Source organism: Triturus cristatus, chromosome 10 (genome assembly GCF_964204655.1).
Source record: "Triturus cristatus chromosome 10, aTriCri1.1, whole genome shotgun sequence".
NCBI classification, from domain to species: domain Eukaryota; kingdom Metazoa; phylum Chordata; class Amphibia; order Caudata; family Salamandridae; genus Triturus; species Triturus cristatus.
In genome coordinates this window covers 1,017,446,588-1,017,959,813 of record NC_140593.1, presented here as the reverse complement: position 1 = coordinate 1,017,959,813, position 513,226 = coordinate 1,017,446,588, and the positions used below count along the sequence as shown (strand labels likewise).

At 45.2% G+C, this 513,226-nt stretch overlaps 1 protein-coding gene across 1 annotated transcript; it reads right to left on the bottom strand.

Annotated features, from left to right (window-relative positions):
- Positions 1–76,446: 76,446 nt before the first annotated feature.
- On the bottom strand, positions 76,447–505,125 carry TECPR1 (tectonin beta-propeller repeat containing 1). The gene is made up of 25 exons (XM_085629008.1): positions 505,011–505,125; positions 456,644–456,874; positions 453,389–453,571; positions 449,763–449,885; positions 443,792–443,917; positions 441,542–441,716; positions 429,333–429,433; positions 415,896–415,997; positions 369,231–369,376; positions 328,225–328,733; positions 325,052–325,197; positions 323,226–323,381; positions 316,711–316,860; positions 311,551–311,708; positions 308,291–308,418; positions 298,120–298,222; positions 278,607–278,703; positions 276,657–276,736; positions 227,741–227,797; positions 227,169–227,343; positions 212,182–212,317; positions 206,084–206,176; positions 187,947–188,053; positions 149,920–150,039; positions 76,447–79,454 (listed from the first exon to the last, which is right to left on the bottom strand). Exons 2-25 carry the CDS (start codon positions 456,866–456,868, stop codon positions 79,260–79,262), a joined length of 3,591 nt encoding a protein of 1,196 aa, XP_085485134.1. The 5' UTR covers positions 456,869–456,874; positions 505,011–505,125; the 3' UTR covers positions 76,447–79,259.
- Between the last annotated feature and the right edge of the window lie 8,101 nt (positions 505,126–513,226).

Genomic DNA, 513,226 nt, shown 5'->3' with positions numbered 1-513,226 from the left:
TTTTGTTCATGTTTCAAATAAATGTATTTTCGCAAATTGTCTGTTCAGTTGGAAGATTGCTTGCAGAAATTAACCTACTTTTTCAGAATACCAAAAATATAATAATTCATATTAAGCACACATTTTTGGGGAGATGTGTCGTGCTCGCTCCCCCGAAGGGGGATGTGGATTGAACCTAAAAAACGGATCCTCAACAACATGTGCCAGCAAATTCAGGCTGAAGGTTTGACACTCCTTTAGCTTGAAACAAACGGCGAAATGTCCTTAATTCGAATTTCAGTATCATATATGAAAAACAACATTTTGTTTGAAAAGAATTAGCTTGAAACAATTGATTTGAAAGCATTTCTTATTTACACATAGGTACTATTTTTTTTAAAGAAATTAATTACTTCCTTTTTTTAACTGATTTATTTTAACTACCTAAACCTGCACGTAGCTGCGGCTTTGACCATCCTCTTACCTTAGAGTTATTTCAAAAGGACAGCTGCACCAGTCGAACCCTAGTCATAGCAAATTTGGGCAAAGTCAAGCTAAAGGCCAAAGTCTAAATTTCAACTTTTTTCAGTCTAAAGGTTTTCAAACTCAGGGCCCAACGAAACTTTCGGAACAGTACTTTGTCTGTCAGGGTGGTGGAGGTCATTACCTCCACCACCTGAAAAAAAGTACTGTCTGCCAAATTGAGAAAGAACTTCAGGCCCAATGGTCACCTCTGTACCTTGAGAAGAACCGCTGTTAGACCAAGCGGTTTCAGGCTGGCTGGGAAGCATCGAAGCCAGACAGATTTCACTGTCCTAGATAGCTTGAGTGCGATACACTTGTCCGATAACCTGTGCTCGCCCTTGGGTAGCTTGGCACTGTGCAGTCAGGCTTATCCTCAGGGTCAAAGTGTAAAGTATTGGCACAACACCACCCTTTCAACACACAGAGCACACCACAAAAAGACTCTACACCGTATGTATAAAACACTATTCTTTGTATTAAACACACATTGATATCAAAGCGACATACACATCGGATATATGCTTTACAGTTATATGCAATTGTCGAACTCTTCAATTAGCAGCAGACCTTTATGAACATATATGTACTAGTCATAGGTAATTACTTGCCCTGTTATCCCCTCAGCCTCAGCAAGCAAACCCATGTGCGTACTTCCCCGAAGTGTTCATGAACGAAGCAATCCCTCCCACATCAAAAGCAACAGAACCATATATCCAGGCTGTTTAGAGGTATTTCACTTTCCTGCTAACACATTAGCGTAAAAAATGACATTCCCAATATCGCATACCCCATACAGTTGTAATGGTTAAGAAATCACAGGTTTTGACTACACTTCGTGACTCAGCCACTCAAACTACACCAGCCAACGTTACATGTTGCACCCGCTGGCAACACTTTGATTAGATTGTCGGGACCACCTAAAACGGAAGGAAACAGTTACTTGGTTTGATCCCTCCAGATTAGGCGTTCAGACACCCAGCGGCACCTTCACAAATGCAGAATGTCAATCCCCCATAGCCAAAAGACTGTGACACCGGAAGCTGGCGCGCTTCCAAATTGGAGAAATGTTTCCCCTCAAGCGGGGTTGTATGATGGAACAACACATGCCTGCACAACGCATTCCTGACCCTAGTGGTCTTAACCCCAACTGCACCTTTACCACGCATGGCTTTACCACACAATTTCGTGATAAAGACGATTGGTAAAGGGACACGTGTGCGAAAGATCATACCGCAGTCCCCAGCCTGAGAACTGTCCCTTTTCCCCACCCTGAGCCCTAAAAATGTAATTTATCCCATCCCCTAAAAACTACCCTGACCTCAGCCCCGCGCCCTGACCCCTAAAAACTGTCTCCTACATCCGTAAAGTACTACGACCCAGCTCCCCCGCCCTGTGGCTTAAAACTGCCCCAGTTCTTAAACTGTCCCTTTTCCCCCACCTGACCCCTATAAACTGCCACAACACCCTAAAACCGACCATGACCCCTGCCCCTCCACCCTGAGCAACAACAACTGACCCCTACTCTGACCCAGCTCCCTGAGGCCTAAAACTGCTCCAGTCCTGAAAACTGTACCTTCCCCGCCCCGCTCTGAGCCCCACAAACTGACCCCACTACCAAAAACTACCCTGACCCCAGCTTTCCGCACTGAGCCCTAAAACTGCTCCCTGCCCTATAAGCAACCCCAACCCCCTGAGCCCTAAAAACTACCCCCACACCATCCCAAGACCCGGCCCCAGCCCCACTTACCTCACTGCATCCTCTCCCGATCCTTCCTCCTACAGTCTTCCTGTGCCGCCAATCTGCTCTGCATCTAGACTGTGCATTGCGTTAACCACACACATGCATTGTTGAGGCATATGCATGGTTAAAGCAAGCGTGGTTCCGCTTGCGGGAAAACAACATGTGTGGCTGAGCCCACATTGTTAAGGTCTTTTTCTCTCAAGCGGAGGTGTGAGTTGCAGTTGCTCCAGGCAGCCAGCCATGGGTACACACAAGGCACAACGAAGCCTCTCGGATAAGTCACGATATTCTCAACAACAGAGTACCTTGTGGCGTAGGTCTGGGGGAAGGGAGCCGGTGACCTCGGACGTAAGCTGCAATGTCAGTCACTGTCGTCCTCCTGACCTGGAGTTCAGAGACAGTCTAGGCTTCCAGCTCGGGTCCTGCAGACTTGGCAAACGTCCCCCAACACCCCTCGAACATCACACGCTATGGAGTGCGAGCTAGCACAGGTTCCCAGTTGCAAGCACGGGTCCCTCGGACTTGGCAAACTTCCCCACTACTCCTCAAACTCCTCATGTTCCAGCACCAAAGTTGGGCCACTGATCTTTATGAGCACAGTCCTCTGCACAGTGTGATTAGGGCGTATGTCAGAATGGTCCTTGTCCCAACCAACGATCAATTCTACCGATTTGCGCTGCACCCTGCGCGGTCCTTATGATCTCGTGGAAATGGGGAGATCCTTTCTGGCCCTGAGATCTCGTAGACAGGAGGCAGCCAACCGGCCCTTGGAGAGTGCTTAGGGACCCGGGTCACAACAGTTGGAAATTAGCTGCAGGCCAGCAACATGCAGGCAAAATCCACCAAGTGATAGTCCCCTTCCTGGACCTTGACAAGCCCCAGACCACCACAAGTCTGCAGATAATCCAGTTGCAGTCCCTCCTGCCCCAATGGTTCCTCGTGTCGATGTCCCAGCTCAAACCAGCGTAGTATGGTTCCAATCCCAAAAGCGTCTCTACCTCATGAGGGTGGAGCCCCAGTAGTTATACCCACAATAGTCTTTGAAGATGAGATCAGGTCAAGAGGCCTCCTTTAAAATGCATAGGCCCTCTCTAAAAAAAATTCTGTCTGCCATTCTACCCTGGAAGGCTTGATCAATATCTTTAGTGGGGCCAAGACCCTGCCCTTTTGAAACCAGGTGCCAATTCTACCCCCTTGTATCCCTCCCAGGAAGGCCCCTTAGAGTCAGAGGTCTGCAGTTTCCCTTGAGCGCCTAGTTTATGGCCTTCTATCAAGAATGCACAGATGTAGCTGTCGCCCCAGCACCCAGATGTGGCTGACAGGCACACACAGCCACGAGCACGGAAATGCCAATTTCCCCAAAGTGGCATTTCCACATTAGTAATGGTGAATCCACTTGCACAACAGGAGAGGAGGTGCTATTACGAACTCATCGATATCAAACACTATACTGCTACTCTTCTTTATGTAGGAAATACTGCTTAATAGCCTCTCCACTGGTCCTCCACATTAACCAATGCAAGAAGCAGGCCCCACCACATCGAATACACCATCCAGTGACATTCACTACCAGTGCATGTAGTGAACCCGCGCCCATGCCCTGCCTCTTTCCGACTCCACACCCTGCCCACAGGGAGTACTTGGATGTAGCTAGAAACATGCAAAACCATGGCAAGTAGCTTTTTAAATACTAAGCAGAGTAACAGTAACCTGCACACACAGACCCCACAAGGGCAAATCTGTGGCACGTTTGAAAAGCTACCTCTGTGGGTGGCACAACCAGCACTGCAGGCCCATGGAGGAGCATTTGAGTTACATGCCCTAGGTATGTGTCTTACCCATACACAAGGGGCTTACAGATAACTCAAATCAGCCAATCATGTATACACCAATCACCAGTATGTATATGACAATCACAGGGCTTGGGCTTTGGCACTGAATGGCAGTGTCAAAAGCACTCAAAGTCCTAAGGCTGGCACATAGATCAGCTGAAAACCAGGAGGGACAAAAGCAGAAAGTAGAGGGAAAGCACCCTAAAAGGGCCATTTACAACAACCGCCATCACGGTGGTACCCTTCCATGTACAGGAGGTTTGATAAATGGATGCGCCATTTCAACGGATGTTCATCAAACTTTTTAAACTTTTGTTATTCAGAAACAAACTCCCATAGTGGGAGCTTGCTTCTAAAAAACCAAAAAATAACAACCTCCACACCCTGAGGTTTTTCTCCCAGAGTGAGTGGGGTCATTATTTGTTTTTTCTGTCATACACCACCAAGTTCTACCTGGCAGTGACAGACAGAAGCAAAATGACACCATTCACCTTAAATTGGGCGGTGTAATGCCCTTCCGCTGACGGCTCCTACTCTGTCAGGCCATCAATTGAAGCTTTCCATCAACCGACCAAACAAGGGCTCCAGTGAGGAAAGCTTACAGCCCACCCACCTCTAAATTTGGTGGACAGATTGAGAATTTGGAGGACTTCACCGCGATTGTGACTGAGTACCCTGTCCGCCAAACACTAAATCAGGCCCTAATTATTAATATGTTATTACAATTTTTAAGTTAGATGCTTTTTATACAAAATGTTTTGAAGTAGATGCCAAATAACCCAAGTTTTAACTTCATATTCCTAATCATCATCTTCCCCATCAACTCTAAACCATGTCCTGACCAGTCTGCAACCACCAAACAGCAATCATGTACAATTGAACAAAAACAACTTCAACCTGCAACTTTCCATATTTTTTGCTTCTCCATGCTCCCAAGTTGCTTTCCGTCTGTGGAAGTGGTCCTGCACAGGGTTCCAGCAACTTCCTCCTCCCTCAAATTTTTAATGGACGGCTTGACACACTATATCTTGAGCCGACATCAGTTAAGGAATGATTATGAGAAGAGGTGAGAGAAGACACAGTCAATTGTATATTTTACCTATAATTCTGTAGTATATTCATATTTGTCAGTCAAAGATGAGGATAGGGCAGGGTTCTTGAAAGGTGCTGCCTTGATTGATCCACTACACCCTTTTCGTAGGTCACTCAAGAATGATATCCCAAAGTACACTGCAGTCCTCTAGCACATGAATGGTTTATTCCACCCTGGAAAGCATCTATTCCAGTCATATGTTTTTTGGTAATTACTATTGTTGTTGATTTGATAATAATTGGAGGTGTGTGAGATGTAGTCCTTGTATTCATTTAATCTTCATTTCGGTAAAAAGAAACCATAAAAGGTTTAAAAAAAAAAACACAAGAATTTCCACAATACATTGTATTGAGCATAAGATACAATACTATTAGTTTAACTGGATTCTACATGGAATAAACGACCAATTTTGAGATGTTGAACCAGGTATATCAATTTTTGCAATTTTACAGAGTTATATTAAAAAAAGTTAATAAAAAACAGGTTTGAGGAATAAACATTTCAGGACATTAAAAATAATTCGACTATACAGTTAAATAAATGCCTCTAAAATAGTATATAAAAGCTTACTTCAATAAAAAATGTTTTCTAAAACTGGTGTATAAGTCAATATATAATTCATGTTGTACTCATAAAGTGCACGTGTCAAGTTCATTATGATTTTACATTTTTCGGCCTAGAGTTTCAAGCCTTCCCTTTTCCTTCTAGTGCTTGTATTTCTTTCTGGAGCTGAAGGAAGGGTCGTGCAGTGATGGGAAGTTGGCAGGTTTTTCTCCCAGCACGAAGATCAGCTTCCACGCACTCTGGAGCTAAGCTGGCCAAGTGGTTAAGTGCTGATGGTCAGACGCTGCAGAGATGTCATTTGTTGAACTCCTTTACAGTGATGGACTGTCCCTGAAGAGGGTCAGAACAGATGGGCAGAAGGGGTGATGTCCCACCTTGATGCACCAGTCATTCGACCTCTATTGAAGAGCTGGGTTGCTCATGTGGGAAGAGTGTGCAGAGATAGACATTGAGAAGGTGTTCAAGCTGCTACAAAGGCTTCTATTAATCTTGAATTTTTCTGTTAGACAGCATACAACTAAATGGATAGATCGATGCCGACCTCAAAGAGCCCACCATCTCTCCCGACATACACTTAAAAGTAAATTATAATAAGCATTTTCACTGGACATAGTCTTAGTATCGTAGCCAAATGCCCTACATGCACATCCCTTGCACACCCAATCTTTATTGTTGCATCTTTTATCTAAAGAGAACAAGATTCTCTTTAAATGCCCTTTTGGGGCCTTGATGGTGTGTCCTTGGCAGATAAACGTGGATCCTACGAGTCCTTTTTACAACCCTGAAACCATGCACCTGCCACACACGTCTGTTACTTTTGTATCCTCCACAATTCTTCTGATAGAGCTGTGATATTAACACATGTCCTGGGCCTAACCCACATATCGTTGCTGTCCTGCTAATGACTTTGAAATACATCTCTTTCACCATTATATGATGCCTAATAGACACCCTAGAGCCTTTGAATTGCGTGTACCATGTTTTCAAAGGGCCTTATTTACAACATAATGACACAGTGCAGCGTCGCAAGCAATTTTGCTGCGCTGAGCTGCGTAATTTTAAAGGCAAAGGGATGCATCATATTTACAACAATATGACACATCCCTGTGCTTTTCCCAGCGCTGGAGCACAATTGGCTGCCCTGCGCCAACTCAGGCACCCTTGCACCATGGTGCAAGGGTCCCTGAGTTGCGGGCATGATTGTTGTTGTGCAGGAAGGGACACCTTCCTGCACAAAAACAATCACAAGAGCCTTTTTCCTCATTCTATGTGTGCTGCAGGTTGCAGCATGCATATAAAGAGGAAACAAATGAGGGGAAATAAAATTATTTCTCCTCGTTGTACCTGGGGAGGTATAGGATTGTAAATGTAAATGTAAATTGATACTAGTATAGCGCACTACTCACCCGCAAGGGTCTCAAGGCGCTTGTACGAATACCGCTGTGGAACCCATCCTGGCTTTACCTGTGAGGCGTCCACTCCTAGGCACCCCCAAGGTGGAGGCCAGGCATCCTTAGCGTTGTGGGGGCCGTTGTGGAGATCAAGCAAGCTATTGCCCAGAGTTGCAGAGTGGGAATCCATGATTGGAATGGCACCGAGGCGAGAATTATCAGGTCAGTGGAATTTTTGAGCTCAAGACCCGCTGAGGCGGGGAATTGAACCCTGGTCCCGGGCTAGACCTCTGCATCAGGGTCTGCCGCTCTAATCATTGAGCCACACTTCTCCACTCTTCTAATGCATTCTCACGTTTACGAAATGTTGAAAAACTGGGAATGCGGCAGAATCCCTGGTTGTTACGCAGTGCTTAATTTGTAAACAAATAAGTGCCGAGACTGTGTCAGGAGGCCACTGCAGCTTGCACCACACATTGCCCCTGTGAGCTGGCAATGACAGTACAAACACGGCTACTAATCATCACACACAGCTGTTGTTGTACTCATACCTAAATGAGACAGACAGCACCACCGTGTGGCAGACTGTCATAAGCCGAGGTGCTGGCAATGAGGTGCCGATGCCGAGCACCGGAATCCACCGGCTCAAATTAAGCACTGTTGTTACGTGGGAACACCCACAGCAACACCCATGGCACATTCCTTTCATTATATGATGCCTAATAGACACCCTAGACTAGAGCCTTTGAATTGGGTGTACCATGCTTAGTAAGGGCCTTATTTACAACATAATGACACAGGGCAGCGTCGCAAGCCATTTTGCTGCGCTGAGCTGCGTCATTTTAAAAGCAAAGGGATGCGTCATATTTACAATATGATGCATCTCTGTGCTTTTCCCTACGCTGGAGCACAATTAGCTGCCCTGCGCCAACGCAGGCACCCTTGCACCATGGTGCAAGGGTGCCTGAGTTGCGGGCATTGTTGTTGTTGTGCAGGAAGCGACACCTTCCTGCACAAAAACAATAACAAGAGCCTTTTTCCTCATTCTATGTTTGCTGCAGGTTGCAGCACGCATAGAAAGAGGAAACAAACGAGGAGAAATAAAATTATTTCTCCTCGTTGTGCGTGGGGAGCTATAGGATTCTAATGCATTCCCACCTTTACGAAATGTTGTATATCTGAGAATGTGGCAGAATCCATGGTTGTTACGTGGGAACACCCACAGCGACACCCATGGCACGTTCCTTTCACGCACAGTGATACGTGAAATGGGGCCGTATTTACAAGGCCATGTAAAGCCAAGCAGGGTGGCATTGCGTGGCCTTGTAAATATGAGCCAGCACACGGCACCGCCCGTGCATCAAAAAATGTGATGCACTGGTGACGCAAGGGGCGTGCAAATAAGCCCCAAGGTTTATAACAATAACAATGACCACTGAGTCAAGGCCAGCACTCTCCCCAGCAACTCTGCCTGTTTGCCGGTCTCCAGCCTCCAGCTCGGTGCCCGCCGTCAGGGCTCGAGCCAGCAGCCCGTCCCTGCACTGCTACTCTACCCCTGCAGTTCGCCCCTTTTTGGTCTGCTAGAGCACCCCCCCCGTCCCTCATCGTCGCCTTGCGTGCCTGGATTCTGTGCCCGTTTTTTGTCTTTGTTTTTCTCCTGTTTTTGACCGAGTGTAAATTTGTTTGTTTCTAGTTTTTTTACCTCCCTGTGTGCCTGCGCTGTTTTTCCCGCTGCTGCAGCCCCTGCGGCCCTGCCCCCCGATCCAGCCCGCTCCCGCCCTCTACCTCTGATCCCTCCCCTTAATATGGTGACCGCTTTGGGGAGGGCGTGTGACTCCTTGACCACTGGGTCAAGGTCAGCGCTCTCCCCAACTAAGGGCCTTAATTACAACATAATGACACTGAGCTGCGTCATTTTAAAAGTTTGTTTGTTTCTAGTTTTTTGACCTCCCTGTGTGCCTGCGCTGTTTTTCCTGCCACTACTGACCCTGCGGCCCCACCCCACCCCTCCCGATCCGGCCCGCTCCCGCCCTCTACCTCTGATCCCGCCCCCCTCCCCTTCATATGGCGACCGTTGCGAGGTCACGCAGCGGACGCGCGCCGCTGGTGCGCCAAAGGTGCACCTAAGGCAAGCCCGTCTGCGCCCGTCCATGGCTGGACCGCACCCAGCGCCAGACCCCCTGGCCCCCGCGAGCACCACAAGCCGCGATGCCGCTAGGACGCTAACACCCTCCACGCACTCAATGCCGGCCGACACTCCACCTGCTTCCAGGTCACCCCGAAGCTCACCCACGGACCCTTCACCTGCCGTAACTGCAGCTATACCAGCCAGTGCACACCTGCATGTCCTGCCCATCCCACCAAAGCAAACCACAACCATCTCAGATGCATACTACTCAACACCCACTCAGTCCACAAGCACGCCGTCAAACTCTGGGACCTACTCGACTCATCCTCCCCGGACGTCGCCTTCCTGACGGAAACCTGGATGAACGCCTCCTCAGCACCGGACATAGCCATAGCCATCCCCGACGGCTACAAGATCACCCGCAGGGACCGAATCAACAAACCAGGAGGAGGAATCGCCATCGTCCACAGGAACACCATCAGAATTTCGACCAACACCGAAGATTCCCTCAGCATGGCTGAACAACTACACTTCCAAATCCATGTCGATCACAACACCACCCTCAGAGGAACCCTCATCTACAGACCCCCGGGACCCCGACCACAGTTCAGCAACTCCATCACCGACCTCATCAGCACACACGCCCTCGACTCCACAGACTACATCCTCCCCGGAGACTTGAACTTTCACCTCGAGAACACAAGCAACTGCAACTCCACAATCTTGATCGACAACCTCGCCAAGCTCGAACCCAAACAGCTCGTCACGACACCCACCCACCACGCCGGACACACCCTTGAACCCATCTTCTCCACCAGCAATCACGTCACCTTCAGCCAAACCACCGAACTCCATTGGAGCAACCACCACTGCATCCACTTCTCCTTCGAGAAACACACTGCGCACAACCAACCGCAACGAATCCCACACCGCAGCTGGAACAAAGTCACCGAAGACCAGCTTATCACCACCCTTGCCGAGGCCCTCCACCCGAGCCCACCGACACCAACACAGAGGCCCACAACTTCAGACAATGGATCGACGACTGTGCTAACACCCATGCCCCGATCAGGATTCCCTCAAACAGGTGCACCGACACGAGAGCCACCTGGTTCAACGCCGACCTCCAGACTTCCATGCAAACCTGCTGAAGACTCAAAAAGCAGTGGCGCCACGACCAGACACCAGACAACCACGCAGCCCTCAAGAACACCAGACGCAAGCACCACCAACTCATCCGATCCGCCATAAGGACCTCCTTCAAGGAACGCATCGACAAAAACGCACACAACAGCAAAGAGCTCTTCAACATCGTGAAAGAACTCCCCACCCCCAGCTCCAGCTCCAATGACATCCCACTGTCCCAAGAACTCTACGACTTCCTGGCCACCTTCTTCCACTGCAAGATTGCAGACATCTACGACAGCTTCGATACCCAGATGCCGACACCCACCCTGACTCAACACCCATCAAACACACCGACCTCCTGCTCTCCTGGAACAACGTCAACGACGAAGACACCATCAAAATCATGAGCACCATCCACTCCGGCTCATCTTCCGACCCCTGCCCCCACTACACCTTCAACAAAGCTAACTCCATCATCGCACCCCACCTCCGGAAGATCATCAACAGCTCCTTCGAGACCTCTACCTTCCTTGAGAGCTGGAAACACGCCGATATCAACGCCCTACTCAAGAAACCCAAGGTGGACCCAAAGGACCTCAAGAACCTTCGACCCATCTCCCTGCTCCTGTTCACGGCGAAAGTCATTGAGAAGACCGCCATCAGACAACTGACCCACTTCCTTGAAGAGAACAACATCCTGGACTCGCCCAATCCAGCTTCCGAAGCAATAACAGCACCGAAACTGCCCTCATTGCCGCCACCAATGACATAAGGGCCATGCTGGACAACGGCGAAACCGTGGACCTCATCCTCCTGGACCTCTCGGCCGCCTTCGACACCATCTGCCACCACACCCTGCGCACACACCTCCACGACGCAGGGATCCGTGACAAAACCCTGAATTGGATCACCTCCTTCCTCACCGGCAGAACCCAGAGAGTCCGCTTCCCCCCATTCCGATCCGAAGCCACCACGATCACCTGCGGCGAACCCCAAGGATCCTCCCTCAGTCTGACCCTTTTCAACATCTACATGGCACCTCTCTCAAACATTGTCCGAGCGCACCACCTCAACATCATCTCGTACGCCGATGACACCCAGCTGATCCTCTCCCTCACCAAGGACCCGGCCACCGCCAAATCCAACCTCCACGAGGGAATGAAGGCCGTCGCAGAGTGGATGATGACCAGCCGCCTGAAACTGAACTCTGATAAGATGGAGGTCCGCATCCTCGGCTCCACCCCCTCCACATGGGATGACTCCTGGTGGCCTACTGCCCTGGGAGCTGCATCCACACCCACCAACCACACACGCAACCTGGGGTTCATCCTGGACTCATCGCTCTCAATGACCCAGCAAGTCAACACCGTCTCCTCCTCCTGCTTCAACGCCCTCCGCATGCTCTGCAAGATCTACAGATGGATCCCCACCGAAACCAGAAAGAAGGTCACCCAAGCCCTCGTCAGCAGCCAGTTGGACTACAGCAACGCCCTCTACGCAGGAACCACGGCTAAAATCCAGAAAAGACTTCAATGCATACAAAACGCCTCTGCACACCTCATCCTCTGAATCCCCCGCTGCAACCACATCACTGCCCACCTGAGTGACCTGCACTGGCTTCCAGTCAACAAGAGAATCACCTTCAAGCTCCTCACCCACGTGCACAAAGCACTCCACAACACCAGACCAGCATACCTCAACAAACTACTCACCTTCTACACCCCGAGCCGCCAGCTTCGCTCCGCTGACCTCGCCCTCGCCACCGTCCTGCGCATCTGCCGAACGACCACCGGTGGCAGATCATTCTCCCACCTCGCCGCCAAGACATGGAACACCCTCCCCACCCACCTGCGACAGACCCAGGACCTGCTCACCTTCAGGAGACTTCTCAAGACCTGGCTGTTCGATCAGTAGCTGCCTCCTCTTCCCCCTCCCCTCTAGCGCCTTGAGACCCTCACGGGTGAGTAGCGCACTCTACAAATGTTTTGATTGATTGAGTGACACTCTTAACAAGCATGTTTGTGTACACACACATGCACCCGCCACACACAAAGAGATGCATCTGAGGTGCTCATTTGCTCTACACTTATTCGTTACTCCAATCACCCACCTAGTTAGAAGGCCAGGAGCCTTCTGACGTAGGCTGGGCAGGGCCGGACTGACCGTAGCGGGCACCAGGCGTTTCCCTGGTGGGCCAAAAGGGTGGGGTCCGGTTTTGGACCCCAGGGGGGCAGTTTTGTTATGGGTGGCCAGTTTTGCAGCAGTGCTGCAATATCAGCCACCTGTAAGAAAAGCGGCAGTAAGAGTGGTGCTTCCCACTAGCATCCCTCAGCCCTTGCCTTAGGGGCGTTCAAGCTGATTGCCAGGGCTGGTTTCAATTACCAGTCCGGCCGTGGCTATGGGAACTCTCATCGGAGAACAGACCGTATGTTCTACTTCTGACGTGCTTGCTTTTCTTTCCCACTACTAACTGAGGAGTGGCAAACTCAAAATGTAAGTCTACATGCTCTATTCAAGGATAGTCATGCAAGGACCGCAGTGTAGGCAAGGTTTTAATGTGACGTTTCTTTGCCTTGAGTATTCCATCAACCATGACTGAGGTGCAGAGATTTTGTGATGTGAACACCCATTTCTGCATCCCTTGTGAATTAGGGATGTGATCCCCACTGGTTAGTTCTCAACTCACATGTTCTGCACAGTGCCCTTCATGATGTGTACATAAAACTAAAAACACGCAAGTCCCTTTTGTAGATTGGGCTTGTCCTTCTTGTCCTCTTTTCACATGGAAGCCGCAAAACTCTGCGATTCATGTCTAAGGCACTTTAGGGAGTCAACCAGGACCATTTCCCATAAGCGCATTGTAATGCCATCAAGAGACAATATCAGGTGATGTCTTGTTGATGTCATATTTTATGTTTGCAGTGCTGTCATCCGTAACGTCACATGTGAGGAGGGAACCTTAATATTACCACCAAATTGTTTTATGCTTACTTTAATTGGTTACGTGTAGTTTTGAAGAATTGTCTTCCTTTATAAGTCTTAAATCTGTCTTTAGTGGATCATCCACATAAGGCTGTGGCACTACTCTGTCCTTGATGGACAGGTCCTCTCAACAAAACAATCACTTGTGAACCATTTATGTTGTTATACACAGTGCTTATTGTTTCTTTATTATAGTTAATGGTTTATTATATATGCTTTTTACATATTTCATATAATATACTGTATTTGGATGTTTTAATATTCGTCTAATAACATTCATTACTTATATAAAATGTGTTTATTGACTTGTTTTATTATGAAAAATTTAGAACATTATTTACGGTATATTATTTGGATTTTCATATTTTAAGATAGTCATAAAGGTATATCAATATTTAAATGGCATTTAATTACATGGCTATTAAAATTGTTTTGATAATTAGTATTACTATTATTATATTAATATAAAAATAGTATTTTCCCACTGATATGCCCTGTGGCTTTAAAAACTCCAGTCACCCTATCCAGGCAATCAAACAGACATCTTTTTTCACTGCTCCCTCACCATATGGTCCTGCTTACCTCATGGCTCTTTTTGATTCATTTTCTCGGATGGGTCCTGCTACAGTCAAAGATGTTCTTCTCCTCCGTTCTTCTTGGAGGTGTTTGCTGTGGTGTCTTACAGTTTTCTGGCCGCGGGATTATAGTCGCTACATCCCTTCTGCCTCAGGTCTTTACGTCTGAGTTGCCTAGCGGGGTTTACTGCTGGGGTGACAGAAACACAGCTCTCACGTGTTGTTATGTGACCTATAATCTTTCTCCATAAACTCTGGTACACATACTGATTTCCACTTGCACCCTGGTGCAGGTCTTGTCATCTGCCAAGCATACCATGGATATGGCTCCAAACATGCTTACTGAGTGTGGATGACAAAGGTAAACAAGATTGGACAGAGAACCTCTTTGACAAAATGACACATTAAACTTACAACAAATTGTCATCCACTATGATGTCTCTTTGGAAGTGCAAATGAAGAACAACCAAGGGAGGAATACACTATAAATCTCTCATCCCCACGATGCTAGTATGGTGGCCACTTTATTATGCTACTCGGTTTACCAATGCAACTTCACGCATTTGTCAACGAGTGTAGCAGTGGCGGTGGTTATGGGGCCGTGGTGGTGGGGGTGTTTAAAAAAAGAAAAATGCACTTACCTGGCCGCCGCAGGCTCTCCAGGCTTACCTCCGTTCTTACTGAGAGGAGGCAGGAAGAGGAAGCACCCAGGCTCCCCTAGCCAATCACAACGCTGATTGGTCTGAGCGCCATGGAAAAGCGCTCAGACCGGCAGTGGGAGCCTGGGCATGTTCTCCACCCGGGCTGTAATGCAGCCTGAGTGCAGAGCATGCAAAGTGCGCATGATAATTTGGCCGTCCCGAGATGGCTGGCCAAATCGTTATGCTGACTTAAGTGCACATACCACTCCTCGCCTTGCTGCCTGACAGCCCAGCCCATCCCCGCCCTGCCCCTTAATGAAATCTGTGCCAGTACTATTATCATTTAGTTTTTCACGCGAGGCGACGCTCCACTGGAGCGCAGTCCAGTACAAGATCAGTGGGGGTCCCTGGACGTCTGTTTATCCTACTGTGAACTTCCTGTTTCAGATACAGCCAGTACAAAGCAAAGAAATAGAAGTGTCGGTGACTGTACAATACATATTTTTATGTGGGACCTGAAGGTTGATTTACAACATTTTGTGGCATGGTTGGCAAATGCTTGCATCAAACACCAACGCTTTACTAGATGATACCTACCAACTTTTTTTGACAAGGATAGACAGACAGACAATAAGTGTTGCCAACCTAAAGGCATTCCAAAAACATATTGGCATCATTGTGTTAGACATTTAGGCTCATATTTATAATTTTTTAAAGCAACGCAGCAAGCCACCCTACTGCGCTCCATGATAGGGGAAGGGCAGGACTGCCCAGTATTTAACATTATATGGTGCATTTCTGTCCTTTCCTGGTGCTAGCGCACTTTAGGCTGCTTAGCGCCAATGCAGGCACCCTTGCGTCATGGTGCAAGTTGGGGAGAGGATGCAGCCTAGCGGTTAGGGTGGTCGACTTCAAATCTGTGGAACCGGGTTCTTGTCTTGGCAATGACGCACAACATCTTGTGACAATGGGCAAATCACTTCACCTCCTCGTGCTTAACAAAAAATGAATGTGTCCTCAAGCAACGCAACTGGTGCTCATTTAAAGCGCTCCGATATCTGATTTCGGGTCAAGTTCGCGCTATATGAAGCTTCCAAAAAGAAAAAAAAAAAGGGGAACTGCGTTGTAGGCAGGATTGTTTTTTGTGAAGAAAGAGACACCTTCTTGCAGTAAAACAATACTAATATGCATTCTCCTCTTTCTATGCGTGCTGCAGAATGAGGAACACGTAGAAAGAGGAAGAAATTAGGAGAAATAAAGATATTTCTCATCGTTACACCTCACCTGGGAAGGTGTAGCTTTTTGATGCATTCCCAGGTCTCCCACTAGTGGTAAAGATGGGAATGTGCCAAAATCCATGGGTGGATGTGTGGGGGCACCCATGCTTCACCCATGGAACGTCTCCCTGGGGAAGAGTAACACAACACAGCAATTTGTGCTGCTTTGTGTTACACTAGATTTATCAAGCCATGCAGGACCACACAAGGGGGCCCTGCATGGCTTGATAAATCTCACTTAGGTTTTGCGTCACTCGTGTGCCCCCCCTTGCAAGGACGACGCACAACCTTGATAAATCTGGCCCCTAGTGTTCCTATGTTTGAGTAATTGTTGTTTAGTCATTAAACCAGCTGAACTATGGCAAAGGGCTTACAGTGATGACGTTAGTGTGAAGAATTAGCATAACAAAAGGCAAGGCAGAAGCACAGGAAAGACAAGCCTGTCCTTTAATGCTAGATGTGAATGAACCTGAAGCCCCTCATCTCGTATTTATTTTTACAGTGGACCTGTGCCTCTGGATAAGCTATCTGGAGGCCTTCCACTAGGTTGTATTTTGTGCATGAAGAGAAGCAGAAATTAGGAGTCACACATTTTACCTGCCCACTGCCTTAAAAGTCAACATTCGTGAATACATTGTGCACGTCATGAGACACAGAAAACAAAGAAAAGCAGATACTTACAATCTAATTAAGCTGACACATAAAAAGTAAAATGAACAGTAATAAACGAGCGCCAAAGGGTGGCCCTGGTCACCATGCAGCGACCCAGGGCGGATGGAGGATTTGCCTTGCTGGATCTAGAGGCATATTATCATGCAGCGCAGTTACAATGGTTCATCAAATGGGTGGCAGGCCGAACTAGGCACCGGGAGGAGCCTGATGGGCCGGACCCTCTCTTGGCGCTGGTATCCCGGGTGCTGCTGCGATTGCCCATAATGAATAGGTTAGTCCTGACTGACTTACAGGTGGTGCGCCAGTCTTGGAACAGATTGGCTAGGCGTGCGTGCACGCGCACCCCCTATGCTCCGGAGATCCCGCTGATGATATGTGAGGCCCTATCATACGGAGTTGATTGGGGTAGATTACGGGATTGGGAGGAAGCGGGGATCACTGCTATAGGGGATCTATTTGAAGATCGCAACCTCCTACCTTTTAATTACCTGGTGGAGCGCCATGACCTACCACGCGGGGACTTCCTGCTTCATGCCGCACTGACAGCAGCCATTAGGAAACACTGGCGGGAGGGGATGGCGGAACCTCAGACCTCGCTGGCCTGCCAATATGTAGTAATGGCGGCGGGAACGTTTAAGGCGGTCACGTGTCTCTACAGGAGGATTACCCACAGCTTGCGAAAGCCCTTGTCGGCCCTGCGTCTCAAATGGGAAGAGGATTTGGGTGAACCCATTGGGGAGAAGCTGTGGGGGGAATTGGTAGAACAAGCCTGGTAGTGCTCCAGGAACGCCCGCTTCCAGCTAATCCACTTCTACGTGCTGCATAGGGCACACCTTACTCCGGGTAAGGTGAATGAATACTTCGGGGTTTCAACAACGTGTCCAGGGTGTAACCTGGAGGGGCGGGGTTTCTCCACATGTTTTGGGACTGTTCACTGCTAGGAGAGTACTGGAGGGGGGTGAAGTCTGGGCTGGCGGCGGCTACAGAAAGAGGGGTAGCACTGACACCAAGCTGTTGTTTGTTGCATTGGTTTCCACATACTGCCAAGGCCAAAGTCACTAGCAAGTTTATAGACCTGGGGTTGGTCTTGGCCCAGCGAGAGATCACCAGCCACTGGAAGGCAAGGACTGGCCCCAACTTAGCGCAATGGACTAGGGATTTAGTGAAATGGGCAGAAGCGGAGGGGAACTGTAGATTGTGCATGGCCAACCGAACTGGGAGCGACAAATCTCTGGAGATGGCGCGTTCGTGGGTTGCACTGGTGGAATTGGTAAATCACCCACCTGGCGATATTGAGGGCACTCCTGACCGGGGGGAGCCAGCAGCAGATAACTGAGGTTGGGAGGCACTGATTGACTAGAGGGTGGAGCGCAGATAAGGCGGGGCAAACACTTGTCCCTAACACGGACACTTGCGATTTGGAATGCATGGGCCACGTAACATCACTGTCCTGCCCACGGATCCAGCAGCAAACCTTTTCTTAACTCAGTGACATGCTGGGGGGGGGGGGGAGGGGAGGGAGGAGGAGATAGTTGAGATTTGGAGGGGAGGGGGGTTGTTAGAGTTACAGGTTATAGATGATGGCCGGAGAGATACCAACTAATAGATCTCACTGACTCATACTACAGGACGGAGGATGGGGTACCGGGGATTATTTCCCATTCAGATCACATTTCCCCATGTCAGGGGAGGGTTCCTTTTCTCCTTTTGTTTACCGATGATTGCTGATGTAATGTGGAAATGTAATATCCTGCTAAGTACTCATTTTGATTTCAATTTGTCCATTTGCAGCCCTATTCGGGTACGCTATTGTGCGTATGTTTTTGATAACTCAATAAAATTTGTTAAAAAAAAAAAAATGAACGGTAGAAAACGAGGAGGCACTCATGGACACAAGGGCATGAGGTACAGAGCCGGGGTGGAAACCAGAAGTAGCCCTCATAAACAATGCACCAGCCTCACACTGGATTGAGCTAGCCTGAAACCCACGAGGGAGGTTTAAGGGGGTATTCACCTCCACCCCTTAAAGAAGGTCAACATTTACCACAATTTTGCATTTTATATCACAGTTTTTCATCTATATCCATATTTATTTTGAAATAATGAATTGTTCACTTCAGAAACTGCCCCAGTACCCACAAACAAGAATTTACTGATTAGAAAATAAAGCACCTGATAGAAAACATTGCATAGACAGCAAGCAGATACTTTTTGAAGCCTCGACCTGATACTCTGTGCCCTATTGAAACTGACAGGGATCTCACTAAATAGCACTATTCTGACCTACACCCTGCATGGAACTCGCACTACTGAGAACGAACTCCATTGAGCTCACACATTGCTCCTCTGTTGTGTCCTGCAGCTTGCACTGATATCTCGAGTTGCACTTCAAATGTGACATGCAGCATGTGGGCCCCATCGTGCCTAGAATATGAATGAGCACTATTTTGCCAAGCCCTACCTAATGGCAGGTGTGTGCATGCCTACCGTTCCATGGAAATAGTTAATAGTGCAATAAAATGTGAATAACGTAGCATAGCATCATAAATTATGTCGTGAAACGCAAACACTACGCCGGTGGTGGGTCTCAACATGGCAGAGATGGCTTCAGAAGAGGAAGCCCTGTGGGTGCCACAGGTGGTTCAGAGATGCGAGTGAAGAGATTGCCACCAGGGAGGGCCACTGCAAGTCTGAAGGGACACCACGAAAGACATAGTCCCTCCTTCCTTGACATCGACCAGCCCCTCTCCAGCATTTGAGAACTTCTTTTTTGCGTGCCCATCTCTTCCGCCTCTGACCCACGCAGAAAGCATTCGCAAACTGCGAGGAGCTCAAATGCCCACCCTCCACTTCTAGTAATCCTCAGAAAGGGCGTCATGCTTCACTGTCACTAACATGTATTCATCTCGCGGGGTCTAAGAGAAATAAATCTGAGGAACCGCAATAACCAGTTATGGCAGAGTTGACCGAAGCATTTCAATGTATGAGCAGGCTTTGCCCTAAAAACTATTGGGGGCTAAAACTGGACTCCGGGCACCTTCACCTGGCCCTCCAGAGAAGGCCATAATGCTGTGTCTTCGTTAGAGCTCGTTCCTCTAGTAAAGGAAAGATCACATCAATCACAAACACTGGTGGTGGCAGTCTCCTTTTAAATTGGTTAAAACACCAACAAAAATGTAATGTAAGTGCTGGCTGTCACTAACCCCAGGGGGCTGAAACATTCTCTGGGCCTCTGGCCTTCCATTGGGTTGCTCAGCTAAACAAATGGCCAATTCCACACTGCTAGGGAACCCCGCATTGTTAAAGTCATGTTAAACTGGTGTACATTTTGTGTCATGTGGTAATTCATTATAGAAGGAAGGGGCGGCCAGTGTTTCTTTCCTTGAGCAGCAACTTCAGTAAAATAAAAAATATAACTCTGCAGAGGTGGACCGAAATGTATGTAGTGCTTGAATAAAGTCAAAGTCCCGCCTTGCAGCTCAGCCGCTTAGCGCCACAGTTACTTGCTGCCACTTCTGCCCGGGAAGGGGGGCTGCTGACACGGATCGCTCTTCTCTCGCCTCCACCTGCCTCCATTACCACGCATGGTCCAGGGGGACGGCAACACCCAGCCTGCTGTGTGTAGCGCACAGTCAACTACGCCACTGCAGAAGCGCCAAGAGGCACTTCAAAAGCACCAGGAGGCGCTGCAAAAGCACAGCGGGCTCCCGCAGCGTGGGTCCCGCCTTTCAGCTCAGCCGCTTAGTGCCACAGTGACCTGTTGCCACTTCTTCCCAGGGGGGCTACTGACACGGATCTCTCTCCTCTCGCCTCCACCCGACTCCATTACCACGCACGGTCCAGGGGGACCGCAACACCCAGCCTGCTGTGCGTGGCGCACAGTCAACTATGTCACTGCAGAAGCGCCAGGAGGTGTTTCAAAAGCACCGCGGGCTCCCGCAGCGCGGGACATGTGCGAGCGTGCGTGGGCCAAGAGCAGGCCCGTCTGCACCCGTCTGCGCCCTTCAGAGCCCAGAGGAGGCCGGGCCGGGCCATCTCTCCGACATCTTGTCCACCAGCCAAGGTTAAAAGCTGTAGTAATCAGGTACTGTTGTGTATTTACAATTTACAATCTAAGTAATAGTATTTGTACACACTTGTGAGGTTAGGTGTAGGGATTGCTGTTCTACAGCCCAACTATGAACAAGCATGAAGGAGTTGTGGGCACACTGGATGCCTTTTTAGTTAGGGCAGAGTCCTTACTGACTCATGAAATAGAAATACCTGAACGGCGCCTTTCCTTGGATCCATCCACCCTGCAGAGACGTCTATCACTGGGCATCTCTGATTCTAACTTGGGGGACTCTGCACAAATCTCGCCACCTATAATGCCCTTAAATGTGCCACCGAATCACCTGTGCTAGTTACGGACTCAACACTACCTGCGGTTCTGGAAGCTCCTTGTATGGCCACCAGAGCAAGGTGTTCCAAAACCTCTGATGCAGGAAAGGACATAGAGCCATCTACAAAGCGAAAGCGGGGTGCCCAAAAAGTTAAGAACGTGGAGGGATCTCAACTTGATAATTACGTTAAAAAGGCAATTGCTAATGACGTGATAAACACTACTTCGATTGGTACACAGGCTGATATGGTCCCTTTGCTCCCTACACCAAGACACAATAGTACTGTGGACGTTACAAATGCCACTCATGTTACAGTTGAGGCTTCTGTATTAAGTACAGTGCTAGCTTGTGTTGAAGAATTGTTTGAAAAGAAACTTACTCCTTTATGGGAAAAACTAGATCGAATAAATATTGCCATAAACAACTTAAATAATCTAAGTAGCAATAATGTAATTCAACAACCAAATGCTACAGTGAGAGAGAGTCTGAAGGCAGTAGTAGATGGTAATCTTCTTGGGAATTTGCAAAATCTAGAGGGGAAAGCTAATGATTGCCCTTTGATAAATCACAATGCTACGAAAGGCAAAACACAGGAAGTACCCAAAGGCTTGAACAGGAAACATGTAGATTTGCACAATACTGATTCACAATGTTCAGCCACAGACACTGGGACCAACAATGATTGTTTGAAGCATAATACTGATGTGTAGAACCTACCACCAGCAACATGTCCTTATGGTCTAGTTTTGGCTGGCGTCCCTCCTCTTAGGGAAGATCAGACAGGGACGTGGGTCGATTTACGTAATAAATCAAAGGATTGGTTAGTAAAACATAAAAGATTCCATCCGTCCGCCATAAAGGAGATCTTAATGGTCCGTAGAATTGGGTGGGTTGGTCCATCTTCCAAGTATATTGATGGCGACTGCATTGTGATTAATTTCCGCAGGCCACAGATTGTTCGCAACTTAATAAATTTTTGTGCCTTACCCTGTATTCAGAATACTAGCATTTGTGCCCTTCCCCTGGGATACTTCTAGGAACCTCCATTTGGGCCTTTGCGTATAATCCCACTCCAATTTCTCTTTCTAACAGTTTTCAGGCTCTATCAGACTTAAATGCCCAAGACTGACAACTATCTGTATTACAATGTGAATCGCAGTTACCAGATGGTTCTCAGGCTCCAGTATTCACTTTTTCCACAGATATTCAAAATGGTCAGCTAGATTTATACAGGACTGGTTACGTTTGGCTTTAGTACAAGAAGCAACTACACTCCATGATAAATTAGAGGTATTGTCAGCGACTTCGCCTGACGAGAGTGTGGTTACAGAAGAGGTTAACCAGCCAGTACAAAATAAAAGAGCGGATTACTTTACTCTCAAATGCACCGATGATGATTATGGGGGTCAGGATACTGTAGGAACTAGGAATGAGATGGAAGTAGAACCTAATCAACAAACTAGGAATGAAGGGCAACCAGAAATATGATTCACATCATGCAATATAGCTGAGCTGTCAAGAAAACAAGTTGATGAAGAGTGGCAAGAGTATATTGGACAAAGTGATATAATTCTTTTGCAAGAAACCTGGGCCTTGGAAATCCCACATAAAGTAGGATTCAAAACATATAGTGTTAATGCTATTCCTTCGACTAGAGGGAGGCCTTCGGGAGGTCTTGTTATCTGGATAAGAATAACTTTATGTATTGATATATTTGAGTTGGACTTTTCATCACAGGATTTAGTTGGAGTGAAGATCCGAACACAAGACAAAAATGAGGTATATATAGTAAATATTTACAATAGCTCTAGTTTGGCTAGCAAAGAATCTCTTGTAATAGAACATCTAGACCAATTTTTAAGCACAGTTGATCCAAGGGTTAAGGTAAATGTGGGAGGGGCGATTTTAATCATAAATTTGAGCCTGTTCTGGGATTTGAAAATATTTTTAAGGAAGAAGATATGGCAAACAATCTTCCCCCATTGGAAAGTACTCCGGAAGTCCCGTGCACAGTTGCTGTTGCACAGTTAACAAGATTGGTGTCAGGACATGGACTCCGAGCTTGAAACGGTCGTTTGCCTTATGATAGCCCGAATGCTGCTACATTTAGCAGGAGTAATGGCAAGAGTTGTATTGATTACATATTGGTATCCATTGACCTTTGGCCAATTTTACATGATCTCGTAGTTGAGGATAGATGTGATAGTGACCATTATCCCCGATGTTTGACAATAGCAGTCCATTTTTTTCAATTAACACCCTTGAATAATAGAGATATTAACTTTACTGTCACCGAACCACTATTAAGTAACAATCGTAGAGCCTTAAAATGGCCTTCTATAGGAGGAAATGAAGAGGCCATGAAACAGATCTACGAAACCTTTGTAAACATTATTTCTCCATATGTAGATCTCCCTGCTCCGGATTGCCCAATCATGGATATTCATCATGCCTTGGTAGATGCATTGATACCTTTCTTGTGCAGGATTCCTAAAGATTGTAAAAAGGGGAAAATTGGCGTTATTAATAATCCTTTGTATAATAAAGAGTGCCGTGAGGCAAAAAAGGAACTTATCCTGGCAACAAAAGTTACAAATACAGTGGTGTTAAGGGAAAAAAGGACCAAGTATAAGAAATTACTAATACAAACTAAAAAAACATGGGATGATAATATTTGGACTGAGCTGATCACTGCAGCCAAAGTCAAGGACCATTCTAGTTTTTGGCGATTGATATCTAAAGGAAACAAGACGGGGAGTAGCTTCAAGGACCTCTTTTTAGATGCTAAAACATGGGTCAGCCATTTCTCCAGCCTTTATTCTAAATCTATGAGTGATATACAATTTGACATGCAAGATTATGTAACAGCGCCAACTGTGGCCCCTCTACATTTTAGTTTGGAAGAGACTCTGTTAGCTATAGATGCAGTAAAACCGGAAAAAGCGCCAGGTCCTGACAAGATACCGGGCGATTTAATAAGGCATGATAAAGAGGTTTGGGGCCCTTATATTAATTTTTTATGTAATTCAGTTAATACCGTAATCATGGAAAGGTGCTGAAATTACAACACTTTTTAAGAAAGGTAATCGCCAGGACCCTTCGCACTATCCACCGATTAGTCTAATAGATGTTTTACCAAAAATATTTGCTCGACAAATTAAACAAAATTAAATGCTTAGATTGAGGAGAACAATATTTTATCAAAATCCCAGGCCGGCTTTAGAGCCAGAACCAGCAAAACCGACCAGGTTTTTAGATTCCCCTGCATGAACTGGAAATATACAGTATGTAAGAAGGGCCACCTGTATATCGCCTTTGTTGATTTAAAGGCCGCCTTCGACCTCATCCCCAGAAGTCGTTAAATCGTCTGGAAATCTTTAAAAGAACAAGGAGTACCGGGGGAAATACTTTTGCAAATTATAAAATTGCATGAGGACAATTTTGCAAAGGTCAGATGGGGGCCGAGGGGGTGTAGTGTAGTTCCTATATCCCTGATAGGCACTGCGCATTGGAATAACATACACTATAGATTTGACATAGGACTAAGGTCAGTATGTCTCTATCGAGTATATTAAACTTAATTACTTGTGTGTGCCAGCTAACTCAGAGGTCACTAGAAACTTCTCGAATATACAAGAAGGGATTAGTCTCTGACAACCGCATAAACATGACAACTTTGTTTCCCTTTAGAATCGGAACAGTCTCAGAATTGTGGAAACAATAGATAACAGTTTCACTCAGTCAATCGTGCATGCTTCGTTTCTACAGAGTTGTACAGAAATAGAGAGACGGGCATTTTCAATAAAAGGGTTTCTTGAACAGTCAATATGTACGAGGTTAGTAGCAAGATAAAATAGTACTGCAATAGCATGGTTTGTAGCTATGACATATATTTATCAAAATACATACATAAATAACATATGCTAAAATGTGATACTCATCTGATGCTTCTAAATTGTTCTACCCCAGTGTACCTAACCTAAGTGTAGCACAAGGTTTGAAGTAGGTGCTGTTTCTAAAGTATAGCTAGCTATATTTTAGTTTAGCCAAGAGTTGTCAAACGTATCTCTAAGTTCTAGTCAGCTCCATACCTGAGAATGAGAGTGGTTGGAATCTCTTTTCTGGACTCGATAGTCTAACCCACGCAAGGGAAGTCAGAGAGCACTGGATCTGGATTCTCTGCGAGGAGAATGACAGCGTCTGGTCAGTGCATCTGGCTGGAACTCGATCTCCTTCCGAACTTGCCGTAGCGAACTGCGTAGTCTAGGTTGGATCGAATCCCCCGGGAACCGCAATTTGCCAAGGCAAGTGCTGGTATATTTATACCTTGAAGGTATCTAGGAATGCCAGTATTGATGTAAAAGTCGGGCAGAGCAACGTCATGAATGAACCCCTAAGGAATAGATGTTCATGCATGCTTAATGAGTTCTTGGAGAAATCAATATTCAAGCTGGGGGAAATTCCTTAAGGCTTAAGGGTCTGGTTTTACAAGAAATCGTTGTGACGTGGATGGACGGATGTAGGTGGCCATGCCTGTATTTGGTTTGTACGGACAATGTCTAAATAAGGGCCGGATTTCTATGTCCAAATAAGGGCAATGTGAATCGTACCTATATAAGGGCATAAATCGGGATACCTATAAACGGAATCTAAATCTACACATAACAGGGGGAGCTCACTGAGCCAATTAGACTAAACAGGGGAGTTAGGCAGGGATGTGTGCTGGCCCCCACCTTATTTTCACTGTATGTAAATGACATTCCAGAGTATTTATTGGGCTGCGAACATGATTCTTCCAAACTAGGTGGGGTGCCAGTACCCACCCTCCTATTTGCATACAACACCATCCTATTATCCCAAACTCCAAAAGGGTTACAATGTTTAATAAATACCTTTGGTACATATTGCGAGGCTAAGGGCCTGGAAATAAATTCTAGCAAAGCAAAATATATGGCAATTAATCCACATAAGTCTTTTAAAAAGAACTTAACTGTTAAAAATCAGAAGATAGAATTAATTATTTAGGTATAACTTTGGACACTAAAATGTCTTGGAAACCGCAACTGGAGAAAAGTAAGACTATTCTACTCCAGAATTCCCTACTAATACTTAAGAAACACAAGAGTAGTATGTCTAAAGCAGTATCCCCAACCCTTGAAGTATATAAGTGCAGGGCACAATCAGCATCACTCTATGGGGCAGAATTATGGGGGCCCTCATCCAATAATACTTTTATGGTAGGTAAAAAATGATTTTTTTTGGGAATTACTACGCCTTCCAATGCGTACATCTCAAATACCTATAGTAATGGACCTAAATGTACGTCGTATGGACCACCAGGCAATTTTAAAACCATTATTGTTCTGGGTACGATTGTGGGCCACAGAAGAGCTTGTGCATGATAATGAAGGGCTGGAGGAAATTCTCCGGCTCAACCACGGCCTAGGTTTGCCGTGGCTCAAGCACGTCCATGGCTGGTTCATTAAATTAGGGCTGAAGCATTTTTGGGAGGAACCGGCTCAATTGTCTATGGTCTCTAAGAAAATATTAAAATCAGACTTTTGGGCCTGTATCCAAGACAGTGTGTCCCACAATTCAGCCACTGGCACATTAACAACACAATTTCTTTTATTGAAACAAACTTGGAGCTTTGAGCCTATTTTAGATGAGGTGCAGCCGCAATTAGCATATTGCTATATATGAAATTTCGATATGGTATTTTGCAAATAAATTCAAATACACTGAAATGGACTCGCAAACAAGGGGAGGAAAATATCGAGTGTTTTGCTTTATGTCAATCTGGTGCAAGAGAAAATGATTTACATTTATTATTCTTCTGCCCAGCTTACATAAAACCAAGAAAGAGATGGATTAAACCCATCTGTCGGTCATTAGGTATTAGGTCTTGCTGTGAGTCAGGACCGGAAGAATATTGAGAACTGATACCTCCCAGAAGGTCGTTTTTAGGTCTCGCCTAGCAGCGCACATGCGCTTCTAGGCAAGACTTATTGCAAGGGGTTTTCAAAAGCTCACCGCAAGCAATAGGCCACACACGCACGAGTGTGGCCTATTGCTTGCGGTTACCCGCGTGTGGTGAGCTTTTGAAAGCACGGGCGCCATATGTTTTGAATTATCGTGCCCAGACACGGGCACGATAATTCAAAACATATGGCCTGGTGCTCGCTCTCGCGCGTGTGCCACTCGCGGGATGCTGCATTCCCTTTTTTTTTTTTTTACTTTCAGCACGAGGCGCGCGCCCTTGTTAATGCAATGCGGCCGGGCTACGACAAAGGTTTGAAAAATGTAATTGCTCTCAGTGTCCATTCTCTTGTTTATTCAACGGGTCCCTGCTTCTTTTGTTTCACAAACTTTGTTGGGTTATTTACAGAGCAAAATATAACAATGAAAGGCTTTGCAGAGCTTTAGCTCCAAACTTTGAAAAAAATGCTTCTTCGGCTATCATTCTTTGGCCACGAATCGCTTCTTCAGGCAGGGCGCATCCCTGGCTGGTACTGGTATGCGCGGTTTGTGAACCTGCAAAATACGTAATTTACATTTCTTCTAGTGGTGGGAGCAGCACGGCCAAACGGGTCCCTACGGTTATACCTAGTACCATACACTGAAATTCCTAGAAAAAAATGCACAAGCCGGTACTTCAAATAACCCCACGCTCTGTTCATAAACCATGAGAAAAGCCAGAACCTGTCTGTCAGGAGCGGGCGGGCTCTGAATTACATCGAAATGAAGGAAGGACTCACCACAGGCACAATATATACAAAGGCTGCAACAGGCACACGTGCAGAGCTTTGAGTTGACCCTGTGTCACAATGGTACCTTTCAGCCAGTCCTGGTCTTTCAAACAACAGGGCTTAGCATTCTGGGACTTGTGGTTTCACTTTTGCTGTCATTGCTATTGATTAGAAGTCTTAATTCATTAGTTCTTTTGGGTGACTGTGGACAAGGTCGGCTCAAAGTCAGCCTTATGTAGTTGCCCCTAGCCTGGGTTCCATTTTATCAGGGTTGGGAAATACTAATTTAGGGTGAGATTGTGGATAAATCGGGGAATAATTAATCAATTGTTCAATAATAATTAAATAACTAATGATTAGGCTATGGAAGAATTTTTTTAAATAGTGCAAAAGATACCAAAGAACCCTTGGTATATTGGAAGAAATTTGGCTTATCAGTTACCATTATTGGCATAATCTTCGGGCATTATCAATGGCATGTTTCGCTTATGTTTCTTCGTAAATTCGCATTTCAGGTTATTAGTTGTGACTGTGTTTGTTTCACTTGATGGCGCAAAGACAAGCAATGTGTCCCCAAAAGGAAACAAGCATTGGCATAGCCAATAGATCTCACCTTGGGGACCTTATAAGTGTTTAGTTATCCAGCACAATATCCTTGGTGCAACAACATCAAGTGTTGCATGGCTAAACACTTATAAGGTCCCAAAGGCGAGACCTATTGGCTATGCCAATGCTTGTTAGCATTAGTAGGTACCTGTTTGATGTAAGCCTAATAAGAATAACGGAAGGTTTAAAAATGTTATGTATTACATTCGCAATATTGTCATTATATTAGTCTTGTACTTGCATTTTATCTACCATATTAGTAATACCGCTGCTATATTGGTTTTGCATTGCTTTTTATGTTTAGCATTTGCATTCTTGAGTATACAATACTAGTAAAACACACAAAATGATGGACGGAATGTTGCACAATGGCAAAACATTCACCCCCAGTCACAGATCTGGGTTTAATCCATCGTTATTTTGCTCACCACGCCACCCCAGGGAAGGGTATGCCCAGACGTGGGTCCCGTGCTCACTACGCCACTGGAGTCAAGCTATCCTGGCTGAAGAGGGGTGAAACCCCAAAACTGGTCCTAGGATGCTTGATTCCGGTCCAGGGAAGATATGGCTTGGCAGTTTGGTCTGGACTGTTCCCATGAGCATGAGGCACAGGGTCAAGACTGATTTGCATATGGCCATGTCTGAACTGGGGTGGCGTGGTGAGCAAAATAACAATGGATTAAACCCAGATCTGTGACTGGGGGTGAATGTTTTGCCAATGTGCAACATTCCGTCCATCATCTTGTGTGTTTTGCTGTTCGCCCTGTGTGGGAAGGGTATGCCCAGACGTGGGTACCGTGCTTACTACGCCACTGGAGTCAAGCTATCCTGGCTGAAGAGGGGTGAAACCCCGAAACCGGTCCTAGGATGCTTGATTCCGGTCCAGGGAAGACATGGTTTGGCAGTTCGGGCTGGACTGTTCCCATGAGGCACAAGGTCAAGACTGATTTGCATATGGCCATGTCTGAACTGGGGTGGCGTGGTGAGCAAAATAACTATGGTTTAAACCCAGATCTGTGACTGGGGCTGAATGTTTTGGCAATGTGCAACATTCCGTCCATCATCTTGTGTGTTTTGCTGTTCGCCCTATGTGGAAAGGGTATGTCCAGACATGGGTCCCGTGCTCACTACGCCACTGGAGTCAATCTATCCTGGCCGAAGAGGGGTGAAACCCCGAAACCGGTCCTAGGATGCTTGATTCCGGTCCAGGGAAGACATGGCTTGGCAGTTCGGCTGGACTGTTCCCATGAGGCACAGGGTCAAGACTGATTTGCATATGGCCATGTCTGAACTGGGGTGGTGTGGTGAGCAAAATAACGATGGATTAAACCCAGATCTGTGACTGGGGGGTGAATATTTTGCCAATGTGCAACATTCCGTCCATCATCTTTTGTGTTTTGCTGTTCGCCCTATGTGGAAAGGGTATGCCCAGACGTGGGTCCCGTGCTCACTACGCCACTGGAGTCAAGCTATCCTGGCTGAAGAGGGATGAAACCCCGAAAACGGTCCTAGGATGCTTGATTCCGGTCCAGGGAAGACATGGCTTGGCAGTTCGGGCTGGACTGTACCCATGAGGCACAGGGTCAAGACTGATTTGCATATGGCCATGTCTGAACTGGGGTGGCGTGGTGAGCAAAATAACAATGGATTAAACCCAGATCTGTGATTGGGGTTGAATGTTTTGCCAATGCGCAACATTCCATCCATCATCTTGTGTGTTTTGCTATACTATACTAGTAACATCACTGCCACATTGGTTTTGCATTTGCACTTTATGAATTAGCAAGATTACTAGTTGAATGTTACAACAAGCACGTTTGCAGCACTTATAGCACTTGCGCTTTTTGAATTGACCCCTTTTAAGGAGTCTTATCCAAAAGTAGCACTTGCACTTCCTGAATTGACTCCTATTGAGGAAGTTACCTATAATGGTATTTGTTGTAACTCCTCAATAAGTTTTATCTATTTATTAAGTCTACATTTTAACTGTATTTACTTTTCTGAAATATAAATGTGAAAGGTCATGTATTGAAAAAATTAATTTTAATACTTGTGCAACGGTCCAGCGCCACCTTTAAATATGTTTTTATATTCTAAATGCATAAATTGTTATTGTATATCTTTTATGGTTTTTTAAACCGAAACAAAGATTGGATTGATTGATTGAAGTCAAAGTCAGCCACATGTCTGACAGAGGCTGATCTGTGACTGGCTCTAAACCTGCCCCAGTTGAGCTACCAGCCTGTTATTAAATATCTAAGTGCCGGTTCTAGGGTTTATTTATGTTTTTTTATGCTATGGTTTTTCTTTTATGTTATTCTACTGTTTTATGAGGGTGTAACTCCATATCGCTGGTGGATAGTCATTTTGTGTGACCGATAAATGTTCACCTTCTCCAATTTCCAACCCATATTGCCAGGGGTATTGTCACCAAGCTAAAAACAGGTTTTTACAAAGAAATTTAATTTGCTGAATCAATGATTGAATTAGGGCATAAGGAACCAGGACAGAAATCCATGAGAAAGAAGAGAACGGTATAGATGCAGAATTTACCCACTTAGACTAGGCCACCCTCCAGACTGGACAGGCTACAATTATACCCTGTGATTAAATCGATCTAGCCAATGTGCATCCTCATGCTGACCTTCATTGAGAACTCATGATGTTTGACCTCTGCAGTGGGATGAGGCCTACCGAGCAGTCCTTAGCCCCATACCCTCTGCAAAAATGGTATGCCTTTGTGTGCTCTGTGTAACTTCTAGTAGGCCTTTACTTACTTCATTAGCACTTGTGTCTGACCTTGAAATCCATCAGACATTAATAGCTCACTTCTTGTGATTCTGTAATATTAGTTCACAGCTGATCCCCCAGGTACATTTTAAAAACAGTTTTGCACGATAAACTATCTCCAACTACTAATTTGGACCTTGACTTTAGTAAATGCTCCCAACATCAAAATTAGATTCTTCATGTAGTTTTGCCTTAAAAGGGAAACCTTTAACCAGGTTTGAGCTATCTATTTTGTTTTGTAACTGCTGCTTGGGACAATTTTTTCAGAGTGCAACAACGATGGCCTAATGTGAGGCACGCTTGAACTCAGTCCATTTCACATCTCTTCACGGAGATGCCAGTTTCATCTTACATCTGTTTGCAGCCTTCCTAAAAGACATCTGGGCCCAAGAATCAAAAAGCACACACACAGCGGCTGGGAAATGAGAGGGCTGTTGGTATCAGTGCACTTTATCAAAATCTGCTACTTAATGGTGAGGATTCTACATGGGGTTTTCCAAGGGGCTGTTGAGGTTTCTGAGGATAACATGTTTCACCTAAGTAGAGGCTGAGCAGGGATATGGGCTGATTATATGTGCGTCAGTGCTATGGGGCTGGAGATGGAGAAAGCAGCCCCCAGATCACACTTGGGGGTCCTTTGAAGGGAGGTTGAACGACAATGTGAGAAAAGCCGGCACTCAGAGCTTTTCTGTTAATGTAACAAAAATAACTGCTTGTTTGAAGGTCGTTCACTTTCAGTTTCAGGCTGACTCAAGTCTGAATCGAAACCTATATGCAGCTGGGAGCCACCAGTGCCCACTTCCGGTGCTAGGGTTCTGAGGCACTGGCTGAGTGAGGTCAGTGTGCTCTGTTATGTGCACTGTGCCAAGTGCTGAGATGAGACTCACCCGCTGCTCTTCACTTGCTGTCAGGCACCACAGCTTACATTCTCACAAGCACACAGCCTCAGCTGAGATGGTACAGAGAGCGTTAAATAAAGGGCCCTTTTTTTACTTTTAGAAATTTATTTCACACGGCATATTTTAAATAACAAATAGATTACACGGTGAGAGCTGGTAGCAAGCCCCAGCACTGCCCCCCCCCCCTGCTCCTCGCTGCGTGCATCGCTGCTAATGTGTTTGAAAGTAAAGCCTCAAGGCTGCATAATCAGGAGGGCTCCCAGGGGCAATAATGAAATGACAGTGACAAGCAGCAGGTGGCTTCAGTGTGGCACTGTGATCTTCTTGGTATGTGTCCCAGCCCAGTTGATCTCTTAGAGGTACGAGACTGTCATGTGACTGCCACTGCTCATCCGCACCTACGTTAGCAACTTGACATGCAAGTGACTGGCTGTCTGTTCCAGCCCTAGGCCTCTCAGAAGCCCTCGCCTGACATTTAAGTGACTACAGAAACCTTTAGATTCACACTTGTGGGACATTTGGCAGACTCGCCTAGCTCTACCCGGCTATGGCCGACCAGCGGTACAGGACTGTAATGTGACTGACTGTTCCCCAGCCAAACTAGCTGGGGTGTCCTGCATGTCAGGCTACCCAGTGATGTCAAGGAATGTCGGGGTTATGAGGGTTCACAGGAGGGAGGTTTCGCCAGACATACCGGGGCTGAGCATCTAACTATATCTGTTCCTGGTGGGATCCTTTATATAGCCATACAACTTACAATAAACCCTTGTCTAATCTACTGCCATTGTATGTGTAGTTCTACATGACAACTTGCATCACAACACCAGCCTTCAAGAAGCAATGGCCTTTCAGGGCTGGGGGTTTTCTGGCCTTTGTGACCAACTCCTCCTATATCATCCTCCCAAGTGTAGTGAAGGTTACCGAGGGGTCTCAGCAGCATGTCCATTACCCCACCCAGGGATATAGGCCACTGGATACATCCGTATAGAGGTGTACAGGCATTCAGAAGAAGCGTCACATAGAATAGGCTTAACTTTTTATCAGCAGGGGGTGAGCTGAGTTATCAAACTGGCTTCTGTCAGTTTTGGGAAGACTTTTTGGCATCTTCTTATTTTTTGTAGTTAGTAAATTATAAATCTGGTAATTGGTCCAGCAAAATGTAGGGTTTATAGGAGAAAAACTTCCCAAAGCATATGTTTTCTGGTCATTTCTGGCTCAAAACAAAGGTTTTTCTATGAAAATGTACTCAGTGTGTTGCCAAACATTTTGCCTGCAGGTGAAGGGTTGCAACAGTGGCAAACTTTGCATATTCACAAACTTGCAGAGTTCCCAAATTTGCACAATCCTCTGAGACATTTGAATTATCCACATCGTAGCACCAGCAGTGTTGTCATCAGAGAGACTTTGCTTGACCTATGAAAATCCAGTGATGACTCCAGGGCAGCCCGGCCAAGGATTTAAAGGGCATGCAGAGTGAGCCCCTAAAATTGTCGAAATCTGTAAGAGAGGCCAACGCGTTAAACAAATAAAGCAACTGAACTACTCTAGTACCAGTTATTACTCCAGGGCAGCAACTCGACAAATAATTTCCCACCTTGTACTTTGCTTGTAAGCGAGTCCAAGGGTTGAATAACTAAATCAGCTTAGCTGCCTACTCCACACAAGGATGATCCCTGCAAAGAGAGCCTAGGCTTGACTAGGTATGGCGAAGGAAATCCCCCTTGCGGCAAGAGATGCAGCATCTGAAGACAGGCCTTGGGTTGAGTGAGTAATGGGACTGAACTCCTCCTCCTCAACAGATAGTACTCAGTTTCAGGTACAATGCTGCCTGAGGCTCCTCGTCCATCCCTTCGTGCAAGAAAAAGGAGTTAACGAGAAAGGAGTAGAGTTGCCCTGGATATGATCCAGTTTCAAGTTGAATGCTATGTATGTCTACCCATTAAATTGTTTGATCTACAACATTGCGGGCTAGTATACTGTCTGACATCTGCTATTGTAAAATGAGTAATGGTAGGATAGTACCTGAAGTAGTCCTACCACCAGCAGCAACTGCCTGGTCTGGCAGCTCCCTCAATGGTACTACAGACAACCCCCTGACACAATGAGCCACCACCTTGGATGTATTTTATTTTAACACACACAGCGCTGGTCCAAGTTTATGGGTGCCAGACTAGTGTGCTACTCACTGAAAAAGCGTTTCAACACCTCATCAGGGGTAGCATGCGCTATATAAATGCAAACCTTTTCCCTCTTCTATCCCTACACTATCCTTCTCAATCCAAATAACCAATAGCACTCTTTACAACGCATGCCATTACAACGCAAGTCGTTACAACGACGCATTGTTACATCGCATGACATTACAACACAAGTTGTTACAACGACTTGCTGTAGGGGGGCACAGGAGTTTGCAATAGTATAATTTACTATTCCAACTCCAGTGTTTGCAACAGTAGGGATGGTGTTGGATTGAAAATCCAACAAATCCAACACCTTCTGCCCCCTACAGCAAGTCGTTGTAACGACTTGCGTTGTAATGGCATGCCTTGTAACGACTTGCGTTGTAATAGCATGCGTTGTAAACAATGCGTTGTAAACGTCGTTTACTCAAATAACAGACTGACTTATCCACCACTCAAATTACTTTCATATTTTCACAATACTAATTCACCACTAATTCTATTTCGGGTTCCAAAGTAGTGTGCTATTCACCGAAAAAACCCTTCAACACCTTATCAGGGGTAGCAAGCGCCATATAAATGGAAACCTTTTTCCCTCTTCTATCCCTCCACTATCCTTCTCAATCCAAATAACTGACTAACATATCCACGAGTCAAATTACTTTCATATTTCACTATACTAACTCACCACTAATCCTTAATGGGTTCCGGACTAGAGTGCTACTCGCCGAAAAAAAAAATTGACGACTCGTCAAGGGCAGTAAGCGCTATATAAATGCAATTACAATACAATACTTAACATGTGCCTCCTATGCCACCATCGGTCCATGCTCTACTCCTTCCAAGGTGTACCTGTGTGTGAGCAGTTTGCTTGAATGGATGAGGTATAGCCTCCATGTTTTTTTTAATGTATTGTGAGAAATGGGCCTATGTGAATGGAAGATTAACATTGTCTTTTGTGAGTGTAAGGCAAGTGGTCTACGGGTTGCAAGTTGTGGCTGTGTGATTGCACAGTGAGGCATGGCCTGTGTGAGTGCAGAATGAGGGATGTGCCTATGTAAGGTTGGTGGTGTGAGTGTGGGGTCCGTGCGTGTTATGTCTTTATGTGCATGTCCTTTACAAGGGCCAAACCTATTGGCTTTGGTAATGCTTTGTAGGGTTATGGCTTTGACTTGCAGCAATGCAGTCCTGGGAGTGGAAATACAATAGTGTGCGTATGAGAATGGTAGTGAGTTTTGATATGGCAGATGTAGACTGTCGAAGGAACTTGATGAGTTTCGGGGGTGAGCTGACAGACTGAGATGTCCCCCTAGTGAGGGGCCTAGTTACTTTGCTTGCACTGGGGCCCATGGCAACCTAGCTACACTGAGAAGAATCTAAGGATTCCACAGTCAATAGTAGTTGCACAAAGAAGCCAATTGAAAAGGCACCATAAACTGTACATCTAGTCCTGCACAGTTGTGCTGATTGTCATTCCGGTACTCACCCTGTCAAAGGAGTGCCAACTTGTACTGTATTCCGAAATTGATTGGCTAAATCTTGAAGATCAACAGCATTTGGACAGCAGATTCTATTTCAGCAGACCACACCCTCAGAAGAGCCTACTAGACTAGTGCGCGTGGGACAATAATGGTTGCATTCTTTTTTTTTTTTTTTTTTTGAAACCGTTTATTACAAGACTCAAAAAATTATACAAGTATGGGCCTACAACCTTCCGGCCGGCCGCTAGCAATAAAAGGAGCATACAGTATACATTTCTAAAACACATGGTGCTGCGGCCGAGCATTTACAGGAGATAACATCGTTGCGTGTCACACTATGCAGACCCCATTATACGGTTCCATTTTAAATTTAAAGCACAACAAACACAAACAAACCCACAAGGCAATCCTCAATCGGAATAGCAATACGTGCTCCCCTAGAGGGGGGATTCTAGCCATCCATAGGAATCTCAAGAGGGGGGGAGAGATCAGAACTAGGATTGGGGACACCCAATGCCCAGGTACCGGGGGGATGGGTTGGCTAAGGGGACGGGGCCGGCGACGGATCAGGCAATAGGGGTGGAGCACAGATGCCCCCTCGGTAGGCGTTCCAGGGGCCCCACACTTTCACCCATGTCGCAGGCTTACCTCTCGCCACATACACCACCTTTTCCCGAAACATGCACCAATCCATATGTTCCTTCCAGGCCGAGACTGTCGGGGGGTTCTGAGATCCCCACAGCTGGGCAATATCACGCTTGGCAACCATATACCCCAGAGTCACCCACCACGTCTGCGGCACCGAGTAATCGGTAGGCTCCCACACATTCAACAGGCATCTCCTCGCTTCGGGCAACAGCGCCACATGCGTGACCACTCGCAGCACCTCATGCACACCTCGCCAGAACCCCTCCACTTGCGGGCACTCCCAAAGGATATGCAGAAAAGTCCCCAGCGCACCACACCCACGCTTACACAAACCGTCCTCAGCATAGCCCATACGCAGGAGCTTTGGCCCCGTCATATAGACCCTGTGGAGTATCTTGAGCTGGACGAAACGAAGGCGAGCCGGTATGGCCACCTCTTTCGGGGAGGCCACCGCGGAGATCCAGTCCTCGTCGTCCAGCTCCAGCCCATCGGCTACCCAAGCCTCACGAAGGGCAGTCAGCAAGTCTGAGCGATCGTTGATCAGTTTTTTGTAGATCAGTGAGATCGTGCTGTCAGGGACGTGTCCATCCAGCACTCTATCCTCCAGGGGGGAGCACTCCGGGATGGAGGCAACATCCGGAAAGACGGAGCCCAGCGCATGCCGGACCTGCAAGTACCGAAAGTACTCGCTGCCCTGCAACTGAAATTCCGTCTGCAGCATCTCGAACGTTTTAAATCCTCCCCTCGTCCAGAGATCCCCCACTCTGCTGATGCCTATTAAATCCCACTTCTCAAAGCCCTTCGAGGTCCACAAGGAGCCCAACCGCTCAGATGCGTATAGTGGTGACGCCCGGGTCAAACGGTCCTTCCACCCCATTGCAGCATTGGCCGCGTGCCACACTCGCACCATGACACGCGTGGGGCCCGTCAGGCGAGCGTCGGGCGCGCTAGAGTAGAGCGCTCGATTATAGTCACCACCTGGAAGTAGCAACCTATCCATTTCATACGCCGGGTTTAAGGCTGGCCCATATAGGCCCTGATTAATTGCAGCTAGCTGGGAGGCCCAATAATACCGTTTAATATCCGGGAGGGCAATCCCCCCATCATACCAGGGGAGCGTCAGCTTAGCCAGGGCAATACGTGGCCTCCCGTCCCAGAACAGGCGGCGCTACAAACTCTCCACTTCGCGGAAGTAGCGCGCTGGGACGAGGTCCATCGTGTTCTGCAACGCGTATAGGAAACGCGGCAACGACATCATTTTAAACAATGCCGCCCGGCCGAGCGGCGAAAGCGGCAAACGCCGCCAGCGCGCGACATCCTCTTTCAGACGCTGGAGGGGGGGAAGCAAGTTCCGATCATACCGAGCCTCCGGGTCTAGAGTAATGAAGACACCCAGGTACCTAAATCCCTGCGGGGCGACCTGGATCGGACAGCCCCGCGGGAGGATAGGAGCCTCCCCAGAGAGAACATACACACACGATTTAGCCCAGTTGATGATCAGACCGGAGTTACGACCGAATGAATGCAGAACATCAACTAGTACTATAAGTGATTTACGAGGGGAAGCTAGGTACAAGAGGATGTCATCAGCGTATAGGGATACGCGGTCCTCATACTCGGGGGTCCAGCGGAGACCACGGATGGAAGGCTCCCACCGCAGCCACTCCGCCAGGGGCTCCAAGGCAAGTGCAAAGAGGAGCGGCGATAAGGGGCAGCCCTGTCGAGTGCCCCGGCCCAGCTCAAACGGAGCAGATACTCTTCCGTTCACCACCACCTGCGCCAATGGGCCCGAATATAGCAATTTGACCCAACTGATGAACCCTGGGCCAAATCCAAACTTCGCAAGCATCGCCCAGATATATGGCCATTCAAGCGTGTCAAACGCCATGGTGGCGTCTAAGGACGCCAAAATGGCCGGCTCCCGTATAAACGGGGCACGTGCGAGCACACCGTGCAAACGCCGCAGATTAAGGGCTGTGTTGCGATGAGGAATAAAGCCAGACTGGTCCTGATGAACCAAATCGCCCACCACGCCGACCAGCCGATTGGCCAGTACCTTAGCGAGAATCTTGGGCTCCGCATTCAGCAGCGAAATGGGCCGATAGGATGTAACCCGGTCCCGAGGTCTCCCCTCCTTGTGGATTACCACAATTGTAGCCAGACGCTGGTCCGGCGGGAGGGAGCCCACCGAGTGTGCCGCCAGGAACATAGCCCGGAGGTGGGGTGCCAGCGTATCCGGTCGTAACTTATACAACTCGATAGGGAGACCATTCGGACCCATGGCCTTGCCGGAAGCGACCGAGCGTATGGCGAGGGCGATCTCGTCGGAGGTGGGAGCGGCGTCCAACGACACCCTGTCCTCCCCGTAAAGGGAGGGCAGCGCGATATCACTGAGCAGGGCAAGGGAATCCTCTTCCGAGCAGGGAGACACCGGGGAATACACCCCATGGAAATAATCCGCAAAGCAGGAGACAATTTCTTCTGGCTCAGTCACACACACACCATCCGTTTTCTCAATCCGCGGGACCACACGATTCGCTCTCTCTTTTTTGTCCAACCACGCTATAAGTTTACCAGCCTTATCACCCACATCATACAGACGCCCCTGTTGCTCTCTACTGAGGCCCCTGGCCGCCTCCGTGACGAGGGCCCTGTAGGCCGCCTGCTTGAGTTGGAGGACATGTAATGCAGCATCCATCACCCCACCTTCTAAATTCCCCTCCAACTCTGCTATTTCAGCCTCCATCCGGGTCACCTCCTCCCGCTCGCGCCTCCGGGCATGGGAAATAAGGGATAGGGCCTCCCCTCGGAGTACTGTCTTGAAGGCCTCCCACAGCGGTATGGCCGAAGGCACAGACCCCACATTCTCATCAAAATATCGCTGAAGGGATTTAATCAATGCAGCGCGAATGGAGGGGTCGCGCAGGTACCAAGGATTGATGGGGACCACCCTGCCCTCACCCCTCGGAAAGACATCAAAGTGCAGTAGGAGCGGGGAGTGGTCCGAAATACCTCGTGGCAAATGGCGTACCTCTCCCACCCTCCCCACATAGGTCGCCGGGACAAGGACATAGTCTAGTCGTGAGAGACTACCATGGGCTCCCGAGTGGAAAGTATACTGCAGCTGCGCGGGGTGTTTTAAACGCCAGCAGTCCACTAATCCAAATGTATCTAAGAGGCCGGGTAGCCACGCCTGTGCCCGGGGGAGGTCCCTAGGGGGGTGACGATCCAAAGATCCAGATACCACCGCATTGAAGTCCCCCCCCACAACCAAAAGCCCCCCCCCGGAAGGCCAAGGAGAAGGCGCCCAAGGTCAGCAAAGGTGGTCGACTGCAGCCCCGGTGGGATATATATTGACACAAAGACAACCACTTTGCCCTCCAGTCTTCCCACCAAGACCGTATAACGTCCCCTATCATCGTGGAGCACCTCATCAATCTCCAACGGGAGCGAGTTCTTCACCATGATGCCCACACCCCGTGAGCCGGACGTAAAGCCCGAGTGCGCCACTAGGCGATAGCCACGCCGGTTCATGGCGCAAAAGGAGTTACCAAAGAGGTGTGTCTCCTGTAGAAAGACTACATCAGGCGAGATTCGCTTCAAAAACTGCAGGACCACACCCCGTTTGATCCTGTCCCCCAGTCCATTCACATTCCAGGATAACAAAGTTAGTTCCCTACCCCCCATCATATGCAAAAGCCATCATTCGCACCCCGGAGAGCACTTTAAAACCAACACAATAATACGTTTGCCTTGTGATAGAAACGAACAACACCCCATCCCTACCCACCCACCCCAACAGAACTCCCCCCTCCCTGCACCCCTGCATGAGCCCAAACAGCCCCCCCAACGTGCAGTGTGCCTGTCGCCCCATATGTAGTTAGACTAACTAAACCCCCTAGAGGAGGAGGGAGAACCCCCAAGAGACCCAACACAACCTCCATAGGAGGGGAACTTACAAAAAACTGACGCAGAATTAAAAGTGGCATCATTTTCGTCCAGAGTGAGTCCCATTATTAGACCCTCAGTCCTGATCCAGCGTGCCGTCTCCCCCCGCCGCCCCCCCCCCCCGATCACGATCCCCGGGCAGAGTATCCAGCCAGTCCCCGGCCGCCTCGGGACGATCAAAGAAATGCGTGCGACCATCCACCTCCACACGCAACTTGGCCGGGAAAAGCATGGCATATTTGAGGTTTAGGTCCCGAAGACGGCGTTTGACGCCTAGGAAGCTCAGTCTCTGCTTCTGGACCGCTGGGGTGAAATCAGGATAGAAATTAACCTCCATATTGTCAAGCTTGACCGGTCCATGCAGTCTGGAGGTTTGCAGGATAGCGTCTCTATCCCGAAAATTGAAAATCCGGGCGATGAGAGGTCTCGGAGGGGCTCCGACATTCGGCCTTCCCCCGGGAACCCTGTGAGCCCTCTCCACAGCGAAGAATTTGCTCAGCCCCCGTGGCTGCAGATGGGTAGCAATCAGGTCCTCCACAAAAAGATCCGCCGCCGCCTCCTCGCGTCCCTCGGGCACCCCGATAATGCGGATGTTGTTCCTCCGTGCCCGACTCTCGGAGTCCTCCAGGCGCCGATCCATTAGCGCAGTCGCCCGACTAAGCCGGCCACCTCCGTTTGCAAGGCCGCCACATCTGTCGTTAGGCCCGATGCGGTGTGGGCCAAAGACTCTACTCGGTCATTGGTTTTGGAAAGATCGGCCCTCACCAGGCCAACATCCACGAGGACCGAGTCAATCTTCTGCGCCAGTGTATCAAACCGCTGGCCCACCGAGGCCTTCATCTCGGCAATGGCGCCCATAACATCTCGCAGAGTCAAATCTGCGGGCAGGTCTGGGGCATCAGGAGGGCTCTCAGGGGACTTGCGCGGTCCATCGGGCGATCCCTTCTGGAGGGTATAGCGGTCCATGCTGTTGGCCTGATGGACGGCGCCGCGCCGGGTGATTTGGTCTTTGCCCGGTCTCCATCTTGTTTCGTGGCCATGGCCACCAGTCTCCCAGTCGCACCAGCCACGTCGTGTAGGGCAGGAAAGCAGACACGAGCTCCGGGGGGGCCCCCTCAGGGCAGCGGGGTGGATCACAGCCTGCAGGCAGGCAGGGTCTCCCAGCAAGGCCACACCACACCAACACCAAGGGCTCCGCAACCCAACCTCGCAGAGACGACAAGGTGGTGCGAAAGCGAAAGTGCGGGGCACGCGAGTCGCCAGGCCCTGCCTGCCGCTGTTGTTCACTTTGTCACTGGATCACCCCACAGCGCAAATCCGGGGTCCGGCGAGGGGAAGGCCGCGCACTTCAATCGGTGCTCACTCCGGTGTCCGAGGTCCGATTCGGAAGCGGGAAACGGGTGCCACCTCAGCTCAGGTTCACCAACCTAGTCCCCTCATCCAGGGCAGGATAATGTCAGGATAATCGTAGGAGGTCGCGGAGGTCCTCGGGAGCCTCGCACCTACGCGGCCATCTTGGTTGCGCGCTAGGCTCCTCCTCAATGGTTGCATTCTTATAATTGGAAACTACAAGTTCCAGAATGCAAATACTATACTATTGATGAAAAGACAGGGCAAACTAAAGGTGCCACATATTAATGGTATGGTTTAGCCTCAAGTGCGCGTAGCAAGCTCAGAGGCCGAGACAGGCGGAACGGCGTGGCACAGCCCACAAACTTAAAAAAATAAAATAAAAAATGCAGAATTTAGAAACGGGCTATGCCAGGAAGGGTAGGCACATCATTGTCAAGTAAACTGAGTAGCTTAAAAACGGATTTAGTCCGAGTGAGAGTGCAAAACGAAATCTCGCAGAGCAAAATCCCAGTATACACTCATGGTTTACAGTTCGGAGAGTATGCCTAGGAACAAACAAGCATTGGCACAGCCACCGGGTTTGGCCTAAGCAAACCGGTAATGCTTTCATTTAGAGCAGCCGGGAGCGTGTATCAACTAAATGCTGTCACTCACACAGCACCGTATCACTGTTGGGCAGCTTCCAGGCCCTCCCCAAAACAAAACAAGCATTGATAATGCATCGGTTTTGCCTATGTAATGAATAAAGAGCTGTTTCCATCAATCATCGTCTGGGAGAAGGGAAGAGCTCACTGACAGATAACACAGGAGTGGAGAGGATGTGATGTAGTGTGCAGAGCTGCTGACTCGAGAGCTGGGGATCCTGGTTGGAGTGTCGGTGGCGCCACGCAACATCGTGTGTTCTATGCATATCACGTAATCTCTCGGGTGATAAGTTGTTATATAAATATGCTGCAATAGTAAAAGGCAAAACTTTATGAAAATATAGTTCCACCAAAGCGGATGTTAACAGTATTTCGGCAGTGGGAAACTGATAAGAGAAGAAGAAACAAAAATGGAAGAAAGGTAAGTGGCACGCAAGGGAACCAATGAGAAGAGAGGAGGCAGAATGCAAGTCTCTTTTAAGTTTATATTAAAAACAATAGATTTCTCAAGCACAGCGCAAGCATTGTGCGGTGAAACCTAAAAAGGAGAGGAAAAAAATTAAATGCTGTATTTGTTTTGTTTCAGATAAAGAATTATATGTGCGATTCCAGTTGTCCCTGGCACTAAAGGAGACTACTTTTTCTGTGTTTATGTGCACGTTCAAAGTGAAGTAAGTCCGTTGCAGAAGTGGGCTGTTCTGTGCCAGTATATGCTGTGCTGGGCGGGAACAAATACGTGAATGACACGATAACAGCCCAATGGATGAAGAGGGCTGGCTGAAATATATATATAAGTGAAATGTATATCCCTAGGCAATCTATACAAAATGTTTTAAATCTCTAAATATCCATGCCTGTCTAGTGCAAATTAATTACAGAACACTGAGTGTAACAATCAAAGTGACAAATGATTACATAAATTTAAAAACATATATTTATTCAACTATTAAAATACATTTCATGGTACAAATTAATCTACCGTTCCTTATCTCTTGTATACAATTATACATACATTGTTAAAACAATTACATATATAAAAACAGCTTTTCTTTGTGGCAGACAAGGTAAATCTTTTCGACTCGCGTTTCGACGCAAACTGAGTCTTCATCAGGAAAAAAAGCCACACGTTGACCTAAAATATAATATGAGAGTTACACTACAGTTTATGATATCATCCTGAGTAGATTGACCTTCACCCAAGTGAGCGTACTAATTGATAGAAGTGATTCAGAGTTCTAAATTGGATAAGGAAGTCAAATAAAGTTGTTTATACTAAATGATAAGGATATCAGGTTTTTTAACTCATTTTGCAGTGAATGATAATGTGTTTTGAAAAAAACGAATATTCTAAATAGTGACCCTATCCAACCTACCTTGTCTGCCACAAAGAAATGCTGTTTTTATATATGTAATCGTTTTAACAAAATATGTACAAAAATGTTGATGTATGTATAATTGTATACAAGAGATAAGGAACGGTAGATTAATTTGTACCATGAAATGTATTTTAATAGTTGAATAAATATATGTTTTTAAATGTATGTAACCATTTGTCACTTTGATTGTTACACTCAGTTTTCTGTAATTAATTTGCACTAGACAGGCATGGATATTTAGAGATTTAAAATGTTTTGTATGGATTGCCTAGGGATATATATTTCACTTGAATAGTGCCCTGCCCTAGGAATTGCCATATCAATTGGACAGGGGGTCCCTGTTACCTTTCGCTGAAATATATATATATATATATACCATCCAGCTCCCAAAGACAAGTCCCTGGAAGAAGGCATATTCTTCAGGACACCTTCAACCCATAAGGTAGGAGAAGAGACGCATTTCGGCTTACAGAAAGCCTTTGTCAATCTTCTATATATATGGTTTTACTAAACTCAGAAGGTCTCTGCTAACACAATACCTAAAAATTCAAAGCCTCTGTTGTAGTACCTTTGTTGTGTGTGTAGTAGTTTGTGTTAAGCTTTATCCATGTTTAAAGCTTTGAGCTGCTCCTGCAACCGTCAGAGGCTGCCTCTCTCTGCATGCCCCGGTTTTGTTTTTGTGCTGCCTTTAGCTCTTTTACTGTGTTTCCAGTTCCACCCTTTTCTATGTTCTGTCATCATTAACTCTGGTCTTGATAGCTATAATGGTCCCCTTTAAAACAGCCTTGATTGTGTTCCATAACAATGCTTTGTTAGTGTTGTCTTGGTCTTGGTCATTCTTCTGTGTGTAATGTTGGATGATATCCAGTGTCTCAGTTTTGTGGTGTTCATTTTTTGAATATATTATTATCACTGAGTCTCCAATTGTTACCAGCTCTGTGCATGCTGGGTTTAATAGACAGTGGTATAGTTACAGGTTATACGGCTTCTTAGGAACAATCGCATATATATCAGTTCAGGATAGTATTGAGTTACGGTACTGTAAGGTGAGGAGAACCACCAACCTCCCCCAAAGTTGTGGCCAAAGCCAACATGGAAATTCATATAATCCTCAGCACACGTCTGTAGTGTAATATTAAACACCAATGCAAGTATACACAAATTATAAACACAGTTTCAGACATTTTCTCTTTCTTTTCTTCTTTTCTTTCTGATCAGAAAGAAATGAATAAAAGAAAGAAAGGGAGTGTATTCCATATCACAGCAGCGCAAGGGCCCTCACGTCATATGTCCTCAGGGAGGGGGCTGTCGCCCTTTTTTCCTTTTCCCCTGTTTGTCCTCAACAGCAGTCTGGGTTGTGATGGGGCAGAAATGCTCGTTGTTGTCTAGGGAGCTCTTGCTTCAGTCACGGGCTACTATTACTGACCTTCAGCCGGGTGAAGCTGGGAGGCTTAACTGTGAGTGTGCCCCACTCTGCATCCCGTGCACATCTGCTCAGAGTCCCGGTGTGCAGACCCATGGCCCTTTACAGCAGAGGCCGCCCCCGAAGTGGGCCTCACGGGCCGCACCATAACAGCTGCCGTTATTCTGAAAAAGTGGGTTTGGGCCGCCTCAGCGCTCCCAACAACAAAGGAGGGATCCTCCACACCACTCCCCCTCCCTGGGCAAAAGTGCATGCCAAAGGTGGTGCGAAAATACCTGGCCAATTGGGGGAAGGGGGGGGGAGTCAGGTGGTGTTTTGAACCCCTAATGGGACACCGCCGCATGCCAGAAGGGACAACGGGGGCAGAGGTTATATGTGCACCGCTGCCCCAGCAGAGGTCACTTTTTGAAGCTGGGGGCAGTGCGCAGATCAATTTCGAGACCCACCCACCAATACCGAGCAACAGCATTGTTACAGTGCTAGACAGCAGGTGAGGCAGATAAGAAGGGGCACATTTGTTGGTATGGAGGCACACCAGCAGGGCAGTGTGGAGGAAGAAGGCCATTCACCTGGGGATGCCTTACGGCAGGGTGAGCAGGCCAGAAGGGGGGAGCCAACGGAGATGGCACTCGCAGCCCAGACCTGCCGGATGGCAGGGCACAAAATTAACAAACAAGGTAGCGAGTTGGGGCCTAACTCCAGGGAGAGGCGACCCCCCCCCCCATGCAATTGGCAGGAGAACCAACACGGAACGTTATGACCCCATAAAACGGCAAACTAAGAGGTGTCACGAGTACGGCAAGCAGATAACAGGCAGGCGCCTGTTTCATCTTATCTGTGGTCGGCTCCTTTATGACAGACCTTTAGCTCCCAGTGCCTTAAAAAAAGGTAACATAGTTTGGTTCCGTTGCAAAATGCTCTTATGGCCTTGGGCCAAATTTGTGCTATATAATGTAGAGTTAAACAACCTCTTGAAAACCCACCATCATTTAAAAAAAACCTTTATTTTCATTTTAGCAAAAATAAACAGGCAATAAAATATGACATTTCCGGCACACACAAATTGAATATGTATGTATGTTTGGTAATTTATAGCGCAACTGTTACTCCAAGGAGTGTCCTGGTGCTGATGCAGAAGGAGGGGTTAACCGAAGGAGAAGAAAGGTAGTGGCTTAGGGTTTAGGGAAGAGCCACGTTTTGAGTTTTTTTCCAGAAGAGGGGGGTATTCTTGATGCATCTAAGTTCCAAAGGGAGTTTATTCCAGAGTGAAGGTCCCAGGACAGAAAAGGATCTGCCCCCTGACCTTGCCTTCCTAAACCTTGGGACTTAAGTTGGCAGAGCTTCGGTTTCTATCGGGCACATAAAACTCAATTCTAGCACACAGGTAGCCCGGGCTAGTCCGTACGGTGCTTTTTGAGTAAGAAGCAAGTTCTTAAAACTGATTCTCTTCCTGATCGGAAGCCAGCGAAGATCAAGAAGAAGCCATGATATGCGGGAATTACGGGGTAGCCCAAAAATTGTTCGCGCAGCAGCGTTCTGGACCAACTGCAGTCTATCAATCAGATAGATCGTTCGGCCTAAATATAGTCCATTCCTGTAATACAAACGTGCTGTGATCAGGGCTTGAACCACTTGTTGTCTTGCCGTAAAGGATAGAAAATGTAGAACATTTTGCAACATACGCAGTAAGGTGAAACAGGTGCCCACTACTGTATTAACTTGGGAGGGAAACCCAAGTTGTCCATCAAATTTGATGCCTAAGCTTTTCACTTCTTGAGTTTTGTGTGAGCGGTGGCATGGCATCAGTATGCCAAAAAGATTGCCATGATGCCTCTGCTTCGTGACCAAAGAAGAGGAGCTCAGTTTTTCCAGCATTGGATTTAAGTGGGTTCAGAGAGAGCAAGTGAAAAACTGCACTGAGGCAAATTCGGATTTTCGCACCCAGGAACGTCTCACTTTTCAGCAGCTTGGTGTTATCAGCATATGACACAATTTTGTCCCCTAATGACTCTGCCAAGGCAGCAATGGGGTGAGATACACATTGAATAGTGTGGAGCTCAATGCAGGGTCCTGTGGCACACCCACTCTCAAATTATGAGGATTTGCAGAAAAGGGGGGCCCCATACCTCTTGTCCTCTTCTCTCAAGAAAAGATGCTAGCCAGTTCCGAGCCTGCCCTCTAATTTCGATTGAACTGAGACGGTCCAGTAATATGTTTGCAGTGAGAGACAGTATCAAACGTGGGTGATAGATCGAACAACAGATACAGCTGCATCACAGGTACATTGCGAGTACAATTAAGGCATAGATGAGGTATATAGGGTGGGGGACTGCATATGACAGCCAACACAGGTATTAACCTAACAGAGAAGCATGCACACAACCCCAGCACCCTTGTGAGGCACCAAATAGTGTCCTTGTATGGATGAACAATTAAGGCAGGGGTGGGGAGCCATGCCTGCAACAGCATCGACCTCCATTTACAGCAGACAACCCAGCTCTTTTACGAAAATTAGGCATGTGATGCCAATGCGTGGAATATTTGATTCTGCATCTCTCAACTTTCCTTCACGACTGTCTTCATTCCTCCCAAGTGCCACAAATACTTGGTACGGGCCCCATACATCTTTCGGGCAACTAAAGGGTGGCATAAGGTTGTGATAAGCATCTGATTGGGTATTACAATATACCATATCTGTTTGCCAGTCCTTCACAGTGGGAAGGGGACCTTTCATCCAACATATTGTTATTCTGCGTCATGCTAATAGCAAGCCAAGCAGCACAATTCAACGGTAAGTCTTCAGGAAATCTTTTTTGCCCCTAGAAGGGCAACCTGCGATGTGAAAGTCAATGTCTCCCCATTGATCTCTTTCAGAATCTTAAATATCGCAAGCCAAAAATGCTGCAATCCAGGGTAGTATCAAGCTATGAGCATGAAGCCAGCATCATCCGTCCCTCAGCGCGATCACCTGGAATCCACGCTGAGATGTGATAAATCCAGTGGCCCATGTAGCCAGTAATAGGCAAACATGCACTGCGCCGCTTTGCAGTAGGCCTCCAGGTCTGGGGCATTAAGCCCACCCATTTTGTATAGGAGTGTGAGCGTATCTTAGCGCACAGGCGGCTGTTTAGCAGCCCACGCAAAACGCTCCAGACTCTGCGCAGCATACTGGAAGAACGCACTAGACAATAGTTTCGGAATATTTGCAAATAAGAATAGAAATCTGGGGAGGACTACCATCTTCATGATGGCCATGAGACCACATAGAGAAAGAGGTAAGCGAAGCCAATGGTCCACCACCTCAGTGAGACGATGCAGTCTTTCCGTAGTTATCACGCAGCATGACTTCAGTGTCGGTGTGAACTAGAACGCCCAAGTAGCGAACCGTCTACATCGTCAATCTGGGCGGAAATTCTAGTGGTATTGGGGTCATGCATTGGTAAGAGGAAAAATTAGGGATTTGTCCCAATTAATACGTAGTCCGGAATAGCCACCAAAGATTCCTACCTCTAAGGACCGGCGAGAGGTTATGTTCAGGGTCTTGAACGTACCGATGTGTATCGGCCGCCTATGCTGATATTATGAGTTTGTAATGCAGAGAGCAAATGCCACGATGGGAGTGGTATTCCTGCAGCGTGCAAGCCAAAGGCTCCACGACTAGTGCGTAAAGTAGAGGGGATAAGGGGCAGCCTTGTCGAGTGGCCTTCATGATGGCTATTGGAGCGTACAGACTACCATTAAGATGTATGCGTGCCGTCAGTTCCATATGAGAAACCTGGACCAGCTGCAGGTAGGTATCACCCACGCCTCTTCGACATTCACAGAAAACATAAATCCCCACTCAGCAGAGTCAAAAGTTTTCTCTGCATCTAAACAAATCGGCCCGGCACGGACATCAGGGTCAATGCGTGAGATCACTCCAAAGAGAATGCGAAGATTATATGTGAGAGACCGGACAGCTATAAAGCTGGATTGCTCAGGACCCACAATGTTGAGGAGTAAAGGCGGCGCCAGTCGTTTAGCCAAGATCCTGACGAAGAGCTTAGTATCCGTATTCAAGAGAGACAGCGGCTGGTAGGACAAACATTAGTCGGCTGGTTTACCAGGCTTGAGCAGAGTGACCATCTCTTCAAAAAGGTTGACCAGATGTGGGATAGGTTTGTCCTTGTAGGCCTTATAAAAAAACACCATCAAGTCGTCTGAGCCTGGCATCTTCCTGCTCAACATATCTTTCAATGCAGCAGCGATTTCGGTGGGGTGAAGAGCTGTCAGAATCCACAATCTGTAAGTATTAGTCAATCACTTCATGGTTATGTGTGTTAGGTAGTCAGTTGTAGCGTGTTTATCATTCGTGATTTGAGAAGTGTAAAGATAGGTGTAATAGCAGCGGAACCGATATGCCAGCTGGTCGACCTCATGCAAAGGCTTACCCTGCTCATCTATGACAGCACTGCACTGTCTTCCTGGCTAGGTTGAATAAGGGCAGCTAGAGTAGCACCTGGTCGCTCAAACTCGCCGTAGCATACCTGCCTAAGTGCGTGATTTCATTCCGAGACAGCTCATTGCATTCCTCTAGCTTGGCTGAGATGTTGCTCAATAGTTTCTGCTCTGCTGTCTCACCATGAACACGCTCTAGATCAGCCAAAAGTCTTTCTTCAATCTCGCTAGACAGTCCTGAATTGAGCGGACATAGGCTTTAAAAGCCGCCCAGATGGTGGTGAATTTTGCTACCGAGCCCAAGTTGGTGAGGAAGCAGTCATCAACTGCCTCTGCCAGTTCCTCGCGGAACATAGCTTCCAGCAATGAATACTGCGGGAGGCGCCAGGAGAACGCGCGTGGGCCCTCTACCTTAAGGACGAATCTTACTGGGGAGGGGCCTGAGTATGTACGAGGCAGAGGATCACACTGCCGGACCTTGGACATCAAACTGCGCGAGACAAGCCAGTAGTCAATGTGTGTATGTATGTTGTGAACAGTGGAATGATGTGTGTACTCCCTACCCTGTGGAGAGTGATAGCGCCATACATCTTCCAGGCCATAACACTCAGCTATTGCTGCAATGGCATGGGTTGCCAGCGAGGGCCGCCGGGGCGGGCTCTGGGAGCGATCCATGTCAGGCAATGGAACACAGTTAAAAGTCCCCACTCCATATCTGAGGTAGACTGTCATTAAGGCCCAACTTAGCCTGAAGTGCACAATAAAACTGTGGGTCATCATAGTTAGGCCCATAGACCCCACCAGTAACACGTCAAAGTGTTCTTTAAGGCAACGCACCACCATAAAACGCCCCCCCCCCTCACCCCGGGTACACACACATATCCTGCAATTGTATCCCTGAAGAGCACTGGGCCCAAATCAGGACCCCGCGGGCATGTGTAGTGAAACCCACTGCAGGACATGTCCTCCTCATGCGCCTCTGAGTAAGCAGCCCACTATTGGAGCCAGGTGTGTCTCCTGCAGTACGGCTACATTAATCTAGTGATGCTGTAGAAACAGTACTACTTTACAGATCTTCCTGCCATCGTTTATCTCTCTAACATTCCAAGTTATGAAATTCAAAAGTGGAGGGCACCCATTGAAAGTGGTAGTGACCCCAACCCCCCGCCTCCCCCCATCAGTCATTTTGACGCCATGCTATAGAAAAACAGTAGTCCATCTGCATCGCATGTACCAGTGTCTGTGCCATAATACTAGTCCGATACGCTTACAACCTCCCCCCACCCACGCCATAATCACAAACATGTGACACTGCAACGTGCTTCCCACCCCAGGCCCACCCATTCCGCCAAGCTGCAAACCCAAACAAGAAAAATATGGTGCACACATGAAGGCAGAGAATACCCGCAGAACACCCCCATAAAACAAAGTCACAGGGGGGGGCCACATTTAAAATATGCATGCACCAATCGTGCAATAAACAAACTTGAATATACATACGCACTCCACCTCCATATTTATCTATACAGTTAAACAGCATGTAACAGCTCCCTCCAAGTCACCCCCGCTGAACTGTCACCCGCCATCACAGCAAATGATCAAGGCAAACCAAAAGGGTATCACCACAGCCACTGACCCTGCACGTCATCCAGGCTCGTTGACGCATATGTACAATCCTGCATTCACAGACATGGAATTATCTAAATTAGAATAACAATGCAAGGCATAATATCAGAAATAAGTTATCACATAGCAGTTCGTGATATGCTAGGGATACGAGAGAGGTCAGCATCAACCAGGTCCTTCCATATCGGGAGAGGCCACTGGCTCACCATCATTCACCCTCAGGGACCTCCGTCTGCCACTCCCCGACTCGTGTTGCTAAAGGAATTGTTGCAGACTTTTAGGATCACCAAAGATCTTTCTTTTCCTGTAAACATAGCATAGTCAATTTTCAGTTCTGGCAGTTTCCTCTGGACAGCAAGGAACTGTCTCCACACATCTTGGATGTGTGGTGTGAAGTACGGTAAAATGGAAAGTACAGCACCTTCGTATCGAGGTATTTGTAGTTCCCTGAAGTGGCGTAGTGCTGCATTGCGATCTCGATAATTACTCAGTCTTGCTATAGTCAGGTGGGGTCGAGTCCCCGTCACCAGCCGTAGGGCCAGAAAACGGTGAGCACATTCAACGATGAATAGATCGGAAAATGTCTCGCGCCCTAGGAGTTCTATGAGGAGCCTCTGCAAAAAGGTTTCCATATTGCCCATGTGTGTTGATTCAGCCAGGTCAGTGATGCGAAGATTATTCTACCTGAAGCGGGCTTCCAAATCTTCTGCCTTAGCCTGTAGCACTGACAATGTCTTCTCCACATGTTTTTGTACCCCCGACCATTGAGACCTGATTATCCTCAGCTTCCGACACCCATATTCCGACCATGTCTAGATGCTCAGCATGTTTGTCAATGCGCTCTGACATCGTGTCCATGCGGTACGGAAGGGCATTGAGTTTCCCACCTATCTTGGTAAGGCTGAGCTGCATGGCTGTCAGGATTTAGCGCAGTTCTCCTCCCATCTCATGTCCTGAGGTGTCTGCACTTGTCTTGGGTGCTGCTGCCCCATCCTGTCGCAGCCTAGAGGTTTTTCTCTGCTCAAACTGTAGCTTAGGTTGAGTCTTAACATCCGTGACCATTATGGTAGGTGCTGCTCCGGCCTTTGCAATCGTGGAATTGAAGGTATCCACTTACATGGATAGAAGAAGGGACAAGAAAGTGGTGAAATGTTCTTCAGGTCGTCCCCAAATCCTGGCCGACAGTAACAGGGCAAAGATCGCAGTTATGATGGGTGGATACAGCAGTCACTATGGCTGAGGAGTCTCCCTGGTGTTACAATCTTGGGTCCTGCTCTAGACAGTGCAAGGTCAGGTTGGGGTCACCCACTGCACAGAATTAACCCTGGGCGTAGTGGGCATAGGGGGGCTACGCGGAGGGCCACGGAGGTATGAACAAACTCCGTGGCCAGCGTGATCATCCACATAGCCCCACTACGCCACCCAGCTCCACCCCCCTATATATTAACATCAGCATTTTATTACTTACAAACAAATTAACACCCACTTACCTATACTGCGGCGCCCCCGGGCTGCCCTCCTCCTCTTTGTCACCATTTCTTCTAATACAAGCAAAAACTGCGCATGCGCGGCTGGCGCGCATGCGTAGTTTTCGATTGGATTCGAAGAAATGGTGACGAAGAGGAGGAGGGCAGCCCGGGGATGCTGAAGTACAGGTAAGTGTGTTTTAATTTATTTTTAAGTAATAAAATTCAATGTTAATATAGGGGGGGTGGAGGCGGGGGCTGGCCAACTCCGCTACGCTGCAGAGTGTACAGAGATTAGCCTTCTCCGCGGAACGCGGAGAAGGCAAATCTCCGCACATTCCGCGGGCGGAGCGGAGGTCTCTGCCAGAGCCTACACAGAATGCGATCGGCAGTACAGCCGATCTGCAGCGCAGCACCAGTAGGCAAATCCTAACTCATAAAATATAAATAGATTTGATCAACAATATATGCATAGAAATATCTCTTAGTACTGGGCATCAAAGTGATAAAGAAAATATAACAACGTTTGGGCGCATATAAAAAAGCAAGTGTTTTTTAAAGGGTCAAACAAACGACACAAACAGAAATGAGGGATTACACAAATTCCAGCATTCAACAGACCGATGACTCAAAATTGTCATATCAAGTCCACAGATAGGGCTGAAAGTACTGTTGATTCACTCTTACAAGAAGATAATTAGACTCGGACCGAGTACAATGATAATAAAAGTATTCGTATGTTGACAAAAGCCAAACTGGTCTCAAAGCAAGTGATGAACAGATGTCAATGTTTTGGTCTGTTGTATAATTATTATGCAATACCATCCTCAGTATAATGCTTAGAAACAAAATACCCTGTAGATTTCACAATTTTGTATCATGTGCATATGAAACGTGCAGAAAAAAGGATATAGTAATTACAACTGGATCTATTTTTTAATCGGAGCTCACCACAATCCTTGTTATTGCAGCATGATCAATTTGAAACACACATGTGGATCAGGCAGGAACAGGCCCCAATCTTCCCAGCTCCCTCTTACCTGTGGCATCAGCCTCCAACCCACTTTAGTTTGTCATTAGCGGCTCACAGCGACCCTTTGGAAGCAGGATCTGACCTTTTCTCCCAAGGTGACAGTCCATCACACCTGACAGATGGGCCCTCCAGATTGTCCAGCAGGACAGCGCCCATTTTTTGCTTTCTGACCCATCAAAGCTGACGCCCACATCAGAGCAGTTTTCAGAGGAGCACCTATCCATGTTATTGCAAAAGGTGTAAGCTGTGCTGTTCAAAGGTGGCATCGAGAGGGTGCCGGCCTCAGAAATAAGTATGGTTGTTACTCCTGCTATTTTCTCGTACCTATGAACGAAGGAGACCTTAGTCCTATTTTAGATCTTCAACCTCTGAATGCCTTCCTGTCGAAGGACAATACTCATCCTGGCCCAAATTCTGTCTGCCCTGGATCCGGGTGACTGGGTGGTAGCCGTGGACATGCAGGATGTGTACTTTCATATTCCGTTCTTGCAGTTCCACAGATGGTACCAGTGGTTCAAGGCTGGCCAAGACCATTTTTAGTTTACCTCCCATCTCCGAAGATTGGGGATACCAGTGTTCTCTTACCTTGACAACTGGCTGTTGAAGGTGGGCTTGTCACAGTCAGTCGCAGACCATCTCCAGATAATGGCGAACCCCCTGGCATCATTGGGGTTCTCAGTCAATGAGTCGTAGTCATGCCTGACTCCTTTGTACAAGCTGTTCTGGACATAGTACAATTCAGGGTCTTTCTTCATTTGTAACGAGTCCAGGACATTTGGGCTAGGATTCCGATGTTTGAGCCTCAGTTCTGTTTCTCAGTGAGAGCAGCTGTGAGGCTTCTTAGCCTGTTGGCCTCATGCATCCTACTTCTCCACAACACCCAGTGGAATATATGTGCTCTGCAGTGGCATTTGAAGTCTCACCAGGCCTCACACTAAGACGCCTGTCAGATGTCATCCAGGTTTCAGGGGAGACTGCTTAACATCTGCAGTAGTGGACGGTCAACCACAACATGAACCATGGCAGACACCTCTCCCTTCCCCAGAGCTAACGGTCACAGATGCACCACTGCTGTGATGGCAAGGTCATCTGAAAGAGGTGAAGATCAGAGGACTCTGGTCTCTGCCGAACGCCTCCTTCATATCAATCTGTTGGAGCTGTGGGCCATTCGATTGGCATGGATGGCCTTACGACTATCCGCCAAGTGGGAACTGGTACAGGTATTTATGGGCAACACCACCAGCATGTGATACTGCAGCAAGCAGGGCAGAGTGGAGTACTAGTTCTGTGCCAGGACCCTCTGCACCTGTGGAGGTTTTTGGAACATCAGGAGCTCTCGGATTGTTAACCACCTGGTGGGATCGTTGAAGACCAGTGTGATAAGCTCAGCCAGAGGTACCTGACAGATCACACATGGGAATTACACCCAAGGTGGTACAGGGAATCTTCTGGCAATGGGTAGGGTAGAACCCTGGCAAGATCTTTTAATCACCACCCTAAACGAGTAGTGTCTAAATTCATGCATACTGGACTTAACACAAAGGTCCTCCTAGGTGATGCATTTTGATTGGGATGGAACATGGGACTCATATGCCTTATGAACAACTGGGCCTAACGTATCTTAGTTGCCTCAGTTTGGGCCACAGAAATTGGTACATGGAGCTTCTAGGCATGTGTCCTCCGATCAAGCTACCAATTTGGGAAGATCTTCTGTGGCAGGAGCAGGGTAGGGTTCTCCACCCAAACCAGCACAATCCACTGCTTCGTGCATGGATATTGAGCAACAACAGCTGACCGCGTTTGACCTGCCACTCAAAGTTGTGGACGTCATCCTCACTGCCAGGCATCCTTTCACAAAATCTATTTATGCCGGGCGCTGGGACAAATTTGTAACCTGGTGTGGTGCCCACAGGGCAGACCCTCTGCCAGCAAAGCTATCAGATATTTTGTGCTTTGTTTTGGGCACAATTAAAGGTTATATGTTGGCTCTTTTGGCTTTCTCTTGTTTACTGGACCAACAGTCCTTGTTCAAATCACCTGATGTAATGCAGTTTCTTAAAGGTTTTACACACGTCACCCACTAAATTATGGTAATGCCACAGTGGGACCTTAATTTGGTCCTGACCTTTCTCATGTGTACTTTCTTCATGCCGATACACAGAAGCTCGTTGCGTCTTTTGACACTTAGGATGGTTTTCCTCACCATGATCACTTCAACTCATCACATGAGTGATCTCCAGACTCTCTGGGTGCAACCACTGTGCACCAGCTTTTTCCAGTCAAAGTGATGCTGATTACCATGGCAGCCTTTTGAATGTTGGGACTTCTTTTCACGGTGGGCAATCTATCACCCTCCAACATTCTTTGCCCCTCCTCATCCCTCAAAAGATGAGGAGAGGCTCTATTGGTTAAAAAAAAGTTTTTAAAAAGTTAAGCTTTTAAATTGATCACATCGAAGACCATTAGTGGATGATTAACATTTTGTGGAATTCTTTGAGGCAAAGAAAGTCTGGGCAGGAAACAACTTTATCAAGGAGTATAATTTTCTGCATTAAGATTTACTACTCATTGGCCAAGACGCAGCACCTGGAAACAGTGAGGACTTATTCCTACAGGGCCAAGGCTGCTGCCACTGTGGTGGCACGCAGAGTACCTGTTCTGGACATCTTTCAGGCTGTAATGTGAGCGAGGGTGCACACGTTCATAAAGCACTACTGCACTGACAGCCAGGTCCAATGGAAAGGGCATGTCCTCTGTTTGGTCCTGCAAGACCTCTTGGTCTGAGCTCACTCCACTGACCGCCCACCTTGGTAGTACTGGTTTGGTATCTATTTTAAAGGTAAAGAATATGCAGTTAGAAGTAGTCATCAGACGAACAAGTTATTTACCTTCAGAAATGCTCTTTCTGGTAGAAACTGTATCTACCCGCAGATTCCTCGCTGCCCTCCCATCTCCCCATTCTGGGCAGTGGTATATTTTTTCCATTTAAAAGGGTCCTAAAATTAGAGTTCTTCACACTGGCACCTTCAATTGTCCTACACATCTGACAAAGTGATAAGAGTCCAGGAGAAACTGACGCCGACCTGTAGGGGTGTGGCTTATGCAGCTTAGCTCTGTCACTTTGGGGGCGGAGCAAATTGAACTCAAAGCCATGCAGGGCAACCTGGCACACTGCTATGAAAACTTCCAATCCAGCCTTGGAAATATTCTAAAGATGAAGAATATGCTATTTCATAGAGTATCCACCAGAAAGAGCATTCTTAAAGGTAAGTAACTTATCCCGCAGGCGCATGGACCTGATGTGACTGGAGCATTAGTCATATCACATCTAGATTATGCCAGTTCATTGTATCTCTAGCGTAACAAAATGCTGTGAGGTGCAGGTATAGGAAATTATGGGGATTCATTTGGCAAGAGATCTTAAGAAACTTGACCTGAAGAGGGGAAAGAGTTATATTGTTTGCGAGTCGAAGGCAAAATATTATTGTGGTGTCACAGCTACCTCAGCTGTGGACCAACATACCTGTGAGAAAAAACGTTGTTCTTTCTAGCCTTCAAAATACTAATTTACACAAGTACAGCATAGCGCTTCCTTAAAACAGGCAGGTTCTCAGGCCTGAATTACAGGACTCCCCATCAGTGTTTTGTCCTGTGATATTTTTCTCCTGACATCCATTGAATCCCACAACGCATACAAGAGCAAGTGAACAAGTGTTTGAGGTAGGTAACGTGAATTCTCACTGACCAGCATGTAAAATAAGTCACAAATGCAAGAAAAGGTGTATGGATTTTGATTCAGCTTTACAGGCATTGTATACTAGTTTTTACAGCAATTGAACGATCATCTGGGCCTCATAGTCAAAGAATTTCTAGAGACTTACTTTCCTGTGCTATGTAGATGATGATGGTTCAATGGTACGCTTGATAAAGCCAAATAAATTGACATGATATACACATTTTGATTCCTTACTTTCAGACACGATGTAGATGCCTTCTTTGACCTCCGGTAGAAGGATCAAAGAGGAATTTGACATCAGAAGGTAAGTCAAAAGTTTGGAGAGGGGGGGGGGGGGGGGGGGGTGGCGGAGCTTGCCTGGCCTGAAGATGGCCGCCTCTTAGGCGAGCTCCTTCGGCTGCATCCACTATCCTGCATTATCCTTTGCTGAGGGGGCCCACCCGTACTAGTCGTTGTGCAGTTGCGAGGTGTTCCTACAGAGATGATCTGCCTGGGGACTGGGGGTCCATGCCCCTGCAAGTCCGGAGCGGGATCCGCGGTGGCCGGGCTCTCTCTTGGTCTGGGGGCCTGAACAGACCGATCCTACTCCCTGCGGATAACATATCTGCCTGAGACTTGCAGGGGATGGCCTGCTGTAGTGTGGTGCCTCGCTGTGCCTGCGGGAAGTGGCTACCCTCGTGGGCCATCAGGCAAATAGAACTATACCAGAGGGAGACTGAGCCTCTCGACATGTGGCGCTCGATCCGGTGGTGGTGCTGACATGTGGAGGCAGTCCTCGCACTGTGGCTTCTTCAGTCCCAGGCAGTAAGGAGATCTGGACTCATAAGTGGGCCCCAGGGGACTTTATTCTACAGTGGAGAGCTGTTGAGCAGCCTGTACAAACTTTGCCCCACCTTCAGAGGTGTGACCGCTGCTGCTGAACTACTGACACTGCCCTATGCCTTTAGTGTCCCCTAGAAGGGGGGTGGAATTTCTACTAGCTGTACCTGACTGGGACTGGATTGGAGGCCCCCACAACGACATGGCCATAGCAGGGCTGGGATCCTGGTTCTCACTGACTGAGTTTTTTATATGGTCCGCTGCCTTCGCGCGTTGCATTGTTAAAGAGAGCAGGACACTGGTTGCGACTTCAGGGACCTACGCTTAAATACCAGGGTACCATCGCTAAACAGCGTGAGACCTGCTGTGAGGTACCTGCCCAGTCACTTTATTCCTGTGTGCATGAACAGCGGTCTCCCCCTCGACGAGGGGTGACCCTTTAAAAAACATTTGCTTTTTTGTATGCGCCCAAATGCTGAATTATTTTCTTTATCACTTTGATGCTACGTACTAAGAGATATTTCTATGCATATATTGGTGATCAAATCTATTTATATTTTATGAGTTAGGATTTGAATGATCCCCTTGCCAGCCTCTTTTTATTTGATTCACATCCCCAGCAACCAAAGTGAGGAGGTGACTGCAGCAGAGCAGAGGGCCCTGGTGCAGCCTATACAACAAACTGTCTCTTGAGTAGCCTCAAAAGGACTGAAACTGATGAGGACGCTGTCTGGCAGGGACCGAAAAGCCTAAAGAGCGCACTATAGCACAGCTTGCTGTGAAGCGTTCTGGGGCAAAATCAGTGATATCGCCAAAAACGCAGGATACATCAAAAAAGGCATATCCATAAGAGATGCCTACACATATCCAGAATAGCCTGTGGATTTCATCCTTTTGTGGCGATAGAGCACCACATTAGTGGAGACTTCTTGCCCCAAACAATCGGTAGAATTCAGGCCAGCACAAATCCCATATTTGGCTGCAAGCTGACCATCTTCAATAGATTGAGCCAACAAGGCTTTAAAATCTTCTGGGAATAGCAGCTAGATCTTGCTGGCTATGCCCCATACAGTGTGCATATAACTGCAAAAACAACAGTCGACGGACAGAATGAAGAACAATGTCATACACTCACCCCAGTACAGAGACCTGGGCCTAAATCCATCTTTTTTTGGCTCACCATGCCATTCCAGTTTGAACCCAGCTATATGTAAATCAGTCTTGACCCTGTGCCTCATGGGAACAGTCTAGCCCGAACTGCCAAGCCAGGTCCTCCCTGGACTGGAACCAAGCATCCTGGGACCGGTTTCGGGGTATCATCCCTCTTCAGCCAGGATAGCTTGATTCCAATGGCATGGAGAGCACGGGACTCACGTCTGAGCATACCCGTCCCACTCGGGGTGACAAATGCAAAAACAACAGTTGATGGACAGAATGCAGAACAATGTCATACATTCACCCCAGTACAGAGATCTGGGCCTAAATCCATCGTTTTTTTGCTCACCATGCCATTCCAGTTTGAACCCAGCCATATGCAAATCAGTCTTGACCCTGAGCCTCATGGGAACAGTCTAGCCCGAACTGCCAAGCCAGGTCCTCCCTGGACTGGAACCAAGCATCCTAGGACCGTTTTCAGGGTTTCATCCCTCTTCAGCCAGGATAGCTTGATTTCAGTGGTATGGAGAGCACAGGACTCACGTTTGAGCATACCCGTCCCACTTGGGGTGACAAATGCAAAAACAACAGTTGATGGACAGAATGCAGAACAATGTCATACATTCACCCCAGTACAGAGATCTGGGCCTAAATCCATTGTTTTTTTGCTCGCCATTCCAGTTTGAACCCAGCCATATGCAAATCAGTCTTGACCCTGTGCCTCATGGGAACAGTCTAGCCCGAACTGCCAAGCCAGGTCCTCCCTGGACTGGAACCAAGCATCCTAGGACCGGTTTCGGGGTTTCACCCCTCTTCAGCCAGGATAGCTTGATTCCAGTGGCATGGAGAACACGGGACTCACGTCTGAGCATACCCGTCCCACTCGGGGTGACAAATGCAAAAACAACAGTTGATGGACAGAATGCAGAACAATGTCATGCATTCACCCCAGTACAGAGATCTGGGCCTAAATCCATCGTGGGTCCCGTGCTCACTACGCCACTGGAGTCAAGTTATCCTGGCTGAAGAGGGGTGAAACCCCGAAACCAGTCCTAGGATGCTTGATTCCGGTCCAGGGAAGACATGGCTTGGCAGTTCGGGCTGGACTGTTCCCATGAGGCACAGGGTCAAGACTGATTTGCATATGGCCATGTCTGAACTGGGGTGGCGTGGTGAGCAAAATAACGATGGATTAAACCCAGATCTGTGACTGGGGGTGAATGTATTGCCAATGTGCAACATTCCGTCCATCATCTTGTGTGTTTTGCTAACCAACAAGAGGGCAACTTGCACTGCCCAACTTCAATGCTATGCTGGCAAAAGAGAACAAACTTTTCTTGAAGAACTCAAACCTTTGGGACTCCATGTCAGGGAGGGTTGTGGTGGAAGCTTGGACCACTAAACTTTCAGGTGTAGTATGCTGTGTAAGAAAATCAGGGTCACTAGGAGTTGGTCTGCATCTACCTTTACACTGGTGGGCAAGAGCATGGTTTGTGCTAAGTGCCCATAACAGTATTAGTTAGGGCTATGCAGAACAGTACCACGGGCTTAGAAAAACTAAGCACAGGCTGTAGAACTTCAGTAACTACATTTGTTTTAACTTCAACAGAAGGAAGTTCACGATCCAGGACCTTAGCAGCACATTTGATGACTACAGCAAAGGATACACTCTATTGGCAGCCCAGGGTAGAAAACCAACACTGGATCAAATGTAGCATCAAGACCACTGTGCTCCTGTAAATCCATATATAAACTGTGATCATTATAACTTGAGGGTAAATGATCCGCATTGCCATTTCCATTGTCATCTCCAAGCATCACAGAGGGGTGGCAAATTCTGGTTAGAGTCGTAACCGTAAAGCTGATGGAGCATGATGACTCCATGGTAGAGGGGGCATTTTGAAGGACTCAAACTGTACAGAAACGGGGTGCACTGGGGTGGAGTTGGCGTGCAACCTTGTTTGGGGTTGAAATCGAAGTATCCAGAGAATCCTCCTCCGCTGCTGATGACATTGGGATTGCTGTGACAAAAAATGGACAGGTGCAAAACTAAGGTTGGATCCACCGGTGTTAACCTGACTGGAGGCCCCTCCGGATCCTGCTTGAGGAAGCCAAAAGAGTGCTAAAATATAAGCATGGCCCACTTAAAGGCCTCGACTTGCTGCAGCATCACACATGGCCTAAAGAAATCAGGATGCATTGGGATCAACTGTGGAATGTGCCCCTTAATCAGAGATCGAGAGTGAGATCGAGTGGCATCTTGATGATCTCGCAACTTCTGTTTAGGTACAGAATAGCTGATGGGGTAGAGCCCTGCTTCCTCTTCTTGTGTTTCCATTTCGATTTGAACTTCAACTTATTTGATTATCTCAACTCTGAAGAGGACCTATTACAAGATCTCCCTCAAGAGCGGAAATGGGTTGGTTCCCTCGACCTAGAGTGGGAGCAGGACTTGCATGGCTTCTTTCGATGTTTGGTGACACACAATTTCGCTCACGGCCCCGGATTGCATCTTGTGCAAGAGAGCACATTCCTTACATAACTTGTAGTCGTTCCCAGAGTCCAAACACCAGAGGCAGAGACATCTGTTTATTAGTAACGACATGATTTAAATCCTGTATTTTTAGGGGGGGCATCGTTCCCTTGCACACTAGAATTTAGTTTGAAAAACACATCAAACAACAGAAGAAGGAGTGGAGCTCCAGATTCATTTTCAAAGGCGTGGAAAGAAAGCAGCTAGCTTAGGCATGCAAGGGTGGCGATTGCACATGGTTCCAATCCATCAGTCTGTTGCAGAACAAAATCAACGTTGAGCCGAACGCCACCTGGTGGTATGTCGGTGCATTGCTATGAAAACTTCTAGATTCAGTCTGATGCCTCGCGAATATATATATATATTTTTACCTTATCTCACCAATAAGCTTCTGCAATATCTCAAATATAAAAGCCAAATGTTCAAAACTATGCACCCAATGGCTATTGCAATCACTTAGGCCATCCAAGCCAGTCTTCTTCGTTGAAGGCTTGGTGTAATCATAGGACTGAGTTAAAACCGAAAGTGGTGTCTACATCAAATTCCAATCATTACCCCAGGAGACCATAGCCGACCAGATATTCACCCCATTCTCAATCTCGTCACCCTGGTCTAGGCGTGCCATGGCAAATACGGCTTTCAACCATTCCTCATTCATTGGGGGATGAGGCTCTTTCCATTTTTTACAGATTTCCCTTCGGGCTATTAAGACTGTTGTGTGCAGATTTAGATTCCGTATATAGGTTTCCCGATTTATGCCCTTATATAGGTACAATTCACATTGCCCTTATTTGGACATAGAAATCCGGCCCTTATTTAGACATTGTCCGTACAAACCAAATACAAGCATGGCCACCTACATCCGTCCATCCACGTCACAACGAATTCTTGGAAAACCAGACCCTTAAGCCTTTAGGAATTTCCCTCAGCTTGAATATTGATTACTCCAAGAACTCATTAAGTATACATGAACATCTATTCCGTAGGGGTTTATTCATGACGTTCCTCTGCCCGACTTTTATGTCAATACTGGCATTCCTAGACACCTTCAAGGTATAAATATACCAGCACTTGCCCTGGCAAATTGCGGTTCCCGGAGGATTCGATCCAAACCAGACAACGCGGTTCGCCACGGCAAGTTCGGAAGGAGATCGAGTTCCAGCCTGATGCACTGACCTGACACTGCCATCCTCCTTGCAGAGAATCCAGCTCCAGTGCTCTCTGACTTCCCTTGCGGGGGGTTAGACTATCGAGTCCAGAAAAGAGATTCCAACCTCTCTCATTCTAAGGTATGGAGCTGACTAGAACTTAGAGAAACTTTTGGCAACTCTTAGCTAAACTAAAATATAGCTACCTATACTTTAGAAATAGCACCTACTTCATACCTCGTACTGCACTTAGGTTAGGTACACTGGGCTAGAACAATTTAGAAGCATCAGATGAGAATCAAATTTTAGCTTATGTTATTTATGTATGTATTTTGATTAATATATGTCATAGCTACAAATCATGCTATTGCAGTATTATTTGATCTTACTGCTAACCTTGTACATATTGTACTTTGCAGTCTATCTTACGATTGTAGCATTTCATATCTCTTGCATGAGAAATAAGACTGTTCAATAAACCCTTTTATTGAAACGCCCGTCTCTCTATTTCTGTGTAACAAAGCATGCACGATTGACTGAGTGAAACTATTATCTATTGTTTTCACGATTCTGAGACTGTTCCGATTCTAAAGGGAAACAAAGTTGTCATGTTTATGCAGTTGTCAGAGACTAATCCCTTCTTGTATATTCGAGAAGTTTCTAGTGACCTCTGAGTTAGCTGGCACACACAAGTAATTAAGTTTAATATACTCGATAGAGACATACTGACCGTAGTCCTATGTCAAATCTATAGTGTACGTTATTCCAATACGCAGAGTCTATCAGGGATATAGGAACTACACTACAAGACCAGGTATAGTAGTAAACCTTTTTGATCTTGCTGAAGATTCTTTCCATTAACACCATCATCCCCAAATATTACCAGGGGGCGTTTACCATAATTCTGGTCTTAAAAATACCACTAAAAACTTCCGCCACTCCCTTCCAGAAAACCCTAAGTTCTGGGCACTCATAAAAGATGTGTATGTTGTTTGCATTAGGAAGGTTACATCTGGGGCACTTAGGGGTAGATAGAGGGGCGAACTTAATGATCTTTGCAGGTATATAGTAGAGCCTTTTGATGACGAAAAAATTATTCTTTTTGAGGCTAGCTGGTTTCACATATTTATAGAGAAGCTTCAATGAAGGCTCATAAAAGTCTTTACTCACTGATTCATATGTAGACAGATTCCGCACCGTATGCAGTGGAGGTAGCTCCATATCTTCCACCTCCAATAACTTTTTTTACCACCAGGAAACCTCCTTTCTTTTGGGACATACATTTTGCAAGGTTCGTTCTGTCTCCCATTCTCCCCTTATGTCCTCCTTTTCTGCTGTAAACCAGGAAACTAATTGGAGGAATTTAAATCTTGAAAGACTACTACCAATCTTCGCTCTTAGAACCTCCCAGGGATACACTTCATCAGTAGAGACGAGCTCTGACCAGATGTTAATGCCCGCCCTTTTAATGGAAACCGGTAAGCTATCTTTCAAACAGGCTGGGGTGCCCGGGGAATGCCAGATCAGGGCAAAGTCTGAATAATACCCAATCCTCCATCTACATCGAACCTTGTACCAAACCCTAAGAGTGGCCCTCAAAACTTTCAGACGCACCTTTTTGAAAAACCTAGGTGCCCCAAATTTGTACAACAAACCTTCCTCGGCACCACCGCCCTCTACCATCACCATTTCCCCTAGTAACCTCCCCCATGATGTTTCTTCTGGTTTAACAAGGAGCATCCTTATGTTTTTAATTTGAAAAGCGACTGAATACCAGTTAATGTCCAGGAGGGCCAGTCCACCTTTAGTGAGCCTACGTCTCAACGTTTTCCATGACAGTTTGGCCCCTTTGTTTGCCCATATAAAACTTACAATCTTTCTTTGTGTTCTGCCTTTAGCTTTACTTGGGAATTCAAGTGGAATTGCGTTAAACAAATATGTTAATTTTGGAAAAATGACAATTTTTACCAGGTTAACCCGGCCGTATATAGTTAAAGGAAGGTTGTTCCATCTAGCAAATAGCCTTTCAATCTCTTTAATAATCCTATTTAGGTTGAGCTGGGGAATTTTATCCAAATCCTTAACAATAGTGATGCCCAGGTATCTCAACTCATTACTCACAGTGCCGGCCCAATTGTCGATATTCCAACACATCACCTCTGTTTTAGAGGTGTTGGCGAGATAGCCTGAAAGGGAACCAAAATCTTCCAGCAAAGCTTCAACCCTGGGGATAACCACCCCATGATCATTAGTATATAGCAGCAAGTCATCAGCATAGAGAGCCAGCTTGCTGCTATATTGCTGTGATTAAAAGGGAGAAATCTGGTTATCCAATCTTATTGCTTGTGCGAATGGCTCAATATAGAGGTCAAATAGCAACGGAGAGATAGGGCAACCTTGTCTTGTTACTCTATATATATTAAAACTGGAAGTTAACATACCATTCAACAATATTTTGGCTGAGGCTCTCTGGTAGCACTTCATCAATGTCTGAACAAAGACAGGGCCAAAGCCCATCACGCTTAGTACCTCCCACAGGTATCCCCAGCAGACTCTGTCGAACGCCTTGGCCGCGTCTAAAGCCACTACGGCCAAGGGATCCGAATGCCCCATAGCCAAATCGATGTTGCCAATTAGCTGATGGGTCTGTTCCTGGAAAAACCTACCAGGGAGGAAACCTTTTTGGTCAGGATTAATCAGCCCGGGAGCCAATTTGACCAGTCTCCCTGCTAGAACACTCATAAAGATCTTATAATCGGCATTCAGCAGGGAGATTGGCCTATATGAGTCTGCCTTTCGAGGATCTTTCCCAGGTTTTAAGATCAAAACAATAGTTGCTTCTTTCCATGAACTCGGAACAAGTCCTTCAGACCTATAGACTGAATTAAACAGTATCAACAATATCGGGACCAGTTCATCCAGGAGGAGTTTGTACACCTTACAGGGAAGTGCGTCAGTACCGGCAGTCTTATTGTTTTTACCCTTCCTTATTTGGACTCTTATTTCATTTTCCGTTATGGGGGCATCTAAACACGCACAACCCTCATTTGTTAATGTCGGCAATGATTTATCCCTAAGCCAATTTTGGAGGGTATCTTTATTAGGTATCTTCCCTTCACTGTAGAGATCTGAAAATAGAGAAAGAAGGCAATTTTCTATAGTCTCAGGATTACTAGACTTCTCCCCACGTTCATTTATAATCAATTCGTTAATATTATTCTTAGAGCGGTCTAATCTAGCTTTCTACGCCAGGAGGGCACCTGCCCTCTCTCCATATTTAAAATGTTGCATATGTTTTGTTCTCCATTGCGCCCTACATTTAAGATCCAATCTCCCCCTAAAATCTTGATCCAGATCTTTTTGAACTAGTAGAAGCCTTTGGGAATTCCCATTGCAGATCTGGGACCTCTCCTCCTCGAGTATGCAAATTTTCCTCTTAAGGGACCGTAACTCCCTAGTCTCCTCCCTGCTCTTTGAACATATAAGACCATGCAGCAGGCCCCTTATATTGGCCTTAAAGGCATCCCAGACATAATCCGTGGAAGTAGAGCCCATATTTATTGAAAAATAATCAACAGTAGCTAATTTAAGAGCCCTTACTATATCCTCATCTAGCAGCATGGACCTTTTAAGGGTCCACCTGAGTTGTGGGTTATACCTTTTAACCACATACGAAACCAGCACCGGGGCATGGTCAGATAAATGGCTGGGCAAAACAGTTATATGGCTCATATTGACTATGCTCAACCTATCTATTAAAACATAATAGATCCTTGAAGAGTGCCCATGTTTCTTGCTATGAAACGTAAATCTGTTTTCTCCCTTCATTTTTGCCCTCCAAACGTCTACAAGCTCCAGGTAGCATATTTTCAAGTGCTAGTCGTACTCTACGGGCCCCCACATATCGGCTAGCATTGGATCTATCTTTTACTGGGTCAAGAAGAACATTAAAATCACCTCCTATAATTATTGGCGAGATAACTTCGACAAGATTAGACTGCAATCTTATGATATATGTCGGGTCATCGGTATTAGGGCACTAGAAGGAGGCACATGCTAACTCTAATCCTCCAAAGTCTAATATGGCCACTATCCACCTCCCTGATTGATCTGAACGAATGGCTTTTATAGAGCAACCTGCCCCCCGTTTAATCAAAATAGCCACTCCCTTGTTATGTACTGTCTGCACAGAGAAACAAAAGTATTTTACCCAAGAGTATTTAGAAAAGGTAATAATACACTCTGCGTCGCTTAGTTGCGTCTCCTGGATAAGACAAATTTGGGAAGAAGATAATTCTAAATACTTTAACACCAAACGTTGCCTACGGGGGCACCTCAAACCATTAAGGTTCCATGACATAATCTTAACATACCGAATATTCTAATGGTGAGTAATATGTGGTTACAAGTATCTATAAGAAGTATTATTTTTCTAAGTGCTAGAATGGTGAAGAAGATGCTTCTAATCCACTGAAATAACCTGCAACTCCATCCTTTTTAAAAAAAAAAATTTAAACAAACTTTATTAAGCACCGCATAGTGATTTCAAGTTGTCATAACAAATCTAGCATGGTATTTTCTGTTTTTGAATCGTAAAACAGATTTCCTTCATGGAGATGGAAGATCTTCTTAAATATGTCAAAATAAACTAGGACAAGGTTGTGGCTATAACAAGACAATAAAAGAATATGAGTGCATATACCGTTCGGTATAATGATACATTCTATAAACTTAAACAACCCTGTTAATATTGCCCCCCCCCAACTTCCCTCCTGGCTTGTCGGTTCCTCTGTGCCATACAACCTAGTGTGTGTGTGCATATAATACTTGTTGCGAGTCACTCCTAGTGAGCAGTTAAAATGGGGATTGTGACCTTTACCAGCCCTTGGGATCGAGGACCGCCTTCAGTTGGATACCTCATGGGGTAGGGGTGATATACGTGGGGTGAAGATCTAGTGCTTTAAAACCATCCAGCATAAGGTCCCACTCCATTGAGATGGGGTGCTTGCGTAGCCTGCGAGCCTCTTTGTGTCTAAGTGCCGCACTCTCTGCACCGCACCACTGTACCACCTCCTTCTGCCACGCAACTAGAGTAGGGCATCTAGGGAATTTCCATCTCATGGTGATCGCTCATATGGCCAATATGAGGGCAAGTTCGAGAAATTGCAGTTGAACTTTCAAGGCTCTTTTGCGCCTGCGGAGACCCAACAGACACTCCAGTATATTGCCCGTAAGTGGTAAATGTGTGATCTCTCCAAATGCAATTCGCACCCCCTTCCAATAGTCACGCAAATGAGAGCAAGCCCATAGCAAGTGGGTGAATCCCGCCTCTTCGGACCTGCAACGTGGGCAGTGATGTTGTGCATCAGGGAACATGTGATGAATCCGTTTTGTGGTTAAGTAGGATCTGTGTAGCACCATGCATTGTATGAATTTAAATTTGGCATTACAGGATGCACGCTTGGGGTGTTCCAGAATACTCGCCCATGCTTTATCAGTCAGTGCAGCTTCAATTGTCTAGGACCATTTTGTCCTAAGGTCAGTGAGTGGGATGGAGACTTGTGACCCAATACCAACATATAACCGTCTAATAAGATGGCTGCCCTCCCCCATGTAGTAGTGACCGTATCAGTTTGTGTTGCAGAGGTTCAGTACATTGAGGGGCCCATGTCTTTCTAACGTAGTGAGATACTGCAGCATGAGTTAAATAAAGGTGATCCGGTATGCCAGTGACCTGTACAAAGGCGTCATGGTCAAGGAGGGTTCCATCTCCAAACAGCGACCCTACCTCCCCTACACCAGCGTTTGCCCAGACTCAAAGCCAAGCCTTTGTGAGCCTGCCAACTGCGGTTGGTATGCCCAAATAAGGGAAAGTTACTGGCGTATGGGATCGCATCCGAGGTGTACTGCAGAGCCCTCCTCCAGCAATGGAGTGCCGTTTTAAGTAGTGGAGGCACTGCAGGTTCTTTTTTTACGTTCGGTAATAATAGAGTATGTAAGTCTACCCTCTCAAAGTCTCGGGTCTCATATCATATTTCCTGCAGGTTCCTGCCTGCTGTCCAATACGATAACCATTGAAACTGACAAGCAAAATAATAGGCCCTAAAGTCAGGTACCCCCAATCCGCTCTTGTGGGGTTCTAACTGTAATTTCTTGAGGCTCACTCTACGTCGTACCGTCCCCATATAAGCTCTAGTAGGATTATGTCAAGTGTGCAAAAGGTGGACTGAAGAATCACTAAAGGTAAATTCACGAAAAAATATGAGTCGGGGGAGCACCACCATCTTAGAGATGGCAACCCACCCAATCACCGACAGTGGTAGGGATGTTCAAAAGGAGACACTTGAGCGGATTGCAGTAATCGCCTTGGACAAATTACCATCAAGTTGGTCCACCTGTGACCTGTATATCTGGATTCCTAGGTATTTAAATGTGTGGTGTGTTACTGGTAGGGTAAATGTGCCAAAAAGCAGCGCGTTGGGGTGGGGACTGTCACGGAGATAGAAAGCATTCGATTTTCCTTCGTTAATGGCAAGGCCTGAGATGTGCTCAAAAGTAGAGAAAATTGTGGGGAGGGGCTCTGCCCGAGCAGAGAGGTCGCGCAGGTAGAGGATTATGTCTTCGGCATAGATTGAAATTAAGTGTGTGGTGCCACCTATTGGTATCCCCAAATGTTCGGCTGTGTGCCTCAATGCTATTGCTAATGGCTCTAGGGCAAGGACAAATACCAACGGGGAAAGGGGACAACCCTGTTGCGTGCCTCTGTGTATAGAATATTCTCGTGAAATATGACTCCCGGTGCGAGCTCGTGCAGTAGGGCCAGTATACAGCAGACGCACCCATTTAAGATAATCTGGGGGCAGACAGAAACGTTGCAGGGCCGCAAACAAGTACCCCCATGTAATGGAGTCGACAGCCTGGTGTAGGTCTAACGCTATACAACCAGCTTTAACATAATCCGCCGGGGTAGCCCTCATGATATGTTGCAAGCGCCTGAGGTTTAGGGAAGTGCTGCGGGTGGGGAGAAACCCACATTGGTCTTTGTGAATTAGAGTAGTGAGGTAGGGCAGGAATAGGTTTGCTAAGACTTTACTGAGGTCCTTGTATTCGGTCGCTAATAGGGACAAGGGCCGGTAACTAGATAATTCAGTGCCTTCTCGTCCCGCTTTAGGGAGTGAAATAACTAGGGCTTGTATAGTGTAATGGGGTAAGTGACCGGACTCCAAGGAAGTCTTGTATAGCTCCTCTAACTTAGGAATGAGAGCGTCTGAGTAAGTTTCAAAGATTTCTATGGGCAGGCTGTCGAGGCCCGGGGCCTTATTACGCTTTAGACCTTTGATAGTAGCCCGTATTTCGTGTCTAGTAATGGGACCTGAGAGCGCCTCTTGTGTGTACGCTTCAAGACTTGGGTATGTGAAACCGTTTAAAAATTCATCCACTAACATGTCATCAATGTGCTCAGGTTCGTTTGAAAGATTGCTATAGTAATCACAAACGCAGCGTTTATCTCTAATTGAGTGTGGACCATGCCCTTAATAAGTTTATTAATACGGGCGATGATGGGAGGGGTTGGGCTGTCCCGCAATATCCGGGCCAACAGCGCTCCTGACTTGTCAGCCTCAGTGTGTTTCAGTTGTGTAAACGCCCTATAGTCAATAACCCGGAGAGTTTCAAGGAGCTCAGCATGCTGGATGTGTGCATCCCGTAAAGGAGCCTGTTTGTCTGGGTCATTCGCTGCCGCGCACTCCAGCTCGGTCATTTGTTTCTCTATTCGGATCATGTTCTTATGGACCTCCTGCCTTGCCCCCACTGTCGATCCAATCTCCGGGCCCCCCACACCCACCTTGAGTGCGTCCCATTCGATTAGATTGGAGGAAGCAGTGTTCCAGTTCTCAGAAAAATAGTTTGTGATAGTAGCAGATAGCGCGGTATGGAAGGGGGCATAGTTTCCAGGTAGGGACTGGGGTAGGCACCCTGCCCCATGTAAGGGTGATCTCTAAAGGGCAGTGATAAGAGAAGGTCTTGGCCAAGTATGTGGAGTGGTGTATTTGGGTGGCGATGGTAAGGGAGCACACAAACCTATCTATTCTAGCGTGGAGTTGGTGTACCGGGGAATAAAAGGAGTATTACCTATGCGTAGGGTGTAGCAGTCGATAAACATCGCTCAGTCCCCATCCACTCATCCAGGTTTTCAGGGCATCAGCTTGTTTGTGGGTTCCAGCACCGTGCAGCGGGGGATGGGACCTATCTAAGTCCACGTCCAAGGCAGTATTACAGTCCCCTCCCAATATCCAGGGATAAGTATCCCACCCCATCAGGGCAATGCCTAGGAGAGTAAAAAACCTGTCTTGATCCACGTTCTGGGCATAAATGCTACCCAAAACCACTGGTAGGCCATCACGGGTTCCCTTCATCAATATAAACCTACCCTGTTCGTCAGTGCGTCGGTCCTATTCTGTAAAGGGGACACCGTGTCGGATCCATCCGGCCGCCCCACGTGCATAAACCGAGAAAAACTATGTGCGCTTTACGTCTAAGGAGGTGGGCATGGACCCGGTGTTGCGTATGCACTGCGCCAAGACCCCGAACGTTCCAGGTCAACAAGTTATATGAACCTAAAGTGGTGGAGTGGTCAGGCATGATTCGAGCGTGTAAACTGTGCTCCCCCTAACTCGGAGCCCATTAACTATCGCAGACGAGGAGTGCCCCTTCCCCTTCAAACTAATAATACTCGGCTCAGCTATTGAACAGTGCTGGGCCAAACAAATAACAAAATGTGCAAACAACATAAAACGGTGCATTCGCTATGTGGGGGGTCGCCACCACCGTTCATATTGCTGTTCGTGTGGTTACAAAGGTACTGGTAGCTCAACGGGACCGGGGGGGGGGGTGGGGGGGGGGGGGAGTACATTTGAGCATTTTTGTTTAGCATGACTGGTCGCCTCAGGCAGGTACACTGCACAAAACGTAATATGGAAAGTCCAGCAGGCCTGAACAGAGAAACACTCAGGCAATTTGGGAAGTTGTTGCAAACATGACATCTAAATGATGGAACTAGTGGTCCATGACAAATCCAGTTTAACGCAAATTAGGTAGGGAAAAGAAAAGGATACAGGTAGGTTCTGTAGTTCCGTCACAAAGCTTGTGTGGCTCTGTTGCATCGGTGAGCAGGCACCCTTTTTTATGCATCCGCCAGTTCGTCGACAGTCTGAGGTGTCACCAAGGGGAACAGGTTGATACTATTTTCAGAGTCCGAGTGAATGGTGCTGTCCTCTGACGAGTCGGATACGATCTGAAGTTTATCTTCGGGTAAAGAATTGGCCAGTGCCTCAGTCCTACCAGTCATCATCTGTTCATGTGTAGGGCCAATGGTGGCAGGCCCGAGCGGGCCGTTTGGCGGCACGGCGAGGGCCACGGCGCTGAGAACCTTTTAGGGCTGTGACGCACAGAGCCGGACAACCCTCCTTGGCTCGATTCAAGGTTCATCCCTTCCAGCCATTCCTCCGCATCATTTGGACTGTCAAAAAAGTAGTTTTTTTTGTCATGTAAAATTTTTAATCGGGCCGGGAACAGTAAGGCATATTTGAGCTGGACCGCCCGTAGTTTTTACTTCACTGCCTGAAAGAAAGTGTGCTGGTGCTGCACTATTACTGTGTAGTCTGGGTACAGCGAGATCCGATGGTTCTCGAATTGGATCTGTGTTCATTCCCTCGCTTTTTGCAAAAGAACATTGCGGTCTCTGTAGTTCAGTATTTTAACAATCAGGGGTCATGGAGGAGCCCCAGCTCTTGGCGCTCCAGTGGGAATACGATAGGCCCGTTCCACGCAGAAGTATGGCGACAAGCCATCTGGGCCCACATGATCTCGAAACCAGGATTCCATGAAGTCAGCAGCTTTGGGACCCTCACTGCGATCTGGAAGTCCTATGACGTGTATATTATTCCGGCGAATTCTGCCCTCCGCATCTTCGACCCTATCTTGTGGTCCGTGTACCTGCTGTTGTAGTTTTGTTATCTGTTTCATGTGTGACACGATTTGAGGTTCCACTTTGGTCAGGGCTTACTCATGTGCATGGACCTTGTCAGCCAGTTTCGTGCGGTCTGCCCGGAGAAGTGAAAAGCCAGTGGTAAGGGTTCCAATCTGCTGCTCTATTGCTTTACGGGAGTCTTTGACTTCTTTTAGGATTAGGTCAAGTTTGTCAGGGGGGACCTCAAGGGACTTTGAGGAGGTGTCACCGGGCGATAGGGGGTCTAACGGCGGGCCCCAGTGCGTCCTCCGTGCCCCCTGTCACAGGATGATTGTCCAAGGTTTTCCCCTTAAGACTCCCCATGGTGCCCACAAATTCTCACCGGATGTGCACGGTGCGAACAAAGCGGCAGGCAGAGGGGCACCGTGCAGCGTGTCGTATGCACGATGATATTGTCTCACAGAGGACCTGTTGCTGTGGATGCGTGTTCAGTCCCCAGGCAGTTAGGCTAATATATGCCGGTTTCAGTCGTGGGTGTCGCTGTCCCAGCACAGTGAATCAGGGGGCGCACCAGATGGAGTAAGCCCAGTAGTTAACACACAATTCTGCCAAGCGCGGCCCTAAACGCCAGAGGAAGACACTTCGTGGCGCCATCCCCAACGCCCCAATTCCAGGTCAGGATGCAGACTATCAGGGGGAGGCAGGACTGACAAGCGCCTCACATCACCCAGCACAGCCGCGTCGGTGGAGATCGCCAGTGAGGCCCACCAAGTAGAGAGGAGCACCCTCACTCAACGGGATTCTGGAGAGAGTAATCCAGCAGGGCGCACGGAGTCTCCGTCAGTCAGTGTCCACCTCCGCACTCCACCGCACAGCCACTCCAACATGGCCACATCCCTCCGTTCACAACGGCCCGAGGTCAGGTACAGGAGTCGTGGCAAGGTAGGTCCAACACGCTCCCCGCACCCCAATCGTGCAGGGGGGAGAGAAGGGCTCCCACCGGACTACGGACACAGCACGATGTAACTGCACTCACTGGAGGATCGGGATCTGCATCTGCGTGTCCCTCAACACAGAGACGTTTTAAGGCATGGGCAAAGTGGGCTCTGGCCCAGGGCCCCAGGCTTTCAGAGGGCCCCCTGATAGAGCCAGCTCTGTCCTGCAGGCAATCTTGCCCTGATGACCTTAAATAAATTTCAAACGGATTGTTGTAAATAGCGTTTTTCTATCTTTTATTTTTAATGTGCAAGACACTTTTACAGACATTTTGCAGACAAAATGTGTTTGTTTCATGCAACATCCATACAAGAAGTTTATTTTAGATCAATACATGACCTCACATATGAGAAATGGGAGGATGTGACAGAGATTATCTGCAGTAATATTAGTGAGCTGCTGCGGTGTTACAATTCTAAAAACACACAACTGTCCCTCAATATCAGATGTACACACATTTTGAATTTGACAAAAGAGGATAGGAAGGAGCCGACACTGGATCATAAAATCAAAGCTGTTCCGAACAGGGGCCCCCAAAAAACATTTGGCCCAGGGCCCCCAATATCCTTAAAACATCACTGCCTCAACATCTTCTGCGGTCCCCTGTCACACCCCCACCATGATGTGCCGGCACATCAGGATCTACAATTTTAAGGCCCAAGTGGGGTCCGGCCGCAGGGCCCACCACGGCCATCAGGGGGGACCTTACCACCGGAGGTCGGCAGGGGCCACGTTGCTACAGTGCCACCAGTCACAGGGGCAGGCAGGCCTCAGCGGTATGGATCGAGGCAGCTGCCCCGCGCACCACTCCGGTCGGGGGGGAGGGGCCAGCGGGCCGGGTCCTGAGATCTCGCGGCGGCGGCTCCGCAGCAGGCCCCAGCAGCCCGACCCGGTGGGGGCCTCAGCGTCAGGAGGCAGGGACAATGAACAGCTCACAGTGTGGCCCACAGCGGCGCAGAGCGAGGCACCACTGGAGCTCAGGGTCCGGCGCAGGGTGCCGATGTCAGCAAAAATCCCCAGCGCCTACCGCCACGGCCGCCGGACGTCCCTCGTGTTATCCAGGCACCAAGTTGCTCCTCTGCTTCGAGTCATCAGGTCCGAAGCACTCCGACAGCCAGCCGGAGACTGCCTCCGAGCTCAGTGCAGGTGGCGAGGGATCAGGGTCGCCAGTTCCAGCAGGAGATGCGATGCACCAGCATCAGCCGCGCTGAGGCAGGTAGGCGACAGGTCCGCAGCTCCAGCATATGCGGCTCACCGACCGAGCCACTGCTTCGATCTGACCAATTTCGGCAGGCTGGCATTGGGTGCACTCAATGGCCACAGGACTGAGATCAAAGCCCCAAAAGCAGGTCCGTGTCTGGTGATGCCACAGGATTATTCCGCCCAGGGTCCGGGCTTCACCAAACCATGTCCGCCATCTTAGGCGGTTAGCCATGGCCCCCCGCAACTCCATCCTTAAATTCAGTTCCAGCATCCTGCAAAAGTTATAAGCTTTCATAAAGGATAAACAGACACAGACTCACACTATGTGCAATATCCTCAACAAATTCCAGGGTCTATTTACAATAGGTGCGCAATTATAAATGGCCTACATAGATTACCAGCCATGAGAAAAGCATGAGAACTATCTCACTATATCCCCAAAAAACTGAACATTAATCAAATAATCCAATCATGCCAACCAAGAATATTATAGGAATGAATAGTTGTATACATAACTTATTTACCAACATGTTTCTATGTTCAAGAACTTCTTGCAGTAGCCAACCTTTTTTTAAGCAAAAGGAAATGTGAATAGATTTCACTTTGTATGACCACTAGGAGTGTCTCAAACCAGAATTCAGATATTAGGCAAATAGTAAAAAATTCATTTTTCAAATGGCCTTTTAACTAATAAAAAACGTTGTTTCCAAAATTTTGATTATCCAAAGTGCAAACATGGTGGCCACAGCACATGGGGTGTTTTTCAAAGCTTTTGTGTATGAGTAATGAAATGACGGTCGGTTTGGAACAAGCGCTTAATCAACTTCTCAGCAAAGTACTAAAATAGAGTGTTTGGTTCACCCCATAAGGCAACTGCTTTGCAGCAAGACTGAATGGACTTTGACATATTTGGTGGGCAAAAGGAACCTTAAACATGAAACTAACAGACGGTCCTCTACTGTCAGCGTAGATGCAAGAATATTTTGAGCATCTAGCTTAATTACATTTTCCTCTTTTGATGTTTCCCTCCCTCTTCAAAAAAGCCACTGTTTTAGGCCATTTGCTACTAAAATGGTGGGATCCTATGGCTATTTGAATGGCAGTCTGCTGCTGGACACATCCCATTTGCAAACCAGCTACACGCCTTTATTTATTTAGGTTTTTCTATACTACAGACAAAATCCAGGAGGGTGTTTTACATTAAAAAACACAGAGGAATAGGATACAATGAAGACATTAACAGTTTCAGTTTTTCAAAGACAGGAAAATGGCCACATACATCTGGCAGTTTTGGGGACATAAGCACAACAAGGTTTGAAATTTTTCTGTTATCCCAATTTATATTTTATTCAAGAACCACACTTTCAAAAAGCAGCCAATGACTTGTTTTCAATATTCAATGATTTGTGACACTAGACTGAGAAGACATGCAGACCTTTCAAATATTTTGATCAAAACACCATAATGTGAACACATGTTCAACAGGAAAATCTACTTTTTTATAAAGCACACTATAAACAAGGACATTACATACAGGGTAATATTCCCCGAGCATCTTTTCAACTTGTGAATTGCTAAAAAGTTTGAAACTGTAAACTGAACACAAAGAAGATATATTTTAAGACATAAAAATATTAATAAGTAGAAATAACAGATATAGTGAAGTCAACAAATGAGATAGCTTTTAAAACATCTTTCATATACAAAAATATTTCTACACATACATTGCAGTTTATCAGAAAAACAAAACATTTGCTAGGAAAAAAAGTGTTTAATGCAAGAAAGTATAGTACATATTATATCTTATTGTAGTTACAGATCACTTAATTGTCTTCCTCGCATACTTTGTTATGATTATTTTATTAATTAGGATTTGGTACATCTTTGTTTTGAAGTTTAAAACTATGTCACCAATGAACATATGTATTCATCGGCAATTAAAAATTAAACCGATCCCTATTTAACTGGTTTTGGTATGTTCTGACGGGGAAATTATACTGAACTAACTGTATGCAAAGGTCCTGAAACTGACCTACCCACCCCGTATGAGGTTTCATAAATCTATTATGACTGATTACCATTAAAAAAATCTTTTGTAAAGAGTAACATGCCAGTAGTCATACCCACTTCTCATTTGTGTTTTAGCAAATACTGAAAAAAGTCTGATTCCTAGAAGCAGCAGTTTAAATACACACTGCTACAAAGAAATGTGAACTAAGCATTACACCAGTAATTTTCAGTATGGCACAGTGAGCAGAGCCATCACAAGCTGGAAGTGATTTCTTCTAACTGGACTGGAAACAAAAGAACAAATATGGCATAAATTTGGTAGTAGGTATTCCTGTCCATATTTATAATTGGAGATTTAACTGTGAATCATCAGTTTGGGTGGTCGAAAAAGGACATTAATGCAATATTAACATGCTCACAATTTAAAACTTAGTGCTAGAAGAAGGATGAGTGCATTTGTTTTCTAATGCATAGAGATATTTATGTTATGTTTTAAGGTTAAATTGTTTGACTATGTACTTAACAATATAGAAGGCCACATAAAAAACTGTCCCAATATCAAAGTTCTTACCATTCTGTAAGCTAAACATGTTTTGTGGAACAATTTTCAGTAAAGTGATACCAACTTTGAATGTGAGAGTTTAAGGTGTGCAAAAGGAAATTAGGCGCATAAGTAATTTAAGCAACACTTCCACCTAGAAAAGCAACTATATATGGTGTTATGAAATTAAAACTTCAAGTTTTCTCATGGTGGATAAAATAAATTTTAGCAAGAAATGTTAGAGCCTCAAACGACAAAGTCTAATACAATCAAACCATGGTCATCCATGGCTGGCTGAAAGAAACATGGTTTGATTACAAACATTTGCATTTGTTCTTTGCATGCTGCGCTTTGAGCACTTTATTACAATAATACTTGTGATTGTTTCAATGCTTAGACAGTACTTGACACCTTCATGTCCAGATATAATACAGCTAAAAGAATATTTAAAAATAAGTTAACTCTGCTATAGTTTCACCTTCTTTGAGTGGTCAGTCTAGATTACAAATTGGCCCTGGTAGCATATACATGACTAAAACTTCATTTACCGAAATTAAAGGCCAAAAATTGAATTCCTGTCATTGTCTGCTTTTTCAAATTATTTAAGCACAAGTTACCAAATAAAATGTTCACATTTTTAATAGCATTCACTGAATTACTATACGTTTAAGGACATGATTTCAACTAATTTGGGGTCTTGACATTGCTAACAAAATGTTAACTTTTTATAGGAAAAGAACAGCAAGTCAAATTGGAAAAGAGACTTCAGTGTTATAACATATTTCTAACAAACAATTTAACAAAGGCCTACTTTAAAAAAAAAAAATGAAACTGTATAGCTGGTTTTTAAGCCGTTCCACTGTCATTAGTTAAATGGAAAAATAAATACCAAGGTTTTCTCTAAAAACATTCTACTAATAAAAACATTAAGTATGGGTAACAGAGGAGAAGACTTGAAATGAAGAAGACGATTTAAGACAAAATGTAACAATCGCTCATTTGAAAACCTTTACCATATAGAATGATTTTCTTCTGATATAGGTTTCTATTCTAAATATTGCCCTTGAAATAAATGGGCTGGGGGCATTGTCCAAGCAAATAATACAAGGCAGTGAGATTTCCACAACGTGTGGGTATTTGGGGGGAGGGGGGGAGAGGGGGAGAGGGGGAGGCTGGGTTTGAAATCAATTTCCATTAACATTTACTATATGTACATTTTCAGATTTTTTGCATTTGGTGGATCAATACTTGCAGCAGTGAAGTTCATTCTAAACAACCATGTACATAATCAGTAGTCTTATAGTGTATAGCTTAATAATAATGCAATAAATATATCACTTCCCAGAAACGCACTTTACAAATGTCCTTAACACAACACCAAGCATCACAGTAAAAAGTGCTCCAAGAGTTCAGATTCTCTCTGAACCCTTACTCATAAATAGTGATTTGTAAACAAGAAAGTACTTCTCAAATGTATATTATTATGCATAAAATACCACCTAATGGTCAATTTAAATAAATGCCCTTTCAACTGTTACCTACAGTTGGAGTAAACAGTGTTTGGAACCTAGAGAGTGAGTCTCTAGCAATGAACTGCGTTCCCACTGAGATTCTCATCTTCAACAAACAAGGTTGTTCTAGGCTGGAATTCTTTTCCCTTCCTTTCTTGATCATCAGACTCCGTCCCTTTAGAAGGCTGTTCATTAGTATCCTCCTGTGCGACAGGTTTCAGAGCCACCATTGCATTTCCTCGCACAGTGATATGCTCCCATCCTCCCTGTAAAGGTTAATTAACAGCGTAAGTAGTTCACAGATGTTTTTTTCATTATTTCTAAATTAATTTGCCCACATCTATTCTTTGTGACATTATTGCTCAGTGTTTGCTCAATCGCATACAATAGACTCAAAATCATGTAACCTAAATACATTCAATCACAAAAACTTAGTGCTGGTGATCTGCAGAAAAACTCTGACAATCTTCTTACTACCATTCTGTTTTCTGTTTAAATTCTAAGATATTATCATGACATTGCTTCTGGGTTGAGCTGAACCATACAAATGTGCTGCAACTTTACACAATTCCTCCTAAACTAGTAGAAATACTAGTTAGCAAGAGAAAGAGAGGAACAGTATGGACACCCTGACTTCAAACAATACAATGTCAGAGAAACCACTAATCTCCCAGGACCTGGCAGGAACATCTTAGTCATTCTGTTAGCTCCCCAATCATTCAGCTTCTGTGCACTTCACTACTGCCTCATCCCTAATTTACTCCAGTAGTATCACCATCAACTTTGTAATTCTTGTAAACAACTATCTCCAGCTCATAGGAACCATCTAAACCACAGCTGCCTTGATCATTTCATGTTGTTTTTTTTCCAATTACGGCCTTTTATATTTATAGTCGAATACCAACATAAATACCATTGTACAGAAAAGCCTCATAGATGCTATCTTCCACTACAAATACACTCATATTAGTACAACAGACAGATATATACAGATTTGAAATTCCAAGGCAAGATGCAAAATAAAATCATATATCAATTTTTAAACTGTAAAAAAAGCTTCTCCAAGGAAAGGCTGTAAAGGGGGAAGCCAGTGAAGAACTAAAAAAAAGGACAGGGTAACATAGATAAAAGAGAAAATAAGAGGGTGCAGCAGTCAACTGTGCAATATAAATACTCTAGTCCCAACAGTGTTTTTGTAAATTTGTAACTCAAGAAAGTCCAACTAAATAGCCTATAATTCTGAATTTTGTAAAAGGTCAGCTCCAGGCTAGCCAACTGCACCATATCCTGAAACCATGCTTCTGTAAGACTCAAGGCTTTGCCTGTACATCCCTACACAACTAAACTTGTATCTAACTTAACTTGCTCACCCAAACTAATTTCCATGATTTCATTCACTTTTTGCCAGAGAATATAGACTTAAGATTGGGATCCAAATATATGATTTAAAGAACTCTTCTCTTTCTTGATCCCAACAGACACTAGCAGTCCTTCATTTTCTTTGGTGACCAGTAAGTCCCAAAAAGCAAATTAGATATTCGAGCGGCATGTCCCACTTACAGGCTAGTTACACCCCTATGGAGGGCTACCTGAAGTGGACAGCCAGAGAAAGGTTTCACCATATTGTTTTGGGTGAAACTAGAGAATTCTGGGTCAGGGTTATGCCCACTCTCCACAGGAAGTGGTCATTAGGGGGTGTAGTCAACACAGTCATAGGTAGCCCATTGGCTACTACCCTATACTCTCCTAAATGCCCCTATATTGAGTATGGGTTCTCCTGACACCAGAGCAACATATTCATCTACCTGGGAACAGACGAAGGATAAAGAAGAGCCGTCACTGCGAGAACTGAGGACCTGCACCGAACTTGCCGCCAGACCCTGCCTGGCGGCTGATACCTCACAAATTGCAAAGACCTGACTTTTCCAAATGTTGTACATCCTCCTCAACACTTGGAGGGCTCTCCAGCACTTCGCCAACCATATAGTATCTCCCTTGGGGTAGAGTAGCCACTCCCCTGCATCCGCAGGCACCACCTGCACCTGTCCGGTACAAAGTGTTGTTGACCATCGGGCCCACAGAAGGAGCAGCGCACCAGAAGGAAGTCTTTGTGGCCTGTCTCACTGCTGAGTTTCGAGATGCTAGACCCTCCAGGATCCTCCTTGCACCAATACCCTGAGTACCTGGGCACTTGCACCAACCAAGGCTTGTTCTGTATCCAACCCAGACACCACCATTGTGGAAACCAACCTGCAAGGAAAGGGGCTTTAGGGCCGTCAAGACCTGCGACAAGATTGGCCCTGCTGTCTTATTTTTCTACCTACGTGGGTGATCCAAGAACCGTGAGAGCCTCAAACACCAGTGGCCAGCCAGCCAAACACCTCTGCGCCGAGATCCACAGCTCGGGTTCACGACTTCTGACTGTGTCCCCTTGGTCTAGGGGTCCTCATGACCTGAACCCCCTTTTGGGTTCTTCTGGACTTGTCCCTAAGTCCCTTCTTGCAGCACCTTTGTTTCAGGTACCATTGACTTTAGCGGTGTAGCGCTCGAGGCTACCAACCCAACCAGCACCTCTTCACCCAGATGCCCCTGGGCAGATAAATTCAAACTGCTGGAGGTTCTTTGAACCTTGGCCCCTAGCAACTTAAGTCCTAAAGGGCACCTCCGTACACTTACTGCAAGTATATGTTTGATGTGTGTTTTCCTCCCGTAGGATAACATTACTGCGGTCGAGGCTCATACCTCAAAAACCGTTATTTGAATATTTTCTTTTGCTTTCTTGTCAAAATGAACTACTCTGAAAGTACTTACCTCAGTCTGAAGATTTCGGATCTGAATTCATATAAAATAAAAATCTGTGTTATTTTTTTAATTTGGCCTCGGATTTCTTCTTGAGTGTGTGTCTCATTTATTGACTGTGTGTACAACAAATGCTTAACACTCCTAGTGTGGCACTGCACTGTTATAGTGGGATTTTGGAATGCAATATTGAAACACATAACTGACTGAAGCGAGGCCGGTCCAGGTTTTCGACCTTGTGATCGTGAGCGAGCAGGAGCGGAGCAGGAAGAGCCGTGCCCCGCGGGAGGAGAATCGCCAAAAACATCAGCTTGGGAGCTAAGGCCGCGTGGAAGGAGGGTGTCACGGAGCCCGGTTGAGTGCGTGTGGAAACTGGACACTGGGTAGCGGTAACAGCGGGTAAAACCTGAAGCCTGTAGCCATCACGGCAAAACGCAACCGCAAACCACTACCCCCTCCCCTTCTCTCTGGCTCCTTCCACCAGCTCTGCCTGCTAGCTCGCGCTACTTCACCCAAAAACTCCCGCTTATCCCCCGCTAATCTCTTGACGACCCCCAGCCACTGCCTGTCGAAACATCACCACACCCACTGGATCTGGAGAGGCAAAAGAATTAGAACTTTGGACTGTGTGCATTTTACCCCTTGACCTTGGGCTTTGGGGGGAAAAAAACAACCCCGCTGGAAAAGGAATTGGAAAATTGGAAAAAAACAGCCGGCGATTGTGTCTGCGGGAGGCAAGCGCGGCTGCCCTTTACCAGGCGGCCGCAGCAAGCGTGTGCCCTTGGCCTTTTGCGGAGCCGGCCCGAATAGTTCGGGTGCAGCCAGCAACTCAGCCTTGAGAGCCCCGCTTGCCCCCGCCCTTGTTCCAGCCCCTCACCGCTTTTGCTCCAGCTTTTCACCACTTGCCTCTGGCATACCGCTCCACAGCACACATCTAAACATCCAAGTATCCAAACATCCCTACACCACCAAAGCTGGTCTGACAACGACTCCAATGACCCCAACGACAACACCCCGATTTGACTCGAACTAGCTACAGTCTCACCCCAGGTGAAAATTGCTGTGTTCAGCTAACAGACTACCATCACCAATAACCATAAACAGGCAAAAACAGGAAGCCAAGGTACCGGATCGGAGATATCAAGATCGTTCCTCAGCTGCTCCTCGCAGTCCCAGCCACCTGGCCAATCCATCATTCATCACTTATCATCCATCACCCATCAGTTCCCAAGTGGGACAGTTAACAGCAAAACAGCAAATCAATTACCAAAGCAAGCACCCTTCTTCAAGCACATAAGCCCAAAGTCGACCAACCATTAGGAAAGCATAAAAAGACGTAGGGCCGTTTTCAGTAGCAAAAAACCCCTATAATGAGATCGAGGCGAGTAAGGAAAGTTCCAACAAAGACTCCCAAAAAACCAAGACGAAGGTAGCGTCCTCAATGGCTCCCATGCAAACCTATTCACCAGCAAACTCAAATTTAAAACCAGTTTTCGACTCAGACTATGATCATCTGACCACTGACAAGCCAGAACCAGGCCAGACAGAGCCTATAAACTCGACAATTAAAAAAGTCTCATTAAGAGATTATTTCAGGAATTCAGCACCAGCGACAGCCTCGAGGAGAAAATCCAGTCCCTTCGATAAACTTCAAGCCCCCCTTCTCACGAGCATAGAAGCTGCACCCGTCCAAATTCTAGTTCAGCCCACGATTCATGCAGCAGCTGGAGGGCTAGGTCACCAACAAGCCCACCAGCAACAACAGACTCTTTTCTAACCGAAGCTTTAGATGCCTCAGATGATAGATGTCCGCATCAGGCTCCTGACTCACAGACAGCTCAAACTGAACAGGCTTCTCTCCAAGTTACCATCTCCCAAGATGCACCTCAGCCAATTCTACAGCCTGCCCCGAACTCGAGTCAGTTCTCTCCAATAGCACTAAAATTACCAAACTTAACCTTATCGAACAATCAAATTAGGAGCACTAGCGTCCTGTCACCACAGGTCATGACCTATCCACGTGCCCACCTCAGCAATCCCAACCAGTCATACACAGAAAGGTCTCATAACATTGACCAAGGAGATCAAACGGTCAATCAAGAGTGGCCCAACGAGAACATAATCCTCGCTTCTTTAGATTTATCATATTTCATCAATGAACCTAACAAGTCTATCGTGCATGAGAAGCCCCCATCAATCGACCTTAATGAACTATGGTCTCAACTACTGCAAACCCTTCAAACTACGGCCACAGCACTGACATACCATTCACATAAGATGGACCTGCAGGTGCACCTTTTAAACACCCTAGCGGTATACACCGCCGGGATTGATCAAAAACTGGAGGCGCTCAACTCACTTATTATAAAAGCTCAATCCCAAGCCCAACTGGTCCATTCAGTATGCCGCTGCTCTCCCATAATTGACTCCTTATCGTCGTTACCTCAATTTCTCTCCTCAGTATTAACGGAAATCAAGAAGCGACCAGAGTCGGGGCTCCATGATTCCCCGCTCCAGGCCCCGGGTTCTGTCCAGGACCCCACTCCCACTGAAGCACAACCTCAACCCCTCTCTCCGCACCTCGTGGAGCTAGTAGACTGCAATGTAAATCACACAGAATCACCTAACCCTCATAAACCAAACCAACTGTCAAAACGTGAAAAACAAAAGACAGCGGAAGAGCCGGAATAAACAAATAACAGAAACTAAAAGCTCTAGAGTTGGTTACCTCCCAAAGACCAACTGAGAAACACCTAGGGTAGAGCAAGCCATGCCAGCTATGACAGGAGCAAATCCGAGCCACCAGCCAACGGCGCCAGAACCGGCTATCCAGAAAGAATCCTCACGACAGAACAGTCGATCGGTAGGGCCAGTGCAAGATCTACGGCCTCCCCCGCAGTTAATCACTCAACCAAAACCCGGTTTCAATCAATCCCCAACAGAGGTGCCAGCACCCAACACAGAGCTACAAGGGTCCGTTCACCATCTGATGATGCCACTTCCCACAGTGAAGGACCACATCCTGGGTCCACAGTGCACAGCCAAAGAACAAGCCCACTTGAATTCCTCAAATTTATCAAATCATCACAAGTCGGTGCCCACAAGTAATATACCCCCTGTTTTACCTCCTATTACCCTTTACAGAGAACCGTCTCCTCAACCGCCTGCCGTAGCTAAAACCACTCTGCCAACCAAAGAAAACCCAAAACAAATAAGGCCGGCAACGATCGACGAGGCCTTCACCCATGCAATGAATAGCTCAGATACCAAACTACTGCCATCCCCAGAATACGTTTCAAGAGGCCCTCATGATATCCTCAATTAAGGGAATTTCCTCAGGCTCTTTAAATCATCGCCGGACTTAAGTACCCTTCAATCAAAAGACATAGTTGCGATTTAATTTTTACCAACCACAGGACTCAATATGGTCGAAGTAACCCAACTCACATTAGCATCTCCAGCAATCTGAGAATTAGTTCAGTCAAAAACCGAACAGTTTAAAAACTGGGGCATAAAAATCACAACGCCAAGCGTCTCTCGCTATCCATCATTATTAGAAAACAACCAGGCTCATCCCCTTAGTACAACCTCTGCCCCTTTTTCAGTTCTAAAGTCAGTAAGAAGTCAGTCGCCAACAGTAACTCCAGAGCGCATATTCAACCAGCAAATCCCCGAGAGGGTGGATTGGCCATGGTTGCCAGGGGCTCTATCAAGAACACGGAATGATTGAAACATTACTCACCATGGCCTAACAATATGCTCCTGGAATATTAACGGATTTGGGCAGAAAAATCAATCCGCCGCCACCCTCTGTTTCTAGAAGGAACATGATATCATCCTCCTACAGGAAACCTGGGCAGTAGAGAGCATCCCCACAGAAGGCTACCTGGAATTTACGTAATTCGCCTCAAGACAATCAAAGTTTGGCAGGGCAAGTGGCGGTTTTTCTTTTTCTTTTTTTTTTTTGAAAAACCTTTATTGACAGTGCAACCAAAGACAAGTATGGGCCTACAACCCTCGGGGCCGGCCGCTAAGCAGTTAAAGTAACAGCAAGCAAATCTTAATCACACGCAGCACCTCGGGAAGCAGATTCTCCATGCTAGTATACTCTAGTCCAGTGAACAGCCCAAAGGGGAAACCAGGATATAAAAGGTTTTCATTTTACAATAAGGGATAGAAGGATCAGGTGCCAATCAAGTTCTCAGCAGCGAAAAATGGCAGGCAGAGTAGTGAACGTCAACAATGAACAGCAAGCTATCAAGTCACTGGCGCTGAAACAGGAGGTTCAGGATGTGGAGGAATGTCACGAGCCGTTTGCGCCTGCAGTCCCCTGCCCTAGGACCCAGAAGACATCACGGAAATTGATGCACAAATAAAAAACAATGATTGGCAACGAAGGAAACCTACCGTACTGACCCCGGAAAAGAAAGACAAAGAAGAATAAGAGAAGAAAAAGGAGGCCATAGGAACAAAGTAAAGGACTAAAGAAGCCCCTTCCCCAACCCCCCACCCTGCACCTCTGCAGATGACTACGGCCCCCCCCCCGCAGTGTGCCTGTCGCCCCAGAACCAGACCCGAAATATAGAAGAAACAGAGAAAAAGGGGAAAGAGAGGAAACCCCCCCCTAACAGAGAAGGGGAGAGAGTAGTAATAAACTGGAGGAGGGCCTTCAATCATGCCCCTGGCTTCTCCCTCCCGCACAATATATTCCTCCCCAAAACAAACAATAAACAACCAAAATTCGACCATGTCTAAGAGAAATGGGGAGCATTATTCACAGACTACACTATTAGTTATGCCGTGAGAGCACACAACCCCCAAGCCCGCCCGCCTATTAAATGACAACCTCTGAAGGATCAGCCTTATCCTTGGCCACGCTTTGCGAATCCACCAATGCATACCCAGCGACCCATTATCATGTCCAAAGTTACAAGGAAGAGGAGCGTCCAAAGAAGACCAGGAAGGGACACACACATGTAGGGAGAATGTCTCTGAACACCAACACAGTCATCGTCAGGGAAGATCACCTTTCCCAGTACTGCCCCAGGGCCTGCGCCGCACACAAGGTCCAGGAAGGAGGAATCAGCCAGAGCAAGCGACCGCTGCGGGAAGATCGCCCGGGTCGCCGGAGGCCGCGCATGGGACAAAGTCACCACCTTCTGCTCAAGTCCAAAATCTCCGGACCAGGCCGACCCCACAGCCAGCCGACCACCCGCTGCCACAGTGTCCGAAATTTCCAGCTGTGCTTATTCACAGAGGCGGTCACGTTACTTTCCTCCTGTGTAGGGTGAAGCAGATCCTTGTGTACCTGGGGACAGGGAGACCGCAACTGTTCCGACGCTGACGCAATACCATCCAGCTTCCTCCCCAATACCCGGGCGCCGTGAACCAGGGTGAAATGAAGGGCTCCGAGAGCGTCGAGAAGGTCACCGTACCCCAGCACAGCCCCCTGCGCTCGCTCCGCTACGCTCCTCTGCGCCACACACTCCCAATCTTGCTGTGACCCAATGTACAGGATGATAGAGTCCATCCCATCAAGATGGCCGCAGGGCAGGGCCACCCCAGATGGGAACCGGGACTCAGGCACAAGCGCATCAAGTTCCATGGCACTGCAAACAGGGTTCCGGAGGCAGGCAAAATATGCATCCAGTGTGTGGTCACAGGTAACAGTCGTTCTCCTCCTGGGCCAGTGCCCGCGAAAACCGGGAGCAGCCCGCGCAAATCGGGACGAGCCACAGGCCGCGTCAGATCAGTTCACTGGCGAGGGCCCAGGCAATCGCCGAAAGACCCTGGAATCGTCACCCCGGGTATGCACCCGCTACGCCACGCTCGATGGTAGGAGCGACCACAGCGAGATTCAGGCCAATATTCGCTCCGCTTCGGTATTCCGACTCCACCCGGTCACCAATGGCCGCTGTTGTTGAACTGCCGCCCGGCCATGTTGTCCACCCGAGGTCCCGGCTCCAGGGCTGCACAGGCCGCAAACTTCAAACGAACATTTCTCAGGCGGTGCCGCCGCCAGAAACTTCAGGATCACACGATCGGTTGCTGCTCTCAATCACCAACACAGGCATGTAGCGCAGGCTGAGGATCACATGCAGGATATCTGTGCGGGATGTGGAGGTTCACGGAGCCGGGAGCCTACGCTGCCGTCCCGGTCGCCATCTGGCTCCTCAAGTGGCGGTTTTTCGATATATGTATTGACTAAACTATCTCAACGCATCACACAGATAACATTTGAGGAAAACTGGCTCTCTAGCATAGTGTTAGGAAGTCCACCAAATGATTGGCAGCTGCTTCTCCTTAATGTTTATATTTCCACATCTACCGTCGATAAAACATCTAAAATGGACAATCTAACTAACATCATCTGCAATTTTGTTGAATTTATGGCACTGCCGTGGTTGTTTCGCAATTGCCAATCATGTATATAATGTTACTGTCCTATCTGTACTACCCCTTCCACCTGGAAGCGGAAAGGGACAGAATTGCTTATAGTCATTAATGTATGGTCTTGCAGCATTGTGTGATGATGTCTTATGAAAATAATAAAGAACTATGGCAAAAACAATAAACTTCTTCAAATGTTTTATTCCCTTGAGGTGGCTGGACTGATTTCACAAATACAAACAGTTAAGTCAAAATCAGAGTAGCTGATAAAAAACAAGAGATTAGTGGAAAGACACCTTCTAAAATGCAGCTGAGCTTCTCTTAGTTCCTGAGGTAAAGCATTTTGCCGGGCTGGGGCAACTACGGAAAATAACTTGTCACGATAAATGTTTTTCTGACGGGGAAATCATCAAAAAGAAAGTGTTAATTACCTTCAGCAATGGTAAATATCTTTCTAGTAGATACTCTGTCTAACAGCAGATTCCCCCACCTTTTGAATCCTCTTATGTGTCAGACTGGATCAGGAAATCTACTCTGCAGTAGCTCGGACATACTAGCAGGTGGCGCCATCTGACACAGTAATCCTCCATCTCACCTCCTAAAGTAATGACATGGGGCTGTGCTTAGGTCCCATCTCCACGCGTTGTTTTCAGTATATTAACCTATTTTGGGCCCTCAGATGTGGAGCAACAGAAAAACTGGGATATCCATAGTGTGCTATCCGTAGCTTGGAACATTTTCCACTACCAGAAGTTCGTTCAATAGAATGGGTAGGCTGCGAGGAATCGCCAGTTAGAGCATCCACCTGAAGGATATTACAGAAGGTAAGTAACTTGTTCTTCTAATGGATACTTCTAAGCACAGATTCTTCACCTTTTGAATCAACACCAAAACAGTTCTCTTCATATGGTGTTGGGTATGATGAGCGGACTTTATACCAGGTGGTCATGCACAACTAGTTGGGCAAAATGCATTTCCTGTGGATTAGGTAGTCGATACAACAGTGCTTGGTGGAGGTATGGACAGACGTCTATGGAGCAGTTTGACAGAAGTCTTAAACCGGAATACCTCTAGTTAAGGCCATAGTTGCAGCTTTTCCCTTGGTGGAACGAACACAAAGACTATCAGGGGGATCTGTTTTAGACACAGCATAACCCAGCTTCCTACAAAGGATATTCCGCCTCAATAAGGTTGGTTGTAATACTGCCTTTCCTGTCTTTGCAGAAGTGAATCCACCAAAGATTTGATCATCCAACTAGTGCGCCTTAGTCATATATCTGTAGAAATGAAGGGACCACCTAGGATCCAACTTGTGTTGTCTCTCCTTCTCGTTAGAGGTATTTGGTGAAGAGAAAAATGCAGGAGTGTAATGTAGTGCCCCAATGGACAAGGTGACACCACCATCACCAGAAAGAAAAACCAAGTACAAAACAAACTTGTCAGAAAAAAGTTGCATACGGTGGCTAACAGATAAAGTCCTAAATGGACTACTTCGATGTGATGTGTGCAACTATGCATAAGCTCAAATGGAACACACATCATACAAGTAAGGATCAAATTACTGCCTCACTGCTACATAATTAAAGAGGCAGGCAAACATGCACAAAATTCCTTTTAAGAAATATATCTCAGCAGGTGGCTTAAATAAAAAGGGTTGATCATGCATAGAAAAAAGACTGAAAGGGTCCTTAGGTAACCCTTAACAGTGTCCATTTCATAAGCAAAAGCTTGTTGGGCTATAGACAAAATAAACAAAACAAACATCTGTCAGTGTGGCCTGAAGAGGATCAATCTATCTGTCTTCACACCAGGTGACAAATTATAGACCAGTGGATGGAGTGAATAGACTTTGTAGATGGGCGATGAGCTGCCAAAATCGCATCAACCACCTCCAGAGGGAAATCAAATCCACTCAGTTGGTTCTTCTCAATTTCTAAGCAAGGAAGAATAGCTTTTGTTTGTTTGGGTGCTAGGACCGCCCCCGTTGGGAAAGTAGGTCTCCTGAAGAGGCAGCCTAAGTGAAGGTTAAATGCCCAGACCCAACAGGTCTGTGTATCAAACCGCCCAGGCTCACTCCAGGGCTATCACGATGAGTTGGGCCAGGCTTCTCCTGAACTTCTTCAGGACCCGTGGGATCAGCAGCATAGGTGAGTTGGCATAAAATGTGGCAGAGTCCCTTCAATGGTGGAATGTGTCTCCTAGAGTGATTTGGAATGTGTACTCCAGAGAGTAAAAGGCTGGGCATTGAGACTTATAGCCAATAGTGCACAAATTTACCGAGGATGCCCCCACTGTATGAATACACCCTGAGCCACCTCTAGTAGACTCCACTTGATGATTCCTGCAGAGTTTGTGAGTACTGATGTTCAATGAACCTGCCAAGGGACTGCCTGCCAGTGGTATCCTGTACAGCCACAGCCTCATAGCCTCTAGAAAGACAACACAGGACCCCAACTTTGCTCTACTTTTGGCAGCATCACACAGTGGTTGTTGTGCCATATAAGACTTAGACAGACCTTCACTTGATGGAAGGCAGAAATGCCTTGAGGGACAGGGGTGTGGTGTGCAGCTCCAGAAAGCTGATAAGTGAACTGCTCCATTGGGGAAGAGAGGTCACTGATCTTCACGTCATCCAGGTGAGACCTTTCCAGCCCAGATAAGATACATCCATCAATAGCATGATTTCTGGATTGAGTAGGAAAAATGGTCAGCCACACATCAGGTTAGCATCCATCAGCCATCCTTGAAGGTGTTGGGCTACAATTTCAGATGTGCAGATGTTATTCAAGCGACATCTCATGCCTTGGGCCCACTGTAGGCAAAGGTTCCATGGTAGAGCCAGCATGTGTCAGCTGACATGAAGCATTAGCAGTATGCACGAGGACAGGAGACCAATAAGCCTCAGAATTATCTCTGCCAGAATCAAAGCAGGAGTGTGAAATATCTGTATCTTAGTCTGAATATCCCTGACTCACTGCACAGGCGGAAAGGGTTTCAAAGCCATTGTGTCCAGGATGGCCCATATAACGGGAATCCTTTGCATAGTTTGAAGATGGGATTTGGCTCACTGAATGAAAATCCGAGGGTGTACAGCTATGAACCTGTCGCTTTCAAGTGGCCTAAGACTGACTTAGGTGAGCTCAACTTCAGCAGGCAGTAATTGAGGAACAGGATTACATGTATCCCTAACCTACACAATTGAGTTGCTTCCACCTTTGTTTTACAGGATTACATATATCCCTAACCTACAAAATTAAGTTGCTTCCACCTTTGTTAACACACAGGGGCCGAGGTAAGGCCAAATGTCAGGTCAGTGCACTGGAAGTGCCCAGACTTCATGACACATAAGAGGAAATATCTGAAGGATAGCTGGGTCAGTATGTCAAAGTAAGCCTCCTGCAAGTCCAAAGACACCGTCCAGATTTGGACATCAAATGCCACCAAAACCTATGCCAAAGTCAGCATTTTCAATATATCATGTATGAGGACCAAGAATTATTGAGAGTAGCATCCTGTGTCCCTAGCAACTTTGAGCACCAATTTGATTGTACATGCCGGCTAGGCAGACAAAATTGGATTCTGCATTCTATCTGTCCCACATGACTCATGGATGGGGAACCACAGTGGCTTGGAGGCAGCAAAAGCAGGTGAGGAAGATGATGAGGACTACTTCATTTGCTGTTGGCTGTGGCTTCTACCACCACCTCTCCATCTCAGCTGTGAAAAGGCTGGATAGGCTGCTAGACAGGCTGTCGGAACTACTTACTTCGGTATGCAAGACCCCTTGAAAAGCCAGGAGTTTCCAGTACTATTGTCGGAAGTGGAGAAGCTTAGGAAAGTAACTCTGGGAGTGAGCCCCAGCCAGTTTATTCTTAAAGCATTCCAGAATTTGCTCTCTAGAGCCTGGCTCAGCCTGAAAGCATATCCATCAGCGGCGCCTGGATGTCTCAAAAGCCCAGCAGCACATATCACGGCATATTGTTTAACGATTAGAGACTGGTGTTGCTATCAAAACTAAGATGGACTCTGTGACTGTTCATCCTATAGGCTGCTATGCTTATCATGGCCAACAAAACCCTAGTAGAAATTCTGGCCAACAGACAGATGGCCGCCATGACACTATTAATCTTTCTTGAACAGGATGAATTTGTGTGGAGTATGCCTATGGAGAGCAATATGTGGACTCTATTCATCACACACACCCAGACCTCAGGCCACAGCAGTGTTCTTGGAAGCAGAGGCAGCGCTTAACTTTTTTGAGAGGCCGTTCCTCTTTGAGGTGCTTTAGAAGATGGGGGCCTATTTTCTCGGACTCCTCGCAGTACTCAATGATTGAGCTGTAGTTGGGGTATGTTATAATGATAATATATTGGACTCCATACTTCATGTATATAGCCAAAAGGACTTGACAGGACTGTAAACAGTCGCTGCTTTTTCGGTTTCTATAATTGCACCATTGGTATTCTCACACATGGTATTGACAATTAGCTGTAGAAATATTCTGATAGGCTATAAACTGATAGCGCCACGGTGAGGCCCCACGCTACTTGCCAAATACACTGTCTCCATACATCCAAGAGAGGCACCCCAGATCCAACTACAGACATTTCCTACGGATCCCTAAATTTTTGAAGTCCTGTGAAGGAGGCCGCTCCTTTAATGTTCTCACTGCTCAACTATGGAGCAGTCTCCCACCCAGCCATCATCGGGTGGAGTCTAGGACAACCTTAAAAAAATAACTAAAAATCAGTGTTTAGCTTCTATGTTAAGCTGGTTGGCCTATACTGTCTGCTTGCGCGCCGGGACACTTCTGCTTGAAGCAGCCACACGGTTTATCAAGTGCTGTTTGATTGATTGACTGATTGAACACTTCGCGGGGATTAGAGAAGTCCGCACACTCTTTTCACCTATTCATCGAATGTTTCAGAGATTTGTTTTTTTTCCTGTTTACACCTAATTTGGAGTAAGCTTGAAATGTTTCCCATGACTTCTTGCACTCAAGAATCGAGTTAGACTTTCTCCTGAGGGCAGACAGGAGGGGCTTTTCATGCATATTTAACTAGTACGCAGACAATAATAAAGTCTACTTTCACAGTATCATTCCCTTACTTTAAGATGTGCAATATTTATAAAATCCTCCACTACCCACTTACACCTGGGTAGAAATATCAATTTGATGAAGATGTGCCGTGGTGTTGTCTGTGCAGGAAACCGGATTGTTTAATTAGGCGAAAAAGAAGATGCAATCTTTACTTAAACTGTGGCGGAGTCCCCACTAAGCCAAAACAATCTAATAAATATGAGGTAAATAGATCTATGTGAGCAATCCCTGGCACGAAGGCGGTAGGTTGGCACAAAGAGCAAAGCCCTCTTCAAGAGAAAATTGCATGTGGTACCTATAGCAACAAAAACACACTAGGACAGCTAAAATAATTAATTAAAAAAATCCAAACTAATTTAGTTAAACAAGAAAAAGTTGTAAACAAAGGAATATCCTGGTCAAACGGTATTGAACACCGGGGACCTAGGCATCCCTTGCCAAGTTTGCTTAGGGTTGATGGGTTGTCGCAGTCAAAATTTGTATCTTTCGAGTTTGAAATCGTCCTAGAAGTCAGGTATCTTCAAGAAGGACAAGGCCAGAAGCAGTGCCGAGCAGAGAGCCACAATGCAGTTATCTCTTTGTTGTAGCCTTGCAGTGGCCACAAACTGTTCCATTGGCAAAATCTCTGAGCAGTATAGACCTGGAAACTGTACCCTTAAAGGTCGTCTTTTTCAGGCAGCCATGGCAGCTTGAAAGAGTGGGTCTTCTAGGGATCAAAGGGTTTGAAGTCTCAACATTTACAGAAAAGTGTTGGAACTTCTGCACTGGTTCCCCAAAGTTCTGCAAAGTTTCCTTGGAACCAGAGCACAGATTCAAGTTATGAAAAGGTTCATTTACCCAGTCAGGTCCGTAAAAAAATGTTCAGGTGCTTTGAGTAGAGGGAAATTGTCAGTGGCAGGGCCAGGGAGTATGGGGCTTTAAGGGAGCATGTAGGGTTTTGTCTGCTGGGGAGCAGACAGTGCTCCTGCAACATAACTGTGGGCCAGGGCAGGGTAGTCTTTCTGTCCCCATAACCAGGCCCTGCAGCCGTGCAGGTCTGGTGTCTCTGGGTCAGGAATTATAGGTTCCAGACTAGATGCAAAAATTCTGAAATCGTAGACCCTCGCAATTGTGATATTCCATATGTTACCCCAGGCAATTGCGCTGGTGAAATACCAAAACCCTTGATAAGGACATTTGCAAAATGTTCAGAGCACATTACAGCTGATATACGAAAGTTACAACCAGGTGCACCAGTGTGTGCTGTTTGCTGATTTATATTGGAAATATTTATCCTGGAAGCATAATTACCTTTATGTAGTATCTGCCAAACTTGGGTGCACATTTACCTAAGTGTGAAATAAACGAATGTAACAATTTTTAGGAAGTGGACTTGTAGCTAGGTAGGAGGTATTTGGAAGGGAAGAACTGCACTGTTCTCCAAATACCAGATGTCTAGATGAAAAAAACAAGCATTGGCAAAGCCAATAGGTCTCGCCTTTGGGATTTATTGGCTTTGTAAACGGTCTGTACCCATGTTACATCCCTAAGGCTGTGCAGCATGGCAAAATATATTTTTTTTAAATTGAAGAAAAAAAAATCTGACGCACCCAGCCATGTCAATTTTGTAGGTATTCAACACTAATGCGCCTGCCTACAAAATGACATGGCCGTTTATTTTCTATTTAGTTATCAGACCCAGTTGGAAGACCGAGTAGGACGGCGGAGCTAGGAGTCAAAAGCAGCCTTTCCAGGATCACACAATGTGATGAAGATGAGAAGCTGGTATGAAACTTTGGTCTTGTGCCCCAGAATGGCCAATGTAGCCTTTGGACTATATCTCACACATGCTGAAAACAGCAGTATTTTAACACTAAGTCACTGTTAAAAGTCTGAGGACAGGAAGTGTGACATAGTAGCCTTAGTAAGAATCATGACCTGGGTGGTGGTCAGACAGATGGACTTAGACACACAGCTAGAAAGTGAGGTTACTCAGTCTCCCCAAAGTGACCTGTGGTGCTAAGAGGTGCTGATACCGGGAGATTCAGCACTAGATGAGGCACCGATCTGCTAAAGATCACACAGTGTGTGATCTAGAAAGCAGGACTCTAAATTCACAGCTCTGTAAAGGAACCAGGAATTTACCCCCGTGGGTGGGTCTGCTAGTCCTTCCCAAATGTTATAATGGTCCTTCCCTTCCATTCAAAAGCACATTCCACTAGTGCCAGCCAATGGAAGGTCGAGCAATCTCTTCCAAATCTCCTTTTTTATGGCTGTCAAGTAATGGAGAGGAGGTGACATTGGAGGGAGCAGATATGCGAGAGCAGAACACAATAATGCCCTGTGACCACACCTCCACTCCGGGGCAGTAATGGAGCTCCTGGCCACAGGTCGCGGCTCCGGAGCACAGAGGCACATGCAGGCTGGCACAATCTGGCGTTTGTCTCTTCCCCTCTCTGCGGTTTCTGAAGGAGGAACTCGATCATGACATTAAAATTGTGCTGAGATTTCATTTCCTGGAGCAGAAAGTCCCTTAAATTGTGAATTCAGACCACATGGGCACAATTATCACCTCTTTAATGCTGAATAAGGTAATCTGCAGGTGAATTAGATTTTTTTGTTTGCTTGTAGATTTATATAGCGTGAACTCGACCCAAAGGTATTGGGGCGCTTTACATGAGCACCAGTTACGTTACACAAGGACACATTAATTATTTGGTAGACGCTGGGAGACTAAATGATTTGGCCAGAATCACAGGATGCTGAGCCAATGCCAAGGCTCGAACCTGGTACCCCAGCTCCAAAGTCGGCAGGTCTAACCGTAAGGCTATATCCTCTCGCCAGTTGGTGAACATTTTCAAAGTGCTTGGTATTGTACTGAGCCCCGTATACAGAGAGTGTACTAACCCTTGAAAGGCCTGAGACTGAAAGCGGGCTTTCTGTGGTTATGGAAGTGAGGCACTATGCAGCAGAGAGTGGGTTGAAGGGGCAGGTGTGAAAATCCATAAATATGTGGAGAATGGAATGCAAATTACTGAGTCAAGCCCTAAGGAAACATCCAGCACTTGAGACACCAAATTCACATAAGATACAAATATGAATTACACAGTTTATATTAACATAGAACTTATGTTGTGTGTACTTGATACTACTCGCAGAAAAGTAAGATGTATAGCCTATGACATCATAGCTAATACAGAATTTACACAGCTGGGGGTGAATGTTTTGATTTGTTCTGCATTCCGCCCATCAAATGTGTGTCTTTTGCTTTCGCGCCCTAAGTGCGCCGGGTATGCCCAGACGTGGGTCCCAGGCTCACTGTGCCAATGGATTCAAGCTATCCTGGCTGATGAGGGGTGAGACCCCGAAACCAGTCCTAGGAAGCTTGTTTCCGGTCCAGGGAGGACCTGGCTTGGCAGTTCGGGCTGGACTGTTCCCATGAGGCACAGGGTCAAGACTGATTTGCATATTGCCAGATCTAATGGGGTAGCATGGTGAGCAAAAGAATGATGGATTTAACCCAGATCTCTTGACTGGGGGTGAATGTTTTGATTTCTTCTGCATTCTGTCCATCAATTGTGTATCTTTTGCTACCTCTCGGGTTACACTGATGATACAGAGTGTAAATGAGAAGCGAGCTGCCTCTCAGGACGCATCGGATTAAAGGCTTACACCATTGGTTGCAGGGTTGTCTCTCAGGTTACATAAATGATACAGAGGCTATAAATTATAGATGAGCCACTTCTCAGGATATACTTGAGTTAAAGACTTGCAAGTAAATTGCAATAAAATTACAAGCAAACCAGATTTAAAGCCTCTTTTTGTGGCCATTCTGTGCAGCGGGACGCGTGCCTTGAGCCGGGCCATCTCTGAAAAGGAGCTGGAGGGAGGGGAAACCCAATTATTAAGTCTAAGGAAGGACAGTACCTAAATATCTCTGGGCGGCAAATAAACGTGAATGCTAAAAATGTTATATATTTATTTAAGAGCTTTGTAAAGCACTGGATGTAACTTTTAGGTTACTTCACAACACTAACATCAGTTTTAAAAAGTTCATAATAGAAAGTAGGCTTATGGCCTAAGTATTGTGAGAGGGTCCTGACGTGCTGTGTGAGCCTAGGAGCCACAAATGTGAAGGTAATGGGCTACAGACCGGTTAGCTTGAATTTTCTTTCTTTGCCCATCCATCTTCGAAAATTACTAGCCCACCGAAGTCAGCAGCTCACGTGCACTCATGCACAGTTCCCATGCGATTTACTGCACTGTTCGCATTCTATAATCTATGACATTTCTTTACTGCAATTCCATTTACTTACAGTGTCTCAAACCCTCTGAAGACGATAAAGTGCAACATGTCGGCAGCCAAAACAACTAAATAAACCGACATATGAATCCGCTTAAACACAACGGCACCATCATTGCTTCACAGTAAATACAACTTTAAAGCTTAAAATAACTACAGGGGAGGGGAGTGAAGAGAAAGAGCTGTAATAAAAAAGACTCAGCAGCTTCTAAAGAAAGGGGAGGTGGGAGAGAGAACAGGAGCAGCCTTCTGGAGATTTGCCGCTTGCTTTTCTGTATTAACCGTTCTTGCTCTGTGTTGCAATCTCTACTTTAAACAAGGTGTCGCTTCCCTGGTGGCATTGAAGCTTGGGAGCAGTGATGTATTCCATGATTGTTTTTAAAGACAGTGGTCCCTAGACAAGGATTATTGAGAGCAAACAATAAATATCGACCCAATCAGTACTATATTTTATAGCTGTCCAGCCGGACAGGTGTTTTTAATATATAATTGCTTAAATATACACAAAATTCAGCAAGAAACAAATAAAGTAGGACACAAGCCTGTGTACTTAGTGGGAATGGGGTTGAGGTCAATCTGTGAACATTCTCTGTTACAGCATGTCTTGCCTGTCGGGATCGGGGATATAAAGGGTATTCCAGTTATGAGTACCAAACAGTGTAAAATTGCACAGGCTCCTCGCCACACTCCTTGAGGCAGTTGTGACAACACTTTAAATTATTGAAGTGGCACCTTGCTTTAAAACAAAGCGCTATGACGTTGCCAGTGTTGATCGTGTCATAGTGCTTTTCTTTCTTAAGCCACGCCCCTGCTGTGCAAAGTCAATAGAAGCAACAATCAAGGACAAGGGGATGGAGGGAGGGCTAATGCAACGACAAACATGAGCAGGAATCAATGAAAGAAATAGTCCCCCAAAACGAACACCATCATCTCAAATGCAGATTACACGCAGCTTATCATCACGCTGTCACAGAATTTGGCCCACATGGCCTCTGCCGTGTGCCTTTGCCATGCAGAGGTTGCTATGTGGATACACCTTAATTGTCTCAAGCTCAACGCAGGGAAGCCCGAAGTTCTGACTCTTGGCAATCAAGCAGATATTTAGTCCACTGCATGGTGCCTCAGGAATTAGGACCAGTTCCTGCACCCAAACCTAAGGTTAAGAACCTTGGTGTTTGATTTGATGACAAAATGTCATTTGATAGTCAAGACACGGCAGTGGAAAGGAAAATATTTTGGATTGTGCAAGAGGTTAGTAAAATCTTGAGCCTGTTACCAGAGTTAGCAAAAAAAAAAAAAAAAACGGTTATCCAGGCCCTGATTATTTCAAGACTAGATTATGGCAATGTTTTGTACCTTGGAGTCACTCAGGGATGAATCAAAAGACTCCAGAGCGTGCAAAACTCTGTGGCATGCCTAATATTGAGTTTACCAACGCGTGCATCAATTAGGGCTGCGCGTAGGAAATGACATTGGTTGCCAGTAAAGCAGAGGGTGCAGAGACAGAATATCAAGTAAAAAATATTGAGTTGCACAAATATCAAGTCATTAATATCGTGGTTCAGAGATATCGACAGCAAGAATATCGTGGTCAAGAATATCGACTTAAGGTAAGTAATATCTATTTTAAAAATATCAAAGTGCTTAATATCGTTTGCAAAAAATATAGTTGTTAAAAATATCGTTTTTTTATTAATGGGATGTATTTTAGTATACATGTTATATGTATGTGATGTATTTTTTTGTATAAGAAAGTTGTTTTTTTTTAAACTTTATTTTTCCAATATGTAGCATTTACAAATGGCGTAAATAAGGCACCATGTCCACATATCATAAACAACCATTGTGCAATTTGTACATGTCTATCCTGATAGTACAGTTTCAGGTGTCAATTGGCACATTAGTACAATGGCATATCGTGACAATGGATATCTTACCAAAAACGGGCCCACCACTAGCCCACCCCCAGTTCGTGTCCCCGATGCGCCGGACTCCCATCCCCCCACCCACCGCCAACAGAGGCATGCAGTAACACAACACCACTCATGGTTGACCGCAACGTAGGCGTTGATAATCGATGGAATCACCACACTCCCTCAGGCACAATACCATTTTCTGACTGAGTGTTTGAGGCCTGCTTAGTTGCTTCCACATATCTCCGTAATGGGCCCCACATATCCTTGGGTCGGGACATAGGTGGTATGATGCAAGCATAATTCTCCGCGTTAACATTGCAATAGGCTAAACTGCGCAGCCAATCCTGCACTTTGGGATACGTTTTCCTGCCCCAGTGTATTGCAATCTCCCGTTTTGCCAGCAAGAGCCCCAACGATGCAAAACGTCTAACTTTCTTGGGAAAGTTCACTGTGTACCCCAGTAGTGCAACCTCTGGAATAGGCTCAAGAGGCAAGCCGATCATCCTCCCCAGTGTAGAGTGAATGTCCACCCAGTAACCCTGCAAGCGGGGGCAAGTTCATGTCATATGCATGAAGCTGGCGTGAGGTGCCGCGCATTTTAAACATGTGTGTGGCTTGGAGGCGTCTATCCTATGTGCTTTGGCTTGTGTAAAATAAGCACGGCGTAGAAACTTGAAGTGAAGTAGCTTGTGTTTGCTGGAAAAAAACAGCAACAGCTGACCTCAAATGCCGCACCTCGTGCCAGTTCCTATATATGGAGATGCTGTGCAACAAACCCCTACGCCAGCTGTTGAGTGGCGGTACTGTGCTCCAGATCAAAAGACAGTTGTAACAAGTGGGGGTGCGCAGCTTAAAAAGTCCAACAGGCCAAAGTAGATAGAAAAGTCACTTCTTTATTTGAAAATATTTCTTTTATAGCAAACATTCATATTAAATCATCCAGCCAACGCATTTCATTCCCATATAGGGAACTTCCTGAGGGCATGCACAATATTGTACGGAAAAGTATATCCGACAAGGTCATAAGAACTTGTTGTCTCAAAGTAGTAACCAATTATAAAGAAAGGAATGTTCCAAACCAATCCTGTTTATGATAAAAAGGAATCCCAAATCCGACACTCGAGAAATCGAAAAGGATCCAACTATAATATGTTGAACCCGTCAGCCAAATTCAATGGTCTGGAGGTGGCTGTAATATTCACCCCAGCTTCTCCAAGGTTGGGTGATGCTTCTGTAATGCAGACCAAGCCACTCCAAAGATAGAAGACGTAGCAATTCGGTATGGCGACAATGAGGTGCAGCACAAACAAAGGAGAGTATCTTTTGCAGCGTATTCTAGTCATCAATGTGAGGACGACATATTTCATTTACCTCACGTGTATTGCATCGTGGCTCAGAAAAGCTTATTAGATAAATGCATCAAATTCATATCCAACTTAATGCCTGGAAACGTGCCACATGTCTTCCACCTATTGAATAGGAAGTTCCCTATATGGGAATGAAACGCGTTGGCTGGATGATTTAATATAAATGTTTGCTATAAAAGAAATATTTTCAAATAAAGAAGTGACTTTTCTATCTACTTTGGCCTGTTGAACTTTTTAAGCTGCGCACCCCTACTTGTTACAATTAGCTTGTGTTTGCTGTTAAGGGAGATGTTTTTGGTTACTTTGCAGCATTTGGACCATTGTGCGTCTGATATTGGACCTCTCAAATCTGTCTCCCAGTCTTGTCGGAGCTTGTCGTCACACGCTGGTCTCATATCAGAACATGCCTTGTACATTTTAGAAATGAGACGTGCTCCATCTGGGCTCTCTATTACTTGTGTGAGTGGAGGAAACAAGTCCAGCTCAATCGGGAACGTGGGGAGCGTCGCCCTCAAGGACGACCTCAATCGGGTCATAACAAATCTTGTCATAAAACTGATGTCGGTATACCGTGTATCATCGTCCAGTGAGAACGCATGTCCCTCCGGTTACAAATCCCCTATTTTGTCTATGCCTAATGCAGTCAGCGTACGCTGTACTAGGCCTTCCTCGGTGATTGGGAACCATTTGGCGTTAGGCAGTGGAAGGGCGGATGAGTATAGGGCGGATGAGTATAGGGTTGTAGCACCAGTAAGCTTCCTCAACTTTCCCCATGCCCAGCTGGTAGTGGAAACCGTTTGTATGTCGTGAGGGTCACAGGGAAAGCTCTCTAGGAAGGATTGTGGACAACCTGTCAGGAAGGACGAGGTCTGCCTCTGGCCGTAAGAACGGTATTCTTGCGTCTGGGTGAAACCAGGCGTGTGCATAGCGACATTCCGCCACTAAATAATATAATTGTAAGTCCGGCACGCCAAATCCTCCCCGCACGCATGGTAGTGTAAGGACAGTCCAGCGGACAATTGGCTGCTTACCCCCCCAGACCAGTCGTGTGAGGTGTGATTGTAGCGTTCGAAAAAAGCCGTCAGTGAGAGGTATGGGAATGTTATTGAAGAGGTATAAAAACTTAGGAAGGAATTGTTTGTATTTTTAATACATGTGTTACATTTTTAGTAGTTATTTTTTTAATTTGAATTTTGCATTTTTAGTTCTGTAGAGGGTTGTGGGTTTATAGGGGAATAGGTTGGGAAGTAATTTAATTATATTACATTTATTGATTATTTTTATTGATTAATATTTGCTTAATTGAGATGAAATAGTGTTAAATGTGTAAAGTAATTTATTATTAATTAATAATTAGTTGTTAATTAATGTTAATTAATTAATTGGTATTTAATTATGGCAATTGTGTAATTAATGTAGGTGCGTGTTGTGGTGTTTATAGGTGTAAAGGGTAGGAAGTAATTTTTTATTTATGAATTAATAATTGGTTAATTAATTTTAATTAATGAATTGGTAATTAATTATGGTAGTTGTGTAATTCATTTTAGGTGTGTGTTGTGGTGTTCATAGGTGTAAAGGGTGGGGAGTAATTTATTTTTAATTTATTAATTAATTGGTGAATAATTATAGTAATTGTGTAATTAATTTAGGTGTGTGTTGTGTTTACAGGTTTAAAGGTTGGGAAGTAATTTATTTTTAATTTATGAATAATTGGTTAATTAATTAATTGGTAATTAATTATGGTAGTTGTGTAATTAATTTTAGGTGTGTGTTGTGGTGTTTATAGGTGTAAGGGGGTGGGAGTAATTTATTTTTAATTAATTAATAATTGGTTGTGAATTAATTTTAATTAATTAATTGGTAAATAATTATGGAAATTGTATAATTAATTTTAGGTGTGTTGTGGTATTTATAGGAGTAAAGGGTGGACATTAATTTGTGTTTAATAATTAATATATAGTTGTCAATGTTAATTATTTGATAATTACTTTGGGTAACTGTTTATTTTTGTGTGTGATGTTTTTACTTTTAAAGGTGTAAAGGGTGGGTATTAGATACATTTAAATTATTTAATTATTAGTTAATAGTAATAGTTTTTAAATTAAAAATACATTTTAATTGTGTTTTGTTATTTTATAGTTTAATTTAGGTGTGTGTTGTGGATATTATAGTGTTAAAGTGTGTGTAGCCAATCAATGTTTTTCGTATTTTTATTATTATTATTTTTAATTATTAATGATGTTAACTATGGAAATAAATTCAATTAAACATGTTGAAGTGTTCTGTTATTGGTGTGGTGTTATAGGCTAGGAAATAAAATAAATACATTTATGTTTTAATAATTTTTTTTTATTTGTAAATATTTTCTAGTTTAAAATAATTATTTTTTATAAATGTATTAATTATTTTAGTTTATATAATATTTGTAGGTTTTCGGTTATACGTAATTAAAATTATAATATGTGTTCGTTTTATATGTTTAATGTATTTTATGTTTTATTTTTTAATGATTGTTTTTAGGATTTAAAATTTTTCAAAATATTTCTATATTTTTTTTTAACTGTTTGAGTGTGAATAGTAATTTTTGTTTCTTCGCTATCCAACACTTTCCCTAATGTTGCGCTCACTGGAGTGGGAATAGTAATTTTTACCTCTCCACTATCCAGCACTTTCCCAACTGTTGCACTCATTGGAGTGGGAATAGTAATTTTTACTCCGTCGCTATCCAACTCTTTCCCTACTATTGCACTCTTCGCTATCCAACACTTTCCCTACTGTTGCGGGACAAGTAATTTTTACACCTCCACTATCCAAACCTTTCCCTACTATTGCACTCACTGGAGTTGGAAAAGTAAATGTAATTCTTCCGCTATCCAACACTTACCCTACTTTTGCACTCACTGGAGTGGGAATAGCTATTTTTACCCCTTTGCTATCCAACACTTTACCTACTGTTGCACTGATTGTATTGTGAAATTTAAGTTTAAATAGTTTTCTAACAGTTTAATGTTTCAATTTATTATAGATTTTTGTTTTTTTATATTTTAAATCATTAACATATATTTTTATTTTTTTATATAATTGAAAAATTTTAAGATAAATTAAAAATAATAGTTTATTAATTGTTTTAAAGTAAATAGATATGTATACATTTTCGTTTGTGTGTTTATTTTTTTAATTACGTTTATTTGGTATATTTTATTAAAACGTGTATTTGATGTATTTTGTTTTATTATATTTGGGTGCCGATTCCGATCCTGTAAAACCAAGGTACAAATGGTCGTACAGAGCGTTTTCTCCGTACGACTCGTACCCGGGAATTCCACCGTACAAACCAGCAAGTACGATTCGTACAGAAATACGATTTCCGTACGAATCGTAAAAAACACCGTACGGCTAAAAAATACATACAATTCCGATCCTGGACAGCAAGTACGCGACGTCCGCACTGAGTCAGGCAGCGTTTTACGGACCAGCAAGTACGCCACGATGCACGAGGAAAAGGGGGCCCGGTACGCGCCGTACACGCCATCACCCACATCGTACGTGTCATCATCTACGGTGCGTACCCCAACATTGCATATGTACGCGCCGTACCCCCAGCCCCCCATATGTACGGACCGTACCCCCAGCCCCGTATATGTACGCACCGTACCCCCACCCCACCCCAGTGTTCAACGGACCATACCATCAGCCCCGTATGTACGCGCCGTACCCCCACCCCACCCCCGTATGTATGGACCGTACCCCCAGCCCCGTAGCTACGTGCCGTACCCCCAGCCCCCCGGATGTACACGCAGTACCCCCAGCCCTGTATGTATGTGCCGTACCCCCACCCCACCCCCATATGTACGGACCATACCCCCAGCCCCGTATGTACGCCCGTACCCCCAGCCCCCCACGGATGTACGCGCCGTACCCCCACCTGCGTATGTACACGTCGTACCCCTACCCCACCCGCGTATGTACGCGCCGTACCCTCAGCCCCCCCAGATGTACGAGCCGTACCCCCAGCGCGTATTGGCTTCCAGTCAATGGGATCCTTCTACTATCAAAGCATTATAATTTAATGACAGTGTGCTAGTGATTTAACAATATTCCCCCTTTCTTGATCATAGTATATTTCAGGATCATAGTGCACGATTTAGGTGTGATATTTGTTACAGCAGGTAAAATTAATATGTGTTCCTGAGAAGTTACGATCACTAGAACATCAGGGTCTTTCCCTTATGCAAGTGTTACTTTCTGTTGGCCGGTATTGCACAACTCATTTTGGGGTGCTGGGGGGCAGATTTGTCCCGACATTCGCCGAATCCCTGATAGAAAAAGTTAGCAGGACAAGTGGAACCAGGTATTTACCACTTGAAGCCTCCCGAATGTCCTTGTGTAGTGCTGCCGGGTTAATGTGGTTAATGACTCATTCCAGTACTTCTTTGTTAGGTATTCTATGGCTCTTTTTTCTTAAACAGTGACAGAAGTTTAACACACAGAAGCAAACTGATTCAGTTTCTGATTATATCATGCTATGATATCTATCAGTGATTAATAATGAAACATGCCGAGTGCTTGCGAGGAGGCCACTCTCAAACAGTGGTTCCTATGTTACAGCCTCCTTTCCAAAAAGCTTATAATTTTGATAGGACTTCTCCTATCAGAAAGTCCCAGCCGGAGAGGAAGGCGCAGAATTGTATCTTCTAAAATATTCTGATCGTTGGGATAACAGATTTGCCTAGGAATGCTAAAACAGTAAAAGTCTTTGACAGGTAACAGGTTTCACGACCACCACTTTCTGATGCTGTTTTTGTTTAAGGATATATTCATTAAGTGCATGTTGATTCACAGTGGTTAGAGAGAAAAAAGTCAGCTTTTAATTGCCTTCCTGAACTCCAGGTAATGGAAGTGATAGTGGATCACTACATAAATGTTGTTTCACAGAGACTCTTAAAACCTCTGTGTCCTCATTTCTTGAAGTAATGCTTTGGGCCAACAAATATTAGAGCAGAGTTGGGTGAGAACTGATATGCTGAACATTATTTAAAAAAGGCTATATCAAGAGGAAGTATAGAAGCGGCTTTTTCCATGGGCTGATTCAGCTTACCAATATCTACATAATAATCAAAGTCATCCCAATGTTTGGCAGACTAGAAGCTCCCTGGGTGGAATTTGGGAACCCAAACTTTTATCTCTGGCCCCTGAACGATAAGCATGGTGGCCGGGATTCCATAGCAAGAGACGGTGTCAATGTAATGACGTCACACGTCACAGCAGATTTTCTAAGCTAATTGCGCTCATTTTATATAGCATATGGGGCGTTTTTGAAGCTCGGTACTCGTGCTTGTATTTAATTGTTAGTAGTATGCGATTATCCTTTATAATACCTATGATGGGCATATAAAAGTGTTCGTTCTTGTGTCAGGGGTCATTTCGAGTTTATTCCTGCATTTCTCCCAATTTTTGGCTAAACAATAAAGTGAGTATGCAAGTGTCTGATTTTTAAGTGAAGGAGGCAGAGATAAATCCTCATTGTTTGAAGTGTGTTATAAAGAAAATATTAATCTTATTTTATATTTCAGAGTAAAGGTGTAATATGTTACTTCCTGAATTCTAAGGGTCAGATTTTAGTTGTAAAAATGGCATCAAGGGATATTGTCATTTAGTTCAGTCCTCACCATGGCTAACCTATAAGCCCATCATTGTTCTTTCTTGTTTCACGTTCTTAGTCAAGTTATCAATCTTTTCCAAAATAACGTAGGCCGTTCACACTATGTACCATTGTAATGCAATGCTTTCACATTCGGGTTGTGTTACTCCTGCATTGCAAATTAATGCAAAGCTCACACGTGTTTTAACTTTTCTGCAGGTCATACTAATGTATCTAAGCCAGCATGGGCAGGTTATCATGTATATTACTTGTGATGAATTGCAACTGGTATGCTTACACAAGGTCTTCCTAGGCCCAGGTCTAATGTCTTAGTTTGTTGCGTGAGCGGACATTCACTGCAATTGCCACAAGCGAAATGGTCCACTACTCTAGGAGGCCCATAAATGGGTCACAGTTGGAGGTTTTGGTTCAGTCTTTACAGGTGTCCTGTGGACCACAATGCCTTTTACACACCTGCCTCTTTCCCGAGAGAACATGGGTTTTTCTAACTTAAGTTGTCCTGTTTTAGGATTCTCCAATTCTTATTGACTATTTTCTTAATATGGTTAGAAGCTGTACTGAATGTAGTCACAGATATTAGTCTTTTAGCATATTATGCTCCTACTGTGTTATTCCAGGAGGGCTTCCCTCTTCATAGCTTTTTGTATGACCATCTCAGGATATGTCCTATCTCTAAACCTTTCCGCTAGAGTCAGTGCATGGCTTTTAAAGTCATGCCAGTTAGTGCAGTTCCTCCTAACTCATAGGCACTGGCAGTGTTCCCTTAGAGGCCTTGGATGGAAGCGTCCAAAGCTCAGCAAATTGTTTTTAGCAATGGGCTTTTTGTGTTTTACTCCAATCAATTTAACCTACTCTGTGAACATTTTGATGTCCAAGAATGTGAGTTCTTTATTGTCCACTTTGTTTTCGAATCTAAGATGTTCATCTAAGGAGTTCTGAACGGCAAAACAAATCATCCGTTGTTCCTCCCTCCTCATCCCAGATCACCAACAATTCGCCGATGCATTGTTTTCAATCTCTTATCCTGTTTCTGACAGGGTTTACCTCAAACAGTATCTTTTTCTTTTCCAGACTATATACATACAGACCCGCTATGCTAGGAGTGAATGTGTTCCCCACCGATGTTCCAGAAGTGAGTATAAAAACAGTGCCTTCAAACTCAAAGAAATGTTTAGTTAAGGCATTTTTTTGCACATTTCAGAATTAAATCCCTGGAAGTTAAGTAGTTCCACGGTATTTAAAAAGTAACCTCTTCAATTCCTTTCAATGTATTTTCTTGGGGTAAGCTGGTATACAGGCTTTCAATGTCTAGTTCTATTAGAAGTTGTTTCTCTGGGTCAAACTCAAAATCTCGAAGGAGATACAGGAGATCTTTGGTGTCTCACACATACATCAGTGTAGCCTGGACTACAGGGAATAGAACAAAGTTACAGAATTAGGAAAGGGGTTCTAAAAGAGACCCTATGCCTGAAACAATTGGATGCCCGGGAGGAGGAATTTTATTTTTGTAAATTTTAGGGAGCGTATAAAAGTATGGAGTCACTAGTTCTTTAGTAACTAGAAATTCAGCCTCTCTTTCTTAGATCCAGCCACACGCTAGTGCCTCTTCAATCATAAAACATTTCACTCTTTTCAGTGATGGTATGGGGTCCAGATCTAAAATTCTGTAATTTTTTTGTATCTGATTGTAGTTTTTGGCATTCGTGGCTGTATGCTGTAGTCGTCTTATCATTATGTCGGTTTTGTTTCTGATTACCTTACAGTATAAGACTACAAGGCACCCTAAGGGGCAAAAAAAGGGACATCGATCACGTAGGCACACTATGTCTAAGTAATTTATAGGGAGTGCATAGTTATCACAGGTCTGCCTGACTCTAAAGACCATAAATGTCAGTAATGATCTTTAAGATTATGCACCTATATTTTCACAAACACCTTCGAGCAGTGTTCTTAACCTTTTAACGTTTGTGGACCTCAATGAATCATTACTGGAACCCAGGTACCCCTGAATCATTATTGGAATCTGAGACCCCCACTGACTGAGTCATTATTAGTAGGCAAGGACCCCAGCTAAGCTTTTTAAAAGACTTGAACTGCAAAACAATGCGCAAAACATACAGAAACACGCATTCATAAAGCAAATACACAACTGAAATATTGTAATTCACTAAAAATACACAAAAAATATAAAAAAATTAATTATATTTGGAAGGTTGGAGCTTTTCTGAATTCAATTGAGGCCACTAATCGTCCATATTATATTCTGTTTGATACATTTGTAGTGCTTCAAAAAATCAATTTAAGGATAATAACTTAGGGCCTGATTATGAGGTCGGGTGGACTTACGTCCATCCGACACCAACGCAGGAACACCCGACTAGGAGTCGGAGGTCCCGCTGAGCGCATTAGGGTGTGAGCGCCTTCCCAGCGATCGCAAAGTGGATATTTTGTAGCCCGCGACGCAATACAACAAAAACACATTTCAAACATCAATGCACTATGTGGCAGGCACCATGTGGTGCCCGCCACATGGTGCAGGGATGTTTAGGGGTGCACCATAGGTGCCCCCCAGGGCCCACAGAGGTAGGCCAGGGGGGAAGGGGTACCGTTAGGGGCCCCCAAAGTCACTTTCCACCAGCCTTTTCATGGCGGGTTAACAGCCATGAAACAGCCGGTGGAAAGGGACATTGTAATCTCTACGGCGGTGCAGTCCCTCTAATGGTCCGACTGGCTCCTTGAGCCTGTCGGATGCGAGGCAAACTGTCCTACCGCCACATGCCTCTGCCTGCCACATCCTAATGCAGCGAGCGATCCGGCAGGGGCGGATGGCAGTGGGACCGCCACCGATGGTGGCAGTCCTACTGCCATTTTAATCGGCCCCTCAATTTTTAGCCTCCGATTTGAAAATTCCTTCACACTTACAGAACGTTTTAAAATGTTTAATTTAACATTTTGCCTCTTTATTTATATACACTTTATTAATTTGTAAATGTTTTGTAATTTTTTAAGCAGTTGCAGACCCCTTGAGAAAGCTTCGCGGACTCCCTAGGGGTCCCTGGACCACAGGTAAAGAACTACTGCCTTAGAGGTTAATGAGAAGTGTGAATAACTGAAGAGACAACAAAGGGTGCCGGGCAAGGTGGGAGCACACTACATCCTCTGGACATGCATGATTGCCATACACTGGAACGGCTGCACACATTTTGATTGTAACAAAAAGCACAGTTAAAAACAAAAAAACTATTTATCATATAAAGAGAACTTGTGAATGTTTAGGTCACTCAAATAATTCTTTTTCCTTTGTTTCTACCTCCAGAATACAGACCGGTTTGAATGAAGCTTGGAGTGATTGTGACTGCACAAAATTTGCTTGTTAAAACAAGTAATTACAAAAGGATTCTGGGAAATCTAGGTACCTAATCGGATCCTGGGTAAAGCCAAATGACCATAAGTTGGCGGGAAAGGTGACAAACATTTATACTGCAGTAGATGCTCTAGTAATAGTACCTCAAAGGCATTATCTTTTGTATTTAATCTTTCCACACTGACCGAACTTTAAAATACAAACCTAGAGCACTATTCAGACAATTTAAATTCCCAAGATCCCTCCCAATATACCTAGTGCTCCCCCAAGGGTTGAGGTCGTGAGCACGCACTGATACTGTTCATATCGGTGAGAACTCTATGATGAAGCACGCCACTGTATTAATCAGTGGGTGAGAGTTCTTTCACACAAAAAAAAAAAAATAATTTCTCACCTAAATGGATTTAGGGAACTTCTAGTGGGCTAAACAGTGAGTTGACTCTCTTTGAATATTACATTATTTAAAAAACGTATGGGCAGAAAATCTGGGACCCTAAACATAGAAAGATCACCTGGCAGACAGAAAGAAATTAACATAATCCTCTTTCAAGCCGGGTAACATTGAAGCTGGTCTAACCGGCTAGTTATCTGATCATATTTCTTCAAACAGAGCACTAGCCATCGCATTAAGAATCTGACGCACTTTTTATGTACTTTTCTTTGGCAGGCCTAAATGAACAGCAATCCAATAAACAATGCAAGATTGGATCAGAGAACCAGGACCACGAGTGAAAAACATAAGAAAGGAAAAACGTGATGCATAACTCAAGTGGAAACAGGCTTTTGTGACTGAACTGATCTTACACAAACTTGAAATCAATCAGTATCTCCCAATCAAGTCCCAGAATGTTTCAACCCTATCAAAATCACATATTCCTTTAATCTGTGCAACAAACTAACTAGTGATTGGCAATTCTATCACATCCCGTTTGGATTGACAGTACACACCAATGAAAATAGACGCTATGTTTACGCCAGAAGCATCTTGCGTATAAGCTGACATTTGTTGTACACCTCCCACTCAAAGAAATATGCCAATTTTTTATTTGATCTTGGGCATCTGTTTGCTTTGTGCATCGTTATTTGCCAGGTGAAAGTTTGCTCTGGCTGTGTGTCTGAGATGGGAATTGTATTCCAAGTGTTTGTTCCTGGCAAATAATTGGAAGAGCATGTAGAAAACCAGATTTGTTTTCACTGGTAACAAAATTAAAGATTATCAAAATTATCAAGCAGAAAACAGAAAATGTATCAGATATACATGGTGTCTCAGCAGAAAAATGCTACAATTCTACGAAGTACCTGATATGCTTTGATGCAGCCCTTGGTGGATGCACATTTATGTGGGTGTAAATCCAAGTCTGGGTCTCACACTCGACCCAAGGGTGTTGAGAGGTGGGTGATGAGATATCTGTACATACAAATACCAGTGAAAATTCTGAGATGATCACAAGGTCCAGTTTGTGAAGATGTGGCTCCCTTCCACCTGCCTTAATGCTTCCTGGGAGGCTGACAAGGTGGCGCCAGCTAGAAAATCCCATTCAAACAAAAAGATGGTCCTGTGTGCAAGTGATGATAATTCAACTCAAACTCAATACTGCCTCTTGTAGCAGCTATTTGCTGACTTAGGCCAATTAGATTTTTTTTTTTTTACAGACAGTTGGGTTTTAAGATCTTACCAACAGGATCTTGCTCCTTTGCCTGACTGCTTCACTAACATACCCCCTGCTCTGTCAGTCCCATCTTAATTTTGTAGTTGTAGGTAGCGTCTTAAAAACAATTTACAATATCTCCAGAGTCAGTGACCATTTCCACCCTCTCTTATAGTTGATCTTATGTCATATTTGTCCTTGTGCTTAATTTCCCTAAACAACACTTTATCTATTTTTTATCTTCCATTGTATTTAGTCTCTGTCCTTTCAAATTTGTATTCATGTTACTGCAGATACTGTGTTGTCTGTTTCTGTGAAGAGTTAGCCCTCACAACTAGTTTCCACACTGGGATCGTATGATGTCTTTTCTGTCAAGCAGAAATGACAGTTAGGAACTATCTGCCCAGCTAAATAAACATTGAGATCTTTTCAGTAGTATTTACAATAGGTCTGTTGCCTCTAGTTTGACTTACCAGCCCTTTAGGTTTCAAAAGGATACACATTTTGCTTCTGTTCTTCACAAGACAGAGCATGAGGCAATGGCCCAGCCCACTCTAGCCATCAGCCTTCTTTCTCTGTCTGTGATGGTATTTTTCCTTATCACATGTGCTCATGTGTTTTATCCTTTTGTTTCTTTACCATTGTTTAATATTTTTTAGTCAACCTGTTGTGACTAAATTATGTCTTCCAGTTACAGTAATTCGAAGTCAATAGTAACTTTTCTTTGTGCCAATAACAGTCATGTTGTCTTGAGTTGTGCACTACACCTAAGAATTGTTTCTATACGTGTTCAAAGTACACTTTCCTTCTAGGAAACAGGTGCACTATACTATTAAAATTACATGATTTTTTTTTTATAATTAAAAACATTTATTGCGAGTTTTTTTCAGCCATGTTTAAGTGGAGGATTGTTTATCTTCTTGAAGAATATGCTTGGAATAAAAAAAAATATTAACCACGGTCAGAGCCCTATTGGCTTTTGCCAATGCTTGTTTATGTCTTCCAACAACAGTATTGTACATGGAATTCAGTGCCTAACCAAACTGTTCCTCCCTTTGTCGGAAAGACATAGTAAGGGTGAATTGATGAATGCTTATTTAACTTGCGCATAATTTTAAAGTAAACATGCACATTCTGCTTGAAATTGCAGCTTTGATTGATTGTTAAACATTTGTAAACACATATATTCCCTTTTACACACATTTTTGTTGCAACAGGGAAAATCAAGGTAACCCGTAGACATTTCACCTTTTCCGCAGCAGAAATTTGATAATTGTATCACTAATTCTGTTCCTCTGCCTTGTCCCTCCTCTGCTCTTTCACAAAAACACTCTTCTATGGCTGGACAGTAACCTCCAGCTCTGTTAAGGGAAATGGAATGGGACAGGAGACAACGAAATCCAGGGAGATCCTAGGCGATTCCTTAAATTACTTATTATTGATATTTATAAAGTTTTAACTTGATATTTATTTCATAGACATGAAATGTGTAGGTCATTCTTTAAATATGATATGTATAGGTTTTGGAACCTTTATCGCTTAACTTTATTGATCGTCTACTGAGATTGTAGCCTATAGTACTTTTCGTTTTTTAATGTTCCGTTGCTCAATGCATTATCTTTTTTGAGCGGTCTGCGGTTGCTCCTCCACGTTATTCCTCCCATGTATTTTGTCTATTACAGACATCCCCTGGTGGGGTTCTTCTTTGGTGTTCAGTTTTTCCTTGAAATTTCTTTTTCTTCTCTTCTTTTTAGTGTTTTCTTTCTCTTTTTATATCCTTTCCTCTCTGGGGATTCCAGCTTACTTTTTATCTGTCACCTACCTCTATACCTGATGTAATGTTAGAATGGTTTCCTTTTCCCCTTCTTCAAATATTTTTATTTCTGAAGCCTCTGGTAAGAGGAATGGGGTTGTGACGTTGATTTCCCAAAACTCTGGTCTATCTATTATTACTGCAGAGCATGATTCTGAGGGTAGATGGTTGCTTTCTCGCGGCTCGGCTGACATATATATTATGAACATCTATGCCCCTAACATCGATGATCATCTTTTTTGGCGTTCTATAAGTAAAAAGCTTTCTGACATTCCTCAAAATGCTAAAACAATTGTTGGTGGTGATTTCAATGTACCTATGGACCCTATTTGAGACAGACACTCTGCTTTTGAATTTCGTCCTCCTAGGGTGCATACACAATTGCTTAATATGTGTTCTTCTCATCAGCTTATTGACGTTTGGAGAATGGATAATGCTACGGGTAGGGATTTCACCTTTTTCTCCTCTCCACATTCTAGTTTTTCTCGTATTGACTATCTCCTAGTGGATGCGGTGCTTTTAAAGCATACTACAAATGTTAGGATTCATTCAATAGTTGTTTCTGATCACGCTGCGGTCTCATTCACTCTCCTTAACTTACGGATAAAAGTGGACCGCGTACTTGGCGCCTTAATACTGAGATTTTGGATGATAATGATGAAGTTAAACAACTAACCGAAGAAATTGGCAACTTCTTTAAAGGTCTTTGGTGAGTTCCCCTGTAGTCTTGTGGGATGCCTTTAAATGTACTATTAGAGGCCATATTATCAAACAAATGGCGAAAAGGAATGCGGATATTAGGAAGTCATTCAAATCTTTGGGGGATGATATTAAACATAAACATAAGAGATTTTATATAGGAGCTCTAATGATAAGTTGCTCCTACAAGTCATTAAGAATTTAAAGTACTCGTTTAATTCCATAGTTACTAAAAGAGCTTATATTGGTGTTCATGCACAAAAATCTAGACAATTGTTGTTACGAAATAGAGCAGGTAAGATGTTAGCTGCTACCGTAAAATATCAGAACACAAATGTTAAAACTGCTCAGATCTCCTTTATCAATGATAATTCTGGTTCTAGGAAACTCCATACTCAATAAATTCTTGAAGTTTTTCGTGATTTTTATAAAAAGCTATATACTCCCAAAGATCAGTATAATATCGCTAAATGTCAACAATTCTTAGCCTCGATCCCTACAAACACTATCTCTGGTTCAGATATGGTGGCTTTGGGGAAACCGATTGATTCTGAAGAGATTATTCAGGCCATTAGTGCTACTCGGTCGGGGAAGGCACCAGGGACTGGTGGGTACCCTATTGCTTTTTATAAAACATTCTTATCCTCAATAATAAAAATAAAATATCTCAAGAAGGTTTTTGATAAATTTGTCATGACAGGTAAGGTCTCTGGTTCAGCCGCTGAGGCTACTATTGTGATTCCTAAGGAGGGCTAAGACACTCTGACCCTAAAAATGTCCATCCAATTTCACTTTTAAATATGGAAGCTAAACTTTTTGCCAAGATTCTGGCTAAACGTTTAGAGGGCCATATCCCTAGCCTTATCCATACCTCGCAGGCTGGTTTTGTTAAGGGAAGACTGGCTAGTATATCCGAACTTCTTGTCATATTTTGGAGAAAGCGAAACTTTTGGATTTGCCTTCGGCAGCGATTGCCCATGACGCCGAAAAGGCTTTTGATAAGGTCTCTTGGCCTTTTTTCAAGCAGTGCTTCAGTCTCACAACCTAGGAGATTCTTTTATCAATATGGTAATGTCCTTGTATGCACATCCTAAAGCTAATATTAGAATTAATGGGGCTACGTCTTCTTTTTTTAATCTCTTTGTCAGGGCACTAGACAAGGATGTCCGTTATCACCCCTTCTTTTTCTACAGTCTATAGATCTACTCCTTCGGTTACTCAACTTGAATCAGGCTATCAAAGGCTTTCAATTTGGTTCACAGAAAATTAAAATGGCCGCTTATGCGGATGACGTTCTCATTTTTTCTGAGGATACTGCTAGTGCTATTCCTGCAATTTCCAATACTATTGAATAATTCTCGCTAGTCTCAGGGTATACTCTGAATAAGGATAAGATGGAAATGTTTTCTCTTAATGCCTTGTGTTTCCCTTCTCACATGGGTAATGCAGGTTTTAAATGGCAATCCACTTGTAATAAATATCTAGGAATTTGGTTTTGTAAAAACCTTTCTGATACTATCTCTTAGAATGAAATTCATATAATACCTAAGGTTAAAGATCTGCTGACCGCGTGGTCTCCTAAATATATCTCCTGGTGGGGACAATTTCAAACTCTTAAAATGATGATAACTTCGATTGTTAATTTCTTGTCCTCTATGCTGCCTATAAAGCTTTCCTCATCCTTTTTCCATGAGATTGAGGTACTCACTTCAACATTTTTGTGGAGTGATAAGCGTGCTACAATCGCATATAAACATCTTAGAAAGCCCTACGTTCTGGGGGGTTGTAATCTTCCGGACTAGAACTTGTATCAGATCGCCTTTTTGGCCTCTCAAGGTGCTCTTTGGTTTGTTTCGGATTCTGTTCATACACCCCCCCGTGGATCTATATTGAACGTGAGTTGTGCTTTCCTCTATCTACCTCTTCTTTCTTAACCGCTTCTAAGCTGGTTCTACCGTATTCAGGACGTATTATTTCAGACACAATTAATGCATTAAAATATATAGACAAAAAGGTTTCCAAACCCATTCATAAATCCAGATGGTCCTCATTATGGTATAATCCTAAAATTGTGTCTGATATAAATCCGGATACCAGGTCTTCCTGGGCTAATAAAGGTATTAAGTTGGTCAAAGATCTCTATGATTCCAATCATGATCCTTTTCCTCTTTAGCTAAACAGTATAATCTTAATAATATGGATTTTTTTTCCTTTCTGAAATTAAAGGTTGCCCTTTCTAAAATACCCTTTTGTCCAGACTTCACTACTATTTCTCTCCTTTCTATGTGGTCTCGGTTAGGTCATAGAATATATAAGTTTTTATTCGCTCCATTGCCTTCGCAATCTACGATCACACAGGATAAATGGTCTCATCATTTTGAACAAGACATTTTTAAACATATTTCACAAGAGACCTGGCAGTTGATTGGGAAGTTTTCTCTACAGAATAAGATTGCTCCTTCTCTCATTCAATCTAAATTTTTTACATTGAATCTTCTGCAATAGAGCCCTGCTTGTTTGCATAAACTGAAGCTTAGAGATAATGATCTTTGTTGGAATTGCAATTTGGTCTTTGGCACACATCAAAATATGTTTTGCGAATGCTCACTACTACATCCCTTTTGGGAGTTGGTTCAGAAACACTTATCACTAATCTTTGGTATTGCAATTGAGCTCTCATTACCTATAATCTTACTGGGTCCATGGGCTGCACCAAATTCTTTACCCCTTGATGACACGGATATGCAACTGTTGGATCTCCTTATATCAATCGCTGTTAAAGTTATATTAACAGAGTGGAAATCCTTCAATTCATTATCATATCATACTTGGTGGGCATGGGTATCATATGTTCATGGGGCTCATATCTTTGTTGAGGAGAAGCACTACACGCCTTCCATTTCTGACACTGTTTGGAGGTCATTGGATAAATACATGAGCTTGGCTTCGCAAGGGTTGGTGGCTCAGTATCCTTTTGTGTCTACCTCTTAACTTGTCTCCCTTAATGAAGCAGCTGTCCCCATTTATCGCTCGTCCTCTCTTCTCTTCCTCTCTTTTCTCTTTCTTCCTGCTTTCTATTCTATTCTCTACTCTTTCTTTTTCTTTTTCTATTCTTTCTTTTATTGGGTTGTCTTACTTATCTAAGCAATGCAACTTGTTTTTATCCAGATTTGATGATCTTTTACATATAATATTTATTTACATATATTATATTTGTATTTATGAAATGCTCAGCTATTTATATTTCACAATGCTAAATTGTATTGCATTTTATTATAATTGAAATAACTTGTGTTTCTAATAATAATGAATATATTGGAACAAAAAGAAATCCATGGAGATAACATGGACAGTATACCAAAGAGGTGAAGCTGAGGGAGAAAGAAGGTAGAGATAGACATGCCTTCTCTCCTCATAAACTGGTCTCTCATCTCTATGCCACCACGTTAGCTGCCGCTTCAAGATCCGCTGATCGCGCCCACGTGGCCTGGTGCGAGGACTTGGGCATCGATCTCTCCCAGGAGGACTGGTTGTACTGCAATAAGCAGACTAAACGTTTATCTCCCGCCTATCGCCTACACCTCATACATTTTAAATATTTGCACGGGCTATATCGCTCCCCTGCTCAGCTATTTAGAATGGATCTGGTTCCCGCGGCGGACTTCTCGCATCTCGTTTGGCTGTGTACTCTGGTTTCTACATATTGGAGCGCTGTTTGCTCTATCATTACGGAAATCACCTCTTCGCCTGTCCTGCCAGATCCCAAGACCTGCCTGCTTCGCTTGGGGAGGCACTGCCCTGACGCCACCCGTCGTCTCACAGCCATGCTGCTTGTTCTCGCACATCACAGAGTTGCTATACATTGGGGTCGGAGGCCCGCGCCCAAGGTGAAGGCCTGGCTCGAGGATGCTGCACGCTGTTAGACGCTCCTATCAGAATTCTGGGACCTGACGCCCGTTACAGGTTGGCCGCATGACATTTGGGCCCCCCTTGTTTCATACCTTCTTTACCGGAGCGCCTCTTACCCTGCGACCTCTCCCACGCTCCCTGCCGGCACTCCGCCCGCGGCAGCCGCCGGTGCTGGTCCGTAGGTCTCCCATATCCACCCTTTGCTTGCTGCTACCCTCCCATGCTCCCTGCATCTATATTCCGCCCCGTCTGATACTCCTAGCTGCCCTCCACTGCTCCGCACCTTGTCATTTGGTCCTGCATTTAATCAAGTGCCGTTATTGTCCTCTTGACTATGATGTTTATGATTGATGTGCTGCTCCAAATTGCGCTTGGCATTTGCTGCAGTACTATTTGATTACCTTGTAACCTGATGTGCACGATTTTCAATAAAGGTTTTTGAAAGAAAAGAAAAAAAAAGGTAGAGATAGACATGGGTTAGAGAGAGGTGCAAGTTGTAGAGAGACAAAAGGTGAAGAGGACAGAAAGAAAGATACAGAAAGGCACAAAGAGAAAGATGCAGATGGAGACAGAGGGTTATGTATGGTTTTAGAAAGATTTTCAGAGAGCTAGAGATAAGGAGAAGGAAATGTAAAGAGGAAGAGAGATGGGAAATATCAAGGGGTGAGATATGAGAGAGAGAGAGAGAGGTAAGGTAGGAAGAGGTGAGTTTCACAAAGGTAGAGACAGAAGTAGAGGTGAGCAGGTAGAAAGGTGAGGTAGTGGGGTATTATTCGAGAGATGCAAGGTAGAGAACGAGAATGGTGAGTTAGAGAGGGAGCAAAATGAGAAGCGAAGTATAGAAAGACCAGTTGTGCCAGAAGAGTACCGAGTCAGAGAGAAAGGCGAAGGGTATAAATAGATAATGTGTTGTGAGAAAAGAGTTAAAGTAATGCAACAGGGGATATGCGGTGTGAGAAGCTGAATTGGTATATGATGCACACTTATGTAAGTGGGAACCCTGCACCAATCCAGACAACCCTTATGGTGATTTTAGTGGTCCTAGACAATCTTAGAAAGCTCTCTAAGTGATAGCTGTGGACAGCAGCTTTCAGGCTTAGTCCAGAAAGAGTGTAAAGCAGCTTGTTTTACCTGATCATAATCTTATAGGTATTAAGTGGTAAAGAACCACAGTGTATTTATAAAAATATGTATTTATTATACGACAATAACACATTCAGATACCTCCAAGCCGGAGATATATACTATACACACAATACTTTGCAACAGAAACAGGTAAGTAGCACAGAATACACAGCGGTCACTGGGGGGGACCAAACCATATACTAAAATAGTGGTATGCAAACCACGACTCGAGTCAAGACAATACTCAGAGGATTTAGAAGTGCCGGGAACCCAAGGAACCACCCAACTTGAGTTTCTAGGAGTCCCACGGAGGTCATGTGCAGTGTAGGAACACGACTGCATTCTCCGTACAAAGCAACGTGCAAGTCGCAGTTGCAATTTAAAAAAAAGTGGACCCTTCCCAGTGGACCCTGAAGAAACCCCATGGAGGACAAGAGGTTGGAGAGCCACCCCACCCGTAGATACCCTAGGAAACAGGTTACCTGCACCCGGGAAGCCGGGTGCATACGTGTGAAGTGGCGTCGGAAACCGCAGTCGAACCCAATGGAGGACTTCAGGAAGATGCTGATGTTGGGGAAGGTGAAAGTGTCCAGTGGAACCCAAAGGTGGATTCAAGATGTGAAGAACCTGCAAGCAGAGGGGACAGAGTCTATGCCACTCAGGAGTGACCAGGAGGAACGGAAGACGAATGCCCACCGTTGTCGGGTGTTTCAGGAGAGCTGATGGTAACTTTAAAACTGCAGCTGTGTGGACCAGGCGACGCTGTGGAAGACCAGGGGCCGTACTCAAGCTGTCCCACATCGGATGTCGAGAGTTGAGGGGTCGTTGTCCAGCGGGAGCACCAACAAGCCTTGGCAACTGCAACCAACAAGGAAGTTGAAGAAGGTGCAATGTCGGGACCAGCAAGGTCCAGGAGACTCATCACAAGCAGGGGAATCAGGGCAGGCCCCGAGCAATCAGGGGAGCAAATAAGAATTCAAAGATGACCCTCAGGAGGACCCACAGGCCGGAGGCACTGGAGTCGCAGAGGACCTCAAGCAGCTCACTAAAGATACAGGCCCACGGTGCAAGTGATATGTGTAGGACGAAGTTATTAGTCACTGGAGATGCTTGAGGTTGGGGCTTCTTGGAGCCCGCAGATCTTGATGGAAGGAAGCCAACAAGCCTTTGCGACAGCAAGTCGACGCGATGCACAGGGGTTCGGTTCCTGCGGCTCCGACGAGAGATACTGGCATCAAACTTGGTGAGAGGACAGGGCAGGCCTCAAGGGATGTGAAGAACCCCCACCTGTGTTGCTGAGCCTTTCGGATCGGCAGACCGGTCAGCTTAGTTGCGGTGCCTGCAGATGCAGGTAAGTGACTCCTTCACTTCAAGAGAGATTCCTTCAGGTGTCTTGGATGCCCACAGGCCTTGGAAGCTTTCCTGTATGGAGCGCAGCAAACGAGCAGGGCGAAGAGGTCAAGGAGCAGCAGGCACTTCCCGGTTGCAGCTTTGATACCCAGAGCGAAGTCCAGCAAAATTCAAAGTGCCCAGATGGCTGAAGTCGAAGTGGTGTCTGAATTGAATCGTATCCCATGACAAATCTAGGGAACCACCCACAGGTAAGCCCTTAAATACCCTAAGGAAAGGGTTGGCACGATTCAGGGGTCCCTCCCTAAGGAGATGCTGGACAAGGGGGAGGATACTCCTCTATTTTTTGTCCAGTTTTGCGTCAGAGTGGGAGCCAATGGCTCCCTGAACTGGACTTTCCATGGAAGGCACCAAATGTGCCATTCATACCGACTATGTGGCTGTGGCAAGCACCCCCCACCCTGCCCCCATACACTAAACCCTGTCTGGTAGATGGTCACACCTCCCTGTGACAGGATGCCTAGTTCTGCCTTCCCCTGCTCGAGCATGGATCAGCAGCAGGAGGGCAGAATTGTGTCTCTGGGCGGCAGCAAATGAAGGCGCCAACCGCAACTGGCAGCAGCCATGTTGTGCTGTCCGGGTCTAGAAGACTGGTACCGGGAAACAAATGTATGTCGATACTTTGCATACCATTACTTCGCATACTTTTAGTGCAATGTTTTTACTTAGCATAAACCATTACTTCGCAAGTTTTAACTGCGCATGCATTTATAACGCAAATGGTTATAAATGTACTATGGTTTATGCTAATTAAAAGCATTGCACTATAATCATGCTTATACTACCTTACACTACTTAAACACCACTACACTACCCTAAACCCTAATACACTACCCCCTACATGACCTTCCCCCTTCCCCCTGCTTGGACCCTAGACTTTAACACTACACTTCACGACCCACCCCGACACTACCTTAAACCCTAAAACACTACACTACACTAACACCACAACAGTACCCTAAACTCTAAAACACTCCCCACAGCACGACCCTGCCCCTACCCCCAAGCCGGTCCCTACACTAAAACACTACCCTACACTACACAAACAGCACAGCACAACACTACCCTAAACCCTAAAACACTACCCTACACTAACACCACATCACTACCCTAAAACCTAATACACTACCCCCCACACGACCTTCCCCCTTCCCCCTGCCTGGACCCTAGACTTTAACACTACACTTCACGACCCCCCCGACACTACCCTAAACCCTAAAACACTACCCAACACAAATACCACAACACTACCCTAAACCCTAAAACACTACCTCCAGCACGACCCTGCCCCTACCCCCAGTCCAGTCCCTACTCCCAAACACTACCCCGCACAACCCCCCCCGACACTACCCTAAACCAAAATACACTACTCTACACTACAAAAACACAACTACACTACCCTAAAACCAAAAAGACTACCCCCTGCACGACCCTCCTCCTATCCTTAACCCTTAAATACTACTCAGCCCCTCTTACCTCTCCCTCCTCGGTTCCTCTCTTCTCCTTCAGCCGTGTTCCTCTTCTCCGGGCTTCCAGCGTCAGTGGTGCACGTCGTTGTGTGGAAACGGAAGCGCATCAGTTTCCACACAATGATGTTGATAGCCTTTGATTCGCAAGCGTTACAACGCATGCGATGTTACAACTTGCGTAGTAAAGGCGACGCGTTGTAACGTTTGCGAAGTAATGGTACACGGCCTAACATCCGCGTACTAATGGCTGTTTACCCCGGGAAACTGAGGGCCTAATGGAGGGCCTTTACTGTGCTTGGAATCATACCTCCAACACCTTGTGGGAGGTATAACTCCAACATGTTTGATACCAAACATGACAGGGTTCGTTACGGCCAGTTTCGAGATGGTCATCGCGTAATGACAGTGCCCCTCTATATATTATATGGCTGTCTCACTTACAACCCAGGAGAATGGACTTCGAAGGCCGTAGGGGTGTCTTGCTCGTGCAGGAGCACCCTCACACTTAGAACCGAGCACCTTGCCTTCAGAATTGCAAAGGCCTGCTGTAGGAAGTGCAGTGACCTTAGACATAGGGAAATCTATATCTTTCGTAAGTGGTGCTAGCACCAGCTTACACAGCCTGCAATGGCAGGCCTGTAGTGAAAGTTTGAATGGTCTCCCACAGGTGGCATAATGCATGCTTCAACCCATGGGGGAGCACTGGGGTACCTATGCCGTGGGTACCTTAGTACCATAAACTAGGGACTCATATGGGTACCCCAGTATTCTATTTGGGATGTACCTAAGTAATTACCATAACAGTTTAGGGGAGAAAGCAGAGAGACTGGAGTCCTGATTAGCAGGATCCCAGTCAGACTAGTCAGGAACAGCATTACATCAAGCAAAAAAGTGGGGGTAACCATAGAAGCAGATCCTACTTTCCTACACGCAGTAAAAGAGAGGTGGGGTTGATGCAGTAAGAGAGAGACAAAGAGATACAAAGAAAGTGATAATGCAGAGAGAGGGGTAGAGAAAAGAGGAAGACAGATGTACAAAGAGAAAGAGTAGGAAGAGAGGGTGATCTTGAAAAGAAAGGGGCAGAGAGAGGAGGTAATGACAGAAAAATGCTGAGGTTGAGAAAGCGAGGTAACGATAAAGTAGTAAGGTAGTAAGAGAGGTGAAGTTGAGGGAATAGAGATACAAAGGGAAAGTTGGCAAGGCAAAATAGGAAATGAATGGTGAGGTATCCCAAGAAGTTAGAGAGAGAATGACACAGGGTTGAGAGACTAGGTTGTGAGAACCATGTGAGGTACAGAGATAAATGATAGAGAAAGAGTTGAGGAAGATAGAGGTGCAAGAGGGGGGAGGTATACAGCGATGCAGAGACAGACAGGTAAGGTAAAGAGATAGGTGGTTTAGTGAGAGGTGTAATATATACAGGAGTGGCACAGGGACATGAAATGGAAACAGAAAATTGAGATTAAGAGGGCTGGTGTGGAAGGGATCAGTAGAGAGGTAGGCATAGACAGTGGTAAAGAGAGAGGTGGTGAGGTTGTTGGAGACAGGTGGAGAGTAGGGGTAGATAGAGGTATATTGAAAAACAGGCGAGGGAGAATGGGGATAGATGGGTGTAGGTACAACACAAATGATAGATAAGAAGACAGAGAAACAGAAAGAGGTTGTTTAGAGAAGTGCGGCGGAGAGAAGGGTGAGCAATGAGCGAGTAGTGAGGAAGACATAAGATACAACAACACAGAGGGGATGAGAGAGATGAAATAGAGAAAACATAGGTAGAAAGGAAAGAGGAGAGAGAGAGGGGCAAGGCAGACAGGGAGGTAAGAGAAAGTTGGCCAGAGACAGAGAAGTAAATAGAGAAAGAGAGGCAAGAGGGGTGAAAAACCTAAAAAGAGAGATGATAGATCAAGCGATATGTGGGGTAGGGAAAGAGGTGGAAACAAAGGTAGAGAGTGTTGAAGTAGGGGGTAGGCAGAGAGAGAGGTTTAGATGGAGAAAGTGACAGATAAGGAGAATCTTCTGACTATACCAAATACTTTACAAGGGAGCCTGTAGGAAGGTGGGGGCCGTGAGCAATTGCCCACTTCGCCCATGCCTTAAAACCACATTTTCTGCCAGCCCAGCCCGTAGGAGAAAAGCCTGCCTGACATACTTTTTAAGTTGTCTACTGTGTTGGTGGGAAAGTTTTGCTGAACGCAGTAGGAGCGATGCTTGTCGCGTAGGCTGACATGCTGCTATGGCCTGATCAGAATTTCAGATTTTTTTTTTTTTTATATCAAAAACAATCCTCAAACCTGGAATTTGTTTCTCAAATACAAAAAAAGCAATGGCCCTGATACGGACGGCGTCTACACCCTATAATTTAAACCCACAGATGATTTTTCCTGCCTAGCTCCACCGGGCACCGGTTGGCAGATCCATGCCAGAATAAGGCAGTCCTGCCAACGCAGTAATGATGGAAGCCCTTTCATTGCTAGGGCTGCCAGGAAAACAGTGTCTGGTGGTAGAGACAGTTCAGGGTCACAGTTAGAAACCTACTGGTTCTCCACCTCTAAATGAAGCTGGGGTGCTTCCAGTTTGGCGGACATGTTCGTTAAAACAATGATCACATTGTCCCAAAATGTGAGTACCCTATTCATCTGCTTTGACACATATTGGGGGATTCATGACTCTCAACAGGCAAGAACTGCAGAGAATATATGCCAAATATATGACACAAAAAAGAAGATTCAATGATACAATCTATATCTCCAGAGTACTTAATTTCATTTAGTTAAATGTATATTAATGTATTATGGATTAACCAACCCTTTTACCTAAAATGTATTATGCCATTTCCAGTGCAAAGAAGGAACAAAGTATAAGAACAAAAGTCATATTTAAAATATTGAACAAGTTACAGAATCATAGAAAACACCAGATACCACCTTTTAACTAAAGCAAAGGGCAGAAGATTGGGAAATGCTCGCCCAGAGAAGAAATTAATTACCACTCCAGAAGTAAAGGACGTCTCAGACGGGGAGTCTAATACTGCCCCCAAAACAGTAATCCTGTTAACATAAATCACTGGAAATTCGAGATGAAGACAACCTGAGCAAAGTTGTATGATACTTTTCTAAAACAAAATCCTGGTAGGCTTACATCTAAAGGTAAACAGACTATGAAGACTGGCTCAGAAACAAATTGCCATTGTTGATATACTGTTCACTGAAGAATGATCTTGGTATATTGCTGAAGGGAAGACCGTACCTGCATATGAAGTGGCAATGTTCTACTGTGAATCTATTGTACTCGGAAAACATTATTCTTAAAGTATTTAATATGATATCAATATAAATTTCTTGATCTAAATTTAGTTAATTCTCTCAAGTATAAAACGTTTTAAGTGTGTTGACTTGTCACTTCAAGTATAAAGAAAAAAAAGCAAATGCTTCCTTGTGACAAAAATATTTTTCGCTATTTCACGAGTCAATAAGATCTACAAGAGCGGGTTTTAAACTTTTGACTTCTATGATCCCCCACTAAATCACTATGGGAAGCCAAAAACCTTGCACAAGCAATTTCTATAATTGGAACCTCAAACTACTACACAAAAACAAGGATACATTAAACAGATACCCAAATTAGAGACACTACTTCATTCACAAACAAAAAATATACGTGAAACTGAAATTGTAATTGAAAAGTTGAAGCTTTTCACAATTTATTTAATTTCTAAAATGCAAAGTGATATGCTATTCTCTAGCATATCGCTTTGTCTTTTAGCCCCTTACGCATGCTTCCTTTTTGTCAGCATATACCATTAGGGCTTCAATTAGGGCCACCATTAGTCCATACTAGATTCTGTTTGCAGTACTTGCAATGTGTCCACAAATCAAGATAAGAATATCAACTTAATTTTGAACTTTCAATTTCACTTCTCCTCATATAGAGAACGTTTTACAATTTTCTACATATAATTTATGAATCCGCTAATATTATTTGATTTTAGCTGGACCACCTGAGTAGGTGCTGCGGAGCCCCAGGGGTCTTCAGACCACAGGATAAGAACTACTAAACTAGACTTTTGAGGATAGAAAACAGCCTGTTGTCAGATTAAAGTCACAGACCAGGGATTATGGGGGAAATAATGAAGAGCAAAGCTTTTAGACCAAACTAAAGGAACCATTGATCTTTCTCATAATGCATTTCCTTATTTAGCCCAGAAATAATCTAGTATTTTTAGAGGAAGGGAAAGAAACTAAAAGGCCACTTACATTCTTATCACTGGTGAAAAGCTAGCGAAATACTGATAATCAAGGAAACGGCAGAGATGGATTGCGGAGGAGAACATGGAAACAGGAGGAAGTAGAACCCAGCTAGTAACACAGCAGCTTTTGTTCTTGAAAGGTATGCAACAGTTGTTTTTTTATTCCCAATACTGAAGCAACAGTAACAAGCGCCACTACTTGTGTTTAAAATTGTGCAAGATTTGTTGATGAAATTAGTTTTATTAAGGTTAACTAACAGGCATCAAACTTGAACTTCTGGCTGCAGACTAAACTTCAAGCCTTCTTCTTTCTGCTTTGCCTTTTAAAGGAATGACCTACCGTCTGATCAACTTCAGTATACGCGTGAATTCTTCGTCAGTGTTAGAATGACTCAGTAGTGGAAGAAATCAAAAAATGCTGTCTGGAAGGAATACAATGTAAGGTTAAAGAGAAGTGGACTTGCGGCCATAGCGTTTACTGCACCTCCCTAATGTATGTGTATTGTAGTTCCTTAGATGACATTGGCTCATTTTACTGCAGGAGACAACCTGGAGGAAGTCTTTGCTGTTTCCCATTATTGCGAAACTGTGCCACACCCAGTGTTGCACTCTGAAGCCCTCTCTTTCAAAGGTGGTCTTTGCATCTGATGGTGAGGCCTTCTGTCAACTGATGTAGACGCAATTTCACTAATTATGTCTGGTTCCTCAATATTAGAACCACGAAAAAGAGGCAGAGAACAATTTTGGAGTACAACTTCCTCACAAACTGTGCACTTTAATATGCTGTAAGCCACTAAATAAGACAGAAAGGAGAGAATCCGGAAAGTAAAACAAACATTGAAGGATATTTTTCTTCAGAAGACTTTGAAAGAGAAACCTTATAACCCCAATATAGCCTTATTGCAAGTTAAAGAGGGCTATATTGGTAATTAAAGGCCATGAACCAGTATGGCGTAGGTTTGTAACGAGGGAGAGGGCCTATAACAACTGGTATAGCCTGAGGCAAAAGTGCTATAAGGCTATTAGAGAATTCCACTCGCTGAGGGTAGAATCTTCTAAATTAAAAATCGGGAAACAGAAAGACAAACATTGGAGTGTTGGAGCAGAAAGCTTTTACCAGCCATTTTTAGCCCTGATCCACTTGATTTTCTTCAACAGAGCTCTCAACATTCCAATATTGTAATTTACCCTCATAGCCCGCTGCCGATTGTTAAATATGAACTCAGCGGATACGAGGAAGAGTCATGTTACAAGCCCAGGCCATTGGGGTTCCACCTTTGGCTATAGGCCATCTGAATGATTTTTAGAAGAAAAAGAAAGCAGTCTTCCACGATTAGGGGCTAGGAATGTAAAAGATTCCTAGATTACACTTCTAGCTGAGGAGCCACGAAAGGATTCTTAAACTGCCTGGCAGCCAGGTCTTTTCCCCTCAGACTTGGCCCACATTTTATCCGGATTCTCCCTGTCCCCAGATTTTATAAATCGTGTTTGCTGTTCTGACTTACAGTTTGTTCTCAGACTGGAGAAACAGACTCTAACGACTTCAATCTGTTTGTCACCTAAGTACTAACCCACGTTGTTTCAACTATTTTGGGCTTGGAATTTTATGGCATTATGTCCTAAAATGCTAAAAGCAGTGCTGCCTCCAGGATTCAAAAACAGTTTTTTCCAACTATTCGTTTGTGTCACTACTTTCCATAAATTGGGAAAGCCTAATGGCCAGACATGATAGTACTTTCTAAATGAGGAGAAATGCATTTGGCTCCTCATGTATGAAACACTTTTGCAACTACAAGGCCTGCGAATAACGAAAACAAACAGGCAGTGTTATGGCAAACAAGTATTTAGCTATGCACAAAAAGTCTAATAAAAGTCAGGAAAGCATTTCCAAGAGGTTTCCCAACCCATCAACAAATAGAACAAGCAGTGGCATAGCCAATAGGTCTCGCCTTTGGGACCTTATAAGTGTTTAGCCATGCAACAGTTGATGTTGTTGCACCAAGGATATTGTGCTGCATAATTTAATACTTATAAGGTCACAAAATCTATGCCAATGCTTGTTTTAACTAAGAGTAGCAGTTAACAGTGGCTAAACCAGGGATCTCTAACGAGTTACTGGTGGATCTTGAGCACCCTACAAGTAGCTCTCAGCAGTGAAGGCAACCCCATATAGCTCATTCAGAGGATATGTGCTGATTAAAGAAGGCAGCACATCTCCTCTCAAGACCCTAAGAGGAGAAGGCAGACAAACCAAGAAAGGGTCTCCTGATAACATTCAAATACACAATGTGCTTGACTATGGTGTCTGCCACATGACCATCTGTCTCCACTCTCCATGTAGCAATAGCAAAAGGAGTTTAGCCATGTTGTAATCCCTGCTCTCTCAGTCACAATCTACGTGAACAGGGGAAAAAAAGAGTGCCAGCAGTAACAAGTGACGACTCAAAGTGTTGGACTGAAGGAGTCAGAGTGAAAATGTGAGAGCTGGGTGCATGATTAGCCCAGGAGCTGAAGAGAGCATGGTCCAGATCCAGAGTTGAGACCAGCCACAAGTGTGTGTGTGTGTGAATTTGCGGGTGTGTGTGTGCTATTGTGTTTTTCCCTAATACACAGCATGTAACTATGCCTAGTGTTGAGGACCACCATAAGTATATGTTGACCCATTAGGGGTTCACCTCTGGCACAACTGTATCCGTTCAAGGAATAACAGAGGTAATGAAATAATAATGACCATTCAGGAGGTATAATGGGCATTCTTGGTCTAGGTGTGGCACACTCACACTTCAGACATTAAGAACAAGCCAGGCCTAATTTTCAGGCATACTTGTTATGATAGTGGCCACACCTCGCATTATAATGGCCATGACGGGCATACTATGGGCATCATGATGTCCAGCCTTGGAATAATGGTGGGCACTATTGGTATACTACAGGCACCCAGGGATTAGGATTTAGAAGCCATGGCCTGAGACTGTACTAAATAGACAAGTGTAGCAGAATCATTCCGTGTGAGGCATTTGTACACCCGAGGACGGCAAGCCAACGTTTTGGGGACTGCACTTCCTAAAAGTTAAAACTGATACTTTGAAAAAGAAAAAAAAAGTGTTTCTCCTGGAAAAGGGTTTTCATCTGGAATATGTACTTTGCTTGTACCCAACAAGGGAAATTGCATTGGATAGAAAAATGTGCATTTTCCATATACTTTCCGGAAACTAATAGTCTGGCGAAAATAAAAGGTAGTGTTTGCTAAATACTTTTGAAGCGCTTAGTCCCCTGAACAGCTTGAGTGGTCACTGCTGATAATACTCCTTAAACGGATAACTAGCTTAACGTAAAAGGATGCTACTATTTTACAGCCATTACATGAGCAATTCACGCTACAGGATTTTTCTTGAGCAGTAGCAGCTCGCACTATAGAAATGGCTGGAGAGCCTCTGGCTGTATAGACTGCAGATGCACATAGTTGGCTATAGCAACATTATTTTATGAGTCCATCTTCTATCAACTTTTGCGCTGGGGCCAGCTGCACTAGTGCTTCCTCCGAAATTCGATTTGAACTACTGCACTTTTGAGTGTATGGAAGCAGTAACATGTTTGAACTGTGTGCTAAATATTTAGGCAGGAGAAAAGTGAGCAAAAGCGGGCTGGCCACCTTAAAGGACATGGTTGAGAGGCTTGGCAATCAGTTGTAACAAATGACATCAAAAGCGTTGCCTTTCGTTTAGGTTGGCAGTGGGAGACTAGGCCTGAAATTTAAAAGGACCAACAGATCCCTACATTTATCAGCCCATGGTGAGCATGCAGAAAAAAAATGAATATTAAGGTCTCCAAGTAATACTAAGTGTGTCAGAACTACTAGCTGGTGTCAACATTACGGAAAGATTACTGGATTCACTGGAGGCTGAAGTGGGTCCATAAACTAAAATTATTTAATAAATACCCTGCAGATTTTCTATTTTGTTTGAGGAGTCTCAAGGTCAGATGTTTAACACGATCTCAGTCACACGCTTCAAAAGAATTTTCGCCAAAAACGCCACACCTATGTATATTGTAAGCTGCCAGAGAGGTACGCTGACGAGTATCTCTTCACTATTGAGCTCTTGGCAACGTTACATTTCCAAAACTCAATTGTGGTGGCATAGATCCTTCTCCCCACCTCGATGGAGCAAAACGTATAAGTACCATTTGGAAAGTGACAAAGGAAAAATACGAATCTATTCCAACATAAATACCATACTGCAGCGCGTCTTTAGTGTTTGCTTTTGTATTTTGCTCTGTTTACCTGGTCTCTTCTCCAGGCTTGGGATTGCAGTTTGTTTAACTGATCTTTCTCTATGCTTAGCGTTTTGTTCTTTTACTCTTTACTTTTCCTGTCTGGTTAGCTGTTTTGTCTTGTTTCGTGTTGCTCGGGTCTTGATTGTCAGCTCTGACCTTAGGCTATTCCCTGGTATATTTGCTTCTCTCCTACTCCTTTCACCGACCCTCCTGATTGTCTTAAGGAATAATGGGATGAGACCAATGAACTAGACCAGAAATTCTTGAAGTCTGTAATTTTATTTCTTTTTGCACAAATGAAAGAGTACACTTGAAAGGCACACATCATAGTAAACTACATCTCGGAGATGAGCAACTGATTGCAAGTAGTGCAACGTAAACTTAATATCAAGCGTTAACATGTGGAAGCAGAGGAAAGATGTGGCACATTTCTAGTGGAAGAGAATTCCACAATTTTGGATTAAGAAAAGTGACAGCCCAGCTGCCAGGACATGTCACGAGCCCCTGGCCCATAGTCTGCAGCTGTGGAAGAATCATGGGGCTTTAACACAGTTTTTGAAAGAGGGGCACATTAGGTAACACAATTGTGTAGAAGGCACGGACTCTCAGGTTTTAATGAGACCTCCAGCTTCACTCAACGAAAGCTGTTTCGGGCTGTGGACATGTGACCTCCCACCCGTTTGCTCGTAAAAGGGTCCCCTACATTGTCTACAACTTGTAATTAAAATGACAAAAACACTAAAACTCAATCAATCAATTAATTGTATTCGTTTTTTGCACAAAGCTATACAAGTCAAATAAAAAAGTATATACAAAGAAGTCTATCATCAAAAGAATCTACCAAATAACATCAGATGCTGTACACCAAAATAAAACATGGTATTATGAAGTGAGTGTATAATATATGTTTTAAAATAAAGAAAAAGAGATAAAAAATCCCTACAAAGACTAAGTACTTCCAGGATCACTTCTCAGCCATCCCTTGTATCCCTCAGACAGTTAATCGCAACTGGCTCAGAGCCTAACAGCAGATTTAAAAAAGTTAAGGACTTAAAACAATATTGCCAGATAACATTTGTAAAAAGGTAAAAGCAGTGCGCACCTGCTGAACTTAAGCTTTTTCAAAATGGGGATAATAAAAGTCTTCCGGGGAAGCTCATAATAATTACAGAACATTATAAAATGGAACATTTCCTGTGGAGACTTACCGTCGCAGCCACAGGACATTAAGCTCTGACCTCTACTACACCCACTTGGCTGCGAAAGCAGAAGATAAAAAAGATCGAAACAAAACCTTGTCAATAAAAAACTATTGTAACCACGTAAAAAACCCCAGAAGATATGTTTAGGTGGTTTGCAGTTTTCAAGGTGACAAATCTGCGTACACTAGGCTTCCTTAGCTCCTGGTCTTCCCTATCTAAGGTCCGCTGTTAAAGGGAGGACTCCTTTACCAACTCCAGGCCCTTCTTGTCTAAAACTTTCAGAAACCAGAGAGTCCAATATTGTGGGCATGCCTCCTTAACCAAGTTGGAAATAAAGGTGGGATTCCTGGAGAATAAAGCTTCAAAGTTTCTGGTATGATGTTGGAAACGTGTCCTTTCTGCAGGGTCCCTCAAATGTTTTGCCTCCTTGTTGAACCCTATTTTTGTTGGTTGTACAACTCGGTTCCCTTTACTCCTGCTAACCCAGTTTTAATGTGCAAGTGATCCCTAACAGACATATTGAATATGCTACTTACCAGTATGCATCTGTTCTTGGCATGTAGGGCTGCTGACATTCATATCTGTGCATAGATCGCCGCCTAGTGTTGGGTCCGGATGTTTGCACGTTGTTGTCCTGGAAGAGTCTTCGAAGTATCCTGAGATAGGTGATTCTCCCCCCCTGGACCACAGTGCGCATGGGCATCCTCTCCATCCTCAGATTGTTTTTTGCCATTGTGGCAGTGATGGAGTAGATACAGAAAGTGATGACCATGCTATACAGTAATTCTGAGAGCTACAGCTGCTACAGGCGCCGGGGAGGAGGGTGGGCGATATGAATGTCAGCAGCCCTACATGCCAAGAACAGATGCATACTGGTAAGTAGCATATTCAGTTCGAGGCATGTGGGCTGCTGAATTCATAGCTGTGCATAGAATACATAGCAGTACCTCCTATTAGCGGCGGCCACCAGTGCCAGCTGCAGCGGTCTGAAAAAGAGTTTTGAGAACAGCCTGTCCAACAGCTGCCTGCTGTTTTGAGTGTACATCTACACAATAGTGTTTGGTAAATGTATGTATAGTGGACCATGTGGCTGCTCTACATATATCCTGCAAAGGAATGTTTCCCAGGAAAGCCATGGATGCCCCTAACTTACGTGTTGAGTGGGCTCGTGGGGGAATCGTTAATGTGCGTTTAGCCTTTTGATAGCAAATTTGAATACATTTAACGATCCATCTGGCTATACCTGCTTTGGAGATGGCGTTGCCTTTGTGTTGTGGAGAAAAGGCAACGAAAAGTTGTTTTGTCTTCCCAAAGTCTTTAGTTCTGTCTATATAGTACATGAGGGCTCTTTTGACATCTAGTGTATGGAGCATTCTTTCAGCGACATTTTGTGGATTCTGAAAGAAAACAGGCAGTTCAATAGGTTGATTCATGTGGAACTGCGATATAACTTTAGGCATGAATTTGGGGTTGGTACGTAGTACGACCCTGTTTGCGTGAACCTGTATGAATGGCTCTTGAATGGTTAGTGCCTGGAGTTCACTAACTCTTCATAACGAAGTGATTGCCACTAGGAAAGCTACTTTCCAGGTGAGGAATTGAATCTCACATGAGTGGAGAGGTTCGAAGGGTGGACCCATCAGTCGGGTGAGGACCAAGTTGAGGTTCCACACCGGTGCTGGTGGGTGTCTTGGGGGAATTACTCGTTTAAGTCCCTCCAAGAAAGCTTTGATGGCAGGCACTCTGAATAAAGAGAGGTGCTGCCTGTTCTGGAGATAGGCTGCTATTGCGGTCAAATGGATACGTATTGAGGTGTATGCCAGATTGCATCGGTATAGGTGTAAGAGGTAACAGACTATATTTTGAATGGATGCGTCTAGCGGGTTAATGTCATTGTTGTTGCAGTAAATGACAAACCTCTTCCATTTAGCTGCATAGCAAGCTCTGGAAGTGGGTCTCCTGGCCTCCTTAATGATCTCCATACAGTCAGGTGGCAGGTTTAGGTAGCCAAACTCTAAGACTTCAGGAGCCAGATTGCCAGGTTCAGCTGTTGCGGATCTGGGTGCTGAATTTCGCCATGGTTCTGCGTTAAGAGTGCAGGTTTGATCCGCAGCCTTTGATGCGGCACCACGGAAAGTTCTAGAAAGGTGGTGTACCATGGCTGGCGCGCCCATGTGGGAGCAACTAGGATGAGTGTCAGTGAGTGCTGTCGCAGTTTGCGTACCACCAGCGGTATTAATGGTGCTGGGGGAAAAGCGTACGCAAATCTGCCGGACCAGTTCATCCATATCGCATTGCCCTGCGACTGTGGATGTGGGAACCTGGCGGCAAAGCTTTGGCATTTTGCGTTTTCGTTTGTGGCGAATAGGTCTATCTCTGGATGACCCCACTGTTGGAAGTACGGTTGGAGTACTGACGGATGTAGCTCCCACTCGTGCATCTGGTGGCTGTGTCTGCTGAGCAGATCCGCCATCTGGTTGTCCTTGCCCGGGAGGTGTTCCGCCATGAGGAATATGTTCCTCTGAATGGCCCACTTCCACATGCTCTGAGCCAGATGAGACAACTGTGGAGAGTGTGTTCCTCCCTGCTTCTGTATGTAGTACATGGCAGTCATGTTGTCCGTCCGGATCAACACGACTTTGTTGCACAAGTGTAACTTGAATGCTTTCATTGCCAGGAAGATTGCCATCAGTTCTAGAAGGTTGATGTGCATCTTCTTTTGTTGTATTGTCCATAGTCCCTGCACTGTGTAATTGAGTACATGAGCTCCCCATCCCTGGAGATACGCGTCCGCCGTCAGTATTATTTGTGGAACAGGCTCTTGGAACGGTCGGCCCTTGCAAAGGTTTTGTGGATTCCACCAATGCAGAGAGTTGTATGCCCGACCGCTCACCAACACTAGGTCTTTTAATTGCCCGTGAGCCTGATTCCATTGACGTGCCAAGCACTCCTGAAGTGGGCGCATATGTAGTCTCGCGTGCGGGACTATGAAAATGCAGGAGGCCATCATGCCTATCAACTGCATGAACACTCGCGCAGGAAGGGAGTGTTGAGGTTTGAACTTTGAGATCAGCATTTGCATGCTGTTGATCCTCACTAAATTTGGCTGAGCTGTGGCTGCCAGAGTGTCTATGGTCGCACCTAGGTACTGTTGTACGTGTGCGGGTTGGAGATGTGATTTTGGGTTATTTAGTGAGAATCCCAGACTGTGAAGAAGGTGAATGGTGAGGGACATGTGGCTGGCACATTGTTGGGCTGACCTTGCCTGAACAAGCCAGTCGTCCAGGTAAGGGTAGACGTGGATGTGTTGTCTCCGTAGATGTGCCGCTACTGTAGCTAGGCACTTGGTGAAAACTCTGGGTGCTGTTGTCACACCGAAGGGGAGGACTTTGAATTGGTAGTGCTGCCCCTGAATAGTGAACCTGAGATATTTTCGGTGTGACGGGTGTATGGGTATGTAGGAGTACGCATCTTTGAGGTCTAGTGTGGCTAGGAAGTCTCCCTGTCTGAGCAGCGGGAGAACCTGCTGTAGGGTGAGCATATGGAAATGCTCTGAGAGAATGTAGTGGTTGAGGGGTCTCAGGTCTAGTATAGGTCTGAGTGACCCGTCCTTCTTCGGTATTAAGAAGTACAGAGAGTACACCCCTGTCCCTTGCTGGTGGACGGGCACGACCTCTATTGCGCCTTTTTGCAGCATACTTAGCACTTCCTGCTGCAATAATGCTAAGTGCTCTGAGGACATAGGATGGTGCTTTGGCGGTATTGTGGGTGGAGTGGAGGTTAATTCGAGACAGTAACCGTGTTGGATAACATCCCTGACCCACCTGTCCGTGGTGATGGTATTCCACGTGGACAGGAACCGCTGGAGTCTCCCCCCGACAGGTGTTATGTGGTCGGGGGGAAGGGAGAGGGCGTCACTGTTTGTTCTTGGGTGAGGACCTGGTGTTGCCGTAACCGCGTCCTCTGCCCTTGGTGCTGGAGCCACGATATCCACCTCTGGTGTTTTTATCGTAGGTACTCTGTGTGCCCCCTTTATTGTAGGTTTGCTGTGACCCCTGTCCTCTAGCCGCTCCCCTATTTCCGGGGCGATGAAAGGAGCCACTACGAAATGTCTGCGTTTGCAGAGCCCCCATTGACTTTGCAGTGTCTGTGTCTTTTTTGATCTTTTCTAGGGTGGTGTCAACTTCTGGTCCGAATAAGTAGTCGGGGTTGACAGGCTGGTTGAGGATGTTATTTTGAACCTCAGGTTTGAATCCGGAGATTCTTAACCAAGCGTGTCGTCGTAGCATGACGCTGGTGTTTATTGCCCTCGCAGCTATGTCGGCGGCATCCAGTGCACACTTAATGGATGCGTTTGTGAGAAGTTGTCCCTCTCTGATGAGGAGCTCCGCTGCCTCTTTGTACTCGTCTGGTAGATGTTGGAGTAGGGACTCCAACGTGTCATAGTGTGAGCGATCGTAGCGAGCCAGGAGCGCCTGTGTATTGGTAATGCGCCAGATGTTTGCTGCCTGGGCTGCAATCCTTTTGCCGGAGGTCTCCAGCACCTTTGACTCCTTGTCCGGAGGAGGAGCATCACCAGTTGTCTGCGAGTGCGCTCGTTTGCGAGCGTTAGCAACCACGATGGAGTCCAGAGGTAACTGGCCTCTAATGTACATAGGGTCCCCGGGCGCAGGCTTGTATTTTTTCTCGATCCTGGGGTTTATCACCCGTGCCCTGGTTGTTTCCTTGAAAATGTCCTTTGCTGGTTTGAGGACACCTTTTAACATGGGCAGAGTCTTTACAGTCCTCTCTGAGGAGGCGAAAGTGTCCACTAAGAAATCGTCCTCAATTGTGTCAGAGTGGAGTTGCACTCCATGATTGGCTGCGGCACGTTCAATGAGGGCGTTGAAGGCAGCAGTGTCCTCTGTGGGAGATGTTTTTGCGCCATAAAGCTGCATGTCCTGGGTATCTGTAGCGGCACCCGGGTCTGCAGGGTCATCCCAAGCTTGATCTGGGTCCTGCTGCTCCTCAGGATCTATATCCCTGGGGTAGGTGGTGTCATCACCCATGTAATCCTCCATTGCGTCCGTGTCGGAGGGCGACGGAGAGAAGGACTGGGGATCTGGATAGGAGGTGTGGAGGCGTTCATATAGAACTGGTTCCGATTCTGCTGGCAGTTTTTGCTTTAGAGAGATTCTGTAAGAGTCCAAAGCCTGGTCTGAAGTGACCTTCTGCTTTCGGAGCATGAGCCTGCCGGTGTCGGCGTCGATGAATTGGGACGGTGAAGGCCCAGTAGGAGAGTGTCCAGTAGATGGGGACCTTGTCTGGGTGACACGTGTTCGGATCTCGAATAGTTTTGGCGCTGTGGACGGCGGCAAACCAAAAGTGATGTTGGTTGGTGCCGAAGGTGCCTTTGGAGCCTTTTTCGGCTCGGAGCCCGACGTGGCCTGGAGGGCTGCCTGTTCTCTGATACGTTGCAAGGACGCTGCAACTTGTCGCACCGAGAACGCCGAAGGTTCTTTGGTGCCGAGTGGTTCTGTAGAGGTAGGTGTGGACTTCTTCGGAGCCACAGGGTCATCGAGTCGAGGAGAGGTAGTAGCGGTCGACGGCGTCGATGACTGGACCGTAGTCGCTGCCTTCGAAGTGGATTCCGATGGAGCGGCCATTTTAACCTTGGTGGTCGGGGCCGATTGCTTCGGTGCCGGGGGCCGAGGCGCTTTGGTGGTACCGATGGCCTTCCTCTTTGGATCGGTGCCGACATCCGCTGCAGCGAGTTCGGCGCCGAAATCCCTTTTGGTGCGGTCGGAGCCGATGGTTTTGGCTGGCGTCGAAGGAGTGGAGGTCTTCGAGCCGACCAGTGCCAGTTTCACTTTCGGTTTCTGTTGAACCGGTGCGACGATTGGTTTCGGTTTCGTTGAAGGGAAACCAGTCTTTTTCGGTAATAATGGCTCTCGCTGGATGTTCGAGGCCGGGCCAGAGGGCGGGGCCGAAGAACTGCGGGATTGATCTCGGGTAAGGCCCGAAGGCGATCCCTCGACCGGAGCCGTAGACTGACGCACTTTAATAGCCTCCGTTTGGACGGGTAGGCCCTGCTCTTCACCAGAGCTATCTTCTTCGGCCCCGAAGGCCTCATCGTAGTCCCCTACCTCATTGTCGGCTTCTGCCCTGTGAAAAAGCTCTTCATCTGCGTCTTCCGATCGGGAATCGTGTTCGGAAGCGGGGCTGGAGTTTATGTTTTCCACGCTTTCAACATCTTCGTCCTCGGTGCTGAAGATGTTGGTCGGGGCCGGTGCCGATTGCTGCGCTTCTAATCTCGCAGCTCGTCGATTCCGGAGAGTCTTCTTGGATCTGAATCGGGCACAGGCCATACATTTCGATTCGTCGTGATCCGGAGAGAGGCATTTGTTGCACACCGGGTGGACGTCGATATGTGGATATTTTGAGTGGCAAACAGGACACCGTTTGAATGGGGTCCTCGATTCCATCGTCGATGTAAGGTCGATGGTCGGATGAAACGGATCCGAAAAAAGTTGATAAGGTTGCTAAACTAGCAAGTAAGCTGTCGATACCGATCGGGAACAGTACCGACGAAAACTAAAGGCCTTTTGGCCTGAAACTAAATTTTCCTAACTTGAGTCAAGATAAGCACATCCGAACCCAATGGCGGAAAAAAACAATCTGAGGATGGAGAGGATGCCCATGCGCACTGTGGTCCAGGGGAGGAGTCACCTATCTCAGGATACTTCGAAGACTCTTCCAGGACAACAACGTGCAAACATCCGGACCCAACACTAGGCGGCGATCTATGCACAGATATGAATTCAGCAGCCCACATGCCTCGAACTTATATTACCATACAATATATATTGTATGTGGTACCAAAGTGTGCTCTAGGCCTGTGAGTTAAATGCCACAAGTTGAATGCAGCACCCATTATGCCATGCACTGGAGTGACAATGCAAACATGGCTGAAGAACTACTCTGTGTAGCCAGATTTAAACTACACATTTGATCCATCAAAATAACCCCTTTTGACAGGAATAAACCTTTTTAAATATCTATGAGTCACCTCCAAGTAGGCCTTATTGAGCAAAAGGCAGGGGATATGGTATTTAAAAGTGGGACATGTCAATGTTTAATGTAACATGTCCTTACAATTAAAAAGCCACACAATCTATTTTCACTGTAGCAAGGCTGGCTGTTTCATAGGAAAACACAGGGATGCAATATTAGATGCCAATACTGTATATTGAGAATGGGACTAGCTAGAAAAATATTTAAACAACTACCCCTGACACCCTGTGAGTCTCCCAGTGCTCCGTTGAGGCCCTGTGGGGCTTTAGAAGTGTTCACCTGTGGTGGATTGGGATTTGAGGACTAAAGTCAGAAGGAAAAATCTTTGGACCAGGACGAACCTAGTTAGTGTATCTGACTTGCCTGCCATCGTGTTCGGCATCAAATTGCACCTAAGTCCTGGTAGACTGACTGGTCATCCAGCACATTGCTATACATTTCTTTGCCACAGCTAGACCCAATTCTATCACCTTTTCTACATATTTAGTATGTTTGGATTGGGTCACCAAGCCCAAAAGGCACAGCCATATTGTGGGCAACAATTGTAATTCAGTCAAATTCTCCAGCACCGGAGTCACCTCGCCTTAGAAAGTTCCTACAGTAGGGCACGTCCAACACATATGAATATAGGTCCCGGGGTCGACCGGCATTTGGGACAGTTTTCCTGTATGGTCGGGTCTAATCTATGTAACCACTGTAGCATTACATAATCCCTTTGTATACATTTACAATGTATAAGCTTCAACCGCGCATTATGTTTCACCCTCGTGCAGTTGCCCAGCACAGAGGCCCAGTCACGCTCGCTCAGCACCTCACCCATGTCTCCCTCTCTTTGTGTTTTCAGTGACATGATGCGGTTAGCTGTGCGCGGAACGAGAAGGGCATACAGATGCGAAATAAGCCTACGTCCTCCACTCATGTCCAGCAGTGTCTGGTTCAGTATGTGTATGCCCAGTTCCGGTGAGAACCCCGGCCAAGCCTTCCTTAAGGCCGCCGCCAACTCGGCATATGCAAGGAAGTAGCCACCCATGACAGCTACAGAAGTCTGCATATCCCAACATCCTACTATCCACATACGAATCCCCAAAACAGTGCGGGCTACTGCCCTCCACCAGTGACTCAGGAGGGGTGGTATTGAGGGGCTTATGGCTGTGTACCCTGGAACTGACTGCTCCGTTGTGCTTTCCCAGATGGTAAATAATGTCCGAACCTGTTCTGGCAGAGTCGATCTATATTTGCGCGTTGCCAGTGGCAGTGCCAAGAGCTTCTGAGCCTGGTTATTTGGGCTAGCATTTCTGTGACAGGGTCTGTTCTCCCTTCCTGAAACCATGGTATTGTGAGCTGGATCTGAGCTGCCCAGTCACACACCTTAAAGTTTGGTGCCTGTAATTCCCTGCTATCCCATGGGAGTCGTAGAACTTCCAAGCTGATCGCGCTCTCCTGTGTCCCCAGTATAACTAATACAACTATAAAAAGGGACCGGGGGTCTAACAAAAGCACAGTAGGTGATGTGTCTAACACCACGCCTACTGAATTCAAGTAAAGACAAGATTCCTCTTCCCCTGTTTGCATTTAAAAGAGGGAGTAATATCAAGGACAAATTGGTCCATACACGCCCTAAGACACCGTTACCCAGACAATTGGGCACGCTCTGGGGCTTACCGGCGGCCATCGGCCACCATCCTTGTGGCGAATGCTCAATTTGTCCGCAAACTTCACACTCAACGACCATCGATATAGGTACTGACAAACCTTGGACTCAGTATTGCTTTACTAATTGCAACAGCAGCAATCTGATTTATTTGATCACTTGTCCGTGTAGAACCAACTATGTCGGGATGACAACTCGAAAGGTCAAGGCACGGATGTTGGAGCACAAAAGCACCTTTAGATGCAAGAAACTTACCACTAAACTCATGAGACATTTTAATGAACATCATGCACCTGAAGAGTTTAAGTGGACAGTTCTTGAAAAACCGATTATACCCTCATCTGTCACCGACATATCAAGATACCTATTTGTGAGAGAGCAGAAATGGGTGTACAGACTACATAGTGACACTCTAGGTTTAAATGACGATATTCCTTGGGTTAATTTATAGTCAGGCCCAATTGAGTCTTAAAATTCTACATATCTTACGATAGAACCCTTCACTGATTTGACTTTGATAAAGAACACTTGGGGACATCATTTGTAGAGAAGGCTCACACCAGGCGTAGTTTTTCATCTCCTTTGCCATCCCCTGTTTCAGTGCTTTATCACTCAGGTGAGGATTAGGGTTGTCAAGACCATCACACTGACCCAGTGCTAACCTCTCACCTCTTTCACACATCTAATGATATGTGGAGATATACATGGATTATCACGTAGATAGTTCCCTTAGACAAGAGCTGAAGTCTAGGGTAGCTTTTAATGTAACAAAAATATGAAGCAGAGAACGCCCGGTTTATCATTACAAGCTAACCAGGGGCGCTTCAATACACATTACTGCCGACTAAGACAACCTTTTGAATCCATTTCCAAATGCGAATTGGGTGAGATGCGCGTATTACTACCGCTCTTAAATACATCTTTTAGACAACAAGGCACTTCAAGACCATACGTTAGGCTTTGACGCGAGATGATCATTAGAACTACAGGGCGATCACGCGTTACGTCACTCTGTAGTTCAGCGGCGCCGCTCTGAGTGTCACTGAGCGCGCGCCATTTCCAAACTACAGATGAGACGCGTGTGACGTCATTCTGTAGTTTAGCGTGGTCGCTCCGTTACCTACAGGAGCGCGCGTTTTTTCGAAACCGGATGTAGTTTCATTACAACACGGGGTATTTAAATCATGACTGTTTGATACTCCGGTGCCTCCTTCCCTGAACTCGGCGGGAGTCCTGAGGTACCGACGGACAGGTCAGTGCATGCAAATTTTTGGGAGATGATTTACTGAGCCAAGGATATTTATTTCCAGCAGTTGGTCCTTGTACCCAGCAGGCTCGAAGAACTAGTTTAGTATAGTTGCAATCATGATACTTTTTTCGCCATTGTACAGTAGCGATGTATTTTGACACGGAGTCAATGTAGAATAAGTTAATTTTGTGATTAAGATCGTAGCTGAGTTCATTAAGCCACAATATAACCTATAGGTGAGCCATGAAGATTGAGTACTACATAAGAGGCACATAGCGAGGAGAGTTTGCGACTGCGCTTCCTTTGTATGACATTAGTAGGCTCGATTAAGTTGGGTCTATGACATCCGACAGGATTTTGTTCTTATGATGAAGAGGGTAAAGCTGGGAAGTTTAATTAGGTACCCTACCTTAATGGACCCTATACTTTGGATGGGGTTTCCTTGGCTGTTTAAGCCTGAACTTGGCTGAAGAGCCCACTCTTTTTCTTTTATTTTCCCCTGTTTCATTGTAGAGCGGGGCCTCATCTATACCCGAGGAAGGTTCCAGGGAGGTGAGGTTTGGACCTTGAATCTTCAGGGTAAGCTGACACATCTGAGTAATTTAGGACGTATTATTATGCCTGTTGATCTCTGATGCCCTACATAGCACAATGTATGATAATTGGTTTATCTCCTTCGTAGGTGATGATTGCATCCTGCATATGAAGGCTTCGCACCAGGCGAGGTGGTATGGTTTCTTACAGTGTTGAGATTTTTCTTTAATTATTATGCAGTAGCTTTGATTTGGTCCTGATGAAAGCCTGGATCACTTCCACTTAGGCTGAAACATGTTGACCTCAGATAAGGAGTTATAGCGCTCTACTATGAAGCAATAGCAGGAGCCTGACCTAACTCCTTCAGTTTTTATTAGGTGTGAGGAAAGAGACATTGTTCTAACATCTTTTCTCATAATCTTTTTATTCTTTACCGCACTGCACCACATAGTTTTTTCATGGTTTTTCTATGTTATTTTGCATTTTTGAAGGCATGAATTGTTTGCCTTGGTGGGGAATGGCATCCACGGAGAGCACTTGAGCTCGCCACGGAGGAGACCCTTACGTTCTAACGGTCATCCTCAAGGCTGTGGCAGATTACCACGTGATAACAATGACTCACAGGGCTTGACAATTTAGCTCTATCACTTGAAATAATTTGATGGCAATCATGCTCAGCTCGGATTGCCAGGGATAACACAAGGCCTTCAGTTAACAGACACATCACCTACTGTGCTTTTGTTAGACCCCCGGTCCCTTTTTATAGTTGTATTAGTTTGATTAGGGGATTTGGACTTGGGTGGTCTTTAAATTATTTTCCCTTAGACCCTCCTTTCACCTGTTGTATGTATATCCCCAGTATAACTGCCAGGGAAACTCGTTCAATCTATGGAAGCAGGACTCCGGGATGTGCATTGGCATATGTTGTAGCACATAGAGTACCCTCGGAGAGCATTATAGCACAAGTTACTTACTTATCTGTAAGAGACAATAGTTAGTGATAGATTCCTTACCTTAGAATATCCCCAGGCGTCAGACTGGATCCGGAAAGTTTTAGTCAGCAGTACCCCTGCGTGTCGGTAGGCGTCGTCGTGCTACTTAGACGCGCCGACGTCAGTTCAGTACACAACTTTTCCGTGGCAGAAGCACAGAGCCATGCCAGAGACCGACTACTGGTGCAATAGAACTAGGGCCCTAATAGGGATGACCTGAACCCTAGAGAACAGTTTGCAGAACAAGGAGGATGGGCGGGCGGTAAGGAATCTATCACTAACTAATGTCTCTTACAGATATATCGTTACACAAGTAAGTAACTTGTGCATCTGAAAGAGACACGTTAGTGATAGATTCCTTACCTTAGAATATCCCCAGGCGTCAGACTGGATCTGGAAAGTTTTAGTCAGCAGTACCCCAGCGCGTCGGTAGGCGTCGTCGTGTGGCTCTGCGTACGTCGCTGGCATAGTAGCCGCCGAGAGGACGTCGTCCGAGCTACTTAGACGCGCCCACGCGCGCCGACGTCAGTTCAGTACACAACTTTTCTGTGCCAGAAGTACAGAGCCATGCCAGAGACCGACTACTGGTGCAATAGAACTAGGGCCCTAATAGGGATGACCTGAACCCTAGAGAACAGTTCGCAGAACAGGGAGTAAGGAATCTATCACTAACTAATGTCTCTTACAGATATATCGTTACACAAGTAAGTAACTTGTGCATCTGAAAGAGACACGTTAGTGATAGATTGCTTACCTTAGAATACATACCCAAGCAATACCAACCCCGGTGGTGGGTCTGCGAAGTGAGATTACACCAGAAAGTCACGGAGAACCGAACGGTCAAAGAAGCCGTCTCTCCGGACCTGACTGTCAAGGCAATAGTGCTTAATGAAAGTATGCAACAAAGCCCAAGTGGCCTCCTGACAGATGTCTTGCAGGGGGACACCGTGTCCCAATGCTGTAGAAGCTGCTGTCGCCCTGGTAGCATGGACGCGCAGCCCAACCGGAGGTTCCTTTTTAGCCAGAGAGTAACAGGTTTTAATACACAAGACAACCCATAGGGAGATAGTTCGCTTGTGCACAGCCCGGCCTTTCTTGGCACCCACGTAGCCAACAAAGAGCTGATCATCCACCCGGAACTGTTGTGTGCGGTTGACATAGAACGAAAGCGCATATTTTGGGTCCAGACGGTGGAGCCTCTCCTCTTCTCTTGAAGGATGCAGAGGCGGAAAGAAAGTGGGCAGAGTGACAGTTTGCCCGAGATGAAAGGCAGACACTACTTTTGGAAGAAAGAGGGGGCACGGTTGAAGCACAACCTTATCTGGGTGAATCGTCAGGAAAGGAGGTTTACAGGAAAGAGCCTAGTGCTCACTCACCTGCCGAGCGGAGGTGATGGCCACCAGGAAGACAGTTTTTAAAGTTAATAACCGCAAAGGACAGTTATGAACAGGCTCAAAGGTAGCGTACATCAAGTATGTGAGAACCAGGTTCAAGTCCCATTGAGGCATCACAAAAGGAATAGGAGGGAAAGGTGAGTCATGTCTTTGAGAAATCTATTGACGACTGGGGACTTGAAAAGAGAGGGATGATCAGGCAGCCTACGAAAGGCTGAAAGAGCAGAAAGGTAGCCCTAGATAGTGCCCAGAGCGGAGCCCTGCAGGGCCAAAGAGAGAAGGAACAATAGGATCGCAGAAAGAGGATCAATAGCTTTCGCTGTGCACCATGCCACAAACTCTTTCCACCGACAGGCGGATACCATTTTAGTGGAGGGACACCTGGCTGCCAGAATCACATTACAGACTTCAGGAGGCAAGTCAAATGGAATCAGCTGTCGCCGCTGAATCTCCACGCAAGGAGGTGGAGGCTGGACAGGTTCGGGTGGAGGACCGTCCCCTGTTGCTGCAACAGGAGATCCTCCCGAAGAGGCAGTCGGATCGGGGGATCCATGCTCATACTGAGTAGCTCGGGACACCAAACTCTACGAGCCCAGTCCAGTGCCACAAGAATGACTTGGGCCCGGTCGCGTCTGATCTTCTTCAGCAATCTGGGCAGAAGTGGTATAGGCAGAAAGGCATACAACATACCGGAACTCCACTCGCGATGAAAAGCGTTGCCTAGCGAGTGCCGCCTTGGAAATTCCAACGCGCAGAACTGCTGACATTGCGCGTTCTCTTCGGTGGTGAATAGATCTAACCAAGGTTCTCCCCAGTGCTGAATGAGACCTTGTGCAACCTCTGAGTGAAGACGCCATTGGTAATCCAACATGCACCTGCGGCTGAGTTTGTCCGCCCTGGCGTTCAGGGTACCTGCCAGGTGTTGAACCACCAAGGAAATGCCTTGCCTTTCCAGCCACGTCCAGAGACGTAGAGCCTCCTGACATAGGGTCAACGAACCCACCCCGCCCTGCTTGTTGCAGTACCACATGGCGGTGGTGTTGTCCGTGAACACCTGCACTACTGTCCCCTTGACAGAGGGAAGGAATGTTTTCAGTGCAAGTAGGATCGCCCTGAGCTCAAAAAAATTGATATGGAGCTTGGACTCTGCCGGAGGCCAGAGTCCTCTGATCTCCACCTCTCCCATGTTGCCACCCCATCCCAGGAGGGACGCATCCGTCACTACTGTGTGCTCCGGTTGGGGAAGGGAGAGGGATCTGCCGCTGACCCAACGCTGGTTCGTGAGCCACCACTGCAAGCCCAGTGCAGTGCCCTCCGAGATCTGGACATAGTCGGATAGGTTTCCCCGATGCTGCGTCCACTGAAACTTCAGGTCCCAAAGCAGAGCACGCATGTGCCATCTGGCATGATAGATCAGCAGGATGCAGGAGGCCATGAGGCCCAGCAGCCTCAGGTTCTTCCTGACCGAAACCCTGGACCAGGGCCAAAAGATCGGAATCATAGCCTGAATGTCCCGGACTCGCTGTTCGGGAGGATAAACCCGAAACTGCGCCATATCCAGAACCGCTCCGATGAAGAGGAGCTTCTGAAAGGGAATCAGGTGCGACTTTGGCACGTTGATGGAAAACCCCAGCAAATGCAGGAGGTTGGCCGTAGTCTTGAGGTGGGAGACGACTGCCTGGGGCGAGCCCGCCTTGAACAGGCAGTCGTCGAGATAGGGGAAGACTGAAACCCCTGATCTGCGCAGATGAGCTGCGACCACCGCCATCACTTTCGTGAACACCCGAGGGGCGCTGGTAAGACCGAAAGGGAGCACGGTGAACTGAAAGTGCTCGTGGCCCACCGTGAACCGTAGGTAACGCCGGTGGGCTGGCAGGATGGGGATATGAAAATAAGCATCCTGCAAGTCCAACGCTACCAGCCAGTCTTGCGGGTCTAGGGCAGAGAAGACCTGAGCAAGTGTGAGCATCTTGAACTTCTCCTTCCGGAGGAATTGATTGACGTTCCGGAGGTCTAAGATAGGGCGCAGACCTTTGTCCTTCTTTGGAACCAAGAAGTAGTGGGAGTAACAATCACAACCTACTTCCGGCGTCAGAACGCGCTCGTTGGCCCCCTTGGCCAAGAGGGCTGCAACTTCCTGCTGGAGAAGTGCCAAGTGATCCCCCGACATGCGGTGGTACTGAGGTGGCATGACTGGAGGGGTAGACTCGAAGGGGAGGGAGTACCCCCTTCGGACTATTTGCAGAACCCACCTGTCCGAAGTGATGGTGCGCCAGTGGGGAAGGTGATGGCGACTCCTGCCGCCCACTGGCGTCCGGTGGGTCTGAAACACTGGACTAGGAAGGTTTGGAGGCGGCGGCGGCAGGAGCGGTAGTGGATTGACCTGCTCGCTGGCCTCGGGAACCACCACGCTGGGTTCCACGTCCGCGGCTGCACTGAGACTGCAGCTGCGCAGGCCTGCGGGACTGAAAGGAACGCGATTGGGTGCCTCGACCCTGACCTCGAAAGGAGCGAAAAGTGGGCCCCGAGGGAGTGCGCGTGGTGGCGAGACCCAAGGACTAGGCCGTAGCCCGAGAGTCCTTAAAGCGTTCCAGGGTGCTATCCGCCTGGTCACCAAAGAGGCATGTGCAATCAAAAAGGCATGTCCAACAAAGTGTTTTGAACATCCCCGGAGAAGCCAATTGTTCTGAGCCAAGCGTAATGGCGGAGCGCCACCGTTGAGGAAAGTGTCCTGCCGAGTGAATCGGCCGTCCAAGTCCACAACGGATAGTGAATTTAGCAGCATCTCTCCCCTCGGTAATGGCCTGGGAGAGCACCGCTCAAGCTTCCACAGGGCACTGAGGCAGCACCTGTGCCACCGTTTCCCACACAGAATGTGAATAGCGGCCCAACAGGCATGCAGTATTCACCGCCCGCAACCCTGAACTGGCAGAAGTGAAAATCTTTTTCCCAAACTGCTCAAGTTTCTTAGATTCCTTGTCTGGAGGGGCAGAAGGGAATGCGCTCGGCGAAGCAGAGTCCTGGACAACCACACTCTGAGGTGTTGGGTGTTGTGTGAGAAAGCTGGGGTCGCCCAGCACCGGGCAGTGGCGGCGCGCCACACCCTTATCCACAGGAGCCCCTGTGTTGGGTTTGTTCCAGGTGCTCAACAGGACGTCGGTAAGGGTGCCGTTGAAGGGCAGCAGTGGCTCCGTAGAGGAGGACGCTGGCTGCAGTACTTAAGTCAGGAGATTGGTCTTGATAGGCACAGAAGGGAGCTCGAGGTTAAGAGCCTCAGCGGCCCTACGCAACACAACAGAAAAAGTCCCAACCTCCTCTGTAGCCACTGAAGAGGGGGACAGTGTACCAGGATGCGGAGAGAAATCTAGATCCACTGGACCTTCCGTATCACCTTCACATTCTGGCTCATCCTCGCATTGAGCTGCGAGAGGGTCTTCAGACCCCTCCCAGTACTCCCCTTCGTCCACCGGTTGTTGAAGAGGCCGGTAGGGACGAGGTGCCCGAGGGAATGGGATAAACTCTCCACCCAGAAACGGAACAGGGGCGTAATAGACAACCCCGGTTCTGTGCCGTCCGGCGCCGCACCCGGAGCCAGCGGCGGCACCGAGGCCCGAGCCGGCGGCGCCGTAGGGTATCGTGCCTGCATAGCCGGGGCTAAAGGCGGCGGCACGGGGGCAGAACCCCCCAACGGGTCTGCGGGGCATGAAGGCGCTCCGGAGGGACACGATGGGCCAAATAAACGGCTTATGGCATTATCTTTTGACAGTGGTTTTGGAGAGGTCTTAGGATAGCCCACCGAGTGTAATGAAGGTCACTTGAATCCCCATAAATAAGCCTTCTGGCAAGGAGTCTGTTTACTAATAGCAGTGTTGTGTGATACTGAGAAATGTGAGTGGTGGCTAGGACCACACAGATGAAGAGAGGATTGCCAATGATCACCCAAGAATGCATATTGTTAACAGTTTGAACAAAGTCACCCCATAAGGAAACAGGAACTGCAGACCATCAAAAGGGAGATGACTTCTGAGTGTTAAAGGCCGCCTTATGGTTCCAATTCCAATTAAGACTAAGGTGTGGGCTAAGGGACATTTGTGTTCTAAAATCACAAGGCTGACAGTTTTTTAACTCAAAAGGAGAGAATGTTGAATGGGCTGTGGTGGGAATTCCTATCATTCACAGTCTCTGATTACGATTTAGTTAAGGATAATGATGGGGTTTGCCTAATATTTCCTGACCCGCGTAAAGAAAAAAAAGAGGTGGTATGTGGATTTAGACTTGGCAAACCTTTGCAATTACCTGTTTTTTTACCTCAAATAATGCCCAACTGAAGTATGTTTCCACACCTGTATCTGTTTCCTCCACTTTCCTCCGCCTCTAAAGGGCTCTGGACTTTAAGAGTTTTGACCAAGGGGTTTAATTAAGCGAGTTTAATAATTTTCATCTGCTATGTTTTAAATCAAGCTTTGAGAGGAAGGTTTATGTTGTTTTTGTAGACATATTTAGATTCTTCTGATGTTTAGGTTGGCTTACTTAATAAACATTTTTAATACTAAGAATGCTTTACATATTGTATTGTCGATTGAAGCAAATTCCATGGAATGCGCATTCAGACTGACACTGCACCCACACTTACCCAAACACACAACCGTTTCTCTACATACACACCTCCCCTCCCCCACATAATTGGTTCATATTTAAAATTTGCAAATTCTTTGAAATGTACATAGGTAAGCATTATAACTTTCAATTCATACTTCTGCTAGGAAAAATGTTATGTGAACAGCCATATCGTTTTTATTGTGTCTCTACTTTTTTGTAGTTTTATTGTGATTCTGAGTGGCCTTACACTTAGTTATAATATCTACAAAAATGTTTTGGAAGAGTACCTTTAATAATCCTTGTCATGCCCTCTTAAAATAGCAGCCGATAAATTTAACTCATACTGAAACCTAAGACTTAAATGAAAATTTACACTATCAGGATTCTGCCCTTCAAATTATTTCACTTCTTTATGTTTACTAGTCTTAGAAAAATGCATGTAAATAAATGTACATTTTCAGTATGTGTAATATCAAATGGTTCTTCTGGTAATCCTTGTTTTAATTGACCTTTCTCTGCGTCACTAAATGTTTTTTTCTTGGAAAGGAAGAAAATAGTCAGGTGAAAATTTGACTGCTCACCCCAATTCCATAGTCCCACGACTGCCCCTTCGGTTCCAGTGGCTGTACCCCTGTTCGATGGCAAACTGTTCCACAACTGAGACTGTGGCTACCTTGAACTTTGTCTGCAATTACCCAAACCTATGGGAAGAAAATAAGAGACTATAAGACATGGTTATGAAACAGTAAAGGATAATGGTGCCAACAAGTGAAGAATGACACAACAACAAAATAGATTATATATCATATTGTCAAGTTTCTACCTTTTGTATGTTATTCTGTGTGTTTTCAGAATCACACTTTTTTCTATCAAACCAAACATTCATGCCTTTTAAGGTTATAACAATAACATTTACTTTAAATAGCACAGTATATTTTCATGAATTATTTGATTTTAGATTGTGTGTAGTACGTGTAATTCAGTTATCAGTTTAGTTCGTAAGGGCCATAATATCGTGGTCAAAATATAGTTACAGCATAAATATTTAGGTACATATTATCCAGGACATGTACTTCATTTTTATTTGGAAGAAAATATTGATGTTGAAAATATTTCTTACTAAAATATAATGGTATTTTATATACTTTTTTAATGGTGGAATTTGAATGTTTCTTGATAAATAATTTTTAACTAAATTTTGTTAAGAGCTTTTCTGATATATTTATATTTTATGTGCTTATCTTTTAAATGATTGATTAACAATTAGTTGGTAATTATATTTTAAATAATCTCTGTTAAAATGGATATACCTTATTTATAAAATATTTTTTAAATACATTTTTAAGATTACAAACCCTGTATTTTATTTATTAACAAGTATTTATAATAACTGTACAATTTATATATTGTACAATTATAATTAAAAAATGTTTGGCTGTATACAGTTTTAAAATATATATTTGTAAGTATTTACATTTTATTTTAGGTTTAGATATTATTCATTTGAAATTATTATTTTTTTTTTTTAAGACTTTTTTTTGTAGTAGATATTTTGGTAATAGATATAAATCTAACTCTATGTTTTACTGTCAAGTATAGATTTATTGAGGCCAATTTGTATGGTGCCGGAAAGGGTACTGCATCAACATAATGGTCTGCCCGCCTGATTTATATGCTGGCAAACCTTTAGTTTAACAACACTGGAGACAACTCTGGTTCCTCTGTGGTTACAACCCTCTGATGGCCCGACAGAGTAAGAGTAATCGGAGGTTGACCTGTATGTCCGTGCACCTAATTTAGATGGGTGGACATACAGTTTGCAAAACGTGCAGTGAAAACTGCAAAATCCCCCCACCCCCGGACAGGACATGAATCCTAAGATACATTAGCATGAACCGCCATGACGTCAGTTTCTGTCAAGGGTTGAAATGTTCACTGTCCTGACAGACATTTCTAAATTTGGTTGTCGAGACCTTAACCAAGGCGACAGAGAAAATTACTCTGTTGCCACTGTCTCCCTGGCGGAGGATGGCCCAACCGCAAATGTTAAATCAGGCTCTTAGTCATGTACATTATAGGATGGAATGTCGATATTTTGGCTATTGGTATTTTTACATCAATATAATAATACTTTTGAGATCGAAACTGTGACATACAACCATGTACTTGTCCAACATGAAGTCGAGGAAACAGACTTTGCAAATATGTTAATATTTTTTATAAGATGGTATTATGCATAAGTGTATATAACATACACACACTAATAGAAGACTAAACAATGCATTCTGGGAAAACCCTTGAACACCCAATGTTGGGTGTGTGTGTCAGCAATTCCCTGTAACACATGCTCTGTGTCTAAAGCAGGCATCTCCAACCATTTCTGTAGTAAAAGCTACTAATGTTCAATTAAACCCTTCCAGAGCTACTAATATTATTAGTGTTGTAATGATGTCCATAACAGACAAGATTATGTTAGTGGCCATCATATGCAAGATTACCAGCGATCATCTTAGTTCAACAAGCACAGTTGCCAGCTTAATGGAAACAAGCATTTGCAATGCAATAGGTCTCGCATTTGTGAGAGTTAGCGCTATTGGCGTTGTAAATGATAATGTTTTTTTACCTACGTGTTTTGTTTTGGAGCGGAGTGTATGTATGTGGTGTGGGGGGAGTTCTGTGAGTTGTATTAAAATTGTTAGTTGTGGGATTGTGAGTTGTGTAGTGTATTTGTGGAGAGGAAGTATGTGGTATGGTGAACTGATAGTGGTGAGAGCTGCAGAGAATAGAAAGAAAGGAAGAATGAGAGGGATAGGCAGTTTGTGTAGGAAGAGGTTATTGAACTTGAGATAGAGGAGCATAAATACTGTATGAGAAAGATAGAAAAAAGGGGAGAGCAGACCATAGAAACATAAAGAGGGAGGATTTGTGTACGCAGAAGACACCCTAAGAAGAGGAGGAGAGCGTGGCTTTAAGGGACAGAAACGTTGAAAAGTTAGGAGATAGAAACTATGCTTGAAGACCTGAAGTTAACCACATGAGAGAGGTGGGAATAGTGCATGAGACAGCGACAGAGATGGGTGAGAAAGGGTATGAGAGAGAGAGGGACAAGTGGAAGGGACAACTGGGGGGAGGCAAGGGGTGGACTAGTGCACAGCGTTAGGAGGTAGAGGAAAGTAGCATGTGTGAGTAGGCAGTATAAGAGGAGACAGGTAGTGCAAGGGAGGGATGAGAGAGGGCAGTGGTATTGCAAGATGAGAGTGGGTAGTGGGAGTGGGAGAGAGATGAGAGAGGAAGTGGGTATGTGAGGGAGAGATGACAGTGTCCACATGGGACAAACAGACGTGGAGCACTAACAAAAACTGCCAAGGTAACAGTTAACAATTTACTCTACGTTTCAGGTTTTCTAACAAGCCCCAACAACTACACAGGTTCAAAGTAGAGATTGCTGAACCTGCATGCCTCGGAATATGTTCTATATAATGACCAGCGTGTTAAGGAAACATCCAATTTCCTTCAATGTAACAGCAGCGCACTTCTCAACGTTACGCCAACAATTATGAGCACGTTTGGTAAACCACTAATTGTACAAACACACATGTGTGTGCACCTGAAATTCAAAAGCATGTAGAGTTCACATTGAAAGGCTTGCTGAATTCACAGGCATGCCTCCACGAACATAGGTGTTATGTTTTTAAAATCAGCACCTCCTATTTACCATGAATTCCATGAATACTGTTTGACATTGCCCGCTACAAGCAGCACGACCTCTTCTTAAGAGCTCAGGCAGCATGTGCAACTTTTAAATAAGGGATGCCAGTGCTGGTGATATATGGCGCCCACTCGAGTTCACCGAAATATATTTTTGATAAAGGATCATATGAGTTTATTTTTCTTTTTATTTCTGGTTTGGACTAAAATCAGGATATGCATATGTTTCTCATTAAATGTTAAATCTCATCTTAACAGAGGGATAAAAAATAAATTAAAAATTGCATGTTTTTTTAAGCTAATTGGTGGCAGAACCACTTTTCCCTTAATGTATTAATCCCCAGGTTCTGCACATAACCGGGTTACCCCATTATCCCATATTGACTTACGAGAGCAGACGCTGGTCTGCGAGGGTTTTTCTCTCGGAGTGTAAGACTGATGTGCAATGTCAGACATACTTGCGTACAGCAAAGAATGTATTGCCAGACTTATACAAGGGCACGATGAGACATCCTTTTTAGGAGCAACTGTTACACCAATAAGTAAAACACTTAATGAAAAATTGACCAAACTTGAGAGACTAGAGAAAAAATTAATAAGAACAAGACAGCATGGTACCTTCAAGAAAACATTATCCCTGTAGGTTTACAGGTGAGAAATGAGCCGGCTATATTTATAGAAATACCCAAGTTCCGTGAAACCTTCAGCTTTGTGGCCAATAACTGCTCCAGGCACTGGATGGTGCTTGGAGTAGAAACAGCATTAGAGTATATGAAAAAACTGATGAAAGAAATAGAGAACTTAAGAAAAGAAATTGTAGACGACAGGGCACTTACGAATGGAAAAGAAGCCCTTGAAAGGCTAGATAAAACAATTTCAGAATTCAACACTATTACACTCCATAGAAAATTGCACTAATTGGCCAGAGATTTACGGACATACGACAAGAGAGAGACTTATCCCTACACCTCAGACGAATATTACCAACAAGACACTCAGGGCCATTACTTGAACACAGGCAGACAAGGAGGCCGCAAATACAAAACCTTTTCAAAGACATCATATTCGAGTGGTCCAGACAGTGACTACGACAACGGTGGCCCCTCTGGCAGCCATCAGCAATCACACTCAGGCCCTAGTTATCAGGGAACAAGCCATCAAGCTATATCACAACCAGATTTAACATCGGGTCCTTTTTTAGGGGACCCCAGATGGAGCACACACAGAGGTGGGGGGCCCCCCTAGGTTGGACAGAGGACAGGGGTCAGAACAGAGGATGGAACAGAGGCAGGGGGAGGGGGAGGAGATCAGTGAGATTCTACCCTCAAACACACAGAGAGATACAAACCAGGAGACAAACGTACCGCTGGTAATTGACACAGACCACCCTCAACCAAACCTTCAAGCAAACAATTTCAATGATCAAACTAACCCGGTCATTAATCTATCCAAACATTCTCTGTCCCCGACAGAACTATCAATCTTATCCAAAGGACTGAGCTATGTGCCTAGTGCACCTAGTAACAGCTTTGGGACAAAAATAGATTTGTATCGTTTCTTTCGCAAAATACGATTGAAACATTTCTTCTATAAACACACGGGTCCAGTCAGCATTAATAGATGTGTAGCTACTCCCTTACGTACGCCATCAACCTTTTCACCACCAACACACCTAATGTCAAACAGAATTTTAACCTTTGAGCAGGTATTGTTACAGGATGTACTTAAATTATTTGACACAAAGAAATATATTAAACACAACATCAGTAAAGAGGAAAGGGTGAGCTTGGAGACACTTGAGAACAATTTGGACCTTGTAGTAAAGCCAGCTGACAAGGGGGGCTCGATTGTGGTCCAGGACAGAGAAGACTATGTTAAAGAGATTGCTACACAATTACAAGTAGCTGAGAACTCCGTAAAATCAGGAGAGATCCCACGAGGGAAGTATCGAAATTAATACACGTGCTTACCACCCAAGGATTGGAGGAAGGGTATCTTAGCAAACTTGAATTTGGTTATCTGAATCAAAAAGAACCACGGGTCCCTACGATCTATACACTCCCCAAAGTCCATAAAAACAGGTACAAACCACCAGGGAGACCCATCGTGTCCGGGTGTGGCTCAGTTTTGGAGCCCCTATTTCGGTATGTGGACATCTTTCTACAGCCCTGGGTTCCTAAGACTAGATCATACATTCGAGATACAATGGAAGTCATCAATTTGATAGAGGGCCGCGCCTATGATAAGGACAGACAGATACTGGTAACTATGGGCGTAGCTTCGTTGTATACCAGTATTCCACAAGATGAAGCACTTACCATAGCGTGCGAAGTGTTGGAACGGAGAGAAAGACCACACAGGGTACCCACTGATTTCATCATTGCTTTACTAGAAGTGGCCATGACGAAAAATGTCTTCATATTTCAGAAGGATTATTCCCATCAGACTAAAGGAGTAGCTATGGGCGCTGGATTTGCTCCTGATATAGCTAACCTCTACATGGATAACTATGAGGACAGGAACATCTATAATCATGATAACCCTTTCACAGAGAATATAACTCTGTGGAAGAGGTATATCGATGATGTCCTCATGGTATGGACTGGTAACTCCGATACCTTGGAAGAATTCTGTATCTGGCTGAATGCCAGATCCGATGATATTAAAATGACCATGACTTACAGTACAGAGAAGGTTGAGTGTTTAGATCTGACTATACAAAGTGAGAATAATGAGCTATGCACATCATTGTAAATGAAACCATTAGAAAGAAACACTCTATTGGGGTATAAAAGCAACCATCCCAGGAATTTGCGAGATAATCTGCCCTACGGTCAGTTCCTGAGACTTCGCAGGAACTGTACCCGTAGGGCTGATTTCTTTAAAGAATCCGATGCTCTACTGCAGAGACTTTTGGACCGTGGTTACCCACGCAGTCTCCTGAAAAAATCTAGGAAGCGGGCTTGGTATTGCCACAGGGTCATCCTCCTACAACCCAAAACTGATAAATCTACTGATAACGATCGAATAGTCTATCTACTAGCAACAGAAGCAATTAAATTAAGCGCATCATAAATCAGAATTGGCATTTGGTTTCTGGAGAAATAGGCAGCATAGATCGTCCTTTATTTGCCTTCAAGAGGGGAAGGAACATTAAGGACTATGTTGTGAGCTCATACCTTAGGGATGAGCCTACACCTGATACACATTCTCTTTTGATGTTGCCTCCATTAGAAGGGCATTCTAAATGCGGCCACTGCAAAGCGTGTGAACTCACGGTAGAACAAAAGGAATTCACCCACAATGGCAAAATATATAGTTTGCACCATCATACAAACTGTAACACACAGGATGTAATTTATCTAATCAAATGTCCATGTCAGAAAATATACGTAGGGCAGACCAAACAGAAAATTAAGACACAAATTTTGCAGCACTGCTCACGCATTCGCTGTAAAGAGCAAGGTGCCCCATTGGTGGAACACTTCACCGAGAATTCACATACGGTTGACAGTCTAGAGTGGTGGGTATTAAGAGAGAATAATGCCCAATCCCAGAGGGGGCTCTTTATCAGCCACCATGAACTTACGAGAATGCAAGTGGATACATTTGCTTGACTCAGTGAATGGGGGATTGAATGAACAGGAGGAGATTTCCAGACAGATAGCCCTACTTAGCATGACTTAGGCTTATTTCATGATGGGTATTCGTAAAATCACAGACGTGATTGCACAATATTGGAAATTACCTAATATGCAATGTATAACATCTATATGTATATGTAACCTCAATTTTTGATAATTGGTTTCCGCTTACAAGCTAATATTGCCTGTACAAATGTAAAAGTATCTGTAATAATGAGTTTGGTAAAGGATCACTGTTCACAATGTACAAACATCTAAATGTAATGAGATTGCTTAACTGAATTATGCATAATTGAACATACTACCATCCAAATGTTAATTCATATATAACATATATTGTACTATAAAGTGTTCTTAATGTGAACAACAATAGATTTACCTACTTAAGTATATTGCAGTTAACATGATTGACAATCGAGATATCGTTGAATATTACAGAGATAATGTTAAAATGATTGAGGATGCAAAATCATAGAGTAATACCAGAGGTATGTCTAGAATCACTGTTTTTATAGTGCGAAATGAAATGGTGTATTTTATACATCATTATATGAGAGATGGAATACTGCTCACAAGATAGGTCCCGATATAATGAGCGTAGATATTAATATGAATGGGAATAGCTTGACTTTGCCAAATATATATGCCGATTGCCGTTCGGGCTTGTCAGTTTTGAACGAAGGAGGGAATTACACCTGTATTAACGTAGTAACGCTCTTTAGACCTATTCCCCACAAGATGGCAGTCGTGTAACGTATACGGCCGTCACACAAGGACGCTGCCTACACGTTTACGCTGATGCCGGATATTTTACTTAGAGAAGAGCAATCGCCTGTGAGACGTGCTTTCCCGGATTTCAAGTAGAGCATTAAGTGGCGCACAGGTAAGACGCGGATCTGATCAGCATCTAAACCTTTATAGAGTGAAGGACGATTTTGACTTCCTTTCACTCCCAAATACCATAATGATATTTTCTCTATTCTTTAGCGTATTTAAAGGTGATTGACTAACCTTGGATACCATTCTTGAAAGTGATATTGGAGGCGGAAGGCCCCTCCAGGTTTCCATGTAAGGGAAGGGTGATTTATTTCTGGAACCTCGAGCGCGGGACGCCGGAGGTCAGTCTTCGTCATCCTATTATATAATGTGAGCGTTTGGCTACAATTTGGTTGTTGGCATAATTTAGAGCTTAATTCAGACATATGTTATTGTAGGAATACAGGCCTACAGTGTGAGTCATTGTCCGATTGATTGGGAGATATACATCACGATTTGAGCATAAACTACAAAATAATTATAGCCTACATCCCTTTATGCGAATAAAGGCACCATCGATCTAGAGAAGACACGTCATGATCAGGTACAGTCCCTTTAAGGGCATAATGAGATACTTTCAGGTTGTGTTTTTGATTTGGTATCCTGAACATAAGGTCCTTACAGGCGCAATTTTATTCCTGATATGTCCACCTTCCAATAGAGTATGAGCTGCAGTGCCATCCTATGAATTCAGGGTGGAACCGTCTTTAAGGTGAGCAGAGACTTTCAGTCTCGCCACTTCTAATATATTGTCCAAACCTCTTAAATATTAAAGTACTTTCATTCTTTTTAAACAGGCCACACACAGATTTACAGTTTAGTCCTGAAGAAGACCCCACACAGACGAATTAAATATCGCTCTTACAATCGGGGGTCGAAACGTCGACGCTTTAAACAGAGTGTAAAATGATCACCCCAACTAATTGTAAATAGCAGGATAAATCACCTGTTGGGTTGATACATACATTTTTTGACACCTCACACTACGTCCAAATGTGTTTTCTTATTAAATGTTTATGTGTTATGTATATAATTTATTGTGATATGTAAACATATTGTTTTGTGTTCACCTCACGTCAACAAATTCAAGTGAATTTTATGGCTTTTTCTGTGTGTGTACATATTTGTCTATATGTGTCTCAAATGTTCACATGAAGAAATCATTGCACATGACATATACTAAGTCACCGAAATATATTTTTGATAAAGGATCATGTGAGTTTCTTTTTCTTTTTATTTCTGGTTTGGACTAAAATCAGGATATGCATATGTTTCTCATTAAATGTTAAATCTCATCTTAACAGAGGGATAAAAAATAAATTAAAAATTGCATGTTTTTTTAAGCTAATTGGTGGCAGAACCACTTTCCCTTAATGTGCCCACCCGAGTTCAGTAGAAAAAGCAATGGCTTTCCCAGGTGAAATGGATCTCTTTCCAGATGAGCCTGGCACTAGTCAGCTCTCGCTGCCTGCTCCCACTGCAGCCAGACACTGGGACCCACTTTGTCCCGTGCTCTGGCTCTTATCCACACCTGGCTGTTATTGAACCCTTTCGCCCAACACACATCCCAATCACAGCCCCAGAAATATGAGAGGAGCGGAAAGCTAGCTACGAAAAGAAAACCTCAGGAAACCACAATGAACTAACGTTTTTAAGCAGCTTTCCATCATATCACAGGCGCGTTGCTGTGAGACAGCGTTATATATGGGCAGTATCGGCACTGCTTGTCGGTGTATATTTTACATGCAGGGGCATGCAGTGTTGTTCCCTCACATTCACTGCCCGCAAGAATACATGCCCTCTGACGGCGGGTTGTCTGAAACACATTCTGCAGTCACACGATGTGGTGCTGGAAACCTGGCCTGTTTCGACCTGCCCCGAGGACGCCTCGCCTCCCCACCTGCTGTTAGTTAAAGTATGTTCATAATTGATAACAAGCATGGAATGGAAGCGAAAGGAAGGAGTGGCAGAAATAAAAAGTGAGCAGAGCGGAAATATGAGGAAGAAAGAGGAGAGGAAAGAAGCAATGAGAGAAAGTAAGGAGAGATGAAAGAAATGCGAGGAAGAAGGAAAAAAAAAGAGAAAGTCAATGAAAGAAAGAGAAAAGACGTAAGAAAGGGAAGTGAAAGAGAAAGGTGGGTTGATAGCATGAGAGGGAAAAAGAGAAGAAAAGATAATTGAAAAGGAGAGGAATAGTGGCACTTACTGTAGGAGCAGTGCCGGTCACATACGGGTCAGTCCTCCACCGCTATGACTCCCCGAAGCACACATCCTCGGCCGGCATGCTCGCGGGAGGGAGGGGGAGCAGGTGGGGAATAAAAATAAACAAGCGGCATGTGCTGCCCACCCCTCGCGCACACCGGCTCCTTGCGCATGCGCCAATGCCATATTTAGGTCAGGCAGAGATGCGCAAGACAAACAAAAAGTCCGAACAGTGCGGACGAAAACTGTAGCTGGTGGCCGCTGCTTCCGGACTACACGGAAGTCAGTTGGACATCAACAGCCACTGAAAACAAAGGTAACAAAAGCGATAACAACATTTAGCAAATGGCAAGCGGCAGGAGAAACTACCGGCTGCTTGCCAACATATAGAGATTACTTTAGGTCTCGCAGAGACAGCGCATGCGCTGCCAAGGCCAGACCTAAAAAGGCTTTGACATTGTGGAATTCCTCTACGTGGGTAATACATAACAACTGTAGCTGCAATTCCCCTGGCACCATTGTAATAATATTAGCAATAAATCTCTCCAATGCCACATGATTTATCACTCAAATATCAGCTTCAACTATATATTGACAATTCAACCACATTTATCCAAACATCAGCTAATACACATATACAGTTCTGAAAATACACACATTTTCTTCTCAAATACACACTTTTAAACTGTGGTGTACATATGATAAATCAACCAAGCACAAGCTTCTAATTTAGTATGCCGGGCTGCACACACAGGAAAATCACGACCAGGAAATGGAATAATTTTAACTCTACCTCCTTCACCCGTGAACTATTAGAAGAAAGACCCTTACTTGATATAGATATCAACCTAGCCAATAACCAACTAGAAACATGGATTACACACGCACTTGATAGGACAGCACCTTGGAGTTCTAGGACCCCTAGGAGACCAAATGAACCTGCCCCCTGGTTTAACGTGGAGCTAAAGTCAGCCAAAAAGACCTGTAAAAGGCTTGAGAGAGTATGGAGGAAGGACTACCGTAGTAGAGCAAAGGAATACTACAAAAAGGAATTCAAACAATATCATGCACTAATCAAAAAAAACCGATGTACCTTTTACACAGAAAAAATTGAAGGGGCCAAGAACTCATCTAAAGAAATGTTTGCCATACTAAAATCCCTTAGAACACATGAAACTAAAGACGATTCTACCTTATCTGCGGAAAGCTGCAACAGGGTAGCAGAATTCTTTGCAAAAAAAGTGAGCAAAATTTATGACACCTTCCCGGTAGAAGCAAGACAAGGTACAGGGCTTGCCTCTGGAAGCCATACCATGTTCACGGGAATAACGTTAGAGGCCTTTAAGATCCCTGAATTGGAAGAGCTTACAGCCATAGCAAACGGTATCAAATCGGGCTCCCCCCGGGATCCGGCCCGACCAGAAATAATAATGGAAGGCGCCAAGGAAATTATGCCCTATATATCGGAGCTTATCTCCAGATCATTCCAAAACGGCACGGTCCCGACCAAATGGAAACAAGCCATTGTTAAGCCTCTTAAACATAGCATCATTAGACCTAGCCATACTGGAAAACCTCCGCCCCATCTCACTACTACCATTTGTGGCGAAAATTGCAGAGAAAGCAATAAATAAACAGCTGGTAGAACACATAGACAGGAATGAACTACTCCATCCGTCCCAATCAAGTTTTAGAAGGGCTCATTCCACTGAGTCAGCATTACTTATGGCCTCGGAAACCCTGAGAATGCACGCAGACGATGGACAGACAGCCGCACTGATTCTTCTCGACCCCAGTGCGGCGTTTGATACCGTCTCTCACAAACTCCTCTTCCATAGGCTAGAGATGTGCGGTGTGAGGCATATGGCTCTAAGCTGGCTGACATCGTTTCTCTCCTCGCGAAGCTTCCAAGTCGCACAGAAAATTTACACATCGGAGACCATCTCCTTACCCCAAGGGGTACCACAAGGGTCAATTCTAAGTCCCACCTTACTCAACATTTACGTGGGACCACTGGCTGAGAGCGTAGAGAAACACAAGGTGTCAATTGTATCCTATGCAGATGATACTCAACTTATTGTGCTGCTATCTCAAAACAAGAACCTAGCGGCAGCACGTTTCTCTGATTGCCTAAAAGAGGTAGCCCATTGGATGTCCAATCACTGCCTCAAACTGAACGGTAATAAAACGGAGGTGCTGATTGTTGGTAAGACTCCACCAATCTGGTCTACCGCATGGTGGCCGGACTGTTTGGGCCACATACCTACCCCCAAAACAGAAGTAAAAAATCTAGGGGTCTGGTTTGACTCCGAATTGACTTTTGAGAGCCAAATCCGTAAGGTGGCCGGGAAATGCTACTCTGCTATGAAAACTCTGCGAAAGATCCTAGATCTCCTCCCTTCCAACGCCAGGAAACCCATTGTTCACGCATTAATAAACTCCCAATTGGATTATGGCAATGTATTATATCTGGGCACTACAAAAAGACGTCTAGCTAAACTACAGAAGGTACAGAATGCAGCGGCACGTTTAGTCCTGGACCTGCCAAAAAGAACAAACACTAAACAAACCTTGACTGCTCTCCACTGGCTTCCAGTGGAAAAAAGAATCAGGTTTAAAGCTATGTGCCACTGCCACCGCATCCTAAACAAAAGGCCCTAGCTACCTCTTACCCTTAATCACGAGATACATACAAGGACGTAGCCTGAGATCACTAGACAAGGATCTAGTGACGGTGCCAAGAGTTGTCAGAGCGAGAATGGGGGAGTGCTCCTTTAGGTACCGAGCTGCAAAGTGTTGGAATAATCTCCTGTTAGAATTGAGAAGAGAGCCATGCGAAAGAAGATTTTGCAAGCTACTAAAGACCTGGCTATTTGTACAACCATAGCTAAGATAGACCTGGCAATTCACTCACGTAGCGACCAGACATGCTGGCAATCTTCCACCCCCTCATGTGATCTCTTTAGCGCGGGGACACACCGTCAGGTGTAACCAAGCGCTCTATAAATGTATAAATAAATAAATAAATATAAGTAGCCGTGGAGCTACCAATAGTGCACAAACTACTTGTTGGAGAAGCCTACTCTAAAGTGTCCATGTTGGAAATGTGTCCTTTCTGCAGGGTCACCCGGGATTTTGTTTTTGCATTTTTACTCAACCCTATTTTTGTTGGCTTTATCCCTGCTAACCAGGGATAAAGTGCTTATGCTTTCCTTTATAAACATAGTCATATTGGCATACGCCTAATTGCCACATTTCATTTACTAATAAGCCCCTAGTATATGGTACTACCTGCACCCAGGGCCTGACATTAAATGCCACTAATGGGCTCCAACACTTATTGTGCCACCAATTAAAGTAGTACTGTAAAATATGTCTCCAGGCTGGCAGCCAGCTTGTGCAGTTTTAAAAGGCATTCCGACTTGGTAAAATAAACATTTTGGCAGGCCTAATCTTTCCTTTTTACAACTTATGTCACCCCTAAGGTAGGCCTTAAAAGCAAAAGGGCTGGAAACATCTTATTTAAAAGTAGGACATGTATATATGTAATGGTTTACATGTCCTGGCAGGGAAAAACCTCCAGTTGTGTTTCACTCTGGCAAGCCTGGCTCTTCCACAAGTAAACACTAGCTTACACTATTACATTTAAGAGCTAAATTCAGTTAGAGAATAGCTATACAAATATTTCAAGAACTCATCTTAATAGTAATTTCAAAGTTAACATAAAGGTCAAGTCGGATTTAACATTAATATTTTAAAAATTACAGTTTTAAAGAAAGTTGTAATTTTCCTGCCTAAAACCAAAAAGCTTTCCTGACAGTGTTCAGCTGTCACCTGACCTCAGATGGCACCCCTTTGGGGAGCGGTCTATTGTTCCCAGACAGAGGACAAATGGTTGTGGTCGTGTGGAGAGGGTCTCCTCCCTTGACAGGGTGGCCAAGAGGCAATGTCCAGCCCCTTCATGAGATTCAAAGGATGCTTACCCTGTCACTGGTAGATGGAGCTCACACCTAGGCCTGCCTCCTTTTTGTCTCTTTATTTAGGCTGACTCTAACCCAGTGGGAAGTGAGGAACTAACCAAAACGGGTTTAGGAGGTGGACAAAGGATTGCTCTCCATCTACAGGCTGGCACTGGGCATAAAATGTGTATGCCACATGCCTTTCCTCAGCACACTCCCAGACCTAAGAAGATTTAGATGCACTGCCCTGCTCTCTGAAGAACCTGAAGGAACATTGGACCTGCTTGTTTTGACTCTAGGACCCCAGAGGTGACTCCAAAGGTCAGTTGGCTGACCTCCTCTGTTTCTGCTACAGGATTGCAACAAGATTCCAGAGGCATTTATCTGCTTTACAACTGACCAGTCCTAACTGGACCTGATCTGGTCCCCTCTACAGGTATCCGTGGAAGTGAGTACTATCCGTAAGGAATATGCTACTTACCAGTATGCATCTGTTCTTGGCATGTAGAGCTGCAGATCTACACACTTTTGCATAGATCGCCATCTGGTGTTGGGCCCGGATGTTTGCAGTTTGTTTTTCCTCTTGGAAAGTCTTTGGAAGTCACGAGGTCGGTTCGTATTGCGCATGGGCTTCGGCTCCATCCTCAGATTGTTTTTCGCCAACAGGGAAAGATGGAGCGTAATAATCACAGTGAAGAAACCCATGTGTGTTGTATCTAAATAAGATAGACTGGAACAGATACAGGTAGCCGGGGAGGTGGGTGGGCGTGTGTAGATCTGCAGCTCTACATGCCAAGAACAGATGCATACTGGTAAGTAGCATATTCCGTTCGAGGCATATGAGCTGCAGATTTTTTTTTGAAAACTTTTTATTGATTTTCAAAGTTTCACGGTACAAAGACACCATAGTATACATTGGTAGCATCCTTATTCTTTACATATCGTACTCTACTTTGTGCGTAGTAGAATGCCATCGCTGTATAGTTACATTCTTTTTACCCTAGGATAAGTGTTACAAGGCCTGCCGGGGTATCTGCCCCCGCTATAGGTAATGTCTTTGCAATATTCATTTCATATTTCATTTCTTGAAAAACATTCTCCAACTCCCCCCCTCCCGTTCCACCCCCCTCTCACTTGTGTACGTCTGTGCCATGTGCGTTTTACCTTTCGATTGTGTACTCAGCCCAATTGACGTATATAGTTTATGCAACATCTTTACTCCCGTGCTAACAATGCAAGACCTCCGGCGTCCATGAGCTGCAGATTACACACTTTTGCATAGACTATATAGCAGTTCCCAACCTTAGCGGCGACCACCGGTATCTGTTGCAGTGGTTTGAAATAGTGTTTTCAGTACAGCCTGGCCCACACTAGCTTGTTGCTTGGTTTGCACATCTACACAGTAATGTTTAGTGAAAGTGTGCGGTGTTGACCATGTAGCTGCCTTGCCGATATCATCTAATGGGATGTTCCCTAAAAAAGCCATAGAAGCCCCTATCTTTCTTGTAGAGTGGGCTTTAGGGGGAACAGATAGCGTGCGTTTTGCTTTGTGGTAGCAAATCTGTATGCATTTTACAATCCACCTAGCTATCCCTGATTTAGAGATGGGGTTGCCTTTATGAGGTGGAGAGAAAGAGACAAACAGTTGCTTTGTCTTTCTGAAAGTTTGTGTTCTCTGGATGTAGTAAAGTAAGGCCCTTTTAACATCCAGTGTGTGTAGAGCCCTTTCTGCAACGGTTTGAGGTTGCGAGAAAAAACCCGGTAATTCTACCGATTGGTTTAGATGAAAGGGTGAGATGACTTTGGGTAGGAATTTTGGGTTGGTACAGAGAACAACCTTGTTCGGGTGCATTTGGAGAAAAGGTTCTTGTATAGAAAGCGCTTGTATTTCACTGACCCTTCTAAGGGAGGTGATGGCTACCAGGAAAGCTGTTTTCCATGTGAGGAATTGCAGTTCGCATTTATGCAAGGGTTCAAAGGGCGGTCCCATTAGTCTTGTGAGCACTATATTTAAGTTCCACACAGGTGAGGGTGGCACTCTGGGGGGAATTATGCGTTTTAGGCCTTCCATAAAGGCTTTAATGGCAGGCACTTTGAAAAGTGATAGGTGCTGTCTGTTTTGTAAGTAAGCAGCAATTGCTGCGAGGTGTAGCCGAATAGACGTATATGCTAGGTTACATCTTTGTAGATGTAGTAAGTAGCATATGATATGCTGTATGGATGTGTCTAGAGGGTTGATTGTGTTGTTATGGCAGTAAACAACAAATCTTTTCCACTTGGCAGCGTAGCAGGCTCTAGTGGTAGGGCGTCTAGCTTCTCTGATAACATTCATACAGTCGGGGGGAAGGTTAAGGTATCCGAATTCTATGATCTCAGGAGCCAGATCGCAAGGTTGAGCTGAGCTGGGTCCGGGTGTCTGATCTCTCCATGGTTCTGGGTTAGGAGGCATGGTGAGAGGTGTAATTTTTGGTGTGGCACTACTGAGAGTTCCAGCAGCGTGGTGTACCATGGTTGTCTGGCCCATGTTGGAGCTACTAGAATGAGTGTGAGGGAGTGCTGTTGTAGCTTTCGCACCACTAATGGAATTAGTGGGAGAGGTGGAAAGGCGTATGCAAATTTGCCTGACCAGTTCATCCATATCGCATTGCCTTTGGACAATGGGTGAGGGTATCTGGCGGCGAAGCTTGGGCATTTTTTGTTTTCGTGGGTGGCGAATAGGTCTATTTGTGGATGCCCCCACATTTGAAAGAACGGGTGAAGAACCTGCGGGTGAAGTTCCCACTCGTGGATCTGCTGCGTTTGTCTGCTGAGCAGATCTGCCATGGTGTTCTGGACTCCTGGGACATGTTGGGCTAGGAGAAAGATTTTGTGTGGAATTGCCCATCTTCATATGCTCTGTGCTAGTTGAGAGAGCTGTGGAGAGTGTGTGCCGCCTTGTTTTTGGATGTAGTACATGGCGGTCATGTTGCCGGGCGGATAAGGACTGCCTTACCTAGAATCTGTGTGTGAAAGGATTTTAGGGCTAGAAAGATTGCCAGTGATCCAGATGATTGATGTGGAGTAACTTTTGTTGCGGCGTCCATGTGCCCTGCACTGTGAGGTGTAGAAGATGAGCTCCCCAGCCGGAGAGCGATGCGTCTGTTGTCAGGATTATTTGTGGAACCGGGTCCAGGAACGGTCGACCTCTGGAAAGATTTGTGGTGTTCCACCACTGCAGAGAGTGATGGGTACCAACACCAGATCTGTCAGTTGCCCCTGGGCCTGGTTCCATTGGCGCACTAAGCACTCTTGGAGTGGACGCATCTGGAGTCTTGCATGAGGTACTATAAAAATGCAAGAGGCCATCATCCCTATCAGTTGCATAAACACTCTTGCTGGGAGGGAGTGTTGAAGTATGAATTTTTGACGCAAAGCTTGAATGCTTGCGATCCTTGCCGGATTAGGGTAGGCAATGGCTTTTGAGGTGTCTATGGTGGCACCGAGGTATTGCTTTATGTGGGATGGTGTTAACTGGGACTTTTGGTGGTTCACCGTGAAGCCTAATTGGTGCAGTAGCTGGATTGTAGTGGCGGTGTGGTGTACACATTGGTTGTAAGACGCGGCTTTTATGAGCCAGTCGTCCAGATACGGGAAGACGTGAATGTGCTGTCTTCTGAGGTGTGCCGCCACTACCGCTAGGCACTTGGTAAATACCCGTGGGGCTGTTGTGACCCCGAATGGGAGCACCTTGAACTGGTAGTGTTGCCCGTCCACTACGAATCTGAGGTACATTCTGTGGGCATGATGTACCGGAGTGTGAAAGTACGCGTCTTTCAAGTCCAGTGTGGTGAGAAAGTCGTTCTGGGAGAGGAGCGGAAGTACCTGCTGAAGTGTTACCATGTGAAAATGGTCTGAATGTATGTACGTGTTTAGAGGCCGGAGATATAAGATAGGTCGTAGAGTCTCGTCTCTTTTTGGTATCAGAAAATATAGGGAGTAGACGCCTACATTTTGCTGATCGTGGGGGACTTGTTCTAATGCGTGTTTTTGTAGGAGGGAGATCACCTCCTGCTTTAGTAACGTGGAATGTTCTTGTGACATTGGGCGTTTTCTGGGTGGAATGTTGGGAGGGGTAGATGTGAGTTCCAGGCAGCACCCTGAACGAATAATTTGGGTCACCCACTTGTCTGATGTGATGGACTCCCAGACGTGAAGGAAATTTTGTAGTCTGCCCCCGACCGGAGTGGGATGGTCTGGGGGGAGCAGGGGAAAGTCATTGGGTAGGCAGTGTGGCAGAGCGGGCAGAACTTGTTTTGCCTCTGCCTTTATTGTTATTTCCTCTATATCCGCCCCTTTGATAACTTTTTGTGAAGGTGGACTGAGGAGGGGATTTGTAAGACGTGGACGCGGTATCTGAGGAGTAGCCTCTGCCCGTGCCACGAAAGGAAGAGCGGCGAAAGGAGCGTCTAGGAGGGTGTGACTGTAGGGCTCCCATAGATTTCGCCGTATCTGTATCTTTTTTCATCTTTTCAAAGGCCTCATCTATCTTTGGGCCGAATAAATGTTCCTGATCGAACGGGTGGTTTAATATAGAGGCTTGTACCTCCGGTTTAAAGCCGGACACTCTCAGCCAAGCTTGCCGACGGAGTAGGACACTGGTGTTAATGGCCCTGGAAGCTGTGTCTGCTGCGTCTAAGGCATAGCGTATAGAGGTATTGGTTATGGTTTTACCCTCTTGGATTAGTTCATTGGCCCTGTTTTTATATTTTTCTGGGAGATGGTGCATGATGGTTTCTAGCTCATCATAATGCGCCCTGTCGTATCTGGCCAACAGCGCTTGAGTGTTGGCGATACGCCACATGTTAGCTGCCTGTGACGCAGTGCGTTTTCTTGATGCGTCCAGGAGCCTTGATTCCCTGTCAGGTGGTGGTGCTTCGCCTGACGTCTGGGAATTTGATCTCTTTCTTGCGGTGGATACCACTAGGGAATCCAGTGGCGCTGGCCCTTTGATGTAGGCAGGGTCTGTAGGGGCAGCTTTGTACTTTTTTTCTATACGCGGGTTTAGGACCCTAGCCCTGACTGGGTCTTTAAAAACCTCTGGTGCATGTTGTATTACCCCTTTGAGCATAGGTAATATAGAAGTAGACCTATGCACTGTATCAATGGTATCTAGGAGGAAATCTTCCTCTACTGGGTCAGTGTGTAGCTCTACCCCGTGATAATGTGCCGCCCTCTGAAGTAGGTGGTGAAAACCTAGTGAGTCTTCTGGTGGTGATGGCCTGGATGGATATAGGTCATCTTGTGGGACATCTGGAATGTCTGGATTATTATAATCATCCCAGGGGTCTGGGGATCCTGTAGGGGTGGGGTCTTGTGGCACATCTGCTGGGTCGTAGTATGGGTCCCCCTGATCATCATGGTCTGAAGACGGGGTCGGAGAGCGATGAGGCCGGGGTGGAGGGGGCAGAGGGTGGAGGAGGTGGAGGAGGCAGGGAAGGCACCCTGAAAGGGGAGGTAGCACAGTCCTTCCTCTTTGGAGGTGGAGGTGGAGGTGGAGCTGGTCTGTCCAAAAGTCTATTTTTGGAAGAAAGTGCCAAATGTCCAGTTTTTGGATCCTGGTAAGTGTCTTTTGTAAAGGATCCGGTGTAAAAAGTTCTTGCGACACTGGTTGTTCGGTCGGCGCCGAAGTTTTCGGGGCCGACGGCTTCTTTGGCTTGTCTGTGCCGTGCTTTTTAGGGACCTCCGATTTTTTGTTCGGTGCTGATACAGGCCTCAGCGCGGGAGTGTCGGTGCCGAGGGCCTTATGATGTTTGGTCGGCACCGAGAGGCTAGGTTTCGACACCAAGGGCTTTGGTGTGGAGCTCGGTGTCGAGGTAGAGGCCGATCTTTTCTTCGGTGCCGAAGGGTGTTTTTCGGCACCGCTGGCAGGCTGGCTCGAGCCCGAGCCGCCGGGAGGCTTGCTTGGCTTCGTTACCGGGCCCGAAGGTGGGGTGTTCGAAGCAGTGTCTTTGGTCTTGCCTAGGCCCGAAGGTGAAGGCGTGACCAAAGCCTTTTTGGGTGTCGGCGCGGGTGTGGGAGGGGGTATTTTACTCACGACCCTCTGCGCCGGGGTGATGTCCTCCACATCCGAGTCGTAGGCTTCGGAAGCACTGACGAGGTCCTCTTCGGTGTGCTGGTGTCCCGGAGCTTCAACGTCGTCCCCGAAGATGTCTACTGGAACAGAGGTCGAGGAGTGCGCCATTTTTCTTCTGGCCATTCGATCTCGAATAGTCTTTTTAGACCTAAAAGACTTACAGGCGGGACAGTCTCGAGCCTCGTGTTCAGGGGAGAGGCAGAGGTTGCACACCTCATGAAGATCGGTGTGGGGGAATTTGGACCCACATCGAGGGCACTTCTTGAATGGAGTTCTTTCCATCAGCCGGGACCGGAGCCTGGAGAGGCCTGAAGGCCGCCGTCGATGACTGGAATCGAAAGTGCGTTGAAGAAGAAGGTGATTGAGGAGATTAATATCTAAACAATACCGCGGAGAGCGAGGATTTGCTTTGATCGTCGAACTGGAATGTTCGGAGCCGGAGCACGAAGTATTACATCCGAGCCCGATGGCGGAAAAAAACAATCTGAGGATGGAGCCGAAGCCCATGCGCAATACGAATCAAGGGAGGAGTCACCGACCTCGTGACTTCCAAAGACTTTCCAAGAGGAAAAACAAACTGCAAACATCCGGGCCCAACACCAGATGGCGATCTATGCAAAAGTGTGTAATCTGCAGCTCATATGCCTCGAACATACTGTTCCCAAGGTCCTCGACCCTTGGTAGTGGGCAGAATGCATTCCTACCTCCCTAACTGAAAGCTTCAGTCTTCATCGATGGCTTCACCAGAATCAATGCCTAGCAGCATTTGATCAACAGCTTCGCCAAACTAGACGTCAAGCAGCATCCGAGCATCAATGTTGGCAGCCTTCATCAAGAGCTTCACCGAGCCCGATGCCAAGGATCCTGCCATCGACTCATAAACCTCAAGCAGCATCTCCCCATCGTCATCGAGCATGTCCTAGGATCCAGTCAGCTGCCTGGCCTCAATTAAGAGGTTCTACCTCCATGAAAATGCTTTATGTTTGAAGGTAACTTTCTGACTGGGACAAACCTAGCTCCTGTACCCTATCCATGCTCCATTGCAACCAGCCTTAACTTTTGACATTGACCCTGTCTTGCATGACCAACTGCGGTTGGTGCATTGTGCTTTTTGAGGCCATTTTTAAATAAAAAATTAAACCAGGTTTCTGCCTTTATTCACCTTCATACATAGCCTAAGGGACGACACAGCTTCCAGAGGATGCCCATTTTATCTCTGCCTGACTGGTGATTTTAATGTCCACATTTCCAGTTTATTGGCAATCCAGCTCAAATAATTTCCCACTGCCATTAATTCATGCACTGACCCACGTGGTAGCGGCCTGCATATCCGTCTCGCTTCACTAAACATGGAAAACGTGTTGGCCATTGTAACTGCAAACTACAGTGAGACCCCCGACATATAAAGGTAGAGGACGCTCCTCCATAACAGACTATGTTTTTGTTAACTGATAATTTGGCTAGATAGATTCTAAATGGCATGGCAGTGACCACAACCCAATAGAAATCAAATGAATGTCACACCACACGGAGGAACCCGGGAGGAATACGCCTCTGTACAATTTCCAATTCTCATCAGATAAACTAAGAGTAGCCTGGAAATTGCAAAACCTTGCACAATACTTCGACTTCATAATCTGGGCTAACTATGAGTTGGTACTCACCTGCCTGTCTGAGGAGGCCCATCGCTCACAGGTGGTGAATGCTTTTGTTAATTTATGCCACAAAATTAAGAGGGACTAATTAAAAACAGTTAAACCCTCCCCTAATATTTCAAGGTGGTTTAACACCGCCTGCTTATAAGAAAATAGGGTTCTTCGCCTCGCACTAACTACCAAACCCTGGGATCATTATTTGGTGAGTAATCTGCGTAAGCAATAAAAAAAAAATGTTAAAACATGCCGTCAGGAAGTTGTATGGTCTTGCTGGGATACACTCTTACAAACATCCAAACAGGGCTGCAGTAAGACATTTTGGGCTATTGTCAATGAACTCAAATCCAGTTTCAGGCCCTCTACCACGATTTCTTGCCATGTCAACAGTAGTAACATATTAAGGGAATCTATGTTGCCCCTCATCTAGGAGGCACTTTTCAAGTAGACCAAATGTTAGTGGCACGTTTTTACACAACTCTGTCGGAGGTCAAGGGTGCGATCCATCAGAGCTCAGGTGACGATGTCCCCATCGATTTAATCAAACATAATGTATCCTTTTGGTACCCCACTCCTCACGATTATCTTCAATGGTCTTGCTCATACTATCCTACCCACGTCAAGAAGCTCTTCTGTCATTGTTCCCATATTTAAACAATGGGATCACTCATCTCCTGCATGCTACTGGCCAATTTCCCTTTGGACAGTACAGCTAAAATACTGGGCCGGGATATATATAATAAAGTTACTAAGTCGATGGACACCAAATCTATACTCTATACCGGTCAGCACGGCTTCAGAAGTAAATTAGGGACTATTGAGCAATGCCTTAATCTTGACCTGGTGTTAGGTAAATATACAGTGGCCAAAAGATCTCCGCTTTTCCTAGCATTCATGGGCCTGACTTCGGCAATCAACTGTGTAAACAGGTGGAATTATTATAGCCGTTTCTTATTTCTTATGGGCTTGACACTGTTTTGGTCAATTTTTTGGCCCATTTACATGAGGGAACAAAGGCTAGAGTCTGCATTAGTCAACAGGGAGAAGTCACAGGAGAAATAAAAATTCAGTGTGGCGTCAGGCAGGGATTTGTGTTAGCCCCTCTTTTATCCATTTGGTATGTGACCGATCTCCATCCCTCACTTTTAGACGCAACTCAGGGCATCCCAGTAATCAGGGGCAACCCACTCCCAGGCCTCTTGTACGCGGATGACGCAGTGCTCACAGCACGTACACCTAGGGCACTGCGTCTTCTAGTACATGCCTTTACCAACTTCATGGCCTCTGTTGACCTGCAAACTAATTTTGCCAAGTCCCACATCGTGTCTTGTGGCCCAAAGTACAGGCTCCTATCAAGCCTGTCAAGTGGCCCCAACGCTCTGACCAGTACAAGCACCTTTCCTTAACTGGGTATTTATTTCTCCTCCCAAGGGTGATGGTCTTTTAAAATCTCTCATGGCACAACAAAACTTTCTTCGGCCAATGGGTCCCTATGCCCTCTTCCACAACCCCTGGGTGGAGGATTTCTAGACATATTGTTAAAAATGTATAAACCCCAGGGCCATCCAATTGTTATGTATGGCGCAGAGTTATGGGGTTATGTAAGGTAATCCAGCAAGAAGCAAATACATTTCCTAGGAAACTGCTTGCATTTCCCATCTCTGCTGCCAATTACATCAATCATAAAGAACTGGGGCTGCGATACATGGAAGACTTGATCCTTGTCTGGCCAGCCCTGCTCTGGTTATCCATATGGAAAAATCCTGAGCTGCCTTAACAAGAAACATAATACGGGACTGCCTCTACCTGGATAAAGGTTTGCAAATCCCATAGATTGGTTATGTTAAGACCCTTTATAGTCATGTAAAGATGGATTCATTTTTCCGGGATCCCTCGATCTGTGTTTCATTAAGTAAAAGAAGCGTGACTGAGGCGTTTTTCCAACTACCGGAGTCCCAGTACCTCAGGAGTCTCCAGACATGTCCTACTGTCATAAGATATTTGTACTTATACGATACTGATAACTTCACTAATTATCTATGGACTGCTCGCAGCAGATGGGAATGTTCACTTTTATTTTGTTTTAGATCAGGCACTGTTAAGTACTTGTTATGCTTTCCCCTGGGCTCAACAAAGCATCTTGATTCCATATCTTGCCTGTGTGACGATGTTTCTAAACAGACCATGCTCGATTTGATCTTTTTCTGCAAATTTTATTCGCAATGTTTCAAGTTGTTTTCAACCCCTATTTTAAAGAAGCACTGTTAAGGCATAAATCAATGCAGACCCCCTCTTAGATTCGTATTACTTTTACATAATGATGAAGTGTCTTTTAACGTGAGCGCATTTTTAAAGGCTGCCACGCGGGCACGAAACTTCAATGCACTGATGAGATATGCTGTTACAATTTGGTGCTGTATGAAATATTTTATCCTTTTACCTGAAGCATTTTAGGTATTAGTTAAACCTTAATTTAAATTGTTATGATGCAAAATATTTTTACCATTTTCTGTTCGGGAATAACGTTTATGTCTACTACAATGCTGTTGAATAAAGTTTTGAATTGAATGAAAAATTGAAATCTCCCATTCTACTTATGAGAGTTTTGTCGCATTGGTGTCATTTTATTTAGTAAAATATTCCCTGTTTGTTGCTAACGGGGGCGAATGAAGACTGGCCACGACATACAAAGCAATGGTTGTCTCTTGCCACGGTGGTGGCGAAGCGGAATATAGCGAAGGCATGGGGCGCGACCACCCCCCCTACATTGGAAGATTGGGAAAGAGATATGGATTGGTGCTGGCAAGCGGAACGGACAGTTTACAAAGGTAGAGGATACCCGAAGAAAGGAGAGAAAATTTGGGGGGCCTGGCAGACATATCGGGGTCTATAAGGAGGAAAACAAAGCTAAGAATAGGAGGGACCACTCTGACGATTCCAAAAATGACTATATTAAGTGTTGAAGAGGGTGTTACGAAGTAGGGAGGGAAAGAACAGAGGAAAAGAAAACATAACTGTGATTGTACTAGTATGGCTCATTGTTGTACAGATTTTGTATGATTCAATAAAAAGATTTAAAAATATATATATATATTCCCTGTTTTTCTGTATTGATTTTGGATTTTTCTGGTCTTTTGTTTTCACTTTATTACTGTTTAGAGTGTTGCATAAATACTTCACACATTACCTCTAAGTTAAGCCTGACTGCTTGATGTCAAACTACCAGTTTCTTTAGAGACTTCAGTTATTCACCCTGACAAGGATTGTGATTAATATTTGATTAACACTCTGATTTCTTACAGTACACAATTTATTAGATTATAGTGTCCTGCACAGTAAAGCAAGATGAATAGGTTTATCTTATGAAAGTGGAGCATTGTCCAATGATCTTGTGCTCAACTGGTTAGTCCCCTAAAAGCAAACCGATCTCAACCCAATATGAAGAATATTACCATGAATGCGAAAATACACATGGTTAGTAAAAAATACACAACACACATGGATAAACAAGTATAGCAAATTACAGTCTCTTGTGAATTGGCCTAGGGATCACAATTCTCACTTTTTCAGATCTCTGTGAGAAGAAAAGCAACATATCTGAGGGTTACTAGCCGAGTTGTTGCTTGCATGGATTTTTGGAAAAGGCACTAGCACCGACTCATTTATTAATCTGATTCCCCAGACAAATTTACTATGACTAGAACAGACGTAAAAGCATTTTTTTGTCAAATGTAGAAGATGACGGCCAAGAGGGAGGAGATACATTTTAAGTAGGTGCAGAAAGGAGGTATCATTTGTTTTCTGAGAAGTAGACTAGGAAACATCAACTTAAATTTTCCATGTGCAACTGATTTCAGGTACATTTCTCAATATTCACAAATCGCTTTTTCTTCTCAGTGAAGCAGTGGTGAGACAGAAATTAGACATATACAGCACTGAACAACTTCAGTTATAAACAGGAGATCTCAGCTACAAACGGAGGATCTCTGTTACTCGAGAGGGACAGACAACTACAGTCATTCAGCTATTAAATCAGCCTCTCAGAATGCCTCAGCAGGAAAGGGAGCCTTTCTGTACGACCTATCAAGAAGAGTCTGAACAAAACACAACCCTTCAAACCTCATTTGGAAAGAGAAGAAAAGAGCAAAAACATTTAACAGAGATTTCCTCCTGGAATCCGTGCCAAACCATGAACAACAAAAACTTGCCTGCGTCATAACATTTACTCCTTTGTCAAACAACATAAAAAAGATCAGTTTCAAGGAATGGCATATTCTGAACACTGGAAATATGACAATTCCAAAACCATTTCTTTTTGTGTTTAAGTGTTCAAACAACCTAAGAGACTACCTTGTACATACCAGACTGAAAAAGGAGCCGATAACTGAATATATTACCACAAGCTGGGGCTTATCACCAGTAATAGATTATTACACATGTGGCAAGTGCAACATCTGTCACCTTACTGTACAAAGGAGATAGATACAGGACGTATAAGGAAATGGCGCATTTTGAAGCACACCAATTGCAAAACCAACAATTGTGTATATCTCATCAAATGTTCTTGTCACTTACAATACATAGGTATGACCATGAGACCAGTCAGAATGCTAATGAATGACCACAGAAGCACCATCTTTTGTAAATGGTCAACTACCAAGGTACCCAACTTCTTCCTAGAACATAACCCCACCTCAAATGACATAACTTGTGGAAAAGAGCACTCAATTTGTCACAAGGGTATATCCCTCTAAAATACCTCTCAGTAACTTTTATATTGATCTCCAGATAGCTACACAGGAGTCTTTCCATCAATGTATACTCAGAGGGCCCGGCCAGATATTGAAGAATGTGTTAAATACTCTGAGGTCCAGAATCAGCCTCAAGTCTCAGTCCTTTTTATGGATCAGAAATTAATGGAACGAATACCCAAAGCCTCCCTCTGCCTCTTTCAAGTGTGCCCTTGGCGAGCAATATCAGCACTTCCCTGGAAAAGATTTGAGCATGATTTTCTGAAACCGATGTGATATGAGGAAGAGCATTCAGAAAGGGTAGTGCATAGCCAACTTGAAAATGTTACAAGACCCCTTAGTTTGAAGTGATTGACATCAGGGGGACAGGGGATGAGGAATCCAACCCCTCACATGGGTGCTCATGTTTGCCCAAGAGTTATCTAAAGAGGCTTTGTAGTGGTGCAGGGATAGGAGTAGCAAGACGGCTACCGCTCTTATCCTCTCCACTCCATGCTGCCGCTGAAAGCTTGAAAGCTCTGCATGGGCTGATCAATAGGCTAAGACAGTTGGTGTTGATGGAAGACAAAACCCTGGAGTAAAAGTGAAATTTTCAATACTAATGGTGGAGCAAAGCAAGAAGATGAAGGTGGGGCTGGATCTCGTGGATGCAGACTATGTGATCTTCCCCATGAACAGCAGGGTCTGTAAGTCGTGGAATCTTGGTTGTCGTTTTTGTGCTTCCTCTTGGACGCCTTATATTTTGACTTATTTGACAAGGGTGGCCTGAAGAAGAATTGGCCTCTTTTCCTGCATTCAGCCATGTAAAGTTTGCCCACTTTCTCCCTGATTGACTTCAGGTGCATCAAGGAGCATTTGTAACAGAATAAGGAGACAGGTTCAGCCGCCAGAACATAGGCTCACATTGTGTAGGTCTGCGATTAAAATCTGCTTCCAACATGTGCAACACTGTTTGAAGTCCGCAGATGGTGCTAATACCAATATGTGGCTTCATGTTATCATGACATGGACAGGACAGAGCTGCGATGGAGGCTGATGGTGCCACCTACCGGCATGCATGTACTATTGCAAGGTTTCCGAGATCCAGTTTGGCATCTGGAAAGATTCACAAAGTCGGGAACATGCAGGTAGAAGTATCCATCAAAAACAATTTTTTTCTGACTACAGTATAATGTAAATGAAATGCTTGACATGTGTTGCCTTTGTAGAATTTTCTAGAGCTTAATATTTTACACACTACTCTCCTAAACTGGAGTGCTGGTACTGTGACACAGCCTACCAATTGTAAAATCTGATGACTGAGACAGTAAATGTGTGAACTACCAAATGAACATTAAGGTACACAGGTATTTTTTAATCCACTTCTTTACCGCATTATTCACCTTTCACTCACGAATGTCATAAACCAGATGGTCTCCCTACAAGAGGAGGAAAGTAGATTGCCTGGAGAAATGGAAACTCAGGTGATAAAGACCCAATGGTGATGCAATTCATCTAACTGGAAGGGCAGAGAACCAGCATCTACCGCACTCGCAGCTTGTAAAAGAAGCTGAAAGACCATGGAATATTGAGACCGTGATTCATTCCCCTTTGATTATGACCATAAGGGTGTACATATCATATCCAGATCTGAAATTTTCAGTGCACATCTCACATACTTTACCATGCATGCAACTATATAACTAATTACAATTGTTTAATGTTTTTTTAACAAATGGAGTTAATTGAAATGGTGCAGAATAGCATGGATTTCATAGTTCCTGTTCTCTATGAAAATGACATTGTCAGGCCCAATGACATGGATCTCTTCCTAAAACTACAGGCCTGGAAAATGAAAATAACTGTGACTTCGAGAAATATAGTATGCATCGTTGTCACAGAAGAATAACAGAACATCCGTATTCACATTTTGTTCTGCCCAATAACAATGTTGGCAGTCGCTACTGTTTGCTGTCTTCGTGCTATGCATGAGAAAATTATCTGAGAGCTTAAATAAAGGCGGATTAGTTCTGCCAACTCTCCTTCATAGCAAATGCGAGCCTGAAGCGGTAAGGGCATTCACAATAAAGAAAGATGATGTGAGCTATCTTCAGTTTGTTACCCTATGGAGAGATGAATAGATAAGATGCGAAGTGATTCCCATAAAAAACGTGCTTTAGTGATGTTGAAACTAGAGATGCACAGTACACTCTGAATATTATTATGCTCACCAAACTTTAACAGCCAATGACAACAAAACCAAGGCTGGAATCTTTTGATTACTATATGAAAGAAATTGGGTTACTGTTGAGAGGGGTGGAATCCACACTCAAGCAACTACTACAATCCTTGTCAGGGTGAACCACAAAAGTCACCAAATTAACATGTGCTTAACACACTGGTAGCTTTGTACAAAAGCTGCCAGGCTCAACTTAGAGGCAATGTGCAAAATATTTATGGAACACACAAACAATAATAAAGTGAAAACACAGCATAAGAAAAACCCCAAACCAATATAGAAAAATAGAGTATATTTTACTAAATGAAATTATACAAGAACAACAAAAATCCAAATAATAGCACCTGAGATAAGCAATTTTAAGGTTTTAAGTGAAAGTAGCACCTAAAAGCATAAAGTGCCACTAGCTGTCATCTGGTTGCACTAGACTAGGAAAAAGTCACAAATTCAGGCCGACTGTGATGGAGGGCAGGCGGGACAAAGGGTCCAGGCAAATCCCACTGAAAAGTTACCTTCTAGCTCTGGTGGAGAAATTTCTGTTCGTGTTGGAGGAGGCCTAAATGAGCAGGTCGAGCGTCGCAGACAGTCATCACTGTAGCGCAAACAGCAGGTCGGGCGCTGTGGATTGTCATTGCTGTAGTGCAAAGAGCTCACTTGGCGTTGCGGACTGTTGTTGCTGTAGCTTCGTGTTGGCAGTTGTCTTGGACAGTCGTTGATTTAGAATGAAGTGCCGGTCTTGCCTTGCCAGCCACCCCGGACATTCGTTGTCAGCATGAAGAGCAGGTTTCCTCAGAGCTTGGCATTGATTGCAGCAGCGGCAGAGCCTTGGAACGAACGGGCCCATTCGTGTTCACAAGGAGCCCAAACTTCGATGTTTACCCTTTCTTCTTTGAATGAGCTCTCCCTGATACCTACAAAGGGTCAAGGAGGGCACCTCCTGGGTATCATGACTCATTCCAGCAGAGGCCAGCAGGAAGGCTCAGGCAGGTCCAGTTGCAAGATCAGGCAGGTCTAGTTGCAGCTGGGCAGTTGCAGGGAGGTCTCTGAACCTCGTTGTGTCCTTGTAGCTCACACAGGACGTGTGCCAACTGACCATTGGAGTCACTCTGGGTAGCCTGGGATGAAGGCAAGCAGGTCCAATCTTCCTTCTCAGACAGCAAGGCAGTCCATCTTCTGTCACTTCCACAGGAGCAGGTGTGTTCTGAAGAGTGGCTATGGAAGTCCAACTTGTATACCTCATTCCAGCTTTTGTGTATGGAATGGGGACTCCCTGTTCTACCCCCACAATAGGGGCTGAAAGATTCTTCCCCTTCCCCCTTCAAGGTTCTAAACTGTCTGGGGGTGACAAAAAGCAGGGCAGGTCAGGTGCCTTTGTGCGCTTTGTGTGTACAGGAGACAAACCCCTTTGTAGTGTAAGTAGGGCCCCTCCCCAGTCATCCAACAAGCAAGACCCATCCTTTTCACATCTAAGCCCCCTTTTGTGTCACTGTCTGGAAGGAATATACAAACCCCAACAGCGGAGCCATTGACAGCCATTTGACCTAGGATACTGGCAGAAGGCACAGGTAGTTGGGCCAAGAAAATGGCAACTTTGTAAAAGTAGTATTTTCAGAACTGCAACTTAAAATCTGACTTTGCCACTATAGATCTTAAAATACAAATAATTTTAGAGTAAACGGTATATCTCAATCTGTTTCTAATCTTGAGGTAGCACTTACTAAAGGTAATAAGGTAACCCACTGTTAGTCAATTCGAGAGATAGGCTTTACAACAGTAAAAACCAACTTTAGGAGTTTTTCACTGTCAGGACAAGCAACACTTAAACACTCAATCTATAATAAGCAGTATCCCTCTAGACCTAAATTGCTTTTACTTATTGTGGGTACACATGGAGAAAATACAACAACTATGTATGTATATTTTATCTATTTTATTCATTTTAAGTGCTTTTTACTTATTTAATTTCTTTTTTACATTGTTCTTTCATACAGATAAAATTCATCTCTTATTGTGAAAAGGCAAACTATACAAAATTAGTTATATCTTATTTAGTACAAAAAATGAGAAAAGAGTGGTTTTTATCAAAAACATACAAATCTCAGCATTAGTTCAAGAGATATCCCCACACCAATCACACCTCTGAGCCGGACCACGTTAGGAACTTTTCCTGGTGGACATACATCACTATTGGCAGGGCATCAAGAGAGATATCATCGACTTCTATGCAGTTATCTCTAAAAACTGTGGCTTGTGAGGAAGTAAAAGAAATAAGAAAAGACCACAAGGAAGAGAGACTAGGATACGTATAGAACAAGCAAGCAAGTACTATATGAAGGATGAATTCAACTGTGCCCATCCGAGGAAAGATCCCGAACATCCTGTACGTGATGACCCTACGGTTTTAAATCTGCAGACGCAGTCTGACTAAGCACCAGTCAGAGTAAAGTTCTAAATAAGAGAGATTATATGATAAAGAACTACAGCAAATGGGTACTGTTACCCGAATATTGACACAAAACAGATAATTAGGCCCCCCACCCTTGCCCGTGACAAAAAAACGTAGCAACAGGTCCTGAGAAAGGTGGCATCCAAAGAATACTGGGCCACCGAAACGTGCGTCGACCAGCTTGTATGAAACACCCCAACGTTTAGCATAACATCAGAGGACTTAGCGGCCCACCCCTGTTGGGCTAGCCCTGTACATGCTGATCCGTTTCTCTTTGGGGTGTAGTATGAAAGTTTTTGTATGAAAGTGATATGCATGTAGTATATTCAGAGGTGTGATTGGTGTGGGGATATCTCTTGAACTAATGCTGAGATTTGTATGTTTTTGATAAAAAACACCCTTTTCTCATTTTTTGTACTAAATAAGATATAACTAATTTTGTATAGTTTGCCTTTTCACAATAAGAGATGAATTTTATCTGTATGAAAGAACAATGTAAAAAAGAAATTAAATAAGTAAAAAGCACTTAAAAATGAATAAAATAGATAAAATATACATACATAGTTGTTGTATTTTCTCCATGTGTACCCACAATAAGTAAAAGCAATTTAGGTCTAGAGGGATACTGCTTATTATAGTTTGTTGTTTCTTGTTCCCCCTGTTCCCTGACCTTAAATTATTTAGTTAGGGGGTCACCTTATTTCTTATGACACCTAAACACTCATCCTACTTTTTAAATACAATGCTCCCTACGAACCTTTAGGGACTATCTTAGGGGTGACTTATAAGTTTTAAAAAGGAAGGTTTAGCTTTGGCAAAAAGGTTTTTTGCCAGGTCGAAATGGCAGTTTAAAACTGCACTACAGAATGCTATGGCAGGCATAGGCAGGTTTTAAAGTGCTACTTTAGTGAATGACAAAATGAGGGCTGCAGGTTCAACACTATCATTTATTTTACAGGCCCTGGGTGCAGGTAGTACCACATACTAGGGAATTCTAAGTGAATTAAATGTAACAATCGAGCAAATGCCAATTGCACCATGTTTTAGGGAGAAAGCACAAGCAATTTAACATTGGTTAGCAGGGGAAAAGTGCACAGAGTAATAATGCCAACAAAAATAGGTACAGCAAATGGAAAGTAGAAATCTAGGGGTGACCCTGCAGAAAGGAGCAGGTCGAACACTGAAAAGAAGACGACAACCGAGGTACAGTTCAGCTTCTTTATTCACGTCATGGTCTTGATTGGAAGTCAGTGATTTCGGACATGCTATGGGCGATAAGAACCACTCCACACTACAGTACTGGAATGTCTCCTTTTTCCTTGCTGAGAGGTAGAGTTGCGGGTTCCAAACTTAATAAAGATTGGATGTTAAGGAAGGTGGTGGATTCACAAAGGTTAGGGAGGGTAGCTGATGTCAGAGCTGCTACTCAAGCCAGGTACAGATCTGATTGTCCCAAGCGGTCTTCAGTGTGTCAAGGAGACTGGGTAAGAATTAAGAAACCAGTGTTTGTTCGTAAAGGTTTTTCCCGGTTTTCTGCTCCTGTCAAGGTCAGTAAGGTGAGGGATCATGTAGTTGTTCTGGAAAATGGTAAGGGTTGGAACAAGTCTGCTGTCTGAGTTGTGCCTAAACCAAAAGTGGAGTTTGTGAAAAACAAATTTGGTGTCGACACTTATGGTACAATTCTAGCTCCTAGCATTAATATTCCGAAATCACTGACTTCCAATCAAGACCATTTATGGAGGACAACTGCAACTGCTCTTTGATAACGCGATTGAAACGCTCAACTAACCCATTACTACGTGGGTGATAAAGAGAGGTGAGTATATGTTTAATGCCATGCTTTTTCAGAAAATCTTGCATTTCAGCAGACACCAACTGGGTACCATTGTCAGTTACCAATTCCTCCGGAAATCCCTCACAAAGAAAAACCTCCGTAAGAAATTTGATAATGATACTAGAGTTGATTCCGTCCACAAATCTAACTTCCGGCCACTTGGACATGTAATCAATTAGAACTAGCACATACTTGGGAGAACTACCTAAGCCACCGAATGGACCAGCCACATCAAAAGCTAATTTGTGCCAAGGTGATTCTTTGACAGGAATAGGACTGACAGAGGACGGACAGGTTACTTGAGTTTTGTCACTCAATACACACGCACCACAATCAACTAACACAGTGTTCGATGGACCTGTCAACACCCGGCCACCAAAAATCCTCCCTCACCCTCCGCTTCATTGCCCGAATACCCAAATGACCTTCATGGGCTAAATCTAAAACCTTATTTCGTAATGATAAAGGAACAACCAGTAACCCACCCCTGCGCAAAATTCCATCAACTAGAGACAACTCGTCACTCACTCTCAAATAAGGAATTAATTCGGAAGGAACAGTGGTACTATTGGGCCAACCCAGAGTTACAAAATCTATCACCTTACTGAGTTCAACGTCCTCAGAAATGGCCAGTTTCCAATCAACCTCAGTTAAAGCAGCTCCCGTATCAGCTATAGTGCTGACCGCACACACCATTTCCAAATAATCATTTACAGGTTCAACCACATTTTCAGAAAGAGGCAACCTTGACAAGCAATCAGCCACGCAATTCTTTACACCAGCAACATATTCCAAACGATAATTGAATTCATTGAGTCTGTACTGCCATTTGGCAATACGAAGCGTTGCTCTACCCCCACCTTTGGTGGTAAAAAGATCCACCAAAGGTTTGTGGTCAGTCCTGAGAACAAAATCATTGCCCCACAAGAAATTCCGAAAATACTGTACACCCCACCATAGCGCCAAAGCTTCCTTTTCAATGGTGGAATAGGTCTCTTCGGCACCACGGAGTGTTCTAGAAGCAAAGGCTATAATTTCTTCCCTATAGTCCGATCTTTTCTGCATCAAAACAGCCCCAAGACCCACATTACTGGCATCGGTGGCGATAATGCATTGATCATTGATGTTGAAAAGTTTAAGTGGCTGTGCTTGTACAATTGCTTCTTTCAACAATTTGAAATCAGCCACACATTGATCAGACCATACATATTTCACGTTTTTCTTGAGAAGACCACGCAGACACACAGTTCTGTCAGAAAAGTTAGCAACAAATTTTGCGTAGTACTCAACTAGCCCTAGAAAAGAACGTAGTTGATCCCTGTTCTTAGGTTCAGGTGCATTCTGAATGGCATCTAGTAGTTTCATTTTGGGTTCAACTCCTCTAGCAGAGATATGGTGACCAAGGTAATCTACCCCCTCTTGAAGAAATCTGCATTTGTCTTTCCTTAATGTTAGCCCACTAGACTTAACAATTTCTAGTACATGCTTGACTCTGGCATTGTGTTCTTGTATGGCCTTCCCGTGAACAAGAATGTCGTCTTGAAAGAACACAACTCCCACAGTGCTCTTGAACAGGTTACCCATGAGACGTTGGAACACTGCGGAAGCTGATGCCAAACCAAACGGCATACGTAAATAGCGGAATGCCCCATCAGGAGTTACAAATGACGTGAGATGTCTCGAGTCTTTACATAGTTCAATTTGATGGTAAGAAAAAGATATGTCAAGAGAAGAAAAATACTTGGCACCCTCCAAAGTTGACAACATCCCAGTAATGTTCGGTAGAGGTTGACGATCCACCCATATGCAAGCATTCAGATCGCGCAAGTCCACACACATCCTAAGGGACTTATCTGCTTTGCGCGCTAAAACAATAGGTGACAACCACTCAGACCCTTCTATGGGTTCAATCACCCCCATAGCGCATAACCGTTCCAATTCCTGTCTCAACTCGCCGCGCATACTGAGCGGTACCTTTCGCACTTTGTGTGTTACAGCCTTAGCACCCTCTTTAAGAACAATACGGTGCTGAAATCCTTTAAGTTTGCCTAACTTCCCATTAAATACTTCAGGGTAATTTTGAATCCAATCATTCTCCACACACACATCAGTCGTAATAGTACGCACAGGAGCAACATCAAAATCGGGAAGACTAGCATAATATTGTTTAGCTTCCCGTTTGGATAAAACCATGTAAGCATGATTGGGATCAAGGATGATTCCTAGTTCACCTTGTTCATGCCATCCTAACAAATTGGCACCTTCTTCCACGATGAATACTGTACCAAAGATACCATCACCCTTGAATTCTAAGTTCCCCTTAAATTTGCCCAAAACCTCCACTCTTTTGCCACCATACGCAAAAATCCTTATACTAGAGTGAGCTACAGGGATGTCACCTAAACTTTTAAAATCCTTGACATTGATAAGAGTAAAAGGGGAACCAGAGTCGGCAAGAAATTTGATGCCCTTTCCATTCACACTTATAGTGCATACAGGGTTTTTCCTTCTTTGACCCTCTCCAATGGAAGCTATTTCCACAACCCCCTCTTCTTGTATAGATGACGAAGATAGCATTAATAATTCATAACTTTCATCATCTTCATACTGATGCACACAGTCCTCTTCTATGGCCCTTACAGTATGAGGGGGTACTTTGTGGGCTACAGTTACTTTGCACATACGTGCCAAATGTCCCTTCTTCCCACATTTGAAGCAAGTCTGGTTTATGGCATAACAAAACTTGAAATTTCCCAGATGAGAGGCACTGCCGCAACGATAACATAAAGGATGTTGACCTTCAGCTCTCGTTTTCGGACAATTAGACACAGATGGTACACGTGAAACATTAGTATTGATGCCCCTGATTGGTTTGGTAGGAGCTTTTGTAGTGACAAGTTTGACTTCAGACGAAGATGTGGTATCAGATGTTGAAGTAGGTGTATTTAACTCCTTCATACAGAGTTGAGAATGCTCAACACTCTTCGCTAAAATAAGAGCAGTCTCTAAATCAGGATCATCTGAGGATAACAATTTTTGTCGAACTTTCTTATCACATGTGCGTTCAATCAGCTGATCACAAATTATTTCATCACGAAATTCCCTATAGTTGCACTTGACGGCTAAAATTCTGAGAGCAGCAACAAAGTCATCTATGGATTCGCCTGGCATCTGTGCACGCTGCAAAAATGTATGCCGCTCAAGAACTACGTTGCGCTTAGGATTAAACCTTTTGTCAAGAGTTTTTATTAATGAAGCATAGTCAACAACGACTAGTGAATCGCCATCATCACCTCCACTGGTGCACGTCCAAACCGACTCCAGAGGTAGAGTTTGCAAAATCGACCTGGCCTCAGCACCTACATTGTACATCAGTAAAGCTTTTTTCTTTTTAGAAGTAAAAGTATCGCCATCAATTGCCTCTAAATAAGCTTCGAATGTGTCCTTCCATTGTTGCCATAGCATAGGAGGAGGACCAGGTGACTGTAAGAAAGGAGGTGGAGCAACGATGTTATCCATTGGTTACTTTGCGTGGGTGAGTTGCTGCCACTTTTAAAATAACCGCTGTTTAACAAGTGTCACTTCAAAATAACCACAATTCAACAAAAAAAATGCTTTCTTGCTTCATTTAGAGATGAAAAAACAATAGTAAATAGCGCTTGGGCGGAAAATACGATAAAATCCTTGTACGATCTCCAAATAGAACACACGCGGTGAAAAGCGCAACAGTTGCCAGGCAACGATAAACAATTAAGACGAAACGAGGAGCGCACGCAGTGACGCTGACGCCGCGCGTCGATATACGCGCCGAAGCAAACAAGGCAAAATTCAGCAGGACACGACGTGAAATATCTAGTAAAAGATCTCACCAGATGAAGATCGCTGGGAAGAGCAATAACGGAAGATGTTCCGGGTCCGACTTCAGAGCTCGACGAAGCTCACGGCGCTCACATCCACCATGAGTAGCGCTCGAAGCAAGAAATCAGGGAAGTTACAGGATCGACAGGAAGGGAGACTGAACACTGGACCAGCCCGTCGCCAGTGAAAAGAAGACGACAACCGAGGTACAGTTCAGCTTCTTTTTTCACGTCCAGCAGTCCAGACCTCCCGGCAGCAACTGCCATCCAAGACCGTTCCACGTTCCCTGCACGGAACCTACATTCCAGGTTCCGTGCAAGGAACCCGGTTAGAACACCCAACAAACACTATCATACACAATTGGTTGTTCATGAACTATAACTCTGTTCCACTCTTTTTTCACACCTCCATCCAAAATAATGCTATCCCCTGTTCCACATAATGAAATTTACTGGATTTGTAGACTGCTGAAAATTGGAAAAGGACAGAGAATATCGGAGTTGGAAGGACCACAGACCTGAAGACCATAGAAACAAAGGGATTTTCTCAATGTTCTAAAAGGCACATGGGTAGTTATTTCCACAATATGTCGAAGATGATTTGGACAGAGGGGGACGGGAGCCTAAGCAAATGATTTTCTTCCTGCTTTTTTTGGAAATGAATTCCTGATATGGAATTTGCCACTGTATGGTTGGATACAATAGTATACCATGTTGGTATAGAGGTAGGTTGCTCTTTATGTAGGTATGTAACACTATTGCATTTTAGCAAAGGTCAGGATTTGAATTTCATCTTTACAACTAGAGACTGCAATCTTGAGGATAGTGTGAGTAGTCTTAGGAGCGCCACTAATTATAATTGAACTGTACTGACCAACAGGGAGTTTCAATTGTTGACCAGGTAGTTATGCAAATGCCACAGAGTGGCTGATAAGAATATGCTACATTATACAGACACGTTCTTTATCACTTAGGCAACAAGTCTAGAAGTTAATACAGGCAGCGTCTGCAGACCTACAAGAAAAGCTTGAGATATGCGCTATAGTAAAACCTAACCTTTGTAAAGAAGTTGTGGCACCACAACCTTGAAAAGGGTTATTTACTCATGTCACAAGTACCTTCCATGATTTGACATCTGAAAAGTTGTAGGAAAGGCTAACTTTGAAAGACTATTCATATCTAATTAAAGAACTCTTTTGAAAGAACTCATTTTAAAGAAAAGACTACCTCTCCTTAATTCAACATACCTGATCAAAGAACTAATTTTAAAGAAAAAAATACCACTCCTTAATCCAACGTACCGGGTCAATGCACTCATTTTAAAGAAAAGAATACCACTCCTTAATTCACCGTACCTGGTAAAAGAACTCATTTCAAAGAAAAGAATACCACTCCTTAATCCAACGTACCTGGTCAAGTGGTCCCACAGAAACTTTGCGTATGTTGTTTGAAACATGCTCCCACACCGTGCCCTGGGGATAGCTTGGAGTAATTCCATGACGGTACCATAGATTTCCTGCAACAATAAATATTGCCAAATGTTTTTAAATAGCTCCTTTGTGTGGACTTAACGTTGTGTCACTCGGAAAATACTGCACAATGAGCTTTGCTGTAATTATGTGAACTGATTAATACTGCGCTAAATATTAGTTGTCTTTATGGAGCATTGATTAATACAGAGCAAAGTATTTGCAATATTTTTTAAGTATAGATCAATACTGCACAAAATACTTAGTTATATTTGTGAAGTACATATTACAGTAAATTCCAGCGTCCACTTAAGTAATTCCTTTGATATTTTACTAAATCCTGTAAGTAAGATTTCCCTTCACATCGGCTCCAGTACCTGAAACCCAATGACCTTAAACACCAGCTCCTAGTTTTAATAACGGGTTGTACCAAGGCCAAAATAACAACCATCCACTGCCAAAATCCACTGATGAAGTATTCACAGATGAAGCTATAAAGCTTACTGTCATGAGCAAGGGTGCTCAGGACAACATAAACTGGTTCTACCAGTTCATTCTAAGGAGCTCTAAACACACATTTACAGAGGGAGCACCTGACAAACAAATCTCAAACGACATTTTACAATACCTTACAGGGGGTCGTGTGTTCTTATACAGTTAATATAACAACTGCAGCCTCAGTAATACACATACTGTAACATTATTTTTAAACAAATATTGAACCCCAGTTGCCAAGTGAACAACAATTACACAAACCCCATTCCAAAAGAATAAAAGGTCTTACAAAAAGGTTTTCATCACACTATGAGGAAAATAAGAATATTGTACATCTGTGGAGTCATTCCTCGTCCTCACAACTGTACATCCTCATCCACTAACACGAAAGAGGGACTAGCGTCATATCAAATGTGTTAAAAATTAAGTTGATGAGAAGAAGTGTATGTAAATGTACCACAGTCCCGAAACCATTGTGTCATTGGTGCTTAGAACGATCGCCCATGTCGGGTGGCAAGCTTCATCACAGAGAGCTGAAACATGTTGATACGTTGCTTATGACATGAAGAGCACAACCAAGTATCTCTCTGCCTTTAATTCTGGAGAAAGAGGACGTTCATAAATTTTGTCTTGCCAACCATCATACTTTTTTTGTTGATTAATAAGAATACGCAGTGTTGTAGTCAAGCTCACATAGTGAAGACACAGATGGATAAGACAACTCTTACCCATGACGTACGATTAACAATAAACACAAAAGTGTTTACACCAATGCTAAATGGCCCTTTCGATGAAGCATGCAACACTAAGTGAGTGAGGGTCTTACGTACCGACGGTGTGATGTAGGTGGACAGTAGTACAGTCAGTCAGTAGTACTTTATTCAATAAAAATTTCATCATAAAAGTAAGTATACAAAAACATGACCTAGTTAAGCAAGTGCTAAAATCAATAAAATCACTACAATTTATACCACCTAACACATAAAATTACATTTACAAAAGACAATGTTAAAAATCATCATTAAAAACAAACAATCCCGGTCTAAGTAGTAAGTTGGGACCTAAGTTTCCTCATGCGAATCACCCAGGCGTTCCCAATAAATTTGGCGACACCACACACCAATGAAGTGGAGGTTGTATCGGTGCAAAGTACTCGCAGGGCCATTGCATGGCAACGAAGGCCCAGGCCCCTACATAATGGTTTTAGCCAGATCCTCCTGGGTACCTTGTAAGCCGGGCAAGCGAACATGAGGTGTGCCACAGACTCAGTGGGGGCTGCACAACATGGGCACGCCTTTGTTGAACTGCCATATGAGTTCCATCCAAAGGTAAAAGCATTTACAGGGAGGGTTCCAAATCTAATTTTTAAATATAGTGATCTATCAAGAGGTTTCTCAATGTAGTCAAGAAATGATTCAAATAGCCTCAACCCCTTGTGATCCAGAAACCGCTCAGTGAGAGATCCCTGAATGCCACTACGGAAAAACTCCTGCTGGACCCACTCCCAATAAAGCTTCTTGATGACTAGTTTGGGTGGGGGAGATTGATTTTTCCATAGATCGCTGAGCCCCATGGATCCCAGCAGCTGCCGCAAGTTACACAGCCACTTAATCCTGTTGCCTTTATCCAACAAGATGAGTTCGTCCAAAGCAGCAGCATAGTTCTTAAGCTCCTCAGTTCTTCTCAGCCTGCACCAAAAAAGTAAAGGGCGCAAGCGCACAATATCCTTAAGGGGACGCCTGCCCATGTCCAGACGCAAGGGTATCAGTGGGGAGGAGACAGGTAAGGCAACCAAATCTCTCAGAAATTTATTTTCCGAGGATATTAAATCCGAGATATTTTCAAACCCCCAGATCTCGGAACCGTACAAGGCACTGGGTAATATTTGGCCTTCGTAAATAGCTAAGGCCGGGGCCACGGGTTTACTCACTGACAATCTATGCTCACGCATTACCACCCCTGCAACTCTTTTGAAGTTTAATGACATTTTGGCCAGATGGTCAGTCCAACACATCCGGCTATTCACCCTTACACCCAGGTAGTCAAAGGACTCCACCAACTCCAAGGACTCACCATTAAGCGAAAAATTATTCCAAATTTTTCTCGATGGGGATATGGCCATAAGTTTGGTTTTCGAGGTGTTAATTGTAAGGCCCCTATCCTTGCAAAAATCGCTAAATCGGTCCAATAACTTTTGGAGACCTGACGGGGTTTTTGAAATCAGGATGGTGTCGTCCGCGAAGAGGAGAGTTGGTATTTTTTCACCCGCCAGGGATGGGGCATCCGCCGGCTCTTCTCCCAGGTGGTCCACCACACCATTTACAAATAGGGAAAATAGAGTCGGCGCCATGACACAGCCCTGGCGGACTCCCCTCCTCACGGGCACCCTCTCGGTCAGTTGGCCTTGGGTACCCCATCTGATTCTTGCGTAATTACCCTCGTGGAGCTTGACTATAAGATCCAGTAGGTGACCTGGCAAGCCGAGCTCTTTCAAGACTTCCCATAGCCTAGCTCGAGGGACCAGATCGAACGCCATCCTGAGGTCTATAAAGGCCAGGTAAAGACTACCCTGGTTAATTAGCACGGTTTTCCAGTAGATCGAGAAAAAGCGGAAGACCTGGTCCATTGTTCCTACTTTCCTCCGGAATCCGGCCTGGTAATGAGAAAGAATCTGCTTCTCCTCCATCCAAGTACTAACCCGCAAAATGATGACCCTTCCAACCACTTTCTGAATCACGTCTATCAGACTGATTGGTCTGTAGTTGGCGGGGTCGTCCCTATCCCCCTTCTTATAGACCGTAATTACTTCGGCCCCCTTCCACGAGTCTGGGACAGGGTGGCCCCTAGCTATTAGGTTCATTATTAATGCAATAGCTGTGGCCCAATCTACGGATTCTTTTATGAGCAGGTCCCCCGGGATGCCATCTTGGCCAGCTGCCTTTCTAGGGGTTAGGTGTCTTATGGCCTCTAAAACCTCGGAAGGCTCATATAAATTCTCAACCGAAAAAACTAGGGCTCGATCCAGATAATTGGGTGCATCATGGTCACCATAAATTTTTGAAAAATGTGAATGCCATTGTTGGCTAGTGATGTGGTTAGCCATCGGGGGCCTATTATAATTTCTGGCTTTGTTAATCAAGTCCCAAAATAGTGAGCTATTTTTCATTCTTGATGCATTTTTAAGGTCCTGCCAATACAGTTCCTCCCATTCTTTTTTTGCCCGAGCTTGTTCTTCCGCGTACTCCCTCCTAGCTTTTCTCACCAATAATTGGTTTTTATTACGAAGGGCAACAGTTAGCTTACGTCTTTTTGCCCGACATTTCGTAGTATACCAGGGATTACTGGGTTTAGGTGCATTTAATTTAGGGCACCGGGTTAAAAATAATTTGCCAACTTCTTCAATGGCATTTGTATAGATTTGTGGGAAGGTCGAGTCATTGCCCACCTCTGTCGCCGTAATTATAACCTTCAACTCAGTAATCAGCCCATCAATATGACTTTTAATCTTTGCCAGTTTATCTGGATGAGAAGCTACCTTCTCCCATTTCAATCTTCGATTGCCGTCGTATGGGATCACCTCCTTTGTTGTCATCAGTTTGACAGGGTTTTGTTTGCTTTTTAAGTCCCTCCACCTTAATGACATACATAGGGGATTATGGTCGCTATCCTGCGTGGGTCTCACCTCCATGTCAACCAGATCACGCCACATGGTGACGTCCAATAAAATATAATCAAACCGTAAGGGCGTTAATCTGTAGCGCCTTTGCGGACCACTTTTTGATCGGGGATAATGCCAAGGCAGGAATAGACCAGCTAGCATCATCCTCCTCTAGGCCTAGGGGATCGTCCTCACTTAAGGGTTCAAATGAACAGTTAAAATCTCCCCCCACAAGTTTGTTAGAGTTTAGTGGGCACTTAGATAGTAACTGGTCCAGAGTTGTAAGAGTACAAGACAATTTACCACCCTGAGTCCCTCTGGCATAGATATTAAATAACTCCAACTTGTTTCCCCGCACCTGTCCTGGCAAAGTAAGATGTTGAATATCCCTACACTCGGAATCATGAACTGAAATATTCCAGTTTAGATCAACTTTTATCCAAATATGTAGGCCCCCAGAGGGTCTACCCTTGCCACTGCTATGAGCAGGTACACAGAAGGTAGCATATCCCGATTTATAGATTGGGACTAGACTCCAGGTTTCTTGGAACAAACATATGTCGAAATTTTCAATAAAGTTGTTCCAGTTCGGGATAGTTAGTTTTCTTTCTAACCCTGCTATGTTCCAAGATAACAGTCGAATAACATCTTTCCCGCCAGGCGATGGAGGGGGAATGACTCCTGTTTCCTTAGCCACACTCCCTGTAATGGGTGTTTCAGAGAGCACTTCCCAGTTTGCTAGCTGAGTGCTATTACTACTACTAACTCCCACAGACAGCGTATGGGAAGGGGAAAGAGAGCGAATGGCGGCACTGAATTCCGAATCCGGGAGAAACCCATCACTGTAATGGGGGTCATCAGCCTCTTTAAATAACACAGTACCATTCCCCTCAACTCTACCTCCAGTTTGACTTTCCCTCCTACCCTGCCCAAACTGTAATTTTCAATCACAATCTTCCATGCCGGAAAAAACATCAAACCTATTCCCTAACTCTAAGGGTGTAAAAGGCCGCAGGTGCTCCAATCTCCGAATGTTGTTATTCCTGTGGCCTCTGAAGGGAACCAGATTCCAGCCATAGTGATCGTTTCGGGGATTTGTTGCATAATGGGTTGAGGGATCATTTGGATAAACTGTACAGTTTTTCCCTGCATAGGATGTTGGGAAAACCAAAGACCTAGGATAGAAATAGGTCAGAGCTCGGGGGCAGATTTGACTATTGCCATTACCCAGGGGCCAATTCAATATAAATGCTACCGCTTCTGGGTCTCTGAAATTAATCAGAACAATATCTCCATCGACATCCTTATTTCTTCCACCAAGCCATGGGAGACGTCTAACATGCAATATCTCACCATTTACATTCTTATTTATAGGTCTGTATATTCTTAACCAATGTATGATTTTGTTTTTTAGCTGGGCGAAATCTTCACTCTTGTTGTCGGCCAATACAGGAACCCCAGTCAACACCACCACTAAGGGTGAAGCTTCTGGGGGTAAATCAACCCGTAGACCATGGATCCCGGGGGCCCCCTCCCCCCGAGGGATACCCTGCACCTGGACTGTGCTCCCTGCTGAGTCAATACTGGCCTCCCCCGCCAAATCCAAACCGGGCTTGCTAACTAGCTGTTCCATAGGCATCAAAAGACCTTTTCTGCCATGTTCCCGAACTAAGTGGCCCACAGTCTGCGTCACATTCCTACTAAGAACTGGGGTTTCCTTAGATAGGTTTATAGGGGGAGCTGCAGCCCGTATACTAATACCTTCCGTTGTAACCTTACCAACAACCGCCAAGTTTCTCAATGTAAATTCAATGTTCTCTAGCCTGTGCTCCAGCCTCCTTAAGTTGTCCGTAATGGGCAAAAGGAGGTTGCTAACCATATCCCCCAATTTGGCTATAAAATCCGTGGGAGATGCAGGGGCCTGTGGGAGAACAACAACAGGTAGTGCAGGCTCTGGGGAGGACACAGCCGGGTTCTCAGCCGTTGGGCAGGTACTAATGGCCACTATCTGCCCATGATCTGACCTGGTTGCCAACCCGGCAACAGAACCATTAGAAGGATAATGGCCAAATTCTGAATGATGGATCCTAGGGCCATTGTTCACCCCCGCCCTACGTCTTATTTTCCTGGGAGGAGGGCCATGAATAATCCCCCTTTTCTGATTCTTAGCCCTTTTTCCTACCCCCCGTCCAGTAAGCCGTGTATTAGAAATTATGGAATGACTTTTGGCATTTGGGGGGAGGGAGTCGCTGATAACCTGTACACTGGGGACACAGTTTGTGGGCGAGCAATCGCGTAACAGTAGCGGGACACCCTCTTGAGAGAAGGGGGAGTCGCTATCACCGTTATTACCACTATCAACAACAGGAACGTTTAAGGAAACAACCTCTGAAGCTCTACGTTTCATGTTCTCAATAGAGCGACGTCGTTCAAGTCTGCGCTCATCCAGGGTAATGTCCTGCTCCTTTCCCATTACAAAAGATCTTTTAAAATAGCTATCAAGGGGGCCATTTACCACTGGCCTTAGTTTCTCCCCTGGCATAACATTCTCACTGGAAGCCATGTCAGTATTTAAGTACTCCCAATTACCACAGTGCAGCGGAGACACTCCTGGCCCAGCCCAGCCTCGATCGGCCTCGGAGGGCCGTAGAGGGCCCGCTCTGGCCCGCTCTTTGTCCGAGCTGCGACCGCGCACGTACCGCTAGCGCGTGTGGGCGGGGTCTTTACAATAGGAGAGGGGGCGTGTGGGAGGCGGGGCAGGGAAGAGGTTCCAGGTGTGCTCACGAAGGTTGGAGACGTGCACCCTAGACCTCGCAGTCCCGTTTGCTGTGCCTCCTCGCCGATTCCGCCCGCAACTGCAAGGTGTCCTAACTGGTCGAGTGCATAAGTAACAGCCCCCACACAGCGTGAAGTAAGTTAGAATTAATGTCAGCAAGCAAAAAGGAGGGAACAAAGGAGTGTAAAATGCTCCCACAATGACAGGCAACGGAAATTATAACAGTACCTTAGTCAACAGTCCTAGTGGAAGGGCAGAGTCCAGGAACATACAAAATAAGGGGGGTGGCCCTGCCCTGGCTCCGACTGGCGATGACGGGCAAGGACGGGCCCGCCCTTGGCCCGGGCTTCGCCCGGGCGCTGCCCGCGCGCGTCCCGCGCTGCGAGACTGCTGAGGGCCTTAAAAGAGTCCCGGGCGCTGCGTGATGGCGTTTGCAGCAAGCGCCGGGTGCGAGGAATTCTGGGGGAGGTAGTCTTTTCAGGGCCGTTCCCCTCACGGCGGCGATGTTAAAAGAGGAGTCAAAAGTGCCCCCAACGCTGGCCGTTCCCTTCACGGCAGGTTCGTAGACAGCAAAGCAGAGCAAGTATTAGTACAATGACTTTCAGTTTCTCTTGGCAACATAGTTAGTCACACTTGAAAAGACAATAGCTCCACCCATGAAAACGGTGCAGGAGACGAACTCATTTTGTGAATAGTTATTTATTGTTATTAATTACCATTAATTTATACAGCTTATCATAATTTATTACTCAATGGACCTAGTAGTTTAATAGAGGAATACATCAACACTAATTAAAAGTACAGCATTAGCATGCCAAGTTGTGGCACCACAGCTCAAGGAAGAAAAATCCGGGTAGTAGCAAGTTCCAGATTTCTATAAACCTTAGCAAGTAATACGTTTTGATTTTTATCAACACCCAAAGAAAGTACATCTTGCTAATAATGAACGTCCTTTGTTGTGTTTAAGAGCATCTATCTTAAGGTATCCCCAGACCAGCTGAACAGAAGTGAGCTCTACTCAAACTGCTAAAGTTGCTAATGTCAAATGAAAGGTTTGCTAAAATCAGAGCAGAAAATGGGTGCCATCTGGTGCTGTATTTGCTAACACACACATGTGCAACCCTAGAAAAGTGTTTTTACTACTACATCCAGGGATACAGTGATGTACATAGGCTGCATCACATTAACATCATGCACTGTCAATTGGTAATGGCACATTAGCACCTTGCACTGCTGATATCCAAAAGTACTTTAGGGAGCCAGGCCTGAGAGAATAGCTACACAAAGTTTGATACCACAGAAGGATTAGGTAGTAGTTTGTCTCACACTGGCACAATCCAGTTTTCAAAAGGCACAAACTGGCACCTTTAAGGGGAACGATTGCACTAACAGATGAAAGATTACTAGAGAACTATGAATTTCGATACAGCCTTTCAGGACAGACAAGGAATTTTGAGATTGACATATGCTTTGAAGACAACAAAATAAAATATTAATCCACCACCCCTTTTAATTTACACTTTGTTAGGTAAATGAAATGCGTGTGAAATCTAAAAAACATGAAACAAGGGTCTGTTTGAACTTCAGAGGAAGATCATCAAAGGATTACCAAAATAACTATCATTTGTGTCTGATGTCTTACAGAAATGTTTTATTAACATGCCTGTATCACTTCACCACCATCATACCTCTTATACCCAACTTTACTTTCTTGACATGTACTAAACTTGCCATTCTCTCCCAATATGGATGTCACCTTCATTTGACATTCTGCCTAGGTACCTATCGTTTGAGCACGATGTCCAACCACATTTCAAGTCCTCATTACAGAACAATTCCTAAGTGGACATGAGTTATCGCACTCCTTTATTTATCAAAAAACACCCCTAATCATGCGACCGCTATTTGTGTATTTGTGTAATTAAAATAAGTAAACTACCAAGTTAATAATAAAAAAAAAACGTTCTTTACCTAAATTAAAACACGCAATCAACACAGCAATTCCAATACATCGAATGTTGCAAAGGGGAATTGCCAACGGCAACGTAAAATATTGCTTATAAGGTTATGACATTTTTACTTTCTAAATTTATTGACAACTTCTGGCAAATGTTTGCCTGCAGTGCCTTTAAATGTGTGCTTGCAAAATGAACACAGTTTAAATTTAGTGCCAGGATTCGGAGGTGCAGAATCCGCTCTCACGGAGTTAAGGCTGCCAGTTAATGGTGATTCCTAGACGAACCCTTAGAATCCCTGAGAAAGGAAGAATGTTAGGGTGAATCATTAATTTCGTGTCCGAGTCATTACCTATTCATTTGCCAATATTATCCCATTTTCCCCTGGGTTCCATGGTGTTTCCACAAATCCCAGAATGCAGTTATGAGCGGGTAAAGAAGCTGCAATGGGGCCTTAATGTGTAAAATCTTTTCCAAAGTCCAAGATGACGTTCAGTCTTATGAAAATGCTTGATCATTTATAATGTTTCTTTAAGAACAATAACAATCTGCAATGCGATTAAGATGAAGCTATATATGCTGAATGTAATGACAGTGATGGATTAAACCCAGATCAGTTGACTGGGGGTGAGTTCTTGCAATGTTCAACGCTCCGTCCATCATTTCCTTTGGTTTTTGCTCTGTTCGCCATAAGTTGGCAGGGTATGCTCAGACGTGAGTCCCTTGCTCACTTTGCCACTGGATTCAAGCAAGCCTGGCTGAAGACGGCTGAAATGCCAGAAACCGGTCTTAAGAAGCTTGTTTCCGGTCCAGGGAAGACATGGCTTGGCAGTTCGGGCTGGACTGTTCCCATGAGGCACAGGGTCAGACTGATTTGCATATGGCCATGTCTGAACTGGGGTGGCAGAGTGGGCTAAAGAAGGGTGATGGATTAAACCCAGATCAGTTGACTGGGGGTGAGTGCTTGCAATGTTCAACAATCCGTCCATCATTTCCTTTGGTTTTTGCTTTGAATGTAATGACAGAGCGCCAGATTACAGCAGACGGAAGAGTCAATCGATAGGCAAGTATCACTGGTAATGGGGCGCTGAATTCCATATATTTATACAGAAACTCGGCAGATCATACACACATTGACACTTAGCAACTGGGCAGATGCTTAGAATTAAGTAAAATTCTCACACAGCAAATATAATTTCTTTATCCATACCTGGCACCCTCTATTCAGAGGGGCGTGTCTGGTATGGCACCCTATGCCTTTTGTTGTCCTACAATAAGAGAGGACCCCCAGTTGGAGCCAGGTCTGCTGAGAAGGAGTGTGGGTGGATGCACGTGAGGGTCCTCCCGAGGGCTTCTACCTCCTAATCATTAATAATTACAAAATAAAGCCATACCCAAGGGCCTCCACCTGATCCCTCAGATCCAGGAACATTACACACCCCTGTAAATAATTGACTGACACACACCAAATTATGGTCCTACATTGCCTGCACCAATGAGGGTTTCGAAGACAGTGGCGCTCAGCATAACCCTTGCTTCTGGATCTAGCAAGCAACAGCACTTAGGGCCAGATGTACAACACTTTTTGCGGCCGCTAACGGGAGACTGGCCCGTTTGCGACCGCAAAAAAGGTTCCAGGCATGTACAAATGCTATTTTGCAAGTCAGTGACCATGCAATGTATCTGTAAATGCGATCGCAAAATACTCGCAGTTTACCACCTCCTTCAAGTAGGTGGTAACCCACTTGCAAACGGGAAGGGGTCCCCAGGGGACCCCTTCCTCTTTGTAAGTGTGTGCATAAATATTTTTTAAGAGCAGGCAGTGGTCTCAGGGACCACTGCCTTCCCTTAAAAAATGAAACTGAAATGTTTCATTTTTCTTTTTAAATGCATCCCGTTTTCCTTGAAGGAAAACGGGCTACATTTGAAAAAAAATGCTTTATTGAAAAAGCAGTCACAGACATGGTGGTCTGCTGACCCCAGCAGGCCACCATCCCTATGAGTGCTGGCCATTCCCAATGGGGTCGCAAATTGCACTTGCCTCATGTATATTGATGAGGCATGCAATTTGCAACCCCATTGGGAATTGCAAACAGCGCCTGAGACACTGTTGTACATTGCATTTAGCGAGTCGCAATTTACGACTCGCCAAATGCAAGCGTCATACATCTTGCCCTTAGTTCTGGCTTAAAAGCAGAGTTTTATCAAGAGTCGTGTTGCAGTTCTGTATGTACTGCTTTGGTCGCTGGTGCAGCAGAATCGCATTTCCCTAAAGAACACGCGGGTGCCTGCAGAACGATAACAAGATCATGCTTTATTTGTTGACCTGACAGGTATAAAAGAGTCTTCTGGAATGCCCAGTAAATGGGGAGGTAATATCTGGTACTGAGGACCTGCACTTCTTTAGTTTGAAAGGGAGAGTACCTGCACATCTCAGTACTGCTGCAATACATTTAATGTGAGAGTACCAGCACTTCTCAGGAGCAAACTGGTACTCTGAATAGTGAGTACCTGCACTTCTATATTTCCATTTAAAGCACTGGGAATGACCCTACTACAGCTTGTTTAGTTTAAGTTTGTAGGTTTATATAGTGCAGCTTATCACCCGAGGCGCTCTCCCTGGGCACGGGGAGATTAAGTGATTTGCCCAGAATCACAGGATGTTGTGCAGAAGCTGAGACTTGGAGCCGGAGTCAACACCTCTGGCTGCTGCGCCACATCCTCTTCCCTCCTTAGACCACTGAATGGCCAGAAAGAGGCCATGCTCTCGGATTCGGTATCAGATGGGCACAAAAGGCTAGCACAAACCATTTTTAGGACTGTGGCTGTGAATACTAATTTTGCTGTTATTGGGTAGCTATTCAGGGGGGCTACTGCTCCTTTATCAAAACATGTGGCCAAGTTACGGCCAAGCATGCACATACACATAGAAGTTCAGCAATGATACAGAACAACTACTAAAGCTTTGAAAATCAAACCCCTACTCTTCATTTAGGTATTGGGAAGAGGAAACATTTTTAGATTGACAAGCACCCGAACTACTACAAAAGTAATCACCTGCTATTAACTTGAGCACTGGTAAATACATACCAATAGGTGGCACATGCTCCTATTTTGGGAATCCATAAATGGAATGGAAGATTGAGATGTTGGGTATTACTGAAACATGGTTTAAAGAATTATGAATGATAACCTCCTGCTTTCCACTGATAATTCTGGAATTTACACTAATAATACAGAGAATATTCATGGCGGTGGTGTTAAGAAGCATTAACTACTTGAAAAGTTAGAAACTGCTTTTGATGGAGTTAAATATTTAGGGCCTTATTTACAAATGTTTTCTGCAGTCGCTATGCCTACGATTCGCAAAAACACAAGGTTTCCGCCATAAAACACCCCTTTAAAATGTATTAAAGCCTTCTCCAAGCTGGAATAGTCACCCGACACATAAAATGGCTTTTGTGATCCATGAAGAATAACAAATAGCTGGTCTTCGCAGCTCGTTGCCATCAATCAATGCCGATATAGACGACACGATGACCCGGCCTTTCAGATAGACCGATGGCTCCTCCCAGGAGGTGGCTTTGAGGGGGCGGTGTATAGCAAATCTCCGATATCCGTCCTGTTCGGTCCAACTAAACATGCTGTGCAAGTGTGGTAAGATGCTACTAGAAGCCTGGGTTAGGGGGGCAAGCTCACCAGGGCCACACCGCTCTGGCACTGTGACCAGTTGGGTCGATTGTCGCGATCCCAGGGATTCGACAAATGGGAAATCATTGGCATCTCCAGAATTGGAGACCTATGGAAAACGGGCAAGGTCATGCCATTCTCCCGATTGCAGCAAGAATACAAAATGGCCAATTCTGAACAGTTTCGGTATCTCCAAATTAGGCACGTTTTGCTTGCAGTTCTCCCAAAAGAGCTGACCTCCCTGAGTCCTCCCCGCTGGAGGACAGGATCTTGGATGGCGATTTGCCTGAGAAGGCTATATCCCTTATATATAGAAAGCTTATTAACAACATGCCGGATCCCCTGATCCACCTCAGATGTAAATGGGACCACGACGTGGCTGGGCTGGATGACGAGGAGTGGTGGGCTGCAGTGGCGTCTCCGCGGGAGGTCGTCATTTCTTCTAGATTCCGATTGGTCCAACTCAAAATCCTTCACAGAACATATTTGTCTGGACCCTCTTTGGTTCATATGGGCTACGCCCAAGACAGCAATTGTGTCCGGCACTGTGGGCAAGATGGCACCTTTATTCACACACTGTGGGAATGTGCTATAATACAGAAATATTGGGAGAGAGTGGTACATATGATGGAAGAGGCGATGGGACAGCAGATACCATGTACCATCAAATTGATTTTGTTGAACATTTGGGACCCCACGGACCTCAGTGCTAAGGAGAGAATTTGGGTGGCTCTGGGTTTCATGGTAGCCAAGCTCAATATTGCCCCGAACCCACCCAACATTGCCGACTGGGCCAAGGACATGGACTGGTGTATGATGACGGAAGTTCCTGTTTACGTCTCTAGGGGGTGCCCAACGAAATGGTCACAAATATGGGGGTCATGGAACACTTTGAGGGGATATATGTGAACAACCTGGGAGCGGGGATGAGGGTGCTGCTGTAGTTGTATAATATGTGATTTTTGACGACACTTGTAATGTACTGTGCCATGTGCTATTACTGCTGTATCAATGTGCTCTACAGACCCTTTGAGCATTGTGGTGCTTTGATTGTTTACCTGCCTTTTTCAATAAAAAAAACTTTTATTTTTTTAACCCCTTCAGCGCGGCGCGGATTTCCGCGCCACGCTGAAGATTCCGTGCGCGGGCGGGGCCATGACGGAACGGTTCCGTCATAAGCACAGCCCAACCGACGTGCATGACGGAACCGTTCCATCAAGCGCGTCGAAGGGGTTAAATGAATCACAAATAGGAGAGGTGAATACACAAGTCAACATTTATATGCATCAATGATTGCTTATAAACTGTGAGAACATAAATCCACATATTTTACCATGCACTAATATGTTGTTTATTAATAAATTGCACTTTTGTTTTATACTGTTTAGATTAGAAGCTCACTAAAGCCACAGCATTATAGCACATTTACAGTTCTTTTGAACAAACTGCTAACTTGCTATGCTGTGTTGTACATTGCATTTTAGCTTAACTGTTCTAGTAAGGGTTGCCTCATTCTAAAGTTGACACTACTAAGCAGTGATTGCAGAAAGTAGTAGAGTTAGCCTCTCCTCTGAAAATATATGTAACTATATTCTAAGGTCCATTACTCGGTACAGGAGACGGAGAGATCTCAGTTCAGACCTGCATTTACGGTCCACCTGTAGGAGGGACTTACACGTCCGCCTACTTCTTAGAGCATTTGGCGAGAGTGAGGGACCTCTCCTCCCCCTACTTCTGTAGTGTGTTTTCCACGGACCTCGCTCCAGTTTTGACCCCGTTAGATTGACTGGGTTGGAAATATCACCGGTAACACGAACTTTTCGTACAGCCGTGGGTACTACACCTACAGCCTTGAAGAGTCACGGGACAAGTCCCGATTTACAAAACACGTGTCGGCTGGTTTTCTTTCTGTATTGACCCACAAGACTTAATATAAAAGAATTTTCTTTAAGTTTCTTCTGATGTCGACCTTCATAATTAATGAACTTAATGTACTCTGAAAAATGTTTTTTACACTAAAACCTATACTCTGAAACGTGTGCACAGGACTTGGGCCCAAATGTAGGTAACTTCCATTTAGCGAGTCCTTAATAGCGATTATTACCGAATCGCTATGAAGTACTCGCTAAATGGAATGTAGGTAGGAATCGCTAAAATATTAGCGATTCCTTAACATTCCTTAAAAACGAATCGGTAATTCTGATTCGTTATTAAGGAATACCTAGCCATTCATTCCTATGGGCTAGGAGGCCCATAGGAATGAATGGGAAGAGATTAGCTATTAGCGATTCGGTATTACCGAATCATTAATAGCGGGAGCTATTTCAAGGGTGCCAGGGTGTCCACATGTGCACCCCTGAAATGTGCATGTGTGCACATGTGGCACACATACATGCCCTAAGGGCATGGATGTGTGCCACATGGCACATTAAAAAAAAGCAAAAAAGTGCTTTTTGTAAGAAAATCGCTACTTACCACCAACTTGAGTAAATAGCGATTCCTTAAGACTGAGGTGCACTGTTTTCAGTGCTAAGTACATTGCATTTAAGGGAATGGTATTTCCGATTCCTTAAATGCAAGATCAAAATAAGGAATCGCTATTTTGCGATTCCTTATTTTGCATGTAGGTTTAAAGTCACCTACATCGCACATGGCTAAATACCGGTCGGTAACGCAGAAATTTAACGAATTTCGGCGTTACCGACCGGTATTTAGCCACCTACATCTGGCCCTTGGTTCTATACTCTAAGTTCTTAATATATTCTTCCTGCCAGAATAGCCTAGCACCTGTTCATTACAGCCCATGAGTAGGCCTCTGTTTTTAGGTCGAGCCCAGGTAGCGCGCATGCGCTGTCTGCAAGACCTGTTGTTATCTCCTGTATCAGCTTTTGGCATGCCCATGAATTGCCATTTGTTCGTTGTTGTGCCATTTAGAAATACAGGGTTTTTATTGGTGCATTGGGTCTGAAACACCCGTCTTTGCGTGCTTGGGTCACTCCCAGGTGATTTCACTCATTGTTTGCTTGCGTTGGCCATCCCAATACGTCCGTGGTTCCTCCTGGTCATCCTGATCTGCCTTTTTATTTTGTAGGCGATCAACATCGTTTTAGGCTTTCAGGCCGTTTCACAGAGCAATGCTCTGTTCGGCACCTGCAAAGTGGCAATTTTTGTCTGGTAGCTGTTGAGCTAATGCCAATAACTCTAACTCAAAACAATGCGAGACCTATTGCATTTCTAATGCTTGTTTGTCACATGTTCTTGTTCCCATTCACTTGCATTGAGATATAAATGTAGCACCAAAAGGTATGGAGTTTGGCAATGCACTTGCTCCAACTGATTATAATGATGCAAAGCTCTTGTCCGTTGATTTGGCATAATTGACTTTACTTATTTTCTTGCTTGTTGGCTATTGTTGCATTAAACATGTGTTAGACTTCTATGTGCAGTCCTGTTTTCTTTGACAGGTGTACTCTCCTATTCGGCATTTATAATCGAATGTATCAATGGATTGTGAGCATAAATGAGACTGCAAACCATTGATTAGTTACCAACGCTATAATTGGGTTGGTAACTGATTCACAAAGAGTAAGTTGTTAGTGAGGGACATATTCCAGTTTGGGAACTGTGTTGGAGACCTTGAAGCAGGGATCAATCACCCTTTAACGGACATGGACTACTTTTTTTTTTCTTTTTTTAAGTTTCCTATTTGGGAATACAAATACACAATAAAATTTCCTTCACAGTGATGACTATTCAAGAAAAGAAAAACGGAGATCACAGCTCACATGCCCCCATGCAACACCCACTTTACACTGCATGGGTGAACTTTGAAACCATTCAGAGTGTGAAACAGAAGGGCCCCAAAAAACATTTGAAGAGCCCCGCAAAACATATGCAGCTCCTTCTTTAAGCACAAAGGGCTCAGACAGCACTAATAGGAATGCAAACTTTAGTTTTGCCCACAGGGCATTTTGATAATACAATCACTATCTATTTTTTTGGGATGTAAGGCAAAAGCATTCTCAATGTTATAATAAGGAGACTTTATTCAGGAAGTTTAGCTGAAATAATTCAGGACTTATTATATAAGAAATTATGCAAGTCGCTAAAGAGCTTTGATTGCTTAATGAAGACGAAGGTCAGAGCCTAAGCGGAGATATTGTAAATCCTGTGTTTGTCCTCGATAATGTCTTTTAATCCACATTAAAATAACGATTTCTTATTTCTTATTTGAGAAAAACAAATACGCTTCTTGGCACAAGACAAATTGACAGATAAACTTTCTTTAGTCACACAGTTAGGTTGACCCTTGGTAAACACACCACTGTCCGTTTATGTTTTTACCAAGGAGTGTAGCACCGTGCTGCACGCTGAGTCAATGAATATTCCATCCAGTGGTGGCACTGTGGATACAGATAACTTAATGTGTAGGTGTGGTCAAAGTGTCCTAGGCTGGGAAAGAATCAAGTACCACCTGAAAAAGATGGATGCACAGATTTTCTGTTTTCTACAAGTTACTCCACAACAGCGCGATGAGGAGGTAGAAAGGTTATTTTAAGATTTCCAACACCGTTGATCACCAATGGATTAGATGAAGCTATGGGGAAGGAGGCGATAAAGACCTAGCAGCAGACAAGGCACATTTCTGTAATGAGCTACAGGCTAAGATCAATGGGCTAAACCAACTTATCTGAGAGCAGGTCTAAAACAAGCAAAAAGATTAAAAATGCAAGCTTCAGAGATTTATATCTGGCTTGTTCCCGACAATGGAATGTTTTTTAGTAAGGGGTTCTGAATGACATTGTTCACAATGAAAGCAAAACTCCAGCTGAAGATAACATCTCACAAAACCCCTGGATGATACATAGACACCTACACAAAGTACTACTCTATACTTTGTGAGGTCGTTTTGCGGCAGCATCTGTGAAGATCAGCCTTCTCACTGCGGCGGGCTGGGTCCTACGTTACTGCTGTCAGTGGCATCTGTCTCCTAATCAAGCAAGCTGCCGCTATTGAGGTGCAGAAGTGACGCCGCTGCCACTGAGGTACACAACGGTCAAGTGCATAGGTAAAGCTGTTGCTTGCTTAACTGCAGAGGTGGAAAAGTCACACTACTGAGGTGGAAATGTCACGTTACTGAGGTGGAAAGGTCACGCTCCTGCGGTCTAAAGGACAATATGAGGTCTAAAGGTCAATACGCGCCTGCTGAGGTCACGCTGTACCTCCTGAGGTCGCATACGTCAAAGATGCTTCTACTGAAGACATAGAGAGGTGTGTGAACACAGGTTGAGCTGACTGAATAATATAGCGAGGAAGCTGCTAGACCAATGTTCAGCAGCAGTGGAAGCTAATGAGGCCTGTGTGACATCTCATGACTTTAGATGCGCCCTGATGCATAACAAGACACAGCAGTTCAATTGAGATTCTGTAAACATAATGATCACTAGCCATTAACATTCACTTTTCCAGTGGTCTAAGTTTAAAGTGTTAAAACGTAGCTTACCATTGTCATCTACAACATACACAGAGGTGTGTCCAACAGATACCTGTTTCAATTTCTGTGTTTGAGGTGATGGTATGTGGTACCAAGAATCACCTAAAAAAGAAAAATAAATAATCAAAATGCATGTTGATTAATGATTAATACGTTCATGTATCACAAAAGTGGACCCCTAGCCTATATTATGTGCTGGGATATTTGTTTTATAATATTATGAACATCTAGTTTCTTGATCCACTCATCTTTCCCTCTTATCAGTCTTGCATGACTAAGCAGGTTTACTAACGATATCCACATTTTTGTATGGTTTCAAGGTTATCTCTGGTTAAAGGTAAGCGCAAATTGCAATTCTGTGATTATGGAATTCAAATAACAGGTTAGTGGTGCACAGAGTGACTGGGCTCAGAAAAACCTATTATTCCTACCACTCATGCATATTCGTACCGAATAGGCGTACTGCACACACTATACCAAAGAGGGTTTACAACTTTCCTTAAAAAGTCTTTGGAACAGATGAAAAAGTTACTTCCCTTCGGTCACATGCTTTGTAGTGGATAATCCATCTACTTGCAGGTTCCCTACCTTTTGAATATCCCAGGTGCCAAACTTGATCCGGAACCTTTTCCATAGCTCTTCCATGTTGGTATGTGACGTAGACTCTGTGTGGACACTAGACGTGACGTCATCATTATATCACCATAGTCATAAGGCACCCACTCCGGTGCGCCAACGTCATCCCCACCTATTGTTTCAGTGCCAATGAGTGAAAGGGCGAGAATGACATTAAGTGATTTGAGGTGCAGTGCAACAACACTCTTGGAACCTTATTAACCAACAGAAGGAACCATCCATGAGGAGGGCACTGGAATTTCACAGAGAACCATACTTCAAGACGGGGAGGAGGCGAGGGCCATTGAGGAATCTGCAGGTTCATAATAGTATTCACCAGTAAGAATGCTACAAAAGGTAAGCAACTTTTTCTTCTGATGGATATTTCTAGCTGCAGCTTCCTCACCTTTTAAATAGATTATAAAGCAGTATCTTACTCGGAGGAGGAGCTTGAGGTAATGGTTAAACTAGAAAGTCAAACAAGGAAGTCCAGGAGAACCGAGAGGGCAAAATGGCCATCCTAATGCACGTCTGAATGGAAGCAGTAATACTTAGTATATGTATGGAGAGGAATCCATGTTGGCACTCTGCAGATGTCAGCCACATGGACACCTCGTGCAAAGGCTGAGGTGGAAGACTTTGCTCTGGTAGAATGGACTCTTACACCTCATGGAGGTTCTTTTTGCACCAAGACAAAACACATCTTAATACATAGGATGATCTTCCTTAATAAAGTCCTCTTTTGGACAGCTTTGCCCTTCCTTTTTCCTGCGAACCCCATAAAGAGCTGTTCTTTAGTTCAGACTCCCTGGTGCACTCCATATAAATACTGGCTGCCCTCTTCGGGTCCAGCGAATGCAGCCTCTTCTCCTTCTTTGTGGAATGCAAGGATTAATAGGAAGAAGGGAGATTAATAAATTGACCTAGATAGAAAGGGGTTACAACTTTGGGAGGAAAGCTGCCCTGGATCGAAGAACCAATTCATCAGGAAAAAAAATGGTAAAAGAATGGCAAATTATTGGAAACTCACTGGCACACTTCGCTGAAGAAATGGCAACAAGAAATACAGTTTTAGCATTGAACAGACAACAATGAAGGGGCTCCAAAGACGACCCCATCAGAAAAATGAAAACTGAATTGAGGTCCCACTGGGGCATAACAAAAGGAGTATGGGGAAACATATTGGTCAAGCCGTTGAGGAAGTGCAGGAAAATGGTTGTTCCAGAAGAGAGAGGAATGCCTAAAAGGCTGCCAAGTCACCTTTGATAGTACCTACTGTGCAGCCCTGTTGCACAAGAACTAGTGCAAATTTTAAGATGTCCGACAGATGGGCCTTCAAGCAATACACCCTTTTTTCAGCTCACCAAGTGACAAACCTTTTTCATAATCTGGAGTACACTGTCTAGGTAGAATGACAGTGAGCAGATAGAATGACGTCCACCACTTCCAACAGCAAATGTAATGTGGCTAATTTACCCTGCCCAATTTCCAGGCATGAAGGTGATCCGATGTAAGAGGAAAACGAATCATGGGACACCTGGAGAGAAGCAGAGGGTCTGCATACCACACCCTTCATGGCTAATCCAGGGTGATGAAGATGACTTGGGCCCAGTCTTGGTGAATTTTCCTCAGGACTCGAGCAATCAAAAGGTATGGTAGGAAACGTATAGCGAAGAGGAAACCCCACTTCAAACGAAATGTGATCCCTATGGCTTCTTTCACAGAATACGGGAGGGCACAAAACTTTCGGCACTACGCATTGCTGTGAATGGCGGACAAATCCACTCGAGGAGTGCCCCATTGGGTGAACATGTACTGAACTACCTCCAGATGGAGATGCCACTCATAGACCAAGCAGATGTCGACTGAGGCTTTTACCTCTGGTGTTCAGACAGCCTGCCTAATGGTTTGTGATTAGCTAAACACCGTACTGGTGAGCACAAGACCCTTGCTGGTGACCAAAACACCAAAGAAGGTGCGACCCCATTACCGCCCTGCTTGTGGGGCACATTGTTTGCCAAGATCTATACCAACTGACCTCAAAGGGAAGGTAGAAATGTCTAAGCAAACCACCCACATCTCCAGCAGACTGATGTGGTAAATCTGCTCATATGGAGGTAAAAAGCCTCTGATCTCATCCAGTTACTCCACAAGAGCACCCCACCCTAGAGTGGAGTCATCTACAACCACAGCTAGTGGGGGCTGAAAGGACATCCCTAACACTAGATACTCCTCCACAGCCAACATGTTTTGATACACTGCAGTGTCCCAGGACACTGAGATGGTACTGGACAAGTCTTCCATCTGATGGAACCATTGACTGCACAGGTAACCCTTGAGAGCCCTCATGTGCCAGCGCGCATTGTGACCGTAAGGATACAAGAAGTCAGCAGAGCTAGCAAGCGCAAGACCAACTGAACTATACACTGAATGTCTCAAATCCAAGGAGGAGCTATGAAGGCTCGTACCCATTAGTGCCCCTATTAAAAAAAGTTGATGAGATGGCTTCAGGAGGGATTTGGGCACAATGATCAAAATCCCAGGATCAACAGGATGGACGCAGTCAACTGCAAGTAGCGCAGGACCATCTCTGGAGACTTTGCTTTCAGAAGCCAGTTGTCCAGGTAAGGGAATACTGGAACACCTGATCATCCGAGATGTGCAGCTCCTACCAACACCATGGTAAAGACTCTGGGTGCCGACGACAGTTCGAATGAGAGAGCTGTGAACTGGTAGTGGGTGTATCCTGCTATAAACCGCAGTTACTTCCTGTGTGACTTCAGGATTGGAATTTGAAAATACAGATCGTGTAAGTCTAGTGACACCATCAGTCTTACGCTTCCAGTGCCAAAAGAATGCAAGCAATGGTCACCATCTTGAATTTCTCTTTGCGGAGAAAAAGATTCAAGATCCTGAGGATTAGAATTGTACAATGACCACTGACCTTCTTGGGCACTGTGAGGTACTGAAAATAGCAACCCTGCCCAATCTCCTGCTCGGACACCAATTCTGCTGCTCCCTCCGCCAGCAGGGTTGCTACTTCCTGATCAAGGGTGAGAAGATGGTCTTCTGTTTGACAAGAACAGGGAGGGGGAGACTGGGAGGAGCCTGGTGCAAAGTTAGGGTAGTAGCATATGCGCTCTTTCTACTATTTGAAGGATCCAAAAAGGAGGACATTTAGCCTCCCTCCAGTCTCAAATGGGTGAACAAGGGCAAACTAGATCTGATTCTATGTAGGGGTAGGGGAGGAAGAGGAGGAGGAGGATGCTGGCTCTTAATTGAAATGGTCCGACCAGTTTCATAGCCTCAAAACTGCCAGAGCATAGTGTTCTAGGACTGCTGTTGCTGGTTTATTTGACAGTGGCAATGGCAGAAATGGAAGCCATGTACAAATCCCCAAAACCTACAAAACTGCTTGTAGTCACACTGTGCGGGCTGCATCCAAGGTAGAGCACTACAGCATGGCTTGTCTCCAGCCGCTCCAAGGTAGAGTCAGACTGCTCTCCATCGAACGATAAGTACATGAGGGTGGGCTGCACAACAGAGAAGTAGTCAGAAATTCTGAGCCAGGTATGACCTCCTGAGTGTCACCTAGGATCCCATTGCACTTGCCATATGGTCTGCCGAATCCAAGCTAGACTGAATAAACTGCTGGGAAGCTGCCTTGTCATCCCAGACCAGTTCAAAAAGGTAGCCATGTAGGAGCTTCAGCAAGTTGTTGGTCACTAGGTTTGCCATGCACTATAAGGCACAAGTGTAGCATCTCAAAGCAAAGATGATATTGAAGGATTTAAGTGAGAAACTACCCACAGAGAATGCTCTCTTGCCTAGAGCCTACAGTTTTTTGGCCTATCTATAGGGATTGAAGAAAAGGCTCCTGGGGAGAACTTTGGCAAAGAAGAGGTAGTCTCCTCGGCAAGGAGTGCATTGAGAGAAAGGCAGAATCACCTAGGTAAAGCAGGTACTGACTATCTATGCCCCTGTTCCCCACAGGGAAGTAGTAAGGCTCGCCCAAACTGCCCAAATGGGCTAAAAAAGAGTATAATTCAAAGGTAGCAGGGCTTTCAATGTTTGAGTGGAAGGATGCTTACCTCTGATTCAAACCAAAGGAAGACTAAGTTTAAAAACTTCTGCTTCCTTCCGGATCAATATGACCATGCTAGGTAGCCACATCTGATGGTAATAGTCTTTTAGGATCTAACCTCTTCAATTCAGGGGAGGTGTCTATGCCAATGGCATCACCCAAGTCGTTATAGGCATCCGAGAGGTATTGTGGTGGGTTATCCTCACCGTCTGCTTTTTGCACGTCCAGAGTGCCAGGTTCACTGTCAAAGAGGTCCTGTATGGTTTTGTCATAGGAACTGGCGCAGTGTTCTTGACTATACTGTTGTTCCTTAAGGAGTATTCAAGGCCTCTCGCTCATATTGGTGAAGATCTTTTTCACACAACCTAGTAAGTGGCAAGAAAGAAGAGCCAACAGGGGTGCTGGGAAACAGTGTGGGTGGTGTCAGGACTGAAGGAGGGCAACCAACACCAAAGAAAGTCCCTTTGGCAGACAGCCAGATGGCATCCCTAGAGGTTCAATAAGGCCCAAAAGAGCTCCAGTGGGCTATAGTTCTACTAAGCACCACAAACATAGCATTCAGGAAAAACACAGGCGCGATACCTGAAGAAGAGAACTCAGGGTAGGATATCTCCTGAGGTGGATGTGGAGAAGGCACCAGCACCAGCTTTAGTTCGACATGTGGCATCGGAGGGGATGCTATGTTTATTGCCGCATCTCCTCTTCTTTTTGTGCTTACGTCTCTTCTCCCTCAACGTCGAAGTCGGGAACCCCGTGGCCTCGAATGGGGCAGACAACGTTTTTTGCTCCAACAATCATCTCTGGTACTGGCCATGAGGAGTTTCATTTCTAGCTCCTTGATGGTTTTAGGATGCATGCTCTGACAGAACTCACAGGACCTGAAGTTCTGGTCTTAGACTATATACCAATGGCAGATGTCATGAGGGTCCAGTATAGCCATCTAACCCTCACAATCCCTGCAAGGTTTAAAGTTTGAACATTTTGGGGAAGATGTGATAACACTGAATCTATGAGACAAACTGCTGAAAAACTCCTGCCAGAACTGTCAAAGAGGGAGAGAACTTCATATCTGTGTAGAAAACATAGTAAAATATAAACAGACGTAAGCACACCCTGGTGAGCACTTTATGACTCTGGTGACGTCATGATGATGCTTGCAGTGTCGACACAGAGACAGTGCCACCTACCAGCATGGAAGACCTACAGAAAAATGTTTATATCCAGTCAGGTACCTGGGATATTCAAACAATGAGGATTCCGTAGGTAGTGGTATCCATCAAAACAGTGGATTGCATACAGTGTTTCCAAGGAGTGAGTAAAACTCTGGTGACTTTTACTTTAACTTGCCCTTCCTCTCTTAAAGGTATCTTTGAAAAGAAGCAATACTGCTGCTCTGGTCAGTGCTCACCTGCAGGTTGTTTTGGCGAGACGGAGCCTCGGTAGAATGCAGATCCGTCTTTAGCAATGGCCCACACCTGGTAGTATGCGCCAATTGACACTGAGATGAAAGGCTGATCCGTGCCAACATGAAGCCATGATGACCCCTAACAAAGGACATACAAATAAGTTCCATCATTAAGCATAAACCTACTTGGTCAATTTACCTACCAACATAGTCAAAACTGAGATGATTTTTTAGTAATTTTTTAACAGCATTATAATGCAGTGCTCTCCTTATGCCTTGAATCAAATCTGCATGCATTGAGACACTTTAGACACTCCATCCCATGTTTCCACCACTGTCTAATTGTCTATAGGAGTCTTGGATACTAGTTGGTGGAAGGAAAATTACAAGGTGGATGAGAATAGGCTGGCAAACAAAATCCACACAATTCCCCTATTTCTCCATTTAGCAGGAGAGTAGTTTGGTCAAAAAGATTAGTGGGGTGTGAGCTTCAGATTTCCCAACAATCACGCTGGGATATCTTGTTAAAACAAATTATATGAGAAGCATGACATGAGGGGGGCTTAAGGGGCAGTGAAAAGAGAGAGGAGGGCGGATTGCTAGGGTCACTTCAAACACAAAATATTTCAAACTATTCAACATTTTTTAAGTCTTTCAAAACAGAGACAAGAGAGAGAGAATGTGTGAGTGTGTGTGTGTGTGTGTGTGTGTGTGTGTGTGTGTGTGTGTGTGTGTGTGTGTCAGTGTGGGCATGTACAAATCCCAGGTGAAATTCACCAGACACTTCATCATACCCAACTGAAAGCACTTGTACCCAACAATTTACCACAGTATATATTTTACGGGGGTGTAACACCCCAAACACCCCCTTGAAACTACGCCTCTGCACTTTTGGTGTAAGACATGTTGATAAAAATTTAAAGGTGTGGACCAAAGTGGACACACATTTTTGGAGCGCCATCTTTGTGTGTCCCCCAGTCCTACCTTCGGAGCCACTTTGGACTCTATTTCCTTCTTATGCTGCTTCATGATTGAGGAGGGTTCCAGATCAGGACTGCCATAACAGAAAAGCACCCTACCTTACCTGTGTTATACATTGTGGCCCATGTTGAGTCTGGTCTTGCAGATGTCAGTGTATATGCTGAGTGTGGGGAGAAGGAGCAAATTGGGTACATCCTACCACTAGCGAGGGCTAAGGATATTCCAGTAGGGAAAAATGGCTACATTTAGCCAAAGGTGAGCTAACAGATGTGAGTCAAAGGTAGACAGTGACTAAACTCAATGCTGCAACCAATGCAGTCATGGCCCAATGTTCAACTGCATGTGAAACGTCACAGATTAAAGTGAAAAGTGAGCATCTACTTGTTCTGGTAAGCGCAAGTAAATATTATAAAAATTGTTTAACTTTTTTATTTAAAAGAAAAACACTTTACTAAACTCTTAAACATCAAGTAAGACAATAAGTTAACAATACTGACTTTTATAAAACTCCCTAATACACCCGAAACCTTTTTCACAAGTTGTTTTAAAAAGTTCAAAATAATCTGTATACATTATAGAGGTTATTTTTGTTTCATTGAACGTCAGAAATGTCTGAGTTTTAAACAGAGTGGCAACATTTGCATAAGCTTGGTGACAAGTTGAAGCAATGGTGCACACATTTTCAGGTCTGACATTGGAAACTGTTTTAGCTGTCTAGCCCAACTGTTATTATAAGAAAAAAATATTATAGGGGGTGCAGTCATATTTTGGCTTTTTGTCCGCCCTCTTCATCCATTGGTATGTTCAAATGTCAATCACTCTGCCTCCACTCACCGGAGCATACATTATGGGTCAGTGGCTCAGCTCACTTCAGCCACTGGCTGCAAAGTCTGTGAGTTACACAATCTGCATAAAATGTAGCCCACCAGGAGGCGATGGATCCCCTTCTATGCAGACACCCTCTTTGCTCTCCTTTACACAAAAACACACACAGATAACCTTTGCTTTAGTTCCAGGCCCACTGAACATGCTTCACAAAATTAGGAAGGAGGCAGTGATACATGGCACCCGTCACAGGATTCGCATGTCTAACGTCCAATTTCCCACACACTGTCAGTTCGTTATTTGGGTCGTTACACATTATCCCACTTAGAAGGAGACCTGTGGTTGGAACTACGTCGCAAACCCTAGCCCTACTAGAGTCAGGCACATCTAGCGCTGAATCATTGTTACAGGTTAAGAAAGCATGTTATGCACTTATTCCCTTCAGTCCTACTGTCACTGACCATTGTCCTTGAATGGTAGTATCAGTACTTGCTCCCTGCAAACACTACTTGGCATTGCTTACTGGCCGTCATCCCCATTGTTATGGTGATCTCTCTGGTGGCGGACAAACACCAGAATTCTAGGCACCCCATTCTTCATGTAAACAATATGGAATATGCGAGTCCTTCTTTTCTTTCACTTTGCTGGTGGCATTTTCTGTAATGTCACAAGTAAAAACCTCCAGTCAAATACACTCAGTTTGTTGAGTAGGGGCACTAACAAATGTAAATGTATGGACTCCAACTTAGCAGGTCGACAATGTCCAACAACAATAATCACAATTAAAAAAGGTAAAACTGCAACGTTGGATACAAGCAGTGCCGTGAAACCGTAATTCAGGGATATCCACCACATTCCTCGTGCAGAGAACATGGCATCACTGACGTGCACAGATCCCGTCTAGATGAGTCCTTCTTTTCTTTCACTTGGATAGCTTCATCTCCTGCTTGTCACAAGTATCAGGTGATGGAGCAAGGTTTCGTAATAAAAGAGACTTGCGTGGACGCAATCCTCTCAAATAACGTGTAACATCATAATCAACCTGTTTTGTGATTACTAATATTACATTAAACATGACATACAGTATCCAGGGGAAGCTTTCGTATGTGTATTACTAACAAGTAACCCGAGTGTCTTAATTTGGCCGCCAAAAACGCAGGAACTTCATTGCGCATGCATCTACTGCACCTACGTAGTATGACGTATTCTGTCGCTTGGTGGGAAACTTTGCAGTTTTGCAATAGGTTTTAAAATGGCCGCTTGAAACTCACACATTAACGCATATGCTACTGCTAACTTAAACCTGGTAAGTTCTACCAAACACTAATGCAAAATATTAAAATAAGTAAATGGAGATAGAGTAGAGATAAGTGGCATACAGTGAAATAATTTGTTCCGTGTTCCAACGCATCTCTTTCTGATTTTATTATTAGTCCTTTTTTTGGGCCTTGGAGGGTGACTGAAATCCCTATCCCATCTGACCAGCGCGCACGCGCATAAAGACTGGCCGGAAACCCACGAAGGAACTTGAATCACATCCAAGGCCACCTCAAGCTGAAGTTGCCTGGGAAACTGAACTTGTGGACCTAAAGCTTGAAACAAATAATTTTTGCAAAGTCTTATTGAACATCATGTGAAATGCGGGTGGGAATAAAGCTATGGGAAAGTAAATTAAGGGGCGGAAATATAGAACAATAGTCCACAGTAAAATTATTACTTTTTAATATGGTGTGATGAACTCAACTCTTGCCCTTACCAATTAGAATAAGGGAAAACACAAACTTGGCTACATTGGGGGTGGTACATGAATAAAGAATAATATAAAAAAGGTAAGTTAGTAGATAGTTTGTCAGACTTGTCAGATCCACCATTCCGACTCGTCACCGACCCAACATGTATGCTGCTATTCTGTCTGAGACACTGTCTCAGACCCTGCTGCTGCCAGAAACTCTGCTCGAGAACTTGATATTCTGATCGCTAATCTAATCATCTAGAGGGAATTTCGGAAGAGGGACACCCAACGAGAGTAGTATCAGAGAGGGGTGCGACGCTGGCATTGCACTTAGAAGAGGTCACTTTCGCAGATCGGAATCTGTCCAAAATCCTCTGTCTGCAATCTTGTCCTGCCAGATTCTATCTGGCTTATCTTCAAGAGTTGGGTTCATCTATCACCTTAGGTAAATATAAATCTGAGAAGACTGTCATTGTACGTGCTCTCTCTCTCTCTTCTCCTTTTCAGGTACGTCTTCATTGATCATGATTTTGACTTTAATTTTGCCTCTTGTAATAATGTGTTTAAGCTGTGATTGATTTTGACTCACAAAATTATTAATTTAGATAAAGGTCTTCCAAACTTTGAGGTTGTGGTTATTTCAAGTATAAATGTCATTTTCTACCTTAAACTATCTTAGAAACCTGATTCATCGAGAAATAAATCATTAAGGAGATAAAATTGGTAAGACTTGGTAAAGGTGAAATAAAATTTGCAGGCAAAACTCAAAAATTGATATCAGCAGGGGTTGCTAGCTCATTTGTGGAAATGGTTTGGGCCCAGGTGAGTATTTAGATATGTGTGTGTTTAACCCAAGCTGGTGACCCGTGCTCTATCACAGGTCGTACCATTGCTCCGAAAGGTCATCACTGCACTACTCAAAACATATCCCTTTGGTATGGCTTAAAATGATTCCAGAGTATAACATCATATTTCTTTGCCCAAGGCAAAGGGCATAGCCCAGAAAAGTTAACATCTCCCCGAAAAAAACTAAGGGCAGCCCTCAGGAAGAAGAGGTGAGGACAAGGTTGCTATAAGGAGAGCTCTCAGAGTGTAAAGACAAATAAATAACTCCTCTCAGCGTGCCCCTGCACAGACTTGCATAATGTTGCCCAATAAAGATATTATAAGCGCTTATCGTACCATTCTCGTAAGCTAAAATGCTCATTACATGTAGTATAAAAATGGCAAGACAGCACATTCTGAGAGGTGTCCGAACAGATATGTGTGAAGTAGAAGCAACAATTAATGAACTGAGTCCATTTTATCACATGGCATGACAGAAAAGCCATTGCAGGAGCATTCTATAAACTATGGCTACATTAGATGATTTTTTTCATTTTTCCTTTACAATTACCTCACTCGTTTCCACGTTGTTATTCCTTTTCCTTATTTACTACATGTCACTCGGTTGTATTCCAAGTAATACATTTGATAACCTCCTTGTAAGTCTTCCTCGCCACATAACTAACGTAGTGAGCTTCAGCTCCCCAACAGAACCCTCCAAGCAAATTAGCGCTCTAGCCTTCCCATCCCTCCCTAACATGGCCGTCCTCCTTCACCTCTGACCTGTTATAAGAGGAGGTCCGACCCACCCCACTTCCTATTTTTTTTGGGTCAGCTTTGCAGACTCTTCGAGCAAGTTACAGGTAAGTTGGGCAAGCTCATGCGGTAGCCGACCCTGGGCCCTGTAGAAGCCCTCCTGAGCTGTATTCTTGTGTATTTCTGTTTGCAGCGTAATCAGAAGCCCGGCTACAGCGGGTCTTATTTTTTCCTTGAAGCCCTGCTTCAGCGGGCTCACGCAATGAGGCAGATCCTTGTGCAGATGCCAGCCTTTTGGGCTCATTCTCCTGAGGAAATCCGAACCGCCTTCGAATGCGGCACTGGTGGTCCGAGTGAAGGGCTCTGTAGGTCCTGATTTACATAGTAGACGGAGGACGTTGCTTCACAATCCTTTTATTTTAGGGCTGTGGTAGGGCAGTTGGCTACTTTACGACGCTGGGGCCTTGACGCATCACACATTCCTGGCATGCTGGTTTTTGCTGGGGAAGGTGGACGCTAGGTTTACGCTGGCAGCGTGCAGGCTGCTTGTGTGTAGAGGTTGCTTGGCAGCTGGCCCGGCCATCCTGTGGGTAAGTTCATGACAGGATAAGCCTATTTAAGACTGGCTCTCTAGGGGCGATTCTGTGCCTGTCCAGTGTGTGTCAGGATGGAGAATGATTAGGTGCCGCAAAGTGGGGGCAGGCCCTTATGTGCAGGCTCCGACAGAGTCTCCTTCCTTGCAGGCCATTCAGCAGATGATCTAGGATGCTGTGACTGTGGCGTTTAAGGAGCATGAGGGCCCTTCTTCCCGTAAGAAGCAGCATGTTGAGCCTTCCACCAGTGCTGAGGCTGACAGAGAGTAGGATGATCTCAGAGGCCTTTATGTGCAGGAAATTAAGGCGGTTCTTTAGCATATCAAGGATAACATAGCATGCTCTGTGCCCCAAGTGGAGGAAGAATCTGAGGATTCCTTCATGCAGTACCAGAGGAGAGAGCCGGAGTCACTTCCCCTGCATCCCTCTATCAAGAAGGTGAAGGATAATGAGTGGCAGGAGGTGGTCAAGCAGTCTTTCCTGTGGTACTTATCTAAGCATTATGCTATTCAGGACTTTGCTAAGCATTTTCTAGCGGTGGCGAAGGTAGATTCATTGATGGCTGGGCTGTTTTCACAGGGAGCCATCATTTCAAAGGATGCCTCTCCTGCAAACCCGGTTGACAAGAGGGTGGAGGCGGCAGTCAAACAGTCTTATGCCAAGGCCAACTTCGCCATTAGAGCCTCTGCTTATCTCTCTATCCATTCAATTTTGAAGTACTACCAGTCTCTAGCTGAACTTATGGAGCAAGGGAAGGACATCATGCCGACCCTGGAGGTCATGGAACAACAGACCATGATCTTGTCAGACATTTCCTTTAATACCTTGGAGGCTGCGGCTGCCTCTACGGGCACAGCTATTCAGGCCAGGAGACAGGTCTGGTTATGCCATTGGAAGACTGAGGCGGCACAAAAATCCCTTCTGATGAGGATTCCTTTGTCCAGGGTGAAGCGGTCTGGCGCTTCACTGGAGGAGATGGTGAAGAAATAGGTCGAGGCTAGGAAACTGTTGACGCTCAATCGTCCTTTTAGGGGTAGATTCTTTGGCGCCTGCCATGTAGTGCAAGGCAATGCCGTGCACAGTCCATTTACACTGCGAGTGGGTCTGCAGCCAGCAGATCCACCCGCAATGTAAAGGGGCCAGGATGCGCCCACCAGTGTGGCGGGCGCATCCTAATTTACATGTCGGGACCGCCGCGACTTCGGCGGTCGATCCCTGGCTCCCTTATGGAAGAGGGCGGATTGTAATGGGCCCGATGTGTCATAACTCCTGTAAAAATTGCAGTTGCTACTTGTAAGGTTCACAAATTTCCTCACGTAGAACAGATTGGTTATTTATTTCAAAGAACTATTTCTATTTATTCTTCAAAGAGTTATTTGTATTGTTTTTTTGTAAACATATGTACACCAGCTTCAGAGGGCAGAATTTGTTAGTTTGGATCAGTTGTACATTTTTAATGCCTATCGTATGTTTGCACAAAAATAGAAAATGAAACAAAATAATTGCAGGCTTGCCCAGGTTGGACCGACTGGCCTTTGCAATGCTCGTTTAAGTAACGAAAACAATTTGAAGTTTCAAACATGATTAATTTATGCAAGATATTTAAGAGATGAAAATGTGTGAGCAATGAATCAAAGGGCATGAGTGCAATCTTCCATTTAAAAAAAAAAGGGGTTAAATGCGGTTTGATTATAAGATCAAAATTATTTTGAATTTCCAAAAATGTTGTTTGATACAAATTTATTAATAACTTGCATTTAAAAATGACACCATCAGCCTCAAACTAGCTTCTGAACTGCAAGAAAGAAGCCAGATTAACAGCTTAAAGAAAGTTATGGAGGCATTTTGAGCATACAATGCAATTTTGTACAAATCCTAAAGTAAGATCATGATTACTGTTACTGAAGTTAAACTTTCAAAGGAAGTGGGTTTCCACACTGCAGGCAACCCAGTGAAAGATGGCACTTAGATGTATTTTTTTTAAACTTACCTGACGACATGGCTGCCTCACTCCACTTTTCCGGCTCTCCTCCCAGCATGCACTGGGGCACAGGGTCTCCACCCAAACCGGGCGCTGCTCTCAATAACATGACAACAGCGCCAGGATTGGTATGAGCGGTGTGGTTTGCCGTTCAGACAGTGCCTAGGAACCTGTGACGTTTCTCCAAACCCGGCTGTGCCACACAGCTGGGTTGCAGAAATCTAAGTGCGCATGTCTGTTTGCCCGGCCTAAGACGGCCAGCGAAACAGACATGCTCACCTACAGTGCGCCTACCATTCCTTACTGCTATGCCCCATCCCTCCCTACACTGCTGGCATCGGCTTAGTCAGTCAGCAGTCACTTTATTTTTCGCTTGACCGTTGACTGACTGACTAGTGGGGCGACGCTCCTCTACTATTACGGAGGAGCCGCCCCTAATTGGTAGATCCCAGAGCAAGGCCAATATAATCCAGAATGTATAACTCTTTCCGAATGCAAAGTACTGAAGGGGTATGTTACCCCTTGGCAGATGATGACTACATCATCACCATTTCAGGCATTGGTAAGCTTTCAGGAAGCGTGGATATCTGGGAACAGCCCTACTTTTCTACGCTGGATTCTTGCTTATGTTTGTAGAGAATGAACGCTCAATTAAGACTACAAGAGGTGACTCTGTAGAGCTATATTAAAAGGTACAAGAGGCGCTTCACTTTGCCTGAAATGATCCAAAACATCAGTACGAATGTGAAATTGGATCAATAGTTTAAAACTGAATGTCTACGCCTCCACAGCCTTTCAAAACCATGGAGAAAATGCTCTTACACTTCAGATGGTCCAGAATATTGGCATGGGAAAGACCTATTAAAAGAGCTGTCAAAACCACTGGCATTTTGCAAATCCATGTATAACACCCTGTAAGTACTCCAAGTCAGAAGGAGCTACTCCACCTTACTAATAAGAAGTGTTCAGATGTCACCATGTTCAAGCAATTTTCACCCCTACAAATTTGATTCACAAATAGAACTAAACCTAGAGAAGGATTCAATTGGTGAGATTCCTCTGGCCCTGGCATCCTCATCAGACTAAGACTAAAGTAAATTAAGCAAAGTAAGGATGTGTGCCATAAGGCAGAGTGAGTGGAGAAGAAAGTACGGCGGCAAGGATGCAGTGGGACAATAAATGCCAGCAGAAGAGAAAGCATAAGGAAGAAAGTGCTCGCTTCAAAGACAATAGTGTGTTATTACGGCCACAGACATGGACATGTGAAGGGGTTACATCTATAAAGGCTGCAATAGGGAAGAAGGAAACTCCTCAAACTTGGCAGAGCAGACAGTGAGACTATAACCTTCCTCTATTCATGAATGAGCACAGGCTCTTCAGAAGAGGAAAGAAAACAACTGACAGCACTGAGGGCGCCTGGTTTGAAACCAAAATTAACTCTTGAAATAGGACAGGCGTTTTAACGGACATCTTCCACTTTTTCCTATGATGTAGCATAAACTAAGAGTGATGCTACTTAACCTCCCTTTCTTGCGTGGAGATTAACACTGCACCAACCACCACAACTGATGCCACAGATGAAAGTAAGATTGGAAACGGCAGGAAGTATTGCTATCGTATTCTCAAATTGCCTTAAGGCGCAGACTCATACAGGACGTGCAGGCCCTAGAGCTATTGTCATGGGCCAAACACGACACAAACTGGGAATGAGACTTCTTCTGCTTGCATTACACTTAGTTTTAGGCACTGCAAAGCGACATCCAAAAGGATGAAAATAGCAGTAAGAATGTCATGGATCCTTGCTATAGTTATGCATCCACTGGATCTGCACAAATAAAGGAATGAGTGTTACTGGCAAGAACAACACTTAGGAGCGAGAGCAGTGGTTCTTAACTTGTTGTCTGGGGACCCCTAGGGGTCCACGAAGCCTACTCATGGGGATCATGACTGGTTGGAAAGTTAAATAATCTCAACAGATTAATAGTGTATAAAAATAAAGAAGCAAAACTTTAAGTTGGACATTTAAAAACATTCTGTAAATGTTACGGAATTAGTAGGAGTAGGTATCCTCAGACTGAATCATAGGAGCAGGTCAATCTTCTAATTAAAATTGAAATTTAGATTTTTTTTGTTCTATTTGTTTGTGAATTAAATAAACTAATTAATAATTTGTGTATTTGTATGATGAATGCTTATTTCTATATTTTTTGTGTAATGTTTTGTGGTTCAAATAATTTAAAATACTTAGGCCAGGGTCCCCAGCTTCCAGTAATGATTCAGTGGAGGTCCCCAGGTTCCTGTAATGATTAAGTGGGGGTTCTCAGAGGTCAAAAGGTTAAGAGCCACTGAATTAGAGGGCCAATACCTCTGTACCTCATGCGTAACTCGATTACTAGAGATGCCCTAGTAGGTTTTTGGGGGAAAATGTGCTGATTTAGGCCTACCAGGAATAAAAAAAAAAATAATAATCTTGGCTGGCACAAATGGGTTTGCTACTGCATATATTGTCCTTCCGCTGCAGAGAAATGTGCAGCGGTAACTCCCACACAAGGGGTGGGAAGTGAGCAAGGGGTGCTATGTGGATTGATACACAGTTCAGCGTGTTTGGCACTGTGTGTTCCAAATGTCCACAAAATTATACATTTGAGCGCATTCACAAACTTTTATCTGACCGTCTTTCACCTTGGAAAAGGTTGGAGATTAACCCATCAAAGATCTGGATTAACTCCTATTCTAGGATGGCAATGGGAACAGATTACATCTAGATTTGGAGGAGATGTAAGGGAAAGTGTGGGGAAAAAACCCAGAAGAAATAATGTGCCTTTGCACATCAGCATCATTTCCCCGGTTGCTTAAGTCAAGGCTACACTGAATTATGTATTGTGAAATAGGAGCCCTAGGAATAATTGACATGACGTTCCCAGTAGTACTTCTTGAAACCTGGTCCTTGGGAAGCTTTCCATGCATACTACTAAAAATTTTTGTGTATTCCAAAAAGTAATTTATCTGCACTGTTTGGTAGGGGTGCTTTCATCCATGCAGGTTTACAATTTGTTTGTATCCATCCACCATGGAATATTTAAGAGGAGGCATCCACTGACTTGTCTTGAATGTTGCAGTTTCATGTGCTGACATTTCCAGTGCCTCCTCCATTGAGGGAGAGAACTGCTTCTGCACTTACCTACGGAGTTATCTTTTTGGACGCCTTTTCTTCAATGCTTTTGACTCCCAAAATAGAGTCAGCAAAAATGCATTTGCTTTAGAATATTGGTTAAAAAATATGGTGATTCAAAGATAATGTGCCAGCAACAACCACACCAATCATGTTTAGTAAGGACAAGAGTGATGGAACGAATCGGTGTTGAGACAGAATATCGAGCTGGAAATGTCGACTTACACAAATATCGATTTGGAAATATTATGATTCGGAAATACCAACAGCAAGAATATCGTGGTCAAGAATATCGAATTTAAGGTAAGAAATATCGTTTTGAAAAATATAGAAGTCATTAATATTGTTTGCAAAAATGTCATTGTTTAAAATAGTGATTTTTTAATTAGTGTTATGATGTATTTTAGTTTATATTTTAAATGTACGTGATGTTTTTTTTGTATAAGTATTGTTTGTTTTCTAATATAGGTGTTACATTTTTAGTAGTTATGAATTTTATTTTAATTAAATTTTACATTTTTTAGTTCCGTAGCGGGTTGTGGGTTTATAGGGGAATAGGGTGGGAAGTAATTTAATTATAATAAATTAATGATTATTTTTTATTTATTTAATTTAGATTGTATAGTGTTCATTGTGGAAAGTAATTTATTTGTAATTAATTAATTGATTGTTAATTAAAAGTAATTAATTAATTATGGTACTTGTGTAATTTGTTTTAGGTGCAGGTTGTGGGATTTATAGGGGTAAAGGGTGGGAAGTAATTTATTTTTGATTAATTAATAATTAGTTGTTAATTTATATTAAATAATTGATTGAAAATAAATTATGGAAATTGTGTAATTAATTTTAGGTGCAGGTTGTGGGGTTTATAGGGGTAAAGGGTGGGAAGTAATTTATGTTTAATTAATTAAGAAATTAGTTGATCATTAATATTAATTAATTAATTTATATTTAAGTAGGGCATTTGTTTATAGTTTTGCGTGTGTTTTATTGTTATGGGGTACAGTGTGGGGAGTAAATTAATTTGACTTACTTTACAATTAGTTGTTAAATAATATTTGTTTTTTAATTGAAAATAAGTTTTAATTGTGTGATTATTTATTTTACATTTTAATTTTAGCTGTGGGTTGTGGGGATTATAGCGGTAAAGTGTGGGAAGTTAAATAATTTTTATGAGTTTTTTTAAATTAATATTTCTTTAATTGGTAATTAAATATGTTAATTGAAAAAGTAAATTTCTTTTAAATTTAGAAGTGGGCTGTGAATTGTGTGTTGTTATAGGGTAGGAAATTAAAAAAGTAAATGTATGTAATAATATTTTTGTATCTAAATAATTTCTAATTAAAAATATTTGTTTGGAAATTATTTTTATTTTATTTAATATAATATTTGTAGGTATTTGTCATATGTATTTAACATTATAATATGTTTTTTAAATTTTATTATAATAGTAAATATATTTGAATTTAAATTGTTAACATATTTATTAATTTATTTAGTTTTTTAAATATTTTTTTGGTGTTAAAATGTTGTTTGTTTTTAATTTTGAACTGACTGGAGTGAGAATATTAATTATTACTCCTCTGCAATCCAACACTTTACCTACTACTGTTGCACTCACTGGAGTGGGAATAGTAATTTTTACCCCTCCGCTATCCAACACTTTCCCTACTGTTGTACTCACTGGAGTGGGAATAGTAATTTTTACCCCTCCGCTATCCAACACTTTCCTTACTGTTGCACTCACTGGAGTGAGAAATTTAAGTTTGACGATTTTTAAATAGTTTGTTTTAATTTGTAATAGAATTTTTTTTAATGAGATTTTATGTTACTGGTACACACATAGATATATATATATATATATATATCTCAATTCCAAACATTCCTTAACCTCTGGTTACGGTGAGAAAGAATGTGCGAACTCCTCTTCGTGGTTTTGAGATTTCTTTTTATTTATTTCTCTCTTCTGCCTGCCATGACGCGTTTCGGCCGGTACAACGGCCTTGATCACATATATAACATTCTGCTCATTTGCACTGTGTTTTAGAATCATTATTGTTAAGTTTATTGCTATATGTCAATTGTTACTGCCATCATGTTCATATTTATGTCCCTTTGGCACTAGGCACTTGCCTTTGACTAAGCGGTATTTGCACATTTATTCTGATTTTTGGCACTGGCCAAGGACTCAGCGATATTTGCACAATATTTGATGATTCGTTGCACTTGCATTTTTTGCACTCAAAACAGTAACTTTGCTGTTTTGACTACATCTCTGATGAATTTTACCAATGAGTTTTTAAGGTATTTTTTTAATATACTATTTATCATATGTACATAACATTTGCCATTATCATCTGTATTAATTTAGCAGCTTTATAATATTGAATTCAGTTAGTTGCTACTAACTATCAATACAGTGTTTTGGAACTGTCGGTAGTTTCATAACTTGTCATCATCTGTATCAGGAGTCTGTTGTTTAGTTTGATGCACATTAAGGTTTATTTTTACAGGAATTTGTGCTTGTGTGTTAATTTATGCACGATTGTTCCCGAGCGCGTCATGTGATCAAGCTCGCGGATGCGAGCGAAACGCGTCATGGTGGACACTATGTCCGATGGATTGTAATGGACTCACATTTGCCTTTGCTTGATTAAAAGAAGTCTTGCACCGATTCTGGATTCCGGCTTTTGTTTAATGACGTGAGCATATCGTAGAGGTCCCAGCCAGCGTTCTTCCCGCCTGTTGGCTGTCAGTCAGGCGGTGCTGGATTGGTTTAGTGATATATATATATATATATATATATATATATATATATATATATATATTTGTAAATTTTTATATAATTTTAAAATTATAAAATAAAGTAAAATAATAGGTTATTAATTGTTTTAAAGTAAATATATATGAATTATTATGCATTTGTGTTTAACTTTAATTAAGTTTATGTATTATATTTTTTCAAATTTATATTAAATCTACTTCATTTTTATATTAATTTTATTATTTAACATATTTAATATGTATTACTTTATTTTATATATATAACATTCGATATTTTATATAACTATATTTTTTACATCGATATTTTTTTCCATATTTTTGTACTTACCTGTTTTAAGTAGAGGGAGTCGATTTTTTTGCATTCTATAATTTTTCATCGAAATTTTTTACTTCTATATTTTTTACATCGATATTTTGTCAGTGAACAGAACGTATCATCCTGATAATAATAAAGCTCCATTGACATCAAGTTCTTCTCACATGTAATTCAAAATCATTTGCCGTTTTTATGATTAATTTAATATACGTCAATTGAATGCATGAGTGGGAGCACAAGAACGCCACATAGCATTTAGTGCAAAATGTGCAATAACTCAACAGTTCTAAGAGCTTATTGAAAAAGATTAGATTGAAGAAAATCATTGACCCAAAGGTTTTCTGCATTCCTTAGTTTAAAAAAAAGTCAGTTTACGTAGAATAAATGAAATACTATACTTGAGTCTAATATATTCAGCAAAAAACAATCAGGAGCCAGCTTTGTGTTCAGAGTGAAATACATTTATAGATGATAAAAGGATTCTCTGCTGGAGTGAGACTGCCTACCGGAAATACCCAATGAAAACTAAACTCCCCTATTAAAAATTACAATAACCTTCTTCAAAACTACCCGAGCTTGAATCAATTCAGAGCAGGACAGGATTTAATTAATGACTTATTCATTCTTGTATGATTGGCTCATCTTCTATTCTCGTATGATCGGCTCATCTTATCTCCCTACATTATTTGTTAACTGGATCAAATCATTTTCAGGGATTGAAATAATCTATTCTGTCTTCAAATTGCAGAAGTGTAAGTCATGGAATATGTGCTCACTCAAAATTTAGCTACAAACAGTTGTACATTTGTAACCTGCTCAATAAGTAAGGAAAAATTGCCTGCTGTTTTGCAGAAGAAGATCCTATAGAGCACAGATCTCAATAGGAATGGGTATCCTTTAAAAATAATTTTCAGAGTAATGGTCTGGCCTTTTATCCAAATGCACATAAAAAAATTATTAAGTGAGAAAACCAGTGTAGAAACATGCAAACATCTCAAATAAAAGGGAAAATAAATATTCCTTACAGCTGGAAGGCATCTTGTTATTCCAAGCCTACACAAGACGTCTCCTTTGTTGCTGATCGCCCACAGCGCGACTGGATCTGCACTTTCTTTACTGGCGCCTGGTATTATAGAGATGTCCCAAAGCGCTATAGGGGGAACTTCCAACCATGGCCCCGTCGTCACTATTTTACATTTTCTGAAAGAAGCAACCATAACAGCTTATAATGTTCCATTTGTACTTATAGTGGCATTTAGGTTTAATAAATTTCTGACCAGCATGAATCACAAAGAGGTCACATTTGAAGACTAATAAGGCTGCAACTGGTACAGGATTTACAATGAAGCTTATTAAAGACTGACCGTGTTTGTTACAATATTTACATGATGTTCTAAAGGAAATCTTTTTGGAATATGTCAGACCACAAAAAAGGAGGGGAAAACATTGCATTTGACCTTTGTGCTCTTTTTGTAAATATATTCTGTCAAGTTTGTCTTGCAAAAAATCAAAAAGAGTAAATGTAAAAACATTAAATGAAGTAAATCAAAAAAGCAATTTCTGCATACCTAGTTAAATCAGTTAAGCATTTATTTACCTTCCCCATCGTCTTCGCCTTACAAAATCTTTCATGGTCTTGTAACCGTGATATGATCTGCAAAATATTGAAACAGTTTTAAATATTATTTTAAATGCAGCGTCTTGCAATTCATTTTAAACTTTGATTTAACTTGGTTGCTTGTATTTAACTTATAGTACTTCCACTAGAAAGGGTTCAACTTTATTATAGAAGGTCAATGCTTCTTGCTTCTGACAAACTACTAAACAAAAATTGTGATACCAGAGCAATCTAATGAGAATATGTTAGCCAAATATTGAATTTACTTACACTTGGTGGCAACATGTGGTAGTAATATGTGCACATTTTAGTATTTAATTGTGAAAAGCCTTGGCACAGATTGTCCTAAAAAACAAATCCAAAAGACAAAGAGCACTGGTATATCTTTTAAGAAAAACAACTCCATCAGACATGAGATTAGTTTCCCTCACCTCTAGTTCCTCTTGGAATGGGTTAACAACAAAGGAGGTAGTAAATATAATTCACAAATTCCAGTCCTGAGTGTTCCAGCTAATATAATAAAACTAAATCCGACTTTGTGGGCTGAAATACTTAAACCTCTATTTGATTACTGATTTAAGTGTTAACTTGACTCATCAACCATGGAAGGGCAGTAACATCATTCTTCTCAAGAAGATCGGAGATTGCAACTGGCCGAAAAGGCATCATCGGATATCCTTTCTTGATATTATAGGAAAGAGATTAGCCAAAGTCTCCTACATCAATTAACAGCATCAGTTAAATTATGTCAACTCCAGCCCATTGCACATTCTGACTTTCGGGAAGGATGGATGTCCCCTGATTTATAGCATTTCATCTTTAAGTTTGATAAACGAGAAATATGTCTGACATCACAATGAAGCTTCATGTGGTTTTGTGGATTTCAGAAGTGCTTTTGATTCTCTAGACAGAGCACAAATTATATAAACTGGGCATCCTGACTGAGCTAGCGCGACCGTGATAAATCTGCACTGTCACAATTGGATAAGAATACTCATGGGGTCGGAAAATAAGTACTTTAGTAAAACAGAAGTTAACAATGTTCTAAAACAGGGCTGTATTTTAGCCCCTTTGTTATTCTCATTATATTTCTCAGATCTTCCAACCTTAATAAAATGCGCTGCCACTTATCTTCCAAAAAAAGGAACACAGAAATATCTACTCTGATGTATGCAGACGTTTTAGTTTAATTGACCTTACTCCAATAGGATTACAGAGACAAATCAACACCCTTGCAACAAGAGCCAATGACATTAATGTCTATGTTAATGAGGAGAAAACTAAAATAATGATAATGGGAGCACAGGGTTTGAAAACTCAAATTAATTGGTGTTACAAAGGGAAAAGAGTTTAAGTAGTAAAAGATTACACATATATGGGAGTAAACGTGTTGAATAAACTTTCAAGTGATACTCATGATAGGCGTCAAAAGCCTAAAGCGAAATCCATAGGATATGGTTTAATGCAATTCTTTAGCTCTCAAGGCAATAGAGAAGTACAATCACTGCTCAAAGTATATATATATTAAAACTTCCAGCTGTACCATTATATGACTTTGAAACACAGTCCAATGTGCCTATCAGTAAATTGACTTTATTTGAATCGCAAATTTGGAAAAATTACTTGGGTCTAAGTAGCTCTCGTTCTAACAAAATGATCCGCCTTCAATTAGGACTAATGGGTATAACATTCCACAGGTACTGTCAGATCATCCGTTATAACCTTTGATTTTCTGTCGGTCCTGAACATTAATTTTACAAAAAGTCATATGACAAGAACTTCACTGTTGCAAACGGATTTCCCCCTCTTAGTACGGCTGAGTTGCTTTCTGATCACCCGATTTTGGACCTTTTCTGTGGCTGAGTCATCCCTACCCTAGTCTCACTACCAGTAATGTCATGGTAAATTGGACTCCACATCTTTACCACCAGTGTCTGCCTTTTAAGATAAGGCCGCTGTGACGCAGCTAAGATAAGAGGAGCTGGACTGGTTGCACACGTATGGCTGCATGTAAGAGACTACAGTCGTGCACAGCCCGGTTGCCGTACACAGGTAATCTCCCAGTGGCACTTTTAAACTGCATTTCACCTGTAAAATACACCTTTTATTTATTTATTTAGAAATCTGTTTATTGAATTTTAAAGTTTGCAGCAAGAAGATTATACAATGCAGTGCAGAATGGCAAAGAGCATAATTACAGCTGATACACAGTAAGGACTCGGAGCATGCCACATATAAGCATAACACTTTACGCCAATTGAGGAGCATTCAGTATGGACTAAAGTTGTGACCCGTGAGTCTGTAATGACCACTACCATCACGCGTGTTGTTGCAGTCACTGTGTCAGTTGAGGGTAGCAAGTCACCGCCTTATTCACTATAGACGCGTGCTGCCCAGTGTACCCCCAGATCAATAATCAAACAGCCTTGCGCACCCATACTGCAACTGGGGAACTGGCCTGCTTGCCACAGAACAACGAAAACAACATCTAACAGCAGCTCTCCTGTCTCAATTCTAGGCGTCCTTCTCCCTCAAACCCCCCCTCCCGTCGAGTCCCCCCCCCCCGGCTCCCACCCCAGGAACGTCATGTGTAGGAACATCCGGGCTGCGACGCGCAGGAATGCCAGAATCCAAGCAAATCAGCCCCAGCGCTGCGGCACCCCGTCAGATCGGACCACCTCCCCGCAGCTAACCCGGGTCCTGCAGCTCACCCTCGACCCCAGCCAGAGTCACCCCATCAGATTGTAGCAGGACCTGCAGCATCTCTCCCCATTGGGATGCGATCGGTGTCATCCGGAGACCCAGCGTCTCCTCTCTCCGAAGTGCCACCTCCTCCGCCTTGGCCCAGACTAGAAAAGAGCCGCGCCACGCCCGCACGTGTGGCGCAGTGTCTGCTTTCCAGCGTTTAGTGATGAGTCGCTTTGCCACTATGATCCCCAGGTCTATAAAACGAGATGCTACCTTGACCGGGGGCGACCTATGAAAGAGGTGCAACAGGTAAGTAGGCCACTCAGGAGGGATCTCCCGTCCCGTACACCGACGGAGCATCCCGTGTATCGCCTGCCAGTATGTACTCAGTTCCGGGCAGCCCCACAGCATGTGAAGCAGATCAGCATCAGCTTCCGCACAACGGGGGCAGCTGGCATCCACACGGTGGAAATACCTATTAATGGCGGCAGGCGTTAGGTAGGCCCTATGCAAGACGAAGAACTATATTTGACGAAATCTCATATTTCGAGGTACCCTCCTCGGCCCCTGCAACACCCTGTCCCATTCTTTGTCTGTCATGGGGCGGGCGAGGTCTCCCTCCCATTTCTCGCGTAGTGCACCCAGACTCGGCACAGCATGCGCGCGCAGTGCCGCAGCAAACCACCTGATCAGGTGTCCCCCGCGGCCCAAGACATGGAGGTACTGTATCACCAAGTGTTGTTCCGGCTCCTGTAAAATACCCCTTTTGACAGGCTTAAACGTTCCTAATAAATATTAATAAGTCACCCCTATGTGGGCCTTATTCCCATAAAGGCTGGGTGCAGATAATTAAAAGTAGGGCTTGTTGAAATTAATGTTGAAGATGTCCACACAGTGAAATATCCCCAAAAACGATTTTCACTAAAGCAAGACTAGCTGCTGACATGGGGGCTGCATTGGTACATTTTTTTAAATGCTAAATTCGGATTAGTAGCAGCTAGAAAAATAATGATTCCACTATTTTGAATTGTAATTTAAAGTCCTCTTTTATGGTGAGGTCAGATTTAAAACTATTACTTTAGAAATCCCACATTTAGATAGCAGTTTTCTGCCTAAAGTTTCTGGGAGTTTCTATCTGCCTGGGCTGGTGATGTCACTCTTACTGGGAAATGAGTATTGGAGCCAGACCGTGCAGAAAAGGGCCTGGGTGTAGAGGGGGGTCTTCTTGACAGGATGGCTGTGGGAGGAGCTGGGCCCTGCCCTGAGTACACTTTAAAGGGTCTTTCCCCAGCACACACAAAGACACCTGACACCAGCCTTTTTGCTTCACAAGCTGGGCTGGAGCCAAACCCCAGAAAGGGGAAAGGTTAGATAAAAGGGGAATCCACAACCCACAAGCTAGACTGGGCATAAAAGTGACAACGCAGAACATGCAGCTTGAAGGACAAGCACCCTAATGGACTGAGCACTCCGTATACAGCTGATCCCAGGACTTGTGGGCCATTGAAAGGGTCAGAGATGCTGGCCCCCTACACCTCCTGAGGACCAGATGGGAGAAGACTTGATTCCACTGCTGTCCAGATGGCCTGCATGATAGGCAGGTGGCCATGGGGTCTGTGGAAGGTACAGCAGAGGAGAAGGCTGGTGAAAGGAGCCAGATGAATCCAGATTCCCAGAGGCTGCCACTTTTTGAGGCCAGGATGCCTGATACAAATGCTCCTGCTGGCTAGAGCTCACCCCAGGAGTAAAATGAGCCCAGGACCATTGAAATCAGCCGAGCGGCGCCCATAATATCCATCATTGAAGAGTATGACCATTGACCCCATTTGGGAGCAAAGGAGCGCGTGGCACTCCACTGTATTTTCCTAAACTACCCCAGGGGTAGGCCAGTGCCTAAGGGTCGGTGCAGGATTTATTTGGTTATTTTTGCAGGGAGGGGGCATGTGTGGCGCTACCTCCCCAGACTCACCCAGCCTGTGGACCCATTCTCCTGGGCCAGCGTACACTTAAAGGGGGCCCAGACTCCATCCCCTGGGCCCCAAAAATGCAGCAACCTCCACCCCAAAGCATTTTAAAAATGAACCTATGTATCCCAGGTCGAATTGGTGACCAAATTGGTGCACTCCATCATACCCAGTGCGACATCAATGCGGTCTTTCGCTTGTACCATTCCTTGCTTTACAGATCCGAGGCTACTATAGCAACGGCAGCACATTACTGCTCCTTGCAGATACCCCCTTACCACAGATGACCAGATACCTTTGAACTGCTCTTGAAGGCACCATCACGGAACAGGATATTAGAGAGGCGATCAGAGCCCTTCTCAGAGGCCGATCACCAGGTCCTGAGGGGCTACCCCTCAAATTTTATGGGACATGTGAATCTTCATTGGCACCACACTTCCTACAAGTGTTCCATTCAGCAAGGGAAGAGGGGCCATCATCCTCCTTCTTAGCGGGAAGCCCATATGGGGCCGATCTCAAAACCCGGTTGAGAAACCACATTCTCTTTCTTGTATAGGCCAATCTCCCTCCTCTTGTATGACTACAAAATCCTCTTTCCGGAATACCTTGCCCGTTTCCGTTGCGGGTTGACTGCCCCTTCCAAAATGCTGATACTACCCTGATTGTTAAATTATTTCACAAACCTACCAGTGACAATCCCGGGAAACACCCTTCAATGCCTAGACTCCATGCTCACAGACCTGATCTGGGGTCCCGGTTGGAAAAGGTTAGCATTGCATACGAAACAACTACCCCGAACTTCACACACTATCTGGCCACCCAACTCCAATGGGTGATCCGCTGGCTGGTGGGACACAACACAGATGAAACAGGGATCCCACAGGCTGGAGTCCAAGGGATTGCTATTGTTCCTCCCGAGTTGTCAGACGAGAGGCCCCTACCCACTGCCTCTCCACACAGCCCGCAAGCGTTTGCAGAGAGGCTTTCTGGGAGCCAATGCAGGGGAACCCTACACCCCGTTGATCTCGCTCTGAGGACTACCCCTGGAGAGGGGGGATAGAGAACCGCTTGGCGACTAGAGATTTGGGAAGATGCAGGTGTCACACTTTGCAACTTGTTTGCGGAAGGAACACTGCTATCCTTCCAGGAGCTCCACAAACTTTATGGGTTAACCAAGGGAGAATTCCTGAAGTATGGGCTCTCCAGGCGACACAGCAACAATAATGGAGGTCCTTGACTCAGGGCCACCACAACACCAGCTACGCCACACACTGTATTCACTGGGACATGGTAAATGCTTAGTAACATAGATATATCGAGCCTTCGCACACAACCCCTGGAGGCGCTGTCCTTATTGCGGTCTGGATGGGAAGATTCTCTGGGACAACCTTTCCACAACTCGGAATGACTTAAAGCGGCGGAATATCCCAGCAAGATCCCTTACAGCCCTCGATTCAAATACATACAATTTTGCCTTCTACACAGGGTCTACATGACTCCCCAACAGCTTCACTGCATCTATCCCACAGTCCCAGATGAGTGATCTAGGTGGAGACTCAGCGAATGTGGTTCATATGTTCTGGATCTGTGGGCCCTTACAACCCTTCTGGGACACTATACTTACTGACATATCAAGAGCCACATGCAGGGAACAATTAGCTACCGTCCAACATTGCCTACTGGGTGTGTATGGTCCTGTCAAGATTGGCAAGGCCACAGCACGCTTCACCGACCTTGTGCTACTCTTGGCTAAGAGAGTGATAGCAATGAGGTGGATCGATCCCGCTTTGGCGCACCAACGTGATCAAATGGGCACAGGTGGAAAGCACCACACTCTTCAGGGAGGAGTACTGCGGACTGCGCAAGTTCCCCGTCGTGGACCACTAGGACCTGACCATTCGTGATTTTAAGCCCCTGCCCGCAGACGACTCGCAGCCTCCTTAGACACTTTTGCTGAGATCTGCACCTGAACACATGTTCCCCCATCACTCCCTCCTCACTGATATCACTGGACCCCTGTCTTCCCTCCTGAAGGGTCGCCTGGTGGGATACCCCCCAAGCTTCAATGATCTTGAATTCTGAAAATTCCTACACTTTGCTGTCATAACCGAGAATGAAACATTGGTGAGTTTTCAGGGGTGTGGGTTTATCTTTCTCTTTTCCTGCTAGTTTTTGTTACTTTAAACAACATTACAACATAGCACCTCAGCCACCCAGGTATAACGGTGAGAATATGGGTATAATCCTCTTCTAATCACCTACTGACTCGCCTATACCACCTACCACACTTGTATTTATACATATATACTGTTGTACTGTGCTCTAATGTCTCCCAGGTCAAAGGAAGCATGACCTAGAAAGACTTTTTGACTATTTTAAAAGAATTTCAATGGCTGAAGCGTTTGTTCTTCAGGTTGGGAATGCAGCAACCTCTATTGGTTGGTTCTGGCACTGCATTTTCAGTGCTCTAAAGGTGTATAAGAAAGACTCATACATAATTTTATGTGATTTAAAATGCCTTATTGATAATATGTTGTTGACAGTGATTTGTGATAAACATTGCAATGCTTTATTAACAATAATTGCATTTAAGGACTGGAGGCAAGGATTATGCTCAACTTTCGATCCTTTATTCATCTCTAGCAGGCTTCAACATTAAAGAAAAGAACCAACTTTCCCTTAAACCCACGCAAAAGGACTACAAAACTTTAGCCAATCAGAGTCTCTATCAGTCCTCGGATCTGGTCGCTCCTCCTGACACCTCATCTTTCTTTCCTGCTCCAGCAGGCAGATAAGTGCTCTTGATCTATACTTCTCTACGATTTGTCCTAAATTGTGTTTTGCCTTTGCTAGATTGCTTTTCTACTTGGTATTGTGTTAAGCTGCAGGACTGCACCTCAGCGCTCTTTTCGCGGCTCGTTAGAATTATCAGGTTCATAATTCCGGGGCTGCGCAAGTGTAGTATATGAGGCAAGCGCAAACTAATCACCCGTAGGGGTCTCAAGACTCTGGGGGCCATTGAGAGATTAACTGAGCTATTGCCCAGAGTCACATGATGCTAAGCCAATCTGCCTCCGGTGCTGAGGCTTGAACAGTGAGCCCCGAGCTCCGGGGTAAGCCGCCCTGGCCACTGTGCCACACCTCTCCCTTGTGCAAATCGCATATTCCTGCCCTGTGCCCCAAAGCATTACGCTGGACCAAGCCCAGCCCAGGGGGACCACAATGCCTTCTGCTGAAGCTGTCCAATGCCTGCAAAAGCGTAAAGCTGACTCAGGGATGGACATAAGCAGGTTCGAGCACCTGAAAAAGGAAATCCTGGCTAGGTCAGGTCTACCTGAGTTTGGGGATGATTCAGGTGTGCTGCTAGGCCCACTGCCAGATGACGACCCCTCTAGTTCCCTTTTCTCGATTGGGGACAACAATGATTCCCATGGGGATTCTTATGATGAAGGAGGCCCTTTCCGTACTTCGCGCCCGTCCTCAAAATCAGCTCCCACTTCCTCCAATGACGACTAGGATGATCCTTTCAACATGCTGGACGCCAATGATCCAATGCACCCCAGGTCAGCATAAAATGGACCCCATCCGCTAAGGTCATCAGATATGTGGCGGGCGCGTACACCAACCTCTTGAGAAGTAGGGACACGCTTAAGCACCGAATGTCCTCAGCCCTCCCTAGCAGATAAGGTGGCTCTCACCCCGCATATAGATCCTCACATGGCTACCTGTAAAATATATTAAAGTCCCCAAACAAGGAATTGATTGGTCCTGGAGGTCCTTCCTGGACAAGCTCTTGGATGCATTAGGGACTGTCACAAAAATCCTGTAATTGGAAGAGACGGCGAAGGTCTCTGGGGCCGGCTCTCGTCGGAGTCCATTTCTGACTGGGTGCAACACCCTCTCATTTTTCTAGGAAATGCAAACTGCGTATTATACACAGAGAGGCAGAGGTCATTATTGATAAAAGTTGATCCTAAACTCAGGGATCTGGCTTCCACTGAAGAGGGGTCGGTGGCCCAAGGAGGTCCGTTTGGTGACCCTTTCATTAAAGAGGTAGGAAAATCTATAGCAACATTTACCTCTCTGGATAAGGCTCAAGCCTCAATAAAGAAAATATTCTACCATAACATTTTTGTCAGGGACGGTCATGACTGGGGGAGCTCGACCTGCCGCTTCTATCCACCACCCCCACCCCAAAGAGGCCCAAGCTACCAATGGAACCAGTGGCAAGACCAGTCCCGACAAGGGGAATTCTTCCCCTCCTGGAGAGGACACAAAGGTTACAACAGAGGTTCCTCCAGAGGACAATTCCACGGCAATCAAGCAGGTGAGTGTTTGCCCGTCCTCCCATCAACAGGTGGGAGGCCAGTTGGCATTATACCTACACAGCAGGAAAAAGTTAACCTCAGATGCTTGGGTCCTACAGATGGTACAGGTGTTCTATATACAGTTCTACAGGCCCCAAGTGCAGCATTGCCATCCACGCCCACTAGTCATCTCAAAGACACAATGCGCTTTAGTAGATCAGGAAGTGACAGATTTGCTTCACAAAGGGACTATCGTCCCGGCCTCTCTTCACCTGAGAGTGTTCTGAACAATATATTTCTAATGGAGAAGGGAGATGGGGCCAAAGGCCGACACTCAACTTAAAAGAGTTCAACCAATGGCTAGTTTACCCTCTCTTCATAATGGAAGGAGTTCATTTGCTCCACGGTCTCCTCAGCCGGAGGAATGGATGGTCACCTCGATCTCAAAGATGAGTACTTGACAGTTCCCATCTTCCAGCCCACCTGCAGATTCCTATACTTTCAGTGGCAAGGGCAGGTATTCCAATTCTAATTGCTTCCTTTTGGTCTCTTTTCAGCTCCTTGGTGTTTCACCAAGTTTCTCAAGCCAGCAATGGAGTTTCTCCGTGCGCGGGGGTTCCATCTAATAATATACCTAGATGACCTTCTGCTCATAATTCAACACCCAGTCAGGTTGCGGGATCAGTTGAAGATGACTATTTCTTTGCTGGAATTTTTGGGTTTCATTATAAATGAGCCAAAGTCCCTGTTGACCCCATCCGAACAGAACATGTTCCTAGGGTTTGTTATCAATTCCTTGGTCCAGACACTCAGTCTTCCCTCCCAAAAGATAGAAGAAATTCAGAGGGAGTTGAGGTGCACCCTGGCCTGCCCAGCGGCATCACTGCACCAAGTGGCTCAGGTGGTAGGGCTTCTTTCCTCTTCCATTCAGGTGATTTTTCTAGGCCCATTGCATTACAGGGCCCGTCAACAGCTCAGAACCTTTCACCTTCTCAGGGGCCTTCAATATCGTGAACAGGAACAGCTGCTTCTGACGGAGGAGTCTGGGAAGAGATACATTGGTGGTTGGAGTACACAGAGGCCTGGAATGGCAGGGCTATTTTCGGATCCGATACGGATATCATTATTGAATCGGAAGCCAGCAAATCCGGATGAGGGGCCTGCTGAGGGGGCTGCTCCACTGGCAAAAAGTGGTCTGAGGAAGAGCAACAGCTCAACATCAGGATCCTGGAACTAATGGCTGGTTCTTTTGCCTTTCAATGTTGGACCAAGGACAAGGTGAACTGCTGTGTCCTTCTGAAGATAGACAATATATCAGCAGTGCGGTACATCAACCATCTGGGGGGTCCTCAGTCGAAACTCCTGATGGATCTGAATAAGGAATTTTAAACCTTTTGTCTATCCAACAATATCTTGGTCACAGCGGAATATCTTCCGGGGAGCTCTAACGATGTGGCAGATCGCTGCTTGTGGGAGTGGTTAAATATGAGCCTGTGGCAACTGGATCTGCAAATGTTCAGGCTGATCGACAACCGGTGGGGTCTATTCATGGTGACCACTTTGCATCTCGCCTGACTCATCAGGTGAAACTGCATTTCAACTAGAGGTCAGAACCCCGAACGGCGGCGACGGATGCTTTCCTGCAGGACTGGTCAAGAGAACAGGGGTAGTATGCTTTTACCCCCTTTGTGATGATCATGAGGCAGTCCACACAGATAAGACGGCAGGGGGCCCAGGTGGTTCTAATAACAACGCCATATTGGAGATCGCAAATTTGGTTTCCAGTTCTTCTGGAACTTTCTTGGGATTCTCCAATCCGTCTACACCACGCTCAGGATCTCCTCCGGGATCCTCTAGGAAATCCTCACTCGTTGATACTTCAAGAACAGCTTTCACGCATGGCTTGGAGGATTACAGGGAACGTTGCAGAGTCTCTGGCCTTTCATGAAAGGCTGAGAAGATGTTGGCCACAGCCTTGCCCAATAGCACCAACAGAAGATATAAATCCACACGGGCGATATGGGTACGTTGGTGTGTACAAAAAGGTTGTGATCCCATGGGGTCGGATGCTGTCAAAATCCTGAACTTCCTAGCGCATTTGGCTTCAAAAGGTTTGGCTTATAGAGCAGTCAATACCTTCAGGTCCGCTATTTCGGCTGGTCGGCTACAATCCAGGGTAATCCGGTCGGGGAGCACCCTTTGGTCTGTAAGCTGATGCGGGACATTCATCTTTCGTTGCCTCCAGAGCCTAGATATTCGTTCTTATGGGATGTTAAACAGGTGCTACATCTTTTCTCCTCATGGCCATGTAATGATTTTTTATCTAGGAAACAGATTTCTGGTAAATTTTCTATGTTGTTATGTTTGATTTCCTGCCACGAGGTTTCAGGTCTGTCCGAGCCCTTGTTGTGGCAGAGTGTTCACACCAGATGGATTGACTTTTTACTTTTTTCTGCAGGACAAAGTCCAATTCTCGGGTTGTCTCCTGGCTGGCATTTGATGGCTCTCCGAAATTGTGCGTGATGCGATGTTGGAAGACATATGAAAGCATGACAGAAGAGTTTAGACCTCCTGGGGAGAGGCAGTTTTTTATTTCCCTTAAGAAACCGTTCAAGGCAGTTGCAAGATGGATACATTGGGTTATGCAAGAGGCCGGTATCAATATCTTACAATTTGGTAGTCACTCAATGAGAGGAGCCATGGATTCAAAAGCATTAAATCTGAGAGCCCTGTTGAAGGATATCTTGAACGCAGCTGACTAGTCTTCGGACTCAATGTTCAAGCAGTTTTATTTTAAACCGGTTTTGAATATGGTCTCGTTGGTGTTTGACAAATTTGAAAACGCATCATCCTTGTCTTTGGTTCTGACATAGGATGAAACATTTCCTAGCATTCGTAACTGAAAGTTCAAATCTACGGACACTGAAGCGAGGATTATTCCCACCTGTGTTTCTGGGGATATGTCCCCCCCCCACTGAGATACAGTTGGGCACAATATTCCTCTATGGGTTCATGCATCATGTTACTCCGTAAGATATAAGTAAATGTTGTTAATGTCTCTTTATGTGATGTTTGTTTTCCATTGTAGTGATGAAGGTGTGTAACTGAATGCCTTGGTAATTATAGGTTGTGTTTTACAAAATGCCACATTATGGGAATCTAGATCTCGGTACCTTGTTTGTATTTCAAGTTGCGACAACAGTAAGGGGGAATAAAGAAGTCACTGGGACTACTGCATGTCACAAGAACGAAATAGGAGGAACAACGCGTTATGAGGACAGACAGACAGTGCTTGGCTAAAGTTTTGTAGTCCCTTTCCGGTGGATTTATGGGAAAGGTGTTTTTTTTCTCTAATGTTGAATTCTGCTGGAGATGAATAAAGGATTGAAAGTTGAGCATAATCCTCACCTCCATGTCCTTAATAGAATGGAAACTTTCTGTTAGGAATGCTAGGAAATGTTTCATTACTAGCCCACACAATCTCCCATGAGAAGGCGTTAGCATGCTCTGTTTTGCTGAGTCAAGTGCTATAAAATGGTGCTTTGTTTCCAGTAAGGAGAAATTGTGGACCGCTTACATCTGCAGGCCTCACATCCTTCCCAAATAAAAACCCAATTTCTTACATTAGCCTGGATGTGAACAAGAACTATTCATTTTCTAAAACTTTTTTAAGTTGTCTGACTATAATTGGAGTTACTAAAGAATTAGTTGCATCCCAAAAACAATACTACTTTGAGGTCTTGTTCAAAGTCAAAGAAATACACTTTGATACATGGTTTTCAAGATAAATGACAGCACTGTCTCAAAATAAAAAGACTTCACTTGAATTAAGATGTGTGGCAATGAAATTCTTTTTGAAAGACAATATCTGCCATTTCCCCAAAGTGTATTTCTGAGTTTAAATTTGGTCAGTTTGCATAAGTTGAAAATGTATCGATCAAAATTTATGGGTCAAGTACTCACTCTGGGGGGCAATTGTGTGGTACTAATGTACAAGATATGATTCATGTATTGTTGATTTACGCGGGGCTGTTGAATCTACAAATAAAATGTATTAGAACTATATTTTCTAATTAACAAGCAGAAACTTGAGGATGATCCACATCTACTGTTAAATCCACCTACTATGAATATCTACCATCGGTTGACAAAACTATTTATTTTCTTAAACTGTAATAATGGTCAAGCGTAAATTTAATCTGAATTGTCATTTTCTGAGTTTTTAAATTGATTGTGTTATGATTTTTGTAGTGTTTCTCTGGAAATGCTAGTGCAATGTAGTTAAATAAATAATGGCACCGGAACCTCTACAAAACGTACCTGGCTCGTCAATGCCTGCCCTGCCCACCAATCTTTTATCTGGCGACACCAAAGTACAAGTTACTTACCTTCGGTAACGATGTATCTGGTAGAGACAATTCTAGCCGCAGATTCCTTAAAGTAAAATTATCCCCAGACGTGAGACTGGACCCAGAAAACTTTCTTTGCCCCAGCATCTCTGGGGGCGGTACCACGCGACTCTGCCCTGATGTCGTCCGCGGGCGTGACATCAGTGAGGTCACATAAGCCCCACCCCGGCGCGCTGACATCAGTTTTCTTCTGAGAACCTTTCCGCGCCACAACGCGGAGCCATCACAAACAAAACTGTGGAGAGTATGGGAACAGTGTGCAAAAAATCAGTGAAACAGAAAAGAGAGAAACGAGATGTGATGAACAGCAACAGTCGGAAAAGTGCCAAGCACGAACGTACAAAAAGCCATAGCGGTGAAAGCCATAACAGTGAAAGAGCAGAGCACCACTCTGAGGAACACCCTTGCAAGCTAAGGCGACATCCTCCCAGGAGGCAGAAAGCATGTGAAAAACGCCATAGCAGAAGAGAGAGAGATAGAGAGAGAGACTGCAATCACAACCCACAACAGCGAAGGGCAACAAGCCCGGAACAGAGGAATAACAGCAATTCACCCCAGACGACACCATCAAGGAGGGCTGTATCCCCTAAAAGGAGCGAAAAGGCCGAGGTATAGGCAAAAGAAAAAACAACGTAGAGGACTGCAAAGGAATCAGAAACCCCAAACAAGTGAAGGGAGAAGAGTAAAAGTAGGTCCCTACACTGGAGAGAAAACCAGGGTGGAGGGATGCAGAAGCACACATGAACCAACCAACCATGTATCATAAAAGAAGGGGTGGAACAATCAAGCAGAACGAAGCATCCTGTCCGGGAGGAAGCGAAATGGACACCCACAGAAAACAAGCCACCTGGAGGGAGGCGAGTGCAGAAAATCAAACTGAAGGACCTCGCAGAACGGGGAGGAAGGGCGGGCCGTGAAGGAATCTGCTGCTAGAATCATCTCTACCAGATACATCGTTATCGAAGGCAAGTAACTTGTACATCTGATAGAGACTACTAGCCGCAGATTCCTTAACGTAGAATAGATACCCTAGCCATACCCAGAGGGGAGGAGGGCCTGCGAGAGAACCTCCCCAGTAGGAAGAAACACAGGGCCCCAGCAGGGGACGTGCCACGGGGACAAGAAGGGCGGCCCAGCTCCCACCAAGGAGAAGCAAGCAATAACAAGGCGAAGGGAAGACTTGGAGACCCCAAGCCCATTCAAGGTACCGGCCACAAACCCTCGTAGGGACAGACAGCCGCCTAGGAGCATCAAGGAAGAAAAGAACGACCCCAACTCCAGGGAGAAGAGGTAGAACCGGAGGCAGGGCCTGCCGTAGGAAAACACACAGCGACAGTGGACAGCTGAACAGGCATCAGCCGCGAGGAATCAGGCAAGGCAGGAACGGCTCCACAGCCAAGAATAAAGGCACAGGTGCGCAAAGCCCCAGCAGAACAAGAGGCCGGGGCACAAGGGAACACACTAAGGGCCACTGCGGTGGACCAGATCGAGCAGGCGTGCGCAGCCGGCAGCTGACAGTACCATGGAGCAGTGTACCCAGGACAAGTCAGGCGCGGGCCGAGGCTAGAGGCCAGGGAAATTCAGAACAATCCCCAAAGGAGGATTGCTCAAAAGACAGACACAGACCCACGAAGAGAAGTGGGACCAGCCAAAAGAGAAAGACACGGAGGACGGACCCAAGCAATCAACCAGAACACAGGAAAGCCAGGAGAAATCTAGCCCCCTTGGAACACCAGACAGTGGACCAGGCCGAAAAGCCGGATAGGAAGGCAGAAACGCCACAACCGACACCGTAGACAGCATGCCAGACTGGTCGAGCGATGTAGCTAACACCGAAAATGACAGAACCTGGAGCAGCGCAAGCTGCGCCCGGACAAGACACAAGAGACCGCACCAGCGGTATACAGTGATGCCACGAAAGGCAGAGAACCCAAAAAAGGGTGACCATACCTCCCCAGCGCAGGACAGAGCTAGGCAATAGCTACAAGTACCACACATAGGGTATGATACGGCCCAAGAAAACATGGGAACACCTCATAGGGAAAAAGCCCGCAGCAGAGTACAAGAACATAAAGGACCTGCAGATAGAACCACAGACGGATTGCCAATCAGCCAAACAAAAAACACACAGAAGGTCCAACCTGAGGACACATACGGGTGTACCAACAACCAAAGAACCACAAAAGCCAAAGGGGCTGAAGCAGCAGCCAACAGTACAAAGGGGGTCAACCTAAGGACCCCGAAGGTACGCCAACCCACACAGGATACGCAGACGGTCCAACCGAACCACTAGACGCCCGAAAAAGGGTGAGATAACGCCGACCAGAAAGCAGCAGAGGACTGACAAGCCAAGTTTACGGAGGGGGAGGAGAAGGATGGAGCCCCGCAAGGAGCCGCTGAATGGCGGCATCCGCATGGGTGTTAAACAGCTCCCTAACATTCTCAGGGAAGACTCTATCCCGCAACCAAGCATGGCGACGGAGAGCTACTGAACTTGCCATAGTGCGGTCGAGAGCATCAGAAACATCCAGGGCCGAACGAAGCATAAACGTGGCCAACTCCCGGCCCTCCATCACATGGCGCCGACACCTTTTGGAGAGGCACAAGACAGAAGGGACTCCACGGAATTCCACAAGCTGGAAGTAGCCCTGGCCAACACACAAAGCGTATTGAGCGCTCACAAAGCAGCACTAGAGGTGTCGAAGATGTTACGCCCCCAAGAATCCAACCACCGGGCCTCCCGTGACGGAGGAAACAACACCAATGGTAAGGAAGGGAAAGCAGTCTGCAGAAGAGGACCCTGGGTAGAAGGGTGGAAAGAAAGGCAGACTGGATCGTGCGGAGCAGGAGGGTGGCGGTGGAGGAGCGACTGGGGCACCAGATCCCCCGTGACAGGACACCCCCAGAAGGGAATTATGGAGCGAAGCTTCGAAGGGAAGAAGCAGCTCCCGTCCACCAGAGCCCTGATGGAGAACCTCAAGCAAATGGTCCGTAGGGAATGGGGTGGCAAGGTTGCCCATGTGCAAAATGCCAGCGGCCGTGGAAATGGCCCTGTCAAAGGCTGCACTCGCCTCCGTAGGGTGTCGTGGGGGGGAAAAGCAATTCCTTCGTGGGTGACGACTGTAAACTAAGCCGGCCATCCCCGAGCCCAGCTGGAGGAAGAAATGGCCAGCCCCAGAATGGTGGGAGATTCACGGACGAGTGGGGGACCGGAGGTGCCTCTGGGGAAGTCTGTGGCCGCGGGGACGGTGAAGAGCCCTCCCTGGAAGACACCGGGGAAAAGGTCACGACGCGGCGTCCCATCTCCGGGGAAGAAGAGACAAAAAGTTGACGAACCTCCGGAGAGGAGGGGGCCTCCGGAGGCGAGTCGACGACCTGACGCCGGCACAGCGCCGTGGAGTCCGCCACAGGCGCCGGCGTGATGTCGACCGGCGCCGAAGGGGGTGCCGAGACGAACCCTTGTGCCCTAGGAGAATGGGGCGGGGCCTGCTCCGGGTCAGCAAAAGAACGGCGCCGGAAAGGCGCCGACTCGACCTCCGACGAAGCACCTGCCTGCGTGGAGAGTCGAGAGGGACCCGGGGAAGCGCCCCGGCCCCTAGCCAGCACACGCGGTGCCGACAGACATCGGCGCCTGAGCGGCATCAGCTCGGCTTCTGGCAAGGCCGCCGCCTGCCCAGAACACCGGGGAGGACTCGGGGGCGAGCCGCGAGTCCCAGCGACCTCCCGCGACACCACAGGGACACCCTCGGGGGTTTGCGGCGAGGTCGAGGCACCATGGGCCGAAGAGGGGAACCCCGTAGGGCCGCACCCCAACGGAACCACACCTCCAAGACCTGAAGTCGAATCCGTCGGCGCCGGGGCCGGATCTGCCGGCGATTCCGCGGAAGGCCCCGCACGTGGCAAGGGATCCGCGGAAGTCTCAGGAAGAGGAGGAAGGGCCAAGGAAGTCTGCAGAGCCGCAGCATAGGCCTCCATTTGGGCCCTGGTCGCCACGACGCCGGGAAACGGCGGGTAGGGTGGCGACGAATGAGGCGGCATGTCCCGCGGAGTGCCAGCGCCCTCCGCAGAGCGGGGACCAGGCCTCAGGGACAAGCTATAAGACTTACCGACGTGCAAGCGATGCCCTAGGGGCCTCGGTGACAGGCGATGTCGAAATCTGAAGCGGTGATTCTTGGACCCTTCCGCGGGGGACGAACGCAGAGACAACACCGATCTGGACAACTGGGCTGAAAGGAGCTTCATCCGGCGCTCCAGCTGGGACTTAGGCTTCAGATGCTGGCAAGCGTCGCAGTTCGTGGAATCATGGTGCTCGCCCAAACACCACATGCAAATAGGATGAGGGTCCGTCACCAACATCTGACGCGCACAAGATGAGCACCCCTTAAAGCCCGACGGCATTCGCACACTGTCCCACAACGCAAAGCGTGAAAAGAAGGCCTGAAAACAGGTCAGGGACACGATCCGGATCTGCGTTGCACGCGGAAAAGAAGGAAACTGATGTCAGCGCGCCGGGGTGGGGCTTATGTGACCTCGCTGACATAACGCCCGCGGACGACGTCAGGGCAGAGTTGCGTGGTACCGCCCCCCGGCGCACAGAGAAGCTGGGGCAAAGAAAGTTTTCCGGGTCCAGTCTCATGCCTGGGGATAATTCTACATTAAGGAATCTGCGGCTAGTAGTCTCTATCAGATCTGTCAAATAAACAATGTGCCTGCCAAAACTCAAACGTTCTATCCTCTGGTGTCTGAAATTAGCTGAGACCTGGCTCCTTTCACTATAACTTATTCTGAAACCTCATGTACAAAACTCTTTTTGTGATCACAAAGCCCACAAACAGCTAAATAAAGGCTCTGTGACAGCAAAAGGGTATTTTGTTACATACAAACCCCATTTACGTGTCAAAATGTCTTTCCCACTCATAAAAGGGTTTTTGCAACCAATTATGAATTGCTTGAATAGAGTTTCCCACTCTATTAGGAAGTCTCAATAGAGTATATCAATGCTTTGCAACAATGGTCCAAAATCCTTGATCAGATAGCAAAACCTCAAATCAGACGGTATCTGATTTGCAAAAGTAAAGCTTTCTCCTTGGGAACATGTTGGGAAACTGGGAGGGAAGCTGCAGTGGCCTAAAAGACCACTCCCCCCTCCCCCCAATGTGTTCCCGAATGAGAAACATATATCCTACTGGCGGTCACCAGTATGTAGTTATAGGTAGGACTTAGTTTCCATACGAAAAATGTTTTTTGTTTTGCTAATAACTTTGGTGCCGTTTGATGAATCTTTAGGAATTTTTCAAAACTAGTTAGCACCTGAGTTCAGCAGCTGTGTGGAAAGATTCTGATTGATCAATTAGGTGGGGGCTTAGAAAAAGGGAGGGTCCCAAAATGCGTTTACCTGATGCAATTTCCAATAGAGATTTTAGACACGACTACAACCCGAACCGCTAGATGGAATGACACCAAATTTGGCAGAAAGATAGCTCTTGGTCCAGAAAGAGGTTTGTTTGATATTTGGTGTAAATCCATTGAGTAGTTTTGAGTTATTAAAGAAAAAAAGAAACATAAACATCTGGGAGGAGCTTAAGCATGGATCTCATGGTGAGATCAGATTGACTGCCAACAATTCAACTAGCAAGTGTTGGCAGCCATCTTGGGACTCAGCCCAAGTCTCAAGAAAAAACATAGTGGGGGAAATAAAAATCTCATGATTTTTATATTTTGCTCGTCCTCTTCCCTGGTCCTAAATGTAAGAGCAACATGTGGGCCCTAGGTAAAGGCAAGGCTGCTTGGTATTAGAAGTAGTGGTGCAAATTGAAACGTGAGGTCGCTGCTTAAAAGTACTCTGATAGATCGCTCCATGACTAAGCAACGTGACTAGCGGGAGTTCCGAAGAGAACCGTTTCGGCGTTGGCTTAACAGCCTTGATTTTGGGCAAATCACTTATTCTTGCAAAAATGAATATGTCCTTGTGTAAAGTAACTGATACTAATCTAAGTCATTACAATACCTTCGGGCGGTGTTGGCACAATTTAAACTGCAAAAAAGTAGCTGGTGCATATGTAAAGCACTCCAACACCTTTGGGTCGTGTTGGTACTACATAAAACTGTACAAACAAATGTGTAAAAAGGAGTTGGGTGAGGAGGGGATCTGTGCAGTGGAGTTCAGCGGGGCAAGCAGTAAAGGGCGGGAGGTGAACGGGCAACCAACAGCAAATGCGGGCTGCCACTGGGAGATTATGTGATCTGGCCATAATCACAAAATGTGAAACTGAGGCCGAGGCTAAGGAGATGAAGTGGCATAAGGGCCACAGCTGCTCACTGTGGCGCAGCGGCCAGAGCACGGGGCTCCCGGTTCGATCCCCGGTGCCAGCGGCAGCTCAGCAGCATGTGACTCTAGGCCTCACTTTATCTCCCCAAAGGCCCGCAGCGCCTTGAGACCCTTAGGGGTGATTAGTTTGTGCTTCACAAATGTCGGATTTATTACTATGGGGATGGGAAACCGGGTTCAAGGTTTGGGGTAGGTTTAACATCCTTGATTCTGGGCAAATTTCTTAATCTCCGAGTGCCTACAAAAATGAATGTGTCCTTGTGTAAAGGAACTGGTGCTAATGTAAAGTGCTCCATTATCTATGGTTGACGTTGACGCTATATAAAACTGCACACAAAAAACAGAAAGAATCACAGTGTTAGGCTAGTGTACAGCAGTGAACATGAGGAAATACATCGCATCAACAACCACATTAAAAGGACTACTTTTGCCATGGACACTGAGGGGCAGGCAAACCTTGATGACAACAAGACTCAGCATGGCTCCTTTGAAGAGAATTAAAGTTAAGCAACAATGGTGCATGGAGACACTTCACCAGTGAATGCAGAAAAAGTAAGAAAGTGTCCCGATGGGAGAAATTTGAAGAAATGGAGTCCCACCAAATGAAATGAGAAGCAACAAGGTGAGACATGAACAGTTCAATCATTTCACACAGGAGAAACATGGCTATCAATTACAGCTGAAGACACAGATACTTTCTGACATGCCCGTGATAACGCATACCTAATTCACTTGAGGACTGATTTTCCAGCTATAAAAACCATTGGCGAATGGCCACATGTGGTGTAAACATGCACATGCACTTAGTACCCACACGCGTGGAAAACAAACAGTGACTAAACATGTGCCAAGTAATAGCAGCTGTGCACACATGCTCCAATCAGCACGTCAGCTATACATTAACAGGACATTAAAAGGCAGGACATCACCGCTCACTAGAATTAAATAGACTACAAGGGGGTTTAAAGCAGTGAAGAGGTAAGGGAGGGGGTGATTTGTGGACGGGGCTAGCACCAGGATGTGCGAAGGAGCAAGCAGAGACGGGAGGAAGTTGTAACTATAACTTGTTCGCTCGCCATGTACTGCTTATTACCCCAAATATTACATCAGTCCTGACATCTTCTATGACATCATTGAGAATATCAATGCAACATTTGCAATATAATTATTGATGAGAAAACTCTGCATGGCTGCGGCACGAGTTATAGTTCCCTTATGGCACGGGTTATAGTTTCTTCAGATAAGTATCACTCTAACTGCTGAATTTCTATGGTTTTGTGCGTGCAAAATCAAAACCTAACTATAACATCCCTGTAATCTTTGCCTTTTTAGTATGTATATATATCTCTCTGAATCTCCTAGACTGGAAACTACGAAAACAAGCGGCACAGATCCGTTCAGGTAGTGTTACCTAATTAATTTAATATAAACAAACAGGACAAAGAAAGACAGACGCGTTTCACCCGTAGCCTTCCACAGACAATCACTAGTAGGGAGTTATAGTTAGGAACTAGTTTCCTTAGACAAAGCGTTTTTTGTTTTACTAATAACTTTGGTGCTGTTTAGAAAATCTTTACAGCATTTTCACCAAATTTGACAGAAAGCTAGCTCTTGGTCCAGAAAGAGTGCTTTTTGTAATTTGGCGTAAATCCCTTCAGTGGGTGGTTTTGGAGTTATTCAAGAAAAAATAAATATAGATATCTAAGGATACAAATCCTCTGTGAATCGGACAGAACATATGCTGAGATCTGATTGGCTGCCAACACTTCAACCAGGAAGTGTTGGCAGCCATCTAGAGAGTCATCCGAGTCCCAAGAAAAAAGGTGAAAAAAACATAAGGGGGCAGGGTAAGAACACCCAGACCCCCTAGGCCTGGAGGTGGGGTCCCACAGGGACCTCGCCGGGGCCAAAAACATTACTTTTTCAATTTTGATGCAAATTCACGGAGGATCTGTGGAAAAAAAATTAAATAAATAAGTGTGATATCCTGCACTAGGTTTCCTTTGCTCCCGGGTGGGCCAGGTCCTCGGGGGAAAATACATTGTTTAACTTCCTGGCCGATATCAGACCAAAGAGTTCAATACTCTGTAATAAATGAACAAATACAGAATTTCAACTATAGTACCGCTGCTACAGGGACAAGGTATGCCAGTCTGATCTCTGGTGCGTAGACACCAAACATCGAATGTCCACAGCTTTCATCCTCCATTTTCGGCCTCTTATTAAAACGTGGTCTGTCCTAAGAGGAAGCTTCATATCAAAGTGCCCCTTCATCTTACATGCCAGCAGAGCACCGGGGACTTCTGTGCTCATGTAAGCCCCCACAACGTCTCAGTGTGGAGTGGAAACCCCACCTGGACTCACCTTGAAGGAGAGGGGCTGTCTCCTGCCCTCTGACATGCAAAGGCTTCCTTACACTATGGCTCACCGTCTATCAGCTCTGTTTATGGACAGAGGCTCGCCACTACTTACAGCTGTTGAATGCAGAATGTTCATCCTCCCTAACTTCACTGCATACGTCAAAAATGTCGCAGTTGCCCATGGCCCTGCGTTAGCAATGCAGCCAGGCAATCTGTGAGACGTACAATATTTGCACCCTCTCCTGAATTTTATTAAGGAAAATGTAAATAATTAATGTAATGCTAATATCTCTAGGCAACTAGTAGACAGTGTAGAAATAATTCCATTTATTTGTGCATGTTTCCTCACGTGTACAGTGATGTATAAATACCCCCACTTACAGACACATATGCGCAAAACAAATAACTGTGCTGCTATCACAAATAACGACAGGAACACATGCTTACAATAGAATATTTAAAAATACATTGGTGTGCCTATACATGTGGAATAGGTAGGTTTGTGGAGACTCTGAGTGCAAAATTCCCCCATGAAGACAGAGGCACAGACCAGGGAAAATATTTTATTTCTGAAAATTAAAACAGCTACAAACGTTACACTTAGGACGTTAATGGGACCCTGGTACCGGTAGGTTGATCGGTGTGCACTTAGCCCGGAGAGGACGCCGGTACCCAGCTCTCACATCCTTGTTACACCCCGACAGCCACTCTCCGAGGTGTCTGTAATTGTTTTGCTGCTCAGGGATGGTGCTGAAGGGCTAAAACAAACAGGAAAATAAAAGTTTTAGCTCGATGGGGCCGCGCAGCCGCTGTTCCTGAGGTGTCCAGAGCCAAAGAGGGCGCGAGATGGGTGGGGGCAGGTATAAATACCTCGCTCCTAACCTCTGCGTGCCGGAAGTGATGCAACCAGTGGTGCAACACCCATTGGACTCAAAGGGCTTCAGCCCCCCCCGTCGTGTGTGGCAGCCTGGGCTGAGACAGCTTCCCGGGCACACACACAGCCGCACCCGAGCACTTCAAAGGTCTTTAAAAGACCATTTGCATGTTAATGAGGCCTCGCTGTTGTTTCACCCCTTCTAAGAGCCCCTGCAGCTCCACTCTGCCTATTGCTACCTGTTAAGATGGTGCGCAGCGCGGGCCTAGCGGTAGCTGCGCGCAATGATGGAGACCACACATGCGGAGTCAGGGTCGGTGCGCGAGTGCCCGACATGGGCACGCCCCTTTTATTTATACTCTACGCGTACGCCACCGTCGTGGCGTACGCACGTCACCCGTAACAAGAGCGCTCTAGCAAGAACCGCTAGAGCGCTGACTGCAACATCCCTATCCAACTTTGGCTGAAAGAACTCGGACCAAAAGTCCCTTTTATCAGTCACTTACTTGACAGGCAAAGTCTTTGAGGCGGCTGCTTGGCGGGGGGTTCCGTCGCAGTTCATACCTGGCCGTCGCTCGGGTGTTGGTGACCCCCGGGTCGTCACGGGCTGCTTCCTCAGCTCCGGAGCAGGGCCCGTCCCGGGCTGCCGTCTCTTCAGGCTGGTCGGGCGGCGGTGACTGCGGCCTCACGGGGCCCTGGGCGTCCCCGTCGTCCTCTTCCTCCGATTCTGGCCGGTGTCTTGTGGCTGTGGGGATGCGTTTGAACCACGAGATGTTTCGGGTGGCTGACTCATTTCCCCGGCGAACTGTGACCATTGTCCCCTGGCGTCGTTCTACCATCCAACTTCCCGGCTCATATCGTGGCTTGAATTTGCTCCCCGGTCGCCGATCCTTGATAAGGACATTGTCTCCCGGCTCGAGGGCGCGCTCCCGACACCCTCTCGCCCGGCTCACCTGCTGGTTTCGGTGCGCTCGTCGTCGTAGTGCTTGGTCTGCATCAAACGGTGGGGGAGCCCATCCCGGGATTGTGGGTAGACCATCCCGGCGGGCCCCCTTCAGCATGAGGGCCCAGGGAGTTTGCTTGGTGGAGCAGTGGGGTGTACTTCGATATTCTCCAAGGAAACGCTGGATTTCTCGCTCAGGGTCCAGCTGTTCGGCGCTGGCAATGCGGAGGGTTTTGTTCAGTGTCCTCATAAACCGTTCGACCTCGCCGTTTGCCTGAGGCCACTGTGGAGTGATCCGCCGGTGTCGTATTCCTTGGCGGGCAAGGAACTCTTTAAACTCGTGGCCTTGGAACGGTGGCCCGTTGTCACTTTTTAGTTCCGACGGGCGTCCGAACATGTGGAATATTTTCTCAGGCGCTGGCCCTACAAATGTGAATGCGGTGGATGGCAGCGCTTCTACCAATGGATACTTGGAGAAATTGTCCATCACTACCAGCGTGACTCTGCCATCAGGGAGGGTCCCAAAATCAACGCTGATTTTATCCCAGGGGTGTTTTCCGGGTTCTTCAGTTGTGATGGGGGCTGGACGTTCCGGTCCGCTGGTCATCTGGCATGCTGGACAGCTCTTTACGACCTCACCCACCAGGGCATCCAGCCCTGGGAACCACACCTTCTCTCTCATCCTGGCTTTCATTTTCTCAGTCCCTTGATGTCCATTGTGGGCCAGAAGGGTGGCTTGGCGTCGCAGGGTTGTTGGCACGACGATCCTGGCCCCTCGTAGGACTATTCCGTCTCTGGTAATGCTGAGCTCGTTTCGTACTCTCCAGATCTGCTGCAAGTCCGCTCTTTCTTCCGGTGTCCACGTGTTAGCGGACTGTAGGAAATTAGCCCATGATCCGTGCAGGAGGGCTTCCTTGGTTCTGGCCATCACGGGATCTTGTTCCGCCGCTTGTATTATCTCCTGTATTGTCAGCACTTGTGGGCACGTTAGGGCCGCGATGAAATCGAGGTGTGCTTCGGCATCGTCTTCCTCTGTTGTCCCTTCTGGGATGTGCTCGCGAGGGCCTGGGTGCCTAGACAGGAAATCGGCTGGGTTCTTGGCTCCAGGCCGGTACGTTATGTCCAGGTGGTACTGTTGCAGCCCGATGGCCCACCGTTCTATCCGTGGCGGGGGGTGCGGAGCTGTTCCTCTGAACAGGGGTACCAGCGGTTGATGGTCCGTCACGACCGTGAAGGGATGTCCACAGACATACAGGTGGAAGTGTCGACAACCCCATCGTATAGCCAGTGCCTCCCGCTCAATCTGGGAGTATCTCCGTTCGGTCGCTGTGAGGGCCTTGCTTGCGTAAGCCAACGTGGCCCACCGGCCTGGTTCTTGCTCTTGGGTGAGGACTGCACCAAGTCCCACTGGGCTGGCGTCGACTATCAGCTCTGTCTTCTTTTCCGGGTCGAAGTATACCAACGTGGCTTGGTCAAGGAGCGCCGTCTTAACGGACTGAAACGCCGAGTATTCTTGGGGCCCCCATTGCCACGGGGCGTCCTTTTTCGTGAGCTGTCGGAGCGGCTCTGCAATCGTTGCTAGGTTCGGAATGAACCTACCACAGTATGTGGCCATCCCCAGAAAACTGCGCACCTCTGCGGCAGACGTGGGTGCAGGAGCGTCCTTGATGGCTTGTGATTTGCGGGGGTCTACTTGAATGCCGTCGTTTGTGAATGTGTATCCGAAAAACTCTATCCGCTGCTGGAACAGCTGGCATTTGTCTTTGTGGAGGGTAACTCCGTATTCTCTGAGGCGTGTCAGTGTGGCTCTGACCCGCCGATAGTGTTCATCTACGGTCGTAGAGTGAATCAGGATATCGTCGCTCACATTCATGACCCCAGGCAGGCCTTGTAGGATGTCTCTGATAGTGTTCTGGAATATTTCCGCTGCCGAAGATATTCCGAAGTTGAGTCGCCGGTATCGTCTTAGCCCTAGGTGCGTGCTGAAGGTGGTGATGTACCTACTCTCCTTGGCTAGTGTTAATTGGTGATAGCCTGCGTTAAGGTCCAGTTTGGAGAACCACCTCGCGCCATTCAGGTCTGCAATGATGTCATCCATGGTGGGCGTGATGTGCCTCTCCCTCTTGATGGCTTTGTTGGGGAGCCTCATGTCGATGCACACCCGGATCTTGCCTGGTTGGCGAGGTTTTTCCGCGATTACCATCGGGGACACCCACGGAGTGGGTCCGGTGACTGTCTCTATGACCCCTTGTTCTTCGAGTTTCCGGAGTTCTTCCTCTAACAGAGGTCGTAGACCGAACGGGATTCGCCTGTGCTTCAGGGCTGTGGGCGCAACAGAGCGGTCGATGTGAAGTTTGACCGGTGGACGTTTGACCTTCCCCAGGCCCGTGAACAGTTCGGGGAACTGATCCAGAAGGTCGGCCGTTTGCGTGTCCTGAACCTTCCGGAGGAACACCAGGAGCCCCAGGTCCTCAGCGGCATGCCCACTCAGGAGGGTGTCTACCTCTTGGTTGATGATGTGCACTTCAATGGTGATCTCCGCATCTTCCGTCCCCACCGGCACTGTCATCTTCCCCAGGAGGGGCAAAGGGACATCGCTGCCGTAGGCATAGATCCGGGCCTTCGAGGTTCTGAGCTCTGGCTTGGGTCGAAGGCGGTTGTACTGCTGCACCCCCATGACGGTGACAGACGCCCCTGTGTCGATCACGGCGTTCACCTTCGATCCGGCGACCATGATGTCGCAGCGAGGCTGGGGACGTCTCGTGCTCTTTAGTGCCCTGGTGAACGAGACCACGTATGTCTCTTCGTCGTCATCGGACTCCGAGTCGTCTTCTTGTAGGGCTTGCGCGTGCCGCTGCCCTGTGTCGGTTTTAGATGAGAGGGACAGGTGGGACAGTTGCCTCACCATGCCTCTTGTGGGCCTCTTCCCTCGAGCATCCTTCCTTGTGGCGCGCTTTCTGCAGACGGAGGAGAAGTGGTTCATCGTACCACAGTTCGTGCACGTCCTCCCTTTTGCTGGGCAGGTTTTCCCCTGGTGTTCTTCATACCCGCAGTAGTCGCACTGCGTCGGGGTTGACTGTCTGGCTGCAGGCCTGCGTTTCTTCTCGTGCGTCCGCACTGCGTCTGCGCGCTCTGTTTTGATGGTCGCGCTCGGCCCTGGGCCTCGCGTCAGTGCTTGTTCCATCTCTTCTGCCCGTGCGTCGGATAGGTCGTGGGAGCGGGCTAGCACGAGGATGTCGGCCATGGGAATGTTCGGCTGGCGGAGGATGAGGGTCCGCAACTTCTTGCTGCGAATGCCGTAGATGAGCTGGGCTCTAATTTCCTCCTTTGCGCGGTCGCCGACCAGGTGGGTGTCCGCCAGCACCCTCAGTCGTGCATGAAATGTGTCTACTGACTCCCCCTCTTTTTGCTTGGCCTGGCGCATCTTGAACATCTCGAAATCCGGGTTCGTCTGGGGGTCAAAATATGTGTTGAGGGCGGTCACAGCTGCATCGTAGTCGTCTGCGTTACCAGTGTTCGGGAGGTGCTTGAATAACAGGTATACCTCCTCCCCCGCGTAGTGAAGAAGGAGGGACCTCTTCACTGCGCCATCCGTCTCCCGGGAGCCGATGGAATAGTTGTTCAACCGCCCAATCCACGTGTGCCAGCGCGGTGCGGCGGTCGCCGGGTCAGCCGTCTCGCTAAACGGAGGCAGGACACCTGTGGGCGGGTGGAACGGGTGGGCAGGAGTCGGAGCCTCGTCATCTGCCATGGCGCTGCAACTGGGGGGTGACTTCGGGCAGTGAGGAGCACAGAGAATGGCCTACGGCAGCACAGCCGGGGCGCCGGGCAGTGGGTGGCACGTGGGCTGTGCCAACAGCCAGGGCAGAAGCAGGCTCGGTGCAGGGCCAGAGGGCGGGAATCTTCGTCCGCTCAGTCGCGTGGTCTGTGGTTGGTGCACACGTGCTCACCTCGCAGGTCAGGCTTGTAGCGTGAAAAGCGCTGGATCAGGAGAAACTCGAGGGCCTCAGCGGGGCGCTGTTGAGGGTGTGCACGGCGGGTCCGACCGCCTCGTCGCCAATGTTAAGATGGTGCGCAGCGCGGGCCTAGCGGTAGCTGCGCGCAATGATGGAGACCACACATGCGGAGTCAGGGTCGGTGCGCGAGTGCCCGACATGGGCACGCCCCTTTTATTTATACTCTACGCGTACGCCACCGTCGTGGCGTACGCACGTCACCCGTAACAAGAGCGCTCTAGCGAGAACCGCTAGAGCGCTGACTGCAACACTACCGAGGTTAAAATTACTTCCGGTAAAGATTACCTCCTTTGCCCTGATCGACACTGCTCAGACAATATCAGTAAGAAAAGAGGGGGTATGCAATGCTCTGCACCCCAGGGCACCAGCAGCAGTGCCCGTGTTACAGTGGGCGAGGCCCAGTTTATTTGGTTTATACAATGGTGGAATGAACACATCCGCTTTAGTGCACAGCCTATGCCCTCTGTGGAAGACTGTGAATTATTTTTCCAATAACTCCCCTCATTAACCGAGTGGTGTTCAGGCAAGTATCAGTGTTGTTATATCTGTTTACAAATAATAAAGACTTGTTTAATGAAATTCTGTTAACTTCACATAAAAGTTCCTAAGCCGTCGATTGAAATTAGGGGCCTCCTAGACACAAGTCTAGTCTCCCTTAGATCACAGTAAAAGGGCTTCACCACTTTAATGGTGTTTCTGCTTTTGCCTGGCATGTTTCTCCCGGCGACTGACAATATTTCTTGCAACCGCCAGTGGCCACTAAATATGGTTGTACTGTTTTCTCACGAGTTAACTTTAAACCCTTTTCCTTGCAACATTTAAACAGGAAGGAGGGTGTCAGTTTTTTAGTTGCTTGAAACTAAATACACATGCAAAGTACTTTGCGTCAGGATACCCTTGCATGTGCGCTTTACAAATACACATAACATAACTACAGTTAGTGTTGATAGCGCGGAGTTGGGGCAAAATGCTAATAATATGATCAACCTTGGATGCAAGTTGACGGTGGTCGAATGGTAATACTAATCCTGCTGGACTTGTCTGCCATCTTCAACACCGTCAACCACAATATTCTGCTTATACGTTTAAAAGAGATTGGGATAGGAGGCACACTCCTTAAATGATTTGAATCCTACTTATCGGGAAGATTGCAAGCAATATCTCTTGTCCCATTTGTATCTGAACATAAAGAAATTGGGAAAGAGTACCTCAGGGTTCTGTCCTGAGTCCCATCTTGTACAGCGTCTACTTAAGACCATTGTTGTCTTTGATTAAGTCCTTTGGGGTATAACTGGATAAATCAGACTCAAGTCAACTAAACAATTTTCATGGATGGCTGAAAGAGATGGCCAAATGACTTGACGAGAATACATTAAAATTCAACGGGGATAGAAAATAATTTCTGTGCAGCTCGCCAGGGAATCCATAACAGCAGCTTCCAGCTAACTTTTGGCCATGGCAAAAGAACTCAGATTTGAGCATAACACATTCTGTGCAAAATCATGGAGTCCACATTGACGACAGACTCTCAATGGAGGCTCACGTCAATAAAAATGTAGCTGTATGCCACAGATGCCTAAGAAATCTGAAGAAAATTGTCTGTATGCTCTCACAGTCACAGTAAATTAGTTGTACATGCTACTGTACTGAGCAGGTTGGACTACTGTAACTCATTGCTCTTAGGAAGTCCAGACTATCTACTCAAGCGGCTTCAAAGGATTCAGGTGATGGCTGCCAAGTTAGTGCTAAATAAAGGGAGATGGGATTCAGCAAATGACACGCTGCAGAAACTTCATTGGCTTCCTTTGAAGGAAAGGCACATCTGTAAGGCTCTATACACATTGCATAAAGCATTAAATGGCAAGGGACCCAAGTCTTTACAAGAGACAGCTGGGTTCTAGAGACCCTCATGAACTTTGAGATCATCCTCTGCCCGTCTGGTGTCTGTACCCTCCTTAAAAAAAAAATACGACTTGGAGACAGGGCCTTCCAGGCCAGAGCAGCTCAACTGTGGAATGATCTGCCACTCTCTCTAAGGAATGATTCCAATCTGTTGAGTTTTAGAAAAAACTTAAAAACCTGGCTCTTTGCCCCGGTAATGACATTACACCAAATTAGTCCTATGTATCTATTAACAGACTCTCCTCTATACTGATAAGCTATTAGCGCCAAAATGCCTGTAAGGTGATAGTTGCACTCTGTAAATGATTAATAATAATAATAACCTTTTCCTTACCATCAATTTCAGGGTTAAGCCCCTTTCCTGCACTAGCTTCCGAGTATAACTCGCTTCAGGTGACGGATCTTTACCACCGTATTTTGAATCAGGAGCTATTTCATCAGCATTAGTTAAATCACAATGACAGTTCTAAGTTCAGTCAATGAGGAGAGTTTAAATTTGTTTTAAAAACTTCATTTCTCATTAAGAGTTTAGTAAGATTCTTTTTGTTCCTTTTACTCAGATTAGTCAATAAAATCAAGTAAGTTTACAAAAGTCTTATAAAAATATGGTTAGAATAATTCATCAAATAATGCATTAAGTAAATTCCATTAAGGACAAATACCCCATTCTAAAGAACAGAACCGGAATTTAGAATTAGTAGAAGTCATGAAGAGTTCGACTTCAAAGGAAAACAGTGAGCTAAAGAGAGTTGAACCTCCCATTAAGAGTAGTTCATGAAACGCAGCAGAGTCTCAATAATTTGAGCAAATAAGTATACAGTTGCCTTAGCAATCTGTAAAAATCGAGCATCAATAATAAGGCAAAGGATGAACAGCAGCAGTGGTAGCAACAACTGTCAGTCAAGCTCCAGGGAAATGGATGGGTGTCTGGGAAAAGCTGTGTGGTGTGAGTGTTGAGACTATACTAGGAACACGCACCAATATGAAAGATAAAACAAGCATTGGCATAACCAATAGGTCTCGCCTTTGAGACCTTATAAGTGTTTAGCCATGCAACAGTTGATGTTGTTGCACCAAGGATATTATGCTGCATAACTAAATGCTTATAAGGCCCCAAAGGCGAGACCTATTGGCTATGCCAATGCTTGTTTGATCCTTCCCATTGATCAGGAGATGAAGGGCCAATGACTGCTTCTGGGCGCCAACACACATATATGAAAGGCAGAGTGGTGGAAATAGTTAAAGTACTTCAGTAAAAAAATATCTTGATTAAATACAGTAAACTCACTGAAAAAAGACAGCTCACCAGAGAGGTAATGTTGTCAACAGTTAAACCATAGCCCATCTACCTTACAGGAGGAAAAAAAAAAGAATACTGTTTTAGAAATAAAGAATTCTGCAGGGAAGCCTCTTCTTAGCAAAAGCAAATATCTTTCAAAAAGAGTGTAGCAGTCAGGAAAGAAAGTCCAGTATTAACACACAGATTATAGTTATATTTGACAACAATGTGTACTATGACACGCTTAAAAAGGTGGGCACAGTGACGCGAGACATTGGTGCTTTACAGAAAACGGCACAGTCATGTCATGCAATGATATTTCAAGAGAACACCTCAAGTAAGAAACTGAATTCGGAGTGCCAGAGAAACAAGGAATTCAAAGAATGCAGCATCCCGCCAGTGGTGCGCGCAAGAGCAAGCACCATGCCATATGTTTTGAATTATCGCGCCCGTGTCTGGGCACGATAATTCAAAACATATTGCGCCGTGCGGGTAACCGCAAGCAATAGGCCACACACGCGCGAGCGTGTGTGTGGTGAGCTTTTTGAAGCCCTTACAATAAGTCTCACAGAGCATCACATGCGCGCTGCTAGGCGAGACCTAAATAATGTTGGGAAATGTGTAGCAGGTCTCTCCTCTTAGGATCCAATCAAGCATCAGCATTTGTGTGAGAGTGAGCTCAGTTCTTCCTTTCCCGTCGAAATTCCATGCAACTCGCAAAGTTTTATCACAAAGTTTGTTACAGGCATCTTATGTCTGCAGCTTCTTGATTCATAAGCTTTGTTCACATAGGCAGCGAACGCAGTTAAATCTTCTAATGATAAATGTTTCATTGCATATGCAATGAACTATGTTAAAGAAGCGAAACATCAACTTGCAAAAATACTGTTTAGTAATGCATTTCATTAATACGAACAAGAAATACTGTATTAAAATATACCTTTCTATTCAAGCATTATGTAAAAAATGGGGTAAATAGGATGTTTGATTATCACAATGTTTCTTAGCAAAATGTTATACATTTGTGAAACGGAACATTCGGTAGTTATGACGAATATTTCTAAGCATATCACACAAAGGTCAAGCCACTATATTCCATTCTGCACATTTCACCATTGTCGAATTCATTTCTAGTTACAAGAAACTTGCGTTTAAGCGTTTCTGCAGCCTATACTAATAACTATGGGGCCGAATACGATGGCAGGTGGACTTAAGTCCGCCCACCATCGTAACGGGGATTGCGACCGCCCGCCTGTAAGGTGGCGGTCCAGCACCCCACATTAGGATGCGACCGTCACCATGGCTGTTCCATCCAGGCACTTTAACATTGCAGCGGGTGCTGCTGGCAGCAGCACCCGCCACAATGTTAAATTGCCATGCAGTGCATTTCCCTGCATTACGTGGCAGGCACCACGCGGTGCCTGCCACTTAGTGCAGGGAAATACAGGGGGGTACCATGGGTACACCCCACCAGTGCACCACCCCCTCCACCAACACAAGGGGGGCCCGCAACAGGCCCCCAAAACCAATCTCCGCCAGCCTTTCTACTGCCATGGAAAGGCTGGCTTAGGCCAGCATCGTAATTTGGCGGACGGTGCATGCTAGGCACCGCCACCATTTTACAGCTGCAGACCGATCCGCCAGGCAATCGGAACGATTGCCTGTGGCGGATCCGTGGCGGTCAGTCGTGGTCCGGGGAATCGAGGTATAATGGCGGAGGGCCCGCCACCGCACGGCTGACGGTGGTGGGCCTTCTGCCATCGTAATTGACCCCTATGTCTGCATAGTGCAGTTTACACATAAAAATGTGTCATTTCATCTTTTAATTTGCACACATAGCTGTTATTTTAAATTATTTGTATTTTAATTAGTTAACTTCTTCAGTAATCACAGTAGTTTTAAGAATTATGCGAAGTGCGTGAGAGAAAAATGTTGCACCTCTGCTTATGAATTGCAACACCTTGAACATCTTTGTTTGTGCATTGATTGCACAGCGTCCCACTGCTGGAACTACTGATGATCCGCCTGTGTCTATTTGCTAAAGGAGTGTGGCAGGTTATGTTCCCAACTTATGTTAGATTGATTAATCAGTTTCCAGGAATACTTTGGCAGTTTACTCTAGGTGCTTATTCTTGCTCTATGCTGTTTACAGATTTTTGGCAGCTTCCTGTTCTCTCCTCGATATCTTTATTTAGTAACTCTCCACTTTCCCTTGTGCAGCCACCTCCCCTTGTCAGGCAGGTCTATGATGCCATTTACAAGTTGGCTGTAAAACGGCCTAGTAGGCCCCTGGATCTACCAGTGCCAGGGGTAAAGTACTTTGGATGAGGGAGTGGAATATTCCGGAGTTACATGTTTGTGGAATATTATTCGAAAATCAACATTTGCATGATCCCAAATGGTACCAGTAAAAAACTCAACACCCACAGTCTCCCTGCGCGCGTCATACATATTACGTTACAGACGGACACATTAATTTTTATTAGGCACAGAGAGATTAAGTTATTTGCCCAGAATCACAGAATGTTGAGCGTCCCTGACGAGACTCGAACCCAGTTCCCCCGAGGTCGACCGCCCTAGCCGTTAGACCACACTCTCTCCCCGCAGGAATGAACTCCTATGCTTTGTGATTTTCTTGCCTAAAGCTCTGGAATGAAAGCCGAAGAACTAACGTAATTTGATTCTCAAGTAACATCAAGCTACTTCCTTAACTGAGAGATGAACCTTGTTTTTTTATTAGGGACGACAATTTTGGGTAATCCATGAAGTGCGGAGATATGTTGAACAAAAGAATACATCACTTACCTTCGATAACTCTTTTTCTGGTGGATACCCTTTCGAACTGTAGATTCTTAACCCGAAGAATACTGCCATCATTCACAATAATTCACAGCAGTGGGATCGCAAATGACTTGATTAGTTAATATTTATTAGACAGGTCGTTTTTTGACCCATGTTCTCCCATGCCCTAATGTTAATATACAAAATTGAAATGCAAATGTCTCGGGATCCGCCAGACTGGATCCCGAGAAACTTTCCAGCAATGTTCCTGTGCACCAATAGGTGGCGCTGTATGGTCCGATGGTAACTCCATACCATTCGGGAGTGACTGAGCAGAACATTAAATAAGCACCACTCCTGCGCGCTGGTATCAGTGTCTTAATCTTTCTCCTTCCACACCCTGAGAAGTCCAGCACTTCAAACAAACTAAATGATCAATAACTTGGTACCTTGTTAAATATAGAGGTGGGAGAGCAGTGAAGAATCTGTGGTTAGATAGAGCATCCACCGCCAAGAGTATTACCGAAGGTAAGTAACTTGTTCTTTTGATGGATACTTCTGACTGCAGATTTTTCACCTTTAGAATAGATAACATTGCAGTACCTCCCAGAGGTAAGGGCATGAGTGGACTCGGACTAAAAACCTTCATAGAATTGAGCAGCCAAAGTAGCCTCCTCTCTAGTCCTAAAAGACAAGGCTTTAGTGCTTTGTGAAGGTGTACACCGATATCTATGGTGCGGCTGGGCAGATGTTCAAAGCCAGTACTCCTCGTGATAATATTGTCGTAGTGGGCTTAGCTCTGGCAAAATGGGCCTGGGGGCCATTGGGGAAGGGGGGTTGCCTCTTAGCTAGTGCATAAAAAAGATTTGATGCAAAGGACTGCCCACTTTGAGAAGGGTCTCTTCTGCACAGCCTTTTCTTTAATTTCTTTGCGCCTGAAAACCCTATAAAGGGATGGTCATCTGCACAATTGTTTTTTGTGTGGCCTATACAGAAGCTCAGAGCCCTCTTAGGTGCAAGCTGATGGAACATCATCCAAACTATTGAGGGGTGAGGTGGAGCAAAATAAGATGATGATGATCGAATGGCAGATTAGAGAAAAGGAGATACAACTATTGGTAAAAAGGCCGTCTAGACCTCAGCATGAATTTGTCTTGGAAAATCTTAGTATAGGGCAGTTGCAAATAAAGAACTTGCACTTCACTCATGCTGCAAACTGAGGTAATAACAAAAAGGAAGACAGTTTTGAAAGTCAGTAGTTACAATGAGCAGCTATGCAGTGGCTCAGAAAGGTTAAGGCCTGATTTAAATCCCTTTGTGGCATGACAAATGGAATTGGGGAAAGCATGCATTTTAGATCCTTTAAAAAACACCGTCACAACCGCCAATTCGAATAGAGAGGGATGGTAAAGTAAACACAAAAAGGACAAAATGGCTGATAAATAATCTTTTACTCTGCCCACTGCACGGCCTTGCTGGGCAAACAAAAGTCTGCAAGGGGTCGGTGTGTTGAGCATCATGCCACGCAAACCAACTCCTCCCACTTCCCAGCGTAGATGGACATCGTGGAAGGGTATCTGGTCTCTAACATGACATCAACTACCTTGGTCACATGCATTCAACTGTCGCCTCTCAAACTCCATGTATGGAAGTGTGGGCTGCAAAGGCTTTGGTAACGGACCGTGCACTATTGCTGAAACAGCAGGCAATGCTAAAGTGGTAGCCACATCAGCTGGTAATTGCTCTGGTGCTCTGGCTCCTATACTACTTCACCCAGCCCGGGCAATTAAGACGACTTAGGCCCAGTTCATCCAGGTTTTCCTCAGAACTAGACGTAGGGGAAGTACCGGTACAGTCCTGTGTCCCATCTCAGACAGAATGCTCCCCTTGTGAGTGCCCTGGTGGAAGTTCCAACGTGCTAAAGTGTAGACACTGCATTCTCAATTTTAGCAAACAGATCTAGTAAGGATGTATTCTGCTGTGCACCACCTAGGGATAGAGATGCCACCCATCTGCCATTTATCATGTGCTAAGCTTGTCTTCTCTGGCACTGAGTGACATCACAAGATGTTTGCTGACCAAAAAGATATTCTGCTGGGCCAGCCCCCTACTGAGGCGCACTGCCTCCTGACAGAATCCAGCACGTTCCTCACCCTACATAGTGGTTAGGGATGGGCAGAACTCGTGGAGTTACATAAAAACTCAGTGAGATTCCACAGAGTTCTGTGAGAAGGCAGAATTCGCCACATTGCGCTGCTGGTGCTGTTTTTAGTGCTGGGAGCTTGTTCTGCGCTGCAAAATCAGCACAAAAAGCACCATGTGGTACGCCAGGGAGCACTGTTGCTTTCTGCCACTCAAGTAGATTTTCCACTAGAGTGGCAAGCTTTCTTGACGCACATGGTCGCGACCTGTAGCGACCGCCTGCGTTGAGAAAACTCGCCAGTTGGCCCTCTAGCTTCTGAAAATCACGCGGGGGGACGAAAATTGTAACTGGCCAACTTAACATTGGCAAGCCATGCGCAAAAAAAACTCCACCACGCAGCGGTGGCAGAGTTTTGCCAGAACTCCGCAATCCAAGTGGAATGCGGAGTGGGCAGAACTCTGCCGGCGGATCGGATGTTGTCCTGCTAAAAGTGACAAGCAGAACTGTATACAAGTGCCACCCATACTCACTGACTGTGCACCAGCGCAGTGGTAGATAGCAGTCTCAGTCCATTTCTGGGGGCTGTGTATTGCCAGTGCATAGCAGATCTTTATGCAAAGAGCAAACCATCGAGAGATGGTACATATTTGTACTGCCTTGCCCTTCTTTGCTTCGGAAAATCCTACAATTAACTGACGGTCTATCAATCTTCTTTGGTGCAATCAATATAAAAGCTTTGTGCGCTCTTATGGCCCAAACTATGTAGTCTTTCTTCCTCCTTAGAGGGATGAGGTGGACCAAAAAATGGAGTGACCACTTTCGGTAGAAAGGAAGTTCGGATCCTCAACATAAACTTTTCCAGAAAGAACACTGTGTTAGATGGGTTGCCAGAAAGAGCCTGCAGTTTGCTCACATGTGTAGACAATGTTATGGCAATGAGCAAGACTGTGTCTAATGTCAGAAATCTCAATGGACAACTGAACAGCAGCTCAAAAGAGATGCATCACAAAAAAAGTGAGGACTAAGTTCAAGTCCCACTGTGGCATCACAAAGTGTTTGGGAGGAAAAATAAATCTCATCACAATAGATGACTGTTAGACCTGGCATCTTTTGGAGTGTTTCCTCTTTCTTTTTGATTTCTGACCGTTTTTGCTGGTTTAGTGCCTCTGCGCATTTTTTCCACTGATAATCAGTGCTAAAGTGCAAGAGCTCCTACTGCAAATTGTGTTATGATTGTTTTTCCATTATTGGCATATTTGATTTACTGGTAACTCCTTAATACCGTGCACTGTGTGTGCCCAGGGCCTGCAACTCAAATTCTACTAGTGGGCCTGCAGCACTGGTTGTTCCACCCACACAAGTAGCCTTTCAAAGTTGTCTCAGATCTGCCATGCAGTGTCTGTGCACCCTTTTAACTGTCATGTCGACTTGGCAAGTGCACCCACTTGCCAGGCCTTAACCTTACCTTTTCTTACATGTAAGTTAACCATAAGGTAGGACATGTGCTGGTGTGTTTTATATGTTCTGATGGTGAAATGATAGGCGTTTCGATTTTCACTATTGAAAGGCTGTCTTTCCCATAGGTGATCATTGGAGCTGCCTTGTAACATTTTACGCGTGTAACTTTCAATTGGGAAAAGATAGGAAAATGGAGTTTAGAGTTCCTGAGCTCAGAATTTGATAACATATCTTTCAGTAAAGGTGGGTTTTAAATCGTGTGTTTGAAAATGCCACTTTTAGAAAGTAAAATGAAAAACTAGGACCTAAGTCTAAGACAAAAGGTGCCCTACTATTGTACACTCAAAGAGTGTCTACCACATTATACACTTATAATAAACTAGTTCAAATCAATAAGCAAAAAAAACTAAATCACAAGCAACATTCCAATTAATAGCAATACTTCAATGAGTTGTCCTTGACACGATTGTCTTATAGTTTCTTTGTTATTTACTATTCAAACGCAGGTGCTTCATGGGAAAACCATTTAATCAACGTTTAGATGTCATTCAAACAGTTCCTGTGTGGTTTATAAAAGTCCCTATGCATTTCGGGCATCAAAAAAACCCTTCTTCAGGGGTATCTACAAACAAATTATAATAACAATAAGCGTACATCATATAAGGCTGATCAAAACATTTAATTATAACAAATGGCCACTGTATGTGGACTTTAAACTATAGAATGTGTGAATCTTCTTCAATGAAACCGAAAGAACAGCCCTACTTCAGCTTATGCAAGAATCGTATGAGAGGGTAGAAAAAAAGTAAGAGAGAAAAAAAGCCAGACGGTGAAAAATATAACAAAGCCCTCACCCAACGTGCTCATCCCCGGAAAAACAATCTACGCCATAAACTTCATGCAGTGCACGTGTCCCTGGCAGCTAACTGTAATCACATTCTTTCTTCGTGAACCAACATGCAAACCCATGCATCGATGTAAGCTAACCCTCTGTCAAGGTTAAATACCTCCATGCTAGGCGATTCGGCAGCCAGTACCAACTGCCTAATTTCCCAATGACCTTTGAACGGGTAGTGGTATTGAGCTAGGTGAAACGGCGCCACTCAGGACAATCGCACATATGTTAGTTTCAATAGATCCTAAATTCTGGACGGTGCTGTAAGGTGAGGAGAACCACCAACCTCCCCCAAAAATTGCAGCCGAGGCCACTGAATACACAAAGGAAATCCTCAGCACACGTCTGTAATGTATCTGAACAATTTTCTACACATTGTATGCATAAATATTGACACAGTATTATGAGTTTCTTGTTTTTCTTTCTTTATTCTTATAGTTTTTCTTCAGCCGACATGTGTTTAGTCGCATACACTGGGAACGCGACTTTCTAAAGGCTCTACAATCTTTGGTATAGTCCTTTCTTATGTGGTGATAATTCCAACCCACAATTTGTAAAATATCTGTCTTCTGCGTTAAAATCGGTTCTTCATTCAGGAAAGGTCTCCGTCTGACCAATCCACGAGCTCGTAAGGACAGCTCCGTCATCACAAAGCCCAAAACCGTGACTCTCGAATTTTCCAATGAGTACAACTTTCACTGGTCCTATACTGACTCCAAGACAGTGCCTAATCAACCTCAAACGGTTCCCGCTCGAATATCAAATATGTCTAAGTCAGTGCAGGTCCCCCAGATAGCAGGTACAACTCCAACTATAAAACAAAACCAGTTAATTGGTCCCCAAACACGTGTCCATAATAAACACAGTGACTGCCAGTGTAAAAATCTAAAAGAACGACCCAACTTTCTGAACTCATGAAAGATAAATGGAACAAACCATTATTTCCCACTCACGTTTGAATTACAAACGTGAATCCTTGAACTAGTGACCAGCGGAGAACCCCGCCCTACTCACCAAACCTTTGTGTTCAATGACGAGCGTGCCCTCTCTTTCAATGCTTTTACAATTCTTAATCACCTCCTCAACTCTCTCTTGACGCGAAGAAAGTGAAGCTATCACCGCAAGTGTTCCAGCCTACTCTTATCTAAACATGCTTGCTCCAGCCACCACACGGGGAAACTGGACACACCCCCATCAGGTGTAGAAATGGAAAGAGGACAGAAACCAAGTTCGAGAAGCAGAAGGCGAAACAACATGTCTGCCATTTTACACAAGACCAATACGATAATGCTTAAGAAGTTTTGAGTAAATTCAATTGGATGTATGCTTGTATCATATGATAATAAACAAATTATACTATAATGTAATGGATGCTACAAACATATTTACTAAACCATATGAAGATTGTGACATAAAATACTATTGTGCTTGCTCTTGACTGTTACCCGGAACAGCAATCTCACATTGTAACAAATATGCAAAAATCCCAAAAACTGATCTCCTAAATATTTCCAGCCTATGTGAAATAGTGATTCATACATGACTTTGAACATCCATAGCACATTATATTGAATGAGTATACATACAATGAAAACAGTTTTGTGTTAAATCTGTTCAGCGTTTCCAGCCTATTTAAGATAGTAATTGATACATGACATTGAACACCCCACAGATACCATTCCTGCAGCGCGAGTTCCAATGTGATGACCATAGACTGTACTCAATCACTGACAGCCATAATTCTCATGTTCCAGTATGTCTAGCAAGCAAACATAACCTAACAAAATCTAACAGTACGATAATGCACCCTGGGCAGCTAAATGCAAAATCATAATTGCATTGGCCCATGACCAAAGATGAAGGGAAAAAGCAAAAGGAAAAAAACTCAACATATAGGTGACCCCCCGTGTATTCCTACAATCCTAAAGTAAAACAGCTGTAAACTGACATTCTAGAAGTCTAGGAGTGTAAAAAATGCCTGATCTTACAGGAAACACGATAGTTCAAGCTTATCATTGAGATACTTAGACATAAGGGTGTTTAAAGAACGGATCCAAAAACTCTCTCGTGGTGTCAAAAACTTGGAGGTATCGCTGTCACTTCTAATTTTAACCACTTCCAGAATTGTAAACCTAAGTTGGGCAATGGTATGATGGTTCTCATTCCAGTGGCTTGCAAGAGGTGAACTAATTGTTCTGGTTCTGATCCTACTCTTGTGCTTGGAGATATGTGTGCGTAGAGACCTCACAGTCTTGCCCGCATAGTATAATCCACATTGACATCTGATTGCATCTATGACATTTTGTTTGTTACAGTTTGCTGTAAAGTGAAGATTGATGTCTTTCCCTAAACCAGCCAGCACATTATTGCAATGAGAACAATTGTAACATCTTTGCATCCCTTTATGTTCCATTGTCACTTCTGTGTTGGCTTTCATAAGAATTTCCCTGAGATTACGCAATATCTTCTATCCAAAAATAGGATTACAACTGCTATATAGCAAAGCATTATTGCTATCAGTTGATTTCTTGAACACCGCAGTTTTTACTCTAGTGACCTCAAGATCTGTTTTGACGTCCAGATAGGAGTTGCTACGTTGGTCCATCGTATATGTAAACTGGATCCTCGGGTTCCTGCTGTTCAACTTACCCTCTAAAGCCTGACGTGTGCCATACCAATTGATGAGTATATCACGATATACCTCCGGTAGAGTATTAGATGCTCTGTCCAGGTGTTGTCTGTTAAAATGTAGGCTGATTCAAATTTCATCATAAAAATGTTAGCGTAGCTGGGAGCCCCAGAAAAACCCATGGAGGTTCCATTGGTTTGAAGAAAATATTTTTGCTTCCACTTGAAGTAATTGTAGAACCACCTCTGAGGGTGCCCACTGCAATTAGTATATTTGTTTCTGCTGAATACATTGTTTTACATTCTTGTTCACTTGAGTGCAACACAGCTGTTTTTCTGTTTCCCACTTTTAGAAAGTGGACATTTTCTGGATTAACCATCCTGTGTGCCTCTTGTGAATTCACTGTCTGGTTTTAGACTGACAGGGGCTGTTTGAGCATTCACTCTAGACACTCACACAAAGGGAGATGAGATGTGACCTGCATATGCTAATGGGCCATCCTGGGCTAGAGTGGTGGGAGGAGTCGTCACTGACACCTGAATAGTCTGTTGCTGCTCTGCACAATGCTGTCTCCACATCATGTACTGAAGCTGGACCAAGGAGGACATAACTGGTTTTAACTGAGCAAGAGTGACTTTTCTGCCTAAGACTTCAAAGAGAAAAGTAGTATAAATATTGAGGCCCTGACCCCAGAACTTTAGAACTCATTTGGACTAAGAAACCTGCCAAGAAGAAGAGCTGCCTGGAGGAGTACTGCCCCTTTACTGTGTGTTGCTTTGTTGGGGTGGCCTGCAGTTGCTGCTTCTGTCTTGGGCAGTGAAAGGACTGGACTGAACGTTCTTCAGCTTATTTCCTGAGGTTCTCCAAGGGCTTGAAGTAGAGCTTGCCTCCTATTAGAAGTCTCAGGAACATCAAAGACTTCATCTTCATCTGCCAACAGCACTGGGAACTGTGTGTTTTGTGCTGCAACAGATGAAAAACAACCCCAATGCCATCAATGACACCGCTGCCTGCTCCGTGACGTGAAGGCACCGCCCCGCTTCACACCACAACCCAGTCTCACTGACGACCCGACGTCACTGAGCCGCTGCTTGCACCTTAACTTGAGGGCTCTGCACTTCACAACGCCTCGCTTCAGAACGCCGCCCTGGTATGCCCAAAGATGTCGTTCCATGACAACATTGACGCTGCTGCCTGCACAGTGGCCTGGGGACACCGCTTGTAAGTTACACAACGCACTGGCCCGTCCCACTGCGCAGCCTTGGCCAATCCATGCCAGCGCCTTAGACTCCAGATCATCTACCAATGACATCGCTTCAGCAACTACGACGCCGCTGCTTGCATCGTTTCCTGTTCGCACCGCAGCCCTGGTCTCACTGACACCACTGGACGGCGTCACCGTGCTACTACCTGCACCGCGACCGGAGGGCACCGCACTCTGCACTGCTTCACTTCGCACCGCAGCCTTGACGCCTGCCGGCGCTCCTGACCTAAATCTCACGGAGTTCGACCTGCAACACATGTGACTTCAAGGGCCCAACAACCCTTGCACCGACCTCCAGAACCAACGCCAACACCTCTTCGGAGCTCATTGCAAGGTCCACGGCGCACTACATTTCCAAGGTACTGTTTGCTGGTCTTCCCGACACCATAGCTGGCCCACGACGCCGCGGTCGGCCTGAACTGTTGGATTTGTTTGTTCACAACGCCGTGATAGCCCTGGATGGAACTATCAACGTCAAGGAACTGTCTTTTATGTTTATTCTTGCAAAATTCATATCTTTATGACTGTATGTTGGATATTTATTACTGTGGTCTTGTTTTACAAAGATAAATATTGGCTATTTTTCAAAAACTAGTGTGGTGTCCTTTTGTAGTGTTTTCACTATATTACTGCGTGTGTTATGTGCAAATGCTTTACACATTGCCTCTGAGATAAGCCTGACTGCTCTTGCCAAGCTACCAAGGGGGTAAGCAGAGATTATTTTAGAAGTGTAATCCCCTTACCCTGAGGAAGGGTCCCTATTTGGACAGGGTACAAACCTGCCAGCCAGAGACCCCCATTTCTAACAGTGACCTACAGAGGGTTGATCCAGCATTGCAATAAAAATAAAGGTCCTTTGTGGGCATGTCACGTAGGTTTTATGATGACATTTATTAGGAGATAATAGTCCCTGCTACAGATGTCAAGTAAATGCCAAATCAATGCCCTACCAGGAGCAGCCTGATCCCTCAGGTATAGATAAACATTCTGTGACATCACACACAGACGCTGAGCAGCAGGTGTCATGGCAACTAGAGAGAGTGCATTATGTTGAATACAGAATATAACATCCAGCAACCACAAAAAGCATAAAAGAGCTGATAAGCAGCCCTCAAAATTACCCAGAGCAAGTCCTTGCTGGTCTAGGGTCAGAACAAACAACAAAACTTCAGACAACTGCGCTGGTAATGAGTCAATTTGTCAGGTGTCGCAATAATCCACAAATTTGTCCCAATGACCGGCTTACACGGATTTCATGGAAGGACTCCTTGACCTCAAGCTGACATCATTGACCTCAGGGGGAAGATCGTAGGAGGACAACTGCAGTCGCTGAATCTTCAAGCATGGACTTACAAATTGTGCAGACCTGAGTGCAGTCCCCTACCATGTTGCTGCGACAGAAGATCCTCCCGAAGCGGCAGCTTGATGAGAGGACAGCTGTACATGCCCAGAAGTTCCAGGCACCTCACTCCTGTGGCCCAATCCAGTGCCAATAAGATGATTTGGGGCCAGTTGTTCCTGATCTTCTTCAGAACACGAGGCAGGAGAGGCAGTGGCAGGAAGGCACACAGGAGTCCTGAGCCCCACTTTAGACAGTAGGCATCTCAGAAAGAGCTGCTTTGGAAACACCAACGCACAAAAGTGCATTCTCCCCACCTCTGGGTACAACTGCAGCTGAATACACCCGCTCTGGCACTTAGTCATCCACCAGTTGGTTTACCACCAGAGAAATTCCTTGGCAGTCAAGCCACTTACTGAGGCTCAGAGACTCCTTACAAAGGCCAAACACCACAACACGTCTTTCTTGTTGAAGTACGACATGGCAGTGGCGTTATACGTGGACACCTGCACAAGCCTATCTCTGATGGTTTGCAGGAAGGCCCTCAATGCCAGGGGAATCATCCTCATCTCCAACAAACTGATGAGGAGTTGAGTCTCCACAGGAGACGAGAGAGGCCTCTGATCTCCACCGCTCCCAGGTGTATTTCTCAATTCAGTAGTGATTCATTTGTAATCACTGTCAGCTCTGCGTGGGTTAAGAAGAGGGATCTGCCGCTGACCCAATAGTTGTAGAGTAGTCACCAGTGCAGATACTTTACAGTCTCCTCTGGCATATGAATACAATTGGACAGATTCTGCTGATGCTGTGCCTACTGGGATTTAATGTCCCACTGCAGGGCCTGCATTTACCACCTGGTATATATGGCCAGCAGGATGCAGGAGGCAAACTCAGGAGCCTCAGAGTCATCTCCACTGATATCCAGGACAGAGGCTGAAAAGTTCAACGGCGGCTCCTCTGCAATGGCAGAGTAGCGTCACCACAATGGCTCAGAGCCAGCAGCTGAAAAATAAAACAATATTTTATTATCGTTTTATTTTTCACCTGCTGGCGGAGCCAGCGTGTGTTTGGATGGGTGGGGCTGGGCCACGGGAGGGAGGAGTGGAGTGCTCTTCTAAGGGCACATGTCTGTTTGATCGGCCATCTTAGGCCGGTCAAACAGACATGCACAGTTAGGTTTCTCCAAATCAGCTGTATAGCACAGCCGGGTTGGAGAAACAGCACAGACTCCCTGTGCCTGAGTGGATAATCAAAGTAGCCGGCTAAGGCCAATCCCTGTGCTGCTCTCATAGTATGGGAGCAGCAAGGGAATTGCACAAGGAGTCTTTGAAGCTGTTCCAGTGTCTGCTGGGACAAGGAAGAAGAAGAACACCAAGGCGCAACGTGGGAGGCGGCAGACAGCTCCAGGTAAGTCTTTTTCTTTAAATTATTAATCCTCCTCAACCCCCCTGCGTCATTTCTCCTGCCCCTCAACTTCTTGGTGGTGTCGGCCGCCACTGGAAATGTTGGGATTTAGACAGTTAGCATTGTATATATGTTACCCCTCTGAATAGCCTCTGAAATTTCTATACTGCTGATGTAATTGCTTGGCTGGAGACAGTAGTCCCAAAGATCATGCCGAACCACGACTGTCCTTACATCGTTCTAGATACGATAGCAGTTTCTTCCCAAACAACGTGGACCCATTAAAGGGCATATACATTAGGAACGCTTGCACGTCTCCTATAAATCTTTTTGCTCTCATCTAGATGAGCATCCTATGTTCAACACTGTGCAAATAGATCTACCTATGCAGTTAGTAGTGTCCAAGCTGGTATACAGTACACACTTGGCTGTGTCCTGGCTATCTTGTATTGTTTTGGAAAACAAGGTCCTGTGGTTTAACGGGAAGGCCATGTCCCATAAAGTATGGGTGTACCCAGTGCTTTATGGTTACATATGGTTGCAAGTGGGGCCCACCAGCACACATTTTTGGGGGCTGGGCTATTATTTTTCCTCATCAGAGAGTGACACAGAAGAAGAGAGAGAAAACACACAGGAAGAAGGAAAGAAGAAGGGAGAGAAAGATGGAAAAAATGTGATAATGACAGAAAGCAACAACCTGCAAGAGGAATTTAAATGGGCAGGCAGTGTTTGGTGTTGGATTAAATAAGCATGATGCGGAATCAAGACTTCTAGCTTTAGTTTTCAGCACCTCGACCTTCCATTGAGCCTGAGTGAGCTTCTGAGCAAAACTTTAGTCACCGACACTTATTGTTTTACAAATTTAGCACTGGGCGTACCTACCAAAAAAGAATTGTGCATTGAGAAATATGAGGGCTAAGCTGGCAGAGGAGAACATTTTCCTACAGAAAGCATCAGTATCTTTTGACTCTCTATCGCTAGGGTTCGTCGGAAAATAATTCAGATTTGCCTTACTTGCTGATGCCTGAACTGAAATCTGGGTTAGTGGGGGGTAGGTAGTCTATGTCATCTAGTCACCCCTCGGCAAAACTTAGGACCAGAACATGCCTCAGATTATGTAGCCTTCAAGGTGTTTGCAGGGCTTTACTTCCTTTTTTAAATTGCCAGAGTGGTTCAGATGAAGCTGGTTCTGCTAGGAGAATTTCCGGTGGCAAATTGCCTTTGTTGCAATAGTGAGCAATTTCAAGTCTAAGACTTAAGCTACCCTTGGCACCACTTCTGCAAAAGAGGCATTTTCTTTCATCGAAGGCCCAGGAGGAGAGTCTAGCTGTGTGTCAGGGGACTGGAATTTTATAAGTCGAAATATAAACTAACAGCAGTGTAATAGGTGGGAGTAAATTATCCACCTACTCGTCATCATTAGTATCAATAGGAACATTAGGTCAGTTCTGAGCTGTACCAGTATCAGATACAAACCGTCTCAAACCTCTAGTAGTTATGGCATTGCAGGAGAGGCCTCGGAGTGATGGCTCACTGTATTAGAACTGGTTGCATCTTTGCGATTTTGTGGCATGACATAGGCCTGGAGTGGGTCAATCTTGGTTCAGGACCAGCATCGGAATTGAATTTCGCGCCCACGCTGAAACTGATAGAACAGATTTGGACAGTTGTGCACGTGTGGAAGTTGGAACAATACTGGTATGGGTCAAGTAACTGGTCCGAGGATCAGTTGGACGCTGACCAGGAAGAAGTCTGACCATGAGCACTTATGGCTCTGAGGTGCGCATGCACCAGAGGAGGCAAGAGGTGCATAAAAAAATTGCTGAACAGCTTTTTTGAATGCCACTATTTGATGCAGAGTCAACGAAATTCACGCAAGGACCAATTATCTGGATCGGATTAGATTCAGGTGCCAGCGGGCTAAGATCTTTAGCTTGATGCCCTAACGAATTCTCGTATGACTTTGAATGACAGGATGGGGCCACGTCCTACTTGTCTTTCTTGCACTTTCAGTGTCTCTACAACTCTACAACTTGAACTTACCGTAAAACTTTAACCTGGAGCTAGACCTTACGCCGGAACAGCCTCGAGAATGGGACACAAGTGGCCCTGTAACTTGAAGCAGGACTTGTGTTTTGACTACAACATCTTCTTATGTTCAGCGATATAGAGCTTCACCCCTCATTTCCAGAATCACGTTTGCGTGTATAATGCTGCCAGAGCCAAAAACCACAACAAGCATGTGTGTGTGGGCTTCCAGCAACCTCAGCACAGTTTGAATCCTGTTGATATTGGTGGGAACATTTTCCCTTGCACACTATAGTAGTAGGAACTTGAAATCTTTAGAAGACTGACAAAGTTGGAAGCCTCGCTCCGGATCTGCATTAAAAAGCATGGAAAGAAAGGAACTGATGTAAGTGCACAGGGTTCATGATTATTTGTAGCTCACCACTGTCAAATTGAGGGAGGTATGGAGTTACCGAAGACCTACACGGCACCATCTACCACACTGGAGCATTGCTAGAGAAAATTTCCAGATCTAGTCCGGTGCCTGGGAGCATTCTAAACTTGAGGATTCATCGGAAACATGCATATAATAGATATGAAGAAAGCATTTCATGGATGTAGAGTGAGATCTTAGAGCAAGTATCCATTACCCATTAAACTGTTTAGTGATGCTGCTACTATAACTTTCCAAGATGTACTCTGTTCTAACTTGTGGAAGATACTGCCATCAAGTGAAGTGCATTATTAGTCTGTAGGCAGGGATAATGAATGCCTCGGGATCCTCACAGTTTTATGATAAGAACTGATCTGATATTTTGTAGTTATGGCAATGGCCCATTCGATCCCCTTCAGATGACAAATGCGTCTTTGATAGAATGAGATCCTTTTTTCCCAACCAAATGTCATTGCTTTCAGTGGAACTCAACTCCTGGCAATGGACCAACACTGGGTGCATTTCCTAATGTATGTCCTGCCATCAACAGCACAATAACATAATCATATAGGATCATCACTAGTTCGGTTTACTGGATGTCTTGTCTATTATTATAGAGAGAGTGAACAGCTATAAATTATCTAGTGGCGCAGTATTTTATGTGAATACCGCCTCTTATCCTAAAGAATCTTGTAAATGTGGCAGTACTAGAAAGGTAGTGGCTTAAGTTACAGAGCAGAGCTCCTAGAGGAGGACAGTTCTGATCCACATTCCTCTTCCCGATTGCCTTGTGAATACATATGCCCAAACGGATTCTGTTTAAGATCTATGATGCTTGTCTGTGGCAGATGGGAGGGCAAGTAGTAGCCACTTCCATTTCAAAAACATATAATAAGCCATGTCAGTTGATGGCGCTCGATCTGACCACTCCTGGATAAGACAACTTCACATTAACCAAAGGTTGTAATCTTTCTCCAAGTGTTTGTGTGTTCCTTTTCTTTGTTTATCCATTTTTCATTTCTGATCCCTTTTATAATGAGTAGACTTTGTATAATTTCTCAAACACGTCCGCCAGGTGGGTACCACTTAGCCTCTCGTACATGTAGTCTGTATGCAGTCACACTTGTAACTTACTATTATAATAGTAGACAATGTGGAGTTAAGCAACAGAGTGTTTTTGGACTTTGGTCCACAGAACATAGAAAACAGGATACATGGGGGAAAAGTCTAAGAACACTGACGTATGGGCATATGCCTGTTGCCATACTGAAAGTACCTTGAACATTTTCATGCATATCATCATACTGTAATGTTAGAAGGAACAGGAGGTCTTTGCTAACAGTCATAGTGTAAGTATGTAAGCTTGATTTGAAACTTCACATCCATTATCTTAACCACTGGGCCATATTATAAAGTTACCATTCCTTTACAAAGTGGATGCAATAATATTTATTTGTAAAGTTATTGCTTACGCTGGAAAGTCTGCTGCATACTGCCATCCTTCACGATCAGTTCCACCCGAAATGTTAAAATCAATATGCCAGTCTGAGACCTAAAACCAAAACATAGTGTATTATCAAAACACATTTTCCAAACTAGAGAATTTCAAGTATTAAAAGCCAACAATTACTTAGTAACTGGAGCCTGAATCCTTCCTGCCCATTTCCAGCCCCTCATCCCATGCTGCTTGCCATGGCTGAATATCCACACCACCTTCTGGAATCCCTGCAACTCTTAAGAGGACACACACAAGGATTTTCTCTCTTGCAAGTACTTTTCAATATCTACCAACACTTCCTCGGACTGATCACAGACAACCACAACTTGCTTTATCACACCAATGCTCTTGACACCCAAATTTACTAACACATCTGGAAAAAACCCAATATCAATACCTTGAACTTTGTGTGGTTTCCATTGATTCCTGAATGGCAAGTGTTTCCAGAAACTCAACAGATAAAACAAGTGTTTCTCAATACTAATTGCACCACTGACCTAAGGGTAGTGTGTTGAGTTTATAAATGTGATCAGTAAGGCTGTCTTTTCAACTAATTCAGGGTCTGTCAATTAACTGCAGGACCAAGGAAAAGTTCACAAGTTATCCTTCATCAAATCAACTACGCTGTCACCTATAAACAACTGGCATAGCTTGCGTCCTGCTCTTGGCAATTTCTCCACCTTCACTCCAAATACTCTTACAACTATTTTGGTAATTGACTAGAAAACAACACGTCCATTAGCTCTCTCACGAGGAGAAGTCCACCCAATTTGAACCACAATATTAACAGCTAGAGTTTACAGGTCTGACAACCCCTAATCACATATAGGTCCAATAGTTGTAATACCTGCAATCTATTTATTCACAAAAGAAAGACTCACCATATAATTTAGGTAAGGAAGTTTCTTTTTTGGGATAAGTATATATTTCATTTATTGATGGTGAAATTTGAAAACCCGTCAATTTTGGAGATTGGCCACTTATTTGAATACACCATTGCAACATTGTTGTAATTTACAACATGTCATTTCCAATTTTCAACTTTATATTTAAGTAACATGACCTCCTTGTTTAAAGTCTTCATAAACACATTTTTTTAACAAAAGTATTCTCAGAAGATAAACCACACAAGGATTAGTAAGAGCTCTACAAATAACTCTATTTTAAGAAAAGCTAAAGCTAACTTGCTTGATATCAGGACATCTCTGATAACACATGGGTGGTAGAATGTACAAAGCATAATTTTAGGATCAAATGGGATCGATAAACAGAACCATTTACTTGGTGTCACCAGAGTTACTAACTTACTAACTACTAACTAACTAACCACTGTGAGGGTGGTTTCTGCCAATGTATTTTTCTGTTTGTCGCAGGGCTGAATCAGTTGGACGCAACATTGCACCAAAAAGTATTCTTTTTGTATTTTCAAAAAGTAAATCCCAAAATGGGAGTCATCTCCCATGGCGGGAGGGACATTATTTGGTTTTTGTTGTCCCTCGCCCCCAGTGTTTGCCTGGCGGTGACAGACAGTAAACAAAATGGCTACATGTCTGCCCATCCTGATTGGGTGGGCGGACATGTAGTCATTTATCTGACTGCCCTTATTTCATTGGGCCGTCTGAGAGATTTGGCTATGGCGGTGATCGAGTATTTACCAAACTGAAGGTACTTGCACATTTAAATTGGGAAGGTGGACTTTCATGGAGGTGGAGTACATACCGTCAACATTTAGGTCGGACCCTAAATCATAATTGCAATTATTCTGCCATTTTATTATATAAAGAGTGAAGTATTTGTGCCTCGATTGCTGAAAATTAAACTCTTTAAATCAGTTTATGCCTGCTCTGGCTGTCCGGTTTCTTTTTTGCTTAATATTTTGGTTTGCTCAATCATTTTGACATTTTTAAATGCAAAAGTTACTTACCCATGACCACTGTGGCGATGGCGGTTTTGTATTCACTTTTGTGCACTCCTGCAAGCCAGATACATCACTCCACATGTATCTGTCAGTTGGAAGACCTCTGTAGCACACAGAAGGAATGAAACAAAAAACAATATCTCAACAAATAGCTCCTAGATGTCTATTTTGGTTTCCTTTCTAATGTCTATGGTCTCCCACCATTAAACAAACAAGTTCTGGTTTTACATTTCAATGGCATCTAAAGGACAACTGCTCTGCAGAGCTAAATGCAAGACATTTACATATTAACAATGTAATTTTTATAACATTTTCAGTCAAATATGTAGAAAAATCAGTAGAAAAATAGTGGTTTTCACTTGGCAAATTGATAAACTTTATCCTCCACCCCATTTGGTAAATATTAATGTATTACAATACTTTGTTTTGCACCACTAACTTGTAGAAGTTATTTGAGTATTTCAGTTTGTGGGCTTAAAGAACGATATACCTTTGTTACCTTCCTGTTGGATGCAAAGCATGCCATGGACATGTGAAATTATTGACATGAACATTGCATGTACAGAGGCTGTAATGGAAATATGAAAAAGAGGGTCATTTGTTGACATGCAAATCAAAAATGGACAGGCATGCACAGAAGCCTGAAGAGCTTCAACAGCAATCAGTGCTTGAGGACTGTGCCATTCAGGGGCATATTTATCAATAGTGCAGCAGGTGCAGTGCCCAGGGTACCCCAATGATGACAGTTTTTTGCTATCGATCCAAAGGACGGCAAGAATTGACCCTCTAACACTCTTGCTGCACCACTGGAGTAATTTTCTCTATGTTCCAGTTGAAACAAAGGTTAAACAATTCAGTAAAGCCGCAAGGGCCGCCCAACACCAAACTCAGATAATTTGGAATATCCCCTTTATCTAAAATGAAGACTAACCACCACTACTTTCTAAGTTCATATTCTTTGGAAAGTGATCTCTCACCAGACGAAAGGTTCATAAAGCAGATAAGATCTCAACCAGGAGAAACACAACTGGAGGTAGAATGCTCATAGTGGATTTGAAAAGCATGATATGATAAACACCACAGACACTATAGGGCTGGACTTAAGGGTAAAATGTGGCAAAATTATCATCTTTCTGGACCTGAGCCAGGCCTCCCAGCCCAGCAAAGCAGACTGTAGCTGCAATCTATTAAAAACTAAACCAACACTTTGGAAATGAAAGCTTCAATGTCACATGCTGTGAGACTAAGAGTTGTCTTTAAAGGAAGGAACCACATCCTCTCTCAGATGGAAGCAGTCTGTGAATTTAAATAATTACGGAGCAGGACATGTCATGGGGTCCCTGCCACCATAGATCTGTCACAAGTGAGTTGATATGTCTTATGGTATATACAGAGGCCTAGTCTCATATGGGACTGGGTGGTGGCGATGTGTGGGAGAGAGACCATCTACAGAATTAAGAGCAGTATTATACCATACAATATTTTGTTTCTGAACTTTGTCATGGCTCTCCTTTTCACACTGTTCCACTCTGATCACATCAAATAGCTCTTTATCACCACTCCAGAACAGACGACTAAAGAAAAACCCTAAAGAACCTACATACATTTTTAACCACTTAACTGCTGGCATACCCCTCCCCCCCTTCACTAAACCCTTTTCTTTTATATTTGGGGTAGTTTGCGCTTAGGGCTCCATAACTTTTTTCCACATGAGGTATCCACGTCAAATTTGTATCTTTTTTTCCAACGTCCTTGGGATTCTAAAAATACCGAGGGTTTGTGGATTGCCCTGGAGGGGACAGAGAAAATAGGCAAAATATAGCTAAACTTTGAGTTTTGGGTGAAAATAGGAAAAACGTGACCTGGATAAAAATGGTTCTTTTTTTGTCCTAAAAATGGCATCAATTGACGGTTTGCTGTGTTAAAGTCACCAACTTCCCAGATTTCAGGAACAAGCAGAGGTGAATAAAAACACATCTGTAGCCACAGTTTATGGCATTTTACAATGACATAGGCCATTTTACCTATTGTTTGTGTGCTCAACCCACTTCTAGTTTGTGGTGGAAACCAGTGTGAAACCCATGGGTGATCCAGAAAATCTATACATTTCTGAAAAGTAGACAAAATTCTGTATTCAGCAAGGAGGAATATGTGTAGATCCCTCACGTTTTATCAAAAAACCTAACTGTTGAAATAAAGAAATACTGAAAATGAGTGGGAAAAAATGGAAATTTGTCACAAAGTTTTCATCTGTAACTATTTGTCACAATGGCCAATTTACAAAAGCAATATGCCATTACGTCGGCTAGACCCTTCCGGTGCCAAGGATATATAGGGTTGGTAGGTTCTCCAAGTTCCCAAGGTATCCAGAGTTAATAACTGAGCTGCACTGAACTATGGTTTTTCATTGTGTACCATGTTTATACCAACTCGTAGGGTGAAAAATGGGCATCAAGGAACACTATGTATTTCTGAAACTGGCACAAGATATGGAGTTGAGGTGCAGTGATTATTTGTACATCTCTGAATTTGTAGGTACTCATACTAGCAGATGATTTAGAGGATATTTTTCAAAATGTCTTCTTTCTTGTACACTGCCCTACATTTGGAAGGCACAATTGCATCCAATAGGTAATAACAAATACTCTACTACTCTATGCTCCCATATGTTTGCCGATAAAGATGGTACCTTGTTTGTTTGGTCGACCTGCGACAGAAATGAGCCCAAAGACAACATGGACACATCACATTTCTCCACTGAAAACTGACCCTTTTTTTGCAAAGTAGGTAACTGTGGATTTTGGGCCACAGCTCAGCCGGGACCTAGGGAAACCTAGCTAACTTGCACATTTTTTAAAACTAGACACCTGGGGGAATCCAGGGTGGGGTGACTTGCATGGTTCTCACCAGTTGTTTTTTTACCAAGAATCCATTGCAAACTTCAAACTTTGACATTCTGTGATGGAAAGTTCTGGAATCTGTGGGGAGCCACAAACTTCCTTCCACCCAGCATTCCCTCAAGTCTCCCAATATAAATGATACCTCACTTGTGTGGTAGGCCTAGTACCCATGACAGGAAACAGTCCTAAACGCAACATGGATACATCAAATCTTTCGACTCAAAACTGACCCTTTCTTTGAAAAATGGGTAGCTATGGATTTTGGGCCCTAGCTCAGTCGGCTCTTAGGAAAACCTAGCAAACATGCAATTTTTAGAAAACTACACACGTGGGGGAATCGAGGGTGAGGTGAACTGCATGCCTTTCACCAGGATTTATTTACCCAGAATCCCTTGCATGCCTCAAACCTTTACTAAAAACACATTTTTCTCACATTTCTGTGATGGAAAGATCTGGAATCTGCGGGGAGGCACACACTTCCTTCCACCCAGCATTCCCTCAAGTCTCCTGACAAAATTGCACCTCACTTGTGTGGTTAGACCTAGTTCCAGTGACAGGAAACACCCAAAAAGCAACAAGGCTTCATTAGATATTTCCACTCAAAACTGACCCTTTCTTTACAAAGAGGGTAGATGGGATTTAGGGCCCTAGCTCAGCTGGCACTTAGGGAAATCTAGTAAACTTGCACATTTGTGAAAACTAGACACCTGGGGTGATCCAGAGTGGGGTGACTTATGAGGTTCTCACCAGGTTGTTGTACCCAGAATCCCTTGCAAACCTCAAACTTTAACTAAAATACATATTTTCCTCACATTTCTGTGATGTAAAGTTCTGCAATCTGTGGGGAGCCACAAATTTCCCTTCACTCTCCCAAGTCTCTGGAAAAAACTGGTACCTCAATTGTGTGGGTAAGCCTAGTGGCTGCAACAGGAAACAGCCAAAAACGTAACATGTATACATCACTTTAAACTGACCCTTTCTTTGCAAAGTGGGTAGCTGTGGATCATGGGTCCTAGCTTAGCCTGCACCTAGCGAAGCCTGGCAAACTTGCACATTTTTGAAGACTAGACACTTGAAGGAATTGAAGGTGGGGAGACTTGTGTGGCTCTCGCCAGATTTTTTTCCCAGAATCCTGGGCAAACCTCAAACTTTGGTACAAAATACACATTTTGCTTACATTTTTGTGACGGAAAGTTCTGGAATCTACGGAAAGCCACATATTTCCTGCCACTTTGAGTTCCCACTTGTCCACCGATAAAAATGGTACTTTACTTGTGTAGGTGGGTTACACGACTAGGACACAAAAATGCCCTACAGCGATACACTGAGAGACAAGCAATCAGGGTAGCTGCGGTATTCGGGGCTGTGCTGTGGTGCAACCCATGCAAATCTAAGAAACACAGACATTTGTTAAAACCAGGCAACCAGGAGATTCAAGGGTGGTGTGTCTTTGGTGGATCCCTTGAGGTTTTCTTACCGAAATGCCCTGCAAACCTCAAATTTTGCCTGAAATCACACATTTGCCTTACATTTCTATGATGGAAGTTTCCAGAATCTGAAGGAATCCACAAAAATCCAATGGGAGCCTTTGGAAGGGGACTCCCTCTGACCTCGGTTTGATCCGTTCCTGTTGCGGGCACTAGTCTCAGCTGTGCAAGTAGCGCACTTTTTTATCAGCACAAGTGGGATAACACCTGGCGGTAGGATTTTTGTGGATTCCCTGGTGTTTATTGGGCCTACTGGAGAGGCTGATAGGCTGTAACCCTAGTTTTTTAGGGGGTGGGGGCATGGCCTTACCCATATTGGGCAGCCCGACACCTATATTTATATTAAAAACAGACCCTAATGTCTGGTGGGCTTTCTGCCCCCGGGTGGTGGGGGCAGTTACCCCATCCTTTCCTCGGGGAGCGGGGTGGGCAGAAAGACTATCTCTCATCTTCTTATACATATATATACATACATATATATTACCTACTGGCGGTCGCCAGTAGGTAGTTATAGTTAGGACCTAGTTTCCATAGGAAAAGCGTTTTTTGTTTTCCCAATAACTTTGGCGCCGGTTGCCGAATCTTCTCAAAATTTTCAAAACTACTGATCAGCTCCGGTCAGCTCCTGTCTTGAAAGTTTCGGGGTGATTCGTCAAGCGGGTCTGAGATAAAAGAGGGATACCAAAACGTTTTCCCCATGTTATTTTCCATAGGAAACTTTAGACAAAGCTACAGCCTGAACTGCTGAACGAAATTACAAAATTTGGCAAAAAGGTAGCCCTTGGTTCAGAATGAGCCCTTTTTAGGTCTCGGCTAGCGAAGGCTGCGCTTGCGCAGTCTCGCTGGAGAGATTTTATGTTTTCCAGTGGTGGGGCTTGAACCCGCCCCTCTTCTCCATTGGCTGGCCTATTAAATGCTGGTTAGTCATTGGAGAAGAGCTTTGTCTGTCAATTCAAGCCCCGTCTTTTTCAGATTCGGGGGTGTGTTTTTTCGCTTCTTTCTCTTTTTTAAGCCCCGTCCCTTTTACACTGGTGGGCGTGTTTTTTTTTTTACAGGGACGTTCTCGTGTTTATTAGGTCTCGGCTACCGAAGGCTGCGCTTGTTGATCCTTCGGGTCGAGTTTGCGCTATATAAATCTGCACAAAAAAAATAGGTGGCTTTGGAGAACGCTAATCGTGTCCTTTTGTGGGCGGGGAGTGCTTTGGTTCTGTTCTCATGGCGGCTCCCTCGGTCACAGGACGGGCGCACAGTTGATCGAGCCGAAGCCCACTGTGGACTTTGTTCCGGTTTCTGGTCGCGGTATTGTGCGTGTCCGCCCAGGATCCTGCATCTACTAAGGGTAAGACGAGGCTTAAACGCGCACTGGGGGTTAGATGGGTTCTGAATCCACCTCCTAAGTAGCTACTTTTAGCTAAACTCATCCACTGTGCACCGACCTGCACGCATCGGCTTTCCACAGACCGGGAAGTCGACACACATCTCGTCCACGTAGCAGTTGCCCAGCAACCCGCGAAAATGGGAAGGGTCCCTGCTCCTCTGATTCGCAGCTTACGATTCCTTATTGCGGTAAACCTCCGCCCTTGTAAGCGTCCTGTCCAGCTAAACCTTGCGCGTGATCATCAGCCGTCTGTGAACCTGGAAGCTTCTAGATTTCAGTGGAACGCTGAAAATGGCGGTTTAGAATCTTCATCCGAGGTGAGTCGTTCTGAGAGCAGCAGCTGCTGACGCGTCACTTTTTTGTGCAGTTTCTATATAGCGCTAACTTGACCGGAAGGTTTCCGACTTAACAGTATCCGAGCTCTTTACACGAGCACCAGTTACTTTACTCATGATCACAAGATAAGGTGATTTGCTTAGAAAAACAGGATGTCCAGCCGACGTGAGACTCGAACCTGGTTTCCCAGTTCCAAAGTCGGCTGCTGTATTGGTAACGCCACATCCTTTCCAGAGTCTTTATTCAGAAAGTGTGTTATCAGAGTGTTCGTCTTCCACAAACGTATAGTTGTGCGGCTTACACATTGGTTTCTTCGTAGCCTTGGTTGGATGCCAGTTGCCCCGGGGTTGGTTGGGCCCTCGTGTAACGTGTTCGTAACACACCAAGGTTAACAGGTCGCTCTGTCACTAAGGATGCTTTGCTTCAAACTGGGCTTTCATTAACAGCTCAATGCATGTTGGCGGTTGAGCCAACGAAACGTACATTCCAGGTACTGATACAATAGAGAAGGCAGACATCGGAGGAGCATTGTGTTCTTCGTGATCCAGAGTCACCAGGTGCCCTTAAAACTCAAACTATCATCGCGGGGACTGTTGCTAGACCATCGACTTTCAGGTGACAACCCACTGTATTCTGAGTTTTGTAGTCGTTTTTAGGTCTTGCCTACGCAGCGCGCAATCGCTGCTGTTGGAGTGACCTCTTGGAATCGCTCCAGGCTTTAGTTGAAACTTGTTCACTAAAATACTTCTTACAACTGGAGGTGAAGTTGGTGCCACTTCTGCTTTGGCTCCCAAGATCAATGTGTATGTGTCTAGATCTATGTGTGTGTGTGTGTGGTTCTGTATGTGTGTGTGTGGCTCTGTGTGTGTGGCTGTGTGTGTGTGGCTGTGTGTGTATGTGTATGTGGCTCTGTGTATGTATGTGTGGCTCTGTGTGTGTGGCTTTGTGTGTGTGTGCCTCTGTGTGTGTGTGGGTGGCTCTGTGTGTGTGTGGGAGGCTCTATGTGTGTGTGTGTGTGTGTGCCTCTGTGTGTGTGGCTCTGTGTGGGTGGCTTTTTCGTAGGTGGCTCTGTGTGGGTGGCTCTATTTGTGTGTGGGTTGCTCTATGTGAATAGCTCTGTGTAGGTGGCTCTGTGTGGGTGGCTCTGTGTGTGTGGGTGGCTTTGTGTGTGTGTGGCTCTGTGTGTGGGTGCAAATGCAATAGGTCTCGAATTTGAGAGAGATTAAGCTATTGACATTGTAAATAACAATGCAGTTTCTTTAAATGTTTTAAAAACAAAAACATAAACAAAAATAATGTCATGAGCAATGCCAATAGCTTTAACTTTAACAATACCGAGACCATTGCATTGTAAATGCTTGTTGTTAAATGGTGTAAATCCGTTCAGTAGTTGCTGAGAAATTAGAAAAAGAAAAAATATCGATATCTGGGGCAGCGGTGGGTTCGCAAACCCTCCCGAGCACGAGCTTCACTGTGATTGGCTGCCAACACTCCAAACCAGGAAGTGTTAGCAGCCATCTTGTGACTCGGTAGAACCGAGTCACAAGAAAACAGTTAAACAAAGATGACAAGCATTTACAATGCAATAGGTCTCGCAATTACGCAAGTTTAAGCTATTGGCATTGTAAATGACTCCGCCTTTTATTTATGTTTTAAAAACAAAAATAAAAAGCATTGTTATTTCCATTGTTAATAGCTCAAACTCGCGTAAATGCGAGACCTATTGCATTGCAAATGCTTGTTAAGACGAGCACCTGAAAAGGGCATATCTGATATCCGAGATGCAGGCAACAAACCTCTTCTGTGAGCCCGGAAAATGAGGACACAGCTGAATCCTCGTCAGGGGTACTAAGCGCTATATCATGCAATTAAGATATAGCAGAATAATACTGGAACCCTCGACCGCATGTGTCAGAGGGGGGCCCATCCTGATCTTAAATCTGAAGTCTGACGGCGTCACAGCCCCTGCTGCAGCGCCCAGTGTCTAACAGCACCGCGGCAGCCATGAAGCGCTGTAAATGAATGGACAGAAGAAACACTCTAGCCTTTAAATCCTGTGCAAATAAAATAAGCAATCTGTCAGAGGGCGAGAGAAGGTGCTAAAACATGCCTAGCGCCTTGAAGGAGCGCATTGGCGGCGATGAAGTTTGCTTCTGGTGAGGTAGGCCGCAAATTATTCAAAGTGGATCTGTTATAATCACTGCCCCTAAGTCTACATCGGGTACCTGAATGTAGTCTCCCCGTGCCTCAGAAAATTAATGCGTCCTTGTGCAACGTAACTGGCGCTCATGTAAAGCGCTGCAATACCTTCGGGTCGAGTTCCCGCTACGTAAAACTGCAAAAAAAACGAGTGAAGTATGATGAGGGGTCGTAGGTGTGCGGTGGGATCAGGAAGGCCTTGCTAGGGCAGGGGTACTAAGCGCTATATCATGCAATTAAGATATAGCAGGATAATACTGGAACCCTCGACCGCATGTGTCAGAGGGGTGCCCATCCTGATCTTAAATCTGAAGTCTGACGGCGTCACAGCCCCTGCTGCAGCGCCCAGTGTCTAACAGCACCACGGCAGCCATGAAGCGCTGTAAATGAATGGACAGAAGAAACGCTCTAGCCTTTAAATCCTGTGCAAATAAAATATCCACCAAATGCAACAACCAACTCGATCCAGTAAATTAAATATCTTACTTTTTTTCCTCCGAAATTCGTTTGTTATAAAACTGTTTGCAGTAGTGCCTGTGGGGGCTGGGGGCACAGATCATACTCGCGGACTACGGACTGTCAGAGACCCAGAGCAATGGGGGTCATGGAGAGTAGGAGCGCTATCAGAAGATCAAATAACAAGCTGCTGGGAGAGGGAATGGGAGGAGGACGGGCAGGGTGGACGCAACAAGCAGACTGTCTGGAAGCTGCAGGCAGAGAGCTTTGTGACTGAACCGAGCTCTTGACCTTATAAGTATTTAGTTATGCAGCACAATATCCTTACTGCAACAACATTAACTGTTGCATGGCTAAACACTTATAATGTCTCAAAGGCGAGACCTATTGGCTATGCCAATGCTTGTTCTTTCTCTTGCTCTTATCATAGTCTGTTGCAACCTCAGACCAAATTGGCCCCTGCATCTCAACCACACGCCTCTGAGCTGTGCTATATTGTAGTGAATAAACAAAGCAAGTGAACACCTACTGGGAGAAATTTCCGTAACATTCTGCACTTGAACTAGGGGTGGGCAAACAATTCTGTTCCGCAAGCGGAGGTTTGCCGTTTTTTTCTTGCGCAAAAGAGAGAGAAATTGCATGCTAGACCACCTCCCGGAGAGATTTCTAAACGCGGGCGGTCGCGGCAGGTTGTTACCGCTCGCGTAGAGAAAGCTGCCGCTCGTGTTGAGGAAGCTGTAATTCGTGTAGAAAATCTACTCAAGATTCAGATAGAAGCAGTACCCTCTGATGCTCCGCATGATGCTGTTTATGCTATTTTACAACGCAGGAGAAACTCCTGGTGCTAAAAATCAGCGCAAATAGCACGACGTAGCACACTCCGCTGCTCGCAGAACTCCGCGTAGCGAGGCAGAGTTTTTCGACACTTCGCAGAGCTCTGCATAGTGCGATTCAGCAAACTCCGCCCAGGCCTAACTTGAACCTTGACTGGAGGGTTCAAATCCTGCCTTCTTCCACTGAACCAACAGCTATGTATTTGTGGGCAGCTCACTGTATCTTTCTGTGCCTCAAGTTGGACTAATGTCTGGAATTTCATAAAAAGTAAAACAAAATAAAGAAAACTGTACAACTATGCCTCGTAAAAAACTAACATAACACGAAATTGTCGCAGCACTAGTTAGCGCACTGCACTGACTGCTTCCGAATGTCCCTCACACTACATCCTGGTTTATACAATCTATTGTGCTACTGTTGTTGGTACAAGACCTCATGTCTGAGATGCTGTTCCTGCTGCAATAAAAATGTACGCTTTAAAGTTCTTGGCTGCTTCTAGGTGCAATGTCTGATCTGTCGCAAATACCTAAAATAAAACTATTGCTGTCGCGTTGTGCCAGGGTGTGGCTAAATACCCCAAGGTTGTGCTCATCACCACAGTGACACTAGCACTAAGGTGCTGCAAAATTTGCCAGGGGTGCCACTCAAAGATCCCATAGGGCCTGTTAAATGAGCAAGAGGTGGCACTCAAAGATCCCATAGGGCCTGTTAAATGAGCAAGGGGTGGCACTCAACAAGTCATGATTCCATCCAATATTGTAGGGTAAATTCCTTGCCAAGTCTCCCAGGTCCATGCATGAGTGATGTCTTTTGGCTTTGAATTGTGGGACTTGTAGTATTGTTTATTCCATTATAAAACAGAACTACAAGTCCCAGAATTCCAAGCCAGAAAACATGGACTGGTGCAGCACATCGCGCATGGACCTGAGAAACTGGGCAGCTATGAGGGTATCACCCAATGCACCACAGTGCTACATAGTATGGAGGTGCTAAGGAGAAGCTTACAGAGCATTCCTGCACTTTTGACGCCTACAACTGAGTCATTCAGGGGGCAAGGAGGAGCATCTCTTGAACAGTCCTTGGGGATTACAAGTGATGCATCTCAATGCCAGACACTAAAGCACAACATTTGCACATCAACACCACTCATGACTAACAATCCCCTCAAAAACATGAAGACACAATGCACACTCAGCACCCAGCAACAAACCAGGGGTACAACAGGCCTCTGACATCACTGGATACTTACATTAACTAGCACAGCCATGATAGCCCACAGCTACAGTTTATGACTCAAGGGAAAAGGAACACCCGTAGAATTAGAACACATGACCACCGAAAGAAACCTCAATCAATACGAGCAAAGAATATACTGAAAACGAATATAGACAAGAGCTCTCAGAATCTCCCACCAACAGTGTAATAGGGTTAGTAGCACATATGCACTTGGATATCAAAGGTAAATGCACGAGGCACCCCCAAAAAATCTTTCATAACACAACTGCTTCGAGTCTAAAATACTTATTTATTTAAATCAAAGAATTCATTTAATTTACAATATAATAACAAAGTTCCGCAACAACATGTGTTGACTATATTATTATTGGAAGAACTGCACAGCAAATAATCTACTGAGCTCTTTAAAATAATTCAATAAAATTATTATCTAACTGAGTTTTGTATATTGTGAATGAAATGAACTCTTTGGTTTAAATACATTTATATATTTGGATTCAAAGTCAATTGTATTTTGAAATAATTTTTTGGAGGTGCCTCCTACTTTTATCTTTGATGTTAAACTGTTGATGGGAGAGGGCACCTACCATATAGGGTACTGTAAGGCGCTGGGGAGAGTAGCCCTTTCCTTTGTCACACATGCACTTGGACCCGGATTTCGAGGTCCCGCGGAGGGAAGGGGTCTATCTCAGCACATAAGATTCAATACTCCAGAGATCAGAATATATGGTCTTGTTATGTTATGTTTGGGGGCATTTGTAATGCGCACAGCTGCCCCAGCTAAGGGGCGTCCTGGCGCCTGACAAGATAGACATAGCCGCACCTAACAGAACAACGAAATGAACAAACAGACAGCGCAGAGAGGAAGGGATTTACAATAACACCGTCTTTAAAGCTTTGCGAAATGAAAGGAGATCGTCCAAAAGGCGAATCTCCAACGGGATAGAATTCCACAGGATAGCTGCTTTTACCCGGAAAGAACGACCTCCCATACGGCTCAACTTAAATCTCGGGACCACCGCAAGGAGCGAGAAGGTACATAAAAAGACAGGAGATTCGACAGGATCCGAGGAGCTAAACCCTTCAGGATCTTAAAAGCCAGGCATAGAACTTTAAAGTCAATTCTAGTTTTTACCGGCAGCCAGTGTAGAGATCGAAGAGTACTGGAGACAGAGCAGGACCTGGGCAGACCAACTATGGCTCTGGCTGCTGTATTTTGGACGCGTTGGAAGCGATTAATTTCCGCCAAGTTTGCCCCCACCAGGAGGGAGCTGGCATAGTCCAAGCGAGAGATTACAGTTGCCTGAACCACCAGCTGCCTCGTGGGGGGGTCAAAAAACTTCAAGACGGATCTCAGGCCTCGAAGGACCCCAAAACAGCAAGCCGCAGTCTTCTTGGAATGCCCCACAAAACTGAGGGCGGGCTCCAGCCACACTCCCAGGTTTCTCAGCTCCATAACTGGAGTTGGGGCTGGCCCAAGTTCAGATGGCCACCAACTGTCTCCCCAAAGCTCTCGCCCCTTCCCGACAACCATCACCTCAGTTTTCTTCGCGTTGAGCTGGAGACAATTATCATTCATCCAGCTCGCCACCGCTCTCAGTCCACTCTGGAACCTGGGGGCATCACATTCAGCATCCCCGCTGATAGTGACCGCTAGCTGAGTGTCGTCAGCATAAGAGACCATCGTCAGGTCCCACTGCTTGACAACATCAGCCAGCGGCCTCACATAAAGATTGAAAAGCGTAGGACTCAGCGAGGATCCTTGGGGCACCCCCAGGCCCAGGGGATGGAATTTGGACTGATGAGGAGGTATGGCAACGCAGAAGGAACGATCGTCAAGAAAGGAGCGGAACCATTGTAAGGCTACACCACCAATGCCCATTTCCTCCAAGCGACGTAAATAATACTTTACAATAATTATTGCCTATTACAAGTTTAACCCTGCAAAATGGGGCATAACATGCAGATTCTAGAGCATAAGGTGAGCCCATGGGTCCAACTGAGCGAAGCCGGGATGGTATTTGAAAGGGGTGAGGGGGTGGAGTGCAGCAGCAGACAAAAGAAACCCACACAGCATGAAGCGTGACACACATGTACCTAAAGTGCCCACACAGACAAAAACACAGTACAATGCCTGGTTGAGTGTGGGGGAAGCACTGCTGGAGTGAAAGCTCGGCGAAAGGGAATCACGCGCCCCCTGGTGACGCCTACAAGCAGGAAGAAGGGATCACAAGATAGCCCGCACAAAGGCCGGGCGCCGATGCGTTGTGGCTAGGAAGGTTAAAGAAAGGAGAGTGCGGCGGGAGAGAAGCATGACTGATGGTGCCCGCAAGTTAAGGCCCTGCAGCCTATGCTGACCCTCCTGCAAGAGGCGAGAGGCCTCCCCCGTACATGAAGTGCCCACGTGGGTAGGTAAAAGGATGGCACCGATAGTGAAGCAGGCTAAGGGCACACCAGCGTGGTAAGTGGGAGTGGATAGAAAGCACGCTGCCTGTTAGTCTGTAGCACACCCCCGGTGTGGCCCAAAGTACTGTTAATAAGGCGTAGCGCAATTGGGTTGGGAGGAGGCCCAGAGTGGAGACCTCGGCTTGAGGAGCCTGAAAATGAAGAAACTCTGGGACAGCCGTGCCACCATGGACACATCCGTGCCCTCGTCATCACTCACCTGCTTGCTCTGGGCTGTGCAGTGCTGGTAAGAGAAGGGGGCGATATGGCGTGTGCCATTCCGCTGTCCGTGAGTGCTGCTGGGTGTTGATGTGGCATTCAGCCAGCAGTAAAACTGGGCCTGCACTGGCCAGGGGCTACTCAGGGCTGCATCTGCACCAAATGCCCCCAGCAATCTGCCATTTATTCGCGTTTTCGTGTCTGGGACTGATCAATCGCTGCATCCACACAGGGGGAGGCTGTGCGGCCGGGAACCCCCCTCTCCGTCCCACATGAGGAACAACACCCGGGACCACTGGATAGCTTGAGGCTGGCGGACTGCCCCGACCCCCTCCCGCAGGTAAGGCCGGGGGAAGCGGCGCCAGGGGCCCTGTCTGTGGTCGGCGGGAGGAGAGCAGCCCGGGTCAGGGGCAGGAGAAGCGGAGGGCGTGGGAGAGGGAGTAGGAAGACACGGAGGGGAGATGTAAGGCGAGGGCGTGGGGGAGGAGGCAGATGTGGAGAGAGGGAGCAGTCAGGGCAAGGAGAGGTGAATGTACGCACAGGCAGGGAAAGGGGGACGTGAAAGGGAGGGAGAGAGGGGAAGAAATGAAAGTGCAAGAAAACAAGAGAGAGAAGAGGAGGAAGACGAAGAAGGAAGGGAAGGCGAGTGAGAGCAGGGGAGGGGCAGTAAGGAAAGGTAGTGCCTAAGAGGTAAGCAGAGATAGGAAAGAAGTAGGGGTGAATGCAATAAAACGAAGAAGGACATGAGCTTCAGGATGCAAGGGGGGCAGAGAGAGAACAAGCTTTCGCCACTTTCCTCGGCCACGAAAGTGAAAGTGATCGCGATAGCGATCGCGTGCTGCCGAGGAAAGACACATGGCGCTGCGCGCGTGCACGTTCACGTGCACTGAAGCTTTAGGCCACGGCAGCACTTTGAAAATCCCAACTATAAAATGTCTCTCCGAGCCAGCGCAAGCGCTGGGGCTCAGCGAGACCTAAAAAACAAGAAAAGGGGTCAGGGTAGAAATACCCTGACCCCCTAGGCCTGCTCAGGGGGTCCCAACAAGGACACCAAGGGGCCAAATAAAGCATTTCTTTAAAAAAAATTGGCAGAATTCACGCTGGGGTCATGAATCCCGCAAAAGTTTTTAAAAAATGAAGTGCGGGCTCCCACGCTTCATTTTAATGAGGCCCCCGGGTGGGGCAGGTACCGGGGGCATTGTGAAGAAATAATAGCGGGGGCCCGCAGGGGCCCCCACACTGCCCCGGGGACCACCACCTTACCGGGGCATTTAGAATTAAAATGCGGGGGTCCGTTACGGACCCCCCAAGCCCCAGGGACCGCCATCTCCCCGGGGCTTTAAATAGTTGGGAGGGGGCCGTGCGGCTCCCGCCCTGTCATTGCAAACACTGTTTTGCTTCATTGAAGCGAGAGCAGGGAAACCTGCTCTCGCTTCAATGAAGCAAAGCAGATTGCTTTTCCACAAGGGGAGCTGCATGTTAGCAGCTCCCCTTGTGGAAAAGCAATGCCGGCTCCCGCAGGAGGCTGGGAGCCGGCAGGGACCGTGGGGGCACTGGGGATCCCCCCACGGTCCACAACGGATAGGTCCCCCATTCTTTTCCCATTTTTGTGGCCACACGGCCCCCCTCCCTCAATTAAAAAACATAAAAATAAAAAAAAGAAGGAGGCAGAGCCCCGAGGGATGGGGTCCCCGGGGCTAATAGAGGCCTCAGGAGGGGGGCCATGCAGCCCCCCTCTTTAAAAAAATAAATATATATATATGGCCATGCCCCGGGGGATTGGGTCCCCTAGGCCGATATTGGCCTCGGGAGGGGGTGCCACGTGGCCCCCTTCCCGTTTTTTTTTTTTAAATAGGGGTCAGGCCCTGGGGGGTGGGGTCCCCATGGCCACAAAAAAGGGAAATGAAGGGGGGCCACACAGCCCCCCTTCTGAAAAACAACAACAAAAAAGCCGGCATCGCGCCGGAGGCCCCGCCCCCTCCCTGCAGCACTCTGCAAACGCTGTTGTAAGAAGGGGAACTAATTCCCCTTGAATACTGAGGGTCCCTGGGGCCAACTAGCCCACCAGGTACCTCCAATATGCACCAGGGAGGTGCGTTGCAGAGAGGTGGACCAAGGCCACGCCCCCTTTTTACGCCACTCTGCAATGCAGCTCTGTGGCGCTTACTGGAGGTACATGATGGGCTAGTTGGCCCCCAGGGACCCTCAGGACTCAAGGGGACTTAATCCCCCAATTTACAACGCGCCAGGGGGCGCGTTTGCACAGTGGTGCAGGGAGGGGGCGGGGCCTGATATTACAAGTGTGCAAACACACCCCCTGGCGCCTTGTAAATTGGGGGATTAAGTCCCCATGAATCCTGAGGGTCTCTGGGGGCCAACTAGCCCATGAGGTACCTCCAGTAAGAGCCACAGAGCTGCGTTGCAGAGAGGTGGTCCGTGGCCATGCCCTTATTACACCTCTTGGCAACGCAGCTCTGTGATGCTTACTGGAGATACCTGGTGGGCTAGTTGGCTCTCAGGGACCCTCAGGATTCAAGGGGACTTAATCCCCCAATTTACAACGCGCCAGTTTGTGCGTTTTCACAGTGGTGCAGGGAGGGGGCGGGGCCTGATATTACAAGTGTGCAAACACACCCCCTGGCATGTTGTAAATTGGGGGAATTAAGTCCCCTTGAATCCTGAGGGTCCTTGGGGGCCAACTAGCCCACCGGGTACCTCCAGTAAGCGCCACAAAACTGCGTTGCAGAGAGGTGGTCCGAGGCCACGCCTCTTTTTACACCACTCTGCAAACGCAGCTTCTGGTGACCTGCTGGTGGGGGGATGAGGTCCTCTTGTGTCCTGAGGACCTCAGGACACAAGTGGACTTCATCCTCTGAGTAGCAGTGCGCCAGAAGCCGTGTTTGCAGCGTGGTGTAAAAAGGGGCGTGCCTTCAGAACACCTCTCTGCAACGCAGCTCTGTGGCGCTTACTGGATGTACCTGGTGGGCTACTTGGTCACCAATTAATTGCTAATAATGAAATGCCCATGTGCGCACAGGCAGACACCTGTGACGACTACTACACACACACTCAAAGGAACTGTAATACAAGGGACGCCTGGCACGCAGCGGCTGATCTGTAGGCCTCCTGTAGAGTGAAATGTGCTGGCTTTATGAAGTGTCCCCGTGTGCAGCCTCCCACGGAAAACTCTTTATTTAATAATATTCCCAAAAACAAAACATCTTTTAATGCTCTGTGTTCTTTATTTTGTATAGTAGGCACCTTGTTGGATGTTTGGATGGTTTTGGTATATCAATATAATCAGTTTAGCTGAAAAATAAAATAACAGTGGCAGCGTGGGCCTGTTAAGGGTATTAACGTTCTTGCAGATTAACAGAGCCTAAACACTTACGTCTGTTGCACCAATCTCGGGGAGGAGACAGTGGGAGGGGAAGAGTGAAGGGGGCGGGCGAGGAGCCAGTGAAGGGAGATAAATTGCAGCGATAAGAAACAATTCACAGACTGTTTTCTCTAGAGCCGTCTGTTGGAAGTGTGGGAGGGGTGGTGGGTCTGCCTCCTGCTATAGTGGCGGTACTGGTGTGCTTCCTGTCTGGGCAGCACAGAGGCACAAATGTTGCTGCTGATGATTTAAAAACTAACAAATAGTGTAATAAAGGGCAATAATGTCAATGCCAAAGTTGCAAGGAATAATAAAGATTAATAATATTATCATACTATCACAGCAGCTTGTGGCGGAGGAGTTGGTCCCTCGGCCGGGGTGGAGAGGACGCGCCTTGTAAGAAAAGCTGCGAGGTCCACTGAGTTCACAAAATGCTAACATCGGAAACCTGGGCATCTGTGTGTAAAATTTGTTTATTAAACAGAAAACAAGAGAACCACGTGGGTGTGCTGGAGGGGGCACGTGCAGTGGGGTGAAGGAAACACGCAACACAGCTGTGCACTGTGCAGTGTGGTGAAAGGAAGCATGCACAACAGCTGTGCACTGGGGTGAAAGGAGGCACACACCACATATCTGCACTGTGCAGTGTTGTGAAAGGAAGCACGCACCACTACTGTGCAGTGGGGTGAAAGGAAGCACGCACCACAGCTGTGCATTGTGCAGAGATGTCAAAGGTAGCACACACCACAGCTGCGCAGAGATGAGAAAGGAAGCACACACCACGGTGATGACAAAACAGAAATGTTAAAAGGTGCGGTCCATTTTGAAGCTGTGTACTGTGCAATGGGGGGAAAGGAAGCACGCACCACAGCTGTGTACTGTGCAGAGATGTCAAAGGTAGCACGCACCACAGCTGCGCAGAGGTGTGAAAGCAAGCGCGTACCTCGGCGCTGAAAAAACGCGAATGTTAAAAGGAGCGGTCAATTTTTAAGCTGTGTACTGTGCAATGGGGGGAAAGGAAGCACGCACCACAGCTGTGCACTGTGCAAAGATGTGAAAGGCAGCACGCACCACAGCTGCGCAGAGGCAATTATTTATCAGCCGGTGCCAGCAAGCTCGCACAAAAAGCAAGTGCTAATAATTAAGTGCCCATGGGCGCACCGGCACACACCGGCTCAAATTAAGCCCCCAGCAAGGGCCTGCTTTACGCCACTGGATCGAGTGAGCACCAAAAGCAATGTGGGGAAAGGAAACACGCACCACAGCTGTGCACTAGGTAGAGATGTCAAAGGTAGCACACACCACAGCTGCGCAGAGGTGTAAAAGGAAGCACACACCACGGTGATAAAAAAACGCTAATGTTAAAAGGTGCGGTCAATTTTTAAGATGGTACCGAAAAAGAGGCGACTATAGAGGCCAACTACAGAATACAGCAAATGCCTTGACAATAACATACTAATACAAAGATAATGGTGCAGGAAGAGAGTGCTGACATAGATGAAATGTGAGTGGTGGAAAAAGAAGCTCGCACTCTTGTGGCGGTGGGGTCTGTCCCTTGGCCGGGGTGGAGGGGATGTGCCTTGTAAGGAAAGCGGCAAGGTCTTGAAATTAAACATGATCCACAACAGATGGCACGCTGCGCGCCGCTGCTCGCTCCCGACAGCTAAACGCTGTCGGAGTAAACATTTTCAGAAAAGGTGGGACATGCACCCGCCTTTGGCCAATTGAGTGCTTTCATTTTTGAAAGCCACACGCAAAGCCCAATGGCATGTGTGGAAAATCGAACACCACACGCACGAGTTTGCAGAAAGTCTGAAGTGATTCCAAGAGGTCTTCTCTTAGGGCAGCGCATGCGCGCTGCGCTAGGCTCGACCCAAAAATAATGAAGGAATCCCGCTGGTGCTCTGCACCAGGGGGGTCTTCATTTATTTTCCCAGTGTCGGAAAAAGGGCCGACAGACGCACTGGTGAGGTAGTGTGGTTGTTGGCCATTGGCCGACACCCAGAATAAACAATTCCAATTTATACAGAAATTGACAAACAGCTCTAACTAAAACAACTTATAATGCTTTGGAATATCTTTCAAAATTCATACGATTTTGATATTTTTTGAGACGTTTTCAAATAACAGTTTTGACTTCCGTAAATAACCATACGACCCAACTAGTTTACCTCTTTAAAAAATGTATTATAAGACTTGTGTCAATACTTCCTACTGAGAACCTGTACCAAACCCAAGCAAATTTGTTTGCAGATTCCAAGTCTGTATTTCATTCCTGCGGACAATGCAAGTTTAAGCACTTAATTATTTTTACATTTCATAATTATGACCAGATTTACTCCCTCAAAACAACCTGTAGATAGAACTGGCTAAAACTAACTCGTAGGATTAAAATGTGTGCTTCAACTTAAGCCATTCAAGAAAGAATATGGTCATCATTAATCCCAAGTGTATGGAATACCCTAGGCATTGCTTCCATTAAAATATACTAACACAATTTGACTATTTTCATAGCCCTGTTTAGCCATTCAGTTCTTTTGATTTTCACAACAAACCACAAGATTTTTATGCTGGCACAAGCAATATATGTACTAATTATTTCCACTGCAAAAACAAGTCACTCTTAAGAACCCCATATCAAGATCATTACCTGCTACTATATCCTGTGACTGGATTCCATCGCTGATTTTCATAAATGTAAACATATTTCACATCAGACTGAGGGTGAATATTATCTGTGCTGCTTGCCAACCCTGCATGAAATGAAGCCATGACAATGATACTTTTCTTTTAATTTTCACTCATTTTAATTAAACATGAGAATCAACAAATATCACAAAATAGAGATAAACTGACCAGAAATGAAGATGTGTGCTTCTATGATTCATCTGCATAAGAAGTGACATGATTTGATTCCACATCATTCATCTGCACAGGAATTGACATCACTATCCCCTCCTCCCAGGACCTACTTAACTGCGGCCGCAATATGGATGCACAGCGGACGCGCCCAAGGTACACCAAAGACAAGTCCATCTGCACCCATTCATACCTGGACTGTGCCCAGCACCAGGAAGCCTGGTCCTTTTTCCTCCCGCCTCTATTGTACAGCGACCCTCCTCACCCTCAACCTTGGCCGCCTTTCCACATGTTGTTGCCTTAGAGCACCACACAACACCACGAAGCATTCTCCTACATTTACAGCAAGTTTTTCATGCACTTACCCACACCCAACTCTCCCGCACCTACAGAATCTAACACCCTACTCCCTCACACTCAGTCCTGCAACCACATTCACACAACTCCACCCTCACATGCATGCTCCTTAACATTGATCACTCACTAAATACACTACAAAGATGTGGGACCTACTGCATGGCAATGCCCCGGACCTACTTTTGTGCACAGAAACCTGGCCAAACCCCACATGGGCACCGGACATTGGCACAGCCATTCCGCCAAGCTAGAAGATCGCCAGGCAAGACCGACTTCACAAGCCAGGAGGCGGATTCACCATTATCCACAAGATAACCATCAACAGCACCGACTTCACAGACATATCGTCATCCTCCATCAAGGAACACTTGTAATTCAAGCTCTACATCACAGCTAACTTCACCCTAAATGGCACTCTCATTCACAGAATATCGGGATCACACACCAACTTCACCAACACAGACTTTTTTGCACCACTCGCATGCTAGGAATTACATCCTACTCTGAGACCTGAACTTACTTCTGGAAGGCCACACCAATTCCAACTCTAAAGCACTCATTGAAGGCCCTGGAAGCATTGGCCTCACACAACGAATAAAGGGACTTTCCCAAGTTATGGGCCACCTCCTGGACCCTATTTCCGCCATCTTTGACAACATCTGAGTTGACGAGCCTACACTACTCTCCTGGACAGACCAGGCCCTTCTCAAGTTCAGCATCCCTGTGACAGACAGACAGACAGACAGACAGACAGACAGACAGACAGACAGACAGACAGACAGACAGACAGACAGACAGACAGACAGACAGACAGACAGACACACACACACACACACACACACACACACACACCCCCCGCTGCCAGATCAGCGCGCCAAAAGTGGAACAGCATTACTGACAAGAACTGGAACACTGCTCTCAACATCCACAGACCAGAACACAGCAACATCCTCCCCAAAGCTATCAAGACATTCAATTGGATCACCTCCTGCGCTGATTCCCTGGCCCACCCTAAATACGTAGTAATCACAATAGGGCAACCCACTATTCCCCAAGGAATTGGGTGTATTAGTTAAATAACAATAGATACCTTGAGGATTTATTCAGTAGAAATTAATTAGTTAATTAGGTAGTCACGATAGTGATCTTAATTTCCTTGAACTCAAAACAGCAAAGGAGAAAATCACAAAGTGCAATAATCGAAAAAATGACCCAAGTTCATTTTTAGTTTTTTAACAAAAATAAATTTGTATTTTCAATTTCTGAAGTAGTGAAACAATACACTTTACATTTCATGTACGGCAACATAAAACTACTGTCTTCTTTGGAATCTCATTAGCAGTAGTCAATGACATTTCTTACAAACAAAACAGAGCCAACCACATGTTTGGCTATATATTGAACTTAATCCATATACATTGAAAGGATTTTTTAAAGCCACCAATGCTTTTTAGTTGTGTAAGAAAATGTCGCAGCGTCGAAGTTTCGGTCTCACTCTTGAAGAACAATCACAGAGACCATCCTCAGGACCGAAGTTGCACCATGAATCTATTAAAATATATACATACATTCTATTAATATACTTGAGTTCATAAATTTGTAGTGAATATACACGAAAGGAAAACAGGTGTGATCTGTTCCAACCACCCAAAGTGTGGTTGCTATTTAAAAGAAGTGGTATTTTGACAGAACCCGGCACCTCTACACCACAACAAACTAGTCTCCCATGCGTAGTGCAAAACCTAACCACCAAATGTCTGGTAACAACAAACTCAAAAATCAAAACTCAAAACTCACTGCAAGCATTGGCCTCACACAACGAATAAAGGGACTTTCCCAAGTTATGGGCCACCTCCTGGACCCTATTTCCGCCATCTTTGACAACATCTGAGTTGACAAGCCTACACTACTCTCCTGGACAGACCAGGCCCTTCTCAAGTTCAGCATCCCTGTGACAGACAGACAGACAGACACACACACACTAACCCCCCCCCCCCCCCCCCGCTGCCAGATCAGCGCGCCAAAAGTGGAACAGCATTACTGACAAGAACTGGAACACTGCTCTCAACATCCAGAGACCAGAACACAGCAACATCCTCCCCAAAGCTATCAAGACATTCAATTGGATCACCTCCTGCGCTGATTCCCTGGCCCACCCTAAATACAGCAGTACAACAAGATCTAGACCCCCAGGCCAGTTGGTACATGGAGAAACGTAGACTTATGAATCATCACTGCAAACAACTGGAGTGTAAAGGGAGAATTGGCCAGGAAATTGCAGACAGGAACATGTTCAAAGCCACCATGAGACACTATCACCAAATGATCCGGACCACCAAAGTGCCGCTCTGGTGGACTGCATTGATGCCAGCACCAACAGAAGTAAAGAAATATTCACCACAGTGAAGGATTTTTACCTTACCAGTAGCCGCCTCCAACTTGAACACCCTCTAGAATGACCTCTACAACAATCTCTCAATTCTTCAGCTACAAAATCACCGCCATTTACAGCAACTTCAACCCCAATTGGACCCAAACAGACCTTGCCAAAAACCTACCAATCTTATCCAAAGGCCAATGCTAACCACATGGCCCATCATCACCGTAGAAGACACTGCCATGACCATGAAGTCCATCCACTCAGGTGCCCCATCAAACCCCTGCCCCCACCACACCTACTCCAGAGGACTTCAACCCATCAGTGCCATGCTCATTCCTATTCTGAACGCCTCCACCTCTGGACTGTGTGAAGCTGAAGACCGACAACACTAAAACGTGATCGTTGGGAACAACAATTTTCTGTGGAACTCCACCTAGTGGCCAATAGAGCTAGGACCGCCACCCACACGCACCACTCACACCAAGAACCTCGGGATCGTCATCAACAGGAGCCTCAACATGAATATTTTTAAATGGCTCCCAATCAACCCCCAGACAAACCTCACACCCCTGTCACAAGCAAGCTGGACTACGGGAACAACCTCTATGCTGGTATCAACAAAAAACTCACCTGAAGGCTGCAGACCATTCAGAACTCAGCAACTAGAATCAACCTCCCACGCAGCACTCACATCACACCACACTTGTAGGAGCTGCACTGGCTGCCCATAAACAAACAAACACAATTCAAAATCCTCACCCACACTTTCAAATCACTAAACAACATTTGCTCAGCATACCTCAACAAGCATAGCTGCTTTCACAAACCTTCCAGACACCGCTACTCGTCCGGACTTGCTCACATCCTACAAATATTAAAACTCTGATCGGGTGATAGAGCATTTTCCTACATCGCTCCTAAAGCGTGGAACAACCTGCCACTATACACGAGGGCCTCCTACTCACTACTTGAACTATGCAAGAAGCTGATGGCCTGGATTTCTGATCAGTCTCCATAGAGCCTAGGTTTGACCAGACTCACACCGGTTCAGCATCAAAACACCCTCCTGAGTGATAGTGCACTCTACAAATCTGTACAACAAAAATAATACTTCTACACTCATGTGTATAAACACATTAGGTACATATTAATTACATTAGTAAGGTAAGGTCTAATTTTCCTAGATGCACTTTGGCCCTATACAAACTGTATGTTCGCCGACTACTTTGAAATGCTTTGTAGTTGTCCTTTTTTTTTTAGTACAAATGCTGCAACTGACAAACAAGCATACGTTTTTAGTGCCTAATCACTTCTGTGATCCATTCCCATCTTTTGTCTTTATAATGACAACTATACGAAGATAAATCCTCTCCAATAAACTTGCACTGGAATTAACAGTTTCAAGTATGAATAAATCCACACATTGGGTCAGATTCACGAAGGAACAACCATCACTTAAGAAAGTCTTAACAATATCATATGCCATGTAAGAAGGCCTGATTTACAAAGGGGGGTTTCCTGGTTTAAATAAATGTTAGAACTAAAAACCCATAGTAAATCAGGCCCAGCAATCTTAAGATTGTCGTAAAACTGTAAGACGGTCTTAAGACTGTCTTAAGCAATGGTAAAACAAGTCTTATAAGGGACATGGCTGCCTACAGGTGAATGCAGTCGGCCAAAGCAAAGATTCCCATGGAACACTTTGTGCTTCCACCTGCTTTACCCCTACTGGATTGGATTATTCTTAGTCCCTTTCCTTTTGGACATGTCAGGTCGCCACAGGTGCCCCTCATGAGCTCTACTGATCAGTGTTGGTTGTTTCCTTGATCTTACTCTCTGGATCTCATCTTCTTATGTCCTGATGATGAGCCAGCATCTTTGAGTGATCTAACCGCAGTCGTCCTTTATCACAGACCCATCCTACTTAATTTAGTATGTACATATGAGCCATGCTTGCTTGAACTGAATAGGATACACACATATATATTGCTTTATTTACATGTATGTCAGATTTTTCAGAGGACCAATCACGTTTTACCTCACTGGCACTTTCTCTAAATCTAAGTTTTTGTAAAATAAAATATTTTCTGATTTACTACTCATTATTAAACTTTGTTCATTTTATCAATGCGCTATTTTTTCATTATAGGGACCACCCACTGTTCTTTGCTCTCTCCATGACACCACAGTTCCCTAGTGAATCCATGATTTTTCCTTGGTTCTTAGTACAATCCCATTAACTCTAAAAAGTGCCCTCTGTGGTCTTTTCCTACTCTACTCCCTTAACACCTGCCACCACCATTTTCTGTATCACAGTCCTGATAACCTATTTCACCTAGACCTCTTCGGGTTCATAAGTGGGTTTTTCCACTTTCAATAACTGTTTCCCTATCTACACTACATCAGTGTAGTCCAATCTCTAGTTTCTCTTGACTGGACTACAGGAACTCCCTATATATAGGCTCCCCTAAATACATTACCAAAAAACTCCAGGTCCCAAAATACGGCTGCAAGGATTTGACTCAGTGCCCCAAAACTCAGCTCGGCTAAAAATGCCTTGGCCTCCCTTAACAGGCTTCCCATTGAAGAAAAGATACATTTCAAGACACTATGTCTAGCATATAGAGGGCTTAACTGCAAAGGCCCCTGCTTGATTAGGGCACTTTTACACCCTATATTCCCAGCAGGGCATTAAGATCATCAATTGCCAGACTCCTGAAAGTGCCCTGAATTCACAGAACTAGATGGGGCATCAGATCCTTCTCACATCCTATTCCTAAACTTTGGAACGCACTGCCTGTAGAATTCAGATATCTAGACAATGAGGCTCGGTTTAGGAAACTGCTTAAAGCTTGCCTCTGCCCCCACTAAAAGCTTCCTCAAAAGCAACCCGGGTAGCTCAGATGAAAGATGCTATGGCTCATCCGGCGCTGGGAAGCCTTCGGGTAGCCTGGGGCTTTAGAAGTCTGAATAGCATAGCAGTGCTAAAGACCAAGTGGTTAACCTTCTCACAGTGCTAGTGACATGAATAATCTCTCTTCCATTTTACTCTCTCTTCCCCCACGACCAATAATAATCCAAAGCAGATTGAACATATGGAACTGAACAAAAGGATGCACAAAGATTTCAATCCGCTGGAACATTAAATGCCATACACAACAGATGATAAAATACAATTAAAACACACATAAATTCCAGACAAAGAGAAGTCAGCATTGATCCCCTATTCACTTGGAGTAAACTAGCAGCGCGTCAGGGCCACTGCTATTTTGTTTCACAGAAACCACCTACTTATAATGGTCCACTTGGTGTTTAGCTATGCACAACAAGATCATCTCCTTTAGAACAACTATACTTAAATCTCTTGGACAGGATACTAAAGATGGGTCAGGGGTACTGAGGTACTATTGGGGTGGGGGAGCTCTCTGGGCTCACTGTCAGACCTGTCTTCGTAGAGTTGAAGATGGGCCCCTCTTCTAGGGCTCCTCTCTGTGAGAAACGTAGTGCAGAAACAATGCAGGGAACTATGTTCAAAACAAACGCAACACGATCAGTGCACACACATTGTCACACAGTGAGGCAATGGCATCATAAACTAAAAGACAGTTGCTCCCGATCATCGGTGTGAAGGAAAATATAGCAGCACCGAGCGCCTGAAGATGGACCACTGACTAGGAGAGCAAGGAGATAGAAACCAACCCAAAATGATACAATGGTAGACAAGGACTGTGCACAGAAAAGAGTAGCAATTTGGGGCGAGCCATGATGGATGGTGAAAACACTGTGGACTGGCAGGTGCAAGTTTGCTCAGAGCAGGAATAGTACGTAAATATCTGATTCTTGATGGACAGTACCCCAAAGGCTGGAAGCACTTTCACGGTTGGAAAAAACAGATAGTCATATGTAAGAGGTGATCAAAAGAAGAGACCCTGATCAGTGTTTCCACACAGCCAAATGTTTACTCCATATTTATGACTCTTATGACCCTCACCCCATCTCAAACAAGAATAAGGTGAATGGCTTGGAGCAGCCAATGCCCTTCGTTTCAATGATTTGGACATGGGACGGCAAAATGAAAGTGGCCTTGACAACTCCCCAGAGGCTTCTTTCCTAAATCACATGCTAGACCTCCCTAAAAGAGCTGTTCTTTTAGGGCATTTTTGATAGGGTGCTGAATCTGTTGCTTCTTTCTCTACAGAGGTGACAACTAAACAGTAAATAGAGAGTTTCGGACTCCAGGGCAGAAGTCTGAGCCTTTCCCCTCTCGATTGAGGCGCTTATGGAGGCAATTAACCCCATCAGTGAAAAAAAAGTCATGTACATTGGTCGCTGATCAATAGAATGCCAGGAAAATTGTCCTGCTTTTCTTCAAGGTCACACTACCTTCACTGAGAATGATTTTGCATTATACTTCAAACTGCAAGCACAGAATTTTAAAACAATATATAACCTGTACTATACTCTGGCTAATCTTGCCAAGTGGAGTAGGAATGCTGGTGTGAGCGGCCACTATTGCCACACCCAGGAGGCAGATCTAGTGCATATGTTCGGCTCCTGACTTGAACTTGATTCCCTGAAGAAGGAGATAGCTAGGTTTATGGCAACAGAGCTGTTGCTGGACATCACAATCACCCCTCAGTTAATAATGCTGGGTACACATTCCGGTATCGTCACTAGGGCAGGCAGTATTTTGCTTTAGTTGCAATGGCAGTCGTTCCCATATCCATCGCGTCAACCTTGTGCTCCACACATTTTATCAATGACTAGAGCAGTTATTGTCCATTCATAATCTGGAAACCAGCCTATATGCTCGTAAAGGCAAGAAAGTGGCAAACAGGTCTAGGCTCCATTGCAAAGATGGGCTGTAGATCGCCGACTGTCCCATGGGGAGGGATAAATGTTCTGTGACACGCTCCATCTCCCTAAGGAGCGGTTATTATACTTTCTTTCTAGTCTACCCCTCTTCTATCAACTGCGGTATAGCCTGTGTGATTTTTGATAAATTGCTCTTTAGTAGGTAATCTTATGACCTCTCCATTATCTCTAGGAAGAGTAGGCAACCTTTGTTACTCTGGCAGGGTCTCTCGATGCAGAATATTGTGGTCTCTGTGATCAGTGCTCTGTATCCTTATTGCACATGCCTATTTTGCACTAGGTATCTGATGTTAGACAAGCTATTTTTTGCACCTTATCATCTAAGCTATTTTGTTACAACCATCATTTCTGAGCTGATGGGGTGTCCGCCACAGAGTGCAAGCTTTTCTGCAACCACCCCTTTCTTCAATGGGAGCCTGTGTGGTCGGTCGGGGCACATGCTCCCATTGAAGACAATGGGAGTCCGACCAAACGGTGTTTGGAAACATCGCAATCGGTCGGTCGGACTCCCCGGAACCCAAGTCGGTCGGAAACAATTTCAACAAAGAGTCGGTCAGAATGCTTTCCGACTGACATCGTAATGATGCCCGAAGTATATCTCATTTTTCAGCCACTCCACCTTGTCCCTACCACATTTACGACTGAAATGTATACCTAGATGTGCGGAGATCTGCACTACCTGAAATGAGTCAAAGCTGCCACTTGACATAAATCCCTCTTTCTCCAGCAGGTACATTAATCACCAGAGTTATCTTGACACTTTTTATGTTATCTGAAAACTACTGGGTAAACAAGTGACTCTGCAGCGGATGCTTTCAAAACAGCTGCACTGCTACAAAACCGCCCCTTCTGGCCTACCGGGGAAATGCCGGGTGGCCGGTAAGGCCAGTCCGGCCTAGCCTAGGGGTCACAGCTGCGAATACCCTTTGCTACCCCACGCCAAGTCCCTGCGACCCCTGCCACAGAAATGATATCTGCTGGAAAGAGCTGAGCGATCTTTAGTTTGTGGAAAGAAAACCAACAATCATTTTGCCTGCAGGACTGTTCACCTTTAAAGCATACTTGCCAACTTTATGTGATCAAAAAGAGGTATAATTTCTCATGTTTGAAATTCACTAATTGGCAGAATGATAGCATCATCAGAACACATCAGACACGTATGACCCGATGGCGACAGCTTATGAAACCCCGTTCTAGTACATGATACCATGAAAGGCATATGTGGCTTTTGTCCCAAACGGCCAAATAAGAAACACAAGGCATGACGTATAGGAGTAGCCTTTGATCAATCTTCAGCTCACAAGTCTCATCATCAACTAGTTTAGAACACTGATGCCAGTTCCTGAAGCAGAATTAGGGTAGCGCTTTCTGCATGGCTCCGTGTATAACCCCACTGTGCAAGTGCCTTTAGAAAGTATACTGAAAGTAGGTAAATATTCAAAAACGAGACTGTATAATCAGCAAATAAGGGCCTGCTCTTCCCTTTCAGTATCAACCAAGGGTGAAGCCGCAATACCTGTATTCGTGTTCGAAAAGATGTATTGTTCATTTTATTTGTAATTTTCAAAGAAATCAAGTCGTTCTCCAAGATAGTTCTGCACTGCACATACTGTAAAGTGACCCCCTACTACGCATTTGGGTGAGTGCCGCTATGATCTCCCCTTGTGTGCATAAACCGCTCTTCTAGATGTAGCCCACTCAGGCAATGCCCCTCCATACTCTACACTGAACTGCAACTCATTTTTCACTACAATATTTTATCTGCTTTAGTATCGCTTGTGTTATTCATATAAATTAATTTATGATAGGTCTTGAACATTCAAGGATGTCACTTCCTGGAATATCACCAATGTCAAAGGTCATGAGCGGTCACTTCCTGTGATGTTAGGAGAGGGCAGATGAAAAAGTGTGTGCTGTCTCTTCAGCTACTCGTGGCATTTTTTGATGGATTGACGTCCATTGGTTTGCCCAAAAGGTCATGTAGACAGGACAAGCAAGTTTCTTATCAAACATTGATGGTAGTGCCATAATAAAAGTAGTCTGTAGACATACTCAAAATACTATTCATGGAAATCAGATACATTCCGCAGAGTGGCTGGTCATCCAAACCTAAACACAGCATGGCTCACTGATCTAATGTATTATTTTAGATTTGTCTTGGCAAATTTAACATCAGAATCAGACCACAGTCCCGCCCAAAACCACCTCATTAATATTTACAAATTTCACTGAAATCAAGTACTGATGTGATAGGATCATGGAGAAGATGCAAAGGCATAAACTACACATCGCAGATAAGACATAAAAGACTTGCTTTCATCAACAAAATGTAATCCTGAATTATACTTACCTTGGAGGAAACCTCCTCCATAGCCACCAGTATAAACCCAAGGGGTGTGGTCATATCCGATACCCCACACAACTCCCTGACTACCACATTCTACAACTCGTATGTGTCCCCCGACCTGACGCCAGAACCTGAAAATTGAGAAATATACATTTATTTGTTAGGAAATATCTTTCAAAGATAACAAGAACAACAATAACTATTTCTATAGTACGTACCACAAATTAAATAATCTTGAGGTGCGTGAATGGTACTTTTACACACCAACGCGGTTTTTATTTTCATACCCACTAAATAATGAAAGACTAAGTCACCCCTATAGCTGTGCTGTGCCCTTAGGACGCACCCTCTGAGCATTTTAACGCGTCTCAGATAAAAAATACACTGAGATTCAAAAGTTACCTTTATAGGATTTTCTTCAGTGGTGCAACCAATCACACTCAAGACAACATGCACTTTGAAAGAATTCCAAGTGGTTCCACTCGTGGGGCCAACTTGGTGCTGGTCCCACAACAGTGGCAGGGAGCGATGCCAGAACCCGCCCCCCCCCCCCCCCCTATCCACCCTGAGGCAGAAACGTGACCAAGTAAGCATGTAGCAGCAGTTAAGTGGGGGTGGAATTGTTGCCCAGTATCAAGTTTCTCATTGTCTCTCCTCCACACGTCCAGCATACATTGAGGTCTTGCAATTACACCAACAGAGAGCAGATCCGTAGGTGTAACCGCAGATGACTGGCAAAGGTGGGCGCCTACCATGATAAATAAAAGACACAAACTTGCACTTTTAGTGGTCAGGCCAAACTAGAAAGTTCACAGTGACCATGTTGTATCAGTTGCAGCCAAGCTCATGCACTTTCCCCTTTGCCAGGCAATAGGCAGGGAAAACTCTACCACCCATTTGTTTTTCAGCTGTAGGATATGGCAGCTCCTGCCCTCACTTTAAGTAATAAGCATCATTGATGCAGCAGATGGGCATCTTTGGATAAGTGCCAGGAGCTGAACACCAAGACAACTTGAATTTTACAACTGGCATGGACACAATAAAAAATTCCAAGTTAATGCTTTGCCAAAGTAGACAATCACACCTTTCAGGTGCCAATCCACATTTTTAGGAGCTAACAAATACAGAAGTGTCAAAATTAAAATATAAATGCATGACTAAAGACAATATAGTTATATATAAAGCAAAAAACAACATGAATCAGTACGTACTGCCTTTTGGAAGCCCGCTTCACTACATTTCAAAAACAGCGATTCACGATCTCCGCGACTCTTTTAATCATTAATTCTCATCAATCCTCTTCTTTGTAAGGCTCACTGGCCTCTTACGCCCTTCCTTACTTTCACTCCACCTTCCGCCTTCCACTCTCTCTCAATCCCTTCTCCTACTTCTCTCTTACCCCATTTTTGACTATCCATTATCTCATCCTCACTATTACTCTACTTCCCATGAGTTCTCTTTCCTAAAGTCCATGGTCTCGCCTCACCTTCAGCTCTACTCTCTATCCGTCCATACTAGGCCCGTCCTCATTCCTTTCCCATACAACTTGTGACCACAGTTCCTTGTTCACATGCAGTATCGACTGACTCTCAGATCTTTCTCTTTCTTATCATATCATCTTTCTCACTAATTGCCAGAAAATCATGCTCTGACATTTAACACAAGTTACGGAAAAACATTCTGCTGAAAACATTACATCTCAGACATTGTGTACAATTACCCAACATACACTTTGTCAGTCATTTACATCAAAGTTGTAAGCACTGGTATACTTTGCACACAAAATCACACAAGATACTAGCAGAAGATGGTCCGAGCAGAAAAAGTCTTGAAGCAGATGAACAGTTAGAGTTCCTGAAAGACATTTATACATCACATAGAAGTAGGGTGCCTGCAGGGAAAATCACAGATAGATGAGACGACCACAGCCTGAGTTGCTAAAAGGGTCATACGATGTCACTAAGTTCAGTGGGTGTCAGATTAAAATGGGAAGGCCATCCTTAGTGGAAGAGGATGTCTCACACACATAATAGTGTCATGCTTCATTATTGGCATCCTCTACCCACCCCGGTAAGATGGTACTACCAGGACGGACTTGACCTACACAAAGACTTGGCGGTAGGAGGGAGTTCTTACATAAAGCTCAGTGGACAGGGCAGGATCCAGAAAATCTAAAAATACCTCAAAGTTGTGGTCTCGGGCAATTGTCAGGGCTCAAGGATCCCTATAAAGGCTCAGTTTATTCTTCCTGGTAATGCAAGTGCATCACCGAACACTATAATCACCCAAGAGAGTCCTACCTGGTTTTTTTTCAAATTATTCTCGTAGAAAACCCTAGACTTTAGGGGATACTGGCAGGCTGGTCAGGGAGGGGGTGGTGTCCTTTGCAGTCACACTTGCATCAAAAGGTTCACCACACCAATGAACTTAATCATTTCCGCTCTGTGCCATTTGTAGGCAAAAGTTACATGAAAAAGCGTAAGTAACCAGGTGGGAAAACAATACAATTGGGAACTGTGTGAGCTATTGCTTGCATAAAAAAATACCTTGCAACCGGGTATTTTCTGTGAGCTGTCTGATAAAATATCATGAGATCTGACGTTATGTGACAGCCGGATAAGTGCAGGTGAGTGGCCGCCGAGGGAAGGTTGATGGCTGAGAGAGCGTGAGAGCCTATGCAAGTGGTTTGAGAGCTTGCTGAGGTAACATGAGTACCAACTGGGGAGTCATAGGGCCATCCAGAAGTGGCCGAGGGGATAAAAAAAAAGCGGACTGAAGGGGTGAAATGGCCAGCGCTACAAATGTGGCTTAAGGGTCTCTGAAGGCCGTCTGAGTGAGATGAGAGCTGACCCATGGTCTCTGTGGGGTTTGAATGTTAACTGAGGTCTGAGGGTTGGGGGTCAGAAGCTTTAAGCAGTTTGTAGTTATTCGAGTTCTGTAAAATTAGTTAAACGGTAATGTATATCCTTAAGAGATTCTTTAAAATGCAGTTATCAGACCCCATAGCGTACTTTGTAGGCAGGATATTAAATAGCACTCAGTAGATTTCTCCAACGGACACCCTATAGCGCCTTCCCATGCAAAAAAATCACTCAAGAATCTAAATAAAATATACATAAATCTGAAATTGCACAATACATATTTGGATTGCATCAGGCATTGATGTGAATCCAGATTGTGGTATATATTACTGAATGGTTTCTTTAACACATTACATAAAATGCAGATACCTTCTATAGAGACACTTCTGCCAGAACACTTACATTTGATCACACGGCTCTGGGTTTGTCCGCACTTCCAGTTGGGCACTTGGTTCACAAACAAAGATGTCTCCTTTGCAGGTAACAGACCAAACGGCTTGGTGCGAGGGAGGGCCTTGGATTCTTCGACTTTCAGAACAGGACACACTCAGTAGAGCCAGCTGCCAACAGAGTAACACAATCTTGCCTTAAAGTTTAGAAAGCATTGAGCATTAACAACAAGTTTAAATAAAACCAACACCCACACTGCAAAGTCACAGCGGTAAAGAAACATTCAGCGGGGAAGCGGTAGGTGGGGCAATGCAAAAAACCAATCAGCGCTTCATTTGGTTTCAGATGGTGATAGTTGTCTTGCACTTCTGACTGCAGGGTCTTGACTGGCAAAAGAGTTATGTAGGCGGTTGACAATTTTTTTTTTTATCTAGTGATAAACAGAAGAGCATCGCAAAGCATTTCTAAAATATCTGACAATGTCACTTTCCATAACCAATCACATACTTCAAGCAGTACTACACCCAAAACCAGAACTTCACCGAAACGTTTTTTTCAGCTCAAAAAAGTCACAGTCAACAGACTAATATGTTTAGTCTAATAAAATAGTCTAATATGTATAGTGTCCTGTTAAGGATTCATTTGTGTGAGTGACCAGAAACTAACAACTCAACTGAATAGCCTAAAGAAGCTCACCGGAAGGCCTATATGTATATGTACCTCTCCAACGGGACTTTGCTTAGCCACAAATATTTCCTGATCGCCTTTCCATTATTCTTGACTAACATCAAGTGAGAAGATTAAACAATTTGGCCTGGAGTCGAGCTGGACAAGGCTGATACTGTACTGTGACGGATTATGTGGACTAGGAGTACTGGTGCGACACCAAAACATGTTTTCGTTGTTCTAACGTCTTGCATCACCATCATAGTGCAAGCCGTGGGGGTCAGATTATTTAGTGCAAGGATGAATCGAAAGTGGTGGCAGCATGATGTGTAGAACTGGGCACAATAAGCATCTGCTTTGCAACTGGCAACCAGAAAGTTATTTACAGAAAGCATGCAACATAGTTGAGATGCAACCATGGCAGATCTCCCCGACAGGCAGATGTCTAAAGAAAGCTATAGATTCCACCTTAGATCCTGTGGCCTTTTCATTGAGCCTCATTTACTACTGGCTGGACAATAAAAGTAGCAGATGATGAGGCAAGCACTGTGTGCATATGGGGCGACTGGCGGGCTTGGGATGGACATACATGGACGGCCTACACTGGCCTGACAGAGGTTTGGTCCATTGTCTGCTAGGAGCACTATCTCACAGATGGACGGAATTATAGTACAAAATCAACAAAACAGGTGGCCAACGATTTCCCAGCAAACCATTTTTAGGTCTCGCTGAGCCAGCGCTTGCGCTACTCTGCGAGACATTTAGTTAGTGGTTTTTCAAAGTGCTACCACAATCTTTTCCTGGCTTCAAGCTTGCGTTCACGAGCGCGTGCATGTGCGCAGCCGCCATGTGGCTTTCATGGCTCATTAAGCCTTGCTCTCCCAAGCGCCTCGCTCTGCCCCTCCCCCACCACAGAGCGCGTCCCTGCCATCACTTTCGCTTTCACGGCCGAAGGGAGGCCCATCATTGGGCGTTACACCGCTGGAAGCTGCATCCGCTCTGACAAACGTTCCCTTCGATTGCCGATTTGAGCCTGGATTGTGAATGTGAGTCATGCACAAATTTCATGCACACCCGACGGTTTTCCCTGCTAAAATTATGTTAGGTGAATTTGTACAGGGGAAAAATCACAGTTTCCTATTTTACTGAAAGGTCTATCAGTTTGTGCTTGTCTGCTTATTAGTCTGTTTACTGGAGGTTATTCGTATGTGGATTGAGCCGTACAAACGAATGCCTGGCTTCCACTGTCAGTGTAATTTCTCCTTCTGCTTTCATGTATGGACTATCATAATATCAAAACTAACCAAAGGTGACGGACTTAAATGGTAGCACCTCACTTCTAGTAATGCTGCTGTTAGTGCACAGAAACTCCAGCACCATTCACCTAGTGGTGCCTCAGAAAAAGAGAAATTCTGACAAACAATTCACATCAAATGGAGGTGCACTGAACATAGAAAAGAAGTCCAAAGTGTTTCTCTGTTTCTTTGTTTAATTTTTATTTTAGATAAATACACAACCGCAGCCAACGCGTTTCGTTCCTTAAAGACAAATTTTTAACGGAACTTCTTCAGGGCTGCAACAAAAATAGAAAAGAAATATATATAATACAATCATTAAAACTGACGGACGTACATATATTTACAAACATTAAAAACTATTTTTGGTGTGTTTTTTGTTTTAAGTTCATACAGGAGAATGTGTAAAAGAACGTAATGAATCTATATGTTTTTAGGGTATCTCTTGTATATATCAATTCTATTTTTTGTATAAATTGTATGAACTTAAAACAAAAAACACACAAAAAATTGTTTTTAATGTTTGTAAATATATGTACGTCCGTCAGTTTTAATGATTGTATTATATATATTTCTTTTCTATTTTTGTTGCAGCCCTGAAGAAGTTCCGTTAAAAATTTGTCTTTAAGGAACGAAACGCGTTGGCTGCGGTTGTGTATTTATCTAAAATAAAAATTAAACAAAGAAACAGAGAAACACTTTGGACTTCTTTTCTATGTTCAGTGCACCTCCATTTGATGTGAATTGTATGGACTATCATCTTTTCCCTGCTCATTCTGCTCTCTCTTTTCTAAATTGCCTACCATATACTGTATTTGCATGTTTTGACGGGCAGAAGCATTTATTGTATTTATGAGGAGCGTTTCGTATATCAAAGTGAAACTGGATGTAAAATGTCATGTGTGCATTAATAGGAAGTTTAAGGCACTAACCTGTGAAATTGTGTAAATAGACTCCTTTAATGCGACAACCGCTCGGCTGCCGGGTACAGTCTATTTCCATAGACACTTCAGACCGATGAAAGCCACACCGACGCCTCGATCACTTTAATGCTATGCAGGCGCACTTTAAAACAGTACATTCGTTTCCACTTACCACAGCCGGAAGCAGTCTGTCTATCAGTCTCCTGTTGTTTTTTCCTTCCCTGTTTCGGCTTGCTGTCCCGTTCTTCTTTCAGCAGCCCCCTCCATCGGTTTACAGCCCCAGTCATTCAGCACGGCCCGTATGTCGCACTTCACACAGTAACGAAGCGCTACCCTCCCCTGCGCGTGCTGCCTCCACCTCCGAGCCGCCACCCCGCGTGCGGCGCCACTCGCCACTCAGCACCACACTGGTGTATGTTGTCAATAACCATTTATTTGTTACTGCAATAGAAGCAGCCATTACATCTGACCTCCCTGTTTCATCAATTATGGATAGATTTTTGGATGTGAACATCTGCAAAAGCTTGCCGCTGAACTCACCTCCTGACTGGGATTAGATAAAGTATTAAACTGTTGTTTATTGTCGGGCCAGAACTTCAACTGGGAAGTCGGGGAATTCGAGTACTAACAATCCCCCATCAGCAGGCACCTACAATTGTTTAGTATTACCACCATTTCCCAAAAGGTCTTGCCATTTATTATTTACACGTATTTCTAGTTGTTATGACATACTTGATAAAAGCTCTTGGCAGGTACTGCATTTCCAGTCATAAGCGAATGTAATGAAAACAAGCATTGGCATAGCCAATAGGTCTCGCCTTTGGGACCTTATAAGTGTTTAACTATGCAACAGTTAATGTTGTTGCACCAAGGATATTATGCAAAAAGGAAAAGAATAACAAACCTCTAAACCGGCCTATGTCATTAAGTAATTGATCTATTTAGATTCCACATTACCAAAACAGCATGCCAAATGTCACTTCAAATTGTATCACTATCTTTGTAAAAACATAATTAGTCCTTTGTGCTTTATAAGTCAAAAAGATTTTTTATTTTTAATTGAGATTAAGCAAAAGGTATTTTTTTCAGTTTTTTGAAATACATTTACATTTTTAGTGAAAACATGTCACATAGTTGATATGGTAAAAAATATTAATAATAATATCCTAAACATCAAAGACATCAGTTTCTATAACATCCTAGACAGAAAAACATGAAATATATTTCAAATTTTAACTAAAAACAGTCGGTCCTGAAGAAGGTGGTCTCCCACTGAAACGCGCGTTGACCGCGATTTTGTTCCCATTACAGTGACATTGAAGATTGCTAATTTCCAGCCTGCCAATCTGATCAAAATTGACCAATCCAAGGGTCCGGGGTTCTCCCTTTCCCATGATTTCCTTTAGTAACCACGAAATCTGTTTTTTTTTTTAATGAATGTTAGTATGAATGGTCAGTAAGAGTGTTCTTTCATGTTTTTCTGTCTAGGATGTTATAGAAACTGATGTCTTTGATGTTTAGGATATTATTATTAATATTTTTTACCATATCAACTATGTGACATGTTTTCACTAAAAATGTAAATGTATTTAAAAAAACTGAAAAAAATACCTTTTGCTTAATCTCAATTAAAAATAAAAAATCTTTTTGACTTATAAAACACACAGGACTAATTATGTTTTTACAAAGACAGTGATACAATTTGAAGTGACGTTTGGCATGCTGTTTTGGTAATGTGGAATCTAAATAGATCAATTACTTAATGACCTAGGCCGGTTTAGAGGTTTGTTATTCTTTTCCTTTTTGTCTGCTCCCTCCTCTAGGGCCTTAACTTACATAGGGAGAACCTTTTGCCTTCAACGCCAAGGATATTATGCTGCATAACTAAATACTTATAAGGTCCCAAAAGCGAGACCTATTGGCTATGCCACTGCTTGTTTAGCACATGAGCCTGCATCGTCTTGATCCACATCATTTGGATCTACAAGTGACGTACATGTTAGGCATTAGAGCACTGTTGGTGCAACTGATTAAACTGATGACAACAGCAGAAAAGGCCTTTCCAAACTGACATCTGACGCGATTAGTTATCCGACTGATTTCACAGTTGACCACATTAGCTCTTGTTGAATTACGAGTGTTGACTAAGTCCAACCAACCAGGAACCTCTAGTACTGGGAGAAAGGTTTTACCTCAAATAACACTTCAATTACATTAAGCTGAAATGAGATGTTATAGATCAAAATACAATAAATGTAATTTTACTGAATTGGATGATTCACAATTACCCAGTCGTGCATCTCTTGCTCTGTGGCAGCTCCAATGCGTATTGGCCACCTCTGCTTCGTCCTCTCTGGCGTGTACATGGCAAAGGAGTGCTTTGCTTCGTTTTGAACTTGAACTAAAATGGTTACTTCGTTAAGAAACACATGGAGGTACTGCAAAAGCAAAGAACCCAATGTCAAACAAGACCTCACAAGTCCTTAAACAACATTACTGCACATGTGCACTCATCATCACCCGGCTTTCCCTCATTCCCAACCGTGGCATTGTACCACAAGTTAGGAATGAGAGAGTGAGTCAAGTCAGAGTATACCAAGCAGAGGAGTTTGGAAGAAGATACAGCTGAGGCACAAGCCAGCTTCACACATACATATTGCAAAGGGCTTCCAGGATAAACCGAGCACAACATCATCTGCATACTTTGCCTCTGTCGGGACATCCTCGTCTACATCTACAACATCAGCCCGAGTCTTCCCACTCCAGTCACTCTCTACATACCCTTCCCGAAGATCTGCTCACCCTTTACTATGGTCTGCGTATCCCTAGTGGTGATATAAGACCCACCGGCCTAGGCACACTTAACCACACTTCAGGCACAATCAGCCCTCATCTGAGCCCCCCGAGCCACCTCTAGGCACTCAAACCACGTTTAACAGACAAACAAGTGGTCCAGCTCTGCAGATCTTGAACCAGGCACTGCACACCCCAAGTTACGTTCAGAACCTCATCAGACAGAATGTGTGCACCCCCAGCCAGGCGTTGCACATCCTGAGCCAGGCTTATCTGAATGTGGCTCATTTCTGAGTATCGGAAAGGGGTACTGTAGAGAGGGGAATCTGGAAAGACACTATCTAGATCAAGGAAAGGGAAAATAAGATCCACTGAGGGAGGAAAGTCATAACCGGAAAGAAACCGTGCTTTCTTCAATGCTATGTCTAGCAATGTCTGGGGAAGCTGCTTATCAATGAATGAATGAACTAAATTATTATTACACTTGTATCCATCACAGTACCACTAATAGGTCTCTTAGCATGAATTCCTGTGGGAGCGGGGTCCTCTGCAAATTCTTTTTTGCACCACAAACATTTACCTCAAAAGAGCACCCATGGATTGATGAATCAGACTGTGTTAAACCTCAATTTCATGAGGCAATGTGTCCTCAAGATGAGATACATCCATACAGTCTATTAAGTAAAGGACCCACTCTATAACTGAGTTCTAGACCAGAAAAAATAATTTAAGGGTTTAATTACAAAATACAAAAGATTTGGTACAGAATAAACACCAACAAGGATCTCAACAAATAGACAATTACAGAGTAGTGCAAAATCAAAAGGTCCCAAGAGGACAGCAAAATCAATAAGAAACAGACACCATCCCGAGTATAATAGGAAAGTCTTTGGGCAAGTTCTGACTCACTCTAAAACTGAAGGGTTTATTTAGGAAATCTTCCCAAAGAACAGAACAGAAAGTGCTGAATCATCATAGTGTGAGCAAATGTATCATCTTATTAGCAAATCAGAACTCAGAACAGTTTTATTAAACGTCATATATTGCCTTAGCACGGAAGCATTTTCCCACCTTATGAATATTGACTCTACCCACTCTAAGCTAATCCCATTCGGGGATGTTAGAACAAGGCTGACACATGAACAACAGCAACCTATTAAGAAAGAACAGGTTACAGTGAGCTAATGGAAGGACCTTACAGATAGTTACAGTTTTGAGATCAAGCTGGTGATAGTCATTAGAGTCATCGAGAACAAGATCAGTGGAAGTGGAAATAAACTAACATGCCTCTGCTTGGCTGTGAGCTTCAGAAATAACGAGAAGTGAAATGTGTAGGAAGAAAACATCTATTTCTGAAAACATGACTGCCAGGTGTAAATGGATGCCTAGTTAACAAACGGACTGGAAAACGCACTTCTACGTTTCATAGGAAATTTGTTATAAAATTCAAAGGAATAGCACAATATCAGTGGCTACATGTGTAATCGAGAGTAAAACTACATTCTGCACATTCCTAATGATGCACAAAATATAAATGAAAAGAAATCTTCAACATTATCCAGAACAAGTAAGATTTCAGTCCTTTCGTGTAGGTGGACAGTGTGGACAAATGCCTGATTTCAGAGGCCAAGGAATAGAGAGAACTAGGGATAGAAAAAGCTTCACCACATCCAGATTGCAGCTTGTACCAAAGAGTGGGAAGCATCAGCTTGTACTGGTTCCCGATATTATGGCTGGGTGAACGCAGTGAAACTGTACTGGGCAGTGAAGGTGGTGCCAGATCATTGATGCACTTGAACAAAATCACCCCTAGCCGGAAACAAATACAGGCCTCCATAGAAAGACTGCTTAAGGATCTCTTGGCATGAGAGATCTCTTCTCTGGAGGCCAGAAGAGAGCTGAACTGCAGCATTCTGCGTGATTAGCGGCATTCTGCGCTATTATCGTTGCATTTAGAACTAGACGAGTCTTTAAGAAGGAGTGTTTCAATAATCCAACCTAAAATTCGCCAATGATCCTAGCCCTAAGGTTCTATAAGAAGATGAAAATACAGGGGAAAAAAAGCTTTAAACAAGCTCGTTGGTGGTAAGAGATATTAATAAAGGCTCCTATCTGTGCATCAAATTTCCTATTTTTACTTTATATAGTGAGAAGATGGCCCAGGGCAAGAGAGCGCTTTACAGAAAAATCAGAGAAATTTTTTAAAATGTAGGCACGGGGAGATTACGTGATTTGCTGTGGCCATATTAACATCTAATAGAAATCCAAGACTATTGGCCTTCATGAAGGCAGGTTGTGCTACAGCAACTGTAGAGGTGGAAGTGAGGACAAACCAGATCTCCCTTTTGCCTGAAAAATATTCCTGTCCATCATGGCACTGATATGCTGGAGATATTTATTTTCCATTGCAATCTAAACTTTACAGAGTATTTGTTGAAGATATAGTATTAAAAACCTGTCCTGTGGAAATTTAATGTATAGCAGTGAGTCATCAGAATACGATTGGGGTCTTTGCTTTTTTTCTAACATGTTGAATAAGGGCACCAAGTATACATTCAAAATGCTGGTGATAAAGGAACGACACGTGGAACCCCCACATGGTGGGGATACTGCCTTAAACGGAGACTGTCAGAAAGTGTATGGACGGGAATGATTTGAACCAGTTGGTGGTGTTTATCACTGCAAAACCACTCTGAATAAGGATTAACCATGTCAAAGACCACAGAGAGGTGACACAGGCATCCCCTAGTCAACAGCTACTGATACAGGAGAAGACGTTAACCTAGAAACCACTCTCTGTCCAGTGATGCAGATGGAAACATGATTGTATAGGGGAAGGCAGTTGTATTTAAGAAGGTATTCCTGAGAGTGTGGCGCTGCTATTTTTGTAGATTTTTAGCCAGGTATCCCATGAAGGAAGAATAACGAGGGACAGCACAAAGGTACAGCTGCAATTTGAGTCGAACCTAGTGGGCCTTTAGCAGGCACATGCATCATACAAAATACCGGCTGCAAAGCGAATCTGCCCCATTGCGACCGGTATTTTTGCATTTGGCATGCATCAAGCCAAATGCAAAATCGCTATTTAAGTAATCGCAAAATTAGCGATTAGTTAAATTGCGAATACATTTAGGGAATCGCAAATTACAATTCGCTAAATGCAATGCATGATGGTATTTTGCGAAAACTTTGAAAAATGCACTTAACTGCATTTCTCAAAGTTCCATGTTACACACACACATGCCCTTGGGGCATGTGTGTGCGCAACATGTGGTTACATAGCAATTTGAGGGGTGCAACAGGGTGTCCTTTTGCCACCCTTGCACCCTTGAAATTCCATGCGCAATTTGCGAGTACCTATTTGGTACCCGCAAATTGCGCATTCAATTCCTATGGGCCTCTAGGCCCATAGGAATGAATGAGAAGCAATTCCTTAATTGCGAGTCGCAATTAGGAATGTGTAGGAATCGCACATTTTTTTGCGATTCCAACATGCATAGGCAATTGTGAATCTTTAATTGATATTCTTTAAAAATCGCAGTTGAAGAATCGCAATTGGCTATTTTGATGAATGTGCACCTAAATCTCGTAAATGATACTAAATGGCCTAAGTTAGGGCCTGCCAAGCTACCTTCAGAAACAGAGTAAAACGCCAGACCTGCAATTAAGTGGCCTGAGCTTCAAGGGGAAATGCTAATTTCACACTCTGCATGCCTGCAAATCAAACAAGTGACATGATGCCAGAATGACAGTGTATTTTGCCAAGTCATGGAACCCATATTTAATTCTGTGTTGTTACTTATTGTGTCTTGACTCATAATTTCATACCTTCTTGTTTTCACTGTCACTTAATACACATGCTACACATAGAGCTCCTACGCTTGCAGGAATCAACCGTTCTAAAATGCATTAAAACATGTGTTTTATCTAGAACACTAACCTGTTCTTAATTCTTAACTAATGTTCTAAAAATAAATGTGAAAATTTTACCTTTATGTAAAAAATCTACATCCACTACACAATGAATTAGGCACCCACAGAGTGTTTTCCTTGCTACCATCCAAATCTAAAACAGTTGGAAGATGCCGGGCCAAACTCACAAATATGCCTCCTTCAGCCACATCAGTTGAAGGGGAGCAAAAATGTAAACATCACTGTCAACTGAAAAATATAAGACCCATTTAATAAATCTGTAGTCAACGGCTCATGGTCTGCCAGCAGAATCGGAAGGTTCAGTTGTAATTTTGGAGTGCTTTATTTAGAATATTCCATTTCACATCGCCTATGATCTCTTTTGGTCGTCACACAAGTGAGAGTTTGGTTTTCCCTTTGTGACGGATGACTCTTTCTTCTACTATCGCTTCATCTTATCTGATGCTTCTTCAAACTTCCCAAAGCCTTTTCATAGTAATTCTCGTGGGATGTGTGTCCAAGAGAATCTCCTCTTCCACAACCCAATTTCCACTTTGCAGTAAAGGCTCAGTGTGAGGTGACAGAGACAGGCTCTTCTTCCCCTAGGGTCTCCCTCCCATGAAGCACTGCTTTTACCATCTTCCTAATATAGAAGGTGCAGTAATGCTGCAGTCTTTATGATCCCATTGCCCATGACCCTTTGCCTTTCATGTAACTTGTACTCTAAATTTCACAGGCTACCGTAGAGCTCAGTGAGGGATACCCTGTGGGAACCTCATGCTGGCCAGTGGGGAGAATTCTGGTCCAAGGTGGCAACCTGGCTGTCTCTGCAACAAATCAGAGGGGAAAGGGATTGGTGCACAGAATTCTAGAGGTTGTCTGTGGGTAAGTGGAGTGGGAGATACATTCAATGGCAAAGAAAAGTCGAGCATGAGCAAGATTAAAAAAACAGGAATCTATGGCCACACCCAGGCATCATGGTGATATGGGGTACCAAGTTCAAAATTATTTAATGTTTTGGAGGAGGACGAGGAACAGAAGTATAATGGAAGGCAACAGACATATCTGGAATAGTCTGCGCTGTGGAGTTGGGGCAGGACTAGACTGTTCCTGAATGTTAGATGCAGTCAATCAAATAGCCGATACTCAGAAATTGAACCTTCCTCGAATGCTGTGTTTTGAATTAATCTATTTACGTTCAGGTCTTCTGGAAGACTGACTAACACATTCTCTGTCAGCTTTAACTATCTTTGGTGAGAAGCTGCAGAGGTAATCGGCGGTAGACTCTGCTCTAAAATAGGCTGACACCATAGATGCTTCTAAACAAGGCATAATAAAAGTTGACATGGTAGTAATAGCCCAAACTGCAGAATTCAACTGAGTATTTCTGGGTGGCAGAAGAGCAAGTAAGTTTATTTTCAATGCACTTGAAATGTAAGCTTCTATTAACAATGTATTCAAGATAGGACAAGAAACTCAAAGAAAATACTGTAGAAAACACAAAAGAGGAGCAGAATTCAAGGATATAATCAGTAGATCAATACTATTAACGAAGTGGTCTCCAAAGATAATGGCAAGAGACTGAACAATGGAGTCAGGGAAACAAGAGCTGATGATGGAGAGGGGGGGAGAGCTACTTGCAGGAACAGATGATACATAGGAAATATCACCACCCCAGATATGCATGGCCAAACACATTCCTGCCCTTTAAAATGCCACATATTTCTCGTACGCATGGATACAGTCACTTTTAGGCATACGCAAGGCAACAATGTTGTGATCAAGAGTACTTCAGAAAGTCTCACATGTTCAGTTAGGTGCAGTTAAAATGCACACTGCCCACATGGAATTTCAAGGATGTTCATAACCAATGATAAAAGCACTTAGGAAATAAATGTACACAAGTATTTTTATGTCTATGCAAACTGCAATCATAAAAGATGTACTCATTGAGCACATCTAGAACCACGCCGTTTTTATAAATGGTAACAGGGTTAGATCAAAATGCTGTGAGAAATGCTTTAATGTAGGTTAACTGGTAGTACATTGCAGTAAATTGTACTTTGACATGGATATTGGTTAGGTCTCTGATATGTACCTTCTTTTCTTCAAAGTACATGTAGTAAATGAAAAGAATACTGTCCCGCGTGCCATCAATTCCTGTAAACTGCTCAAGCGCCACTCGAACGTCGATCCACTTGTTGGGTTTCCAGTCTCTCCACCATTGCAGGGACCCTGTTTTAACCCACACAGACTGAAAGCAAGCACAGGAAAATGAGGGGGCAATTTAAGACATCTTTATGCAGTGAGCAATTGCAGATTTAATTTTCATCACACAGACTTTCACTCCCACTTTGCTAAACAGCGAGATTGGGGAGACAAGTAACTGCATGCAGACTGACTGAAGGATATCTCAGCTATGTTAAACTGTTTGCAAGGCATGGTAGAAATGCTTCATATCCTCATCCACATCGACACAAGTCCGATTTGAATATTTCAAATTTTTTATCACTTAGCATTGGACCGTAGTTGTTTCTAAAACACAGCCTTTTTATTTATTTTACATGTTCTTTCTTCATCAGTTGCGCTAGAATTGCAGACTTCTCATCACTCCAATTCCCTCCAATCGCTCCTCCTCTATTAAGTCCATGATCATGTTCTCTTATGATGCAGTACTTCCTCGTGATGTGCGGAATGCCTGAGTTAACGTCAGAAACTGGTAATTACTCAGGATTGTATCACAGTCCATATCTACATTGGACCACTCAACCCTTGTTTGTTTTCTCAGGACTTATTTTCTGACATCTATGAATCACTGTAAAATATCAGGTGAGTCAGAACTTCTCAACAAAACAAAAATCCACAACAATCTCCTTTCAACTAGGACATGGCAGTGCAGAGATTCAACGCCTGGATTTTACAGAAAGAAGACATTCATAGGAAGAGTATTTAAATATGTTAGTACTGGAAGGTTATGGTAAACTGGCACCCGAGAACAGTCAATGATCAGTATTTACTGCTGAGACAGGAGGTTAATATTTTGGTTTGGTTGTCCTCTTGTTCGGTCACCTTATTTTACTGTAAGAATATGATTACCAACAGTGACAGAAGTCACACGAATAGGACAGCATTGCAATGGTTGGATCACTAAGTTAATTTTGTTTATGCTCAAGTCCGTTGAGCTATTGCCATCTCCACCCCTAACAGTGCTCTTACCCCCCTGTAACCCCTATTTTACAGACACTAGTTAGCATTTATGGGTACAACACATCAGCATGTGCTCTAAAGAAACACACATGGTGAGTCAAATGTGGTGTCTTAAAAGCACACAAAGGCGCAAAGAATCAGGAACTAAAACTCTGCAAGCAAAGTTGGCATGGAGATCATACACTTTTACTCGTTCATCAGCGGGTAGCGGTTTCTTGACACTATTGGGAAGACAACACCAATGACACTGGGTGCATTCATGGCTTTGTCAATGGGAGGATAGGATGCAGGTCAAATTCTGGGAAATGAGTCTACGTAGAGCAGGGGCAAAGAGTAAAAGTAGGGCAAAAACATACTAAAAGAGCACAAACATCATATGATAATGGTAGAGCAGAACAAGTACGAGGATGGACAAATTGGTAATAGTTTTATCATTAGTTCTTCAAACTAAGATGCACCTGTTATTGATAGATTACTTCTGCTTTGGTTCATCTCCTACTCGGTAGAAGCAAACAGCAACCAGTATCACAAGGGTATTTTATAAAAATGTCCTTATAATTAGATGATGACAGGAACTATCATTCAAGTTTTGACTTAGCTGAGGGGATTATTACAAAGAACGACCTGGCTTGTTAAAAGATTGGCAATCAATAACCTCTTGATTGTGAATAATCGTGAATTGTAGATATCGAACAGCAGATAATCATTTGAATTTACCTGTTCAATTGCTTGTTCGTAATGGCTAAAACTCTCTACCTCGCGCTTTGTTCGTTCATTCAGCTGCTGAAGGATCTGCTTTCGCCAGACTGCAGTCTGTGCCGGAGTGATGGACCAAGAAAGGGACTGCACAGAGGATGCCAAACCTAGATTGGGAGCAATGGAACACTAACTTATTAATTTAGCTGTCAATTATGAATCAATTTGTACAGGTTGTCTCCAATTGCGCAAGTGGAATCTATTCTACTCAGACCAGAAGGGAAACAAAACAAATACCTGCACTGTGATACAGTCACAATTGGAAAAATTCTTCAAGACATCAACGGAAGTGTAGGTGCAAAACACATTTAGGGGAAGAACCAATGTTTGTGAAAGGACTGGACCGATAAGGTATACCATTTAAGAGCACAAAAGAACATACAAGCTCAAAATCAATATTAGTGTTAATTCGGCAGAGCGTGGAGACACTTTTAGGAGCACAAATCACAATTAGCACCAAACATATCTAAATGCAAAACCCCCTTTGGTGGAACGTCAACAGAATTGTGGAAATACTGGTAGATGCAAGATCACATATACTTTAGTGCAAAATCACTTTTAGGAGTAAACTCTCATTATCAGCAGGATGTGAAAATGTTTAAGGTGCAAAGCCACTCAGGAGCATTTTCAGAGGCACTTCTTGAAAGTTAATGGTCTGGTCATTAGACTCCAATAATAATTTGGCACGTATATTTTATTCATACCTAAGGCGGCTATTTCAATTTTAACAGACAGAGTAACCTGTCCACCAAACTGACGGTTCTCCACCTCTATTTAGAGTTGGGCCGTCCTTCATGTTTCCTTCGGAAGTGTTCCTCTGGGCTATGCCGGCAGAAACCTTAGACCAACAGCCCTACGGCGTTGTGGCATCAGTTTGAGTACCTTAGACAGTGCTCAAAAATTCTGATGTACTTTTCTTCCAGTTGGCTACTGCCAGAAAAAGCTTGGCAGTCGCACACAGTAAAACATAAAAAATGACCCCCACACCCTGGGAGAAAAGCCTCAGGGTGTCAGGGACATTACTTTTTTGCTTTTCAAAAGTAAACTCAAGCTCTAGCTGGTTTGTTTGTTTGCTGAGCAGCTTCATGAAACATGACAGGCCACTTAGTAAACTTACAATGCATTCAAAGAAATACGCCTTGGCCCATCTGCTCTGCAGGCACAGCGATCTCAGTCAGACAGATGGGGAACTCTACTTTCGGCAGGCTGTAGTCCACAAGGGAAGTGAAATCCGTGCCTCCGCTGTCCTGGTGAAACACAGTACAGCCACCATCAGGGCCGGACTGGTAACAGAAACTGGCCCTGGCAAACTGCTCAGCTGCCCCCTCCCGTGAGGGGGAGTGCAGCCGAGCAGTTTGCGAGGTCCGGTTTCGGCCGATTTTGTTACCAGAGTCCGATATTGCCGACCCCCGAAAACAAAAACGGCCCCCCAGGGGCCCAAACCCGGCCCCCACCCTAGCGGCCTGCCGGGGAAACGCCCGGTGCCCCCTATGGCCAGTCCGGCCCTGCCCACCATACAGTAAATAATTATGTAATACTCTTACCACGAAAAGTCTTGAAAGCAAAAGACACACAATAGATGGACGGAATGCAGAACAAATCAAAACATTCACCCCCAGTCAAGAGATCTGGGTTAAATCCCTCATTCAAAAAGTCTTGAAGCAAATCTACCAACATGTATTTCAGGCCTTATAATATTTTTCAGGGGCGGGGCTCCTCCGTTAAGTCGGAGCGTTGCCCCACTAAAAAAATGCCCCCACAGGTGGGAAAATAAAATGGTAATAAAGTTAATTTATTACCATTTTATTTTTCGAAACCCTGAGCCGAGCATTAGGACGGGGGGCTGGGCTCTCTGATTTATGATACTGCCAATAAGGTTTAAAGCGTGTATGTCTTTTTGGCCGGCCGTCTAGCGACAGCCATGCACATTTTAAACCTCTCTAACCCAGCCATCTTACACAGCTGGGTTAGAGACAGCATAGGGCTCCAGTGTCCTTGGGAGTGCAGAAGGAGGCCGCTCCCTCCAATCCTGGTGCTTCTTTCATGCTGCATGAGAGCAGTGCCAGAATTGGTTACTGCAGTTTCTTGGGTCTACCTGGAGAAGACCGGAGCAAGGAAGGTAAATTATTTATTTATTTTTACATATTTTTTATGATTATTTATGTCGCTCCTGCCACCCCACCACCCTTACATGCCAGCCGCCACTGATATTTCCATCAGAGTTTTGGGACAGAATACTGTCAAAGAGTGTGGGATAAGAGAGTGATTCATGGGAAGATGGAAAGACGGGACTGGTGAAAATGCTACCCAGGTAGCGAAAGAAAGAAGCAGGTGTAAAGATTAATACCAATAACCATTTGCAGGATACGGACACGGGGAATGAAAGTAGAGTAAAGAAGGAGCAGGATACATCATGTGTCTGCACAAAGATCTGACTGGAACAATCACACCAAGTTCTTAGGTGATTAAACTTGTGATATGTGGTGCCTTGTTGGAGGTGCAGACATGAAACTACAAATAAGCAACAGGAAAGAAGGCTTTAGAGGTGCCACAAATTAAACACTGTCTTCATCCACAAAGCTACACATCTGGCGATGTGCAGCTCTTGGCCGCATATTTGGTGCTGAAACAAACGTGCTTTCTAAATTTAAAACAAATTCTAGCAAAACTGAAACTATACTTGCATCCTTCAACTATTATCCTGTGTGGTAAATACAGGTGTTGCCCATGAAACAGAGAACAAATAAGTATAGACTTGTGCTCCGGTAGTAAAGGAAGCCCAGAGACCAGGGTGTTCTGTCTGAGGCAATTTACAGAGGCCACTGGACATGCAAACATTTGAGAAACTAGCTCCAAACATCTTTAAACCTCCTGGGCACTGATATACTCAGTTATACATGGAATCCTCCACATGACACATCTACAGTAGCAGGACTGCTGCAGTAATTTGATTTTTCCCCCAGTAAGTAAAGAACATCATTGGCATGAATACAAGATTGGCAGTAATTCGATTTATACTATAAAGGGTGTGACACAAATCCATTTAAATCTCTGCTACTGCATTTTTCGATGGCAGCTTTTCCTTACCAAAGCATGCATCGATGCATTCATTCTGATGTATGAAAGAAGAATACCTGGCTGCATGGTGAACCATTTCAACGGGGTGTGGGCGTCCACGAGGCACTCTCCTCCGGATACCCAAAGCCACAGCGGGTGCACATCGTCCTCGTACTGATCCTCCGCTCCAATGGAACAGATCCCCAAGGAAGACACGCTTGAGGTCTCCGTGCCTGCAGGAGCTAACACTGCTGGATTGGTCTGCACCTCCACCAAGTCGATGTTGGTCCACCTGGGGGCTGCAGGGCCCGAGCCAGGACTTAAGGCACCCAGAGAAGGACTTTCAAGGCGGCTAGTCTCTGGGCATGGAGTTTCTTGCGACGAATCGCAAGTCAGAACTGTGCTTAAGTCTGTTACGCCTTCATGAGTGTCCTTGCTCCTCTCTCCATCTTCCTTCTCAGGTGAGGCAGAAACCTCCTGCTGCTTTAACAAGGGTGGCATTTCTGTTTCCGAGCAGCTTTCGATGTCAGTATGGACAGGTGAATCAGAGTGTTCCTTGACTTCATCCCCAAAGAAATAACCAGCACTGTATGAAAACAAGAAGGGATATATATACATTATGCAACAGTACTTGCAATATTACACTGTAACATCAGGTCATTTTAGGAAATGTCCACCTGGTAACAACTATTTCCTGTGTACTTCTTTTTACTAACTAATACCAAAGACATATTTTATTCCCTTGCATCACTTTATGCACACCAGGACTCAATAAGTCCCACACAGAGGTACATGTAGCACATAAAAGGCCAGGGCCCAATTCACAAATGTATCTTACTCTTAGGTTTTATCTACAGTAATAAAATAATACATGTAAGTCTATCAATAGGATATAATGACTCAGAAAATCTGGACTTCAGCGCAAAGATCCACTTACTCAAGAGTAAGGTTTATCTCCTCTTTGAATATGTTTGGGGAGGTGTTGTGAAAAAGTACAGCTCACGAGTGTGGCCAAGAAAAAGGAGTGATGTATGGTTCACAGCACTCGGCATAGTATTTTCCACCCTGAAACATTTGTTAACGCACATCAACAAAATGCGGGTCTGTGTTTCCATGTTGGGGAACGAAAAGAATCAGCTCCAAATCGTAAAAGGTCATAGGGGAAAGTATTTTTCCAAAGAAAATGATTTTGCCTTTGGAAAAGGAATGTGAAAATAATACACCTCAAAGGACAAGTTACTTACCATCGGTAAAGCCTTATCTGGTAGAGGCATGCTTTAGCCGCAGATTCCTTACCTTTGAATTTCCCAGGCATCAGACTGGATCCAGAAGATTTTTCTATGAGCATTACCCCTGTGCGCCAGTAAGTGGCGTTAGTTCGCTCCTTGTGACGTCGTTGGCATCGTCAGCACCGTTGCGACATCCGCATCATCGATGTAGGCACCACCTCAGCGTGCTGACGTCAGTTACTTTACATGACTTTTCACGCCAGAAGCACGGAGCCATGAAGTGCACCAACCTGGGTGTGTTTTGAACAACTCGGGCCCTGAAAGGGAACAGTCCTGACCCTAAAAACTTGTCTGCAGTGCAGGGAGGATGGGTGTGTCGGTAAGGAATCTGCGGCTAGATAATGTCTCTACCAGATAAGGAGTAACTGACGGTAAGTAACTTGTCCATCTGATAGAGACATTTATTCGCAAATTTGCTAGCTTTGAAAAAATACCCAAGCAATACCATCTCTATAGGAGGGACTGCAGACAAGTTTAGACCAGGAAGTCCTCCAGGACAGAGTGGCCAAAAAGGCCATCACTGCTGACTTGACTGTCCAGGAAGTAGTGCTTGGTAAATGTGTGCAGGGATGCCCACGTTGCTGTCTGACAATTGTCGGGTACTGGAACTCCACGTTGCAAGCCGTGGTAGCAGCCTTAGCCCTAGTGGAATGAGCCCCTAAGCTTTCAGGAGGCTGCTTTTTGGCCAGAGCATAGCAAATTTTGATGCAGAGGACAACCCATCCCAAGATAGTCCTCTTCTGCACCACACAAACTTTTTTTGATCCAACGTACCCCACGAAGAGTTGGTCGCCCACCCGGAACTCTTTAGTGCTGTCAAGGTAGAACAACAACTCTCTTTTTAGATCCAGACGGTGGAGTCGCTCCTCTTCTTTAGAGGGGTGCAGAGGAGCGTAGAATGTGGGCAAGGCGACAGATTGCCCCACAAGGAATGGTGTTACCACTTTCGGTAAGAAAGAGGCCCTAGTGCAAAGCACCAACTTATCAAGGAAGATGGTCAGGTAAGGAGGATTGGATGACAGAGCCTGCAATTCGCTCATCCTCCTTGCAGATGTAATTGCCACTAACAAGGCTGTTTTGATAGTAAGCAGTGGGAGGGGGCAATTGTGAAGAGGTTCAAAAGGAGCGCACATTAGAAAGGTGAGAACCAAATTAAGGTACCACTGAGGCATAATGAAAGGAGAAGGTGGCAACATATGAACAAGTCCTTTGAGGAACCTATTTACAATGGGAGATTTGAATAATGAGGGTTGGTCTGGCAGCCTCAGGATGGCAGACAGGGCCGAAAGGTACACATTGAGAGTGCCCAGAGCAGAGTCATGCTGGGCAAGGGTCAAATTAAAAAGCAAAACATGAGAACGGAAGCAGAAAGAGGATCAATAGACCTTTCTGTACAATATATTTTTTTAAATTGACACTGGCAGGCGTACACTGTCTTGCTAAAGGGACGCCTGGCTGCCAAAACAACATTACAGACTTCAGGAGGAATGTCGAATGCTATCAACTGCCGCCGCTCAATCTCCATGAAAGAAAGCGGAGAGTTTACAGATTTGGGTGGAGGACCCTCCCCCGCTGCTGCGACAGAAGATCATCCCAAAGGGGCAGCCTGATCGGAGGATCGATGCTTACTTGGAGAAGCTCGGGATACCAGACTGTTAGACCTGGCACCATTAGCGTGGGTCTCCCATGCATTTTTTGCCTTTGCCTCCTGTGTTTTTGCTGTGTGTTGGACTACGTTTTGCTGGTCTAGATGCTTTGGACACTTTGCCACTGCTGTTCGGTGCCAAAGTGCAAGTGCTCCTTTTTGTAAATTGTTGTTATGGATTAGTGATTTCATGATTAGTAAAATTGTTTTACTTGTCAGACCCTAGTATAGTGCACTGTGTGTTCCCAGGGCCTGTAACGGAAATGCTGCTAGTGGGCTGCAGCGCTGATTGTGTCACCCACAGAAGCAGCCTGTAAAATGTAACTCTGGTCTGCCATTGCAGAGCCTGTGTGCAGTCTGGGACTGCCATGTCAACTTGGCAAAATCGCACACTTGCCATTCCCTAAACCTTCCCTTTTCTATGTATCAGTCTCCCCTAAGGTAGGCCCAAGGTACCCCTGTGGGCAGGGTGCATTGTATGTGAAAGGTAGGACATGCCCTGATGTGTGTGGGATGTCCAGATAGTGAAATACTGCCAATTTCATTTTTCGCTATTGCAAGGCTGCCTGTTCCCATAGGACAGAATGGGGAGTTTGTTTATAACTTCTTATAAACATAACTGGCCCTGGGACCAAGGTGGAAAAATAAAGTTTAGTATGCCTGAACGCAGAATGCTAACATGCATCTTTTAGTGAGGATGATTTTTACATTCTGTGTTAGAAAATACCACTTCTAGAAAGTAGGTATTTTCTTGCCTAACCATCCAGTGTGCCTCTGCTATGTTTGTGTATTGCATGTATGGCTTTTGGATGACAGGGGTTGGAGAGGGGCAGCAGCTCCAGAAGTCTGATTAGTCAGGGCTGGGCTGAATAGACCTGGGTTGCAGTTAGAGTAGGGGGAGGAGATTTCCTTTCACCTGAATGGGCCGGGTCTGCCTTCAACCATGCTGTCTCCACCTCCTGCCAAAGCTGCACCTGCACCAGTGAGGACAGAACTAGTTTTGGCTGGGTACAGACACTCTCTGCCTTCAGAGAACAAAGGATTTTGGTGTATAAAAAGAGGGGCCCAGACCCCAGACTTTTAGATCACTTCTGGGGAATCAAGAGGAACCTTTGCCAAGGATAAGAGCCGGAGAAGCTGAGGAGGAATACTGCCCCTGTGTTGTTTGCTGTCTGGGGTTGGCCTGCAGTGGCCGCTTGCTGCCAAGGAAAGGAGAAAAGGACTTTGCTGTTTGCTTTGTCACCAGCTTGAAAGAAGATCTCCAAGGGTTTGAAACTTAGCTCGCCTCCTGTTCTGAAGTCTCAGGGACACAAAGACTTTACCACCAGCTCCCCTGAATTGCCTTGCTGGGAATTCTAACCTGCAGAGAGGTGCCTGCTGCTGCTCTGGACCTCTAGGGACTGTTTGCCACTGGCAGCTGGTAAAGCAACGCAACATCGAAGAAGCGAGACGCATCCGCACCGGTTTCCGACGCATTTCCGAACAAACCGTCGCAGCGCCTGCCGCGTCTCGAGTAAGCGCTGCACGCTGCATCGATCTAAAAAGTGCGGGATCACCGCACAGAGTCCAATGCAAGGCCTGCTGTGCGGCTGCACAAGTTCACCCATTATCATCGGATCGTCACATTGCATCGAGGAGCCAAGTCTGTTATATGGTTGGGGGACGCAGTAAGAAACCGACGTATTACCTCCTCTTCGGTAAGGAACCGACACATCACCTCCCCTGTACTGCAGTACGAAACCGACACATCACCTCCCCCGAAGCAAGGAATCCGACGCATCCCCTTCCCTGAGTGTAAGGAAGCGACACATCACCTTGCCCACGGCAAGTTTTGTTTGCATTATGCATCCCAGGTACTTTGTGAGAAATGTGTTACATCTGCAATTTGCTTGAACTGAACTATTTCTACCATCTGAAAGTCTTATTTTTAATACTGTATTGTGGATTTTTGTTGTTTGATCTTGTTTTGGTTTAGATACAGATTACTTATTTTTCTAAACTGGTGTGGTGTCCATCGGTAGTGTTTTCACTGTATTACTGTATGTGTTCACAAATGCTTTACACACTGCCTCTGAGATAAGCCTGTCTGCTCGGCCAAGCTACCAAGGGGGTAGCAGGGGTTTATTTTAGGAGTGTATCCCCCTTACCCTGACTAGAAGCAAGGGTCCCTATTTGGATAAAGGTACCTACCTCTGCCAAATAGACACCCCCATTTCTTTAGAGGGGTGCAGAGGAGTGTAGAATGGGGCAAGGTGACAGATTGCCCCACAAGGAATGGTGTTACCACTTTCAATAAGAAACTGTCCCTATTGCAAAGAACCAACTTATCAAGGAAGATGGTCAGGTAAGGAGGCTTGAATGACAGAGGTTCAAATGGAGCGGACATTCGAAAGGTGAGAACCAAATTAAGGTCCAACTGAGGAAAAATGAAGGGAGAAGGTGGCAACATATGTGCAAGTCCTTTGAGGAACCTATTTACAATTGGAGATTTAAAAAAATGAGGGTTGGTCTGGAAGCCTCAGGATGGCAAACAGGGCCAAAAGGTACCCTTTGAGAGTGCTCAGGGCAGAGCCCTGCTGGGCAAGGATCAAATTAAAAAGCAAAACATTAGAAAGGAAAGCAGAAAGAGGATCAATAGATCTTTCTGTACACTATTTTACAAATTTGTGACACTACCAGACGTACACTGTCTTGGTAGAGGGACGCCTGGCTTCCAAAATAACATTACAGACTTCAGGAGGAAGGTCAAATGTTATCAACTGCCGTCGCTCAATCTCCATGCAAGAAGGCGGAGAGTTTACAATTTTGGGTGGAGGAACCTCCAATGCTGCTGTGACAGAAGATCGTCCCGAAAAGGCAGCCTGATCGGAGGATCGATGCTTAGTTGGAGAAGCTTGGGATACCAGACTCTCCGTGCCCAGTTTGGAGCCACAAGAATTACTTGAATCCGGTCGCTACTGATCTTCTTGAGCACTCTGGACAGGAGTGGTATTGGCAGAAAGGTGTACAGGAGGCCTGAGCTCCACTCGAGACGAAAAGCATCTCCGGGCGAGAGCCGTCTTGGAAACTGCAGTATGCAAAACTGCTGACATTACATGTTCTTGTCAGAGGCAAACAGATCTAACCAAGGCACTCCCCACTGTTGAAAGAGACCTTGCCCCACCTCTGGATGGAGACGCCGTTCATAATCTGCTAGGCATCGAGGGCTGAGTTAATCCGCCCTATCATTCAGAAACCTGCCACGTGTTGAACTATCAGGGATATGCCTTGCTGTTGCAGCCACGTCCAGAGATGCAGGGCCTCTTGACAAAGGGTCCATGACCCCACCCTGCTCAGTTTGTTGCAGTACCACATGATGGTGGTGTTGTCCGTGAACACTTGAACCAGCTTTCCCTTGAGTGATTGAAGGAAGAAAGGCTTTCAATCTCAAGCAAAAAAAAGGGAGCTCCAGCAAGTTGATGTGGAGTCCGGATTCGGCCGGAGACCAGAGTCTTGTGACCTCCACCTCTCCTCGATGGCCGCCCCATCCCAGAAGTGATGCATCTGTCACTACTGTGTGGTCTGCTTGGGGAAGGGAGAGGGGTCTGTCTCTGACCCAATCGCGGTCGGTTAGCCATCACTGCAGGTCCGGTGCAGTTCCCTCCGAGATCTGGACCACTTAGGAGAATTTCCCCCGATGCTGCAACCACTGGAACTTCAAGTTCCACTGCAGAGCTCGCATATGCCACCTGGCATGTGTCACTAGCAGGTTGCAGGAGGCCTGAGGCCCAGCAGCCTCCGAGTCATTCTTACCGAAATCCAGGATAGAGGCTGAAACATCAGCATAATAGCCTGAATATCCTGGACTCGCCGTTCGGGAGGATAGGCCCGAAACTGCACTGTGTCCATAACAGCTCTGATGAAAGGAAGCATCTGAGAGGGAGTCAGGTGTGACTTCAGCACGTTGATAGTGAACTCCAGCACATGAAGGAGGTTCGCTGAAGTCTGGAGGTGGGAGACCATAGCCTGAGGCGTGCTCCCCTTCAACAGCCAGCGGTCGAGATAGGGAAAGACTGGCAACCCTTATCTGCGCAGATGAGCTGCGACCACCACCCTCACCTTGGTGAATACCGGAGGGGCTCTGGTAAGGCCATAGGGGAGCAGGTGAACTGAAAGTGCTCGTAGCCTACCGTGAACCGCAGGTAGCGCTGATGAGCAGGCAGGACCGAAATGTGAAAATAGGCATCCTGGAAGTCCAACGCTACCATCCAGTCTACTGGGTCCAGGACAGACAAGACCTGAGCTAAAGGGAGCATCTTGAACTTTTCATTTTTGAGGAAGTAGTTGAGGGTTCGCACATCTAGGATAGGGCGCAGGCCCTTTTCCTTCTTCGGTACCAGAAAGTATCGGGATTAACAACCACAGCCTACTTCTGGCACCAGAAGCCTCTCTATGGCTCCCCTGGCCAAGAGAGCCATGACTTCCTCCTGAAGCAAAACCAGGTGATCCTCCGTCAGCCGGTTGTAAGTTGGAGGCATGGAGTGAGGGGTAGGCTTAAAAGGAAGGGAGTAGCCCCTTAAGACTATCTGGAGCAGGGTTTTCCAACCTTCTCACTAATGAGAACTACTTTTGCTCCATGAAAATCATCCTGAGCTACCAAATCATTAGTGTTGTACACTTAAGACAAGAGCACATTAGTGTCCACCCTATGCAAGATTACCAGCCATGATAATCTAAGTACAGGATAGCCAGCAGTAATGTAAAAAAGGCGTAGTCAGTTTGGAATACTTCTACAAGGGTAATACATAACATCCACAGCTGCAATGCCCTCTAGCACAAAGGGAATACAGTTAGTAATAATTCTGGCAATGCTACATGATTTCTCATTCAAATATCAGCTTTAAATACATTTCTGAAATTAGGGGTTCTGAAAATACACACATTTTCATCTCAAATACACTTTTTCAATTTGGCATACACAAATTTAACCAAGAAAAAGTTTCTAATTTGGTATCCTTGGCTGCACACAGGAGAGTTATTCACAGGTAGTTGGGTAGTTAGAGAGCTACCAGTAGCTCATGAGCTACTGGTTAGAAAGCCTGATCTGGAGGACCCACCTGTCCGAGGTGATGTTCTGCCAGTGGTGGAGGTGATGGCTGAGCCTGCCATCAACTGGCTGCCCATGATCTTGAAGGGCCCGGTTTAGGAAGGCTTGGAGGCTGAGGTTGCCGAGGCGTTGTAGACTGATCCGACCTCTGGCCGCCCAAATCATGGGGTTGGAACAAGCCACCGGCCACTAAGAGGTTGTTAAACTTGCGCGGTCTTGTAACTGGGCTGGCGTGGCTGAAAGCTTCTTCTGTAGCCACAAAAGGAGCGTAAGGCAGACTGGGAACGTGTGGCCACTGAGAGGCCCAAGGAGTTTGCCGAAGCCTGTGACTCTTTAAAGCACTCCAGCGCCATGTCTGCCTTGTCTGCGAATGGATGGGTGCCATCAAACGGAATGTCCATGAGAGAGACCTGGACATCCGATGAAAAGCCAGAAGTCCTCAACCAGATGGGGCCTCGAATGGCCACTGTTGATGAGATCGCTCTGACCAGCGAGTCGGTCTTGTTGAAACCACAACGAATGGCAAATTTTGCCACATATCTTCTGTCAGGTACTGCTTGGGAGATGATGGCCCGGGCCTCTTCCGGGACCTGTGGTAGCACTTGTGCCACTGTTTTCCACAAAGTGTGGGAATAACGTCCCCAATAAGTATGCAGTGCTCACCGACCACAATGCAAGGCAGGAGGAAGAACTATTTAGCCTCTAGGATCCCCTATCTGGGGGTGCGGAAGGGAATGCATCTTGGGAGGTAGAGGCTTGAGCCACCAACCTCTAGGGGTAGGGTGGTTGGTGAGGACCTTTGGGTGACCCGAGGCAGGGTGATGTTGGCAGGCAATTGCCCTATACAGAGGAGCCCCTGTGCTGGGCTTGGACCAGGTTCCCAATAGGACACCACTTAAGGCCTTGTTGAAAGGCAGCAAGAGTTCAGAGGAGGAGGAGGTACTCAGTCCGCTGGCCTCACCCAATTCCTCATACCAGTTCATTTCTTGATAAGTCTGGTCTTGTAAAGTGCCTACCGACCTCTCCCAACCTTCCTTCATTCCTAGCCCTTCAGAATAGGGCTGAGGAAACGGCCTACAGCCTAAGGGTTCTATCGGTGCCAGTAGGTGGCGATCTGGCCGTCGGGGATAAGAATGGTGATGGCACCACCGGTGGGAACCGTAAGCGTCGGGAGTCTCGGCGTTGTGATCAGCGCGGGGAAGGTCACAGTGGTACGACCGACATCAGTACGGTTCCATCTCTGGATCCAGGGGGGGGGAGGGGAGAGGGGGCGGGGTCATCGGCGCCAGAGCCACTCGCGCGGAAGCCGACGGAGCCCCTTCTGAGCCTCCAGGGCCCGAAGGAGCGCAGCTAGTGTCACATATCATCATAAATTTCCTTGAGCCGGGCAGGGGTCGCTCCGGTTCCCGGGAAGGCTGGGAAGCACAGAGCCAACCAAGGCGCAGGTTCTGAGGAACGAGGCCTAGAGTGCCGAGATTCCTCCGTCGCGTCAGCTGACGGACGGGGAGAGGTTGAAGCACGCTTAGATATCTTATGTTTCTTGTGCTTCTTACCTGACCGGCTCGATGACTTCAAGTGGGAGGATGAAGACTTGTGACTTCCGGAGCAGTGCCCGACCCTTCCTCAAGACCGGGACCGAGAATGAAACCTCCGGGGAGACCGACATGGCGCCGAGCGCCAGGCCACAAGTAGCTATAGGGACTGCTCCCTCAAAGCTTTCATAGCCATTGCCCAGCAGTCAGAGCAAGATCAGAGTCATGGTCACACTGCAGGCACCAGAGACAAACCAGGTGCGGTTCAGTCACCAACATGGCGTGTTGACAGGCGCTGCACATCTTGAAACCAGAAGTCTTCTTTGACATGAGGAAAAAACCTACACACCAAAAAGGGGTCGACAAAATGTTGAAAAAAGCGTGTCAAAAAGGGATAGAGGGTAGCTCTCTTCACAGATCTGCACTGACTGGTGCGGAGAGAAAAGAACTGACGCCAGCAAGCCGAGGTGGTGCGTACATAGTTTTTCCGGATGCCACAACGGTCACGGACGACGACGAAGTCACACGGAGCCAACCGACACCACCTACAAGCATGCTGGGGTATTGCTCGAAGAAAATCTTCCGGATCCAGTCTGATGCCTGGGAAATTCAAAGGTAAGGAATCTGCGGCTAGACGTCTATTAGATTGCAATTTTTGCACTATACTCTACTAAGAAGGATTTTTCTGGCACATTCTAAAGAAAGGTAGGGGCCTGGGAGAAAAGGTTTAAGGTATCACAAGAAAATCATAAATTGAAGAGAAGTGCAAACTTCTCAGTATTTTCAGTATGGCGAATGATGTACATCCAAAAACATCCATTGTACACACTTTAAATCGGGCGGGTATGTATACCCATGTATGCAGTCTAAGTAGGGCAAACGGGACATTCACCAATTTCTGGAAACTTTCCCACAGAACCAAAGTCTAAACAGTCCCGAAGTAATCATCGTGCCTTTTGACTTATTATTGCTCAGGACATCTCTGTAACATTATACAATGGTGAATTTTATGCACTCTGAAGCATGTCGCCAATCAGTCTAATCACCCAGAGATGTCTAGGGTAGTTGAGTTCCCGGCCGTCATCAGCCAGGAAATGAATGCAAGAGCCCCACATTTTATCAAACTGGGGTAATATTCCCCCCAGTGAGGGAGTGAGCTTGTCCATAGCCAACGTGTTCCACATTCTACGCAGCCAATCCGAATGTGTAGGCACAACATATTTGCTCCAGTACAACAGGAGAGCTTGGCGAGCCACCCAGAGGGCCTGCGTGATAGCCTTGCCCCTACCAGACATCAGTGTACAAGTCAGGGGGTTAGGAAGTCCCAGCAAGGTGTAGCTTGGAAAGTGGGAGATATGAGTGGAGAAGAACTCATCTACATCCTTGAGGATCTCCTTCCAATATCTTTGAAGTTTGGAGCAATGCCAGAGGAGGAGAATAAGGGTGCCTACCTGACTACAGTGGCGCCAACAGAGACCTGTGGCACCGACTTTCCAGATTCCCACCCTGGCTGTGGTGTGGTGCCAATAGTGGGTCATTTTTAGTACAGTTTCTTTCCCAGCTGCACTGGTGGAGGATGTGCAAGCTCTATGTAGAATGTTGACCCATTCCCGAGGCGTAAAAGTGCGGTCTACTTCGGCCTCCCATCTTTTCTGGGCTGGGGACTTGCTGTTATCTTTGCGGGAGTTTAGGAAGGTGTAGATGTCAGAAAGCAAATGTTTATCATCAATATTAGTGAGTAACCATTTTTCAAATTTAGTAAGAGGCCTACTGGCATGTGGTGGTGCTGGAGCAGAGTTTTCTGTTGAAAATCTATTGTTTTTTTTTTAAGCTCTGGTTTGTCTATTGTCGAAAGAAATTAAAATTATTAATTTATAACTACTAATTATTTGTTTTGTGTAAATGTTCTGATTAATCAATACGTACTAATAAGAGAAAACTATACGTGGGGATGCATTAATGTTGCTAAATAATAATGTGCGGGTTTAATTAAATAAATGTTGCTGAGTGCTGTTTATTTTAAAGCACAAAAAACGCTTTTAAAATGTCGTGTACTAATGCTTTTCTTGTGTTGCAAAGGCTAGATAATTACATACACATAAGGGTATTAGTGGGGTTAACACTGTTTAATCACTATGCTGTGGTAATGTTACCATGTCTCTTTTAATTAAGATGGTACGTTTTGGCCTAGTGAAAGATGGCTGCCGTTTAAAGCCTGTATTTGAGTAGTCGATTCGTGATGAGAAGGCCTTGCTGAACATGGTCGAGAGTCATCTGACCACAGTCTTCGCCTGGTTAAAAAGTTTTCCGTGAGGACAGCAGCTCTGGGCGGACATCCAAGTGTCCTTGGAGGACAAAGGAGCCACAATGAACTTTGTGATCACAATGCTGGTTCCGAGGAAATATGAACATGAAAAGAAACATTTGCAAGTTTTAGTTCCTTCTTCCGTCTTTTTGTTTTTGTGATTTTTCTGAGCGGAGATTTTTTCCAAATGTAGCGATGCTACATCCTTTCCTGCTCGCTCTGCTCAGCGGTTCAGCGGATATCTAAAACATTTTATGTTGCCTTCTTTTGTTAAATTTATTATAAATATTGTTAGCCTAGAGAGGGTCTGTGTCATTGCATTTTGGATTCTGAGGCCACTTCTTTCCGAACTTGCGTTGGTGAGGATCGATGCTGTGAGGACGGTGACTTGGGAGATTTCTACTGAGAGACCTGTCCTGACCCGTTTATGACATTTAGCTAGAATAGGTAATTATGAGAATAATGATTTTGCTTTTGAATTGATTTTCTTTGAACTAATTTTAGATAAATTACCATTATTTGAAATACAGTGTTGGTGGTTATTTCTTGTCAATTATTGAGTACTCTATTTTGATTATTGTTGATTATTATTGGTTAAATCATGACTCGAGACAGTGTCAATTAGGTCTTATCGACCTTAGTGTAGATGCAGGGTGTTTAGAAGGTTTTCTCTCCACAGGTTCAGTGCTGATAGAGTAATCGAGTATATGTTAGTGAAATGGGCCCAAGCGTATGATGAGTGTATGTACGTGTATCTGTGAATTTACTCTATCCGTGGAAGTAGGGAGAATTTGTACACCCCAATCTGCACCAATTTCCTGGTAGCAGAATTTGATGATTGTCTTGATCTGATTAGATTGCTTGTACATTGGCTTTTTGATTTATTGATTATTGATTGATGTTGGTATATGTACTAATACTATATGTTGGAGTCGTCGTGTTGAGTTTTATGTAGTGCTTCTGGAATTTGGGAGCTGGTAGCAGTTCCGTAGTAGGGCAGAGGGAAGTATATGCTGCTCTCGGGAAAGACGGGATTGTTGGTCCTGTACGTATGCAGGAAAAACGTGTGACAATTGAAGTTGCGCGTCACATTGTCTGTGTTCGGAATTAGTGACATCGTTGTGTGTTACTATTAGAAATATATTTCTGGTATAAAAAGGAGTGTGTATGGTAGCGAAGGTTATTTATGAAACTCTGGTCTTAAGTCCCAGGGATCCGTAAGGTTTGCCGTTAAAGCTTATCGCGGGAGGAGTAATAGGTATTCTCTGAGCTTGTTTGAAGGACTGGGCAGAGGAAAACACTGCTTGGTTAACGTATGCTATAATTCTGTAGTGGGGCAGATTGTTCGCTGTTCTCGGGAAGGCAGGATTCTGTGTGTAAGTACTACATTTTCTTGTATGAATGTGCGTGAATGTATGAGCATTTAGTTGATTGAAAGACTCTTTGGAGCAGTCCTAGAGGAAACAGTTAATGGATGCATGTTAGAAGGGCAGAGTAGAGGGATGTGCTACTGTGTCAACGAGAGTATTAATTCCGCACTGAAACAGAAGTGAGTGAAAGACGGGATTCTTGTGAAATAGATTTTCTTTACTATTCTTTGGTTAGCGAAGCAGACAATGGAGATGTTTATATGTTGTAACTAATAGATTTTGTAGAATCTGACACGAAGTCTACTGAGAAGTTTTGTAAAGGAGGGGTAGACGACTGACAGGAGACAGGAGCAGGAGAGACTGCATCGACTGCTGACGTCATTGAGACCGCGCTCTGATTGGATAGTAGATCAGAACAGTGCTCGCACTGAGATTGGTGTGAGCCACGCAGAGATTGGAAGGAGTCACTCTGTACTCTAGTGACGCAGACGCTGCAGGATTGGTGCGTTAGTGTGAGTCGCGCTGTTATTGGATAAAACATCATACCATTCAGTTGTATTACGGAAGGGATTAGAAAGTTTGGTAAAGCTAAAATGTATTACCAAGAAGAGAAAAAGAAAAAATCTTTGTTCGGAAAGATTAAAAATTGGTTTGACAAGGATAAAGATGTTAAAACGAGAGAAGGTGAATTGTTACCTCCATCGAAAACGCCTGCATCCTTTATGGCTGCGAGATATGGGTATCATACCTGTATATGGTTGGAGAATTGGGTTAGGTATACTAAAGAAGATGGTGTCCTAGCATTCCCAGAACATGGTTCATTTAATCTGGCCGTGTTGAAAAATTTGCGGGAAAAGATGTTGTGTCTTGACCCAAGACCAAGGCCGACACAGTTTGAGGCTTTAGTGGAATGGGAAGAGGAAGTACATGAGCGAGAAAAACAGAGGTCTGGAGGAAACTATAGATACATGTTTGGGAGGAGACATGATAGTGAAACTCATCATGATCGAATGAAGAGATGGCGAGATGCTAGTATGTCAGAGGGATTATACCCTATGAGAACAGTTGAAGAGAAGGGTACAGAAAGGGTTCCTGAGGCAGAAGTGAAAAGATATGGAATTAATGAGTATGAGGTCTTGAATGACATGATTTACAAAAGACCACCTCCATATAGACCAGAACCAGAAGAGAGCACACCAGTGGTTTCTCCGATAAGAGATACATTGCGTATCATTGAGACAGAAAATGTGACACCTGAGTTAAGAAGTGGTAATCCTTTTAGGGAAAAAGAGAGAGAGAATAGAAGTGGTGACGAGAATACGAGAGAATTAGCCAGAACTACATCGGAGTTGACTGAAAGGATTAGAGAGCTGACAAAGAATCTAGAAGCTGTTACGGTGCCTGTAACCATAGGTCCGGTTATGCCTGTTTTTGATAAGCAGAGGACAGGTGAGAATGGTTTGGTGATTCCATATGTTGGGAATAGATTGACAAGTTTGGCTGGTCCCTCAGGAGATTCAGGAAAAAGGACAGAAAATGATGATTTGAGACAATCCAGACATGAGACATGTAGTGAAGGATTAAAGATACAGTCTAATTCGAGATTGGATGCTAGTGAAGCTAGTTGTTCAGGGATGCCGATTTTAGAACCACAGAAGAAAGTGGTTCCAGTGAGAAAATCTACTGAAATAACAGCTGAAGATTTGAATGAATGGATGAAAGTTCTTCAAAAGAGGGATAAAGATTCACAGGCAATTGATGTGGCTAGGTTACGTGTAGAATTAGAAGAGCTTGTTGCAGGGACAGTTCCTACGGAAATTCTGAAAAATCATCATGATGGTGAACTGTTGTTTATGTGCAAAAACATCACCTGGAGAGCTAAAAATACACATGACAGGTTAAGAGCAATAGCGAATGAGCAGGGAGTTGACATTGATAAGGTGAAAGCTTTGCAGAAGTCTTACAGGATGGATTTCACGGATAAAGATATTGAGAATCTGAATGGTGCTGGTAGGACAGGACAGATTAAAGAGATGATCGCTTAATTGCGAAAATGGGGTGATGTTGAGAAGTGGAAGGATAGGTGGTACAAGAAAAGGGAAGAATCAGGGGATAGGACTTATTCAGCATTTCCTGTGAGAGAAAAAGAGAAAACAGTGGATGCTTATCCTATGAGAGAAATACCTGGAGGAGGATATGTACATGTTCCATGGACCAGACAGGATATTTTATCATTTACGAATGATTTCCCTCGACTGAGAGAAAAGCCCGTCGAGTGGTATAGACAGGTAGACAGTTTTGTGAAATTGTCAAAAGTGCTGTGGATTGACCTGAATAGTCTGTTTGATATAATTGTTCCAGCAGACTTGTGGGCTGAGTGTAAAATAGTTGTAAGTTGGCCTACTGAGGAATATCCAAGAGATCAGAGAACAGGAGCACCAGATCCAGAGGTAATGAGAAAGTATGAGCAGGTGATCGTATACCTGAAAAGTAAAGTACCTCCGAAAGAGACAGACTGGGTTAAAATAGATCGAACACACCAGGAAGCAAAAGAATCAGTTCATGCTTTTTATGAGAGGCTGATACTGGCTTTTAAACAATTCAGTGGGGATGAACACCTGCGTGACAAGGATTTGAGTCATTTTGTATACAGATTTGTATATGGCCTGAGACCTGAGATTAGTGAGAGAATTCGTGAGCATACAGTGGACTGGCAGAGTAAGAAAATAGATGAGATTTTGAGACATGCAAAATACTTCAGTGATGAAATTGAAGCAAAACAGAGAAAGCTGAAAGAGAAAGCAAAGTGGGCACAAGTAAAGGTTGCGGAGAGACAAGAAGCACAGTTGGTGGAACAGGCGAATAATGCAGGAAATAATCCAGGGAATAGGCCCAGGTATGCAGGGAAAGGAAAGGGGAATCTTGAGGAAGCCAAAAAGAAGTTCCCGTGTCACAACTGTGGCCAACTGGGACATTGGAGATCTGAATGTACCAATCCACCATTGGCGAATAATGAGGGTAAAATATTAAATCAACAGGTGCAGAACGAGGGGATTAATCAACAGCAGCAACAACAGAAGGTTGTGAAACAGCAGAGTCAAGAGCCAAAACCGCCCTTGCCGCAGAGTAGAGGGTCACAAAAGTACAATCAGGATTCAGGATTCTACAATGATGAGCAGGTAAACAAACCAAGGCGTTCTAACCAGGTACAGCAGTACTTGTTAAAGAATGAAGGGAGTGAGTCTGAAGGTGATTATTGACGGTGCCGAAGAGAGGAGGAAGAGTGCATACTTGGTGCAACTCTAGAAATAGACCAGGCAGGAACATTTGTAGATGGGAAAATAAATGAAGAAGGTGTTACTTTTTTAGTAGACACAGGTGCGACAAGATCAACTGTCAGGTCAGTAGATATTAGAAATCTTCCTCTCTCGGATGAAGCAATCCAAGTAGTTGGTGTAGCCAATACACAAATCAAGACACGTCTTACTGAACCAGTAAGAGTACAAATAGGGAAATTTTCAGACATGCACAGATTTATTGTCTGTGATACTAGTCCAGTGAACTTGTTAGGCAGGGATCTGCTTTGTAAGATGAACTGTACAATTTTTTGTACACCGGATGGAATAGCTTTTGAAACACCAGATGAGGATGTTTTGTACCGAATGACTCTAGAAAATAGAGAGAGTGAGTTAATTGGTGCATATGCTGTGTTTGATCCGGAGGATTTGCCTCAAGAGCTGAGAGACACAGTGAAAAGGACAGTTTGGGATTTTACTGGAGAGGATGTGGGATTGATGAATAATGTAGATCCTGTGAAAATTGCATTGAAAGAAGGAATTACTTATCCTAACATTCCTCAGTACAAAATGACACCAGAAATAATTGAGGGAATAACTCCTATTATTGAGAAAATGATTCAACAAGGAGTTTTGAGAGAAATACTGAGTAGTCCGTGTAACTCACCGATAATGGGGCTAAAGAAACCTAATGGGAAGTTCAGGATTGTACAGGATTTGAGAAAAGTTAACAAAATTGTGGTGGCATGTTGTCCCATTGTGCCAAATCCGTCAGTGATTTTGTATCAGATTCCACATGATGCTGAGTGGTACACAGTGATTGATTTGTGTCATGCTTTCTTTTCAATTCCATTGCATCATGACAGCCAGCCAATTTTTGCATTTAGGTTTGGCCAGCGTATTTTAGCATGGTGTCGTATCCCACAGGGGTATACGGAGAGTCCTTCAATATTCAATCAGTTATTGAAAAAATCATTGGAGAGCTTGATTATGCCTGAAAATTCAGTACTAGTGCAGTATATTGATGATTTGCTTGTGGCATCAAAGACACGTGAAGCTTGTGAAGTAGATACCATAGCTTTACTGAATCATCTGGCAGATGGAGGGTTAAAGGTATCTCCAGCTAAATTGCAATTTTGCAAGAAAGAGGTGCATTATCTTGGACAATATATTGAAAAAGGTCTAAGAAAAGTGACTGATGACAGGATCAGAATTATCAGAGAAATGAAAGCCCCAAAGACCCAGAGGGAAGTGAGAATGTTCCTGGGAATGGTGGGTTATTGTCGTCAGTGGATAATTAATTTCTCCCTGATAGCAAAGCCACTGATTAAGCTGACAAAAAGTGAGATGACAGATCCATTGGAACTATATGGAGAACAAATGGCAGCATTTGAGGAGCTGAAGAGCAGAATGTGTGAAGCCCCTGCTTTGGGTATGCCAGACTATGAGAAAGAGTTTGAATTGTACTGTAGTGAGAGAAATGGATGTGCACTTTCAGTGTTAATTCAGAAGCATGGATTACTGAGAAGGCCTATTGCGTACTTCTCATCGACACTTGACCCTGTAGCTCTGGGTTTACCGGGTTGTCTGAAATCTGTGGCTGCAACATGCAGAAGTCTGGAACAGAGTGAGGGAATTATAATGGGATATCCTGTAAGGGTATTCGTACCTCATAATGTGGCAATTCTTTTGACAAGAAGCAGAACTCAGTACATGTCACATAGTCGGCTGACTAAATATGAGAAAGTCATTCTGGGAGCATCAAATGTGACTCTGGAGAGATGTGTGAATGTGAATCCAGCGACATTATTGCCGGATATTGAAAATGTGGGTGTGAAGACAGAAGATGATCACAATTGTTTGGATGTGCTGGATTACTGTACAAAACCGAGACCAGACATAAGGGATCTTCCCTTGCTTGAGAGTGATCATGTGCTGTTTGTAGATGGATCATGTCTGAGGAATGATGAGGGTGTGCTGAGTGCAGCATATGCAGTGTGCAAGGTTTCAGAAGTGATGGAAGCATCACCATTGAAAGGAGTGAAATCTGCACAAGTTGCTGAATTGGTGGTATTGACGAAAGCTTGTGAGATTGGGAAAGATCTGAGAGTGACTGTGATGACTGATAGTCAGTATGGATTTGGAGTTGTGCATGATTTTGGCCAACTTTGGCTACAGAGAGGTTTCTTGACGTCGAGTGGGACTCCAATAAAGAATGCTGAAGTGATTGGGAAATTGCTTGAGGCGATACAGCTGCCTAAAGAATTAGCAGTTGTGAAATGTGCTGCTCATGGACAAGGAGATGATTTTGTGACAGTTGGAAACAGATTTGCCAACGACATTGCACAATATTGCGCGAAAAACAATCACTCAATTAATAGGGAACGAGAAGGAGAAATGTCTTTTTGTTCTGTGATGTTTACTAATGTCCTAGAAACGTGGGATGAAGTGAAACAGTTGCAGGATGAGGCAGGAGAGGAAGAAAAGAAAGACTGGATCAAGGCAGGTTGTGCCCCAAGAGAAACAGACCATGTTTGGGTCTATAGAGATGGCAGACCAGTCATGCCTAACTCTATGCTGTCGACAATGGCAAGGATGTATCATGGCCAGGGACATTTGGGAAGGGATGCGATGATCAGGTCTTTTAAACAGACTTGGTACAATGCAAAGTTCAGGACAATTGCAGAGAGCATCTGTCAAAGATGTTTGATTTGCCAGCAATTTAACACTGGGAAAAAGACAGTGGTGAGTCTGGGAACGATAGGCAGAGAAGGTGGTCCTTTCACGAGAATGCAGATAGATTTCATTGAAATGCCCCAAGTGAACAGATTGAGGTATGTTCTAGTAGTAGTCTGTTTGTTCTCAAGGTGGGTGGAGGCCTATCCGACTAGGAGAAATGATGGAATAACAGTGGCAAAGTTACTGTTAAGAGAGTTGATTCCTAGGTACGGGTTTCCAGTAACGATTGAGTCTGATAGAGGTGGACACTTCTATAATGAGCTCATGAGTTTGATTTGTGAAGCATTGAGCATACAGCAGAAGCTACATTGTGCATACAGGCCAGAGGCTTCTGGCGTGGTTGAACAGATAAATGGCACAATCAAGAACAGGATTGGTAAGATGTGTTTAGCCACTGGAATGAAATGGCCTGATGTCTTGCCTCTAGTGCTAATGACTATTAGATCTACTCCAGATAGAACTACTGGGTTGAGTCCGCACGAGATTTTGATGGGACGTGCAATGCGTCATGCATTTGTACCTGTCAATAAGTTGATGACAATAACTGATGACATGATTTTGGATTACTCTAAAGGCCTGGCTGACGCAGTTCATTCTGTGTTTCACCAGGTTGGGGAAGAAGCTACCACACTTGAGAAGAAGCAAGCTCATGATCTGAGTCCAGGGGACTGGGTGAGGATTAAAGTACACAGAAGAAGAAATTGCTTGGTTCCAAGGTGGGGAAGGCCAAGACAAGTTATTCTGACTACGACAACTGCAGTGAAGTGTGCTGGTGTGAAAAACTGGGTACATGCGAGTCATACTCTGAGAGTTCCAAACCCAAAGGATGGGACTGGTAAGGAGTATTTTGAAGAGTCAGATTCCAGTGATGATGAAGATACAGAACCAGTGAGAAAAAATCAAAGTACAGAAAGAGAACCATTGAGAGTCTCAGAAAGGAGATCAGATTCTGTAAGAGAGCCTGAAGTTCCAACAAGCAGTGGAGGAAAAAGAAGAGAAAAGAGCAGTTCCACAGAAACTACTCCTGAATCAGAAGAGGAGGAGATTGAAGAACCACTTGAGATTATACCTGAAGAAGTAGGGTCAGAAGAAGATAGAGAGGGACAGATTGCGGAAGACCCCCAAGGAGGTGTAGGGAACATTCCTGATAAGCTAGGTGAAGGGACAAGTAGACAGCAAGAAGATTGCGTGTCGGAGACTCGAGGAGGGAAAGAAGTAGGGAAGTCTCAAACAGTGGTGAAAAAGACTGTGGAGCGAAAGAAAACTGCTGAAGAACAAGAGGCATTTGAAACAGAATCGGATGAAAGTGAGAATGAAAAATCAGAAAGTCGAGTTCTGCGAAAGAGAACTTGGATTGGAGAAAGAAATAATACCGAAACAAGACCGAAAAAGGTTGTAAGAGGAGATTTTTGGCCTAACAACAGAGTAAAGAGGCTGAGATACAGACTGATAAGAGCAAATACATCGAAAGCTGAACAAGTGAATGAGGTGTCGAGTCAAAATGAAGTGAAGAAAAAGGAGCAAAAGAAATCAAAAGAACCCGAGGAGATAAAGAGAATTAGAAGACCCAACCAAAAGTACAGATCACCGGAATGGTCTTATGTGGCACTGTCTGAAGGAGAAGAAGAAGAAACAGTGAATCGAGACAATCCGGAGGGGATCTTGAGAAAAGTGGTTGAGAAAGAGGAAAAATCTGTTGGAATCTTAAAAGTTATCCTGACTGACATTGGAGAAGAGTCGGATGCACAGGGTGTTGTTGATGATCTGATACAATTTGATGCTGCTGAAGAAGAAATGAAAAGTGATGAATATCCAAATTGAGTGAACTGAAGAAATCACTTGGAGAAAAGTGAAAAGGAGAAAGTCTGAAATTCAGCTGTCTGAAGTGATCCAGAAATAAAGAATAGCAGTAGTGGAGTAGCAGAGGCTAAGTCAAAAGACACGGTCAAAGTAGTAAAATGGCTAATATAGAGAATAACCAAAGTAAATGTGCCTTCTTGAAAAGATGGTGTAGAATGTGCTGCTGCTGTACTGGATTATTGATGCTACTATGGGGTGTTTTAACTTTATTAGTTACTTTTAGGGTTACAATAGGTATATTTGAGATGAATACTGAGAATGAGACTAATGTAGAGAAAAGTTCACAAAAAGTAGTTCCAACTAGAATTAGTAATACTTACATGCATAAAGATAGGTCAATTAATGATTTTTCTAGTAATGTTTTTTCAAAGTTGTTGTACGAATATGTGAAGACAATGGAAGTTAGGGATTGCTACGTTTGTATGCAATTACCTGCATCCGTTTCAGAGGGTGTTACTTATCACCATTTACCAGCTACGTATGGAATTTCTTGTAGTGTGTTAAGTAGTGTTTTTTATTTGCTAGGGAAAATAGATTATGAGATGTCTAACAAAGATAGTATTTTTGGGCAATTGCCTATGAATAAAAAGCTGAATCCAGCTAAAGAAGCTAACATTTTTGGTGAGATTTTTATTGAGAAAGAAGAATTAACATTAGATTACATTTTTAAGAATAATTTAACTTGCAGTTTGAAAGAAGAAGAGAAGGCTTTCCTAAATATGGTGGAGGAAAGGAGAATGAGCATGCATGAAAAGGCAGGGAAATACAAAGTGAGTGAGACAATTTGGGACATTGAGATGGGAAAAGAATTGAGAAATGGAGCTAGTCCAACTTTAGCTTTAGATGCACCACAGAAGGGTAAGCTGTGCATTACAAGAAGGAAATCCCAATATGATACATACTTTGTTGGGACTAGTGAGTGTCATGATACATACTTCATTGCAACAGGATGGGGTTTTAGAGGAGGAGAGGATCCAGTTTTCCCAGGAGTGTATTATGTTTGTGGGAACAAGGCTTATTACAGGTTGCCTGACCATTGGTATGGCACGTGTTATGTGGGCCTGGTCTTTCCAAAGATTTTTCATATAGATAGAATAGAAGATGTAGAACATATTAATTTATTAACACGTTTTAAGAGAGAAACTTGGTCAGAAATAGTGGGTGACATTTTTGGAGCTTTAATTCCAGCAGTGGGAATTTCTTTGAATGCATAAGGAATTCGGAAACTGTCAACAGTGGTGGATCGCTTATCGACAAATACCGCTGGAGGGTTTGTTTTGGTGAATACGGAATTGATTGCCGTACGTGCCATGTCTATGCAAAATCGACTTGCCCTTGATATTCTATTAGCCAAGGAGGGTGGGGTCTGTGGAATGCTGAAAGTTCAACATTGTTGCACTTACATTCCAGATGAAAGCAAAGACTTGAAGGTCTATATCAAAAATATTACTGATTTGCATGAAGAATTAGTACCACTAGAAGCTGAGAGTATTTGGACTAAAATAGCTAATAAAATAGTTGCTGTTAAGAGTTTTATTGCAAAAATAGGTAGTACTATTATAGGTAAGATATTGTTTCCTTTGACTTGTATAATTGTTGCTTTATTGATACTAAGATTGGTGTGTTTGTGTTGTAAAAACAGGGGAGGGAAAAAGAAATTAATTAAAAGAAATATTGAAAGGAGAAATAAAAGAAAAAGAGATCCACAAGAAATAGAATTAGAAGAATTGAGGGAGAGTGTTTATTTGGAAACAAAGAGGGATGATGAAAGGGAGTCTGGTGTGTAGTGTTGTGTAAGGAGAAAAAGACATTTCCAATTTCTCCTAAAATGGGACTAAAATTTTACTAATTTTTTTTTTTGGGTTGTTTATTTGGTGATAATATCACCAAAGGGGGGATTGCTGGAGCAGAGTTTTCTGTTGAAAATCTATTGGGTTTTTTTTAAGCTCTGGTTTGTCTATTGTCGAAAGAAATTAAAATTATTAATTTATAACTACTAATTATTTGTTTTGTGTAAATGTTCTGATTAATCAATACGTACTAATAAGAGAAAACTATACGTGGGGATGCATTAATGTTGCTAAATAATAATGTGCGGGTTTAATTAAATAAATGTTGCTGAGTGCTGTTTATTTTAAAGCACAAAAAACACTTTTAAAATGTCGTGTACTAATGCTTTTCTTGTGTTGCAAAGGCTAGATAATTACATACACATAAGGGTGTTAGTGGGGTTAACACTGTTTAATCACTATGCTGTGGTAACGTTGTTTTGTCTCTTTTAATTAAGATGGTACGTTTTGGCCTAGTGAAAGATGGCTGCCGTTTAAAGCCTGTATTTGAGTAGTCGATTTGTGATGAGAAGGCCTTGCTGAACATGGTCGAGAGTCATCTGACCACAGTCTTCGCCTGGTTAAAAAGTTTTCCGTGAGGACAGCAGCTCTGGGCGGACATCCAAGTGTCCTTGGAGGACAAAGGAGCCACAATGAACTTTGTGATCACAATGCTGGTTCCGAGGAAATATGAACATGAAAAGAAACATTTGCAAGTTTTAGTTCCTTCTTCCGTCTTTTTGTTTTTGTGATTTTTCTGAGCGGAGATTTTTTCCAAATGTAGCGATGCTACATCCTTTCCTGCTCGCTCTGCTCAGCGGTTCAGCGGATATCTAAAACATTTTATGTTGCCTTCTTTTGTTAAATTTATTATAAATATTGTTAGCCTAGAGAGGGTCTGTGTCATTGCATTTTGGATTCTGAGGCCACTTCTTTCCGAACTTGCGTTGGTGAGGATCGATGCTGTGAGGACGGTGACTTGGGAGATTTCTACTGAGAGACCTGTCCTGACCCGTTTATGACATTTAGCTAGAATAGGTAATTATGAGAATAATGATTTTGCTTTTGAATTGATTTTCTTTGAACTAATTTTAGATAAATTACCATTATTTGAAATACAGTGTTGGTGGTTATTTCTTGTCAATTATTGAGTACTCTATTTTGATTATTGTTGATTATTATTGGTTAAATCATGACTCAAGACAGTGTCAATTAGGTCTTATCGACCTTAGTGTAGATGCAGGGTGTTTAGAAGGTTTTCTCTCCACAGGTTCAGTGCTGATAGAGTAATCGAGTATATGTTAGTGAAATGGGCCCAAGCGTATGATGAGTGTATGTGCGTGTATCTGTGAATTTACTCTATCCGTGGAAGTAGGGAGAATTTGTACACCCCAATCTGCACCAGTGGGACCAAAGGGTGTGCGACCCAGTGATTAACTGCTACATAATGCCAATATTCATTGTCAGGGAGGCCATAATGATCTTGGAGCTGTGAGACGTTAAACGCCCCTAAGTAATCATATAAGTCACCAAAACGCTTGCAATTGGCTGCTTACCCTTCATTATAGTCTGCCCTGTGTATGCAGGTGGAAATGCCGGATTCCCTATAAAAGGGGTGAGCAGGGAGAAGGGGGAGGACAGTCCCCTCATCATCACTTTGTCCTACGCTATCCTGGTCAATCTGGTAACAGGGGAGATGTATACCCCGAAAGGGCAGTGCTTTTTGGGGAGCCACAGTACCTTCCATATATGAATCCCAGCTATGACTTGATCCATGAAGCACCAGTGCTTTCAGTGAGGACCGTGTTCCATTCGACCATGTATCATAGTTGAGCAGCTAGATAATAGTGTGTAAACCTTTCTAAGGCCACCATCTTTGACCAAAAAGGCATACTCGCAGCCTAGCCATAAGGAGTTTCTTTCCACCCCAAATGTAGGCCTCTATCGTATGCTGTAATTGTTTGAACGCATATGGTGGTGCGGTCAAGGGGAACGTCTACATAATGTATAGGAGCCTTCGTAGTAATGTCATTTTTACTGCAGCTAGTCTGCCATGCAGGACAGGTCGCCGATGTCCAACTCTGCAAGTCTTTGCAGGAAATGGCTAGGCAAGTGTGGTAGTTACTCTCCACCATCTCCCCAGGGGAGGAGCATAAAGTAAGACCCGGGTTTGGCACTCCTTTACTTGCCCATTGGAAGGGAAAGCTTCGTTCCAGGGTGGCCTGGTTCACTTGGAGGACGATTAGGTCGAGGATTTGGTTTTTGTGAACGTTCACCTTGAAACCCGATGCCTCCCCAAAAGCTCCAAGTTACTCCATGAGTGAGGGTAAGGATGTTAGGGGCTGGGACAGTGAAGTCATAATGTCATCACCATAAATGGCCAATTAATGCTCCTACGATCAAAGAGTATGCCCTTAATCAATGTTTCATGTAAAGCGCAAATAGAATCAGGGACAGGGGACAACCCTGCCAGGTCCCCCTGGTGATCGCGAAGGGCCATGACAAGGTGCTGTTGACTCGTACCTGGGCACTCGGGTACTTATAGTTACTCCAGACCCACATCAGGAATATTGTCGCCCAAGGCCTGCCCTCGCCAGTACCAGTCTGAGTAACAGCCAATGTACTCGGCCCAATGCCTTCTCAGCATATATGGAAATTACTAGCACCGGCATTAGCGACCGGGCTACCTTGCTTGGTAATATTGCTGCAACCCCTTTCAGGGATAAAGCCGGTCTGTTCTGGGTCGACCAATCCCTGCATGTAGAAATTCAACAAAGCCACCAAGACCCCTGTGTAAAGGTTAGCATCTACAGTTGAGAGGGAAATCGGGCGGTAGGATGCACATTGCAGGGGATCTTTCGCGGGTTTAGGTATGACTGTGATAACTGCTGCTCTCATGGAGTGGGGGGGGAATGGGGGGTGCCTGAATCCCCTATGAAAATGTAGATTTGGACCAGCAGTGGAGCCAGTTGAGGCCCTAAGAGTTCATAAAACCTGGGGGGGGGGGAAGCCTTTGTACTCCAGGCCTTCCTTGGCTGGAGCTTGGATATGGCAGCAAGAACCTCATTGAGGAAGATATTCACCTCAAGCTTGAAGGCATTGATATCGGGCAAGCATAAGAAAGGCTCTGGGGGCAGAAACCGCTGACAATCCTCCACGAGTGGCTCTTCAGCTTTGTAGCATAAGCTTAGGGTAGCATAAAAGCGCTCAAAGGCTTGGACGATATCTCTGTTCTGGTGGGTTCCACTGCCATCCACCAGGCTGATTTCAGAGATCTGGCATTTCTGGGTTTGGGCTCTCAATTTATGAGCCAAGAGATGCCCCACCTTTTTATCCCCTGCATCTTTTTGCTTGGTGCGGAGTAGGGCATACCCAGTCCAGCGCCTTGAGTTGTGCCTTGGCCAAGTTAAGTATGTATCCTGTTTGCGTTTGTGGGCTTCTTCTAAGTCTCAATCCCAGGTTTCAAAGTCATGTCTCTTCTCCCGTCATTCCTGATTGAGCTTCAGGAGATCGAGAGGAAAGCCCCCCATACCTCTGCTTTCGGTGTTTCCCAACGAGGCGCGATAGGCATGTCAGGCATATCATTATCTTCACGGAAGTGTTTGATGATGGCCTGTATCTCTTTGTGGGTGGCATCGTATATAAGCAATTTGTCATTGAGCTTGCCAATGATGGTCATGGGCCCTTCTGACAGGGATAGTGAACGTAAGTGTGATCGGAGAGTGATCGGACAATGCTGCCACTTCAATGACATTCTGTTGCAGGGTTGCAGGACGCACGGAGCGACTAGTAGATAGTCAATGCAGGCGTTTGTCTGATGGGCCACGGAAAAGAATGTGTATTTTCTTGAAGCTGGGTGCTAGGTGTGCCAGGTGTCAGTTAGGCCCACATCAGTGAGCCAGCCCAGCCCGGAATCTGCAAAGGCACCTGCATGACTGACTCTCTGCGTAGACCAATCACGGAAGTTATCATAGACTAGATTGAAGTCACCCCCAACTACTATATCAGGATTGGGAGAGGCTGTCACCAGACCCAAGGCTCTCAGCACAAACTGTTCCTGGTGTTCATTAAAGGTGTATAGAGCTGCAAGGGAAAAGGTGTATGCATTCACAGTGAAGCAGGTGGAGAGGAGTCTCCCGGGGACCGCAGCTTGGGTTTGCAATACTTTGCCATGGAAGTGGCTTGCGAGGGGAATGAAAAGCTCCTACTGTTTTACAGGGGCCAGTGGAAAAGTATGGTCTGTCAAACCAGCGAGAGTGGAGCCTTTTCTAGTCCCTTCTGTGAAGGTGCGTCTCTTGCAGAAGGCAATGTAACAATGGGGGAATTTGAGAAAAGCCAGGAGAGCCAGTGTTTGGTGGGAGAGTTGGGGCCCTGAACATTATGGCTTATTATCTTGACAAAACATGACAGGGAGGTGTGGTAGGCTGCCACAGGTGCAAGCGCCTCGTGGATGTTACGTCGGCTCTGGCGCTTCTCCCAAGAAGCAAGGCCAGCGGTATAAGGAATCTCCTGGGTGGGGGGAATGACAAACTTGGGGAGAACAACAAAACAACTCGCCACTCTCTCCATGGGAGTTCCCATGGTCTAGAGTTCGAAGTCGCAGTGGCGACTACCTTGAAGCTTGACGGGTGAGCCAGGTGAGGTGGAAGCTGTGCCAGCGTGAGGTGCGTTTTATGTAGCAGATGTAGCGGTAACAGCCAACCATCCAGAGTTCAAAAGAGGCAGATCTAGAGCCAGATTCATGGAGGCTGCATACAGACAAAAAGGCTGAAGGTCGAAAGGTCGGGGTCAGTCCGATGTAGAGTTTTTGTTGGCATCGTGGTCGCGGAGCTTCTGAAGGAGTGCGCTGCATTCACGCCGACTCTCGTCCTGCGTTTGTTTGGAAGTAGCTCTCCGAAGTGCCTGTTTTTTGAGAGAGGTTGCTGAACCGGGGTCGCCCGCAACCCCAGGAGTGGGGCTCCCCGAACCCGCCAGCAGCCCAAGGATTTCATTAGCCTCCTCCACCGTGTGGACCATGCGGGTTTCATTTTCCCAGACGAATGACAATCTGAAGGGATGCCCACATTTGTATTTTATAGCGTGGTCCAGAAGGTAGGCAGTGATCAGATGAAAGAGACGGTGTGGCTGTTGGGTGATGGGGGACAGATCCTGATAAAGCCAAACTTTTATACGATTGAACATCACTGGACTTTGGTCCCTGGCCACTGCTATTATGGCTTCCTTAAGTTTGTAGCTGTGAAACACAAGTTAGTATATCCTGAGGCTGTCCCGGTGACGTAGCAGGGCGGCCTGCTGTGTGAATGTGGTCGAGCACTATCTCCTTTTCTGCCAGTTCTGGATGTACATGGCAGAATAGACAGATAACGTAGGCCTCCAAGTCTCCACATCAGCTTGTAGAGCAAAACCCTTTAATGAGAATGTTCTAATGGAGTGTTCTATTCTCCAAGTCTTCCACGTGGAGCCGCAGGTCCAGATTCTGCTCTTGGAGCTCCACCACCTTCCTTCCATGGCTCTCTAGTTCCTTCTCCTGGGAATCTCCACCAGCCTCCACTGTCGCCACCTGGTTGCATCCTTCCCGACTTCCTGATTTCCATTGCCACATCATCCCAGAGCGCCACTATGTCCTCACGGTGCTTGGAAAAGAGGGCAGCCATGAACAGTTGGGTGACTGGGGCAAGGAGATTGCGCCGGCTCCCATCTCCGAAGGCGCCGTGAGAGACGATGTAGGTTCCTCTACACAGGGGTCTGCCTTCTTCACTGCCACCTTTGTGAGCAAGCCTTTCATTGTGGAGTCCTTTTTTACCCTATGAGCTGCCATGGCACTCCTGTACAGACTACCCCCAGCAGTGCAGCATATGCACCAAATAGGAGACCAAAGACAGGAGAGCTCAACCACGACATTCACAGGAGGTATGGTGTCCGACATCACACTCGACATTTGTCCCTGTGTTAGCAGGAGACAGAGTGTAGAGACATGCACCCCTCACCACTCCTGAGGCACCCATGGACTCAGTGACTCACAGCCTCCCAGACAGTTCAAGAGTCCAACAGGATCCACATGCCCCATGTGGGCACTCGCCCCTGAAGGCCCACCCGGTCCACAATGGTAAAATCCGCAGGGTGGGGAGCTCCTCCGCATTCTACAGCCCACCAACACCCGGCTTGTCTTCAGGACGGCCTCACCTTAAGTCGGAGGGGGGGCGAGTCCCAACCTTCCCAATCAGGTTGCCACTAGATGTGGGAGATGGCAGCCAACAAAGTCTTGGCTGCAAGATCAGGGCAGGCTCTGGGGGGGCCCAGCCTCTCCAGCCCCTGTGGCTTCCTCGTGTCAGGTGGTGGTGGGGGGCACAACAGATGATTAGGCCCAGGCAACAGTGCTTTCAGGCCCGAGGAGCCACACGCAGGAGAAGCCAGGTGTGTGGGCCACAAGCGTCAGCAGCGCTGCAGTGTCATCTGGGCCTACATGGCTCCGCAGCACGGCACTCAGGCAGGCAGTGCCACGCCACATAGGTGAGGAGGCAGCCGCTGTCCACTGCAGGAGGCAGCCCTTCTACTTCAGGGAAGGCCCACAATCTCTCTGGAGGGCCCGGTCCTACTCACCGCCCCCTGCAGCTTCCTCATAGTAGGTGATGGATGGCCACAACAAGCGATCAGGCGTGGGCAATGGCCCCATCAGGCTCCAGTTGAGGTCACTTATCGTTAATACTATATTCTGTTTGATGTGCTCCTACAAATCATTCTGAGGATACTAAGTACCTTTCTAGCCTCCAATTTCAAATTCCTTCAAATTTGCTGAATGTTTTTAACAATTTCAACTTTCAAATTTGCTTCTTTATTTATATACATTTTACTAATCTGTTAATATTATGTAATTTTCTAAGCAGTCGTGGACTCCAGGAGTAGGTTTTGCAGACCCCCAGGGGTCCCCGGACCACAGGTTGAGAACCACTGGTCTACACTGTGCGTTATGTCTGTCCTTCGCTAAGTCAAGACCCCACAGAGAAAGGGAAGGCGCGGCTTTAAGCACATCTCTTAGCGCCAACTACACCTCCTTACAAATCCCCAACCATTACCCAATTGTGTGGCCATATATGAGCATGCTATACACACTGCACATATGGTGCATATTTTGCACATTTGCTGATTCGGTGTGAGAATTTATGCATGTGCAAAATACATGTTTCAATATAAATCTTTAGTGATAAGTTAACTGTAAAAACAATATACACAATCTTGTCTCTATTATTGCAAGGCATTTCTCAATGAATGGTTGGCAACCTGAAGCATTTAAGAGAAAGTGTGATTTCTAACAGGGGCAGGCTGTTTAATGTGACATTCATTATTAAGAAAGTATTTCGTATAGATTATCTTTCTAGTAACGCCAAAGGTGGGGCTATAGCAACAGAAAGAAATAGGTGGAGCACCGGAGTAAACACATTTTGACGTAATCCGACAACTGACGAGCAGAAATCAATAACATGTGACAGTGTGCTGCTTCATAATGACTACACTTATGGTTAAAAAACAATACATTTCTGAACCATCCTAGGGTTGGCCCGTTATGAGAAGTGGAGATCAGCTCAGGAAATCATCTGTAATTACATCATGTTAGAAAAGGTAAGGAAGATCCCCCTAAGGCCACAAGTGTCTCGCTTATATTGCCACAAAGTGGTGCTAAGTGGTAATAACTGAAAAGATGCCAGCACTGGAACCGAATCGCACAAGTAATACCTATTCTAATCAATCCACCAGACTGTACAAGCTGCCCATCGTAAGCGTGCTGTGATAAACAGCAAAACAATTCATTGAGTGCAGAAAGGTCTCATCTTATAAAACATTTTTGAAGGCATCGCCTCTGCGCAAAATACTAACACCTAATTTTTTACACCCAAACAACGCACCCTCCAACCATTCCCACCTGCATCCGCCACTAAGTCCTAGGACTTCTCAGTGCAAGCAAAAACTCAAGATCTGGGCCCCCCAAGATATTTGGACAAGCATTCTTCATAACGAACCAGTCTCATCACTTTACCCCTGAACATCTTCACCTATGTACTGCTCCTAGGATTACTACTGCCTGAATTTAAAGCTAATTTACTCATTTGTAGAGTACACCGACACCAACCTATGCTATAGGAAGCTATAAAAAGAGACGAAGACCAGCAGCTAGAGACTAAGGACCCGATGGACTGCCGAACTTGTGGTGGCGGCCCACCCACTGTATTACGACTACTGTGGTGGACTGCCACAGGACCGCTGGTACCGCCGGGACCCTTGATCCCGTGGCGGTGGTGCAGCGGTCATAGGCCATAATATGTTGGCGTAGCCTGCCATGAAAACTTTGGCGGTGAGGAAACTAAGGGGGCCATACAGGGCCCCTTGGTGCCTCAGGACCATGGTGATGCATGCAGGGGGGCACATTGTGTGTCCCCCTGTCAGCATGCATGCCAAGTTCCTGCATGGCATGGACTGTTAACTCCATGCCGTGCAGGAACTTGCTTTGGTGTTCCCATTGCGGTGTCTTTCTAAGGCTCATCGTCTGGGACCGCCAAAGCACCGCCGGCCACACCAGGAGAAAACTCCTAATCTGGCGGGCAGTGTCAGTACGTCTTTGGCGGTGTGGCAGCGGGGCGCTGGCATGGCGGGACGCTGCCACACCGCCAAAGTCGTAATCAGGTCCTAGGTTACAATCAAGAGAAAAATACAGCAGCCTTAAGAAGCTAAGGGCATAGAATGATAATGTCGAACTCATTCTCAAATAGACTGTGGCTGGCCGTGAGACGAGCGAGAGCAGCAGACCATTCCAGATGCTAGGCCCAGGAACACAAAAAGCTCCTAAATCACATTAGGCCATTTTGAAACGCCGAATTTGGAGTAAAGTTTGTGAGCCAGAACAAAAAGACCAAAGTATCATTTGCACCCAATATATAAGACAAAAAGATAGGTCCTGATTTATAGCTGGCCAGGAGATTCAGGCATAGCACATTGTACTGGATCTTCTGCTTAATGGTGAGCCAATTCAGACAACGACTCACCTCCATGACGTTACTGAATTGCCAGAGATAAAATGCAACTTAAACCCTCATGTTTTCGGCCAACCTTAGGAGCCGTGCCTCTAGTAGGCGGACTTCATCTAGTCCAAATGGCAGACAACTCAAGCTCTGACCAACTCGGCACTTCATTGGATCAGGAATAAGTGTACAGTCTTCCAGAGGAGCTGGTTCAGCAAAAACTAGAGGTTCAGGTTTTCAAAATAAAGGTCACAGTTGAAGGTGATGCTGAGATGCTTTACCAGTTTAGTCGTACAGGTGCAGTGCCTTACAAGTCAGGTTGTAACAAGGAGCGTCACAACTAATGACACGCACATTTGTTTTGTCTTCATAAATTTTCAGTAACTTTGCAGTCACCAAGCCGAGAACGTTGGTTAGACAAGCCGCCAGCTGGCTAACAGAATTGGTGTAGGCCGAGTCCCGCCTCAGCACAAGTGCCTGATCATCAGCATATTATAACATTTGCATGATAAAGGAGCAGAGACCCATTCCCAGTGAGGTCATATTGATTAAAAAAGAATCGACAAAATGGCAGACTTTTGAGGCTTTCTATAAGACACTGGATGTACCTCAGAGTGGACAGGAGGGAGTAAAAACATAAAACAAGGGGAATTAAACTGGCTAAAGAAATATACCAGTTTAAACGAATACAGAATAATAAGTAGTTTTAACATGGTATTGGATTTTTTTCTTCTCCCGATCAGATCATAACATGTACAATTCTCCACCTCTGCGACTGGGTACAGTAGAAGCCCCTTCTAATTGACCAGCCAAAGAGATCTGAAGGTTGCAGAGAAGTTCACAATGCAGTAGCTCTTTTGACGAGCGTTCAACAGGATATTTGACTTGTTTGCTACAACTGCCTGCCAAGGTCTGTAGGCATGCTGGCATGATATTCACAAACAATGATTGTCCCTCTCCTGATTTCTTTTTTTAACATGCAACACCGTCAAAAGGAAGCTGCACCTGCTACAAGAGTTAAACATTAAGGCCTTCATTCAGTCCGGGCTGGTAACACCGAATGACCCATGCACACTGTGCCAATTGAGCCCAAATAAGGGCGACACCTGTCTTTGGTTGCTTGTGTTCTGGTTCCGGGAAAACCTGGCCAAGTAGTTCAGGCTGGGCTGTTCCTATTGGAGCAGGTTCAAGAATGATTTTAATATAACTGGCTCCCAACCGAAGTGACATGGTATGTAAAATAACATGGATTGAGATGTGGCCCGAGTAACTACCAGTGTCTGAGATTAATTCAAGCATTCCATGCATCACCTTTTCAACACTTTTTCGGTGCACAGTGTGCCACTGGAACCAAGCTAGCCCTCAATAAGGGTGAAACCGGTCTTGGGTTGCTTGCGTTCCGGTTTAGGGAGGACCTGGCCTCATAGTTCGGGCTGCACTGTTCCTACTGGGACAAGCTCAAGACTGATTTGCATATGTCTAGGTCCAACCTGAGGTGGCATGTTCTGCAAAATAACAACGGACCTGGATGTAGTCCTGGTAATTACCAGTGGCTGAGATCAAGTAAAGCATTCCATGCATCACTTCTTTGTATACTTCAGCAACACTGATTGTGGCACAAACTTCAGTATGTACCCTAATCAGGACTGCAAAGAGTGTGCTAATCCCACACATTTTACCTCATTAATTCCAAGTTGTGCATGTTGTAATAGCGAAACGTGGAAATTTTAGTGCTACAATCCATCCTGAAGAGCAGAACTCATAATGAGGAGTTGATAGAACACAAGTTAAGAACTGCACCTTCTAGTATCTGTAATTACCGGGTGTCATAAAGCAGCACAAATGTATGAATAATCAGAATGAGGCCTCAAGAGTTCTTCCTATTGTTGCAAGATCTTTGGTCACTCAGTGCAGTCAGACAAAGAAGATTATTATTATTTTTTTTTTTTAAACTTTATTTTTCGTTTTAATACAAACAATCAAATTGCACCCCCCTCCCCCCGACATCAGAAATAAGTAGTACATACAGGTCCAATCAGCAATCATATACATATGTAGTACCTTGGAGTGAGGCAGGCCACCGGCCATAGCGTGAGAGTATCCGGGTCAGCCCCGCTCAGTGCCGCCCAGGATCTGCCTCTCCTTCATCACCTCCCCTCTCCCCCTCCGAAGATAGCGGGGAATACAGCTCCCCACTCGTTCCCTCCGACTCACTCTGCTGCGATTGCCCCTCCTCCGCCAACCCCTCCATACACAGAACTCGCCACTCCAGAAGGTCCCCCTGCAACTTCTCGTCTCTCCTAGAGCACTGCATATGCGTTTCTTCCGCTAGCGACCATTCCCTCACATCCCCGAGCCACCTCTCGAGCTCCGGGGCCTATCGACCCATCCAGGTAATTGCGACCCTACGCCTCGCCAAAACCAACATTAACTGCAGCAGTTTATAGGCTAGTCTCCGTTTCCTCGGTTTGGGAACCAGGGCCAACAGGCAGTGTAGGGGTGTCCGTTGGATTCGGAGGCCAGTGGCGGCCGCAACGCGGCCCACCACTCCCACCCAGAACGTCTCCACCAGCGGGCAGTCCCAGGCCAGGTGTAAGAATCCCGCCCCCGGTGCTCCGCACCGAGGGCAGTCATCCCCCCTGCCCGTTCCAAACCTACTCAGCGCCTTCGGGGTAAAGTAAGTGCGATGCATAAAATTAAAATGGGTGAGCTTAAACCGCGCGTTACAGGATACTTTCCTTGTCAAGGCTCCGATTCGCGTTCGTTGTCCCTGGTCCAAAGGCTCACCCAAATCCGCTTCCCAGGCCGCCCACGCCGGAGGCTCCGGGGGAGCCGAATCGCGTTTCATCGCCGCGTATAACAATGCAATTAGTCTACGGCCCCGGCCGCACGTCAGGATTACATTAAGAGTCTGCGTCATCGGGGGCATCTCCGGGCACTGCGGCCAGACCGAACGCACCACCGCTCGCAGCCCTTGGTAATGCAGGTATTGTCCCCCCCCGAAGACCATAAAATTCCTCCGCCTGCTCGAATGACAGAAAGGTCTCCGAGGGGTACAGATCTGCCAACACTTCACAACCCCCTTCTCTCCAGTCCCGGTATGACACCTGGCGCTCTAGTTCCACCATGGGGGCCAGGATCCAGATCGGTAAATCCCTATGGAAGGGCGCCCTACCCAGGACCCGCTCGACAAACCGCTGCCATACCCGCGCCGTGTTTGTCACCACGTAGGGCAGCGCAGCGTCCGCCCCCGACCCCCTCATCAAGGCCAATTGAAGGTCCGTCGCCGTGGCCCTGCCCGCCAGCAATCGCGTCTCCCACACATCCGTGTCCGCAAACCATCGGGCTGCCGGGAGGAGCTGCGCTGCATAATAATATAAATCGAAACGTGGGGCCTCCAATCCCCCCTCTTCATAGGCTCGCACGACTGTCCGGAGGGCCACCCTACTGCGTCCCCCCGCCCAGAGCAAGGAGGTCAGTAGTGAATTAAGGGTCCGGAAAACCCTAGGAGGGAGAGGGTATAGCGCGTTCTGCAGGACGTACAAGGTCCGTGGCAGCATTACCATCTTGGCCACAGACAGGCGTCCCATTAGAGACAGCGGCAGGGCGTTCCAAAACGTCACAGACTGCCTCAGTGAGGTGAGCACTCGGTCCATGTTCCGTGCAAGCGCCAATTCCTCCGTGGCGGCCACCCGAATACCCAAATACCGGAAACTCACACGTTCCCAGCGCAACCCCAGCTCCGGCAGGTCCTCGCAGGGCGTTGCATCAAATCCCGAAAGCGGGAATATAAGAGATTTGCTGCGGTTTATTCTCAGGCCCGACGCCTCCCCAAAACGGTCCAGGTGACGCAGCAGGACCGGAAGTGCCTCCGTCGGTGCCCTTAGGTAAAATAAGGCGTCATCCGCATAGAGCGATATCACATTCCTCGTATCCCCCACCTGGATACCCCACTGCTCCATTTCTGCCCTAATCGTGACAGCGAACGGCTCAATTGCCAGCGCAAAAAGTAGCGGCGAGAGGGGGCACCCCTGTCGCGTGCCCCGTCCCAGCAGCCACTCCTCCGATCGCGCAGCACCCAGGCGCACCCTCGCCCTCGGGGCGCTATATAAAAGCTGTATCCACCGACGGAAGTTGGGCCCTAGGCCCACCCTCCTAAGGACCTCCTGCAGGTACGCCCAATCCACGGTATCAAACGCCTTGGCTAGATCGATAGAGACCAACACCGTCCGCTCTTCCCGACTCCTCACTTCATGCTGTATGCGGTTCAGGCGTCGGAGATTCATTGCCGTATTCCTCCCCGGGATAAACCCACATTGGTCTTGGTGCACTAAATGGGCCATATGGGGAACCAGCCTGGTGGCTAACAATTTCATTAGGATTTTCACATCCGTATTCAAAATGGTGATCGGGTGATAGGACGACGGGTCATACTTGTCACCCCCGGTTTAAGAATCATACAGATTTCGCCCTGGGCCATGGTCGGTGGGAGTTCACCCCTCTCCAATGCCGCCTGGAACACCTGCAGCAGGAGAGGCGCCAGTTCCCCCGCGAACTCTTGATAAAACTCTGATGGAAACCCATCACTGCCGGGTGATTTAGCACGTGGCAAGCGGGCCAGCGCTCCCTGAACCTCCGCCAAGGTCAAGCCCTCCTCCAGACCCTCCCGATCCGAGTCCGCCAGAGTCGGCATCTTCAGCCCTTGTAAATATGGCAGATATTGGGCCTCCGAGATATCTGGGGCCGCCTCATACACCCGCCGCAAGTGAGCCTGGAGCACCCCCAGCAGCTCCTGCTCCGAGCCTACCACACGCCCGGTGGAGTCCCGCAGAGCCACAATACGCTCTGGAGCCTGTTCTCGCCGCAGGATCCATGCTAGCAACCGTCCCGACTTATCCCCCTCTCTATGGAGGCGCTGCCTATATTGGCCCAGAGTAAACTTATCCAACCTGTCTAAGGTGTCCTGCACCCGTGCCCGAGCCTCCCCTTCCTCCCGCTGTTGCGCCGCATCGGGGTCCCCCACCCTCTGGATCTGCTGGAGGAGGTCCTCTTCCCTCTGTAGGTCCCGGAGAAGCTGTTTCCGGACCCCGTAGGTGAGCCCCATACATGCGCCCCGCACCAATGCCTTTAGGGCTTCCCACTTCGTGGCTACTGGCGGGTCTCCCTCTCCCCAATTGAGGGCTACATAGTCCCCTATGGCTGCCGCCACATGCTCCCTCCCCACCTGGTCCCGGAGGAGGTCCGCCGGCAGTCTCCAAGTCCGAAGGCGGACCACCGGGGGTCCCCACTGGACCATGCACGCCACCGGCGAGTGATCCGATAGGAAGCGGGCCAGGTGTGTGACCTCCACTGACATACCCCGCCGCTCATCCGCCACCAAAACCCGATCCAACCGACTACATGTGTGGTGCGTGGGAGAAAAGCAGGTGAACACCCTCTGTGTGGGGTTCTTTTGGCGCCAAACATCCACCACCCCTATGTTGGCCATCACCCTTGTGAGTTGGTCAGTCATACGCGGTTTTGTCCCCTCCCGGGGGGGGCCCTGTCCAATACCGGGTCCAGGACACAATTGAAATCACCACACCAGAGTATCGGGGTCCCCAGATCGTACGTCAACACATCCTGCAAGGCCCCGAAAAATGCAGGGTCATCGATATTGGGGGCGTAGGAATTCAAAATGACTATGTCCCTACCATCTAAAAGCGCCCGGAGGAGCAGGTACCGGCCTTCGACGTCCGCCTCGACATATCGGACGGCAAACGGCACCCCCGGCGCCACCCAAATCAGGACCCCTCTGGCGTATGTAGAGTAGGATGAATGAAACAGTTGTCCCCGCCATTTTCTCCCCAACTTCTGTGCCCCTTCATCCATTAGGTGGGTCTCCTGTAGGCACGCTATCGATACTTTGTGCCGCCGGAGGAAGGAGAGGACCCTATATCGCTTTGTGAACGTGCCGAGCCCCCTCACATTCCAGCTCAAAAACTTATATCCCATGATCTCTTAAGCACCCCACCCCGCCTCGGCCACTCCCTCCCTACGTAGCCCCTCCTCGGTACCTGATCTACAATATAACTGATGTCATCAACTGTCCCCACCAACATCCCCCCAACAATACCTCCCTCCCCCCACCCTCGAGCACTATGTCAGCAACAACCAAACCTGCCCATATGCCCTTACCCCGCTGGTGCCAGGACGTGCACAGCCACCCCATTCACACACCCAAACTATACCCCCGCGCGCAAACCACCACTCCTCCCCCCACCCCGACCCCCGTTCCGACCCCGTTACCAGCCATTCATGCCAGGCGCGCCCTGATCAAATCTCTCCTCAAAACCCAGTCCCCCCCATCACAGTCCCTCTCACCCCAGTTCTCAGATTCCACATAGACGGCAAAACCCCTCCCGGGTCCCTGGCGCAGCCCCTACACAGTCTAGTACCAACATCGCAACCCAGGGTAGTGTCACAGCTCTTCCCAGATTCTCCAGGCCAGGGCGACAGGTTGCTTCAAGCGGGCTCCCCCCGACCCGGAGTCCCAACCCCCACAGTTTCCGGGATCACCATGGTTGCGGCCACGACCTCTCCCCCCCCCGAGGCCAGCAGCGTGTCCGGGACCAATATGTCATTGGGGCCCACCAGGCGTCCCGCGGATGGCTCCGGCCCCTCCTCTGCTTCCTCCAGTCCCAGCTGCAACGCCCCGTCAGCCCCCACTGTCACTCTGCCACCGTCCAGGCCTGCCACCGGCCCCGCGGAATACCTGCGCCTGTTAGGACGTTTCCGCTGCGGCCGCATGCTCCACACCTCACGGGGGCCCCTCTCCGCTCCCGACGGGACATCCTCTCCCCAGGCTTCCAACCATTCCCAGGCCTCCCCCGGGGACTCGAAGAAGTGAGCCTTCCCCTGACACAGTACCTTTAGCTTGGCGGGATAGAGCAGCATGTATTGCAGGTTCATCTTCCGTAGCTTCTGTTTAACCCCCAAGAATGACTTTCGTTGTTCCTGCACCTGCTGGGTATAGTCAGGGTAAATGGAGATCCTGCTGTTCTCATACATGAGATTCGCCACCTCCCTCGCCGCCTTTAAAATACAGTCCCTGTCGCGGTAATTGAGGATTTTGGCAATGATGGCCCGGGGAGGGGCCCCCGGCCGCGGCGGTGGCACCAGGGCCCTGTGTACCCTCTCGATAACGAAAACGTCCGACAGCCCCCTCGGGCACAGACTCGTGCGAATCCAACGTTCTAGGAACCGTTCTGCGTCGCCTTCCTCCGCCCGTTCCGGCACACCAACGACCCGAATGTTACTGCGGCGGGCCCTCCCTTCCGCATCTTCAGCCCTCCGTTCCAGGGCAGCTGTCGTAGCCCTGAGCTGCCCGACCGTCTGTGTGAGGGTCTTCACCTCTCCCTTCAGGTGCGCTATATCTCCTTCTGCATCGGCCACTTTATCCGCCACGTTTCGGAGGTCTGTCCTGAGCAAGTTCACATCAATGGAGACCGTTTCGATTTGCCGCTCCAGCGCCGAATGGGACCCCTGTATTGCTTTCAGCAACTCCGCACGGGAGGGCTCCGCCGGGTCGTCCTCCGCCCCGCTTAGGCCCGTCTGCCGCGTAAGCTGCTGGGATGGCAGTCTCTGCGTGGTATATTGCGTGATCGTGTTCGGCTGCGTCGATCGAGACATCTTGCCCCTCGTCATCCCCGAGTCCTCCCGAGGCGCTGAAGGCCACCGCAAGGCCGCACAGGGGCCCAAAGTCGGCTCCCTCTCCCAACCGCGGGAGGCACTCAGGCAAGGATTGAGGAGTTAGGAGCCCGGGGGCTGCGCCGACCCCCCTCCGCCACCACTCCCTGGGGTCACCGCCCGAGTCCAGCGGCACCCAGGCGGCAAGTCAAGTATCCGGAGCAGGCCGCCCACAGCGAGGCTGCGCCCCGTCTCGCAGCGTCCAGATCTCTCACCTCCGAGGCGGTCCAGGCGCCGCCGGCCAATCCCCACCTGGCCTCTCAGATCCGGGGCCGTCGTAGGACTCCGCAGTGTGGCCCGGCGAGAGCCCAGCTCAGGGAAACCTCCAGCGGCCCCCCCGTGCGGCCAACCCCCGTGTCCCTCGTAGCTCCGCACCTCGGGGCCCCACGGCGCCACAGGTCCGGTCCCTCGCCGCCAATCTTGAGCACCAGGCACTCCCTCGCAGGATCAGTACCGGCCGCACCACGTCTCCAGTCGGGCCCGGCAGCCCCTCCGCTCCGTCACCCGCCTCTCACACCAGCTCCCAGTCGCGGGCCTCTCCTCCAACCTCCTCACCAGGTCGCCGATTCCCCAGTGACAGTAGGCCGGACCCGCTGCGCCAGGCTCCGCCGCACTCCGCAGTTGTCCCAGGTCTGTCAGAGGCCCGACTCGGCCTCCCGCAACGTTCCGGGGGTGCCCAGGCGGCAGCGCCGTCCCCTCAGGATGTCCGCTTGGGGTCAGTCTCGTCTTCCCCGGCGTCCAGTAGTAGGCCCCAGACCGCGGCCTCGCGTCGTCCGTTCCCCGGTCGGGGAACGCAGGGTCCGCTCTCCGACCTCCCGCCAGGCACTCGAGGAGGCTCCTGACCTCGAGCCCCCCCCGCCACGTACTGGTGCAGGATGTCGCTCTCACCACTCGAGGAAGGTCTTTCTGCCGGTCAAGGCACCTACGGCCCCTCTTCCGGGGCTTCGCCGTGTACCACGCTCCGGCCGTCCACAGCGTCCGGGAGCAGGCCCCAGACCCCGGCCTCCCGTGATCTCGTTGCCGGCCAGGCGACTACGGGCGCCGTACCCCTGCGTCACCACAGGATTCCCGCTCCACTACGCACCGGAGCAATCCCCAGGGCTCAGGGGGTCGATGCACTCTCCATTCGTCGGCCCAGGGGTCCTGGCAGGATCATTATTACAGGATTTTGGGGTCAATGGAGCGGGAGCCGGCGGAGCTCACGTCCTGTCGGCCATGCTGCTTGGCCACGCCCCCGAAGATTTTGTTTTAGTTTAGATAATCTTGTTTTTCAAAATGGCTGAGATAACTAACAGTGATGGCTCAATTTAACTGAAGACCAGAGGAGTGTGCAGCCTCCCACTCACTACATTACACACCTTACAATAGTTGAAGATACTGAGTAACAAGTTACCTTAGAAGGCTGGTTGAACTTGCTGTATTCGATCGATCACTCTCTCTCCCAACTACAATTGCCTTCCATGTTTTCCCACTGAGTTCGCTTGGTGTGACTCCTTGACGGAAATAAATACATCGATCATCACCTCCAATTCCCCAGATCTGAAAGAGAATTTTTTTAATTTTTTCAGTGGTATTCCAGCATGGCTTTGGGAAGTGGAAGTTATGTTTAAAGAAGGGTCACAGAGAAGCTAGACCAGGATAGCAGAAACGTTTTGGTACAATAATCTGAGACCTATTTGCTACAGTGACAATAACAATAGTAATAATAACAATATATTGTCTATTGACAATACATTTATTAAAATATGTAGTTTAGCAAATGTTTATTGGAGTAGCATAATGATAACAGCCATCTCCCCAAAATATTTAGAAACTAATTAATATGACGTGTAAATGTCATCACTTGAAGGTAAAACAGTTGTTACAATCACTTGGTTTGTGCAAGTAAAGTAAAGCTTCAAAGTACAAACCTGAAAATGGATCCCAGATCCAGAATAAATAACTCCACAGTGTGAAAAAGGAAAGAAAAACAAAACGTTGCTCACTGTGTTTTTTGTAGTTTTGGACGTCTACAGAGTCCTGAAGCACAGGATGAGACACCAGATCATAGTTTGCTAAACAAGGGTACTTCACTGGGAGCCAGACACATGGAGATCACAGGGTGCACACTTACAAGGCACTGATGGTTGCCGCACTGTATTCCTTGTATCCCCATCTACACCTGAGGGCACAGACTAACATGGGAGGAGAAGGCAGACTGAAATTTGGAGAAAGAAAGGAGAGGTGGGAAGACTATGAACTAAGAGTAAATGAGACCCAGTGATAAGGAACTTACTGTCACATCCCATTCTCTAAGCTCGACATAAGATTGAAAAGCAAGATTTCTAAAATGGTGGCAGGCAACTCTAGTAACAGCTACACTTGGTAGAAGACCAGGCAATGAGAAACATATCCATTGCAGATTAGTTTTCTCGAGTGATGTCACCTAGGTGGCAAACAGTCTTTCGGAAGGGCTACTGTTATAAGTATAGTTCAGGCAAAGTTTGAAGAAGCATCAAAAAGTTTATTAGACAGAGAGAGCACAATCTCCTTGTTGCCATGGAAATCTGGCCGTTGGAAGGCCGGTGCACGAGTACAAAGGGGACTCATCGGCTTCAATTCGGCTTGATGCTAAAACCTACACCAGCACCTTTAAACAAGGCACCGTTGGGACCCATGTAGACTTTCACCCATCTCTCTTACAGACTCCTTAGAAGAAGAAAAAATCTTTTTAGCCACTTGAAGGATTTGATAATAGATAAGACCTTTATATTACAGCTAAAAGTGGGATTCAAGAAAAATACTGGCCCAATAGAACAAGCAAAGGTCCAAATGAAATCCTAGAGCAGCAATGTTCCCATGATCATAGCTCTGTAATAGATTAGGAATCACAAGAAATCGGATTTTCATACTTTTTTTCTTTCACTATCCTTCATTTTATGTGCTACTTCCGTAGACTACTTGTTTTATATGCGACTCTGTTCTCGCAAGAAAAAACACGATTGCCGAAAATGCTCCATAAACCCAAAAGGACACTTGCGTAGTACTATTGGGTGAATGATGCCTTTGAGTACATTTTTTTAAAACATCTACAGCAGTGTTTCCCCAACTGATGAGAGCCGATTTTTGCTGCTGGGTCACGAATGTCCAAGCAATACATAAAGATACCTTTTAATTCTCAATTTATCTTGTCATATTTGCTGTGCTTCAAAGACAGAGGTCAAATTTCAGGCTATGGCTTCTAACAAATTGCTGCTTATATAATTTTAACATGGGGATTTGTGTTTACAATCTCCTCTCATTTTGCAGTCAGAGAAGTAAAAATAAAGTGAATTTTGTGACAATTATGCAGGGGTGCATCAAGTGTCATACAAAAGGCTGTAGGATTTTTTTTTACAACACACAACAAAATGTAAAAACCTGTAAATGAACTGTACACATACTGCAGTTAGGAAGGCAAAATGAGCAATTATTTTTGTAATTCTGAAGTGTGATGGAAACAAAGAATGTAATAGGCTCAAAACAAATCAAGACACTTTACTTGGGGATACATAAATGATATTCCCTGAAAAACAATTTTCACACACAATCATTCTGTGCAAAATGGTTTTAGCAGTAAAACTGCAAGTCTGTGCAAATTTAGTGGCCATTTCAATGGAAAATGTGTTTTCTGTAAATGACGGTGCGCTGCCAAACGATGCTTTAGCTACATTAAAAAATCACCCGCCTCCTGTCCATTAAAGCTAGGTGAGTCGTGTAAATTTGGGTCGTGGTTTTATAACGTTTTGGAACCTTTGATCTAAAGAATCAAAACATCTCTATTCTCGTCTGTGCTCATTTGATGTTCACTAACAGCAAAAGAGGTTTGCAAAGGTGCAGTTGTATTGTTGAGTGACCTTCTTACACTACGTATAGCAGCAGTAGTCAAGGTGAGACTATAAGAATGTTAACTTTCAAGCAGTTACACCAGAGTCACTGCCCAAGCGTTATTGCAGAAGTTACAAAAATGCCCATGTCGCAAAAAATATTGTAAATCTTTATTGTATATGGTGATTTAAAACCTTTACAAAATGCAAAAATAATGGACAAAACATTCATAGTTATATTAACACATCGCAGTAACATAAAAAAAATATATAAATATGTGTATATATATATATTCACTGAAAAAACCATAGGTTTCAGGGGCGTTATAGTTAGCTGGACATTTCCCTCGTACAAAAACCTAGAAATTCCCCTGTTATAGTTAGTTCAGCTAACTATAACTCGCGCCCCCGCAATGCACTGCTGATGACGTCACATATTACATCACTCATGACATGGTCAGTGACATCACTGATGACATCACTGATGACATCTCAAATGACATCACGGATGACGTCATCCATGTGATAAATTACTGCATCTTCTCACACCCTAATTTAACCGTTGATACACCAACTCAAAATTTCAGACGTCCATTCTCAAAACCATAGATACTCTAATACCAATAACTACATACCCACTTATTAACTCTTAGGTCTACATACACCCCCACTCGCTCACCTGTACAGTCACTCATACTTACAGTCACTCCGTACAAGACTATCATATGCATTTATACACCTACATAGACACTTACACACCACCAATCATCCTTAGAGGTACTCTCACACCTAGTCAGTCATGCAAATAATTAATTACACTCCCATTTACTCACCTATGCAGTTATACACACTCAAGTTCACTTACTCATAAAAATAGTACCACATTCTTACGCTCTTAAACAATCATTGATACAAGCACACACTCATCCATACAGCCACTCTCACAATCACACACTCTCGCATATACCCACTTATATACTCTTACACGCATATATACTGTCTTTCACATATGTAGTTAGTCACAAACGTACCACTGAGATATACATTCAATCCCTAACACACCCATACATACACTCACTCAACCATACAGTTCATCACAGATGCACTCTTAAAACCATGCCCCCATAGAATCACCCACTCACACATCTATGCACAGAGTCACACACAGCCTACGCACACAAACACTCAGGCACCCATACAGATACTCAGACAACCAATCAATAACCCATATAGACACTCATATAGCTATTCACAAAACCATGCAGCCACTTATACACAAACACACAGACACATATAGACATTCACACAGTTTAGTCACTAGTCTGCAGTAAGATACATTTAATGACTCACTTATAGAGTCAGTTACACACCTACAAACTCATCCATTCACACACTTGTACACCCACTCATTCTTCAACAGGCCTTTCACTATAACTATATAAAACATATTTAAACTTTACAGAAACACACAGTCACTGGATGACGTCATCAGTGATGTCATTTGAGATGTCATCAGTGATGTAACTGACCATGTCATGAGTGATGTAATATGTGACGTCATCAGCAGTGCATTGCGGGGGCGCGAATTATAGTTAGCTGAACTAACTATAACAGGGGAATTTCGAGGGTTTTGTACGAGGGAAATGTCCAGCTAACTATAACGCCCCTGAAACCTTTGGTTTTTTCAGTGAATTTCAAAGGTTTTTTAAATGCTAATTCCTAACTATATATGGCCTGAAACCTATGGTTCTTTCAGTGAATTTCAAAGGTTTTTAAATGCTAATTCCTAACTATATCAGGCCTGAAACCTATGTTTTTTTCAGTGGATTTCAAAGGTTTTGTAAATGACAATTTTAATGTATTAATTGTTATACTGATTTTTTTGATACTGATTTACTACATTTTTTAAACTATTTATTTTTAGATATTTTTTTTTAATTACATTATAATTACATTATACATTACAATACAAAATATACTTTCTCAGAATGAATTACTTTAGTTTAAATACTTGGCAAATAGGCAACAGACTTTTAAGTACAGTAGTTACAGTTGGCCAACCCAATTTCAAACACAAAGCAACATTGAGCTCAATGTGAATGTCTAGTTAAATGCAATTAGTTACTTTATGGATTACTTTTCTAACCACAGGACTGGATCCTAGATTCAGTCCTTGCACATCTCCTGTAAACAGTTGAGTAAAAGCGTTTTGGTTACAGTAGTTATTTTTAAGGAATATTATTGTATTTTAAAAGTTGACACTTAGAAATGTTTTCACATAGAATCACCAATGTTATCCTATGGCAGAAAATTCACTTAGCAGGTAAGTAGTGTTATCGTTACTTTTTCTTACTTAGTGGTGGATCCTGGATCCAGCACTGGCCAACCTCCTGTAAACAGTTGAAAGAATGTGTTTAAGTCATACAGACGATTTTTTAGGAATATCTTTTGTTTGTGAAAATAGACACTTAGAAACTTTTCTGGTGAAAACCACACAATGGATTCCTGTGGAAGGAAATACAAGTTACTGGTAAGTACGCTTAGAATTACTTTTCAGGGTCAGTGCTGAGCTAAAAGATGCAGCACTGGGTTCTCTCCTGATTACAGGTGAATAAATCGGACTTCGTAGTTCGGCTGATTTTAGAGGCATATTTGTACAATGGTGAAGGAAGGGGGAGGGGCCTGAGGTAACCTGTGCAAACACGCCCTGTGGCGCGTTTTAAGTTGGGGAATTAATTCCTCTTCAATCCTGTGGTCCCCTGGGGGCCAACTACCCCACAAGGTACCTCCAGTATGCGCCAGGGAGCTGCATTGCAGAGAGGTATTCAGAGGCCACGCCCCTTTTTACAACACTCTGCAACAGAGCTCCGTGGCGCTTACTGGAGGTACCTGGTGGGCTAGTTGGTCCCCAGGGACCCTCAGGATTGAAGAGGAATTAATTCCCCAACTTAAAACGCGCCACAGTGCGTGTTTGCACAGATCTCACCTCAGGCCCCGCCCCCTACCTTCACCACTGTGCAAACGCGCCCCGTGGGGTGTTTTAAGTTGGGGGATTAAGTCCCCTTGAATCCTGAGGTCCCCTGGCGGCCAACTAGCCCACCAGGTACCTCCAGTATGCGCGAGGGAGCTGCGTTGCAGAGAGGTGTTCAGAGGCCACACCCCTTTTTACAACACTCTGCAACGCAGCTCCGTGGCGCTTAGTGGAGGTACCTGATGGGCTAGTTGTCCCCTAGGGGACCTCTGGATTGAAGAGGAATGAATCGCCCAACTTAAAACGCGCCACAGGGCATGTTTGCACAGTATCACCTCAGGTCCCGCCCCCTACCTTCACCACTGTGCAAACGCACCCTGTGGCGCGTTTTAAGTTGGGAGATTAAGTCCCCTTGAATCCTGAGGTCCCCTGGCGGCCAACTAGCCCACCAGGTACCTCCAGTAAGCGCCAGGGAGCTGCGTTGCAGAGAGGTGTAAAAAGGGGCGTGGCCTCATTACACCTATCTGCAACGCAGCCCCCTGGTGCATACTGGAGGTTTCTGGTGGGCTAGTTGGCCCCCAGGGGCCCCCAGTATTGAAGGGGAATTTGTTCCCCCTCTGCAAACGCGCCAGGGGCCGCGTTTGCAGAGTGATGAAAGGAGGGGGGGTGGCCTCCTCCGCGATCCCGTTTTAAAAAAAAAAATTCTTTTTGAGAAGGGGGGCTCTGTAGCCCCCCTTCTCTTTCTTATTTTTGTGGCCCTGGGGACCCCATCCCCCAGGGCCTGCCCCCAATTAGTATTTTTTTTATTTAAAAAAAATAAGAAATAAAAATAAAAAAAATCGGGAAGGGGGCCACGTGGCCCCCCTCCCAAGGCCATAATTTTCCCCGGGGACCCTATCCCCAGGGGCATGGGCCTTTTCTAAAAAAATATGTTTTTTTATGGAGGGGGGCTGCGTAGCCCCCCTCCTGTGGCCACCTATGGCCCCGGGGACCCCATCCCCAGGGGCCGTTTTTTAAATATTTTATATATTTTTTTGGGGGGGGAGGTGGGCTGCGTGGCATCCCTCCCGGGCCACTACTGGCCCCGGGGACCCCATCCCCTGGGGCCTGGCCTCAGTTGGGGGCCGAGGGGGGGTCCCCAATCCCCCCATGGCCCTGCCGGCTCCTCGCGTCCTGCTAAAATGCTGCTCCCCATGTGAAAAAGCAATCGTCTTTGGTATTTGGAAGAGAGAGCGGGTTTCCTGCTCTCTCTACCAAATACCAAAGCAGTTTGCTATGGCAGGATGGGAGCCGCGGGGCTCCCACCCTGCCATAGCAAACAGCAGTGTCCCGGGGGTGGGCACCCCGGGACACTGCAGGAGCTGGCCCTGGGGGGTGGCGGCCCCCAGGGCCATCTTTGGCTCCAGTAGGGGGGCCGCGCGGCCCCCCTCCCACTGAATTTAAAGCCCCGGGGGGGGTGGTCCCCGGGGCTTGGGGGGGGGGGGGTGCTCAAGCCCCCCCACACAGGTTTTTTATTTAAAAAAACAAGCCCCAGGGGGTGGCGGTCCCCGGGGCTGCGGGTGGCCATGAGCCCCCCCGCATACAATAAATTAAAGCCCCGGGGGGTGGCGGTCCCCGGGGCTGGGGGGCCCCTCTGGGCCCCCCATTATAATAAAGAAATTGCCCCCCCCTGGGGGCTAAATCAAAACGAAGCGCGGGAGCCCGCGCTTCGTTTTTTTTTTCATTAGCCGGATGCATCCCGCGATTTTCTTAAAAAAAACTAAAAAACATTTTGGGCCTTGGGGGTCCTTGTGGGACCCCCTGAGCAGGCCTAGGGGGTCAGGGTGTTTCTACCCTGCCCCCTTCTCGCGTTTTGCGCCTTTTTTTTGTGCTTCCTTGTGCGCCCGGTTCTACTGAGGCACAAGATGGCTGCCAACACTTCCTGATTCAGAGTGTTGGCAGCCAATTAGCATTCAGCGCGCGATCGGGAGGTTGCGCGCTTGGTTCGGGGAGGGTGCGCTTACGGTGCGGGTAGGGTCCGCGGATCCTCCCCGGCCATAGATATTTATGTACTTTTAACTCTAATTTTCTCAGGAACCACTGAACGGATTTACACCATTTAAGCAAAAGGCACGAGTCTGAACTGAGGACTACCTCTTTGCCAAATTTGGTGTAATTCCATTCAGCAGTTCGGGCTGTAGCTGCGACAACAGATCCTATGGGAAATTGCATGGGGAAAACGCGTTTTGGGACCCCCCTTTTTTCTCGGCCCCCGCTTGATGAATCACCACAAAACTTTCAGGGTAGGAGCAGAGCGGAGCTGGCCAAAAGTTTGGAAAAATTTGCGAAGATTCGTCAATCGGCGCCAACGTTATTCCAAATAGAATGTCGCGGATTTCCTATGGAAAATAGGTCCTAACTATAACTATCTAATATATATATATATATATATATATATATATATATATATATATATATATATATATATATTCACTGAAAAAACCATAGGTTTCACACGTTATAGTTAGCTGGACATTTTACTGATAAAAAACCAATGAAATTCCCCCGTTATAGTTACTGCAGGCAACTATAACTCACGCGACCGCAATCCTCTGCTGATGCTAATACTGTATTTAGACACTTATTTGCCCATGTCTTCTTCCATTAAATTTTAGCTTTACATATATTACAAATATTTTTTTTTCATAAAGACACATATGTCATCAGCAGAAGATTGCGGTCGCGTGAGTTATAGTTGCCTGCAGTAACTATAACGGGGGAATTTCATTGGTTTTTTATCAGTAAAATGTCCAGCTAACTATAACATGTGTGAAACCTATGGTTTTTTCAGTGAATTTGCAAGGTTTTTTAAATGCTAAGTTACTTTACGCCATTCGTGGCGTGCGCGCCCAGTTAACGCAGTTCGTTACGTGCGCGCACAGTGAGCACGCGGTGCGCTTCGCGCACAGCGCGCCCACTTTACGCAGTTAGTGCCGTGCACGCACAGTGGTCACGCGGTGCGCTGCGCGCACCGCGTGCCCACGTTAAGCGGGATGGGCCATGTACGCACGATGCGCTTCGCGCACCGTGCGCACATGGGGGACATATTTTGCGCATCTTTGTGAAATGTATTCTTTGTTTACTTCCTACCTGTGATAAGCCATGCACAAATGGTGCCCTTCGGGCACCATTTGCACACGGGGTGGGGAGAATGTGGATAATTTTTTTTTTTTTACTATTTTTTACCCTGCGCGTACGGTAAGCGTAATCGGCGATTTTCCGAAAAAAAAAAATTTTTTTTTTTGGGCTTGGGGGTGGTTTGGGGACCCCTGTATCAATGCTGGGTGGTTAGGATCTCATTAAACTGCCTCTTTACACATTTTTGGGGTTGGTTTTTGCTGCCCTACTCAGGAAGCGAGAGAGAAAATGGCGGCCGCCGCTTCCTGGTTTCGACCGATTCGAATGTTTACTAAGAACTAAGAGCCAATCAGAATCGCGCTCGCGCACGCCACCGTACGCCTACGGTAAGCGCACGGTAAGCTGCCACAGATATATATATTGATTTAAAGGCTATTTTCTCAGAATCTACTGAACAGATTTACACCAAACCTACAAAAGGCACTTCCATGACCTGGGGACTACCTCTCTGCCAAATTTCATTAAATTCTGTTCAGCCGTTCGGGCTGTAGCCCTGTCTAAAGGTCCTATGGAAAAATGCATGGGAAAAACGCGTTTTGGGACCCCCCTTTTATCTCAGCCCCCGCTTGACGAATCCCCCCGAGACTTTCAGGGTAGGAGCGGAGCGTAGCGCCCCACCTATTTTGAAAAATTCGCGAGGATTCGTCGACCGGCGCCAAAGTTATTCAAAATAGAATGTTGCGGATTTCCTATGGAAACGTGGTCCTAACTATAACTACCTACTGGCGACCGCCAGTAGGTAATATATATATATATATATACACACATATATATATATTTTATGTTACTGAGATCTGTTTAATATAACTATGAATGTTATATATTTGTATGTTGTGTATATATATGTTATACGTATGTTTTGCCTTGTAGAAAAGGATAAGCGTCTGCAGTACAAGGCGGTGTAAAAATCAAACTTTAAGTACTGTATGTGGAAATCAAACTTGTAGTTCGATGACAACGACTAAAGAGCAATTTTAATCGTTCGATTTGCCACCCTCCCTCCACCAAAAAACACAGAGAGCCTCGGTATAAGGTGGCTCAGTAAACATATTTATATATTTGGTCAGCTAACACAAAGTCTTTGCTCTCATTTTCGGTGCCAAGATCCTGAAGCCGCAGGCACACAAACCAGCTGAACTGGCTCCCTTGGCTCTCGCCCCCCGATTGTTGTACATTTGGAACAAAGGACTAGCTAAGGGACGAGCCACGATCCAAGGATCGGAGGGCTGATATTATTTTTGTTATTTGCATAGTATGCGGATGTGCAAACACTGTTATTTCACCTGGAGTCGGAGGTTTTGAAATCCGGAAGACGCAGAAAAATAGGCAGATAATGCAACACACGGAGAGCACTTGTTAGTTTATGGCGACCAAGCACCTGTGATGTTGGAATTACATTTGTGGCCCGAGGGATCCAGAAAAATACTGTTATCTTAACAGAAAGCCTAGAAGTGGGATTGGATGCAGAGCTATGGGTGCTGGGTCCGAAAGTTTTCAAATTGATTTGACACAATCTTAAATTGGAACAGGACCAGGAAGAAAGCTTTAGGACATGAGCAACTATTGGACGAACTGTGTTCAAACTTACAGAACCTTCACAAGATTGGTGGAATGTTCTCTTGAGGCATTTATTCTAGTTTTGAGAGGCCACAGCAAGGGCTACAGTGTATTTTATAAGTCCCAGTACCTTAACAGCATAACATTTGGATAAAGCACGTTTTGAAAAACTCTTCCTGGCATTGGGGCAAATAACAAAAACGATCCAGATGATGATACCCTACAGGCTACGAAAACTCCATCTTTTCCATCATTATCTCAGTTTTATTCATAATCAGTTTTTATCATATGAACGGTAGTGTAAATTTTCTGTGTTTTAACATATCGTCATATTTTTTGTAATGGTTTTTATTAACTATACAATAAAGCATTTACTTACAGTGGATCACTGGAAGGACAAATTACTTACCTTCGGTAGCGCTTTATCTGGTAGAGACTCCATCTAGCCGCAGATTCCATGCCAGGTGTCAGACTGGATCCAGACATTTTTTTAGCAATCCCCCTTATGTGACATTAGGTGGCATCGTTCGACTCTGTGGATGCCATTTGCATCGTACACGCAGGAAGTGAAGTGTGTGGTGCCTATATAGGTGCCAACCCAGCGCGCTGACCTCAGTTCTTAACTATTTTTTACGCACCAGTAGCACGGTGCCAAGCTTAGGAGGAATGACCAATGTGCCTGAGAACAAAGAGGATGGGAGTGTCGGTAAGGAATCTGCAACTAGAGTGTCTACCAGTTAAAGCATTGCAGAAGGTAAGTAACTTGCTGAGCCAATACAGACTTTTAGCAGTAGATTCCATACCTTAGAATAGATACCACAGCAATCACTCCCCAGAGGTGGGTCTGTGAACTGTTTTAAACTAAGAAGTCCTGAAGGACAAATGGGTAAAAGAAAAAAGCCCATCTCGCCGCACAGGACTATCAGTAGTGTTTTACAAACAAGTGCAACAATGCCCATGTAGCTGCCTGACAGATGCCCAGGACTGGGACTCCTCTAGCCAATTCCGTTGTTGCAGCTGTAGCCCTGGTAGAGTGAGCTCGTAAGCCTCCAGGATGTATTGGATCTTTATACAGAGGGTGATCCATCAAGAGACGGTTCTCTTCTGAATTGCCTTCCCTTTCTTTGCCCACGCAAATCCAAAAAAAAGAGTTGATTATTCACCTGGAATTCTTTGGTACGATCAATATAGCACGATTACATTCTTTTTTGGATCCAGACGGTGGAGTCTCTCCTCTTCTTTAGAAAGATGAGGACGGGTAAACAAGGTAGTCAGGGTGATATTTTGCCCGACGTGACCACTTTTGGTAGAAAGGTTTCTTTAGCTTGGAGAACCAGCTTCTCTGGGAAGAATGGATTGTAGAGAGGTTTAAATGAAAGTGCCTGCAATTAGCTACCTCTACTGGCAAATGTTAAAGTGACGAGGAAGAGAGTTGTCAGATTTAGGAGCCGTGGAGGGCAGTTGTTCATCAGGTCAAAAGAAGAACAGATTAAGAAGGTAAAAATAGAGCCCCCGCCCCCCGGATATTGTGGTATAGATTTGCCAATTTTGCAGCATTATTGCGGCACTTTATTTTAATCGTAATGATTCCTTTTTAGTCTTAAATCAATGGAAATTGTTATAGCAGAATATTCCACTTTCAAATAGGCATGTTTAAAGTGTCTGAGAGTATTTGTGTGCTATGCTAAGTCCCCGAGTCCTGTAATGGCTGACATCAATATTTTTCTCATGTTGCTGAATGCCAATCAGAGAACTTGCGGGACTCTGACTTCCACAGGAGCGATTTGGCCCAAGGGAAATAAAGATCCCAGGGCCAATCATAACTCTCTACTTTTAAATTGGGGCGCCAGTGAGAGCTTAAGACACTCTTGCAAGCCTAAATGCACCCCTGCTGAATACCGAAACAAGAAGAGAGGGGATGCGTTGGTGCCCAGCGCTGCTCCCTGCTTCCTGTCTACTCTCGCCTCAGAACAGGGCGCATGCACCCCTACACTGACCAGTGGTATCAACCCTTCCACTCTCCCGCCACCGATCCTGCTTATAAGCCTACACCATGGTTTGCTGTAACTCGATCCTCTCCCAGCTGCTCATGCACTTTATAACTGTGCAGTGTACAACAAGTTGCACACGTAATTATACAGACTGATGCCCCCCCTTACCCCTCCTTCCACCTACCACTACCCCTCCTTCAGGTCACAAGTCCTAAAAAAAGAAGTGGGGGGACTAACCAAATTAGATAGTTTGCAAGTGACATCATGGCGCGTGCCACCATAGCACATGACGTCACAACGCGTGGCACTGAACGTGGGATCACAGGACGGGATCTCTCTGGAAGCGACATCAGATATTAAGACCTCACATATATGTTTATCAGGTATACCATTAGTACATTTAAGCACATTATGAGATTTAACAAATTAGATTTTGCTTTGTACTTGTGCCAAAAAAGTGGTGCAATCCCGATGCAAAATCTGGGCCTCAACTAATGAAAAAAATTTTCCCAAAACCTTGCCACACAGAAATTGGCAACAAGGAGTAACATGGCAGTAAATCTCTTGTGCTTAATTGGTTGCAAAGTCTGCACTTTAAAATATTTTATGGCTTTGGAGGTTAGTACATTTGTTGGAGAGATCTGTGTTTTGTGTAGTCCCAGATTTCCATCAAAGTAGTATAGAAGGTTAATGTGTGTCCTGCAAAGCACATCACGTAACACGCAGATGAGAGATTTTTTTTTAATGTATTTAGGTAAGTAAGTTACTGCTTTGAACATAGAGAACATTTTGTTAATTGCAGTTCATAAATTGTAATCCTTCTAATATAGCACAGTGAGCTATGAAGGACATGTGACTTATAACTCTGACTGTCTCATGTAACACATCTTGTAAATTGATTTACACACTTACATGATTTATTATCAATGTATAATGTTTATGTTATGTAAAGCGCTCTGACACCCTGCATTGGGATGAGTAGTGCTATAAAAGAAATAAAATAGTACTATTTAAATTGTTATTTTTGTAAATACCTGGACAGACCAACACATCTATCATTCTTAAAGTGTATGCACTTACATAAAGGTACCAAACAAAGTCAAAAGCATGCCTCTCTTAAGTACCTGTGAAGTGATAACACATTGTTTGCCTTTGTTTCCCCTCTGTTGAATTCGCATTTAAGTGAGATTCCAGGCGAGGCCCAGTCAGGATACTGGATCAAAAGGAGCCGCCTGATGGCCCCTTAACGTGGCCTTTATCTTCGGCACAGCTGGAGGTGACAATAAAAAAAAGCCCCCTTTGCTGTCTGCACGCTGTTGCTGAGAACGGAATGCAGGAATTGCCCTGTACGTGTGACGTGTGAAAGGGATTGTTTGCCTGTTCTGACAGGACTGCTGCAGCTTTCTGCGACCCAAGCCCTAATTAGACCTGATTTCGCTGGCACTTTTGTAAAAAGTGCGGCCTTTTTACAGAAGTGCAGATTTTGCGGTTATTTTGCAAATTGCTAAATCCTGGAGGGTCTGTAAAAACTACATTTAGGTCCCATTAAAGGGAGCGGGAGGAAACATATGCTGCAAACCTTTAAGGAATCTAGTCACAACAGATGACTTAAAAAGGGAAGGTTGGTCCGGCAAACATAGAAAGGCAGAAATGGTGGACAGATATCCTTTAACTGGACCCAAAGCAAAGCCTTGACGGGCCAGGGAGAGAACAAACAGAAGTTCTTCGGACAAGGATGAGTAGGTGTAGATGGTTATGGTAGAAGAACGCCTATCTGCCTGAATGACATAACGTACTTTGGGATGGAGATCAGTCACACTCAACTGTCGCCACTCAATCCCCACGTATAAAGGTGGAGACTAGACAGGTTTGGGTGCCGTACCCTGCCCTGTTGCTGCCACAGAAGATCCTTGCGAAGAGGCAGCCTGACTGGAGGACAGACACTCATGCTAAGGAGTTTTTAAAACAATATTCTCCTTGCCTAGTAGTTAGTTAGTAGCCACTACGATGACTTGATCTTCTTGAGAACTAGGACTGAAGTGGTATCAGCGAAAAGGCGTTTAGGAGTCCTGATATCCACTCGAGATGAAATGAGTTTCTGAGCAAGAGCCACCTTGGAAACTCCAGCGCGCAGAAGTGCTAATATTGTAAGTTCTCAGCTGTGCCAAACAGATCTAACAAAGGTTCTCCTCAATCTCAGAAGAAGCTTTGTACCACCTCCGGATGAAACCGCCATTCGTGATCCACTAGGCAATGATGGCTGAGTTTATCTGCTCTGGCGTTCAGGGAGCCCGCAAGATCTTTACCACCAGGAATATGTCCTGATGTTCCAGCCACGTCCAGAGACGTAGAGCCTCTTGACATAGGGTCACGATACCACCTTGCCCTGCTTGTTGCAAAACCACATGGCGGTGGTGTTGTCCATGAACATCTGAACTACCTTGATGCAAGGAACAAATGCTTTTAATGCCAGATGGATCACTCTCGGTTCCAACAGACTGATGTGAAGTTGAGTCATCGCGAGAGACAAGAGGCCTCTGATCTCTGCCTCTACCAGGTGGCTGCCCCAAACCAGAAGTAACACATCAGTCACCACTGTGAGCTCTGGGTGAGCAAGAGAGTGAGGTCTGCCTTTTATTCAATTGCAGTCCTTGAGCAACCACTTCAGGTCTTCAGCAGTTCCCTCCAATAACTGGACCAGGTTGAAAAGGTTCTCCTGATGCTATGCCCACTTGCCCTTCAAGTCCTGCAGAGCCCACATTCGCCAATGGGCATGTTTTACCAACAGGATACAGGACACAATGAGACCCAGCAGACTCAGAGTCAGTCTCACTGAAATCCAGGATAGAGGCTTGAAACATCAGAATCATAGCCCGATTATCCTCAACTCGTTGTCATAGAGAATAAGCCAAAAACTGCACTGTATCCTGATCAGCTCTCATGAACGGAAGCACCTGAGAGTGAGTCAGGTGTGACTTCAGCACGTTGATAGTCAACCCGAGCGAATGCAAGAGGTTCACTGCAGTCTGGAGGTAGGAGAATACTGCCTGTGGTGAGCCCACCTTCAACAGCCAATCGTTGAGGTAGGGGAATACTGGCACCCCGGACCTCCGCAGATGTGCTGCAACCACGTCCATCGCCTTGGTGAACACCCGAGCAGCACTGGTCAGGTCAAAGGGGAGCTCAGTCAACTGACAATGCTCGTGGACCACCATTAACAGAAGTTGACACCTGTGAGAAGGCAGGATGGGAATGTGGAAGTATGTTTCCTGCAAGTCCATTGCTCCCATACAGTATCCAGAGCCGAGGGCAGATAAAACCTGAGGCGAGGTGAACATATTGAACTTTTCCTTTTTCAAGAAGTATTTGAGAGGGTGCAGATTAAGATAGCATGGAGGCCTCTATCCTTCTGTGGCAACAGAAAGTAGCTGGAATAACAACCACGACCAACTTCATATGATGGTATCCTCTTGATGGCTCCTTAGGCCAGAAGGGCCAGTACTTCCTGTTGCAAGAGCGCAAGGTGGTACTCTGTCAGTCGATGTGGGGATGGAGGGAGTAACAGTGGGGTTTGGTGGAACGGAAGGGTGTATCCCACTTGGACAGTCTGGAGAACCAATTTGTCTGACGTACTCTCCCTCCATTTGTGCAGATGGTATCTGATTTTGATTCTGCTGCGTATCAGATGCCCATGCTGGACTGAGGGCAAACTAAAGAGGTTTTGACTATGCAGTTTTTGGGGTGGGGGGGGGGTCAGCGGATTGGGTTAACCTCTGGCTTTGGGCCCCACAAGGTTTGTGTGAGCCACATCCACTGCCACAAAAGGACTGAGCCTGCTGTGGCTTCGTTGGAAAGGATGCAGCTGATAAACAACTACCATGGTCACAGAAGGGGTGTTAGGCGGAATGCGGTTGTCACGGGCCCAATTACCTAGTAGTGGCCATACTACTATCCTTGAATCTCTCCATGGCCGAATCCGTCTGCCTGCAAATAGAAGGATTCCATCTAAGGGCATGTCGATGAGCGAGGCTTGGACATCCCCTGAAAAGCCAGTATTCCTCAACCTGGAATGACATCTGAGCACCATGAAGAAGCAATGGCTCTGCCCAGTGAGTCGGTCATATCCAACCCGCATCAGATGTGAACTTTGCTGCACCTCATCCATCAGCAATAGTTTGAAAATGGTCCCGGTCCTCATCCGGGACCATAGGTAGTACTAGCGCAACTGTGTCCCATACAATGTGGGAATAACAGCCCAAATAGCATGCAGTATTCACAGAGCGCAGTGCCAAGGTGGCGGAAGAAAAAAAAAGCCTATTTCCAAAGGTATCAAGCCTCTTGGATTCTGTATCTATTGGTGTGGTAGAGAACGAGTGAGGATTGACTCAGGACTTTGAGACATGTACCACCAGGCTCTTGTGGGTGGGATGCTGGGTGAAGAAGCATGGGCCCCAGAGCGTGGGACGAGTGTACACAGGAGTGCCTGTGCAGAGCTAGGCCCAGGCCCCAAACAGGACATCAGTGAGGGCTTCATTGAAGGGTAGTAAGGATTCTGATGGGGATACACCAGGTTGAAGCACCTCTGTCAAAAATGTTTGACTTGAACCGTGTGGAGCTGTAAGTCCAGGACCTCAACCAGCCTCCGGACCACCATCAAAAAAAGAAGCCCCTTCTCCGTAGCCAGTGTGGGAGGATAGAGGAGGACACTGTAAGTCTAGTTAGTTATCCAAACCACTGGCATCAGTCAGGTCCTCTTACAAGTTGTCAACAGTGATGGACTCTGCTAGGGGGTCACTGCAGGAATAGGGATTCTCAGATCTCCTCCATTCGTCCTTCTCAGTGAGCCCTGCAGTGAAACGGCGCTTTGTCTCCAATTCAAGCCACGTGGGCCTGGTCGGCACTTAAAATGACCTCATGAGAAGCCGGTCCAGCTCCGTGTCAGAGTCAAGAATCATGATGGGTTCGGTACTGCCAGTGGCCATCAGTGGGGCTGGGAATGCCGCCGCTGAAACAGTCCTTGGAAGACGTCGCTAAGCCGCAGTCAGAGCTGATTCGGATCTACTAACAGATCCTAAGGTGTCGACTAGCGTCGGGAACAAACTCACCAGTGGTGCTGTAGTCAGACCCTCTTGAACCTGTGGGATCCGAAGGTACTTCAGAGGGGTTTGTCTGCCATAAATGAGGATCATGCCTCATAAAACTATTGAAGTTGGGCGGGGTCGCTTCGGGAAGTGCGGAGTGGACCCAGTTTCCGGCTGCAGTGGGACTACCTGTAGGTGGGGTCAGAATTTTTGGCATTGTTCCTTCGCGTCGTCCAAAGAATGGGAGCAAAGTGAGGAAGTCGAAGAGCACTTTGACTTCTTGTGGGACTTACCAGGAAAAGTCGTGGCGCTGGACAAGGATGGATACAAGTGACTCGGGAATGATCCCAAGACCTCCCACACAAACGGCACCTGGAGCGCTGTGGAGTTGCGTAACGAGCAGCCAAAAGTTTAATGGGTCGCTCACGGATGACCTTAGAGTTCATCGGCTTGAGGCACCACAGACATACTAAGTGGGGTCTGTCACCAAGATCTGTTGATGACAAGCACCATAAGGTGTGCACCCGGTGGGGTTTTCGAGGACATACAAAAAAAAAGAGAGAGAAAAAGGCACACTTGATTTTGACAAAAAGGTTGAAGTCAGTCCAAAAATGACTCAGGTTAGCTCCATCCATGTCCGTGCTTATGGCACGGAAAAGAAGGAACTGGGGTCATCGCGCTGGGGTAGTTCATATAAAGGTGCCACTCACATCACTTCCAGCACGGATGACTCCAACAATGTCACACGGAGCCAAACAATGCCACCTACCAGTGCACAGAGAGGACTGCTCAAAAATTTCCCGATTCAGTCTGACACCTGCGAATATTCTGCTAAGGAATCAGCAGCTAGAAGTCTCCATCAGATAAACAGTTTTTCTCAGAGGCCTTCAACATTTTTTTGTGGGACACTTTCTAACAGAAATGTCAACTTTCCAATGTGTCAATCTGTACCATTATGTGTGTTTTTATTCCCACAGTCTGTTATGCCTCTTTTTTTTATAACCTATGCACCCCCTGATGCTCCTCATCCACAATTTGTCGGTAAAAAGTGGAATGTCCTTTAACTTTGCCTGAAGCAGCTGGTGACAGACTGTGTTTAGGATATTTGGTATTAAGAGTTATTGAGGCAAACAGATCACAGGAACTTTGTTTTTTTAATTAGTGTTCTTAATCTCAAGTATTGGGGTGTTTGGTCTCAGCATTGTATGAGACAGGGTAACTCTGCCTGCCCTCTGGCCCATTGTCTTTGGAAGAAGAGGATAGAACATGTTAGGGGGGTGATGGTCAGTTTTACAGTTTGAGCAATGAGATCACAACTCTATCAATGGACTCACTGGAGGGGCTAGAGATGGATGATAAAGAAAGGGACTAGGGATAATGAGGGAGGCACGACAGCAGGGCCAGCTGAAGTAATGGAACGTGAGCTGCCACCTCGGCTCTTCAGACCTTTTAGCAAAGAGAAACACATCCCGGCCCTTTATGAAAGAGGTAGATGAAAAAACTTCACAAAGAAAAGAAGTTTTAAAAACATTCTTTCATGTCAATTAAAGCTGACTTGGAAGCATCTGTGAGCTCATGATGTGGTCGAGCAGTAATCGCGAAAATTCTTCTAGAAAAGGGAGGGATGGAAACTGGACGTTGTGACATTGTGAATATCTGTAACACCACACACTCAAGAGCCTACAATCGACCTAGAAAATGGAGGCAGTTAGAGCGTACCTTGCTTTAATAGCCTATGCATGGATGTCAAGCAAAACAAAGTCTGAACTGAAAAATAAAGAAGATATAACTTAATTGTACTCTGGGGGTGGAGCTAACAAATTTCCTACTGAAGTGAGAAGAACGATACAATTGTTAAAGTTGTTGGGCTTCAGAAGGACTGTGTTTCAGATCAATAGTTGTACAAAATTCACTACTGAAGACGTTGTTCAACACTCTAGTAATAACTACTCTGCTGGAAGTAAATCAATTCACTAGACTGCCAAAGAAACAAGTACTGTGATCAATCTGTACTAAACAACACTTATGCTCAGGAGCTTTTAATTTACCCCCCCCCCCCCACCATATTTCTCAAGCATTGTGGATGATGTCTTTCTTCTGTCTCAGCACAAGGATGCTCCGTCTTGAGTAAAAATGTACCTTATTAGAAATGTCTCTTTCATTCATTGTTTGGCAAAAGCCATACCACTTTTACTTTCTTTGACCCTTGTATAAACTCGAATGCTGCATTCCGTTTTGATAAATTTGGCTATAGCCTAGCATACTTAGCATAACAAAGTAGGACAAAATCATGAATAAGGGATCTTATTGATTCCACAGGCACCCACCCAGTCTGACATCTATGTTTGGGCAACAATCACTATCTCTCATCACTCCTGTCAAGACTGAAATAATTAGCGTAAGGTCCTCGCACCCACAAGGCTTCTGCCTCTGGAACTGGAGAGGCGCTGGCCTAATGGCTAGGGTGGCCGACCTCAAATCTGGGGAACTGGGTTCGAGTCTCAGCAATGACGCTGAACATCCTGTGATTCTGGGCAAATCACTTAATCTCCCCATGCCTACCAAAAAAAAAAAAAGAATGCGTCCTAATGTAACGCAACTCGTGCTATGTACAGCGCTCTGATACCCGAATCAGGCCAAGTTTGCACCATATAAAACTCTATAAAAAAAAAAATCTCTTCCGCCACGTCAGTGCTATGAAATCAAAATTTGATTTTTTTCGCAAGAAACTGAAGATTCATTGCATCCTCCAAACGGTTGCTCCTGAATGATTTTACCCTCTGCAGTGTTTTCTGCCCCGCCCACCTCCATGATATTTCAAGATGTCTTTAATATCCTTTGATGATATGCATGTGTTATAAGAAATGAATAAACAATGATATAAGTAGACGTCTGTATAATCAACTTTCGTGATGGACTTAGGTAAGATGTTCGTGATCTGACTTGCTTTTGGAGTTATTAATGCTAACTCTCAGAGTAATAGGCAAAGGACCGGGCATGAACAAATGATCTAATTATAAATGCATTATGCCAGATGCACAAAGAGATTTTGCAGTCGCAAAACCCCATGATTCAGTAACATACCAGGTTTACAACTACAAAAACCCTTTTAAAAAAACTCCGAACCTATCCTATGATTCAGATTTTTTTTTTCTAAATCGGAAAATTGGTATAAAAATCATTACTAAATTACTATTTAATAAGGGTGTGTTTGGGTCTTCCCTTCCAAGGTGCAATTCGGTAAACTATATAGCAGTGCTTCCCAAACTTTTTAGAACCACAACCCACTTTTCAGCATGACAAACATTAGCCAGTGACCTAGCTTTAATGGGCATGAGGCGGGAAACGTTTTAATACAACTAATGCATCGTATGATAGCCCATTGTAATTTACAGACAGCCCATTTTCCATTGAAATGGTCACTAGATTTTAACAGACACGGGGCCCAATTCATAAAGGTAAACTAAGACTTTAGCCTAAGTTTACTACTTTTACCACACACTGCTGAGACTACGCCCCTGTTGAGTTACTACTCGTAACTTTAACTTTGTGAATAGTATAAAGTAGTAAACTTAGACTAAGGTCTAAGTTTACCTTTGTGAATTGAGCCCATACAGTTTTATAGATTTTTTTTTTTTTACATTTCTTTATTAGTTTTATTAATTTCCATGCATTACAGCGTTTGCAAACAATTGAAATTGCATATTTGCATCGTTGCATCTCTTTCCATACAGTTTTACTGATAAAATGATACTGTGTATCATTTGCGCATCTCCAAGTAAACGTGTTTGGATTTGCTTTCATTGTATTAAAATCTTTGCTTCCACCACACTTTAGAATTACAATACAAATATGCTTGATTTTTGCTTTCCGAACTGCTGAATGTGACCAGCTCATATATAGGTATTTACATTTTCATGTGTTACAAAAAATTACACTCTTCAGCCTTTCCTTTCACACTGTCTGTACCCCTTGTCACATAATTCATTTTACTTTTCTTTCCCTGACTGCAAAGCGAGAGGAGTTTGTAAACACCAGTCCCCATGTTAAATTAGAAGCCATTTGTAAGAAGACATAGCCTGACATTTGGCCTCACACTGAAGTGCAGCAAATGTGACAAGATAAATGCAGAATTTAAAGCCATATTTATTAACTGCTTGGTCTTTCATGACCCACCAAAAAACGACTTGTGAACTCCAAGTTTGGGAAACACTTGTGTAAATACTACATGAGCTCGCGTGACCTACGTGGCAGGAATTTGAGTGCAGAGGGAGACAGTGCATGTAGCTAGAGTTAAAGCAAGTTCCATTTGGACCAGGCACACTATATATGGTGCATTAGATTGAGTGTTAGAGTAAGAGCAAGATATCAAATGTATACTGCAGACCTTACCTACCCTCCAGAACATTCTAGAGATCTCTTTCAGTAGAGTATTGCTGAAATTAAGAACGGAGACAGAGGTTCATTTTGAATCTAGGGTGTTCTCCATGCCCCTTCATGGCCTACTGTTTCCTGTGAGAAGCTAGCACATAGGTTCACAGGCAGTTAAATGGGGCAGCCTCAATTGCCTTTGTGTTTTTCTTTTGGGTTGCACTTGAGAGGAGACTGCCAGCTCTCCACTGTCTTCCTGCTCACTCTTGGCACAAAGACCATGACTGGACCAGCCTGCATACAATACACAAAACTCCTGTAATGCCCAGAACAAAAGTGAAGTGCTGGAATACACAAAGAAGGTCTGCGACTTACGTATAAAGATGAGACAGAAACTTCTCATCAGTGTGCCAAGATATAATGACCAGAAGCCTGAGTCCACACCAGTAGACCAATGCGTGAGATTTTTTATTATTATTATTTTTTTATTAAAAATTATAAACAGATACATTCAACAATCGTTGTTGTAGGGTAAGACCAGATTGGCACAGAAAAAGTTCTTACTATGGTACATGAGTAACTGTCCCCTACAGTTCATATGTTTAAGAGAGAAAGAGAAGAATGGAGGAAAAGGCAGAGAGTTTAGTGTTGAAATAAGATAGGAAAGGGACAGGTCAGTAGGCATGGTAAACGCTTTAGCATTACAGTAGCGGTAGCTATACCTGCTATGTTCCATTTGACAACAAAAACTGGGGTGCTCGAGGTTCCTGAGAGTTGACATTTGTTGTGTTAGGGCTCAGTCCTTTTGGGTTACAGGGCATATAGTTTAAAGCTCAGGTCAAGTGTTTATGGAGGTTCATAAGAGTCTAGATAGGTGTCCAGGGATTCCCACATCCCCCTTGTTGACGTCTTCCATGATGAGTACTGTAGTGCCAGGTTGTCCGCTCCTCTGAGGTGTGTGATCCAGTTGATCCAACCTTTGTAGCTAGTTTTGCTTGTGTCTTTCCAGTTGGTTAATACCATTTTAACAGCTGCTGATATTAACAAGTCCATTAGGTCCTTATCCTGCACATAAATCAAATTTGTGCGTAGAAAAGCTGAGGTGAGGGAGGCGAAATCCCTCACTATGTTGCAGTCAAACAAATTATTTATGAAGTCAAAGACTTTCCCCCAGAATACCTTGAGTGTTGGGCAGTGGAAGACTAGGTGAACCAGGTCTCCATTCTCGATGTTACAGTTCCAACATAGCGGGTCATCCCTAAGGTTTAGTTTGTGCAGTCGTGCGGGGGTCCAGAATGCCTTGTGAAGCAACCAAAATTTTGTTTGTGCTAGAGCTGGGGTGATCTTGTTGCGCGAGGACAAGGCCCACAGAGTTGCCCAATCCTGTTCACTGAATGGTGTGTTAGCATGTTTATTCCAGTAGGCTATTGTTTTTTCATTCAGTTTGCTGGACTTGGGGCGTAAAGGTTTGTAAAGGTGTGAGACTTGGTGACCTGTTTTGTTAATGTTTGATATATATTGGAAGATTGAGGGTTGAGCGGGAGCTAGTTTCCTCTTTGCTAGGGTTGTTCTTATTTTCAGGAGCCTATATAGACCGATGTCTTCTAGGTGGTAGCTTGCTTTGAGATCAGAGAAGGGGATGGGGTATTCTCCCTTTTCGAGTTGGTGTGGAAAGTAGATACCTTTCGCTATCCATGAGTCGAAGTTAAGGTTTTTCCCTTTGCATCTAAGCTTGCTGTTCGCCCACAGTGATTCTGTTTTGGACCCTTTGATGGTAGTCTCCATTTTCCTATCGACTCTAAGGAGTGCGATTTTTGTGTTTTTAAAGAGAGGTTTGGATGAGTGGGGGTAAGAGTTGGCCGTCAGTAGGGCCAGAGGGCTCAGGTTGTTCAGGATAGCTTTCTCTACCTGCAGCCATACTGGTGTATACTCGGTCTCTGGGGAGACCCAGTACGTTCCTTGCTTTGCTAGATAGGCTATTTAGAACACCCTAAAGTCCGCTAAGTTTACCCCCCCTAGGTTTTTTTCTAGTCTCAGTTTCTTGATGCTAATCCTTGCCTTCTTCCCGCGCCAAAGGAATTTGGTGAGAGCGATATCAATTTTCCGGTGGAAGTCGTCTGTGAGGAGCAGTGGGAGCATGCTTGACAGGTAATTAATCATTGCGGTGATCATCATTTTGATGGTCTCTATTCTTCCCCCACCAGGTTATGAATTTTGGGGACCAGGAGTCTAGAAGCTTCTTTATTTTTTGAAGTAGCGTCTTCTCATTATTTCTTAGAGTGTTAATTAAGTCGCTATCAAAGTATATCCCCAGGTATTTGATGTATCCCGTTTGCCAGGCCAGACCTGAGTCTCCTATTTATTTTGAAGGTTTTATATAGCGCAGACAAGACTCTTGCGAGTAACAGAGCGCTTTACAAGTCATATGAGGAAAGCAAAAAATAGCATACCAGGATCTATGTGAAAAAGTTATAGGTAAAGACTAAGCTAACAGAAGGTCGACTATGGAGCGTAAAAACAGCATAAGTAAAAAATACAGTAAACAGTTATAGAGTTCACGTGAATTTAGCCATGAGGATCGCTTTCACTTCTTTTTTGAATGAGGCAGAGGTAGGGTTCATTCTTGTTTCACTGGGCAAAGCATTCCAGATCCTAGGAGCCATACCAGAAAAGGATCGGTTATAGGTTTTTTTCTTGGCAAATCCTTGTGGTTTTAGAAGAAGAGTCTTGGCACTCCTGGAGGCTCTGATGCCTGCAGAGAGCACCAGTTTCTGAGCTAGGTAGTGTGGGGCGTTGTGGTAGAGGGCCTTGTGTGTCAAGGGATTTTCAGATGGATTCTGGCTTCAAACGGTAGCCAGTTGAGGGCTCTCAGGTCTGGGGATATGTGAGAGTTTCTCTCAGCTGAGTTGATCATGGCTCTTAGCGGGGCTGTGGATGACCTTGGGAGGCCACATAAGGCCCCATATGCCAAGCGAGGGATTATTAGGGCTTGAACCGCTTGTTTGAAATCGTAGGCGGGCAGAAAGGGTTTCAGTTTTCGCAGGGTCTTCAGGTGGAAGTTAGCTTCTTTTGTGGAGGCGCTGATATGTTTCTGCATCTTTAGGTTACTGTCAAGCGTTACTCCTAGCGATTTTGCTGAGTCCACGACGAGAGGTTGTCCATTAGGAACTGTTAGGTGCTTCATCCAATCCAGGATAATGGGAGTTTTGTTAGGGGGAGTGATTAAGAGGAATTCCGTTTTGAGGGAGTTTAGTTTCAAATGGTTTTTCGGCCAGCCAAGTTTGGGTTTCTTGTAGTGTGGAGTTGAGCCAATTGATGTCATCAAGTGAGTGGATCTTGATGTAGAATTGGGTGTCGTCTGCGTACATGTGGAAGTGTATCTTGGCGAGGCTGAGAAGATAGGTAAGTGGTTCCATAAAGAAGTTGAAAAGGGTGGGTGAGAGGGAGGAGCCTTGCGGAACTCCTAAATTGACTGGCATGGGGTTGGACAGGGATTGGTTTACCTTGAATCTTTGGGATCTATTTTGGAGGAAAGAAGCGAACCAGTTATATACAGTTCCAGATATTCCCATTCTGTGTTTCAGGAGTTCGAGTAGGTTACCGTGTTTGACGGTGTCAAAGGCTGATGACAGGTCATGTAGGATTAGTAGACAGACTTCGTTTTGGTCTAAGATTTTTAGCGCGTTGTCTAGTACATGTGTCATGGCTGATTCAGTGCTGTGACCTGCTCTGAAGCCTGATTGAAATTGGTTAAGTAGGTTGAATTGATCAATGTGGCTGTTCAGCTGTGTGTTAACGCATTTTTCAAGGAGTTTGTTCTCTAGTGCAGTGAATGTTTAGCGGTTTACATTCAGATATGTCCTTGTTTAGTTTATAGCCTGATAGCTTTGAGTATTCCGTTATCGTGGCCAGCAGCGCTTTTATTGAGGACTTCGGCTGTTCTGTTACTATCAGAATGTCGTCTGCGTAGGCTGCTAGTTTAACTCTGACTACCTTGATGTCTACCCCTTTTATGTTGGCATTTAGCTTTATGTCCTGGATGAGGGGTTCCAGGGCCAGCAGGAAAAGCGCCGGTGACAGTGGGCATCCCTGCCTGGTCCCTTGTTGTAGTGTAAAGGGGTCAGAGAGTGTGCCATTTACAGTGATTCGGGCTGTCGAGGTCTGGTATAGGGCCATAGACATCCGTATATATTCGTCCCCCAGGTTTAAAGCCCGCATACATTGCTCTAGGAAAGCCCAGGAAACTCTATTGGAAGCCTTCTCGGCATCCAGTGCTATTGCTGCTGCATATGGCAGAGGAAAAACAACAATTGATGGACAGAATGCAGAACAATGTCATACATTCATCCCAGTACAGAGATCTGGGCCTAAATCCATCGTTTTTTTGCTCACCATGCCATTCCAGTTTGAACCAAGCCATATGCAAATCAGTCTTGACCCTGTGCCCCATGGGAACAGTCCAGCCCGAACTGCCAAGCCAGGTCCTCCCTGGACTGGAAACAAGCATCCTAGGACGGGTTTCGGGCTTTCAGCCCTCGTCAGCCAGGATAGCTTGATTCCAGTGGCATGGAGAGCAAGGGACTCACGTCTGAGCATACCCTTCCCACTCGGGGTGACAAATGCAAAAACAACAATTGATGGACAGAATGCAGAACAATGTCATACATTCACCCCAGTACAGAGATCTGGGCCTAAATCCATCGTTTTTTTGCTCACCATGCCATTCCAGTTTGAACCAAGCCATATGCAAATCAGTCTTGACCCTGTGCCCCATGGGAACAGTCCAGCCCGAACTGCCAAACCAGGTCCTCCCTGGACTGGAAACAAGCATCCTAGGGCCGGTTTCGGGCTTTCAGCCCTCGTCAGCCAGGATAGCTTGATTCCAGTGGCATGGAGAGCAAGGGACTCACGTCTGAGCATACCCTTCCCACTCGGGGTGACAAATGCAAAAACAACAATTGATGGACAGAATGCAGAACAATGTCATACATTCACCCCAGTACAGAGATCTGGGCCTAAATCCATCGTTTTTTTGCTCACCATGCCATTCCAGTTTGAACCAAGCCATATGCAAATCGGTCTTGACCCTGTGCCCCATGGGAACAGTCCAGCCCGAACTGCCAAGCCAGGTCCTCCCTGGACTGGAAACAAGCATCCTAGGACCGGTTTCGGGCTTTCAGCCCTCGTCAGCCAGGATAGCTTGATTCCAGTGGCATGGAGAGCAAGGGACTCACGTCTGAGCATACCCTTCCCACTCGGGGTGACAAATGCAAAAACAACAATTGATGGACAGAATGCAGAACAATGTCATACATTCACCCCAGGACAGAGATCTGGGCCTAAATCCATCGTTTTTTTGCTCACCATGCCATTCCAGTTTGAACCAAGCCATATGCAAATCAGTCTTGACCCTGTGCCCCATGGGAACAGTCCAGCCCGAACTGCCAAGCCAGGTCCTCCCTGGACTGGAAACAAGCATCCTAGGACCGGTTTCGGGCTTTCAGCCCTTGTCAGCCAGGATAGCTTGATTCCAGTGGCATGGAGAGCAAGGGACTCACGTCTGAGCATACCCTTCCCACTCGGGGTGACAAATGCAAAAACAACAATTGATGGACAGAATGCAGAACAATGTCATACATTCACCCCAGTACAGAGATCTGGGCCTAAATCCATCGTTTTTTTGCTCACCATGCCATTCCAGTTTGAACCAAGCCATATGCAAATCAGTCTTGACCCTGTGCCCCATGGGAACAGGCCAGCCCGAACTGCCAAGCCAGGTCCTCCCTGGACTGGAAACAAGCATCCTAGGACCGGTTTCGGGCTTTCAGCCCTCGTCAGCCAGGATAGCTTGATTCCAGTGGCATGGAGAGCAAGGGACTCACGTCTGAGCATACCCTTCCCACTCGGGGTGACAAATGCAAAAACAACAATTGATGGACAGAATGCAGAACAATGTCATACATTCACCCCAGTACAGAGATCTGGGCCTAAATCCATCGTTTTTTTGCTCACCATGCCATTCCAGTTTGAACCAAGCCATATGCAAATCAGTCTTGACCCTGTGCCCCATGGGAACAGTCCAGCCCGAACTGCCAAGCCAGGTCCTCCCTGGACTGGAAACAAGCATCCTTGGACCGGTTTCGGGCTTTCAGCCCTCGTCAGCCAGGATAGCTTGATTCCAGTGGCATGGAGAGCAAGGGACTCACGTCTGAGCATACCCTTCCCACTCGGGGTGACAAATGCAAAAACAACAATTGATGGACAGAATGCAGAACAATGTCATACATTCACCCCAGTACAGAGATCTGGGCCTAAATCCATCGTTTTTTTGCTCACCATGCCATTCCAGTTTGAACCAAGCCATATGCAAATCAGTCTTGACCCTGCGCCCCATGGGAACAGTCCAGCCCGAACTGCCAAGCCAGGTCCTCCCTGGACTGGAAACAAGCATACTAGGACCGGTTTCGGGCTTTCAGCCCTCGTCAGCCAGGATAGCTTGATTCCAGTGGCATGGAGAGCAAGGGACTCACGTCTGAGCATACCCTTCCCACTCGGGGTGACAAATGCAAAAACAACAATTGATGGACAGAATGCAGAACAATGTCATACATTCACCCCAGTACAGAGATCTGGGCCTAAATCTATCGTTTTTTTGCTCACCATGCCATTCCAGTTTGAACCAAGCCATATGCAAATCAGTCTTGACCCTGTGCCCCATGGGAACAGTCCAGCCCGAACTGCCAAGCCAGGTCCTCCCTGGACTGGAAACAAGCATCCTAGGACCGGTTTCGGGCTTTCAGCCCTCGTCAGCCAGGATAGCTTGATTCCAGTGGCATGGAGAGCAAGGGACTCACGTCTGAGCATACCCTTCCCACTCGGGGTGACAAATGCAAAAACAACAATTGATGGACAGAATGCAGAACAATGTCATGGCTTGGCAGTTCGGGCTGGACTGTTCAATGAGGCACAGGGTCAAGACTGATTTGCATATGGCCATGTCTAAACTGGGGTGGCGTAGTGGGCAAAAGAACGATGGATTTAACCCAGATCTCTTGACTGGGGGAGAATGTCTGCATTGTCAGCATTCCGTCCATCATTTGTTTGTTGTAACGCATATGGCAGAGGAGGCAGGTGTTATCGCTAGACATAGGGTTTCGTAGGAAACCGACCTGGGAGTTACTTATTAGTTTGAGGAGGACCGTATTTAGTCTGACCGCCAGAATTTTTGCCTTGATTTTACAGTCCACATTGATGAGGGATATGGGTCTGTAGTTTTTTGGTAGTTGGTGGTCTTTGCACTCCTTCGGGATGACTATTATGTTAGCCTCTGTCATGGATTGGGGCACTGCCCCTTTTGTTGCGGCCTGGTTAAAAACCTTTTTCATGGTTGGGTTTAGTTGTTTTAAAAAGGTTTTATAGAAATCAGCTGTGTATCCATCTGGACCTGGGGCCTTGTTTTTTTCAGTGTATTGACTGCCCTTTTGAATTCCGCGCAGCTGATTTCCTGACCTAGCTTGTTTGAGTCTGCCGTGCTTAGCTTCGGTAGCCCGAATCTGTCCAGGTATGTTGTGCATTCTTCTAGATTGAGGTTCTGGTCATTCTTATAGAGTTCTGAGTAGAACTCTTCTAACACCTTGAGGATATCCTTGTGCTTTGTGTGGGTTTTGTTGTTTGAGTCAGTGATGGATGAGACTGCAAACTGGTTGCTTTTGTGTTTTAGGTAGTCAGGGAGGAGTTTCCCCGCTCTCTTTGCTTCACATAGTTTAAGGGCACTGGTCCTAATGAACCATAACCCTGCTCTCTCGCTTAGGATTTTGTTATATTCATATTTGCTCTGTGTTAGCTTCGCTAAAATCGTGTCGTCCTTTGTGGTCTTTATATGGTCTAATTCTAACCTTTTTATCTCTTGATCCAGTTGGATTAGTCTCTGGTTCATGATCTTGTTCATATTTGATTTGATGCCGATTATTGTACCCCTTACTGTTGCTTTTAGGGCCTCCCAAAGTGTGCTAATGGCAGTCTCAGGTGTCATTGTGGCTTAGGTACGCTATAACTGAATGCATGAGATTTTTTAACTCCACGGTTAAGGTACTGACCACCAACTTCCTTTGCCAGGTATAGAACCAGAAACTTGTGGAAGTCTCGCTGAACCTGCCAGGGGGGCAGCTTACATCCAACTTTAAGAGAGATATAGCTGGCTGACTGCTTAGGAGGGTCAATGGAGGTATTCTTTCACAAAGAAGACCCTTCGCAGGAGAGGCACAAGCTGCAAGGAGCTGAGGCAAGGTGAGGCAATGCATAGAAGTACACAGGGCTCATTTTGGATCGAGAGGCTGTGCTTGAGCCCAGAGGTTTTTTTTCCTTGTGAAGGCTGCATCGGCAGCTATTCAAATGTAACTCTTGGTGCCCAGAAGGACCAAAGCCCCAGACAAATGTGACCGCCAATGCAGTCAAACTTATAAAAATCTTTGAGTACAGAAAGAAATCCCCAAAACTTCTGGACGGGTGACACAGTTATGACCAAGGATGGACACCTGATTGATTAGGTTCTGACTGGAGGAGAAGACCCAATCGGTAAGATCCCCATGACCACAAACTCTGCTACCACCCATGCACTTCCACAGGACTTGTGCTTCCACTGCCATGACCTACTTTTGGTTGTGGACGCCATGCGGCGTGCAGCACAAACTCCCCCGACTGTGCCAATGCCCCGACTGAACTATCCATGCTTGGTAGGCTATACCGAGAGCACGGTAACAACAAAAACACGTGGGAGAAGGTCCAAGGGAAAGATTTTAAAGACCAGCAGGTTGTGAATCCCCTTAACCAAATACTATAACACTAGACAACCTGGGTCTGGTACTGGGTCAACAAGGATAAACAAAAGGCAAAAACCACTCATTCTGACATCTCTAGTTAGAGAAGATCCCTTTAGGGAACAGAACCCATCAATCACCGAGGAATCAGTGTGTTGTCATCATCTGGGTCTGTCTCTCCTGACACACCACACCAGAGCTAGATAGAACAGCCTGGTCGCGGGTCAGGGGAGGTGGCATACAAGGGTTGTAATCAGATCTCCACCAGAAATGACAAGAAAATAGTAATTTCTCCTTCGAGTGAAAGGGGTTCAAAAAAAGTGCAGCACTAAATCAAAAAAATGTGAATAAAAATGGCTAGAGAAACTCAAAAGTGCTTTAATCGGTAGAGCACCTCTGCCAAAATTAAAAAGCAAAATGGCAATTTAGCATAAATACATCGTCATTATGCTCATTGTCCATAGTATTTGGTCGACATGACATGTTTCTGCCCACTAGGATCTACAAAGTATCGAGGGCATTCATCAGGACCTTAATTTCGCTGCTACTATGAATAAGTGAAAGTGTAAAAGTATATTATATTACAAACATTCCTACCACCGGTTGAACTCCATGGATGTAAAAACCGGACACCTAGGAAAGTAAAAAAACATAAATGAGGAAATGCGAAGAGCTATCCGTGTTGACAAGTCCAGCAAACAGCAGTACAAATATACCGCCACACAAAACACAAATTTGTGTTAGTAACATCTAAAAGTGTATTAGATTGCACTTACCCTACAAATGTGGGTGATACCCTCACCTCAACCTGGCTCTACTCAGGGAAGGGGGCCCCGCTCTGATAAAGGGGAGAGGAAAAAAGAAACAGGGCTGTTGTAAAACATGCCTAAATCTTGATGTTCCCCATACCAAACGACTAAGAAGTATAAAGTTTATCCATGTCTCTAAAAATAGGTGGAGGCACAAAGTATGGCATTAATGTCCCAATCAGGGTAAATAGCCCCTGTCCTCTAAACAGATAGAAAGAAAGATGTAGTTAAAGGGCCATTGAAAAAGATCCAGGGGGTTAAAAACCCCTAGTGTTGAGGACTCTTAAGTTGTTCATGAAGAATTCTAGGGCATTTTCAGAGCAAGAGCCAAGCTTACCTCTCCGTCGGTACCCCAGGGCGGTCTATGAGTAAAGACCAGAGGTACCGACGCGAGCAGAGGGGGAGTGTTTTATAGTCTACTGAATTGTAAACAGGTGAGTCTGTTTCAGCAAGATGGCTTTAGTAAAGCCTGCAAAATTTGCAATAGCGCGAGGACCCCAAAGCCGATAAAAGGTACTGCGCATGCGCTCGAAACGCGATGAAAAATGTAAACAGATAAATCTGGTACAGCCAATCAGTTTCGGCAAAGCGCGATGACAACTGCGATCAGACTACACCAGGGCGGCTTCGGTAAAGCCTGCAATGTTTGCAACAGCACAAGGACCCAAATGACAGTGGTGAGTACTACGCATGCGCGGTGATCGCGACAGAGTGCGCATGTGCCGTACCAGAGACATCGGTCCACCATTCCTCCGTTATCGAGCACTGCGCATATACTGAAAGTGCGATTGAGTGCGCAGGTGCCGTAATCGAGGCGCTATAGTAATACATCTCGAATACAATGGATTCCCACCCTTGATGAATGTAAGGGAATTACGGCAGGCTCCAACCCCAGAAGCGGCCAGTGTACATAACCGCTATAGTCACTATATAAACTGAATACCTGAAGGGAGTTCCCAAAACAAAACGTAAAATCCCCTACGAGGACATCATCATAATCAGACAACCTCTATAAGCGCGTGCCCCAAGCCTCTCATTTGAGCGTGTTAGAATTGATGGGCATGCGCTCATATCTATTTCGACACAGAGAGGGATATGTGGTGTGTGGGGTTTTGTCAGACCCACGAAAACAGAAAAAGGGGAACTATTATGACTGAGTTTAGCGCGATAACCTTATGATAGGTTCAGTATGTAACTAAAAAGGGTTCAATACAGAATTCACAAACATAGTGTATTGTACAAGTGTTAAAGACCCTCCAGTTGAACGTATCGCACATCATGTACACCATTTTCACAGATAAGGCAAAGAATGGGAGGTGTTGACCGGGGGGTACTAAGTGAGAGACGTACTCTTTGATATCCAACAAGTTTAAAGCAAAAGCCAGGGAATATCGTCATTAAGTCCTGTGGTATCTGAGTGTAGACGGTACACCCATCTCTGTTCTCTACAGAGGAGAAACCGTTGGATATCCATGATATGTTGGGGAATATGGGGTTGCTCAAGTATCACCCAACGAAGATCTGTTTCTCTATGGCCCGCCGAAATGAAGTGATTGGTGAGTTTGGTGGCACTCTTTTTGCACCGAATGGTGCTCTTATGTTCTGCTATTCTGAGTTTAATTTTTCTTGATGTCATCCCCACATAGTTCATTTCGCAGGGACACTTGATAAGGTAAATGACCCTCTCGCTGTTGCAATTAGTGTGTTTATCAAGCCGCCAGGGTCTACTTGTGCCAATGTCAACCTCAGTGGTATGTGATGTCTGGGGACACACCGAACAGTTCCCACATGGAAAATGACCTTTGACAGGGGGTAGGCCCCACAAGGACAGCTCCGCAGATCTCTGGGACGCTCGAGGGCGTGTATGTATCAGCTGGTCTTTGATGTTCTGGCTCCTTTTATAGGCAAATAGAGGAGGAGGTAAGGTCTTTCCTTCAATTTTGACCACTCTCCAGTTCTTGAGAATGCTCTTCTTAAGTGCGTTAGAATGGCTGGAGAAAGTGTTGACACATGTTATCCGGTTCTCCTCCGTGCTTGAATCACGAATCCGTTTTTCCAGGAGAGCCTCCCTGTGGTTGTTTAGAGCTCTCTTCATCGATGTCTTCACTGTACTCTTGGGATATTGCCTATCCAATAGTTGAGCAGAAAGTTGATTGGCATGTTCGTAATATTTGGAAGTTGTTGAACAATTGCGTCGAATGCGGAGAAATTGCCCAAAGGGCAAATTTTCTCGCAGAGCCCGTGGATGGAAACTCTGGAAATGTAACAAGGAGTTCCGAGCCATCGGTTTCTTATATAGTTCAGTCGTGAGTATGCCATCTTGAGAGCTGATCATAAGATCCAGGAATGGTAGGTTCTTTTTTGAAGTTACACAGGTAAACTTCAGAAAGTCATTTTGAAGGTTTAGCCATGAGTGGAAATTCTCAATTGTGTCAATAGGGCCTCTCCAAATGACCAGAATGTCGTCTATGTACCGTTTCCAGGACAAAATGTGGCCTAGAAACGGATTGTTGATAGACAAAACCTCGGCCTGCTCAAAATGGTGAACATAGAGGTTGGCCAAGGAAGGGGCAAAAATGCTCCCCATCGATGTTCCGGAGATCTGAAGGAAAAGCTGGTCCTCAAATTGAAAGAAGTTTTCTTTCATAGCCAGGGTCGCGCAGAACATGATGAACTCAACTGGTGTTGTGCTCTGCAGATCTTGTGTTTCAAGAAGTGTTTTGATGACAGATAAAGTCTCATCCTGTGGAATGCAGGTGTACAATGACTCCACATCGAAACTCACGAGGAAGTCTCGTGTGGAGTCAAAAGGCATTCCATCAAGGATGCGCAGAAGATCCTTGGTATCCTCCACATATGTCGGCATCATTTTCACAAGAGGTTTTAGGAAAAAATCTACGAAGGTAGACAAGGGTTCAAGGAGTGACCCTATCCCCGAGATAATGGGTCTACCTGGGGGGGGTAACACTCCTTTATGTATTTTTGGTAATACATAGAAATAAGGGACTACTGGAAAGTTGGTTATCAGAAACAATGCCTCGTGGTTGGTGATCCAACCTCGCTCCAGAGCGTCATCTACTTTCTCCTTAATGATAGCAAGAAGCCTCTTGGTGGGATCCAATTTGAGAGGCTTGTAAAAGGTGCCGTTGGTAAGTTGTCTTTTACACTCACTTCGGTATGCTGTTGTGTCCATGATCACTGTGGCGCCCCCCTTATCTGCGGGTTTGATGGTAATTGACTTGTCTGATGACAAAGTCTGTAGGGCAAAAGTTTCATTCTTAGACAGGTTCATGAATTGTTTCCTATCAAGTTGGAATAATGCTTCAGCATCCCTCAGGACAGCCCTCTCGAACGTAAGTACTTCAGGAGGAATTAGATGTGTCGGTGGGTTAAAGGTGGACTTCGGACGTAAACCAGTATTGGTGGTGTTCTCTTCATCGACCTCTTGTGGTTTGTTGCCAAAGAAAGCACGTAGCCTCACTTTTCTGAAGAAGACAGCTAGTTCCTGCCGAGTTTGAAAAGAATCTCCTTTATATGTGGGAACGTAACCAAGACCTTTTTCTAGGACGGTAGTCTCATCCACAGTAAGCTGGCGGTCACTGAGATTAACAATCAGGCTGTCGTGTTGCTCGGGCCTGGTGCTGTTGGATCTCTCAGATTGCTCCGAGTCCGGGAGGATGGTGGGCTCCAATGGACAGTTGTTTGAGCGGGTCTTCTCTTGCCTCTGGAACGGCGTTGGCCTTGTCCTAAAAAAGGCTGTTCTTGGAAGTTTTCAGGATATAATGGACCCGGGTACATTGGCTGTTGGAAATAAGGTTGTTGAAAATTGAACGGGCCCGGCGGCCACCATTGTGGTTGGGGGGGACCTCCAAAGAAATTGCCTCTCCTGGGTCCTCTTTTCCTCCAGTTGCGGCCTCTTGAAGGTTGGTGCATGCCTGGATCTGAGTCGGAGGAGTTTCCATCACTCCCAGAAGTAGAGTAATTCGAACCAGTCCTGCCACTCTGTTGGTTATACGCGGGAGGAACATAAGAATCACTCGTGTAGGGATACACTTTGGTCATGGAGAATTTGGCCAAATCCTTCTTGAATTTGATAATTTTATTGGCCAGGATGTTGTCTCTAAACTCTTTGCAGGTTTTGTCAGTTTCTTTTGACTGTTTGTTATAGGTCGCCGTGACTAGTACTGATTTAATCTGAGATTCTAGGTGTTGTATCTCAACCAGGATGTTATCCGCAATCCTCTTGGCTGTTGTAATTATGAGGATTAGCCAATCCCGTGTGCACCTCCATGCCACCAAAGACCAATCCTTGAGGAATGTCTTGTCCTCTAGGAACAGTCTCGGTGCATTGTTGACTATGAGGCCAGTAGGGGCACAGTCAGCCCGTAAGTACTCAGTCATAATAGCCCCATGTACCTGTGTCCGGGCATGTGAGCGCTTGAGAAAGAGGACTTTGCTCCAGTCATCATTATTGATAGTAGTGGTATTAGTAGGTAAATCAATAATAGATGGTGTTTGGAGGATATCTAATGCTACTGCATCATCAAAAGCGAGACCCTGTCTCTCTGACATAGTTAGAAAAGATGTGGAGTTTGCTAAGAGTAAAATACTAATAAGAAAAGAGAAGGTTTTAGAGAGCCATCAATACCATCCACCTGGAGAAGACAGGACAAATATTATACAAGGGAAGTCATGGAGCGTATTGAATCCTCTTGAAAGAGAGGACTCTATAAAAAAGGACCTACGGCCAAAAAGCCGCTCAATACAGTAACAACAAAAACACGTGGGAGAAGGTCCAAGGGAAAGATTTTAAAGACCAGCAGGTTGTGAATCCCCTTAACCAAATACTATAACACTAGACAACCTGGGTCTGGTACTGGGTCAACAAGGATAAACAAAAGGCAAAAACCACTCATTCTGACATCTCTAGTTAGAGAAGATCCCTTTAGGGAACAGAACCCATCAATCACCGAGGAATCAGTGTGTTGTCATCATCTGGGTCTGTCTCTCCTGACACACCACACCAGAGCTAGATAGAACAGCCTGGTCGCGGGTCAGGGGAGGTGGCATACAAGGGTTGTAATCAGATCTCCACCAGAAATGACAAGAAAATAGTAATTTCTCCTTCGAGTGAAAGGGGTTCAAAAAAAGTGCAGCACTAAATCAAAAAAATGTGAATAAAAATGGCTAGAGAAACTCAAAAGTGCTTTAATCGGTAGAGCACCTCTGCCAAAATTAAAAAGCAAAATGGCAATTTAGCATAAATACATCGTCATTATGCTCATTGTCCATAGTATTTGGTCGACATGACATGTTTCTGCCCACTAGGATCTACAAAGTATCGAGGGCATTCATCAGGACCTTAATTTCGCTGCTACTATGAATAAGTGAAAGTGTAAAAGTATATTATATTACAAACATTCCTACCACCGGTTGAACTCCATGGATGTAAAAACCGGACACCTAGGAAAGTAAAAAAACATAAATGAGGAAATGCGAAGAGCTATCCGTGTTGACAAGTCCAGCAAACAGCAGTACAAATATACCGCCACACAAAACACAAATTTGTGTTAGTAACATCTAAAAGTGTATTAGATTGCACTTACCCTACAAATGTGGGTGATACCCTCACCTCAACCTGGCTCTACTCAGGGAAGGGGGCCCCGCTCTGATAAAGGGGAGAGGAAAAAAGAAACAGGGCTGTTGTAAAACATGCCTAAATCTTGATGTTCCCCATACCAAACGACTAAGAAGTATAAAGTTTATCCATGTCTCTAAAAATAGGTGGAGGCACAAAGTATGGCATTAATGTCCCAATCAGGGTAAATAGCCCCTGTCCTCTAAACAGATAGAAAGAAAGATGTAGTTAAAGGGCCATTGAAAAAGATCCAGGGGGTTAAAAACCCCTAGTGTTGAGGACTCTTAAGTTGTTCATGAAGAATTCTAGGGCATTTTCAGAGCAAGAGCCAAGCTTACCTCTCCGTCGGTACCCCAGGGCGGTCTATGAGTAAAGACCAGAGGTACCGACGCGAGCAGAGGGGGAGTGTTTTATAGTCTACTGAATTGTAAACAGGTGAGTCTGTTTCAGCAAGATGGCTTTAGTAAAGCCTGCAAAATTTGCAATAGCGCGAGGACCCCAAAGCCGATAAAAGGTACTGCGCATGCGCTCGAAACGCGATGAAAAATGTAAACAGATAAATCTGGTACAGCCAATCAGTTTCGGCAAAGCGCGATGACAACTGCGATCAGACTACACCAGGGCGGCTTCGGTAAAGCCTGCAATGTTTGCAACAGCACAAGGACCCAAATGACAGTGGTGAGTACTACGCATGCGCGGTGATCGCGACAGAGTGCGCATGTGCCGTACCAGAGACATCGGTCCACCATTCCTCCGTTATCGAGCACTGCGCATATACTGAAAGTGCGATTGAGTGCGCAGGTGCCGTAATCGAGGCGCTATAGTAATACATCTCGAATACAATGGATTCCCACCCTTGATGAATGTAAGGGAATTACGGCAGGCTCCAACCCCAGAAGCGGCCAGTGTACATAACCGCTATAGTCACTATATAAACTGAATACCTGAAGGGAGTTCCCAAAACAAAACGTAAAATCCCCTACGAGGACATCATCATAATCAGACAACCTCTATAAGCGCGTGCCCCAAGCCTCTCATTTGAGCGTGTTAGAATTGATGGGCATGCGCTCATATCTATTTCGACACAGAGAGGGATATGTGGTGTGTGGGGTTTTGTCAGACCCACGAAAACAGAAAAAGGGGAACTATTATGACTGAGTTTAGCGCGATAACCTTATGATAGGTTCAGTATGTAACTAAAAAGGGTTCAATACAGAATTCACAAACATAGTGTATTGTACAAGTGTTAAAGACCCTCCAGTTGAACGTATCGCACATCATGTACACCATTTTCACAGATATGAGCGCATGCCCATCAATTCTAACACGCTCAAATGAGAGGCTTGGGGCACGCGCTTATAGAGGTTGTCTGATTATGATGATGTCCTCGTAGGGGATTTTACGTTTTGTTTTGGGAACTCCCTTCAGGTATTCAGTTTATATAGTGACTATAGCGGTTATGTACACTGGCCGCTTCTGGGGTTGGAGCCTGCCGTAATTCCCTTACATTCATCAAGGGTGGGAATCCATTGTATTCGAGATGTATTACTATAGCGCCTCGATTACGGCACCTGCGCACTCAATCGCACTTTCAGTATATGCGCAGTGCTCGATAACGGAGGAATGGTGGACCGATGTCTCTGGTACGGCACATGCGCACTCTGTCGCGATCACCGCGCATGCGTAGTACTCACCACTGTCATTTGGGTCCTTGTGCTGTTGCAAACATTGCAGGCTTTACCGAAGCCGCCCTGGTGTAGTCTGATCGCAGTTGTCATCGCGCTTTGCCGAAACTGATTGGCTGTACCAGATTTATCTGTTTACATTTTTCATCGCGTTTCGAGCGCATGCGCAGTACCTTTTATCGGCTTTGGGGTCCTCACGCTATTGCAAATTTTGCAGGCTTTACTAAAGCCATCTTGCTGAAACAGACTCACCTGTTTACAATTCAGTAGACTATAAAACACTCCCCCTCTGCTCGCGTCGGTACCTCTGGTCTTTACTCATAGACCGCCCTGGGGTACCGACGGAGAGGTAAGCTTGGCTCTTGCTCTGAAAATGCCCTAGAATTCTTCATGAACAACTTAAGAGTCCTCAACACTAGGGGTTTTTAACCCCCTGGATCTTTTTCAATGGCCCTTTAACTACATCTTTCTTTCTATCTGTTTAGAGGACAGGGGCTATTTACCCTGATTGGGACATTAATGCCATACTTTGTGCCTCCACCTATTTTTAGAGACATGGATAAACTTTATACTTCTTAGTCGTTTGGTATGGGGAACATCAAGATTTAGGCATGTTTTACAACAGCCCTGTTTCTTTTTTCCTCTCCCCTTTATCAGAGCGGGGCCCCCTTCCCTGAGTAGAGCCAGGTTGAGGTGAGGGTATCACCCACATTTGTAGGGTAAGTGCAATCTAATACACTTTTAGATGTTACTAACACAAATTTGTGTTTTGTGTGGCGGTATATTTGTACTGCTGTTTGCTGGACTTGTCAACACGGATAGCTCTTCGCATTTCCTCATTTATGTTTTTTTACTTTCCTAGGTGTCCGGTTTTTACATCCATGGAGTTCAACCGGTGGTAGGAATGTTTGTAATATAATATACTTTTACACTTTCACTTATTCATAGTAGCAGCGAAATTAAGGTCCTGATGAATGCCCTCGATACTTTGTAGATCCTAGTGGGCAGAAACATGTCATGTCGACCAAATACTATGGACAATGAGCATAATGACGATGTATTTATGCTAAATTGCCATTTTGCTTTTTAATTTTGGCAGAGGTGCTCTACCGATTAAAGCACTTTTGAGTTTCTCTAGCCATTTTTATTCACATTTTTTTGATTTAGTGCTGCACTTTTTTTGAACCCCTTTCACTCGAAGGAGAAATTACTATTTTCTTGTCATTTCTGGTGGAGATCTGATTACAACCCTTGTATGCCACCTCCCCTGACCCGCGACCAGGCTGTTCTATCTAGCTCTGGTGTGGTGTGTCAGGAGAGACAGACCCAGATGATGACAACACACTGATTCCTCGGTGATTGATGGGTTCTGTTCCCTAAAGGGATCTTCTCTAACTAGAGATGTCAGAATGAGTGGTTTTTGCCTTTTGTTTATCCTTGTTGACCCAGTACCAGACCCAGGTTGTCTAGTGTTATTATACCGAGAGCACACCATCAAGAGCAGTAAGGCCTTCAAAGCACGCAGGCATACTCTGACACAGACTGCACAAACTTCACCATTGGGTATGGAAAGGTATTGTGACAGTTGGAATAACTGGGTGATCTGACTATTTGACTATGAATAAGCACTTGGCAGTATTCTCTTTCAGGCACTGTAAGGGTCGCCAGATAGGGTCATTATACTACACCAGAAAAAACGGTCCCATAACATACTGAGAGTAATGCTTTCATTAGTACTTGCTTAACCGTCCTCGTCTAAATTGGGACCAGTGATCCTTTTCCCTTTATTGTGTTTGTAAAGTATTTTCTTTCCTACAAGTCCAAGTGCTAGATAGGGCTTTATTGCTTGTCACCCAATGACTTTTGAAGGATGAGCCTCTAACGCCACACCACTTAAAATGATTTGATTCACTTACCAGAGAGTAAAGTGCTAAAAGGGTTGGACTTGGTGATCAGTTTTGGGCCCAACAGTAAGGTTAAGCCCCTAAACACCACTGTTAAATGGCTCTGTAAAAAGAACAATTGATGGACAGAATGCAGAACAATGTCATACATTCACCCCAGTACAGAGATCTGGGCCTGAATCCATTGTTTTTTTGCTCACCATGCCATTCCAGTTTGGACCCAGCCATATGCAAATCAGTCTTGACCCTGCGCCCAATGGGAACAGTCCAGCCCGAACTGCCAGGCCAGGGCCTCCCTGGACTGGAAACAAGCATCCTAGGACTGGTTTCGGGCTTTCAGCCCTCATCAGCCAGGATAGCTTGACTCCAGTGGCATGGAGAGCATGGGACCCACGTCTGGGCATACCCGTCGCACTCGGGGTGACAAATGCAAATAGAACAATTGATGGACAGAATGCAGAACAATGTCATACATTCACCCCAGTACAGAGATCTGGGCCTAAATCCATCGTTTTTTTGCTCACCATGCCATTCCAGTTTGGACCCAACCATATTCTAATCAGTCTTGACCCTGCGCCCAATGGAAACAGTCCAGCCCGAACTGCCAGGCCAGGTCATCCCTGGACTGGAAACAAGCATCCTAGGACCGGTTTCGGGCTTTCAGCCCTCATCAGCCAGGATAGCTTGACTTCAGTGGCATGGTGAGCACGGGACCCATGTCTGGGCATACCCGTCCCACTCTGGGTGACAAATGCAAAAAGAACAATTGATGGCGGATACATGCTGATCCCAGTAACTCTCGAATGCTCAGGGGAAAAGTTTCCCCTGTTCCGAAGCAGCAACTGAAGAGGGCGTCCAATTGGGTATGACCTTTAGAAGAAGCTCTTTCTTGGTATCAAAGGTATTTTTCGGGGATGAACTGCTTCTGTTTGAGGCACGCTTTTGGATAGCCTCTAGTAATCAGTTTTGAGATGTGGAGTGAGACTGCTAGGTCCCTACTGTTTGTGGCATGTGTTTCGAACTTTTCTCTTTTGATGGTGCTGGTCTTTTAACCTGGAAGTCTTGGTAGCTTTGTGTTTTTGTTTCCATCCAAGCTTTTATTCAAACCCATCATCATTTCAAAGTTGTGCTTCCTCCAGAAGTTTGTTAAACCTGAAGGAACACATTAGTTCCTATTGGAAATAATGTCCTCCTACACCTGCTGCAAACTCATCTCGATCTTTTGACTTATGGTAGTATAGTAACAGCTCCTATGAGCACCCAGGTTTTGGCTAATCCATTTACACTTGAAATGCTGACACGCCTAACATCTGTCTTTGTAGTGATCTTGAGGTCTCCATTGTAATGTTGAGGAACACTAAGCTTACAAACCTGGTGCCACACAGATTGTGCCACATTTGTATTGACAAGGAGGACCGAATCGAAAAGACATGTTTTCCATGCCCCCGGTTATCAGGGTTGAAGTACAAAGACTTCTAAAGTGAAAAATAAATAAAGGATCCAGCAAAAAGCGAAAAATACAGAGTGACCATGTAGAAAAGGCACACTTCCTACACACACAGCTAATTAAAATGTCCACAATTGTGTACAAGTAAATGCTTCTGTCAATAGTGAGGTGAAGTCGGAGCATATGAAGTGGTATCATCTGATATATTCAAAGTTTTTGTTAGCGATCTGCATCTCTTTCTTCTGATTGATTTGGAAACAGAGTAGGAGTTAGACGTCTCTTCCTTATTGGAGACGTCTATGTCTTTCTTGATACCAAGCTTGGCAGGAGGTTTAGTGAATGCAATGGTTCCCTCAGTGGATCTTCAAGTGGAATCAATGGCTGCAATTGCATTAATGGCTAAGGAGGAGGTTCAGGTGAAGCTGCAGGTTTAAAAGAAGACTTCGTTACAGTCTCTACTTTCTTTTTAGGTGTCACCGTAAGCAATGACATGGAGAATACTGGTGTAAGGCCACTTATCTGAGGTGAATACAATTCTGGAGAATGTAGTGATATTGATAAATGCAGTGAAGCTGCAGAAGGAGATGGAGAGCCTGACAGGTTTGGAGAACTTAATAGGTCCTTCAACGTCAACAGTGAAGGTGATCAATGTCTATGACCTGGCGATTACTTTTTAGGCGGCGAGTGGTGGGAGGTCTTGGATGACGATGGTTTTAATGTTGATAGATCTTGTCTCAACATCGAGTGATGACTGTGGCTCGAAGTTGTTTCTTCAACGGAGATCTCACCTCCTTATCGTGGTGTCATAAATGTGACTTTGAATTCTCTTTCGCGGGCAAACAAGTCGGGCTGATGCCCTCGACATCAATACCTTTGGTGTCGATCCAGAATAACATAGATGGAGATGAAGTTCTGACTTTTTGGCTTTAGAGCTCCCTCTGTGGAAGTGTGTGTCACCAGGCTACCTTTCAGACGGGGCTTGAAAAGCATATATTTCTTTTCTTCTTAAGTTCTTCTTTTTTTCTGATGTCTTCTATGAGGCCACCCAGCCTAAAGCTTTCCCTGAGCTTAAGAGTAAGTTACAACATTGTATTTACAGAGTGGTCTCTTGGAAGGCACACCACACAAGCCTTGTGAAGCTCAGATAACACCTTTTTTCTATTACATGAAGGTCACTTTTGCAAAAGAGACAGGCATTTTGAAAAACATTCCTGTAAAGAAAATAGAAATGTCATTGTTACTCGAAAGAACAGGTGTCAAAAAACGTTTAATGAAAGATGAAAAAACGGTAAAACAACCATTTGTAAGGAAAAAATTGAGGTTTAACACCTGACTGTGCTCTTAAGGTCCGGTTCTCATGAACCAGAAAAAAGAACTGAGCGCTTGGAGGCAAATTGTCAGTAGGGTGTGCTCTGGGTAGAGAAGCCCCATGGAACCTTCAAGAGACCGTCTTCATCTCAGCTCTTTTATAATATAAGCCTGTCACGCTATATTTTCTTTTTTTTTTATTTCTTCACACATTTTCACCTTTCTGAGCAATAGTGCTGCAATGCAGGTTAATATTGGTATTCGGAGTCATTGTAATCTCCCATAAAATGAAAACCGAGCTTTTGATAGGCGATTACAGGGTGTTTTTTTCATCATGAAACCTGATACACAGTGACACCGTATGGAACCTTAAAATTGATTATACATTTATTAAGAAGTGCTCTGAGATCCATGAATGTTGTAAGAATTATTCAGTGCTTATGACTATCAGTCTTTGTGAATATCAATGAAGTGTCTATGATGCAGAGATGACATTCCAGACACAACGTTTATGTTAGGGGATATTTTTGCATACAGTATTGTGACGTACAACCAAACTGAGGCATGTTGTTTGTATCCACAGAGACTGATAGATTTTCCCTGCTCAGCACTGTGTAACCTGATGCGCGCAAATAGGAGGGGAGCTACAGTGATGTGAGGGAGTTGGGAAACGTGCAGCAGAGCTACACTGTGGTTGCCCTTAGCAAATGTTTGTGGCTTCCTATGTATACATGCTGCTTGTTCCTTTAACGTCTCCAGTTGACTAGTGTGGATTTAAAATATTTCCTCTGTCAACTGCTACCCTTGAAAGAAGAAAGCAACCTGCACAGTCTCCATAGCAAATTTACCCCTCGAAAAATTGCATTTCCTGTAATGATCAAAAAAGATGTAGTCAAATCTACAATAAATGAATTTTTGTTTACGCAAAGACGAACCTTATTGGCAACTTCAAAAATAACCTACATTTGACTTCATCATGTCATAAAAACATACACAGGGAAATACTCAGGATCTGCCCCTTCTGCAATTGATTAAAGAAACTGTCATTCATATTTTCAATCAGCTGAGAAGATTATTCAGATCTCACCTTAAGAAACTGGATTTAGGGTGTGTTAGTCCAGCTGCCAAGGGGTTGCCTACCATGGCAGTGCATAAACATGGAGAAGTACGCCATGCACGGCAATGTAGGAAAATGAGTGCTCCTCAAAGTGTTTCCACACTTCTTTTTATTAAGCACCAATGGTGATTTAGCTACCACAAGGGGCCACATTTTTGATTTGTGCAGTTACAAGTGTTTCCAAAATGGTGCTATTTTGCATCAAGTGTACTTTTACCCCTAAAAGTGATTATGCACCTAAAAGTAATTTTAATTCCTAATTGTTTTCCATGTGTGAGCTGATGTTGCACCAAAGGTGACTTTGCACCTCCATGTGCTGCCAACCCTATCCAACTTCGTACTGATGTAGAACTTTTACATGTTGCGCGAAACGTTAGAACCTCATTTTCTTCATATCCTGGGTGATTGTACACATAAGTGTGATAACACACACCAGTTGACTTTGCACCTAACTGGGTTTCTGCACATAAATGGGTGTTTGCACCCAAAGGTGTTTCCAAACTCTTGCTTATGTTGTTCCAATATGGATGCAAACTTAAATTGACTTTGTACATAAATGGGTTTTTGTCCCAAAAATTTGATTTGCTCCTAAATGGGATTCCACACAATCACCTCAAGGTTGACCTTGCACCTAAAAGTAATTTTGCTCCAAAATGTACCTAATGGTGATTTCATATATAAAAAGTGACCTGTTCTCCTAATTGTTTTCAATAACCATGGTGATGATGCTGCTGCACCAAGTGGGACTTCAGGCGTCACTGTGTTTTCAACCAAATGTGAGATAAACCTAATGCACACTTTTCACAACTAATGGGATACCTTACTACTGCGTCCTAGCTCTATATAGTGTGCTACCCAAGGCTCTAAACAGTGCTTTTCCTCTACTGAGCCCGCTTCTCAAATCAATAGCCTACATTTATTTTTGCAGATCATATGGCCACCAAAACCACAGCAAAATCATACCAGACACCAGGATTCATTTAACAACATCCCAAAGATCTTTTTCCTCCTTGTTTATTCGAACTTAGCCCCAAATTCCAACAATACTGTGCCCGAAATAAATACTTGGTAACATTAGTCAGTGAGTATTACAATAGTCTCAATCTGGGCTCCATTAAAACTGACCTGCTCTGTTTTTACTCCTTGACCGATACGCTGTGCTTTTCATTCTTAGTCTCAAAGAATACAAATATCGATTACAGGAAAAAACATACTATTTCAGGGTTCTATAACTAGAAAAGTGATGTACACATGAATCTAGGAAGGGTGTGATCCACTCTCCAGACAACAACTTCCATATCTTCATCACATTCTTTGATAAACTGAAGGCCCTAAAAGCTTTACCACATCTAGTGTCACCAACACAATCTTTGCGGAATTAAACGAATCAGCATAATGGTAGCATAAATCAAGGTGGTTGGGAAAGTAACTTGGAACAAAGTTACTCCTACACGGTCCCAGTCTGAAATACTGCCAAGGAGTAAACACACAGACTTCGGCGGATCCAGCACTACCACTTACAAAAACACCCAACCCAGTCCAGCTACATTAAAACAACAGTAAACAAACTGGCTCTTCATATGGGACGCAACCAAATGTACACGATTCACACGAGAGCTGTGATTACTCGCCTCATGCTTCCTTATTGCAACTCAGTACTGACCAGTGCAGCAATCTCTTTTTCCCTCCACAAATAAACTCCCTCACATCAAAACTGAAGTTGGACCACCTTCATGAAAGATACAAAGTCTACACATCACACTTTCTCATCTCTCATTCCCACAATTACTCCCCTCCCAAAGGTTGCTCTAATAACCCCAATTATGTCTCACTCAACACACCTAAACCTGAACACCCCAACTTATTCACCATTATCAAAAGTATGAAGTACTCCTCAAGATACATTACCTCTAATGTGCCCCGCACACCTAAATGCTCTATGATCACTGATATCAGTAGACATCCCTATAACACAATATCCAGGGTTAGATATCCTTTGACCATCATGGCCAAACGTTATTAGGAGAATCACCTCCTCTCAAACCAGTGACACATTTTTTCATTACTTTGAATTTAAACTGCACGTTTGAGGAAAGAGATAACGGAGCCTGAGAACAGTGGAAAATTGTCTCCTCACTGGCAGACAGTATACTAAACTTCAGGCCAAGTCTTTCATGAACGAAAAAGCATAGCTGGGCACTCAATGGAAAATGTAAGGTTACCATTCATTAGACTACTATGATAAAATAGTGGTCATTAATAAATTACAGCAAATGCAGTTTTAACGGCTCACATGCAAGCAATGCATACAATTCTAAAACGCTGCCTTCATCTTTCTTACCTGATCATTTAGGCCAACAGTAACCATGGACATTTCTCCTACCATCTCCATCCAGCTCGTGCCACATGGGTTATGTGAGTTCACACCTCTTCTGAACCACACCTATCACAAAAGTAAATGCATTCATGGCGTTCAGTCCAGATCAAATGTTAAAAACGTTCAGGAAAGAAATCAATGTATATCTATAGGTAAATGTGTATGAATCCCCAAACTCTTTCACCAACTATTGAGTGTAGCGTAGATTACATTTAATTGCAGAAAGAACCTAGAATGATAGACTCTGAAATATTTGTCAATCGTATAATGACAGAAGAAACAGTTAGGATTTTTACAGACTGTTTAGAGTTTTGAAAACAAACAGATGCCATCTCCAAAAATGGTTCCATCTTCGCATTATCTATCTGTGCAGGGACATAACCCATGTATGCTATTGACAGTCAGATCCAAAAAGTGGCAAGAATTTACCAATGCTTCTTCAGGATTAAGAGAGAATATTAATCTAACAAAATCTGACATGCAACAAAGAGAAAGTCATCACATCACAGAAAAGTATATGGACAATAAACACATTTCACTCATTGTCAGAAGATCGAAGAACAGTTTAATGCCTTTAGGGAGTCGAATGGCCAACAGGCTAGCACATGATTGTAATAGATTCTACCTTTAGATCACATATGAAAATATCTCCTGATGCAAGAGATTCTCACTAGGGGGTTTCGAGGATAAAAAGTACATATGTGGTACGCAATAATAGGCTACATAGTCAATAACAGCACTGAAACCAAAAAAGGGTTTAGCAAGTTGATCCTTGAGATTGGAAACGGAAACAACAGTTTGATGTAAACATTGAAGAGGCTGTGGACTGCAACCGGAGCCCTGGAGGTGAGAGGCGTGGGGACGGCCTGATAGCAGGCATTGCAGCGGACGCGCAGGTGGGAGCGAGCGCAGTGAATGAAGGGATCCAGCGGTGCGGGGCATATCAGTGAGACCCTGGGCATTGCCTCGACCTGACAGCGGTGGAGGGCGAGACAGCTCGGAACCTGGGTGATAGATCCTGAGAGCTCCTGGGAGGCGATCCCAGCAGAGTAAGCCGCACTGCTAGCAGACTTTGACAGAAATTGCCGGCAAGTGAGGTGGCCGGAGGGAGGAGCGGCCCGCTTCTCCCCCCACAAGCAGAACCAGCATACATAAGAGATGATACTGAGATCCTCACAGCGAGGAGTACTCCCCTGGCAGGGAGGAGGTTTTATAGAGAACCAAGGGTCTAAATGCATGGAGAAACATTATGCTGACATAGACATGCACAGGATTTAAGCAAAAGATGAGCAACCAGAAGAGATAAAGGAGGTCTAGGCCTGGGTATAAATGAAGGGAGAGTGAAAACAAGCCTACAGCCCTGGGGAGGCGCTAACTGCGCAGAGGAGAAGGAATTAGCGGGTATCGGGAGGGATGCCCAGCAAAGCGGAGTGCATTGCAAACACACTGGTGGGGAGTCTGGGGTCTGCCCTACTCTTGGAACTTACTCTGTGGGGATCACTTCCACTGCGCCGCGGATTCATTGAGTGGGAAGAACGCCTTCTATAACTTGGAGAGTGAGGAGACGGAGGTAAATACTGCCAGTGTGGTTGAGAGGGATGGAAGGAACAGAAGGCAAACAGTCCAAGCTGTCCTTTGAGCCTCTCAGAGCGGCAAGATCCCAATCCAAAGATACAGACAGCGAGTTGTCAGAGCGGCCACCTACTACATCGGACTCCGCAGAAGATGATATGAAGACCCTCCTATTGACTATGAAGCAGAGCCTAACATTAATAGAAACTAAGATGGACTCGATATGGACACAGGTTGATTTTCTCACCCAAAAATCTAGAAAAGGATGATAACAGGCTACAGGAGGCAAAACACAGAATTTCGGAACTGGAGGACACGTCTGATGGGAGGAAGAAGCATTTATCACAAATGAAGCGCAATAATGTGCGTATCATGGGGGTGCCTGAAGGTACAAATAGGGGGCAGATGGAGGAATATGTGGAATATATGTTAAAAACCCTGTTTGGTACTGATGCCTTCTCCGTGCAGCTGGTGGTCGAGAGAGCACATCGCTCGCTGAGGCCCCAGCCCCCTCCGTGTGCGCCCCTGAGGCCGATCATCACCCGCATTCTTAATTATCGGGACCGGGATATGACCCTCCGACTGACCCGAGAGAAGGAACAACTTGTATTCGAGGGGAATGACATAGCCTTCTATCCAGACTTTACAATGACAGTACAGGAGGCCAGAAAAATGTTACCTCCCGTGAGAAAAAAAAGCGTAGGCAAGCCTAAATAGACTATGCAATGTTGTACCCAGCACGCCTTCGGATCACCCACCAAGGAAAGCAACACTTTTACACCAATCCGCAACAGGTGGAGGAATACTTGATGCCTGTTAGTCCAGCCTCAAAAGACAGGATCGCCAGATACTCACCGGTGTGTTCACAATCGCTGCTGTCAGAGCAGGACTAGGTCCCCTCCCACTGGTAATACAATGGAGAGGATCCTGGACTGCCGATGGGGAGTTCGGAGAAAGCATGACATTAGGATCCTGCATCTTTCGTGATGTGAGGAATATGTTTATCTGTCTGGGAGGGATAAAGCAAAGCCAGCCCACGCTACAGGATGTAGCACTTTTTTCAAATTGTAACTCTTTCTATCTTTTAGAGCAGGGTTGTAATGGGACAGTAATGAAACTTTACCCGGGCACCCCCTCCAGAAATGTGAATGGGGGTTGGATGCGGTGCCCCCTGGAGATAGCAACCCTGGAAGGAGATCCCTACTAGACTGGTTGAGAATTTTTCACTTCTTCTTCCGCTTTTCTCTTTTCCTTCTCTCTAATCTGTGGCCTATCACAGTCGTATTAGACATTAAGTTTAACACTGTTATCTCTTTGCCTCTATACAGACCTCGAACTGTAAGAAATGAGAGGTGCTATGGAAGAATTTAATCTACAGACACTAGAGGAATTAGTTACTGGGGTGGGAGGGAATTCTTTCTTCAACAAGTTGGGGTTGTCGTTGTGGGAGGGAGAAGGAGGGGATGGTGCATCTTCACACTCGTGCAGTACAGGTTATCAGATGGAGACAAATATAGGGCAGTGTAGTTGTTACCTATAGGGGGGATACCAACCATCAGGTAGCGAATCACGTCAGACACCCAACTCATGGCGGGTAAGCAGGAGGTAATAGGTTTAAACCTTCTAACCTGGAACATTAGCGGGCTGGGGAATCCGCGCAAACGCAGACAAATCCTAGCCTACCTGGATAGGCATAACACCCACATTGCCATGTTACAGGAAACACATTTTGGAGCAGGGGCAGAGAAATTTTTCGCATCTTCTTGGGTGGAACACAGATGCTTCTCCGCATATGCTGGAGGCACAGTGATACTTTTAAAAAAAGGTACTCCTATTGTGGCAATGGGGTCATTGCAAGACACACAGGTACGCTTCAGTATTATGTGAGGGAGGTAGGCTACATATTCTATCACCCTGGTGTGCTGCTATGACCCAAACGTAGATAACCCTTCCTTCTTCAACGTCCTTTGGGGTAAGGTGCTAGACATAGGATCCACCTATGTTATATGGGGTAGACTTCAACACCTCACTGGAACCTCATAAGGATAGATCCAACCCTCAACCCCATCACTACACAGCCACGCAGCGACAGCTGCATAATATAGTTACAGATCATCATCTAATAGACGCATGGCAGCACATCCATCCCTAGTTGGTGGAGAGCACCCATTACTCCGCAGTAAACTCATCATGGTCCCGGCTCGATTACTGGATTGTCTCCAGGGGGCTGGGCACCTGGGTGGTGCAAGCACAGCACTTGGCGCACACTTTCTCAGACCACTCCCTGGTGCCTATTACACTTGTCCCCCTGATGGACTGCATGCCACGGGACGCTTGGCGGCTTAACTCAACAGCGTCACTGGATGCTTCCTTTATGGGGGAGGTGGGGCAAGAAATACAAGACTTCTTTCAAAGAAATGCCCGGTCAGTCCCTCGCATATCCACAATATAGGAGGCCTTTAAGGTTACCATAAGTGGTATATATGTATTGCAAAAGGGCAAGGAGTGTTACGTGATATAGAGAACGCCCTCACTCGCCTATAGACAGATCTAATACAATTGGAATAAGACCTCTACGACTTCCCAACAGGGAAGACAAAAAGGAATATTAGAGATAAATTGTACAGGCAGATGGCAGAGAGGGAATCCCGATTTTGCTGCAAGTATTTACAAGCTCGCAGGTATGGAGGAGGGGAAAGGACGGGGAAGGCATTAGAGGAGCAGATTCGACACGCTTGTTTCTCCAACTATGTGTTGAGGATACAAGATGCAAAGGACACTATACATATGGACACAGAAAACATTTTACACACCTTCACCAATTATTATTCTGAGATCTACACATCAAGAGGAGCTCAGCCCATTTCATTAGAAACATACTTAGAACATGTAGCATTGGGGTGGCTTGGGGAGTCACAAAAGGAATTCCTTTCGGCCGACATCGAGGAGGATGAAATCAAAGCGGCAGTGATGCAGTTACGGGTTGGGACGGCCTCCCTGCCGATATCTACAAAAAATATATTGAATCCCTGATCCGAATACTTAAACAGGTGTATGAGGAGGCTAAGGAAGAGGGCACCCTCCCCATGACTATGAGGGGGGTGACAATAGTATCACTGTTGAAACCAGGCAGTGAATGTGAGTCATACAGGCCACATTCCCTGATAAACTGTGATGTTAAAATATTAGTTAAAGTGCTTGCCAACAGCTTGAGCCTTCTTATGAATGCTCAAGTGTTGCCCGACTAGGCGGGGTTTAGCTCCAGGCGATAAACTTCGCACAACCTGCACACTCTCATCTCGTTGCTGCAAGATGTGGGCCCCGAGATAGTGGCGGTCTTTTTAGATGCCACCAAAGCATTTGATTCGGTGGAATGGGGGTACCTACTGGGGGTATTGGGGCGCATGGGGATGCCGTCTTGCTTCCTCTTGTGGAAAAAGCTGCTGTATCAACAGCTGCAAGCGAAGGTTCTGCCTAATGGAGTATGCTCAACCCCTTTTACAGTGTCGCAGGGAACAAGACAGAGGTGTCCACTCTCACTCCTGGTTTTTGCACTGGCCGTGGAACCACTGGTGGCTAAGCTACACCAACACCATTGAGGACACGGACACGCAATATGATATCCCACCAGACATATATTAGTGTCCCTCTATGCAGACAATACAACACTCTACGTACGAAAACAGTGAGTCAGCCTAAACCCCATACTGCGCAAATTCACTGCGATTGGAGGGATCTCGGAAATTAATGTCAACTGGGGTAAAACTCAGATATTACCACTCACGGAGGCGACTCAGTCATATACTCTAGACTACCTTATTGTATGGTGTCAGGAGGAGGTCAAATATTTGGGTGTAATAGTCACTAGGGATAGGACAGAGTTAATGCAGGCCAATTGTGGAAAAACCTTAGCCTCCCTAACAGACACGATAACGCAGTAGATTACCATGCCTCACTCAATGGCAGGACGAATCTCCTTGATGAAAATGTTGATACTGCCTAAATTGTTATATCTCTTGCTCAACATACCACACAACCCGGGCCGACACTTTTTTAAAAACACTTCAAGTGCATCTGACCAGATTGGCATGGCATATCGCAGATTGGCATTGGCAAACAACCCAGACTTAAATGGAACACCCTAACACGACCTTTCTCGCAGGGAGGCTTTGAAGCTCCTGATATGAAATTGTACTACTTGTGTGCACAGACACGCTTTACAGTATATTGGTTTCACCCTACATGCCGCACTTAGCCATCGAACAGGGATATCTGGATCCTGTCCCATTAACGGGCTTTATAGCAGATAGAGCAGATAGGCCCTATGGCAGAGACCCAGACCCCACTACAGTAGAATGCACCACCATGGCATGGAGAGGTATCGCTGGCAGATTGGCAGTACCCATGCTCTATTCACCCAGACTACATCTCTCACAGTATTACAGCAAATAAATGATGGACGGAATGCTAACAATGCAAACATTCTCTCCCAGTCAAAAGATCTGGGTTAAATCCATTGTTCTTTTGCCCACTACGCCACCCCAGTTTGGACCCAGCCATATGCAAATCAGTCTTGACCCTGTGCCCCATGGGAACAGTCCAGACCGAACTGCCAGGCCAGGTCCTCCCTGGACCGGAAACAAGCATCCTGGGACCGGTTTCAGGGTATGTCACCCTTCTTCAGCCAGGCTAGCTTGAATCCAGTGGCACAGTGAGCAAGGGACCCACGTCTGGGCATACCCTTCCCACTTGGGGCGAAAAGTGTTACAGCAAACAAATGATGGACGGAATGCTGACAACGCAAACATTCTCCCCCAGTCAAAAGATCTGGGTTAAATCTATTGTTCTTTTGCCCACTACGCCACCCCAGTTTGGACCCAGCCTATGCAAATCAGTCTTGACCCTGTGCCCCATGGGAACAGTCCAGACCGAACTGCCAGGCTAGGTCCTCCCTGGACCGGAAACAAGCATCCTGGGACCTGTTTCAGGATATGTCAGCCTTCTTCAGCCAGGCTAGCTTGAATCCAGTGGCACAGTGAGCAAGGGACCCACATCTGGGCATACCCTTCCCACTTTGGGCGAAAAGTGTTACAGCAAACAAATGATGGCCAGAAGGCTGACAATGCAAACATTCTCCCCCAGTCAAAAGATCTGGGTTAAATCCATCGTTCTTTTGCCCACTACGCCACCCTGGTTTGGACCCAGCCATATGCAAATCAGTCTTGACCCTGTGCCCCATGAGAACAGTCCAGACCGAACTGCCAGGCCAGGTCCTCCCTGGACCGGAAACAAGTATCCTAGGACCGGTTTCAGGGTATGTCACCCTTCTTCAGCCAGGCTAGCTTGAATCCAGTGGCACAGTGAGCAAGGGACCCACATCTGGGCATACCCTTCCCACTTTGGGCGAAAAGTGTTACAGCAAACAAATGATGGCCAGAAGGCTGACAATGCAAACATTCTCCCCCAGTCAAAAGATCTGGGTTAAATCCATTGTTCTTTTGCCCACTACGCCACCCTGGTTTGGACCCAGCCATATGCAAATCAGTCTTGACCCTGTTCCCCTGAGAACAGTCCAGACCGAACTGCCAGGCCAGGTCCTCCCTGGACCGGAAACAAGTATCCTAGGACCGGTTTCAGGGTATGTCACCCTTATTCAGCCAGGCTAGCTTGAATCCAGTGGCACAGTGAGCAAGGGATCCACGTCTGGGGCATAACCTTCCCACTTAGGGCAAAAAGTGTTACAGCAAACAAATGTATCTCTCACAGTATCCAGATCTTCAGGTGACACAGGAGTTGGGTTGCTGCAGAATGTTTCATAAAGTGAGAATATACATCTGGGGGGATCTCTATGTCTACGGGGTCTTCAAGAGCAGAGAGCAATTCTTTCACGAGGAAAAACCCAAGCCAATGGAGCTCTTTCTAAATGTGAGACTCCGCCAGAGCGCCAAAAAACATACCGTCCACATTCTCCCTGGAACCGCCAATGCTGAGCCCACTACATGCCACATTGCAGAGCACGTCCCCTGCACACGTGGTTTCCCTTCTTTATCGCCAGAAGCAGGCCTCTTTGACAGATGCCCCTACCGACTCAAGACAAAATGGGAGGTGGACCTGGGCGAATCTCTCACAGATCAGCAATGGAAATATAGCTGTGACCAGACTGGGAAAGTATCGGCTAACAGTCGCTTACGAATTGTACATTATAAATTTCTCCACCGCATATATTACACACCGGCTAGATTGCATAGATACCAGATACGGGAAGATAGCAAATGCTATAGCTGTGGACAAATGAATGCAGATTTTTTACACCTGGCCTGGGATTGTGAATTTATAAAGGCGTACTGGCAGCTGGTTTTGGGGGCGCTAGGAGAGATGATAGGGGCGCCAATCCCAGCATCGCCAGTCATATCATTGCTGGCATACACTGCGGAAATTGAAGTTGCATATAGAAAATTTGCAGCATTCGGGCTCTTATTAGCTAAAAGGAGAGTCTCTTGTAGATGGGGAAGAGGCAGGGCACCTAAATTCAAGATTTGGCTACAAGACCTCATATTCTAGAAAGAGTAATCCTTGACATATGCTGAACTCCTTCCACTTACCTCTAGACCGAAAGATATATGGGACCCCTTGAAAGAGTATTTGCTAACCCACTCACCATGAATCCATTGACTGGGAGAGTGAGGGAATAGAGCGAAGGGTAAGACACAATTACCAATACCGGGGAGAAACAGGGGGGGGGACCTGGGGGATATAGAGTGCACAAAAGCAGAAGACTATAAAAACAGAGAGAGGGAAAAGGTGTAGGGCGCTGGAGAGATAGAGCCCAGGGAGGGAAGAGAGAAGAGGGAGTGTTTAGCCAGACCAGAGTGCTGATGGGTCACAACTTTGTCAAGAGACACTATATTGAAGATTCTGCACTGTACATTTAATGGAATACACATGATGATATAGATGCACTAACTTGTGTTTGTATTTTAAAAATCACTTTAAAAAGGGGGTAAAAAAGTAATTAAGCCTGACTATGTGCGTTAGTGACTGGCCCTGTTATGACAGCTTTTTGCAAGGCTCATGTGTCTAATATCAGACAGCAAGTATTCATGGAAGTCCCTGTTGTAGTGGGATATTGAGGGGCATGCCACAAAAGCAGTTAGAGGAGAAATTACGTTTTTCTCGAAACAGAGTGCTTTTGAAGAGTTGGAGGGGAATGAGGGGGATGGAGGGAGGAGACAAAGCTCCTCTCCAAGCTGACCTTTGTGATATAACTGTTGCAGCTGCAGTGACTGCTATCTACACTCCTGTGCCTCCAACCAAGCACTTGGTAGCGTATGCATACCCTAGGGATGTATAGAACATCTTGCTTAAGGAAAAGAGTGCATGTGTGCAGGGTGCTCAAATTCCTGAATCCCTTAAACATACATGTGGCATGTTAGAAATTCAGGGGCCTGTGAAGTAGAGACTGAGAATTTCTATTCTCAATGAGTGCCCTAAGGTGATCCCTGCCTTTTCATCATGGGACATGTTACTCAAGAAATGGAAGAATCTTGCTAATACTGACTTTCCTCATTTCCTTTTTCATCTCAAACGCTTAGACAGCTTTGAGGAGGAGTTTCCAAAGGAGTCCATTATTTGCAATATGAATTCTCCTTCTTTCTTGGTTTATGGGGAAGCGGCAATGTCATACCAGTGAACAAGGTGGAAGGAGTGATAAAGCTTCTATATGCAGCCTCAAACTTTCAAGTCAGCAGTGGGACATCTACAGTTTATGCAGCACAGATGCTCCAGTTACTCCTGGCGGGTTTCCAGAGGGGAGACCAATCCTACTTCTTTACAGGGGACTATGAATCTATTGGTGAGCATACTTGACACTACTTTTGTTCTTCTACATTGGCAGCCAGGTTTCATATGTAGATCTAAATGTGAAACTTGACAGGACTCTCATCAACCACTTTCTCTTTCTTCGTCGCGAGCTGTTTGGGCCCCAGCTAAATGATTTGATTCAAAAGACAAACTTTAAAACAATGATGTAACTCTTTCAGATGACTCAATGTTGAGACACTCTTTCGTAGCCTCAGGATTGTGGTTGCTGACAAGTGTAGTCCCACCAGCCTCCACAGGAGCCCATCAGAGTATCCAATCAGAATATGAGAGTCCTTGGGGCAGGGTTCCGAGAGAAAGAAGAAAAAGGTTTTATGCCGCATGGTTAGCTCTCATTTAAGAGGCCTGGGTGTCTATCAATGATGCATTCGATATTCTATTGAGTTTGTAGATGCTCTACATCTTTACTCTCGTTCAGCAAGTGGCTGGTACACTACTAGGACATGTTGGAAAATCCTATGTCTTCTATCCAGTGGTGCTATCCTTCGGATTTCAGGACTTCAACAAGACATGGTGGTCTACTCTACCCTATTGCAGCATCTTCTGAGCAAACTCTGGAATATAAAATATGTCAAGAGACTTGTCAAACGCATCCCCTTCAAGATGATCACACTTCAGTCTGTCTTTACAGTAATTCTTCCAGCGAAGACTTCTTGGTGATAAGTGATCTGCAGGATGCCCATGTTTATGTTCCAATTCATCTGGACATTTTCCTGAAGTTTGTTGTGGGGTTCCTGCTGCTACCAGTTCCATGTCCTGCCTCTGGGACTGTAAGCAAATCCTCCAGTTTTCACCCAAGAATTAGATACTCTGCTGACATTTTTTTTAAGGACTAGTGGTTAATTTGTAAAATAATTAGTGCCAGGGCTCTCGTCAGGAGGCAGCGTGCACCTGCCCATTTCTGCTGTTAGTGCTACCTAAAACAGAACCAACTATTAACCATAAAAGTGCAGAGAGGATGTGGCGTAATCCGTAATGGTCAGAGCTGCTAACTTCGGCGCTGAGCAACCAGGTTTGAGTCTGGGCATCAGCTCAACATCCTATGATTCTGGGCAAATCACTTAATCTCCCCATGCCTACCATAAATGAATGCGTACTTAACTGGTGCTCATGAAAATCGGCCCAAATTAAGCACTGCGAGCCTGATAAAAGGAAGGTCTCCAATCATTTAGAGGAATGCAGCTTCATGCCGAATGCAATAAAATCTCAGTTGGTCCCTGCTTGGGAGAGATAATATTTTTTGGTACCTTCAGGATGATGGATCTCAGTGAGGACAGTCTGTCTCTTGGACACTCCAAGTGCTATGTTGGTCGGCCCATACACCTCGACCTGCGAGTGCCTCAGGTTTCTAACATTCTTAAATGTGATTTCTGAGGCCACTCTTCCTGTCAAGCCTTCTCTGCAGCATCTCTTGTCTCACTGAAATCTGAACAGTCTGTATTACCAGGCAGCGTTTCTAGTGAATTTGAATAGAGTGAAAATCTTGGCCTGATGTTTTGTCCCTGTGCCTTTGCAGGTGGGAGTTCTTCTGTGCAGGATTATTCATCTCCTGCTACTACTCAAACTGTCACAAACTTTCTGCCATTTTATGAGATTTTCATTGGTTTATCCCACATAACTAATACCAGGAGATCTCTTTTGCACAGGCTACCTGGTGGCAAAAGCATCTGTGAACTGCTCAACACGTTGACCATTGCTGGCTCAGGGCGCCTTCTTTTGGACAGGTGGCATTCCCTAAATGCTTTGTATTAGGCCACGCACAACCAACTCATTGCATACCAGCTCTGCATCCTTTTCCCTCCTCAATCATAAACACCCCACCACTAAGGGCCATATGTAGGTAGCATCACATTTACCGACTCATAAATACCGAATTTTACCGATTCGGTATTTATGAATCGGTAAATGCGATGTAGGTAATAATTCAGAAAAATTTACCGATTCGGAAAAAATCGGTAATTTAGAATCGGTATTTACCGATTCGGTAATGAGGCATACCTTCCCATTGATTGAATCAATGGGAAGGTATGCCTCATTACCGATTCGGTAAATACCGATTCGGTAATGGGGGGGGGAGCATATTCAAGGGTGGCAGGGTGTCACATTGACACCCTGTTGCACCCCTGAATCTTGCATGTGTGCACATGTGGCGCACATACATGCCATAAGGGCATGTATGTCTGCCACATGGCACTTGTACATCTGCTTAATATCACGTTTTGCAATGTATTCAGTATTTTCCACCAACCTATATTTGGTGGTAAATACCGAATTCTTATTCCTAAACATCACTCCTTAGAGTGCTCCCTACATATGGATTCAGGATTCGGTATTTACCGAATCGGTATTTCTACCGATTCGGTAAATACCGAATCCTGACATATGACTCCTACATCTCAAATAGCTAAATACCGGTCGGTAACGGGATATTTACCGAATTTCGCCCGTTACCGACCGGTATTTAGCTACCTACATGAGGCCCTAAATGCTTTTAAAGTGTCTACCCAGTTTGGCTTCCCACAAATGGATATTTTTGCAGCCCAAGAAAATGCCTGCCTTATGATTTTTGTGACTAGAGTAGATGTGCAAGGTTTGCGGGTGGATGCCCTGACTGCTTTTGATCACTGGGCCCTCTTTGTTCCATCTCTCCCACTCCACTCTTCCTAAGGGTAGCTGAGAACATTTATAGATAAAGACAATGCTAATGATGGCTTCTTGTGGCTTCATTGCCAATGGCTCACAGCACAACCTACAGGTGGGTCCTCCTTTCATCTCTGTATCATACTTCACCTCTGACATTTGCATTTTCCTGTATTTCCTCTACAGTTTTCCCTTAGTCTTCACTTACAGTATTGAGATACAGATGGGAACGTTCCAGGGAACTACATCTGTCTAGTCAGAGTTCCAGGAAGATCAGTGATGGTTTGGTAAGACAAATACTAGTTACATTATGAGGTTTGGTGCAGGGTTAAGGAGCTTCAAACTAGGTCCTGTGACCAGTTTCACATTTTGGACTTTGGAAGCAAGGGCTTTCTAACTGGAATGGCTGCCTCCTCCCTAACAGCTCAGTAGGAGGTCATTTGTAGTTTCCTGGACTCTTAAAGTTCCGTGGTTGGTTTTGTTTTGTTTGTTGGTTTTGTCCCCTGGCAGCCTGTTTGAGAGAAATCATGTGTCTCACTCCCCTCGCCCTTCCTGAGATCTTCCTAGTCTTGCTGGATCATCCGGTACCTCCATTCGACCATTGATGGAAGTGAGTGGAGTTCCTTTACACACATTTTGTACGGCTGTCAAGTAGGCTACCCCGCTTTTATGTTTCACAATATCAACTTATAAGAAAGGATCCCAGCAGTGCTCTTTGGCGTTTGGAGTTCGCTAAGCTGCTATTGTGCAGAGTCTCGTACTTTATTAACTAATACTGGATTATCAAAAATACCTACATTTGCAGTAAATCAGGTTGTGGTTGGGTGGTGGGAGTCAGATTTTGGGCTTGGAGCATCCTCACATCTGTAAGATCTGAAATGAGGAAGCAGATGATGTGGTAATGACCCGATTATTTACTGGTAAACTTCCTTATTCCAAGTTCCCTCTTTGGTTGGCCCAATCTTCTCGACACATCCATCCCTTCTGTGATACTCCTCTGGACACCTCCATAGGACTCAGGCTGCGTGTCTGTGTGAATCGCTCTTGTCATTTTCAGCAGTGGCCAGTGGAGACTGACAATAATATTGCTAAGGAGGCAAAGCCTCTAAAAGTAAAAGGCTTAACGAGTTTGATATGGGCATGGATTTGCTTATCGAACGTAAGGTACTGGAATGAGGAAGACCAAGGCTCAGAGTAATGATGTAGACCAGCGAATAATATGAATATGTATGCAAAGTAGTTATAGGAAGAAAGCCATCAATGGAAGTAATATGTAAATAACTTAAAAAACTGATGATCAAAGAAACTTACTTTTCGATCTTTCGTGACTGCCCACACAACGTTAACACCTACAGACACATGCATGATCCCATTTTCAGGTGATGGGGACTCCACAATAGTCCAAAGACTTCCTAGCAGAAAATAAGCATTGCATTAAGGATACTTCAAGGTATGCTGTTCCTATTTAATAGTAGTTGCACATTCAAAGGAAATTAAAGGTGCAGAACACCATTAAAACAAAGGGACAATACATATAGATAATATTTAACAGGTAAATATGTACCCTGGCTTATGTTGCCATCGATGGGTTCTGGTGACATTTACAAATCACTCAACCTACTGCCTTGTGGTTTGCAAATGTCACCAGGACCTCAAGTTAGAAATATCTAAACCATATAGAAACATTACATTTTATGTATGTTTTATAGTACATGTTTATTTTTGGGTAGGTACCTTGAAAAAGTGATCTCCTTCAAAGAGCAGCTAACAGTGTGCAATGACTGGAATTAGAATGCTTAGGTTTTATCCTTCTTGAACAAATTGATAGATTTCTTGAAATCAATAAGCAACAGTGAGGGTCAGTTACTTTATGCAGTTACATGGCTGCACTGTTTACCTATTAATTATGGATTTAGAATATTTGCCATATAACTTTCCAAATTTACATTGGACTAAAAACTGTATGACGAACACCGCATTTTGTTTTAATGCTCAGGATATGTAGTTTGATAACCTGTTACACGATGCAAAATGTCACAGTAAATACAAAATGTCAATAAAAATATGTTTAAAAAAAAAATAACTTTCTAAATGTACAGATTTCACCAAAAATATTTTTTGTAGCTCAAATGGATGAAAATGATATTGGCAACTATCAACATAATTTCCATATTTTGCCACATGATTTAGGTAACCTTGCTGCATAATTTGGTCCGCTATGCCACATAAACCTAGTAGCCCCAAAAATGTTAAAGCTTTCATTAGGATGATGTAATCTGCATTCCACAGACGACCATGAAATATTAACTGTATTTCACGGTTCCATGTAATAATTGGGCTTTCACACATTTTATGCAGTAAAAACCCCAAAACATGTAATAAACAACGAAATTATATATATCTAGATTAATTTCAAGTGCTGGTGATCAGTAGGACCCAGGCACATAAGGCGTGTTATATAGAAATCCTCTTGTCTCTCAGACAAAGAAAAACACTCTGGCACACAGAGAGGAAATGCTTTGTATGCTTTATTTTCATTCAGTAAAAAAACAGGATCTGGTGGGTACCTTTAGTCCAACATTCAGACCTCCCTCTGACAATTGAGCACCAATGCTTAACAACAGACATAGAAAATTTGCTAAATTTCTTCCAAATAAAACAGTGAAAAGAAGTTAAGCACATATATGCAGGTCATCAAGACAGACTGCCAATCCTTGAAACGTACTCAAATAATACCAATTTGATTTTGATTCAAATTATTTACTACTCGTCTAGTGAGATATACCTCAGTGAAGTGTAATACTCCTTAATGCACTAGTTATCACATCTCAATAAGCCACTATATTTTATTCTGCAAAAAACAGCACCATAAATCAATCAATCAGGGAACTGTCAAGCACACAACTCACCCGTGAGGGTCTAAAAGCGCGGGGGGAATGGGGTTAAGCAGCTCCGGTTAGTCGAAGAGACAGGTATTGAGGGTCTTGCTGAATTTGTGCAGAGAGGTGCGTCTGATGTCGATCAGGAGCTCGTTCCAGGTCTTGGCCGCGATGTAGGAGAAGGCCCTGCCACCCGTTCTGGCTCTGCGGATGTGTGGGGTTTCGTCGAGGGTGAGGTCGGCTGATCAGAAATCTCTCTTGGGTACGTTGGAGGAGATTCTCTTGTTGAGGTATTGGGGTCCGGTGTTGTGGAGGCACTTGCAGGCATGGGTGAGTGTCTTGAAGGTTACTCTCTTCTCGATGGGGAGCCAGTGGAGGTCTTGCAGGTGTTGGGTGATGTGTTCTTGTCGAGGGATGCCTAGTCTGGCTGCAGTGTTCTGTATGGTCTGGAGTTTGCAGAGCAGAGACTTGTTGATTCCGGCATAGAGGGCGTTTCCGTAGTCCAGTCTGCTGGTTATAGTGCGTGGGTGATGGTCTTTTTTGATTCTGGGGGATCAATTTGAAGGTTTAGCGAAGGATGCAGAGGGTGTTGAAGCAGGTGGAGGCGACCACATTGAACTGTCGGGTCATGGAGAGGGAGGAGTTAAGTACAATGCCAAGGTTCCTGGCGTGGTCCGTGGGGTGGGTGGGCTGCCGAGGGCGTTTGCCCACCAGGTGCTGTCCCACGCAGTGGGGAGGGATGGAGGACGAGGACCTCGGTCTTCTCTGAGTTAAGCTTCAGGCAGCTGTTGCTCATCCAGGATGAGACGACCTTCATTCCTTCCTGGAAGCTGAGTCTGGTGGTGATGGGATCCTTGGTGAGGGAGAGGATGAACTGGGTGTCGTCGGCATAGGAGACTATGTTGAGTCCGTGCTGTCTGATGATGGTGGTGAGGGGGCCATGTAGATGCTGAAGAGCGTAGGGCTGAGTGATGATCCTTGAGGTAATCCGCAGTTGATCTCTGTGGGTTCGGAGAGGAAGGGTGGCAGTCTGATTCTTTGGGGTCTGCCAGTGAGGAAGCAGCATAGCCATTCGAGGGCAGTTTCCTGTAAGCCGGCGTCGTGGAGTCTGGCGGTGAGTGTGCGGTGGGAGACGGGGTCAAAGTCTGCGGAGGGGTCGAGTAGGATCAGGGTCGCGTGTGGCCTTGGTCGAGGAGGATGCGGATGTCATCTGTGGCGGCGAGTAGAGCGGTCTCGATGCTGTGGTTGCGGCGGAATCCGGATTGGAAAGGGTCGAGGATGGAGTTCTCTTCAATGAATTTTGTTAGTTGGGCATTGACTGTCTTCTCAGTGACTTTGGCCGCGGAGGAGAGGAGGGAGATGGGTGGGTAGTTTTTGAGGTCCTAAAGATCTGCGGTGGGCTTCTTGCGCAGGGGCTTGACTTCTGCGCGTTTCCAGTAGTCGGGAAAAATGCCGGTTTTGTAGGTGGTGTTGATGGTGCGTCGTAGTTCTGGTGCGATGGCGGCGGCGGTTCTGTGGAAGATGTGCAGAGGGCAGGGGTCTGTGGGTGCTCCTGAGTGGATGCCTTTCATGTTTGATTCTGTGTTTTCGGTGGTGGTTGAGGTCTAGGCTGAGATGGTAGTTTGGCTGGCGTTGTTGGAGGAGGGAGAGGTTTTGGAGTCCGGTGTCCATTCGTTGAAGTTGTCATAGAGGACTTGATTTTCCGATGGAAGTAGGAGCGGAGCTTGTTGCAGAGGTCCTGGGAGGAGGTGATGTCCGTAGCCCTGCTGGGGGCTTGGTGAATTCTTGGATGATGCTGAAGGGTTCCTTCAAGTTGCCGGAGTTGGCGCTGATCTTGTTCTGGATGAAGGTCCTTTTGGTTGATCTGATGAGTTGTTGGTATTCTGTCATGGCGTTTGTGTATGTGGTGCGGTCTTCCAAAGTTTTGCTGTTTCGCCAATTCTTCTCGAGGCGTCTGCAGGTGCATCTGCATTCTTGAAGGTAGGCGGTGAACCAGGTGGCCTTTCTAGGGCGCTGTCTGTCGGGGTTGCGAAGGGGTGCCAGTTAGTGTGTGCAGTTGGTGATCCATCTGTGTATTTCTTTGGCTGCGAGGTTGGCGTCGGTCGCGGTGGAGGGGGCATTGCGGTTGAGGGTGGAGTTGAGGTGCTCCTCGGTGACCTTGCTCCAGTTCTTTCGCGGTGGGCGGTGTGCAGGTTTGGGGGCGGTGGGTTTGTCGACATGGAAGTGTACGCAGTGGCGGTCCGTCTTGAGAAGATGGGGTCAAGGGTGTGTCCTGCCATGTGGGTGGGGATGGTGATTAGCTGTTTCAGTCGGTGGTTAGCGAGGTTGTCCAGGAGGGTCGAGGAGTTGGGGTTGTTGAGGTTGTCAAGGTGGAAGTTGAGGTCTTTGATGAGTATGTAGTCCATGGAGGTGATGGCGTGGGGTGCGATGAGGTCGTGGATGGTAGTGGTGATCGTTGTTCGAGGTCCGGGGGACTGTAGACCAGGGTGCCTCGTAGGGTGGTTATGGGGCCAGTCGGTGGTGGACGGGGAGGCGCTCATGCTGGAGGTGGTGAGTCGGAGGGAGCTCTTGTGTGCGATGGCAAGTCCTCCTCTCGGGCGGTCCTTCCTCTGGATCTTGCATCAGGGAGGCTGTGGCGATGTCGGGGGCGGAGGTGGAGTTGGTCCAGGTTTCCGTGAAGAAGGTGACGTCAGGCGAGATTGTGTCGAGGAGGTCGCAGATCTCTACGGCATATCTATGTAGGGAGCGTACATTGAGAAGGATGCACCACAGGGCTTCCGGGGTGTTGGCGTTTGGTGTGGGGGTGTGCGCTGTAGCGGTGTAGAGGGTGGTGAAGGTTCGGCGTCAGTGTCGGCAGGAGAACTGGTCGTGGGTGGATTTTGGTGTAGACAGATGGCAGTTGTTCCTTCCTGGGCTAGGGCAAGGAGGGCGGCTGAGTCGTAGCGGTGGGTGGTCGGAGATCCAGGGATTCTGGCGCTGGTTGCGAACGGGCGTGGACAGGCTTACCTTTGGCGTGCGACCGCCATTAAATAGGAAAGGGGGTTGAAAGCACAGCTGGGAGGCGGGAACAGCAGGGGGAGGGGTCGTGGGGAAATAGCAGCGGGAAAAGGACAGTGAAAAACAGGCACGGAGGAGAAAACAAGGGCACAGGCACACAAAACGAATGAAAAGGGCAGAAAACAGAGTCACAGACAACCAGGCACAAAAAATACAATAAAATTAAGTGGAGAAACAGACAAAAGACACAAAGACAAAAACGGGCACAACAACGCAGACAGACAATAGTGGAACAGCAGGAGAGCAAGGCTCTCCCACTGGACCACCAGGGATGAGGCGCAGGCAGGAGCCTGTTGGTGGAGGAGGGCCTCAAATCCCTAACTGTGAGAGAGGTGTCAGGGGCAGCGGCAGGCGAGGCTACAGCGGAGCTGCTTGGGCAGAGAGCGGGACTCTGGCCAGGAGGTCAGAGGTCTTGCGCCTATTATTATATTATCCAAGTGGGCCCTAGCATCTATAGAAGGGATTCAGCAAATTCTCTTTTGTTACATTGATGCTCGCTTTCCTGACAAAGGTCCACATCTTAGAACGAAACATGTTGCAGGGCCGATCAAACAGCTCTTATGCTTTTACTGAATAAAAATAAATCATACAAAGGAGTGCTGGTGTATTTTTCTTTGCAAGAGGATTTGTGGGCTATGTATCTATGCATCAATCTTTAAATCTATATAATTTCACTGAAAAAACAAAGGTTAAGTTATGTTATAGTTAGGTGTTGAAATAACATAAAAACTAATGTTTAAAAACAAACAAAAAAAATAATTGAAATTCACCAGAGTTTACCAAGCTAACTATAACTTGCAAAAAAGTGCAGTGTTCGTAAAAGTGCTATTAGAGAGGATTGGTCAATAGATATCAAATATGTATACATTTATGTACATAATGCATAGATACTTAAAATTGTTTCCATAAGACAAAGCATACTCTAAATATACTAAAAATTAAGATCATTTCAGAAAGTTCTCTCACTTTATCCAGATGTTAAACAAGAACCGAATCACAGAAAAAACAACCGGACCAGTTGTGTAAGTTATCAGTATTTTCTTTGCCTCTCTACAATGAGGTACCCCCATGGACAAACAGATTGGGCACAGACATTTTCTGAGAAACTATACCATTCTTATTATTGCCTTCTTTATGACAGATATAATTGTGGAATTGGAGGTAAGGTAAGTGCTTTGTAATTTTAAATATTGGTTTTAATCACCTGGATGGCTTCATCAGACCAAAGATAGGAGAGTCATAAAATAGGAATGCCTAAGCTCCATGCTGGCAATTGGGGTATAAATGAAGTGGTTCAGAACCAGTCATAGCATTGTAATATCGCATCATGCCTCAAATTTGAATTGGCAGCATCTAAATTTGCACTAATTATTGCTGTAGTTGCAAGCACACCTCCCTCCCTGCAGGATGGTTGTACCATAAGCCTTTTGATCCTCTGGCACAATTTCAAGAAAGTATCAATTCGACTGTGACAGATGTAGCTGCAAACACAGTCTAATCTTTTGCCCATTACATTCATTATTCTACCTTCTCCTGAGGTGCGTTAATTAGTGATGCTGTTGTTTAGACCTGCAATGAGAAGTGGCCAATATTGCATAGTTCATTTTAATTAGAACACATACAGAAATCAAGTGACAACACTACAGATGGACACTACACAAGTTTTATACAAAAAAAATAAGTATTCTTTATATAGACTTATCACAAGACCACAAACGACAAAAATCCACAATACTGTACTTAAAATGGTAGAATTAGCTTAGTTCTCTTTAGATGTTAAATTGCGACACTTTGAGTTCAATGTACCTTAAGATGCGTAACACAATACAACAAAAGTGTTGCAGGGAAGGTGATGCATCGGTTCCTTACACGCAATAACGGTGATGCGTCGGGTCCCTACTGCTTCGTAGGGGATGCGTCGGTTCTTCTCTGAGAGGGGAGGTGATGTGTCGGTTTCTTACTGCGCTTCCGTGACGATGCGGCACGCAACGGCGTGATGCGATGAAGATCCGGTACAATGCGACAAAGATGGCGTCTTCTGGATACAACACGATGCGGACCGTGACAGGCCCTGTGACACGCTTCCCGGTGATGCGACGGCATCTGATGCGACATCGATCCTCTTCTCCGGCGATGCGAGTTGCTTCGACAATGATGCGAACCGCGACAGGCCCTGCGACACGCTTCCCGGTGATGCGGCGGCGTCTGATGCGACGTCGATCCTCTTCTCCGGCGATGCGAGGCGCTTCGGTGACCCTGCGATGACTCAACGGTTCTTCTGGGCCGCGACAGGCCCTGTTACACGCTTCCCGGTGATGCGGCGGCGTCTGCTGCGACATCGATCCTCTTCTCCGGCGATGCGAGGCGCTTTCTCATTGTGAAGCGACAGCAGCAGTTTGGCGACACGCTTTTTGATCGTGAGTCGCGCTTTCAGCTCCTTGCGACACGCAGTCCCTCAGAAAGCCGCACTTCCAAAGAACTCTTGGGAAGCTGGGTGGTGAAGTCTGTTGTCCCTGAGACTTCAGCAGGAGGCAAGCTCTTTTCTCAAGCCCGTGGAGATCCTTCACAAGTTGAATAAAGTATACACAAAGTTCCTTTCTCCTCACTTTGGCAACCACTGCAGGCCAATCCCTCAAGCTTAGGGATAGTCTCTCCTCAGTCTCTCTGGTTCCTCTCCTCAGCAAGGGTTTCTTCTTGTTTCCCAAAGTGATCTAAAGTTCTTGGGTGTGGGTCCCAATATTTATACTCAGTTTCTCTTTGGTCTCTGAAGGCAGAGAGGCTTTGCCTAGTCTAAACCAGTTCTGGTCAGTCCTGGAGCACTTTGTTTACAAGACTCCTTCTTTCCTTTCAGAGTGCAGGGCAGTGACATCAGACGCACCACAGGAGGTGGAGCCAGCATTGTGGAGGGAAGGCACAGCCCTATTCAGGTCCCAGGTGCAACTCCTCCCACCCATCTACATGCAGATCTTTCTATTCAGCCGTGTGCTGACTCACCCTGTCTCCTGGAATCCCCCAGCCCCTGTCACTCAAACTCCAGACAAGGAATACACAACCTAGCAGAGGCAGGCTTTGATAGTTAGGCAAGAAAATACCTACTTTCTAAAAGTGGTATTTTCAAACACAGAATGTTAAAACCAACTTCACTAAAAGATGTATTTTATCATTCTGAGTTCAGGCATACTAAACTCGAATTTCTACCTGGTTCCCTAAGTCAGTTAGGATTATAAGATGTAATAATCAAACTGCCCATTCAGGCTAATGGGGAACAGGTAGCCTTGCAATAGTAAAAGAAAAATGGCTGCAATTTACTATTAGGACATGCCACACACACCAGGGCATGTCCTACCTTTTCCCTGGGCCTCCCATAGGGGTGACTAATATGCAGAAAAGGGAAAGTTTAGGGACTGGCAAGTGGGTGCACTTGCCCTGTCAACATGGCAGTTCCAGACTGCACACAGGCTCTGCAATGGCAGACCTGAGGCACACTTTTACAGGCTGCTTCTGTGGGTGGCACAACCAGTGCTGCAAGCCCACTAGCAGCATTTGGTTTACAAGCCCTGGGCACACTCAGTGCACTGTACTAGGGTCTGACAAGTAAACCAAACCAACCAATCATGGAATCACTAATCCATACATCAATTTACAATAGGGAGAGCATATGCACTTTAGCACTGATCAGCAGTGGTAAAGTGCCCAGAGTCATAAAACCAACAAAAACAGGTCAGACAAAATACAGGAGGAAGGCAAAATGTTCAGGGATGACCCTGCAAAAAGGGCTAAGTTCAACAGAGACTAATTGAACCTCTGAAGGAGAAGTGTGCTGATCATGATTGCTGATGTCATCACCAACTTTATTATCATTAACATCACCTCCTACATCCTCCTAGGGCTCATAGAGGCAAGCTGGAGGCTGACAGGGAAGGCGAAGTCTCCTAGGCCCTGGAAGTGTAGCAAATATTGTGCAAGTTGCTTGGTACTAGTTGTGAAGGTTGCAATTTTATTGAAAACCTGCTACAGAGTCCAAAACACTAATAGGAACCTGTTCCATGGGAAGAACAATGGGATTGCCTAGTAGATACAGTACCTTTGGGGACAAAGTTTCCTCATATCTAAAAGAATAAAGGAGTTATCCAAATATAAGGGGGTATCATGTTGTGTCTCATGATCAACTTCTTCTTAATCCATTTCTTCATCAGGCTTGAAAATAATATTAAGGACTCAGCGGTCTTGGCCATGGAGCAGAGAGTTGTCATTGGAAAACATGTTTCCTCAGTGCTATAATACTCATCATATCCCCGTTTGCTCCTCTTCACTCTCCCTGCACAAACAATGTTGATGCATTTTAAAAATGTGTAAATTATACGATTACCCAAAAAAGAGGGCGTCTCGACAGAGAGTAAACCTCCGGTTGAAGAGTCAATAGGGAGAAAACTAGATTTTAACAGTTTATTAAATTTCAAAAGATTCCTTTCTGTTCGAATGGCCAAAGGAAGAGACGTTTCAAACTTGGACAGTGACTACTGAAAAAAACTGACCTGCAGTCAACACTTTATTGAACTTAAGAATGTTTGCAATAAAAAGTGCTAGAGTGGAGTGGCCGAGCAGGAGTATACATAGAGTAAGTGATGCAATGTAGTTAGAAGATGAAACGTTGTAAAAATCCCTGAAGCCTGGAAGATACAACACTTGTGCATCAGAAGCCAGTGCAGCAGGAAGAGGCGGTCGGACATACATGTTGTTCTGCTAAGCACATGAATAACATGAGTGGCAGAGTTCTGAATGAGTTGCAATTTATAAAGAAGAAAAGCTGGGAGTCCTACAAAGAGTGAATTACTATAGTCCAATCTTGAGATGATGAGCATCTGGACCAAGATCTTTCAACAATAAATAGGTACTAAAGGAGTAATTTTCTGAATAACTCGGAGCATGAAAAAAGTTAGCTGAAGTAAGCTCATTGATGCATGCCTCAAAATTAAGTTTGCTACCAGAAATTAACCCTGAGTTGTGTGCACTGTGGGAAGGAGAAAAACACAAGGAGTTCGGCCACCAACTGGAAAGCTAAATGAAGGGTTCCCAAAGATGATAATCTTAATCTTATCCAAGTTTAGCCTCAAGGAACTGGTGCTCGTCTACATAGCAACTAAACACAGACAGCTTTTGAACTGGTCGGGGAGGGAGCTGAGATGTTCATCAAGTCTTACGATGATATGGGTGTCATCTGCATATGTATAAACCCTCAAGCTGTAAGGTGAAAAGAGGGTGGCCATAGGGGGCACATATATTTAAGAGTGCAGGGCTCAAAGAGGAGCCTTGGGGGCCATGCAGTGGAATGAGATAAGCCAATGAAAAGCAGTGTCCTACACACTAAAATCATCAAGAATGTATTTAGAAACCCATATTAAAAGCTGGAAAGAGATTAGGAAGAATGAGAGCAGCTGAACCTCCCGCATCAATGATCATCCCGATATCATTCCTAGCAGTAATTAATAGAATGTCTGTGCTCAGATTAGGATGAAAGACCTTTAAAAAGCACTAAGAAATTAATGTTCTGCAATATATTTAGACAGTGGTGAAATGACACATTTTTTGACTACTTTCCCTGCCAGTGATAATAAGGAGAAAGGTTAATTGAAAGGACTGTTGGATCCTGGGTGGGCTTTTTCAAGAGCAGAACAGCAAGAGCTCTTTTCCAGGAAACAGGAACTTTTCCAGAGCATAAACATAAAGAGGCATTGCAGAGTGAGGTCATCACTGTTGGGATCTTCCAAGATCTCTGCAGGAAGAAGCAGCAAATTCTTGAGTGGTAAAACAAGGACTGGCAGTGATGGCAATCTCCTTCTTCCTTGAAAAGCATAATCTGGAATAGCGTGAACTGTTCTCTTCAAAGTAGTTGTCAATTGACACTATCAATGATGCAGTGTCTGATAGACGGGTCACACATAGTACCCAGAATGACAGTGGATGTATGGGGCCTTTATAAAAAAAATTAAGACGAAAAAGCAGATACAGGTACTACGATTTCATTTATGTTTTAAATACTTGTTTTTAATGGCATGCAGGTGTTTCAAAATCTGACATTTTTAAAATTATTATTGATAAATCATTTGTAAAACATCATCAGCCGAAGGGGAACTACTAAAATGTCAGAAATACATGAGAGGCAACATCAAACTTTCAAGATAGTCTACTTGGGTGTACAATTCCAAACAGTGTGAGCACTGCCTGCATTTTTTGGATTAAAACATATTGTGCAAAACAAAAGCAATCATTTTTACATTGCACACACTGCAGATTCATGTATACCTTACTGCCCACTGCACATGTATGAATTTATACTAACAATGTAAAACTTAACAGAATGTAATATTTGTCACAAATGATAGTTTGGCACAATCGAAAAGTAGTTATTTAGAAGCTCTTAGATAAATACGAAGATGAAAAGGGAATTCCTTGAGTATACCCTAAGATCTTTGTATTTATCTGGATCCCTGCTACAATCCATTTTTCATTTATCTAAGAACTCACAGAAATGGTTGGGCCGCCACTGTGATATTCGGCTGCCGTGGTGTGGATGTTCGCCTATGATGCAGCATGCCACAATAAATTGTGGGTGAAGCATTTATTCCAAACTCCTTTTGATTTCCTCATTGGACCATCACACTGTATAACCCCCACCTGGTCGTCTTTATGTGTTTTGAGTATGCCTCATACAGACACCCTGTCCAGCAATATGTATCAAATTTGACCACTAACATGAGACATAGACTCAAAGTTTAGCAAATACTTAACTTCTCTGCTGAGATCTCCAACAAGCGTGCCAGTTTGTGCCATGTATAATTGGGTTTTTCATGTGAAGATGCCCACTGCCCAACTGGAATGAATTCAAGGCTAATGACTCCTTTTATTCAGGATATGGGATATGTCAGCAGATAATGAATTCTGATAAGTAATGACTAAAGTCAGATTCAAATCTGAGACCTAAGGGTCAATTTATTTAATGTAACGCCAAAAACGGACATACTTCCAGTGTTTTGTGTAGAATTAACACCATTGACAGCAAATCAGATTTGAGTGGGAACTGTGAAGAATCATGACCTGTGTTGCAGTTTGTGAGTAAAAATAACATAGCAAGTGCAAGATAATTACTGTATGAGTAGAATGCCTCATAGTGGCTTCAAAAGAAAGATTCTTCACATGACATATCTAAATGTTGTGTAAAACAGCAAACATTTAACTACAATTATATTTCTTAAAGGATGAGAAGTGTACCCCCTCCGGTGGTTATCAGTACATCTGCAGCCAGGAAACCACCATAGTGGAGACAAATTAGTGCAAAAAAAAAAAAAAAGAAAAACACAGTTTCTAGGATATGGAACTCCATCCCCATATTCATCATGATTGCCCAAACCTTGCTCTAATTTAGGAAGAAGCGGAAGACACACTGATTTAAAGACGTTATGAATTAACAGTCCTCTTCCGCTCTCAAAAACAGCTAACCTTCCTATCTCTGGTTCACTGTACCTTTAGGCTACATGTCATCTAAGTTAATACTACATACATACAAAAGATTTGAAAAATGCTTACCTTTGGTGTTGTTTCTTGTAATTCCCTCTCTGACGATGGCTTGTCCTTCCCAAAGAGATGCCCACAAAAGATCATACGGACCACAACTCATCTGTACTACTTCACCAGGAGTTTCTATTTCTGACCAGGAGGAGCCCTCAGGGTTGTGGTGGCATACATCTTCTCTATACCAAACCTAGAGTACATAAAATATTATTTAATCATTTAAACAACAAAAAACATCAGTGAGGGAAAGAGTGAAAAAGAATGAAGTAGAATGTTTGTTTTAAAAGAGGCAATTGGCTTTGCACACCGACTGTCCTTCAGGGACAGATGAAAAGAGCACTAGAGATAAATGAAAAAGTAATGGGTGAATGCTTGAATTGTTCCCAGCCACTTGTACATACTCGGTGCCACATCGCAGTCTGTTTTTATCCCACTACGCCTCCAAAGATAGGACCCAGTCATACGCAAATCAGCCTTGGTCCTGCTCCAAGTCCAGCCCGAAATGCCAGACTAGGTCTAGGAACTCAAGCAAGCCAGGACCAGTTCTCAACCTATTTTGGCCTCTCCAGTATGGTGAAGCTTGAATTCTATGGCACAGTGAGCACAGGATCCCCGTCTGGGCATACTTGTCGCACTGCAGGAGTCGTACTGAAGTAAACATTAAATGTGAAGGATGGAATTCTTTAAAGAATCTCAGCCACTGGTAGTTACTCAGGCTGTATCCCAGTCCATTGTTTTGTTTTGCTCATCATGCCACCTCAGGCAGGAGCCAGTAATATGCAATTCAGCATTGGTCCTTTCCCTACAAGAACAGTCCAGACCGAACTGCAAGGACAGGTCTTCTCTGGAGATGTTCAGATAACGTTCTTCACTTGGAAACTGGTGGCACTTGCAAGTTAAGATGATACAGATGGGAGATCGATAGGCAATGGAACCAAAAACGTCTGACAGATCAAGCAGAACCAGTAAGGCAGGTTCCTCTTATCTGATGAATTGGTGGTTTGCGGTCTCAGTGTCCCCGTGTTAAACCCAAATGGTAGTCTTGTACAATAGAATTGACATCATCATGGTCTTGAAATGTATATAGTTACTGTTTGTTTAATTACCTTTTTGAGGAACAGTATATGTGTGAGGACCTAAGAGTTGAGTTGTGCAGTTTTCATTGGCAGGTAGCAGCACACAGGGGAGCATACGCTTCACACTTCCATCAGTCAAAGAAATGTTTGCATAGCTTTAGCTGTTGACTTTGGTTTTTCTTGTTTAACTGAGAGCGCCACAAACCATTTCTGGACCTACAGATGCTGTGCAAGATAGAGCCAGAAGAACTGTCTAACCAGACAGATCATTGCTCCTTAAAGAAAGCTAATTCACAAAGTAAAATCTTTGACCGACTGGAGCCGGCAGGTCTATCTGAGTGCATGTACTTGTTGTTAAACCTGGCATGAGCCCCAAGATCCACTGAAGCCCCATAAAGGGGATTCTGTCACCTTTTCTAAAATGTTTTCTTTTTGGCACTGATTTCCATGCAATGGCCAGTTATCACTGTTCGCTAAGAGAACAATTATCTTTCTTTAATAACTTTCTTACTTCTATGATATATAATTACTACATTTTTACTTTTTTTATTAAAAGTTACTTTCTTAATTCATTTACTGCATTGTTAATTACATTGTTACACCACACACCCTCTCATGTCCCCAAGATACCCTTCAGTATGTTCCTATTCAGATGATGAGAGAGCTCAATACCAAGTCCCTAAAGGTAGCATCCTTGTCTTGAATAACCTATTAGTTCTATTTGTCATAGTCAAGCGACCAATGCAGTTTCATGTGATGAGGGGTTGAAGTGCCTATTGATCACTATTGATTGTTTGTTTACTTATTTGAGAGTTTTATTAAGCGAGTATATGACCCGTGGGTATGAGAGCATTATACAGTGTACACAGACCGACCAGCCGTACAATGGTGATTACATAGATCATATAATCACTACAAATGAGTGTTAGCTAGGCCAGCAGATTACCTACGATCAGAAAAAGGGAAAGGACCCTTAGGGAAGAAGCAGATCCTGGGACGTGATGTACTTTTATGAATAAGCCTCTACATTACAGATATGTTCAGTGCTTTGAGTATTGTAGAGCCCATCAAAGTGACATAATGGCAAAAAAGTGTCTATGCTGTCACTAGAGTTAGTCTATCCATATTTATAATTATTCATCCTCCAAAATATAATTTAAATAAAATGAAACTGAAAAATTAGATGTACCTTTCCTTGTAAAGAAACACCCCACACAGATAAACGTCCAACAGGCTCATCAGTGATTTCCCATCCTCCCACGGTGATATCATTAAAAGGGTCTGGAAACTGCTTGCCACCTGGAGGAGGGGGGATCTAGAAAGAAGACAAAAATTAGTTTTTAAAAATCAACTTTGATATGGGTTGCCTATCCTCCTATTGATGCTCTGAAAGGCTTCTAATAACAGTATATTTGAAACCCCACACTCTTTATCTGGTATACAATGAAGACAGGTCATATCTGTCAGTTAATTATCAGTGAACTCTGAGCTAACCCTGTCAAACAACATATGCAAATCTATACATATAAGAGGCATAGAAAGGTACAAAGGTGTATGAAAGCGATTAAAAAGGTACAAAAAGTAAAGATAACTTGAGTGGCATATGATGGGCACATAGTTATTGCATGTGACATGCCTATGAGTAACTCTGGCAATATCTCCAGGTAAATGCCACACGTTCCATAAATACCCAGGGACACATAACACAAGTGCTTCCTCTAGCCCACCCATCTAAGTTACATGGAGGGTCAAACCATCCGCCCCACAGACCTTGGGTTGCATTAGACCATTGTTTGGTGTTCATGACTAGACTGACTGAAACAGGTTTCCTTACTCTGAAATATGTACGGCCATTGTCTTAGTATAGTTTGTTTCTCACAGTTATCAATACTTCACAAAGAGTATCACTAAAGCGCTGCAACCTCACAACACACAGTCAGGCTTTGTTGGGCATTGAGGAATTCATTCCTGTTCATTTTTTACGCAAAAATGTTTAAAGTTAGGCAGAGATAACTCATGTGTTAGCAGCTGTTATTTGTATTCTTTTAGAACTATTACACGTGCTGACAAAATAAACAGTATTTTTCATTTTTCATTTTTCAATTTAAACAGTGTTCTGCTAAAGTTTTAAACACTAAAACTAATCTTCAAAAATGAATCCATTGGAATCCATCTCTTTTTCTAGTAATTATTATACCCAGGATCCAAAGAATATCGGTTCTTACAATTTTTTGTCACAAATTTTTAGCAGCATGCTATAAAAAATTGGAGCACATATACATTTGTCTAAAAGAAAACAGAACTCTATGGGTTTGTAATCCGCTGTGGCATACAGTGGAGTAGTGTATAGTAGAATGGCATGCAGTGCAACAGAGTACAGTGAAGTGGCGTAGAATAGCACAGAGTGGAGTAGGGTACAGTGAAGTAGAATAGACTGTAGTGGTGTATACTGGAGTGGGATAGAGTGGAACATAAAAGAGTGGAGTGGCATAGAGTGAAGTTGCAAACAGTGGAATAGTGTAGAGTGCATTAAAACACAGTGGAGTAGTTGAGAATGGATTGGCGTACAGTAGAATAGCGTAGAGTGTAGTGTTGTAGAGTGGAGTGGCATACAGTGGAGTAAGGTAGAGTGGAGTAGCGTACACAGGAGTGGCATAGAGGGGAATAACATAGAAGGAAGTGATATTAAGGGGAGTGGCGCAGAGTGGAACAGTGTAGAGTGGAGTTGTGTAAAGTGGAGTAGTGTAAAGTGGAGTGGCATACAAAGGAGTGGCATAGGCTGAAGTGATGTATAATGTAGTGTGGTAGAGTGGATTAGCATACAATGGAGGGGCACAGAGTGGTGTTGCGTGTATTGGAATAGCATAGAGTGGAGTGGTGTAGAGTGGCGTACATTGGATTGATGTAGAGAGAAGGAGTGTACAGTGGAGTGGCATACAGTGGATTAGAGTAGAGTGATGTTGCGTACAGTGGAATAGCATAGAGTTGAGTGGTGTACAGTGTAGTGGAGCACAGTTGAGTGGTAGAGTGGAATGGCACAGAGTGGAGTGGCGTATGGTGGGGTAGCAGAGTAGGACAGTGTTGAATGGAGTGGCGTACACTGGAGTGGCCTAGACTTGAGTGGCGTACAGTGGAGTGGGTTATAGTGGAACAGCGTAGAGTGGAGTAGCGTACACTAGAGTGGCATACAGTGCAATATTGCAGACTGAAGTGGCATAGAGTGGAATAGCAAAGAGTGGAGTGGCACAGAGTAGAGTTGGGTACAGCGGAAAGCTGTACAGTAGACTGGCATAGAGTGGAGTTGCATTTAGTGGAATAGCCTACTGTAGAGCGGAATTCAGTGAAGTGGTGAACAGTTCAGTGGCATAGAGTGGTGTAGCATACAGTGGCGTGGCATACAGCGGAATAGGATAGTGTGGAGAGGCATAGAGTTGAGTGGCATCCAATGGAAGAGTGAAGAGAGGAGTCTAGTGGTGTACAGTACAGTGGAGTAGACTGGAGCGCCATACAATGGAGTGGGAAAGAGTGGATTAGCATACAGTGGAGTGGTGTACACTGCAGTGGTGTACAATGGAATAGCATAGAGAGGAGTAGCATACAGTGTAATAGCACAGAGTGGAGCGGAGTGGCACATAGTTCAGTGGCATAGAGTGGAATAGCATACATTGCAGTAGTGTAGCATGGAGTGGTGTACAATGGAGTGTCGTACAGTGGAATAGTGTACAGTGAAGTAGCATGCACTGGAATAACAGAGTACAGTGGCGTGGAGTGGCTGTGTTCTGGGTTAGGGCCTTAGATATAGTTAAGTAGTAGTTTTTACTGTTGTTCCCTACCTATTATCACTTTATTAAAGTGGTTATTTATCAGCAATAGGTGACAGGTAGGGAACTGTATTTATATATTTGTATATGTCTTTTAAAATGTTAACTAAGTACTGCGTTAGTACAATTTTTTTCTTTAACTTTTTTCCTAAATTAAGTGGGCCTTTGATTTGTAGGTACTAATGAGGTAAAAACAACAAAGACAGAACAGAAAGACCAATAAATCCGATTGATTCTAACTTATAACAGAGTACAAAAAAAGGAGGATTTTTCAAAACTATTGGACTATTCTCATTGAAGACCCAGACATAAGACAGAAACTTAAACTAAAACCAACAGTCTCCATTGCCTTAAAAAGAGCCCCATCACTTACAAACAAACTTGTACGCAGATATTTTGAAGATAGAAAATATGATACATGGCTGAGTAATCCAGCAAAGTGCTTCAGGAAATGCTATAAGAGCAAAGCAGAAAATTGATTGTGAAACAACACATGTAGTGTATGTCCTTGAATACAAATGCGGTCTGAGATACTTTGGTTGTACAATCTGCCCCTTAAGAAAACGCATGTTGCAACATATCAGAGCCACCGACTATATGGATATTACATATGCAAGTGAAAAGCATTTGATGAAAGAACATGAAGGGTCAACCTGGAGAATTCCATATACATCCAGATAGGGCCAGTTAAAGTGGGTCAGCAGGGAAGTTGCAGGGAGTTCTCTGAAGCTTGTTGAGTTCCTGTAGCTCACCAAGGAGTTCAGCCAACTGACCTTTGGAGTCACTCTGGAAAGCCTGGGACGAAGACAAGAACGTCCAATCTTCCTTCTCAGACAGCAAGGTAGTCCTTCAAGCAGCAAGTACTTTGGCAGCAGGGCAATCATTTTTCTGTAACTTCTACAGGTCCAGGAGTTTTCTGATTAGTGGCTCTGGAGGTCTCATATTTATACCTGGTACCAGTCCTTATGTGTGGGAACTCTTTGTCCTAACCCCACAACTGGGTCTGGAAAATTCTTCCCCTTTCCCTGCACAAGGCTCCAAACTGTCTGGGGTGACAAAAGGCAGGGAAGGCCTGATGCGAGGTCCTTTGTGTGAGCAGTAGGAAAGCTCTTTAGTGGGAGGCACAAACCTGGTTCTAAACCTAAAGTTAAAATAGTTCCGATTGAGGTTACCCTTGTAAGAAATAGGATTCCTGGTTGGCTGAGGTATGCACCTAGGCCAGACAGGAAGCACCACTCTAGTCAGGGTAAGCTGGATACACACTAAAAGACAACCTGTGTACACCCGCTGGTAGTTGGCACATAGCAGTCAGGCTTATCTAAAGAGGCAATGTGTAAAACATTTTTGCAACACACACACACACACACATTAATACAATGAATACACCACAAAAAGACTTCACACAGGTTTAGAAAAATAAATTATTATATTCTGAACAAAACAAGACCAAAACGACAAAAATCTGAATGCATAAAAGTTAAGATATTGGATCTTAAAGTAATAAATGCAACAAAGCGCTTAAAAACAATTAGTGCCAAAAAGGTTACTTTAGGTCGTGCTAGACTGAGACAAAGTCAAAGTTCAGGCTGACCGCGATGGAGCGACGGCCGGCTACAGGACCACACTGGCCCCGGTGAACAAAGTACCTTTCCTGTGAAATGCATCGATATCGAGGCACACAGATGCAGGATGCATCGATCTTCTCCATGCAGTGAAGGTGACGTGTCAGTTCCGAAGACGGGGGCCGGGGTAGAGAGGCGTAGAGCAATGCTCTGAATTCTGCCACATAGTCAAGGAGATGCGTCAATCTCACCAAGCTGTCTGATGCATCGATCTCTGGCGGCAAAACGCTGGTTGCGAAGCAATGCACCGTTTTTACCTGCAACTGGCTCGATGAGGCGGTTCTGCTACACGCAGAGAGGAGATGCATCGAAATCTGTCTTGCAAGTATCTGGGCCACGTCCAGGGAGAGAGGCGCAGGAGTAGAGACTTCTCAAGCAACAGGAGGCAAGCCAATAAGCCCTTGGTGATCACTTGACGTGAAGGTCGAGTCCAGCTCTTCTTCAGCAGAGTCAGAGAGCAGCAGGCACCAGGAAAACAAACAGAAAAGTGAGCCTTCCAAATCAGAGGTCCAGTTGAGTCCTTTAGGCAGCACAGCAGTTATTTTGGCACAATTTCAGTTATAAATCCAGTAGCGTCTGATTCGATGGGGTCAGAGATCCAGTACTTACACCCAAAAGTGCCTTTGATGCGGGGGTGACTTTAAAGAAGCTCTCTGAAGTGCGGGGGTATCCCTTTCAACACATTCCTGTCTGTGAGGCTACCTGTGGGGGGTAATCAATCCTTTGTGTGAGGACAGGACACTGCCTATTCAAGTGAAGTGTTAGCCCCTCCCTTCCATAGTGCCCAGGCTAGGCCATCAGAATGAAGATGTATGTTGATGGTTACTCTGACACATTTATCCTTCCTGTGTTGTGACTGTCTAGAGGGAATGCACAAAATGTAGCAGTCACCACCCTAGACAAGTACTAGAGACAGGCTGTCAGGCACACAGAGCAGTAAGTGCAGAGAAATTTCCACCTTATAAAAGTGGCATTTCTAAAACAATAATGTTAAATCCAACTTCACCAGTAAGGAGGATTTATCATTACCATTGCAAAGATAGGAAACGTGAAAAAGCTATTCCTCTCTGATCAGGAACTACAGCTTAAAAGTGAATTGAGGAATTCCCAATGCTAGCCTATGAAAGGAGTAGGCCTCTCAGTAGCGAAAAACACGAAGTAGGCTGTTTATCCCTAGCAGGACATTGAAAACATAAAGTTACAAGTCCTACCTTTTACTTATATAAGCCCTTAGGGTTACTTAGGGCCTACTTTAGAGGTGACTTATATGCACTAAAAAGGGGAATCTAAGGCTTGACAAGTAGGTTTAGATGCTAAGTCACAGTGGCAGTAAACTGCACACACAGGCACTGCAGTGGCAGGCCCGAGATAGGTTTGAAAGGCTACTTATCAGTGCTGCAGGCCGACTAGTAGCATTTGAAGTACAGGCCCTGGGTATATGTATACCACTTCACAAGGAACTTACCAGTACATCAAATATGCCAATCAGGTACCCATCAATGTCATCATGTTTAGGGGAGAAGACCATGCAGTTTAGCACTGGTTAGCAGCTGTAAAGTACTCAGAGTCCTATGGCCAACACAAAGAATCAGCAAAAACAGGAGGTAAAAGGAAATAAATATGGGGTAAGACCACCCTAAGGGTGTTAGGTCTAACAACCCTTATGCTTAACACACAAACAAGAACCAGCATGTGAACCGGAGAAAATAATGCTCACCTTTGCCCACAAGTCTCGCGATTTGTATCTTCTGTATCTGATCCACCTCCTTCGACGCACACAGGAGTTCCATTTCTTATCTTTTGTGTAGGTTCCTGGAAAATCTATTGCATATGTCCAGCCCTGAAAGCATAATAGATGTTTTTAAAACTGTTGGCACACAGAAACACATGTCCAGGGAGACTAATCAATCATTATTTAACTACATTATTATTTGAGTAAGAAGGGCTTTTGATTATACTTGACTGACATTTTTATGAGAGTTCAAATTTAGAATATTGCCAGAGGTTTATCTGGAGAAATTACAGTGGCCCCTGGAGAAATTACACATGGTAGGCATGGAGACCTATCTGTTTTTAAAACCTAGCAACAACTTTATGTTTAGGACTGCCCTAGTCACTCTGATGTAGGAGACCTGCACTGATCTAAGAATAGCTTCTACTCATCAATGTAATTAATCCTAGACTTCTCATCACCTGATGCGCACAGTTATAAGTTCACATTCTAAATCTGCTCTGTTGAAAATATATACTTGTATATGGTTTCAGAAAAATAATATGAACCCTAGAATGTATGCTTTTTGAAACACAATTTTCTCATGTTAGGAGACCTTTAGGTTTGTGCACATTTTTGAATTAGACTGTTTCACCTCACTTTTTGCTCATGCAAGATTGTTTAGAGCAGAAAATGTCTTGTCAAGAGACATTTTAGGTTATAACCATCTCCTTGTGGCAGACTTTTTACATGAGGCGTGCCCTTGCATTAACAGTTAATGAGAGATACCAGCAAATTACATTTTGACCTATATGATTAATTTAACATTACTTAAGTTCTCAGGGTTTTCAGGACACTGTATTTTGCAATGCTGCCCCATGCTTTCTCTTCAAACTGCCCAAAGGTAATCAATCATGCCCACTTCATCATATCCTAGGTTGAGGATCCCTATAAAACACAGCTTGATGTGCTATAATTCCTCACACAGCTATCGATGCTGACCAACACCAGAAGTAGATCCATCTTTGAGACTGTTACCATTACTACCAAACAAATAACTGGTGAGGACTACTGTTAGTCTCATAACAAACAGGAGCTTTGCTTGCCAACCTTGATTTGGAAGCACGGCCCAGAACATAATCTTGTCTAGTTTTACCTTGGTTCTTTGAAATAGGAAAATTAAACTGACTGCCACAGGCTCCTTTTTTGGCTGCAAGCCGATGGCCCTTGTCCCAATCAGCAGTTTCATAAGCACAGTCGAAAGCAGGAGTCGTACTCCTTAATAGGAACGCATAGCAATCTTTTATTCTCAAATGACAGCTATCTGAACTAATCCTACAAGTCCTCTTGCAGGTAACAATGTATGTTTTAAAATATTATAGTCACAAAGCATACCATACAGAACCAAAAACCCAATTAAAAACCCTGTGGATTCTCGCCTGCAGATTAGAGCACGCTTAACTAAACTCAGCATATCATTCTGCAAACAAATTCCACGGAGGTTTTAGGGTTCCCTTCAAATATATAAGACTTAACACCAACAATGGCTACTTGTCCTTTGAGGGCTCTGGTGCTCCACTCCACACGTAAGTTCATGGAGAGGATTTAGCCTCAGACGCCTTAATGAGCAGTAGACCATGATTCTTTCAATATATACTGACAATGCAAGGACTCATCAGCTGATAAGTCGTATACCTGAAGAATAAAATAAAACAATATTTAAGGCTAATAACGTTTCTAGAACAAAATCTGAGATTCCTAGGAAACATTAATTGTAATGTTAATCTCTCATAGATTGCTAATGAGTATCCTCGCCCCTGAAAAACACAGATTAAACCTACGTTAGCATCATCGCTCCTAACAGTATACATAGAAATGGGAATACCTTCATGTCACATTCTTCCTGTTGAAAGCAGAAAAAAAGACAACTAGATTTGGCTTAACCAGTGGCATGCTTAGAAGCTAAAACCAAATGAGAAACCTTTAGAGAAATGCTTAGTACTGTATCATGTTAGCTGCAGAAATAAATATCATGACCCAGAAAATTCTTACAAATTCAGCATTCTCAAACCGCATGAACCCTGAGGTACATATAAAAGAGAATGCCTTCATCTTACTGAACAACAAACTAATATAGAAAGAGGACAGCTTCATTCACTTAGCCACTTTTGCACTGTCGTGCATATAGGTCACTTTGTTGAAAGTTTACGTATGGTAAAAGAATAGAGGATTTCAAGGGTCAACCGTTTGTACGCACATCCCAAATTAACACTGGATAAATGGCAACTATAATGTATATTTAAGAAAAAGAACCAGCATGACTTATTGCAAACCTCTTTGTACCACTACAATCTCCCTAAGAACCCTGCTAGGCTCTTCCCTCCTCTATCCCACCCTTAACTCATCAACATCAGCCTTATTGTTTAAGGTAAGATGTTTTACAATTAAATGGCAAAAGACTGTGACTCTGGCAATTGATAAAAAAATGAATATTTACTATTTCCTACAAATAGCTTACCTAATAATACCAGAAGAAAATGAAGATAAAATAAACCGGTATCAACTATAAGGGGTGCCTTATTCAACTATAAATCACATTGTTCCATCCAATCAGTTCAATAAAGGCAGAAGAAGCACCATTACATTTGAAGATTGTCATTCAGAGAAGAATTGTTTTTTTTCTAAATCACCACGTCCACCATTAGATTTTACCTATTCGGCCACCACCAAGAATGGTGATAAGTTTCATATGAAGTGAGAAACAAGAAGATCACTGTAATGAAAAGTCCACATTATAGAATAATGTCCCTCTAAAAGCTTTTTAAGCAGCACCACTGACTTACAAAACATTCTAAGCTGCAGTGATAATGAAATGACACTGCCAAGAATATAGGAGCAGCATCACTGAAAAACTGAATTACCTGGCCTATTTCAGCAGTACCCATAACCAGTTGGTACAAAAGCAAACTGCTGACATATTTGAGAATTGTGAGTGTTCCAATTTAGGACACAGTTTTCTAGGTAGAAGAGGCAAATTCATAATGTCTGCTGAGGCCAGACCCTGAGTAATTGAATATTCCACAAATTAAACTTAAGAACAAGTTGTGAAATCTAGTCCACTTTGGAAAGTTTCTTGAGACAATGAGCATGGAATCTTTACTGTTTGGCCTAATCTTAAAATTGGAGCCATAGGATGGAGACTTGTCAGCTGCCCAGCTCAACTCACTGGTTAATAGGGGTTTCAATGTTTATCAACCATAATAGAACACTTAGTTTGAAGTTTCAATAGCAAGTGGAAAAAGTTGTGAAGAGATACAACAGTTAAAATCAATTCTGGGGGAGGAGTCTGAATCATATTCACTGTCACTCAATCACTGAACAAGTGTGCATTATTATAATGGTAGCTTTGCATAGAGGATAGCTGCAGATATAGTCTTCAACACAGAATACTGTCCAATCTCACAACAACCACTACCGATCTTAGGGACTGCAATGGCTTTGTTACTATAAAACTGAGATGGATTACAAGTTGAAACAAATAAATGTATGGCTCTCGTGCTGAATGATAAAACAGAAATACTACTTTTTTCCCATTTAGTTTCACAACATATCAATTTCTTACATTCACTTACTCCTTTTTCTGTTTGCTCGCCTCCAATGTTTTCATCCACATACCAATCAGATTCCCACTCCCAATGTGGCGAGGGCAGTTCAAAACTGTCAAGCTGTTGATGTTTCAAACCGGTGACATCACTCCACTGCCAACGGTCACTGGGCATTAACTTCTCACAAAAACCTGTCACTGGATTCCAGCGCTAAAACAAATGGGAGATGTGCAGACAATGTCTTCAATTTTCCAACACACTAACAGATCAATTGAAATATTCAAAATATTGCATAGATGAAAAAGACATCTATTTCATTTGTAAAATAGTTTGATGTTTTTCTCCTGTAAAAATGATTTATAAGCCAAGTAACATTTGACGGGATGTACATTCCAGAAATAAATCCTACACTCCTCTTTGAAATGTGCCATTAATTGTTAGGTTATGCCAAGAGATAGTGATTAAACATAAGGCTTAAGGTCAATTCTTGAGAGATGTCCCAAAAATAAATAATAGGAAATTTATGAGAAACTGTCAATTGAAATGAATATAACAGAAACCTCCTAAAACAACAGAAAATATATCAACTTGCCATCGCTACTAGCCAAATACAATCCCTAACAGTATTAAAAAAGGAACACATGTCTAAACATGGCCAAGATGGGGCTTGGGTACCAAACGTTTGGCATCTTTGATTCTAGTAGAATTTTTCAACGCAAATGAATGCAAGAAGAAGAATGAATCTTCCATGTCACTCTTAAGAAGGAGAAAAAAGCAAGACATGCCTAGAATGCCATTATTCTATCAATGAAGTGGCATTCCTTTATATCTAAAGTAGGTGGGCAGTTTTACACGAAGCACTGCATTTCCTAATCGTTTTTGGAAGACAACCAAAACTGCTTGCTTTCAGGTAAAACCATAAAACTGGTGGGAGTCCATGCCAACTAATTAGCATCGCTCTTCCACTCTGAAGACAACTTGGAGCACTTTAGAGATTAACATTTGACGGGATGTACATTCCAGAAATAAATCCTAAAATACTCTTTGGAATGTGCCCTTCTTTTTCACGTTATGCATAGATATACGGCTTAAGGTCAGTTCTTGAGTGATGTCCCAAAAATAAATAAGAGGAAATGAATGACAAACTGAGCATGAAATGAACATAACACAAACCTCCTAAAACATCAGAAAAGATATCAAATTGCCAGTGCTATTAACCAAACACAATCCATAACAGTATTAAACAAGCATTGAAAATGCAATAGGTCTCGCCTTTGATTAAGTTAAAGCCATTTGCTTTGCTAACCGTATTGTATAGCAAAGCAAATGGCTTTAACTTAATCAAAGGCGAGACCTATTGCATTTTCAATGCTTGTTTACAAGCGGAGGCCTTGCAGGCGTTGCAGTCTTCGCTTCTGTGGTCGAGCGGCAGGCAGAGGTTGCAGACTGGATGCTGATCCTTCTGAGCGTACTTGTGGTGGCAATTGGTGCAAAACTTGAATGGTGTTTTGTCCATCCCCACGCTCAGGGAGCCTACCTTAAATTCATACGGCTTTCACTAATGCTGAAGGGTCTACTCAAACCGTAAGTCATACCAGTTTCTCAACACCACAGGTTAGGGTGCGCCTTAGCATGCACATCCCGCCGTGGTGTTATGGTCCTGAGGAAAGCCTCGCAAAAGGCGAATGGAGGCAGAAACATGTTGACCACACCCCTTTTTTAAACACCACTGATGTATCTGGTCAATCTAGCCAGTTTCTGAAACATCCACCGCACTGTTTTTAAGTGGTGCCTAGTTCTCCACGAATAAAGTTGGTTTACGGACGAACGAAGCACTTTTTTTCACTTCCATTTACTTTTTCACACTTGCATCACCAAAAAACCCGCTCCGCTGTAGTCAGGCGTCGTAGCACACCAGGTAGGCACTCGGCCTCTTTGGTGGGAACCCAATGATGAAGCATGTCACCAACTAGGTTGGTGAGTGAGGGTTCTTTATACAAACAAAATTGACTTATTTTACCGGCTCTTCTTTTCTTTTGGCTGAATTCTTCTGTTGTTTATTTGACATATAAACATAGGCACAGGTATAACTGGGCTAATTGCAGTCCACGGCTTTGTATTAGCTCCTTGACAAACGCTTTAGCCCTAACCATGTGGGCCCCTTGATAGCAATCCTCCTGTCTATAAAACTTAAGTGCCTGTTCTAATTTTTCATCATATATCTAGTAAGTCATTGTTATTTAAGAAATGTTTGAGCTGTGATTCCACACCACTTTCTAACACATTTGGTAAAATGGCCACGTTCGTTGCAGGGTGAAGGTTGGTGAGATTTTCATGGTCAGCACCTTGTTTTTTTATCTTTTAGTAATGGAGCGACTAAACCGATTTTAGTGAGTAGTAGATGATTTATTGAGTCAGCGATGAAGAATATTCAGCCAGATTGGAGATATCAAGCAGTTGATTTATTTTAGGATTGCTGAGAAAATAGGTGGCCCTTGGTGGAATGTTGGTCTGGTTTTGTTGATGATGCTTATGAAGTTGTGCATGTTCATTTTTTGAAAGGAACACCATTCTTTTTCTGTTTACAGGTCATTGAGAGATTGTTTTGTGTGTTAGACAAGATGTCAAGGGAGGATGCTATCTTTTCAATAATTTCTACGAAGAATTTGAGACATTCTTTACATTTTTTGTTGGAGGCATTAGTGATCATGGAGATGGGTGGGTGGGTTTTATTTTTTACTATTTCAAGTAGTTTTCAGTGTTCATTCCCCGGCATAGTCGTGTTCTTTTTTGATAAACTGGAATATTTTTCTTCAGGGATGTGTTGTTTCTATATTCTCCTTGCTGATCTCTGTGTCGTCAGTGACGGTGGCAGTTGGTTTTGCCACCATCTTCCTTCAATGTGAAGTTTTCCTCTTTCTTCGTTAAGTTTTTTCGACAACTAATTTTGTGATGTTTTGGCTTGTTTGCCTTCTTAGTTTGTGAATCTGCTACAGCTTTCATTGAAGCCGCTTATAGATTGATAAGGTTGTTGGTATTGGAAGGGGAGGTTAAGTATTGAAATTCATATTCAATTTCTGTGGTGAATGGTTCCTTATCCAAGTTTTTTTTAGGTCTCTCAACCCCACTTTCAGCCTGAAGGTTTGTCGAATTATTAGCTGCACTAAAATACTCTTGTATGTTCTTACTTGCATTTACTTATAGATTTTAAATACAAGCACACTTACCTTTTTGTGCAAACGATAAATGTTAAATTATATATAGCTGTACTTTTGTACTCACTTGATTTTCATAGGTCTCCTCTTGATATCGGATGGGGAGGTCACTGGCGTAGACATTGACATATACCCCATAGTCACAGGCTATTCCCCAGCAGCACTGGTTTACAGCAGCAACGCGCTTGAACTCCAACTGGTTATCTTTGCATAGCTCCCACTGCTGTCCAGTCACAGACAGAGTATACACCCTTCCAAAAACATCCAGTGCCCAAAGATGGGAGTCAGGCATAATAGCCTATGGGAAGACAGAAAACCACAGACAATCAGTTCAAATAGTAAAAGATTATGTGTTGCATGTAAACCTTTGAATGTTTACTTGACACAGCCCAGTCTTTACATGACATACAATGCAACATTACAAAACATAACATGGCAAAGGTGGCTACAGAAGAGTGCACACAAAATGACAAAGTATACAAAACATGTAACAATATGCCAATGGAAAGAAACTGCTTGTAGAAATGTAGGAATTCAAAAAACGTAAATCTGTTCCCAGAGATCAGCAACACTAAAATAAATGTTTGCAGATACCAACATCATCGAAACAAGAACACATACATATTTGCAACACCAGAAACACACACATTGCACACTGTGTATAAGGAACATCCAGCCCTGCCACGTATCCCTCATCAGGGGATATTCTAACAAAACAGACTACTGTTACCGCATTACCACAGATAAATATTTTGTCACACGTTTCAGAGCATCTGCAATGGGCCACCTGAAAAAATCATAAACATGTCTACCAAAATTTTCAAATTGAGAAGGGGCAGATTTTGAAAACAAAATCAGGGCAATGCAATTTTCCCATACGCTTATATTGAAAAAAAAGGCAATTTTAGGCGGATTAATGGGGTCTATTAACATGTATGCATTAATAGTCAGGGCCTTACTGTCACCGAAATAAGTAGTGAGCATTTATTTCAGCTCGTGCTGCTGGAGACTTCAATCAGGGTCTTTGAGAGGTCAGGTTGTCAGGGTAACGCTACACCTTACACCTAAGACTTGTGGGTGGGGCTGCACAGTGATTTGGACTCCAGTCATGAGGTTTTTTAGGTCAAGCATTCGAGACCTCTTGTATATACTTTAGTATATACTTATATGTGTATGTACTTTGTGGGCTCTGGAGATCAGCCCTAGGACTTGTCTGCTCCCGCTTAGGGACTTTATTTTCTGTTCAACTGCCTCTATTTAACTGTCCTGATAGAAACCGACCAGTAGAGGTCAGTAAAATACCAGAATTGCTTTCTGCTTTTTCAACTGCCTCTATTTAACTGTCTTGATAGAAAACGACCAGTAGGTCAGTAAAATGCCAGAATTGCTTTCTGCTAAGGGCCTTTTTTTTTTTTTGGCAACTGCTTCTATTTAACTTTCTTGACAGAAAACGACCAGCAGAGGTCAGTAAAATACCAGAATCCCTTTAGCATTATCTAAATTCCAGTCCATAGAAATTGTCTTTCACAAGCACCCGTAGACAATAATATTTTTTTAAATCTTGTATTTTCAGTGATATGACCACTGAAGGATCTAATTTTAGATTAAAAACAGAGCTTTGGACTATACCATTTCCCACAGAAAGGCAATATTTCTCTCCATGTGTTCTGATACCTGGCGTGTCACGCAGTTTGATGCTTACTTTCCCTCCATATTAAAGAACAGTAGATGTTTCAGCACTCCGGCTAATGTGCTGCATAGCTAAATACATATAAGGCCCAAAGGTGAGACCGATTTAATTGCAAATGCTTGTTTTTACTGGGCAGGACTGCTAGGTCCTCCAAATGACCATGCCATGGACCTTGTGGTGTCCTCACAGCCCAGCAGTCATCAGCAGGAGCTATTGGAAATATTTTACAGCGATGGCCAAGCAAGGTAAACTTTTTTTTAAGGTCCACTATGGAATTGATCAACATTACATCTGTCACGGCAGTATCAGCTCAGAGCAGGGGCCTGCAGCTTTCTCAGAACTCCTCTAGATGTAATGTCTGTTTATTTAAGCTATCTACCTCTCACACGAATATGAAACCGCTGAAATGCAATCTTCCCTTGCCGCCCATCCTAATTAGCTGACAACCTGAAAAAATTAAACCCGACACCTCCAGGACAAAAGGAGGGAGACGAGAGCAGAGAAAGGCAAATGTAGGAGAGTGGCTGTGAGAGTGACCAAAAGAGAGGGAGGGAGAGAAAACAAACAATGGAGAATATGACAAAAAACGAAGGATACAATAAAGGGGAAGGCTAATGGGCAAAAGGATGGTAGGAAGCGCATGGTCATGGCTATCCATAGTGCATCAGGTACAGTGGCACTGGGCCAGGGGAGCTCAATGACCCCGAATTATGGGAATATTAGATTACCCATCCAGGGGAGAGGGGTCACATTTTCTTTGTTTGCACCAGGGCCTACGACATCCTTGTTAAACCTCTGAGGAAGAGAGACAAGAGGCAAATCCTTCTCTGTTCTGGGATCCAAGGCATGGAACCTACTCCCCAGCCATTTGCGTTTCACAGAATCAGAAGCCCTATTCAAAAAGCTCTTGGAGACCTGGCTCTTCCTGGCGCTTGATGCACTCTGCTATTCCCTTAGTTAGGATTTTTTCAGAATTCTGGTTCAACCTTAGAACCAGGGTTTCCATTGTGAGTGACAGTGCGCTTTATAAGTTTTAAATTCATTCATTCACAATGGGACGTGGTGATGAGTGAGGGGAGAGAGACAACACACGGTGAGAGGGAGACAGAATATTTGGAAGAGAAGAGGTAAAACAGCATAGGTGGAAGAAAAGGACCGTTAGCTAGAGTAAAGTAATAGAACAGCGGAAGGCAGTGAAAGGATTACATAAAGGAGAAAGGAAGGGTAGAGTGAGTGAAGAGAGGGGAAGAAAATGATTGGGAAATGTAATGTGTGATGTGAAGACAATGGGGTGGAGAGTGAGAAGAGAATGGAGTGAAGGCAAAGTCGAGAGGAGAAAGAAAACAAAAGGAGTGAGTAAATTAAGATATTTTTAACTACACATTATGGGAGGGATGCATAGTGTCTTTTGTGCACTATCTTACTTATTTGCCTTGCACTCCAGCAGTCCAGGGATAGGAGTTATATGCGTTATTTGTCGGTGGCAACAGAGTATTCACCGATTCCTAGCGGAAGGGCTAAATCTGCAGGAAAGTCTACCGGTGAAGTTTCTTTCAAACAGGGATATTATGGCAATGGAAATCCCACTGATGAAGTGTCTGCCAATGGTGCGAAGAGTCAGTCTGCCTAACACTGCCTCTCTGAGCTAACCATGTGCTCCTTACCTTTTTTTTCATTTTGACAGACTTTGATAGGGCAGGAAAGGCTCCCAGCTTCTTGCTTGCTGTGTCTGCCTGTGGCCCTCAGGATCCACGCCACTGCCTCATGTTGCCCTGATATCCCAATGCACTAATTAAGTGTGTCTAACTCTCCCAGCCTTGGAGTACTGATCACTGAGCTGCACTAAAGGCATCTGTGATCCATGTGAGCATTGTCAGCTTTATAACCTGTGTCAGCATTTCAGGAGGTGCAGTTATTTTAATGCCTCTTCCAGACCATTACATTTCGGAGAGAGAATTAATTTATTAAATGAATTTCTACATTATCATAACTGCCCTGTCCACTCATCCTAAAGTGTCACACATAAGGTATTGAAATGCCACACACAGGGACATTGCAAACTTTGAAATGTCACATATAGGCAAACAGGACACTTAGCAGCTATAAAAAGTATATTGGAAAATGTGTTTTCAAAGTACATTGAGCAAACATACCCTAATGATCATGGATACATCTCAATCTCTTTTTCTAGGTTTGATTGCAATCCTGGCTTTGATTTCCGAAACACAGAGGGATATGAACTGTCTAACAAAAGTATTATAAAGAACCATCAGTTTTACATACACAGATGTCAGAATCCCAGGACTATAATTCATAAATCCATGAGTCCCAGGACAGTAAATGCTCTGGCATGTTCCTGGGTGGTAAAGGCAGAACACAGTTAGCAACAAGGTGGCGGAACAAGCACTGGCAAAGCAAATAGGTCCAGTCCTACTGTGCTAACAGATGCAAACATAAGTATATGGGTTCACTCGAGTGAACGCATTATTTGATATACTGATATTATCCTGGTTCTTAGGATTATTGGTTTGGCCCAGTTCATTGTTACAGTAAGGATGCAAACATAACGCATCGACCACAGTCATTAGCACAATAATTCAGACCTACTGGGTTTGCCCATGTTGTACATCCTGAGATTGATAAATGTTTTGAGTGTAACCAAGCTAAATGACTGTTCGCAGTTCAGTCGCCTCCCACGACCACCCCTTCCCAATTTGAGGGAACTCAGTAGCCACATGCCTTCAGCGGCCTGATTATAGCACTGCCTCAAGCTGTCTGCCTGCAGATGATGTGCAGTGCAGATGCAGCAGTGATAACAGGAAAAACTCCACATGCATTAGAACTAGCCAGAGTTTGGGGCCACAAAAACTTTCTCCGATGCCCCCAGACACTCTAGGCTCCCATGTAATTCACCCACAGTCCGCTCTTCGGAGATGCTAAACTGGGGCAGAGACAGTAACAATGCTACAATATTGTAACAGAATGAAGGAAGCTTCGACCACAGTGGTGGAGAGAGAGAGAGTGAGGGGAGAGACAGGGGAGAGAGAAGAAAGGGCGAGAGAGAGAGAGAGAGAGAGGGAGGGAGGGAGGGAGGGAGGGAGGGAGGGAGAGAGAGAGAGTGTGATAGAGGAGGGAGGCAAAGAGAGAGGGGGAGAGAGGAGGAAGAGGGAGGAGGAGGGAGAGAGAGAGAGAGAAGAGGGGGAGGAGGAAATGACTATTGTCTATGCTACATTTGTGCTGGGAGTATGCATGAGAGGGAGTAGTCTTGTACTGCTGCCATAGGTAGTGTTCTTGCCCAGTCTGGTGCAGGGAAAACAAAAACATTGCTTTTTGTATGCAATGTATGTAACAGAAAAATAATTTAATGTGCAATGATTCAATGCATAGAATGCTTGTGTGAGACAAAAGAATTTAATGTGCGATGATTCAGTGTACTTTTGAGATGTAACACAGCCCCTCATTCATTACAATGCAAGCACTTCATATGAGGTAGAATATTACACCTGGCCACCAATAGCATGCCATACCTCGGGGCGGACAAACATTCCACTTAAATGATAATTTAAACTATTAGTAACAATAGTTGATGCAGACAGCTGGGCTGTCAAGTCAAACCTAAAATCAAATCATTTACTGGCCAACACAGTGTGTCACATCAACAAGGGCTCAAAGTAAGTTTATATCATCGCAAATAAATTCCACTTCTAGACCTCCACTGTAGTCATCACCAACTCCTTGAGAAAGCTTCTCTGACTATTCCATTAACTAGCAGGTGCAACCCACCAGCAGCAAAGCCACCATGTCAGTATCTGATGCCCTTTTACGCTTTGAAATAGAAACAAAAATATCCAAAATGATAGCTTGGAATTGCAGTCTGAGGGATCCTGTTTGTAATTATTTTTTTCAAAACTGTAGCCAACATACAACTCTCCGAGTGCCTGGAGTTGATCTAAGTCCTAAATGACTTTCAGCGTGGCTCCTGCCCTTGATGCAGCACCAACAGCACTATTATGAACATCAAAAAACTTCTCCCAAAAATTTCTCCCGCCCAGAGATTAGGGCCATGCTTGCATCTTGATTCTGGCTATCCTCCAGGCAGCTTTCAACATCAATTTTTTACTTATTTCAAGGTTTTACCTAGCATCACTGCACTAAAAACTATCAGAGCATGTCACAGCAGAAAGAATAAACAGGTTGAAAGAAATCTGAAAAACTATAAGTTCAAAAAGGAAAATTAAGTGACAGTGAAACGGGTGATGCACTGGACAGGGTGCAGTGAGGCCAATGTTATGGTCGCTGGAAGATGTTCGGTATATGACTCTAGTTAATCAGAAAAGGTAGGTTTTAGGATCCTCTAAAGAAGACGATCAGATGGGTTCATGAATCTCAAATATCCACAATACTATTCGACCTGAACATTCACCTCACTACCTGATGGTAAGGACATTGATGGATCGCTAATCAATTGATCTGTGTCATATCAGAAAAACGTTACACTAGAAGGGAATCTTGGCACTTTTATCTCTACAGTAACAAGCGTCTCATGTTGACTGCAAGAGAGGTTGGCTTTGTCCCTGATCCTGTCAACATCTATACAGCTTATAGCCCTTGCAGCTAATAACTTGGATGGCATATGAATGCAGATGACCCTCAAATACGCTTAAGCTATAAGGCTGTGCTGGTGGCAATCAATGCTATGTTATGTTACATTTTATTAGTAAGCGCAAGTATGCATTAGTTTAAGGGTGATAAGGGACTCCACAATCAACTAGGGACACAGGCAATAAATACAATGCAAATTGTGTAATCTTTAAAAGTTTCTGAAACTTAAGAAAAGGTTTGTTGAGATGAATGATAAGGCTGGTGTTCAGAAATATTGTGACCCCCACAGGATGGGTCCTACCACCCTACACACGGAGTCCGAGAAGGGGTCACAATCAGGAAAGGCAAAGTAGCAGACTTTAGCAAGCCTGCAGATGTGTAATTAGAGAATGAGGATGCAGGGAAGTCAGAGAGTAGACTGCCCAGTGAACAATAGTGATAGTAAGAGCTTTAAACCTCACTCATTTCCAGTCAGTCAGTCAGTGGGGGAAGATTTGGTCTAACTTCTTTTGGCTTATAATACTCTTGCCACTGCATTTGGTGGAGGTGCAAATGACCAACGATGGATTTGAACATCTTCAGATAGATGTTATTTCTGTAATAAAACCTTGACTGGATCAAGGCACTGACAACTGTTAAAAATTGGGTTTCTGGTTGGCAAAGGTATGCAGTCCAAGCAGGAACCACAACCCTAGTAAGGGTGTGTAGGAAGCTGGCTCTGTATATACTATACCAAAATGAGATAGTGTGCACAGAGTCCAGTGGATCCCCAAAGGTAGGCAGAGGTAAACGTTGATAGCATCTTACTCTCTATTTGTGGTAGTGTAGGCGAGCAGTAAGACTTTATCAGAGGGTAGTGTTAAGGATTTGTTGTACACACTCAATCAGCAAATGAAGTCACACACTCAAAGACTTAACTCAGACCAATTTGATTTGTATAAAAATATTTAGTTGTATTTATTTCCTAGAACCAAGCAAGCCTGGCACAGGTAAGTAAGTGTATTTGATCATTTTCGAGGCAGGTTGAACAATACAAGCAAGCTGAATGAAAATGACTTTGTTACAGGTTTGTAAATGCTTTCAATTCAGTGGAAATTACTAATAGATTACTTTGAATTACTTTGCAGATTAATGTCTGGATTACTTTTTCTACTCAGTGTGATACACCCAGATATCACACTGGGACATTTCCTTGAGAAAAGGTAAGTAAGCAATTTTCAGTTCTTTGCAGTTTTCTTAGAGTTCAATACAAAAACCAACTCCAACTATGAACATTTTTCAAGGAAAAACAGTCAATGTATTCCTATGGCGAGAAATGAAGTTATTGGTTAACAAGTAAGTACTTTGTTGTGGGAGTTGGTATTCTGGGTTTAGAACTAGGGTTCCCCCAGGGTCAATGATGCACTCTCAAAACACACTCAGCAGCACTAGGGCGGCCGGGTGCAGAGTGCTGAGGCCCAGTGTTAGCCAATGGGGGATAGGGGGCCTCCGGTTGGTGGCTGCTCACAAGCAGGCCACAAGGTTGTGGAAGTAGAGCTCCTGGGGTTTAGTTTAGGGCAAAGGGGGATCTGAGTTAGCACCCAAAGTACACCCGCAGCGGCGCAGGGGCGGCTGGGTGCAGGGTGCTGTTTTGGCGTCGGGTGCCCTGCTGTTTTAAATTGGGATCGCCGGTTTTGTTTCTTAGCTGCAGGCTCGGTCCAGGAACACTTCCGGGAGGAACCAACAGCTGGGCAGGTAAGTTGGAGGGCTCGGGACATTGGTGCACCTCTGGGTCTTTTCTCCAGGGTGCAGGGCGGCTGGATGCAGGGGTGTCTTTTGAGGTCAGATTTCACCTTAATGGGCCATTCGCGGTTGGGGGGGGTCTCCGTGCAGAGGCTGCAGGTGACTTCTGGGAGTCCTGGAGGGGTCAACCCATGGTGGACTCGGACTCTGAAGCGCTGGGGGACCTCGCTGGGACCGGTGGGCCACTTGGACTCGGGTGTAGTGGTGGTTCCAGGCGTCGGGTTTCTTTGTCCTCTGCATTCTCAGAGTCTTTCTGGCTATTTCCTCGGAACCGAGCTGCTGTTCACAGGAGATCTGGTCTTTGTTGAAGGCAGTCAGTCTTCCCAGTGGTTGTGGAGGTCACTGGCAGTAAAACAAGGTGACTTTTGGTGCAGGATCTCTGGAAACTGCAGACGGGCCGGTAGGGCTGGGGCCAAGTCAGTTCTTCTCTGCAGTCTCCTCTGCTGGGCGTCTTCTTTCATCCTTCTTCTTCTTCTTAGGTTGCGGGAATCTGCCTTCTTGGTTCAGGGCTGCCCCCTAAATACTGTATTTAGGGGGCGTTTCAGGGGTCTCGAGGTCAGTAGCCAATGGGCTACTGACTTTAGGGTGACTACACCCTTTGTGTGCTCACCCCACGTAGGGGAGTGGGCACAATCCCTAATCCTGATTGGAGAGTGCCTGCCATCTGCAAGATGGTGGGCACTGAAGAGTGGGCTTCGCCTCGCCTCCCTCACCTGAGAGGTGGGGTTGGCAGAGGTGGGCACACCTTCTGGGCTGCGCTAATTTTTCCCGCCTGTCTTCCCGCTGAAAAAAGGGGAGACAGGAAGGGGGCCAGCTCCTGATAGCAGGAGAGGCTGGGGGTCGCACTACAAAGGTGGCAAGGCCTTTGAAGCTCCCCTGCCATAGATGGCTCTTCCTGGCCTGGGGGAAGGTGTGACCACATCTGCCCAGGAAAGGCTTTGTTTCGGGGCTCAGGGAATGAAGGCTACCATCCCAGGGGTCCAGAAACATGTCACGTGGTGGCAGGCTGTTGTGTACCAGTCAGGGAACCCACCAGCGGCTGGTCGTTTTTCAGGGAGCATCTCTAAGATGCCCTCTGAGTGTTTTTTTCATTAAGTCCCACACTGGCATCAGTGTGGGTTTAATTTGCTGAGAAGTTTGATACCAAAATCCCCAGTTTTCAGTAAAGTAAAGCCATTATGGTGCTGTGGAGTTTGTTATGACAAACTCCCAGCATCATATACTCTTAATGGCATTACTGCACTTATAATGTCTAAGAATTGGCTTAGACACTGTAGGGGTACATGGCTCATGCACCTGTACCCTCACCATTGCTAAAGTGCACCCAGCTAGAGGGGTGACTGACCTATGCCAGGGCAGTGGGTTGTAGGCATGGCACACAGGGATGTGTGCCATGTCGACGCTTCACTTTGTTCTGCACCAAAACACGCAGCCTGCAATGGCAGTGTGTGTGTGTAAAGGTGCAGGGCCTCTAAGGGTGGCACAGTAAGTGCTGCAGTCCGTAGAGGCCTTCCCTGGCCACAGTGCACTTGATACCCATGGTACCTTTTACACCTCTCTGTGGCCAGAGAGGTGCCAATTAGGGGTACAAGGTACAGTTTTGGGAATGAACACAGGCCCTGGGAACCTGATTGGCAGGGACCTAGGGCACATCAAGTCAAGGTGCATCAGTAGTATGGCAAAAAGTGCGGGGGTTACTGCAACAGAAACCCAGCTTCCTACAGGGTGATTCAGATACACACCATAAATTAACCTGTACCCACCCTCTGGTGGCTTGGCACAGAGCAGTCAGGTTTAACTTAAGAGGCAATGTGTACAGTATTTGAGCAACACTTCAAACATCAAGTCAAGGTGCATCAGTAGTATGGCAAAAAGTGCGGGGGTTACTGCAACAGAAACCCAGCTTCCTACAGGGTGATTCAGATACACACCATAAATTAACCTGTACCCACCCTCTGGTGGCTTGGCACAGAGCAGTCAGGTTTAACTTAAGAGGCAATGTGTACAGTATTTGAGCAACACTTCAAACAGTAAAATAGTGAGGGGACCACACAAAAGATACCAAACCTGGTTAGAAAAATAGAGCTTAATTTAATGACCAAATCAACAAACAAATCTAATAAGCATAACTGAGTTATGAATTTTTGTAGAATAAACTGAAATGTAGTGCTTAAAAGCATAAACCGCTAACTGGGGCTATCTAGTCACGCTAGACTGAGTCAAATCCAAAAGTTCAGGCCAACTGCGATGGAAAACGGGTCAGATACAGGGACCAGCCTTGGTAAGTTCAAACAGTACTTGGTTTGCGTTGCATCGACGTCGAGGATGAGATGTGGGGAGCAAAGGAGGTGATGCCTTCGCTTCGATCCTTAGAATGTAGGCGATGCTCAATCTCCGAGCTGCGATGGGATGTCATCAGTTCTCGAAGCAGTGGTGATGCATTGGCATCAATGGAGAAGTGCCCGTTCCGAGCAGTGCAACAGCATTGATGTGTGGACAGCATTTATACCCATTTCCAAGGGCCCTGGACTGAACTGGCATCACTTGGGAGGGCAAGACTCACAGATGTCAGAATCCAGGTGCTGTAGTAGGGAGGGTTGAAGTCTTTAATGTCCCTGAGACTTCAGAACAAGAAGGCAAGCAAGCAAGCCCTTTGAGTAACTTTGGTTCTGGGTTGGATAAAAGCAGGTCAGCCCTTCTCACTGCCAGGCAAGAGGGTAGCAGGCAGCAGGTCAGCACAGCAAAGCAGGAGTCCTACAGAGTAGCAGACCAGCAGAGTGGCAGTCTTTGTAACATCACAGCAGTCCTATTTCACGGCAGAGAATCCACAGATCCAGAAGTGTACTAATACCCAGTGGTGCCTTTGAAGTATCGGGGGACTTCAAAGAGATGTGTTTGAAATGCACAGAGTCCCTGCCCTTCCTACCCTGGCTCCCGACGCACTACAGGGGGGTATGCCGCCCTTAGTGTGGGGACAGGAGTATCCACAGATCCAGAAGTGTACTTATACTTAGTTGTGCCTTTGAAGTGTGGGGGGGGGACTTCAAAGAGAGGTCTTTGAAATGCACAGAGTCCCTGGCTCCAGACGCACTACAGGGGGGTATGCAGCCCTTTGTGTGGGGACAGGAAACAGCCGATTCAGGTGTGTCAGCTCCTCCCTCCCATTCTACTCAGGCTGGCCCATCAGTCACATCTAAGATCCTTTTGATTGCAGCCATCTAGGGGGAATACGCAAAGCCCTGCATTCTCCCACCCCAAACGTGTATTTGGAGACAGGCAATAGGCACCAAATGGCAAAAGTAAGAAAATGCCAACTTTCCAGAAGTGATCTTTAAGGCACGTGCTTTTCGCGCCAACCCATTGCACTGCGGATACAGGATTTGAACCAGACAAACACATATGTCATTCTCCACGACATATGTGTTTATTGTCTGGGTCAAATCCCGTATCCGAAGTGTGATGGGTTGGCGCGAAAAGGACGTGCCTTAAGGATCACTTATAGAGTATCCGTGACTGGGATAGTTCACGTCACCTGTCTGCACGCAAACTCAACAAGTTAAATCTAATATTGACAGAAGGAAAGGAGTGCATTCTGCTTTAATTATTTTTGTACTTCAAAAAACTTCCCAGAAGTGGCATTTTCAGAATTACAATTTAAAACTTAACTTCACCATAAATTGGGATTTTAAATTGTAATCCCATAGACACCAAACCTGATGGTCCCATTTCTTCCCAATTGGAAATTACACATATAAATGTAGTAAGGTAATCCCAATGTTAACCTATAGGAGAGATAGGCTTTGCAGTAGTTAAAACCGAATTTAAGAGTTTTTCTCTACTAGGCAGTGATTAATTTGTGCCTAAGGTGTCCGGTGCTCGGCACCGGAACTTAATTGTCAACACCGGCACTTGTGACAGGGTTAATTTGCCAGGTCGACATGGCAGTTTGAAACTGAACACTAAGGTTCTGCAATGGCAGGCCTGATACATGTTTAAAGGGCTACTGAAGTGGGTGGCACAATCAGTGCTGCAGCCACACTAGTATCATTTAATTTACAGGCCCTGGGCACATGTAGTGCACTTTATTAGGGCCTTATAAGTAAATAAAATATGCTAATTGTGGACAAGCCAATGCTACCAGGCTTAAAGCAAAGAGCACATGCACTTTAGCACTGGTTAGTAGTGGTAAAGTGCCCAGAGTCCTAAAACCAGTCAAATGGAAGTGAGCAAAAACAGGAGTTCTGAGGGCAAAAAGTCTGGGGAAACCACACCAATGATGCCAGCTCTAACAACCCCAGTCGGGACTAGTTGGTTTTCACACAAGAAAAAACGCTGCAAGACTGGCAATGAATAAATCATGCACTGCATGTTATACATTCAGTATGAGATGGAAGCAAAGTTGCTTTATCTCAAATCATTCAAGAAAGGGGTCTTGTGAAACACACCATTATCGTTAGGCCGACTTTTTATGATTTTGTGTCTCTTGGACAGACATGCCACACTTAGAAGTACATCATCATTTTGTGACAAAGTAAATGAGGACATCTCCATGATCAAAGAGATGCCAAGCTAGAAAAGAGATGGAACTCAGTGTCTGGAGTTCAACGCGGCTTGCAGGGTTGGAGTCAGGTTGCTCACATGCCATCTAATGGCTATGTTGAAGATCCTGTACCCCAGATATTTGGGGTTTCATCCAAGCTTTGAATTTGACAAAAAATTGCTGGATTCTTGGAAAAATCACTTTGTCTGTGTGCCCCTCAAACTGCAAAGAATTAAAAAAACAACAGGTACATGGATTCTTCTACAAGCATCCCAACTACAAACACCACACACTCGCTGCTCACCAGAATAGCATCTGTGTCGTATCAAAAGGCTAAAATATATAGACGAAAAATAAAATTAATTTGATTAACGACGGTGTACTTACTCTTACAGGACGAAAACACAGATTAAATGCTCTAGTCTTGCAGCAGGATGTATTTTTCCAGAAGACTTTCTGGAACATTTCTTAAAGATAAGAATGCCTATAATCCCTTGCTAGTTGGCTCCCAAGAAACGGGATTTGTTTCTGAAAGGACAAACTGAGTCGATCTTGCGCCTATTAAATGTAAATTGGTGTGAATTCATAGTGAGACGAGGGTAAAAAATGAAGCACCTAGAATTAAATTTACAATATCAGTCCCTACTGATGGCATTTTGAACTATACCTGTTACAGCGAGTTGTCACATCCTTTAAAGGTTCAAACAACACATTTCCAGTCACCCTAAAAGCACAAAGAGGCATACACTTATTTTCTCAACAACGATTTATGTCGGCATGAAATAAACACGTTGAACAATTGGTATCTGCTCGGCTCCAATATTTATCTTTTTGCTCTTCCCTGAAACCTGCTTCAGAGGCTTGAAACATGGATTAAAGTAGCAGATTGTTTTCCGCAGGCCATATCCGGCTTGGAAGAACATGTGTAAATATTAGACTTGGTTTCATCTACCTTTCTATTTTGGCCCAGAGCAAGGTGCAGCCAGCCTGATTTTTCGGATATTATTTTCTCAAACTGAAGGGAAATTCGAGAGCCCTGTTGAGGAGCGTGTTTGCTCTCGGTCTGGTCGGGTTTCACATCCGGTGGCGCGGACGCGCTTGAATAGCCTTAAAGTGCTTTGGCCGGAAAGAAAACCAAGTGACGGATCAATTCTAATCTCGGAATAAAAGCCCGGGCTCGAAAAAGTGTCCTCGAGTCCGTGTCTACAGAGCTGGTGGGGAGGACGCTACACAAATCAACGTGGCACGTTATGAGAGCGCAGAGTATGACGTGTGATGACGTTGGAGTGGTTGCAAAGTGAACCACGCAGTACGTGCACTCAGAGAAGAGAAGATAAAATAAAAGCCACAGTTTCACCTTCATCCAGCTTGGGTCTGGATGAAGGTGAAACTGTGGTCCTTATCGTATTAGATCTCAGCCCCGCATTCAACACAGCGCCTCACTCCATCATGCTGAGAGCCTTGCATGTAGCAGGCTTAACTGGAGTAGCCTAACAGTGATTTGGATCTTTCTTAGCTGACCGACTCTTTCAGGTCTTCTCCACGTTCGCGAACTCTACCTCCTACTCATCTCCTCATGGAGTCCCTCAAGGGTCAGTGCTAAGCCCTCTGCTATTTAATATTTAATCATTACTAGGAAAGAGAGTGGCCATGTTTTATCTCAATAAGGAAACTTCAGAGAGGTACCTAAAGACTTTCTATTTTGAGAAGGGTATTCAAGTGTGTTTTATAATCCATTCCAAGATGGACTCACTCCAACAAATCATACCCTCTGTCCTACGTGGGACTATATCGAAGTTTTTGATTGAAATAATTTGAGCTCGACGTATTTTGACAAGGTCAACCAGAAGTTTTAGGCTTTTGTGTTCCTCCATCATCACTTCCAGTTCTGTATCCTCAACTGATAACTGAGGGTATTAATGAAGAGGTTGTCTCCAATTCAGGAGTACCTCTGCACAATGAGGCCTCTGCTAGAGGTACAACCAGAGAGATTCAGGGGACATATCCGGAAACTCTTGCTGTAGCAGACTGCACTGTCCGATCCCCGTGTGGGAGTCCGGGAACCTCAGTGCTTGCCCTTTTTCTGTTCTCTGAAAGAAATGCCAATCTTCATAATGACCTGGGCCCGACTTATCTGGTCCACTCCTCTGATATATATTCTCAGATGGTGGAAATTCTTTTAACAATTTTATTTACTCTTTGACTACAGTCCTCCAAGTAATTTGAAAGTACCCACACTGGTGGACTGGAATGTACAACACCAGTTAGTTCCCATTGTGCAGTCCCTCTCCTATGCTCCTTGGAGGGGATGCTTGGGCTGCGACTGGAGGGCCACACTAGGGAATTAGTCATCACATACAGGGGTAGGCCTTGATGTTAAGAACCAACAATGAGGTCATAAAAGTCTAAATCAATTGACAAGAGGGGCTTTGATCATATTTGAGAGAATTGTAGTCATTGAGAATGTACGTGTGAATAGATGCTCATCAAATACCGCTGGGCAAACAGTAATAATTTCACCTTTTGCAAAATACAATTTTGAGACAAATTTATTGTATTTATATAGCGCTTTCTACCCCTGCTGAGGAGTTGATGCGCTTTTTGGCAAATAGAACGCTACTCCGGAACCCCAGATTAGAGTTTAATAGTCAGTAGATTGCAATAAGTGCTTTTTTCCCTGGTGCATTAGTTGCGTTAAGCTTTTGCTCTTGATTTCTTGTGTTTTTAGAATTAATCATTTTTATTGTGCGGAAATCAGGATCAAAGCACACAGCTTCCTGTCTACATCTCAAGGCCGGCCAAGTGAGACATGAGCGTAAGTACACAGCTTGCAGGCACACAACACGGAGGCCGTCTGCTTCTTGTGTGTTTAGCAGCGTTTGGAGTAAGGATAGAATGGATTTGAAAAGGGGAAGTAGTTAGTTGTTTTTGCAAGTAGTGTTTGTGTGTGCCTATTGGGGCACATTGCCTAAAAAGGAGGAGGGGGGGGGGGGGGGAGTTTGAAATTGGGGTTGGAAGTTCACAGTAGCCAGGATGGGTCAGAGAGAGGAGGAACTGGACAAAGGTTGAAAAGAGTCTTTTTTTTATTTTATTTAAATTATAAAAAAATACAACTGAATTTGGACGTATGCACATTGTGTGATTAACTTCAGCATAAAGACAGGTCAACAAAAATGAAGAAAGCATGCAAATAATGTTCAGTGCTAGGAGGGTCTTTTGCGACATCACTCAGTTATGCACTTTGTTTTATATCGCTTTTGTACTCAACAAAGGTAAAGAAACATTTCTGAAAAAGCCCTCATCAGGTACTTCACAATGAGTTCCCTCCCTCGAATTCAGAAAAGGAATCCTATAGTAAAAGGCTGAAAAGTTTAATTATGATCTTCAATTCACTTGCATTTTACAAGAACAACGGTCCCTAGCATAAACTTAATTAAGGTGACTATTTCAACATAGACTTCAATAAGACCTTTGTGTATTCCTCCTGTGTCCAGCCGGACAAAGAAACATTTATTATTGAATTTTACACAATTAGAAATAGGATAATCAAAAACGATGAAACAAGGGCACAATCCTGTACCAAGTTTTCAACACAGGAAAAGAAGTAAGATAAAAGTAGAAAGAAATGGCAGGCAAAAACTTTGGGAGCAACCATGGGGGCTTACAATACAATAACGGACTTAGGTAAGCTCAGACCTACAGAAACCACAATACATTTCAATATTAAATGTTCCTTTGTCCGGCTGGACACAGGAGGAATACACATAGGTCTTATTGAAGTCTATGTTGAAATAGTCACCTTAATTAAGTTTATGCTAGGGACCGTTGTTCTTGTAAAATACATGATTACCGTGGTCCTAATCTACCTATATCGGGTCCCCCTTGTTACCTATAGCTTCAATTCACTTGCAGCATCTCGATTGGAACCCTAATATTAACCCCGTTTCGTAAGGCATAAGCAAGGCACAAAGACATCGTTTTTCATCACAGCTAAATGAATATAGCTGTCTAACTAATTGTAACAACATTTCTGTCACTTTTAGATGGCAAAAGTGGGCCTCTTCGGACTCAGTCTATTTCTCAGAATCCTTTTCATCTAGTTCTTGTTTTACCTTCTACCGTTTTAGTGAATCGGCTATCTTAGCAATGAACATCACTCCAAGGAAAATTATTTACCTATATACCACTAACAAGCCACTCTTATAAGCGCCATGCATCCCTAACAGTCTACAGATCGATCTTTTTAGGTCTGGCTACAGAGAGTCGTAGTCCAAAAGACCTCATATTAGGGTCAGCTCCCTTCTGCCAGGGGTTTCCCTGCATTTCGTTCTGCATTAGCCATTGCTTAATCCGTCGGCTGTGCATCAATTTTTGGATTAGCCCTTGGTGTTTTCCATGGATGTATACATTACGCCATTTTTCTTTCCATTGAGGATTTGGTGCAAGCCCTGTTCCAGGAATCTTCCTCTAGATGGGCCAAGTGTACGTTCGGGTGGGCCAATGTGGGCTCAATTTTTGTCAATTCTGGAGTTAGCCTACAAGCCCACAATGGACATCGTATATTCATCAAAACAGGCATACAGTACATCTAGAACGTTATTTGGGAGCAGGAGTGGATGTCTATCCTCAGATGCCCCAACCCTTAGAATTTATAGCAGGCCAGGCTTCAACACAAGCGGCTGGAATCAGTGCTTAATTTGAGCCAGTTCAGCTCAGCACCCGATCTTAATTGGTTTCCGGTGCTCAGCACCGGCACTTAATTGTCAACACCACACTTATGATACTCTGCCACATGGTGGCACGGCTCATCTAATTTAGAGAGCGGCAGAACAACGGTTATTCATGAATACAATATACATTTAAAAAATTCTAATACCTGCCTCCCCAGCCATTCCTTTAGCTTTGGGGAACTGGAATAACCTGAACTGTCGGACTTGCAAGTGGGAGAGATGGTTAGTAGTTGTTTTGGCAGCGATGTCAAGGGCAAAGAGTGGGGCAAGCTGCAGTGGTCTTATGGCCTGGGCCCTGGCACTTATTATCTTACATTCAAGTAGATTGTAAACGTAGTTCAAGGTTAGAGAGGTCCCTGTTACCACACCTAAGCCTTGAAATTTCTCACTAGAAAGACTGGCTACTTACTCCTTGCAATTTGCCCAACACCTATTTGTTTGCATACAATGAACGTTGTGACTGTTTACTTTCATGTCATTCTTTTGCGGCATACTTTCATTGATATAAAACACATTTGGAAAAAAAAGAAAGCAGTATTGTTGACAACTAAGAGCAGTTTTCATGCCTTACAAGTGTTCGCAGTCAAACAAGTTACTTTCTTGGGGCCGTATTATACAGAGCGGTCCAGTTACAGAAGGGGCAGTAGATGCTTCTGTAATGGGACTTGCGCTAGCACGCGTGTATAGCCAGCGCTATATTTAGAGGACAATCCCTCTTTTGCCGGGGCATGACCACAGGCAAACCAGGGAATCATTTTGCCTCTTAGCCCACCCTGTATTATGGATGTGTGGAGCAGAGGCAAACAGGCACAAAACATGGGAAACAAAAGCAATCATTCAGACTCGCAGAATACTCCAGCATGGTTGGGCTTCGTACCAGTCTGAACTGAATGCTCCATGATGAGCATTTGCTTTTCCCAGGTCATGTCCTGTCATGCTATGTTGGTTTGTAAAGCGCACACTCACCCAGAAGGGTATCCTGGCACTGACCAGGTTTGAGATTAGCCAAGCCAAGGGCCTAATGTGGTTATTCAAAAAGCCAGGTCTTCAACTTCTTGTGGAATTCAAGAAGTGAGAAGGCGGCTTGGATGTTCAACAGCACCTAATTTCAAGCTTTAGGAGCAGGCTCAACCACCAGATCTCATTTTCCATTTGCGTGGGATGTGTGCAAATAGGAGTCTTGCCGATTTGAGATGTCTGGAAGGTTTGTGAAAGCAAAACAGTATTGTTGAGGTATGCTGTGCCCGAGTGCCTTGAAAGTTTGGTTGAGGAGTTTGAAATGTGCTCATTTGGGGATGGAAAGCCAGTAGAGGTACTTGAGGTGAGGTGAGATGCGTGAGTGTCGTGAGAGGTTGGGAGTGATTCTGGCAGATGAGTTATGGGTGTTCTGCCATCTCCCGATGAGATGCTTGTTTGTCCCACTGTAGAGGGTGTTCTTGTAGTCTTGGATGCTGGTGGCAAGAGTGTGGGTGATGATTTTCTACGTGTTGACTGGGAGCCATTTGAAAATCTTCTTCAGTATCTTCAGTATGGGGAAGCATAAGGCAATGATGGCTTGAGCTGTGATGTAGAGTTTACAGTTGAGAATGATCCGAAGGTTCTTGAATTGTGTTATTTAGTTCTAAGGTAAGTCTAGATAATTAACATTAATGCCACCATGAATGCGTCGTCCCACATTGCATAAACCGTTGTAGCCCTTTATTGAACTCAATTATGATCAGTCTCATAGTGCGTAGATGTGGTTAGACAAAGAGTATCACCAAGGCCACTTAATTTATGCATTAGGGGAGGACCAAATTATGCAGCAGAGTTGATTAACTTATGCAGCAAGAAAAGGCAAATTATGTGGTGTAATGTGGCGACATTTTGTGACAGTAATACTTCATTATTTTGACTGTTTTTTTATTACACTTAACACTGTTTGGGCCTATGTTGCACCTCATTAGTACAAGTCTAACATGCAAGTATAGCAATAAACAACTGAAAGGTGAACAGTCAAACTTTGCAAAAAGTCTTCAAATGCCCTGAACATGTATTGCAAAAAGAACAGATAATGGAACGAATGCTAAACCATTCAGCTGGGTTAAATCTATTTTTTTTTGCATGCTACACCATTCCAGATTAGATCCAGCCATATGCAAATCAGTCTTGACTCTGCTCCCCATGGGAGCAGTCCAGCACAAACTACTAGACCAGGTTCTCCCTGGACCAGAAACAAGCACCCTGGGACCGGTTTCGTGGTTTCACCCCTCGTCAGCCAGGCTAGCTTAAATCTGGTGGTGTAGCGAGCACAGGACCCAAGTCTGGGCATACATTTCCCACTTGGGGCGACAAATGCAAAAAGAACAGCTGGTGGACGGAATGCTGAACCAATCATACATTCACCCTGTTGGACTTGGCCCTTTTCCCTGAATTTGTTCGCTTTTATGGGAAACAACCTGCTATGTGAAATGCTGTGCAATGGTGTACGCACCTGTATCTCCCCCATGGTAGAGAAAGGTATAGGCCATGTGTGGTGTGAGAAGCCATAAGACGTGCTGTGCAATGGCGTGCACAGACTGACTTTCACAATTCACTTTTAAAATGGATACCATGGCTGTGTGGTTGTGCCACCTGACTGAGCTGGGTTACCAGTCTAGTTGTTATTTCCCAGCAACCCCAGCTTTTGGAGGGAAGCCTGGCACCCAGGGTGCTGGACACCTCCCCCTGTGCCAGTTAGAACAAGTTTCCCCACACGCTTCTAGAAGCTTCTGCCACTGTCTGGTAGGTGGGGTGAGGGGCATATAAAAAGCGGAGCTGGGCTGCCATGTGCTCAGTCAGAGCGTGGACCTGAGAGAGAGGGGATCCGCTGCCAGGGGGTACCGCCACATGGGCCTGTGTGCTGGGCCCTGAGCTTATCTGCACCCCTCTGCTGTCCACATGGCCAGGGAGAGCCAAAGCTAGGGCACTCTTGGACTAGGGGAACCTCTATTGGAGTATAGGCGGTTGGAGCTAGGAGGAGACTACACTACTGTGGCTGACTGAGCTGAGGCTCTGCTGTCCCCAAGCTAGCTAAGTAATCCTGTCTGCCTGTCTGACCTTGCCCATGGGAGGAGAACCAGGGAGACCAACTCCCGAGTGCCTGCTGCTCTGCTGACCAGCGCCTGAGGAAGACGGGCGCTACATTGGACTGGTCTGCGCTCCCTGCCTGCGCCCTAGTGCCTCGTGGGACCCTGACCGCATGCTCTACGCAAGGAGAGCGCTATATTTGGTGGGGGCTACGCTAGAGTGACTGTATCCTGCCTGCTATCTAGCGGTTGGTGTGGGTGGCGCTATGTGCTGAGTGCCCGGGAGAAGAGGAGCACCGCCTGAAGCTGATGGGGCTGCCTAGCGCCTGTGAAGCGCTATACTTGATGATCCCGTAGCGCTGTGCCATCCAGGCGCTATATTTGAGTCTCCCACAACTGCCTGCAATTGTTTGCCTACTTTGGCTGGCGGGTGCCTGCCCCACGTTATTGCTGCCCGGTGCTTATTCAAACCAGGGAGAGCCCACCCCGTGGTTTTTATGCTAATTCAGCGGGAGCCTACCCCGTATTGGTGCTTTAATTGAAAACGGATGCCACCTCGCATGTATGCGGCGTCCCTGCTTATTTGGGAACCTGCGGGAGCCCACCCCGCGGTTTTGGCGCCTCTGACATTGTTTGATACTTGGAGGGAGCCTACCCCTCTGCGCGGGAAAAAGGAACTGCCAGGAATAAGCGCCGCGCAGGCTTCCCCGTGACGCCCAGAGAAGCCCCGGGTCCCAGGAGGGGGCCTGGGTGAAGTCCCGAAGGTGTCGTTGTGGGCGGGGCTCTCGCGAGGTGGAGAGTGCCCCGCAAGCGCAGCTGCCCAGGAGTGAGGCGGAAGGGGGGGGGTGCCGTGGAAGCCTCCCCAGCAGGGGAGAGAAGAGTCCTGCGTGGGTTCGCCGTGTCCCTGTGCAGGTCGTCGGAGCTGCGGCCAGAGGGACCTGACTGTGGCCTAAGTAGCGGAGACCACGAGAGGAGCTCGGTGAGTGGGGCTCTTATGTCCTGTGGTTGGGGGGTGTGTCGGGGCTCAGCCGGTGCCCACCCCCGGTGTTGGTATTCCTTGGCGGGCTGCTCCAGCTGGGACATTATTTTCGTGGGCCACATCATTCCTTGTTGACTTCCAGAGTCCCAGGGAGGGGACTCCAACGTGCCGGGAATTGACTATTTTGCACCACTGCCCCGACGGACAGCGGGCAGTAGCAACTTGGGGCACATTTGTTGAATAGGAAGGAGGGCACTACGAGGGGATAGGTCTGCTGAGGGTCCTCCGGATAATGATGGTATGCCCATAATGTTACGCAGCGTTTTCCCCGCAGGGTTGCTATGCGGCTGCCAGGCCTAAGCTAATGTTCTTGGGTTAGCAAGATGCCAAATGCTACTATGTGCATGCCCCATGCTAATGTGATTAGGCTAATGCCAATGTGCCTTCTGCTAACGTTATGCCGAATCTAATGTGATTTATCCCCACAGGGTTGCCAGGCTGATGGTGGGCATTTATGCCTAGGGAGGAGCCTCATGATCTATGCACATGTGTCCCTGCCCAATGTGACCTATGCCTATGTTCTTATGCAGAGTGTAATGGTTTTCTTCCCCATGCTAATGCGGTTATAGGTCAATGTTAATGCCTCCATGCTCCCAGGTCACTGTATAATACTTTTACCCTTAAGGCAAGGTGGCGAAGGTTACGCATGATGTACTTAGGCCTCATGGACCTATGCTGTTGGTGTTCTGCCTCATGAGTTCGGCCTAATGTTTTCCCCTTACAGCTTTCCTGCCCCAGGGGTCATGCATAGCGTTTATGCATATGGTGATGCCATGATGTTTTATTGCAGGTGTTCCGGACTAACGCCTAATGTTATGCCCTGATGTGTTTTTATTGCAGGATTGAGGCTTATGGACTTTACCTTTATCCTAACTGTATGTCGCAATGGTTCTGGGTAGGGGCCGGATTGGCCCTGCCATGTATATAATTCCCCCCTGTAACTATTGCCTAGGCGCCGGTTGGCGCAGTATAAAGATTACTAAAAATACCTTGTGTTTCTACAATACAAAAGTTATTCTTACACAAACTTGTGTAGCATCTCTTTTGGAGTGTGCCTTGGGTGTCGTCTGTGTGTACTGCATGGATGCTTTGCACATTTCCTCTGGAGTTTGGCCCACCCGCTCTGCACCATGCTACCCCGTTTCCAACACACCCCCAGTCACAGATATGGGTTGGATCCATCTTTTTTTGCACGCCACGCCATTCCAGTTTAGACCCAGCTGTATGCAAATCAATTCTGACCCTGCTCCCAATGGGAACAGTCCAGCCGAACTGCTAGGCCGGGTCCTCCCTGGTCCAGAAACAAGCATCCTGGGACCAGTTGCGGGGTTTTACCCCTCATGAGCCTGGCTAGCATGAATTTGGTGGCGAAGCGAGCACGGAGCCCACGTCTGGGCATACCCTTCCCACTTAGGGCGACACATTTAAAAAGAACGGATGATGGGCGGAATGTTGAACCAATCAAACATTCACCCCAAGTCACAGATCTGGGTTAAATCCATTGTTTATTTTGCACACCACACCGTTCCAGTTTAGACCCAGCCATATGCAAATCAGTCTTGACCCTACTCCCCATGGGAACAGCCCAGCCCGAACTGCCAGCCCGGTCCTCCCTAGACCAGAAACAAGCATCCTGGGACCGGTTTCAGGGTTTCACCCTTCTTCAACCAGGCTAGCATGAATATGGCGGAGTCGCGATCATGTGACCCATGTCTGGGCATACTTGTTCTGCCACTGGATTCAAGCTTGCCTGGCTGATGAGGGATGTTACTCCGAAACCGGTCCCAAAATGCTTGTTTCCGGTCCAGGTAGGACCTGGCTTGGCAGTTCGGGTTGGACTGTTGCCATTGGAACAGGGCCAAGACTGATTTGCATATGGCTGGGTCCAAACTGGGGTGGCGTAGTGAGCAAAAGAACAATGGATTTAACTCAGATCGCTTGACTGGGGGTTAATGTTTGATTCAATCAGCAATCCGTCCATCATTTGTTTCTGCGGCAACATGTATTGCACCATTTTTTTTACTTTATGATTCTTTTGTGCTAGAAACATTTTTGTTATCTGAAGATTATGCAGCAGATTATAGATTATGAGGCAAATTCGTCAAATCCATATTTTTGTGAAAAAGACCACAGCCATAAAGTTGCATAGTTCCAGTGGCCCGGACTATAACTTGGGGTTGTGGAATGTACTGTAACAAGACATCAAAATATGAAACGCTCACATTTGTACCTCTGCCATACTGGTGAGAACAAAGTTAGCCCAACACAGTATCAATCTTGAAATAAGACAGTTATTTACTTCACCACAGCATCTGGTAGAAAACAGACAGACATGCATAATGCCTGATTCACAAGGGTAAACTTACAATTATTTGTAAGTTTACTATTTTTTTGGGGATCATAAACTACAAGTTTAATTTTAGGAATAGTAATTTTATGAATGTGGAGACTCCGCACTCGTGGCAGAGACTCCGTACATAAAAAGTTAGGCCTCTCCTGTCTTTTTATGTGTGTAGCTCTCCTCCCCGACTGCTGCATGTCCTGAGTTGTGAAATTACTAATAGTAAAAATAAACTTTTAGTTTGTGAATAAAAAGAAAATAGTAAACTTACACAAAGTTTAAGTTTACCTTTGTGAATCAGGCCTTTACTCTATTATGCATTGCAATTCCACATTAATTCTTGGGGGACATTTATGATTCCCTCTCCCTGAAGGCTGCTTATCCAACGAGGCATGCACTGCTACTATCTGAATAGTATAATGCACGACCCATTCTACAGTATATTACTGCATGCATTTTATACAAACTAAAATAAATAAACACTCTCAGAATCCCCACCCAGAATTTAATTGAAATGCAAAATGCTGTTCACAGTCCTGGGTAGTGATATCACTGTACCTGCTGCTACTGCACAACCTCAAGTAGAAATGGAGGACCCACCGAAAGCTTGATGCAGGCTTGAGCCGGTAGCCTGGCTCTGGCTCAGCTTGAGGTTCTGTTGGAACTTCAAGCCCATAACGAGCCAAGCTTTCATGCACCTTCTGCCTGCTACCTAAACCTACACAGGATTTGATGTTAAGGCGAAAGCTTCCAACTTCCGAACTGAACAAGGTAGGTACGAGTCTCCGTGTTGGCTCAACATCCTGTAATTCTGGGCAAATCTCCAATGCCTAAAATAAATGACTGTGAGCTTGTATAATGTAACTGGTGTTCTGGTAAAACGCTTCAGTACCTCCAGGGCGAGTTTACACTATATAAAAACTGCAGATAACTGCACAGAGGTAAAAACAAAGCATTAACATAAAAGAGAGAGTGTTAGACCTGTCTGCTTCTGAGAGTCCCCTCACACCATGATTTATTTTGTTCCCCCGTGCCTCCTAACATTTGTCGCTTTTTATTTGTCTACCAGGACCTTTTTGTGTGTTGTCCCATGGGGCTAGATGCTCCTTGACGCTCAGTTGCTCACCAAGTTCCTGGCACCTATGTACAAGGCGCCTGACGGAACCGGTGGCATTACACACTGAGGTTGTCAACCCTAAAATGGTGGACACCATTGTCCCCTATGAGAGTGACTCCCATTGGAGTCCTTCTGACCTCTGACCCTTTGGAGGTTTTGGCGCACTTTGTGTAACCTGCAAACCTGACAAGAATCCCCTCAGAAGTTACAAGTACACAAAATGGCTGCCTTAGGAAGCCCAGTATGGTGGCTCCTAATGACCAAAAAGACACCTTGGAAGGGCCATGTCATTGACACAGCCAGGGAAGGTTCTAGAACCTTCTGGCTCGTGCTGGCACCCCAGGGCACTGGCTATAAAAGGCCCAGTCCCTGGCGGCCATGATGAGAAAAAGTGGAGAAGAGAAGAAACATAGAAGAGGACTTGACACCAGATTGACACCTGCCCTGTTCCCCGCCCCCCCCCCCCCGAGGCAGCTGATAGCGCAGGCAGAAGTACAGCCGAGGTTGTTGGCGTGGACCCTGACTGGCGTTCCAGTCAGAAGCGCGAGCAGTGACCTCTCGCCTTCAGCGCCTGGCCAGCGAGTTCCCAATTGCCCCTCAGAGACTTTGGCCATAGTTAGAGCCTCCCCGCCTCCCCCAGTGGTGAGATCGCGACTGCGACCCTTGACAGGGCCCCTTCAACTTAAGTGCCTCCTGGCGGGCGTTCGGACGTCTCCAAACCCACCGCCGTCGAAGCGCTGATCGTGGACAGAAGGTGAGGTGCTGCGCTGGGGCGGGGAAAGGCTGGCCTTCATTTGGGCGAGAGTACCGTCTCTGCCCTGCCCGAGTGACTTGGGGACTGTTGTTGTGGGCGGGAGCCCCCCCGTGAGTGAGATCGGAGGGAGGATCGCGGAGCCCCTGGAACCCCCCTTCGCCCTTGGGAGAAGGGCCATACTGACTGGAGCGCTTACTGGCGCAGCTACAGTGAGGTGGGACCGTCTCTTCCCCTGAAGTTGCCGCATTGTTCCGGGATTGAGGTGCGGCTCCAATTTTGAACTGTGCGCGCAGGTAGTTTGACCCCCCCGGCAGCCCGTTCGACGGTCTGAGGACTCGTGAACTGAAGCCGCCTTCGGAGACCCTGCCTGCGTTGACAGAAGCGCACAGACTCCTCCGGCCGCAGTAGTATTAAACCGGCTGGCCGCGGAGTGTAATTGCCGTAGTCATTGTATGTCTTTATCTTCCAGATACACGCGCAATATGCTTTAAGTGCAACTAAAGGATTATCACGAGTATCTTGTGCCCAGAGAGCCCGAACCCGTGAACACTTCAAAAACTGTAAGAGCGCGCATTCCGCATTAAATGGCAATCTAAATGTGTTTACCCTGAAAGTGATTAATTGGTGGCAGCGATACCAGTATGACCCTGAGATATTTATGTGCAACGATCGGTATCTAACTTGCTATGCAACTGTGATGTTTTGCTGATATTTATTCCAGTCATTGCTGATATTTATTCCAAATGTATTGAATCCTGATATTTATCCAGTATATTTATTTATTAGAGTCCAACCATTTATTCCTACGCAACCAGTACACAGCTAATCAAACCCATGTAAGAAAGGTGAATGTGATTAACTAATTGAACTTCTTCCAACCCAGAGAACTTTTACATAAACGAAACTTATTTTTCTATAACAGTGGTGTGGTGTCCTTCTTTTTATGTGGTGTGCAGGGAGTTATTATTTGGACATAGCCGGCTTAACACAACAGCCTTCTACCGCCTTGTCACTCGAGCCAAGCTACCCCCCTTTGTGCTGGGCTTGCCCATCGCAGGTCCAACATAAAATTGGTGACAGCGGTTGGGATTACGAGCCGTGCTGTTGTGAACCTCATAATAATTTAGTGTGCATCACAGGTACACACCCGGAGTATTCTCCCCGCGGCCTTCTAATTCTGTGATTTTGTTTTTTTTAATTCTTTCCTGGAGGTGGGTGGAGGTGATCCTCAGAGAAAGTTCCTATCTTCATAACCTACTTCAGGGTGGTGGTCCACACTTTCAACTGACAAAAATGGAATTCAAAATGTCAGAGCTGGAGACCTATACTGTGGCACAGCTCAGGGAGTTCTGTCAGGAAAGGGGAGTGTTCGTTAGGCGAGGAGCCAAGAGAGAGGAGCTCCGTACTAGTCTGCGAGCCTGGGTGGAAGCACACACGGAGGGAACGGTAGAGGAGGAGGAATCAGACAGGGAAACTGTCAGGGAGATGATTACAGAATGTCCCCTGGGGGTGGGTGCGATGTCTATCAGCCCCAAGGTAGCCTCACGGGAGGGCAGTAGTGTGTCATCAAGAGGGTTATCAGAAACCGAGTTAGCCGACAGGAGAGAGGAAAGACAGTTAAGGTGGGAGTTGGCCAAGCTGGAGATGGAAGGGAGGAGGATGGAACATGAGTTCAAGTTACGAGAACTCGACCTCAAGACCATTAACAATACTCCGGGGGGTGTCGAGTCCAAGGAAATTGCCAGGGAGCCCAGGCCCCATTTACCAAAGGACGTAGTCACCAGTTATTCCGCTGGGGACGACATAGCCAAGTGGCTGGCAGCCTATGAGGTCTCCTTAAGAGCCCATGGGATCCATGAGAAGCACTGGGGTGGTGGATTATACCGGTACATGCCTCCGACAGGAAGGGATGCCCTATTGGCCCTAGACCGGGAGGAACGGGTAGACTACCCCGCCATGAAGGTGGCGCTCATTAGGAAGTTTGGGTTGACCCCGGAGAAATACCGGCAAAGGTTTAGGGGTAGCCACAAGCTGAGCTCACAAAATTGGATTGACTTCCTGGATTTTGCCAAGAAAGCCCTGGAAGGGTGGGTCCAAGGTAGTGAGGTGGAGGACTATCAAGGGTTGTATGGCTTAATCCTCAAGGAGCTTCTACTCGAGAAATGTCTTCCCGAGCTGAGGCAACACCTGGTAGACAGCAAACTTACTTGCCCCCGTAAGCTTGCTGAGGAGGCAGACATTTGGGCAAGTACCCGAGTGTCCACGAAGGGGACTGGAGGAGATTCTCAGAAGTCCGGACAGGGCGCTCCCCTAAGGAAAGAGGGGGGAGATAACAAGAAACAGGAGTTCTCCAAAGGCCCCCAAAATAACTTTAAGGGGAAAAACACCTTTTTCAACTCTAAGGCTAACCCGCAGAAGAACCCTAACCCTGGCCAGAGTCAGCAGCCAAGGGTTGTCCATTGCTTTGAGTGCGGTGGTATTGGACATTACAAAGGAGACCCGAAATGCCCAAAGAGACCACCCCCTCCCGCTGGAGGAAAGGCCCCGGGAGTCGCTAGTGTAGCGCTCGGGGAGGAGATGCCCTTAAGTGAGGGAAGGGAGTGGGCGGGAGTCACCTTAGTGTCCCTGGGTGATCGGGAGATGGTTCCAAAGATCCAGGTGCCCTCGAATACTACCAAGTATGGGCAGTGGGTCACCATCAATGGCCATAGAGGGGAAGCTCTGAGAGATACAGGAGCCAGTATGACTATGGTAAGGAGTCATCTGGTGTCCTCGGAGCAGGTGGTTCCGGGCGTACTTCATCCAGCCGCACTGGCTGACGGCAGAATGGGCCACTATCCTGTGGCCGAGGTTCCCTTTGAGTGGGGAGGGGTTGCAGGTCCACTTTGAGTCGCCGTAAGCCCCGCCGTGCCAGTCGATTGTTTGCTGGGCAATGATATGGAGCACAATGCTTGGAAGGAGGTGGAATACCGGACTCATTCGGAGATGCTGGGTACACCTGATTGGGCCTGTGTGAGTACCAGGTCGGCGACTGCTCGGGAGGAGAAGTCGCAGGGGTCGGAGTCTGGAACAATAGCCCACCCCGTAGCTGCTGATGAGGGAGCATGCCGAGGACAGGAGGAGCCTGCCTCGACGTCCGTGCCCCGTGAGACGGATAGGCCACCTACGGAGGTGGACCCGGAGTCCACGGAGGAGGACATGGTTCCGTTGGAGAACTTACCTATCCCCGCTGATTGGCGAGTGGAGGGAGGTCCGTCCAGGGAGGAACTGAGCAGGGGACAAAGGGAATGTCCCACCCTCAAGGGTCTGAGGCAACAGGCTGAAGCCCAAGCAGCGGGTAACGAGTCTGGGAACTATTGTATTTACTGGGAGGATGGCCTCCTCTACAGTGAACCCAGGGCACCAGTGCACGGATTGTCACGGGCCCTGGTAGTCCCACAGTGTTACCGAGCCTTCCTGTTAGAGTTGGCTCATGAGATTCCCTTGGCAGGACACTTGGGTCAGGACAAGACCTTTGCCAGGCTTGTCCCCCACTTTTATTGGCCTCGAATGAGGGTGGCGTCCGACGCATATTGTCGGTCGTGTGTGTCATGCCAAGCCAGTGGGAAAACAGGGACGAAGCTGAAGGCTCCCCTGGAACCACTTCCCGTCGTTGGCACCCCCTTTGAAAGGGTGGGCATCGACATTGCTGGGCCCTTAGATCCACCGACAACATCCGGTCACAGGTTTATCCTGGTACTGGTGGATCATGCCACAAGGTATCCAGAGGCAATTCCTCTGAGAACCATCACTGCACCGGTGGTGGCAAAGGCCCTGATGGGGATCTTTACCCGAGTGGGTTTCACCAAGGAAGTTGTGTCTGATAGGGGGACCAACTTCATGTCAGCATACATGCGGGCAATGTGGAAGGAGTGTGGAGTGACCTACCGGTTCACCACTCCTTATCACCCTCAGGCCAATGGCCTTGTGGAAAGGTTCAACAAGACGTTGAAGGGTATGATCAGAAGTCTACCCGAAAGCCTGCGGAGGAAATGAGACGTCCTCCTACCCTGCTTACTTTTTTCCTACAGGGAAGTGCCACAGAAGGGAGTGGGCTTTAGCCCCTTCGAGCTTCTGTATGGGCACCCTGTACGTGGACCTCTCAGCCTGGTGAGGGACTCATGGGAAAAGTCTCCCCGGAAAGTTCCCCAGGACGTGGTGAGCTATATGCTGGCCTTCCGGAGCCAAATGGCTAAGTTGTGGAAGCAAGCTTCTGACAACTTGGAAGCCAGCCAGGCAGTGATGAAAGCGTGGTATGACCACAACGCTCACCCAGTGGAGCTGGAGCCTGGACAGAAGGTGTGGGTGATGGAACCGGGAGAGCTAAGCGCTCTTCAGGACCGTTGGACAGGCCCATATGAGGTATTGGAAAAGATGGGCAAGTCTACCTACCTGGTGGACGTCAAGACCCCACGGCATCCACGTCGGGTGCTGCATGCCAATCGCCTCAAGCCCCACTATGAGAGGCCCGAAGTCATGTTGATCCTGGTGACTGATGGATCGGAGGAAGAGGACACTGAGCCTCTCCCCGACCTGTTGGCGTCTCAAGAAAAGGATGGGTCATTGGAGGGAGTGAAACTCTCACCATCCCTAACTCCGGAGCAGCAGGAGGAATGCCGCCAGGTCCTGGGGTCATTCTCTCCTCTGTTCTCCCTTGTCCCGGGTAAGACCCATCTGTGTGTTCATGACGTGGACACCGGCGACAGCCCACCTGTGCAGTCTAAGTCTTACCGGCTGTCGGACAAGGTGAAGGCCAGCATGCGAAGTGAAGTAGCTAAGATGCTGGAGCTCGGAGTTATTGAACCTTCAAATAGCCCTTGGTCTAGCCCGGTGGTTTTAGTTTCTAAAGCTGCACCACCTGGCACCACGCCAGAATTGCGATTCTGCGTGGACTATCGAGGACTTAATTCGGTCACGAAGACCGATGCTCATCCGATCCCTCGGGTGGATGAACTAATTGACCGGTTGGGAGCTGCCCAATATCTGAGTACCATTGACCTCACAGCAGGGTACTGGCAGATTCCTATGACTGGTGGAGCGAGGGAAAGGTCAGCCTTCTCCACACCTGATGGACACTACCAGTTCTGTGTGATGCCCCTTGGGCTCAAGAACGCTCCTGCAACCTTCCAGCGGCTGGTGAACATGATCCTCACTGGGAAGAAATCCTTCTCTGCTGCTTACCTTGACGACATTGCTGTCTTCAGTAGCAGTTGGGAGGATCACTTGCAGCACCTGCAAGACGTTCTCCAGGCCCTGGAACAAGCTGGTCTGACGATCAAGGCCAGCAAGTGTCAGATTGGGCAGGGGTCGGTGGTGTACTTAGGTCACTTGGTGGGCCGGGGAACGGTGCAACCCCTTCAGGCAAAGATTGAGGCAATCGTGGCCTGGGAACCCCCCAAGACCCAGACTGAGGTCCGAGCCTTCCTGGGCCTCACAGGTTACTACAGACGGTTCGTGAAGGGGTATGGCACTATCGTGGCTCCCCTTACTGAACTCACGGCCAAGAAGCAACCCAGGAGAGTCATCTGGACCGAGGCTTGCCAACGAGCCTTTGACACTCTGAAACAGGCATTGTGCAATGCTCCAGTTTTGAAGGCTCCAGACTTCTCGAAGGAATTCATTGTCCAGACAGATGCATCCGACATTGGCATTGGGGCGGTGCTATCGCAACTCAATGAAGAGGGTCTGGATCAGCCCGTGATCTTCCTGTCACGGAGACTACTTCCCCGGGAACAGAGATGGAGTACCATTGAGCGGGAAGCCTTTGCGGTGGTCTGGGCACTGAAGAAGCTGCGACCATACCTGTTTGGTTCGCACTTCCTGGTTCAGACAGACCACCGACCCCTTCGTTGGCTCATGCAGATGAAGGGGGAAAACCCAAAACTGTTGAGGTGGTCTATCTCCCTACAGGGAATGGACTTTCGGGTGGAACATCAGCCCAGAGCTGACCACGCCAATGCAGACGGTCTCTCCAGGTATTTCCGCCTTATTGTTGAGGACTCCCAAGGGGTTGGGTAGCTCTCCCCACTTTCAGCTGGGGGGGACGCTGTTCTGCTTGGGTTTTCGGATCAGATAGAACCCGCTCAACAGAGCCTCTCTAACCCAGCCAGAACGTTACCCCCTCCCTAGGGCCTATTCACACCTAAGAAACCACATATATACATACCACCTAAGGACAGGGAATTCCTACTCATATATATATATATATATATATATATATATATATATATATATATATATATATATATATATATATATATATCTCAAGACCTCTTATAATACAAGTGGCGGCCTCGCGGTCCCAAATGGACCCAGGACTTCCTGCCCAGACGGCAGCCTCAGCCTCGCGGTCCCAAACGGACCCAGGACTTCCTACCCAGACGGTAGCCTCAGCCTCGCGGTCCCAAGCGGACCCAGGACTTCCTGCCCAGACGGCAGCCTTAGCCTCGCGGTCCCAAACGGACCCAGGACTTCCTACCCAGACGGCAGCCTTAGCCTCGCGGTCCCAAACGGACCCAGGACTTCCTACCCAGATGGCAGCCTCAGCCTCGCGGTCCCAAGCGGACCCAGGACTTCCTGCCCAGACGGCAGCCTTAGCCTCGCGGTCCCAAACGGACCCAGGACTTCCTGCCCAGACGGCAGCCTTAGCCTCGCGGTCCCAAACGGACCCAGGACTTCCTACCCAGATGGCAGCCTCAGCCTCGCGGTCCCAAACGGACCCAGGACTTCCTACCCAGACGGCAGCCTCAGCCTCGCGGTCCCAAACGGACCCAGGACTTCCTGCCCAGACGGCAGCCTTAGCCTCGCGGTCCCAAACGGACCCAGGACTTCCTACCCAGATGGCAGCCTCAGCCTCGCGGTCCCAAACGGACCCAGGACTTCCTGCCCAGACGGCAGCCTTAGCCTCGCGGTCCCAAACGGACCCAGGACTTCCTGCCCAGACGGCAGCCTTAGCACAAGTTCATCCTATAATTACCACGACATACACCAAGGGAACCAGTGTTACTATGTATCAGATCACACAAAGACTGCTAGTTGAGCACAACCTGTTCCCCAGTTCGAGGGGCTCCTTTCTCCCTTATTCAGCTACCACTTACCTGATCAGGATTAACATCTGTTCATATCAAGTCACAGCTGACTAGAAGAATAGGCTACCCTCTTATACAAGAACACGCAGCACATGTTGATTCACTACAAACTGGATACTTTATTTAGTCACTACATACACGCTCACAGAACATAATACATATCACATATGACCTGCAAAGAAAAGTGATAGATTAAGTTGTACACTCTAATAATAAAGGGGTTGACATCACCTTGGTCGTATGTAGCCTGCACTCAATGGTCATCTAGGTTCCCTTCTCGTCTGTGCCTCGGCTTCGCCTGGAAGTCACACCTCCGCAGTCACGGATCTACTCCCTTCTCCTTCTCCGAGTCACTGGGACCTCTTCCTCATCGGCTACTCTCTTTTCTTTGGCTATTCTGTTAGAAGAATATCTATCTCTCGGTTTTTCTCCACCTTCAGGTTTGTCATCTGTCTTCCCTGGAATAAGTAGTAGCTTTACTGCTAACGGCCAGGTGCCGCCTACAGACTAAAAGCAAGTGCCAGTATCTGCCTCAGACTTTCACTAATATAGAGGTGCATTTTCTCATGGAAAATTCCAGCCCGTAACCTGCCGCCCACCAAATTCTTGTACCTCCCCGTACCAAGGACACGTTCCCAGGCGGCCGGCCTGATGTAGTGTCTTCGGCATGAAGAAAAATACAATCCTTCGATAAGGGCCGGCCTGAACCGGTTCTCTCCAAGCGAATAACACCTCGTAACTAAAACATCACCCTCGACCTAGAAACTTTCCAAGCTGCCGGAGAGGAAAGAAAGATGGAGTCTCTCCCGTTTAAGGCCTACCAGGCCTGGATTCAGCACGACTCCATGAAATACCCTCACTATAGAACAGATTACCCCTAATACTAACGGATCTATCCTCTAGGATATATGTGCAAACCCTAATCTATGGGGAAGAACACAGGATCATGTCGAAGTGCCTAATAAATAGGCTCTATACACTACTCTAACCCTTAGACTTGGATGGAAAGAGACTGAAGTCACATTAGTCCCCTTAATCACAAGAGAGCCGGGAAAATCGAGCAGTACAGACGCGTGTTAGACCTGTCTGCTTCTGAGAGTCCCCTCACACCATGATTTATTTTGTTCCCCCGTGCCTCCTAAAATTTGTCGCTTTTTATTTGTCTACCAGGACCTTTTTGTGTGTTGTCCCATGGGGCTAGATGCTCCTTGACGCTCAGTTGCTCACCAAGTTCCTAGCACCTATGTACAAGGCGCCTGACGGAACCGGTGGCATTACACACTGAGGTTGTCAACCCTAAAATGGTGGACACCATTGTCCCCTATGAGAGTGACTCCCATTGGAGTCCTTCTGACCTCTGACCCTTTGGAGGTTTTGGCGCACTTTGTGTAACCTGCAAACCTGACAGGAATCCCCTCAGAAGTTACAAGTACACAAAATGGCTGCCTTAGGAAGCCCAGTATGGTGGCTCCTAATGACCAAAAAGACACCTTGGAAGGGCCATGTCATTGACACAGCCAGGGAAGGTTCTAGAACCTTCTGGCTCGTGCTGGCACCCCAGGGCACTGGCTATAAAAGGCCCAGTCCCTGGCGGCCATGATGAGAAAAAGTGGAGAAGAGAAGAAACATAGAAGAGGACTTGACACCAGATTGACACCTGCCCTGTTCCCCCCCCCCTGAGGCAGCTGATAGCGCAGGCAGAAGTACAGCCAAGGTTGTTGGCGTGGACCCTGACTGGCGTTCCAGTCAGAAGCGCGAGCAGTGACCTCTCGCCTTCAGCGCCTGGCCAGCGAGTGCCCAATTGCCCCTCAGAGACTTTGGCCATAGTTAGAGCCTCCCCGCCTCCCCCAGTGGTGAGATCGCGACTGCGACCCTTGACAGGGCCCCTTCAACTTAAGTGCCTCCTGGCGGGCGTTCGGACGTCTCCGAACCCACCGCCGTCGAAGCGCTGATCGTGGACAGAAGGTGAGGTGCTGCGCTGGGGCGGGGAAAGGCTGGCCTTCATTTGGGTGAGAGTACCGTCTCTGCCCTGCCCGCGTGACTTGGGGACTGTTGTTGTGGGCGGGAGCCCCCCCGTGAGTGAGATCGGAGGGAGGATCGCGGAGCCCCTGGAACCCCCCTTCGCCCTTGGGAGAAGGGCCATACTGACTGGAGCGCTTACTGGCGCAGCTAAAGTGAGGTGGGACCGTCTCTTCCCCTGAAGTTGCCGCATTGTTCCGGGACTGAGGTGCGGCTCAAATTTTGAACTGTGCGCGCAGGTAGTTTGACCCCTCCGGCAGCCCGTTCGACGGTCTGAGGACTCGTGAACTGAAGCCGCCTTCGGAGACCCCGCCTGCGTTGACAGAAGCGCACAGACTTCTCCGGCCGCAGTAGTATTAAACCGGCTGGCCGCGGAGTGTAATTGCCGTAGTCATTGTATGTCTTTATCTTCCAGATACACGCGCAATATGCTTTAAGTGCAACTAAAGGATTATCACGAGTATCTTGTGCCCAGAGAGCCCGAACCCGTGAACACTTCAAAAACTGTAAGAGCGCGCAATCCGCATTAAATGGCAATCTAAATGTGTTTACCCTGAAAGTGATTAATTGGTGGCAGCGATACCAGTATGACCCTGAGATATTTATGTGAAACGATCGGTATCTAACTTGCTATGCAACTGTGATGTTTTGCTGATATTTATTCCAGTCATTGCTGATATTTATTCCAAATGTATTGAATCCTGATATTTATCCAGTATATTTATTTATTAGAGTCCAACCATTTATTCCTACGCAACCAGTACACAGCTAATCAAACCCATGTAAGAAAGGTGAATGTGATTAACTAATTGAACTTCTTCCAACCCAGAGAACTTTTACATAAACGAAACGTATTTTTCTATAACAGTGGTGTGGTGTCCTTCTTTTTATGTGGTGTGCAGGGAGTTATTATTTGGACATAGCCGGCTTAACACAACAGCCTTCTACCGCCTTGTCACTCGAGCCAAGCTACCCCCCTTTGTGCTGGGCTTGCCCATCGCAGGTCCAACAGAGAGACACATAGATAGCCATTTAGTGGCGGATTTATACAAAGTGAAAACATAAAACCTGGAGACATTGCAGCTTTCCCACTTAATGGTGTGATCCTGGGCAAATATTTTTGTTTTCCAAAACTCATTTTTCTTCATATTTGTGCATGAAAGCACATTCAAATACTGAATCAGAAAACCAACTATACAAAAACCTATTTTTGTGTTTGATAGATTAGACTAATGTTGCTCTATAATAATCTGGGCCACATACATGGTCCATGTGACAACTGCCTTGTCTGTTGGCTCACTAATGGCACAGTCACCAGTATGAGGATGGGGGCAGGAATTACTCCAAAATCATGTTTTAAAACTTTTAACTACAAGTGCTTCTCGGTGCAGCACTTTATTGTAACATGTTAAAGAAATACCGTTGTTTGAATTTTGAAGAGACTGTATCATATTTTACATGATGTTTGTTGTATGTTTTACATAGCAAACATTTTCAGGGCTCTGCTCATGCTTCGGCTCTAAGAGCCAAGCCAGACCCGTAGTTCTGTGGCAGGGCTCTCTCTCTGTTAATTTGTGGCCTGGCCCACCACTACCCCCAACACACAGCGCCCTATTACAGTTTTAAAGACAGTGAAAAAAAAAATTACAACGTTCCGACGTTGAAATGGAGGAAGCACTTAACATCTGCCTTCTTCATGGCATCTTCTGCCGTGACTGGAAGGGCCAGAGGTCGCGTTTGGGTGGGCCTCGCAACAACGTCATCTGTGATACTTGATTTTGCGCATACACACGCATTAAAGTTTTAGACAAGAGGGTCTCACAAAGGGGCTACAGAAACACTCCCACTATTCCTCTTCGACCTGCTTCCAGTCCTCGGGTCGCTGACAGATGATGCTGTCCCTGTCCCGCAGCCTCAGTGTGTCACCAGTAGATGGCACTGCGGCTTCGCTTCCTGCTAGAGTCCTCCTCTTGCAGCTTTAGTGGGAGCCACGGCCTGCACCCCCTCCTGTGGCCTTCGCAAGATTTGTACTGCTGTGTACTACCAATGACAGCTTCGCAACATGGCAAAAACCAACTGATGCAGCCATGGGGCAACTAGAAGTCATGAGCAGCAGTAGGGGCAGGGTGGGGATGGTGAGACCATGCAGGACCAACGAAATTCAACATGAGGAAGGTGTTGGATGGCTTGACTGCCTCCTCCGCTTCCTCATTCCCTCACTACAGAAGCATGGGAGCAAGAAGGCAGAGGCCGCCAGAAGCCTGCAATTCCGGTTCTACGGAATGAGGCAGAGGGGAAGGGGGAGCAGCTGCCATTAGAAGTGTGAGCACCAAAGGCACCAGTTCCTACAGCATGCCCCTAACCAGCACTCTGCGCCTGCCACCTACCAGCAGTTAGCGTCAATCACACACACATATGGAGGAGGCATGTGTACAGCAGGGCATGATGCACACTGTATCTCTATAGAGTACCCCGTTGAATTCCCAACATTACGCATGTACTGACAGACCAAAACAGGAGTAAAGTGATTTAGAATAATTAATTTTAAAAGCGTTGCATCGTAACATGCAATTGCATGTCTCCGGGTACTATGATAAGCACTCATATAGCACGGAGACAGAGGGGACATTTTTTGTGCAACATTTTAAAAACTATAAGTATTAGGGCTATGCTACATTTGCGTATTATTATAATGCATGCTTATATACGTTTTTGAACGTAAATTCATTTTCAGTACTTAGCATACTGTTGTCTTCCTCTATTTTCTGGTCGATATCAGAATCGTCGACACCATAAACAAGCATTGCCAAAGCCAATAAGTTTAGTATACAACTCAAAATGCAAGCCGGATCTGTTGGCATTGCCAATGCATGTTTCTGTTGTCACCTGCTTACATATATCTATGTGAAGTTATCAGGATGCACATCCCATGATATGGTGGTCATCAATCAAGTTTTTTCTGCACTAGGAAGCTTGCTTTTGTCACCATAACCGCAGCTCTAATATAATATTGTATCTCCTGAGAGGTAAAATCTGATAAAATCCGACTGGAGGACTGATTATGCGTTTGTCATTGCTCGGGCTTTTTTGTTGCGCGAGTCCCTTCTGTAAACCCTGCGTCTCTCACGGATACCTTCAAGAGCCTGTAAACTCGCTCCATAGCAATGACATCCAGTCCTCCTCCTATCTGTCGTGCTTTGATTGGGAAATACAGTGCCTTCAGACATCTCAACAGGACACAATAATGAGTGGAGCATCTAGAACCAGCAGGCTCCCTTGGGACTTTACCAGTGTACTGATTGGCTGCTCACTTATGTCTCTGCCTGGGTGTTAGACCTGGTACCTTTGGCGTGGTTTACCCCCTAACTTTTTGCCTTCAGACCTACTGTTTTTGCTGACTTTTGTTTTTGCTACCTTAGGACTCTGCACACTTTATCATAGCTAACCAGTGCTAAAGTGCTTCTGCTCTCTCCTTAAAACATGTTGAAATGGCTTATACCCAATTGGTAAATTTAACTTACTTGTACGCCCCTAGTAAAGTGGCACTACCTCTCCCCAGGGCCTGTAAATTAAATACTACTAGAGGGTCTGTAGCACTTATTGTGCAACCCACTTAAGTAGCACTTTAAACATGTCTCAGGCCTATGTGTGTGCAGTTTTAAACTGCCATTTCGACCACGCAAAAGAAACCTTTTGCCAAAAAAGACCCAAACCTTCCTTTTTAATACATATAAGTCACTCCTAATGTAGGCCCTGGACAGCCCAAGGGTAGGGTGCAGTGTATTAAAACAATTGGACATGTACTTTTACGTTTTACAGGTCCTGGTAGAGAAAAACTTATTTTTTTTTACTACTGCAAGGATACCATTGGAATTACCTGATTACATTTTATATGTGTAATTTCAAAATGGGAACAGGTAACCCCCTCAGGTTTGGTGTCTCTGGAATCGCAATTTAACATCCTAAACCATGGTGAAGTCGGATTTTAAATTACAATTCAGAAAATGCCACTTCTAGAAAGTTACTAAATAGAGAAAAATACCTTTCCTGATTAAATCTGAAACAACAAATTACTCACATTATCAAGAATTTCATGTACAATGATCACTTAGAATTAATCAACATTGATTTTGATGTTATCCTTCATTTTGTAGAGAATATTTGTGTATCATACACACCAAGAAAATATAACATTTCACTCCTTTGCATTTTTTGAATTACTGACCCGCCTTGGTTTTCAAAGTCAAGGTTCCCCCAGTTCTATGTCCTGAAGAGACCCTTTAATTAAGTGGGTCGAAACGTATCGGCATGTTAAACTACGGAGTTGAATTAATAAAACTGCACAAGGAGTTAACCCTTAAAAAAACAGGGTCTCTCCCTACATAAAGGACTTCTGTCAACTCTTATTTTGTATAAAATGGTGTTCGGACAGTTAAATTGGGATATTCATTCCGTGCTATTTAGTTTAATTAAATTGAACTGGACTGGAGTAATGCTCCAAATATTGTGATTTAATTTATAAATTTTGCACTTTGTGGTGTAGGTTTTGCACAAATTAATGTTTTGTAGGTTTAATTAACATTGTAAAAATCTTTAATTTAGTATTTTCCTGTTGTGTATGATACACAAAAATTCTCTCAAAAATGAAGAATAAGATGAAAACCAATGTTGATTAATCGAAGTGATCATGTAAATTGAATTCTTGATCATGTGAGTAATTTGTTGCTTCAAATTGAATCAGGCAATGTATATTTCTTTATGTATTAACTATTTGTCGTCCAACCTCCCTCAACGTTAAGGATCAAACCCCTTTGGCATAATTACTTCTAGAAAGTTGGCATTTTCAAGCCTTAGCTATTTGGTACCTGCAGCCTGTTACTAGGTCACATGAATTGGTGTGGGTGACAGTTAGGCTTTGTGTATTCCTCCTAAACAACCATACACAATGGGCACTGTAGTTAGTCTGGAGCCAGGGCAGGAAGGCAGGGCACCTGTTCACTTCATAAGCATGCCTTTAGAAGGTTCTCCACGCTTCAGAGGCACAAAGGGGTATAAATACTGGACCTCAGACACCACCACTTCAGTACATTTCTGGACCTGTGGATACTCTGCCAGGAATTAGGACTGCTGTGCTGCTGAAAGGACTGACACTCTTCTGGACTGCTGTTCTGTAGACTGTTGCCCCGATGTACTGACCTGCTGCCCTCTTGCCAGGGTGAGAAGGACTGGGCCTGCATCTCGTTAACCCAGAACCCAGAATCCAGAGTGACTCCAAGAGCTATTTGGCTGGTCTCCTGATCGGAAGCCTCAGGGACATAATAGGCATCCAACAACCTTGCACCTGCACCTGGACTTTGGCATCTTTGAGCCTACTCTGCCAGGTGGAGCCACCCCAGTCCTGACCCTTGGAAGTGGGGTTAAGGTACCCTGCCACCCTCTGTGAATCCAGCAGAACCAATGCATCTCCTCTGCTGCTTTTTCTCTGCTGCTGCATGGATTTGACATGTTGTAAAGACTCGCATTGCCACTGCAGCCCACATTGCCTCTGGAACTGCCACTGCGCGATGGAGCCCTGGCCCGGGCCCTCGCATCTCTTGTCGATGACAGCCTCAGCGAAGACAACAGACTCCACATCACAGCCTCACAGCTCCCCTGGAACCGATGCCCTGCCCAGACCACGCGCTACATCCTTGACGCTGGACTTCAGAACTCAAGCCCCATTGACTGCATACTCGACAACGATACAGGGACTCGCATCGCAGCCTCGCCGTATCTCAGAACTGGTGTATCACTTCAGCTGAGCAACGCATCTTTGACGCAGATCCTCGCAACGCGCCTCATACCGGGTTATAAGGTACTCGCTCCATGCAGCCGGCCTGCGCTACACAGTGGCCGGCCTGAACTTGTGACTTTGTCCCAGTACGTCACAACCAGATTTCCACAGTTGGTGCTTTGTGCTTTTTGTGTTAAATTCACTCAAATCTGTAAAATTGTTTTTCTCCAGTTCTACAGATTGGATTTTGTCGTTTTGGTCTTGTTTTATTTATTAAAAATAAGTCTATTTGTCTAACTTGCTGTGGGATCCATTTTGTGTGGTGTTTTTACTTTATTACTGTTTTAAGTATTGCACAAATACTTTAGACATTGCCTCTAAGTTAAGCGTGACTGCTCTGTGCCAAGCTATAAGGGGGTTGAGGCAGGTTTATTTGGGGTTTGCTTGTGCCTTATCCTGACAAAGATTGTGGTCACACCCCAGTCAATCAACAACATAATTTCTCACACTGGGTAGTTAGAGTTTGTGACAGTGGGGTCTGGTTTGAAACTGTGTCCGTTGATCCTGCAACTCTGGAAGTTGGGCCTGTGGATTTTGGAGAACCAATGCTGGAAATCCAAAGGACTAGCTCTATAAAAACCTTGATAATTTGGAGTTTTTCTCGAGAAATGCAAGACAGCAGCAATAGTACTGCCATATTCCATAGTTCTGTTCTCCTGTGAAATCTGTGTCAGAAATGTGCTCATTCCATATACATTGAGCAACGAGTTACTATAGGGGTGAATCCTGCGCTTAATATTCTTGATGCTGTGACCTTGCAACCAGAAACTACATCTCACAATATGCCTTGTATAGCGTTATTCCCAAAGATTACCAGAGCAGTGATGAGGCAACACCCCCATCAGATCACCAGCTGGAGGTGGGAATGCCCCCTTTTATTATAAAAGTAGAGCTGCTCACAACTGGTCCGTCAAGGGTTTGTAAAGCTAAAGCCAGTTTTTGGAGAGGAAAACATCTGAATTTGTTCTTCAGGTTTTCTGGCCGCCATCTAAGAAAACAACTGCCAAACCCTTGCAGGAGCTTCCTCTGTTCTAACAGTCAACTGTATGTATTGCTTGTGGGTCCAGTTTGCCCGATTCTGGTTCGAAGCTTCTTTAGATTGAAGTGTGTTTTATTCTTGACTTTTCCAGACTCTTGAAATGTTTCCCACGGTGTCGGTGCAGCAGTAAAACTGGAGGCTGCATTCCAGGTCTTGAAAATGCATGTTTCTGGTGACACTCAGGCCCCTGTGCAAAGAAACAGTTACTGTACACTCGAAACAGCATAATGAGATATGATTTTCCGAGAAAGAATCCCTGTTGATTCACATTTTTTACCTGCATTTGTTAAACACCCTGCATTCTCTGCAGGTTATCCTGTTGGTCTCCCTCGAGAGTTTCCTACCCCAACTTCATGTGTTGATACAGGCTGTGTGCACTTGAGCAATATCCTCTGTATTTCGTGATAGTAGTCTTGTTTTGTTTTTTATTGTTGAGGCGTCATCTTTATATGCCTGTGCTATGTTCTTTCATATCACCTGAGCCTGACAGTAAAGTCTTTAGACCTCAATGCTCTAGTTGCTAGCAGGTATCTGAAGTCCATTCCCTCTTGTATTGCTTGAGCACTAGACACGAATGAGCCGTGTGCAATCTTGCCACAGATTTGTGGAGGCGATATTACAAACTAAATGTTGTGGTAGCATATGTAAAAAAATCAGAAAATAGGGGAGAGAAAGAGGGAAAAAGCTAGGTCCACCCTCCTGTATCAATCGTAAACCAATAACATCCGAGATCTCGGATAAAGAACATAGCTAAGGAGCACTGTTTTATGAGTGACTATGTGTAGTGCAGTGGTATAAGTGGAGTGGGTGAGTTAAAAATATCTAACTAGGGACCCCTGACCGACCCCGTTTTTAATATATCAAATAGGGGCCTGAATAAAGTTATTTTACCCACTAGTTAGATAATTTTAACTCACCCACTCTACTTATACCACTGCACTACACATAGTTACTCACAAAACAGTGCTCCTACGTAGTGTCGCAAGTCATAGCACGCCCCAACCTGCAGCGGGTTGGGATGGCCCCTATGATGAAGCATGTCACAGTGGGGAAACCCTGGTGAGTGAGGGGACTCAAGAAAGGACATTTTTCCTTTCATGCCATGTTTTTTCTGACTCTGAGCAAAAAAAAAACTTTTTCCTTAGCTAGGTTCTTTATCCGAGATCTCGGATGTTTTTGTTGTGCTAGCATATGTCCCAGCTATTGTGCTGCAGGCTATCTCCCACAAAAGAAACTACGTCTTCAGACGTTGTTCTTCATGTTTAATACTAGTGCTATGTGGAGTGTGGGTCACATTAGCAAGTGTAGTTCACCCGCTGTGGCTTCCCAACCCCTGTGACTACACATTTGTGTTAGCCTGCACACATATTGGTTTCCAAAGGTTCTAGATCTGCATTCCCACTTTACACGAGTTGGTGTTACCTCCTTTGTCCATCTGTGTAGTCATCCAGATGGTTAAACTATGAGGGCTAGGAGTACACAGCTACCACACCCCTCTTAAGTGAAAGCTGTTCTCTCCAACAGTTTCGTCATAGATTCCAGTATGGGTTTTTGCACCAGAGACAGCACGAGGCTTATTTAGTTAGTGCGACAATTCATCTCAAGGAGAGCCCCGTCTATTACCGATGAGCACATTTGCCCACTACAGGATAACCCCATAAGGCATTCATTCCTCCGGCCACCATCAGACTTTTTATTTCTCTAGTTATTGAGTGGTATTAAGCACGGGTCTCAAATAAGACCCCTCTAAGTTGCTTTCTCAACTTTTCTGAGGGTCTCAACATGGCTGCTGATTTGTATTAAGCATGACTGATAGTACCATGCATGTACAAGCAGTGCATATACAGGTCAGCTGCTCCGCCTTGCTGATTGCGCCCATCTTTCCTCAGCATCAAAGCCTCCAGGTTCAAATTCCCTCTGGCAACAGCTTTGGTAAAACTAATGTAAAGTCTGTTTTTTCCTCACAGCTCTCCGAAGTGACCCTGTACACTGGCAGCTTTCCAGTGTTTGTTATCCGGTGCTTGAGGGCTGTTCATAGCTCCGGGGAGGGTTGTGGCTGCCAGCTAAGGCTGAGTCGACTTACGTGAGGGAGCTACAGCTCCATACAAATACACATAGCTCTTCCTCTGATTAGTGAGGCACAAAGACTGTCCAAATCTTATTAGCAGTTTCTGGCTAGAGGGAGAGCTCGCCGGAATAAGGCACGACTTAGGTGGAGGGTGCAGACAGAGCAGGAGACAAAACTACAACACAGAATGGGGACTTCCACAACTGAACCTGGTATGCTGAGGTTGTTATGTACTTTTTCACAAATTAAAAGTCAGAACAAGCCAAGGCCGAGTCATACAGAAGGAGTGAGACCAAAATACAGGCCTCAGTGGAAGTGAAAAAAATATATCATATGGGAAAAATTCTCAAAGTTTGAACAGGTACTCCCAGCTGTGTTGTAATAGAATATCAAAGTCAGAATACTGTCAACATAAATATTGGATCCTACATATAGTTCACAAAAACATTACCATATTTGAGTCAATGACCGAAATAAAACAACCGATGGGACCATTTTCCTGTAAACGAAATTGGTGACACGATGTTTATGTCAAATGCTACTTAGGTCTACAATACTCACAAACAAAACAGTCACAGCTCTACATGGCTGTCCTTGCTTTTCCAATTGTAACTCACCTAAGAATACATCGCTCGCATCCAGCAGATCTCAAATGAAAACAATAAAAACGAAAACTATATCTTACTTCTGAATGCGTACACAGTGTGCTCAATGTAAACTTGGAAATAATCAACTAAATTGCCTTTAAAATCTTTACCACAGACAAAAGCTATGAGTGAGACACCGATGTCCATTGACACTGCGAAGAGCACAATCAAAGCAGTCAGAATGTGTTAGCCAAATAAGAAGTGTCAAAACTGTTGAAATACAATGCTGATAGCTTATTCGATTAGGTTGTCATACACAGAAGAGCAAAGACTTAAAGAGAACGGTAAAGCAAGAAAGGCGAAGAAGAGGTGAAAGGGAGGTAAAAACAGAGATGAGACAGAGAGTGACATACATGAGGTATGGAGATGTGTGAGGTCAAGAGGGAAAGGAAATGAAAGATAGGCAGAAAGAAAGATACAGAGACAAAAAGAGGAAGAGGTCAAACAGAGACAAAAAGAGGAAGAGGTCAATAGAGAAAGAGAAGTAAGGTCATAGAGTAAGTTAGACTGTTAAAAAGTGAAACGGAATGAAGAAATATAGAGAGAGAACCGGATGCGTTACACAAAGAGGGGAGAGAGAGAGACAGAGGTAAGGCAGACAAGGGAGTTAATGAGAGGTGCAGGGAAACAGAGTACGGCTTGGCAGGTAAAGAGATGATCTGGCAAGAAAATATATAGAGAGATGAGTTGCAAGGGTGAGAACGAGTGGTGGAGTAGAGAAAGGGGCAAAATACGAAGAGAGAGATGAGGGTGAGACGTGAAGCAGATGGAAGAGATATATGGGGAGGTGAGATATAGCTCGGTTAGGTACAGAGAAAGTTGAGAGATAGGTAGGTAGGTAGACAGAGGAGAAGTATTCAAAGATGTGAAGTACGAGAAAGTTGAGCTAGAATGAGGATGTACAGAGGTAGGCACATAGAACGGCAGAGCGAGGCGAGGTCATGTGAGATATTTGGGGCAGACATCTGACTTAGACATGGGTAGGGTATGGAGATTTGAGAGAGAAAAAGAGAGAGGGGGTAGGCACATAAAGATGTTGAGATAGAGAGGGGTGAAGTAGAAGACGTGAGAAAGTAAAGAGATACATGAGACAAAAATAATTTATGAATCGCCACCAACCGCAAGGCAGTACAAGGGTTAAGGTTGGGCATGACAGACAAGCACATTATGACTCCCATTACCGGTGGCCTAGTGGTGGATTCAATAATTAACACACCGTATAAAATTAAATATCCCGGTTGCAGGAATTTAACAGGTGCAATACTTATCTAATAATTTACGCTCTGCAAAATGGGATGCTGCTTACTGCATCAAAATCCACATGTCCCTGTATTTTCCGGCATTTTTCCCAAGTAAAAAGTTGAACTGCTGAAATTTCACTATGTGAGTTGATAAACTTCACCAAACGTATAATTGTGACTCCTGCGCAAACAGCGGGTGGCGCAGGGGGTCATCATTTACTGGGCCATTCATAATGCGGACCTATGCTTCAGTGAAGTGCACACGCCCACCTGTCAACTTAATACATAATCTGCTTTTAGGCACATCTCTAGTGGGATTTCTCGGTGTTCCAATCGCTTTACCAAGGGCCACTTAGAAGGTGAGTGCCCTGGCCATTTGGCGACTTAACCCATACTTTAACACATTTCTGCTCTCTTTGCCACATCTAAAAGAAACATAGCCCTGATTCATAAGGACGGAATTGTATTATAATTCAAATTAGGTGGACAGAGTCAGCTGCAAAACAAAGTGGATGTTTCCTCCTCCAAACAATGCCCTAATTGCTAGTGGCGAGGATGTTCACCTGGATAGCACCCACTGATGCCCCCAAATCAGTGAATTACATTCCAACGAGGTTGAATGCATATGCCTAAAGCAAATCACTATTCCATGCTGAATCCTAAATTTAGAAAGGGCAGGATTACGTCATAGTAGGACTGTAAGCAAGGGAAAAAGAATACAGTGATTCTGTCGAGGTGGCCTCTTCATCACACATGACTACTATAGGTATCTAAGGTTTTGTGTCCCAGCTGCCAGAACTTAAAAATATATATATATGTTTCATCCTGCCCCATTCTAAAAAAACAAAAGATGCTTTTTTATGCCATTCTGGCAATTCAGCTATCAGTGTCAAGCATTACAACTTTTCAGCTAATTGGTGGATGTCAGGGAAGACAGGCGAACACAACAGCACATTCCTCAAACTCTCCCCTTACTAACAAGGATCTGCCTACGAACTGAAGAAGATAGCCATCTGCTGATTTAGCACATAGGCAGCAGTTGACAAATACGTGAAGAAGGTAGTTAACCCCCACTGTGATTTCACAATGACAGAAGTACTTGATCTTTCTGTTAATGTATAGTGATAACTGTATAGAATAGATATGTCTTAGTTGGACGCCTGCTTGCCTTATTTTTAATTATTGTATTTCTGCAAATTGCCCACATCTCATTTCAAAGATCACATTCTCTTCTTTAAAATTAATACCACTATAATCTAGCAATATCTAATATCCTGTAAATCGTGTATTAATACTAGTAACCGTTTGCATACATTCACATACCCCATCCCACTAAAGATCATGCCTAATGCCTATTCATTTTATTACACCACCTAGAAACTAGAGTAAATGCATTGAATGGTTTTCTTAAGAGTACAGTAATAATCACAATGACCAACAATAACCACTGGAAAAAGAATAACATTGGGTTCAGCAGCAGTGTGTTGCCCAGTGTAAAGAGTTTTACCCATCTTATCAGTCGCAGTAAGCGCTATGTAAATGCAATAACAATACAATTTGAGACTACCGACTGCCTACAGGTGTTGTGGCAGACGTATGCAGAAAATAAATACTATTGTTCTCCCTCCTATGTCACCATTAAAGATTGATTTTCAAAAGTATACATTGTCAGTGCACAAAAGTGGTTTTACCAAGCATTGTGCAGCCTGAATTATATCGCAAATTTAAATTACAGACGGGGGTGGGGGGCTGATAGAAAAAGCAGTTCGATTTGGTTGTTTAACTGCAACTATTTGTTACATTTGCTCACATTACCAACAGGTAGGTTGTGTGCTCCCTGGGAATGTGTGAGGCTGGCGTTTGGGTGAAAAACAAAGGAAGACTGGGGAAGCAATTTGAAGATTAGAGTTGACTTGTAGCGTATTGCAGGCTGTACTGTTTGAAAATAGCTCTACATCCATCAATATGTTTTGCAAATATACAAACACACCAGGAGCATAGATATTGGCGTAAACGTATCCGTTCTGATATGCTCCTTAACTTACTCCTGGCAGAATAGTCGACGCCCTGGGCTCTGTACAGTTACGTCGCAGCAAGAGGAGTAAAGCAGGTTCAACTCACACATCAAATATCTCATACCAGGATAGCACACCTAGGCTTCCTGACTTATACAGTTGGTGTCCCTCATTAGCTCATGAGGACAGGCCGCGTGTTCCATTTTCAGTATATCCACAAGAGATCGGCACACTTGCATACAACAGATTTAAATAGAAATCAATTCGGTCAGTGCTTATCCTAAAAATCTAGCATACCCATGACCCGCAAAGCCCAATGCTGACTATGGTTTTCTCTTCTGCTTTGATGTATGTGATTAAGACCAAAAATGTATTATTACTGTAAAACAATCGAAAAACATATATTGCACATTGCAGTGTGCAATACAATAGGTCTATACTAAAAACAGTGACATAGCGACCGAAATTTGCAGGGGCTCTTCTAAATTCAAGAAACAAAAAATTTGTTTTTTACTCTAACCTCAATTCAAATTACTGTCTCCGCTTTATATGAACAGCATTGGATTGTGTGAGGATGTTGCAAGTACTGGGGCATGTGAAATGGGCTTGTCAGATGCACTGTGAGGCATTCGGCTGCAGTTTGCAACTGAAAATATTGCTTGCGGAACTGTATTATTAATTATCCTCATCGCAAATGAGAATGTTGGACTTCAATCCTCACTGTTACAGAACACGGACACTGTACTCGAGGAAGTCTTAAAGGTCAATACACCGCTAAAGGTGCCCACCTTTCTACTACTTACACGGACTGTTCGCGAGTTCAGCTTTACCCCCGGCGTTGGTTATTCATTTTGTAATGACATTTGTCCGCAAAGCTGATATTTCCGGGTCGCACATCGACCAATCCCAGAGTACAACATATTCTGGTAGTTGTCAGGGAATGGGAGGGACTCATATGTGTAAGGTGGTCTTGCATTGGCGGTACCTCAACCAATCCGCCGCGTTCAGAATCCAGAAGGGCTCATTGGTTGTGGAGTACCTCGGCCACGAGCGTTGTGGTGTGGGAACCTTGCTCAAGTCGTTCATCTACCACAGTGTTCACTTTGGTGCACTACTGTTTGGAGTGAGTTCGTTTGGGAGGAGTGTCTGCGGGTGAGGGGTAGATCCTTCCACGACGAACAGGGGTCCGGGGATAGCCTTTCAGGCACATTTGGCTACTGCAGGAGTGGCGCCGACAAACACAATCTTTAGATTTTTTTGTGACCATCTTTGCCGTTCCCAAACAAACTAGCAACAAGGAAAGTGTGATAACGAAGCAATTTATGTAACTCTTCACGGACAGACTGTGTTTTCGTGTAGCAGAGGTGGTTAAGATATGCCTTAAGTCAGAGGCGCAACTAGAGCCAAATTTCGGGGGGCTAAGAAAAAATTTCGGGGGGGGGGGGGGGCTGAATCTTTTAAGCCATAATGCAGAGTGGAACTGCAGGGGCTCTTAGAAGGGGTGAAACAACAGCGAGGCCTCATTGAGATGCAAATGGTCTTTTAAAGACCTGTGAAGTGCTCGGGTGCGGCTGTGTGTGCGCCGGGAAGCTGTCTCATCCCGGGCTGCCACACACGAGGGGGGAGGGAGAGGGAGGGGGGGGGGGGCTGAATCCCTTTGAGTCCAATGGGTGTTGCGCGCCTGCCTGAAGTAGATGAAAGAAAAGGTGGTCAGTTTCTACATGAACTGTGGCATAAGAAGTGTAACAGAATCATCTATAAGTGGCGTGACCTCAGTAAACATGGGGCACTCCGTATACACTGCTTTCTCACCATCACTTTGTACCCTATCCATTTGTCTTCTACTTGCCCTTTGCACCATTGCTCGCCACTATGCAATCCGTACATCTGTCCTGCAAACGCATTGTCCACTGTGCAAATGCTCCCTTTAAGATGCACATGTGCGCCCCGCAAATGCTCTCATTCCACCATACACTTGCGCCTTCCACTCTATATCCACTTTATACATTCACTCTCCATATCTGTTCTCCTCAACAACTCACTACATCTATACATCTGATCTTCTATACATTCCTTCCATATGCTCTCCAGCCTTCGCATTTGCCCTTTATCCTGTGCTTCCACTTGATCCAGCAAATTTCTTCATATTGCAAAATAAACGTATTTAACCAAAAAGTGCATATGTATATGCAAAGTAGAACGCACATTTGAATGCAATTTATAGTAGGCAATCATACCTAGACAATAAATAAGATATACTAATGTGCCGATTTAAGTTGGCTTAACTGACAAGGCCATATTAACTATAAAATAATACACTAGCATTGAAAGGCCTGTTTTCCATGTTGAGCTGTTTTTTTACACATGTTGTTTTTCTCTTTTGCTGCAGATGCTATAACTCTACAGAAGCTTTCTTTCATTGATTATGTATTTGTTTTGTATTAGACAACCAATAGTGAGTGTAGAGATGTAAGGTGGTCTAGTGGTTCGAGGGTGGAGCGTCGTGGGAGGAGGAAGAGGAGGACTGGCCGGCAGGAAGGGGCGGAGCGGAGCCGAGGGACGGCAGTCAGAGTAGGGCCATGCTTGTGACCGGTTGTAAATAAAGAATACAAAGAGAACCCATCGTGTCTGTCGTTATTGTAGGACAGCGGAGACACGACAGCTGGCGACGAGAGTGGGATGGAGCTGAACGCTCTCCCAAAACGCTGACGTACAACCGAGACTGCCGGAGGACTAGTCGCGGGAGAAGACGGCGGGAGCACCGCCACCCGCAAAACGCACCCCGAGCGTGAAGAGAGCCCAGCAGCGTGAGGAGCGAGAACGCGGAACACACCCTGCATCGGAAGAGGGCCAGCGCTCGAAGCAAAGGGCGGAAAGTGACGACGCCGGCACACGCGTCTCAAGGTGAGGGCATAGCGTGAGGACTCTTCACTCACCCGTTGCAAAGCCCCGAGTGAAGCGGAGGATGTGAGGAGGCCGAATGAGCAGTGCACAGACTGGGAATGAATGAAGACAGCACGTGTGAAGCCCCATGCACGTTACCAGCCCGGCGGCCATCTTGAAGTCAGGCGAAGTGCAAGACGTCCCATTCAAGTGCACCCGGCGGCCATTTTGAAGTCAGGCGCCATAAGAAATAAACAAGCACGAGCAAAAGCGAAGCCCACACGAGCTTAAAAGAGACAGACAACTCAAAAAAAAAAAAAAAAGGCGAGAAGACAGGAAAGACCAACTAAACAAGCATCCAACGAACAAACAAAGGGAAAACAAGTGTTCAGAGCAGACTTAACGTCACGTGAAACACGATGTCGCAACAGGGATCCCCGGTCCGCCAAGCAGCGAAACCAATCGTCATGGGACTGTCGCATCTGCGCCCTCCAGAGCCCCTGGCGCTCGTGGTTGGAAGTAGCATGGGCCCTCGCTGGGAAGAGTGGATAGAGGATTTCGAGGACTATATCAAAGGCTCCAAGGTAATGGGGGATGAAGACCAACTGATCGCACTTCGAAATCTCGTGGGGAAGGAGATCAGCAAGATGATAAAAGAAATCCCTACCGCAGATGCGGGAACATATGCCAAGGTGCGAGAGGCCCTGGATAAGAAGTTTTTGCACAAGAAGAATGTGGACTACGAACGGTATGTGTTTCAGCGAGCGCGACAGGAGAAAGATGAGGTAATGGGCTCGTACATAACGCGACTACGGCGATTGGCGCGCCACTGCAACTTCGAAGCATTCTCGACAGATGATGCGATACGGCTGCGCGTGATTGACGGCTGTCAGTCAGAGTCCCTTCGCAGGAAATTACTGAAGAAAAGCCACACCTTAGATGAAATCGAGGAACTCACGAGACTACACGACCAAACAGAGGAACAGGCCAAGACCATGGAGGCAGGGCGTACGGAGCGCAAGGAGCTAGTCTGTCAAGTACGCACCGAACGCCCCGCCAGGGATCGAGAGAACGAGAGCGGCACGCCCGACCGCCGTCGAGACACCGCCGCTTTGGACATCGACGGCCAGACTCGGGAAGGAGGAGCAGACGCCAGGATCACGGGAAGAAGACGCCAGTGCGAAGGTGCTATAGATGTGGGTATGACTTCCCACACAGCGGAACATGCCCCGCCCTAGGGCAGCAGTGCCACAAGTGTGGCCGGAGCAATCATTTTGAGACCATGTGCGGGGAGTACCGCCGTGAGAAAGACAAAGATACAACAAGGATGCCAAGAGGTGAGACGCGCCGACACCATGCGCGAGCTGTACATGACCGTCGGAAGTCATCGTCCAAATCCTCTCAGTCTAGCAGGGAGTCACGATCCTCAAGGTGGTCGAGAAGGTCACCGTCTAGAGACTCTGGGTCACCGTCAAGCGAACGAGAGTATTCCGTGGAATATGCAAACATGATTGCTGATCCAGACCAGCTGAAAAAATACCCTCGACTGGACATCAGTGTGGGCACACATCACACTAAGTTCGTAATGGACAGTGGGGCATCAATCAACTACCTCCCGGCGACAGAGTATAAGAAAATGAACCCTCGGCCCCAGCTAAACCCTGCACATGTCCGTGTCTACACCTGGATGTCCAGGAAACCGCTCCCATGTCTTGGGAAGTTCTCGACGACGCTGAGGCACCAAACAACATCTGTCCCAGCCGTGATACACGTCATCGAGGGGCCTGAAGCAGACTGTCTCCTCAGCCTACCGACGGCTGAACGGTTAAAACTGGTAGAGATACTTTACCGTGTCAGCAGTGACAACGATACCATTCACAAGTTCCCGAAGTTGTTCTCCGGGCTCGGCAAAATGAATAGAGGCCAAATTCGTCTCCACATAAATGAACAAGTCCGCCCAGTTGCCCAGCATCCACGGAAGGTACCTTTCCACCTCCAGCAAGCAGTGGAAGACGAGCTACAAGATCTGCTAAAGGCCGATATCATCGAGCGGACAGAAGGCGCCACGCCGTGGGTATCTCCAGTAGTGGTCGTACCAAAGAAAGGAACACCAGGGAAAGTCCGACTATGTGTGGACATGCGAGTGCCCAACACAGCCATCGAGAGGGAGCGTCATCCAGGGCCCCACTTGAGTGACATGATAGCTGCTCTAAATGGGGCACGGGTGTTTTCCAAATTAGACCTTAACAAAGGTTACCACCAGTTGGAACTCCACGAAGGCTCCCGATATATCACGACATTTGCAACACACCTGGGGCTGTTCAGATATAAGAGACTGAATTTTGGCATCTCATCAGCCGCAGAGATATTTCAAGAAGCTATCAGACAAACAATCCATCACATCCCTAACACGCTGAATTACAGCGATGACATCTTAGTCTACGGGGCAAACATCCAGGACCACGACACAGCCTTGGACAGAGTCTGTCACGCCCTCCTAGAAGCCAACCTCACACTCAACAGAGAGAAGTGTGAGTTCCACCAGTCGCAGCTAAAATTCTTTGGCCACATCTTCTCTGGAGCCGGGATGAAGCCAGACCCTGACAAAGTGAGCACTCTGAACAACACCAAGAGTCCACAAGACGTCAGCGATGTACGGTCCTTCCTGGGCATGGCGAGCTACTGCTCAAGGTACATTAAGGACTACGCCACACTCAGCCACCCCCTTCGAACGCTGACCAAACAGGGACAAGTGTTTGAGTGGACGTTGGAGTGTGAGCGAGCGTTTCAGGAAATCAAACAGGCCGTGGGCACAGTGGAGAGCCTGGCATAATTCAGCCCGGACCGCAAGACTGAAATAACCGTGGACGCGAGCCCCGTCGGGCTAGGTGCCATCCTGGCCCAATACGATAAAGACACGGACCAACGCCACATAGTGGCCCACGCCAGCCGAAGCCTCTCCGACACAGAGAAGGCTTACTCTCAACCCGAAAAGGAAAGCCTTGTGGTGGTGTGGGCGTGCGAACACTTCTACGTGTTTATCTACGGCAAACATTTCACAATGGTGACAGACCACCAAGCACTCATCACCATCTACGGAAATCCACGGTCCAAAATGCCCCCCCGCATCGAGCGTTGGGGACTCCGCTTGCAGGAATACACGTTCACCATTGTGCACAAACCGGGGAAGGCAGCCAACCCAGCCGACTATATGTCGCGACACCCCGAGGCTTCCCAGCGCCCCACACCATCTGTTGCGGACGAATACATCCACTTTGTAGTGGATCAGGCGCGGCCACCCGCGGTCCCCCTAGAAGTCATCCAAGACGCCACCTTGCAGGATACAATGCTGCAACGGGTGATTCGCAGAGTTCAAACAAACCGATGGCGGCATGAAGACACGGAGGATGAAAGCGGCGACCCAACCATGCATCAGGAGTGGCAAGCGTTCCGGAACGTGTGTGAGGAACTATCCGTCACAACAGACGGCCTGCTGCTGAGGGATCACCGAATCGTCATCCCCCCAGCAATTGCGGCAAGGAGTCGTCAACTTGGCGCACGAAAGCCATCGAGGAGTGGTCGCAACGAAAAGGGCCCTTCGTGAGCGCGTCTGGTTCCCCTTCCTGGACAAAATGGTAGAAAACACTCTGAAGGACTGTCTGCAGTGCCAAGTGGTAAGGCAAGGAGATCCGCCAGCCCCACTCCAGATGACGCCCTTACCGCCAGGAGTGTGGCAAGAACTGGCGATGGATTTCTATGGCCCCATGCCGTCGGGCAAATATGTGTTAGTAATAATAGATGAATACTCGAGATTCCCTATCGCCCGGTTTGTGACATCCACTAACGCTGCTGCCACACTTACTATCTTGGATGAAGTCTTTGCAGCCTGGGGAATACCCAAAGAGGTGAAAACGGACAATGGTCCTCCTTTCAATGGCCGGGAGTTCAGTGACTTCATGAAACTAATGAATGTTCGACACCGACGGATAACACCACTATGGCCGCAGGCCAACGGCACAGCTGAGAGGTTCATGGCCACCCTCAAGAGGACATTCCAGCAGGCCGCTCTTGACAAGAAAGACCCACAGGCGGCACTCAACGACGTGCTCCGAGCGTACCGGACGACGCCGCACGCCACCACAGGCAAATGTCCAGCAACGCTCATGCTGGGGCGTCCGGTTAGGACGCGGATACCCACCTGGGAGGGAGCTCTACGACCTATATCCCCCAGTCGCATCCATCAGGAAGTGGAAGTTACCGACAAAGCTCGCAAAGAAAGCATGAAGACGTATGCGGATGGCAGAAGACGAGCTCGCTCTCTCTCGTTCCACGAAGGAGATTGCGTGGTAGTCAAGCAGGAGCAATGCAAGAAGACGGATAGCAAGTTCAGAGCGGAACCTCTGACAGTCACCCGACAGAAAGGCACCATGCTGACAGCGGAGTCGGACAACAGGCGCGTCACCCGAAACGTGTCTCACTTTCAAAAATGTAGTCCAGCTCTGCAAGAGGCGCTTGAGTCACGGATGACGTCACCAAGAGTTCGACAGTCTGAAGCGCAAGGCGAAGACGACACCCACTCGGGCAAGGAACTCGGTGCCAGCGCCCCTGTAGTGCCTGAAGGACGATCTCTCAGACCCCGACAGACAATCCGCCAGCCCAAGCGGCTAATTGAAGAAATGTAGCCCGTCAGTGACCCAGTTCGCTTTGCTAACAAAGGGGGAGATGTAGAGATGTAAGGTGGTCTAGTGGTTCGAGGGTGGAGCGTCGTGGGAGGAGGAAGAGGAGGACTGGCCGGCAGGAAGGGGCGGAGCGGAGCCGAGGGACGGCAGTCAGAGTAGGGCCATGCTTGTGACCGGTTGTAAATAAAGAATACAAAGAGAACCCATCGTGTCTGTCGTTATTGTAGGACAGCGGAGACACGACAGTGAGGTTCTCATGGAGAGGAGACAACGGGAAACATGATTCATGAGAAGAACTGTCTGAGCCGCAAAATGTGGCTGAAGTATTTTTTTAAGGACTTGTAACCATCTCAACGACGTGAGAAATTGGGGAGTTTTACCCATTCCCAAAGGTTTAATTAAATCCCATTGGTCGTTGTGAACAAAGAAAGAGAAACATGTTACCATCTACAATATTGTGTGTTTATATTAGTGTGTGTTCCTAAAGCAGAGGGAGCTTCTCTTGCTTGCATTTGCTGGATACTCATCACTGAGTTTCTTTAGAGAATACCTCTCTTCATGGGAGATTGCTTGACCTATCCCTGTTTAATGGGAGTCAGCTGATATATAGCTGAGAATACTTTCAGCTTGATCTATCCCTTAATTGATGTGCAAAGGCTTTATGCTCATGCATTTATTAGCTCATTAGAACTGTACAGGGATTCTGAACTGACACCTTGATTCGATTCCAACCTAATTCAATTTAGATTAGGAACATTCCTCTGTGGAACACACTTGCTGTACTACACAATTAACTGCTATACTGACAATATTGGATTCTTCCATATCTTGAAATATCGATTATTGGATTGTATTAATTTCTAATGCTGATGCTTAAAAGGCTAATATTTATTGAATAAAATAAAGAAAACTCAAGAAATTGAAAAATAAAACCCCAACCTCTCTTTATTGACTGTACTAAAAAGACTTTAGTGATTTTATTGCTGTTGGACTTGGCCCTTTTTCCCTCATTTTTTTCGTTTTTGTAGTGTTAAGGTGCAGGTGCTTACTTCTCCCAAGATGCCTGCCACAGACCCCTGCTACTGCAGGGTGGTCGTTTTTCATAGTAGCACCCTAGCTGCCAGGAGCTGGCTGGGACCCACAACAATGTTGCGATACCAGCCCGCCTTTTTGTCCCATAGTTAGAGTGGGGAAGCTCCTGGAAGATGCTGGAACCTTCTAGAAGGGAGGTGGGGTTTTACTTTTGCCGCCTTGGCTAGAGGTCACCTGACCTAGGGCTACTTAAGAGTGGGAGGGAAGCTTTTGTGGTGAGTTGGCCATTGGGGTGAAGCAGAGCTGGAAGAATCCACCAGGAGTGTAGGCGGTAGGGCCTAGCCAGGGACTTATGCCTCTGAGAGTGACAGGATTTAGGTACTGCCTCTTAAGTGAGTGAGGTGCCCTGTGAATCCCACTGATCT

Bases quoted from the DNA above. Each gene is read 5' to 3' on its own strand.
- TECPR1 (XM_085629008.1), bottom strand. From the start codon at position 456,868: ATGCCTGACTCCCATCTTTGGGCACTGGATGTTTTTGGAAGGGTGTAT. The intron at 443,918-449,762 runs GTGAGCATTATT...TCTTCTTTCTAG, and splicing joins CGCGAGACTTGTGGGCAAAG to ATCCCCCCTCCTCCAGGTGG. The intron at 311,709-316,710 runs GTAATTGTGAAT...CTCTGTTGGCAG, and splicing joins AGCAAGAGATGCACGACTGG to CTGGCTCTACTGAGTGTGTC.